Source organism: Ooceraea biroi, chromosome 11, assembly GCF_003672135.1.
Source record: "Ooceraea biroi isolate clonal line C1 chromosome 11, Obir_v5.4, whole genome shotgun sequence".
Lineage (NCBI taxonomy): Eukaryota > Metazoa > Arthropoda > Insecta > Hymenoptera > Formicidae > Ooceraea > Ooceraea biroi.
Window position 1 is genome coordinate 8,175,395 of NC_039516.1, and position 417,179 is coordinate 8,592,573.

The window sequence follows — 417,179 nt, forward strand, 5'->3', positions numbered from 1 at the left end:
TATATTATGTATCTGTAATATTTATTGCATGCGGAGGTTCTTTGTGTTAATATTTGGTAGTTCTGAAAAAAACCGATTGCTTTTTTGAATGTTTAATAGTAAACGTAGGGATAAAAGCTTTCTCACCACGATAGGGTAGATGCTGTGCGTTGCCTTTGTAATATGATATCTTTTTTTTCTTTATTTCAAGCAAGAACAAATGTTTAATTGTTTGCTGATGGAGGCAAATGCCCAGTCTTGCCCTCCATGACCTGCGGACACCCATGATCATCACCTATCAAGTGATTGTGCATAGGAGTGCATGATTGGGTTAAAATTAAAATTCGTCCCAGTGTCAAACAAACCATTCTTTTCAGAACCATCAAATATAAAGAGAAGAAATCTTTGCATCCTATAAATAATTCTGATTTTTTTTATATTTGTATTTTGTATATTGCGCATTATAATGTAATTTAATTAACAGAGAAAAACTTTTTGGGAATATTAATACGATAAATATGTTTAAAATAGGACAATCATGTTGAATCGTCTTGACTTAACATATGTTTCAAAGTCACTCTTCTGAGTAATCAAAAAAGTTAAACTGCTAATTATTTATTAAAAAGTTATTAACAAAAAACTAATACAAATAACTGAGACAATTATATATATTAATGTTACAATTTTTAAATTAACAATGTAACTGCAATATACATACACGCGTGTTATATCGCAATTACATTATAAAGTGGGACAATATAACATTGGTGTTATATATATAATTACAACTTTGTGTGTACTGAAATAATAATGATAGAAACACTGAGGTGCATAAATGAAGTCCCTTTTCGGTGTAGATAGGTGCAGATAAGCGCGCCATCTGCAGACTGCATGGCGCGCCTACTACCCAAAGACCGAACGCATGTCTGCATACTATTAATCATAGTCAATAAAATAAGTTAAAACGCGTAAAAATGGCTAATCCCGCAGCACATATATTGCCCGACCATGCATTTTATATGAAGAATCGATATTATGATTTGATTTTAAAGCAATTTGATACAATTACTATTATTACTTATGACATACAATATAATAATTATAAGTAATTATTTCGCAATTTTAAATTAAATATAAATTATTACAATCAATTATTTTAATATAATTACAATTATTATATAATTATATAACAATGATTTATTCTAATCTTCTATATATATATAAGCCAAATACCACTCACTGACTCATCAACGTGCAGCCCGAACCACTGCACCCATCGACTTGAAATTTTAAGGGTATATTCCTACTATTACGTAGGTGCTCACTAAGGGTGGATTTTCCGAAATTCCACCCCTAACGGGTGAGAAAGGGTAAAATGTGTTTTTATTTATTTCTACACATAATATCGTGGGCGAAGCCCGCGTGACGGGGGATGCTAGTAATTTATATTTAATTTAAAATTGCAAAATAATTACTTATAATTATTATATAACATGTCATAAATATTAATTGTATGAAAGTGTATTAAAATCAAATCATAATTATCGATTCTTCGTATCAAATAAATTGTTACGATAAAGTATTTTTATATAATTATAATTATGTAATAATTATAATTATATAAAAATAATTTATTGTAATAATTTATTTATATAATTATAATTATTATATTATATTTATTAGACGCGGTGGTTCCTTATCTTAATATTTTGTGGTTCTGAAAAGAACCGATTGCTTCTTATTGCAGGTAATATTTATTGCAAGTTCCTTGTCTTAATATTTGGTTCTGAAAAGAACCGATTGTTTTTTTGATAATATTTCTTGGACGTGGAGATTCCTTGTTTTAATATTTGGTGGTTCTGAAAAGAACCGATTGCTTTTTTTGGTATTGGATGAATTTTAATAATCCGTCCAGTACCCGTTTCTTTCGACAACTTGGTGCAGTCGTCGAGGGATGGATTGTCGCAGATTGGCAAAGAAGTCAGGTTCATCACGAAGTGCTTCCCATGCATTCCTCGCGTGATCAAACAGAGCTTGTTTGGTTCTCTCATGACCAGGATCCCACGAATTCACAATTTTAGCCCAAACATTTTCTATCAAATTGAGATCCGGAGATTTAGCTGGCCAATTAAGAACCACAATCTCTGGATGTTGTGCGAATCATTCTTGTACAATGCGGGAAGTGTGAACGGCAGAATTGTCCTGAACTAATCGAAACGTCGGCACATCTGCTGCTGTAAATATATTTCGGACGCGGGGAAACAAAACGTTTTCCAAAATATCAATGTACTCTACAGCATTCATGTGTGCCGACACTTCGATTAAATCGCCTGGACAATGTGAACTAATCCACCCCCACATTGCACAAGTGATGCGCCCACTTCGCTTGTGAGGAATAACATACCTCGCATCAAATCTGCGATTATCAGGTCTCCAAACATGAAGACGGCGATCAACTGCAGAACAAAATACTTTCTCATCAGTTCAAATAGTGATATCCCAATCTTCCTCGGATGTCATTAATTCTTGCAACGCAAAAGCAACGCGATCTTCGCGATGTCGTTGCGTAAGCGCGATTTTTCGTGTAGCACGATAACAATGAACATGAGCTTCATGTAAACGTCGTCGTGCTGTCCACCGAGAAATCGGCAACTGCAATTCATTAATGGCATTCGATACTGAAGCAAAAGGATTGACATCTACTTGTCTGACTAAAGCGTCATTGTCTTCTGCAGTTGTTTTCCGTGGTCGGCGATTATCCTTACGATGATCGCGCAAAACTTCTTCACCACCTTGTTGCCATGCACGTACCCACCTTGCCGTCTTTACGGAACATGGAATACGGTTACAAATCTCTTCGAGACTTGCACCGTGCTCCTATATACCGATTATACGGCCGCGATTAATCTCACTAAGCATTATCTCATTGCACCAAATGTCGCAAAAAAGAAAGCTATCTGAGGCAATTAGGCGCGATATCATTGTTTCATTTGACAAAAGACAATCATCATCAAGGGCGTTCGCAGGATTTTCTTCAGGGGGGGACAAGATTCAAAATGTTACTTCCACACTGAGAAAAATATCATGGCCTATCTAATCGGATAATCCAATTACATATTAACAAATGAATATATCCGATTGAATTGTATATTCAACAAAGAATATGATCGGACATATTTGATGAAGGTAATCGGACATAGCCATCATTTAATTAGAAAACAAAATTAACAATCGGACACACTGTTTAATCAGTTTATCCGATGGAAAATTTCTCAGTGTAGAATTAAAATATTTATAATTTAAAATTTATACATTTAAAATTTATAATTTTGGTAGTAAAAACTTTCTCATCACGATAAGGTAGATGATGTGAGTTGCGTTTGTAATATGGCATCTTCTTTCTTTATTTCAAGCAAGGACAAATGTTTAATTGTTTGTTGATAGGGGCAAATGGCCAGTCTTGCCTTCCACCTGCGAACACCCATGATCATCACCTATCAAGTGATTGTGCATACGAGTGATTGGGTCAAAATTAAAATTCATCCCATAGTGCCAAACAAAACAATCTTTTTAGAACCACAAATATAAAGAGAAGAAATCTTCGCATCCTATAAATAATTCTGATTTTTTTCATATTTGTATTTTGTATATTACGCATTATAATTTAATTTAATTAACAGAGAAAAACTTTTCGGAATATTAATACGATAAATATGTTTCGAATAGGACAATCATGCGGTGAATCGTCTTGACTTTAACATATGTTTCACAGTCCCTCTCCTGAGTAATCAAAACAGTTTAGCTGCTAATTATTTATTAAAAAGTTATTAATAAAAAACTACTACAAATAACTTATAGACAATTATATCTTAATGTTACAATTTTTAACTTAACAATGTAACTGCAATTATACATACACGCCTGTTATATCACAATTACATTATGAATTAAGTGGGAAAATATAACATTGATGTTATATATAATTACAACTTTGTGTGTATTGAAATAATAATTATAGATACATAATATATAATAATTATATTACAATACATAATATAATAATTATAATTATATCAATTATTACAATAAATTACTTTTATATAATTATAGACAGGGTGTCCGGTAAGTCATGACTCACCCTGTATAATAATTGTAATTATATAAAAATAATTTATTGTAATAATTTATATAATTATAATTATTATATTATGTATTGTAATATAATTATTATATATTATGTATCTATAATTAATTATTTCAGTACAGCACAAAGTTGTAATTATATGCATAACATCAATGTCATACATATTTTCCCACTTAATTCATAATGTAATTGCGATATAACAGGCGTATATGTATATTGCAGTTACATTATTAAGTTAAAAATTGTAACATTAATATACAGGGTGTCCCAGACTTACCGAATCACCGGTTCAGGGTAGATTCCTGAAGTCATTCTGAGGCGATAGTATAATTGTCTCAGTTATTTGTATTAGTTTTAATTTCTTTATTGGCTATGATTAATAGTATGCAGACATGCGTTCGGTCTTTGGGTAGTAGGCGCGCCATGCAGTCTGCAGATGGCGCGCTTATCTGTACCTATCTACACCGAAAAGGGACTTCATTTATGCACCTCAGTGTACATACTAACTTGTATGAAAGATGATAGTGACAGATTCAACATGGCAGCGAGAAATTCAACATGGCAGCGGCTACGTTTATACAATTTACTCTGACCAATTAGCAAAATATCGCAATCACGTGATCATTGGCGCATCTCTGTTATACTATAGGATCTCTAGGATATGCCCGTTGCGTGGTATGGGAGTGCTCTCTTTATCCAAGGTATCCTTAATTTCTAACATTGATTATAAATAAGTATTATTATAAAGACTAAATATTTGTGCATATATTTTTACTAGTATTCTTTAACTTATTGCAGTTAATCTATGCATATGTAAAATGGTGTAGTAGGTTATGTATGCAAAAGTCACATTGCAAGAATACAATACCGGGTCGTCTTCACTTCTACGGAACATTTAGAAATGCTTATCATTATCAAATGTACAAAACTCTAAAGATTGATAATGAAATTAAGTATTTCTAAATGCTCCGTAGAAGTGGAAATGACTCGGCGTTGCATTCTTGCAATGCGACTTTTGCATAGACATATATAATAGACCCAGCTTTTGTATACTATTGTATTTTGACGCGCTAATTACGAATATGATAATGAAAATTGGCGACAAGGTCATCTTCAGGGTCAAAATAAAGGAAAACTATTTTTGCGGTATCCAGAATGCTTTTTTATTTAAGGTCGTCCTTCGTCTTGCAAAGTACATGTGTGGATACCGTGTGTTCCGCCCCCCCCTACGGGGGGGCTCCACTACTGTTAAAAATAACCTAACCCAACCCAACCCCAAGTTTTTATTTAAGGTTGTCCTTCGTCTTGCAAAGTACATGCGTGGATACCGTGTGTTTCGGCCCCCTACGAGGGGGCTCCACTACTGTTAAAAATAACTTAACCCAACCCAACCCCGATTTTTTATTTAAGGTCGTCCTTCGTCTTGTTCATCTTTTATTGTAAATAATTACCCTCCTTTCATATAATCTAACTCAATTCATAACTTCGCAAAAATAGTCTGCAACTACCAAAGAAGCGTTTTTCTCGTGAAGGACTGCTTTTACAGTAATTGTGTATAGAACATAAAAGTTGCATTTTTAAGAGAAGAACAACTTTTATTTGAAACTTTTTCCACTAAAATGAATATTTACGAAGATAATAAAATAAATATACAAAAAAGTTTTCCTTCATTTTAACCCTGAAGATGACCTTGTCGCCAATTTTCATTGTCATATTCGTAATCAGCGCGACAAAATACAATAGTATACAAAATTTACAAAGTTTCAAGACAATTGGAGGTATGGGCTTTTCGGAAGTACAGCCGTTTATTGTATAATCACGAAAAACGCAACGTTTCGACCTTTACTCCGGTCCTCCTTAAGCAATTAACATCTTTTTCTAGAAACATATACATGCAATAAACCATTTCGAAAGAAAAAATTATAAAAATGTAACACTTACGGCCTAAAAAAATGTTAGGAAATTATTATAAGAATATCAAGAAAAACATCTAAGAAAGCGGGAGATTGCAAAGATGTTATATATCAAGCAGAGTAGTAGTTCGTTAAATTTGCAGAGGGATACCGAAAACCTACCCGGTATATATGATCTTGTTTTGGATGACATATTTTCTTCACCGTGATCACTTGCTTGTTGACTGCCACAGTTCAATGACGTGTTTCGCGCAAGTCTGATGCTGACTTATAACAATTTCCTAACATCTTTTTTAGGCCGTAAGTGTTACATTTTTATAATTTTTTCTTTCGAAATGGTTAATTGCATGTATATGTTTCTAAAAAAAGATGTTAATTGCTTGAAGAGGACCGGAGTAAAGGTCGAAACGTTGCGTTTTTCGTGATTATACAATAAACTGCCAGTTTTGGGTTGACAAATAATAATTTACTTCTCATAAATATTAATATACTTACCAGTACACATCTTGTTGCCCCTAGCTAACTACGCTTATGCATATTGCGTGCTGTCTGAGTCTGCGCCATTGGCTGTCAATAGATCATTGCGCATTCGATCTGCGCAGACAAGAAAAGACAACTTCCCCGATATTTTCCCTCTCTCACCGTTCTGCCAAGACTCACATGCTGGGTCTATTATATATGTCTATGGACTTTTGCATCTACTACCATTTTACATACCCAGTCAGCAAAACGGTAACATAATGAGCTCTTAAAGAGGTAATATTTGAGAGTATGTCTTACAATACCATCAAAAAGATATCATAATGATATCATAATGTTGTCCAATGCGTCGATTTTAGAGGAAATAAAGACATCATAGAAATGATGTCGCAAAGAGCTCTTCAAAGTGACATCTAATAGATGTCACAAAAGCCTTTATATTAGGAGGTGGACAGTGACCGAAATAATGTTATTAATAACAGGGCAGCGATCACTTAACTGTTCTCTTAGAAGGAAACGTGATAAGTTTCATTAATATACAGGGTGTCCCAGATCTACCGTATAAGCCGTGAATGGTAGATTCCTGAGTTCATTTGGAGACGAAAATTCTAATGCCAAAATGTCGAGGGTGCTATATAGTTTTTAAACGGGAAAGGTTTAAAGTTTACCAATAAGCTTGTCAAAATTTCGCGCGCTCAGGGACATCACACATCAAAAGGGCCCTTCCACATCACTTTATTCAACTCGATAGAAACATGTTAATGTGTTCGAGTGTTAACTCGAAATTGTTATTCACTTTATTTCTTTGTACACTGTTCACAAGACCGACGAATATCAGGATGATAATAGTTTCTAAATTGTACGGAAACGTGATGCGCGTCGAACTTTCAACGAAGACCTTAGTAACTCTCAACTCCTCACCAGTCTCCATGAAGAAGCTAGTGGTGCAGTGAAGATGACAAAGAAAAGGGCCGCGCAAGGGAATAAATCGTCGTATAATAAAGGCGACAAGCAGCTACCACCCAACAAACAACTTGATAGAAGTCGTTCACCAGTTAAGAACAAGGCTCAAGAGAAAACTACTAATGAGACTTCAAACAGCGATTCTAAAGACTCAGTCCGATACTTCAAGACTGATAGTGGCCCGTTTAAAGCCATTAGGGTGCCGTCACATGGAGCGTAACTTGCGTAAGCATAATATGCGTAATCTAGTAATTTTAAAGAAGTTACTATACAAGGTACGCTCTTCTAAAAGTCGCATTCACATGGAGCGTACTTTGCGGAATTGCGTATAATGCGTACGTTGGTACAACCAATCACAGTTAAGAGTTTCTGTTGTATTCTCTAACAGAAATACTAAACGAATTCGTGATTGGTTTTCATAATCTACGCGTTACGCAAAGTACGCCTCATGGGGAACCGGTACTCTGTGCATAAGTAGGGGGAGTTCCCCTAGCGCCGGACGGCACCTAGCATCGGACATACATTATATCTATGCGAAAACAAATGCGATCGAGCCATCATGTGATGATAGGGTGGGGAGGGGTATAGTGATCCACGCGCGGGTTGTGACACGATTCAGTCGCGTATATGTAGGTGAGAAAAATAGTTGATTGTTGCATTTGGCGAGAAAACGTTGTATTGCGTAATTTAAAGACGAACTATACCTATAAAGATTTACTGACTACAATAAGTGTTTTAGTGTTATGATACACTTTGGTAAGGTGTTTTCAAATTACCTATGTGGTTTTTATAAAAGGTAGACTGGCTTTTACGATTATGTTATTTTTATTATGCATTTGTTGTCCTCTGGTTTCGGACAGAACATTTTTCATTTTTTTTGGCGAGAAAGAAAATGAAAAGGAAATTGAAGAAAAAAAGAAAAGTTTAAGAAATAAATTAAAAAAGACGAATAGAGTAAAGAAGCTAAAGGAAACACCTACAAATACAAATGAAGGAACAACCTGCTTGGTGTGCCTAGACAGTAACGAAGAAGATTGGATTCAGTGCTGCAATTGCCAGGAATGGGCTCACGAGGCATGTGCTGATACCCCTGAGTGTTCTAATTATTATATTTGGGATCACTGCAAACTCTAAGCTTTAATTTTAAAGTAGTCCAGTATTAGGCCTATTTTAACCTTGTCCGGTACTAGGTGCCATTTTAATTTCTTATCAAATTATAAGTCAAAGGTTGATGTTAAGTTGAGCCTAATTTTTTAAGAAAATTGATTATTCTGTACCCTTACTTTCGTTCCTAATAATGTCAACTTGTAATAAATGCAAACTAAAAAATAAATAAAATATATTATTTTTTTTATCTACGAATAACCTTAAGTGTCCGCTGCTAGGGGAATTCCCCCTATGTGTGAGACAGAATGTATGTGGCTCGAACCGGTACCCACGACATTCGCACGTATATACATGCCATTCCAAACCTGATTCACATTAATGGCAAATGTAAAATTGTAAACAATTTGATTTGGATTAATGGAAATTTTAATATAGGACTACATGAAGAAAGCAAATAGACATAATCTTTACGTTGCAAACAAAATTAAAAAATCTCTTCCTAAATAGATTAATATTAAAATTTCAACAAGAAAAATATTATAATACGAGATTTATTATGGGAGATTTATTTAAACTTCATAAGCTATACAATGATACAGAAATAAAACGTACATTATGATACCTATACAACTTGCTCTTTTTACACTTGCTTTATTGTAGAACGAAATATATCGGCGAAAAGAAAAATGAAATACAAATCGCAATTCCGTGCTTCAGTTCATCGCTCTTACGCAATTTGCAGAGATTGATACTCAATCGTGATAAAAACATTATTAGCACACGTCGTACATTAAATTCTTCCTTAGTCTATTGAAGAGAGGATATTCGCGATACCATATGATGTCTCCCGACTGCTTTGCAACAATTCCCGTATAAGCACCATGCTCTCTCGGTTACCCTTGACGTCCAACTCGGTTCTCATATTGCGAATTCGCCATTCCTGAACGCGCGGTCTGTAAGCGCCGACCGTAACGTTGTTTGATCTCACGGTGTTATTCGCGGATGCGTTATCGACGAGCTGTTCGTCGGATCTGTAACTGTCGGAGGAATCGTACTCCAAGACGGGATCTGTCGACGGGACTTTCTTCTTCTTGTCATCAGTTTGCTTCTCCATTAGCTTGTAAATTAAAGCCATCGGAAAGGGTCTGGCGGGAACGTGAATCCTACGTGCCAAACCTACCAAAAGATGCTGCTTCGTGGGCGATATCAAGACAGACACTACCGTTTGATCGATCTTCGTTGAGTAAATTCTCTCTTCTAATGTTTCCCACTGTAAACTGTAAATACCTAAACCGAAACAATATTTCGCTTTGTAATGCATTTTAATTAATGCTTTGATAGCAGATATTTGAACAAATTATATCAGTTTTTAAAGTAAGTTTAAAAACATTATTAAAGCTTAAAATCGTAAGAAGGATCATTAGCTTTCTATATGGCATACCGGCAGTAAACGCACTTTTTTTGCAAGAAGCATTTGCGCGAACAATGCACGCATCAAGCAATAAATGTATTACTATACATCTATGACATAAAGTCAATGCCACGCGTGTGATACATGAAATGACGTTATGTGACTAACATTTTTCAAATCGGGAAAAGCGTTAATTTGTTATTTCGTAACATAGTAACAAATAACGTCTCATACCGACGTTTTACGTCATTCGACATCGCATTTGGCTTTATTTCTTATAATGCCAGCCAACGAATATGATTTTCGCATATGATTTTGTTGTACATGCCACCTCACGAATTTATTGCATTTGGCTTTCTTGTACTTTTATGTTGGGAAAAGCGTCAATTTCTTACTTTGTAAAATATAAAGAAAATGATGTCTCATGCGATTAACGTCAAAAATTATATCGCTAACGTTAATTTGTGGGAAACATATGCGAATATAATCTTTTTCCTTTTCTGCTAATTTGTAGTATGTACAACCGGGTATGCTCATACACGTGCAGTTTGAAACCGTCAAAGAAAATGCACCGCCAATGATCGGTACAATTCCCTCCAATTATTTGAATGCTCATGTTATCGCTATTAGTAGCGTCAATGAGCTTGGGAGATTCCAGGTACTGCACGCTTTGTGTCTCGAAAGGAGACGTCTCTCCAACGATGCGTAAAAATGCATCTAAAGAGGAATCGTTAATTTTGCTGTCCACAGGCAAAATATTCTGCTCCAGTAAAGAAAGAGGAACAACTGCCTCATCGAGAGTTTTTTTAATAATTCTTGCATCTTTTTCAGTCAATTCTTCTTTAGAATAACTGATGATGATACAATCATCATCTTGCTCCTCCAAAGGAGAAACAGCAGCAGATGATACTTGACTGACCTGTTCAGCAGATGCATTTTTTCACACGTGTTTCGTGAACTACTTCCTTTTACACATGCTTCTTTAGCTTGTAGAGCCTCGATTATGTAATCCGGATCTCGTATTGGCATGTGCCTATTATGGCGACTGTCCAATATTTCCGGAAGCAAGCAATTGTTATAAAACCGTGTTAGGTTAGGTAGCATTTGGTTTCTCCAGAAAACCTCGTCTCTGCTAACACGTACCATTTTGAAACTTTTAGGCGTCCACACAGTAAATATGCAATAATCCAGTTTTCAAATATCTTAAAGTTGGGCGTTGGCTTATTTTTCCTCCCCCCCCCCCCTAACTTGATAACCCTTGAGGTACAAACGATTTGAAGGGAGGTACAAACGGGTACAAACGAAGTACAAACCTATGATATAATCGATTTTTTTATTTGTTAAAGTTGGGCGCTAGGTTCACACGACTAGTATAGTCTTGGCGCATATAATAGTTGGACCCATTAATCCTAACGGATCATAAATTTGAGCCACAGTTGAAAGTATTGATCTTTTGATTACACGATTACTTCTTGCTACCGCTTGAGTTTTATATTGAAAACAATCGTCAATAGAGCTCCAATAAATTTCCAGTGTTTTAATGTCATCGCCTATTGGTATTGTAGTTGAATCGGAAACATGGCCTAAAAGCGAAGGTTCATTGGTGTGCCATTTATGGAGAACGAACCCTGCAAAAGACAAAATTTTCGTTATTTCTGTCTTGATTCTTTGTAACTTTTTTTATGTCATCATCACCAGTTAAAAGATCGTCAATATAAAAATCTCTGCGTATGATATCACTGGCTTCTGAGTATTTTTCTTGGTATTCAAGTGCGAGTTGAAGTACACAACGGGTGACTATAAAAGAAGCACTAGTTAACCCATTAGTCAGGGTATTGAGACGAAATTCTTGAAGTAACTCTTCTTTTCTTTTATCTATTCCGTTTTCTCCTCCTTCCGTTTTCTGCTCGTTGTTCTTTTACGATGCCTATGCGTCATTTATCTGAGACAGATTGTGCTCGTATTGTAACTCTCCTACAGGAGAATCATAGTCAACGGTACGTTGCCAACCAGTTTGGAGTAAGTCCGTCCGTCATTAATCGGATTTATTCCCGGTTTCGAGAGACTGGCTCATACCACAAACGGCCGGGTCAGGGCCGTTCTCGTGAAACAAGCGCTCGGGAAGATCGCTTTGTATGCGCACGTAGAATTGCCGGCGATATTAATTATGGTCGACAGCATTCGATCTCGGCTTCAACGATAAGAAATCGTTTGAGAGAAGCGGGATTGCACGCCCGTCGACCAGTGCAAGTTCCATACCTTGCCCATCGTCATCGTCGTCTACGATTACATTATGCTCATTCTTTAGTCAGTAGACGACCTAGGCAATGGAATTCTGTACTGTTTACGGATGAGTCTAGATTTTGCCTTTTTGGCAATGACAGACGAGCCCGAGTTTGGCGACGTCAAGGAGAACGCTATTCCGAAAACTGCAACAGACCGGTTCGAGTTTTTCATGGTGGTTCTGTAATGGTATGGGCAGGAATATCTCGATTTTCACGAACACCTCTTGTAATTATCTCTCCACCAGGATTAACTTCTAGACGATATGTTCATGAAATACTAGAGCCATATGTTCTACCAATTAGAAATCGGATTGGTCAACGGTTTCGCCTAGTGCATGACAATGCACGACCGCACACTGCTCGTTACACCCAATAGTTTCTGAGAAACCATCAAATCGATACATTATTGCATCCGCCAATGAGTCCCGATTTGAATCCAATCGAGCATGTTTGGGATATGTTAGAGCGCCAAGTACGCGAAAACTATCCCAACATCGTCGATTTGGCTTCGCTTGTCACAGTTCTTTGCCGAACTTGGCAGCGAATCCCTCAAAGAGCAATACGTCGTTGCATCAATATGCGAAATCGATTGCGAGCAGTTATTTTGAATAGAGGCGGAAATACACGTTATTAAATTCTTTTTAGCGTTAATCATTCCATCTTCCATTAATCACTAATACACTCCACATAATACATGTGCACACACACGCACGCACGCACACACACACACACACAAAACGAAGCGTAAATCCGACCGTGCGACCTCCGCGTGGTATGCTTTGGATAAAACTAACGCCGGCGGTTCACAAATTTTTTCAACTTTTGGTAGAAAAGTGTGTACTTTGGTATTGCTGACTTAATAAAGATTAATACAGTGCGCTAGAAATCAATTTTTTAACATTAATTAACATTATTTTCCATTTTATCTTACTGAAATTTAGCAATTTCTTAGTTTTGTCCCATAAAACCACAGTGGCCACCATGAAAAAAATCTTATACCTATTCGGCAAATTTTTGTCAAATTCATGGTATTGAAAAGTATAAAAAAATGTGAAGAACAAATTTTTTTTGTCATTCTGTACGATTGTTTTTAAGGTCAAAATGACAAAGTGAAAAATCATTCATTTTTACGTTATATTCATCCATTTTCAGCATGGTTACATGTTTTCGAAAAAATTTTGGCAAGTATACCGTTCAATAGAGCAAAGTTTCAGCTTTAAGAATCCGTTTTTTAAATCGCTGTGCGATGATTTTTACCGGAGTTATGAGCAATCAAAGTAAACAATGCCAATTTTTATTTAATCGGCGATAACTCAGTAACAAAAACTCGTAGAAAAATTTTTAAAAAGCGTTTTGTAGGGAAAACTTCAATCTTTGTCAATAAAAAGTCGAGAATTTTCGCAGATTGTTTTTTGATACGTGACAGACCTTCAAAATGAAAAGAAAATTTCTTAATTTGTCCAGTTCGCAGTTTTTTGTATGTAAAAATTGCCAAACGTCACAGAAATTTAAACTCATGGCAACCGTTCGAAAGTAGAAGTTTCAAGCTTTAAAACCCTTTTTTTACTTTAAATTTTGTTCATTTTTAACAAAGTTACAGCTGCTTGAAGTTTGCCTATTTTTTAAGAAAAGTTTGGTGTTCCTCTAATTTTTGTGAGTAGTGTATAAATATCTTTAGCACCTCTAGGCCATTGTCTTTTTTTAATTTGTGCATCATCAGCTTCAGTACAATTACTAGACATTCTTTCTCTACACATACTCGTGTAATGATTGACCATCCTTAATACATAAACCACTATGAAATATAGCATTCATAAGCTTATACGTTTGTCTAGCTATTAAAACTTTAGTTGTAGGAATAGTACATACATTAAATTTACGTATTGCTTTCACTATTTTATCATCTTGAGATGAAAATAATACTAAACGAATAATAACTATATCTTTCGTTACTGTTAATTCGTTCTTAAACAAAATATCATTTCCTGTACACTGTTCGCATGACCCATCAGATTCACACCAATGTAAAACTGTAACATTTAATAAATCATTAAGAGTATAGCTTTTTTTTCCCAAATTGTTAATAGGTATTGAAATAACTACATCGTTACAAGTAAATTCCTTTGTATAATCACAAAGATTTACATCGACTAGTAGAAGTTACTTGATGCTCTACCAGTTGTCTTATACAATCATATTTAGTGAACAGGATTGTAAGAAACTCAAACACATCACGTTTTACATTTATTGAAAACGGTTCTCCTAAATATTGCCGTACTGCATATGTATTTAAATTGCACATTCCTTTTTCATATCGATGCATCAACATTCTTAAAACATCTGATTTATTACACTTCACCAATTGTTTTCTAATAGGACTTAAATGCATTAGACATTGTAACGCTGCATTTGCATAACACGAAACATTGTCTATATTTTGTAAGGCATGTAAAACCCAAGCAACATTTTGTCCTAAGTTTTGATTTTGACAATTCTCTTCAATTGAAGCAATTACTTTTGACAATGCCCATTGAACATCTTTCACTTTGCGATAGCGTTCTTTTGCAACAGTAATTACTTCTGCTTCTGGTTTGTACTTATTTCTTAGTCGGTTATATTTCCTAATAGCTTTTTCATCAGCTGTTACTGAGGAAGGATCATAGTTAATTAAATGCAACCCTTTTAGAGAGGTTACTCGTGATAATGCAACATAAACTTGACCACAATTAAATATAGAGTTGCCTATGTCCATAATAGCACTTGTAAGCTCAATCCTTGACTTTTATGAATGGTGATTCCATAACTCAGACACAATGGAAATTGTTTTCTAGTAACAAACGCTCTATCCACCACTTGAAATTTAACGCTCACTCTTTTAATTAAATATTCTAATCCTGATGGTAAAAGAAGCTTTATTTTTTCTACATCATCGGTAGACGTATCTTGTACAACTGATATTACCTTAGCTATTGTACCATTCACAAGACCTAAAGTAGCATCAATATTACGCCTTATCTTAACTTTTGCTCCAATCTTAATTGCAATTTCTTTCGAAAGTGCAGCAGTTTTAGAATTATCATCATCATTATTCGATAATACTTTTGATACTTTCTTTCTCACATATGGTATACAGTCAATCGTGTCTTCGGCAATTAATAATATCTCTTTCGTAGCAATGCGGTTTAACATTGCAGCATTAAGAACATCACACATATGACGAGTAGGCAATAAACAAATCATGTCCAACGGAAAATCGTTAATAAAATTACATAATTCGTTTAATCTAGATTCAAAAGAATCACCTTTAAACGATATTTTTCTATTTTCAAGAATCTCGCAATCAGACTTTGTCAATAAACCAATACGAATTCTTGACAACAACTGTCGATAAGAGTCATCTCCTAACTGACGCATATTGATCGTCAACTCATCATAATCAAATAATGTAATCCACAAATTAACAGCAGTTAAAGAACCCACACATTTATTAATTTTGTCATTTGGTAATCGTACAAAAATAGGACCTTCATGTACAGGAGGTAATTGAAGCAGATCGCCAAATAAAAGAATGTGCTTTCGACCGAACCAACCGTCTTCACAATCATTGGTATTAAATATTTCAGACAATCGAAGATGTATATACATTAAAGTCAAATTAGATATCATTGACACTTCATCAATCACAAAAAGAACAACATCCTTGAGATCAGCTCGTAAAACTTTTAACACATGATCAGGCAATTGTTTATAGTTTGTAGTAAGACCACGTTCAACAGGTAATTGAAGCAATCTATGAATGGTCAAACCGTCTATATTAAACGCTGCTATACCAGTAGGTGCCGCTACAGCGGTATCTTTATTGAGATATTGTTTTATCCAACACTTAATTGTTTTAATTAAGAAACTCTTTCCAGTTTCACCTTCTCCGCTAACGTACAATCGTAATATCGCATTTTCGAGCCGCGTCGAATGCTGCCAGAAACAACCCTCTATCTCTCATAGTTTCCGAGATGTTCGCAATTGTCTTTGACAAACAGTTTTTTCCCGATATCTCGCGAACGGAGCGTCCTAGAGGGTTCGTTCAGGGCCCATTCGACGAGGATTTTCGAGCCGTGTCGAATGCTGCCAGAAACAACCCTCTATCTCTCATCGTTTCCGAGATATTCGCAATTATCTCTGACAAACAGTTTTTTCGCGATATCTCGCGAACGGAGCGTCTTAGAGGGATTCGTTCAGGGCCTTTTCGACGGGGTTTTCGAGCCGCAATGAGTACCCTATATATTAAAAGACCGACTGCTGCTGCTGCCATCTAGGAATATAAAAATGTACTGCACAAACGACGACGACGGTAATGATAACGACGTTTCTTAATCGAAAATTTTCCAATTTCAGACTTTGCATCGTAATATCTGCACTCGTAATGCATATAGAAAAAAAATAAAAACACTTTTATTATATAATTCGACCCCAAGTTATCCATTGAGTTACTCTGAAAATGATCTGTTCAGAGGTTATTAAGATCTGATAATCAGAGCGTGTCTGAAAACGTCGTTTCGCGTAAAGATACACGGGGCGGTCTCGCTTCGCGTATACTTGGCGCGAGACACTACCGTGTCTCTTGATAAGATAGAGTGAGATACCCTATATTTTAAAATGAGACCTATATATTATAATATAATTGAGTAATAAGAAAGTTAAAAAAGGAAAGCGAATTAATATAGCTCAACAGATGTTATTTTTACATTTTAATCATCGGAATAAATGAAGTTTAATTTATCGTGTCAAATGTTTCTCGAATCACAAATACAAGATTTTCGGGTTGGTCAATTAAAATCTGACACCCTATATATTATAATCAAAAGTATACACCCAGTAGATTATAAGTAATCATCGGAATAAATGAAGTTTAATTTTTCGCGTCAAATTTTTCTAGAATCACAAATACAAGTTTTTCGGGTTGATCAATAAAAATCGGACACTCTATATATTATAATCGAAAGTCGACACCCAGTATATTATAATTAATCATCGGAATAAATAAAGTTTAATTTATTGTGTCACATTTTTCTAGAATCACTAATACAAGTTTTTCGGATTGGATCACTTTTAATCGGACACCCTATATATTATAAGATAAGATAAAGTGAGATACCCTATATATTATAATTAAAATAAGACCTCTATAAAACCGGAAAGTACTAATTGTAAGATATCTAGATATACCGCTAGCGCCTCTCGCGGCAAAAGTATCAACTAGAGAGACACCATCGACGACGAAGTTTCTTAACGTAAAATTTCGAGATTTTCGACTCTGCGTCGCAATATCTCTGCTTGTAGGGCACGTAGGCCAAAACTAAAAACACTATTCTTATGTAAATCATACCCAAGCTATCGATTGAGCCTACTTAGAACTTGATTAATTCAGCCGTTGTTGAGATCTGATAATCTGAGTGTCTGAGAAAGCGTCGCTTCGCGTAAGTGTCACGGTGCGGTCCCGCGCTGCGCGTATACTTGGCGCGAGACACTACCGTGTCTCTTGATTCTCATAATTATTTCTACCTTAACCTCTTAGATCATCAACTTAGGATTATATAATTTCCAAAAGATATCATTAACATATTTTTCAATCATGTGATATTTTTATAACATTGCTTTTAGTTGAATCATTATCATTTATTAAAAAAAATAAGTTTTTATGACTTAGAAAAAGCTATAGTTAAGTACTAGGACATTTAAATTCGGCCACTAGGACAGTCATTTTTCATTAGCTATGTACTGAGACAAACATACCTTTTAGAATTTTTTTTCGCTCAATCCTACATAATCATTCATTTATACAGTTGCAATTAATTGAGAAAACTTCAATCTTCTCAAATTCACTGTAATTTCTCATAAAACAATAATATTTCGCATCATATTTGTCATATACGGTCCCATTGACCTCAGCTGGTTATTTATTGATACATTTACCTTATTTGTAGTTCTGAAAAGGACCGTTTTCTATAAAAAAAAAACTTCACAATAAAGTTTACAATAAATAAACTTGTCACAATAAATTTTCGAAATGACCTCCGCGAGCCTCAATGCATAATTCTGCACGAAGAACTAGGTTCTCACACATCCGTCAAAGCATTGCTCCATCAACAGACCTGATAGCCACTTCCATCCTTGCATTGACTTCTTCGGGTGAAGCAGGCTCCGTTGCATATACATTTTAACATAATATCAACTACGCACCTTGACCTAATGATGGTGTCATCGAATAACGAAGGATTCTTCAAATCTACTAGTCGAATGTTTGGACAAGATATCACGGCAGCGTTGAAGTTGTGAATCAAACTTAGCTTATTGTTATGTACGGCCAGCCAGCAATTGAAGTTTCTACTGAGGTGCAGAAGGCTTGACGTTTTATCACCACACATTGACAAAATGCGCATAAAACTGTATTTCCGAGGCGAGTTTGTCAGACGTAAATTTATGAGTCACAAGAATAAGTTCCTGCATAGAATTTTGAATTTGGAAATTAAAGATGTAAATTCTAATTTACAGTTTTTACGAAAGAGGCTTAGAGACACGGAGAGTAGATTGTTTTTATCTTTGCCTTCTGAGTTAGTTATACAATTTTTTGAATCAAATTATAATAGGATTAGGAAACATAATGGTAGAGTTAAAATTAGATTAATTAATAAATTTGGAAGACTGTTACATAAACGGGATGCAACTAACCCTCTATTAAATATTGACAAGAAGAAATGGATAATAAACATTAGTGACGGATTGATATCTGACAATATATTGAATGTTCTTAGCTTAGGAGATAAATTCGCTTTACCTTTTGACAAATATAATAAGAGTGACAAGGATAATTTAATTGTCAATGTTATCAAAAATTTTGAGGCTGGTTGTTTGAAAGTCTCTAATACGATTATTAATGATGCCCGTAATGTTCTGGTTAATTTACTGCAGAGGTTTTTAAAGCATACACAACACATTAGTAACTTGGAAAGATATATAATTAACGCCTTTCGTGCGTGTAAGAGATTTCTAAGGGATAACAGTGATATTATGGTTACTAAGGCGGATAAAGGTAAAGTTACCGTCATTATGAATAGGTCGAAATATATTAGTCAGATGAACGAACTATTGGAAGACCAGACGACTTATAGGAAACTTACAAAAGACCCTATTAAGAGATTAACGTCACAATTTAATGACCTTATTAAGACTTGGCGAAAAAATGATTGTATAGATAAACACACCTATAGACGACTATATAGCACTTCTTATGATTTGTCAAGATGCTACGGGTTGCCAAAAATACATAAGCTTGGTTACCCGTTAAGGATTATTGTGTCATCGATTGGTTGTCCAACATATAATGTAGCTTGTTTTTTATGTGATATTTTAAGTAAATCTATTTCAAAACCGAAGTCTTATGTAAAGGATAGTTAGACGTTTGTTAGTATGATTAACAATGCTAACATAACATCGGATGAACTTTTAGTCTCTCTTGACGTTGTTTCACTTTTTACTAATGTTCCTATTGAGTTAGTGATTAAAGGAATAGAAAAAAATGGCACATGTTTAGGGAGTTTACCAAATTCAGTTTAGAACACCTCAAATATGCCATACAATTGGTATTAAAGTCTACTAGTTTTAAATTTGACGGTCAATGTTTTGAACAAATGTTTGATTGCCCGATGGGTTCACCATTGTCTCCGATTTTGGCCGATTTAGTTATGGAAGACTTGGAGACTCATTGTTTGCAGTGTCTTGACTTTAATATCCCAGTATTTTTTAGATATGTAGATGACATTTTTACGATTCTACCGAAGGACAAAATACAGATTGTGCTCAACACGTTTAACAGTTATCATCCGAGGTTAAGATTTACACTAGAATTGGAAAAGGAAGGGTCAATTTGTTTTTTGGACACTGAGGTTAACAGAGTCAAGCGACGCGGTAGCGTCGCGACGCCAAGTACATAAAAAATAAATAGCCGCATGAGAAATAACCGCTTGATACAGCACTGGCGTGACATCGTCGAGGCGCTACCAAGTAGCTTATCCGGAATTTACATCATTTGACAGGTCACATAAACTTGTGATTAACATATCTCAGGAACTAAAGCCGTAATAAAAAAATCTAACGGCACTTTTATAATATAATATGGGTGCACGCTTTCGAACGCGATCAATTAGAATTAAATTGGTGCAGGCAATCCTGAGATATTGCAATCGTTATGTTAAAACTGTGACGTTTCGGTTTTCATAGAATTTAGACCACTCACGTACGTATGCTCGCACAAACACATGCAAAGCGATTTTGTCCCTCAAGCTTGCGTTCACACATGCGTTCATACATGCACGATTTAATTTATTCAACGACGACGACGACGACGACGTTGCACCACGTCGACGTGCTGCAACGTCATACGGCAACGTGGTGCAACTTCGTCGTCGTCGTCGTCGTCGATGTGGTGCAACGAAAAACAAAGTACCAAATCGTTTTGAATGTGTATGTGCGAACATATGTACGTGAGTCTGAACCTGATTTCGGAAAAGGAGAAGAACGAAACGTCACAATTCTAACATTCAATTACAATATTTCAGGATTGACTGAACCATTTTTATTTGGAGTGGTCGCAACCGAAAGCTTGCACCCATATTATTTTATAAAAGTGCCGTTAGATTTTTGATTATGGCTTTAGTTCCTGAAATAGTTTAATCATAAGTTTATGTGACATGTTAAATGATATGAATTCCAGATAAGCTATACGTTAGCGCTTGACGTCTATGCACTGAACTTGGTAACGCTCGATGTTTATGCAGTGACTCTCATTGTTCGGTACCTTATTGTTTATTTTTATGTACTTTTCTATAAAAACATTAAAAATTAATGAAATATAAAAAATGTTTACAAAAAGTAATAAGATCCCTCTAAAAAACCTTACAAAGGTAAAAGAATACGCCAAGTACATAAAAAAGCAAAACCAAATATGATGAAATCCATTGTTAACTAGCCAAGTACTTAGAAGCAATTCAGTTTGAGGATTTGTAATTTGAGATAATACTTGGCGTGCCCGGGTCGCATTAAAATGTATGTCCTACCTATACTTTGTGTAAACTGTATGTGTAAATTATTTGTATTGAGTGAGTAATGAAAAGGGATATTTATAATCACTCCGCTAATGTGCGAAACTGTAAACGTACTTGTTTTAATATTACCAAATACAAAGATTTACGAGTCATTAGTGAAAATACTCAAGGCAGTACAAATTTAGAAGAATGCATGTCCAATGCGATCCAGGCACGCCAAGTATTATTTCAAATTACAAATCCTCAAACTGAATTGCTTCTAGGTACTTGGCTAGTTAACAATGGATTTCATCATATTTGGTTTTGCTTTTTTATGTACTTGGCGTATTCTTTTACCTTTGTAAGGTTTTTTAGAGGTAAATGATGTATTGATAACTAATTGGTTCAGAAAACCAACATTTTCAGGGAGATATATAAACTTCTTCTCTAGTCACCCGGAAAAACATAAGATAGGTGTTATTACAAGCCTGGTTGATAGAGCTGTAGGTTTGTCGAATGTTCGGTTTCATGATCAGAACATTGACATTGTTCGTAAAATTTTGCGGAATAACTGTTATCCCTTGAAATTTATTAATTACCATATAAACAAAAGGCTGAAATATATAAAGTACAGCGATAAAAACCGGACTAATGTTAAACCGTTACAAAATGACAGCAAGAAATTTGTTAATATTCCGTTTGTAAAGAATTTCAGTGAGAACATTGCACAATTTTTTAAACGACTTGACCTCAGGATATTTTATACCATTCCGATGAAACTTGACTGCATTGTGAAGGGGGGTAAAGATAAGTTAATGAATGACGAACAGAGAGGAGTTGTATATAAGATGGATTGTTTTAATTGTGAATCGTGTTATATCGGACAAACGAAAAGACACCTTGCTTCGCGTATAAAAGAACATAAGAGTGATATCAGAAAGCATGAGAGCAACCTTTCGGTAGTTAGCAGGCATAGATTAGACAACGTTCATGATTTTGACTGGAATAATACAAAAATATTGCATCGTGAAAACCATACAAGGAAAAGAGAAATAGCAGAAATGTGGTTTATAAAGAAATTTTTCAATTCGATTACTCTTATGAGGGATACAAATAACTTACCAGGTATTTACGACTTGTTTGTGAATAACACATAGTTCCCTAGGTCTATCATTTGTTTTGTGATCTTGGAAGGTTGCGGACGTGCTCACTGATGCTCTTAATAGATGTTACATGAGGCATTTTCTGCTAGTAAGTGGCTTTTGATTGTTGGTGTTGTAATTTGCAATTGTAAAATAGGTTCGTTTTATACTTCTATTATTTGTATTATTATTATTTGTATTATTTTTATTCTTATTGGTTGTATTATTTGTATTTAGAAAATGACTCTGTGATATTCAATATTGTAACGACACCTGAAGAGGACCGAAAATAAAGGTCGAAACGTTGTGTCAGTACATTTATGGTTACATTGCCAGCCTGGGTCATAAGTAATAAAGGATTTTTGCATATACATTTTGTTTTAAGTGACCCCAAAGAAAAAAAATCTAAAGGTGTCAGATCCGCGAAACTAAAAATCAATATGAAAAATATTAAAGTATTTTTTTCTACATTTTTTTCTTCTATCTTTCTAAATTAAAAGTTCATACCGCGCGGGCCATATAATTGGTCCGTGTTGAGCTATCCAACGACCGGGAAAACGTTCATTTATAAAAGTTGTGACATCTCGGTATGCATGCGGTGGCGCTCCATCTTGCTGGAAAAACATATTTCTTCTCTGTAAGAGAGGAATTTCTTCCAAAAGTTCTGGGAGCCGTTGTCTTAAAAAATCGGTGTAATGTCTTCCCTATAAAAAATTGTATGTACATATGTATGTATTTATTATAAATACATATTGCAAATCGATCAGGAGATTTTTAATTTTCTTACTGTCAAAATATCTGGGAGAAGAGTAGGACCGATAATTCTATTGCTTGTACGAACTGTTTATTTTTTGTAATATTTTTATTTCTTGTCATATATTCATGTAATATTGTCATCATTTAATTTCAGTTCGTACAAGTTCTCGTTTATTATCGTAAAGCAACCTCGTTGATTTTGTGGCACAAAAAACATTTCAGCAGCCGAGACTCGATCCGGCGACCTCGCGCTTATGAAATAGCGTGCTTGCTCGCCGCGCCACGCGCTCCTTCGAATTGTGTAACGTACAAAGTATATGAAAATTTGAAAATCGGTTTTCTCGGAATTGGCTGCAAAGCGTGCCTTACTACTTGTACCTGTTGATGTTTTAGTCATGGCCTACACATATACTGAAAATGGATCAAATCGATTGGGGAACGTTGGTAGCCTCCCCTTGTAAGACGTGGCCACTAGAGTTCAATTTCTATATTCCGAATATGTTCTGCAGTACATTCAATCTTTGAAACTTGGTTTAAATATATATTCAATATATACTGAGCATATCCTGAGGATATACGATAAATAACGTATCACAAAGATGTTATACAAATATTCTCAGTATATTCCTTATATTCCGTATGATCACAGTACATATAGTATGAGTATAGAATATTCGTATGATATCATGTGCTGTTAGGGTATAGAATTGATAAGTATAGATAAGATAAGCAGTTACATAGTGCACAAACTTACTATGGAATTGATAAGTATAGATAAGATAAGTAATTAACAAATAACGATGCTTACCAATTCAAATTACATAAACTCAGCTTTTAACAAACTTGCTATAAGTCATAATCATGATAAAAAAAAGTAGTTCGCATCGGGAATTTGTTCAGAAAACGTTGGTAGTACAATCGTAAACATGTATTTTTTCCGACTTTGTTATAACTCGCAACCTGCAATGTGCACATTTATAACATTATTTCTAATACACATCAGCGTACAGTTCTGTGCAGGTAACTATTCTAATTTTAAATTAAGCTCTTCTTTAATATTATATATTTTGTTGAGATTTGAATTGCGCCGATCGTATAAGGAAGCGTGCCGGGTAAATGGCAGAGTATACCTTGCGCGAATAATTCATTCTTTGATTAAACGTTTGATAAATCTACCGATTAGCGTACCCACCTCCTATCACCTTGTCCTTGACATATATTATAGAGGTCACCCTCCTGAGTGACCTTCAAAAGGTTTTAGCCGTCGGTCGTTGTTTACTAAAAAGTTATTAACAAAAGAAGTTTAATGATTTTGCACGAATTTTCAGCCGTCCACGACAAGCACAAGGTTATATTTTCCGAAACTGGAGCCCCGGACACATACGCTCGTTTTCAGCCCACTTCGCGGGAGGGCGGGGGGCAGGGGCTTCGCCCCCCGCCAGAACCAGTGTAACAGATTTTACCGTACAGATTTTGATCACCTGGTACATGGCACGGATCCCGGCGGGGGGGGGGGCGAAGCCCCTGCCCCCCGCCCTCCCGCGAAGCGGTCTGAAAACGAGCGTATGTGTCCGAGGCTCCAGTTTCAGAAAATATAACCTAACCAGGTTAGGTTAGGTTAGGTTAGGTTAAAGCAGAGAATACTTTGTATTTAACTGTTTATGCTTTTGGTTAAAGTGAAGAATACTTTGCACTTATATTAAAAGAAACTATTCTATATATTAACGATTCACTGCTTTAAATGACTTTCCTTCCTTCGTTCATACACATATTCGTCGTTTATATCTTTCAATATTCAAAATAACTACAATATTTGCAAAATTTCTTTTGTTAATAACTTTTTCATAAACAACGATCGACGACTAAAACCTAGTGCGGGTTATTCGGGAAGGTGACCTTTGTAATATATGTCAATATTATGTTCTTGGTTCGCGTAGACAGCTGAAAATTCGTGCAAAATCATTATTAAACTTCTTTTGTTAATAACTTTTTATTAAACAACGATCGACGGTTATAACTTGCACAGTGTTACTCAGAGAGGTGACCTCTATAATATATGTCAAGGACAAGGTGATAGGAGGTGGGTACGCTAATCGGTAGATTTACCGCGCAATTTGTTGATATCATTAGTTTTGTAGAGTTCTTTTTTGAAAGAATTTCGGGTTTGAAAGATATTAGTTTTGTAGAGTTCTTTTTTTGAAAGAACGTCGGGTTTGAAAGAACTTCGGGCGCGTATACTTGGCGCTTTTTTTGTATCTTTTTTAAAAAAGGTAATTTTGTTGTGATTTCACACATTTTGTAGTGTAAAATATCTTATCCATCTCTCCCCACTCCCATTATCCTTCAATATCCTCAGTATCTCTTCCGTACCACCTCCCTTCCCCTTTCCCATACATATCCTAAAGAGTCTAGAATCAGAGTGACGACAATGGACATCCTCTTCTGATTCAGATCATCCGCATAGACATTAGCTATATGTATATATTTGATGTTACTTACACTTTTCACACCTCGAAGTGCGAACACTACAAAAGGTGGAAGAAAGAGTGATAATATACTAGGTGTCGACGTTTGATTAGAATCTATAGGATGTCCGATTTTAAGTGACCAAACCGAAAAACTTGTATTTGCGATTCTAGAAAAATTTGACACGATAAATTAAACTCCATGTATTCCGATGATTAAAATGTGAAAATACAATCTGCTCAGATATATTAATTCGCTTTCTTCTTTTAACTTCCTTATCACTCAATTCTATTATAATATACTGGGTGTCGACGTTTGATTAGAATATATAGGGTGTACGATGTTAAGTGACCAAACCGACTTTTACTTATCATCACATTTATTTTCATCGGACCATAGAATTTTCTTCCAAAAGTTGGCATTTCTGCAAACTTTGTCACGAACTCCAAGTGATTTATTTTATTTCGTTTGCTGATTAAGAGTCGTTCTCTTGCAAATCGGCTGTGCAAATCTGCTTCTCGAAGTCTTCGCCACCTTGTTTTATATAATACATCCAGCTGAAGGTTCTCTTTAATAGCTCATACCGTTAAATATGGATCCTTTTTACTTTCTCATAGAATACGAGAGTCATCTCGATCTATGGTTGCCCTATTTTTACCTCTTCCTACTCTGTTCGCAATTGAACCTGTCTTTTGAAATGTTTTCTATAGCTTTTGCACTTGAATCTTACTTACATTACACTTGCTGCTACTTTCCTCTGTGAAATACCTTTCTCGATGTCTTTCACAATTACTTTTCGGACTTGTGTAGAAGTCTGTTTTCTAGCCATCTTCACAAATGAATTGTCTTTTTGAAAAAGAACCTATGATTGAAATACATGCATGTTATAATATCAAGTAAAATAAACCACAGTATAATCTTGCTCCATTAAAGTAGTAAAGTAGTCCTATTATTAAATAACATTCTTAATTGTAATAGTGGTCCCGTGATTTTGACTGATAAGGAAGTTAAAAGAGAAAACATTAATATAGCTTAATAATGGGATTTCATTTTTACATTTTTTCATCGGACTGAATAACTTTTGTCATTTCAACCTTCTATAGAATCACAAATAAAGATTTTTGTTGGTAATCTATTAAAATAGGATACTCCGTATATTATAATTACAATAGGACACCCTGTATATTATTATTCAATGAAAGTGGAAAATAAAATGACACACACTGTATATTATACTACTTTATTTAAAGAAGAATATATTGACTGATAAGGAAGTTAAAAGAGGAAAGCGAATTAATATAGCTTAACAGATTGTATTTACACATTTTAATCATCGGAATAAATAAAGTTTAATTTACCATGTCAAATTTTTCTACAATCGCAAATACAAGTTTTTCGGATTGATCATTTAAAATGGGCCACCCTATATATTTTAATCAAAAGTCGACACTCACAAGCAACACTACCCAAGTGCCACACGCCGATTTTGATAAGCTTTGAATATGTTGTTGTCTAAGTCAAAATATGAGACACGTATTTTTTTATACGGGCCTGTATCGCTATTAAGGGGGTGAAACACCCTCTTGAAAAAAATCGGTTTTTATATTTCTTAGCGAATACCGTGGAAACAATAAAAAATAGAAAAAAGTTTGAAGTAAAAGTTTTATGGCTTCTAATGTACTTCATAACAGTGCAATTAGATTTTTCGAAAATGTCATATTTTTCGAAATCCCTCCTCCCCTCAATTTTTCAAAAATTTTTTAATTTATCTTTCAATAAAACTTAAAGCATATTTAATGTCAAATTCAACCATATATGATAAAGTCATATTCTGAAAACGCATTTTTAAAAAACAGCTAAAAGTACCTCTATATCGCTATATACGCGCCCCACCTGTATTTGCGTTTTTAATACGCTAGTTACTTTTGGCGACAGTTTTTTCGCAATCTCACAGAGATAACAATGAAGTCGGGAGATTACTTTTAATAAACAAAATAAGTTAGGTTCTCACTCTCTGCCGGACCCAGAAATGGTCAACGTGAAACTGGCAAGAAATTTTCACTTTTTTAAAAACTTTTTCAATATTTTAAAATTTGTTTAAAATATGGTTTTATCTGTAACTCCTGACTCCTGCAACGCCGCCAGCTGCTTTCTCACCTCCCGCATACGGGTCTTCTGCTGTACCTAAAAAATTTTAAAATATTAAAAAGGTTTTAAAAAAGTGAAAATTTCTTGCCAGTTTCACGTTGACCATTTCTGGGTCCGGCAGAGAGTGAGAACCTAACTTATTTTGTTTATTAAAAGTAATCTCCCGACTTCATTGTTATCTCTGTGAGATTGCGAAAAAACTGTCGCCAAAAGTAACTAGCGTATTAAAAACGCAAATACAGGTGGGGCGCGTATATAGCGATATAGAGGTACTTTTAGCTTTTTTTTTTAAAATGCGTTTTCAGAATATGACTTTATCATATATGGTTGAATTTGACATTAAATATGCTTTAAGTTTTATTGAAAGATAAATTAAAAAATTTTTGAAAAATTGAGGGGGGAGGGATTTCGAAAAATATGACATTTTCGAAAAATCTAATTGCACTGTTATGAAGTACATTAGAAGCCATTAAACTTTTACTTGAAACTTTTTTTATATTTTTATTGTTTCCACGGTATTCGCTAAGAAATATAAAAATCGATTTTTTTCAAGAGGGTGTTTCACCCCCTTAATAGCGATACGGGCCCGTATAAAAAAATACGTGTCTCATATTTTAACCTAGACAACAACATATTCAAAGCTTATCAAAATCGGCGTGTGGCACTTGGGTAGTGTTACTTGTCAGTATATTATAATAAGATACAGTGAGAGACTCTATATATTAAAATGAGACCTGTATATTAAATATAATTGAGTAGTAAGGAAGTTAAAGGAGGAAGATGAATTATAATAATATAGTTTAACAGATTTTATTTTCACATTTTAATCATCGGAATAAAGAAAGTTTAATTTATCGTGTCAAATTTTTCTAGAATCGCAAATAAAAGTTTTTGGGATTGGTCAATTAAAATCGGACACCCTATATATTATAATCAAAAATCGACACCCTGTATAATATAATAATAAGATAGAGTAAGACCCTATATATTAAAATAAGACCTGTATATCATAATATAATTTAGAGATACAGTAGTTAAAAGAGGAAAGCGAATTAATATAGCTTAACAGATGTTATTTTCACATTTTAATCATCGGAATAAATAAAGTTTAATGTATCGTGTCAAAGTTTTCTCGAATCACAAATACAAGTTTTTCGGGTTGATCAATTAAAATCGGACACCCTATATATTATAGTCAAAAAGTAGACACCCAGTATATTATAAGATAAGGTAAAGTGAGATACCCTATATGTTATAATTAAAATAAGACCTCTATAAAACCGGAAATTACTAAGGTATCTAGATATACCGCTAGCGCCTCTCACGGCAAAAGTATCAACTGGACACCATCGACGACGACGATGACGACGACGTTTCTTAATGTAAAATTTCGAGATTTCGACTTTGCGTCGCAATATCTCTGCTCGTAGGGCACGTAGGCAAAAACTAAAAACACTATTCTTATGTAAATCATACCCAAGCTATCGATTGAGCCTACTCAGAACTTGATCAATTCAGCCGTTATTGAGATCTAATAATCTCGGGTACTCGCAGCTCGCCGACTCGCATAATAATTCACGGTGCGGTCTCGCGCTGCGCATATACTTGGCGCAAGACACTACCGTGTTTCTTGATATTTGAAGGAAAGAGAGAGAAACATCAAAGCACGCAAAAACCATTACCTACTGTAACACTCCCGCTGTTTAAGTGCTTTGATGATTCTCACCTTTGACTCCTACGCTTTGTCGCAAAAATGAAAATCGCGTCTTTGGAAGACTGTTGGTGAGGATGTCTGCTATTTGCATATCACTTGGCAAATACTCAAAATCTTTCGATCCTGGACTTTTTCCCTAATGACGTGATATCGGACATCTATATGCGGTGTTCTTCACCAAGCGAATCGCACACTGATTACACAGGCCGACATGGTTTTTGCTGTTTAAATATAAAATATCATTTTCGATGTATTTTTTCACGCTGAACACGAATCCGGTCGAGAAATTGCTCTACGACGTCAGGTTTTTAAGAAAAATAAGGTTAAAAGTGTCAAAAGTGACGTTTTTTGCCATTTTTATAATTTTTTCGCTGGTAAAATAAATTTTATTTTTTACTTTCGTTTTTGCCATCTTAAAGTGCCAACTTTTATCTTTAAACTCGATTTTTCGAAACTCCAGGATTTTTTTCGCCTAGTTAACCACTCCGCTGTCAGACGAACATTTCGTGCCAAAAATTGTACTTGGAGAACAAAACTTCAGAACTGGATAATAATGATTGTAATATGAAGGTTTTTGAGGTCGCTGAATCCAAATCTGAAATAAGATTTTAAAAATTCAAAATGGCCGATCCAATATGGCGGGCCAAAATTTGTAAAACTATTAGAATTTCAATAAAATTTGGTATATACTGTTTTTTTACTTCTGGGTGGGTTACATTTCGCTTCCCCAAATGAGATTCTGGCATTTTAAATCTTCTGTGTATAATGTACTTTACACGAGCAAAAATTAACTGTACCTTACTGATGCAAACACAATATCTTGCACCATGTTCTTTGTTCGTAGACCGTTTAGCCGCAGTAGGAGTGATTTTACAAACCTTCTACGTTTACTAGAGTGCACCACGTGGAGGCAGCCTACATCACACTCTTTTGATCGTTTTTTTTATGTTTTTAGCTTTGTTGTTTTTAAATTGTTTTATCATTTTTTATCATTTTAATTTTCATTTTTTTATAATTTTTTATAATTTCATTTTTTTTATTTTAAAATCATTAAAAAGATATTATATAAGCACATATGCACATATAAACTTAATAACTTAATATCATAAATAGTTAAAATCTCACTAAAAAACCTCACAAAGGTAAAAATAGTACGCCAAGTATATAAAAAATCTCACCTTGTATGCAACAAGAAGTTTAGGAAGCCATTTATAAAAATCAAAACTAAATATGAAATCAATTGTTCAGCCAAGTATCTAGAAGCAATTTAGTTTGAGTATTTTATCTAAATATTTCCCATGCATACTCTCTTATCACATGACCACATTGAAGTACTTGGCGTGCCGCGGTCCTATTGGACATGTCTTCTTGTAAATATATTATAAAATTCTTATAAATTTGTACAGTATCTTGATTTACTTTGTACTATATCATGTATTTTAATTTTCAATAACAACTCACAAATCTTTTTAGTTGGAAATATTAAAATATTGAAATATTAAAATACTCACATTTATAGAGATTAGCAAAGCGATTATACACATCTCTTTTTATTACTTAGTCGATACAAATAAATTACATGTAAAGTACAGATTATAGGTAGGACAGTATGTTGTAATGCACGCCAAGTACTTCAATGTGGTCATGTGATAAGAGAGTATGCATGGGAAATATTTAGATAAAATACTCAAACTAAATTGCTTCTAGATACTTGTCTGTTAACAATTGATTTCATATTTAGTTTTGATTTTTATAAATGGTTTCCTAAACTTCTTGTTGCGTACAAGGTGAGATTTTTTATATACTTGGCGTACTATTTTTACCTTTGTGAGGTTTTTTTAGTAAGATCTCATTGCTTTTTGTACATTTTTTTTATACATTTTGAGATATCTTAAATCTTTTCTCCCTCTCGCTTTCTCGCTCTCTCGCTCTTGCCCTCTCGCTCGTCGTCGTCGATGTGGTGCAACGTCGTCGCCGTCGCCGTCCGGCGACGTGGTGCATCGTCGTCGTCGTTGTCGGGTCGACATGAACTTATCGTACGTATGTAAACGCGCCTTTAGGGACAAACTCGCTTTGCTTGTGTGCGTGCGAGCGTACGTACGTGAGTCTGAACAAGAATGTGGACTGGAGAAGAAAAATGAAACGTCACAATTGTTGCATACGATTACGATATCTGAGGATGGAGTGCACCAATTTTTTTCGAAGTGGTCGCAATCGAAAGCTTGCATCCACATTATGTTATAAAAGTATCGTTAGATTTTTCATTACGTCTTTAGTTCCTGAGATACTATAATTAAAAGTTTGTTTGACATGAATTTGACGTGAAATTCCGGATAAGCTACTTGGTAGCGCGCGACGTCTATGCAGTGACTCTCATTGCTCGGAACCTTGTTCTTTATGTACTTGGCGTCGCGACGCTACCGCGTCGCTTGATCGAGTGCTACGGAGGACGAAATATTCGTCTAACAGCGGAGTGGTTAACTCGGCAAAAAAAATCCTACGGAGTTTCGAAAAATCGAGTTTAAAGATAAAAGTTGGCACTTTAAGATGGCGTAAACGAAAGTAAAAAATAACATTTATTTTACCGGCGAAAAATTCATAAAAATGGCAAAAAACGTCACTTTTGACACATTTAACCTCATTTTTCACAAAAACCTGACATCATAGAGCAATTTCGCGGCCGGATTCATGTTCAGTGTGAAAAATACATCGAAAATGATATTTTATTGTTACGTCCGGGCGGCGAATTCCGCTCGACACGCACGCTCGCGAACCGCACTCGCTAACACACTCGCGGAGACACTCGCGCACCAGAAGAAACGACACTTTTACGAAGGAACGATAAAGCTTTATTAATTAGAGTAGCGGGATACAGCACACGTCCGTCGATGTCGAAGTCACTTCCGATTTTATCTCTTTCTTGTTTATTATTCCCCCTGGCGACCCGTCGCCAGGAGGCTCGCGTCTTCCTCGCTGACGGCCAATCCAACGACGTTCAGCTGATCGGCAGCTGACCGGCTCGCGTTATACCGGGTGGTCAACCCGGATATAACATTATATTCAAACAGCAGACAAAAAGTCTAAAAATGTCGGCCTGTGTTATCTGTATACAATGTAGTCGCTTCATTGAATTCGCAGTCTAAATCGTTTAATAGACGCTTCACCTACATAGCTTCCTTAGCTGCACTCGCCGCAGTAACATATTCCGACACTGTTGTGCTCAAGGTTACTAAACGTTGCCGCTGCGAGACTCGCAACGTTTAGTAACCGATTTCTGAGGCGACGCCTACTGTCCCCTCGCTGCTTCCCCGAGGCAGGAGCGTGACTACATACAAAATATGTCGGAATCGTATCTTCCTCCAAATTGTCATTAAAATATTCCTTGTTAATAATTTTTATTTTTATAAATAATTAAATGTTAAATTTGTTATAATTACTGTATTATTATAATAATATATTTGTGATAATAATGTATTAGGTGGCAAACTTAATTCCTGCCGTTTTTTCGTCTCCAAAATTGATTTGTTTCGAAGGGAAGATGAATGAATCTCAATCAAAGTAATTTCCTCCATTTTCTACTACTTTTTCCCACCTCTCCGGCAACAGGGCAATCCCACGACAGTAGAACGCGGTGTCTTTCGAGGCGATCCATTTATCCACCCATTTTTGGACTTCTTCGTAACTGGAGAAGTGTGTGTCCGTAAGTGCATGTTGCATCGATCGGAAGAGATGGTAATCCGACGGTGCCAAGTGTCTGGAGAGTGCGCTAGATGTGGGAGGACTTCCCATTCAAGCTCTAGAAGTGTCCGCTTCACGCTTTTCGCAACATGCGGTTATCATGCAAAAGAATGACTTTGTGTCGATTGTTGGCTATGGATGGTCTTTTTTGCATCAACTTGTCACTCAATCGGCATAATTACTGTTGGTAGCGATCAGCTGTAACGGTTTCATTTGGACGCAAGAGCTCGTAATACAGCCCAAACGCACCCTCCTGGTCTCACCAAATGCAGAGCAAGGTCTTATGCCCGTGAATATTCCTCTTCGGCGTTGAAGTAGATGGTTGGCCGGGATCCACCCATGATTTCCTCCGCTTGGGATTATCAACATAAATCCATTTTTCATCGCCAGTCACGATACGCCACAAAAAACTCTTTTTTCTTTGCCTGGCAAGCAAAGAAGTCGCGATAGACAAACGATTCAAAATAGCATTTTCTGACAACTCATGTGGTAGCCATATCTCTTTCTTATGAATTTTTCCCATGGCATGCAAGCGTTTTGAGACGGCCATTGGAGTAACATTTAATACTTTCGACAACTCTAAAAGCGTTTGTGCTGGATTCTCATCGAGCAATTCTTGCAGCTCAACATCTTCAAATTTTTTCGGCTGTCTGGGACGTTCTTTGTCTCTCACGTCAAAATTACAGTTTCGAAAGCGTTCAAACCAAACTCTACATGTTCTTTCCGATGGCGTTTCATCACTATACACTTCGGATAATAAGCGATGCGTTTCAGCTGCGGTTTTCTTGAGGTCGAAGTAGTGAAGAAGCACATGTCAGAAAAACAGCTTATCGCGGGTCATTTTCAATCGATTGGAAAATCTCTTTGGCGTCGAGAAATCTAACCTGTGAGGACTGAATCACTTTCAGTAATGTCTAAACTACAAAAGACATGCGACTTCCCCGTCGAAACTCGCCAGTGTTGGAGCCACCTCTAGTAGCGAGCGGCAGGAATTAAGTTTACCACCTAATATACAGGGTGTCCCATGGGAAGTTGCTGAAACTAATCAGCTGTCATTTTTAAACGTATGCAGTTATTGAAAAAACAAAAATTGCTTTGGAAAGAGGAAAGTCTGCAGTTTTTAATGGGTATAAATAAAATTTAGCAAAATGTTTGTATATCAGTTTATTTTATTAATGAAAAATATGCTAATAATCAAGTAAGCTAATGATAAATATTTCCAAAGTGTGCACCATCTGAATTTGTACAAAAAACAATTCTTTTACGATAACTTGTGAAAACTTTTTCTAACATATCGTCTTTAATGTTGCTGACGACCTTTTTAATAGCTACTACTAAATCTGACACTGTTTCTGGATTTCCGGCATAACAATGGTCCTTAATTTTCACCAGTGACTGTTGATTCGAAGAATTACAGATAAATTCCTTTTACCGAGATCGCAGCCCATGCTGTTATTTTTTGTGGATGTAAAGGTTTAGCCAGGGAAACGTTGGGATTTTCCGACCCCCAAAATTTATAATTTTGTTTATTAACATAACCATTTAGCCAGAAATGTGCTTCGTCCGTGTAAATTATCAATTTTGCATCAAGTTCTCCATCTTCAAACATTCCATTTATCGTCTTGCAGAATTCCACACGTTTCGTCATAGCGCGTTTGGTTAGCAATTGATGCGATGTTATTTTATAGGGATGCATTTTCAGGAAATGTTTTAAAATCCTGTGTAACGTTGTTTTGGATATTTCAAGAGCTTGGGCAGCTTTCCGAATGAAAGAATTTGGATTCTCTTCAAAATACTTCTTAATATCTTCAATGTTTTCTTCTGCAGCTACAGACACAGAAGGACCTGGCAGATCATGTCTACGGTCTTGGATAGTTCCATACTGCATAAAATTATCGATAATTCTGATAAAAATAACACAAAACATTATTTTAATGCAGATTTATTGCCAAAAAATGGAGTGACGTAACGCATACGTTTAAAGAAATAATAAATTCTAACCTTTTCAGCGTGTTTTCACTCTTAACTTTATGTGTTCCGTATTTAGTACGAAACCCCCTGTAAGCATTGCTATAAACTTTTCCTCTGGAAAAGAAGCACTCGACAAGATAAATCTTTTCTTCCGTCGTCAGATTACTCATTTTGACGCGCACGGACTTGCATCTACCACAATCAGAATAAAACTGCGGACACTCAGATGAACGATCGTTAACCGTAAGACCCTTTCTGAAGTCATGGAGGGGAGAACCAATCGTTTACTTTCAGCAACTTCCCATGGGACACCCTGTATTATACGATTCCGGCATATTTCTTATGTAGAGACGCTCCTGAGAAACAACGTCACACGCGCGATAGGCAGCCCAGCCGTCCGGCTTCGAGGGGGCAGCGGGGAGGCAGTAGGCGTCGCCTCAGAAATCGGGCCGAAATGTGCAACTAATTCCGAGCACTGCTCTATACCGTAGTCCATCGTTCCTATCAGATATTTAAATATTCGCTTTGTTGCTTGGCTCTTATTATAGTTATTCAGAAATTTACTTACATTAGAAATTGCGAAAGCAATATCTGGTCGCGATATCATCGCTAGAAACATAAGACTGCTGACTTCTTCTCTATATCTAACATTTGCGACACCCGTCGCTAACCTACGGTCCACCGTACGCGTAGACGCGGCGTCGCAAATCAGATTGCACGCGAAATCTACTGAAGACGATAATTACTCCCGAAAACGGGATCGTGACGACTCAGATTTGCTTCGGAAATTCCCCTCGGCACGTGGCTCTCGGCCCTCGGCACTCCACTCGAACTCTCCTCTCGGAACTCTCTTCTCCGCTCTCGATATTGCCCTCGGCACTCTCTCGCTCGGAACTCGGTCCCTCTCTCTCTCTCTCTCTCTCTCTCTCTCTCGATAACTTCTCTCTCTCAACCGCGGGTCTGAGTCTAGGTGTCACGATCCCCGATACGGTAAACTATAAAGGAATTGGGCGCCAGGCGCAATCACTTGCGCCGCTCACGAAATTAGCGCGTAAAATTTCTATGGCTCGACTAGTCAGCCGTCGTGGGTTTGGATATTAGAAGGCCACTGGAAGGGGGGACAGTAAGGCGCAACGCAATTAGATAAAATAATAATATATTTCACAGAACTTCCGTTGAGTCGGGGCTGGTACCCCGGCATACAGCGATTCGCCAGTAAGAATCACCCCGACGTCAACACGCAAATACACGCACGGAACGCCACGAAACACGAGACGCAATACGCGAGTCAGTCTTTCACGCGGTGACTTTCCCGCCCCCCGCTCTTGAGACTCTGATCAGTGATTTCCGCGAGGTGACGCAGTCCGGTTAGGAGACGTCCGTTACCGTCGGCTCGAAATCCTTTTCCCTCTCGCGATCTCGCCTCAATCCCGACTCTTTCTCTCACGGGCGTTACCGCACCCGGAAAGCCGCGATTCCACCACTCGGAAGTTAGGCTCCGCTACAAGACTACTCGGACTAAACTCGAGACGATACAAGTACCACTCCTCAAGACAGTACACGCGAAACGTATTACATACATGCGACGCTATACTCGGAACGAATACGCTACGATTCACGGCTCAGAAACGCGCAATACATACGAGCAAATAACGCGCAATATACGAGCAAATAATTCCGATTATCCTACAATTACGACAATACCACGCGACAATCGACTGGAGTTGGCTTTTGAGGTGGAAGTTCTACTCCCCGTATACGCGACACCGGGCGGACGGGCCTCGTCTCGTTTCTCTCTCCTCGGCACCACACGATAACCTGTCCCCCGTATTTCAGGGATGAAACAATGATTTAGTAGGCAGAGCTCGAGGTGCCGCCGCGACCGGTGCACTTACAAGATAATATCGCAGAGTGTAGCCTTACAAGTTGGACCTCGCTCTTCTCGTCGTCTCGTGCGGAACTCGTTCGCTTTCGGGGCCCTCGTTAGGATCGCTCCTCTGGCTTCGCTAAACTCCAAGTGCCGAGCCGCGGGGCGCGTCGCGAGGTCCTTCCCCGTTCGCGCATCGATCCGCGCATCAATCCACCACCGACTTATCGCCGAGCCGCTGCAGCCCCTTTCGCCGCTATCACTCGTATGACGGGTACCCGTTCTCCAGGCGCTTCTCTGGATCGTGTTGGGGTGCTGGCCGCGCCGACATTCCCCGGTCTCCACTTTTCCTCGCCGGGCTGGCCAGGCCCAAACAAGGGGACTCGAGGTGGTCGCCAAAGGGTTGCGCACCCCCTCCAAGACGATCGAACTAGCTGTCCTTCCTCTCTCTGGTCGGCACGGCATTTTCTGCTGACGATCCGCGCCTGCGGCTCCGTTCTTCGAGGCTCAGTACTTTCCTCCAATTCGGGCGGTCGGTGGCATCGTCTTCTCTTACGGCTCGGAACCTCCAACGCTCCCGCGACCCTTAAGGCTCTCCTGCTCCGTTCTTCTCTTCCGCCGGGTCCCTGCTCCGAGGTGCTGCTGTCCTGAGGGGTGAGATACAGTTCTTCCAGTGGATTGGTCTACACTCTGCGAAACTCTTAACACCATTAGTGCACGCGCTCACACTCCGCTCGGTAAAGTATCGCTCCCCTTCGCCCTGCGAGAGGAACGACCGCGATGGAATATTTGTGCTTCCCCCGTCTCGCTGCACCTTGTGACGGACGTCCCAAAACGACACGTCACACATTCAACGACTTGTCGTCATTTATATCCAAGCGATATAGTACTACGTGTGGATCCGACAGATTTCGCATTTTCTAAGTCGAACTTTTCGATAATCTTCCTCGTGTACGCCTTTTGATGTATAAATAATCTCTACAAAACTTACCTTTTCAAACCAAAGGTACAAAATTTTTTAATGCAGAAACCTTGGCGCTGCTAGATTAATTGTTATATAAATTCATACAAATCATAATTTATAAGTTGACATTGTTGTCTCATATTTTGAAATCCAGCAGCAGCACCAAGTTTTTTCATTAAAAAATTTTGTACTTGTTACATTTTTTAAAAATATATCTTTTATAAATATATTTTTATAATTATCTGTGATTCAAGATAACTGATTTCGTGTCAGATGTTTTGTATAAAAATTTGTATTCACAGTTGGCGGCATTTTGTGATATCATTATTTTTGTAGAAACTGTTTTTGATACGAACATTAATAAAATATAATTATGTTATACATTATCCATAATCAAAACAATATGTTGATATCACAACTTTTTGTGTTAAAACGATGGTATATTATACTTTTACTATAAAATCAATTAGCGCGTGCACTTGGCGTCTTTTTTTGTACCTTTGGTTCGAAAAGGTAAGTTTTGTAGAGATAACACAACTTTTTTTAGTATATACAGGGTGTTCGGAAATTCAACTGACAAATTTCCAAAGATTGTCAGGGACACCATAAGGATCATTTTTTGCAAATAAACCTGGGGTCGGAAACGTGCCATTACATCGTTACGGCATACGGAGTGTTCGAAAGAGTTAACACCTCGAAATATCACAAGAAATATAAGTTTTACAAAAAAATGTTTCAGACAAACGTTGTAGGGTGTAAAAAGATCTATTTACTGGTGCCATGAGTTTGACCTTGGGTGGCGTCGCCAAGATTAGAACAAGGCCACCTTGAATTTTTTAAATCGAACCCTCCATTTTTTATTGTCTATTCTTGTAGCCCTTCTCGAGACCTTTTCAAAGCACTATAATTTTACCAACTTTAAGTAAGCTGTTTCGAAGTTATTGAAGTTATAAAGGTTTTCCTGATAAGTCGACGATTGTAGCTATCGTATTATTATCCGCGAATGAAGGTAGAAGTGGTAAATGGTGGTGGATCTACTTTTATAACTGACCGATGCGTATGATATTTTGGGCCATTTTTTATTACAGAGATTCGAGTAAATAAAAACCTTCATTTTTTTGTAGATTTGAGCTTGACTTGACTCCGAACAGTACTGTTGTCAAAGCACGTATCCGATTGAAATCATTATCTAGGAAATAAAGTATTTTATTTCTGATTTCTGATGTTGTTTCTTTCTGACCAAATGGGACATGGAGCGATACTCTTCGAACGAGTATGCTGACATGATTGCTGTTTATGGAGAGGCTCATTATCACGGGCGTACAGCAGCAAGGATCTATCAAAAACGTTTCCCAGAACGGCGCATTCCTCATCACAATACTTTCGCCCAGGTGTTCTAGCGCCTCAAAGAAACTGGATCAGTAGATGTTCGTAGGCCTGATGCTGGACGTAAGCGATCTGCCTGCACACCGGAGATGGAAGAGGATATCCTGTCCTGTGTGGACAGAAATCCTTCGTCTAGCACCCTGCTGTGGCTGCGACTGTCGGTGCAGCACACAGCACAGTTTGAGAAGTCCTACATGAACAGTTGCTACATCCATACAAGCGGCAGAAGGTGCAGAGTTTGAATCCGGCTGATTATCCTGACCGTCAAGAATTTGTGCAGTAGTTTCTGCGGAAGATTCGCCGGGATCCAGATTTCCCAAAATTTATTTTGTTCGCCGATGAGGCTCTGTTCACCAGAGGAGTCTTCAACTGCCACAACAGCCACGTGTGGGCGGATGAAAATCCGCATGCTGTGAGAGTAGGGAACTATTAGAAGCGGTTCAACGTAAACGTTTGGGCTGGTATTGTCGGCGACTGTCTCCTCGGATCTTACATTCTGCCCAACTACCTGCGCGGGGACAACTATTTGACATTTCTGCAGGACACCCTCCCGGACTTCGTAGAGTACGTGCCTCTAGCCATTTGCTGAAAGATGTGGTTTCAGCATGACGGAGCCCCGGCCCACTATTTGCAGCAGGTGCGTAACTACTTGAACGCCATCTTTCCGGACAAATGGATTGGGCGAGGAGGACCTGTGACCTGGCCTGCGAGGTCTCCTACCCTATCTCCCCTGGACTTCTTCTTGTGTCCGAAGAGCATGGTCTACGAAACACTTATCGCAAGCGAAGAAGAGCTCGTTGCCAGGATCAGAAGAGCAGCTGTTCAAATTAAGAACGATCCTAGCGTGTCCGCCAGAGTCTGCCGGTCCTTGGTTCGGCGCTATCGTCTGTGCAAAGATCTTGAGGGACTACACTTCGAGCACCTGCTTTAAGACATCTTCCTACATGATATCGCTTATACAGAGCTTGCAAAAAATGAAAAACCTAAAAATGCAATAAGTGATACCAGGTGAGGTTAAGTGTACGCTTTTAACCTCACCTGTTACTACGAATTGTGTAATATTACTATCATTCAATTACTTACATACTTTACTTATTTCTCTCTCTCTCTCTCCCTCTCCCTCTCCTCTCCCTCTCTCTCATACACACACCACGCACGCACGTCACATACTCACTCACTCACTCACTCATTTACTCTCTTCTTCTTCTTCTTCTTCTTCTTCTGGGGATAAATGGCTCCCGATACCCAACACGAGTTCGATACGGCCAAAAACAAGCTAGGGGACACTCGTCTTCACGGTAAGCTGACAATACGGGTGTACAGCATACAATAAAATCCCCCCTACCCCAGACAACAGTACACGGCGGGAACTCAACCGAGTTCCGACTGTGCCCAACGTTGCTTAACTTCAGTGATCGAACAGGAACTGGTGCTTTCAACGTGGCGTGGCCGTTAACAGATTTACTCTCTCATTTGTTCACTCGATCTATAACCATAAATTACAAAGGTTTCATAAATTACAAAGGTAAATTAGAGACCCTAAAAGATACAGACTGGACAACTTGGGAGTTCACGTGATTGGTGCACATGACTTGTGCCCACAAAATGGCGCCACCAATAGGGAAGCTTATTGATACAGCTTGAACGAGTGAATAATTTGAATTGAAATTGATTTTTCCTGCCGAAAAGATAGATTAACCTTTTAGGATAATTTATCATTCTTGTCGACATATTAAAGTGCCTATTGCCTCTGAGTAGAAGTGCTACGGATCCTGATTTTCGAGAGATGAAATGTCGGCACAACGTCTCAGTTTCGCGATTCTCTCGATTTTGTGATATTCACAAAATTACGTTGCGTTTCATATGGAAAATCGATATCATTTGCTTCTTCATGTGCGAATTTACCTCTCATATATTACTTACCTCACATACAAATAAATCTGTTGTCGATTTCTAATCATTTTTGCCTATGTTAGCAATCCAAGCCATTTTTCTTTGAGGATTTCTTGGAAAACGAGCCATAAAAACTTTTATTCCTTTCTTTGTACGTTTTATAAAAATATTATGTTACGTACACCGCACATGTAACATAATATCGGCCATTTTGTGAACACTTCCGCTAGTTGTCCAGTCTCTATCTTCTAGGGTCTCTTTTTTTATTATTATACAGGGTGCTCCCGGGTTAAATCGCCAAACTTGAAATATGAAATGAGGACCTCAAAACAAACAAAATTGTCCTCTGGAACTATGCTCGCAAACGCTTCGTTTAAGAGATATTGACTTCTTAAGTAACATTCGAAATATCTCTTTATTTTGTTTTGAAGATCTAAGGTCATTGATTGACTTTTTTGTATGGGGTACTCTCAAGCAAAAAGTGTATGAAGCGCCTGTTAATGACCTTCAATCATTAAAACAGAGGATAGTGCAAGCGTGCGAAGAAATTACAGACGCACAATGTCAGTCAGCTACTCATTCTGTGATCGATAGGTGCCCCGCTTGTCTCCGAGCTGGAGGCCATCATTTTGAACAAAACATGTAATAGTTAAATTTTGATTACTATAAAGCAATAAACAGGATAAACATAGATTATTTCAACATTATTTATTTCTATACTTCTGTTACTTAAGAAGTCAATATCTTTTAAACGAAGCGTTTGTGAACATAGTTCCAGAAGAAAATTTTGTTTGCTTTGAGGTCCTCAATTCATATTTCAAGTTTGGCGATTTAACCCGGGAGCACCCTGTATAAAAGAGAAGGTCTTGGCAGCGCCATCCAGCCAGCAGGTACAAGCAGTGTTTACATTAACATTGGTCGGTAACAAATGTCTGCTGTTCTCTTTACAATATTGCTCCATAAAAAACACGCCGAAAAACTAAAACTTTAATTCACAATAGACTAAAAATGTAGGGCTAGTCCGCCATGCACATATGCAAGAGGCCAGCCATGCAAGGCCTATCTGAACACGTTGAATTATTTCACAATATAGCCAACCTAGGCGCCAAAGCTCATGACGCACGCACGCAAAATTCCCCCCATCGGAAGGAGGGCGGCGCCTCACACAGCACCTCCAAAAGCGTTCTTCGCCAGACGAATAAGCCGCTCCGTGATACGCCGCCCAGCCAGAGATGCCAATTTGCAGCCGCAGCTCACGGCTCAGCGTAGTGGAGGGGGCGACGCACACAAGCGAAAACCGTGTACGTGTGCGCTTGGCGCTTCGGCTATCTTCACTTGCGTGCGTCGCCCTCTCCACTACGGTGAGCCGTGAGCCGCGACTGCAAATTGGCATCTCTGCGCCCAGCCCTCCCTACATCTACTCTAAATACAATAGCAAAAAAGAACGCTATAACGCTAAATAATACTAACTATTTGGAAAACTTGGAAGATTAACAAAGGTCTGAGGACCATAACATAATACAACAAACGCAACAAACAGATTACAAAAAAGAACCCTTATATCTTAAATGAGATCTCGTTAATGAACTTCGATACCGCGGAAATAATGTTACATTCCGTATCGGCTAGAATCTGCTCCAACCATAGCAGGCCATTAAAGTAGTAACTATAAATCGCGTCAAGTAACAGTGCGCGTTCCCGGTCCAACATTGGACATTGCCAAAAAACGTTATTGGCCGACTGAAGAGCGGTCCCGCACTCGCAAAGCGGAGACTCAATAATGTTCGCGCGCCATAAGCTCTCGGCGAGAGAGGAATGATTCGCTCTAAGTCGATTAATAGAAACTATGCTCCTCCTGTTAAGTGATAATTTGTAGAACCAAGGCTTCGACCTTTCTTTAGAAAATGACGGAAAAAAACGCACCCTTATGGGTGCCATGATTTCGCGATCACGCGAACATCTTAGAGAGCATATCATTCCTCCTTACAGCGTTTAAATCGCCACAAGGTAAGTAATTGACAATCCCTCCCCGTTCTAATCGCTTCTTTTAGGCTTTTCGCCTCGCGATCTACTCTCTCGTTAGAAAGGATACTCACATGTGCCGGAATCCAGAATACCCGTATACAAACCCCGTCCCGAGACAGGCTGTAAAGTAATTCCAAAATCTCCCAGATAAGATAAGACTCTGATTTCTTACGCGATTTGACACAAAGAAGAGACTGCAGAACGCTCTTTGAATCAGAGAAAATAATGCATTCCCGCGCCTGTAAGTCCCTTAGTAGCTGTAAAGCTTTTAAAATGGCCATAGCCTCACAGGATAAATAGTCGCTTTACTCGAAATCCGAAAACTAACACATGAATTATCCGATTCATTAAAAACTGCGAACTCAGCAAAGGAAGAGCTGTCCATCCTACTACCGTCGGTAAATAAACGAACTTGCGATGAAGATCGAGGAAACAGTTTATCGAACATTCTCGATGGACAGCTATCCCGTTTAATGACATCACCCTCCTCAAAGGAGATGGATGGCGAATAGTACTCCAACTCACTGGGAAAATGGCAAAGGGCCTTCCGATTGGAATATCAGGTGAGCATGAGGCTCCCAATCCCCAAAGCATTCACTGAGTGCCGGAGGAGCAAATTTCCGAACATTAACAGGATTATTTAAAAAATCTCGTATCTTTTCTAAGATGGGCAGCAAAAGATGATTCGGGTTGCGCAGAACTCTGCCCATATAACACATCCCTAGAGAAGCAATTCTGTCTCTAACCAGAGGTTCACAAGACTCCGCAAAAATAACGTTAATCGGCGTACTCCGTCTGTAACCCATCACCGTGCGAAGAGCTTGGTTTTGAATAGTACCAATTCTAGACCAGAGGTATTGTGGGACATTACTCCAAAGTATGGAACCGTATTCCAATCTAGATCTAAATAAACTTTTGTAGACGCGAAGTAACAGAGAGGGACAGGAGCCCCACCAGGTAGATCTTAAAAACTTAATGAGCCGTAGAGATTTAGCGCATCTACAACATACTTTCTCGATTTGACTGTTCCACTTCAAATTACTCTGCAGGGTAATCCCCAGGAACTCCACTTCCGCCTTTGATCGTATCAAGGAGTCCTGGATCCATACGCTGTATCCCACATTCAGCCGGGTTCTGTCGAGTATACAAAGTTGCGATTTCTGCGGGGCTAAAACAAGACCGAGCGAGTCAAGCCATGTCGCTAATAAGTTCGTGGCACCCTCAATCTGCCTTAAAGAGGCAGCAATACCCTCGGCAGCGACGTAAAGACAGATATCATCTGCAAATTGAAGAGATTTAACCATAGGGAAAACTGCTAGTTGTGTTACTAGATCCATTACATAAATAGCATATAAAATACGGCTCAAGACGCATCCCTGCAGGAGACCCTTATGCATAAAACGGAAGCAATCGACATTATTAAACATAAAGTGTACCTCTCTACACGAGATTAAATTAAAAATTAATCTGACATATACTCGAGAAATGTTCAAACGAGTTAGTTTCTCTATAAGGATATCCCATAGCACATTATCATATGCACCTTTGATGTCTAAAAAAAAATCGTACAAGTTCTTTGATTCAAATACCAGTTAAGCATAATTTCTGACATCAAAATTGATACGTTATTCAGACAGGATCTATCGTTTCTAAATCCAAATTGATTGTTAGGAAGAATTCTTTCTGTCTCTACCCATCTATATAAACGATTGTGAATAAGCCTTTCCAGAATTTTCAATGAGCACTGAGCAAGCGATATAGGACGAAATTTCGTTGACTCCTTCTTGGGAATGAAGAACACACAGACTCTCTTCCATTCCTTCAGAAATTCTCCAGAGGACAAAATTTCGTTGTATAAATCAAGTAAACAAGCAATCAGCTGTAGCGGCAATAACTGAAACACGCGATAATCCATCCCGTCCGGACTCGGTGCCGACTCAGGCGAAAGATTTTGTATAACCAGTAAGAGCTCGTCCATCCCAAACAAAGAAGAGTCATCCTCAAAAGAGGCACTCCATTCCATATCCGAAGGACGCGGAACGCACCACGGTGGACACAATTCGTCAATCTGGCATCGAACCGCAAACTCTGACTCCGGAGAGTACGAGTTCGACGACTCCTTTCTGTGCAACGTTCCACTCATAGCCCGTACTTTTTGCTATACGTATTTCATATTCGTTGTTCTACTTAACTATTCACAAAAATTCGAAAAGGACTGTTTCTTTTTTTCTCGAAATATACGTTTCGCCTTCGCGTCAGCTCTTTTGTATGCAACAAAATTTTCGTAAGGAAGATGTTTAAGTTTTAAAAAAGCCGCTCTGCGCAACCTGGACATCCTATCGCACTCACCATTCCATCACGAATTACTCCTAGGCTCAGGAAGCGATCGCGATCCCCGATTGTTCGGAGGGGGAGTACCTCTCCGAACACAATCCTCGAAGACCACCATGAAGGTGGAATATCTAGTCCGAATGTCTATAGCGCGATCCGCGACAAGCTCCAGGTATTCCGCAGTGCTATCCTCAGTTCGATCTCACCGATTCCCAGTCCGTTTTGGCAGAGTGGACCCTGCGCGTGCCAGTAAACCGCAGACTATTCCGAATCGCCCCACTCATTACAATACGAATAGGAAGATGATCGCTACCCCATGATTCATCTACCACCTCCCAGTGAGCCGCACAAAACTCTCACAATTCGAAAAAGTGACGTCGACGGCAGACGCCTGGGAATGAGGTGTCGCAAACCTCGTTGATTCCCCCGAATTAAGGCAATGCAAACCCAAATCAGTCACGGCATCGTGTAACCTGTGACCCTTCACACACATGCCAGCATTACCCCATAATGGGTGATGAGCAGGGTAATGAGCGTTAAAGTCGCCTCCCACTACAAACTCGTTATTAAATTGAGAGAAAAACATATTCCATTCGTCGACCGAAACCGAAACATTAGGCGGTTTATAAATTGAAACTATAGTGAGAGGTTTCGATTTCCATGTTATTGTAATACTACACGCCTCAATCTTGTTATTAGCAGTGGACGGAACGTCGCAGATCTGGTAGAGAATTCCGTGTCGCACAAACACGGCCACTCCCCTCCCCCTCGTCTGTCCAACCGACTCTTCTTGATTGTATCAAAGTCTTTCATTACAAAACGATCATCCTCCCCCAACCATAGTTCCGATATTAATAGAATGTTAAAGTCTGTCGCTCTCTTTCCCAATTCCGATTGCTTGCGTCTAATCCCCTGGCAATTGATAAAACATAATGTTCTCACACATGTGAAAAACGAAATACATTTTTGGTTTAATCAGAAAGGTGAAAATTAATTTATTATTATTATTTTTTCTCTTGTGACAGATTCTGAGAGGAAAATAAGATTAAATTATCCCTTTTATCGAAATCTTATTTTTTATTAATATCACATACCTTTAATTTTTTTTGTAAACGTAAACATTATGTTTTATCAAATGTGATAATTAATTATTTAAATTTTTATTTAAACAATTAAATGTTTTCGCTATACATAATAAATGACAAAATCAGCTGTGCAGTAAAAATCCATATCACCTGACTTAAAACTCAATAACAGATGACAGATCGGTACGCGTGTAGTCACGGGCCTGAGCGCGCGAGTTTTACGCAATATTATTGGGAAACTTTGATCGCTTCTAATTCAAAAACTATTGTAGCCTCGAAATTTTCGTATTAGAATTTTTCACTCTGTTTTACCTCTATAATACGCTATTAAAATATTGGACGGAGGTTTTGAGACACCCTGTATATACCCTTATCCATTATTAATTACCACGGGGCCAGACACGGGCCTCTCGGTCGAGACCCGGGCCTTTTTCTCTCGCAGGACAGTCGTTCCGTCCACTAAGCTGATTTCAGTGAGACAAGACATAAAAATACCGACAAGTCTCTCACACAACGCCGCAAGATTCACATCTCCGCCCGAGGAAGCCGCAGGACGCGCCAAGCTGGACAACTCCTCAACTGCACCTGCAAAGTTCAGCCGACCTCCAATTCCCGGTGAAGCCGACAGAGAAGACCCGGCTCCTGCCGACTGTAACGGACCACCCTTGATGGGGCGGGCCATCGATCTAGAAGCTCGCAGCACCGGGAAGTCGGACCCATCACCTCGGAAAAACCCCCTCTACCAGCGTGACCCGAGTGAGATCCAGATGTCGGGCTCTGCATCACAATCTTCTGAGCAGCGTTGTAATCAATGTTTTGCGTAGCCATAATTTCCGTCGTCCTTCTCTTAATAATCACTGACGGGCAATCCTTGGCCAGAGATGGATGGCCACCCGAACAGTTAATGCAGCTGGGAACTTTGGAGCATACCGAGTTAACATGTTTGTCGTCTCCGCAGATTAAGCATTTGGTGTTGTTTCTACAAAATTTTGTCGAATGATTTAGTTGACCGCAATTAAAGCATTGTCTAATATTAGGAATATAAGATGAAACCGGCATCCTTGTCCTCCACAAAATCAAGTACGAGGGAATCGACGCAGATCTAATGTTTGCTCGCACGGATGTAGAGTCAATGTATTTGACTTCGTCGTTAACCATCCTTCTCATCCTCAGACGATAAGCACCATCCTTCATAAAGGTGGCATTGGAATGAACCAACGTTTGAGGCCTGTTTGTAGGTTGGGAAGGACTCAGAGAAGTGAACCAACATTTGTGAGGCCTGTTTGGTTGGGAGAAAACTCGTCGAGCGTGCCAACATTGGAGACATTCGGGGACGAATGCATTATCAGGCTGGCTGAGCTGTAAGATATCGAAGATAGTCGAGACCGTCAGGTCGCGTAGAGGATCAGATTGAAAACAAGTCAATAACAACAGTAGGAGTATTGGCCGTGCACGCTGAGACCTAGGCATGTGAACCAGGGATCCCGGAGAGTTCGAGTTCAAATCTAAGGCAGTCTTCTAGTTATTTTTCGGCCCTTACAATTCTATCTGTATGCCGTTGGCCACTATGTAGCTAGATAACTCTTGATTACGATATTCTTTGCTGTTGTCCGCTCTGAAACTTATCATTTTCCGACCAAATCTATTTTTCACTAACTTGCTAAACTCTTTAAATCTCTGGGGGACCTCTGACTTATGTATTAGAAAATAAACGTGACAATATCCTGATGTGTCATCAATGAATGAGAGAAAATACTTCGCGCCCCCTGCGGACTCTTCTAAGAACAGACCGCATACGTTCATATGAAAGTACTCGCCGACTTCTTTGTGCATCACCTTTTCTCGCTTCTTAAATGCTTATCGATGGAGTTTCCCGTTGTAGTTAGGTAGGCGTGATCAGTGTAAGGAAAGAATATAGTCGGCGTATTTCCTTCTGCGAATAATTTATTCGGTATCAAAAATCTTTTCTATACAGGGTGTCCCAGACCTACCGTATCACCGGTTCAGGGTAGATTCTTGAGGTAATTCTGAGGCGATAGTTCCTCTTGCAAAATGTCGAGGGTGGCGTAGTTTCGGCGCTACGAAGGGTTGTACCTATCCTATTCTTGTGTAGAATTTTCCCGCGTTCAGTGACGGTAGGTCGAAGGGGCCCCGCGCATCGCGCACACTTCAATTTGATGTTAATTTTTCGCGGCTGTTCACTGCGTGTTTCTATTCACTGTTCTATTCACTGCACAATGTCCTGCAAGCACTGTATCCTGTTCCTGTAAGCACTGTTCAGGGTCAAATCCGAAGACCTTGCTGGTCAAATCACTCGCTTCTCCGCGTTCGATCCATTTATCCGCGTATGTCTCGTTAAACGCACTTCCACATATGTATGTACACCGAGATTTTCACGCGTTACCGTTCGACTTTCTGCGACATCGGCAGTACGATCGACGAGAAAAGACGAACCGATCGCTTACCATATTGCACGAAATCGCGACACACGAGGAACTGTCGAAACATACGTGAAGTGCAGCGCGCCTCCGCGATGACAGAAAATCGATACGAGCAATGCGAAATGCGCTGCACTAATATCGATAAGAGGTGATTCATAAAGACGATACAATTTACAATTTTATTAAATAATTATGCTCGCCACAGATAAATCGGGATCTCGCGCAGCATCGTATGCTGCGTGGTGACAGATTCCAAGCGTATCAAAAAATAAAAATCATACTTATTTAATACAATTGTAAATTACACTGGTCAACAAAATTTTATCGTTTTTAGATTGTTTTTAAGGGAATGGGTATTCTTTACTAATTTGAGTGCGCTAAACATGAATCTGGCCTTTAAAATACTAAATTGGCTCTGGTTTTTTAAATAAACGGGATCAAAAGTGCAAAAAACCGTGTTTTTGGTCATTTTTGAACACCTGTAGAAAAACTACGGGAGCTCCTAGAACTTTGTAATTAGGATGAAATGAAAGCCTAAACCTTGCCCTTTTAGGCTATAGATTGAAAAATGAGGTGTCTTTAACTTGGAGTAACAATTGTTTTACGAACGCGCACCGATTCCGCCACATGCGATCCGTCACATGTATGAGCAGATGAATGAGCAGATGCATCTCGTGAGTTTGTTACGAGTCATAAAGTGTGTTTGCAAGTGCGAGGTACCATTCTTATTTATTTACATCGTATAAACATTGGAATTACGATTTAAGGTTTGTATAAATATGAGTTCATTACGAAAACTTTGTCTTAATCATCCAGATGTATTCTGCTACATTTGTGATGAATATACTGTAGAAAAACACAGACGAAGCCGAAGACAGGGGATGCTAGTGATAAAATAATTGGAGAGCGGAGAGAACAGTGCACGCGGCCAGAAAAGCATGTGGCGGAATCGGTGCGCGCTCGTAAAAAATAATTGTTACTCCAAGTTAAAGGCACCTCATTTTTCGATCTATAGCCTAAAAGGACAAAGTTTAGGCTTTCATTTAATCTCAATTAGAAAGTTCTAGGAGCTCCCGTTGTTTTCTACAGGTGTTCAAAAATAACCAAAAACCCACGGTTTTTGCACATTTGACCCTGTTTTGTTTAAACACTAGAGCCAATTCACTATTTTCATTTCTACATTTGGATTCTACGGGAAAAAACCTATCAGAATGAGTTGCCATTGGCCCGTCAAAAAATTCGTGTTCCCCAGTGTTATTAATAATTTATAAAATTTAATTTATTAAATAATTACATTTATTAACAATTAATGATTATTTACGGCGAGTGCGGCCAGAACACTCGCCGTGCCGCGCGAGAGTACAATGCTCGTTATCCGCAACGCAGATCGATCGTGTACAGTGTCTGCGATTGTTATATCGCGCGGGAGAAACAGGCCGTCTAGTGCCAGATAGACGGTTAAATGTCGGACGTCGCGTTCGTACAGTGAACAACGAAGAGGCGATCATACGTACAATGAATAACGCCCCGGAAATGAGTGTACGCGAAATAAATCGCGAAGTATTGTCCACCGTATGCTATGTGATAGCAGATTCCATGCGTATCATTTTACGCGAGTGCAACACCTACAACCGGGCGACTACGATGCAAGACTGCGCTTCTGTACGTGGTTGTTAAATGAAGAAAACGATGCTGCGCGAGATCCCGATTTATCTGTGGCGAGCATAATTATTTAATAAAATTGTAAATTGTATCGTCTTTATGAATCACCTCTTATCGATATTAGTGCAGCGCATTTCGCATTGCTCGTATCGATTTTCTGTCATCGCGGAGGCGCGCTGCACTTCACGTATGTTTCGACAGTTCCTCGTGTGTCGCGATTTCGTGCAATATGGTAAGCGATCGGTTCGTCTTTTCTCGTCGATCGTACTGCCGATGTCGCAGAAAGTCGAACGGTAACGCGTGAAAATCTCGGTGTACATACATATGTGGAAGTGCGTTTAACGAGACATACGCGGATAAATGGATCGAACGCGGAGAAGCGAGTGATTTGACCAGCAAGGTCTTCGGATTTGACCCTGAACAGTGCTTACAGGAACAGGATACAGTGCTTGCAGGACATTGTGCAGTGAATAGAACAGTGAATAGAAACACGCAGTGAACAGCCGCGAAAAATTAACATCAAATTGAAGTGTGCGCGATGCGCGGGGCCCCTTCGACCTATCGTCACTGAACGCGGGAAAATTCTACACAAGAATAGGATAGGTACAACCCTTCGTAGCGCCGAAACTACGCCACCCTCGACATTTTGCAAGAGGAACTATCGCCTCAGAATCACCTCAAGAATCTACCCTGAACCGGTGATACGGTAGGTCTGGGACACCCTGTATACAAGTTATGTACAATAGGTACGCTATGATATAACGTTCGCTTTTTGATTATGCTCTAGCGCCGATGAATGGTCGCACGCTGTGATTTGTTTTATGGGGTGCCTTGCGGCGCGGATCGCGGTTGTTCGCTAATTTCTTCGCTCACAATAGCTATGCAATAGATATGTGGCGTAGTCAGTGTTATAAGCTTTTTGTTTTCATTTTTCAATTGTATTTTTTAGTATTTTTCTTATCATTTTTATTTTGTTATTTTATATCTAAAAAATGACTTTGCAAAGCAATGACTCTTGAAAAGGACCGAAATAGAAGGTCGAAACGTGTCTACACCCATTTTGTATTGCCAGCCTTGGTCATTAATAAAGGATTGCTTTTATCAACTTAGCAAAGTTTGCTTTGATTAACTTTCTGGCGACTTAGAGGATTATTTGATTTACACAAATATAAAGTTTATTATATAAGATTAGACACGGTAACGAATGCGCGGTAACGGCGGACTAACGCGGATCGAACGATCTACTTTGAGCGGCAGTTCCAAGCAGAGTGATGAACAGAAAAATGATCTTCGAATACAATACGTAATATACACAGCATATACGGATTGCTTACGTGTTTGTGTTTCTATTTTCGGGTATAGGTGATCCAGCCGTTACTGCCACCTAGAGCGGTAAATAGTGCCAGCAAAGCACGAGTACTTTATCCAACATACCTAATCACGAGAAACAAACAGAAAGCAGAAAGGAAATAGTAGACAAACTTGTTACGTTCAGAGCTCTGTGAGCTCGAGGAAGAGCGCAACCAGACGCCTCTCGAGGTATGTAGGCACACAACCGCAGTACCTCGTGTGTTCGAGCCGACCGATTTTGTTTCGATTTTCGGGTCAACGACCAAAGTCGATTTTACCTTATTATTCGAAACGGTCCCTCGATTTTCGGGTCAACGACCAAAGTCGATTTTACCCTATTATTCGAAGCGGTCAACTCGATGGTCCTGTTTAGGTAAGGGAAATGAATCCCTATTACCAAGGATAGGACCTGTACGATCTGTCAAGGAAAGGGTGAAACGAGAGTAATTTAACTTGATAAGATTTTGGTTAACCTTCAACCATTAACAAATTTATTCTGTCAATTAACGATAAAATACATACATAAAACAAAAAACAAATAAGGCATTCTACAACTGATCATAATTTGGAAAAATGAATTTCGTAGTTGAACATTTCTACTCCTCCTACGATTATCAATAAAGAATTACAATTTTGATTGAATTGAGGAAAAGGAAACAAAATTACCAAACGCTATCATTTTTAGATTAATTTATAATTACAGATATTATTATAAATTAAACATAATCCGATATTAATAAAATTCATGCATAATAATTCTATATTACTAGGCAAAGAAACGGCTTAACTTGACTATCCATACGCATGATTGGACGCAAGTAATAATAATAATACTATTGTCTATGTGCTATACATTTCAAAATTGAACTCTGATAAAAATTCTTGAATATAAGATGCGGGGATCAGGACAGGGTGGACGCGGTTGTGTGTGATACGTTTATCATTATCCCCTTAGACAAAAGTATCGGGACCAGCGTAACTGAGCGCTTCCCTGAGAACCGATATATCTATCAATCCAGGGCCGCAAATAACGGTACAAGGAGGAAGGGGATGAGTGAAGGTGGGGAAAAGATCCAAGAAATAATCAAGAACCAGGTTAAAGGCTCTCTGGGAAAATTCCCTGAGTGCTGAAATTGAAGGGATTGAAACCCCTCTAAACTCAGGGTTTTCATGGACTGGGGGTGAAGGGGGAAAGAATGCTCCTTGGCTGACTTCAGGAGTGGGGGTAGGGAGGACCGATATCAGTAGCTGTCCCAACTGTTCAAAAGGGATGGGTGAGTACCACCGCGGAGATAACTCAGGTAGGGAAAAAGGAGAGACACTAGGGGAAGAGGGTGGATTAACAGTAATAGATGTAGGAGACGGTATGTCAATTGTAAGTGGTGATAAACGCTCGGTTCTATCGTTAGATGTTCCTGGTTGCTCAGTTCTTTCTGACGCGGGGAAGGGTGCAGCTTGGTCGCACGATACCAAATCTGCCGATGAGGAAATACTCGAATCTGCTGGGGAACCAGTTGGTGCGCGAATATTATCGGCCACTTAAAACGGGAAATAAAGCGGAATAGACCATTGCTCGAATGGAATCGCGAAACGATTAAAGGGCAGTTGAATTAAATTAATAAAAAGCTCACTTTTATTCCATTCCGATCTTCAGTTGGAGTGTTTCCTCAATAAGTAGGATGAGAGGGGTCAGTTGGACCAGAAAAGTCTTCAGGTGGAGTCTAACACTGACTCTAACTTAACTCGATGTCCCGATCACGGGAACAAAACGTTACGCTATGCAATCTGCAGGATGACCCAAGATAGAAGAGAGCTCTCTGCCCAAACTGTTCCCTTTATATAGGGCTAAAGAGTGTAGAGGGGGGGTCACTCTTTTCCCAGAAAAGAAGAACAACGGAAGAAGACAATAAAATTTGTTTCTAATGAACCGTCCATTGCCACTGTATTACTGTGATATCTGGTGGATTTACGTTATCGTTTCCAACGATTAGAGTCCGGCACTTGTGAAGACCCCTTGTCCGTATAATGCATATTGAAATCCATGATCAGTTTCCTTTAATCTATTTCACAGCTGCCCATGTATGACAGAGTTTCTTATCGGTGGATTACTTTTATTGCCGTTGCGGAGTGACAATTCCCAAATGCCGCTCCGCCTTTACGAATCTGAAGCGGTATTTGTTTAGTGATTAACTATTAACTCCTATTTTTTTTGTTACAGCCGAGCGCAGGGGGATAAATTTGTGAGTCTTATGGTTCGCGTATCGTTTCATGATATCTATTACAATCAGTCCACCTGGCCCCCCAACGCTCATCCGGTCGTTTTTCCCGCTGGTGGGGATTAGTTCTTATTTTTTTACTTTTCTTTATTTAATGATCTCCCTATGGAAGTGAGGAAACAGTGGAGTCTCCTGGACGTAACAAACTCATTACCCTTAAAATTTATGTCCTTAAGAACCGTCCTCAGTGAATAGTTATAATAAAGAAGACCATTAGATAACCATATTCGAGATTGTTCCTTAGGACTCGCTCCTTATAGAGGAGCATATTAAAGTGTCACATACCTAAAAGCAGATTGGCTAACGTCACAAAAATAAAAAATTATTATTTGAAGTAATTCACTATAATTGTTTAGCGCTATCCAAAGTTGGCGGCGGGAAAGTATTTGTACATCTAATAACTTTCCGCACATGATATTTCTTTTCTAAGAAAGCAATTTTATATATGTTCGTAAATTGTTTTCAAAGTTTTAATATGTTATATTCCTGTTTCCTAATTTTTTATTAAAATACACTACTCAACAAAAAATAGGGAACACTTTCTAAACCCTAAAAATTAAGCTATTTTCAAACCACTGAAACTCGGCGAAAAATTATCGTAGTAAAAAAATTAAAAAAGCGTTTTAAAGTTTGAAGTTTCAACTTTAACGCGCTTTCGGTAGATTTTCAAAATTTATTTATCTTTCTTAGTCTATGCTTTAAAAGGGAATACATTGCTTTGTTCCTTAAAATTACGTATTTTTGACAACTTAAAACTCAATAAAATAAATTTCTTTCGAAAAATTCAACTCACGTTCCATAAACTACAACATTTCGCCTACAAAACGCTTTTTTAAAAATGTTCCTACGATTTTTTTACCGATTTACACGATTTTAAAGTTAACCTTTTTTTCTTGGAAAGTGACGTTTACCGCCGACATTAGCGTTACTCAATGTGTATCACGTGGAGGTTGCCGATCGAATTTTGCACATTGTGTGTGTGTGTGTCACAGCAGAGATAAGGACCCCACAGTTCGTCACTCCTACAGTATTTAAAGACTCCAAACCCTCTCTGTTGTGTGTGTGTGTGTGTGTGTGTGTGCGTGCGCGCGCGCGCGTGCAGGCGTGACTTTAATATCGTGTATACCTCTTCTTTGATTAATTACCGCTTGTAAGCGCTCTCGAATGTTTATGAACCTTTCGATCGTGCTTTGTGGAATTTCATGCCAAATTTGTCTGAGCGCTTCTTCCAATTGATTTAAATTATGCGGCTGTTCCTCGCGACATCTTAATCGCCGTTCCATTTCGTCCCAAATGTGTTCAATGGGATTTAAATCTGGACTATTGGCGGGATGTGGTAGTAATGGAATATCGTGTCGTTCGAAAAAACGCCGAGTTACGTTGGCCGTGTGAAGACGAGCGTCCAGCTTTAAATCCTATTGAATACATTTGGGACGAAATGGAACGCCGATTAAGACGTCCCGAGGAACAGCCGCATAATTTAAATCAATTGGAAGAAGCGCTCAGACAAATTTGGCATGAAATTCCACAAAGCACGATCGAAAGGTGCATAAACATTCGAGAGCGCTTACAAGCGGTAATTAATCAAAGAAGAGGTACACACGATATTAAAGTCACGCCTGCACGCGCGCGCGCGCACGCACACACACACACACAACAGAGAGGGTTTGGAGCTTTAAATATTGTAGGAGTGACGAACTGTGGGGTCCTTATCTCTGCTGTGACACACACACACACACACACACACACAATGTGCAAAATCCGACCAGTAACCTCCACGTGGTGCACATTGGGTAACGCTAATGTCGGCGGTAAACGTCACTTTTCAAGAAAAAAAGGGTTAACTTTTCAAAATCGTGTAAATCGGTCAAAACAAATCGTAGGAAAATTTGTAAAAAAGCGTTTTGTAGGCAAAATGTTTTAGTTTATGGAATGTGAGTTGAATTTTTCGAAAGATATTTTTTTATCAAACTGCAGAGTGTCAAAAATATGTAATTTTAAGGAACAAATCAACATTTTTAGTTTTAGCACCAAACAAGGAAGATAGAAAATTTTTTATAATCACCAATAGCGCGTTAAAACTGACACTTCAAGCTTTAAAACGATTTTTTATTTTTTTTTCTACGATGATTTTTCACCGACTTACGACATTATTTCTAAAAATATAGGGTTAATTTCGAAATCGTGTAACTCGGTCAAAAAAAATCGTAGGAACATTTTTAAAAAAGCGTTTTGTAGGCGAAATGTTGTTTATGGAATGTGAGTTGAATTTTTCGAAAGAAATTTATTTTATTGAGTTTTAAGTTGTCAAAAATACGTACTTTTAAGGAACAAAGCAATGTGTTCCTTTTTAAAGCATAGACCAAGAAAGATAAATAAATTTTGAAAATCTACCGAAAGCGCGTTAAAGTTGAAACATCAAACTTTAAAACGCTTTTTTAATTTTTTTGCTACGATAATTTTTCGCCGAGTTTCAGTGGTTTGAAAATAGCTTAAATTTTAGGGTTTAGAAAGTATTCCCTATTTTTTTGTTGAGTAGTGTATATATACAGATATTACAAATATATGGTAAATATTTAGATGAGGTCGCCTATCGCGAATATCAATTATCTTGACATATGTTATAAAGGTCATTCCCCTGAGTAACTTTCTGCAAGTTTTAACCGTCGCTCGTTATTTATTAAAAAGTAATTAACAAAAGAAGTTTAATAATTTTCCATAAATTTCAACTATCCAAGTGAAGTGAGGAGTTAACCTTTAATTAATTAATGCATATTAGAAATCATCCTCTCGAACAATCTACAGAAAGTTTCTGTTGGTGTTTATTAAAAAGTTATTTACAAAAGAAATTTAATAGCTTTTTTATCATGGATTTAACGAAGTTCATGAATTAGACATTCCACACTAATCGAGGTTCACTGCGGGAGGGATAACTCCCCCTGGAGTTTGTATATATTGTTTTTCGGCGGAGATGCAAACGAGTCATCGGCATGATTCCGCATGAGTTCGACGAGGTTCGTGTCTTGAACATTCTGTATGCACGAGAAGGGAGGGGGAGTTGTAGACTTCGCTTCGCATGAAAGTCGATAACATAAACCTCGTTGAAGCCAGTGATGCCATGTGGAATCGCTGATGATCGTACTGATGACTCGACAGTCTTTGCATGGAACGGGTAATACAGTTGGAGGTACGTCGCCTTGGCGTGGAATGTCTAATTCATTAAACTTATACGGAATCGTACCGATAACTCGACAGTGCAAAATTATTAAACGTTTTTTTGTTAATATTTTAATTATCAACGAGTGAAGGCTAGAACCTTGTGCGGATTCCTCAGGAAAGTGATCTCTATAAAAATGATCTCTATATGTTAAAATCAAATTCTTGCTTCGTATGGACAGTCGAAAATGCATGTAAAATCATTTTTTTGTTACTAACTTTTTAACAACAAGCGAAGGCTAAAACTTTCTGCTTAGGGAGATGATCTTTATAAACTTTATATTATTTATATATATCAAGGTCATTGATATTCGCGAGGGGTGACCTGATCTAAATATTTACCAAATATATAAAATACAATACAATTATATTATCCTTAGTTTAAAAAATTTTTTGATGTCAATTTTTAATGAAACTTTTCTTATTAAAACGATGTGCGCACCTTACAAGGGAGGATAGGCAACCCGAAAATTCAAAAAATTCTGAAACAGTGTGCGCAAGTAGAGAAGTTCATCCGTAACACAAAACTATGTTTTGTTCGTGTCAAATTACAGTTCGAAGGGTTGAAATGATCTCTTGAAAAAATGTATATTTTTTTTGTTCTTGCGGAATAACTACCGAACGGTGAGAGATATTAAAAAACAGTTTAAACAAAAGTTGCATCGCTTTTTATGTCTACAAAGCTGCGTATAGATAAGTATCGAAAAATTCATGTTTTTCGAGTTACCCTCACCAATCCTTAAAATTGATTTTTTGTACTTTCTAAATTTATGCAAAAATACCTCTCCATGATTTCTTTTTACACTCAATTTATCATACTCAATTTATACGTTCTATTAAAAACAAAAAAAGACAACACTGATCGAATTTTTGAATTCCATTTTTGAATTCCATTTTTGAATTCCATTTTAGTTTCATTTATTTACATAGTTTCATATAGTGATGTTTAAATTATTATTACTATAAATTTCAGACAGCTTTCAGTTATTGAAGCAAGTATGTATTTACAACTATGATAGATAAAATTAATTTAAATTAATCAGTGATGTATATAACAACAGTATAATAACAGATGTATGTAACAGAATCATTAACATATATAATTTATATATAATAAATCTCAAGTAACATACTTGAGATGTTATTTTATTAGATAATTTTGGAAACTGCACAATAAATAAGATATTGAAAGTCTATTTTAACATTAAATAACGCAGAGTCTCACTGATGCGTCGATAATGCCTCTTGTCGAATTTTCTGATTTATATAATGGGGACGTGTTCGACTCCTAACCACATTAATATACATATATTGATAAGATAATCTGTAATGATGTAACAATAAATAAATTTAAATAATAATGTATATGAATTTCAATCATCTTTCACTTATTTAAGCAAGACAGTTTGTACCTTTTGAATAAATTTATAAATTAATTTATTTAATCCTGATACATAAAATCCTGATATACATATAAAACATTTGCATTTGCTTTTTGTATATGCTTTGTTGTTTAATTAAATATTGCAAGAATTATATTAGTACAAAGCGAAAGATATACAAAAATTATGGATTGTAATTGGCACAATGATATTCTTCATAAAAATGCTTAAAACAGAAATATTCGCCACACTATGCACAACGCATGAAAGTGGCCGTCCCACAAATACTATTTGGGTATATGCTTTTGAGTTTTGAAGTAACAAAAATCTACAGGATTTTGAAACTCGCCGGGATGCGTTTCTATATATCCACTTTTGAACCAAGCATATTGAAAAAGATTTCTGAATCTAGGCGAAGAAAACTGATTATGAGTTAGTTGATTGATTGCAATTTAATTATTTCATTGCAGGTGTGCAAATTGACATCTCTCTCTTGAAGAATAACATTCAAAAATGTTCGCACGAAATTTTTTCATATCCGGAATTCAAACACATCTAAAGACTGAATGATGCCTGTTGTCGTTTTTGGAATGGTTGAAAATTGTGCATCTTTATCTTGTAGAATCAACAGCTCTAGTTGGCTCGGGCAGAGACCCGTCCATGAGTCGAGTAGTAGCATGCTTTTACGGCCAGTATTTGGTAGATATACTAAGTTTTGAACTGTTCAGACGTAAGTTTCCCTGATTTTAAAGCTTGGATGTAAATGTTAACTGGATGAAAAAGTTTCTTGTACTCTCGGACCAAATGTTCCTGTAGACTCTTTCAAAACTATGTCCAGTGGTGAAAGAAGATGTCCGCTTGCTGAAATAATAGGCATTAATGTGTAACTATGTGTCGTAGAAGATACTGATTGAACCATTGCTTCAACTGTTTTCACTCCTGATTTTGCCATTGTTCACCCAGAATGTATTTCAAGGTTGAAGCCATTCTTGTCTGTATTATAAATTTCTTCAACTCTGATAGCTCGGATGTTTGACCTTACGTTTGAAACAAACAGTTTTGCGATATCTTAGGCTGTCAACATCTTCAAGAATAAATCGCGTCCTGAATGTTGTTATCTTGCGAGAAACAATTCTGTGCACATTTTTGAATTTCCATATCCACAATTTACTTGCCTTAAATTCGGGTAGGTCCACTTGCTCCTCTGCTTCCAAGACCCATAATCTTAAATTCATGTCATGAACAATTAATCTTCTATCAAAAGTTTCTTCAAACTTTTGCAGTACATAATAAATGCAAAGGACCCCGCACTATTTCCACGTAAAATAGGTCCCGACCGATTTTCTTCAAATTCCGTATACAGTTAGAGGTATCATTAGGTAGATTAACCATAATAAAAATTTTTCGAAAAAATAACTTTTCCAACCTATTGAAGCGATATATCTGATAATGATGCAGCAAATCCGTATTACACGACATTTTGAGATATGCATTGTTCCTGTGCGTGCGTGCGTGCGTGCGTGTATACATATATGTATGTATATATCCAGTAACAGAGAGCTTGACGGTGTAGCCTCCTATTGGCCGAGCGCCGAGCCGCCGAGCGGCAGACCGTGAGCCGCGTCTGCAATCCGGCAGCTCTGTGTACGCGTTATCTCCACTCACACGCTGACTCCGTGCGACGGACTGCAAAGTTCCCATCTCTGGCTTCGGCGCTCATTGTTGACATCGGCGTACGGCCTACCGATCCGAGTTAGCTGTGCGAGCAATATTTCTACTTTATTTAGTCTAATTGACATGAACAGGAAGATTTGAAAAGAGGAAAATAATATATTTACCTTTTCAAATATTTCCTTTTCTCAAAATGACTTGTTTTGTATGCAATTCTCGTTGTATGCTTCGTTACACTGTAAATGGTGAAGATCAAGACCCAGACATTGTCAATCGTAGACAAATAATCGCTCTTCAACATAGAGGATTTTATCATTTAGAAGAAGCAATAATAAATGATTAGTCCATGCTATGTTTAAATTGTGATCAACGAATTTCAAAGATTATACAAGATGAACATAACGATGATATTATTAAACTAAAAGTACTATTTTTAGGTCACAGAACTACGCAATGTTTTGTTTGCAACAGACCTTGCAGGCGCCATCTCTCACTGTACGCTCGAATTGACATCTACATCAAAACAGATATCTTCATACCGAAAGATGTATCTTGCTGCTTGCGACATTTGACATCTAAAGGAGGTGTACAAGTTGGTTTTGTGGAAAATAGAAACTTTATAGTTCATGGTGTGGATATGACCGCACATGAAGTTATATCGTGGTTCAAGGGCCTAAGAGAACAAGCATTGAGTAATGATAATTTTGAATCAGAAGATCACTTTGAAAATGAAGATTTTCAGCAGTTAACTTCTCTAGATAAAGATCAGTTTCTTATACTATTTAATTATTGTATTTCGATTAATGTATATGGCAATAGACGCCACATAGCAAAGAAAGAACTAATTGCATTCTTAATGAAACTCCGTCAGGGCTTGTCCGATGCCTTTATTAAATCATTTATGAATTTTCCTAGCAGACAGTCGGTTAGTCTTTCCATAACTAAAGTTAGAACAAGTCTGATGACAAGATTTGTACCTGAGAACCTTGGAATTACGTCACATGATGTTCGAGATAGGGAACGTTTTATTGAACGTCACGTTCCTGAATTCCACAATCGTCTTTATAATCCAAACCCCGATAGAGCACAAGCTATCTTATATCCAGACTGTATATATTTGAAAGTTCCCAAATCTTCTAATTTTAAAGTCGCTAGAATGAGTTATAGCTCTCATAAACATTATTTATTACTTAAGGTAGGGCTAGTTGTAACTGGTGATGGATATATAGTTGATGTGCATGGACCCTATTTCTCCGATTCGAAAAACAATGACGCAGCCATTCTTCGTCATGATATGAATCGAGATAGAGACAGTTTAAGACTTTGGGTTCAAAATGGAGACATTTTTATCGTAGACAGAGGCTACAGAGATGCAGTCGCCTTTTTAGAGGCTTTAAATCTCAATTGTGAAATGCCTGTCCTACTAGCTAGAAATCAGAAACAGCACCACTGAACAAGCCAATCAATCGAGGTTAATGACAAAAACTCGTTGGATCGTTGAATCAAGAAACGGACGTTTAAAAAGTGTTTTAAAGTTCTTCAGAGACTTAATTCCTACTATACATTTATCTAATCTAGGAGATTTTGTTCGAATCGCTTGTGCATTACTGAATAGATTTCATGATTCCATTAATATGAACGGAAACGAAGCTTTAGCAATAAAAATGCTTGAGCTGGCTCAAACTCCGAATAGACTTCAGGAGAGAGTAGAAAGGGAAGGATTGCATCGACGGCAAGGTAATGGCCGTTGGATTACAATGTCAGAGTATGATCTTCCTGGCTTCCCTCGTTTACCTTTAGAATATCTATTTGATATTACTTTTGGAACCTACCAGGTTTATTTAGCACCATCCTATATTCAGGATACTAATGCACGAAATAATGAAGATGAATTCGTTTCTGAAATACAGCAATTTGAAGCAGGCTTGATAAGAGCAAGAATTTGGTCGCGATTCCAAAATAACAGTAAGCACATGATGTATATATCATACGTTGATCAGTTGGAGATTCGTGATAGAGATAGGCCTGAGTCGGAGCCTATTTTAGGTACTTACTGTACATGCAAGGCTGGAGCTAGAACACTGGGAGTTTGTGCTCATGTAGCATGCGTATTATATCAATTAGGATATGCAAGATATGAAGAAAACTTAAGAATACCACCTACCTCACTACTAAGAACTATTTTAGATGCTGCAAACCGTAACAATGAACCTATTATAATAGATTAGCTTAATCCCTTGACTGCAGATAACACACATATGTATCATGAATTTTTTAAATAAATGCCTACATATGTCCGTAGATTTACTTATACTTATTCAATTCAAAAACTAATACGCTATTATATGTCATCAAAAATAATAAAAAAATAAGAACAAAAAAACTAAATAAAAACTATAAAAAACAATAAAAAATAAAAAAGCTATTTAAAAAACTAGAAAAATGGAGTGTAAAATCCTACCGCATCCTCCTCGTGGCGCACTCTGGGATCGTGAATTATTACTTTTGAGTAATCCTTTCACCAGCTGACTGCGGAGGTTTCATATAACGCGGACTCTACATCATTAGGCCGTACGCCGAAGCCTGCCAGCAATGATGGGAACACACACGCGCGCGCGCACACACACACACACACACACACACACACAGAGGAACAATGCACATCTCAAAATGTCGTGTAATACGGATGCTGCATCATTATCAGGTATATCGCTTCAATAGGTTGAAAAAGTGATTTTTTCGAAAAATTTTTATTATGGTTAATCTACCTAATGATACCTCTAACTGTATACGGCAGTGCTCGGAATTAGTTGCCCTTTTTGGGCCGATTTCAGAAGCGACGCCTATCATTCCCCCACTAACGCTCGACGCGTGACGGCCGAGCCGCGGAACGCTGTATCTCAGGGGCGCCACTATATGAGATATACGCTGAGAGCATTATCCCAGCGCCCTTTCGTCCAGTCATTAAAATTTGTCTAGCTAAATAGGTTTTACTTTCACAATGAAAAGTGAAGTACTAAATTTTCAATTATTAACTTATTATTAATGTGTAATGTAAAATTATTACTGTGTGTGTGTATAGAGGAGAATCCCCTATTATGAGATATGCTCCTAATATGAGATAATGGAGTTTCTGCTAAACTAGTGAGCACCATCTGTTAATTCCACCATAAACTTATTACTCTTGGTGTAAAATGTATTTAGTGAAAAATTCATTGTTCGTTATTGCGTTTAGCTTTTGCAAAAAAAGGTTTGTGAAATTGTGAACATGTCAAAGGAACTTAAGGTAAGTCTTTAAACCTTGTTTATTACATAATAAAGAAATGGTTGGCAATAAATTCAGTATGCAATGATAGAGTAGAATCGTAGTAACAGGAAAATACGCGATTTGTTGAATTGCTTAATTGTAGAGATTAGATTTCATGATCGCGGAACCGCTAGGCGTGTGGCTCATATAATGAGATATTCAGGGTACTCTTAATATGAGATAATTATTGCTCGAATATGAAGAGTATGTAGTGTAATGAAAAGAAAGAAAATACTACGTTAAGGTTAAAGAAAAGTTAATACGAATTTATATTACGAATTCTTGTGTATTTAAGTTTTATAGAATCTGACTATGGAGGTTAGAGAAACGAGGAAGCGTCGTTGACAGTGGAATAGTGAAGATTTGGCGAAGGCTGTGGCAGCAGTATTTTTATAAAAATATCTAATAAAGTTTTTTACTTGCAATACTGATGTATTTTGCACTTTTAACACCGATTTCTCAAAGTATCTTATATTAGGAGCACACTTTCGCGATCTTGCGTTAAGCTCTTTTTTCAAATTTTTTTTAATTTTCAGAAAAAATAATATTTAAATTAGATTTTTCATTTCACCAAACTGAAGCTTATTAAATTCTCTTCAAGAGAACGTATTACATTTTTAAATTTTGCCTATAGATTTCCTTACATTCGGCAAAATCGATATGGTATCTCATAATCGGGAACTTTCCTCTACTACATTAATAATTGAAAATTTAGTACTTCACTTTTCATTGTGAAAGTAAAACCTATTTAGCTAGAAAAATTTTAATGACTGGATGAAAGGGCACTGGGATAATGCTCTCAGCGTATATCTCATATAGTGGTGCCCCTGAGACATAGCGTTCGGCGGCTCGGCCGTCGCGCGTCGAGCGGTAGTGGGGGAATGATAGGCGTCGCTTCTGAAATCGGCCCGAAAAGGGCAACTAATTCCGAGCACTGGTATACGGAATTTGAAGAAAATCGGTCGGGACCTATTTTACGTGGAAATAATGCGGGTTCCAAATATCTGCATTTGTTCCAAATTATGTGCATTCTTTCTCTACTTGTTTCACACCTGCGTAGCTGGTGCAAGGATTTAAGGCACTTGCGAAAATTGCTTTGTACACTAGTTAAGCTTGTCGTGCTTTCTTTTTACCTTTCCAAAATAATCTTTCCACAGCTTTTCTTTTATAACTAAAGTCGACCTTTCTACTTTCATCAACAATGCATTCTTCAGCTTCAAAACTGTCTTTATCTTCTTCTTTTTCTGCATCCGTAACTGTGAGGATGGTAGTGGGTAATAACCAAAATACTCAGGATACGATATAATATATAGCTTTATTGCGACGTGTCTTGTCACAAGGCTGCGGAGAGACTGCCTGCTTTCCGTGCTGGCTCGGACGGGCCGCTGCGCCGCCGAAAACAAAAACATCTCGCGAAGCCGCTCCTTCGCGCTTCGCCGAAAACGAAAACTTGTCCGCACGTGTACAATCAAACGTTTCTTATAATTCTAACGAACTAACTGCTTACGTAACATACTCTAGAACTTGTGCTTCATGCGGTTCTGATGGATCGGCGAAATCAAGCGTAATCATGTTCAAATAATGATACCGAACGTAAGTCTTGAAAATTTTGTAGAATGAAATAGTTGAATTGTTGAATAGAAAATTACAAATTTCATTATGCACTTCAATTTCAAACGGTGTTATAGGTGTCTATGTTATGCTCGCATTTTAAAACGTAGTCTCTAACATGTTTATTACGTTTGCAACATTAATCGACGTCATTTTAAAGAAAATTCTATCAAGTAATGATCATAAACTTTTCAATAGAATAGGTTAATTGCTATCATAAATGAAACTGGGAATGATACTTCCTCGGGCATATTTATTATATATTAATCAAAAGACACGATACTTACAAACTTCCTTACCGAATAGAATAATAGATATTGCACAAAAAAATTATAAATTGTATCATTTTATTAATATTAATACTAATACTACTAATACTGAAATGGGGAGAAGCTGCACACACTAAGGATGTGCAGGGAAGAAAAAAAATGACATTTTGGTAAAAAATTATAAGTTTTTATTAAAATCACCAAATTTCTTCAGGAATTTCATCTGTCACATGGTTCCATTTCAAATATTTTCATAAATAAAAAATATCGTTATATAATGTATCATCTTCCAATTTCCTGTGCTCTTTCTTTGTATCTCACAGCAAATATTTTCCATACATTCCTTTCGGTCCAAGCGGATCTACACAGAATTTTTAATATTCATAAATCCTTCAATTTGAACATCCGATATAGAGTGCGCCTAAAATTGAAAATCATTAATTAATATAATAAGTATATGTTCGCTATAGGCCAGGAAAACTTTGTTTTTTATTATTTTTTCGGTTATTGTTGGAGTTATCAATTTTTTCTTTGCGGCACAAATTAGCACAAATGCAGCACATTACAGCACAGGTTGTAAAAACTGAAAATTTAAAAAGTGCGAGGCTAGCAAAAAGTTTTTTATTTTTTCCGACAAATGCTTCAAGTTATTGAATTCTAGCATAAATTGGCACAACCTAGCACAATTGAGAAAAAACTAAAATTTAAAAAGTGCGGGACTAACTTCACACACGGTGTATTTTTGTTAATTGGACCACCAATTGCAAAGGTTGAATACCTTTTGCGTAATGTTTCAAATGTTGTCCACATCGGAATGCATTTATTACATCTATTTTATTTAAAAAATCGATATCTTTTTGCGATAGTAGTCTAATCTATGCCCCACAAAACACTATTCGTATCTTATTTTTCGTGTGGTTTGCAAAATAGGTAAATACATTCGCATTACATAAATCGAAAAATTCGACAAGATTATCGGCGCATCAATGTGACTTTGCGTCAGTTAATGTTAAAATGGAGTAAATTTTCATGCAATATCTTATTTATGCAGTTTGCAAAATAGTTTAAAATATTTTGCAAATCGCGCGATAAATAACACATTACATGAAACTATTTTAACATTAACTGACGCATAGTCATATTGATGCCGACAACCTTGTCAAACGTTCCGATGCAGATATCAAGAGACACGGTAGTGTCTCGCGCCAAGTATATGCGAAGCGAGACCGACCGGGTATCTTTACGCGAAGCTACGTTTTCAGAGACGCTTAGATTATCAGATCTTAATAACCTCTGAAAAGATCATTTTCAGAGTAACCTCAATGGATAGCTTGGGGTCGAATTATATAATAAAAGTGTTTTTATTTTTTTCTATGTGCACTACGAGTGCAGATATTACTATGCAAAGTGCAAATCTCGAAAATTTTATTTAAGAAACGTCGTCGTCGATGGTGTTTCTCTAGTTAATACTTTTGCCGCGAGAGGCGCTAGCGGTAAATCTAAATATCTTATTGTTAGTAATTTCCGGTTTTATAGAGGTTTTATTTTAATTATACTATATAGGGTATCTCACTTTATCTTATCTTATAATATACTGGGTGTCGGCTTTTGATTATAATATATAGGGTATCCGATTTTAATTGATCAACTTGAAAAACTTGTATTTGTGATTCTAGAAAAATTTAACGCGATAAATTAAACTTTATTTATTCCAATGATTAATTATTAAGTATAATATACTGGGTGTCGGCTTTCGATTATAATATATAGGGTATCCGATTTTAATTGATCAACTTGAAAAATTTGTATTTGTGATTCTAGAAAAATTTAACGCGATAAATTGAACTTTATTTATTCCGACAATTAATTATAATATACTGGGTGTTTACCTTTGATTATAATATATAGGGTGTCCGATTTTAATTGACCAACCCGAAAATCTTGTATTTGTGATTCGAGGAAAATTTAACACAATCAATTAAACTTTATTTATTCCAATGATTAATTATTAAGTATAATATACTGGGTGTCGGCTTTCGATTATAATATATAGGGTATCCGATTTTAATTGATCAACCTGAAAAACTTGTATTTGTTATTCTAGAAAAATTTGACGCGATAAATTAAACTTTATTTATTCCGATAATTAATTATAAATACTGGGTGTCTACTTTTGATTATAATATATAGGGTGTCCAATTTTTATTGACCAACCAAAAAATTTGTATTTATGATTTTTAATATACTGGGTGTTGACTTTTTACAATATATAGGGTGTCCGATTTGTATTGACCAACCGAAAAACTTCTATTTGCGGTTTTATAATATACTGGGTGTCGACTTTGGATTATAATATATAGAGTGTCCAATTTTTATTGACCAACCAAAAAACTTGTATTTACGATTTTATAATATACTGGGTGTTGACTTTTGATTATGGTTTACACGCGATATCTCGCGAACAGAGAGTCCTAGAGGGTTCGTTCAGGGCCCATTCGACGGGGAGTTTCGAGCCGCGTCGAATGAGTCCTCGTACGAACCCGCTATCTCTTATAGTTTCCGAGATATTCGCAATTTTCTTTGAAAAATAGTTTTTTCGCGATATCTCGCGAACGGAGCGTCCTAGAGGGTTCCTTCAAGGCCCATTTGACAGGGATTTTCGAGCCGCGTCGAATGCTGCCAGAAACAACCCTCTATCTCTCATAGTTTCTGAGATATTCGCAATTTTTTTTATAAATGGTTTTTACGCGATATCTCGGAAACGGAGCGTCCTAGAGGGTTCGTTCAGGACCCATTCGACGGGGATTTTCGAGCCGCGTCTAATGCTGCCAGAAACAACCCTCTATCTCTTATAGACCGGTATTCATAGTCAGATCTTATATTTAAGACCGTCTTAAGTTTATCTGCAGATGTTGTATAGATCATTTCATTGGCTACAGAGTATTTGAAGATACACCCTAGACGGTCTTAAATATAAGATCCGACTATGAATACCAGCCATAGTTTCCGAGATATTCGCAATTTTCTGTATAAATGGTTTTTACGCGATATCTCGCGAACGGAGCGTTCTGGAGGGTTCGTTCAGGGCTCATTTGACGGGGATTTTCGAGCCACGTCGAAAGCTGCCAGAAACAACCCTCTATCTCTCATAGGGTCCGAGATATTGGCAATTTTCTTTAAAACTGTTTTTTCGTGATATCTCGCCAACGGAGCGTCTTATAGGGTTCGTTCAGAGCCTATTCGACGGGGAATTTCGAGCCGCGTTATAATATTACACAATTCGCAGTGAGGGTAAATTACAGGTAAGGGGAAGTGAAATTAAAATATACTAGTAAATTTAGTTTTAACCTAAGGATTTTTAAAAATTGATCTATGCTTGATTTTCCTATCTTTTGCTCTCCAGCATATATCACTTCATTATTATCAAGAGACACAGTAGTGTCATACACACTCACACTCACGCAGACTTTCACACACTCACACTCACAGACTCGCGCACACACTCACTCACACACACTCATAGTCATTAAACGGCGACAACGTGGATGTCTTATTAATCATTATAGACATAATGTTAATAATCGACCGGAAGAATATTTCTTCTCATTACTGCTTATGTTTAAACCCTGGCAGAAATTAGAGGATCTTAGAGATAGTTGTGATACTCATACGGAATCATTTCATAAAGTAAAACTGCATCTTACGGAGGCATTGCAATACCATGAAAAGCTAGAAGAATTAAAAAAAGCATTTGAAAGTGCGCAAGAGCTAGTTCGGCAATTAGATGAAGAATTACAAAAAAACGTGTCTCAGGATGACCATGACAATCCGATAGGCGTTCAAAATATAGAAGCTGGTGAAGCAATGCAAGATTTTAGAGATCTTGGTAATAAAATAGATGAGATAATTGATGTGTCTCAAATGATAGCAAAATTAAATACGGATCACAAAAGAACATTCGATAGAGTCATTGATACTGTAAGGTCAGATAATTCGATATTACGATTGTACGTTAACGGAGAAGGTGGAACTGGAAAGAGTTTCTTAATTAAAACAATTAAGTGTTGGATAAAACAATATCTCAATAAAGATACCGCTGTAGCGGCACCTACTGGCATAGCAGCGTTTAATATAGACGGTTTGACAGTTCATAGATTGCTTCAATTACCTGTTGAACGTGGTCTTACTGCAAACTATAAACAATTGCCTGATCATATGTTAAAAGTTTTACGAGCAGATCTCAAGGATGTTGTTCTTTTTGTGATTGATGAAGTGTCAATGATATCTAATTTGACTTTAATGTATATACATCTTCGATTGTCTGAAATATTTAATACCAATGATTGTGAAGACGGTTGGTTCGGTCGAAAGCACATTCTTTTATTTGGCGATCTGCTTCAATTACCTCCTGTACATGAAGGTCCAATTTTTGTACGATTACCAAATGACAAAATTAATAAACGTGTGGGTTCTTTAACTGCTGTTAATTTGTGGACTACATTATTTGATTATGATGAGGTGACGATCAATATGCGTCAGTTAGGAGATGACTCTTATCGACAGTTGTTGTCAAGAATTCGTATTGGTTTATTGACAAAGTCTGATTGCGAGATTCTTGAAAATAGAAAAATATCGTTTAAAGGTGATTCTTTTGAATCTAGATTAAACGAATTATGTAATTTTATTAACGATTTTCCGTTGGACATGATTTGTTTATTGCCTACTCGTCATATGTGTGATGTTCTTAATGCTGCAATGTTAAACCGCATTGCTTCGAAAGAGATATTATTAATTGCCGAAGACACGATTGACTGTATACCATATGTGAGAAAGAAAGTATCAAAAGTATTATCGAATAATGATGATGATAATTCTAAAACTGCTGCACTTTCGAAAGAAATTGCAATTAAGATTGGAGCAAAAGTTAAGATAAGGCGTAATATTGATGCTACTTTAGGTCTTGTGAATGGTACAATAGCTAAGGTAATATCAGTTGTACAAGATACGTCTACCGATGATGTAGAAAAAATAAAGCTTCTTTTACCATCAGGATTAGAATATTTAATTAAAAGAGTGAGCGTTAAATTTCAAGTGGTGGATAGAGCGTTTGTTACTAGAAAACAATTTCCATTGTGTCTGAGTTATGGAATCACCATTCATAAAAGTCAAGGATTGAGCTTACAAGTGCTATTATGGACATAGGCAACTCTATATTTAATTGTGGTCAAGTTTATGTTGCATTATCACGAGTAACCTCTCTAAAAGGGTTGCATTTAATTAACTATGATCCTTCGTCAGTAACAGCTGATGAAAAAGCTATTAGGAAATATAACCGACTAAGAAATAAGTACAAACCAGAAGCAGAAGTAATTACTGTTGCAAAAGAACGCTATCGCAAAGTGAAAGATGTTCAATGGGCATTGTCAAAAGTAATTGCTTCAATTGAAGAGAATTGTCAAAATCAAAACTTAGGACAAAATGTTGCTTGGGTTTTACATGCCTTACAAAATATAGACAATGTTTCGTGTTATGCAAATGCAGCGTTACAATGTCTAATGCATTTAAGTCCTATTAGAAAACAATTGGTGAAGTGTAATAAATCAGATGTTTTAAGAATGTTGATGCATCGATATGAAAATGGAATGTGCAATTTGAATACATATGCAGTATGGCAATATTTAGGAGAAACGTTTTCAATATATGTAAAACGTGATGTGTTTGAGTTTCTTACAATCCTGTTCACTAAATATGATTGTATAAAACAACTGGTAGAGCATCAAGTAACTTCTACTAGTCGATGTAAATCTTGTGATTATACAAAGGAATTTACTTGTAACGATGTAGTTATTTCAATACCTATTAACAATTTGGGAAAAAAAAGCTATACTCTTAATGATTTATTAAATATTACAGTTTCACATTGGTGTGAATCTGATGGGTCATGCGAACAGTATACAGGAAATGATATTTTGTTTAAGAACGAATTAACAGTAACGAAAGATATAGTTATTATTCGTTTAGTATTATTTTCATCTCAAAATGATAAAATGGTGAAAGCAATACGTAAATTTAATATATGTACTATTCCTACAACTAAAGTTTTAATAGCTAGACAAACGTATAAGCTTATGAATGCTATATTTCATAGTGGTTTATGTATTGAGGATTGTCAATCATTACACGAGTATATGTAGAGAAGGAATGTTTAGTAATTGGACTGAAGCTGATGATGCACAAATTTAAAAAAGACAATGGCCTAGAGGTGCTAAAGGTATATATATATATTATTCTTACAAAAACTTGTAACTAGTCCATAAAGTATATATCAGCCCCCGTATATATACAAGGATACAAGGTCGCTTTGCGCCCATACAGGGTTGGTGAGAGTAAAAGAAGTGTTGCATAGTTGCAAAATTTTACTGTAATAAAGTAAGTAATTAATAATTTAGTGCGAAGTATCATTTTGCTGATAATAAATGTTATTAATGCCGTTAATAAAACGAAGAAAAAAAAACTCTACAAAAGGAATGATATCACAATAAAATTACCTTTTAAAAAAAGGTACAAAAAGGCGCCAAGTATACGCGCGCAAAGAAAAAAAGAACTCTACAAAAGTAATGATGTCAAACCATTGCGCCAACTATAAAAATGGATATTTATGCAAATCAGAAAATCTATTATTTTATTATTATGTATACAAAATCCTATTCCAATCCAAGCGTTGTTTTAATTCTCTTTAAATATTATTATAGTATTTTTTCACAAAAATGTATAAAATCTTCAAAGTGTCTAGAATGTTATTATAAATTACCATATTCTGTCAGGTTACAAAGGTGAAGAAAACTGATTCTACGAGATATCTTTTGGATAAAGTTATCGAGAGGTGAAGAAATTGAGCCTTAAACGATGAAAGAGAGAAAAGCATTTCTCGTATTACTCGGTCTAGCAGCGCCAAGTTTTTTGCACTAACTAAATATTATTTTTTTTACATTTTGTACTGTAACCTCTTTTATTCTTTTCTATTACGTTTTCTATTCCTTCCATTAGAATTCAAACAAAGTAAAATCCAAGTGATAAATGAAAGCTACTACCACTTGGATTGGAAGAGGAAAAGTGACAATAAAAAGATATGTATCACTTTTTAGTTTTTAAAAGTAGTACAACAATAATTTTTCAAAACAATATATACATATATTCTCTTTCTAATTGATAAGAATACTACCATTTGAGTTTTTTAAATAGTACAATAATTAATTTTCGATACATTCACTCTGCACTTGGCGCAATTTGAAAATTTCATACATTTTTGTGAAAAAATACTATAATAATATTTAAAGAGAATTAAAACAACGCTTGGATTGGAATAGGATGTTGTATACATAATAATAAAATAATAGATTTTCTGATTTGCATAAATACCCATTTTTATAGTTGGCGCAATGGTTTGATATCATTACTTTTGTAGAGTTCTTTTTTTCTTCGCGCGCGTATACTTGGCGCCTTTTTTGTACCCTTTTTTAAAACGTTTTACTATCTTGCGAACTACACGAAAAATAAAATAATTTTATTAGTAAAATAACATCTCAAGTAATGTATATATGTTACTGTTGTTATGATTCATGTATGTCATCGATTGGTTTTAATTAGTTTTATCTTTCACGTAGTTGTAAGTACAAACTGACTTGCTTAAATAATTGAAAGCTGTCTGAAATTTATACTAATAATAATTTAAATATCGCATTTTAATGATTAAACTTAAAACGAAGTTCAAAAATTTGATAAATGTTCTTTCTTTTTACTAGAACACATAAATTAATTATGATGTATGAGAAGAAGCCATAGAGAGGTATTTTCCTATAAATTTACAAAGTACAAAAACTCAATTTTAAGGGTGGTGAGGGTAACTCGAAAAACATGAATTTTTTGATACTTATCTATACCCAGCTTTGTAGACATAAAAAAGCGATGCAATTTTTGTTTAAACTGTTTTTTAATATCTCTCACCGTTCGACAAAAACCATTATTTCGCAAAAACAAAAAATCTACATTTTTTCAAGGGATTTCACCCCTTTAAATCATAATTTGGCACGAACAAAAAATAGTTTTGTGTTACAGATGAACTACTCTATTTATACACAATGTTTCAGAATTTTCTGAATTTTTGGGTTACCTCCCTTGTTAGTATTGTTTTCCGTTTTTCTTTGAAAATATTTTCAATATTTAATATTCGATGATTCGTCTTGCACAATTGAAAGTTATATTAAAAAATGTTTTTAAAAAGTTAAAAAAGTTAAGTAAATATAATTCTATTATATAATGTTCATTAAAAAAGAGTATATTAAATAGCATCTTACCGGTTATCGGCATCTGGATCAGCTGCTTCAACAGGTCAGGGAGCTATTCAACTCTCATCGCCAGAAGATTGTGTACGAGAATGTAAAGACGGAGAGTCACCGAAGAATTGTTATTATCATTTTACTCTTGAATACTATACGACAAATAATATGTACGTATCTACATATAACTTAATTTTATATATTAAAACGATGTGAACTAAAAAGCATTTGAAACATTTTTGAATATGACAGACTTTTTAACCCTTTGCCTGTAAACGGGGGTCGTTTATGTCCAGACGCAATTCGAACTGCTTGCTGTACTGGCTGTATGTGGACTAAGCTTACTATACTTGGGGAGTGTGTACACTGTCTGGATACAATTTTACACGACATAGTCCAAGGCGGCTCCCTTCCCCCGTTTTTAACCGAAAATAGTCGCTTTCGGCCAGACACAAACGACCCCCGTTTACAGGCAAAGGGTTAAATATGAAGTTTCAACAAAAATTACCCAGTGAAAACGGGGCGGGAGGGAGGGAGGGGAGAGAGAGAGAGAGAGAGAGAGAACTGCAATTTTTACATTATATTAGTATTATTTTAACCTTTTTCACTAGGTGGACATATTACACAGTTCAACAAAAAATGACGTTTTTTCGTACACCAACTACGACGTAGTCGTAGTCGTAGACGAGCGTAGTCGTTTCTTATAGTTTGTTGGGCGCTGAACACGAATCCGGTTTCTAAATTATCTTATCACATCACAATTTTGAGATATTTGCAAAAAGGACTATTTTCAGCTATTATTTTACGTCTCTGAAGCAGGCAGGATCAAATGGGCAGAATCAAAAAACGTCTGTTTAATTGTTAAGTACCCATTTTGTACTAATTTATACCACTAATAAAAATTTTGTACCCCGTGCCATTTTGGAAAAAATCATGGCGCTGCTAACTTTTGAATGAAGCTAGCAGGACCACAACTGAAAAAAAGAAAAAATACAAAAAGGGTAGAAATAGAAAGGGGAGAATTTGTACTAATTTGTACCATCAATTAAAAATGAATATTTGCAATCAGTTCCACGGAAACAACTCCCATTTAAATTCAGCTGTAGGTGAGACCAGGGCTCGTTGGCACAGTTTTCATAATTTCGTCATTTGACTCTTTAAACAACTAATTATAATAATTAACCCATTAATGCCCAACAAGCTCGAATTCTTTGCTCATTTTCCAGTCTCATTCTCGGAAAGAATCACGAAGCATATTTTTACCAAAACAATGATTCTTACTATTTTTGGGTGTGCTCTTTCGAATTCCGAGGTCACAATTGAGCCTCCGTGCCTCAGAAAAATAATATGGCGTATTAAAAAAAAAAACACCAAACAATTGAAGACTTTTTTTCTAAATGTTTTTTCTTGTACAGAAAAAGAGTTGCAATCCACTTCTAAATTCAACTATCGGTGCATAAAATAGTTTAACTTTAACGGCGAATTTTTTTTGTTTTTCGAAAAATCGCGTGTTTGTCCTAAAATGACGTTTATATGAGGAAATTTTCGAAAAATACTGATTTCTTGTAATCTAATAAAGTTCGAAATATCGAGGTTTCTGACACTTAAAACGTTACCAATTGTTGAGCTCATTACCGTAGATCATGTTTCAACGTAATTTGTAACTTCAAAGATGGCAGATCCAAGATGGCCGCCAAAATATTTCAAATAATCAGTTTTTTTGTTATTACTCGCTTTTGGAACTTCAATCCGGTAGAATTCATACTATTGTAGGTGTTTTTGACATTGCTGATTACGAATATCAAGTTAGATTTGCAAAATCAGTTTGTTTAAACAAAATTGTTTAAACAATTACTGCAAATTGTATTTTTTCTAAACTTTTATGCCAAAATCTTATTCTACAGAGAAAATTACGTCGGAAATATGCTCTAGTTCTCCCAATATATTTTCGATGAAGCTGTAAATTGACGAGAAATAGCGGAGAAAAAAGTGTTCATACTTCCATGTGATACGCCAAGACATACGTAATGACAGAGCAGGTTTTACAAGTAATTTCAAAAATGTAACACGTTTCTTACGAAATGTTTTCCGTAGAATAAGATTTTGGCATAAAAGTTTAGAAAAAATACAATTTTGCAGTAAATTGTTTAAACAATTTTGTTTAAACAAACTGATTTTGCAAATCATAAGTTGGCGAGTGACGTTTCTCATATGGTAAGCATATTCAAATTATGCCAATCGATAAATTAGTTTTTATGATAAAATAGAAAGAAATAATGTTAATGTAGGGTTTTCCAATATTGCCAATTTTATAAAGTAGATTGAATAGAAAAAATAGTAAAAAAAGTTAAATTTATCCAATTTCAATGTGTTTATACATGATAAATTATCGATACATATCTGTTCAGTAATTGCGATAAAATATCAAAGGACAAGAGAAATAGAGTTATAAATTATGTCAAAAAGAATGCATGTTTTCAAAATTCATAGAATTATAGGCATATTATTCTTAGAAATAAAACTTTTTTTAGTTATTTGACTAATTTTATTTAGATATAAAGGTAGATAGTTCATTTTATAATTAACTGTTTACTAACATTTTATACAATATGTATTGTTGGCAGTAAATAAAGATCCATTTACACAGCATACGGGCATTAAACTGAAGATTTGAAGTATTCAAAAACTCGGTACAACGCATTTTCTATAAATAGGTATCATTTGAATAATAAATTATGACTTACTAATCATTTAACAATAATATGCTTAGTTATATAATAATATGCTTAGTAATAAAATGTATTGTTTTTTCTTAATCAAGCATATTATTTACAGGTGATGCATCATCAGATGCAACAGAATAAGATTGTTCGGATTTAATCTTTTCGTAATTTTGAGGTAACAAATTTTGGATGCTTGTAAAATGGTATGCATGGTATTTTGTTTTCCATTAAAATGCGTTGTACCGAGTTTTTGATTACTTCAAATCTTCAATTTAACTTCCGTATGCTGTGTAAATGGATCCTTACTATTAATGGATTATTTACTGCCAACAATACATATTGTATAAAATGTTAGTAAACAGTTAATTATAAAATGAACTATTTACCTTTATATCTAAATAAAATTAGTCAAATAACTGAAAAAAGTTCTATTTCTAAGAATAATATGCCTATAATTCTATGAATTTTGAAAACATGCATTCTTTTTGACATAATTTATAACTCTATTTCTCTTGTCCTTTGATATTTTATCGCAATTACTGAACAGATATGTATCGATAATTTATCATGTATAAACACATTGAAATTGGATAAATTTAACTTTTTTTACTATTTTTTCTATTCAATCTACTTTATAAAATTGGCAATATTGGAAAACCCTACATTAACATTATTTCTTTCTATTTTATCATAAAAACTAATTTATCGATTGGCATAATTTGAATATGCTTACCATATGAGAAACGTCACTCGCCAACTTATGACACACTTCATTTAACAAACTTGACAGTTCGACATACGTATTGAATGACATTTCGCAATTAATTATACTGGCATTAATCTTTATGTACTTTTATGTAAACAATCACAGAGGTAAATAAGAAAGACTTCAAAGTAATTTTCTCATCATTTTATGCAGAATTATCTCAATATCTAAAAGTGAATCAATAAAGAGCACCTTCGCTACTGTACCATACCTGAGCGCGCTAAATTTCCGTAAAGTAATTGGTCACATTTAAGTGCTTCCCATTTAAAAACTATTGTAGCCTCGACAGTTTCATATTAGAGTTTTCGTTTCAGAATGTTCCGCAGAACCTGTCAGTAAAAGGAAATGCGGTTATTTTGGGACACTCTGTATACAATGAAGAACAAATTACAACTTCTTATCAGCGGAATCGAATGGCGACAATTGCAATAGATATGTAATAATATGTACCATTAAAATTTATAATTACAGATTCTGTACCCGAGGCAATCCGTCGTAAACTACCCTCGAACCCTACCAGGCTCAAGAATAAAGTACCACTTTAACTCAGCAGAATCGAATGGCAATTCTTGCAATACATATGTCATAATTTGTACCATTAAAATCTATAATTACAGATTTTGTACCCGCGGCATTCCATCGGAAACCACTTCCGACCCCAATTAGGCTTAAGAGTAAAGTACTACTTTAAATCAGCAGAATCGAATGGCAATTCTTGCAATAGATATACAATGATTTGTACCATTAAAATTCGTACTTACAGATTTTGTACACAAAGCATTCGGTCAGAAACTATTCCCGACCTCGCTTCGGCTCAAAGACAAAATAATGGAATGTCACGGGTACAAAATCTGTAATTACAGATTTTAATAGTACAAATTATTACATATCTATTGCAAAAGCCAGTCGATTCTGCTGATAAAGTGATACTTTACTCTTGAGCCTAATAGGGGTCGAGGGTGGTTTCCGATGGAATGCCGCAGGTACAAAATCTATAATTACAGATTTTAATAGTACAAATTATTACAAATCTATTGCAAAAGTCGCCATTCGATTCTGCTGATTTAAAGTGGTACTTTACTGTTGAACTTAATATATTATATTATAAGCTTATAATCTGTTCAACTTAAGAGCAAAATATTACTTCTTATCTAACCGAATCGAATCGTAATTTTTGCAAGATATGAGATAATTACATCACTTACGGACATCATAACAGATTTTGTACTCATAATGTATTAAATATATGGGGTCGTGTACGTTCGAACAATACAAAAGAAGTTGTTGAATTGAAAATACTTGTAATATTTATTGTTGTTTTGCATACATTAACAGCGAGATTAGAACATAAGGCAATTCATATATATTGTGCTAAAAAGGCGCATGTTAATGTCGGAGGGAGATTCAGAGCCCCCTCATTTATACAATCCGACTGTTTTGCATACCGTTAAAAAAGAGACTATAAGAGCTAATTATGTGCATACGGATGCTCTTCAAGCATTAGTTATTTTAAAATCAGCGTCTATGAATAATATTATTCATAAATTATTTTCTGTCATTTTATTTTCTAATTCTCGTGCAATAACGCGCCAAATATTATGTATCTTCGAAACAACATTATTGTTGTTATTGATAACATCTTTATATTTTAATATTGCTTCTTTTATTTTCAACGGATTATCTTTTTCTGTTCTATCGCGTATAGGATTCATGTTGAAATTTATTTCCCTTTTCACTATTACGGAGTGTCTGTCTCCTCTGCGGAACTGCTCTAGAGTGAAGACCACGGCCAGTGCTAAGACAATCGCCACAGCGTTCAAAAATATGACATCTATTAAAGCTCTCCGATCCGTGTCAGTAGGTATACCAGGCCGGTTCTAATCCGGGAGCTCCTAGGGGGGGGGGGTATCTCCGAGGCGCGGGGGTATGACGTCACAGGGGGGTCCTCTCAAGTGTCCTCCGCGGTCGCGGGGTGGGGGCACGTGGGTGTTCGAGCGCCGGCTGCAGTCAGAGATGCTTATATAAACATATTTCTAGGAATAAACCATGGTATGCGATATGTGTAACAATATACAGGGTGTCCACAAAGTCAGTTACCACCCCTTATATCTCGGAAACAAAGCATTGTAGAGAAAAATGTTTCAGACAAAAGTTCTATGGCTTGAAGGGGGAAAGATGATGATATTATCAATTTATTTGTAGATGGCGCTACTTTAGAGATTTCATCATGGCAGCCATTTTTTTAAATGGAAGTTGATTTTTCTCTCTAAATAAAAATTGTAGCTGACAATAAGACGAATACAAGGATTTTTTGTTTTTTGCAATTGGACCATTTTTCAGTGAGTTACAGCGTTCCAAAGTATAATATTTTATAATTTAAGTTAAGATAAAATGGTTCACAATTACGAAAAATCGTGAAACACGTATTCGATCGTTTCGAGGGGCTACTCTTTTAATAATGGGACCCCCCATAAAGTATTACATCGTTTGAGAGGGCATAAACAAAGAAACTTTTTGCCGCAAAGCAGATGTTGATACGTTTATCCGTTTGGAAGTTATTTGAGGTCAAACTTCGGAAAAGAACAATTTACAAAAAATCATTACTCCTAGTTGGAAAATCCTAAAAGAACGTTCGAGATATGAAAATTTTCGTTTTTTTTAAGTCCTTTCCATAAAAAAATTCAGATATGATCTTGGGTTTTTTTCAAGGGAGATCCCATTTAAAAGTTTAAAGTTGGGGTCCTCCCGGGCCCCCCTTGAAGGCGGCAACCGCCCCAACATTCTTAAAAGAGTAGCCCCTCGAAACGATCGAATACGTGTTTCACGATTTTTCGTAATTGTGAACCGTTTTAGCTTAACTTAAATTATAAAATATTATACTTTGGAACGCTGTAACTCACTGAAAAATGATCCGATTGCAAAAAACAAAAAATCCTTGTATTCGTCTTATTGTCAGCTACAACTTTTATTTAAAGAGAAAAATCAACTTCCATTTAAAAAAATGGCCGCCATGATGAAATCTCTAAAGTAGCGCCATCTACAAATAAATTGATAATATCATCATCTTTCCCCCTTCAAGCCATAGAACTTTTGTCTGAAACATTTTTCTCTACAATGCTTTGTTTCCGAGATATAAGGGGTGGTAACTGACTTTGTGGACACCCTGTATTTTCTAGCGCCGGCTGCTATCAAAGAGCGATTAAGACGTGGGATTGTTTTACAGATCAAAACTCTAGTTATGCGATTCTTCGAGCGCCGGTACCCGGCTGCAGTCAAAGTGATATTTATTTAAACATATTTCTAGGAACCATGAGATTGGTTTATAGAAACGATACATTCATATCGCAAGAGTTGATACCGATATTTGGCTACAAGTTGGAAAGAGACGAAGATGTCATATAATCAGGCGGAAAACGTTTAGCCCCACAGTTGGTTGCGAGTGCTCCAGAAAAGTTTTCAGTGAGAAGTGTTACGGAGTGAAACATGGAGCAAAGTCAAAGTAATAATCATCGCGGACACTGGCAACGTCTGATCGACGGACAGATATTATTATTACAATAGCTGCAAGCCAACAAATTCGTTGGACATAACTCCAGTTACTTTACTCCCCTCCCCCTCTACCCTCCGACTACGTGCCAACATATCGTTAGATTTTTATAACGTAGTGATCTCTTACGGAACGAAATAATTAGATAAAAATACTCCATGGTTAATGAAGAATCAGTAATTAATAGTATTTCGTTGTGAAAAAATACCACCCCACGCCAGGATTCGAAACTGGGACCTCCCTCATTCCGTACGGGCGTCTTAACCAACTCGACCACTTGGGGCATGTGATGATATCTTCTCACAACGAACCATATAAACACCTTGTACGCACGGTGTGTGTCAATAACAAGTCTAGTTATTCGCCAGGTAATTCTAATTCAAAGTATCTATAATCTTCTATATATATATAAGCCAAATACCACTCACTCACTCACTCACTCACTCACTCACTCACTCACTCACTCACCACTCACTCACTCACTCACTCACTCACTCACTCACTCACTCACTCACTCACTCACTCACTCACTCACTCACTCACTCACTCACTCACTCACTCACTCCACTCACTCACTCACCACTCACTCACTCACTCACTCACTCACTCACTCACTCACTCACTCACTCACTCACTCACTCATCAACGTGCAGCCCGAACCACTGCATCTATCGACTTGAAATTTTAAGGGTATATTCCTACTATTACGTAGGTGCTCACTAAGGGTGGGTTTTCCGAAATTCTACCCCTAACGGGTGAGAATGGGTAAAATGTGTTTTTATTTAATTCTACACATAATATCGCGGGCTAAGCCCGCGTGACGGGGGATGCTAGTATAATATATAATATCTGTCCGTCCATCAGACGTTACCAGTGTCCGCGATGATTATTACTTTGACTTTGCTCCATGTTTCACTCCGTAACACTTCTCACTGAAAACTTTTTTGGAGCACTCGCAACCAACTGTGGGGCTAAACGTTTTCCGCCTGATTATATGACATCTTCGTCTCTTTCCAACTTGTAGCCGAATATCGATATCAACCCTTGCGATATGAATGTATCGCTTCTATAAACCAATCTCATGGTTCCTAGAAATATGTTTCTATGCACGTACACTGAGTGTTTATGGACACGTTACCCCCATTTGCACGCTGACTTCGTGCGACCGACTGCAAAAGTTCTCATCTCTGGCCGAAGCCTGCCAGCAATGATGGCGACACACACGCACGCACGCACAGGAACACTGCACATCTCAAAATGTCGTGTAATACGGATTTGCTGCATCATTATCAGATATATCGCTTCAATAGGTTGGAAAAGTTATTTTTTCGAAAAATTTTTATTATGGTTAATCTACCTAATGATACCTCTAACTGTATACGGAATTTGAAGAAAATCGGTCGGGACCTATTTTACGTGGAAATAGTGCGGGGTCCTTTGCATTTATTATGTACTGCAAAAGTTTGAAGAAACTTTTGATAGAAGATTAATTGTTCATGACATGAATTTAAGATTATGGGTCTTGGAAGCAGAGGAGCAAGTGGACCTACCCGAATTTAAGGCAAGTAAATTGTGGATATGGAAATTCAAAAATGTGCACAGAATTGTTTCTCGCAAGATAACAACATTCAGGACGCGATTTATTCTTGAAGATGTTGACAGCCTAAGATATCGCAAAACTGTTTGTTTCAAACGTAAGGTCAAACATCCGAGCTATCAGAGTTGAAGAAATTTATAATACAGACAAGAATGGCTTCAACCTTGAAATACATTCTGGGTGAACAATGGCAAAATCAGGAGTGAAAACAGTTGAAGCAATGGTTCAATCAGTATCTTCTACGACACATAGTTACACATTAATGCCTATTATTTCAGCAAGCGGACATCTTCTTTCACCACTGGACATAGTTTTGAAAGAGTCTACAGGAACATTTGGTCCGAGAGTACAAGAAACTTTTTCATCCAGTTAACATTTACATCCAAGCTTTAAAATCAGGGAAACTTACGTCTGAACAGTTCAAAACTTAGTATATCTACCAAATACTGGCCGTAAAAGCATGCTACTACTCGACTCATGGACGGGTCTCTGCCCGAGCCAACTAGAGCTGTTGATTCTACAAGATAAAGATGCACAATTTTCAACCATTCCAAAAACGACGACAGGCATCATTCAGTCTTTAGATGTGTTTGAATTCCGGATATGAAAAAATTTCGTGCGAACATAATAACGGTTTGTGCAGAGAACTTAAAAATACTTTTATATGCCCTTTCTAGCTTCAATTATCCATCTAGTTTTGGTAACTAAACGTGATTCGTTCGCTTGTTCAGTAAAAAATTGACGTTGTCCAGGCTCGAGAATAGATGGCATTTTTACGTGAATTCGTAAGGCTTCGAGTATAGGTTTAACGTCCCGGTATCCGCGATCAACTACTAAAATGTCTCCATCTTGAAACCATGCTCTCCTCGCATCACCATCTCTAGCATATTCATTTCGGAGCATCTGCGCATCATTATTCTTTGAATCTGAAAAATATGGACCTTGGATTGTCAGTATGTAGTCATCAGGAGCCACAATAAGAGCAGGTTTAACTAAATGGCGACCTTTATGACGACAGTAAGATTGCCTCAAGATACGGAAGTTACTGCTTTTGTGTATGTAAGCATAAGTGCCATCAATGTAAGCAATTACTCTGGGTTCATTGGGTTGTGGATACAGGCCATTAGCAAAATCATTAACGTGTCTTTCAATGAATTCATTTCTCGTTATTGCTTGAAAACCAATATTTTGTGGTACAAATCGTTGCATAAGAGATGTTCTTACTATTTGGATAGTTAAACTTACGATTTGTCTTCTAGGATAATGAAAAATGACTTTGAAAAATTCATTACTTAGGCCCTGACGTAGTTTACAGAGGAACAACAGAAGATCTCTTTTCGATACATGCCTATGACCTCCTCGCGGTACTGGATCGCAAAATGTATATAACTCGTGGAATTGATCCTTTGATATAGGGGCTATCGATTTAAACTCTTCGTCAGTAAAACTACTTTCATCATTATATAAGCAATTGTTACGTCCCGACAAGTCTCCTTTTTCTTCCGGATTCCTTTTTTACCATTTAACCGTCATATGCCAATGTCACTGCCTTCAGACAAACTTTCTCTTTTATGATCCATCCCAAAATTCCTTTCCTAACAACCTCTCAACGGACCAAGGTTGCACGCTTAGTCATCTTCCCCGACATAGTGCCTAACTTACACTTACTTAGACTTACACACGAGATATATTTTTATAGCATTTTAATTATAAGTAAATATTAAGCAGGTCGCGCGTCCTGGAGGCGTGACCATATCTCTTGAATTGTAACGATACCAATATTAAAAACAAGATAAAATCATATATAAAATACCATAAGTATATATATGTATAAGAATAGTTAGAACTTTCGCGAAGATTCTGTAGGCCAAGAGCGGGGATTTGCGCGGGATCCTCCCTCTCTGTCTATGCCTGTTGCAGCCGTTTTCGAGATCTCCCATTGGCTAAAGGAAAATTCTGTTGCTCACGATTTTTATATAAAAGGAACCAACCAAAGTTCCTGGCACTCTTTTCTTCTCTTCTCTTCCTGGTTCTCCACCGGCTCTCTTCACTCATATCGCGGTTAGAAAGAAGTACAGCAACGAGATCTCCAAAACGGCGTCAACGCGATCACAACTCAAGGTTCATATTTACTTCTCCCTCACTCTAAATTCATTCAACATTGTCGATTAATCAACTCAAATAAATCCAATATCTTAGTAATTAACTATCCAATTAATAATTGAATCTCCGAATCTCACATTCCTTTTCCGACCATTTAAATTACCCTTAAATCGCAAAACGCACACGACTTGAGTCCCTGGGGTAAATTGCTTAAATGCATTGACTCCAAAAACTAAAATATTAACGTTACATCCCGTAACACAATCGTTCTGACTAACTCTTCGAAGTTCTTGCAGAATAATGTGTAACTGATGTCCACGTATCACATACGGTCTGTTAACAAACCTCAATCCACCCAATAAGTATTGTAATAGCAAGCCATTATGATCTAGATGGATTCTGCAACATTTAGCTGTTTCAGGTATATATTCCTTGTGACGAAAACATTTACTCGGCACTCAACTGATAATCTCTGTATATTAGCATATTGATTACAGATCATACAGGTGTGACTAGAAGTTTGTGTTAATACGTTTAATCGCAAACAAGTTGGATCACGCTCAATAGCTTCCATTTCATTGAGAATAGAGAACGATTGCAATTAACGCAAAGTCTAGTAAGATCCGCTATATCAAGTGGTACTCGATTATTTGCATCGCGTCTCATAATGGCAATTTCACGTTTAATCAAGTTATCATCACCGTCAATTCGTGCCAATTGTCCTGGTCGTACTATAGCATCACATACATAACACTGCAGTCTATTACTATTTCTGAATGCCATGATTTTATTGAATGTAGAGTATTTAATTGATTCAGAAACTGAGAATTAATTTTTTTATTATGAGTGACGGGAAGTTGGAAAACGGAATCAAGAAGGATGGATTTTTTTATTCAACTCTTGACTGTGGATCATACGCGTAATCGATCCCGCGGAACGGAGATCTTGACGCGATTCTACGGGATTTAACACACGATCACGGACATCTTGGAACCGCGAGTACGGAGATCTTGAGTTTCGTGAGACGGAAATCTTCTCCGAGACTCAACGGTCATCCACGGACTCAATCGCGTCGCACTCGTATTTGCGGGTAAAGATTCAATCGCGAATGTAATAGAACACATAGCAACACGGGATCTTAGGCGAGAGGAGAAAATATTGCTACGGTTCGGACACGTCCTACTGCTCCGAGAGTCGGAACAGAAATCTCCCTGTCCGAACAAGCTAGACCGCAATTATTCTTTCTTTTATAAAACATTAGAAATGCGGAACAAAATCGCCTGTACACACATACACACACACACACACACACATGCACGCACACACACACACACGCGCACATTCGGCCAGAGTCACATATATCGAGTCGAAAAGCCTATGGTCCATTCTCAGCTCACTTTTATGATAAATGCGTGCATTTAGTGTATAGTTCACGTTACATATATTAGAGAATATCAGAAATAAATACGCGCATTTATTGATAAAAGTGAGCTGCGAATATAGTCCAATATCTTTACATGTTAAACCTGGACCTTCTAGGGCTTGTAGCGTGGAAACGGCTCATAGGATTAAGTTTTGCCCATTGAGACATTTGTTCAGAATGACGAGATCTACAACATATCCAAAAATTAGCCAAATCCACCGAAAGACATTTTCACATAAGAAATGGTGCGGGATCCTTTCAGCACTTTCTTGAGGAGCATAACGCAACTTACACAGATGTGCCTCTGTATTGTGAAGTTCGGTGACTTAGTGCAGGAAAATGTTTAGAAAAATTCTTTGCAATAAGAAAAGAAATCTTCCTTTTCTTGCAAGAAAACTATTCAGCAAAATGTGACGACTTCAAATTTTTCTTCGAAGATTTAGACTCGCTTTGCGAACTCGCTTTAATAACCGACATGACCAATCATTTGAATACTTTAAATTTAAAGCTGCAGCAGACCAATCAAATTATTTCGCAATTAGTCAGTCATGTTGATTCTTTTTGCAGAAAACTGCTATTATTTAAAAATCAAGTAGAAAATAATATTCTTCATTTCTTCCCTTCTTGTCAGATCCTCTTTGAAGAACATGGCACAAATTGTACTTTTAAAAACCAAATTACTATAATTTATTCGTTAATAAATCAATTTCATACGCGTTTCAGTGATTTCGAAGCGCTAAGAAAAGATTTAACACTTTTTGAGAATCCCCTGACTGTGCAAATCGAGAAACAAAGCCTAGACCTTCAGGCAGAACTTTGCGATTTGCAATGTGATCTTTCTTTGAAAGCGCAGCTAGAAAAAGGGGTTGAATTATTAAAAATTTTGGATATATCACTTTATCCAAATCTTAGAAACTTCGGTATTCGAATTTTCTCCATGTTTGGGTCCACATGTTTATGCGAATGCTCTTTCTCCAAAATTAAATTTATAAAAACAGAGAAACGTTTTTCTTTGAATGATGCATCATTGTCTTCGTTGATGCGAACAAGTACCTTTAAACTCTCTGTATACTGCGTCCAGCGAGAGAAGGTTATCAGAGCAGACGAAAACGCGTCTGTTCCGCGCAGATCTCCCTAGAGACTCCCCACTACGCCGCGATACAAGCGCGTTAATGCTATTATACATGCCACCACTACGCCACGCTATCCCCACTTCGCCCACCTATGTGCAAATGGATAACGTTCTCTCGCTGGACGCAGTATAGACATTTCATCCTTAGTAGAATCAGGTAAACGACCTAGAAAATCAATTTACAATTTTAATATATATTGATTGTTTTGACATTTATGGTTCTTTTTTGTCTTTCTATATCTTACGATATAAAATTTTCTTTCCTGCAAAGCCACTCATCAGTATCTCTTCATCTTCATTATAGTGAAATAGGCCTACTGGGGAAACCACTTAAAAAAACGCATCAACAATAGTATCTCATGGGTGATGTGGAAAGCTATTGTTAAAATTATAAATATTATATATTGTAATATTATAATTGTTATATATTATATATTTAATATATATATATTATATAGTATAATTATATATAATTCAATACATTTAATATATATAATATATAATATATGATTATTATACAGGGTGACCCAGGAAGTTCGAACCGAACTTGAGGAAATGAAAGTACTTTTGAAGGTGAAAAAAAAGTCATATAAACATAGGTCTGGAAACCCTCCGTTTCCGAGAAATTTTAATTTCAAATAATAGTCACCAAAATAAAGCTCAACAAGGTTGCTATGTTGGCGTATAACAAAAATAAACAACAAGACGAGCTGTTGAAATACGTAAACATTTATAATAAGCGCTCAGTAATAGAAGAGAGATCGTTGAAGGAAGTTATAGTTTCTCAAACTCTCCTCGATCTAAAAATACCACACCTTTTTACTCATGAAGAATATGCCGATATGCATTTTGTCTACGGCTACTATAATGGAAATGCTACAGCAGCTGTTAGAGAATACCGAAGACGTTTTCCAAACAGGCGACAACCAAGTAGAAATGCGTTTATTAGAGTGCATCTTTCTTTAAGAGAAAATGGAACGGTATATTCTAGGAATCTTCGATATTATCAAAAAAGCCAAGATCATAATAGGACTAATCAGATACTAACTTACTTCGATAGAAATGAAACCAGCAGCACACGTCGTGCTTCGCTTCTCCTAGAAATACCGAAAGAAACCATTCGAAGAACATTACGTCGGGCTCATCGGCACCCTTACCATTTCCAACCGGTCCAAAATTTGCTACCTCAGGATTTAAGAGCGCGTCGCAATTTTTGTGAATGGTTACTACATGCAGTCCATGATGATGCAAGAATTTTGACAAAAATATTATGGACTGATGAGGCAACGTTTACACGTACAGGTATCGCTAACTATCACAATTCACATACCTGGAGCGACAATAATCCACATGCAATACGGCCAGCTCATTTCCAGCACGAATTTAAAGTAAATGTATGGGCAGGAATATTGAATGGAATACTTGTGGGCCCGTTCTTGTTTCAAGAAACTGTTACTACTGCATCCTTTCTCGACTTTCTTGAAAATAATTTCTGATATGCTGGAAAACGTTCCATTAAATTTTCGAACTCGAGGATGGATACAATTAGACGGCTATCCGGTACACTATGGACGTCAGGTTCGAGAGTGGTTGGATCGTAGATACTTATTACGATGGATTGGTCGAGGTGGGCCGGTTTCGTAACCTCCTATATCTCCAGATCTGACTCCGTTGGATTTGTTTTGGTGGAGAACAATAAAAGATAAAGTTTATGCAACTGTAGTAGCAACGAGAGATCAATTAATAGCAAGAATATTTAAAGCTTTTGATGAGGTGCGGCAAAGTGGTTTCGGAGACGAAGTTACTGCCGCGATTATTCGACGTTATGAACGTTGCCTTGAAATGGATGGTGGTCATTTTGAACAGTTAATGTAATATTATTGTAAATGTTTATTTCAACAGCTTGTCTTGTTTATTGTCATACACCAACATAGTAATCTTGTTGAGCTTTATTTTGGTGACTATTATTTGAAATTAAAATTTCTCGAAAACGGAGAGTTTCTAGACTTATGTTTACATGACGTTTTTTTTCACCTTTAAGAGTACTTTCATTTCCTCAAGTTCGGTCCGAACTTCCTGGGTCACCCTGTATATTGTTACAAATATATATTGGGTGGATGGGTGTGTGTGGGGGGGGGGTAGGGGGGTATGTGTATGTATATGTATATATAATACATTAATAACACAAACCTGCGAGGATCAGTTACAAAAAGCAGAGTAGGAGAACCTGATAGATTTTTTGACGCTGAAAACGAATCTGGCCGCAGAATTTCCTCAGGTCACGTCAGGTTTTTGAGTAATTTGTGGTTAAATGATCCAAAAATGGCTACTTCGGCCAATTTCATGACTTTATTATGGGAGAACCAAATTTTTTGAAACATTTCTGCCAATGGCATTGTATAGTACTAGTCTTTACCTTTGAAATCCATTTTCGATTGCCATCGGACGATTTTTTTCGCTGAGATATATAAGTATGAAATTATAAAGTTGGTCATGTATAAGGGTCCAAGGAGCCATTCCAAGTCAATCGTGCCACTCCTCAGTCTCTGTCTCATCACGAATCCAAAGTTGGGTAAAAACATAAATTTTTGAACACCGCCTGTCATTTTTTGATATAAAAAATGGTGGATCCAATATGGCAAACAAAATCACAATAAAAAGGTATAAAATTTAAAAAATTGTTTTCAAAGCTATAAAAAAGCATCAAATGAAAAAATTTGAAAAATATATCCTTGGCTGCAAGCTTTATAGCCACTTATATTTGAGGATGCAGGCTCACAACTTCTCTCTTCAGAGCGGCATTTACCATGACTAGCCTTATAACTTTATACTTATATATCTCAGCGAAAAAAATCGTCCGACGGCAACCGAAAATGGATTTGAAAGGTAAAGACTAGTACTATACGATGCCATTGGCAAAAATGTTTCAAAAAATTTGGTTCTCCCATAATAAATTCATGAAATTGGTCGAAATAGCCATTTTTTGATCATTTAACCACAAATTACTCAAAAACCTGACGTGCTGGAGAAATTCTGCGGCCAGATTCGTTTTCAGCGACAAAAATTTATCAGATTCTCCTACTCTGCTTTTTGTAACTAACAAAACCTAAAATTTCGCAGGCCTGTGTAATTGAAAATTTAGTATTTAATTTCTCATTGTGAAAGTAAAAACTATTTAGTAAGAAAAATTTTAATGATTGAGCGAATGAGCGCTGGGATAATGCTCTCAGCGTATATCTCATATAGTGGCGTCCCTGAGACACAGCGTTCGGCGGCTCGGCTGTCGAGCGTCGAGCGGTAGTGGGGATAGAGTAGGCGTCGTCTCTGAAATCGGCTCGAAAAGGGCAACTAATTCCGAGCACTGTAAGAGGCGTTCAAGTTTTTATTTTTACTTTTACACTTTTCGTGAGAACTGCCAGATTGAAAAACAAATAGAAATGAGAACGAAACAACTATTATAAATGCAATAATATTCAAGAACACTACCGATTGACTCAGTCATTGCGTGATCTGTACGTATATACAATATATACTATATAATTGCATCCGTGTACTCTTTTGTTTTCAATCTGGCAGTTTTAGCGGGAACGTCAATTCGACGAATCAGGAATAAGGTCCACTTGGCAACACGCGCGACTAGTAACGATACGATAGCCAATCAATATGCTGCTTTTCTATAAGAGCTGATTGGCTACCGCGTTGTTTCTTACCACAGACATCTATATGCCTGTGTTTCTTTGATTCTCAGTCATTGCGTGATCTGTCTATAAAAGCTTTTAGCCTGGATCTACAATAATTGTCATAAGCTTTAAGCCGTAAGCAAGTGATGAATCTCAGTCGATTATTTAAAAAATTATCGATAGTGATTGGTTATTTGCTTACGGCTTAAAGCTATGACACCCATTGTAGATCCGGACTTAAGTCCAGGCCTTGTGTCCAGGATGTTAGAAATCGATCCGAGAAATGTGTGGCCAATCAACTTGCACTTTTACGGAAAAGCTGCAAGTTGATTGGCTACATATTTCTCGGACCGAGATCTCGAACAGATTTCTAGCATCGTGGACAAGGCTTTAAGATTCAGGGAGCGCGCTATCAGCGCTATTGTATTATTCTATTTTCATTGTTTATGATAAATAAAGAATAGAATGATATAATAACGCTGACAACGCATTCATCGAACACGCCATATAACGAACAGCTATATACCGAATTCGGTACAGACTTGTTCTGAATTTGCTATACGCAAGTGTAGTTATAACATCCGGCCTGTAGATATCATATGATCGAATACGTGGTACTTTTTGAAAAAAATTGTACTCGGTGCACACTGATTACATTATCTTAGATGTTTAAGATAAAATATACTACTTTTCTTATCTGAGATAAGATAAAGATACCATATATTTTAATTATATAGATAAAAGATAAGATAAACAATGATTGTATCTAGATGAAAATCTAGATGATTTTATCCAGATAACGTTTCCGTTAACACTGCATACATTCCGATAACACTGAAAACACTGCATGTATGTCACTTGTGAAGAAAATATGTACATTTATTACCACAATGTCCCATACCGTTTAAAGATGCTGAAGAGGGTTACGGTCAACTTTTTATATGTACAATGTGCAAAGTTAATGTAAAAACATTTTGGCAAGCCGCGAGATGGAGAATTGGCGTGGATTAGGAAAAACTAAATCTACTAAAAGTGATGCTTTGTATCGGCAAAAATCTACATAAAGTAATAGATGCTCTTATGTGCAAAAAAAGGTGCAAGAATATCTATATTAAAAAATGGTAGCGATCTTTCTTTAAAATCTTTAAAAATCAATAACGATTCTTATACTGTCGCTAACACTTGTGCCTTTGATAGTATTTCGCAAATATTACTTGTTGCAGGACACGATTCAAATTATATCCTGTTACATATGCAAAAAAATTGCCGAAACCAATTTGTTTTTAAATTAATTGTGCAAACATTAGAGATTTTATAGGAAATTTAATTCTGAACAAAAAGTTTCTTATTCCTTCCTTAAAAAATTAGCGCTCAAAAACCTCTGAAATCACGGTTATTTTATACATTTCTACAAATATCAAAGAAAGTATGCGTTTTTTTAACAAAAAGTACCGAAACAAAAGTTGTAGAGATTTAAATTATGTTTTAAATGAGATCAAAATGATTGTGAGTTCCATAGGTTTTGAGATAACCAGTTTCAAGTGTACAAAAGAGTGTTTTTGTCGGTTATCGACGGTAGAGCGGCGGCGGAGGCGGCGGCGGTGACGGTGGTGGTGGTGGTGTTGATGGCGACATGCCGCTCTTGTGTCTCCATTGCGTCTGTAAGCTACTTGTCTCGCCACGGGCGCACCTCGATCACCCACCGGAGCAACTACTAATGCGCCGAGTCCGCGCTAATTCGAAGTTCTGTATCGGATTTACTTGAGCCAGACCGAGATGGAGATACGAGCCGTCATCAACGTAACCCGTGGAAATTCTTAACGGCTTCTTAACTTCCCTTTTTCACTCCGGGTGCTATTACCACGCAGTCACACTCCTTTACTCTTCGGTCGCTAGCTCTAACTGACAATATCGGCGCGTTCCGTATCATAACGCTAACTTTTGGCAAAACTTTGTATTGGCCAACTTTGGCCAACTTTGTATTGGAATAGTTTCCTTATCAGTCGAAGACATTTTATAATGTGCTCAAAAATGTCAAGAATTTCTTCAAACGAAGAATACGCAGACATTCATTTCATTTACGGTTTTTGCAATGGGGATCGAGAGCGGCATGTCGCGAATATGCTGTCCGTTTTCCTGATCGCCGGCAACCACATCGCTCTGTTTTTACTGAACGCACAAGCGTTTACGGGATACAGATCATTTTCGAGCCTGTTTGTTGTGCGGGGCCCTGTTCGAAATGCTAGAATAACAGAAAGAGTTGCGAGACATTTTGAGATCAATCCAAATACTAGTACCCGTCATGCTTCTCTAACTGTGGGGATTGCTCGAACCACAATTCAAAGGTCACTTCATGAATTGAATATGTACCCATATCATTTTACACTAGTCCAAAATCTTCTCCCTGCCGATTATAAAAGAAGGGAAAGATTTTGTCTATGGTATTTGCATTTAGATGTAAATACTTCATCAAAAATCCTCTGGACAGACGAGAGTACCTTTACTAGGACGGGAGTATTCATTACCATAACTCACACTACTGGTGCGAAATGAATCCTCATCTTCCTCGGATATTGTCTTTTCAGCATGAATTCCAAGTCAATGTTTGGGCAGGTATGATTGATGAATATTTAATTGGATCTCACATTCTACCTCACCGCATCACTGCACACCACTTTTTACAGTTTTTGAATAACGATCTATTTGATTTATTGCAAAATGTGCCTTTAAATCTTCGCTATGACAGTTGGCTGCAGTTGATGGATGCCCAGCTCACAGTGCTCGTATTATTAGGCATTGGAACTCTCGCGCGATATCACAGATAGATAAGTAACTATTAATAAACAGTACATAAATATTAATAAATAGTAACATTTTTAATCATTTTTCATCTTTGATATTATGTATTTACAATATTATTTATACATTGAAATTTGAAGTATCTAATATGTGACATGACAATAAGTATAATTACGAGATCATACCGTAATATTCATTATATGTTTGTAAAAAGAATAAAATCAATTTATTAATAAGAAATATTAATATATACATTTATTTATTAAATATTAATATACCAAAATTAAAACCAAAACGATCGAATTATTCATAATAAGAGCAATGTTGCGAGTTTTATTGCAATTAGCCGTTCGCGAAAGTGTATTTGTTTATAACTTTATTATTAAAATATTATTAAGATAGCAATAAATTGTAAGTTGAAAAATAAGATGTGTATGTATGTGTGTAGGTGTGCGTGAGTGTGCGTGGGTGTGCGTGGGCGTATGAGGGTGCGTGCATGTACAAGCAACGGCAGATATGCCTTCCGTATATCCGTGTGACGCACACAATGACCGACTCCGCCTATCGGTAAGGTCGATAATGAGTAACGGCAGATAGCACAATCACGATAAAGAATATTTTTCAATATACAGAGTGAGTCATTTTAATGTACCACCCCTAAAAACTTATTTGTTTTTAATTTGAGAACAAAATGTTTCAAACAAAAGTTATTTGGCTTCGAGGGGACAAGATGACGATATTATCAATTTAATTGTAGATGGCGCCACTTTAGAGATTTCATCATGGCGGCCATTTTTTTAAATGGAAGGCGATTTTTCTCTCAAAGTGAAAGTTGTAGCTGACAATGAGACGAATACAACGGTTTTTTGTTTTTTGCAATTGAACCATTTTTCAGTGAGTTACAGCGTTTCAAAGTTTATAGCGTCTCTCCATGGTCCGTGCCTTGCGTACTTTAGTGGCCCGCATTCGGCTTCTCATCACTTCTTGGTGAGACAGGTTTTGAGATGGCTGATTACACTCCCAATGAAATTGTCGGTTATTCATTCTATTATTAATTATGGCGAATTATAGCCCAGCGGACATAGTCGATATGATAAAAATAGTCGGGTTGTGCAATGACAACTTGAAAGCAGCGCAAAGGGTGTATGCCGCTAGGTTTCCCGACGCGCAAGACTATGAAATTATTGCTTCGCCGTGCTCAACAGGGTCATTTAAAACATAACAGGAGAAAGACTGGCCCAAAAGCAAATAACATTCTGGTGACGCTGGCAGCAGGTGAACTAAACCCCAACATCTCGACAAGGAATATTGAAAACGAGCATGGTATCCCACAAAAGACAGTAAGTCGAGTATTGAGATTTGTAAAATTTCACCCCTACCACATTGTTTTGACACAGCAACTCCAAGCTGGAGACTATAACCGTAGGCTTCAATTTTGCAACTGGGCTAGAAATCAATATCGGAGACCCATAGTTCTTCATGCACGTCCTGTTTACAGATGAAGCAACATTTACCAACCGAGGAGGACTGAACCGACATAACTACCATTATTGGTCTAATAACAATTCACAATGGCAGCGGAGTGTGGAATACCAGCACCAATGGTCGATTAATGTTTGGGGTGGCATTATCGGGACTCATGTAATTGGATCTCACTTTTTCGAAGGCTATTTAAATAGGAAACTCTACTTGCGATTTATGCAAAATGAGTTGCCAAACTTCTCGAAGATGTAGATCTCTGCACTCGTCGTAGGATGTGGTGGCAGCAAGATGGTGCTCCTGCACATAGGAGTTGCTTGATCACCACATACCTCAACGAAAAATTCCATAAAAAGTGAATTGGAATGGGTAGTCGAACCCATGAGTGGCCAGCAAGATCTCCTGATCTCACGCCTATGGACTTTTTCCTGTGGGGAAAAGTTATGTCAAGGAAAAGGTGTTTGCGACACAACCAACAACTATGGCAGACATAAAACTGCGAATTAAACGCGCTTTCCAAGGTATCACTGACGGTACACTGCAAAGAGTCGAAAACAATTTTCGATTACGCGTGATACAATGTATCGATGAAAATGGAGGTGTTTTGAACACTTGCAATAAGACTTTGCGTGGGCGTGAGAGGCAAGGGGCTCACGTTAATCAAGCACCCCGAATCGCGAGAGGCTAGGGGACTCGCGTTAATCAAGCACCCCGAATCGCGAGAGGCTAGGGGACTCGCGTTAATCAAGCACCCCGAATCGCGAGAGGCTAGGGGACTCGCATTAATCAAGCACCCCGAATCGCGAGAGGCTAGGGGACTCGCGTTAATCAAGCACCCCGAAGGGAACAGAAACGTACTACGTCCACGCCGTTGTTCCTGGGTAACGCTAAAAGTAGGATAGTAGATAGAACGGGTGCACTTGTCAAGGTTATGTGAAGGTTAACTTTTCTTGTAAAATGGATCTCCCTATTTCTCATCATCACGGACCATGGAGAGACGCTATAAACTTTGAAACGCTGTAACTCACAGAAAAGTGGTCCAATTGCAAAAACAAAAAACCGTTGTATTCGTCTCATTGTCAGCTACAACTTTTACTTCGAGAGAAAAATCGCCTTCCATTTAAAAAACTGGCCGCCATGATGAAATCTCTAAAGTGGCACCATCTACAATTAAATTGATAATATCATCATCTTGCCCCCTCGAAGCCGTACAACTTTTGTCTGAAACATTTTGTTCTCAAATTAAAAATAAATAAGTTTTTAGGGGTGGTACATTAAAATGACTCACCCTGTATATATTGCGACGGCCGTCGCTGGCCTACGGCCTGCCGTGCGCGTAGGCGTGGCGTCGCAAATCAGATTGCACGCGAAATCTTCTGAAGACGATAATTACTCCCGAAAACGGGATCGTGACGACTCAGACTTGCTTCGGAAACCCTCCTCGGCACGTGGCTCTCGGCCCTCGGCCCTCCACTCGAGGTCTCCTCTCGGAACTCTCTTCTCCGCTCTCGATATTCTTTCTCTCTCTCTCTCTCTCTCTCAACCGCGGATCTGAGTCTCGGTGTCACGATCACCGATACGGCAAACTATAAAGGAATTGGGCGCCAGGCGCAATCACTTGCGCCGCTCACGAAATTATCACGTAAATCTATGGCTCGACTAGTCAGCCGTCGTGGGTTAGGGTATTATCAGGTCGCTGGAAGGAAGACAGTAAGACACACGCACTTATCTAAAATAATAATGTATTTCGACAACTTCCGGGGATACAGGGATTCGTCACTCCGAATCGCATGGACGTCAACAACGCAGATACACGAACGCAATGTCGAAGACCACAACGACAGATGAAAGACACGACGCAATACGCGATGCGGTCGTCACCGCACCCTTCCGAAACTACGAAAGCGGACGCGCGAGTCAGCTCTTTACTTCGCGGTGACCTTCTCGGCACCCGGTCTTGAGATCCTCCTCGGTGATTTCCGCGAGGTTCCGTGGTCCGGTTAGGAAACAGCCGTTACCGTCGGCTCGAAATCCTCTTTCCTCTCGCGATCTCGCCTCAATCCCGACTCTGTCTCTCACGGGCGTTACCCGGAAAGTCTCGACCGTCTACCACTCGGCAGTCGATACCCTGCTACTAGACTACTCGGCATCAACGCAGAAAACGTAATACGCTCGACGACATAATACTCAAACTCAACGTAAGACGCGCGACGAAATACCTAAACTCACAGATTTCCCGATTCCCCGCTCGGCAACGCACCATTTACGGCTCGGCAACGCAATTAAGACAATACAAATACGGCACTTTCACGCGACAAACGGATTCCCCGATTCAAAGCTCGACAACGCATATTAGAATACAAAGACGACAAGATCACGCGACAATAAACTGGAGTTGGCTTTTGAGGTGGAAGTTCTACCCCCCTTATGCGCGACACCGGGGCGGACGGGCCTCGTCTCTCTTCTCGCTCTCCTTGGCACTACATGATAACCTATCCCCCTTATTTACGGGGAGGAACAATTATTTAGGCGACTGAGCTCGAGGCGCTGTCGTAGTCGGTGTAATTTCAAAAGATATCGCAAAGTGCAACCTTACATATGACCTCGTCCTCTGCGCCGTAGCTCGCTGCTTCTCTCTCGTTTTCGGGCCCTCGCCAGGATCGATCCGCAAGCGTAGCCAAACTCCAAGTGACGAGTCGCGGGGCGCGTCGCGAGGTCCTTCCCCGTTCGCGCATCGATCTGCGCATCGATCCACCACCGACTTATCGCCGAGCCGCCGCAGCCCCTATCGCCGCTATCTTTCGCACGGCGGGTAGCCGCTCTTCAGGCGCTTCTTTGGATTGTGGTAGTTGCTGGCCGCGCCGACCTTCCCCGGTCTCCGCTTTTCCTCGCCGGGCTGGCCAGGCCCAAACGAGGGGACTCGAGGTTGTCGCCGAGGGGTTGCGCACCCCCTCCCAGGCAGTCGAGCTGGCTGTGCTCCTTTTCTCGGGTCGGCACGGGATTCCTCGCTGACGATCCGTGCTCGCAGCTCCGTTCCTTGCTGCTCGGCATCTTGATTCGGCGGTCGGCTGCATCGTTTCCTGGCACGGCTCGGAACCTCCAACGCTCCCGCGGCCCTTAGGCTTCCCTTCTTCGTTCTTCTCTCCCGCCGGGTCCCCGTTCCGACGTTTTGCTGTCCCGAGGTGTGAGATACAGTTCTTCCATGGATTGGTCTACACTCTGCGAAATTCTTAACATGATTAACACACGCGCTCACACTCCGCTCGGTAAAGTATCGCTCCCCCTCAAATGCGAGAGGAACGATCCCGATGGAATATTTGTACTTCCTCAGTCCGATTGCACCTTGTGACGGACGTCCCGAAACGTCACGTCACAATATACAGGGTGTCCCAGAACAAGTGCGACAGCCGTTAATAAGAGATTCTTGAGAGTATTTGGAGACGAATTTTCTAATACCAAAATGTTGAGACTACAATAGTTCTTAAATGAGAAGCGTTTAAAGTTGACTAATCGTATCATCTAAAATTCGCGCGCTCAGGCACGGTACATTGCACAGTAGTGATAGGCTCTACCCTGAGTTTGGATCATATGCGATATTACAATATCAATTTTTGATACTTTTTTTCATTCATTTATACGCCGATAATGAATGTATTGAACATTCTATTCATTCATTCCAACATTCAAACATTTTATAATAAGATCTTAAAAATTTAATCTGTCATTAAAAAGCAACGTGCATCGAACTGTCAAAGCTATCACATGAAGCTATCACGTGTCAGCCGAGTGACATTGCTTATAGATTACAGATTTCTGTTTTACGCACATCATAAGATATTATTTTTGTCTTTTCTAAAATAATAAGTTGATCTAATAATTGTACAAAATGTAGAAACAGAACTTTTTATTATAAATATACATTTTTAAGATTATTGTTAGCAGGTAATAAAGTACATCACATATAACTTGCTGAACGTGCAAAATCGTTTATTCAATTTAATATAACGACTATAACGATGAGCACATAATTACACGTGGCTATTCGCGCGACAACATATTGAGCGAGAGAGCGATCGATCTTGGAGTATCGAAATTATAGGCAAACGTATTACCGATAAAGTCGCGATTGACTATTCCCAGTGGAGTTACTTCGCATCTCTAACACCCCTCCCCCCTCTCGAAGTTGCAATCTTAAACTGTATCATTCGCGTAATTCAATCATTCCCAAACCATCCTGACAACGAGCATGTTTACGCCCCGTTAACCCCTTGGTTAGTATATCTGCCGGTATATCGTTAGAAGACATATATTGCAACTCGATTACGCCCGATGCACAACAGTCCCGAATAAAATGATGACGTAAATCAATATATTTGGTCCTTGAATGATGAACTCCTTCACTCTGCACCAAACGTTGAGCTCCCTGACTGTCATTGAATAACACCGTTCGGTCGCATGTTTTTGCCGTATCGCATAATATACTCTGGAGATAAATAGCTTCCTTGGCAGCCTCCGATATTGCCATATACTCGGCCTCCACACTTGACAGTGCTACAGTACGTTGCTTCCGAGCCTCCCAGCACACCGCCGCTCCTGCAAGAATAAACGCAAAACCGAAATATGACCGTCTATCGACCACATTGGCGCCCCAATCCGCATCGGCCATTCCATACAACGGCATGTCCGATTTTTGATACATCAGTCCATGATCCACGGTGCCCTTCAGATATCTTAGAATCCTCTTGGCCGCCAGCCAGTGCTCCGTTGAATAATTGGTATTGAATTGGCTCAGGGAATTCACCGCATACGCGATATCAGGTCTAGTAAATACCGCGAGATACATTAAGGCTCCAATGAGACGCTGATATGGATATTGTTTCATTGTTCTCTCGTTGGGTTGCGCCGGCCTTGTCAATCGTATGCCCGCATCGATTGGAGTCTTTACTGCTTTGCATTCCTGCATGCCGAAACTCTCCAAAAGAGCCTCGGTGTACCGACGTTGCGTCAGTACCACTCGATGATCACCTTCGTCCTGCTGAAACTCGATACCCAGGCAATGACTCACCGGTCCCAGATCCTTCATCTCGAACGATTCCGCTAATTGTTGCTTGATTTCCTTCAATCAGTTGAGATCATCAGTGGCAACCATAATGTCATCGACATAAATGGCAACTATCATTGTGTGTCCCTTCTTGCGAGATGTGAACATACACGGGTGCCCTTTTGTTAGCTGTAGACCTAACTGTTTCAATTTTGTCACTAGACGTCGGTACCATTGCAACCCTGACTGCCGCAATCTATAGAGTGCTTTCCTCAACAAGCACACACTGTTCCGATGTTTGTTCATCGCGTCTAGCCAGCGCGCCGAAGTTAGCTTAATCTTTTCTCTCTGAATCATTTCCGCATTTGAACCAATGTGTTCCCCAGCAACAACCTTCGTTAATACTTCGCATAATTGCTCAGGTATTTCCATGTATACGTCTTCCTCCAATTCACCATTAAGGTAGGCAGTTGTCATGTCCATCTGGTGAATTTGCAATCCCAATTCTGCCGCCAACGCCGCTAACAGTCGAATCGAAGTTGTACGCGCCACCGGATAATATGTCTCATGAAAATCCTCTCCTGGATGCTGTGAGCATCCTTTTGCCACGAGGCGAACCTTCTTCGTAATTAATCCATTGTCTTTGGAAGAAAAAACAAATCTGCTTCCAATCACTTTTCGCTTCTGTGGCCTCAGTACAATTTCCTAAGTGTTGTTACGTATCTGTGCCAGGTATTCGTCCTCCAACGCTGCTCTCCAGGCTCCGACATCATCACTCTGGTTCACTTCCTGCCACGTTACCGGATCGTATGTTACCGTTAAATTTGACTCCATGAATGCGTCATCGTCCATGTTTTCTCCGGACAAATCTTCACAGTCAGACCTCACTGTCCTCACGGTCGTTTTTTTCATCATTATTAATGCTTAGATGATACAATTTTCTCGGTCTTCCGATTTATCCGGAACGTAATATCCTTGGTCTGTCCCTTCCGCGTTTCGGCAGTTGAAGTCGAGTTGGTAACGAGATAGGCCCTTCCGTCGCTCTTCGTTTTGTAGCTCTCCTGATGGCAGCTTGAGGTATCTCCTGATGGTGCTCTTCTGACTCGCCATCACTCGACTCGTTTCTCGGTTCATATGTGTTACTTCCGGTCTGGTCAGGTTTTTCTTCCTCAAGAAATTCCTGGCATTCGCGATCAAAGGCTGACTGGTCAAAAAATTTAACGTCACGACTCACGACCACCTTGCGCAATTTTGGTAGCCATACGCGGTATGCCTTTGATTCGTTAGAATATCCGATGAAGATACCCTCCTCCGATCTTGAGTAAAGTTTTCCTTTTGACGAACTTTTGTCCAGCACGAACACTTTCGAGCCGAAAATTTGAAAATATAATACTGTAGGGATTTTTCCCTTCCATAATCTGTGCGGTGTTTGCCCATCCAATGATTTTGTTACACACCTATTCCTCACATAACTCGCAGTGTTTATCGCCTTTGCCCAAAACACTGGAGGAACGTTTGCTTGACGCATCATACATCTGGCCATCTCAACCAGCGTTCGGTTTTTCCTCTCCGCCACGCCGTTTTGTTGAGGGGTATGTGGTGTAGATAGTCTTCTTGCGATACCATTTTGCTCCAAAAATTGATCAAACTCCTTGTTGCAGTACTCCTTTCCGTTATCTGACTGCAATGCTTTTATTTTTCTTCCCGTTAGTGTTTCTGCCGCAGCCTTATATTTTTTAAACGCGTCGAAAACATCGTTTTTACTTTTCAAAAAAAATATCTCGCACCAACGTGATTTATCATCTATAAACGTAACAAAGTACCTTGCACCGGAATGTGATTCGGTTCTCATCGGTCCACACACGTCCGAATATACTATTTCTAATAAGTCTTTCGTACGACCGCCTTCACTTTTCGGAAACGGATTTCGAGTTTGCTTCTCGCGAATACACACCTCGCACTGAGTCATTATCTGATCGCTTTTAAACTTTAATCCATGTACAACACCGTTTTTTTCATGTCTTTCAGATCTCGCTCGTTTAAGTGTCCTAATTTATAGTGCCACTCGTCTATTTCATTTGACGCCTGGTTTACAGACATCGCTAAACAATTACCTTTTTTTAGCAAGTTATTCGCTCTACTTATTGGATCTGTACTCTTTCGCATGTAATATAGATCTCCGATCCTGTCCGCTCGAAATATTATTTTCCCGTTTTTATCTATCACAATCGCGTCCTTTTCACGAAAGTTTACTTCATATCCATGGTCCGTAATTCGCGACACTGACAATAAATTTGTACGTAAGTCCGACACGTAATACACCTTTTCGAAATTAATGTCTGTCCTTTTCCTACCATTATTTACAGTCATTCGTACATTTCCTGCACCGGTTATACTCGCTGATTCGTTATTTGCTAAGTTTCAAATCTTGTATACACTTTCGCTTTCTTCAAATTTTGTCTTTTCATGACACATGTGAGCAGTACACCCACTGTCCAAACACTATTCTCCACAATTTACGTTTTCACGATTGAACATCGCCGTTTCAACTGTATTCAGCATTACCGTATCTCCTTGTGTCTTTTCCGAACACACTGACTCGCTGTCATTGTTTTCCGCCCGTCGCGCACTCACTTGTAAATTCTCCGGATACTTCGATCGGCATCTTCTGGCACTGTGACCAACCTTGCCGCAGCGAAAACACTTTAGCTTTCCTCTCGCCTGGTTCTCGGTTCTATCACCCTTCGAGTCCTCGTGGTTGTCCTGGGGTACATTCTCTCCCTCGCCTACGTTCACGGAGCTACGTTATGTGTGGCACTGACAACCGCTGACAACCGAAAATAATTTCTTCTGTTATAAGATTGCAGAATTAAATGTACAATTAAATACTATAATTACAATTATACTATAAATATAATATAAATACAATTATATAACTGCAATGGTATAGTTACAAAAATAAATATAATTAAATAATATAAATGTATAGGAATAATGCTTTTTATAATTGTATGTACTATTATACATTCAAAATTTAAATTTAGACCATAATATTCCTAGAATATTTATTTTAATTTCCTTCAATACTTACTAATAATTTTTTATTGTTATTAAATATAATTCTGCAATCTTACAACACAAGAAATTATTTTTTATTTACGCGCAGTGCAAATTTACAAACGCATGGACAGTCTCAATTTACCCGCAATGATAGTTGTAGTTTTACACAAAATTATTTTACAGCATATAATAGAAGAATTATTACGCAATCATAAATAAATCAGTAATGAATAAGGATGCGCGTGCGTTCTGGCTGTGGATAGTATAATTCAGTATTTGAATAATTCAGTATTTTAATCAGAATTAAAAATTTAGAATTAAATATAATTACAACTTTTAATCATTTTCGGAGAGAGAGAGAGAGAGAGCGAGCGGATCTTATAGATGTTTTTTAGCATCAAACTATTAAATTGTTCGTAAATTTATAATTTGTGCTATTATGTATTCCGGCTTCCTTGTAAAGACTTTTTCGCTCGACGAAATTTGCGACGCCCAGTTCGCAAGAGATAGTAAAAATTCACCCCAAATTATTATTAAGCATGAAGGTCCGCTGCAGATCGATGTAGACGATCTTACATCTTTACGTTTTATATTTTAATAAGAATTTGTATTCTCTCTTCATCAAATTTCATCTCTTTAAATGATAAAAAAAATATTTATATGTAGTCGAGACAAAGTGTAACATGAAGTTTGCGACTACGTCAGTGGAAGCGTGGAGGAGATCGAGGAGTGAAGGGAAAGGATAGTAGGGGGCGCTCCGATGTTGCATCCTTTTCGCAAGACACACGAGCGAGAGAGAAAGCATGACAAGACATGCTGCCGGTTAGAGGTGTCCCATAGCTGTCACTCTTGTCACTTGAATGCAGCGAGTGTGAGTGACACGGCTATACATAGGAAAGGACACCGCGATATCTCTATATATTTTTATCATTTAAAGAGATGAAATTTGATGAAGAGAGAATACAAATTCTTATTAAAATATAAAGCGTTAAGATGTAAGATCGTCTACATCGATCTGCAGCGGACCTTCATGCTTAATAATAATTTGGGGTGAATTTTTACTATCTCTTGCGAACTGGGCGTCACAAATTTCGTCGAGCGAAAAAATCTTTACAAGGAAGCCGGAATACATAATATCACAAATTAAATGTACGAACAATTTAATAGTTTGATGCTAAAAAAACATCTATAAGATCCGCTCGCTCTCTCTCTCTCTCTCCGAAAATGATTAAAAGTTGTAATTATATTTAATTCTAAATTTTTAATTCTGATTAAAATACTGAATTATTCAAATACTGAATTATACTATCCACAGACAGAACGCACGCGCATCCTTATTCATTACTGATTTATTTATGATTGCGTAATAATTCTTCTATTATATGCTGCAAAATAATTTTGTGTAAAACTACAACTATCATTGCGGGTAAGTTGAGACTGTCCATGCGTTTGTAAATTTGCACTGCGCGTAAATAAAAAATAATTTCTTGTGTTGTAAGATTGCAGAATTATATTTAATAACAATAAAAAATTATTAGTAAGTATTGAAGGAAATTAAAATAAATATTCTAGGAATATTATGGTCTAAATTTAAATTTTGAATGTATAATAGTACATACAATTATAAAAAGCATTATTCCTATACATTTATATTATTTAATTATATTTATTTTTGTAACTATACCATTGCAGTTATATAATTGTATTTATATTATATTTATAGTATAATTGTAATTATAGTATTTAATTGTACATTTAATTCTGCAATCTTATAACAGAAGAAATTATTTTCGGTTGTCAGCGGTTGTCAGTGCCACACATAACTTAGCTCCGTGAACGTAGGCGAGGGACACCATTCCTGCCTATTAGTGTACACGCATTTATGGCGGTACTGCGTCTTCCTCGCGTACATTGCATTATGTTCATTATTGTTATCACTCGCTTTTCGTGATTCATATTCCTCGAGTATTTTCACTCGTAATATCTCGGGATCCGGCAGTTTATCTCGTGTCTCGATATCGCAGCGAAAATTTCCGAACGACTCCGGCAAACTATACAACAGTAAAATTGCTAACACTTCTTCATTGACTATTAAACCGATCTTCTTTAGCTTTAGCTACTGCCTCGAAAAACTCTGTTAAATGGGTTCGTACGTTATCCTCTTCCTTCAATCGTGACAAAATAATTTTTTTCAAAAGAATTGCTTTTCGCGCCTGTCCCTTCGATTAGAACGTTGATTCTATTTTTAACCAGACTTCTTTTGATGTTTCTAGTCCACGAATCACATTGAGCTCCGAGGTACTTATTGACAGTACAATGTCAGCTTTTGCTTTTGCATCTTTACTTTTCCATTTTGCAATTGCGTCTGAACCGGTTGTCGGTCTCTCTTTTGTACCGTTCAAGTAGGCCCATACGTCGTTTTTCACCAATATGGCCTCCATTTGCATCTTCCACGTGTCGTAATTTTCGGTGGTTAACGGTTCAATCTTCATAATCGTCGACATTCCTCTACGTTGTTGTTTCTTTTATCGTCTTGATCCTATCTCACGATTTCTCTGCTTTCGCCCAATGTCTTTCACATACAACGGTCTTCCCGTATACGCGCCACCGCAGTATCTCACGTCTTCGCGAAATTTTTCATCCGCGACTTCAGTTCGAATTTACGAGTTTTAATGCTCACATTAGCACGCCCTGGGCCCATAACCCGTTAGCAGGTAATAAAGTACATCACATATAACTTACTGAACGTGCAAAACTGTTTATTCAATTTAATATAACGACTATAACGATGAGCACATAATTACATCTGGTTATTCGCGCAACGACATATTGAGCGAGAGAGCGATCGATCTTGGAGTATCGAAATCATAGGCAAACGTATTACCGATAAAGTCGCGATTGACTATTCCCAGTGGAGTCACTTCGCATCTCTAACAATTATATATTTTTGTACAATTATTAAGATTATAATCTTAAAAATGTATATTTATAATAAAAAGTTTTGTTTCTACATTTTGTACAATTATTAGATCAACTTATTATTTTAGAAAAGACAAAAATAATATCTTATGATGTGCGTGAAACAGAAATCTGTAATCTACAAGCAATGTCACTCGGCTGACATGTGATAGCTTCAAGTATCTAGAAGCAGTCGATCTTGGAATCCCCACTGTACGCTCAATTTCACGTAATGATACATGAGGGTTCAAATGAACCATCGCCAGAGTTACGAGGAAACGAGCATTCAGCGCGTAATCATCTACGTTGTAACATCTTGTTCGTCGACAGAGATTCCCTCTCTGAATCCTTATTTCAATTTTACGTATTGCAGTATGACTCGGATGTTGTAGAGGAAATCTTCTTCGGTACAATGCTGCTGCTCTTTTGTAATTATGTCGACATTCTCCTAGGATGAGAAGAATATTCTCTCATTCGACGTGTAATCGGGCATTGTTTTTGCTTGGACAACGGAATTTTAGAAACAAAAAAATTTGAAAATCATTCACAAATGACGTGACGAGTTAAAGAGGAAGTGTCGAGAACAGAAAACTTTATGCTAATTGCTCAAGGACTCATACAAGTTGAGAAAGACACCAGCTGTCAATCGATAAGTCAACTTTCAATGAGATGTATCGAATCCTGCAGTAAATAAGAATAACCAATAGTGTTTAATATTGAGATGGGAAAGTAATAGTGCAATAATCCTCAAACTCTCGAGCCGATTAAAGCAAAGACCATTTATGAATGTTCCACTCTTGGCTTTGAAATAATAATTCGGAACTACCTACTGTTTGACCTTGAAAGTATGTAACCAACAACATGAAGTCTGAAAATTTGTCGATCTTTCCTATTCTACAGTCAAAGTTAATCTCGCCATTGAGAATATTCACATGACCTTAGAAATTGATCCCAAGGAAATTGATCGGCGTGGTACAACTTGAGTAATGGGTATTGTACCTTTCAAGCCTTATAACTCGAAATGTACTTAATGAAAAAATACTTCATTATAGTGTTTTGAAAAGCTCTTGAGGTAAGCTATGAGAATATGCAATGAAACATTGGGGGTTCCATTTAAAAAATTCGAAGTGATCTTGCCCTGACCTTGACAACACTACCCAAGGTCAAATAAATAGTACCGTCTTATGTCCTCCTCGATGTCACAAAACTTTTGTTTGAAACATTTTTCGATTTAACGCAGTGTTTCTGAAATATTTTAGGGGAAACTTTAAAATGGGACATCCTGTATATTAAATAAGAATATATATATTCTTACATATAATATAGTAAATATATCATATATATTGAAAAATATTCTTTATCGCGATCGTACTATCTGCCGTTACCGACCCGTTACTTATTATCGACCCTCTACTTTACCGATAGGCGAATTCGGTCATTGTGTGCGTCACACGGATATACGGAAGGCATATCTGCCGTTGCTTGTACGTGCAAGAGACCGGCCGCTGCTGCTGCCATCTAAGAATAAAAAAACCAACTGTCCCAGTGAGAAATCATTAGGTGAAAAGACGTCGAATCAACGACTTTTCAACCAAAGAGATCGGTTGATATAGACGTCTAAAATTTGGTCGATTAGACGTTTTTGTGTCATTCTAATTAGACCTCTATTAGACGTTTATTTAAACGTCTATTAGCCGTTTATAAGACGTTTAAAGTATGTTTAAAAGACGTTTATTAAAGGCTTATTAAACGTTTATTTCGACTGTCATATACAGGGTGTCCCAGGTTTTAACCGACAAACTGCGGGAGCATATTCTACTAGTGGAAATAAGAAAAAATTCTTATATCGAGTTTGCTTAGAAATGCTTTATTACAAAGTTATAAACCAATATTGAAAAGAAATATGAGATAAGTAACAACGGATTTTTTCACAAAAATAAAAATTATGTACGCAATGATTTAGTGACGCATTTCAAAATGTTGTCCTTGCACATCGATACAAGCTAGACATCGACGTAGTACAGAATTTGTTACAGTACGACATTCCTGAAAATTGTGTTGCATCTCAGTAACTGAATTAGTAATTCGTTGCTTTAAATCTTCAAGCGAGATTACTTCTGTACTGTAAACTTTATTTTTTAAAGTTCCCCATAAATAAAAATCAAAAGGCGTTAAATCGGGCGATCTTGGAGGCCAGAAACCCGGTCCTCCTCGACCAATCCACCTATGAGCATAATGTTCATCTAACCTACACTGTGTGTAGGAGTATTATCAAAACGATTTAAGATTCTTTCCGAGCGTCGTCGGTGTCTTAGAGCTGAACGAACATCATATTCATTCATAGGTCGAAATGAACCCAAATTACGTAATTGCAAATGGGTATTACTAAACACAGAACTATCTGGTACTCTCCTGTTAGGAAATCTACGTTGATACTCTCGTACGGCAGCTCGTGCATTTCCGTCACAGAATCCATACACGAAATGAATATCAGTGTATTCCTCATTTGAAAACACTTTTGGCATTCTGATAGTAATTGCTAGTTCACACGACGAGTGAAATCTAACAGCTACTGTTGTGAAAGTAACAATCATACTGAATCGTTTCAACATAGTGAACATGAATACATGTGAATACACATAACATAAACATCTTCGACCTTCCAAATTCTACACTATGTTCCGTTGTTACTTATCTCATATTTCTTTTCAATATTGGTTTATAACTTTGTAATAAAGCATTTCTAAGCAAACTCGATATAAGAATTTTTTCTTATTTCCACTAGTAGAATATGCTCCCGCAGTTTGTCGGTTAAAACCCGGGACACCCTGTATACACACACGCGCGCGCGCACACACACTGTGCAATAAAAATATCTTAACTCACTTTGTGCACATATTGGGATATATATCCATTTTTCATATGTACATCAATATGTGCATAAATTCATGTGTTAAGGCATCCCTTTGTTGCCGAGTGCAGTACTTTACAAGTTTACATTCTATTTTGTTATATAAGATTCAAGTAAAATAAATAAGGGTAAATATTGACAATAACGGAGACCGCCCCGATGACCTTGACCTTGACATATATTGTCAAGGTAACCCTCCTGATTGACCTTCAAAAGGTTTTAGCCGTCGCCCGTTGTTTATTAAAAAGTTATTAACAAAAGAAATTTAATAATTTTGCACGAATTTTCAGCTGTCCACGCGAAGCAAGGACTTGAGTTTGACATATATTACAAAGGTCACCTTCCCGAATAACCTGCATTAGGTTTCATCCTTCACTCGTTGTTTGTTAAAAAGTTATTAACAAATAAGTGTAATAAATAAAGCATAAGTTTACGATATCATATACGTTTACCAAAGAGTATATTTGATGGAATTTTAGCTTTAAATCAGAAATAAGTTTGGGTTAGGTTATATTTTCCGAAACTGGAGTCCCGGACACATACGTTCGTTTTCAGCCCGCTTCGCGGGATGGCGGGGTGGAGAGGCAAAGTCCCTCCCCCAGCCGGGGCTAGTGTAACAGATTTCACCGTACAGATTTTGATCACCTGGTACACGGCACGGATCCCGGCGGGGGGAGGGGCCCAGCCCCTCCCCCCGCCCTCCCGCGAAGCGGGCTGAAAACGAACGTATGTGTCCGGGGCTCCAATTTCGGAAAATATAACCTAACCAGGTTAGGTTAGGTTAGGTTAGGTTAAAGCAGAGAATACTTTGTATTTAACTGTTTGTGCTTTTGGTTAAAGTGAAGATTTGTACTTATATTAAAAGAAACTATTCTATACTATTCTATTTATGTTTTAATAAAAATCTATTTTTAAAATTAAATCAAATCGACTATTTAAATGAACTCTATCTCTGAAATGGTTCATTTGCGGACCTATTGATTAGAACTTTTTTCTTTGTCATGATTAGTACTATCAGTAGGTAAAATATCAGAACACATTTTTGAACACCCTGTATATTAACGATTCACTGCTTTAAATGACTTTCCTTCCTTTATTCATATACATATTCGTCGTTTATATCTTTCAATATTTAAAATAACTACTATATTTTCGAAATTTCTTTTATTAATAACTCTTTCATAAACAACGATCGACGACGAAAACCTAGGGCGGGTTATTCGAGAAGGTGACCTTTGTAATATATGTCAATATCATATTCTTGCTTCGCGTGGACAGCTAAAAATTCGTGCGAAAGCAATAAACTTTTTTTGTTAATAACTTTTTAATAAGCAACGAGCGACGGCTAAAATCTTTTGAAGGTTACTCAGGAGGGTAACTTCTATAATATATGTCACGGTCAAGATCATCGGGACGGTCTCCGTTATTGTCAATATTTACCATTAATGTAATATTATCTTTCGTTTTCTTTCTCTCTCACATACACATTGTATATGAATAGATAATTAAGTTTTCTTCTCTTTATCAACTGTAACAGAAGTGAAGTTAATTTCTTGTTTCCGATTTAGAGCTTGCTTAAGTCAATTTTGACAAGCTTTCTTAATTTTACTTATGTCACAGTTTTCTTTTTTGTTATACATCACAACGCCTGAAGAGAAAAACAGAGTTACATCAATATTAAGCTAATTTTCATTCAATTTATTACTTGACCATAAAACCATTAGACTCTTTTGTGAACACTAACCGGCGAAAATGGTTAATCAACATTAGTGATCAGACTATTCCTGATAAGGTTGTTGACATTTTGAGCCTGAGTGACAAATTTTCTTTACCGTTTGACGATCATGACAAGAATGACCGCTTGAATTTTACTTTGGACATAATTAAAAACTTTGAGTACAGTGTACGGAACATTTCACAAGACATAGCTAATGTGGCTCGTGACAAAATTTATAATTTTATAAAAAGGACTTTAAATTATAATTATCATATAAATTGCGTTGATAGATATATATTGAGTTCATTTAGGTTGTGTAAGAAGTTTTTAAAGGACAATTGTGACATTATGGTTACTAAAGCTGATAAGGGACAAGTGACGGTAATAATGAATAGATCTAATTATATCAGACAAATGACTGATCTGCTTAACGATACGACTACCTATAGAAAGCTTAAGAATGACCCCTTGAGTCGGCTGATTACACGATTTAATGATCTCTTAAAATCTTGGCGTGTGAATGACTTGGTTGATGAACATACGTATAAACAGTAACATAATACAGTTTTTAACTTGCCTCGTTGTTATGGTTTGCCGAAAGTGCATAAACCGGGTTATCCCTTAAGAGTTATTGTTTCTACTATTGGCACCCCGACTTACGATATTGCTTACTTCCTCCACAAAATTTTAAGCGTTTCAATCTCAAAACCTGCTTCTTACATCCGTGACAGCTGGACCTTCGTAGAGAAAATTAATGGCGTGAGGATTGAACAAAATGAAGTCTTAGTTTCTTTAGATGTGACTTCACTTTTTACTAACATTCCGATTGATCTTGTTATGTTGGCCATAGAAAAACGGTGGCATTTGATTTCGGGTTCGTGTAAATTTAGTTTGGCGCAATTTAAACACGCGGTTGATTTGGTGTTGGGATCCACCAGTTTCACGTTCGAGGGACAGTTTTTTGAACAGATTTTTGGCAGTCCGATAGGCTCTCCGCTATCGCCCATACTGGCGGACATGGTTGTGGAGGATTTAGAGCTTTGTAGTATTCGGGAATTAAAGTTTAATGTGCCTATTTTTTATCATTACGTTGACGATATGTTTACTATTTTACCGGTTGACAAAGTCCAGGATGTCCTCAAGGTATTTAACAATTACCATCCAAGATTGAAATTTACGTGTGAGGTGGAAACTAATTGTATGTTGAATTTTTTAGACACCACTGTTATTAGGGATAAGAATATTTTGAGAACAAACTGGTTTAGAAAACCAACATTTTCGGGACGTTATATCAACTTTCATTCCAGTCATTTTGACGCACATAAGATAGGTGTAGTGAACAGCTTAGTTGTCAGAGCGATACTATTGTCAAACTCACGTTTCCATGAGTCGAATATTAAAATCGTTAAAGACATTTTAGTAAATAATTGTTACCCTTCGTTTTTTGTGAACAAACATGTTAATAAACGAATGAATGATATAAAGTAAAAAAAAAGTATCGTTTAAGTAATGCTGTTGAGAGGGTTGATTACAAAAATTGTCTTAAAGTTCCTTTTGTTAAAAATATCAGTGATAATATGAAAACCTTTTTTGAGGGTTATGGGTTTAATGTTATATTCTCGATTTCAAAAAAGCTAGATTGCATAATTAAAAGGGGAAAAGATTTATTAAAGAATGGGAAAAAATCTGGGTTAGTTTACCGCATTGATTGATTAGACTGAGAGTATTGCTACATAGGACAAACCAAGCGACATTTGGAAAAGCGTGTTAAGGAGCATATTTCTGACATTAAGAAAGATAGTGATAATCAATCTGTTGTTAGCAAGCACAGACTTTGTAAAGGACATGATTTTGACTGGTCTAATGTTAAAATTATTCATCATGAAACACATACAAAGAAAAGGGAAATTGCTGAAATGGTTTACATTAAGAGAGAAGATAACACTATTAACGTACAGAGGGATACGGACAACTTGCCTTCTATATATTACAATATTTTGAAAAATACATAGAATGTACACAGGTGTTTGTGTTTCACTTAGACCAGCCAAATGTTCTGATAAACAGATTCGAAAGCAGAACGATGTGAACTCTTATTGCGTATGGAGGTCGTTCTCGGGGATCGTGCTATTGTGTGCCTCAATTTATTGTCTAATGTTCGATGTCGGTTACTTTCTGGAAGTAAGTTATTTATGTTTATTGCTTTTTTTGATTTGTTTTGGTTTTTTATCAATTTTTTGTATTTGAGTTTCAGAAAGTAGCTTTTATTATTGACAAGAATTATTGACGCACTTGAAAAGGACTGAAATCACAGTCGAAACGTAGTGCAACTTTGTAAATCTTTTTGCCAGTTATGGTCAAGTAATAAATTGAATGAAGATTAACTTACTGGCGTTTCTACTTTGTTTGCTGTATAAAGCTAATTATTATGTAAAACATGATAATCGAAATACATAAAAATAAAAGATATAATAATGTACCTTGTATCAGATTCCACATATGACATTGCTCTAGAGGAAATTTTGTAGAATTTGGGTCAATACCTTTGAAATTTATGTTCTTTGCTAAGCAATTGTACATTAATTTTTTCATTACATTCATTGTTGCCTTGAATTCGTCTCAATCATTGCCATAACAACTCATATATTTTATCTGTAAAGTGTAAAAGCAAAAATATAGAGATGCAAATAAAACAAGAATTTACAAAAAAACTGCAATGAATTGTCACTATAGAGATTAAGTAACTAACTATGGTATTCATAGTCAGGCCTTATATTTAAGACTTCCTTAAGTTTATCTTCAGATACTCTGTGGATCATTTTATTGGCTACAGAACATCTGAAGATGAATTTACGGAGGCCTTAAATATAAGGCCTGCCTATGAATACCATAGAAAGATTGCGTCTGCTGTGGACGCTCAGGCGCTGAAAGTGACATTCTATATTTCTTGCTCATTATACATCGCATATGAGTGTTCAAAGCGAACGAAGCCTAAATAATGCGGAAGAAATTACTGTAAAATAAATAAATATAAAATGCAGAATGAAAAACACAAAAAGCTAAGTGGCAATTGGATGTCTGTAATCAATAATCATTATATAGCAATATAATTTACCATAGTAGACATATTTCCTGGATCCTTCAAGTATTTTTCAAATGTCCAGAAATCATTAACAGACTTTAGAGGTAAAACAGGTAAATTATGTGGTCTGATCACTTCTCTCTCGCGAGGCAAAAGAAAAGCCATCAATTTCATTTGATTTGCTATTGATACGTCGACCTTGCTGCTGATCTCATCAATTCTAAGAGAAATATTGTCAAAATATATCTTGACATTTTGGATAGAACCTCAAAATGTAATAAATTTTGAAAAAAATGGCAGAATAATTAAATATACAGGGTTAAGAAATGTGTATAATAAACATAAATAAATATCATTTTCTTACCAATACTTGTGTTGACAGAAATCTGTTTTTCTGAAGATACAGTCTTTCTTTTTGCACTCTTTTTTACTTTTTATGAAATCAGATTCTGATGTAACAGTATCTGATAAATCAATATCTGAGTTTGATCCTGTAGGAGATAACTTCTCAAATAATGAACTTTTAGGAGAGTTAGAAATAGATAAAGAATATAAATCTTTTTCAGAATTCGCTTGAGGAAATGACTTTCTTTGATTATTTTTATAACTTTGTTTATATGTATTCTGTTTAGATCTCACTTTTTCAATTAATGTAAAATTTTTTTCTTTACATTTCTATATTGAAACTGGTTGTTTTATTATATTTTTAGAATTACAGTCTTTATAAGGCATCTTGACTGAATCAATCGAATTATTAGAATTCAGATTCTCTGAGTGGAACAAAGATTGCTGCTTAACAGAATTCTTGTGCACAGCATCAGGAATTGACTTGAGATTTGTATTTGTATTGGATAATTTTTGACATGTGAGATTCTTGCTTTACAGTATTAAGACCATGTTTTTCGTTTCCATCTGAAGTGGATGAATGAAAAGTATCATACAACTGTTTTCTTTAACTTTCAGAGGATGAAGCTGGTTGGAGATCGATATCTAAGCAATAGAAATTTTGAGTGGCATCCGTTTGGCCACCTTGATATTGACCACGGTCCCGATTGACCACGTTGATATTGACCACGGTCCCGATTGACCACGTTGAGATTGACCACGTTTCGATTGACCACGTTGCGATTGACCACAGTCCCGAATGACCACGGTCTCGATTGACCACAGTCCCGATTGACCACGGTCCCGATTGACCACGGTCCCCATTGACCACGGTCTCCATGCCCACAGTCCCGATTGACCACGTTGATAATGGCCACGGTCCCGATTGACCACACATTGGATATTAGAAACATGCATGTGTTTTATGGGGTGGCCTCTATTTGCACACCGCACGATTGCACACGTAATATTTCACACGTTGTATTGCACACTGTTCTATTGCACACAGCACGATTGTACACCGCACGATCAGACCACCGCACGATTGCACACGCACATTTCACGATTGGACACCGCACTATTAGACACTGCACGATTAGACACCAATTTACAATCGATGGTATTCAATAAGAGCCAGCGCACGTATGTTCAAATAGGTCTGTTTTTGACTTCATGACATTGAACCTATGTGGAATCGTACCGATGACTTGACAGTGTTTGCGCGGGGCGGGTAATGCAAGTGGAAGGGCTTCGCCTTCGACGAAGCACTTTCCACCTGCACCCCCGCCGAAAAAAAATATAAACAAACTTCAGGAGGCCTATCCCGCCCGCGGTGGACCTCGATTGGCGTGGAATGTTCAAGGCACGGACCTCGTTGAACCTATGCGGAATCATTTACTGATCATTAAAAATTTTTCGTTTATACAGTTTTATTAAACAATCGTGCAGTGTCTAATAGTGCGGTGTCCAATCGTACAATGTGCGTGTGCAATCGTGCGGTGTACTATCGTGCTGTGTGCAATAGAACAGTGTGCAATACAACGTGTGCAATATTACGTGTGCAATCGTGCGGTGTGCAATCGTTCCATGTGCAAACGGGATACGCCCGTTCTGATTTCTAATTTCCAATGTGTGGTCAATCGGGACCGTGGCTAATATCAACGTGGTCAATCGGGACCGTGGTCAATCGGGACTGTGGTCAATCGGAACGTGGTCAATCGGAACGTGGTCACTTTCAACGTGGTCAATCGGGACTGTGGTCAATATCAACGTGGCCAAACGGAACGCTCCCAAATTTCACCGTTTAAAAAAGTGAAGTTATGCACTCTTTACTTTAACTGAACCTTCAACTCTGAAAAGAGTACCATATTCCATTCTAGTCTACCCACGGAGAAATATCAAAACGGCCCAGTACTGAGACTGTACCGTTTGCCATCGTGGCAGTACTGATATTGGTTTCAAAAGAGAAGGAGAAGAAAAGAGTACTGGATCGGTTTTCCGGATGGTTATTTGTAAGGTGATAACGCAAATGTTTCTTGCGAGAACGTCACGCCTGGCCTGGCCATCTATCGGTCGCTTGGTGAATCAGAGGCAGGAATCACACACACACTTATGTTGATTTTTGTCTCTTGTTCCATAATCGAGTACATTGAAACGTATGATGTAAAAATAATTAATACTCGCAAATTAAGTAGAAATTACTATTTTTTTCTATATTAATTATATAATTTCGAATCAATTTAATAAAACACATTTTTCGTTTCTATGGAAACGTAAAAAATACGTTTTTAAAATTTAGGTCTAAAAACGGTTTCTATTTAAACCGTTTCTTAAATGGTACTTTATGTTTCTTAGACATTAAATACGTCTAAGGAACATATATTAGGCTAACATGTGCCTGGGATATGGTAAGGTCAAAGTTATTAAATGAGGTTTCTTCTATCGAAACTGTGACCGGAATATTGAGAAATTAATTATTAATTATTATATAGATATGTAATGTAATAAACGAACTCAAGAGCAATTTGTGATCAAGTTCGTGAGTTTTTAAAGAAATTGCTTGTAATGGTAATACATATAGTTGTTCTCTTTTTGTTTTATTTATTTTTATATGTTTTCTTTTTATGTATTTTTTATATGTGCTTTTCTTAGATATAAGTCTCAAAAAAACATTAAAAATTTTTCACAATTTTTATCTTTCATACTTATCCATTTTAGTGCATGCAACTACTGTAATACATCAAGAACTACTTCAGGAATTAATTCATCATGTGAATGCGTCATTGCTGATGGAATCGAAAAAACAATATTTACCATTAACCGTATGATTCCAGGTCCAAGTATCCAAGTATGTATTATAAACTTAAAGCAAAATTCTTTTCCTTAATAACATTTACTATCTATAAATGACGCATATTGTTATATCTTTTTTGATAATATTTAAATAGTTCTTATTATTGTTATTTAATATTATTCTGTTGAAATTATAAATAAATATATCAAATTATACAACAATACAACGCGTATGACATATACACAATTATAATTGCAAAGCAGCATAGCAAAAAATCTTGAATTTTATATAAGTTTCTTGAACGTTGCTATTGCTACGTCCAGAGCTCCGTGAGCTCGAAGGAAGGGCGCAACAGAGCGTCTCTCATACCTTGTTGCACTTAGGCCCCAAAGTACGAGTCGGACTGACCACTGTGTTCCGGTTTAAAGGTCAACGACCACGGGGGTCGATCTTACCCTAAACCCAAAACGGTCTGCCCGTAGGTCCCTTTTTAGGTCAAGGAACTGAATCCCTTTTACCTGGGATAGGACCGGTACGACCTGCTGAAAATGGAGATGAGAAGAGGGAACTCAAATAGTTTAGTACACCTTTATTTTTGTTAATTTATTTAAAAAAACATTATACAGTGCGTAGCAAAAGTTCTGGAACGGTTAATTATCTTAGAAAATATTGATGTATTGAAAAAAAAATATTTCAGACAAAAGTTGTTTGGTTTGACGGGGGGCATAAGGTGATGCCATTGGTTTGACCTTGAGTGAACGTGTCAAGGACATGTGAAGGTTAACTTTGTTTGTTTTTAATTGAAACCCCAACTTTTTATTGCAGATTCTGATTCTCCATCGAAAAGTAAGTAACTTTTGTTTGAAACATTTTTTTAAAACGCCCTTCTTATCCCGAAAACTCAGGTTCAACCTTTGGCGGACCAATGATAATGTTGCGTCCGAGCGGACTCCGGACGTCTCGCGCGCACACGCTCGCTGTCACTCGCGCACTCTCAAGAATATAACTCTCGCGTACATAAAAGAACAGAAACTTTATTACTAAGAGCTCGTACAATTCATTAGAGTCGAACGATTCAGATTGATTCGAAACACGTCTGGCTGTCACCAAAGCAGAGCTTCATCTCTTCACTTGTCTTGTTATTTCGTTACTCGGAGACCGAACCGTCTTCTATCATATCAATCTCTTGAAGCTGTTCTGTATACCGGATGCCACGCTCGACACGGACCGCACACCGGATGTCACGCTCGGCACAGGCGCAACACTACCCTCCCTCTCCAAGATTGTCGTCCTGACAATCCAGGAAGGATAGCTTCGAACGAAGAGCTTCCTGGGACGATTTCCTTGTCCTACCCCGAACTGCTGTCCGGGTTACCAGACACGTCCCACGCTATCGCTCCTCATGGCCTCTGGGACCTATCCGACGTCCTCTAGGAGGCAACCATCCTCCAAGACGCCAGTTCCGCCATGCCACCTTCTTGCCGCCCTCTCTTCCTGAGGCCTTGCGTGCTTCTCTCTTGCTTCTCTTCCCTTGAGGACTTGAGAGCTTGGTTTTTCGCTTTTCGGACAGGGAGGGGAATAACTCCGTGGCCCCTTTATCCTCTTAAGAGGACCCCTAAGTCCCCGCCTTGGCATTCGCCCTTCGGCCCGCGGGAAAACCACGGCCAAAAACCGCGAGCAAGACGGCCTAACAGACGGCTTTAATTCACCTTCGGGCTTCGCTGTTTCATTCACCCCGGTTCGGTCCCCACGACGTCAAACCTTCCTGCTCTGCTACCCACCGATTCCTCCTTCCGCACGAACATTCCTACAACGGAGAAGAAAAACCGCAGGAAATTTCCCTTATATTAAAATAAGTTCTAGTTCTCTCCCTCTTTCTTTCCTCCGGGCTCGGACCCACAACACTTAATTTCCTCGTCTCTCATGAAATGGAGCGATCCTATTGACATGGATGATTTTATTCCGATGCCTTGGCGATTTTCTAATACAATACACATCACTTAATTTCCTAAGCACCTCATAGGGCCCCTCCCAGAGACTCTGCAACTTAGGGGTCCTCCTCTTCATCCGTCGAGGATTAAAAAACCACACCTTCTGCCCTGGCTCGAAAAAGATCTGTCTCGATCGACGATCATACCAAGACTTGACATTCTTGGACCTAACTTCGAACCGACATCTAGCAACTTGATGAATCTGATCCAGCTTCTCCCTCAATTGCAATACGTAATTCCTCGTCTCGACAGCTTCTCCACATGGAGGACGACCACGAAGAAGATCTAAGGGCAATCGAAGATCCTGTCCCATGTACATTTTCGCGGGAGTAGTTCCAGTAGTTTCATGCTTCGAGGAACGGAACGCCAACAGAAACATTAGTACCCAACGATCCCAGTCTTTCTGATTTTTCTCGACAAATTTGGTTAGATAATTAAAAATTGCATGATGTTGTCGTTCGACTTGCCCATCAGACTGCGGATGAAGAGGCGTGGTACGAGTCTTCCTTATCTCTAACAGTGACGTCAATGCCTGAAACAACTGAGATTCAAAATTTTTGCCCTGATCAGTGTGTAATTCTAACGGGACACCATGCCTAGAAAAGACATAATTTACCAACGCCTCCGCGACCGTAGAAGCTCTCTTATTCCTCAACGGAATGGTTTCCGGCCACTTAGTGAAACAATCGACCACTACTAATAAATATCTGCTTCCTGCATAGGACATAGGAAGAGGACCCAAAATATCTACCTGTATCCTCTCAAAAGGAGCACCAACGTTATAAACTTGCAAGGGAGATTTCCCCTTTTCAGAAAGACCCTTCTTCGCTATGCAAATTGCGCACGTAGCACACCATTTCTCTACATCACCTTTACAGGTGGCCCAATAATAACATTTTCGAACCTTGGCTAATGTCTTGTTCACCCCGAAGTGATCACCGGATGACGAATCATGGGCCTCCTTCAAAATCTCCTCGATTTTCTTCGTAGGAACTATCATCTGAAGAACATTGGATTTCAAATTCGGAGACTCCCACTTCTTGTAAAGAACACCGTCCACAACGGTAAGGGCTTTCCACTGGGACCAGTAAATCTTAGCCGGGATTCCCTGAGGGGCAATAGCCTGCCATTCCGGGCGTACTCCACTCTCCTTCGATCGCAGAAACATCAAAATGATCGGATCCTGCAGTTGCGCCGACCGCCACTCTTCAAGCCTATCTTCACCTAGAACAATCCGTCCCACGCTTCCTTCTAGAGCAGCAACCTCCTTCAACTCTACTTTAGCACAGTAGCGACATGTTATCTCCGAGAACAGGCGCCTCGAAAGCCCGTCCGCATTGCCATGAGACTTCCCACTTCGATAACAGATCTCGAAGTCATATTGTTGAAGGCGCTCAAGCCATCTTGCCAGCTGCCTCTCCAAATTCTTAAAGGACATCAACCAGCGTAAAGAAACATGATCGGTCCTAACCATGAATCTTCGTCCCAATAGGTAGTGATGAAAAGATTTAATAGCTTCGACCACCGTCAAGAGTTCTCGTCGGGTCACAATAATTTCTTTCAGACTTGCTGTACAGGGTGGGAAAAAATTATTGGTCAAGCTTTAGCCAGTCGATTCTACTCGTCGAGATCGCCAACATTGCATCATAAACATGGTGCCGCAAAATTAACTTTCAAGGTTATTTTCAATGTCAAATTTTTTTATTGGCTTAGTCGATTCTACTCGTCGAGCTGAACAAAAGTCTCAAAGGGACTATATGCCGGAAATCAATATTTCATAGAGAAATCTTCGTTTGAAGTTTTTTTGCCTGAAATTTCAAAAAAATCGATTTTTATGAAGTCAGAAAATAAATCTGATGCTTATAAAGTTCATAAAATCATGTTCTGCATATTCTGATCATGATTAGCGAAAATCACCCCCCAAAAATGACCCTGAAAAATTCGTTTTCAAGGTCAAAAATCTGCTTAATCTACACTTAGCGCTACCCAGGAACAACGACGCGGACGTGGTAGATTTCTGTTCCTTTCGGGGTGACTTGATTACAGTGAGTTCCCCTCGCCTCTCACCTCGGGGTGACTTGATTACAGTGAGTTCCCCTTGCCTCTCACTTTATCGTCGTCGACGCTACATACGAACAAACAGAACTGACCCATCGGCCCCAATAGCTCTGAGCAGTTGTGCTTGTCTGCCAGCTTCAATGTGACCACCACCGTTATCAATGCAAGCTTGAAGTCTCTCCACTAAATTATCTCGCACTCTACGGAGCACAGCTCGATTTCGTGCTAAAGTAGCAACCGCCTCTTCAATGCGATCTCGTAAATCCTGAGCTGTCCTTAAAGCCCTGCTTGACCCATAAACAATGGCTTTCAGAGCTCCCCAGAAATAAAAGTCCAGAGGGTTCCGGTCAGGTGAACGGGCGGGCCATAAGTGTGGCGTAGGATTACGACCGATCCATCGAGTTCCAAAAACTCGTTGTAAAAAAGCGCGGACTTGTCTGTCGAAATGCGGTGGAGCACCGTCATGCATAAAACAAATTCGATTACTGGCATTCCTCGGAACCATACGTCGCAGTCGATTCAGGAGAGTATGACGTAGAAACCGCAAATACTCAACGCTTGACAATCGGTTTGAGAGAAACACAGGAGCAATATAATCATTCCCAAGTATCTCTGCCCAAACATTGACTGAAAAACGGCCCTGCTGAACTCTTTGGACCATTGCGTGTGGATTGCGTCTGCGCCAGATGCGAACATTTTGCCGGTTCAAAATGGAAGTGCTGGAAAAACTGGATTCATCAGTGAACACTATATTTTTCAGAAAGTGCCGATATCTTCGGATCTTGCGAAGCATCCACCGACAAAAACGAAGACTAGCTGTGCGATCACCAGATCGTAACTCATGCACTACCTGCACTTTGTAGGGTCGTAGGCCTTCCTCACGGAGAATGCGCAAGACTGTTTTATGATCAACCCCTACTCGCGCGCCTATGCGTCGTGATCCCATGACAGGATAAGTTCGAGCTAGAGCAATCACACGTTCCTCAATTCTCTAAGACACACGAGGACGACCTGCCCTACGGTGGCCAGCACCTGCAAAATTCATTTGCTCCTGATCATGTAATCGTTCATCGAGTCGTTGAAATTCTTGACGATCAGGCACGGACCCTGGACGTAATGGTCTGCCATTAGCTTGGCGTCGCAACCAACTAGCATAAAGAGCTCGTGCTCGTGTGTAATTACCATGAGCACGATCAATTGCTCGAAGCATTAGACGTTGGTCACGCCCATTCCGAAGCGCCCGATCACGACCACCACGGCCACCACGTCGAGGCATGCTACAGCAACGTTATTCTTAAAAAAAATTTGGTAAAAAATTTAAACAATTTTTTTTTAATTTTACACTGAAAATTGATTCAAAATCAGCGGCGGTCTTCTAATAATCACGAAAAAGGTCTTGGTATGGATGGAAAGCTTCTTAAGCACAAGTAACGAATGTCTTATGGAGCGATATATTATTCCTCTCCGAGGCAAATGACCGTTGCTTTAAGGAACCAACAGCCGTTGAAATGTTACTGGGTACCAAGATACCCCGAAGGGAACAAAAATCTACCACGCCCACTTCGTTGTTCCTGGGTAGCGTTAAGAGTAGATTAAGCAGATTTTACATTCATCACAATTAATTTTACGAAATTTTTTGGCTTCTAAAAACTTCAAACGAAGATTTCTCTATGAAATATTGATTTCCGGCATATGGTCCCTTTGAGACTTTTGTTCAGCTCGACGAGTAGAATCGACTAAGCCAATAAAAAATTTGACATTGAAAATAACCTTGAAAGTTAATTTTGCGGCACCATGTTTATGATGCAATGTTGGCGATCTCGACGAGTAGAATCGACTGGCTAAAGCTTGACCAATAATTTTTCCCCACCCTGTACTTAAGATGGTCTTAAATCAGAATCAACAATGAATATCGGCCAAAGAGTAATAAAGTAATAGATTTTCTGGTTTGCATAAATACCCATTGTAGTTGGCGCAATTTGTTCATATCATTAGTTTTGTAGTCTTTTTTTGAAATAACTTCAGGCGCGTATACTTAACGCTTTTTTTGTACCTTTTTAAAAAAGGTAATTTTGTTGTGATGTAAAATACAACATACAGTAATTATTTGAACTTAAATTGGAGATCTTGATATTCGTCAAAAAGTTTAAACGTCGAAAGCGTCTTTTCAATACACCAAAAGCCTTTTCTACTGCCATGCGCGTAGACGAATGTATAAAATTAAATTCAATTTATTGTGCTGTGAGTCGACCATTATTCTTAAGGCTGCTTTAGCCTCGTCGCGGCCATCTTTGTTGATGACGTCAGAGGCGAGAAAATCATGCACATTTACGTTGCGAGATTTATGGAAATAAAAACACATATGCACAAGGTGACACTCGTAATGAATTCAGCATACTTGTAAAAATATCCGGACGATAAGCCTGAAACTCAACAATCAATACGTAGCCTCAAAATCAGCCTGGAAATTGGGCTTATTTTGACAGAAAAGATGCAAACTGACAGCTGGTGCATGCAGTGAATATGAAGTCTTACATATGATGTCACACTCTAATCATATCGCCTGGATATTTTTGTGATATTGCTTCACACACTACATGTCACCGTAATGCACAACAATAAATATTAACAGAATAAAACGCAGCGTAAAATTGACGTGCTGCACTGACATTTTCTACGTCTATTAGTTCATCGCTTTCCCCCGTGAGGCGCTGCACGAGTTTGGGTTCTATTCTGTGCTAAGTAAGATTGAAAGATTGTTCGTCTTTGTCTAACCTACGGCTTCAGTATAGAACAGAATCGGTCGATCAAGCACGAAACAAAACCGCTAATCGCTTTTACCAACGAACTACCGCAGCAGCACTTTCAATTCGGAGTTCTCGGTTCCGGGTCTAGCAGCCTTAAATGGTGGTACTATCCAATATAAAGATGGATAAGCAGAATCACCCAATATAAATGTTCTATTTGGGAATATTCTATCCTTATTATTTTCTGATTCTCAATAAAGACTTGATCGCCGTAAAACTCTAGCATCATGGAGTGATCCAGGTTCCTCACAATAAATATTTGTGAATCGCATATCGGACGTAACAACTGCTTGTAATATTATTGAGTAATTTTTTTTCCTATTACAATAATCAGCGGCGTTTTCTTTTGGCTGTAGAATGATGATATAGGTGCTATCGATTGCTCCTATACAATTTGAAATTCCTCTCTTATTTTGAAAGCCTTGAGCAACTGCAATTATTGATTCTCCTTCTGGCCACTTGATTATATCATCTACTTTGGTTTGAATCCAAGTAATCTCTCGCCGGATCACTCGAAATATTGATGATAAGGATACGTTAAATCTGTCAGATAAAGTACGGTATGGTTCACTGTTACTCAGAAACCATAATGTAATAAGTAAACTCCATTCTGTGGTTATCTTTGGTCGTCCAAATGAATGTGCTGGCAGAATTCCACTTTCTGTAAGTTCATCTGTAAATTCAAATACAAAAAGGATAAAGAAAATTTATAAAATAAAAGAAATGAAAATAATAGTAGTGAAAATTAAATAATCAACTATTTCAGAATTATACAAAATTGCAAGCAAATTTCATAAATATCAAAGAGTAAGCCCTGTTCTATAAAGAGTAAGCCCTGTTCTATAAATTACATTTGTATATGAATTTTGACGAATGTGAAATAATTGTATAATTGAACGTAAAATGAAACTGTAGAGTATTAAGTTGGCAAGCGTGTGCATAGATGGCGTAGTGGCGTAACGCCGGAAGAACCTAACAAAAAGGCGCGCGAGTAGACATTCATTCCCGCCGCAACAGACTGACAATGTAAGGTCAGCAAGAGACCACGCGAGAATTGTAACGACCTATTGTATTAATATATTATTCAGTAAGTACAGTTATTTCTTAACCGAGTGAATATATTACAGAAACAATCATAGAATTTTATCTTTATCTTACGTAGGATAAAAGATATGTCATTCATTAATTTTTCATCAATTCGTATTCTACAACTAACTGTACAATTACTTTATCTATCATATCAGGAAAGATAGCTCAATAAAATATTATAAATGTTAATATCAGGAGATATGAGCAATGCCGGATGTAAGTGCAGTTGTATTTTTATTCTTCCAAATCCGTACAGACGTTTCGGTCAACACATTTGACCTTCTTCAGTGTATTCTTAAACAATATATAATAATATTATGACAGCAAACGAATATATATAAATCAAGATAAAGAACATCACATAACAAGATTAATCGTACATTCAGATGGTGGACTTCCCAGTGACAATAGACAAATCATCCGCGTCGAGATTACACTGTCGCACAAAAATTCAGTAAGTAGATAGAACAGATAGACAGTGCAACGCACATAGCGCAGATCGTCAAATACATACTAAAATGATACAGGAATAAACGTCTAGTCGCGTCGACTTTCAGATTACGAGTAAGAGAGGCGAGACAAACAACCGGCACAAACAGCTATCGCACGTAAAAACAAACTAAATTCAGAAAAGTCAGGTCAAAGTGAGCTTATTTAAAATAGGCAGATAATCTTCAGAGAGGAGTTCAGTATCATTTTGCAGATTCAGAGGATGTAGTTGTCTTTTTATGTTAATCATTTCAGAAACCAGTCTCCGTTTTAACGATCCCTCTTCGTCCAAAATCCTAAACATCGTTCCAATCGAAGTCGTGTCCGAGTTCTAACCGGTGTTTCGAAATAACCGATGGGGAACCGGATTTTTTATTTATGTCCTTCTGTGTTCGCTGATTCTGGTACGAAGTCGTCTCTTTGTCTGTCCTATATATGACGCCTCACAGTCACAACAAGAAATTTTGTAGACCACGTTACAATGTGTCATTCTGTCCATGGGATCCTTTTTCACTATTATAAACTTACTCAATGCATTCATACAGTTATAAGCTACATTGACTCCAAATTTATCTATCATATTAATTCATGAAATATGTAACAACGGATCATTAACATTTTGAAAATAACATTTTTGAAAACGAGAAAACATAATGTATTGTAATAAGTAATAATTATACCAATTAATGTTGTGGCAATATTACGATGTATTCTGATTGTAAGATGCTCTTCGAATTCTGCATCTGTCCAGCTATGTACAACTTCGACGTAATTTTCAACTCGATGTCTTTTATGACCAAATAGCAGTCTTTGTAGGATTGGAAACAGAATGTCATGATCATATTCATCATCATCTGTTAAAAATTCATCTTCTGTGCTGCTACTGCTGCTGTTACTATTATTTTCCACCAAAACCTTCAGTAGTGGATTCATCTGAGGAAATTAATAAAAATAAATTAAAATATTAATATAATAAAAAGAGGAATTAATAAAAATACATTAATAATGCATATAAAAATATATATAATACTGTCAATTTGTTTACTGTTTTTCTAATTATATTAAACATTTACTTGTTGTAAACTTCCTTTGGAATATCATATTATTATTTTTTATATTTGGACAAACAATAAAAATATAAAACTCTATTTTTATATTTTGACTGATAAAAATATTTATACATGTATTTATACAGGGTGTCCGGCATGAAGCGGACCAACGCTCGTGAGCTGGTAGAGCATAGTGAACTGAAAAGAAAAGTCCTATACTACTTTGCAATTTTCGTAATAATTATCGAGTAATTAATTATTAAAAATTATCATATTAAGCCCGCCTACCGCCAAATGTAAGCGCGCGGCGAGATGTGACCGCCTAGCGATCGTGGTTGCTAGGCGCGCGGGGCGGTAGTTTGTTACAAGCGGCAATGGCGCAAATGGCAAATGTCATATGGTAACGAAGTATGATCGCGAAGTATGTATAATCGACGAATATATCGACATGTATGTATATCGACGGATTGACGAATAGGTGATAATTAATATACATACAGTAACAAATAATGATAAACTTTATTTTTTGCAAACAATAACATAATAAATAACATTTGAGATATATTTAGAGATAATAATATTCGAGATATTATTGATGTTTGAAGTGTACTAATTTTGAATATTTCTGTCGAATAAAATATTTTCGGTTTATATCACTCGCACTTTTTCTTTCGTGGAATAAACGTAAATTTACATAAATTTTAATAATAGTCTGTATTAATTCAGTCTTATGTAATCATAATAAAATATTTTCGATTTATATCACTCGCACTTTTTCCTTCGTGGAATAAACGTAAATTTACATAAATTTTAATAATAGTCTGTATTAATTCAGTCTTATGTAATCATAGGCGGTCACATCTCGCCGCGCGCTTACATTTGGCGGTAGGCGGGCTTAATATGATAATTTTTAATAATTAATTACTCGATAATTATTACGAAAATTGCAAAGTAGTATAGGACTTTTCTTTTCAGTTCACTATGCTCTACCAGCTCACGAGCGTTGGTCCGCTTCATGCCGGACACCCTGTATAAATACATGTATAAATATTTTTATCAGTCAAAATATAAAAATAGAGTTTTATATTTTTATTGTTTGTCCAAATATAAAAAATAATAATATGATATTCCAAAGGAAGTTTACAACAAGTAAATGTTTAATATAATTAGAAAAACAGTAAACAAATTGACAGTATTATATATATTTTTATATGCATTATTAATGTATTTTTATTAATTCCTCTTTTTATTATATTAATATTTTAATTTATTTTTATTAATTTCCTCAGATGAATCCACTACTGAAGGTTTTGGTGGAAAATAATAGTAACAGCAGCAGTAGCAGCACAGAAGATGAATTTTTAACAGATGATGATGAATATGATCATGACATTCTGTTTCCAATCCTACAAAGACTGCTATTTGATTATTTAAAACATGTTGTTGCATGATATGTTCCGTCATTTTATTGTCATCAAAAACTGAATGGCAAACAATTCGAAAGGTTTTAATGATCAATATATTTCTAATATTTTTTGTTTTAAAAATAATGTGGCTATTTTCTCGAATAATAGTTTCACATACTTTGGCTATTTTGATCACATCTTCTGATGGAAAAATTAATTTTCCTCTATTTTTTAATGTTATTAATACTGAATCGGTAGATTTCGCAGTTAAAAAAGTAGAGCATACATCACAAATATTACTTCGTAAAAGTTTTTTGATTACGGATCCACTGATGTATTTGACCACATCTTCGATATAAGAACTCAATGACCATAAGGTAGACAAATAATCATGATCAAATACATCAGTACATATCGTATCATTAACTTCCGTGAACCATCGCTTATTATATTGGATTTGATTGTCAGTGACACATATAAAATTTGTACATCATCTATTAAACAGTTCCCTCTTTCAGAAGCTTGAATTTCATGCCTAACAAGTAGCCGTTTATAACTGCTTTCGAATTGTTTGGCATTAGGATTGTCGTTGAAACCTCCTCTGCTACGTAACAAAGAGGATCATAGAGAGTGGAAGCTGGCCGTGTCCCGCGATACGCGCCACCTTACAGTTCGGAGACGCACTACGTGCACAAACCTCTCCCACTCTCTCTCAATTTCTCTCACTCTGCAAGGAACCTCCATTGTAACTGTTGCGCTTTGTCGGTGCAGCAAGTTGGCAGACACTTATATTGTAATAAATGGTAATTATGTACTTTAACGGACCCAGTCCCGATGACCTTGACCTTGACATATGTTGTCAAGATCACCCTCCTGAGTGATCTTGAAGAGGTTTTAGCTGTCGCTCGTTGTTTGTTAAAAAGTTATTAACAAAAGTTTAATAATTTTGCACGAATTTTCAGCTGTCCACTCGAAGCAAGGACTTGAGTTTGACATATATTACAAAGGTCACCTTCCTGAATAACCCGCACTAGGTTTTAGTCGTCGATCGTTGTTTATGAAAAAGTTATTAACAAAAGAAATTTCGAAAATATAGTAGTTATTTTGAAAGAATATTGAATATTGAAAGATATAAACGACGAATATGTATATGAACGAAGAAAGCAAAGTCATTTAAAGCAGTGAATTGTTAATATATAGAATAGTTTCTTTTAATATAAGTACAAAGTATTCTTCACTTTAACCAAAAGCACAAACAGTTAAATACAAAGTATTCTCTGCTTTAACTTAACCTAACCTAACCTAACCCAAACCTATTTCTGATTTAAAGCTAAAATTCCATCAAATATACTCTTTCGTAAACGTATATGGTATCGTAAAATTATGCTTTATTCATTCAACATTTTTGTTAATAACTTTTTAACAAACAACGAGCGAAGGGTGAAACCTAGTGCGGGTTATTCAGGAAGGTGACCTTTGTAATATATGTCAAACTCAAGTCCTTGCTTCGCGTGGACAGCTGAAAATTCGTGCAAAATTATTAAACTTCTTTTGTTAATAACTTTTTAATAAACAACGAGCGATGGCTAAAACCTCTTCAAGGTCACTCAGGAGGGTGACCTTGACAACATATGTCAAGGTTAAGGTCATCGGGGCTGGGTCTGTTAAAGTACATAATTACCAAAGGTACTAAGAAGTAAAAACAAAAAGAAATGCAAATTCTAACTTTGGCTAAGAGATTGACATTCCGCGTTTCGAGAGCGTGACGTCGGACTTCTTCCCTTCCCAATTCACGTCCGCTGTCGCGCTCTCGAAATGCGGAATGTCAATCTCTTAGCCAAAGAATTTGCATTGTTTTTGGTTTTTACTTCTTAGTACGTTTTCTCTGTCCTGTGCCTTCGTTCCTTTCATGCCCTTCCTTTTCCCCTTTCTCGTCCCGTAACACGACATATATATATATATATATATATATATATATATATATATGACACATTATAAAGAGTGAGAGGATTTAGGATGGCCTCTGAAATTCAGCCACGCTATTTTACATTGTGCTCTTATGGCAGCTTATGGCAGCTCTCTATGATCCTCTTTGCTACGTAGGGCACTAAAAACTGTTTCCAAGTGATCGTGGTTAATTTTGTAAGTTAATAAATATTTCAGTCCTTTTTCTTTTAATATATCGAATAAATCAAACATATTTGTTAAGCAAATAATAAAGCCCAGAAAGCCAGTCTTTCGATTACTCTGAAAAATTGATTCGTTTGTAGAATACTGAAATTGTTTTATATATTCTATTATATTCCCTGCGTAAGTCTTCAGTTTATTATAATTTTCATTAGTAAGAGGCATATTGCACTTTTTCTTCTTACAGAATTTTGATCTTACATTTAATATGTCGAAGGCATCATTAAACATTGAGCAGAACAAGGCAGTTTCTTCTGGATATTTAAACCGTTCAGGAACGTATTGGCTACAAAATTGTAAAGCTGCACTAACACTTTCACTGAGTGTTTGGACAGCCAATTTTACATTCATTTTAGTATTCTTAAACAAGATGTGCCTTTTTGTTAGTTTTGTGCCAGCTTTTAAACCTTCAGTTTCCTGAAATTTTTTAAGGACAATATTTTGCCAATAAATACTTTTACCTTTATGGCGCAATTCTAATTTATCACCCAGAGTGTTTCGAACTAATTTAAGCATGTGGCATGGATCGAAGAAGCAGAAAATGTTTTCTTTTGTCATGTTGTTAATGATGTATGGCTTAAAGTTTTCCCCGACTACAAAATTTGCACCTAAAGCAGTGCACATGCTCAAATTAACAATTACACCATCAAATGTTACCGAATGCAATATTATTCCAGTTTCATAGATTAACTCGAAACATTTTTCTAATAAACTTGCTCTTTCGTTACCATTCAGACTATCGATCAAAAAATATCCAACGGGAACTTTCCAGTGGTCATTTAATGCCACCAACATAAAAACTAATGCATTTGTTACTTGTCGAGGATCATCTGTATCGCTACTCGTATGTATACCTAAATCTACAAGGCCGTAATACCGTTTGCCATCATACACTATCCTGTCACCTGTCGAATCGCAACTTCGTCTACTACTAAATTACAGAAAATCGGCGTTTTCGTCTTACTAACTTTACATTTCAATGCATCGAAAACTTCGCTAGTGAATCCTGGTCGACCATCTAGTACCGAATACCATTTACGGATCGTTAAAACGTCTGGAAGAAAATTTTTAAAGGTTGTACGTATATATTTGTACGCCTTGGACGAGTAGAAGTTCAGTGTAAGAGCAAAAGCCCTCAGTTCTGCAGAGTACTTCTTTCTTAAACCTTTTTTCTGTTTTAAAATCTCGTTTAATACTGTGGGAACTTCAGTCTACAAGTGTAAATAAAAAAGGAAAAAGATCATGATGTATAAAAATAAGAGGTTTTATTCACATTAATTAATCACCCTAAATATACAAATAAAATATAAAAAATACAAAGTATAATATAAAAGTATAAAAATATAAAATATAAAGTATGAAAAATATAAAATATAAAGTATGAAAAATATAAAATATAAATATCGTCATATATAAAAATCTGAGCACATTATTGTGCATTAATGTGCACTTTTATGCACATTAATTAATGAACCTAAATATACAATTAAAACATATTAATGTTTGTTACGATTTGTAATAATTATATTATATACAAATCGTCTTTAAGACAATCAATAGATCGATACTTTTTACAATTTCTTAATTTTACTACGAATTTAATTAATCGAAATAATTGATTATTATTATTATTATTAATTATTACTATTCCTTACCATTAAATTTTCATCAGTTGTTCAAAAAAGAAAAAGAAAAAAATCATAACGTATAAAAATAAGAGGTTTTATTCACATTAATTAATCTCCCTAAATATACAAATAAAATATAAAAACTACAAAGTATAATATAAAAGTATAAAAATATAAAATATAAATATCGTCATATATGTGGGATGTATTAGCGGAAGAATGAAAGAGAGAATGAGTGTCGGATGTAACGTTTGATGTGTTGAATGTCGGAACGATAGATCGCGCGTGTTATGAGAAGTGTGATTGATTTACGATCGCGGCGGCGTGCCGAAAAGGATGAGCGAAGCGATAGCGGCGTGTGTGATAAAAGAAGTAGCGGCGATCGTTCTCAGAACGCGAGTTCGGGAACGCGACAGGATGGCAGTCAGTCGAGTCCTGCGAGCTAGACGAGAAGGTTCGGCAGGAGCGATATAGAGTCAAGACGATATAGAGTCGAAGCGAGGCAGTCAAAGCCTATGAGTCGTAAGAGTCATTCCGAGTTGTTGTGAGTCGCGATAGATGTTTACATTCCTGTGTATTCTACACCTGGTCTAACAATAAAACCTATTCATATCCCTACAAACTTGGGGGTTCAGCCGGGATATAACTGGCCAGTGCGGTTAGAAGCCAGGCGTGTGAGAGACATTGTCGTGAACAAATACTGTCGTGAAAAAACACTGTTGTGAGAGACGCTGTCGTGAGAGACGCTGTTGTGAGAAACGCTGTTGTGAGAGACACTGTTGTGATGGACGCTGTTGTACGAGACAAAATGAGTGTGAGAAAAGCAAATGAGCTGACGGTGATAGAGCTAAAGGACGAGTTGCGGAAGCTGGGACTTTCTTGCATTGGAAACAAAAATGAGTTAATCATGCGATTGAATGAGACGGACCCTTCTGGCACGTGGAGCGGAAGACGGGTAGAAGCGGAAGATAGTGAAGGTGCAGCAGCAGGTAACCCAACGGACGAGAGAAATGTCCTCGAGTTTCAATCACGGTTGCAGGAGTCCTCTCGTACACGTATACTTGAGGAAGAGCTGTATAAATTGAGACAGGAAGCGGCATCCTTGAAAAAACACCAAGAGTACACCCTGATGAGTTTGGTCAGATAAGGATCAACATCAGTGACATAGCTGAATTACTCGCCACTTTTGATGGAACGAACGGTAATTTTGAATCATGGAGAAAGCAGCTAACACTACTGACGCGGACGTATCGGCTCGGTGACGATCATGCCAAAGTACTGCTGGGCATGCGGCTGAGAGGAAAGACGTTAGAGTGGCTTCATTCAAGACCAGAGTTCCTTGAAATTTCGACGAACGCGTTATTGTATGAAATGAAAACCATGTTCGACCACCGATCCAGCAAGGTGGTGTTACGCAAGCAGTTTGAGGAGCGTGAATGGAAGAAGGGAGAAACATTCAGTGCTTACGTGCATGACAAAGTGATACTCGCAAATCGCGTCCCAATTGACGAGGATGAAATTGTGAAATATATCATAGACGGCATACCCGATCGCATATTAAGAGATCAGGCCCGTGTGAGTGGTCTCGAGAGCAAGGCAGAATTGTTGCATGCTTTCGACCGGATCACCCTGTGGGACAGGAAGCACACGACCAGAAAAAACGAGGAAAAGCAGCATTCCAGAGGATCAAAGACGGACGAGAGCAACAGAAAGAACGAACAACGGAAGACGGAACAAGACGAGAAGAAGAGGAACTGCTTTAACTGCGGACTACCAGATCATCTAAGTAAGAATTGTCCGACGAAGGAAAGCGGCCCTAAATGTTATAAGTGCGGCGAGCGGGGGCACATAGCGGCGAAGTGCGTTAAAAAGGAAGCTGAGGTAAAGGCTATTCATGTTACAACCGTAAGTCCATCCAAGTGTAATAAAAAGGTTTGTGTTAATAATCATACAGTAGTTGCGTTGATTGACACCGGAAGCGACTTGTGACTTATGCACGCGGATCAACACGTTGAAATAGGATCGCCGCAATTAGAGAATAAAGATGTACGATTTCGTGGCGTAGGATTGTGTGAGAATGTAACGCTTGGTGAGTTTAGTGCACGATTAACAGTCGACGAGCATACTTATCCTATTTTGATTAGAGTTGTACCCAACCATATGATCACTCAAAGATTTTTGATTGGTAATGATTTTTTGAATACCATCAAATTGCGTATAAGAAATGGAAGCGTATCAATTAGCCCGATAGAAGGAATAGATAAGCAGTTACACGAGATATTCCAGATAAATGTAGATTGTGAGAAGAGTGAAGAGATAGATTTGACACACATTGCGAACGATCAGCACCGAGAAACAATCAGAGATATGATTAATAATTATCAGCCTTTAAAGATTAAAGAAACGAGTGTTAAAATGTCAATAGTTTTAAAAGATGAAGAACCGGTGTATCAAAGAGCACGGCGATTATCCGCAGTAGAGAAAGAAGAAGTGAATAATCATATTAGTGAGTGGCTTCGAGACGGTATTGTGAAACCATCACTCTCTGATTATGCTAGTCCCGTTGTTTTAGTTAGAAAAAAGGACGGAGGCACTCGATTGTGTATTGATTACCGGCAACTTAATAAAAAAATGTTACGCAACAGATATCCAATGCCACTTGTTGACGACGGATTAGATCGGTTACAAAATGCGAGATGTTTCAGCATTATAGATTTGAGGAATGAATTTTTTCATGTTTCTATAGATGAAAATAGTCAGAAGTATACGGCCTTTATCGTCCCCGACGGACACTATGAATTTACGAAAGTGCCGTTTGGTTTGTGTAATTCGCCAGCTACTTTTCAGCAATTTATCAATAAAACGTTTGAAAATGCGATACGTAATAAGATCGCTTTAATTTATGTAGATGATTTTATAATTCTTTCCGAAGACGAAAAAATCGGAATAAAGAATTTAGAGATAATTTTGAAAATTGCGAGTGAGGCGGGATTAACAATAAATTGGAAAAAATGTTTTTTACAGAGTAAGGTAGAATTCCTTGGACATGTGATTGAGAACGGTAAAATGTATCCATCTGTGTGTAAAATAGAGGCAGTGCGTAAATTTCTCGAGTTGAATAACGTTAAGCAAGTGCAAAGTTTTTTGGGATTGAGCGGTTATTTTAGAAAGTTTGTACCGCGATATTTAATTATAGCGAGACCATTGACCTACCTGTTAAAAGCAGGTGTTAAATTTCAATTTAGAGAAAAAGAAAAAGAGGCATTTATGTTGTTAAAAGAGATTTTGTTTGATAAGCCTGTGTTGTGTTTATATAAAGTAGGCGCTGAAACAGAATTGCATACAGATGCATCAATTGACGGATATGGTGCAATTCTTTTGCAAAAGAACGATGAAGATAATAAGTTTCACCCTGTATATTATTCAAACGGTAAAACTTCTCCCGCGGAAAGACGTTATACGAGTTACGAATTAGAAGTACTTTCATAATTAAAGCGTTAATAAAGTTTCGTGTTTATTTATTGGGAATACCATTTAAAATAATAACAGATTGTCGTGCGTTTACGTTAACGATGCATAAAAAAGATTTGTGCGTACGTGTAGCCCGGTGGGCATTGCTTTTGGAAGAATTTAATTATGTTATTGAGCATAGACCTAGAAAGAGTATCACACACGTGGATGCGTTAAATCGCAATCCACTTCTCGTTTGTATAGTGATAAATAAACCTGATAGGTTGATCGCAAAGTTTGAGCAAGTACAGCAAGACGATGATGATATTAAAAAAGTCTTTAATGCGGTAGTTAAAGGAGAATTAACCGGTTACGTGATAAGAAATAATTTGCTTTTTAAAGAGCATAACGGAGATATTTTATTGGTGGTACCGAAAGCAATGCGCACGCAAATTGTTAAGCAGGCACACGATAGAGGACATTTTTCGATTGCTAAAACGGAAGCGTTGTTATTAAAAGATTATTGGATACCTAATATGAAATCCAAAATCGAGAAGGTTATAAAGAATTGTGTAGCGTGTATTTTAGCAGAAAAGAAACGAGGTAAACAGGAAGGATATTTAAATGTTATTGAGAAAGGCGAACTACCATTAGACACGTATCATATCGACCATATGGGACCGTTACCGTCATCAAAAAAGAATTATAAGTATATTTTTGCGGTGATAAACGCATTTGCAAAGTTTGTATGATTGTATGCCACTAAAACCACCAACGCGACAGAAGTTGTAAGTAAGCTTAAGAAGCAATCCGTTGTTTTCGGAAACCCGCGACGAATCATTTCAGATCGCGGCGCAGCGTTTACTTCCAAAGAATTTGCGGAATATTGTATGGCGGAAAATATAAATCATGTATTAACCACAACCGGAGTTCCTCGTGCAAATGGTCAGATAGAGCGTGTGAATAGAGTCATAATTCCATTATTAACCAAACTTTCAAGCCTTAAACGTGAGGAATGGTACAAGTTTCTTGAGTTGACTCAGATGTATTTGAATTGTACATTGCACAGAAGTATTGGCACTACACCTTTCCATTTGTTATTCGGAATACATATGCGTACACGAGAAGATCCAGAAGTCCGAGAATTGTTAGAAACAGAATGGGCAAATGATTATCATGATCAACGGAATGAACTGCGTTCACGTGCAAAAGAATGTATAACGAAAATTTAACGCGAAAATCGGATAAATTTTGCGAAAAAGCGTAAAGCGGCTACGAAATACAAAGAGAATGATTTGGTAGCAATAAAGCGTACACAGCTAGGTCCGGATTTGAAATTAGCAGATAAGTATTTTGGTCCATACAGTGTAATAAAAGTATTACGTAATGATAGATATATTGTACAAAAAGTAGGTGATCATGAAGGACCATCTAAAACATCTACAGCAGTTGATTATATGAAACCGTGGATTAATAATGAGACTGATGATTGTGAATCAGAAAGCGAAGCGACCAAAACATTCGAGGGCGAATGTGGAATGTATTAGCGGAAGAATGAAAGAGAGAATGAGTCGGATGTAGCGTTTGATGTGTTGAATGTCGGAACAATAGATCGCGCGTGTTATGAGAAGTGTGATTGATTTACGATCGCGGCGGCGTGCCGAAAAGGATGAGCGAAGCGATAGCGACGTGTGTGATAAAAGAAGTAGCGGCGATCGTTCTCAGAACGCGAGTTCGAGAACGCGACAGGATGGCAGTCAGTCGAGTCTTGCGAGCCAAAGAAGAAGGTTCGGCAAGAGCAATCAGTCAGTCAAGTCCTGCGAGCTAGACGAGAAGGTTTGGAAGGAGCGATATAGAGTCAAGACGATATAGAGTCTAAGCGAAGCAGTCAAAGCCTATGAGTCGTAAGAGTCATTCCGAGTTGTTGTGAGTCGCGATAGATGTTTACATTCCTGTGTATTCTACACCTGGTCTAACAATAAAACCTATTTATATCCCTACATATATAAAAATCTGAGCACATTATTATTATTAATTATTACATTCCTTACCATTAAATTATCAGCAGTTGTTTCCGATAATAGATCTTTCTGCTTTAAATGTTTGATTAGTTCTTTCATCGTTGTTATGCGACCAGTTAATCTGGTATTGGCTTGCTGCAACGTTTTGATTTTCCTTCGCTGCTCTGCGATATTTCGTTTCGCTAAATTCAAAGATCTTCGAGCTTTCCTTGGCGTAGCAAGATGTGAGGTTCTAATGGCACCAACAAAGCGAGGGTCATGTGAATTTGTGACAGGTGTTTGGAAGCAATTACTTCCTTCAGAGTTTGGAGGTATGGATAGATGATCTACAGTTGGGCAAGTATCGGAACTTAGCGCCTTAGTTTCATCAGTGACGATTCCATCATTGGTGACAATTCCATCGTTGACAATCATATGTAGGCAGTTTCATCATTATGATGGATTTTATCATTGACAATTCCATTGTTGACTATTTCCTCACCGATGTTTTTTGATTTTTTTAGATTACAATCTAAACGTTGGTGTTTTTTTCTCTTCTTGTTCATAATAGTTGGCAGAGCATTGGATTTGAGAAATGTAATCTTAGATTTGTGGATTAATTCGTCTTCTTCACAATGATTTGAACATAGTTTAGTAGCCGTGCTTAAAACGACTTCATTAATGCCACAAAAAGCCAGCCACTTTTTACGAGATTCCTCGTTTCTCGGAAATCTATTGAGAAAGAATGGATTTAATATTCAATTTGCATTATCAACAAGTATCGTATAGAAAGTAATATTTAATCCTATAATTTACTGTGTACACAAAATTTAACATATATTACTTACCCATGATAAGATACCGATTTATCACGTTTACCGCACAAGATACAATATGGGCCTGGCATTTGTTTTTATGAAATAATACTTTTACATACATACCAATATCTTTTAACCTCCTAATAAACAATGACGTTATTCGCGCTTGCGCATTGTGCACAAAAGTTACAATCTACCTTTCTCTTTCTTTAAAACGTGGTTCTCTCTCGCACCCAACTTGGACACAAGCTCGATCCTCCATTCCCCTTCCTAGGTATATATGTTCTAAGTATTTAACTTATAAATCTTATGTCTATAAGGTTAGGTATTAACAGTTCGTGCACACACTGTGTATACCGCGTTCCATTTTATGTGGCAAACTGTGCTCGAGTGTGTAATCTGTGTCGATTTGTGTCTCCTAAAAGGAAAGCAGCCTACACATACATTGCAATGTTTTATAGTGGTGTGAGCTTCGAACTGTCAGCGCTATGTGCGGTCGCTGTGCGAAGCACTCTGCTAACATCACACGATTCTTACGCGAAAAGGTACTTCCTTACATCACCTTATCTTCTTAGGCTGCCTCTCTATGCGGCGTAAATTGCGTACACGTAACTTGCGCCAAACCTCGTCAGTCAATCAAATTATCTCAGCTACCATATGCAAATCCGTCTAGTTATTTTACGCAATTTACACTTTTACCAATACTCCAAATTCAATTTTTCGCGTAATTTTTCTATTATCTATCTCTATTAGTAAATACCAGCAATCTAATTCTATTCTCCTAATTCTAATCTAACAACAGGCTAGGTTGCTGTTATTTACTGCAATCCAACTCCATCGTGCATACAGCTACATTGCGCTTCCACACATGTAAAGTACCTGATTCCCATGACGCGTATTTAGCAATACACCAGATACGCCTAAATAATAACAACCAATTAAGAATCAATTTAGTATTTCTGCCTGATCTGTTATTGATTAAGCTTGTAACGCTTTACGTAAATTTACGCAAAATATTCACCATGTGAATATCAACTTTTAGAGTGGCGTAATTTCTAATAAGTTACTAGAATACGCAGATTACGCATACGCATCTTACGCCACATGGGAAGGCAGCCTTACACCGTGGCCATAAACAACAGGATCACGAGATAGATACTAGAGTCCTATACAGGGTGTCCGGAAAATCGTCCGCAATATTTCGGGAAGTGATTCGGGACCCAAAAAGAAGGAAAAAAAGCTATATAAACATAGGTCCGGAAATAAGTCGTTTCCGAGTTATAGCTACTTTTATGTTTAAAAAATCATAATTTATAGTCCGCTTGGCATCCCTCTTTTTTACATTTGTTTTAATTTTCAATTTTTATTTTTTTAATTTTTATTTTTTATTTTTTCGTAATTTTCAATTATCAATTTTTTTACTTATCAATATTTATTTTGTAATGTTTTTTCAATTTTTCGATATTTGTAAATACGATTACATTATTTTTAAAATTAAGGATAAACATAAACAGGTATTTAAATCAAATTAAATGAAATTTTCAAAATGACCACCTTCAGCACGAATGCAAGCCTTTATTCTTCTATCAAACGCGCGTCGCGTATGTGAGCGCTTCGAGCCACATCAAGTTCGGAACTCGGGCGTCGCGCGATGTGTGCGGCGAAGTCTACCCTACTACGCGCTATCGCATGCTACCAAGACGACCAAGTCTGGGATCGCTGAGTTAATCGAATGTCAATTGTAATGGCTCGGGAGAAGCAAGTAGCTGTTTATTCGGAATTCGGATTTGCTCGAAAAACAAGTTTATTTTCAGCTTTATTTTGAGTCTGTAGTCTGAATTCATTTTTTCCATTTCTCATTTTTCATTCACTCATTCAAGACAGTTTTCAATAAGTTTCAAATTATTCTTTAGTAACACCTTACTTACCCTAAGTACTTTGAGATTGTACCTAATCTTTCTGTAATCAGCAATGGAGTTGGAATTGAGTTTTAATGAATTAGCTGATATGCATCTTATGTATGGTCTTGCTCAAGGTAATGCTACCGAGGCAAGAAGATTATATACCCAATCTTTTCCAAATCGATATGTACCGGGAAGACAGTCTTTCGAAAATGTAGACAGAACCTTGAGAGAATTTGGTACATTAAAAAAGAGAACAAGTGAGGGCAGACCTAGAGTAGATGTTGTAACGGAAGAAGATGTACTTGAACAATTTGAGCGTAACCCTGCTACTAGTTTTAGAACAGTTTCGTATGAAATCGGAGTACCAAAATCAACGATATGGGATATTTTATCAAGAAACTCAATGTATCCATATCACGTGCAACGAGTTCAAAGCCTTTCTGTTGCAGATTATAGTCTCCGTTTGCAATTTTGCCAATGGGTTGTAAAGACAGAATAGATGAAAATCCGTATTTTTGTGAAAATATTCTATTTACTGATGAAGTAGGCTTTGTCAAAAATGGAATTTTCAACTATCATAACCTTCATGAATGGGCTTTAGAAAATCCTAAAGCAATTGATCAAAGGAGGCATCAACAACAGTTTAGTTGCACGGTATGGGTGGGTCTTATTGGTGACGCACTTATAGGGCCATATTTCTTTGAAGAGAGAGTAAATGGCCAGAATTATGTACGATTTCTTAGAGAAGGGTTAGGTACTTTCTTGAAAACGTCCCTTTAATGATACGACAAAACATGTGGTTCATGCATGACGGTGCACCTGCGCATTTTAGCCGCGTAGCCAGAGATCATTTGAATCGAAATTATGGCCAAAGATGGATAGGGCGTGGAGGTCCGGTTGCCTGGCCCTCAAGATCACCAGACATGAATCCACTTGATTTTTATCTATGGGGTCACGTAAAGTCAGTCTCACAAAAATTACTTTTTTTGAAAAAGGGAAAAAAGGCGCCAAGTACACGCACCAGTCGCAACCAACCAAATAAAAATTAATCTATTAAACAAATGTCGTATATACATAAAATTAACCAAGTAAAAATTAACTTATTAAAAAAATGTATATAAACCTATAAAAAATATGATATCGGAAAATGGTGCCAAGTAAAACTTTACCAGTCACAACTAACCAAATAAAAATTAATCTCTTAAAAAAATTTCATATATATATAAAAATAAAAAATAGTAATGCTAAAGAACTTGGCGCTACTACATCATCAAGTAATACGTTAACCGACAATGCTAACTAATGTTTAAATACGTTAATTGATAGTGTTCACTAATGTACTATTGTTATTTACTTAATGAATATTGTTTTGTGTAGCAGCTCTCTCTTTCTCTCTCTCTCCCCCTCTCTCCCTGTCTCTCCCCCTCTCTCTCTCTCTCTCTCGCTCTCGCTCGCTCTCTCTCTCTCTCTCTCTCTCTCTCTCTCTCTCTCTCTCTCTACCAAAAGAAAGAGTGGAAAGAAAAAGAAAGAGAAAGATACATGCCAGCTATATTACTTTCCGTCTCTTTCTACCTGATTTTCAGGTTTCACACCTCACCCTTATTATGGCTATGGTGCCAATTGATTGTCGGATCTCTAAAACTGTCTCTGCGCGGTCATCCAGGAAATTCTCTATTTAATAAACAATCAACACACCCGGCAAAGTTGTCGTATACAGCAAATGAAATATTAACTTAAAATTTCTATCAACCTATGTAATAAGAATCATTTTTTAACGATTCAACCAATTAGGAAAAGACAAAATATGAGTTTATTTCACTTTGTTCTAATTATAAACGAATCGTAATGTAATTTCACTCTCAGTGCAGTTTGATATAGGCAATATTAATACAAACGTCTATATAAAAGCAAATATTTCAATATCTTACACTACATTTGCAGAAATGTATAAGATCAGGAATTCTTTAAGGATGGTTTTACTGAGTGATCGAGGCAGGACTCTTCAGGGATAAGCCGGTGAAAAAGAGTACGGTTTGTGGGATGGATATTCCGGATTTACTTTAGGACCAGAAGACTCATTAACCAGGATATAACAATGTATTTGAACTGATTTACAGCAATTGAACAACGTAATTGAACTCTTATCACTTAACTGCTTAGTACTTGACAGATTCGAATTGATTGTTCGCTCAGCCCCACGTTCCAGAGTTATGTCGCTATTATTGTTTCGCGAGGGTGACACTAACCGGGATACCTGTTATTCGTATCGCTTTATCTAACGGATGATTCGCATTTTTATTACACTGTGAACGCTCAATGTCTCAGAAACGTGATATCGACGTAATTGATTATGTATATATGTATTAATTATCTACGTAAAAGATATATGGAAGTTACAATAAATATTGGTTACGATCGATCCGTCTTTCCCAAGAAACTATAACAACACGAAGTCATCGAATCTCTACAGGGTAAGTGAGTGAGAGAAATGTATTCCTGACTAAATTCTGAGACTTTTCCAAAATTGTCTCCGAAGCTTAGTTTTTCAATTATAAAAACAAATAATTAGTGAGTGAGTGAATGAGAAATAGAGAGAGGGAGAGAGAGAGGGGGGGAGAGAGGGAGAGAGAGAGAGGGGAGAGAGGAGAGAGAGGGAGAGAGAGAGGAGGAGAGAGAGAGAGGGGGAGAGAGAGCGAGAGAGAGAGAGAGAGAGAATGTATAATATCGCATGCATGTATCGTGGATGTAGTGGTCAGCTGAATGCCCCGCGGTGAGTCGCGCACCACCCCTGTCTGCCTCTCGTACTCGGCCCGTTATTCGTTAAATATCTTCTTCTTATAATTCAAAAACTAAGCTTCGGAGAAAATTTTGGTAAAAGAAAAATTGTCTCAGACTTTAATCAAGGATACGACATTGTAAGGAGATAAGATTGTTCTGTATAACAACGAGAGCAATGCAGTGATTTACTACAGAACTTTTCTGACACGAGAATCGCAGTGTCGCTAGAATTTTGAGAATTATTCGTCAGGGCAGGCGAACGCAATCGAGCGAAGCAATGAGCCTACGGGTAGGTTGAAATACCATTGCACACGTGGAAAGATTACATGACGTGACTTTCAACACGAACAATAACCTGTACTCCGAGCGAGGAGCGAGCAACAAGAATATCCAAACTGAGCGAGATCTAACTGGCTTCGGATGTCTTGAGAACGCGCAAAGAATCGGAATAAAAATTTATCGCGTCTTGAAATCGGACTAGCTGAACATGTGTGTCAAGACCAACTGACTGGGTTGAACTGAACTAACAAAGTGATCCTCGACGTGCTGATCGATAGCAGTTTGACTATTTTTCGACTGAAAACTAACTGTTTTTTAGCGTTATTTTGTAGAGAATACTCGCGTTTTTTATATCTCTGTCTTTCTCGATTGCATGTGAGAACCAGCTGTTGTTGAGCGCGAGGTGAATAACAACATAAGAATATAAGACGAAATAATCAAGAAAAATAAGAAATTTGGTAAATTTAAAATAATAGAGGAAAAATAGAGGAATAATTTTCGAATCGCGAACAACACATGACGACAGTTTTAACATTATTTTGACAAGGAGATGATGCGAATTGTAAAATCGATTTCCAAATGAGACGTAGCTCGTTTGATAGATTGTATGTAGACAATAAAAACCCTAAAGACGTTTGTGTAAATGGACTTCTGTTTATGAGAAATTGTAAAACAAAGTTAGGCACACGAAACTGTGGCGGACATAAGTAGAAGATTTATATTTTTTTTATCAATTTTTTTATATCAAATGAACCACGTTTCATTTGGAAATCGATTTTATAGATCGCGTCATCTCCTTGTGAGATGTTTTCACTGGGAATGTTGTTGATCTATTATTATAAATTGATGTAACAGGTAATTAGTCGCCAATGGTAATATCATGAATAATTCAATTTAGTCGACTGATTGGCAATTCTTTATTGTGTTATCACAACGTTTCGACCGTCATCCGGTCCTTCTCAAGTGAAATAATATTCTAAACTGTTGGCTAACAAAATCTGCAGTACAAAAATAAAAATTCAATAAAAATATCTACAAATATGCTGTCACAAAATATGTTGTCCAAACTTACAGAACGATCATGAAAATTAGCAAGAAAATCATAAGCACTTCACAATTTCATACTTTCCGATGAGGTAACAAAGAAGTCATAACAATTAATTTGTAGTCAGATTAAATTTCGGCATACAGTGAGATAATCGTGGTACATAAACTGAGAAAACATGTGAGTATGATGAGACATCGTCCCCAAATGTGAAACCAAAGTCTGTTATGTCAAGTCAATAATACCATTATATACGTCCGGGAGTCTTTCTGTGTCCTTTTGAAGGTTGATGTTGTTTTTGTACTTTTTGATGAAAAACATCTCACTAATATCTCTTTTCTTATAATATTTCTCATTATGTAATACCATTGGAGATGAAAAATCAAATTCATGATTGTTGTTCAACCTGTGTGTACTAACCACCGAATGCATACTCTCATGTTTCTTTACATCATTTTTATGTTCATTTACTCTAATCCGTAAGTGGCGTTTAGTCTGACCAATGTAACTCTTATCACAATCATTACAATTCAATCTGTAAATTACATTAGTCATTTGTAAATTGCTTAACCTATCTTTACCATTTTTTATTAAACAAGATAATTTTTTCGGAAATGTATATACTACTTTATAACCAATACTGTTCAAAGTGTTATAAATATTGTTACTGACATTCTTAATATAGGGGATACTAATAAACGTGCCATTGTATTGTGATTTTTCCTCTTTCATTGAATTATATTTGATGTCTCTACGTCTACGAGCAATATATTTATCAATGAAATCCATCGGATAACAATTATTACTCAAAATCTTTTGATGATATTAACATTATCTTCATGGAAACACTCATTGGACAGCCTCATAGCTCTATCCACTAAATTATATATAATATTAATTTTATGTTTTAACCCTTTGAGGCACGCATTTTTCAGAAAATCCGAATCACATGAAAATTTATATACGGAGGTTTCTGGGGTCGCTGATAACGAATCCGTTATCAGATTTTTTTAATTCAAGATGGCGGATCCAAGATGGCGGACGCAAAAATGAAAAATAATTCAATTTAGTCGACTGATTGGCAATTCTTTATTGTGTTATCACAACGTTTCGATCGTCATCCGGTCCGTCTCAAGTGAAATAATATTCTAAAATGTTGGCTAACAAAATCTGCAGTACAAAAATAAAAATTCAATAAAAATATCTACAAATATGCTGTCACAAAATATGTTGTCCAAACTTACAGAACTATCATGAAAATTATATTGATAAGTATATTGCTCGTAGACGTAGAGACATCAAATATAATTCAATGAAAGAGGAAAAATCACAATACAATGGCACGTTTATTAGTATCCCCTATATTAAGAATGTCAGTAACAATATTTATAACACTTTGAACAGTATTGGTTATAAAGTAGTATATACATTTCCGAAAAAATTATCTTGTTTAATAAAAAATGGTAAAGATAGGTTAAGCAATTTACAAATGACTAATGTAATTTACAGATTGAATTGTAATGATTGTGATAAGAGTTACATTGGTCAGACTAAACGCCACTTACGGATTAGAGTAAATGAACATAAAAATGATGTAAAGAAACATGAGAGTATGCATTCGGTGGTTAGTACACACAGGTTGAACAACAATCATGAATTTGATTTTTCATCTCCAATGGTATTACATAATGAGAAATATTATAAGAAAAGAGATATTAGTGAGATGTTTTTCATCAAAAAGTACAAAAACAACATCAACCTTCAAAAGGACACAGAAAGACTCCCGGACGTATATAATGGTATTATTGACTTGACATAACAGACTTTGGTTTCACATTTGGGGACGATGTCTCATCATACTCACATGTTTTCTCAGTTTATGTACCACGATTATCTCACTGTATGCCGAAATTTAATCTGACTACAAATTAATTGTTATGACTTCTTTGTTACCTCATCGGAAAGTATGAAATTGTGAAGTGCTTATGATTTTCTTGCTAATTTTCATGATCGTTCTGTAAGTTTGGACAACATATTTTGTGACAGCATATTTGTAGATATTTTTATTGAATTTTTATTTTTGTACTGCAGATTTTGTTAGCCAACAGTTTAGAATATTATTTCACTTGAGAAGGACCGGATGACGGTCGAAACGTTGTGATAACACAATAAAGAATTGCCAATCAGTCGACTAAATTGAATTATTTATTATTATAAACAATTAGTATTTTTCCAGGTCTGCAGAGGCGACTATCTTATAATAGATGTACAAAATGATGCTGAAGGTCTTGAGGCAAGTATACATTGGCATGGAGTTTTTCAAAATGGATATCAATATTATGATGGTGTACCTTATTTGACGCAGTGTCCTATTTTATCAGCTGACACTTTCAGGTAATAATCATATTATAATTTAATGTTAATTGATACAGTCGTAACGGATTTTTCTTAACTTTATGATGCCATTGTAAACACATTCTATGAATAAGTCTTTTAACATTATTACTCTAAAATATTTTTTTCTATCATATTTTTATTTGAAATATTTAAACAAATAGTTTACCAAATTTTATCATTGTCTTTTAAGAAATAGACAAATATTATAGAGTTTCATTAAAAAAATAGAAATGACCTTAAAAGGTTTAAAAAAAGCTTACAAAGAACCTTAAACATTTTGAAAGAAAAAATACAATATTACAATTAGAATAGAAGCTCCTTTAAACACCGAAGTATTAAAAAAATAATTTAAAGTGATCCAGAAAGGAGAAACGGAAATAATTAAAACGTTTAAGTTATGCTGTCCACCATGTATATATTAAATATATAAATTAATTTGGTACCTTTATATTTCAATCAATTATAACTTCGTTTTAAATTTAAATATTTTCCTGCTGTTTTTTCAACCTAACTTCGGGAAGTTCCAACTAAATATTAAAACACAAACACTACATATCTTGGCAAAGCCATCGACATATACAGAGTACGCCATTCGAATCCGGATATGAACACATTATATAGGAAAAGTCGTTTATTAGAACCAAATATTATAGATACTAAGAAATGCTTTAATATCCAACTCAAGGGATCCCCTCTGGGTCCTCTCACTCAGCTGCCATGGGCCTCGATCACCACTTCGATCTTAAGCCTAAAGCGCGAGCATGTCGTTAACTGAGCCCGATCCATGCCCGCAAACGCCGCCTTGAGTCTGGAGGGTGGCTACGTTGGGGTACTTGGGCTTGTTGATGATCTTTTTGATCACAGCAAGTCCAAGCTCTACATGTAGTCGAGGGGATTCAGGTCGGAATTATTGGGAAGCTAGAAGTTCTTGGAGCAGAACATGACGACGTTACTGGACAGCTAATTTTAGAGCAAATAACTTGTGTGAGCGAACACGCTGTCTTGCTGGAAGATGTACAGTGCCCGTCAATGAATCGAAGGATCGTGCAGTAACCCTACCTTATCGGCCTGATTTACTCGTAGAGTCGATAAGATCGATAATGATAAACGCGCACGCATTTTGGAAAGGCGAACATTTCGGAAGGAACACATTAGCGCAGTGATATAGAATAATAAGAAATATAATAAAATATAAATACAATATAACTTACATAAAAAGAAACATGTATAAGAGAACGGGAAAAGATTAATAAACAGGTCATTTATTAAAATTAAAAGCAAGTGGACTGACTGCTGAATTGGTCAGTAGTTCAGTAGAAACTTAACTAACTTAATAACATATTTCAAGGAGAATTATTTCGGACAGTTGTGACAGGTCCCTTGTTAGTTTTATTATCCGATGGATGATAATTACTGGACACCATAACGGACCGAGCTCGTGTACGGGAACGAATTTACAACATAGAGATATATGTTACTATGTAGGCCGGTCGCGTTACCGAACAATAAAACGAAACTCACTTGTCGAAGGATTCGTTATTACAATATCTTCGCGGGGGACCGTATGCAGTCTTGTCAAATGGGCCACTTTCTCGTGCATGCACAGTAAACGCGGCCATCAATGTAGTATCTACTAGGAGCATAAAAAGGATGTCATGTGCCTCTAATATAAATGTTTTAAAAATTTATCGAATTTATTAAAGAATATTATATATATTTATATAAAAATTATTTATATACAGGGTGTCTCATAACTCTGTTACCGCCGGTTAATGGCGTATAGTTTAGACTTAGCTGAGTCGAAAAGTCCTGTACCATTTTGCGATTTTCGCAATAATAACCGAATTAGTAAACGATTAAAGTAACCAAATGAGAGCACCACTCGTGCAGCGAGCCGTCGGTAGGAAGGCCGCGCGCTCGTGGTTGGTGACACGGAGAAGTGAGGCAGCGGTGCCAGAAAGCGTGCTGTGTAGCATGCGGTGGGGATGAAGTGGGAATGGTCTTGCGAATAGTCACACGCTTTCTGACATCACTGAATGGAGAGGGTGTAGCGCGCCTCAGTCATATCAATACGTTAATAACTCGATTATTATTGCGCAAATCGCAAAATGATATAGGACTTTTCTTCTCAGCTTCACGCAATCTATCTCCACCTTTCCGGTCGGTACTTCCCTACCAGACACCCTGTATATAAAAATATATATTTAAATTAGAAATATTATATATACAGGGTGTCCCAGACCTACCATACCACCGGTTAATGGTAGATTCCACAGGTGATTCTGAGACGAATGTTCCTCTTGCAAAATGTCGAGGGTGGCGTAGTTTCGGCGCTACGAAGGGTTGCAGTTATCCTATCCTTGTGTAGAATTTTCCCGCGTTCAGTGACGGTGGGTCGGAGGGGTCCCGCGCATCGCGCACACTTCAATTTGAACAGCCGCGAAAAATTAAGATCAAATTGAAGTGTGCGCGATGCGCGGGACCCCTCCGACCCACCGTCACTGAACGCGGGAAAATTCTACACAAGGATAGGATAACTGCAACCCTTCGTAGCGCCGAAACTACGCCACCCTCGACATTTTGCAAGAGGAACATTCGTCTCAGAATCACCTCAGAAATCTACCATTAACCGGTGGTACGATAGGTCTGGAACACCCTGTATATATATATATATATATAATAAACTCCTTTATTTCGATCAAACTAGCAATACAAACACAATACAGTCCACTACGTTTCGACCATAATCAGGTCCTTATCAAGTGGTAATAAGTAACAGTCATTTTCTTGAATTAGACAGTTAAATTAATAACATAGTATAAAATATATATATATATATATATATATATATATATATATAGAAGAATATAACAGAGACGCACTGGCAGAAAATATCTTAAATTCTAGATCACCATTTGAAAAATTACCAGCCTGCACGACATTCTCATACAGACTAAGACAAAGTCAAGACGTTTCAAAACAAGTAAAGAGATGTATCACAACACGCGCTCAAAAACAGAATCATATATACATGGCAAACTGTCTGTGTCTTTTTGCGAATTAACCCATTAACGCCCAACAACCTCGAATTCTTTGCTCATTTTCTAGCCTCCTTCTCGGAAAGAATCACGAAGCATAGTTTTACTAAAACAATAATTCTTACTATTTTAGAGTTTTTTATTTTTTTGTTTTTTTTATTTTTTATTTTTTTTATTTTTCTCAATTTTCTAATTCGAAGATTGAGAAAAATAAAAAAATTAAAAATAAAGAAACTCTAAAACGTCCACCTCCACGTGGTTAGAGTTGGGCAACGTTAAACATTAACAGCTAACGGACGAAACCTCTTGGCGTATCACATGGAAGTATGAACACTTTTTTCTCCGCTATTTCTCGTCAATTTACAGCTTCATCGAAAATATATTGGGAGAACTAGAGCATATTTCCGACGTAATTTTCTCCGTAGAATAAGATTTTGGCATAAAAGTTTATAAAAAGTACAATTTTGCAGTAAATTGTTTAAACAATTTTGTTTACACAAACTGATTTTGCAAATCTAACTTGATATTCGTAATTAGCAATGTCAAAAACACCTAAAATAGTATGAATTCTACCGGATTGAAGTTTCAGAAGCGAGTAATAACAGAAAAACTGATTATTTTTGAAATATTTTGCGGCCGTCTTGGATCTGCCATCTTTGAAGTTACAAATTACGTTAAACATAATCTACGGTAATGAGCTCAACAATTGGTAACTTTCAAGTGTCAGAAACCTCGATATTTCGAACTTTATTAGATTATTTACAATAAATTAGTATTTTTCGAAAATTTCTTCATATAAACATCATTTTAGGACAATCACGCGATTTTTCGAAAAACAAAAAAAATTCTTCGTTAAAGTTCAACTATTTTATGCACCGATAGTTGAATTTAGAAGTGGATTCCAATCCTTTTTCTGTACAAGAAAAAACATTTAGAAAAAAGTCTTCAATTTTTTGGTGTTTTTTTATTTTTAATACGCTAATTTTTTTTTCTGAGGCACGGAGGCTCAATTTTGACCTCGGAATTCGAAAGAGCACACTCAAAAATAAGAATCATTGTTTTGGTAAAAATATGCTTCGTGATTCTTTCCGAGAATGAGGCTAGAAAATGAGCAAAGCATTCGAGCTTGTTGGGCGTTAATGGATTAATAGCGTATTTAGAGCTTTTGATATAACACATCTCAGCTATTTCTCGCTTTCTGAGATGATTCTCCTGATGCAATATATTAACGCTACCCCAATCGAAATCATGATTGTTATCAATTCTATGTTTGCTAACTACAGAATGTGAAATAGCTTGCTTGTTAATATCTGAACAATGTTCTTTAAGGGGATCCTGGAGTCGTCTGTATTACCGGCGGAATTGGTCGATCTTACTGTACTAATTACTCTTTAATGATTGTATAGAATGAAAAATTCTTCTCCACGATTAAAGTATACAAAGAAATATACCGAGCGAAACTCGACTTTATGTTAAAAACGACAAAACAAATTTATAGTTTTATTATCGGCTTATTGTAACGTCACCTCGTACATTAATGTTCTTAATATAAATGTTTTGCAGTTTATGTGGCCAAAATTCGATAATCGCAAGGACGGAACAAAATGAAAGAATATGGGGAAGCTTTTAGAAATGAGTTTAGAAGCCTAGTGTAAAAGTAATTAGTGCAGAAAGATTCGTGATCATTTCGTGCCTACGTATGCCTGTGAAATCGTGGCTGAATAAAAAATTGTGATTTTTTTCCGTTTGGAAAGTTAAGTCCTGCTTTTCACATTACATTATTGTGTGTACTTTCATCGTGGAAAAGGATTTTTCATTCTGTGAATTCAATAAAAAGAAAATACAGGAAAATCATCGATTCCGCCGGTAATTCAGACGCCGCGACGGAGTTCACTGGCCACTCCAGGATCCCCTTAACCCTTTTATATAGTTGCCTTTTCGTTTGACCAACATAAAAACAATCACAATCTTTACAATTTTATTTATATACAACACAAGTCCTTAAAGTGTTCAACAAAGCATCTTTCCCTCTTTTTATCAAACAATTCAATTTCCTGTTAACATTGTAAAATACGTCAATCCTCAGACGGTTCAAATTGGACTTAATAATTTCGCCACAATGTCTAATGTATAGTAAAATGACTATGTTTCTATTCGTATCTTTGTCATGTTTCCTCTCTGTGTCGTCATCAAATTTTATCAATGTAATTCTTCTAGAAATATGCTTGTCAACTAAGATCAATGGGTAACAGTTACACAGGCCAACACGATTTTGGACCCAGAAATCAGACAAGGTTATTCCGAAGGTTTTTCGTGCATTGAATCCAATCCTGGTGGTTTTTTCGCCCTAGCACGTCAGGATTTTGAGATATCCTAACCTAAAAGTGCAAAAAATGCCTATTTTGGGCATATTTGAGGTTATGTAACGTGAATAGGTGGGATTTTTCTTTATTACCGTATTCGTCATCAGAAAGTATCATTCTTCCCCTCCAAATAGCGTTTTCGATTGCCCTGATACGATTCCTAGTTGCTGAGATATTGCACTTTGAAGTTGAAACGATATCATTGCTAACGATAGCAGTAGTGTACAGGATACCATTACAGGAACATAAAAAGTAAAGAACTCGCGATATCTCAATAACAAGAGCATCTGAAAGGACTTAATCGTGGACGTAGAACCTATGGAACTGTGACCCATGAGCTCTTGACTGAGACTCAAAGCCTTTAATCGCAAACCTTAAAGTCTCAAACCTTGCATCTTGTAAAGGTTCGGGGTTTGGTACTTTCATCTCGGCGGCTTGAGGTATAAGAATTAAGACTACAATTTATGAGGTATAAGGTTCAAGGAAGCGGGATTTGAATATACAAGATCGAGTGTTTGTGTCACAAATTGTCGAGTAACATTTCATTCGAAGCAGTTAATCAATCAGTCACAGCTTTTATTCACAGTAAATTGTTTCAAGTTTTCTCGAAGTTTTTTTATTATAGTAATACCTATTGAATAGAGATCTTTTCAAAACAGCCATACATCAGTCGTTATCACGACTGCTATTGAAAGTACATTGTTCCGGGTATTTTCAAATAGTGCTTCACCATCTTCTTCTCGTGGAGCAATGTTTACCGCGAGCATTTTCTATTAGTTGCATTCATGACCATTGCTGTCTTATAAACTGTATCCAAGTATTCCTAAAAACAGTTTCAGCGATTACGTCCACTGCAGCAACGTTGTAGTTTCCATCGTCTCAACATGTCATCAAGGCTTCCATGTCATGATAAAGCCAATACGTTTTGCTATATATGTGGCCAGTATGAAGTCGCTCATCTTCGTAAATCAATCAATGATGATATAAAAGGTAAATATCACGAGTGCTTTAAAATACCAATGAAAAACTTGGACAAGTCATGGGTTCCAAAATGTGTTTGTAATTCATGCAAAGTAATGTTAAATCGACGAAACGAGAGAAACCAATTTTCAGAAACCATCTTGGAACCAACGTTTTGGCGGAAGCCCTCAAATCACGCCAATGATTGCTTCTTCTGTTCCTGCAATACAATGGGATTCAATGCAAAGAATAAAAATAAAATTGTTTATCCGATTGTAAGCTCTGTCAAGCCAGCTAAGAAGGGTAAAATGGTATCCACTTCAGAGTTGCGAGATCCAGCAGAACAAAGCAGAAGCTCAATCACATTTGATGAAATAGAGACTGTTGAAATCGAATACGAAGAAGATAGTGACTTTGAAGATCCATCATCTTCCAACAATACCATTTTATTTGGTCAAGATGATCTCGATGATCTTGTGCGTGATTTGGGTCTTCCAAAAGATTCATCTGAAGTATTAGCCTCAAGACTCAAAGAAAGAAATATGTTATTACCCGGAACTAAAATTTCTGTATACCGTAATAGGGAAAATGCTTATTTGGAATATTTCACGCAGGACGAGAACCTTGTTTATTGTAAAGATGTTAGAGGACTCATCAATGAATTCAAACCTGGTTTATATGTTGCAGACAAGTGGCGGTTATTTATAGATTCCTCAAAAGCGAGTCTCAAAGCAGTCTTACTGCATAACGGTAATAAATATGCCGCGATTCCACTCGCTCACTCTACTACATTGAGCGAATCGTATAAAACTTTAATGTATCTTCTCGAGAAGATTGATTACAACGAACATAACTGGTTCCTTTGTGGTGACTTTAAAGTGATTAATATGATATTAGGTTTACAATCGGGTTTTATCAAGTATCCTTGCTTTCTTTGCGAGTGGGATAGTCGTGCTCGTGACAAACATTGGGTTCAAAAACTTTGGCCAGCAAGAGTCAATTTTGTTGAGGGATCAATGAATGTAACGAATAAACATCTCGTTGATCCAAAAAAAATATTGCTGCCCCCGCTTCATATTAAATTGGGTTTAATGAAGCAGTTTGTCAAGGCATTAAATAAACAGGGCAAGTGTTTTCAGTATTTACAATCCAAATTTCGACATCTGTCAGATGCTAAGATACATGAAGGGGTATTTGTCGGTCCAGACATTCGGTTGTTGATGAAAGATGACAGTTTTACTCCGACTATGACTGATACTGAGAAAAAAGCTTGGATAAGTTTCAAATGTGTGGTTGAGAACTTTTTGGGTAATAACAGGGACCACAATTATAAAGAAATTGTTTCATCTATGCTTAAGAACTTCGAGAACTTAGGTTGCTTGATGAACATGAAAACACATTTTCTATTCTCTCATTTAGATTTTTTTCCGGAAAATCTTGGTGCCTTTAGCGAGGAACATGGTGAACGCTTCCACCAAGATTTCAAAGTGAAAGAGAGGTACTATCAAGGTAGGTGGGATGTCCACATGATGGCGGATTACTGCTGGTCTCTTAAGAGAAACGAATCTACAATGAATGATCACAGTCGTAAGTCTCAAAGAAGATCTTTTGAGGAAATAAGAACTCGTTTCCATAAGAAAGCGAAGCAATCAATAAATTCTGGTTGAAGGTTCGGAGGTATGTTACTCAGAATTTAAGGTTCAAAAAATATACACAGTCTTGACTTAGCTGGCCGGACGCCACGCTGTCTTGCCTTAATCGGCTGAATGCTTGGCAGTGACGTTGTTCCCAGGTATCTCCTGAGTTCGGTGGTTCAGATTCAAAAGGTTCAGAGTTTAGGTATTGGAGAGTCTGACTCTAAGGATTGAGGGTTTTTACGATCAAAGATTACAGATTCCATTTTTCGGAGTTGCGTGTTCGAGAGTGGAGGGACAAAGAATTCAAAGTCGAGGGCTTAGAGTTCCAAAGCTCAAGTTTCAAAGTTTCAATGTTTAATGAATTGGAGGCTTAAGGCTTTAGGAAGTTACAAGGTTAAGGGTTCACGGCTGAAATATTCTGAGCTTATATTCTGAGATTATATATTTAATTTCACTGGATTTGAGATCATTGAATCTAAAACTTCGCATTCATGACATTTTGATTCATGGGATCTGGGTTTCAAGGGATCCGAATCCATAAGTTGTTGTTTATTTAGTTCGTAAGCTCTTCTTCAATAGACTTGGTTATCTCAAAGGCTGTCGTAAAACACTATCAAAATATCGCAAATTGTTTACATTTAACGTTCCTGTAATGGTATCCTGTACACTACTGCTATCGTTAGCAATGATATCGTTTCAACTTCAAAGTGCAATATCTCAGCAACTAGGAATCGTATCAGGGCAATCGAAAACGCTATTTGGAGGGGAAGAATGATACTTTCTGATGACGAATACGGTAATAAAGAAAAATCTCAACCTGTTGACGTTACATAACCTCAAATATGCCCAAAAGAGGCATTTTTTGCACTTTTAGATTAGGATATCTCAAAAACTTGACGTGCTAGGGCGAAAAAACCACCGGGATTGGATTCAGCGCACGAAAAACCTTCGGAATAACCTTGTCTGGTCTCTGAGTCTAAAAAGAATTTTTTTTGTAGACCTGTGTTATTAGCCAAAATATTCCTAACAATCTCGATGTTGGAAACATGAAAACGTGGGTCCGAAAGTAAAATGGCTCTGTCAACTAGATTAGTAATCACACCAATTTTGTGGTTGTCAGGATGATTAGAAAGATAATTAATATAACGCCCAAAAAAGGTCGCCTTTCTAAACCAATTGGTTATCAAAACATTGCCATCCCTAATAACAATCGTATCCAGAAAATTAATGTGATTGTCATTTTCAAATTCGCATGTAAATTTTAACCGCGGGTGATAATTGTTAAACACTCCAAGAACCTCATGGACCTTATTAACAGGTAAAATTGTGAACACATCATCAACATATCTCAAAAATATCCGCAAATTAAAATCAAGCAATCCAATACAGTGCGTTTCTAAATCCTCTAAACCAAATCAGCCAAGATCGGCGACAGAGAAAAACCCATAGGACTGCCAAACACTTGTTCGTAAAATTTATTATGAAATTTAAAGCAAGTAGAACTCACAACAGTGCCATCTCAATTGCAAATTTAAACTGGTTCAAATTGAATTTTGTGACCTTAGAAATTAGGTGCCACCTTTTCTCAATACTATTCAGTACTAACTCAATGAGTATATTCGTGAACAAAGATGTGACATCCAAAGACACCAACACCTCATCACTTTCAATCTGTAATTTGTTAACAATTTTCACAAAACTTCAGTTGTCACCAACATATGACTTAGGTTGAGGGATAGAATCTTTAAGTATCTTATGCAGAAAATGCGCCACATTGTAAGTCGGGCTACTGATTGCTGATACAATAATGCAAAGAAGGTATCCCGGCTTATGCATTTTCGGTAAACCGTAACATCGCGATGAGTTAAATGTCATACTATAGAGTTTCTTGTAAGTATACTCATCAATCAATCCATTTTGTTTCCACCCGATTACATCTATTAATGAATTTTTTTGAAAATAATGTTTTCAAACATTTTTGAAAAAAATTATTTTAAAAAATTTCATTACCGTCATTAAATACGGGCGTTTTTACCATGAAACTTTTGTATAAAACATTTTTGTATAAAACATTTTTCGATATTTCGAATACTTTCCGAGATATATCGAGAAAAGCAAAAAGCCGTCTTACGTTTGAAGGGTGGTTTTACCCCTTAAAACCGTTTTTGGGCCGCAACGGATAATTTCTAAATTCATCTATTAACCCGTCCTACATGTGTATAAAGTAAAACGACCTGCCGGTTTTATCGTGTCGTCTGTTGCGCGGATATGCTCGTCGGCTATGGGTTCGGTAACGTGAGGTCGCGGACAGTGAATAGACCAATGTATAAGATGAAAATGAGTGTTTATTTCAACGCCTGTTGCTTGTAGCAACCCGCACTAGACTGTTTGTGTGCTCGCGTGCGAGACTGTGTATTCGTAGATACACCGCTACACCTACAATTTCTTTTGATGCGCAGGGCGGCGCGGCCCAATGCGTATATTACGCGCTTTCGCGACGGACGTACCCCCGTGGGGCGTGCCGGATGTTGTCGGCGCGTGGAACACCTGTCCCCCTTCTTGTCCCGTCGCGTACGTGGCCCGGTTGGTTGGTGGTGGGCTGACGGGGGAACCACGACCCGTAGTGATGGTGGATCGTAGACCTCGTCGCTCGGCCGAATCGCGTGGTCGAGAATGCTCGACGGAGGCGAAGAACGCTTCACCCCGGGCACGGATCGGTTGCGAGACGGCGGTCAGGAGTCCTCCTCGTCCCTGTTGCCGAGAACGCTCGGCGGAGGCGAAGAACACTTCACTCCATTGACGGTTCGGCGGAGAACGGTCTTGACGGATGTTCGGTCGTTTGCTGAGAACGCTCAGCGGAGGCCAAGAACGCTTGACCCCGTTTCGGACCAGATAGGTATTCAGTGCGAGACGGGCTTAGCCAAGAACGCTTGGCGGAGGCAAAGAACACTTTACCCCGGTGTTCACCTGGTTCGCTTGATTCGGATTTGGAAAGCGGATTTCGGATTCGGAGTCGGATCGTAATGATCGGAGCGGATCGGAAAGAGTGATCTCGGTGCGCCGATCGCAGCCCTTTTATACCGGGCTGCTGTTTACCCGGTACGCGCAAGTGGGGGCTCGGAGGCGACGGCGTCGGGGCGACGGTCAGAAAACAAGTCGGAAAAATACCCCGACGCTACGCCACCTTCCGGGCCTTACCCCGGCGGTTAATTTTATATATAATTTATTGGGCGCACAGCGCCTTGTCGTCGTCCGCCGGATGTTCGGGCGGATGGCATCGGCGGATGGTCGGCTGGACTAGACGATGCAGAGGGGTACATCGTTACAAAAGTTTCATCAAAATAAGAATTTTCCACTTCGCGATGTCAGTTACTCACTAACTATTTGTTTTTATAATTGAAAAAGTAAGCGAAAAACTTTCCATTAATTACTCTGTTGTGGAATCCCAGTGTCTCAGAAACGTGATTTGATATCTACGTAATTGATTACCTACCTTGCCAGCACAATACGTGACAAGCATGTCACTACGATGTCACTACGTCTTGTGCACGTCTACGCGACGTACTTGCAACGCACTGTGCAGGCAGGGTACGTAAACTTTGTGTGGAAGTTAGAATAAGTATTGGTTACGATCAATCTGTCTTTCTCAAAAAACTACAATAACACGAAGTCATCGAATCTTTACAAGGTAAATGAGTGAGAGAAATGTCGTATTCCTGACTCAATTCTGAGACTTTTTTCTCTTTCCAAAATTGTCTCCGAAGCTTACTTTATCAATTATAAAAACAAATAGTTAGTAAGTGTCTGAGTGAGTGAAAAAGTGAGAGTGAGTGAGTGAGGAAGTGGATGAGAGAGAGATAGATAGATATGTATTTATCGCGTTCTGGGCAATTACCCCTCAAGCGTGAGCCGCAAATAAAAAAAAAGAAAAAGAAATTAAAAAAAGAAAAAAATAATCAAAAATTAATTATCCAACATAACGCATAAGCAAAGACCTATGAGAAATCTAACTTATATAGTTGTTTCTTTATAAATTCATATAATTCTATTTTAAAAATTCTTAGACTTGATGCGGACCGCAAAGTTGACGGTAAATCATTCCAAAAGTAAGCCGACACTACGCTAAATGATCTTTAACACATTTCCGTTCGGCACACAGGGACAGTGAACAAATCAAGTGACAATCTTGTGTCTCTAGATATGACCTCATTCCTAAAACTAAACGTGTCATACAAAAGTTTGGGATTCTTCTTTGTTAATAATTCATATGTAAGGTAACCTATGAAATAGAGTCTACGCTGTTGTATTTTGAGCCATCCTAACTGTTCAAAAAACGAAGTTACATGTTCACAGCTTTTAATGTCGAAAATAAACCTTATACAGATATTTAAGAAGCATTGCAGTCTGTTATTTTGCTCTCCCGTAATATTTGTGAAAGCTGCACAGCAATAATCGATCTGTGGCAAGGTAAGAGATACAATCAACCTTGTTCTTAAAGGTACAGGTAACAGATGCTTGCAAACTTTTAATTGATGTACCGTGTGAGTAATCTGCCTGACACCTCCATCCACATGTCTATTCCATCCTAGAGTGTTTGTGAGGGTTACGCCAAGGTATTGTACTTCATCCAGGTATTCTATCCTCCTGCGTCCAACACAAAACTGTTGAAGACAATCAAAATGGATTGCTCTAATATAACGTGTCCCAAAAATTATAGCGTGTGTTTTATCAGGATTTAATACTAGTCCATTGTTGTTTACCCATTCTGCAATTATACAGATTATCACGTTGCATCAACGCAATAATACCATCAACTCGTCCGGACTACAGTGCATATGGATAATCAAGTTGTCAGGATAAAATATATATTTCGAGATCAATGGCATCTGTTTGAAATCCGATAGGTATAGAATGAAGAGTAGCGGTCCTAAGACCGAACCCTGCGGTACTTCCATATTAGTATGCACAGCAGAAGAAACGTACCCCCCCCCCCCCACTATCACGTATTGCCTGACTTCTTCCCGTTAAATATGCGCATAACCATCTCAAGACAGAAAATGAGAAATTAAAAGATCTTAATTTTTGTATAAGCATATGGTGGTCAACCTTGTCAAAGGCTTTCGAGAAGTCGAACAGAATCGCAGCAGTGACTCTTTTGCTATTCGCAGCTCTCCTAATATCATCCACTAGAATGAGTACAGCAGTTTGAGTAGAATGGCCCCTTCTGTACGCAAATTGTCTATGATCGAAAAGACGTCGCTCTTCAGCAAAGTTTCTGATCTGATCCGCCGCGAGTCTCTCCAACACCTTGGATACCGCGCACAGCAGCGATACAGGTCTGTAATGTGAGAAGTCCATTGGAGTAGTAGTTTTGGATATAGGGCAAATATGTGCCACCTTCCACAATTCTGGAAAAACACTCTATTGGAGTGAGAAATCAAATATATGCAACAGAAAAGGCGCTATGCATGGTAAGGCCACCCTAATCATTTGTATGGACAGATTGTCACAACCAACCGCCTTCGTTTTTATTCTATTAATAGCTTTGAGTATATCCGAAATATCAATGTTGCTCCAATAAAACTTATCATCATGGTAGATCATATCACCAAGAAAAAAACAGAAGAAGTCATGCCTGTTCTGGTAGAGATTCCTGCAAAATACTTATTCAGTTCTTCCATATTAACATTTTCTCCAGTGGTTTTACTCTTCCTTGATTTTAGGAGTCCAAGCCGTCGTAATCCATTCCATACTTCTTTGGCATCTTTACAATCCCCAAAGAATGACAAATAGTACTCCGTTTTCGCCTTCCTAACCATTAATTGGACATGATTTCTTACTTCCTTAAACCTCGCGTTCATCTCATCCGTTCTTCTTCTGCGCCAAGCTCTTCTGGCATTGTTTCTCTCTCGCATTTTTGCCTTAATTTCATTCGTCAGCCAGGGAGCCGGAAGCCTCTTCAATTCAGTGCCGCCAATTCATGGCCGCGGGCCGCGACTCACCGAAGTGATGGGAATGACGCAGACAAGCACTGAGCACTTCGGCCGCCTTCGGTTAGTAGACGAAAGCAACATATAGTTTGCTGTCTCCGTCTGCCTAATGCGATAATCGGCTCTCTCTCTTTCTCTCTCTTGTTGCTTCTCGTCTACTAACCGAAGGCTGTCGAAGCGCTTAGCGCTTGTCTGCGTCATTCCCACCACTTCGGTGAGTCGCGACCCGCGGCCACGAATTGGTGGCACCGCTTCAATTTGAATTCTCTCATTGGAGCTTGTCTGTCCAAACAATCATGTAGAGCTCCATTCAGCAAAGCCACCTTGTCATCAATGGATTCTGACATCATTATTCCATTCCAGTCGTAGTTATTCAAGTGGAGATGAAAACTATCACAGTCAAAGCTTTTAATATTTCGCCGCTTAACAACGCCACGTCGCGTCGACGCCGCTCAATTTTAATATCGTAATCTATATATATTAATTCATGCGCAGAGAGATATGATACATCATACTGACTAGAACAGCAGAGCTTGTCTATATCATCAACAATACACAAGTCGATAAGAGTACTAGAATTCCCCACATGATGCGTTGCCCTTAGAGGAACCAAAAAAAGTCCTGACGAGTCAATAAAAGATTTTATGTGTTCACTATCATATGTAGTACTGTTTAGGTCACTATTAAAGTCTCCAAAACTTATAGAATTTGAATAAAGTACATGCCATTTTAAGAAACTTTCCTCAAATTCACTAAGATAGCCACAGTGAGGCGGTCTACCGCCTCCTACCGTAAACTACCGATAACAGCACCATAGATGCCTTAAAGCATTTTATCTCCACGATAATATTAGGTTGTCCCAAAAGTTTCTTTCGTTTTATTAGTAAGTAATACATGCACAATATTTTACGTTTAATGTTATACAGAGATGTTCAAAATCTGTATCGATCGTTACTTGTTACTAGTTATCAATGTATCGAGTACCTAAATTTTCATCGTTATTTCGTTACACATGTAGCAAGATGCTACTGTTACGCGTTACAAATCTACCGAATAACGAAATTTATTGCGTTAGTCGATACTTCTCTAACGAATAACAAAAACTATTTTGTTACTCGACACATTTGTAACGCGGAACGAAATTGATTTTGTTATCCGTTCCCATATGAAACAGTCGATATATTTACATTTCTGTTGCAATAACAGTGAGAAATCAGAAATGATAGAATTATAAGAAAAAAAAGACACATAAACATTAACACTTTTAGTCAAGAATAATGAATAAGTTGCGTATATTATCATAAAGCATTACCATTGTTTAGCTTGGCGTATTATAAATACAATTGTGGTATGGCTAGTAGCTATTAGCTACGGATTACATACATTATATACATTTTTTCGTCGAGAGTACTCGTCACGTGTGATCACTTTATCTCAAACATCGTATTGTAAGGGTCTAAGAAGCGATAGATCAAAATACCCCCCACCTATCGATATTCGGGCCCTATCGTCGATGGGACAAATAGGATAAATAGGCCAAGAACAGAAAACAGCCAGAGTATAACATTGTTATATTACTGAGTTATATGATCCATTCTGCTCTATATGGTATTATGCGGCTTCCTCCATCTCTCCGGAAGCCGCCTAATACCATCCTTCCAAAACTTTTGTGATTTACTAGCAAAATACTGTTCCAAGTGCATTTTTATGTCATTTATTGAACTAAAATTTTTACTGCGAAGAGAATTTTTTAAGGAAAGAAATAAATAATAATCACATGGAGCAATATCCGGAGAGTACGGAGGATAAGGTAGAACATCCCAGGCAAATGCTAGCAATTTGTTTCTAACGACTAAAGACACGTGGGGCCTGGCGTTATCATGCTGGAAAACGACACCTCGTCTGTTCGTTAATTCTGGTCGTTTTGTGCTGATTGCTTCTTTCAATTTGTCCAGTTGTGAACAGTATTTTGTTGAATTAATAGTTTCACCTTGTAGAAGCAGTTCATAATAAATGACACCCTTCCAATCCCACCAAATAGACATCAAAACTTTCTTCATACATGATGCAAACTCGTTGGCAGTATCGTTAGCACTATTGTCTTTTTTAAAACAATGAAACATTACATGTCGCAAATGCTTCCTTTGATTTTCCATACTTAAAGGCGTAAGAAAGGACGTGTACAACTCTCCAAGGTGAACGAAACGTATTCTACGATAGCTAGACGACGACTGAAAAGGATGACATCAATGTCTAAGCGATAAGATTGCCTGTTTATAAATACTGCTCGATGAAGAGACTGCGTGCAGGCCGCGAAAGAAACTTTTGGGACAACCTAATATATTCTAGCTTTCTATTATACTCGTTGCTCAAGGACTTTCACCTCAATGCCCTCGATCACATAGATAGCCACTCCTCTACAATTTTTGCTGATCCTATCACATCTATGAATATTATAGCCCTCTAAGACAACCAGTCCATCCGATATTGAAGGTTTCAGCCACGTCTCAGAAACACAGATGATGTGAAAATTTGCCCTTAAGAAATGTAGTCTAAACTCATCAATGTGTGGCAGCAACGATTGAGCGTTGACATGGCACATTCTCAAATCTTCTAACACAAGCTATTTACTGTCCATAGTTGATGTACGATAGTCTTTCAAAAATTCGCTTCTTCAAAATAGGACAACTCTTGGCATCCAACGCCACATGCCTTACATCTTCTTTAGCATCCATACGCATACAATTTCCACATTTCGGTTCCTCGCTCCTCCGCTTACATTCCCTCATCTCATGCTCCTCTCCACAGTGACCACAAAGAGATTTACCCTTACAGTCCCTAGCGAAATGGTCAAAATGCAAACACTTGTAGCACTGCAATACCCTGATGTGATCTGTCACCCTGCAAACTGCGTAAATACACTTTTTCCAGCGCAGTCAATCTATCTCTCAACTCTGGCTCAACCTCAATCACACAACTTGACATTCTTACTGTTTTTAGGTGAAAATATATGAATAACTTTCACTTTTTTTCCATCCTCACTCTTCATTCAGATTTAGAGCCATGAGATTCTCCCAGACTTCCTCCTTAGTCATATAACCAGGGACTCCGTGAATGATAAGTCTTGGATTTACCTTTAAACGCTCTACTACTTTTAATCCTGCCTTAGCACCAGGATGATATTTGATGCGTTCAATATCCGGTGAATTTGCCTCTATTTTTACAGCATTCCTCCTAAGCGATATTCGAGTCATGGTCTGGAGAGCCTTTTCGTATGATGGAGTGGGTCCGTTGGTAGAAATTGAAGGTGTGATGGATCGCTTCGTGTATAAGGACATACTAGACAAATAAATTCTTCCTTACGCTAAAGACAATATGCCTCATGGATGGATTTTTCAACATGATAGAGATCCAAAACACGCTTCAAAGATCGTATCACAGTATTTGTCTGCCAAAAAAGTGCGAGTTTTAGAATGGCCTGCTCAATCCCCAGATTTAAATCCTATTGAACACCTTTGGGATGAACTTGGTCGCCAAGTAGCCAATAAGAGACATTCGAATAAACGGGATTTATTCAAAACTTTAAATGAAGAATGGAATAAAATCCCTCGAGACACAATCATTCGCTTAATCGAGTCAATGCCACGTCGTTGCGTAGCAGTCATTATTTCTAAGGGTATGGCTACCAAATATTAAATATTACTAATATTTTTTAAATATTTTCTTTGATTCAATTGATTTCTGTGATTTGAACAGACTTGAAGTTCCTGGCCCGATATTTATGATCATGCGTCTTTTGTTCTTTGTTAAATAAAAAATTAATTATATATTATTTGTTATCATTAGCATCGATTATTTACAGTAAAATATGTTACTTTATTTAGAGTTAAATGAATTGTTTTGTTCATTTCTCCTAAACCCAAAATATGGAAAAAATCTGCCTGACCCAAAACTTTTGATCGCCACTGTATATACATATAAAGAAATATAAATATAGAATTAAAAACAAAAGGCTAATATCTAATCTAACTGCAGCATTTTAATTGCGTTTACGATTAAATTTTTAAGATATTGACTAGATATTATGAGTATATTATGACTCTATTGAAATAAATATTGACTAGTAAAATATGATTCTAGTAAAATAATTAAAGACCATTAGATTTATATTTTTATACTTGCTCTCCGTATAAATTTTGCATTATATAATTTTAAATGTTCAAAGTCAATCTCAAAATTGGTACAATTTATATTTTCAGTTTGAAAACTAGACTGAACTATACAAACAGCGGAAACAGTATCATTAGATAATCAATTCCTTTTTTTATTTTTCACATCTGTTACTATAGAAACAATTCGTTCAGCCTCAGCATTTGAATGAGGAAAGGAAAGAACTATTTGAACCAATATTTTTAAATGTGGAAACAACTTTTCTTCATCAACATCATCTTCAAATTCTACTATTTTCTTCCATATTTCATCTAATTCTAAAGAAGCTAACTCTTTTTTTCCGTCATTATTAAAAACTATTGGTAGAATTCTCCATTTATAAGCTAATTTATTTATATTAAATTGCACGTGTGTAGCTATATAATTTAAATATTTAATTTTTATTCTATCTTCATCATAAAGAGCAATGAGGATCTAAAAAATTTAATTGTTCAAAAAGCATATCTTTATACAACATCTTATTATTTCATTAACTGCTGTTGTATAAAACTCTAAACATTTAATTTTAATTTCTCTCACATCGTCAGGTGAATAATGTTTCTAAAAACTCTTCACATTCTGGTCCACACAGATAGCATCTATATGTCGTATATGTTGTATATTATTTTCATTATGTACATCTATTAAGAAATATCTTTTATTGCATTTAAATTCATAAAGTTTTGGGCTAATTGATGAATCAATTGTTGGCTCTTTTCAAATAATTTATGTATCAAAATCTTTCGCGATTGAAAGACATTAAATTAATAAGACGTTAAATTTATCAAAAAAATTTAATACGTATTTTAAAAATAAGAAATATGCTTTAATTAAGTTATCACTTAATTGTTGTAAAATATCTTCCGCAGATATTTCAATTTATCTTCTAAAACTGCTACAAGAAAATAATTGTTTAAAATGTTCCAATTCTCAACAAGTCTGTTAATGCATTTTCCTAAAACAATCTAGTATTTGATAATTTAATTTATTGCTTTCCACATTGAAAAATTCTTGAAATTCCCATAAAATTGCACATCTTTTTGCACTGCTCGAAATATAAGTACTAATTCCTCTATCAAATTCTCGCATGTTGAAGGCAACTTTTCGCAAGCTTTACGAGCTATAAGCGCGGAGGAATGGCAAATGCAATTTAATGCTATTAATTTTCGAACTTCTAATTTTAAATAATACGCAAAAGAATTATTACATCTAAACGTAACTGATGCATTATCACATGCCATTCCGACAATATTCTTTAAAAAAATTCTTTTTTTTTCTAAACTCTTTAAATATATTAAAAATTTTAATCGCGGAACAGTCTTTAGCATCTAAATTTAATAATTCTAATAATTGTGTTTTAACTTTTTGATCTATGGGAGATACATAACGTACAAGAACGCACAAAATTTTTAAATCTGAAATATCTGTACTTTCATCAATTAAAATCGAGAATTTATTAATTTCGCAAATTTTCTATAAGTTTTTCTGTTTCGCGTTTTGCAATATTTTTAATAATATAAGCGCACTTTGTTCGACCTAATATAAAATTTTGTACAACTTTGGGATCTACACAAATATCTTTCAATAGTGGAATTAAGTGATCTGCGATATGAAATGCGACATTATGTTCTGCAAAGAATGCAGATAATTTAATTTCTGTACGTTTAACCTTTTCTTTATGTGATAATGCGTTTGTTACAGAATCTATCGTATTATTATTTTCTAAAGTTAATATTTCTTCATCTATTATATTATTATTATTAGAATCGTGTTTATTATCAACCAAACTGGCCATACACAAAAATCACATCACAATGTTTCGACCAACAATTTCGGTCCTTATCAAGTGACAATTAGTGCGCGAAAATCGCTTTTGCCTGAAAACGATTACTTCGACATATAAATTAACAGATTTGCTGTATTTTAAACATAAAATACAGCAAGTACCCAAACATAGTATTCATTATACAAAATCAAAACGAAAAAGAATAAAAGTTGTAACGTAATTTTTACGTATGGCCAGTTTGGTTGATAATAAACACGATTCTATTGCTACTCACTGGTGACTCAAAGGATTTATTTGTAATTATTATTATTATTATTTTTCAAAGTTAATGCCTCTGTGTGACCGTTTGCGCATGTCTAACTAAATCCGATTTGCAACATCTAATGGTCTTTTCACATACAATGCAAAATGCTTTATTTTTTGTAGAATGAGGAGTCAATCATCCTTTAAAAATTTCTTCCTCTACCCATGAAAAGTTAAAGTCTTTAACCCTAGTTTTCTTATTTGTTTTAATTGTTCCTTTATTTATGGAGTTATCCATTTTAATACGTAACAATATACTTATCTTATTCTTACCTCGAACCTGCTAGCCAATCTTGTCACACCGACTCACACATGTATCATAATCATTCCGACACGATACAGCACTGCATCAGGTGCGCGCGTAGACTGCGCATGCGCGAGAAAGCGACCCATTTGGCAAGACTGGCCGTGTGCACACGAACGAGCGGGAACTATAGAGATATATGAATAGAGTGCGTGAGCGAGCTGAAAAAGCGATATAGCAATAGAAAGAGAAAGCTGCAAAAAGGCCTATTCTGTCTTTGTCTTTGCGCATGTGCGGATATGGGAAGACTATGAGTAGCGCAAAGACACATGCGCGACCGAAAAGGACAGAGGGGCCTATATGCAACGTTCCTTTCATATTGCTATATCGCAACCGCTTACGCGTTAGCATAGGACTCGCGCACTCTATTCTTATATCTCTATGGCGGGAACACCCGACGGATACCGAAGCTGACCGAACGGAGTCGAAGATCGGCCAGGGCCGCAATATGCAACACAAGAATGCAAGCAAAACTTACGACTAAATCTTTACCATATGCTGAATTACCTTTCAGGGGGTGTTTTACCCTTTAAAAGTGAGATTGAGCACGTATAAAAAAATATGTATTTCTTAGATTTTCATACTTAATAACATTTCATATTTCAAGAAAAATAAAATCGGCTTCAGACGGTTATGAACAGTTGCTATGTTAGTGCAGTATCTTCTATATAAAATAAAGGGATTAGAAATAAATGTGCTATATTTATTAATTTTGTAACGTTAATTTTATGAAATTAAGGTGCTTTATCTTTTTCTTTTTCTTAATTTTTCAATGATAACTTTTTGAGTTAACTTTTTCTACAGGTATCAATATAGGATTAAAAATTCAGGCACGCATTTTTATCATGCTCACATATCAGTACATATGATTGATGGACAGTATGGATCTCTCATTGTACGCGATCCACCAAGTGCAAATCCTCATTACAATTTATACGATGAAGATCTTCCAGAACACGTAATTGTTATCAGTGATTGGATGCATGAGTTATCATTGGAACGTTATCCTGGTCGATATAGGAATAATCGTGGGCAAGATCCAGATAACTATTTAATAAACGGTAGAGGTAATTGGACGGTAAGTAAAAACTTAGCTTATTGAAAATAAAGTGATAAATAACTTAACCCTTTGCGTCACGGTGTTGTACCGATACAACACCTATCGTTCAAATTTATTATTTCAATAAATCTAATCTATATATACAGGGTGTCCCATTTTAAACAGTCCAGCTGATTCTCTCGAGAACTGAGCTCAAAATCAACTTCCATTTAAAAACATGGCCTCCATGATGAAATCTCTAAAGTGGCGCCATCTACAATTAAATTGATAATATCATCATTTTGCCCCCTCGAAGCCATAAAACTTTTGTCTGAAACATTTTTGTCTATCGAGCTCAGTTCTCGAGATAATCAGCTGGACTGTTTAAAATGGGACACCCTGTATACATATAAGCCAAATACCACTCACTGACTCATCAACGTGCAGCCCGAACCACTGCATCCATCGACTTGAAATTTTAAGGGTATATTCCTACTATCACGTAGGTGCTCACTAAGGGTGGGTTTTCCGAAATTCCACCCCTAACGGGTGAGAAGGGGTAAAATGTGTTTTTATTTAATTCTACACATAATATCGCGGGCAAAGCCCGCGTGACGGGGGATGCTAGTATTTTATATATTCTTATAGCATATTTGGTATCGTTGAACTGATAAGATGTTTCTCTAACTAATACATTTACATTTACTGTCATATGTTAAATAAACAATTTATTATTAATGACCATATATCGACAAACTGATATTTTTAGTGAATTAATTCGTTTGTGAAAAATTTTGAGCATAAACCTGTACTCTAAAATCACTGTCTGAGTATTCTTGAGGTCGCTAATCACGAATTCGAAGTCAAAAATACAAAATTCAAAATCAATATGGAATCAAAATGGCGGACGTAATTTTAAAACTCAATCGGATTGGCTTGCAACTTGTTACTCGGGAGATTTTGGGATCGTTGATTACGAATCCAAAAATACAAGATTCAAAATGGCAAATCCAATATGGCGGATATAATTTTAAAAATTCATCGGATTCGCTTGAAATTTGTTACTTGAAAGCTTTTGGGGTCCTGATTACGAATCCGAAGTCAAAAGTACAAAATTTAAAATAATGGATCGAATATGGCAGACGTAATTTTAAAAATTAACCAGATGTGCGCTTGAAACGTGTTACTTGGGGATTTTTGGAATCACTAATTGCGATTCCAGTGTAAAAATATAAAAGTCGTGTAATAGTAAGTGCATACCTCGCTCTGTGCGTTACTCAAAACTGACGACGAGGATGTGACAAGCTTCTAAGTCTATTTTGTTTTTTTTGGACTTTTTTATTGGTTTTAAAAATTTTTTATTTTTCTATTTCCATTTTTCAATTTTTAATTTTTATATTTTGAGTGTGGTAAATATTATAAAATAATAATTATAATGGAAGAAAGTGATAAGATAAAAATAAACTATGGTAAAAAGCAATTAACTGTTGAACTCAAAGAAAGAGGCAGAATTAGCAAATCCAATATATGGACTTTGGTTTAGCTTTTGTACTACAGTGAGCACAACGTCTGCTACTTTTAATTCATACAGGTAAGTGTTCAACATTTTGAAGTTGTTTTACTAGAATTTGAGGCTTTGCTGGAGAAAGGAGGGAGTAAAGAGTCGCCATTTTCTGCCTAAAAGGGGAACCTGTAAAACATGATTTGTTGTCTTATTTGTGGTTAAAAGAAGAAGAAAACAATAAGTCCTTTAACCAGGAAACTCCGGGAAATATTTTAAAAGTGATAATGAGTGTTTTTAAACATCTATTAAAATAATTGCATTTAAGTGGTTTAATGAAAGATAAAAGTCTTAAAACAAACTATATTTCTATTTAATGAAGTCTATACCATGAAATTATATAGAACTACTGTATAATATAACACGAGTGCATGCACCATGCTTAGCCTAATCAAGAGACAACGAACGAGCGGCGTTCATTCGTTAAACGCGAAGGACGTGGACCGCCATTCGGTCATTGCCTCCATTTTTTTCTTTTTATCGTTTTTCATTTTTATTTTTTTGTTAAATAGTTTTATTTATATATTTTAAAAATATATTTTTTGATATATTTTTTAATATACTTTGTACCTGCAGAATATTTAAATGATTATTTTGAAGATAATTATGAATCAGAAACCGAAAACTAAATATATTTTTAAAATATATAAATTAAAATATTTAACAAAAAAGTGGTAAGTATGAAAAAAAGAAATTTGCTAGAATAAACGTGACACAAAGGGTTAACAATTCATTTATTTTTAAATTTTATATCTTTAAGTCATTCTTATTAAATGTGAAAATAATAGTACAAAGCAAATAAAAATTCTATACAATTAATATACAAGGTGTCCCATTTTAAAGTTCCACTAGAATATCTCTTTAGGAAAACATTTAAGAAAAAAATGTTTTGGACAAAAGGTGGTGGGTTCAGAGGAACACACTCGATGACGACCTTAACCTTGACCTTGGGATCAAATTAAGTCAGTTCAAAGTCAAATTAAATTTTTTAAATGGGAACCCCTATTTTTGACCCCAGAAATGAAAAGAACGGAACATTTTACGTTCAAATATGTGGTCATGTGGGTCAAATTGATCCCTATGGTTTATTCCAAGGTCGAATCAACTTTTCACCCAAATCTCTGTAGCTATGCATGTTTTAGAAAATTGTAAGTATATACGACAGTTACCACTTTCAAATAGGAGCATTCAATGGTGTCCTTGACCTTGGAATCAAATTTCAAGGTCATTTCAACATCAAATTTCAAGGTCAAAAGCAAGATCGAAAATTGACCCATTAAGGCAAGATCAAGAGACAACGTAGCCAGCTAAGGCAAGATCGAGAGGTAACCATGCCAGCTAAGGCAAGATCGAGACGTGACCGAGCAGCTGAGGCAAAATCGAGAAGTGACCCAGCCAGCTAGGGCAAGATCGAGAGGTTACCCAGAGAAGGTACTCAGCCAGCTAAGACAAGATCACGTAACCCTAAAAATGGCTATTGTTATTTTATACGCTATTACTTGTTTACTTTATAAGGTGTTCGAAGGTAGCACCATTGACTTGTAGATAATACTGGATCCATCTTTCAAAATTCCTAACAGTACGTAACAGTACGTAATATGGCATTGAATATTGTTGCACGTCGTTTGGATTCTCTCAATCATGTCTTCTCTTGTTGTTGGTCTTTCCCGATAGATTACATCTTTCAGATAGTCCTATAAATAAAAATCGAGAGAGATTAGATCTGGTGATCTTGCTGGTCAACTGGATTCTCTCTGTCAATCCATTTATTAGGAAAGTTCTAGTTAAGGAAAGAATGATGGGTAAAATAGGTTGATTTTTGCCCCCGAAGTGTAAGGAAAGTTATACATGTAGCCTTATATTTTGAAGGTCGCTGAACACAATAGTAGCATTTGTATCCGTCTCAACCCATGGAAAAGTTGTAAAATTTAAGCGAGGTATTCCTCTATTATTTAAACTTTTATTTAATATTTTATTTAATGTTTTAAACTTATTTTGCAAGCAACAAATTCTAAACTTGGATATTTCGAGAGCAACAAATGCAGACAATGTGCCGGTACCAAATTTAAGCGAGCAACAAATTTATTTCTTATAGTTTACTCTTGTAACGCGGCACGCTGAGAAATATTTCCCTATTGTTTAAACTTATTTTACAAGCAACAAATTCGGATATTTTGAAAGCAACAAATTAGCAACTAATTCTTATGTTATTGTTATTATAGTTTTGTTTATATATAAATGTATTGTTCCGCTAACTTATCTTCCTTTAGCGGAACATTAGTTTTTAAAGAAACTTTTACAGAGCAACAAATGTTTTTTCTTTAGCAACTTTTTAGCAACAATTGAGCAACAAATAAAAATGTGAATTAGAATTGATTCTGCTCATTTTGTTCCGCTAATTTATAAGGAATGAATCTATTATGTCTAAACCCGAACTGGCTATCAGGAAAGATTTTGTTCTTTTCCAACCACACAATCGATTATTTAATATTCTTTCCATGGTTTTTAACAGACACTGCGTCATTGAAATAGATCTAACTTTATTACTATCACTTTTAGGAATAAAAAAAACCTTATAATACTTCTATTTAGCAGGAAACACACCTAACGAAAAAATTTCATTAAAAATAACCAACAAACAATGTTTAATATCCACAGGAAGGTTCTTAAGAATAAAATAATCGATTTAATTGGTGCCTGAAGTGGATTTGATTTTTACTCCTGCTCAAGCTTGATCTAACTCCAATAAAGAAATGGGTCTCTCCAAACACTCATCTGAAGCTGCAAAATCAAAAGAACGCGGAAATGTTTTAACCCAAGGGGGACAGAGCTCCTCTATCGCCCCCCTGACCGCCGCAACCTTGTCTTCACTGTAATTATTAAAATACTCAGCTCTACTATAACTCTTGGACATCGCTCTGACCTTCTGCCAAACATATTTCATGTTCGAATATTTATTAAGCGACGAACAAAATCCCCAAAAATATTCCCTTTTAATCTTCCTAAAAGAAAATTTAACTTGATCTGCTCTCTTGTATTTCAAACAATTAACTCTTGTCGGTACAAACTTATACGAATAAAAAGCTGCCTTTCGTAGCCTTACTAACTTATCACATGTCTCGTTCCATCAAGAAGTAGGCTTAACATCCTGCGCCCGAAAAACCTGCCTGTTCCTTGTCTGGCAGTTATACAAAGATGATCTCTTTTTACGAGGGGGTTTTCCGTTCTTTACGCATTCCGAAATAATTGTAGTAACCGTAGTATACTTAGTCTGTGTATCAATATCGGGACAAAATGCCACCTCCCTACATTCCTCGGACCTCTTCTCGAAATTAGACCTAATCCGATTCTGACTTAACATTATACAATCTAAAATACTTGCAATCTTTGCCAACAACCTTAGCTCTGCCAAACAACTCAATAGATATGAGGAAATGATCACTACCCCATGGTTCATTTATTCTATTCCATACTATAAAAGGAATCAACCCAACACTAGAAAATGACAAATCTATAGCAGATCCTTGAGAAATTCACATTGGAAAAAAAGTATAAGAACCATCATTCAAAATATTAAAAGATGACAAAGAGACAGCATCAAAAATCTTTTTCTCTTCTGGACAAGAAATAAGATTACCCCACTCCGGATGGTGTGCATTGAAATCTCCGCCAATTACAACATTATCTTCAAACAATCCTGACAGCAGGGTGATATGCACAGTGAATAAGCGTAATATACCAGGATACTTTTAATAATGTGAAATAATACAAGAGAGTATACACGACGTCAGTCGAACAAAGAAGGTAACGAAAGATTAACGCGCGAATCGCGATCGAAGCGGGAAGTAACGATATAGCAATCTAGCCAACATAAAACGTAACCAACTAAAAATGTTACTATGATTAGAAATCACATAACTATCTCTAACAAATCCAAACAATATTTAACACCAGCAATTTTCAATACAATCCTTATTTATTTGCGACCAGGCTGGCAACGTAATTGTACAGCTACACAACGACCACAAAGATTTCGGGTCCTTATCAAGTGTGAAGAGAGTCACTTCCTGAAAGTAATTTAATAACAATGGAAAAACAAAACATTAATTATAGAACAAAAGGCACAACTTACTGTCAAAAAGTGACCCTCAAAGATACATCAAATTATAATAAAAAGTGAACACTATCCAGTAGCCCATTCGTCCAACCTCGAAGGCTCGTGCGATTCAAATGCTATTGACAGGTCTAATCGTTCGGGAGTCATGAGTTTTCATCAAAATATTATTGTATATGTTGGGTAGACTATCCGTATCCTTCTGCGAGTTTATAGTATTACTATTTTGTTTTATAAATATCATCTCAGCTATTTCCCTCTTCTTGATGTGCTCCTCCTTATGCAAAATTTTAACATTATGCCAGTCAAACTCATGATTGTTAATGACTCTATGTCTACTGACTATGACTACCAAAAGATTATCTGAATGTCTATTGATGTCAGAAATATGTTCTTTTATCCGGGTTTCCAAATGTCTCTTCGTTTGGTCAATGTAACACGCACGCATTCTATGCAATTAATTTTATATACCACACCAGTTGTTTTTTCCTTTTTGCCTTACCTTCAAACTGATCAAAAAAGGATGACCATTCCCCTTCAGAAATCGAGATAAGCGGTGGACGGTAAACTGACACTATTACTACTTCCTTACTATTACCCACTATAGCAATCGCACACACTTCCAACTTACCATTATAATTACCAATGTCCGATCGTATTTTATAACTAAAACTACTCCTGACTAATATAGCCACACCTCTTCCTCTTCTACTAAGCCTACTCCACCTAACCGTATAGAAACCTTTAACTTTAAACGTATCATTACGATCAACCCAAGTCTCGGATAACAAAATTAAATCATAATCTAATATCTTCGATTCTAAAAATGAAATCTTGCTCTTAATACTCTGACAATTCCATTGAATTAGCTGAACCATAATAAATTAATAAATTAATAAGACCGTAGATATACTCTTATAAATCGGATAAGTTCTCTACGTGCAGCGAGCAAGCCTTCAAAATTTTATTAAGTAGCAAACTAACATTCGGATTAGTTTCTATAATATTCTCGATTTGACTCCAGATGACCTTATCCTCTTGACTGAATCTAGGAATCCCTGAATGTGATGCTACCCGTGCGTAACTTTTCTTGGTTTGCCTTTCACCAGGTCCTTGGTCATGCTGACTTCTTCTCAGTGACGGGTGCACAGCTCCCTTACGCTCCGTAAAGCTGGAAACTCTTGTGATCCTCCTCCTCTGGAACCGGAAGTAAATTGTGGTGTCTTCCTTTCACCAACATCTTTCTTGCGTTATTATAATCTACGTTTTCCCTGGCCATCACCTCGGTGATTTGTCTCTTCAAGATAACTTCTGAGCAGTTCGCTGCGAGAGTTTTATGATTTCCTTGGCAATTAATGCACGTTATTTTCATGGAGCATTCCACTCCTTCCTCATGCTTATTCTGACCACACCTAAGGCATTTTGTAGTATTTTGGCAAAACCGGGAACTGTGCGACAGCTGTCCATAATTAAAGCAGCAACGAATTCTCGGTATAAATAATGCAGATGCTTCGGGCTCTCGCCCGAAACATGTAAATCCATCCAGGAATAGTTTGCAGCCTCAAAACTATTTTAACTGACTTACTTTCCACATTCGATACTGATCCATCCTTGAACACTCTTCTGTTAAGCCTCTGTACTCTCCTCCTCTCGTCCTCCAGTACTAAATTCGGATTGTTTTAATTTCTTCATTTATTTCCTTAATAGATAGATGCAGTGGAATATCCCTGATTACCACCTTTCTATAAACCATAAACCATAGAATATATAACACAAACTGAGACTGGTTAAGGTACTTATTTCGGATAGCCTCGTTAGCTGTTGATCTGGTTGCAAAAATTTACCACTTATATCTACTAAACTTCTCAACATTCGTAAGGAATGCTCAACTTGAACAAGTGGCGTCCGACTTCGAAAACTGACAGCGGCTTCGGTGGATTTTTCTTGTCAATCTTCTTAAAAGTCAAGATCGCTCGAAAAGGACCGATGTCCGTCTTAATATATTTCATCAACTTTCTGTGATGATACTCGAACTAATTTTGACGCATTTGTTACTGGAACGTTGGATTCGTTACCCTTCTTCTTATTTGGCATTAACTTCCTATCATGATCTCCTGCTGACCTTTTTACCGCCTTAACACTTTGCTTGTCTGTCGTCACCTCTCCCGTTAAAACTCTCTTCCGATTTGGACTATCTACTTCCATCTTCTCTGACTAATCATCTACTGTCGTAAAATTGATACCGGTATCTTCTACTAGCTATGAACCGGCATCTTCTTGGTCAATATTCTCGACTACTTGGTCATCAACTCGGTTTAACGAACAGCGTAATATAACTGGTGCGGCTGTAATTCACTCGCCATTTGGCGAGTGAGGTTACGGCTTACGTTATCCGACCTTATGTCTGATATTACGCTGTTAAAAGTCGAAAGATTCACCTCTCCTCTTATAAAACTACTCGGCGTAAATAATACTCTCAAATAATAACCGAAAAGCTAGTAAAACTTAGTTAATCTTTACTAATAGCCTAATCTCAATCTTCTTCAACAAAGAATCCCTTCTTCCAACATTGATGTACATTTCATCGAAACAGTCCAACTTGCCTGTACATCACGGTCGATCCAAGTAACTGCCATCGATGTTCCGTTAAATTAACCAGAGTTGCAGTCGGTAATCCATCTGCGGTAAAAGGTTGGGACAGCCATTAATATTCACCCTGTATAGATTATTACTTTCCTTTCGATATAGTTATAATTAGTTTAAGTTAGTCTTTAGGTTCCTAGTCTATAAGTTTCCAAATATAATTCAACTCCAGTGTGTTCAACTCTTATAACTCTAGGCTGCAGCGCAGTTGGTTATATACCTGCGTACTTTCATTGTATACTAATATATTTTCGTTTTGTTTTGCTTTGATAATTAATTAATTATGTTTAAGGTTGGCTGCGTTTCCGTTTTGTATAGTCTAGCTATAACTTTTAGTTTATCGGCGAATTCTTTGCCGGTGCAATCTTTCATAAAGAGCTCACTGGATAAGTGTTACCAACTAGTGGTAATGTAAATACCGTTTGTACCTGCTGGCCGGATGACGCTGCCAAGGTCTTCTCTTTTATATAATAATAAAAAAAAATACGACATGAAAGTATCATTCTTCCAACTACGTCATACCAAGTTTCAGTCAACATCGACGCATAGTTTACGTTTGGTAAGCGTTTGAAGTGAGCGTGTCAATGGTTGTTGCAACAATGGAAAAAGCTCACACATCGACTGTCGCAATAACCAAACTGCGAATTACAATACGAATTGCTGCCTCATCCACCCTATTCTCCAGATTTGACCCCGTGCGACATTTTTTTGTTTCCTAATCTCAAGTCGTGGCTTGGGGGACAGAAATTCTCATCGAATGAGGAAGTCATTGCTGTGAATGAGTATTTTGACGGCTTCGACACCGCCTACTTTTCCGAAGGGATCAAACAGCTGGAACACCGCTGGACCAAGTGTGTAGAGCTCGAAGGAGACTACATTGAAAAATAAAAATAAAAATAAAAATAAAAAGGAACATTTTTTCGAAAAAGGTTGATTTCTTACTTTTTTACCATACTTATCGAACAACCCTCGTATTACTAAAAGAAGATTAGCGAATCATTACACGCGGTAGCGCAGCTCCTGCAGCGAGGCCGTCGGTAGGAGAGCCACGCGCTTGTTATTGGTTACGCCGCAGTGAGGTAGCGATACTAGAAAGCGTGCTTTGTAGAATGTGGTGAGGATGGAGTGGGAATGGTCTCGTGAATCGTCGCACGCTTGAAGCCCTCACTCTCTCCACTCACATCAGTGATACCAGAAAGCGTGCGCTGATTCACGAGACTATTCTTACTCCATGCCCACCGCATGCTGCAAAGCATGCTTTCTGGAGTCACTGTCTCTATTGCGCCATAGAGGACTTTTTAATTCATTTTGACGAGATTTACTTGTGGGCGAAAGGTTTTTCGCCTTATGTCAGACATCCTGTATATAATGTAATATAATATAATATATGTAATCTAATTATATATATAATTACCGTGAAAAAAAGAATATGCAGGGTGTCCCATTTTATATTTGTCAGTCAAATATTTCGATATGACATCGTTTCAGAGAAAAATATTTTAAAAGTTGTATGGTTTCAAGGAGGCAAGATGATGATATTATCACTTTAATTGTAGATGACGCCACTTTAGAGATTTTATCATGGCGGCAATTTTTGTAAATGGAAGTCGATTTTTTTCTCAAAATGAAAGTTGTAGCTGACAATGAGATGAATACAATGGTTTTTGTTTTTTGCAATTGGATCATTTTTCAGTGAGTTACAGCGTTCCAAAGTATAATATTTTATAATTTAAGTAAAAACCTTCCATCTCATACAGTGTGTATATTTCGTGACTCCAAACCATGGTATAAGTACAAGGGTATGCTCATTCCGGTGTCATTCACTGCACAGTCAAAGTGTGACGTCACACTCTGATAAACTCTGATTGGACAGGACATTAAAACATGGCGGTCCCCTGTTTGTTTTTATGAAGAATCGTGATCCATGGATATTACAATGTCCTGTTCTGGGAAAGGATGTAATAACTATTTTCAGAAAACAAAATTACTTACTGGAAGCATCAAATATTTTTCATTTCCAAAAGATCTTATAATCGCATCTAACAAGGGAACATCGCGAAGTGGAAAATTCTGATTTTGATGAAACTTTATACACATGTAGGGCGGGTTAATAGATGAATTTAGAAAGTATTCGTTGCGGCCCAAAACCGGTTTTAAGGGGTGAAACCACCCTTCAAACGTAAGACGGCTTTTTGCTTTTCTCGATATATCTCGGACATGATTCGAAATATCGAAAAATGTTTTATGCAAAAGTTTCATGGTAAAAACGCCCCTCTTTAATGACATTAATGAATTTTTTTGAAAATAAATTTTTCAAAACTTTTTGAAAAAATTGTTGAAAAAAATTATTTTAAAAACTTGTTGAAAGGATGGTTTCACCCCTTAAAACCGTTTTTGGGCTGCAACGGATAATTTCTAAATTCATCTATTAACCCGCCCTACATGTGTATAAAGTTTCATCAAAATCAGAATTTTCCACCTTGCGATGTTCCCTTGTAAGTGGCTTGCAGCATGCGGAAAACAAAATGTTAACAGTAAAAAAGGTAAAATTTTATATTGTAAATGTACAAATGTAACTGAACTTACAAATGAATGTACAAATGAAGTGAAGTGCGTATAATTTTATTTGTGTTTAGCTATGATATGTTTCTAACACTTCGATGCATCATGTTTCGTACAGTCGCCGAAAGAAAAGTCCCTTTTTTAGTCTCAGAAAAGATTGTTAAAATTGAAAGCAGATGCAATTCCCACGTTATGTATAATGTTTGACGCACCACAAGTGAAAACCGTTCATTGTGTCAAAAGATCATTACCATTAATTGATACATCGAATATGTTAGAATCAACATGCAACGACACATCAACTTCGGAATCAAAATGCAACAGTGCTGTCTGCTACATTTCGCGATGATATACCTGTGTCACAAAGAATCCAGTCAATCGCCAATACTACAGCGTTACCCTCAACATCAAAGGATGTATCTGCTCTTTTGAAGAAACTGAAAGTTACAAACTAATGTTTAGGAACTTTTCAGTTTATTATACGATAGAATAATGTTGGTTCTTATTGTATGCTTTCAGTAATAGTGTTGAAGAGCAATTAGTGGCGGAACAAGAGAAGTTGCTCATGTACAAAGAGAAAGAGAGGAAAAGTAACGAAGATGTGGAAACAAAAATGTACAAGATGCTCGAAAAAATATTGTAACGACCTGTCCTTCGGGTTAGCCACGTTGCGCGGAGTAGCTCGTCGGATATGGATTCGTGATGGACAGGTCAGGTGAAGTGATCAAGCCGGGCCGAGTAAATAATAATAACAATGGTTTATTTAAACGTCACGATGCTCTATGTACAATGGGTTTACCCCGCTGTCTGCGGGCGCGGGCGTTTCGGCCGAGAGGCCTGCGGTCGCGGCAAATTGCCGCCTGGTTATCGGTTCACAGAGTCGCAGAGGTACGCCGCGGGTACGGATTGCCGGGGACGGTGCGTACAGGTACCGGTGCCGAAGCGTAGGGGTGCCCCGTTTACTCGGTCGGATTGAGTAGCCAAGAACGCTTGGCGGAGGCAAAGAACGCTTTACCCCGTGGTACGTATCCGGCGCGAGATGACGGCGACCCGTGCTCGTCGGTGGTGGTTCTGCGGTGCACGGATTAGACGGATGTTCGGTCGGTCCGGCTGAGAACGCTCAGCGGAGGCCAAGAACGCTTGAGCCCGGTCGGTGATGACCTCAGGTTCTCGGAACGAGTTTAGCGGAGGTTTAGCCAAGAACTCTTGGCGGAGACAGAGAACGCTCTACCCCGGTTGTCGCCTTACTATCTTGGTGATGCGGAAGATTCGGATCGATATCGGATTAGGATTCGGAAAGCTCGAGAGCAGTCGGAAAAGTGATCTCGGTTCCTGGATCGCAGCCCTTATATACCGAAGCAAGTGGGAATCCGGGGGTAGCGGCGTCGGGGCGGCGGTCGGAAAAATATCGGAGAAAAATACCCCCGACGCTACGCCACTTTCCGAGTCTTACCACGGCGGTTAAGCTTATCTGGCTGTTTGTGTATGTATGTTTATATGGCGCGCAGCCTGGTCTTCGCCCGCCTGATGTTCGGGCGGGCGGCATCGGCGGGTGTTCGGCCGGACTAGACGATGCAGGGGGGTGCATCGTTACAATATTTACTCCGGGGCAAATACGGATGTTACTAAATCCGTCTCAGACTCGTATAACATGGTCTTCAGAAGATATAGCAAGTGCTATATCGTTACGATCTGTCAGTCCGAAAGCATATTGATATTTGAGGAATGTTTTGAAGATACCGCTGCCTGGTTTATCAACACTCAGAAGGTGGGCAAGATCTGTCACAGCAGAAACAGGTGTTATATCGTGTGTGCTTGAATGCATGAAATACAAAGGAAGAAGCTTGAAAGATTATGAAAAACTAATAATATTAGCATTTGACGAGGTATATTTGTCAAATAAAATTGCTATAGATCGCAAATATGAGCAAGTCGTTAGACCTCACAAAACGTGTCAATGTGTCATGATACGAAGCTTGTTTTCCAATTGGAAACAGCCAGTGTATTATAACTTTGATGAACCTATGACTAAAAGCACGCTTCTGCACGTTATTTCGGAAATGTATAATACAGGCTATACGGTTGATGCTGTGACGTGTGAGTGATATGGATTCAGGTAATATGGGATTGTGGTCAAAAATGGGCATAGGAATTGCACCTAAGAAATGTTACTTTCAGCATCCTGTTTGTATTTAACTTAAAGTTTTTGTTTTTGCAGATATGCCTCATCTCATTAAGCTGGCGCGTAATCATTTTCTCGATAAGGAGTTTAACGTGAATGGAATAATTATAAATAAAAAAAGTTTAGAACGAATGTTAACTATTAATGGTAAGGATTTGAAAGTGACGTACAAAATATCTCAGTACTATTTAGACGTGCAACGTGCTGAGCGATAAAAAGTACTCCCAGCTGTGCAGTTATTCTTTGCTAATACCGCTGCTGCATTACGATGGTGTGGGCAAAAAGGATTTCTTGAAAATGTAGAATGGGTGGAAACAGTACGTATGATCAAGTTGTTTAATGACTGGATTGATATTTTTAATTCAAAATCGATGTACGGCAATCATTCAGGAAAAAATGCATACGACAAGAACTTAGAAGAACAAAATGTGATACTTCACGAAATGACGTCTTTTATGTACAAACTAAAAGTAGGAAGTAAGAAAAGTTTAATATTATTTCAGAAAGGGTTCATCGTGAGCAATAATTCTTTGGAACAATTATTACCGTATGTAATCGAGAAGTATTCCACGACTAATATTGAATATGTAATAACAAATCGACTAAATCAAGATCTATTGGAAAATTTCTTTTCTTTTATAAGATTGAATAGTAGTGGTGCGAACGATCAACCATCAGCCTTAAATTTTAAGTATAGAATGAAACGCTATATATTAGGAAAATTTTCAACGACTATTTTCTGCAAAAGTACAAATGTCACAGAAAGCGAACGAAATGTTTCTTGTTTAAAATCTCTGCTTACTGATAATAATTGTAAAGAGTATATTTTAAGTGATATGTTAGCGCCGACACAAACGAAGACGAAACAACTGATCTTCATGTCGAAGAAGAATTGTTCACAGAAAATGAAACTAATAATAAAGAAAATCACGTTCCATGTTTGAATTCAGCAACATATATTCCTACTTTAGAAAAAGAACAGATGTTAAAATCATTAGATGCAATGGAAATTGTCGATAATATTGAGGATCAAGGTTTACTATATATAGCTGGTTATGTAGCATACAGGTTTAGAAGTAAACATGCTACATTAAGTATTCAAACATGCGAATTACCAATTGTCAACGACCAAGATTGGTTACAATTTATTTCCCGAGGAAAATGTATGTACCCATCGTCTGACAATTGTGAGCTTTTAAAAGCTGCACATGTAATGAATATAGAATTCTCCAAGTATTATGATTCAAAATTTAGGAAAGACAAATTTATCTTCACAAAACTTGCGGATAAAATAGAAATTGCGTTAAAACCTATTGAACTGCCAAGAGAAGTCTTGTTATGTCTTGTCAGGACATGAACCTATATTAGGGTACGAGAAATTAATAGAACCATTGCTCTAGAAAATAGATTTAAGAATAACAAGAAAAAGTTAATAAAATTCACAAATAATACATCTTTTTTGTAGCATCTTTATATATGTTATTATTCTTATTTAATTCAATCCCTATCCCCAAAGCAAATTGTAAGTATTTGTTACTTCATTTATTTATTCAATTTGCAACATTCTCTGCTCGTGCACGCAGGAAATGCAGCTTTCGTGACACAGCCTTTTGATATATTAATTTCATCTCCACCACGATTGTTAACACGACTTGTTAGAATTTCCACTTCATAAGTTATCCGGCTTTCGAAATGTCAGACGAAAAAATATTAACATTTTTTTATGTTTGTTTTGTAAACTTTTCTATATTTATTGCGTTTTTAATGTTTATTTATATTATATTTCGTTATGGAATATGTATTAATTCATAAACTATTATTTTACAACAGATTTTTTCCTGCAAACTTGAAATTAAAATAATATTTCTGACAAGAATGCTGTTAACATAGGCTGCGTTTCGTTATTCACTGCCAGTACTGAAAATCTATAGTATACGCGACGTAAACTATAGATTTTTAGTACTGGCAATGAATAACGAAACGCAGCCATAAGCTGTTTGGAAACAGCAGTTTAAAATGTACCGCTTATCTGTGACGTCACACTTTGACAATTCTGATTGGTCACGTGCGCAAGAGCATACCCTTGTATTTATACCATGCTCCAAACTACCCTCCACAGTAGGTATAGAAGGCGGGTTCTAATCCATGGAGCTCCGAGGGGGGAGCGGGGCGCGGGGGTCTCCGCGGGTGAGGGGCATGACGTCACGCGGGCGGGAGGATTGGCGCGAGCGAGGAGCCTGTCGCCACAGGGGGTGGGGGTACATCCGCACATGTTGAAATGCGTCATTGCCCGTCATAAATCATTGGTAAAGTGTCAACCTTTGGAGGGTGAGAAAGATTTTGAATCTTCGGAATTTTATCGGGAGGGTTTGATAGATGGACACCTGCACATCGCGCGGATCTCACGGTTCGGCGGCGGCAGGTCGCGGCGTCAAACAATGGGTACAAGTGTCTCTATGATCTATGCGGTGGCAGTGTACTTCTTAAGGTGCTATTCCTTGAAAGACGTCATACCGCGTGCTGGGTGGTCCAGCTCGGTGGATCTATCCCGACATATCGGCGAATCTCAATCACAATAGTGGTATTTAGCGACTAGCGGTCTAGCACAAGTGTCGTCTTATAGTTTATGGCCCACAGTTTGTGCAGCTGCTAAGTTTTCCCATCCCGGCAACATGTTAAGACATGTTAAATTCCGAGAAGTGGTCAACCGTTTGTTGGTTAAATGTTATACAATATAAATGTTATAAAATATAAATGTTTAAGCCGTCAAGCGTTCATAGGCTGCTACTTTGAGCGCCTCATAGGGTGGGGGAAAGACCGGTATGCATGTTCGTGCAAGTTCGTACACGTTTCATACAGGTTTCACAACATTATTCACGAGTGGGGGTCACGATGAAATTTGGTTGGTCACTTGAAAAAAGGGAAGGGATATCAATCAAAGGTATTTATGTAAACGCGGAATTGCCATCGGGCATAGTGTCACGTGAAAAAAAAGAGAAGAGCTCACATCTTACCTACAAGCTACCGTAAAGTGCCACGTCAAGGAAATACGTTCAAAACGACGAATACTAGCATGGTGAATACCAACACGAAGAATAACGGTATGAAACCGGGAGGCGGCAAAGGTACCTCGAAGAAGCAGAAACAATGCGAGTAAGTGTATAAACTCTTGTACATTCTATCGATTGAAATTGTATACATTTCTTATGCATGGTATGTTCTACATATAGGGATAACTCAGGCGCGGAGAGTGTGAAGCAACGACCAGTACGAATCCTAGCAAGAAGATATGCAATAACACGCAGCGGGTCTAAGTACCTGGAAATCGGCATCAACGCCGGAGTAGTGAGCTATGTGAAGATTGCCATAGGAAATCAGTACGGCCACGAAGTGATTCTGTCTCTCGTAACATGAAAGGAATTGCTCGAGGTACAGCAGAAGATTCAACGACGTCTTCGAAAGTTTGACGGAGATGCTCCACATGCTATATCTGTTGGGCCGCTAACAGTACAGTTCGAAAAAATGGGTGACATCAAACTCATAAAGCTTGTGTCCGCCGACGCATGTTTGGCAATGACGGAATCAACACTATATAACATGTATAGTCTGGATAATTGTGTAGATATAATGTATAATAAGCTAAATACTCATGCGGATAAGGTCAGCTCACAATTCATACAATATTCGAATATTGTGGCCAAAGAGTACGATTCGAGCGAAGTAGCGAATACTATCCGCAATAGCTATTACTTCAGCGAATGTGATATAATCGACTGCGAGCTGCTAGCTTTAGCCTTTACATCGTAAGGATATTTTGTATGAAAAGAATACTGCATAGAATAAAGAGAATTGTATTTTGTATTAAAATATATTCTGTATTAAAAGAAAAATAGCATTATATGTTTGTCTCTACCTCAAACGTTAAAAGTAGATGAAATGTAGTTAAAAGTGGATCGATAGACGTTAAAAGTAGATAAAATGTTGTTAAAAGTGGATCGATAGACGTTAAAAGTAGATGAAATGTTGTTAAAAGTGGATCGATAGACGTTAAAAGTAGATAAAATGTTGTTAAAAGTGGATCGATAGACGTTAAAAGTAGATGAAATGTTGTTAAAAGTGGATCGATAGACGTTAAAAGTAGATGAAATATTTTAATCCTAAATATAATAGGGTGGGGAAAATAAATAAACAAATTTTTGTTAAAAAAATATAATTTATTATAATTTGTTATGGCGCTTAGACCACCACTTATACATTTTAAATACATTTTGCATCGCGCAATGTTTTTAATGTTTATCGCATCGTAGTGTATCGACCATATCGACCATATTGAACAATGTGGGTATATCCTCGTAATCGTTTTCCATGTTTTCAATTGGTGCTGCTGTATCTTCGTCGAGCAGATCTCATAGCCATTGACATTTTTGAAGTCCCTTAACGTAGATGAGTGAAGGTGAGTCATCGGTATTATCCGTCATGACAGCGGTGGTAATCAGACGTCTCGCCATGCTGTATGGAATGCAGCCATCCTGCCATCGTAATCCATGATGCTTCGCTGTTAGCCACGAAGCATGAGATAGCTCGCTCTTCGTGAGGAAATGCCACGGACTCGCAAATATGTAGTGCGATAGAACGTGTCCCTCTCTCAGCACCGCTACTTCTTTCACGATGAATCGGTTGTGGTCGACGATAAAACCTTGCAGGTCCACAAATGTCGGTACACCGGTCATTATGTCATATGTGATGTTACACTGCGATCGGTTACAAAGCATCTCTTACACTAGTCTCTTCTCACACATATATACGTGTTTTATATTATTATCGTCGTCTTCCCCTAAATGGTTTTGCGCACAACGTTGGTCAAGGGGCTATATTCGACTACGCGATCGTGCAAGATTAGACAGTAGGCTGTAGTATTCGCCGGTATGTCTTCCATGCAGTCGAACTCTAATCGCACGTCGACAGTGGCAGTCTTCACAGATTCGCTCTGTCGCGAACAATCGATGACGACGAAGGGGCCGCAAGATCCAAATTTGTCGATGGGAAGAAGCACCTCATCATGATTGCCTCCATAATACGATTTGTAAAACCGCGAGTACATATCATACAGGATGGCGTATCTCTTCTTGCCAAAATCGAGGTTCATATCGTCGTATGGATAAAATTCCGAGTTTAGGTAAAGTTTCACATTAGTTAATTTGCAATCGTCGAATCGAGTTATCGATCTCGTTAAGTTAATCTTTCGACCAGTCTGCAACGCAAAGATGACGTATCGCGGCTTCTCGAGTTGCGTTGTTGCCTTGACGGTCCACGAATGCTTAGTCGTGCTCTACAGCAGAGGAAATTCTTGCAGATCCCACGAGCGGAAACTTATGTTTAGAAATCTTCCACTCTCCAGAGTTCGTAGCATAGCCAGCTTGTTGATCTCGTTCAATGCGACGTGGGGCATATGCCACTGTACTTTGAGTAATTCAATCTCAGGCTGGATCTCGGCATCTCCTTTTAGACAATTGTTGTCGTTGCGCGAGCGTATGAGAATCAATTCATGACGTGCATTAATCACTACACGTCTGTAGTCTTCACAAAATCCCAGCAGCATGCTAAGCGGTATGCAAAAATTGAAGTGGCCCTCTTCGCCGTTTGAAAAATGCACGATATCCCATCCAGCATTCTTTAACATCCTATTCCTTGATGTCGTCAGAGATACATAGTTTTTCAGAGTGGAGGTTATTCCGACGTTTCTGCTGCGATCAATGTCCACACCGTTGAGTTCGTAGCGAATCTTATCGAACATGAACGCTACGCAATTGTTCTCCAATACCACATGCTTATTCGCTGCGAGTTCCTTTATCGTTAATTTACCCTCGACGTAGAGAAAACTCTCGCATGGTAACGTATACAAATGTTGATGTTGTATAGGTATTCATATCTCATCGCTGTATCCAAACGTTGTGTTGGCATACGGATTGTACGTGTGAGTCTCGATTTTGACGATGCGATCGTCGAAGACGGGCTCACCACCAATATTTAGTATATCAGTTATGTTATATGTCGTACGATGAATCCCAAGGATCGTAAGAATGCAACTTTCGATGCGGTGAGCTTCCTTCTTTTATCAGGTTGTTGAGTTGTATTATCACTCGATACCGTAACAGTAGTTGACTTCCTCGGAAAAATATTACCTCTCGCAAAATTGTCGTTTAACACGAACATCACCAACGCTCCCACGTTCTGTTACTCTTGCCGCCACCGCACGTGTAATCTAATGGTAATCTCCTCGCCGCGAAAATCGAGTAGTCGTCCCTCTTGATCTACAACGCGTATTATTAGCTCCGTAACATTCCTGACGACGATCGGAAGGTAAATGATCTGCGCAGGCGTTTCTGATATTTTATATCCCGGTGCCACCCTCGGCGAGAATTCATGTATCGTGTACACGCGTCTGCCATTGCTGTATGCACCGGCAGTCACGCTGCATTCCACACGAATAATGTTTACATTCATTATTTTTATTGGCACATCCGATTCGTGCCATTTTCCCGGTTGTAAGATACGATTCGCAGAGAATCCTAGCAGCGATCCTATGTTGTTAGGTTTGCTGAAATTCACTCTGTATGTGCACTTGATTTCACTCTTCATCGTGCTGTGATTAGCGTGCAGTACTATCGAATAATCCTCATCGTTGTCGTCCTCTCGTTTCGTCAGATGCGTGATGCTGTGCCGTGCACCGTCGACGGGACGTTTCACACGTTGCGAGTGTATGAGCGTATTAGATATTGGTTTATGATGTTCAATTCATATGATTCATCGGGAATCGTAATCTCCGTATCATCATACCATAGTAGAATTTATTATTCGATAAATTCACATTCGGTATCGTGTGATACGTTTCGAAGACAACCAGACCGAATTCGTAATCACCATTACTCAAATCTACGGCTGGAAAGTAATTTGCCGCGAGGATGCTACTCTTGCCTGTCAATGTAAACGTTAACGATATGTTTCACAAAATGTAGAGAGAATACTGAGCCATTGCACTGGATCGTCAAGCCTTAAATTCATCGACTGTCTGGAGAAACTGCAGACTCAATTGCCCGCAAATTCTCTGATTATACTTCTGATAGGATGTGCGGTTGTACTCGATCTTCACTGCATTGCCGCCAAGATATTGGACTTGGGCGGTTGAAGATTACCGAAACTGTCGAAATATAGGACGCGATCGCCTCTTTTTGCATACGCTACCCAATGAGTACCGGGGCCATCCGCATCATTCAAATTCACGATACCGCTCTCGTTTCGACGTACTCTTTGCATCGGTAAAGAATTGCGCATGAAAACACCGCGAAAGAAAGGCACACGCATATGCCTCGCCAGTTGCTCTAACTGTACATTAGTAGTCGCACCCGATGGTAATTCTGGCGTCTCTTTAACGTTTTTTTTTCTTCGTCGAGATCCCCTGTCTATGCTTGTACGGACCGAGATAAAGTCCACGTCCTTCCATAGCCGTATTATGACGCTTGATCTCTTCCATGGCCCTATTATGACGCTTCATCTCTTCTAGCTGACGTTGGATGGCCCTGCTATCGTTCACCGTCTTGGCGATTCCCGCCGCTCCGCCGGCCAACGATCCGATTGCTCCCAACAACGGCAACAGCGGTAGCATGCCACCGCGTTTAGCCGCCGGAAGTACGCGTCTCTTCTTCGTCTTCGTTTTCGTCTTCATCTTCGCTTTCATTTTCGTACTCATACCGAGTTTCGTCTTTGCCTTCATTGCAGCCCACACCGCTGTAGCAGCCGCTCTTTCACCCAGAGTCGAATCTCTCGCGGTGATGCGTTTGCGAGCCTTCGCGATGAGTATACGATCCGTCTCGTGTCTCTTCTCGAGGTCGTCTCTGTATTTCCCATACGCTATATCGTGTTCGCGGCACGCCGCGTCTAGTGGATTAATGCCTCGATCGCCTCTGGCCAATCGTTTCGCGAGTCGAGTTCCCGGACCGCAAAACTGGTAACCGGGTATATGCAATTCAACGGGAAGCACGTTTATCGCGCGGTTCAACAATGCGCCACCGCGGCGAGTGCAGCCTTTTATCGCACTTTTCAACAAGGCGCTTCCTCCACAGCAGCCTTCTACGCTGTTTTCGTCGTCTTGCATACGGTGCAGTTTCGGATCAACGGCGCGGGACCGTCAATGTGCGTTTCCTGAGACGGCAGATTATAATGTTGCAGATAGTGGCGATAACTCTGAACTTCCGAATCAGTTTTTATATGCTCTGGAAGCTTCTCCCACATGTGATTCAGATGATTGTCACACACTTGCAACAGATCTGCCTTTTGACACTAGTTGTAGCTGTTCTGCGGATAACCGATAGATATCGCGAACGTCCAACAGTATGAGATACATAGTTGTAACTGAAAGATTTCAGGGATCCGCTCGCCTATATATACGTGTTGAGGATTGCGTTGTTGTCACAGTGCGTGGACGAAATGCGGTTCGTAAGACAACCGTGTACGATTCGCATAACGAATCTCGACGATAGAGTAAGCGCCGATGCGATGGAAGCGCGCAAGTAGTATGGAAAATTGTTACCACACTCTATACGCAGCATCATTTGCGGACCGTCGAATTGTGGTAAAACCAACGTTCTGATAAGTTTACTGGAAAGTCCGCACGGTGCACGTTTCGAGAACGTGTATGTGTATTCGAAATCGTTGCAACAGCCAAAATATCAATATTTGGAGAATCTGCTGGCGCCGTTAGAGGAAATTGGTTATTTCGCATTTTCCAACAACAGCGATGTCGTTCCACCGAACGAGGCGTTGCCGAACTCGATTTTTGTCTTCGATGATGTGGCGTGCGACAAGCAAGATACGATTAGAGAATATTTCTCGATGGGTCGGCACTCGCGCGTCGACTGTTTCTATCTCTGTCAGACGTATGTGAGAATACCGAAGCATCTTATACGCGACAACGCCAACTTGCTCATCCTCTTTAAACAGGACGACATGAACTTAAAACATGTGTACAACGATCATGTAAATACGGACATGACGTATGACGATTTCTGCGCGCTGTGCCGTGCTTGTTGGCAACGCAAGTATGGATTCGTGGTTATCGACAAGGATAGTCCGCTTGAAAACGGACGTTATCGAAAGGGATTTAACGAATACGCTGTACCGTAAAGTGGTTAATCGTTGATGAAACGTGGCCGGTGACAGTGATCCACAACCATGGAGATCGAAGAGAGCGAGGAGGAGATTCACGACCGTGAGAAAATAGCGAAGCAGATTGCGAAAACGAGCGAGGCGATCCGCAGAAAGTATCGTGTCCTAAAGACCAGTAGAATGGAGGAGGATGTAGCACTGGAGAAGTACTTCAGGCCCGTCGTTGAGCCTCTGAAGAAGCTGGTTGAAAACACTGCTGACTCGTTTGTGAGAGTGAAAGATGAGCCGACGAATTTCACGAGAGCCGAAAGCTACACGCATCCAACGAGGCGAGATGGCAACGATGACGACAGTGAGATACCCCGGAAGAGAAAACACTCCTCGTTGGATAAAAAGCATCCAACGAGGCGAGATGGCGACGATGACGACAGTGAGATACTCTGGAAGAGAAAATGCTCATCGTTGGATAAAAAGCATCTCTCACCGCTTCAAGCATACCGCAAACAATCGAATAATGTAATGCGGGACAATGCGGGGGAGCAGAGGGAGAATGTTGCGATATAAGCCGCGGCACCTGCTCAACGCAAAGAGATCGCGCGCGGACCGTTGGGTCAACAGTATATCGACGAATTCAGGACTGATTATGATCGCGTAATGGATAAAGCGTGTGGTGTGTATCTTGGCAATGAGGGAATGATGCTCGGTTGCAAACGGATCGAAACGACAATATACTCATCGATGGTATACAGTATACCGGCATACCAGGTTTATACGAGTTGATATTCATGAAGGAGCCCGATAAGACTACGTACACCGAGACGACATGCAAACGTACAAGGAAATACTGTTGGCTACGAACGCGTACAAAGTCAATTACAAAGCGGAAAATCGCGTAAGAGGTAGCAAGGGGCGCAAGTATAAAGACATAATAGCGCCCCTGATATATGATGGAAAAAAGAAAACTGGAGAGGTCTCCCGCGCGCGATGGCGTTGATTGGTGATGTGATCGAGTATGTGCACTGGAACGATCCGAACGAGTTGGTGGACCATCTACGTCTGCTCGAGAGTTCGCGCTTCGCAGGTAACAACTCTCACGACAATGAAATTCTATCCATCATCGAAGAACTTCGCGAGGTTGGACATATTATAAATTAAACGTATCATCGGGCACGTGAGTCAATCGAGCGGTGTTACTTGTAACGCGAAGATGACGATTAACGAATCTGAAACGTTATTGCAGACGAGTGATAACATTGCTATGAAATCTAATATGAAGAAGAACATCGATACTTTAAGAGTTAAACATGAAGAACTCGAGAAGAAAATCATCGATATGCAAAAAAAATCGTCATTTTAAATTTGTATCATGACAATCTTGACGGGAAAATAGACAGAAGAGTCGCTGAATTTAATGAAAAAATAGATAAGTTGGGTAAAAGATTCCCCAATGTTTACAGTGCGACTAAAAACTATGTGGGAAACGTCATCCACGATACACGGTAAGACTGCAATGCGGATTTGCGAAACGTTATCGCCCGTTTGGATGCATATCAAAAAGAATCTGACGATAGAACACGTGAGCAGGAAAAGATTAATGCAGCTCAAAAAGAATTTAACGATACAACGCATGAGCAGAGAAAGGACACTACAGGAAATATAATTACGTTGGAGAAGAGCGTTAACTCGACATGGGATGCTATAATGGAGCTCCGATCGAAGCATCCGAAAAATTAAATATAAACGCAACAGTGCATTGGAAAACAGCGTCATTACGAGTTGATTGGTCGATAGCTCTTCACGCCCTACGATATGGCATCGGTGAAATCTGCTGTCAAAAGTTTCGAAAAGCGTCGACTCGTCGAAGAACTGCATGTACCAGCGAGAAGAAATTTCCCACAAAGACGTGTCATTGTGCGTGGATTTGACGATCTGTGGCAGACTTCGTTGAGATGCGTCCGTATTCTCATGTCAACAGAGGGTACTATTACATACTTACTGTAATCGACGTGCTGAGCAAGTACGCCTGGGCTGTGCCACTCAAGAGCAAAGGTAGTGTCGAGGTAGCTGCTACGATCGCCGGGATAATTAAGCAGGACGGAAGATGCCCGCGGAATTTGCAAACCGACCAGGGAAAGGAATTTTACAATGAAAATGTACAAAGACTCATGCGGAAGCACAACATTAACCATTATTCCACGTATTCGGCCTTGAAAGCTTCGGTCGTGGAGCGATTCAACCGCACACTGATAAACGATATGTGGAAGATGTTCACGCTCAATGGAAATTATCGATGGACCGATGCATTACCGGAGCTTGTCTCGGATTACAACGCGCGCAAACATCGAACGATCGGCAAGCGGCCCGTCGACGTGACACCCGCTATCTCCAAGAGACTGCCTATACAGCACAGAAGCTTGCAACAACATTGCAGTAATATTGGAAACATTGCAACAACGTTTGCAATATTACTGCAATGTTGTTGGAAGCTTCTGTGTTGTATGGGTGGTTAGCATGGTGTACAGCAACATAAAGATCGTAGCTCCTGGGAAATTCAAAGTAGGCGATCCGGTGCGCGTAAATTCAAAACGCTCTTCGAGAAGGGCTACACACCCAACTGGACCACCGAAGTATTCCGGATCGTCGAAGTGCAGCAGACTAATCCAGTGACCTACCTGCTCAAAGACTATCGCGGAAAACCTGTCGCCGGAGGATTCTACGAACATGAACTGCATCACGTTGCTGATCCCGACGTCTACCTCGTGGAGAAGGTGTTACGCAAGAGAGGTGACGAGGTCTACGTGAAATAGCTGGGATTCGATGGATCGCACAATTCATGGATACACAGAGACAATGTCATTTAATACATTTATTTCTTTCATCACACAAACACACACGCACACACACACACACACACACACACGTGAGGATATAAAATACATAGAAGATACAAAATATGTAATAATATAATATAACAATATATGAAATATATGAAAATACAATATATGATACAAGTCTTTATTGATATCCTACATAGTTTATAAAGGTACGCGGTAATGTCCCCACGGTAGCGTGTTCGTAGAATCGGGTACGACGTAGCGCTTATCGTCGTACGGACTCAGAGCGATTTTCGTCTCGCGAACGGTGTACACTTTATGCAGCTTTGACTGTATGCGGGATTGATCTCGAGTCATTTCTATGTGGTCTTCCAAACACTGTATGTAATCGTCGAACGTTATCGTTCGCGCGATTACATTGGTCTTGACTCCTTTCGCTTTCTTCATAACTTTTTTCCCGTCTACTTTCAAAGCGTACATCTTCGCTTTGAGCCCCACGAATTCGGTCATTATCATGCCGTTGTTCTCATCTTTCATTAAACCTGGTACCTTTTTGTTCGCGAGCGGAATGCTGTATACGTTATTAGACGCGTAATCACTCGTATCGAATCGCGCAATATTATGTTTCAAGGTCTCGTACACGTCCTCGCACTCGATATGGTAAATCAAACTATCGGTATTCGTGTACAAGACCTTGCATTTGTCACGGTATGACGGTAACATGTACTCGTGGTGAAACTCGTACAAACAGACCTTGGATATGTCGAGGATGCACATACCCACGTAGATTGGTTTGTTGAACTTCACCTCGAGCTTACGCATTTCGATCGCGATCAGGTTTTCCGAAAAGATGCTGCGACTATGAAAATTCGGTTTCGCGATCATTGCCTCCGCGCCGTATTTTCCATTCCATTTCGTTAACAGTTTTACATCCACGTGATTGCGCACATTCTTCATGGTTTTACCGAATACCGCGTTGTTCATCAATTTGTATAAATTTTTCTCGAAATCGTTTTTAGCGGCCGCCCTGAATCTCGTATTCAACTCAATGTAATCGCGGAGCCATGGAGATTGCACGAATTCTAATACACGGTGAACTTTTATTATCCTCAGACCATGACGCGTACACTGTTGTAGATTGCGGTAGTGGATGACGTACCGCTTCTTATCGTATAAAGTTGCAAGCAACTTATCCTGCCGTTTGCCCGGCAGCTTATCGCGCGCCGGACAGAACGGTAGGTCAGCGTGCGCGTCATGGAGATGTTGCGGATACTCGAGATCGACTTCGAGTACGTACTCTTTTGATGAATCCGGAGCGATCGCGTTCACGTCGAAATTGGATATATCGTTGACCCATCGAAACTCGGCATAGGGCAGTGGGTGACACATTGCCCAACCGTACAAGTTATTAACATCGTAATACATTAGGTATGACGAAAGTTTCGATGGGTCGTACGACTCCATGTATTTGTTGTTGGCTTGCGCGTGCCTGTGCGAACATTGGCTCAGGCCGCCGCGTATACCGCGCACTAATGTTCGAACTGGGATATTGTCACAGGAGTAGAGGGGATGGCTGGTCACGTAACAGACAACGTCCATCCGTCCGTGAGCGTCGGGCAGTGCCGCTCAATTCTGAATACGGCGTAATCAGCTGATTCACCTTTATTTCTATTTATTTTGATATGTATATATATATATATATAATTTTATTCTTAATAAAATTATATTATGTAGAGGAAAGTCCCCGATTATGAGACACCATATCGATTTTGCTGAATGTAAGGAAATCTATAGACAGAATTTAAAAATTTAATACGTTATCTTAAAGAGAATTTAATAAGCTTTAGGTTGGTGAAATGAAAAATTTAATTTTAATATTATTTTTTCTGAAAATTAAAAAAATTTGAAAAAGAGCTTTACGCAGGATCGAGAAAGTGTGCTCCTAATATAAGATACCTCGAGAAATCGGTGTTAAAAGTGCAAAATACATTAGCATTGCAATTAAAAAACTTTATTAGATAGTTTTATAAAAATATTGCTGCCACAGCCTTCGCCAAATCTTCACGATTCCACTGTCGACGCATCCTCGTTTCTCTAACCTCCATAGTCAGATTCTATAAAAATTAAATACACAAAAATTCGTAATATAAATTCGTATTAACTTTTCTTTAACCTTAAGTAGTATTTTCTTTCTTTTTATTACATTACATAATCTTCATATTCGAGTAATAATTATCTCATATTAAGAGTACACTGAATATCTCATTATACGAGCCACATGCCTGGCGGTTCTGCGATCATGAAATCTAACCTCTACAATTAAGCAATTCAACAAATTGCGTATTTTCCTGTTACTACGATTCTACTCTATCGTTGCATACTGAATATATTGCCAACCATTTCTTTATTATATAATAAACAAGGTTTAAAGACTAACCTCAAGTTACTTTGACATGTTCACAATTTCACAAACCTTTTCTTGCAAAGGCTAAACGCAATAACGAACAATGAATTTTTCACTAAATACATTTTACACCAAGAGTAATAAGTTCATGGTGGAACTAACAGATAGTGCTCACTAGTTTAGCAGAAACCCCAGTATCTCATATTAGGAGCATATCTCATAATAGGGGATTCTCCTCTATAATAAGAATAAAATGATATATATAATAATATTGCAATATACATATAATAAAAATATATGTTATATATAATAAAATAATTAATTTCATTTCAATTAATTTATTGAAATTTTATTTAAATTACTACAGTTAATTTAAATGTGTGTGTGCGTGCGTGTGTGTGCCCGCACACATACATACATTTAATTTTTAACTGTATTAATTTAAATGAAAGTTAAGTTACCTAAGTTTTATATATAAATATGCCCGGATTGCAGTGGTCATGTCTTCTTCTAAATAGCTTATAAAATTCTTATAAATTTGTACAGCATCTTGATTTTTACTGTATTTTGTATCGTGATTTTCAATAATGACTCATAAATCTTGTTAGTTTAAAATATTGAAATAAACACATTTACAGTTTTGCAGACTAAGAAAGTGATTATAAATATCTCTTTTCATTACTTAAGTACAGATTATAGGTAGGACAACATGTTTTAATGTGACCCGGGCACGCCAAATACTTCAATATCGTCATGTGATAAGAGAGTATGCATGGAAAACATTTGGATAAAATAATCAAACTGAATTGCTTCGAGGGACTTGGCTAGTTAACTATTGATTTCATATTTAGTTTTGTTTTTTATAAATAGCATTTTAAACTTTTTGTTGCATACAATACAAGGTGAGATTTGTTATGTACTTGGCGTACTTTTTTCACCTTTATAAGGTTTTTTTAATGGGATCTCATTGCTTTTTGCAAAAATTTTTTTTTATATTTTTTCTGCAAAAAATATATATATGCATTATTAGCATTTCGAGGCCAACTGCACTTTTGTACTTTCGAATCATTTATTAATTGCCATTCGGTACCTTTAGCACGTACTATGTTTGTATAATGTCCATCAATTGTACGTTCACCTTGATGAAAAATTCCACTAATAATTGTATATATATTTGCACCAATACAGATCTTTTCTGTAGGTACACCTTTAATTTTTAAATCTGTTATTTTTATAATTTTTGTATCACTAATTTTAAATAACATTAACTGTAAGATGATAATATTTCCTGTCATTATTATGTATAAATACCCATTGGAGTTGGCGCAATTTGTTCATATCATTAGTTTTGTAGAGTCCTTTTTTGAAAGAACTTCAGGCGCATATACTTGGCGCTTTTTTTGTACCTTTTTTTAAAAAGGTAATTTTGTTATGATTTCACACATTTTGTAGTGTGAAGTATGTTATTCTTTTTTATAATATATGAGGAGATGAAAGCCATAGTCCTGTCAGTCAAGGTTTTTAAAAGTATTAATTTATATGTTTATAAAATATAAAATTATATTAAGTATATTTATGCACAGAAGTCAATATATGCAAGAACAAAGAGTTTACCCCGTCGTTTTTTATTTCGTTTAGTAAATAAATATAAATATACATTCTGTAAAAAAAGTATCCGGAATTAGTTAATAAAACACAAATTACTTGTTTATTCATCAATATTGATTTTGTCACCTTCAAAATAGGCCCTATCGGATGCAATACATATGTGCCAACGCGTAAGTCCTCAAAACATTTTTCAAACGCTGAAGCTGGTATTGCTTCGAGCTCCTCGTCGTCATCATCGTCGACGTGGCCCTCTCACTCACGCCCTCTCGGTCTCTCATTCACTAGCTCTCTCGCTCTCATTCACTCGCTCTCTTGCCCTCCCGCTCTCTCGCTCTCTCACTCTGTATCGTTATCGACGTGGTGCAACGCCGTCGTCGTCGTCGTCGTCGTCGACGACGTGGTCCTCTCTCTCTCTCTCTCTCTCTCGCCCTCTCGCTCTCTCTCGCCCTCTCGTTCTCTCTCTCTCCCTCTCGTTCTCTCTCTCTCCCTCTCTCTCTCTCCCTCTCACTCATTCGCCCTCTCGCTCTCTCTCGCCCTCTCACTCACTCGCCCTCTCGCTCTCTCACTCACTCACTCACTCGTTCTCTCACAAATATATCTTTTCTCACTCCAACTTCTTGCACTACATCGCGTCGTACACTTGTGGTACACCGACCGGCGGAGATGCTGTCCGTATATCCGTGTGACTTACACATGACGGTCGGGTTAAGTTAGAGTTATCGGGGATAAGTTAGAGTTTTCTAATAAATTCGCGTAAAAGAGTCACGGTGCGGCCTCGCTGCGCGTATACTTGGCGCGAGACACTACCGTGTCTCTTGATAAGATAGTGTGAGATACCCTATATTTTAAAATGAGACCTGTAAGTTATAATATAATTGAGTGATATAGAAGTTAAAAGAGGAAAGCGAAGTAATATAGCTTAGCAAATTTCATTTTCACATTTTAATCATTGGAATAAATAACGTTTAATTTATCGTGTCAAATTTTTCTCGAAACAGAGATACAAGTTTCTCGGGTTGGTCACTTAAAATTGGACACCCTATATATTATAGTCAAAAGTCGACATCCTGTATAATATAATAAGATAGTGTGACATACCCTATATTTTAAAATGAGATCTGTATGTTATAATATAATCGAGTGATAAGAAGGTAAAAGAAGAAAGTGAATTAATATAGCTTAGCAGATTTTATTTTCACATTTTAATCATTGGAATAAATAACGTTTACTTTATCGTGTCAAATTTTTCTCGAAACAGAGATACAAGTTTTTCGGTTTGGTCAATTATAATCGGACACCCTATATAGTATATCAAAAGTCGACCCCCTGTATAATATAATAAGAGAGTGTGAGATACCCTATATTTTAAAATTGAGACCTGTATGTTATAATACACCCTCTGTCCAAAAAGAAACCGAACTTGTGATAAAAAATAAAGTGCAGGCCAATTATAATTGTGCAAATCATTTATTTCAATCAATATACTCTCCCTCAGCTTCGATACAGTGTTTGGCACGGTCAATTAGCTCGTTAAATGAGTTTTTTATATCGGTTTTTGGAATACTGTTGAGGGTCTTGGTTATTGCCGCTTAAACGTTTTCAATGGTATCGTATCGCTTTCCTTTCATCGGCAAATGAAGTCGAGGGAAGAGAAAAAAGTCACAGGATGCTAAATCAGGTGAATATGGCGAGTGATCCAACACATAAACTTGAGATTTGCTCAAAAACTGTCTCACAATGGCCGAACGGTGAGATGGTGCATTATCGTGCAAAAGTGACCAGCTGCCTGCATCACGATATTCATGCCGTACGCGACGAATTCTCGCTATCAGTCGCTTCAAAACTTCGAGATAAAACTCTCCATTGACTGGCCGGACGGAATGAATTCCTTGTGGATAATGCTCTTGGAATCGTAGAAACAAATCAGCATTGTCTTCACTTTTGACTTCTCTAAGCGATTTTTTTCGGATGCCCCTCTTCTGGTGGTCTCCACTCAGCACTCTGGCGCTTTGTTTCAGACTCATACTCAAAACACTACGTTTCTTCACCAGTAACGATCGTTTCAAGAAAGTTTGAGTCCTTAAGAGCGGTTTTAATGAGGTCCTTGCAGTGCTCAATTCGATACATTTTTTGGTTGTCGGTCAACTTGTGGGGAACAAATCGCGAATTCAATTTACGAAGGCCTAAACTCTCGGTCAAAATATTGTGCACAGTTGATTTTGGAATCTCCAATTCATCTTCAATCAATCTCACGGAAGATTTCGAGTTTTCTTTGATGAAATCACGCACTTTTTGGATGTTAACTTCGCTCAGTCCAGTTTTTGGACGGCCTGACTTTTCGTCATCCTCAAGCATCTCCCGGCCACTTTGAAATCGCTTGAATCATTCGTAAACTTGAGTACGGGATAAGCATTCATCACCGTATGCTTTTTGAAGCATTTGATGCGTTTCGGTAAAACTTTTACCAAGTTTAACACAAAAGTCAATTGCAGCTCTTTGTTTGAAACTCATTTTCCGACCGCTCGTCAAAACACACTGTCACTTTTGGCACTATAACTCGGCTTCGAATGACATAAATAATATAAACAATTGACACAACACTAATGAAGGTTACCACTTGCGACAACAAAAAAGGTACAACAGATGGCGCCACTAGTTTCTTCTACTTTCGAAAAGTTTGGTTTCTTTTTGGACAGAGGGTGTATAATTGTTGAGTGATAAGGAAGGTAAAAGAGGAAAGCGAAGTAATATAGCTTAACATATTTTATTTTCACATTTTAATTATCGGAATAAATAACGTTTACTTTATCGTGTCAAATTTTTCTCGAAACAGAGATACAAGTTTTTCGGGTTGATCAATTAATATCGAACACCTTATATATTATAATCAAAAGTCGACACCCTGTATAATAAAAATACGATAGAGTGAGATACCCTTATAGTAAAAATATTAAAATAAGACCTGTATTGTATAAGGATATACCAACAGCATCTCCGCCGGTCGGTATAAACGGAGCTGCTGTCATCTCGACGAAAAAGAACGAACTGTACAAACGACGACGACGACGACGTTTCTTAAATGAAATTTTCCAATTTCAGACTTTGCATCGCCATATCTCCGCTCGTAGGGCACGTACAAGAAAAATAAAAACACTTTTATTATATAATTCGACCCCAAGCTGTCCATTGAGCCTACTTAGAAGTTGATCCGTTCAGCGGTTATTGAGATCTAATAATCTGAGTGTCTGCGAAAGCGTCGCTTCGCGTAAAAGAGTCACGGTGCGATCTCGCTGCGCGTATACTTGGCGCGAGATACTACCGTGTCTCTTGATAACTGTTACGTCCCGACAAGTCTCCTTTTTCTTCCGGATTCCTTTTTTTTATTTAACCGTCATATGCCGATGCCACTGCCTTCAGACAAACTTTCTCTTTTATGATCCATCCCAAAATTCCTTTCCTAACAACCTCCCAAAGGACCAAGGTTGCACGCTTAGTCATCTTCCCCGACATAGCGCCTAACTTACACTTACTTAGACTTACACACGAGATATATTTTTATAGCATTTTAATTATAAGTAAATATTAAGCAGGTCGCGCGTCCTGGAGGCGAAGCGTGACCATATCTCTTGAATTGTTTTCTCATATATCGATATAGTCACTCTCCAAGGCTCGGTTTAAAACGATATGTCTATTGCATAATGTTAACGCACAGATTAACGATACCAATATTTGTATTCCCGTTGTTTAAAAACAAGATAAAACCATATATAAAATACCATAAGTATATATACGTATAAGAATCGTTAGAACTTTCGCGAAGATTCTGTAGGCCAAAAGCGGGGATTTGAGCGGGATCCTCCCTCTCTGTCTATGCCTGTTGCAGCCGTTTTCGAGATCTCCCATTGGCTAAAGGAAAATTCTGTTGCTCACGATTTTGGTATAAAAGGAACCAGCCAAGGTTCCTGGCTCTCTTCTCTTCCTGGTTTTCGACCGGCTCTCTTCACTCATATCGCGGTTAGAAAGAAGTACAGCAACAAGATCTCCAAAACGGCGTCAACGCGATCACAACTCAAGGTTCATATTTACTTCTCCCTCACTCTAAATTCATTCAACATTGTCGATTAATCAACTCGAATAAATCCAATATCTTAGTAATTAACTATCCAATTAGTAATTGAATCTCCGACTCTCACATTCCTTTTCCGACCATTTAAATTATCCTTAAATCGCAAAACGCACACGACTTGAGTTCCTGGGGTAAATTGCTTAAATGCATTGACTCCAAAAACTAAAATATTACCGTTACATCCTATAACAATAACCAACAGTGTTTAATATTGAGGTGGGAAAGTAATAGTGTAATAATCCTCAAACTGTCGAGCCGATTAAAGCAAAGACCTTTTCTGAATCTTCCACTCTTGGCTTTGAAATAATAATTCGGAACTACCTACTGTTTGACCTTGAAATTATGTAACCAACAACATGGAGTCTGAAAATTTGTCGATCTTTCCTATTCTACAGTTAAAGTTAATTTCACCATTGAGAATATTCACATGACCTTAGAAATTGATCCCAAGGAAATTGATCCGCGTGGTACAACTTGAGTAATGGGTATTGTAACTTTCAAGCCTTATAACTCGAAAAGTACTTAATGAAAAAATACTTCATTATAGTGTTTTGAAAAGCTCTCGAGGTAAGCTATAAGAAATGCAATGAAAAATTGGAGTTTCCACTAAAAAAATTCGAAGTGACCTTGCCCTGACCTTGACAACGCCACCCAAAGTCAAACCAATAGTACCGTCTTATGTCCCCTTCGAAGTCACAAAACTTTTGTTTGAAACATTTTTCGATTTAACGCAGTGTTTCTAAAATATTTTAGGGGAAACTTTAAAATGGGACACCTTGTATATGTGATCAGAAATTATACAAGAGAAAGAAAACATATATGGACATGTTTAATACATAATTTTATATGTTTCTTTATAATTTTGTACAGTTTTATTATATATAAAAACTGTTTTACCGGGAACTATTTACATAATTGTAGCAAGGTGAATAAAACTGTTTTGCCCACTTTTATGTAAGATAATTTAAAGATATAAGAAAATTTAAAGTATTTTCTTTAAATTATACATTTTTTATGTTTAAGTATAGTTACATATATTTAACTTACCGTTAAAAAACATTTACCTTTTCGAACAATGATGCGAAAATGATGCGAAGCAAACACTTGTTGGTTTTATAGATAAAGTGTTCCTATAGAATTCCTATAAATTCCTATAGAAAATGTGACATGTAAAAGTTACGTCAACTACGAAAAAAGTGTAGTAATGAATATTTTATTATTTTTAAGTATTATTAAGTATAGGAATAAATACTTCAAATTTCATTACAGTATTTACGTATATGTCTTACAATACAAAATTGAAAACAACAGTTTTCTTTATAAATCACAAATTTACTTTATTCAACCGATCTTTATTCACAAATACATAATAGGAGATTATTATTAAAAAGACATATGTAAAAAAGGAAATAATTATAAGTTTCTTATGAAGATAAATCTGGTGCTGCGGTAAACTATCTAATGTCAACTTAGAAAATAATTTGAGGCACGCGCACATAGAGTAACACATCTATAGTAAAACTAGATTATATGTTTCCTATTTTATTCTTCTTTATTATAATAATAATTATTATTATAATTACACATAATTACACAGGTTTAGATTATATACAGGGTGTCCAATTTTAATCTATCACCCCTCGTAACTTTTCAGAGAGCGGTCGTAGAGAAAAATGAATCATACAAAAGTTTCTTGACCTCGAGGGGAACATAAGATGGTGTCATTGGTTTGATCTTGAGTGAACGTGTCAAAGACATGTGAAGGTTAACTTTGTTTTTTTTAATTGAAACCCCAACTTTTTATTGCAGATTCTGATTCTCCATCGAAAAGTAAGTAACTTTTGTTTGAAACATTGTTTTTAAAAACGCCCTTCTTATCCCGAAAAGTCAGGTTCAACCTTTGACGGACCAATGATAATAACTCGCTTTTTATCAGACACTGAAGTTTTCTCTTTAGTATTTTACTGTTTACCGTCAGCATTAGCGTTGCCCATACAAACGTTGTAGGACTTAAAAAGATCTATTCATTACTCTTATCAGTTTAATCATAGGTGGCGTTGCCAAGGTTACGTAAAGGTCGCCTTGAATTTTTTAAATGGAACGCTCCCTTTTTTATTGCATAATTTTGTAGCTTATCTGGAGAGCTTTCCAAAACACTACAATAAAATATTTTCCATTAAATACTTTTGTAATTATGAGGGTTGAAAGTAACAGTACCGCCGGCATTAGCACTACCCGAGGTGTACCGCATGGAGGTTGCACGGTCGGATTTACACCTCTTGGGGGTGTGTGTGTGTGTGTGTGTGTGTGTGTGTGTGTGTGTGTGTGTGTGTGTGTGTGTGTCACAGAGGAGATGAGGACCCCGTGATTCGTCACTCCCGCAGTATTTACCGACTCCAAACCCTCTCCTTCTCTGTGTGTGTGTGTGTGTGTGTGTGTGTGTGTATTTGGGTGGGCGAGTGTGAATGTGTGCGCGTGTGGGTACCTAAAATTGATCAAATATTTTATTGAAGGTGTTCGAAAACACGTCCACCTTCTTGAAGACATAAATGCAATCTTTTATAAAAATTATTACGAACTTTTTCAAGCATAGCTGGTGTTATGCTCCTGAATACATTACGAATACGTTTTTTCATATTTTCAATAGTCGTTGGCTCAGTCTCATACACTTTTTCTTTAATATATCCCCAGAGAAAAAAATCCAATGGCGTCATTCAGGGGATCTTGGCGGCCACTCATGAGCTTGACTACCTAAGCCAATCCATTGGTTTCTGAATACATTATTTAGATAGTTTCTGACATCGCGTGTTCTGTGAGCTGGTGCCCCATCTTGCATAAACCACATGTGGATACGTATCTCAAGAGCAACATCTTCTAAAAGAATTGGCAATTGATTTTGCAAAAAATTCAAATAATTTTGCCCATTAACATTTTCTTGAAAAAAATATGGACCAATAACGTGGTCTCCTATTATACCTGCCCACACATTAATAGACCACTGTCATTGTAATTCTTCACTCCGTTGCCAATATGGATTTCTTTCAGAATAATAGTGGCAGTTATGTCTATTGACGCCTTCATTGTTACTGAATTTAGCTTCATCAGAAAAAAGCATATGACGAAAGAATAATGGATTTCGCCTTATTTGGTTTTCAGCCCAATTACAAAATCTTACGCGACGAATACAATCTTCGGTTTTCACTGCTTGAGTCAAATGAATATGATACGGATGAAATTTAAAAGTTCGCAAAATTAGATTCGCAGTTGACTTTGGTACACCATGCTGATGTTGAATTTTTCTCGTTGAAGTATGCGGATCCATCACAGTAGCAGCAATAGTGACCAGCGTTTTTACTTCGTCTAAACCAGTCTTTTGACGTTTTCTTTTTAAATGACCTCTTTCCACTCTGTCAACTAATTGTTTTATTGTCACTCGCGTTGGATGTCGTCTATCAGGAAATCTTTCAGCATATAATCTTTCCGTAGCCTTTTAATTGTTCCTCGTCTCACTTACGACACGAATCATATCAACGATTTCCTGTGGCGGATAGTCTGCCATATTTCAGAATTGCTAAAAAGAACTCCCTAAGCACTGAGAAAAATGCTATGGCATCAAAATGAATCAATGTGATCTGTTTTGTACAGTCAGTTCCACAAGAACGTATAAGACAGAACTTTGTAAAAACTAAGCGCAGCGTCTGTTTCTCTAATGATCTCCAAAAGCTTAAAGCATGCTCTTTGGCGCAGTATGCATTTTATCGGTATGCTGAGTATTAATTTTGTTTAAACAGACCTTTTTCGAGATGAGTGCGAAATATCTTAAACGATATGAAGCAGGTAGTCAAGCTCATGAGTGGCCGCCAAGATCCCCTGAATGACGCCATTGGATTTTTTTCTCTGGGGATATATTAAAGAAAAAGTGTATGAGACTGAGCCAACGACTATTGAAAATATGAAAAAACGTATTCGTAATGTATTCAGGAGCATAACACCAGCTATGCTTGAAAAAGTTCGTAATAATTTTTATAAAAGATTGCATTTATGTCTTCAAGAAGGTGGACGTGTTTTCGAACACCTTCAATAAAATATTTGATCAATTTTAGGTACCCACACGCGCACACATTCACACTCGCCCACCCAAATACACACACACACACACACACACACACACACACACAGAGAAGGAGAGGGTTTGGAGTCGGTAAATACTGCGGGAGTGACGAATCACGGGGTCCTCATCTCCTCTGTGACACACACACACACACACACACACACACACACACACACACACACACACACACACCCCCCAAGAGGTGTAAATCCGACCGTGCAACCTCCATGCGGTACACCTCGGGTAGTGCTAATGCCGGCGGTACTGTTACTTTCAACCCTCATAATTACAAAAGTATTTAATGGAAAATATTTTATTGTAGTGTTTTGGAAAGCTCTCCAGATAAGCTACAAAATTATGCAATAAAAAAGGGAGCGTTCCATTTAAAAAATTCAAGGCGACCTTTACGTAACCTTGGCAACGCCACCTATGATTAAACTGATAAGAGTAATGAATAGATCTTTTTAAGTCCTACAACGTTTGTATGGGCAACGCTAATGCTGACGGTAAACAGTAAAATACTAAAGAGAAAACTTCAGTGTCTGATAAAAAGCGAGTTATTATCATTGGTCCGTCAAAGGTTGAACCTGACTTTTCGGGATAAGAAGGGCGTTTTTAAAAACAATGTTTCAAACAAAAGTTACTTACTTTTCGATGGAGAATCAGAATCTGCAATAAAAAGTTGGGGTTTCAATTAAAAAAAACAAAGTTAACCTTCACATGTCTTTGACACGTTCACTCAAGATCAAACCAATGACACCATCTTATGTTCCCCTCGAGGTCAAGAAACTTTTGTATGATTCATTTTTCTCTACGACCGCTCTCTGAAAAGTTACGAGAGGTGATAGATTAAAATTGGACACCCTGTATATATATAGATATATATATATACAGGGTGGCCCATTTTAATTTATACAGTCGATTTTTTAAAAAACTAAAAGAGATACGAAAAAATGTTTCAGACAGACATGTCACGATTTCGAGGGGGACATAAGATGATACCATTGGTTTGACCTTGAATAGTCGTTTGAAAGTCACGCGAAGATCACCTTCAATTTCTTAAATTGAAACCCCAACTTTTTATTGCAGATTCTTATTCTCCATCGAAAAGTAAGTAACTTTTGTCTGAAACATTTTTCCGAAAAATGTCATCTTATGTCCTTAAAATGTCCTCAAAACTCATCTTGAAGATCATTATAAGGACATAAGATGACATTTTTCGGAAAAATGTTTCAGACAAAAGTTACTTACTTTTCGATGGAGAATAAGAATCTGCAATAAAAAGTTGGGGTTTCAATTTAAGAAATTGAAGGTGATTTTCGCGTGACCTTCAAACGACTATTCAAGGTCAAACCAATGGTATCATCTTATGTCCCCCTTGAAATCGTGACATGTCTGTCTGAAACATTTTTTCGTATCTCTTTTAGTTTTTTAAAAAATCGACTGTATAAATTAAAATGGGCCACCCTGTATATATAATTGCGATTATATATATATATGCCAATTTTTATACATATTATTTGTGATTTTTGTTCACTGCATACAATGATGATGCTATGTACAAAGCGTATATAGTTTTACTTTTTATCTTGTGTCTTGCTCGGGGCGACGCAAAGAGTATATAACCGCAGAAAAACATTTGAACTTCATGTGTAAATTACATGTTTTATATTGATACGGAAGAATACGGATAACCTGTCCTGCGATGTCACGTAAGTATTATTAACATATTAAATATCAATAATATATATTATTATATGACATAATATTATACATTGAATATTATGGTATTATTATTATTATTAGTAGTAATAATATTGTTACGCTTATTCTCATTTTCAGACGAAGTAGAGTTAGCAAGGTTAACGGAAAATCTGTCAATCGAAATTCCGCAAGGGTGGCCCCAAACTCTGCTGCGGGTGCTGCAGCAGTAGCAACAGCAGCAGTAGAGCATAATGGCAATGCTGCAGCTACAACTACAGCCGCTGCTGCAACAACAGCCGCAACTGCAACAACAGCCGCAGCTGCAACCACAGCAGCAAGAAGGAGAGCAGCAACCGCAGTCGCGACGTATATATAATTATCTTCTGGCTTCCTATTTGTTTCTATTATATGTATAATATAAATATAATATATAATTATAATAATAAATATAATATAAAGATAATATAAATATAAATAATATAATATAATACATTAATATAATAATTACATTAATATAATATAATAAATATATTAATATAATAAATAATATAAATAAATAAATGTAATATAAATAAAATATTTGTAATATAAATATAATAATTTTCTATTATCTTTCTAATTGTATTTTATTCAATTATTTTACAGAACATAGAAGAGTATGTATGTGTTTATTCCTTGCTTTCCTATCGAGATTGCACCGACTTCTATTTCACAGGGTACATCGCGGACCCTGCTCCGCTCATAATTTTCTTCCTACTTACTATCCGCACCGAGAGAGAGAGAGAAAAACATAACCTCTCACACACGCACTCACACCTATTTCACCCACTCATACCATCTCTGCATTCCTTCTGGACCTCCGTTTCCGCTGCACTTCCCTCATTCATCCCTCTGTCTCCATTCATCCTCTTTCCCCCTCCTTCCCTCCCTCATCCATATTCTTTATCCTCCCATTTCCCTTCTTCTATTCTCATCCAAGTCGTTCATCCATCCCTCCCCCCTCCCATCCTCCGCCAATATTCTTCCTACTTTCTCCTGTATCCCTTCATCTCTCTCTGGCTCCTCTCTACCTCTCTCCAGGATATGCTCCCACGTCTCTATTTCTCCCCCACAACTTCTACATTTTCTATCCTCCTCCCTTTCCCAATACCTTCCTCTCCTCATCTCATTTCCCAGTCTGTACCTTGCTACCCTATTCCTTTTTTCCTCCTTCCATCTCCTTTTCAGATATTTAGGTACTCCCTCCACCCTCACCATCTTATACCACTCATTATACTTCGCCTTCCTTATCTTTTCTCCATTCTCCCTTTCCTGCTTCTCCTTCTCTCTTTCCTCTATCCTTTCCCATTCCTCCTCTCTCCTCTCCTTACTACGTCCCTCCCAACCCCCCCTCCTTCCCCCACCCTCTATAAAACTTTTCCTTTCCTTCTCCCAACTCGATATATCTTTGACCTCTCTTCCCCTTGCTTCTATCTCTTTTAAACATTCCCTTGCCCACTCACTTCCCCTCCCTTCCCTCAATCTCTCTTCAAATTTCCACGCTCTTCTTGCACACCTCATCCTCAATTTCTCCCTTTTCACTTCCTCCCTTACCATATATCCCGGCGTAATCCAATCCACCCCCAATATCCATTTTATATATCTCTCCTGCATTGCCTCTACTTTTCTTCTCTCCCCCCATCCCCACACCTCTACTCCGTATCCTATCACCGTCCACACTAGTGTATCAAATTACCATTCCTTTCTCTTATAGTCATTTCCGAAATACCTCTTTCCTATTCCCTATACATTTCTCATAACTCCTCTTGCCTTCCTTATTCTATCCTCTATCTGCCTTTCCTGCCTTCCATTTCTTCTAAACACATAACCTAGGTATTTTATTTCCTCTACCTCTTCCACTTCTCCCTCCCCCCATTTCCATGTTCTCCTTTTCGCTCTTCTTTTCCCAAATCTCACTATTTTCGTTTTTTCCCTATTCATCTCCAACCTTTTCTCCCTTATATACTCCCTAAATTCCTTAATTATCAAACTCATTCCCCCTTCCTCCTTCGCCATCAACACTAAGTCATCTGTATATTGCAGCGAATATAGTTTCTTTCCTCTTATCTCTATTCCACCCTTCCCCCTCTTCCTCAATCTCTCTTCCAGATCCGCCAAATACAATATAAAAAGCTTCGTACTCAACGGACATTCCTGCCTCGCCCCCTATCCACCCAGAATCTTTCTCCCATCGCCCCTCCCACCTTTACCCTTACCATCGTTTCTCTGTACATTTTCTTTATCCTCTCCCTCAATCCCTCACTTACCCCTCTTCTATTTAACGTCTCCCATAAAACCTCCCTATTCACACTATCGAATGCCGCCTTTATGTCCACAAAACATCCTATCATTTTCCCACCTTTTTTCCCTAATTTCCTATTTATCACATAATTCAATACATATATATTATCCATCGTCCCTTTCCCTTTTCTAACACCTGTCTGCCCTTCCGGAATCATCCTTTTCTCGTCCATCTCCTTCTCTAATCTCCTTTCTATTATCATTGCATATATTTTGTATGCCGTATTCAATAATGTCACTCCCCTATAACACTCTACCGTTTTTCCATCTCCCTTTTTTTAATTGGAACCACCACCCCCATCTTCCATTCTTCCGGCCATTCTTCTCCCTTCCACACTCTATTACATATCTCCCAAATCTCCCTCCTCAGCGCCCTCCCCCCAAATTTCCACACCTCGCCTTCAATCCCATCCTCCCCTGCCGCCTTTCCTAGTTTTAGCCTTTTTATTGCCTCCTCTACCTCCCCTTCCCTTATATCTTCTTCCTCTTCTCCTCTCCCCCTTCTTCTACCCTCTCCCCCTACTATTCTGCTCTCTACTCCCTCCAACAATCCCATAAAATACTCCTTCCATTCCTCCTTCCCTATCCCTTTATCTATTCTACCCCCTTTCTTCCTCACCTTTCTCAAAAATTCCCATACCTCCCCTTCCGTCCTCGCTTCTCCCGCCTCCCTTATGATCCTATCCCTCTCCCCCTGCTTTTTTTCCTCACACTTTCTCTTATATCTTCCTCTTCTCTTCCTATATTCCTCTACTCCCTCTAAACCCTTCTTCCATCTTCTTAGCATTTTCCTCAATTCTTTCTTTTCCGCCTTGCATTCCTCATCCCACCATTCCTTTTTTCTTTTCTTCTTTCCCTTTTCTCCATCTCTAACTTCTTCTTTAATCTCCTTTATCCTCCCTTCTATCTCTCTCACTCTCTGCTCTAATTTATCCCCTTTCCACTTCATCTCTTCTGTTCTCTCTCTAAATTTCCTTCTACTTTCCTCGCTCCATTCCATTCTTCCCACCATCTTTCCTCCTCTTTCCTCCCTCTCATCCCCCCTCTTCCAACTCTCTCTTTTACCGTAACCACTATCGGCATGTGATCCGATTCCACCCTCTCTCCCACCTCCATTCTCTCTATTTTATCCCTCATCCCTCCATCCACTATTACATAATCTATTACTGTTTGCCCTCTTTATCCAATATATGTATACTCCCCCTCCTCGTCTCCCTTTATTCCTCCATTCAATATTTCTAAACCCATTTCTCTTAATTCTTCCAACAACCTCTTCCCATCTCCATTTACTGTCTTATCCTTCGATCTCCTTTCCTCCCTCTCCTCCTCCATTTCTATTTTCCCTCCCCCCTCCCCGGACCTTGCATTAAAATCCCCTCCAATCAACACCACTTCTTCCATCCCCTTATCCCACCATTCCTTCAATATTCTCATCTTCCTCCTGAAATCTTTATTTATATATACTCCTATTATTCTCCACTCCTCCCTCCCTATTCTTACTTTACCCGTTATTATTCCCTCTACCTCTCTTTCTTCTCTCTCTATTCCTAAACCTTTTCCCCTCCATTCTTTTACCCCCATTATCATTCCCTCTTTTGCCCTTCCTCTTTTATTCTCCCTCACAGCCCATTGTTTCTTCCATATATACCCTCCCGGTAACTTCCTCTTCACTCCATCCCATCCCTTCTCTTCTACCCATGTCTCTATCAATATTATTACCTCCCATTTCCCTATTTCTCTCCAAAAATCTTCATCCTTTCCCGCCAATCCTGCTACATTCCAAAAACCAATCTTTCCCCCTCCCCACCTCTCTCCATTCTTCTTTTTTCTATCTTCCCGTGCTATTCTCCTTCCTTCCCCGTGCTCCTGCGAAACCCTCTCTCCTCCCTCTTTTCCCCTTATTCTTCCTCTCCCTCTCTATTCGTCCTTCTTCCTTCTTCCTTCTTCATTCTTAAAAACTTCCCATTCATTCCATTTCCATATCTTTCCTTCCACCCACATCTTCATATATCCTTCCCTTACTCTTCTCCCTTTAGCTCTCTCCTTCTCCGCTTCCTCTCTCACCATCCACGCTATTCTTCTCTCCCTCCACGTCAGGTCATCTCCTATCCTCTCCTTCCTTCCCCTCAATTTCTTTCTCTCTTCCATCACTCTCTTTTTTCCCTCCTTACTCCCTAGTCTCACCCATATCATTTCCCTTCCTTCTCTATCCTTTCCTCCTATTCTTCTAACCTTCCTAAGTTCCACCTCTACTCCAATCTCTCCTAGCAAATTTGCTACACTCTCCCTTATTTCTTCCTCCCCCTCCTTTTCTATCTTCATCCCTCTTATTACTATATTCTTCCTTTTCTCTTCCCTCTTCTTCCCTTCTATCTCCATCTCCATTCTTTTCATCCTATCTCTCAACTCCTCATTATTTCCCTTCTTATCCTCTCTACTTTCTCTTTCTAACTTTCCCAATCTCTCCTCCATGTCCTCCTCTCTTACTTCCATTTTACTCATCTCCTTTCTTATATCCTCCACCTTCCTCTTTATCTCCTCCATCCCCCTCCCCCATTTCCCATCAATTTCCTCTAACATTCTTCTCATTTCCTTTCTTTCCTCCCTCGCCTCCCTCATTTCCTCTCTTATCTGCCCCAATATCTCTCTTAACCCTTCTCCCTTTTCTTCCTCCTTACCCGGCGATCTTGTCTTCTCACTTTTTTCGAATATCTCTCCCTCCTCCCTCCTATCTCCCCCTTCCTCTCCCCTCTTCCTCTTCTTCAACAACAGCTCCTCTATACATCCCGAAAAACTTCCCGTCCTCTCCCTTCCAACATTCTTACTACCCGGCGGCCTCCCTTTCCCCCTTCCCTCCATCACCATCCCTTCTCCCCCTTTCTCCCCCTTTCTCCTTTTCCCTTTTCTATTCCTTTTCTCTCTTTCTCCATTCTACCTACTCTCTTTTTTAACTTCTACTCTTATCCTCCCTCTTACAAAATTCCCGCTCTTCCTACTCTACTCTACTCTACTTCTTTTCCTCTCTGCCGGATGTCACCTCTTGTTCTATTCCCTCTATGACTCTCTCTTCTATACTCTTACTATCCTATGATCCTTCTCCCGCCTTTCTCCTAACCTCACTATTTCTCGCCCCTTTTCTTTTACCTCCACTCTCCTCTATTTTGCCTTCTCCTCCTTTCTCTCTCACCTCCGCGCTTCCACTTCCTCCCTCTGGCTCTGAGCCGCTTCTCCACCTTTCCACTCCTCACTATCTCTCTATATCTTCCTCAATTGCTCTCACACACATACACGCGTCTATCGCTTCTGTCACCGGAAATGGAAGTCCCAGAACATAGAAGAGGTGCTGGCCGGTCGCGTGCGGCCTGGTACGCGAGGGAAGGAAGAGATAAGGGGAGGAAGAGGAACTATAAAATGTTTCAAAACAATTATTACCAAATATGTGTAAAATTAATAATAAATACTTCTTATAACGACCCTTCACTGGCACATTTATTCCATTAAAAAATATACATAATGTTTCAATCAATCTTTTGGTCCTTATCAAATGTCAAATACAACCAAATCTTTCTCTAAAACGAAAATGTGAATTAAAGTGAAAAAGCTGGTCAAACGCTAATGAACGTTTACAATACACGTATTGTCTTTCTTTATTTTATTAGTCTTTCTTTGGTAGTAAGTAGGCATTTTAACCGTTATTGTATTGTAAATGTTCATTAGCGTTTGACCAGCTTTTTCACTTTAATTCACATTTTCGTTTTATTGTTAGAGAAAGATTTGGTTGTATTTGACATTTGATAAGGACCAAAAGATTGGTTGAAACTAGGGCTCGCTATTATACGTTTAAACGGAAACACGTTTACACGTATAATTAGCATATCCGGTCATTAGACATGTTTTCCCGAATATACGTGTTTTAAGGTATTATACGTATAAACGGAAAACGTTTACACGTATAAAACTTGAAAAATATATATGATTAAAACAAATATGAATACCATCTAATAATGTCACCTGACACCCTTATCTCCGACCAAAAGTATATCACTTTTTGAAAGAAACAGGTATATCACTTTTTTATTTTGAATAAAATTGATTTACACAAGTTGTGGTTTTCATGATTTGAAATGTCATATGTAAAGTGAATAGGATAATTATTATGAACACATATTTCGATTTGATAGCGAGCCATGCCCTTTGAACCAAGTTATGCTTAAAAAACCAAAAGGTGATATATTTTTGGCCGGTACTGTATATTGCAGACATTGCTCTATTACAAACATGTCTGTTGCATATATTATGCTTCTCTTTTATAGATATACCCATACAGCACAAAATATTGGGAGCATATTCTAACAACATGATTTCCATATATTCTGAGAATATTCGAAAAGGATATACAAATTTTATATATAAAGGATATTCGCATAATATTTACGAAATATTATTTACATTTTATGTGAAATGATTAAAATGTTCATAGAATATGCTACAGAATATTTATAGAACATTCAAAGAATGTGACTTTTTGTCTTCAACTTCAAATGTTCCATTGAAGGTTCACAGACACTCTGAAGCATTATATGAGAATATTCTACGAATATTTAAACATTCTCTGATATTATTCTATGAATATTCATAGAACGTTCTTGTGCTATATGGGTATTGTCTTTTACAGACAAGGTATGGAATGAGCCCCTCCCCGCCCATTCCCGTGAGAACGCATCCAATATATTTTTTATTCGTCTCTCCGATAATTTTCTTAATATATGTTTTCAATTCTGTTAACTTTCAATTATTTGTAGGAGCAACCAGGAATTTCATCTGCAGCATATAAGGTTAAACTACTTTTTTCTTTTGTAGGAAAAGGTGCATATAACTTATCAGATGACATACGAGGTAAATGCTTTTGAGTTATTGTCATGCTCGCAGCTGTTTCACCCCTGGTTTTCAACGCGGATTTTATTACACATGTTGCATTAACACATGTTGGAGAAAGCTTGTTGCGCTTTTTGGTTTTTAAATCTGTTAAAATTGAAAATGTTCTCTCTGGATCTGCATTTGAATTTGGAAGTGAACGAACAGCACTTAGAACATTTCTCAAGATGGGATATTTAGAAGTATTATTGGGCAATTGGCGCTGCAAGATTTCTTTCCACATGTCGTCAAAATTTAATTTCGATATACTCTCTTTCTCTTCTGCAGTCAAATCTGCTGGCAATATAAGCCATTCTTTTTTTAAGGAGTCTTCATCGAAGTCACCAAGGTTTCTCGCAACAAAAACAACATCGTGATACGACGTTTCTCTATTATCATCGAATAAAGATATTGATGGATCAAAAATTTGTAATTTTATCAAAAACTCATTTGCAATGAGCAATCTTTTATATATTTCCTGTGCAGCAGTAACGTAAAATTGTAAACAGTTTTTCCGAACTGTTGTAACTGTATTTACGTGACCTTCTATTATTAAATTATTAAGATATTCCTCACATTCGGTTCCAACAAAAATTTAATTAGCATTTTTCTGAATTTCTTGTTGTTCGAAATCAATATTTGTGGCTATGTCTTTGAGGTAATCTGTTTTAATAAAATTTCTGCAGATTTGAAAGAGAAAGTTAGTTGATTTTCTTTGCAAGATATGAATTCTCGTTTCTGAAGATTGGAAAAATTCATTAAATGCATTAAAGAAATATAAGATATATTTAAGGAAAAGAAAATAAGCCTTTAATTCTACATTTTCCATTAGAGATAACAGATTTTCTGCAGACTTTCTACTTTTTGTTTTGTCGCTCACAACCATTTCTTGCAAAAAATGTTCAATTGCATTCCACGACTCGAGAAGTCTCTCAACACATGTGTAGTGAGACAGCCAGCGTGTATCACATAGTTTTAAAATTTTGCGATATTTATCTTGAAAGCAATCGCAAAACTCATGAAAAATTGCTAAACGTTTCGGACTACTATTTATATAAGAAGCTATTTTTTTAAAAAACTTGTCACAAAATGACGGTATCTTTGCACATGCAGCGTGCGCTGCTAATGCAGAGCAATGGCATGGGCATGGGAATGTTATTAAGTGTTTACACATCTCTTTCAATTTTGTTTTAAAAGATGAATATTTCCCTGTCATCACAGACGCATTGTCACATGACAGGGCAATAATATTTGTAAAGGGAATCTGCAATTTCCATATTTCACATTTAAATGCATGGAATAATTTTTCAGCACTAGAATCTGTGGCATCAATATTTATTAATTTCACTAATTGTGAGCGAATATGTAGCGTCTCAGAATCTACATATCTCACGAAAATTGTCATCCATTTATCATTGCAGATATCTGATATTTCATCAATGAAGACAGAGAAACTTGTTGTCTGCAGTTTCTTAACGACATGTTCAGTCTCAACCGGACATAAAATGTTAGAAATTATACTGCTACATTTCCTTCGACCCATGCTCATGTTTTGTAATACATTAGCATCTTGTCCTATCTGTTGAAACATGCTCAGCATGTCTTCTGCAGTTTGATAAGGTATGTTTCTTTCTGCAATAAAAGCAGCAAATCGTATTTCTGCCGTTTTTTTACGCTCATTAAACGACCAAAGAGATTCATTGTCTTGCATATTGATATCATTATTGAAGTCGCTTGATCAATTCCTTTTCTTTTACACATATTTAAATGTATTTGAGATTCTGCATGCAGACGAAATAACGATAAATGGGCAGTTAAAGATTTATCGCAAATTGCACAAAAACATTTACTTTTATTATCCGGAACTTCACGTAACTACAATTAAAAATTATCAATGTCTAACCATTCGTTTCTAAATGCTTGTTTATTATAATTTGGTTGTTTCTTTCGTACATTAATATCATTATCATTACATGACGATATATTTTCTTTTACATTTTTTTGATGACATGCAGAATCTGCATGTTTGGAAATATGTGCTGCATTGCACGAAAAATTTTTTTACATATCTTGCAATGATATTGAGTTTCATTATCCAATACTTTACTTAGCCAAGGTTTGAAACGATCATCGCTAAGCCAAGATTCCACGAAACGTCGCTTAGATTTTTTGCACAATTGCTCACATGATTCCATATTGAAGGAAACGTCGGAAACGAACGAAACGGAAACAAAGACGAAAAAATTGAAGCAGAAATAAAGAAATAAATGAATGAATGAATGAAAAGCGGTAAAAACCGAATGAAAATTGCCTCGTTGATAATCCAGCGAATATCAAGCTAGTTGCTCAGTAATATAATAACTATTACTAAGGACACAAGGTAAATAACCTGTGAAAGCGTCACGATACATTCCGAACAACAAATGCAAATCGTATTATCGATAAATTTATTGTAATGTATTGCAAAGTCGATACATTACAATGATCTCCAATTTTTTATTCTAAATTGACATTATTAGATAGTTTACCGCAGCACCAGATTTATCTTCATAAGAAACTTATAATTATTTCCTTTTTTACATATGTCTTTTTAATAATAATCTCCCATTATGTATTTGTGAATAAAGATCGGTTGAATAAAGTAAATTTGTGATTTATAAAGAAAACTGTTGTTTTCAATTTTGTATTGTAAGACATATACGTAAATACTGTAATGAAATTTGAAGTATTTATTCCTATACTTAATAATACTTAAAAATAATAAAATATTCATTACTACACTTTTTTCGTAGTTGACGTAACTTTTACATGTCACATTTTCTATAGGAATTTATAGGAATTCTATAGGAACACTTTATCTATAAAACCAACAAGTGTTTGCTTCGCATCATTTTCGCATCATTGTTCGAAAAGGTAAATGTTTTTTAACGGTAAGTTAAATATATGTAACTATACTTAAACATAAAAAATGTATAATTTAAAGAAAATACTTTAAATTTTCTTATATCTTCAAATTATCTTACATAAAAGTGGGCAAAACAGTTTTATTCACCTTGCTACAATTATGTAAATAGTTCCCGGTAAAACATTTTTTATATATAATAAAACTGTACAAAATTATAAAGAAACATATAAAATTATGTATTAAACATGTCCATATATGTTTTCTTTCTCTTGTATAATTTCTGATCACATATATGTAGAATAAATAATAAGAGAAATAATTACAAAAATAATTTGTGCATTGTCTTTTTGTAAAATTGTGGGATAATATGTTATACATAATCATATATAATGTAGTGCAGTATATGAAATGTTTATATATATGATTATATATAAAATATTATCCCACAATTTTACAAAAAGACAATGCATAAATTATTTTTCTAATTATTTTTTAATTATTTCTTTTATTATTTGTTCTACATGTATGTGATCAGAAATTATACAAGAGAAAGAAAACATATATGGATATATTTAATACATCTATGTAATTTCGTACGGTTTTATGTGATTATATATAAACAATTATTTCCCGGCTCAATGGAAGGTGGCACAAATAATATTAATCCCTAAACCAGGGAAAGAACCTGAGGTGATAACATCTTATAGGCAAATAAGTTTACTACCTTTCTTGTCAAAGGTCTTTGAAAAGCTTATACTGAAACGAATCAAACCAGTAATGGAGAGTAAAGAAATTATCCCAAAGCGCCAATTTGGTTTTCGAGAACAACATGCAACAACTGAACAGGTACACAGAATTGTAAGGAAAATCAACAAAGCCCTAGAAGAAAAAATGTACTGTTCGGCAGTGTTCCTAGACATTTCACAAGCATATGACAAGGTTTGGCATACAGGACTACTCTACAAAATCAAAAAACAGCTCCCACAGTTCTATCATATACTAAAGTCATATCTAACAAACAGACATTTTACAATAAAATACCAGGAAGAATCTTCGAACTTGGAACCCATCAAATCCGGTGTGCCATAGGGAAGCGTACTCGGACCATTGTTGTACCTTCTGTTTACGGCTGATTTACCAACAACACAACAAGCAACAACGGGAACATTTGCGGACGACACAACTGTATAACCTCACATGAAAATCCAAAAGTAGCGTCAAGAAATCTCCAAAAAAATATTGACAAAATCAAGAATGGCTTAAAACTTGGCGTATTAAAGCAAACGAGTAAAAATCAGTACACGTTACATTCACATTAAATAAAGAAACATGCCCTCCAGTGAAATTAAACAACAAAGAAATACCACAAGCAGAAACAGCAAAATATTTAGGCATACACCTAGATCGCAGACTGACGTGGAAAACGCATATATGGAACAAGAGAAAGCAACTAGGATACAAACTTAGAAAACTGTATTGGTTATTTGCCCGTAGATCTAAACTGTCACTCTACAACAAATTACTGCTTTATAAATCCATCATTATGCAAATATGGACGTACGGAATCCAGCTGTGGGGATCAGCTTCTACCTCTAACATCGAAATCCTAGAAAGATTTCAGTCCAAAATCTTAAGAACAATCGTGGACGCGCCTTGGTTTGTAACCAATGAAATTATACGACGGGATCTTAGTGTCGAAACTGTAAAAGAAGTTATAACAAAACATGTCAAGAAGTATGTTAGAAGACTTGATACCCATCCCAATCAATTAGCGCACAAACTTCTCTTAAAACAATAGGATAAACGAAGATTAAAGCGATTTAAACTATTAGATTCTACAAGCAGATTTTCTTAGAAACATTTCACTTCTTAATTAGTAAACATCTCAAGTAAGATTGTATTCACATAGGGTAAACTCCACAGGGAATTTATTTACATGCTACTTGATCATTTGATTTACTTAATGTCGTCAGACAGATTGTAAATATTCTGGGAGTTAATAAAAAAAATATATATAAACAAGTTTTTATCGGGTTATATATATTGAATTGTAACATGCATGCAATATTAACAACACTAAAAAACGAATAGGTGTTACAATCCAATGTATAAATAGAGATATCTGAATAGAGATTTTATATATATATAAAACTTAGGTAACTTAACTTTCATTTAAATTAATACAGTTAACAATTAAATGTATGTATGTGTGCGCGCACACACACGCACGCACACACACATTTAAGTTAACTGTAGTAATTTAAATAAAATTTCAATAAATTAATTGAAATGAAATTAATTATTTTATTATATATAATATATATTTTTATTATATGTATATTGCAATATTATTATATATATCATTTTATTCTTATTATACATAGTATACTTTTATTATATAAAATTAATTCTATTTATATAAAAGTAAATAGAATTAATTGTATATATAATACAACTATATTATATATAATAATAATATAATTTTATTAAGAATAAAATTATATATATATATATACATATCAAAATAAATAGAAATAAAGGTGAATCAGCTGATTACGCCGTATTCAGAATTGAGCGGCACTGCCCGAAGCCCGAAGTTGCCCGACGCTCACGGACGGACGGACGTTGTCTGGTACGTAACCAGCCATCCCCTCTACTCCTGTGACAATATCCCATTTCGAACATCACTGATACCGTGTTCAATAAACATGACCATATCGATATTGGGGAGAACTTCGAAATTTATACGCATATGCTTGAGCATCGTGTCCCACGTAAAACCGGACAAAGTATAGTAGTATGCAGGATCAAAACCGTAACTATTGATGCAACTATCGCGGAAATTCTCGAATACGTCGTCAGTCAACAACAAGACATCCGTTTTCAAGTACAGGTCGCTGTACTCGCTTAAGGTTTTATTATCAAATCGCTGCCACACGTTGACAGCGTGCGCGTAATCGCTCTCGGATACCGTCTCACCGGTCAGGGAACTATAGAACGATTCGCGCGGTGGTAGGCGAGTATCCTCTAATTTTTCGGCGCGATCCACGTACTCGTAAGGAAACACGCCCTTTCGCGTTAGTAAAGCAAAGTCGTCGGTAGAGAGGTGCGCAAATTCGGATCGTAACGTTTTAAGTTTATCCTTATTGAGAAATGAGGCCAATTTATCCAGGCTACTGCTTAAAAATTTAAAGGAATCGATGAACCGCAATTGCACGTGGTTTTGCCATTTTTTTGCCATCTGCATCGTTAACATGTTTCGTGAACGAAATGTATTTTTCTTTAGTTATGGGCAGTACATCGACATTGCCCTTGAAATTATTAGCCAGTTCTTTGACAATAAAATGCGCGTCGTAGCCGGATAAATTATGAAAAACTATCGGAATGGTATAGGAATCTTTATAATTTAGATTACAATTCGCGTGCGCGGGACCTCTGTACCGACCGGTCAGGTGGCAATGATCTCGAACCCGCGTGTCGTCCGGCGCGAACGGTTTCTCGTAGATATAGCAGTGTATTGCACTGTTAAAGTTTTCGCGCTCGTCTTGAGTTAATTCTACCATGGGGACAGTTTTAAACAAAATCGCTTTCACGCGAGGCGCCATATCTTTTAGTTGTTCCGCGAACCACGCTATACAATTAGTATCGCGACAGGATCGGTACCCGGATAGCGACGCATCGTAGGAGCACCGCACGTAATACCCGATGCTGTATACCTGATGACGTTGGTACAGCTTCGGGTCGTCCTCCTCCGTCTTCTGTAATACACATTCCAGATCAGCGTAGACGATGAACGGCATTCGCTCCTTCCTGTTGTGGTTGACAAAATTCAGCCACTTGTCGTCTTAATTGGGTAGAACGATGGCGCAGTCATTCATTTGTTGGCAATCCATGGTATGGACCTCCAATTTCTTCTTTGAGTAAAAGTAGTGTAGACAGCTGTAAAACGAATAATTTTTATTTTAATTTTTGTTTTAATTATTAAAATGTGACAGCTTTTATTCATCGTATACTTACCGATCGCAGATATACTTATGCATCTTCTTGCTAAGTTGATTGCTCACCAGCCTGGATAAATTCTTGATCCACGCGAAATGACCCGCGTTGTCGTCTTGTGGATTCTGTATGTATAATAGGTTGACTTGTTTATCCCTCTTTTCGCTGGTGAGTCGTATCGGTACGACTGTGAGCCCTTCTTCTTCCTTCTTCCTCTCTTGGATGGCGTATACGTTGATAGATATATCAACGTTAAGACGCTCGAATTTTGCAATGTTATTTAGAGTTATGGGAAACTCTATACCCTGCACATTCAGTATCGTGGTATAATGAGGGTACGATGAACACCGTTCCGTATGACTCTCAGCTGGATGTAGAGCGGCCACCACCGACCACGCGAAGCATGCATTATTCGTCGATAGCACATTGATCACAGCCCTCTTCAACATAATCTCTTGAGGTACTTTTACGTGACATCCCGCGTGCAATGGATTGTACCTGTTGACGTTTACCGTCAAGTTCAGTATTCGCGACAACGCCCACCCGCTGTCGCGCTTCTGGAACTCTTCGAGGGATACCAGCATGGGTTCGATCACGTGCCGCTCGTACCACTCTTTTAAATCGGATGTCGAAAAAAGTTTAAAGTTCTTTGTGTTGATACTCTTGTTCGCGGTCTTATCACCCGCCACGAACTCACCATTCAACACAGTGTTCACTTTTACGCTATTGTACCTTTCAATAGCGTTTTGCACTTGCTCCAGCACTACACTACCAGCGTCCTCCAAGAAACGTCGCGGTTCGATGTAGTCTGTGTTGATTATCGCACCAGTCACAATACGGCTCTCGAACGCTGTGTCGATCTTCCGCCAAGAGAGCTCCGTGCTTGAAGAATGTCCGGCACTCGCGTAATCACCACCGAAATGTACGAAACGTCTTTCTAACTGCTTCCTCTCTCCCTCAAGTCACGCGATTTGAGCTACCATGGATTGTCTATTTCCAATGGATAGTCGCGGTCGCTTGGCACCACAGCGTTCTTCTAATTGTCCTATACACTCATAACATCGTTGCACCCACTCGAAATACTCCACAAGGGTAGCGATCCTGTTGGCTTGCTCCAACAGATCGCGTTCGGTTTGCACCGATTGTTCCATGTCTTTTTTTTATTGTGTGCACATTGGACACATATTGCATGGGAATATTACATATAATGGTGTTCTGCAATTGCTACAACATTTGCTTCGTATCGCATCATATGAATCAATCACATGTTTTCGAACTATGGTTATAATGTCTGGTGCCACACCTGACATACCAGTCATGCATGGCGTACATACGGTATAATCACCACCCATGTAATAATAAAAATATATCGCACAATGCTTTTGTCTGTTTAATGCCTGGAGTTCCGAACTAAGCACTATTTTGTTCGTTCTGTCCTCGCGATTCTCTTCACAATCACTGTCATAGTCACTGTCATCAGACACTGCACGATCTTCGTCACTCTCTTCATCTAATATATCAGCGAAATCAATGTCCATTTCCATATTTTCGGCAATTTTTTTCACGTGATACTATGCCCGATGGCAATTCCGCGCTTACATAAATACCTCTGATCGATATCCCTTCTCTTTTTTCAAGTGACCAACCAAATTTCATCGTGATCTCCACTCGTGAAGCTGTCAGGTAGAATATTATTTTGGAAAATTGGTTTCTTTTCTTAATGGAAGTGTTACGTCCAGTGGACTCTACGGTTCCTTCCTTTAGCGGATAGCGAAACTCCAGAGGGGCACCCTATATCTTTCATCATTAGGTTTTACTGTAGCAGCTGCACAAACTGCGAGCCATAAACTATAAGACGACACTTGTGCTAGACCGCTAGTCGCTAAATACCACTATTGTGAATGAGATTCGCCGATATGTCGGGATAGATCCACCGAGCTGGACCACCCAGCACGCGATGTGACGTCTTTCGGTATTCACGGTATTGACGAAGGAATAGAACCTTAAGAAGTACACTGCCACCGCATAGATCATAGAGACACTTGTACCCATTGTTTGATGCCGCGACCTGCCGCCGCCGAACCGTGAGATCCGCGCGATGTGCAGGTGTCCATCGATCAAACCCTCCCGATAAAATTCCGAAGATTCAAAATCTTTCTCACCCTCCGTGTCACCATCGAGGAATTTCCACTTGTGGATTGACTGGTCAACAAGAACATCGTCTCCATCGCTATTATCCTTTTCTTACAATATGTTCTATGACGCCTTATACCTAATTTCCAGTATTTTTTACCAACCCCCTCCACTATTAATAATCTTTATTTACTCTTAAGATAGAAGGTTTTCCGATGCGGTGGTGGTGTCAGATAACAAAGGTTGACACTTTACTAATGATTTTATGACGGGACGGACAATGACGCATTTCAACATGTGCGATGTGCCCCCACCCCCTGTGGCGTTAGGCCCCTTGCTCGCGCCAACCCATCCACCCCCTGTGGCGTCAGGCCCCTCGCTCGCGCCAACCCTCCCGCCCGCGTGACGTCATGCCCCTCGCCCGCGGAGACCCCGCGCCCCGCTCCCCCCTCGGAGCCCCATGGATTAGAACCGGCCTTCTATACCTACTCTCCACCTCTGTGTGTGTGTGTGTACGCGCGCGCGTGTATGCTGCGTGTATGATGTTCCTATCCGTTATTCTGGACTGATTCTCATTGATAGTCAACCAACTCCAGACTGATTGACACGCATTTTGCCGTGCTTATCATTACCCAGGATGAACGGCATGCACGTGACGAGGCTTTCATCAAGCTTTAGGGTGCTTGATTAGCGTGAGTCCCTTTGCCTCTCACGATTTTTTATGACCATATTACAAAAGATGTTCAAAGACGTTTCCATTTTCTTGAACACATAAATGCGATTCTTTGTTCATGTTACGTCCAGAGCTCCGTGAGCTCGAGGAAGGGCGCAACCAGACGCCTCTCGAGGTTCGTTGGCACTCAGCCGTAGAAGCTCGAATTGAGCTGACCGATACGCTCCGATGTTTTAGGGTCAACGACTAAGGTCGATTCTGCCCGAACGGTCGAAACGGTCAGCTCGTCGGTCCCTTTTAGGTAAGGGAATTGAATCCCTTTTACCAGGGATAGGACCCGTACAATTCGTTGCGAAAGGGAGAGATGGATAGAGGTCAATTTGAATGAATGAGAATTACTCGTTTTTTTTCTTTTACAAATTTAACACATTATATTTACGAATGAAATTTATAATTACAATGTTCCTTTATAAATATAATGATAAAGTATAGAAAAGGTTCAACAAAGAGTCAATGAACGAAAGAAGTAGTTGTGAGCAATGCTGGATGATGGCGCAAATAGTAGTTTATTCTTCAGAAAGTACAGGTAAACAGGTTTCGGTCTACTCGTTAGACCATCCTCAGTACAGCTTTAACAATTGAAAATCGTGGAGACATATAATTAAAAACCAAGCATAAATCAATATAATATCAGATATATACCAAGATTAATTCAAATGAGCATATAAATTATGAAGTTGACCCATGACGGACGCAAAGAAATATAAGAAAACATTCACATCGCTGAATACATCTGTCACAATATAAATAATAATATAACAAACTGTATTAATTAACAATAAGTCGAAAATGTAAATAATAAATAAATTGTCAATACACACTATTTCAAATAATTTATAAAACGTCGAACAAATTACAGGAACATAGTCTGAGACAGTCCTAAGACTTTCGCTTTCACGGTAAGAATAACAAGAACAGACAAACAAGATGAGACTCAAACCTACCCGACAGTATACACAAACAAAAATATAAAGGTACAAAGTCAAAGATGGGAAACCATATTTAAAATAGCAAGATAGTCATTCGATAAAAATTCTGTGTCATTTTGTAAATTTAGTGGCTTTAATTGTCTTTTGATGTTCACCATTTCAGAAACTAATCTTCTTTTATACGATCCTTCTTTATCTAGAATTTGAACATCGTTCCAATCGAAATCATGCCCAGAACTCAGTCGATGAGTCGAAATAACCGACGGAGAACCAGACTTTTTATTAATGTCTCTTTCCTATGTTCGTTTATTCTGGTCCGTAGCTGTTTTTTTGTTTGACCGACATAGGAGGCTTCACGGTCACAGCAAGAAATTTTATAAACAACGTCACAGTGTGACATTTTATCCAACGAATCCTTTTTAACTTTGATAAACTTATTCAAGGAATTGGTGCATTTGAACGCCATCTTAAACCCAAATTTCTTAATTATATTAGAAAGAGATTCACTACAGGATCTAATATAGGGTAGTGTAAAGAATTCCCTGTTCATTTCCTTGTTAGAATCGTTGGCATCAGTTTCAAAACAATATTTTCTAATTCTTTCATTAATAGTATAAAAAATAAACTGTAGCGGGTACCCAATGTCCAATAAAATCTCAATCACCGATTGTAAGTTTTCATTATGAAAACACGGGTTCGCTAGCCGCAACACTCTATTAACCAAAGGTCTACAAAGTTGGCCCCCCTCCTACAACATTATATAAAACTATTAGTATATTCGGTTTGCACATCGTTTGTACATGAATGTACCACAATTTTTATTATTTGTACATTCCTGGTTAATTGAAAAAAAAAAGAACAAAGTTTTACTAACTAGACGAATGATAGTGAGCCCCCCCCCCTATGCTATAATTATTGCATATTTACGTGTTTATCGTGCTTAATCGTTTGTACATCGTACATCAACCAAACCGAAAACAACACCACGTTTGTGAGAGATCGAATGATGCGAATAAAAGTTTAAATATCTCTCCGAAAACGTAGATTTGTGGAACCAATCCCTTATAAAATTCCATTCCTTTATAAAATTACTCGTTTTTTTTCTTCTAATTAAACACATACAAATGAAATTCGGATTATGCGAATATAATTACATTGTTTCTTTATAGTGGTTGGTGTCGCAAACATTACGGGTAGTTCTAAATTAGATTTACATTCCTACCCGGTGACGAGAATATCAAGCGACGCGGCAGCGTTGCGACGCCAAGTACATAAAAAAAATAAATAGCCGCATAAGAAATTGCCGCTTAACACGGCACTGGCACGGCATCGTCGAGGCGCTACCAAGTAGCCTTATCTCGAGTTTTGCCTTGTCAGATTTTCCGATGAAATATTCTCGAAAACAAAGATCGTAATAGAAAATCTAATAATACTTTTATTATATAATGTTGATACGATCTTTCGATTGCGAGTAGCCCGAATAAAATTGGTGCAGTCACTCTTGAGATCTCGAGTCAAGTCCATGTAAAAATGCCACTTATAACTTTGAGTATTCAGTTTTCAGTCTCACATACACACGACACATTCAAAGCGAGTTTGTCCGCCAAGGCGCGTTTTCATGTAACTAAGGTGCAGTGACTCGCTTGGTAATAGGCGTATCGCCCTAATTTATTCGTTGGTAAAGATTAACGCGCGCGGTTATTGTTGTTAATAACAACAATTTAATTAAGTAATTAGTTTTCTTTTAAATTAATATAACCTAATTAAGATATCGCGAATCCGCTTGCGCTGTCTTTTTCAGAATTTCTAATTGTTTCGTTTGTAGTTGCACTTTCAAAAATTAACATTTGTTTAAATAAACCATAGCTAACTTTGCAATTTGTTAAGATATCGCGAATCCGCTTGCGCTATCATTTTCAGAATCGTTTCTAGTTGTTTCATTTGTTAGTTGAACTTTCAAAAGTTATTAACATTTGTTTAAATAAAAAATAGCTAACTTTGCCATTTGTTAAGATATCGCGAATCCGTTTGCACTGTCTTTTTCAGAATCGTTTCTAGTTGTTTCGTTTGTAGTTGAACTTTCAAAAGTTATTAACATTTGTTTAAATAAAAAATAGGTAACTTTGCCATTTGTTGAGATATCTCGGTTCAACTACAAACGAAACGAAACAACTGCAAACGATTCCAAAGAAGACTGCGCAAACGGATTCGAGATATCTCAAAATTTAAAAAATTTACAAAAAGCAATGAGATCCTACTAAAAGAACCTCCCAAAGGTAAAAATGTACGCCAAGTACATAAAAAAATCCCACCTTGTACGCAACAAAAAGTTTAAAAAACTATTTAGAAAAATCAAAGCTAAATATGAAATAAATAGTTAACTAGCCAAGTACCTAGAAGTACCTAGATGTACCTAGAAGTACTTATTTTATCTAAATATTTTAAAGTTAACAGTGCTATTTTTCATCATGGTGAAAATGTTAACAAGGGACATTACACGAACATGTTGCGAGCTAAGGGTACAAAATGGATTTCCGTAAATGATTTAAAAGTTGAGACATGTCATTGACCTTGAAATGCTAAAGGTGCATACATATTTTTGGTAATTATGCATTATAGGGGTGTCAGCTCCAATGACCTTGACCTTGACATGTTGTCAAGAGTACTCTCCTGAGTGACCTTCAAAAGGTTTTAGCCGTCGCTCGTTGTTTATTAAACAGTTGTAAACAAAAGAAGTTTAATGATTGTGCACAAATTGTCAGCTGTCCACGCGAAGTAAGACCATGATATTGACATGTATTACAAAGGTCACCTCCCCGAAAAACCCACACTAGGTTTTAACCGTCGCTCGTTGTTTGTTAAAAAGTTCTTAACAAAACAGTTTAATGAATAAAACCCCGGACACATACGCTCGTTAATATTATTAGGCGACAGTTGAGTGCTCGTTTTCAGCCCGTTTCGCGGGAGAGTGGGGAGGAGGGGCTGTGTCTCTCCCCCCCGCCGGGATCCGTCCCGTGTACCAGGTGATCAAAATCTGTACGGTGAAATCTGTTTTGCAAAACTTTTCAGCTGTCCGAAAACGCAAAGTAAGAACTTCACGTTGAAATATATAGAGATCATTCCATCCCAGTAATTTGCAGATAGTTCTACATTGTAACTTCCACGCAGTACTTTTGGTCACCCCAAAGTTTTGTTATTTTTTTTATGTGAAAGAGTATTAGGTGACGGGCGAAGCCCGTCTCCTCGTGCTCTTCCACCCAAGCATATACTTTCTCAGTATAAATTTTCTTACTTTAATATTATTAATTTTTTATACTGGGAAAGTATATGCTTGGGTGGAAGAGCACGAGGAGACGGGCTTCGACCGTCACCTAGTACTCTTCCACATAAAATAAATAACAAAACTTTGGGGTGACCAAAAGTACTGCGTGGAAGTTACAATATAGAATCTTGCTTTGCGTGGAACCTCGCTTGCTGAAAACACATGCAAACCTATTAAACTTCTTTTGTTAATAACTTTTTAATAAACAACGAGCGACGGCTAAAACCTTTTTCAGGTCACTCAGGAGGGTCACCTCTATAATATATGTCAAGGTCAAGGTCATCGGAGCTGACATCCCTATAATGCATAATTACCATATTTTTTTAGAAAAATAATAATTTATTAATAACTGTCAATCTGTTAATAATTAATAATAAAAATAATAATTTATTTTTTGAATATTGAAATTCTATGCTATCGAAATTTAAAAAATGTACAAAAAGGAATGAGATCCCTACAAAAACCTTTTTAAAAAAAGAAAAAATATTTACGCCAAGTACATAAAACGTATCGAACTTTCTAAAAACAGTGTAATTATAAAAAACAACTTTTCTAAAAAAGTGTGTTATGAAAATTTATTTCGTCAAAAATATACATGAAATCAATGCAATTAGCAATGGATGTTGTCAGTGCAATATCCAAAAATTGTATACAAGATGCATTCACAATTAATCAAAAAATTATATGAAACAAGTTGTATACATTCAAAAGTATATGCAACACAAGCTTAAAGCATCCATTGTCTCTTCACGCAAATTCTAAGTCACATAAAACGGGCTTAAACTGACTCAAATGATCAACGGAATCATAGTGAAGCAAAAAAACTTGGCGCGCTCGGGTTGTATTACGATGCAATAGCTCACCATACAAAATACAGTACAAATCAAGATACTATTACTCAAGTTTATAAGAATTTTGTAAGACATGTCCAATGCAATTCATTGTGATTGACATTTAAAAAATGTCGTGTACGAGCGCGAACCCACAACTCGAGAAGATATGATTCAGAGAAGTGAAACTGCTTGTACAAACATACCACGAGCTGTATTATTAGAAACTGTTAGCCGTTGTGAGCAAAGAATCGCATTTATGTGTTCAAGAAAATGGAAACGTCTTTGAACATCTTTTGTAATATGTTCAAAGACGTTTTCATTTTCTTGAACACATAAAGGGGACTCACGCTAATCAAGCACCCCGAATAGTGAGAAGTAAGGGGATTCACGTAAATCAAGCATCCCGAAGCTTGATGAAAGCCTCGTCACGTGCACGTCGTTTATCCTGCGTAATGATAAGCACGGCAAAATGCGTATCAATCAGTCTGGAGCTAGTTGACTATCAAACAGAATCAGTCCAGGACAGGATAACGTATAGGAACAACATACACGCAGCACACACGCGCGCGCGCGCGCGCGAGCACACACACACACACACACAGACAGAGGTGGAGAGTGGTTGGGTCACAAAATACGCACACCGTATGGGGATGGAAGCTTTTTATTTAAATTATAAAATATTATACTTTGGAACGCTGTAACGTCCACTCACTGAAAAATGATCCAATTGCAAAAAATAAACAACCATTGTATTCATCTCATTATCAGCTACAACTTCCAGTTTGAGAAAAAAATCGACTTCCGTTTAAAAAAATTGCCGCCATGGTAAAATCTCTAAAGTGGCGCCATCTACAATTAAAGTGATAATATCATCATCTTACCGCCTCGAAGCCATTCAACTTTCGTTTGAAACATTTTTCTCTGAAACGACATCATATCGAAATATTTGACTGACAAATATAAAATGGGACACCCTGTATATGTAAAAAAAAGAAAACATTGAGTCATTGATTACACAGAAGCACTGTCGAAATAATAAAACGAAATAAAAATCTTATTACTATTTTAACACATTAAAACATATTTTCTATTATTTAATATGTAGACATAAATATGTAGATACAAACATACAAATATGTATTCACATTAGATATATTACATTAGATCTTCTTCATTAATATCGTTACCGATTTTACATTCGTACACATTTTTGTGGGTGATAGTCATCGTAAAAACATTTAAAGCAAAGGCATATCGCACATCAGGCACATTTTATAAAAGAAATCTCTTTACAGGCGCACTTTTGCTTTGCTTTTGTTACTGGAAAGCAGATGTCGTTGACGTTTGAAAAAAATGTTAGCTCTTCTAAAAATTTAGCAGCATACCAGGCATTAACCCATTAACGCCCAACAAGCTCGAATTCTTTGCTCATTTTCCAGCTTCATTCTCGGAAAGAATCACGAAGCATATTTTTACCAAAACAATGATTCTTACTATTTTTGGGTGTGCTGTTTCGAATTCCGAGGTCAAAATTGAGCCTCCGTGCCTCAGAAAAAAAATATGGCGTATTAAAACTAAAAAAACACCAAAAAATTGAACTTTTTTTCCAAATGTTTTTTCTTGTACAGAAAAAGGGTTGCAATCCACTTCTAAATTCAACTATCGGTGCATACAATAGTTGAACTTTAACGACGAATTTTTTTTGTTTTTCGAAAAATCACGTGATTGTCCTAAAATGACGTTTATATGAGGAAATTTTCGAAAAATACTGATTTATTGTAATCTAATAAAGTTCGAAATATCGAGGTTTCTGACACTTAAAACGTTACCAATTGGTGAGCTCATTACCGTAGATCATGTTTCCACGTAATTTGTAACTTCAAAGATGGCAGATCCAAGATGGCCGCCAAAAATTTCAAACAATTAGTTTTTTTGTTATTACTCGCTTCTGGAACTTCAATCCGGTAGAATTCATACTATTTTGTGTTTTTGACATTGCTGATTACGAATATGGAGTTAGATTTGCAAAATCAGTTTGTTTAAACAAAATTGTTTAAACAATTCACTGCAAAATTGTATTTTTTCTAAACTTTTATCATCGTCATTTTAGGACAATCACGCGATTTTTCGAAAAACAAAAAAAATTCGCCGTTAAAGTTCAACTATTTTATGCACCGATAGTTGAATTTAGAAGTGGATTGCAACCCTTTTTCTGTACAAGAAAAAACATTTGGAAAAAAGTTCAATTTTTTGGTGTTTTTTTTTTAGTTTTAATACGCCATATTTTTTTTCTGAGGCACGGAGGCTCAATTTTGACCTCGGAATTCGAAACAGCACACCCAAAAATAGTAAGAATCATTGTTTTGGTAAAAATATGCTTCGTGATTCTTTCCGAGAATGAAGCTGGAAAATGAGCAAAGAATTCGAGCTTGTTGGGCGTTAATGGGTTAAGGGAATCCTGAAGTGGCTAATGAACTCCGTGTCGTCTGTATTACCGAAGGAATCGAGTTTTTTTAATAAATCTTTTCATTGATTGCGCAGAATGAAAAATCCTTTTGCACAACATTAAAGACTTTAATCTTGTGCTCTGTTGGCACGCTTGGCTATGATTGATGATTGCAAACGCGTAATTTTCAAAGAAATGAATCTTTTTTATTACACTTCTAAATTCACTTCTAAAAGCATCCTCGTTTATTGTGTTTAGTTTAGTATTGTATTCGTTTATTGTGTTTAGTGTGGATGATAGTCAATTCGTATGTACACACCCATACAGCACGGCAAGATTGCCACAATATTGCAGCAACATTTTTCGGCAAGATTGCAACATTGCAGAACCATTGCGAAATGTTGTTGCAAGAGTACTGCAAGATTGCAGCAACGGTAAAATGTCCGCTTTCAGAAATAATGCTACAAAACGTTGTAGCAATATTGCAGTAAAATATACATGCAAACTACTGTGGAAATGTGCCAATATATGGTTGAGCTGGATCTTTTGTGCCTAATAATATATTTCGCGTTAATGTATGTATATTTTTCGCTTAACAAACTATGCAATCACGTAATTAAATTTAATTATGTGATTTCTTCTAGCTTCAACTTGAGACTGCGTTTCAAGACCGATAGTAAACGGTCTTAAAACGCAGTCTCAAGTTAAATCGTAGTTTAAGCAAAGTCTAAGTAAGCGAAGACTGTACATAAATTCATGTAAAAAATATTATTAGGCACAAAAGATCCAGTCCAACGATATATTGGCACATTTACTTGATTGTTATAATAATCATGACTAACATTAATATAAATACACACATTATTTTACGTTATTTTAGATTATACACAAGTTGGCATAATAGCTTTAACACGAAGTAAAACCATTCTAGAACACATGGATCTTTTATGAAAATTTTAAAAACCACTTAATGTATTAAGATTAACATGCTAACTTGTATGTATAATAACGCATAAGTTTATTTTATTTTAATCTTAGGGTTTGGAGGTAATAGACAAACTTATATACATATATAATTAATATAAAAATGCTTTCAATCCTATGTGTATTAAAATTATTATAATATTAACCCTCGTATTAACCATTTATGAATACTTACTCTAATTGTAAGTGACACACAAACACACAATAAAAGTACATGTTATTTTCACAATATTATACAATGTTGCTGTAACGTTGTTTAAACTATATTGCAAATTCATGACTATACAATATTTCTGCAACATTGCACTGCAATGTGCAATATTGTAATATTGCAGCAATGTTGCTGCAAACTTTTGTGCTGTATGGGCAGTGCCAAATTTTTATTATTGTACGACATTCGCCAACAAGCTCATATGATATGTAATTTTCGATTCTTTTTCTTTTGGAAAGTAAAGTCTTGTTTTCCACACTACATTATTGTGTGTACTTTCATCGTGCAAAAGGATTTTTCATTCTGTGAATTCAATAAAAAGATCTATTTCTTGAAAAATCACTAATTTCGCTGGTAATACAGACGACTCCAGGATCCTCTTAATCATATTTTGGAAAAAGGAGCGCACAATTGGTTGTGTATTAGAGAATGGATTTTTATAACATCTTCATAAGATATTATTTTCCTGCTCTCTTAATAATGCTGGAAAATACATAAAATTATTTATGGTGATTGTGATGTTTTTATTAGAGATTAAGGGGATGCTGGAGCTGCTAGTGAACTTCTTCGCGATGGTGCTGCCATTTGCACAATAAAATGCTTTTTACAAAAATTTGGCAATTTATACGCACAAAATTGCACTCATGCTCTCTCGGAATAAAATAAAGGAATATAATGAAGCTTTTCGAAGTGACTTTAGAAGCGTAATAAAAAAGAAAGTTTTAATTTTCTTGATTCTGTAAGGAAGATTAAAACGTTCTCTTTTATTACGCTTCTAAAGCCACTTCGAAAAGCTTCATTATATTCCTTTATTTTATTCCGAGAGGGCATGGGTGCAATTTTGTGCGTACAAATTGCCAAATTTTTGTAAAAAGCATTTTATTGTGCAAATGGCAGTACCATCGCGAAGAAGTTCACTAGCAGCTCCAGCATCCCCTTAATGGTTGGGATCAATAAATAGTGAACAAGCGAGAAAAGGTTATATGTTATTTATATTGAATTTGTATGTAATCAAGTGACGTGGTAGCGTCGCGACGCCAAGTACATAAAAAACAAGGTTCCGAGCGATGAGAATCACTGCATAGACATTGAGCGCTACCGTATAGCTTATTCGGAATTTCATGTCAAATTCATGTCAAACAAACTTTTGATTAAAATATCTTAGGAACTAAAGCCGTAATCAAAAATCTCACGGCACTTTTATAATATAATATGGATGTAAGCTTTCGATTGCGATCAATTCGAATAAGATTGGTGCTGTCAAACCTGAGATGTTGTAATCTTATGTTAGAATTGTTACGTTTCGTTCTTCTCCTTTTCCATAATCAGGTTCAGACTGACATACGTATTCTCGCACATGCACATTCAAAGCGGGTTTGTCCCTCACAGTGCGTTCATACATGCATGATTTAATTTATTAGCGAGCGAACGAGAGACAGAGAAAGCAAGCGAGAGAGAGAGAGAGAGAGAGATTGTAAGTATTAAAACAATGTGAGCAAAATTCTGAGAGAAGGAAGGATACACATTTATCACTTCTCGCTCTTTCTCGCTCTCTCCCTCTCTCTTTCTTCTCTGTCTCGCTCTCTCCCTCTCCCTCTCCTTCTCCCTCTCTCCCTCTCCCTCTCCTTCTCCCTCTCTCCCTCTCCCTCTCCTTCTCCCTCTCTCCCTCTCCCCCTCCCCCTCTCCCCCTCTCCCCTCCCTCTCCCCCTCCCTCTCTCATGTGACATAGTAACACTTTAAAAAATGGGTCTTTTTTCTCTTCTCTTTTTCTCTTATTTTACTCTAGATTGCAATATAATTAATCCAAATCCAAAGCTAATTAAAATCAAAGACAAATATTATAGTCTGCTTGTTAATGTGAGTAATAAGACAGCACTTAACGCGCTGCATTTGCCAAATAATAAAATGATAGATAACATGACGGAACATAAAACGATAGTTTCAAAACCTAATCCATACAATGACATTAAACAAGTTATACATCCAAATTTGTATTAATTTCAACAAGAAAAGAATGCTATAAACAAATGTATTTGACTTTATTTGTGTCTTTTTTGACGAAAATATTTTATCGAAAACATTTAAAAAGAATGACTTTGATTTTAGTGTGATTAATAATCTAAACGTTTTAAAAAATATGAAAATCATAATTTGCAGAATTATTAATTAATTAAATTATTTATTAAAAACTCATTATAAATACAAAAAATTTTCAAAACAGAATTACAAAAGAATTACGAAAATTGGCCAAAAAATGCAAATATAATAATTTTGAACATTATTGTAAAGTTTATAATTATGACAGTATAATTCCTTATTTTCACCAGTATTTATTCAAATTGACTTTCATTTTTTTAAAAAAAGACTAGAAAATTTATGGTGAAATGTTGTATCTGTAATCAACTATTATATTACCAGGTCAATCAATTAAATAAAAGTCGATTTTTATAATTATGGTCAATTTATTTGTATCTAACTAGTTTTCCTAAATTCAAACCGTTGTGTTCTTTTTAAAATTTTTATATTTTATTCTGTTATTATTCATACCAAATAATTTGAAATATGAAATGTAAATTAGTTACAATTTACTTTTAATTGAGTTCTTTAAAACGTTTACAACGCTATATATAAATATATCTCATATTTCAACAAAGTTGAACTTTGAAATTTTTAAACACAGTAACTTTACGAAACTTTATGTTAGAATTTTAATTTATTTCTTGTCTTTCTTATGTTCAAAATTGACATCTAGGATCCTGCAACTGGAGTAAGTACAAACGTCCCACTTTCAATGTTTATAGTTAAAAGTGGGAAAAGATATAGATTTCGTATGATTGACGCATCTAGTACAGTTTGCTTAATTGAGGTAACAATCGAGAAGCATTCCATGCAAATAATTGCCACGGATGGTGAAAACGTGGAACCAGTTGTGGTAGATGCAATTACTATGGCTTCAGGTAACACTCAACGTATAATACATTCAGCAATAATTTTTAATGTTTGGTTTGGACATTTTTAAATGTTTAAATATTTAAATATTGTAGTACGTCCATATTGTACGTGCTTGCGTGCGTTTTATAATTACTAAAAGAAATTCAAAACTATGACATATATACATGGTTTTTTTCAAGTTTTGATTGACGCGACTGATTTAAAAAAAAAGGTTTTTCTATAGCGCCAACTTTTAATAAGCGATTGCGTTACAAAAAGTGACATTTTAGCTACGACAATCAAACATTTCAAGGCACCATTAATACATCCACGCTCTTAATTTTAACGTTAAATGTGACAGCACTTCATTGACATTCGTCAAACAAATGTTATGGAATAAAGAGCCAATAATAAATTTTGTTAGTCAATATTGACAATAACGGAGACTGCCCCGATGACCTTGACCGTGACATATATTATAGAAGTCACCCTTCTGAGTGACCTTTAAAAAGTTTTAGCCGTCGCTCGTTGTTTATTAAAAAGTTATTCACAAAAAATTTTAATGATTTCGCACGAATTTTTAGCTGTTCACGCGAAGCAAGAACATGAAATATCATGTTCTTGCTTCAATAGACATATATTATAAAGGTCACCTTCCCGAATAACCCGCACTAGGTTTTAGTCGTCGATCGTTGTTTATGAAAAGTTATTAACAAAAGAAGTTTCGAAAATATAGTAGTTATTTTGCATATTGAAAGATATAAATCCGAATATGTACAGGGGGTGGACAAAATAATGTGAACACCATGCTAAATATTACACATTTGTTTATGTTGACAACCCTGCTAAGGTATGAACAGTGCAACGCGTATATATTGAGCAGTTTACGTTCTAACCTTTCTAGGTTATATTTCAATGTACTACCCGCTTTGTTCTGCGACGGCGTCAACAATCGGACGGTGAAACGGGCGATCTGTCAGATTTCGAAAGAGGGCAAATTGTGGGTGCTCGGTTAGCAGGAGCGTTTGTGACGAAAACGGCTGAACTGTTTAACGTTTCACGAACGACAGTATCCGTGGTGATGACAGCCTACACAAAACATGGGAAAACGATATCTGCGAAGAGAAAGAGTGGGCGCAAACCAACATTAACAGACAGGGACCGCCGAACATTAAAACGGATTGTGGCCAAACAGCATAAAACTACTGCAGCAAAGGTGACAGCAGAACTCAACAGTCACCTGAACAATCCTGTTTCGACAAGAACAGTACGGCGGGAGCTCCACAACAGTAACATTTATGGCAGGGCTGCAATTTCGAAACCCCTTATAACGGAAGCCAACGCGAAGCTGCGAAAGAAGTGGTGCCACGATCATAAAAGTTGGACGATTGATGATTGGAAGAATGTAGTATGGTCCGATGAATCATCGTTTACTTTGTTCCCTACAAACGGCCGGGTTTATACATGGAGAACCCCCAAAGAAGCCTATGATCCGGACTGCCTGTTACCCACAGTCAAACACGGGGGCGGCTCCGTGATGATTTGGGCGGCTATATCGTGGTATTCCGCTGGCTCGATTATTACCCTCAATGGCCGTATTACTGCGAATGAATATCTCGACATTCTCAACGATGAAGTTTTTACTATGACCAGCATATTGCTGCCAAACACTGCAATATTCCAAGATGATAATGCGCCCATACACACAGCTAAAAAGGTTCAGTCTTGGTTCAAAGAGCATCGGAATATCAACAAACATCTTCCCTGGCCAGCACAATTGCCAGACCTCAACATCATTGAACCGTTATGGGAAGTTTTGGAGCAGAGAGTGAGGAGCAGATTTCCACTTCTATCATCGTTGAAGCAATTGGCGGAGATGTTGGTGCAAGAATGGGACAAAATTCCGTTGGAAACTATTCATACACTCTACGAATCTATTCCGCGACGAATTGTAGCCGTCCTAAAGGCAAATGGTGGCCCTACACCTTATTAATAAATAAATAGTGTGTATTTGTCAGGTGTTCACATTATTTTGTCCACCCCCTGTATATGAACGCAGGAAGGAAAGTCATTTAAAGCAGTGAATCGTTAATATATAGAATAGTTTCATTTAATATAAGTACAAAGTATTCTTCACTTTAACCAAAAGCACAAACAGTTAAATACAAAGTATTCTCTGCTTTAACCTAACCTAATCTAACCTAACCTGATATTTCCGAAACTAGAGCCCCGGACACATACGCTCGTTTTCAGCCTGTTTCGCGGGAGGGCGGGGGGGAGGGGCGTAGCCCCTCCCCCCGCCGGGATCCGTGCCGTGTACCAGGTGATCAAAATCTGTACGGTGAAATCTCTTACACTGGCTCCGGCGAGGGAGAGGGGCAAAGCCCCTCCCTCCCTGCCCTCCCGCGAAGCGGGCTGAAAACGAGCGTATGTGTCCGGGGCTCCACTTTCGGAAAATGTAACCTAAGCCAATCCTATTTCTGATTTAAAGGTAAAATTCCATCAAATATACTCTTTCGTAAACGTATATGGTAACGTAAAATTATGCTGTATTCATTACACTTTTTTGTTAATAACTTTTTAACAAACAACGAGCGACGGGTGAAACCTAATGCGGGTTATTCGGGAAAGTGACCTTTGTAATATATGTCAAACTCAAGTCCTTGCCTCGCATGGACAGTTGAAAATTCATGCAAAATTATTAAACTTCTTTTGTTAATAACTTTTTAATAAACAACGGGTGACGGCTAAAACCTTTTGAAGGTCACTCAGGAGGGTAACCTTGACAATATATGTAAAGGTCAAAGTCATCAGGGCAGTCTCCGTTATTGTCAATATTTACCATTTTGTTTTAAGTTGGGTAAAACAACTGGCAAAACATGTGAAATGATGAAAAGTATATATAATAATTCTTTTTGGTAATGATTCTTTTTGGATCGTTCCAATGTTTCTAGATGGTATGTCCGATTTCATGACAGGGAGGATATCGCAGACACTCCATCACTGCATAATATAAATCGTAAATTCCGAAAATGTATCAAAAATGCTTAAAATCCTTTTATCAGACTATTGTGTATTTGCAAGACTTATCCAGGAACTTACTGGCATATCTAAAAGTACTGTACATCAAATTCTGACCAAGGATTTGGACAAACGGACAATTTGTACACGTTTTGTACGCACACGCTGATCAAAAAGATACTAGAGTAGGGTACTGAAAAGACATGTTAAGAGCGACTGAACCAGATTTCATAAAAAAATTTTAAATAGTGTATAAAAATGACGATGATGTCTTTAATATGACCTAGTTTCAAAGCAATAGGGTGCGGAATGGCGAGCCCAAAAGAGTCAAAAGAGAGAAAAAGTACAGAAGAATCACAAGATATTTGTGACTGTTGAATTGAGGCTGTCTTGTGAGGATAGTACGCGGGAACCCAAGATCCGGACGGCCGGCTCTGGCAAATGAAGCAGGCGGTATTTTCGTGATAACTGCACGATTTATTGATGACATTTAAACAAATACAGTGATTTCCTACGTTAATATTTACAATTCCCTACGCTATTATGTACAAAAGTAGTATGGCGGATCCAGATCTTATTGGTGGCTTGGCTGCCTCAGAGACAGCGTTGCTACGCTCTTGTGCCTATCGACGCGTAAGTCGATCAGTGATCTTAATCGGCGCAATTAGCGGCCTTTATTCATAGGCTCTTTCCTTCGCGATTGAGCGTTCGCGCGAAAAAGAGTGTAAAGGCGGCGCGGAAAAAGGAAAACGTTGACAATCGCTAATCATATCTAATCCTGTATGAGCATGTCCACAGTACGAGCGGTGAACGAGATTTTAATACTGCACGCTCTACGACGCGCTGGTTTCCTGCCGGTCTCTACACATAATTACATTGCGATGGATATCCGACTATAGTCAAAAGAACTAATTACTGATTTCATTTATACAACAAAAGTCATGCTTGCTTATGGAAAGTAAAAAGTGACCACTACAAAAATAGAAATTTACGTGACGAAGCTTATAAAAAATTAATCGAGTTTTACAAATTGCGAGGATTCTCCGATGCGAATAGAGACTTTGTAGTAAAAAAATCAGAGCTTCAGGGGATACTTTAGAACGGAAGTGAAGAAAATTCAAGAAACCTAGTCGACATTTCTTCTTTTAAAATCCAATTTGTGTATATTTTACTTCTGAACGATCACAGAAAATTTCAGAGCCTAACAATCGCACGGTTCAGATAAAACTGCTCGACTTGTACGCGCTCCACGCATTTTGATTTCATGCGGTAGTGCAGGCGTGATTCGGTTTTACACGTTCCTTCTTTCGCGCGCGCTCACGAAAGAATGTGTATACATTTTAGTGACAAATTTTAATCGCGCGCACGGTTTTTATCTCGCGAGAAACTATATGCTCCTAGGCGTGTAGAAAAGATTTTGCGTGTAAAGGCCGCTCTGGTGCGGTTCGGATACATTCGGACGGCTAGTACGGCACGGCGCGTCTTGTGATTCGCGTATGCGCGGCAAAGGGATGAGGCAGGAAGATCTACCTGCTCTGGCCAGCGGGTCCGCCTCGGTATCCGGTAGATGTCAGCTCCATAATCAAGAGACACGGTAGTGTCTCGCGCCAAGTGTACGCGAAGCGAGACCGACTGTGTATCTTTACGCGAAGCGGCGATTTCAGAGACCCTTAAATTATTAGATCTTAACAACCGCTGATCCGATCGGGAGCGCCGCACTTGGGCACAGTACAATTGGACACGTTGCAAATGAACACGTTGCAAATGGACACGACAATTTGCATACGGTTCAATTGGACACCGTTCAGTTGCGCACAGTTTCATTAGGACACAGAAAGCTTCGCACCGTTCACTTGGACACTGTTCACTTGCGCACCGTTCAGATGGACACCGTTCATTTAGACACGGATAGATATATACCATTTATTAGGATGCTTAGAATATATGTACCGCGTATGTTTAAATATGGTACAAATGGAAAGGAATAAAAATAATTTAGAAAAATATAATCAATGTACTTATTGCATTTTAGGTAATTATTTAGAATATAATACGGGCCTCACTTCAAAAATTAATGAATGTATGCTTATTGGACGTGTTTTTGCACAAAACGAAAGAATCTGGCAGAAAAAATTGGCGGTCTGCCCCGTGAAGCGAGATATTAATTGTTAAAGTTGGTGACTCTTCAGGTTAGGATATCTGTCATACCGACGAAATGTAGCGACACGAGCATCTTCTGTGGTCACCTGCGCATGCTCCGTGGCTACATGCTCGTGACAAAAGTGCGCGAATTTGAACGCGTGTGTACTTGCAATGAAAATTAGTGCGATTCCAAATAGGTTTTCAATTCATGTGAAGCGAGGTTCCACGCAAAGCAAGGTTCTATATTGTAACTTCCACGCAGTACTTTTGGTCACCCCAAAGTTTTGTTAGTTATTTTATGTGGAAGAGTACTAGGTGACGGGCGAAGCCCGTCTCCTCGTGCTCTTCCACCCAAGCATATACTTTCCCAGTGTAAACTTTCTTACTTTAATATTATTAATTTTTTATATATGTACCATATTTAAACATACGCGGTACATATATTCTAAGCATCCTAATAAATAGTATATATCTATTCGTGTCTAAATGAACGGTGTCCAACTGAACAGTGTCCAACTGAACGGTGCGCAATTGAACGGTGTCCAAGTGAACGGTGTCCAACTGAACGGTGCGCAAGTGAACGGTGTCCAAGTGAACGGTACGCATCTTTCTGTGTCCAAACGAACGGTGCACAATTGAACGGTGTCCAAGTAAACGGTGTCCAAGTGAACAGTGTCCAAGTGAACGGTGTCCAACTGACCGATACGAATTTTCTTACGTGTTCAAAAGCCACTGTGTCCTAATGAAACTGTGCGCAACTGAACGGTGTCCAATTGAACCGTGTGCAAATTGTCGTGTCCATTTTCAACGTGTCCAATTGTACTGTGTTCAAGTGATATATACCCGATCCGATCAACTTCTAAATAGGCTCAATAGATAGTTTGGGTTTGCATTATATAATAAAAGTGTTTTTAGTTTTCGTGTAGGTGGCGTAGGAGTAGAGATATTGCAATGTAAAGTCTGATTTGGCAAATTTACATTTAAGGTAACACCTATGTAACCGGCTGAAAAAGAGGTCTATTTTTAGGAATTGTTTTGATTTACTGAATCGTGCTGTTAAAAAATGAGTTTGATAACTTTATGAGGCATGTCAAAAAGTACAAAAAATAATTTTTTCATAATTAAATTTTACAAAATGGTGGATCTGCAGCAGTATGAAGGAGACAGTCGATTTGGCAAGGTGGTCCGCGGCTAGCAGCATAAATGCCGTAATTTTTGGTTTAGAACAAAAAACAATTTTTTTCATTTTCTTTACTCCAATACTTAGAGAAATACGTAGCCGTTTTTGAAAATATTGATTTTTGATAAAATGGCGGAGTTTTAAAAAAAATCAATTTTTTCACAAAAAAAGTCGAGTAAAATCAGCTGTAACTAAAAAAATTTTTAACTTATCAAAAACATCCTACGTATTTCTGTAGAAAATTGTATTTATTAGATACTGTTAAAATTTGAAGTAAATTGGTTAAAACTTGTTTGAGTTCTACTGCTAGCCAACTTTAAAAATGCTGTTTTGAGAAAAACGCGTTTAAAGTTTCGAATGTTGATATTTTTAGATTAACTATTGAAAGTTTTTACTTGTAGTGAATTTATCTTTAGTCTGCGATCCCAGAACCATAAAGTTGCCCTTCAACAGCAAGATTTTCATCCTCTTCGTCTTTTCTCGCAGATTGTAAGCTCGAGCGAGCCTCTTTCGCTGCATCGCTGAGTGAGCGATCGGAGAGCTTGATGCTTTTTGAAGTATATACTTTCTTTCCTTTGTCACTCATTGTCACTTTTACACAAAACTTTACAAAATAATTATTAAACAACGGTATTTAAATTATACAATAAGAATCAAGGAGATGCTCAATGCGCGTCCGACTAGCGTCTTGTCAACAGCTGTAGTGCGAGTTATACTAATACATCTGAAAGAAATAGAGTACTCACAACATCAATACGCTTATTCGACAGCTTAGAATCGTCACAGATACCTGCAGGTAAAATTATTTGTACCCTACGAACCCAAATGTTTCGAAGTACCGCGCGCTCTAGCAGCACTGTGGTGAGGCGCTTGGCGCGAGAGCCTATAACTTTGGGAAAAAAAGTTTTATTGCCATAAAACCACTTGCACTTCATTTTTAAGACCTTAAAGTGTGTTTAAAAAAAACGATTTTTTGAAAATTTTACATAGGTGCTACCCCTTAAGAAACGTCGTTATCATTATCGTCGTTTGTACAGTTCGTTTTTTCAATCTTAGATGGCAGCAGCAGCCGGTCTCTTGCACGTACATGCACGCACCCACATACACCTACGCACACCCACGCACACTCACCCACCCACACACACACATCTTTTTTTCAACTTACAATTTATTGCTTTTTTTAATAATATTTTAATAATAAAGTTATAAACAAATGAAGTTTCGCGAACGGCTAATCGCAGTAAAACTCGTGACATTGCTCTGATCATGAATAATTCGATCGTTTTGGGTTTTATTTAAAATATTTCTAGATAGCATTGCGCATACGAACAGATGCATACCTATCTCGATCGCGTTATGTTAATCAAGTTTTGGTAAATATGCATAAAAGGTTTGACCTCACCGATGACCTTGACCTTGACATATGTTGTCAAGGTCATCACTCTGAGTGACCTTCAAAAGGTTTTAGCCGGCGGTCATTGTTTATTAAAAAGTTATTAACAAAAACAGGTTTACTTATTTTACATGAATTTTGAGCTTTGTATGCGAAGTGAGGACTTCACTGTGACATATATTATAAAGTAAAGTACATGGGTGAACACAGTGTGTTCCGCCCCCCCCCTGCGGGGGGGCTACACTTCCGAAAATATAACCTAACCTAACCCAAACCTATCTCTGCTTTAAAACGAAAATTTGAGCGACAGCTAAAACATTTAAAAGCAGAAATCCGTGCCGTGTACCAGGTAATCAAAATCTGTACGGTGAAATCTGTAACAGCGGATCCGGTGGGGGAGGGGCAAAGCTCCTCCTCCCCGCCCTCCCGCGAAGCGGGCTGAAAATGAGCGTGTGTGTCCGGGACTCCAGTTTCGGAAAATATAACCTAACCCAAAACCTATTTCTGATTTAAAGGTAAACTTCCATCAAATATACTCTTTCGTAAACGTATATGGTATCGTAAAATTATGCTCTATTCATTAACCTTTTTTTAATAACTTTTTAACAAACAACGAGCGATAGGTGAAACCTAGTGCGGGTTATTCGGGAAGGTGACTTTTGTAATATATGTCAAACTCAAGTCCTTGCTTTGCGTAGACAGCTGAAAGTTCGTGCAAAATGCATTAAACTTCTTTTGTTAATAACTTTTTAATAAACAATGACCGCCACCTATAACCTTATGAAGGTCATTCAGGAGAATGACCTCTATAACATATGTCAAGGTCAAGGTCATCGGTGAGGTCGGACCTTTTATGCATATTTACCCAAGTTTTTTACGAGAAGATTTTTGGCATCCCTATGGGTTTTCTATTATCGTCAATATTAGCAGATATAGTGATGGAAGATCTGGAAGTTTTTTGTATTGACTTTCTTAGTTTTACATTATTGACTTATTATAGATATGTTGACGATATATTCACAATTTTACCGGTTGCCAAAGTTGACGAAGTAGTTCACGTTTTTAATAGCTATCATCACAGATTGCAGTTTACTATTGAAACTGAACATAACAATTCACTGAACTTTTTAGACACTACAATCATCAGAGTGAATAATGAGTTAATAACCAACTGGTATTAGAAACCGACGTTCTCTGGGAGGTATATCAATTTTTTCTCGAATCATTCTAACTAACGTAAAATTAGTGTAGTCAAAGGTTAGGTTGATAGAGCTTTTGCAGTTGTCTGACCCACGCTTTCATTCTTCTAACATTGATTTGGTTCGCAAAATTTTGTTAGACAATTGCTATCCGATTGATTTCATCAACAAACAAGTTAACAAAAGAATAAAGGAGATCAAATACAGAGGCCAGTTGGTTGACAACGCTAACATCGACGGCGGCGACATTTTAAATAACTTTGTTAAACTTCCCTACATTGGAAATATCAGTGAAGTTCTGAGAAAAAATCTTAAGAAATACGGCTTTAACACTGTGTTTTCTGTCACGACCAAATAAAATCATATTATAAGGCTAGGTAAAACAAAATCACGAAAAAACAAAAGATGGGAGTTATTTATCAGTTAGATTGTAAAAGCTGCGATTCTTGTTACATAGGCCAAACGAAGCGAAATTTAGAAACACATATTAGGGAACATATGACGAACATCAATAAACATGTAGATTATCATTCTGTGGTGAGCAAACATCGTCTCAATTATAATCATGATTTTGACTCAAATGTCAGAATCGTATACCAGGAAAATCATGTTAAAGAGAGAGAGATAGCCGATATGTTTTTTATTAAACGTAATGATAAAACCATTAATTCGCAGAATGCCATTGAAAATTTACCGCCTGTAAGAAGTTAGCCCCCACTTTTAGAATTAATATATTTTGAGAGTTGTGCTGAATTGTGCTAGGTTTGTGCTACATTGTGCTAGAATATTACATTCGTAATATGCAAACTAAGTTCAAAAGTGGAAAACAACCATTGTTTAGGCCAGCCCCCCACTTTGGATTTTTTCAATTTTTCACTTCTGCTAGGTTGTGCTAGGTTATGCTAACAGTGTGCTAAAGTATTACTCCTAAATAATGGTAACAAAAGAAGTTATGACAAAAAAGAATTTTCGACAATTTTAAATACGGTGTATCTTCACAGTAGGTACTTAAATACTACAAAATTACATATCTGAGTTGTACTAGCTTAGCACAAGTCAGCACAACATTCGAATTGTCCGGCACAACGATGTTAAGGGCACTTTACTCTTGTGCGTGGCCCTTAGCGCGCAGCTTCTATGTCCGTAATTCGGGTTTCTAGTTCTTCCACGTAGACGATACTGCATATCTGAGTTGTGCTAGCTTAGCACAAGTCAGCACAACATTCGAATTGTCCGGCACAATTGTCTTCAATTCGACATTCGAATTGTCTTCTGTACCTTTAGCTCGAGAGTTTAAAGAGAATGTAAATAAGATAAAGAGAAGAAAATAATATTAATGTTTCAACACAAGCAAAAAAACATATTTAATATGGAAAACTTCGCACTGCTATTATACTTGAGACAAAGTGTTATTACCACTTTGATAGAAATAAAATTAAAAGTAAAAATATTTTGTATCTTTTTTTAATATAATAAGTTTTTGTCTATTATGTAATTATACCTCTCTTTGTCGTGTGCTTATATGCACATAAGCTGTTCCACCGCAGCAAGGTAGAGGTTATTGAAACAGATCTTGTTTTTTTGTATTTTTTAACTTTTTTGTTTTTTTATTTTATTTTTTATTTGAGAAATTTTTAACTTTTTCGCTTTATTATTTTGCTTTAACGTATATTTTAAGAAAAGTTAACTTTAAGAAAACTTAAGATCTAAGCGCAAATTCGAATTTAATGAAACATTCACATGCAATACAATAAACATTATACAATAAAACATAGACGAAACATTAAATAAAAAATAAAAGAGAACATCAAATTTAAGTTCATTATAATTGTAATTATAATACTAATTTTAAAAGATTCAATCTTTGCTTTTCAATTAATGTTTGCGTATAAACATATTACTGGATTTACAGTAGTGTCTTCAGTAACAGACGGACATTTGGTTAACAAATCGTCGAAAAGAATCCATTTATTTGCATGCAAAGTGTAAGCTGTATAATGTCCGGCTGAGTTTACATTGGGTCCGCCGCTGTAATGTATAACACCAACCAAAGAAAATGATGATTCATTAAGTTCAATTGTCTTTGGAAAAGTTTTTAATGCTATTTTTACGTTGGTATCTCCAATACATTCCATTAATAGGTGTGAGTGATAGTTTGCTCTTAATGCTATATGTTTTTCACATTTTGTACAAATTTTATAATTATTGGTTATATAATTCTGTATAGCCTGAGTTATATAATTGTATCCGTGTAATTGGATTGTTTCAAAATCAAGATTAAAAAGAGCTAGATTTTGTAATGTTATTTTTTTGCAATTATCGCATTCCTTTATTAATGTACAAGTTGGCTGTTCCTTAAACAAAAATTCACATAAATTAGATACGTTTGAAACTGCATTTATTGTTATTACATTAGACGCGTTTGTGGTAACAAAATATTCTATTTTACGTAATAATGTTGCCCGTTGTCTATAAATTGATTTGCATGGACCTTTTTCTACGAAATTGTTAATAAATTCAAATACAGGGTGTTCCAGACCTACCGTATCACCGGTTAATGGTAGATTCCTGAGGTGATTCTGAGACGAATATTCCTCTTGCAAAATGTCGAAGGTGGCGTAGTTTCAGCGCCACGAAGGGTTTTAGTTATCCTATTCTTGTGTAGAATTTTCCCGCGTTCAGTGACGGTGGGTCGAAGAGGTCCCGCGCATCGCGCACACTTCAATTTAAACAGCCGCGAAAAATTAAGATCAAATTGAAGTGTGGTCGGGTGTCCGCGATTCGACACCCCGCGACACGCAACTCGCGGGTGTCCGCGATTCGTCCGCGGGGTCGCGGAGGGGGTACCGACCCCCCGAGAAGATCGCATAAATAGGATGAAGCGATCGATATTGCAATCAATAATCCCTCGAGTATTAAAGCGAAGAAACAGAGCGAAATGGCAGCGTACACAAATGAAGAATATTACGATATGCTGATGGCACTCCGTGAGTGTCAGGGACAATATCACGTTGCTGCGAGAAGATACGCGGAATTATATCCGAACAGAGCAAGACATCCTAGGCCTAACGTTATACTTGCAGCAGCTCAAAGATTATACGAAACCGGAAGCGTTTTACCGAAGAAAAAAGACACTGGTAGACATCGTGATGCGAGCACCTTACGAAACGTGGAAACAGTCGTTCGTGCTATTGAGCAAGAACCTGAAACTAGCATTCGGGACATTGCTCGAGAGCACGAATTGTCTTATTCCACAGTCCAAAGGATATTGAAAGAAGAAAAATTACACACCTATCATTACACTCGCGTGCAACACTTACGACAAGAAGACTATCCTCGGAGAAAGAGATTTTGCGAGGATTTCCTCAGAAGAGTGAACGAAGATCCAGAACTTCCGTCTTGCGTAATATTCAGCGATGAATCGCTGTTTACGCGAGAAGGAATATTGAACTCACACAATATGCATGTGTGGGACGCCGAGAATCCTCGACCGACACGACTCAGAAATTTCCAAGTTCGTTGGAAACTGAACGTCTGGGCTGGAATTATGGGTACAAAAATATTGGGCCCAGTTATTCTTCCAGAAACATTAAATGGCGCATCGTACATGGAATTTCTGATGAAAAATCTGCCGGACTTTCTGGAAGAAGTACCATTAATAAATAGAAATAAAATTGTATTTCAACAGGACGGTGCTGGTCCACATAACGCCAGAATCGTCACAAATTTTTTAAATCAGCAATTTCCCGGACGTTGGATGGGCCGGTATGGCCCGATACGGTGGCCTGCAAGATCTCCAGATCTCAATCCATTAGACTTTTTCTTGTGGGGCTACTACAAGGAAGTCATTTACAGGCAGCTTCCTGAGACCATCGAAGAATTAAATGACAAACTTCACCATGCCATTTTCTCAATCGAGGACGCAGTCCTGGAGAAAACGCAAGAAAATTTATTGAGACGCATGAGAGCGTGCATCACAATGGACGGCGGACATTTCGAACACTTGCTGTAAAAAGAAGTGTTCTAAAATAATTAATCTGCCCTTCTCAGGGCAACCAAATATTATAGTAATCTGCCCTTTTCAGGGCAACTAAATATTTTATTTTCGAGGAACATTCTCTTCGAGTTCGCAAATTATTTTTAAAAAATCGACACGTTACAGGCAGACATTATCTACTATTCACTTGGCAGTACGAATGTTTCGAAGCATTCCCCTGCCGGTTATCATAGTATCTAATTTATCGATCGGATTTACAGTATCGATAAGTCAGCCTTGACGAATTCATGCAGTTTACTATAAAAACATAACCTGATTGTTGTTATCGAGTTATCTCCGCGTTGGGTTACGTGCGTTGTGTACGCGTTTTTCTTCGAATAATTTTCAATCGCCGAATAATTAACCGGTAGTGATTAACAGTGATGAACCGATAGAGGCATTCGTAAATGCCTCATTCCATCGATCAGGTGTGTGAATAAATCCGTGAAAGTGTTGATACGCGATACAATTTATAAAAGACGTGTCCAGAAAATTTCTGATCGATTACTGTGATTGTGCGTAATGTGTATTTCTTTCTTTGAATAATTTTCAGTCGCCGAATGATTTATCGGTAGCGACTAGCAATAATAAATCGATAGATTCGTTTATCACTCAAGTGCGTCAGTAAATCCGAGTGCGTATCGATACGTGATGACAATTTATGACAGGAAAAACTTCTGGCTTATTACTCGGTGTGGATTTGTGGATGGAAACGTGAGGTGCGATCTGAGCCACGGTGAAATTATTCATCCGTCAAGCTACAATTCGTCAAGTATGAGAACATCGAATCTGTACAGGTGAGTGAGTGAATGAGAAGAGAGAGAGAGAGAGAGAGTGTGTGTGTGTAATGTATCACATGCATGTATTTAGTAGGTATCGTGTGTGCAGCGATCAGCTGAGCGCCCCGCGTAAGCGTCGCGGTAAGTCGCGTCGCGCGCCGCCCCTGTCTGCCTCTTATACTCGGCCCGTTACTCGTTAATTATTTCCTTTAATAATTCAAAAAGTAAATTTTGGACAAAATTTTCGTAGAGGAAAATTCGTCTCAGAATTACTTCCAGAATACGTCTTTGCAAGGACGCGTGGTTGTTCTGAATCACCCTGTATAATAAATGTATTTTTATTTTTCTTGTACGTGCCCTACGAGCAGAGATATGACGATGCAAAGTCTGAAATTGGAAAATTTCATTTAAGAAACGTCGTCATCGTCATTTGTACAGTCCGTTCTTTTTCGTCGAGTGGGAGCAGCTCCGTTTATACCGACCGTCGGAGATGCTGTTGGTATATCCGTGTGACTCACACATAACGATCATATGTAGAGGCTTTACATTAGAAAACTCTAACTTATCGACCCGACCGTCATGTGTAAGTCATACGGATATACGGACAGCTTCTCCGCCGGTTGGTGTACGACAAGTGTACGACGCGATGTAGTGCAAGAAGTTGGAGTGAGAAAAGATATATTTGTGAGAGGACAAGAGAGAGGGAGAGGGGGGAGAGGGGGAGAGGGGGAGAGGGGGTGAGAGGGAGAGAAAGGGGGAGAGAGGGAGAGAGGGGGAGAGAGAGAGAAAGCGTTGTTTATTGGCGCTCTGGGACACGTCCCCTAAAGCGCAACCAAAATGCATGTACAAGTTTGACTATTACATCATAAGTTACATAAATCAATTAAAACATAATATATAAGTTACATAAATCATAAATCATGAAATTATAATATATAAGTTACATAAATCATTTAAAACATAATATAATAGTATACCTGCATTATTTAAAAATATAATATAATAATATACCTGCAGTATTAGAATTACAGAAAAAGAATAAAACGCAGACACAGCATATACCTAGCATACTTAGAGAGCCGCCACAGAAACATTCTCCCCACTAAGAATTTCATACATACACCGTTTAAAATTTGTGCCTTTATCGATTTTACGCATTGCGAGGGGCAATTTGTTCCAAATACTGGATGCAACACAAATAAATGACCGCCTGAAAATCTCAGTTCTACACTGTGGAACCTGCAAGAGGTCCACCGAAGCTCTAGTATCCCTAAGGACGATATCTGCTCTGAAGACAAGTCTATCGTATAGAGAGAGAGGTCGCTTGGTTTTAATAATCCTAAATAGCTGACAAATTACAAAGTACTTCCTTCTTTGGTTAATATCAAGCCAGCCTAGCCTAGCATAAAACGGTGTAATATGTTGACCTATCCTGATGTCAAACAAATCTTATACAAGAGTTTAACGCCCTTTGTAGCCTATAGCTATTTTCACTTGTAATATCCGTTAATGTAGCACAGCAATAGTCAACATATGGGAATATAAGAGTAGTAATAAGACTCCTTCTCAAATCCGTTGGTAAAAGATCTCTACATAATTTCAATCGATACAGCATGGAATGAATTTTACTCTATGTGTTGATGGTGTGTAAATTCCATGATAGATTACTTGAGATCGTGACACCAAGGTATTTGATCTGAGTTGAGTATTCAATCCCAGTGCCGTCCGCAATTATTTTTTGTAGACTGTTTAAATTGATCGTATTAATGTATCTAGCACTTCCTATTATAATTGCTTGAGTTTTCCTGGAATTTATAATAATCTTATTACGTGTAGCCCAATCATATATTCTTTCAATATCAGTGTTAACTCTGGCTATATCCTGTACTAGATTGTCGGGTCGACTATGATAATATATCTTGAGGTCGTCTGCGTAAAAACCATATTTGCAATATCTAAGAGTATTCCTAAAATCCGAAATATATGCAATAAACAATAGAGGGCCGAGTACCGATCTTTGCGGAACCCTCATATTCACGATGCTAGTCGATGAAAGTTCACCAGTACTAGTGTCACGTACAATTTGATCCCGGTAAGAAAGATATGAGCATATCCAGTGAAGAGCAGAACAGGAAAAATTTAACGACCTTAACTTATCTATTAAAATGTCCAGTCACACCCTGTCGAATGCTTTAGAAAGGTCTAAAAATACTGAAATAGTCACTTATCTCTTATCAATAGCTTGCCTTACATCATCGATGAAACGGATGATACACGTTTGTGTTGAGTGTCCTCTCCTGTATGCGAACTGTATCAGATCATGCAGATTATCTCGCTCTATGTAGTCCTGTATTTGCTCGCTTACTATTTTCTCCAGAATCTTAGACATGGCCGAAAGAATGGAGATCGGTCTATAATCTTGTACACTAGCCGGACACTTTATTTTAGGTATAGGAGTGATTAGAGCCGTTTTCTACAATTGTGGAAAAACTCCATGATTTAGCGAAAAGTTCATTATGTGCTCTATAATGTTTATTGTTGATGGAAGCATTATTTTAATAATTTTTAAAGAGATACCGTCAACTCCAGTGGCATTCAATTTGCTCATAGCACAAGCTCGATGTATCATCTCAGGTGTAATATATAGCCAGTAAAATTTACTCTCATCATAACTTACTTCGTTTAAATATAATTGATCCTCATGATGACCATTAGGATTGTTTCCGACAAAGAGTGATCCAGTAATACTTGAAAAGTAATCATTCAATTCGCTGACCGAGAACATAAGTTTACTGTTTGTATTTTTTGATTTAATGAGTCCAAGCTTACGTAAATTATTCCAAGTAGTGCCAGTGTCGTTCGATGATTTAAAGATATCTGAATAAAATTTTTGCTTCGTAGATCTAATTAAATTTTGTGTTGAATTCCTTAGTTGTCTAAAGTGCATGTGACTATCTTCATCTCTTCTCCTACGCCATACTCTTCTCGCCTTATTTCTCTTCTTAATTGCCTCTTTGATGTCCGACGTGATCCAGGGGGCTGGAAGACGTTTAAAATGTCTCCAACATAGTGGTGTATATTTATCAAGGCAGCCCAGAACCACCCGATTGAAGATTTCAACCTTTTCGTCTATTGATGGGGCAGCGAATAAGGAACTCCAATCTGTGCCATTCAAGTCCTCCTGAATCCTTCCTGGATCGAGATTCCTGAGATCCCTACAGAGACGTGTTCTTGAGTTACAATGTTCCACCTTAAGTTTATACGTCACACTAATGAGGTCATGAGCAGATAAAAAATTAACATCTTGTTGCTCGAAGCCAATCAATTTGTCAGGGTCATCCACGATGCAAAAATCGATTCAAGTGGTGGAGTTCTTAAGTTGGTGTGTCGGATCATGAGGAATCAAGTAAAGACTAGAGGAGCGTAAAAAAGTGTTGATTAGCCTCGAGTCGTAAGAGTCTAATAACATGTTGGTGTTGAAGTCGCCAAAGATTACTGCGTGTCTATAATTAATCTGCAGGTCTTGAAATACTTCAAAAAATTCTGTGAGAAAATCAAAATTAGGTGGTCTATACACAACAGCGAGAAACAATTTTGACAAATTAGGAAAACTTAACTCTCCTATTATATACTCAGGTTTCCGATGCTGTGCATGATTAGAGCACGTTAATACATTGGATTTTAGGGAATTATGTAAGTAATAAGCTACCTCTCCTCCATTTTTACCACACCTATCATTCCTGAAGAGAGAATAACCATCCATCTGCACCATTGAATCAAGGATTGCTGGCCGGAGCCATGTTTCTGACAAGCAAATAACGTGATAATCCCTATCCAGAAAGAACATTGAGAATTCATCCCAATGAGCGAGAAGAGACTGGCAGTTAACATGGCAAATACGCAAGTTTTCTAATGTAACACCGGCGTTATCCATAGTTTATATTAGCGATTTGACCTTGTATTTTACGACGCAGAATGAGGCATGCCGATGTGTCAGTTGCCCTGTGTCCATTATCCGTATCTCTATTTCCTCCATACCTCGAACAATTTGCGCATTTTGGAGAACCGTTCCTCTTCTGACAGTCTTTTGTTGCATGTGACTCTGAACAAGTACCGCATCTAGACTCACTTTTGCAGTTCCTGACGTAATGACCAAAGGCAAGGCAATTGTAACACTGCACAATTCTGATGTGATCAGCAAACTTATGGGCCGAGTATCCATGATAAATTCTACCCTGCTTATAAAACAGGTCACGTACTTCCGAGGAGACTTCGATCACGCAGCTCGTCTCAGTTTTACCAGATCTAGGCGAGTACACATAGATGACTTTTAGGTCCTTATTCTTAATTCCATTTAAGTTCTGTTCAATGATTTCTTTTTGAATCTCTTCACGTTTCGCTGAAACATTGATACCATAAACGATGAGCCGCGGGTCCATTTTAGTGCTCTCAACAACTCTCAGCCCCGCCTTTACAAGGCCAGGATGAGACCTAACTCGCTCAAGATCTGGGGAGTCAGCCTCAATTCTAACCGCTTTGTCCCTGGATAGAGACACCTTCTTAATTTTTAGCGCACATTCCGCTGGATTAAAGACCTTGGATATTATGTCCCTGGTAGCCTGCGATGAAGGAATCTCTCCCGCAACAGTATCCTCTGGGATGATAAGAAAACTAGTAGAAATTGGCGCCTCAACCACCTGTCCACGTGAAATATGTACCCCAGGTCTACTGAGAGCCGACGCATAGGACTGACCGCCGCTCGAGAGACCACTCCGCATCCTGCCATCCTCATGGATCTTCGCGTCTTTGATTGCCTCAGTAACCGACTTCTTTATTTCGACCACTAGATTTTTATCCAGATTCTCCCTACTCTCAAGGACGCTAATCAGAACTGAAGAAACTTCAACGAACGCGTCCCTACAGAATCTGAACGCAGTCTCTAGTTGTGATCGCTTATTCGACGATTCCTTGCTCGTCAGTAAAATATCAGAGATTACATTACTATTTCTATTCACCGAAGCTTTTAATTCATTAACTCTCGAAATAGATAACATTGAGGAACGCTCCCACGCTCACACGCGCTCCCACCAGATGAAGCATGCTCCGCTATATATCGATCATCAGCATCATCCCGATCATCTCTCAAAGGCATCACCGATCCAGTCGCCATACTCCTCTTCTACGACGATCCGATCTCAACATCCAGACACGTCTACTCCACGCAGTCGGCAAGTAAGAAAACTGCTACACCGCTGTCCTTAGTCCGCGTCAACAGCATTCGAAAACATGTTTGTCTACCAAGTCAGCCAGGAGCCCGCTCTAGAAAGTTCTGCCTAACCGGCAATCGAATAAAACCACGAATCCGCCAACCGCAGCCTCTCCAGACTGACCACCGTGTTATAAAAGTGTCAATGTAAAAAGCCTTGACCGAAGGTAGCTAGAACAGAGAGCCCCGGAGGGCAGCAAAGGGCAGAAAATCGCCTTACAACTCGGAGCTGGCAGATACACGGCCACACTCACTTACCGGTAGAGAGAGAGAGAGAGAACTGTCAAGAGAGACATTTCTTGCAAGAGTTCTATGCAATAGAATTATTTTCAAGAAGAGTTAACTATCATTAGAACTGCTGAAAATCATCAGCACGACGCATTTTCACTAAGTGTCGTGCTGAACGCAGATATAACAAATTATTCAAAAATTGTTAATTGGTGGAATATCGATCTGAAATTGTATATATGTGTGAATCTCGGTTAGAACTATCGGGAACTATAGTCAAAAATAATTTTCCACACGTTTTAGTACTTTAGAGGGGAGAGTGTCGTGCTAGATTCACGAAGTTAGCACGACATTTTTTCAATTTTGATTTTTCAATAGAAGGAATGCGGAACTCTTTTTAATTTTTATCAAGAACTGTAGAACTATGAAAAGTGCTATTAGAACTTTTAATATTTTTTCGATATTGGTAGAACGTCGTGTCAGCTTCACAGATGACATTTTTATTGTGTCATTGTATTATATATAACTGCAAAAATGCATATCTCGATAAAATTACCTTTTTCAAAAAAAAGTAAAAAAAGGCGCCAAGTATGCGCGTGGTATGTGCTCGAAAAAACCAATGTGGTAGTTTCTTTAACTTTCAAAAAAGAACTCTACAAAACTAATGATATCTTTCAAACCCGAAGTTCTTTAAAAAAAGAACTCTACAAAACTAATGATATTAACAAATTGCGCCAACTACAATGGGTATTTATGCAAACCAGAAAATCTATTACTTTTTATTATTACTCTTTGACCGATATTAATTGTTGATTCTTATTTAAAACCATGTTAACTGCAAAAAATTCTTTCAAAAAAGAACTCTACAAAACTAATGCTAATGCGGCTCTGTGATTGGTTTTAACATCTTATGATTGTTTTTAAGACGGTCTTAAAGATTTTATTTGAAAAAAATAAACGATATAATAATATTAAGCAGATATTTTTATACGAATAAATCTTTTAATACATATAAATATGTCAATACAAAGAAGTGTTTTTTGAAAATACTTGGCGCTGCTAAACCGCATAAAAAATTCTCTTAGTATTTAAATGTACAAATGTAGTTAATTAAACTTATTCTATACTTAATTCTAATGTTACACACATACACACAATACACACACGTGTGCAGAACACACACACACACACATTCACAAGAGAGAAAGAAAGAGAATAAGATAATTAACATATTGATTCGGTCTAAAACAATTTTTTATTCGGTTTAGCAGCGCCAAGTATTTACAAAAAACACTTATTTGTATTTGTTCGCAAACCAGCGTGCGCGATTATATATTGAGAATATCGAAAGTTCTAGATTTACGACGCCGATAGCTCCGCGTTTCTTTCTTCATTGTTCATTGTTGTGATACTATTAGCTGATACATCGCGCTCCGAAATTTAGTGACTCTAACGACTCGTCGTGTTTATGTCGATTGCCTCGCTTCAAACGCGTGATCGGTGATCAGCCAATGATACGCAACCACACGTTTTGGCAAAAACCAAATTTCTGGCTAACCGTCGCCGATCGCTCGTCGTATCGAGTCAGTCGGGTGCCTGCTCTATGCCCGCTTCGTGCTCAAATCATCACGGAGTTACAAGCACCGTACTCCGTATCAACACTCGGCGTCGCGAAACTGCATACTGTGCTGTAATCGCGACGATTTAGCAGTTCGCGGTCTGATTTGGATTCGTCGATCCAATTCCGCTAATCAGTGTGCGATTTGTCGGTGCATATTTGGCAGCAATCGCGCATAAAACTATATAAACTATAACTGTGTTGTGCTTGTGTATCGTCCCGTCGGGCGTGCGGCGAAATCGAGCGAAGCGTGTCGGAAAGAACTGTGGCGGACCGAACAATCACCAGCAATCCGTCAATCGTCACTAAACCAAGGAAGGACGATCGGTCGGCACCAGCCAAACCAACCCCGAGATCGCGGAGGAATCACTCGATCCAGACGGCCCGCGCGCATCGCTCGTTTCCGACGGCCAACCTCAACCCGCGTCCCGACGGTCATCAACTGTTATATCGAATAAACGTAAAGCAAATTTGCAACTGGTTAATTTACTTGGTTCAAACCCGCCACAATCACTCTAGCGAGTCTTCGGATTCGCGCGACGCACGCTTCTGAGCTCAGCGCTGGGCTGTACCGGTTTATCATCTCTGCAACTCCGCGCGTGTGATCGTGTTCGCGATCGCGACGCGCACAGTATTGACATATTTATATGTATTAAAAGATTTATTCGTATAAAAATATCTGCTTAATATTATTATATCGTTTATTTTTTTCAAATAAAATCTTTAAGACCGTCTTAAAAACAATCATAAGATGTTAAAACCAATCACAGAGCCGCATTAGCATTAGTTTTGTAGAGTTCTTTTTTGAAAGAATTTTTTGCAGTTAACATGGTTTTAAATAAGAATCAACAATTAATATCGGCCAAAGAGTAATAATAAAAAGTAATAGATTTTCTGGTTTGCATAAATACCCATTGTAGTTGGCGCAATTTGTTAATATCATTAGTTTTGTAGAGTTCTTTTTTGAAAGAACTTCGGGTTTGAAAGATATCATTAGTTTTGTAGAGTTCTTTTTTGAAAGTTAAAGAAACTACCACATTGGTTTTTTCGAGCATATACCACGCGCATACTTGGCGCCTTTTTTACTTTTTTTTTAATCTCACACTACCTTATTATATTATACAGGGTGTCGACTTTTGACTATAATATATAGGGTGTCCGATTTTAATTGACTAACCCGAAAAACTTGTATCTCTTTCGAGAAAAATTTGACACGATAAATTAAACGTTATTTATTCCGATGATAAAAATGTGAAAATAACATCTGCTAAGTTATATTAATTCACTTTCCTCTTTTATCCTCCTTATCACTCAAGTATAGTATAACATACAGGTCTCATTTTAAAATATAGGGTATCTCACAGTATCTTATTATATGATTTTTATCTCCTCATATATTATAAAAAAGAATAACATACTTTACACTACAAAATGTGTGAAATCACAACAAAATTACCTTTTTAAAAAAAGGTACAAAAAAGCGCCAAGTATACGCGCCTGAAGTTCTTTCAAAAAAGGACTCTACAAAACTAATGATATGAACAAATTGCGCCAACTACAATGGATATTTATGCAAACCAGAAAATCTATTACTTTATTATTACTCTTTGGCCGATATTCATTGTTGATTCTGATTTAAGACCATCTTAAGTACAATTATAAGATATTTGAAACCAATCACACAGTCATATTAGCATCTTAAGACATTACTTCAGATCGCCTGGAAATAAGAATGGACTATGAATACTAGCCTTTGATATTAAAAAATAAAGGACATAATAATATTAAGCAGATATTTTTATACGAATAAATATTTTAATACATAGAAATATATTTATTAATACAAATAAGTGTTTTTGCAAAATACTTGGCGCTGCTAAACCGAATCAAAAATTGTCTTAGTATTTAAATAATCTAAATATTACAATAATTTCCTTAAACTCTAAATTACATAACAACTCGCTGAAATACATATATGTACAAATGTAGTTAATTGTTATTACATTAGACGCGTTTGTGCTAACACAATATTCTATTTTACGTAATAATGTTGCCCGTTGTCTATAAATTGATTTGCATGGACCTTTTTCTACGAAATTTTTAATAAATTCAAATATTTCCGATGTAGCATTTGTAACAGTGTTATAGAATTTTAAGTGGATGCATGCAGTGGCAAATAACTGAACAATGCTGTCAAATCCGCATGTGTTTATAACGACTACTCTATTTTTTCCCTCTTTTAAGGATTCGCAAAGATTTCCATTTTGCAAAATAGCGATATCAATTTTTTTCCTTTTGCAAACTCCTGTGAAATCAGATCGTGGTTGGAAATACGTTCTTTTCATACTTGCTCCTCTGTCATTCTTGTTTCGCCAATTATGTTCATGATTTAATTCGTTCATGGAGTACTCATTTTCGGATTCGTCAGTTGATACGGCATCATGTTCATAATTTTCTTTTTCAATAACGCAAATAAATAGCTGTGAGCAGTGCTGGATGTAGGTGCAGTAAAGTTTATTCCTCAAGTCCTTAGTTTGTACAAACGTTTCGGTCTACTCATTAGACAGACCATCTTCAGTGTAACTCAAAACACTGGATAAAATAAACAAATATAAAAAAATATAAAAATATAAAAAATATAAAAAAAGAAAATCTAATAAAGTTAAAAAACCGCATAATCATGCTATCGTATAAATATATTGAATTTACAAGCTCAACGAAACCGTTTGTACAAACTACGGACTTGAGGAATAAACTTTACTGCACCTACATCCAGCACTACTCACAGCTATTTATTTACGTTATTGAAAAAGAAAATCCCTCTAAAAAACCTTACAAAGGTAAAAGAATACGCCAAGTACATAAAAAAGCAAAACCAAATATGATGAAATCCATTGTTAACTAGCCAAGTACCTAGAAGCAATTCAGTTTGAGGATTTGTAATTTGAAATAATACTTGGCGTGCCCGGGTCGCATTGAACATGCATTCTTCTAAATTTGTACTGCCTTGAGTATTTTCACTAATGACTCGTAAATCTTTGTATTTGGTAATATTAAAACAAGTACGTTTACAGTTTCGCACATTAGCGGAGTGATTATAAATATCCCTTTTCATTACTCACTCAATACAAATAATTTACACATACAGTTTACACAAAGTATAGGTAGGACGTACGTTTTAATGCGACCTAGGCACGCCAAGTATTATTTCAAATTACAAATCCTCAAACTGAATTGCTTCTAGGCACTTGGCTAGTTAACTATGGATTTCATCATATTTGGTTTTGCTTTTTTATGTACTTGGCGTATTCTTTTACCTTTGTAAGGGTTTTTAGAGGGATCTCATTACTTTTTGTAAAAATTTTTTATATTTCATTAATTTTTAATGTTTTTATAGAAAAGTACATAAAAATAAACAATAAGGTACCGAACAATGAGAGTCACTGCATAAACATCGAGCGTTATCAAGTTTAGTGCATAGACGTCAAGCGCTAACGTATAGCTTATCTGGAATTCATATCATTTGACATGTCACATAAACTTATGATTAAACTATTTCAGGAACTAAAGCCGTAATCAAAAATCTAACGGCACTTTTATAAGATAATATGGGTGCAAGCTTTCGGTTGCGACCACTTCAAATAAAAATGGTTCAGTCAATCCTGAAATATTGTAATTGAATGTTAGAATTATGACGTTTCGTTCTTCTCCTTTTCCGAAATCAGGTTCAGACTCACGTACATATGTTCGCACATACACATTCAAAGCGATTTGGTACTTTTTTTTCGTTGCACCACATCGACGACGACGACGACGACGAAGTTGCACCACGTTGCCGTATGACGTTGCAGCACGTCGATAAGGTGCAACGTCGTCGTCGTCGTCGTGCAACGTCGTCGTCGTCGTCGTGCAACGTCGTCGTCGTCGTACAACGTCGTCGTCGTCGTCGTCGTCGTGCAACGGCGTCGTCGTCGTCGTTGTGCAACGTCGTCGTCGAATAAAGTAAATCGTGCATGTATGAACGCATGTGTGAACGCAAGCTTGAGGGACAAAATCGCTTTGCATGTGTTTGTGCGAGCATACGTACGTGAGTGGTCTGAAGTCTATGGAAACCGAAACGTCACAGTTTTAACATGACGATTGTAATATCTCAGGATTACCTGCACCAATTTAATTCTAATTGATCGCGTTCGAAAGCGTGCACCCATATTATATTACAAAAGTGCCGTTAGATTTTGTATTACGGCTTTAGTTCCTGAGATATTTTAATCACAAGTTTATGTGACCTGTCAAATGATGTAAATTCCGGATAAGCTACTTGGTAGCGCCTCGACGATGTCACGCCAGTGCTGTATCAAGCGGCTATTTCTCATGCGGCTATTTATTTTTTTATGTACTTGGCGTCGCGACACTACCGCGTCGCTTGATTATGAACACGATGCCGTATCAACTGACGAATCTGAAAATGAGTACTCCATGAACGAATTAAACCATGAACATAATTGGCGAAACAAGAATGACAGAGGAGCAAGTATGAAAAGAACGTATCTCCAACCACGATCTGATTTCACAGGAGTTTGCAAAAGAAAAAAAATTTATATCGCTATTTTACAAAATGGAAATCTTTGCGAATCCTTAGAAGAAGGAAAAAATAGAGTAGTCGTTATAAACACATGCGGATTTGACAGCATTGTTCAGTTATTTGCCACTGCATGCATCCACTTAAAATTCTATAACACTGTTACAAATGCTACATCGTAAATACAGGGTGTCCCAGACCTACCGTATCACCGGTTAATGGTAGATTCCTGAGGTGATTCTGAGACGAATGTTCCTCTTGCCAAATGTCGAAGGTGGCGTAGTTTTGGCGCTATGAAGGGTTGTAGTTATCCTATCCTTGTGTAGAATTTTCCCGCGTTCAGTGACGGTGGGTCGAAGAGGTCCCGCGCATCGCGCACACTTCAATTTGATCTTAATTTTTCGCGGCTGTTTAAATTGAAGTGTGCGCGATGCGCGGGACCTCTTCGACCCACCGTCACTGAACGCGGGAAAATTCTACACAAGAATAGGATAACTAAAACCCTTCGTGGCGCTGAAACTACGCCACCTTCGACATTTTGCAAGAGGAATATTCGTCTCAGAATCACCTCAGGAATCTACCATTAACCGGTGATACGGTAGGTCTGGAACACCCTGTATTTGAATTTATTAACAATTTCGTAGAAAAAGGTCCATGCAAATCAATTTATAGACAACGGGCAACATTATTACGTAAAATAGAATATTTTGTTACCACAAACGCGTCTAATGTAATAACAATAAATGCAGTTTCAAACGTATCTAATTTATGTGAATTTTTGTTTAAGGAACAGCCAACTTGTACATTAATAAAGGAATGCGATAATTGCAAAAAAATAACATTACAAAATCTAGCTCTTTTTAATCTTGATTTTGAAACAATCCAATTACACGGATACAATTATATAACTCAGGCTATACAGAATTATATAACCAATAATTATAAAATTTGTACAAAATGTGAAAAACATATAGCATTAAGAGCAAACTATCACTCACACCTATTAATGGAATGTATTGGAGATACCAACGTAAAAATAGCATTAAAAACTTTTCCAAAGACAATTGAACTTAATGACTCATCATTTTCTTTGGTTGGTGTTATACATTACAGCGGCGGACCCAATGTAAACTCAGCCGGACATTATACAGCTTACACTTTGCATGCAAATAAATGGATTCTTTTCGACGATTTGTTAACCAAATGTCCGTCTGTTACTGAAGACACTACTGTAAATCCAGTAATATGTTTATACGCAAACATTAATTGAAAAGCAAAGATTGAATCTTTTAAAATTAGTATTATAATTACAATTATAATGAACTTAAATTTGATGTTCTCTTTTATTTTTTATTTAATGTTTCGTCTATGTTTTATTGTATAATGTTTATTGTATTGCATGTGAATGTTTCATTAAATTCGAATTTGCGCTTAGATCTTAAGTTTTCTTAAAGTTAACTTTTCTTAAAATATACGTTAAAGCAAAATAATAAAGCGAAAAAGTTAAAAATTTCTCAAATAAAAAATAAAATAAAAAAACAAAAAAGTTAAAAAATACAAAAAAACAAGATCTGTTTCAATAACCTCTACCTTGCTGCGGTGGAACAGCTTATGTGCATATAAGCACACGACAAAGAGAGGTATAATTACATAATAGACAAAAACTTATTATATTAAAAAAAGATACAAAATATTTTTACTTTTAATTTTATTTCTATCAAAGTGGTAATAACACTTTGTCTCAAGTATAATAGCAGTGCGAAGTTTTCCATATTAAATATGTTTTTTTGCTTGTGTTGAAACATTAATATTATTTTCTTCTCTTTATCTTATTTACATTCTCTTTAAACTCTCGAGCTAAAGGTACAGAAGACAATTCGAATATCGAATTGAAGACAATTGTGCCGGACAATTCGAATGTTGTGCTGACTTGTGCTAAGCTAGCACAACTCAGATATGCAGTATCGTCTACGTGGAAGAACTAGAAACCCGAATTACGGACATAGAAGCTGCGCGCTAAGGGCCACGCACAAGAGTAAAGTGCCCTTAACATCGTTGTGCCGGACAATTCGAACGTTGTGCTGACTTGTGCTAAGCTAGCACAACTCAGATATGCAGTATCGTCTACGTGGAAGAACTAGAAACCCGAAGTAAAGACATAGAAGCTGCGCGCTAAGGGCCACGCACAAGAGTAAAGTGCCCTTAATATCGTTGTGCCGGACAATTCGAATGTTGTGCTGACTTGTGCTAAGCTAGTACAACTCAGATATGTAATTTTGTAGTATTTAAGTAACTACTGTGAAGATAAACCGTATTTAAAATTGTCGAAAATTCTTTTTTGTCATAACTTCTTTTGTTACCATTATTTAGGAGTAATACTTTAGCACACTGTTAGCACAACCTAGCACAACCTAGCAGAAGTGAAAAATTGAAAAAATCCAAAGTGGGGGGCTGGCCTAAACAATGGTTGTTTTCCACTTTTGAACTTAGTTTGCACATTACGAATGTAATATTCTAGCACAATGTAGCACAAACCTAGCACAATTCAGCACAACTCTCAAAATATATTAATTCTAAAAGTGGGGGCTAACTTCTTACAGGCGAATTTACCTCTCGTATGTGACAATATTTTGAAGGTTGTTTGAATTTTTCGGCTATCTGAGACCTGACTCATAACAAGTTTCTTCTCAGATGAAGATGTATGTTTGTCTGACAAGGAAGGTATCCCAGGTGTCCCTCTCCGATTTTAATGAAACTTGGTGGGTTTGTAGAGAGGGTCAAAATATTCGATCCGTGTTTTTTGTATTGGCAACGAAACATGTTTAAGAGGTGAAATCAACCCTCGAAAATCGATGAAATTTTCGTTTTTCGGCTATAACTTCTGAACGAATCATGATAGCGCAATTTTGTAAATATACAAAATGTACAGAATTTCGAAAGCTATCTATCGACATAAAACTTAATTTTTTTGTATTAAAAAATACGAGTTCTGGAACTCAACTTTTTTATTTTTCCACTAATAAACATGAAATTTTTCTAATGGAGAGGTTTTATTTATAAGAAAAAGTGTAATAATGCATTTTTGTTCCTACATGTTAGACAAAATCGAAAATATATTTTAACTATGCAGGAGTAGCGAACTTGCAAGCTGTAGTGGTGCCGCACGTTGACCATGTTGCGCGTATTATCATTAGCGAATACGAATTCGCTGTGCAGTAGTTGCATAATGTCAAGTTATTAAACGGTGGAATATTCGAAAAGGCGAAAAAAATTAAACCAAGATATAGAGTAATTGAAAGTCAATACGCAATAACGTATTAGAAAAAAGAATTTGTCTACGGAGTTTTAAGTTTTTACGGACTAAACGAAAAAATATTAACAAGAAATCTTTTCTTCGCCAGGGAGTTCTAAATTTCAGATGCATATTTTAATCGCGACACTGGCAATATCTGATGGTCGGATATAAAAAAAAATATATTCTTGCTTGCGTGGTCTTTTCTCCTCTTTGTCTTATTTAATTTTGTCGGTTACATTCTACAAGTTAGTTTCGAAAATTGTCTAATTTATAAGGTATTTTATTGCATTGTACATTTCGTTATATGTATTTTTTACTTTTAGAATGTGACTTATTTATTTTGTAATTATTGAACTGTGCACTTGAAAAGGACCGGAATCGACGGTCGAAACGTTGTGCTAAATTGAAATCATTCCATCGCCAACTTGGTCATTAATATAGGATTTTTACTTGATTGGTACTGGCGAATTATTGAACTTGTTTTGGATTAATCAAGTATTGTAGAGACTTGAGTTCATCAATTCGCGATATAGCTCAGATCACGAATAACTCGATCGTTTTGGTTTTTAATCATCATTCGGCGTAATAATTGTTCCAAATAAAATCCTAATTTAATAAAATAGCTGGTTAATTGGAATACTATCGTATGGTTCTCTGGTTGGCATTGTCTCACAAGTGACATTTCACTCATTTCAATATCGACAAGTGACTTTTTCGAGAACTTATCGAGCGGTTGTATGGCAATTTCTCATCAGTTTTCGACGCGGCAACATCAACGCATAATATTTCCGAACTTTAGGTAATATAGCGCATCATCACTCAAATATTATAAGAAAGTCTTTATTAGAGTATTTCTAGGTAGCATCGCGCATACGAGCAGATGCATACCTATCTCGATCGCGTTATTGTAAAAACTTGTATTTGTGATTCTAGAAAAATTTGACATGATATTATTTTATTAAAATTTATTTATTCCGATGAATAAAATGGGAAAATAAAATCATCCATCTGTTAGGTTATATTAATTCGCTTTCTTCTTTTAACTTCCTTATCAGTCAATATCTTTTTCTTTCATAAATTATAATACACAGGATGTCCCATTTTATCTTATTTTTATTATACAGGGTATTTCCTAAGTAAGTAGACAAACTTAAAGAGGATATTCCTTGGCTTATTTTAAGAAGAAAAGGTCATATAAACATATGTCCTAAACTGCTTTGTTTTCCAAAAAACAGTACATCACTGTTCTCGTTCACTTTTCGTTTATTATAGAACAGTTTGTGTTATTGCAAATGAAACAAATGAAAAACAATAGTAACCAAAAAGAAAAATTATAACGAAAAAGAAAATAGTAACTAAAAAGAAAAATAATAACATCACAGTAACTGCTGAAAATGTCCACCTGCAGCCATGATACACGCCTCAACTCTCCTTTCCATTGATTGACGTACACGCTCAAAAATATCTGGAGTGTCTGAAACGAGTGTTCACTTGCGGCGCCGCGAGACCATCCCTACTCCATCCCCACCGCTGTTGACTCGTACTGAAAAAGCACGCTATCCGAAAAGTGAACGAAAACAGTGATGTACTTTTTTTGGAAAACAAAGCAGTTTAGGACATATGTTTATATGACCTTTTCTTCTTAAAATAAGCCAAGGAATATGCTCCTTAAGTTTGTCTACTTACTTAGGAAACATCCTGTATATAATATTTATATATCATAATATACTGGGTGAGTCATTTAAAATGTTACAGACTTATATCTCGGTAATGAAGCAGTTTAGACAAAACTGTTTCAGACAAAAGTTGCAGGGTTGAAAGGGGGCCATTCAGTGGCAGTAACAGATTGGTCATTCGAAGTCATTTTCAAGGTCATTTGAAGGTCAAGTCCAATTTTTTAAACAGAAATCTATACTTTTTATTGCAGACTCTGCTTCTCCGTCGAAAAGTAAATAACTTTTGTTCGAAACATTTTTTTAAAAACGCCCTCTTTATCCCGAAAACTCAGGTTCAAACTTTGGCGGACCAATGATAATAACTCGCTTTATAAAAGACACTGAAGTTTTTTTTAGTATTTTACTGTTTACTGTCAGCATTAGCGTTATCCAGTGTGCACCACGTGGAGGTTGCTGATCGGATTTGCACACCTTGTGGCCCTGAAAAGGGCCGGTTGCTCCGCTTTACACTAATCCATGCGATGTTCAAAATGTCCTCCAGCATTTTCTAAATATAATATAATTCTTGTTCTGAAATTACGTACTGCTTTTCGTAACGTATCTCGAGTGATCTCCAAACATGCTCTTCTTATTCTTTGCATCATGTTTTCCTATTTTCTGGCCACCAAGATCACCAGACTTGAATCTTCTTGACTTTTTTTCTGGGGTTATGTGATAAATGTGGCTTACGAAGACGCGTCAACTACAATAGAAGACATGTCATGCGCAGTCATTCCGCATGACCAAGTTTCATATCACAGTCATTTTACGGCTATTGATTGACTGTTAGCAGAAAGGTTAGTTTCCGGACTATTTTAGAAGTATGCTAAAGCGATCTAAAGTGTTGTTTTATGCGAATATCTTTTTATTTGGAAATAGCACGCAGGAATTCTCAGCGTGTCATTTCTCTCCTCTGACGTCATAATTCAACATGGCCGCGGTGACTATCCAGGAGCCTTAAAAGAGTAGTACTTAACTCTTAAAGCAATATTAAAGTGACAACACTAGCGTTATATTATATTGATTCAGAAGAAACATATTTTGTATTTTGAATAAAAATGTAGATGTATGGATGTATTTTAAATAAAAAAAATGAATATATTAGATAAATTTTTCTTTCGATCATACTGGCTAACATATGCTAGATGGTCAGCAATGGATAAACTAAAATCTCTGTTTTTTCAAACGCGATATACTGCACGCCGACGGGATTTGTCAGTCTAATGATGCAGCAACCGTTTTTTCCCTTTACCACGAGAGAAAATCGTCGATGAAGTTAGAGAAGAGCGTTTCGTCTTAAGATCATCTGCAGACTCATCAGTAGGGCTGTGCAGACGATCCCTTGCCCTAGACGCTGGGATACACGAAGATGTTAAAAACTCGTATATATATATCAAATTGTGCCGTACAGAGTACTCGCGAGAAAATCCACAAGCCCCCCCCCCCCCCCACGCGGCTCTCTAACTTCATCGACGATTTTCTCTCGTGGTAAAGGGAAAAAACGGTTGCTGCATTATTAGACTGACAAATCCCGTCGGCGTGCAGTATATCGCGTTTGAAAAAACGGAGATTTTAGTTTATCCATTGCTGACCATCTAGCATATGTTAGCCAGTATGATCGAAAGAAAAATTTATCTAATATATGAAATTGTCTGGCGATTAATAATATTTCAATTAAAAAAAATTAAAACAAAAAATAATTGATCTCTTGTATCTTTTCTAGTACCAGTCGCACCAGAACTTGACTAGACCATGTATATAGTTTATTTTTCAGTTAAGAACAAATCACTAAAGATATAGTTTATGTACGTAGGTGAACGTGTTGATTTCGTTTTACACGCAAACCAAACTCCTGGTTATTATTGGCTACATGTACGTGGGCTTGGCGAATGTGAGGAAAGTAGTATATATCAATTAGCAATCCTTGCCTATCAGAACAGTTCCGAATTATCAATGTCACCTAATCCGGGATATTCTGGTTTCTCTGGAAGAGTTGTAAGTATTATATTATTGGCCTATTATCGAACCGAATCATGAACATATTACCGAATTGATCATACAATGTTGAAAGAGATAAATCTGTAAAATAGTGGGATAAAAAAGTAAAAAATGTAGAAAAATATTGTTTTTTTGTGAAGCTTTATGTGTGTGTATTCTTGAAGAATAATTATTCTCTATCCATTAAGTATACGCACGCACGTACGCACGAATGCACATTTATATCAGCCAATTATTGAAATAAAAAGACAATCTTGAGATTCAACTTATTGGTTTACATTTAATAGAATATTGTTAATAGTACTACATATTATTTACCTGTCATTAATATTATAAATACAGCAATTTAATATTTTTATCGTATTTTAAACAACGTGCAAGCATCAAAAGTACTACGTCCAGAAAGAGCCTAAATCTAATGAACTTATCCAATGAAAACATCTCAGTTAAAATGATATCAAAATATCGTAAATTGATAAGGCGTATGACTCCAACAAGACTGTAAAACATCCCATATATATGTTGATGGTGATCCTAACTGTCACTTAACCTAGACTCCTACATAGATCACTAGATAAGTTTTGCAATTTAGTTCTCTTTTATTTTCGTTCATTTAGTTTTGTTCAAAATAATTTCCGTTAAAATCCTTATATTTCTTCATACGAATAAACCAATCGGTAAAAATTTGCTGCCACTTTTCTTCTGGTAGATCTGCACATGTCTGGTCCATGTTCCTAAAAGCTCTTCATCGCTACTTTCGTCCTTTTAATTTTTGCTTCGCTAATAGATACAAACCGAAGTCACAGAGCGCTAGATTGGAACCGTAGGACGAGTGCTTAAGCACTTTCAAGCCAGAGTTTGCCAAAAACTCTTGCGTTAATTGCGCTGAATGTAGTCTAGTATTATCATGATAAAAATTCCAAGTATATATTCGCGAACACGAACGGAGTTCTTTCAACTTCTGAACCACTTAAGTTAGACGTTCTTCCATATACCAAGAAGTTATATCAAGGACAATTCGCGTAATTAAAATACTTCTAATTGTAAGAAATATCATGATCTTCTTCCTAATCGATCGCGATTTTCGCATTTTTGTTGATGTTTCTTCATTTTCGAATAACAATACTTGATTATTATGTTTTGATTTGATGTCATAATACAGCCAGGTTTCGTCACCCATAACAAAGTTGTTTAGATATCGCTGAGTTCAGTTTTCGTAGTCTTTTAGCATTTTTTTGCAAGTCACTCTACATGCCATTTGCTCCTCTATGAGAGAATGAGGAACCTAAAATATATAAATCATCCGTACTTGTAAATGCTCATGTAAACTTTTATGAATACTTGGTGCCATTTATGAATACTAATCGCCAATGCTTCTCAATCTGTCGATCTGTCTGTTAATCGCCTATTTTTGGCAATTAGATTTTTTACCTTTTCGATAATATCTGAAGTCACCACATCAGATGGACGGCCTCAATGCAGCATGTCAGTGGAAAAATTTCCATATTGAAACTCTCGATACCAAGGAAACAGTTCTTTGATGATTCATGAAAATCATCAGAACATTTTTCAGTTCATCCATGCACTCTTCGGTTGTTATCCCCTCACAAAATTTTACTTTAAAATCGTTTAAAATCGAATTTCGTCTCAAGACCAAGGTTTTGGATCAAATCACCATGCAATATTCAAACGTGCACAACAGAGATGGAATGTTCAACTAATCAAAATTAACATGGTAGTTCTTCTATTGACGCATACTATTCAGTGATGCCAACTTTAAGGAACTGTGCTGAAAATAACTATAAATAGCGTATAGCAAAACTTGTCTAGTGACCTATGTAAACTACAGAGAGAGGCAAACTTGTTCGTTCTTCCTAATTGGTCAGTCATCATGTTAAATCTGCAACATCCTGCGTTCAAATGTAGTTGTCAAATATACACTACTCAACAAAAAATAGGGAACACTTTCGAAACCCTAAAAATTAAGCTATTTTCAAACCACTGCAACTCGGCGAAAAATTATCGTAGGGAAAAAATTAAAAAAGCGTTTTAAAGTTCGAAGTTTCAACTTTAACGCGCTTTCGGTAGATTTTCAAAATTTATTTATCTTTCTTGGTCTATACTTTAAAAAGGAACACATTGCTTTGTTCCTTAAAATTACGTATTTTTAACAACTTAAAACTCAATAAAATAAATTTCTTTCGAAAAATTCAACTCGCGTTCCATAAACTACAAAATTTCGCCTACAAAACGCTTTTTTTTAAATTTTCCTACGATTTTTTTGACCGATTTACACGATTTTGAAGTTAACCCTTTTTTTCTTGAAAAGTGACGTTTACCGCGACATTAGCTTACCCAATGTGCACCACGTGGAGGTTGCCGGTCGGATTTTGCACATTGTGTTTGTGTGTGTGTGTGTGCGTGCGTGCGTGCGTGCGTGCGTGAAAGGATGAAGTGGTGAGTGGGTGAATTATGTGCATTGTATGCATTTACTAGTAGCGTGTATTGCCTCCTCTCTGATAAATTACCATTTGTAGACGTTCTTGCATATTTATACATCTCTGCATAAAAGCTATCGGAATTTCATGCCAAATCTGCCTAAGCGCTTCTTCCAATTCATTTAAATTTCGTGGTTGTTCTTGGCGAGATCTTAATCGTCGTTTCATCTCGTCCCAAATGTGCTCGATCGGATTTAAATCTGGGCTGTTCGAGGGATGGTTCAGCAATGCGATATCATGTCGCTCAAAAAATTGCTGCGTTACGTTTGCCGTATGGGGACGCGCGTTGTCCTGCATGAACACAAAATTCTGCTGCAATCGACGCTTCAGCGGCAAAACGTGAGGCCGGAGAATGTCATTTATGTACCGAATGCTTGTCATTGCTGGAGGTGGCAGAAGTACCAAGTCAGTCCGTTCTGTCATCGAAATGCATCACCATACCATAACGGAACCGCCATTATGAGCTCGTATTGACATGACACAAAGTTGATCATAACGCTCTCCTTGTCGACGCCAAGTGCGTATGCGAGCATCATTGCCGTAAAGGCAGAAACGCGATTCATCCGAAAAGTAAACATTTTTCCATTGCCTTGCAGTCCAATTTATGTGATTATGCGCAAACTGAAGACGAGCTTGACGATGTGCGAGTGTAAGTCTTGGCACTCGTGCACGAGAACGTGAACGAAGACCAGCTTCTCTTAAACGACGACGAATCGTTTGTTCACTTACGTGATGCAAAGCCGGAATTTCACTTCGAACACGTCTTGCAGTAATCGTTCCTCTTTCAAAAACGTGGCGAACAATTTGTCGATCTTGTTGGAACTGTAGTCACACGATGACGGCCACTGCCCTGACGTCTCGTGTATTGTCCTGTTTCTTCGTACCGTGAATAAGCTCTACTCACAACAGAAACAGATACGCCAACACGTTGCGCCACATAACGCATACTGTACCCTTCTTCCAGAAGTGCAATTATACGAGCAACTTCTGTTATCGGCAAGTATCTATGCGGCATTTTAACAATTTTGTAAGCAGTCCAGAAGAGCTGGATAATCGGACAGAAATATTCTTACTGCTCGTATCTACGACGCTCGTATGCAACTGTCTTTATTATAAACACGAGCGCGCGCGCCTGCGTGGGCCTGTGTGTGCGATTCACATTTGTTTTAACAATATATTGGGAAGCTCGTGTTCATAAGGACAGTTAATAAAGACAGTTGCATAATGGCGGTTCCGTTATGGTATGGGGATGCATTTCGATGACAGAACGGACTGACTTGGTACTTCTGCCACCTCCAGCAATGACAAGCATTCGGTACATAAATGACATTCTCCGGCCTCACGTTTTGCCGCTGAAGCGTCGATTGCAGCAGAATTTTGTGTTCATGCAGGACAACGCGCGTCCCCATACGGCAAACGTAACGCAGCAATTTTTTGAGCGACATGATATCGCATTGCTGAACCATCCCTCGAACAGCCCAGATTTAAATCCGATCGAGCACATTTGGGACGAGATGAAACGACGATTAAGATCTCGCCAAGAACAACCACGAAATTTAAATGAATTGGAAGAAGCGCTTAGGCAGATTTGGCATGAAATTCCGATAGCTTTTATGCAGAGATGTATAAATATGCAAGAACGTCTACAAATGGTAATTTATCAGAGAGGAGGCAATACACGCTACTAGTAAATGCATACAATGCACATAATTCACCCACTCACCACTTCATCCTTTCACGCACGCACGCACGCACGCACGCACACACACACACACAAACACAATGTGCAAAATCCGACCGGCAACCTCCACGTGGTGCACATTGGGTAATGCTAATGTCGGCGGTAAACGTCACTTTTCAAGAAAAAAAGGGTTAACTTCAAAATCGTGTAAATCGGTCAAAAAAATCGTAGGAAAATTTAAAAAAAAGCGTTTTGTAGGCGAAATTTTGTAGTTTATGGAACGCGAGTTGAATTTTTCGAAAGAAATTTATTTTATTGAGTTTTAAGTTGTTAAAAATACGTAATTTTAAGGAACAAAGCAATGTGTTCCTTTTTAAAGTATAGACCAAGAAAGATAAATAAATTTTGAAAATCTACCGAAAGCGCGTTAAAGTTGAAACTTCGAACTTTAAAACGCTTTTTTAATTTTTTCCCTACGATAATTTTTCGCCGAGTTGCAGTGGTTTGAAAATAGCTTAATTTTTAGGGTTTCGAAAGTGTTCCCTATTTTTTGTTGAGTAGTGTAGTATTGATGTGAAATTTAAATGGATATATTACGAGGGTGAGTCAAAAATTGTCCATCTATCAACAAGCTTTCGTATTTCCTCATTAAAAAATGTTTTAGGCTAAGCTGCGAGCCACGAATGCACCACTGTGTTCACTGTCGACAATCTGCAAACTTCGTTTTGAGGTGTTAAAGCATCCTTCCTATTGTCCTGATCTTGCCCCATTTTCTTGACTTTCACCTGTTGGTCCCCTAAAAGAAACCCTACGAGGACGAAGATTCACCTCTGAAGAAGAAGTGAAGACAGCGGTGCATTCGTGGCTCGCAGCTCAGCCTAAAACAGTTTTTAATGAGGGAATACGAAAGCTTGTTGATAGATGGACAAAGTGTATTGAAAAGCAAGGAGAGTATGTCGAAAAATGATGTATTTGTCTTTTTTAAAAGTTGATTAAAATAAATTCTACAGCCAGAGTGCGGATAATTTTTGACTCACCCTTGTATTATTTCTTGTAGCCACGGTAAGTAGAAATGTTTTCTCTATGTTGTTGAAAAAGTACAGAGAACGTTTCTGATATTGTGGGCTCTTTATTTGTGCCTAGCAGCACATATACAGGGTGTTCCGTGAGTCGAGGTAAATCGTTCGGGAGATGAATGGGGAACCAAAAACAAGAAAGAAAGTTGATATGAACATAGGTTTGGCAATGCATTGTTTTCGAGTTATCGCCATTCGTATATTGAAATTTGAAATTGCTTTACTTTCGAATTTTGTGTCAAATTTGAAACAAGAGATGGTTTTTATGAGTTTCAAAACATAACTGAAGTCAAATAAAAGTTGCGGGCTGCTTTAGCACTACCCAGGATGCACCACGTGGAGGTACAGCCCGCTTAGCATCCCTTGGCAGAGATCACGACCCCACAGTCCGTCACTCCTGTGGTATTTAGTGACTCCAAACCCTCTCTGCCGCGTGTGTGTGTGCGTGCGCGCGCGCGCGCGTGCGTGTGTGAGCGAGTAAGAGAATGTAAAAATTATATCAGGTGTTCGAAATGACCTCCTTCTGCATGAATGCAAGCTCTAAGCCTTCTTTCTAAGGAGTCCCAAACTCTTTGTAGCACTTCCGGATTTTCCCTAATGTTTTCAAATCCATTAGTTATTCTTTGCCTCAGTTCATGGACGTTATTCACTGGCCGTTTATAAACAAAGAACTTTAAATGACCCCAAAGATAAAAATCGCACGGATTGAGGTCGGGTGACCTAGGAGGTCAGCGTACAGGTCCTCCACGCCCTATCCATTGTCGCCCGAATTTGCGTTCCAATTCTTGTCTAGCAATTAAACTAAAATGTACAGGTGCACCATCATGCATAAACCACATATTAAGTCGGATGTTGAGAGGGACATCTTCAAGTAGTACATCTAATCTATTTCTAAGAAATTCAACGTACATTTCGCCATTTAATCTATTTTCAAAGAAGCTTCTTCAAGTTCGCGACGCGAACGGACGGACCACGCACGGACACGATGTGTAGCGGGAGCGTACGAGGAAACTCATCCCCACTTCACGGCGATTAGCCGGGAGCCGCGGCTGCAATCTGGCATCTCTGACGCGAACTTGAAGAAGCGCTAGGTATTGATTGTTCGACTAGCAACGTGAGCACATCGAAATTAGAGAGCATTTGTTAATGCATTTCTCAGTCACATCAAAGCAGATTTCAATAAAGTTCAATCGCTTCACAATCTGAATTCGTTCACAAAGAAAGGCAATTCGTTAAAATTGCAATTTATTTATCAATAATGAATCGTTTAACCGTTAACGAATTAGTCGACATGCATTTAATGCATGGTCTCGCTCAAGGTAACGCTACAGAAGCAAAAAGATTGTATTTCGAACAATTTCCTGGGCGATACGCACCGAACCAATGATCTTTTCAAAATGTTAATAGAATACTGCGAGAAACTGGGCAGATAACAGCGTCGAAGAGAGGGTAGGCCTCGAATTAACGCTAACACGGAAGAAAGAATTTTGAACGCATTCCGGGTTGACTCTTCTACTAGTATCAAAAACGTCTCAGGAGTATTAGGCCTGCTAACAACTACAGTATGGAGATCTCTTAACAGAAATTCCATTTATCTTTATCATGTACAACGTGTTCAAGGACTGACTGAAAACGATTATGGTCCTCGTCTCAATTTCTGCCAATGGTTCATGAACGAATTAGAACGCATGCCTACTTTCAGTGAAATAATTCTGTTTACAGATGAAGCAGCATTCGATAGAGACGGTGTTACGAATTTTCATAATACACATGAATGGATGGAAACAAACCCCCACGCAATTGTTCAACAAAAACACCAACAACAGTTCAGTTGTTCGGTTTGGGGAGGAATCATTAACAATTCACTTGTTGGACCACATTTCTTTGAAAATAGGTTAAATGGCGAAATGTACGTTGAATTTCTTAGAAATAGATTAGATGTACTACTTGAAGATGTCCCTCTCAACATCCGACTTAATATGTGGTTTATGCATGATGGTGCACCTGTACATTTTAGTTTAATTGCTAGACAAGAATTGGAACGCAAATTCGGGCGACAATGGATAGGGCGTGGAGGACCTGTACGCTGACCTCCTAGGTCACCCGACCTCAATCCGTGCGATTTTTATCTTTGGGGTCATTTAAAGTTCTTTGTTTATAAACGGCCAGTGAATAACGTCCATGAACTGAGGCAAAGAATAACTAATGGATTTGAAAACATTAGGGAAAATCCGGAAGTGCTACAAAGAGTTTGGGACTCCTTAGAAAGAAGGCTTAGAGCTTGCATTCATGCAGAAGGAGGTCATTTCGAACACCTGATATAATTTTTACATTCTCTTACTCGCTCACACACGCACGCGCGCCAGCGCGCACGCACACACACACGCGGCAGAGAGGGTTTGGAGTCACTAAATACCACAGGAGTGACGGACTGTGGGGTCGTGATCTCTGCCAAGGGATGCTAAGCGGGCTGTACCTCCACGTGGTGCATCCTGGGTAGTGCTAAAGCAGCCCGCAACTTTTATTTGACTTCAGTTATGTTTTGAAACTCATAAAAACCATCTCTTGTTTCAAATTTGACACAAAATTCGAAAGTAAAGCAATTTCAAATTTCAATATACGAATGGCGATAACTCGAAAACAATGCATTGCCGAACCTATGTTCATATCAACTTTCTTTCTTGTTTTTGGTTCCCCATTCATCTCCCGAACGATTTACCTCGACTTACGGAACACCCTGTGTAAGGATAGCCGTAGATACAATAGGTAAAAACTCTCTTTATTTTGTACGTCTTATACACACAGCGTATAAAGTCCGACTAGTTCCTTCACCCGCGATAACCATATATCCCTCCGCGGCCGGGCCAATCCGCGCGGCTCGAAGTCGCGGCACGCTTATCCTACGCGTCGCCAGTAGCGATACACGCAGTCTTATATCCTGCGCCTCTTTTACACCTGTATATGCAGTCTAATCTTTTCATTCATGTATCGGATTCTCATTATAATTCGTTTTTTGATTGAAACATTACTGTATTGGCTTAAGATAGCAGCGACTTCAAGTGTTTGAAACACATAACATCACCTTTTCATATAACATTTCATCGTGCATAACGTCTAATGTCAATTTTGTGTTATATTTTATTAGGTCCTTGACGTTGTGATGACAAACGATAGTTTTGATGTTACATTACTGTGACTGAGACGTTTTCAATAGCTTGCAATTCTTAGGTGGTAACCTTAATTCCTGCCGTTTTTTCGTCTCCAAAATTGATTTGTTTCGAAGGGATGATGAATGAACCTCAATCAAAGTAATTTCCTCTATTTTCTACTACTTCTTCCCATCTCTCCGGCAATAGGGCAATCCCACGCGGTAGAACGCGGTGTCGTTCGAGGCGATCCATTCATCCACCCATTTTTGGACTTCTTCGTAACTGGAGAAGTGTGTTCGTAAGTGCGTGTTGCATCGACCGGAAGAGATGGTAATCCGACGGTGCCAAGTCTGGAGAGTACGCTGGATGCGGGAGAACTACCCATTCAAGCTCTACAAGTGTCTATTTCACGCAACATGCGATCAAGCGTTATCATGCAAAAGAATGACTTTCCGTCGATTGTTGGCTATGGATGGTCTTTTTTGCATCAACTCGTCACTCAATCGGCATAATTGCTGTTGGTAGCGATCAGCTGTAACGGTTTCATTTGAACGCAAGAGCTCGTAATACAGCACACCCTCCTGGTCCCACCAAATGCAGAGCAAGGTCTTATGCCCGTGAATATTCCTCTTCGGCGTTGAAGTGGATGGTTGGCCGGGATCCACCCATGATTTCCTCCGCTTGGGATTATCAAAATAAATCCATTTTTCATCGCCAGTTACGATACGCCACAAAAAACTCTTTTTTCTTTGCCTGGCAAGCTAAGAAGTCGCGATATACAAACGATTTAAAATGGCATTTTTTGACAACTCATGTAGTAGCCATATCCCTTCCTTATGAATTTTTTTTATGGCACGCGAGCGTTTTGAGACAGCCATTGGAGCAACATTTAACGCTTTCGACAATTCAAAAAGCGTTTGAGCTGGATTCTCATCGAGCAATTCTTACAGCTCAATATCTTCCAATTTTTTCGGCTGTCCGGGACGTTCTTTGTCTCTCACGTCAAAATCACCGTTTCGAAAGCGTTCAAACCAAACTCTACATGTTCTTTCCGATGGAGTGTCATCACCATACACTTCGGATAATAAGCGATGCGTTTCAGCTGAGGTTTTCTTGAGATCGAAGTAGTGAAGAAGCACATGTCAGAAAAACAGCTTATCGCGGTTCATTTTCAATCGATTGGAAAATCTCTTTGGCGTCGAGAAATCTAACCTGTGAGGACTGAATCACTTTCAGCAAGTCTAAACTACAAAAGATATGCGACTTCACCGTCGAAACTCGCAAGCGTTGGAGCTCCCTTCTAGTAGCGAGCGGCAGGAATTAAGTTTACCATCTAATACTTAAATATTTAAAATTCTAATATTCTTGAGTTAAAAAGATATTAAATCTACTTAATATTATGAACTGTATAAGTGTCTTTATAATGTGTACTGTTAATTTACATGACTTGTGTCAACTTTCATGTTGACTTTAGTTGATTGAAGTCGATAGTCCTAGTGTAATAAATGAAAAACGTATTATGCACAAATTATTGGATATAAATGTATAGGATATAAAAATGTCCAGTGTCACAAGTTACAGGAAAAAAGTTTTTACAAGAATAGAATTTATTAATATAAACATAAAGATGTAAGATATACTTTACTTATATTTTAACATATTTGCTATCACGAGCTACATTTATATGACACATAGATTTATCGTGATATATCAATATCACGTATTTGTGACAGAAATTTTGTTTCATTTTATTTTTGTGATGATACAGATAGTTCATGGTATTAGAAATAAGATAATAAAAGGTGTTTTATAATGGACATTTTGTTAAACGCAAAACAGTAGTAAACGCACACGCGTGCATGCGCGCATATATACAGTCAGTGGCACAAGAGCGTGTAGGTTGTTTTTCCTAGAATAGTGTCTTTTTCAAAATTATGAAGGGTAATTATGCATTTTAGGGGAGTCAGCTCCGATAACCTTGACCTTGACATATGTTGTCAACAGTACCCTCCTGAGTGACCTTCAAAAGGTTTTAGCCGTCGCTCGTTGTTCATTAAAAAGTTATTAACAAAAATTAAACTTAACATTAACTCGATTAAAGCAGAAAATAATTTGTATACACCTGTTTTGTGTTTTGGTTAAAATAAAGAATACTTTGTATTTATAAATAAACTATTCTATATAGTAATAATTCACTGCTTTAAAGAAATTTTGTTCGTTCATATTCAAAATAACTACTATATTTTCGAAACTTATGTCCCCTTATGTGTATAATTACCGGTTATATTTTCTGAAATTGGAGCCCCGGACATATACGCTCGGTTTTCAGCCCGCTTCGCGGGAGGGCGGGGAGGGAGGGGCTTAGCCCCTCCCCCCGCCGGGATCCGTGCCGTGTACCAAGTGATCAAAATCTGTGTGAAATTTGTTACACTTTCTCCGGCCTTGGGGGGGGGGGAGCGAAGCCCCTGCCCCCCGCCCTCCCGCGAAGCGGGCTGAAAACGATGCCGATACCATCCCACACCGCCCCCTATGTCATTCGTTCCTAGTCTCCCTGCAGTTCGTTTCTATTTTTTTCGGCGGGAGTGTAGATGGACGGGCTTTGCCCTGCATACACATTATGTTGTATAAAACAGCTTTGTTCGCTGTTTAATAAATTATATGTTTGTATAAATTAAATCATTTGTTTAATGAATAAAGCCTCGGACACATACGCTCGTTAATGTTAGGCGACAGTTGAGTGTTCGTTTTCATCCCGCTTCGCGGGAGCGATATCCACATAAAATAAATAACAAAACTGTGGAGTGAAAACTATTAAACTTCTTTTGTTAATAACTTTTTAATGAACAACGAGCGACGGCTAAAGCCTTTTGAAGGTCACTCAGGAGAGTCACCTGTATAATATATGTCAAGGTCAAGGTCATCGGAGCTGACTCCCCTAAAATGCATAATTACCGTTTCAAAGTGAAAATCCGTTTTTCCCAAAGCTTTATCTTCATCATCGCTCATATATTTTCAATAGCATTAGCGTCGAGAGACTGTGAAGGCTAATTCATTGTAATAATGCCATTTCTATTCCGTACATGTTCGACTTCTGTGTTTCGGATCGTTCTTTTCTTAGATATCATCTGGTGTTATCAAGGCCATTTACGAGAAGACGGTAGTAATGGCTTTTCATATTCTGTTCTTGTCTGCATTCAAGTTACCTGTAAATAATGTAAAACTCCAAAACCTTGTTTATAAAAGCATCTCTATACATGCACTTTAATTGAATGTTTAACTGTGCTGGACAAACGGATTTTCACGCACAATCCATACACGTGTTCCTAGAATCCATGCCTAAAAAGAAGCCTTATCAGTAAAGACATTTGAAAAATCTCGGTTGATATTATCCTTTACTCACTGCAGTCGTTTTTCCACATGCATTGTTTCAGAAAGATTTAAGTTTCGTGCTTTACCACCCGAGATCATAGACATTTAAACAATGTTTAATTGTTCTCGGGCTGATGTAAATACCTTTTTTGATTAATAATTTCTAAGCCTGTTGTACATATAGGATTTTTCTTGAAAATCGCGACAATCGTCTTATCTTCTCATTCCAACGTATCCGTTTTCTCTCAGGCAAGTTATCATAATTTTTTATCTCTTTATATCGTTACACCCACTTACTTATGAACTGCTGTAACTTTTCCATGTAACCATGGGCACCGGCTGCAAGCGATAATTTGAGACCTTTCGGATACGAACCATTGCCTCGAATCGACTAGCATATATAGCATTCATCTTGTTTTCGTAACTTTGTTTAGGTTATGTAGGCACTAACGAAACTGAGACTTAGCTTGCAAAGCTAAGTTCTAACTTAATGTATTATCAAACTTGCCACATGAAAATGTTGCATGTTAGATACCAACTGTTGAAATTATTGTCCGCATGCTTTTATGCCACTGACTATAAATATGTATGTACGAATTAATAATAATATGTGTTAATTAATTCCATAAATTCATGTTTCAGTTTAATCCATCAAATTCAACGGATTGTGGATATGACGTTTGTGTGACTCAGTTACAGAAAATCTACCTTCCAGGCGAAAATGAAGTACCGTTGCGTCGAAAAGCAAATACCTTTCTTCTAATGTCTTTTGATTTTTTTGACTATAATGCACAATTGAGTTTATTATTTAATACACAAAATCAGGATTATAAAAGATTTTATGGTAATTATTGCTATTTAATATGTAAATAATATATAAGTATAAACTTCATATTTAACATTCTTATGATCATGTTACAAACCCTTTTATGTTGTAGCAATTATTTATTAGATTGTAACATAAGTTCCCCGTCATATAGGCCCTGTAATATAAGTTTTATGATTTTCTAAAAAAGTGTTCTTTATTTAAATCAAATGGATGATACAATATATCAAAGATATTATTTGGAAACAACCGCGTAAACGACAGGATATATAAGCTGATTCTAATTCAAAAACCAAAATGCTAAAAAAAGATTTCGGGCCGCATATTTTTGTGCAGTAGAATAGAAGGAACATCTTGAGACAATCTTGGATAATATTTATCTTGAATAATATTTAATTATTTGTTTATTAAAAAATGTTCAAATCTGTTTGATACTGACAAGGGCAGGGCGCGAAACACGGAAAACGGATTTGAACGAAACTTATATGTATCAATAGTACTTGATTACTAATAAAACACGTTAAAAGAATAGAGGCCAATGCGTCCTCGAGAAAAGATGCGTTATATATATATATATATATATATATATAACGCATCTTTTATATATATATAATATACAGGATGAGGCCCTAAAACAGCCCACCTGAATATCTCGGCTCTTATTGGTGATAGAAACAAATGTGTCAGATCAAACTTGCATGGTTTTGAGGGACACATAATTTGTTCTAAATAGTTTTTTACTAGATGGACGCGTAGAGGTCATATGAAGGTCAACTTCGTTTTTTTAAATGGTATATGTTTTTTTACATACCATCTAGTAGAGCGTTTGAAGATGCGCACAATAATCTACGGGTCAAAATCATTCAAGGTCACTGAAGGCCAACTGCAAGGGAAAATAATTTACTTTATGTGAGCGATCGAATACTTTATTCGAATACTTGATTGGCCACCACGATCGCCAGATTTAACGTCTCCTGATTTTGTTTATGGTGCTTCATTAAAAATTGTCTTGTCACTAAATAAAACAAAATTTAAAAAATTCATCATACCTGAATAACTACTAAACTGTTAGACATAGCTCACACAAGTCATAAATATTTCTTATGTAAAATTCGATAATCTTTTCAAATATGCAATATAAAATACTAGTTTCCATTTAAAAAACCAAAGGTGACCTTCATATGTCCTCGAAAAATGACCTTGGTAAAATCACAAGGTCACCACCTTTTGACCCCCTCGGAATCCTACAAATTTCATCTAAAACATTTTGTTCTATCGGACTCGGTTTTCGACATATTCAACTGGACTGTTTAAAATGACTGTATATATACAGGGCATTTTTAAGTTTCTCCTAAAATATTTCAGAAACACTGCGTTAAATCGAAAAATGTTTCAAACAAAAGTTTTGTGACTTCGAGGGGGACATAAGACAGTACTATTGGTTTGACCTTGGGTGGCGTTATCAAGGTCATATGGAGTTCAACTTTGTTTTTTTAAACGGAACCCCATACTTTTTATTGCAGATTCTGATTCTTCGTCGAAAAGTAAGTAACTTTTGTCCGAAACATTGTTTTTAAAAACACCCTCCTTATCCCGAAAACTCAGGTTCAACCTTTAGCGGACCAATGATAATGCTCGCTTTATAACAGACACTGAAGGTTTTTTTAGTATTTTACTGTTTACCATCAGCATGTGCGTGCGTGCGTATGCGTGTGTTCTACATCCAGCCAACTAAGGTAAGATCGATCACAGATCCGGCCAGTTAAGGCAAGATCGATTACAGATCCGGCCAGTTAAGGCAAGATCGATCACTGATCCAACCAGTTAAGGCAAGATCGTGCTCTGATCCAGCCAGTTAAAGTAAGATCGTGCTATGATCCAGCCAGTTAAGACGGTACTATTGATTTGACCTTGGGTGGCGTTGTCAAGGTCAGGGCAAGGTCACTTCGAATTTTTTTAATGGAACCCCCAATTTTTCATTGCATATTCTCATAGCTTACCTCGAGAGCTTTTCAAAACACTATAATGAAGTATTTTTTCATTAAGTACTTTTCAAGTTATAAGGGTTGAAAGTTACAATACCCATTACTCAAGTTGTACCACGCAAATCAATTTCCTTGGGATCAATTTCTAAGGTCATGTGAATATTCTCAATGGTGAAATTAACTGTGACTGTAGAATAGGAAAAATCGACAAATTTTCAGACTCCATGTTGTTGGTTACATAATTTCAAGGTCAAACAGTAGGTAGTTCCGTATTATTATTTCAAAGCCAAGAGTGGAAGATTCAGAAAAGGTCTTTGCTTTAATCGGCTCGAGAGTTTGAGGATTATTGCACTATTACTTTCCCATCTCAATATTAAACGCTATTGGTTATTCTTATTTACTGCAAGATTCGATACATCTCATTGAAAGTTGACTTATCGATTGACAGCTGGTGTCTTTCTCAACTTGTATGAGTCCTTGAGCAATTAGCATAAAGTTTTTTGTTCTCGACACTTCCTCTTTAACTCGTCACGTCATTCGTGAATGATTTTCAAATTTTTTTTGTTTCTAAAATTCCATTGTTGTCCAAGCAAAAACAATGCCCGATTACACGTCGAACGAGTTGACCAACATTCTTCACATCCTAGGAGAATGTCGACGTAATTACAAAAAAGCAGCAGCATTATACCGAAGAAAATTTCCTCTACGACAACATCCGAGTCATACTGCAATACGTAAAATTGCAATAAGGATTCGAAGAGGGAATCTCTGTCGACGAAGAAGATGTTACAACGTAGATGATTACGTGCTGAATGCTCGTTTCCTCGTAACTCTGGTGATGGTTCATTTGAACCTTCATGTATCATTACGTGAAATTGAGCGTACAATGGGGATTCCAAGATCGACTGCTTCTAGATACTTGAAGGCTGCAAAGTACCACCCTTATCATATTACATTAAATCAAGCCTTGACTGAGAATGATCATCGAGAACGGCTATTATTTTATCACTGGGCAACACAGCAACTTCTGCACGATGGCGAGTTTTTTAAGTACGTTTTGTTCAGCAGCTACTTTTCATAGTCATGGAACGTTGAATCGTCATAATTGTCACTATTGGGCTCCAGTTAATCCTCGTTGGATGCAACAAATAGACAATCAGCATCGATGGAGTCTCACTGTCTGGTGCGGAATCGTCAATGGCTCTGTAATTGGCCCCTACTTTTTTGATGGTATGGTTAATGCGCAGAACTATTTACAATTTCTAAGAGATATTCTTCCAATACTTCTTGAAGATATTGACCTTAATACACGGAGAAGAAGTGGTTCCAACATGATGGTGCAGGTCCTCACTATGCCAATATCGTCAGAGATTATCTGAACGAGACCTTCCGTAATGTATGGATTGGAAGGGGTAGTCGAGTAAGGTGGCCAGCAAGATCACCAGATTTAACTTCTCCAGATTTTTATTTATGGGGTTACCTGAAAGATGTAGTCTATCTATGTAGTATGGGAGAGACCAACGACAAGAGAAAACATGATAGAGAGGATCCAAGCAGCGTGTAACATTATTCCACGTGATGTTCTCTTACGTACTGTTACAAACTTCGAGAGACGGATTCAATATTGTCAACAAGTCAACGGAGCTACGTTTGAACATCTCATCAGATGAGCAGAGAGACGACCTACAAAACTAATTTACGACTACCTTACTTGGCCTTAAGGGGGTATTCTAGTGTAGCATGTCAGAAAAATCGAATTTTTTGGCATATTTTGCAAGTATATGGTATGGAAAATATGTCTGCGAGAAGATTTAGCCCGATTCGCAAAATTAACAAAGTAATAGCACCTAATAGAAAATAACCTCTGGCGCGCGCTCGGCGGTTGGACCGCGCGGCATACAACAGAGCATTGTGTTAGTATTTTAGGTAGGGTCGGAAGATCGTTATTCTTTGAAAGTCGTACATTTGAATTGGAGCCTTTGTATAGTACAGGTTATATAGTACAATGAATCTCTAAATTCATTGATTTGGACTTTTGCTCCAAACATCTCCATGCTGGCGTGAAAGTTGTTGAAATAGCAACATTCTTGGCAGTTATAATTTTCAATAAAGGATTTATGCCAATTTTAAAACTTATGAACGTGATGGGAGTTAGTATTCGTCAGCAAGCGGTGATGTACGCAAACTCCCGGAACGAAGCTCGTATCACCCGCTCGGAGCGGCGCTCCACTAACTTCTCTCGAGATCAGAGAATGAATCGCAGGGAAGAGAGATCAGCTCTGCAGGACTTCTACAAACAAGAGGAATGTCCCCTGTATGGCCCTGGACTAGCCGATTGATCGTAAGTAACATTATCTCTATGTAATCAGTATGAAAAGCTTTAAACGTGTTTTTCTCGAAACCATGTTTTTCAAATTGGTTCCTATGATATCTCAAAAACCAGTTAATCAATTGACTCAGGCTTTTGCACACATCTTCAGTATATGTGTGGCTATAGCCTCTACCACAATCAAGTCGAAATATTGTTTTTTGGAATTTCTACAGCCTACAGTGGTCCAGAAACCTCGAAAAAGTGACCAAAATTCAAGATTTTGTCGGACTTTTCTGAAACTTGGTATTTATGAGTTTTCGGGGTCACTTATAACAAATCTGACGTTAAAAATTCAAAATTCAAAATGGCGGATCCAATATGGCTGTCAATATCTATTAATTTTAATCGGATTGATATAAAATTTGGTATTTGAGGGTTTTCAAGGTCGCTGATAACAAATTTGACACTATAAATTTAAAATTAAAAATAGCAGATCTAGTATAGTGACTATAAGATTTGAAAAATAAGGTTCACGATATATAGGATGTCCCGTAATAATCGCCTAACCTCTCGTATGCCAATAGAGCAGATCGAGATGAACAGAAAAGTCCCATACCATTTTGCGATATTCGCAATAATAATCGAAATATTGAATATTACAGTTAAGCGAATCCAGAGCGCGCGGAAGAGAGTGCCGAGCCGCTCGAGGTATAGGATTATTATTGCGAATATCGCAAAATGGTATGGGACTTTTCTGTTCATCTCGATCTGCTCTATTGGCATACGAGAGGTTAGGCGAATATTACGGGACACATACCGGATGATTGCGGAACGAGTCGCGCAAACACGTTTAAAATTTTAATTAGTCTATATCGTTCCTTGAAATAAAAAAGAGCAGCTGGTAGCAGCAAATATACAAGTTTACTAATATATGATTAAGATGGTATCCAGAAAATTTAATTCCGAAGTGGAGCTTAGGGGAGTTTTAAATTGAAACATTGTCAGATTTGACAAAATCAAAAAATGTCCATCAAAACCTTGTATTTAAAGCCATGTACATTCTCTAAGTTAATTATAACTTATTGATCTAGATTCTAAACACTTTTCTCATAAAGAATAAACACTCTGAATATCGGAGTATGGACATATACATACGGAGTATATACATACAGGAAAAGCAATTTGACTCAAGTGACTGATCGTAATTTTTACTCAATTTTTTGAATTCAAAGACCCATAAACTCAATAATAATAATCGAATCACTTTAAAAATTTACACAGATCTACATTCACTTATCCTGATAATAAAAACATAGTGTTATGAACTAAATATGGTAGGTGACTTTTGGCCAGTTTTTAGGGGTCTCTGGACCACTGTGCAGCCCTTCAATGGTGAAAAAAAATGGCACAAATCGAAACTTAATTTTCTCAATGAAGTCATGTTTTAAATTTTCAACATTTTTTTTCATTCTGGTACCTGCTATAGCCACACTCATACTAATTAAGAATCTCTTTGGTTTTTTGTTTCAGATGAGCAGAACAGCTGAAATCATGGGAACCATGGACCAACTTGTTTTTTCATGTTCTTATTTAATATCATGTGCAGCGCTTATTTATAGTTATTGTCTAATACAAAAATTTGGAAACATACACCAAATATGTATGAATAAGTAGGGAAAACCCTGCCTCAAAAAACCTTATATTTTTTTCAAAAACAATTCACCAAAATAGCATACAAATTCCGCTTTTACACTAGAATACCCCCTTAATTGATTACATAACGGCATGATCTTGCCTTAACTGGCTGGATCAGAGCACGATCTTGCCTTAACTGGCTGGATCAGTGATCGATCTTGCCTTAACTGGCCGGATCTGTGATCGATCTTACCTTAGTTGGCTGGATGTAGAACACACGCATACGCACGCACGCACATGCTGATGGTAAACAGTAAAATACTAAAAACAACTTCAGTGTCTGTTATAAAGCGAGTATTATCATTGGTCCGCTAAAGGTTGAACCTGAGTTTTCGGGATAAGGAGGGCGTTTTTAAAAACAATGTTTCGGACAAAAGTTACTTACTTTCCGACGAAGAATCAGAATCTGCAATAAAAAGTATGGGGTTCCGTTTAAAAAAAACAAAGTTGAACTCCATATGACCTTGACCAACGCCACCCAAGGTCAAATCAATAGTACCGTCTTATGTCCCCCTCGAAGTCACAAAACTTTTGTTTGGAACATTTTTCGATTTAACGCAGTGTTTCTGAAATATTTTAGGGGAAACTTTAAAATGGGACACCCTGTATATATACAGGGTAGACCATTTATTCAATACACGAGAATATCTCGACAAGGAGAAGTTTTTCAAAAAACTGTTTCAGACAAAAGTTGTATGGCTTCAAGGGGAAAAGATAATGATATTATCAATTTAATTGTAGATGGCGTCACTTTAGAGATTTCATCATGGCGGCCATTTTTTAAAATGGAAGTTGATTTTTCTCTCTAAGTAAAAGTTGTAGCTGACAATGAGACGAATACAACAGTTTTTTGCAATTGGACCATTTTTCAGTGAGTTACAGCATTCCAAAGTTTATAATTTAAGTAAAAAGCTCTTACCCCCATAAAGTATGCGTATTTTGTAACTCCAAACCGTTCTTCACCTCTGCGTGGAGGTGTATGTGTTAGTGCGCGCGCGTGCGTGCATGCATGCGTGCATGTGCGTGTGTATATGTTGTTTCTATTCGTTATCTGGACTAACTCTGTTTGATAGTCAACCAGTTCCAGACTGATTGACACGCATTTTCCCGTGCTTAGCGTCACGTAGGATGAACGACGTGGATGTGACGGAGCTTTCATCCCTTTGGGGTGCTTTATTAACGTGAGTTTCCCTTGCCTCTCACGATTTTGTATAAACATATTATAAAAGATGTTCAAAGACGTTTCCATTTTCTTGAATGCATAACGCGATTCTTCGTTCAAAATGGTTAGCAGTTTCAAGTAATACGGCTCATGGTATGTTTGTACAAGCAGTTTTGATTCTCTGAATCATGTCTTCTCGAGTTGTAGGTTCATGCTCGTACACGACATTTCTTACATAACCCCATAAATAAAAAGTCGGGTGATGTCAAGTCGGGAGATCGCGCTGGCCATGCTACTGGTCCACCTCGTCCGATCCACATGCCATTGTAGCGTCTATTTAGATAATTTCTTACAATTCTCGCGTAATGTGGTGGAGCCCCATCTAATTGAATCCACATTCTGAGTCTTGTATACAAATCAACATCTTCAAGCAATCCTGGTAGTTCATTCCTTAGAAAGGCTAAATAGTTCTGACCCGTTACATTACCATCAAAGATGTATGGACCAATCAGATAGCCGTTAATCATGCCGCACCAAACGTTAATACTCCAGCGATGTTGATTGTCTATTTGTCTATACCATCGAGGGTTAACATTTGCCCAATAATGACAGTTGTGTCTGTTTAGTTGTCCACTATTATTAAATGTTGCTTCATCACTAAACATTACATAATAAAAAAAAGCTGGATTATTTCTAATCATTTATTGGGCCCATCGGCAAAATTGTAAACGCATCCTCATATCATTTGGTATAATAGCTTGCATTAACGTTATGTGATACGGATAATATCCGTGGCTTCCTAAAATTCTTAAAATGGTAGTTCTACTTATACCTACTTGTCTCACTATTTGGTAGCTACTAATATGAGGATTGAGGTAAATTGACGCTAAAATGATCAATACACGTACATCGTTCTCATACCCATGACTTTGTCTACTACGTATCAAATTACCCTCTTGAGCTCTTAAATAAATGTTTCGAATAACAGCAGCATTCGGATGACGTCGGTTTGGATACCGAACTTGATAAAGAGCAGCAGCTTGACGCTAATTAATACGACATTCACCAAGAATAAGCAACATGTCAAGTATTTCTTGTGGAGGATAATCACCCATAATTTTAATATCAATGTAGATTTTAGCGAGTATCAAGTGTTAACCGCAGTAAGATAACCCACTAGAGTACTAAACTTGACTTAATCTCTTTGATTACTACTTGAGTACTACCATTAAGAATGTATGGACCAATACGGTATGGGGAAATACGACCCGAGGTATGTCTATACAAGCAGTTTCGATCCTCTGAATCATGCTGTGATGCCGGCTTGCGTGCTTTGGTCGCACGCGGGCACATGTGTGCGGCTGGAGTGGGGCTTTGAGCGCGTCGCGAAACATTCCCCATAAACTTTGGAACGCTATAACTCACTGAAAAATGGTCCAATTGCAAAAAACAAAAAACCGTTGTATTCGTCTCATTGTCAGCTACAACTTTTACTTAGAGAGAAAAATCAACTTCCATTTAAAAAAATGGCTGCCATGATGAAATCTCTAAAGTGGTGCCATCTATAATTAAATTAATAATATCATCATCTTTCCCCCTTGAAGCCATACAACTTTTGTCTGAAACAGTTTTTTGAAAAACTTCTCCTTGTCGAGATATTCGCGTGTATTGAATAAAATGGTCTACCCTGTATACATATAAAATGCAGCAAAATCGGTGATTATGCTGCCTGGTGTTCTCCTTGTTAGGGACATGACAACATAGGTCAAAGTGATTTGAGCTGCATCCCCTAAACTACATAATTACTAGAGGAAAGATACCTAACAAGGGGAAGGCGCGGTTTTTGAGTCACAGATTTAAAAATGGTTTTTACGGTGTATGGTACTCTAGCAAAAGGGTTCTTGAACAAAGTGATAGGACGCTATATTAAGTTGTTTTCAAGAAAAAATGATGTAAAAAATACCGCGTTCTTTATATACCGGGATCATAAGACTAGATCAGCGAGAAGTCGGTGTAGCTAGGATGTCTAAGCTTCTAACTGCCACACTGCTGACCCGAGTTCGATCCCCCTCACTCGCATAGTTTTTTCATTTTTTTATGCAACCTGGCTAAAAATGTTTATTTGTGTAAAATAAAGGATAATACTTTAATATACTATCCCCCTTCGATTCTGATGAAATTTTACAGGTATGTTTTACTAACTAAATATTGTCAAAAACCAGAGTGCGGAGTTGCGGAAATGTTTAGTTTCCGAGAAATTTAACACGGCCAAATACGTCAGCATATTGATTAGTTCTCGGAATGGTAGGTCATTATTTTGAGTGACAGGGCAGCTCTCGCCTTTTTGCAATTTAATGCTACAATCTAATGGAGTAGCAACAGGCTTTGATTTATTCATTCTAAATCGATTAAGGATATCAGTTATATATCCCTTTTGACTCATCGTCACGCCATCCTTGCTTTGGGAAAATTCAATCCCCAAGCAATATTTCACTTCACCTAGATCCTTGATCTGAAACTTTCCAGCGAGATGTTTAGTCAGTTCGGTAATTTTGGATTGATAGCGACCAACTACCAACATATCATCGACGTACACTGCGACGAGGATTATGTCCCTACCTTCTCCCATGAAGAATATAAACGGATCGGCTGAAGATCGCTTTAGTCCGAAATTCTTGAGTTCTTGGCTTAATTTCGCATGCCAGCGACGGCCAGCTTGATGAAGTGCATAAAGGGCTTTCTTCAATAAACAAACCTTGTCTCCGCCTCTCAGTTCTCGAAGTATACTTCTTGCTTTATCGATCTTCCCTTTCTTCTCAAGCGCGACAATTTCCTCTAAAATTAGCTCTGTATATCATGGAACCTCCATATAAATGGTTTCTTCAAGTTCACTGTGCAAATACGCGGTCGCTACGTCTAGTTGATGAATCTTCATGTCATGTGCCGCTATGGCAGACATAATGCAAATAGAACTGAGTCGGGCCACTGGTGCGAAAGTTTCATTAAAATCAACGCCGAGACGTTGGGAAAAACCGTGTGCAACTATGCGTGCTTTTCGTCGTTCTAACGTTCCATCTTGATTTAGTTTGTTCCTCAATACGATACGACTACCAATAACTTCGCGACCTTCAGGACGATTCACTAATGTCCACGTGTCGTTCTTAATAATCGTCTTCATCTCTGCTGTCATCGCTCGAAGCCATTCTTCCGCATCAGATCCTCTTAAAGATTTGTTAATTGGGATCTCGGCAAGATATGTGAACTCGGCCTCTTCTATTGTGTCATTCACAACTTGATACATTTTTTCGGTCTTCCCCTGAGTTCAGTTATTATTTTACGGGGTCTTTCTGGTCCTCTCTTTGTAGCAGTTGGTAGATCATGAGCTCGATCTTCGTCTCCATCTTCGGATAACTGATCGTCTTGTACATCATCTTGGTCTCCATTGTCTTCGTCAATGACTGGAAATTCAACTTCTCTTCATCTCTCAGTGATCTCTTCTCTTTCTGAAGCAGAATCGTTGCATTCCTGGCTTGATGTTTCCGGCAAGGCGATGAACTTCACGTCTTGAAATATCGATTTTTCTTTCATCTGGGATCTATATCGTGTATGTCTTGGAATTTTCAGCGTATCCGACAAAGATTCCCTTCTTAGATCACGACTACAACTTCCCCTTGTTTGGCTCTCTATCCAGAGATGATACTTGACAACCGAACTCTTAAAAGTTCAACAATCGGGACTTGTCCCGTCGATTTTTGGTATGGAATTTTGCTGTTGAGACTATTAGTCGGACATCTGTTACGTATGTAATTTGTTGCGTTGATAGCTTCTCCCCAGAAAGATGCAGGTAACTTCGATTGGATCAGGAGATTTAGCCATTTCCACGAGGGTCCGGTTCTTTCTTTTCGCGATGCCGTTCTGCTCCGGAGTGTGTATGACGGTCAGTCTACGCTCCTGTCAATCCTGTTTTCCTTTAAAAAGTCGTCGAATTCCTTATTAATGTACTCCTTGCCATTATCCGACTGTAAATATTTGATTTTGCGTCCGGTATGGTTTTCGACGAGTGCTTTGAAATATTTGAACGCACTAAATACCTCATTTTTGCTTTTGAGCATCTTGACTGTGCACCACCGCGAATAATCGTCGATAAAAGTCACGAAGTACCTCGACTTTCCAATCGATTCAATTCTCCTTGGTCCACAAACATCAGAGTGGATTAATTCTAAAAGTTCGGTCTGTCTCTCAGATTTCTTAGTGTAAGTGGATTTCGTCATTTCCCCGTGAATGCAAACATCACATTTGAAATTACGCTTGAATCCCGCGATGATCATTCCACGAACGTTTCCATTTCGTTCTATTGCAGAGATATCTTTTACGTTGAGGTGACCCATTTTGCGATGCCAAATCTCCATTGATGTATCACATGATCCTCGATCAGTCTTACTTACTGCAGCAGCTTGCATTCGTGTTTAGTCTCTTCTAAATAATACAACCCATTGGTGCGAATCGCTTCTAGCTTCGTATTTCCGTCTCGGTCAATAACTCTTACTGATCTATCATCGAAAATGACTTTAAATTCTCTATCGGTAATTTTGTCTACCGACAATAAATTTGTGCGCAAGTCAGAAACATGTAAAACGTTTTCCAGATTTAAATTTTTAGATTCTCTTTCAAGCGCTGTATTAAAACTTACGATTCCTTTTCCTGCTATCGCCGTCGACGTATTATTAGCGAGGTTCAATTTCAACTGTGACCTTTGTGATGTGCTCAAATTTGTTCCAATCATTACATAGATGTGAAGTACATCCGCTATCTAAACACCATACCCTCAATCGTGTGGTTTCATTTACCTGGAACGTTTTCTGTTCGTCTGAATCCTCCATCGGTGTGCATCGGCGTGAAAACTGTTACGTCGTCGACGTCGGCTAACTTCTCCTTTTCGAAATTCTTTGAAGATGCTCGTGTTACGTCCAGCGCTCTACCGAGAGGACGTACGGAGCCTTTACTCACGCGTTAATGTGAGTCGAGCCAACCAAGTTATCTGAAAGAAGGTCAACGGCCGAAGGCCGCTCTTACACTTCTTAAAGATAAAAGTCCGCTCGTCGGTCCTTTTTTCGTAAGGAAAATTAATCCCTATTACAAAGGACAGGACCTCGTGCGATCAAATGAGAAAGAAAAGAGGTAAAATAAATTAATAAAAATTAATATTTAAATAAGAATCTGATTTATTATTAAAACAACAGGATCTGTATAATTCGGATTAGCAAGAATTACAATTTGATAAAAATAATACAATTTAAAAACTTTATTTTATTGATGATAGTACTCGAAGTATTGAGTGATTACTGCTAATTTTTCGGCTGGGTCTTTTCCTGCTCCACCGTTTGGGTGGAAGTCGAAGGATTCGGTGAGGGACTCGGAGTAGACGGTAGAAGGGAAAAAAGAGGCCGAAAGTATGAAGGTTTGATATCCAGTCGCAAAAAGAAAGAGAAAGAAAAAAAGAAACAGAAAATTAAAAAAACTCCTTACTTGTGTTGGCTGGTGAGATGATTTAGCCAAATGTAGTACTGATTTTGCCTCTTTGGTTGGCAGGCGGAGTGAAAATAGTCGAGCGGGACGCCGTAGGTGATTCTTCTAATATTTCACTGATTGTGAGTTCACTGAACTTTATGCTTTAATGAGAAACGGCACACTCGAAGGTAAACTGAATACTATTGTGAATTGCACTGCACACGACTGAAGTCGGTACTATATTGAATACTATGCCGAATCACACTGTACGGACTGGAGTAGATATAATAATGGTGTTCTGGGCGATTCCGCTGGCCTTTTTATAATATATAGAAAATCGTGCTAGGAGGGGATTGTTAGGAGCAGTTAGGAAATGGGAAACATCTCTAGTCTTGTAACGGGAAGACACCTCTTGAGTTGATTGACAGGCAAGAGCAGGAGATGAGTCGTGAGAACTTAATCGTAATTTATGATCAGTGACCGTTGTTCGCTCATTGATAGTCATGCATTAGTCAGTCTCGAAACTTTATAGACAGACCGTTTCGTCCTGATAATACAGTAACTGTAGATCGCTATGATCAATGATTACTTTGTTTGAAGGAATTGGAAAGAAAACAATTTTTTACAGGAAAAAATCGTTATCTATTAAAATTAGTGCATGACAATATTTAGCCTCACATAACAAAATTATATATGAGTATATTGTTGGAACATAGCGAAATGTTCTATTTGATATACTCATTGGACATAATGCTTATAGATTTCAATTTCACATGTATGTTTGGTAGAAAATTTAGTAATGTTATGAAATAAAAAAATAATTTGATAAATTTATTGCAAGTAAAATCATTTTTTATTGTGTCTATAATTTGTCTGAGAGTTGAAGAAGATTTAAGTAGCCAATTAAATGTTTCTTATCAAGTCTCTCTCTCCCTCTCCCTCCCCACCCTCCCCTCCCCTCCCCTCCCCTCCCCTCCCCCCCTCCCCTCCCCCCCCTCCCCGCCCTCCCCCCCTCCCCTCCCCCCCCTCCCCCTCCCCTCCCCTCCCCTCTCCCTCTCCCCTCCCCTCCCTCTCTCCCTTCCTCCCTCCCTTTCTCTCTCTCTCTCTCTCTCTCTCTCTCTCTCTCTCTCTCTCCTTCCTCACTTTTTAGTCAACTTTCAACCATATAGGGTTTCCGGTACTGAACGCTCCAACGCTCACGAGAAATAAAGGTATGGCTGTTGTTTATTAAAAAATATTAGAAAAGGATGCCAATGGCGTATTGTCTTTTGTTGTGTGATTACTCTGAGTATGATTGCTGTGGTGTTTAAAACACTATCTACCGCCTCGACGTGAGGCGCACTCATTTGCCAATTTTGTAAAGTAATATCTCAATAATTATTACGAAGAACACAAACCAATATAGGATTTTTCTATTTATTTTAAGCCGCTCTACCTTTTCACAAATGTTGTCTGTTCATTACCATTCTACTAATAAGGACATTCTATTAATAAAGAAATTTACCAACAAACAATTCATTATTAGATGGCTTTTTTTCTTAATAAAGTAAATTAAGATAGTCATAAAGAAAATGATGCATTTGCACATAGTACAACTGGACACGTTGCAAATAACGAAGTTAACAAAATTAATTTTTTACTTATCCAAAAGCTACTGTGTCTAAAATTACTGTGTCAAATTGAACCGTATGCAAAGTATTGTGTTCATTTGCAACATGTTAAATTGTACGTATCCCAGTGAAGGCCACTTATTCATGAAACGTTGAAATCAAAGTGACGAAAAGCATCGCATCAACTCTGAAGCCAAATTAGCTATATCGTTTATATTAGCTATAGTAGCTATATTCATGTGTTATAAATAAATATAAGAACATTTACTTTAATTTACTTCAATTGTGCTAATGTATCCATAACCAAATTTGCTTTTCTTTAAAAACTGTAACAAAGCTTTATGTAACATTGAGCGTCAATTATGGTTAAAATATGAACCTTTACCAATCAAACATTAGTAATGAATTTGAGCAATATCTTTACATTTATTTCTATCTTGTATAATATACTGTAGATTAAAAAATTGTTTCTTTTTAGTTTCTCCAACCGGAAGTTATCTAGATAGCTTAATGAGCAATATTTCATATCAAGATCCACCAGGACCTCTTATCTCACAGAATGATGGATACGAATTTATGTGTGGAGATCGTTATACACCATCTACGTGTACGGAACCTTGCAGTTGTGCTCACGTTTATAATCTGCGAAAGAACGCAATTGTGGATATAATGGTATATGATAAAGGTATGTATGGTTTTTTAAAAAATGGTAAATATTTATAAATATTTGTTACTTTGTTCGCTATTAATACTCTTCTATTAATATACTTTTTTAAATAAACGTAAGTAAGTTGTCTTTTTAATATATAATAATATTCTTTGCATTAAATTATTTTATTGACTACAAGGTTTTGTTTTTCGCTATAGATTTATATTTTTTCTCTCTTCCATTCTTTTATCTTGATTTTAACATATACAGGGCTTTCGAAAAGTAACGGACCCACCCCCTATCTCAGAATCTATGCATCATAGGGAAAAATGACCCGAACAAAAGTTTTATGGTTCATAAAGTTCTGTTCTTTTGTGACCTCAAATTTGACATTGATCTCGACCTTGAAGGTTATTTGAAGGTCAATTTGCGTTTTTTAAATGGGAATTGCTACTTTGACCCCGGATTTGGAAAGAGCGGGAAATTTTACGTTCAGATATGTAATCTTGTGATGGTCAAAATGCCATCCAAGGCTTATCTTCAAGCCTTTTGACCTTTATCAAATCACAGTTGTTGGTTTCTCTCACTCTTAGTCTTATCCAGGGACAACGAACGTGAACGTGGTGAGAATCTGCTCTCTTGGGGTGCTTGATTATCGTGAGACCCCTTGCCTCTCACGATTTGGGGTGCTTGATTATCGTGAGTCCCCTTGCCTCTCACGATTTGGGGTGCTACTCGCGACTCATTATTTAGATTGATTGAAACATCTTACAACAAATGTTCGAATTGTTGCCCTTGAATTGCTTGGCAATGTGCCAATCTATGATAAAAACTTGAAACCGAATTCCTGTAAGTTTCCTCTGGTATGGCGTCTATTTCACGGGTTATCCTATTTCGCAAATCATCTAAATCTTGAGGCTTCGTAGTGTAGACCTTCCCTTTTAAGTACCCCCAAAAGAAATAATCTAGAGGATTCAGGTCTGGAGATCTAGCTGGCCATTCAATGGCACCCCTACGCCCGATCCATCTGTCAGGAAATGTTTCGTCCAAATATCGACGAACGTTAACTCCATAATGTGGAGGAGCCCCATCCTGTTGAAAGTAAATGTCATCAAAATTACCATCTGCTAAATTCCGTATGGCTGGTATAATTTGTTCTCGAAGCATGTTTTCATACATCTGAGCTGTTAAATTGCCCTCGATGAAAAATGACCCAACTGGTCTACCGTTGAAAATACCAGCCCACACATTAACTTTTTGGGGATGTTGGGTGTGAGTATCTCTCATCCAATGAGGATTATCATCACTCCAATATCTGCTATTTTGTCTATTTACTTGTCCATTTAACTCAAATGTGGCCTCATCGGAGAAGATAATGTTGTTGAGGAGTAAAGGATCATCGTTAATTATCTGCATCATAATTTCACAAAACTCCACTCGTCTGTCAAAGTCATCTTCAGATAGTTCCTGAACCAAACGGATTTTATATGGATGCCATTTGTTGAGCTTTAGAATTTTATGTACAGATCCAACCCCAATTTCATGCTCTTGTGAAACGCGAGGTATGCAATAATGAGGATCTTCGACGAATGACTGTAAGACACTTAACGTTTTTTCATCATTCGTTGCTGACTTAGGTCTACCAGGTTTTTCACGATCTTTAACACTACCAGTTTCCTCAAAACGTTGAATTGTACGTACAACAGTACTTTTGGAGATGGGATTTTCCTCTACTCTGAAAGTTTCATTAAATAGTTGCAATACCTGCCTATAACCTCTTTGTAGATCACCCCACCCTCGCATTATTAACAGAGATATTCGTTCTCGTTCAGTGAGGTGTGCCATGTTTGAGTTAACTACCTATTTGAACTCAGAAAATGAACTAAATTATGAGTGAACAGGGAGTAATGCTCAGTTTCAATAGTTAACTAATAATTGCGACAATTCAATCATCATTAGAACTCTCTAGTATCATATAAAACATGGTAAATAGTACATTACGATACAAGTGAGGAGGAATTAGAATCGCCAAATCTCGAAGTTGACGCACGAGTCAAAGACGAGCCATTTGCATTGTTCACTCATAATTTAGTTCATTTTCTGAGTTCAAATAGGTAGTTAACTCAAACATGGCACACCTCACTGAACGAGAACGAATATCTCTGTTAATAATGCGAGGGTGGGGTGATCTACAAAGAGGTTATAGGCAGGTATTGCAACTATTTAATGAAACTTTCAGAGTAGAGGAAAATCCCATCTCCAAAAGTACTGTTGTACGTACAATTCAACGTTTTGAGGAAACTGGTAGTGTTAAAGATCGTGAAAAACCTGGTAGACCTAAGTCAGCAACGAATGATGAAAAAACGTTAAGTGTCTTACAGTCATTCGTCGAAGATCCTCATTATTGCATACCTCGCGTTTCACAAGAGCATGAAATTGGGGTTGGATCTGTACATAAAATTCTAAAGCTCAACAAATGGCATCCATATAAAATCCGTTTGGTTCAGGAACTATCTGAAGATGACTTTGACAGACGAGTGGAGTTTTGTGAAATTATGATGCAGATAATTAACGATGATCCTTTACTCCTCAACAACATTATCTTCTCCGATGAGGCCACATTTGAGTTAAATGGACAAGTAAATAGACAAAATAGCAGATATTGGAGTGATGATAATCCTCATTGGATGAGAGATACTCACACCCAACATCCCCAAAAAGTTAATGTGTGGGCTGGTATTTTCAACGGTAGACCAGTTGGGTCATTTTTCATCGAGGGCAATTTAACAGCTCAGATGTATGAAAACATGCTTCGAGAACAAATTATACCAGCCATACGGAATTTAGCAGATGGTAATTTTGATGACATTTACTTTCAACAGGATGGGGCTCCTCCACATTATGGAGTTAACGTTCGTCGATATTTGGACGAAACATTTCCTGACAGATGGATCGGGCGTAGGGGTGCCATTGAATGGCCAGCTAGATCTCCAGACCTGAATCCTCTAGATTATTTCTTTTGGGGGTACTTAAAAGGGAAGGTCTACACTACGAAGCCTCAAGATTTAGATGATTTGCGAAATAGGATAACCCGTGAAATAGACGCCATACCAGAGGAAACTTACAGGAATTCGGTTTCAAGTTTTTATCATAGATTGGCACATTGCCAAGCAATTCAAGGGCAACAATTCGAACATTTGTTGTAAGATGTTTCAATCAATCTAAATAATGAGTCGCGAGTAGCACCCCAAATCGTGAGAGGCAAGGGGACTCACGATAATCAAGCACCCCAAATCGTGAGAGGCAAGGGGACTCACGTTAATCAAGCACCCAAAATCGTGAGAGGCAAGGGGACTCACGATAATCAAGCACCCCAAATCGTGAGAGGCAAGGGGTCTCACGATAATCAAGCACCCCAAGAGAGCAGATTCTCACCACGTTCACGTTCGTTGTCCCTGGATAAGACTAAGAGTGAGAGAAACCAACAACTGTGATTTGATAAAGGTCAAAAGGCTTGAAGATAAGCCTTGGATGGCATTTTGACCATCACAAGATTACATATCTGAACGTAAAATTTCCCGCTCTTTCCAAATCCGGGGTCAAAGTAGCAATTCCCATTTAAAAAACGCAAATTGACCTTCAAATAACCTTCAAGGTCGAGATCAATGTCAAATTTGAGGTCACAAAAGAACAGAACTTTATGAACCATAAAACTTTTGTTCGGGTCATTTTTCTCTATGATGCATAGATTCTGAGATAGGGGGTGGGTCCGTTACTTTTCGAAAGCCCTGTATATATATGTTACGGGCAAAGTCCGCAAGGTGGGCAGAGTTGGCATTGCCCGGGCAATGTCAACATTGCCCAACGCTGCTGGGCAAACTCCGCAGAAATGGTTGATTAGCTGACATTGCCCGGTTTTATGTGGGCAAAGTTGACACTGCCCATCCAGTGATGGGCAATGTCGGCAACTATTATTTCTTTGCGAACTTTGCCCGGTTTTAAGTTGGCATAGTTGACATTACTAAAGTACTGCAAAAGTAAGTAATCTGCAAAAGATGTTGGCCGGCAGTCATTGCTTATTACAGAATTGTTTAAAAAAATGTTTAATGTTTCCGTATGCGTTCGACGAGGTCCGTGGACATTCTCTGCCAATCGAGGTAATGGTAAATATTCACTTATGGTCAGTATCCGCAAATGTCAATGACCTTGACATATGTTTGTTATAGAGGTCATCATTTTAAGTAACCTTCTGCAAGTTTTAGCCGTCGCTCACTAGTCATTAAAAAGTTATTAACAAAATAAGTTTAATAATTGGTAAATGTGAAGGAGAGCTCTTTCCTCTCCGATTTTGATAAAAGTTTGCATACTTATGTATTTTCATGCGTAAAACACGAATCTGAAAGTTAAAATTGTCGCTCTCAACTACAAATAAAGTTACGTGTTAAAAAGTGACAGTTTCGGAGTTAGGAAATCTGTCATACTGACAGTCTACAGGCGTAGCACACACTGTCCGAGCATGCGCAAGCAAGGTTCTATATTGTAACTTCCACGCAGTACTTTTGGTCACCCCAAAGTTTTCTTATTTATTTTATGTGGAAGAGTACTAGGTGACGGACGAAGCCCGTCTCCTCGTGCTCTTCCACCCAAGCATATACTTTCCCAGTATAAAAAATTAATAATATTAAAGTAAGAAAGTTTATACAGGGAAAGTATATGCTTGGGTGGAAGAACACGAGGAGACGGGCTTCGCCCGTCATCTAGTACTCTTCCACATAAAAATAATAACAAAACTTTGGGGTGACCAAAAGTACCGCGTGAAAGTTACAATGTAGAACTTTGCTTTGCGTGGAACCTCGCTTCATATACTCTCAGCATATGCTTTCTAAATTTATTAAATAATATATGGTATGGTACATCAGAAAAGCATTACACATTCTATTTAGCTGAATTTTTATTTAAACGTTGTTTTCACCATCATGAACGTATAGATCAATTTTTCAATATTATGTCACAAATGTATCCTCTTAATGATATTGTTACGTCCAGAGCTCCGTGAGCTCGAGGAAGGCGCAACCAGACGCCTCTTGAGGTACGTAGGCACACAACCGCAGTACCTCGTGTGTTCGAGCCGACCGATTTTGTTTCAATTTTCGGGTCAACGACCAAAGTCGATTTTACCCTATTATTCGAAACGGACACTCGATTTTTGGGTCAACGACCTAAGTCGATCTACCCTAATAGTTCGAAACGGTCAACTCGATGGTCCTTTTTTGGTAAGGGAAATGAATCCCTATTACACAAGGATAGGACCCGTACGATCTGTCAAGGACGAGGGTGAAACGAGGGTAATTAACTAAAATGAAATTAATTGGTAAATTAACAATAATTTATTCTGTCAGTGGTCATCAGAAAATACGAGTACAAATGGTAAGAATTTTGAATCTGGATTGCGGATTTGAACATAATTATAAAAACTAAAATTCGATTGAAACGCCGCTACGGGAAACGCAATACAATATCAATACGCATTTTACTAAAATATTGGCACAAGTTGAAAATTAATCCGATTCATTCAGAAAAACATCGGTACATATTTTATAATTCTAAATTAATTCTAACTTAAACCGTATAATAATTAATCCAAAAAACGTTGACACAAATTACTAACATTACAGTATTTACGCCTACATTTCAAAATTAAAATTATTTAAAAGTTCACTTATGTAAGACGCGGGGATCAGGACAGGGTGGACGCGGTTTGGTCGCACGATAGCAAATCTGCCGATGAGGAATAATCCGAATCTGCTGAGGAATCGGTTGGTCCGCGAATATTATCGGCCATTTAAATGGAAATAAATCGGAATAGACAATTGCTCTACTGGAATCGCGAAACGATTAGAGGCTAATAAAATGAAATAATTAAAAAGGCTTACTTTTCTTGTATCGTTTCTCGGATGGGTTGATCGTCAATGAGTCAGGCGATGGAGCCAACCAGACCAGAATCGCTCGGGTGGAGTCCAACACTGACTCTAATATTTAAGCCCGATGTCCCGATCACGGGAACGTAACAGTAACGATGTGAATTGCAGGCTGGCCAAGATAGAAGAGGCTCTCTGGCCAAATTTTTCCCTTTATATAGAGCTAAAGAGTGTAGGCAGGGGTCACTCTTTTCCCAGAAAAGAAGAACAGAAAAAGGCAATAAAATTGTTTCTAATGAAGCGTCCATTGCTTCTGTATTAATATGATATCTGATGGATTTACGTTATCGTTTCCAAGGATTAGAGTCCGGCGCTTGACTTGTGAAGACCCTTCACTTGACCATCCATATTACAATCCATGTTTACATTTCCTTAATCTATTTTACAGCTGCCCCTGTATGACAGGGTTCCTTATCGGTGGATTACTTTTATTGCCGTCACCGAGTGACAATTCCCAAGTCCCGCTCCGCCTTTCCGAATCAGAAGCGGTCTTTGTTTAGTGATTAACTATTGATTCCGGGTGATTTTTCCCTCTTTTTCTCTTATCGAACGTTTCAGCCGAGCGCAGGTGGGGGTGTGTGAAATATTTTTGTGAATCTTATGGTTTACGTATCGTTTCATGATATCTATTACAATAAGACCACCTGTTCCCCCCTACGCTCGTCCGGTCGTTTTCCCGCTACTGGGGATTAATTCTTATCTGTTTCTTCCCTTTATTTTATGTTTTCCCTATGGAAGCGAGGAACCGTGGAGTCTCCTGGACGTAACAATATAATTTCATAAATAAATCAATAATTGTTGTTAAAGGATATGTCCTTGACAATATAGATTTAATGAAAATCCTTACCCACGTACATGGTGTCCAATAATTACCTGTAATTTATAAAACTTATTTTGTTAATAACTTTTTAATGAACAGTGAGCGGCGGCTAAAACTTGCAGAAGGTTACTTAGAATGATGACTTCTATAACATATCTCAAGGTCATTGACATTTGCGGATGCTGACCATAAGTGAATATTTACCGAAATAATATTTGCCGACATTGCCCATCACTGGATGTGTCAACTTTGCCCACATAAAACCGGGCAATGTCAGCTAATCAACCATTTCTGCGGAGTTTGCCCAGCAGCGTTGGGCAATGTTGACATTGCCCGGGCAATGCCGACTCTGCCCACTTTGCGGACTTTGCCCGTAACATATATATATATATATATATATATATATATATATATTGTTGCGTTCCGGTGACAATCACACACTCATAACACTCACCACACTCGTGGGACGCGTTTGCGCAAAAGGAAAGACTCGAGACTTTCGAAATATTAAGCTTTATTCCAAAAACCGATACAGCTCAGAATATACGTCTTTATGGGTCGACACCTTGTCTCCACCTTTCTGTTTACTAGCTGTTTATCTGTCTCTTGGCAGCCACGATCCTCAGCTGGACAACGACGATCAGAGTCCGGCACACCGGGTGACTCATCTCTGAGCCACCCCCGGACGCAACAATATACAGGGTGCTCCCGGGTTAAATCGCCAAACTTGAAATATGAATTGAGGACCTCAAAACAAACAAAATTGTCCTCTGGAACTATACTCGCAAACGCTTCGTTTAAGAGATATTGACTTCTTAAGTAATATTCGAAATATCTCTTTATTTTGTTTTGAAGATCGAAGGTCATTGATCGACGGCTAGTGTTTTCACTGTAAATAAAGCAAAAAGTGTATGAAGTGCCAGTTAATGACCTTCAATCATTAAAACAGAGGATAGTGCAAGAAGCGAAGAAATTACAGACGCACAATGTCAGTCAGCTACTCATTCTGTGATCGATAGGTGCACCGCTTGTCTCCGGGCTGGAGGCCATCATTTTGAACAAAACATGTAATAGTTAAATTTTGATTACTATAAAGCAATAAACAGGATAAACATAGATTATTTCAACATTATTTATTCCTATACTTCTGTTACTTAAGAAGTCAATATCTTTTAAACGAAGCGTTTGCGAGCATAGTTCCAGAGGAAAATTTTGTTTGCTTTGAGGTCCTCAATTCATATTTCAAGTTTGGCGATTTAACCCGGGAGCACCCTGTATACAGGGTGTCAAAAAAACATTTTGACAAACTTTGAGAAGTTGTAGGGGGTAACAAGAGAAGCACTTTGTGCAATGCAACTCATATCCGGAATTGGTTAGTTTCCGAGATAGCAAACGATGTACATTAGACACATATATAACAACGACATTCGTCTAGTAAGCATGGTATGTAAGCAGACATAGAACACATACATGATAAACATACATTTCAACAGATTTCCGAAGGTCAATATTTACCTTCTTACGTAAACAAAACAAGCAATGTACTGTGTTAGTACACTGAGGTGCATAAATGAAGTCCCTTTTCGGTGTAGATAGGTGCAGGTAAGCGCGCCATCTGCAGACTGCATGGCGCGCCTACTATCCAAAGACCGAACGCATATCTGTATACTATTAATCATAGCCAATAAAGAAATTAAAACTAATACAAATAACTGAGACAATTATATATTAATGTTACAATTTTTAACTTAACAATGTAACTGCAATATACATATACGCCTGTTATATCGCAATTACATTATGAATTAAGTGGGAAAATATAACATTGATGTTATATATAATTACAACTTTGTGTGTATTAAAATAATAATTATAGATACATAATATATAATAATTATATTACAATACATAATATAATAATTATAATTATATAAATTATTACAATAAATTATTTTTATATAATTACAATTATTATACAGGGTGAGTCATGACTTACCGGACACCCTGTCTAATTATATAAAAGTAATTTATTGTAATAATTTATATAATTATAATTATTATATTATGTATTGTAATATAATTATTATATATTATGTATCTATAATTATTATTTCAATACACACAAAGTTGTAATTATATATAACATCAATGTTATATTTTCCCACTTAATTCATAATGTAATTGCGATATAACAGGCTTGTATGTATATTGCAGTTACATTGTTAAGTTAAAAATTGTAATATTAAGATATAATTGTCTATGAGTTATTTGTATTAGTTTTTTATTAATAACTTTTTAATAAATAATTAGCAGCTAAACTTTTTTGATTACTCGAGGAGAGGGTCCAGACAACACAAGGATGTCCTAAGGACATCCGAAGAACATCCAGGACGTACATGTGTGATATCCTGAGGATATCCCATTTTAATCCTCTGATCTCCTCTGGATGTCCCGAGGAAGAGGAAATGATAGCCGTATATGATCCTCTGGAATATCGAGGGAAATCCTATGAAATATCCTAAGGATTTCTATAGGATATGTTTGGGATATTATTCGTACGTTTCAAGGACGAAACCCATACAGCACAGAAGCTCCAGTGGACGTCGCAGGGACGTCCACAGGATATATGTCCTAATTGATTTCTGTGCTGTATGGGTATTTATCAATTCTATATATCAGTGCCTCAAAGATAGACAGAGTTAAGTCACATTTTTTGTAAAAAAATAGATTTTTATATTTTATGAATTACTCTCTAAATTTCGTGTAATGGAATCTCACTCTTTTGGAATGAGATATCACTTCAAGCAATAATGATTTCAAAAGAAAAGAAGAAGAAAAGAGTACTGGATCGGTTTTCCGGATGGTTATTTATAAGGTGATAACGCAAATGTTTCTTGCGAGAACGTCACGCCTGGCCTGGCCATCTATCGGTCGCTTGGTGAATTAGAGGCGGGAATCTCAGGATATCCTGGATGTGTTTAGGATAATTTTAGGACGTTATAAGTTATCTGACATAATATAGACAGGCCATATATTTTACAAACATCCTGTGGTTATCCAGTGGATATTTATGGGATATTTATATTTTACTACAATATTCAAAATTTCTAATTATGTTAAATATTCTACATAATTGAAAATAATTATAAATGCATACTAAATTTTCATAAAAACAAATTTAGAATCATATCTTAAAACATCCTCGAAATATCCTGAATCGTCCTGGATATATTCAAGATGATCCTGAGGACATTTTGTGCTGTCTGGGGGACTGTGAAACATATGTTAAAGTCAAGACGATTCACCGCATGATTGTCCTATTCGAAACATATTTATCGTATTATAATATTACAAAAAGTTTTTCTCTGTTAATTAAATTAAATTATAATACGCAATATACAAAATACAAATATGAAATAAATCAGAATTATTTATAGGATGCGAAGATTTCTTCTCTTTATATTTGTGGTTCTAAAAAGATTGTTTTGTTTGGCACTATGGAATGAATTTTAATTTTGACCCAATCACTCGTATGCACAATCACTTGATAGGTGATGATCATGGGTGTCCGCAGGTGGAAGGCAAGACTGGCCATTTGCCCCTATCAGCAAACAATTAAACATTTGTCCTTGCTTGAAATAAAGAAAGAAGATGCCATATTACAAACGCAACGCACAACATCTACCTTATCGTGATGAGAAAGTTTTTACTACCAAAATTATAAATTTTAAATGTATAAATTTTAAATTATAAATATTTTAATTCTACACTGAGAAATTTTCCATCGTACCATATATTACATAATTATAATTATATAAAAATACTTTATCCTAATAATTTATTTGATACGAAGAATCGATAATTATGATTTGATTTTAATACACTTTCATACAATTAATATTTATGACATGTTATATAATAATTATAAGTAATTATTTTGCAATTTTAAATTAAATATAAATTATTAGAATAAATCATTGTTATATAATTATATAATAATTGTAATTATATTAAAATAATTGATTGTAATAATTTATATTTAATTTAAAATTGCGAAATAATTACTTATAATTATTATATATTGTATGTCATAAGTAATAATAGTAATTGTATCAAATTGTTTTAAAATCAAATCATAATATCGATTCTTCATATAAAATGCATGGTCGGGCAATATATGTGCTGCGGGATTAGCCATTTTTACGCGTTTTAACTTATTTTATTGGCTATGATTAATAGTATGCAGACATGCGTTCGGTCTTTGGGTAGTAGGCGCGCCATGCAGTCTGCAGATGGCGCGCTTACCTGCACCTATCTACACCGAAAAGGAACTTCATTTATGCACCTCAGTGTACAAATACCTTAGGTAGAACGTTACGTGTTTACTGTTGTTACACGAGGATATCAAGGCGAAAAAGGGGAGCGGTAAGTGTTGACTCTAATGCTGTACGTATTCCAGCCGATGTGCATATTACAGTGCATGGTGTAGAGTGTTATTTAAAATAGCAAAATGGATGGCGCAGCTTTCTTTTCGAGAACTTGCGGACATGCATCTTATTTACGGCGAAGCTAGATGCAACGCACGGGAGGCGGCACGCCTGTATGCAGAACGTTTTCCGCATCGTCGACATCCTTCGCATCCTAGCTTTACAGCAGTACATCAGAGACTATCTGAAACTGGATGCAGCCGAAGACAAAGTGGTCCTGGTCGTACTCTTACCGTGCGATCTGTACATGTAGAAGAACAGATATTAGACTGTGTTGCACAGAATCCTTCTACAAGCACCCGTGCAATTGCGCATCAGGTTGGCATTTCACATCAACTTATGTGGGGTGTTCTACATGAACATCATCAGCATCCCTACCACCGTCAAGCAGTGCAGGCATTGGAAGCAAGAGATTTTAGACAGTGCATCGACTTCTGTCGTTGGTTTTGGCAGCGTTACACGGATGACAACCATTTTCCTTCAATGGTATTGTACTCCAATGAAGCTATGTTTTCCCGGGATGGTTATTTTAATGCTCATAATAGCCATTATTGGGCCGTGGATAACCCTCATATTACCCGCATCGCACATCATCAGCGGAAATGGTCTATCAACACATGGGCAGGAATTGTGGACAACAACCTTATTGGTCCATATCTGTTACCAGACTATTTAGATGGTTACAGTTATCGCCAGTTTCTATAAGATACGCTACCGCCATTTCTCGAGGATGTTCCATTAGCTGTGCGACAACGTATGCGGTTTCAGCACGATGGATGTCCAGTGCATTATTCGGCACAAGTGCGGGATTATCTCAATGAATATCTCAATCAATATCCTGGTCGGTGGATTGGGAGAGGAGGACCACAATCGTGGCTACCACGGTCTCCCGATTTATCTCCCCTAGACTTTTTCCTCTGGGGCCACATAAAGAGCCTTGTGTATGAGACCCCCGTGGACAACGCGGAAGAACTGCTTGCAAGGATCCTAGTAGCCGCGGACGTTATTCAGTCAACTCCACGTGTGTTCGAGAGGGTACGACAGTCCATGCTACGTCGGATTGATCTGTGCATGGAAGTTGGTGGTCGCCAATTTGAACAATTGCTGTAAAATGTTAGCTAAAAAAAGTATGACATTGTTCACAAAGTGTACACAGTATGTACTTAATAAAACATCTGTCTTCTATAATGTTACAGATATTTTTAGCGTCACATTTCATCTGTGGCGCACGTCACGCCCATCTATAGTACCTATGTGTGTCTACGTACATCGTTTGCTAACTCGGAAACTAGCCATTTCCGGATATGAGTTACATTACAAAAAGTGCTTCTCTTGTTACCTCCTACAACTTCTCAAAGTTTGTCAAAATGGTTTTTTGACACCCTGTATACAGGGTGGAACATTTTAATCAATCCACGTGAATATCTCAAAAAGGAAAAGTTTTTCAAAAAAATATTTCAGACAAAAGTTTTATGGCTTCGAGGGGGAAAGATGAAGATATTATCAATTTAATTTTAGATAGCGCCACTTTAGAGATTTCATCATGGCGGCCATTTTTTAAATGGAAGTCGATTTTTTCACTAAATAAAAATTGTAGCTGACAACGAGATGAATACAATGGTTTTTTGTTTTTTGAAATTGGAGGTAAATATATACAATAACGGACCCAGCCTCAATGACTTTGACCTTGACATATATTGTAGAGGTCATCTTCCTGAGTGACCTTCAAGAGGTTTTAGCCGTCGCTCGTTGTTTATTAAAAAGTTATTAACAAAAGAAGTTTAATAATTTTGCACGAATTTTCAGCTGTCCACGCGAAGCAAGAATATGATATTGACATATATTACAAAGGTCACCTTCCCGAATAACCCGCATTAGGTTTTCGTCGTCGATCGTTGTTTATGAAAAAGTTATTAACAAAAGAAATTTAAAAAATATAGTAGTTATTTTGAATATTGAAAGATATAAACAACGAATATGTATATGAACGAAGGAAGGAAAGTCATTTAAAGCAGTGAATTGTTAATATATAGAATAGTTTCTTTTAATATAAGTACAAAGTATTCTTCACTTTAACCAAAAGCACAAACAGTTAAATACAAAGTATTCTCTGCTTTAACTTAATCTAACCAAACCTAACCTGGGTAGGTTTTTTCCGAAACTGGAGCCCCGGACACATACGTTCGTTTTCAGCCTGCTTCGCGGGAGGGCAGGGGGAGGGGCCCAGCCCCTCCCCCCGCCGGGATCCGTGCCATGTATCAGGTGATCAAAATCTGTATGGTAAAATCTGTTACACTGGCCCCGGCGGGGGGAGGGGCAAAGCCCATCCCCCCGCCCTCCCATCGAAGCGGGCTGAAAACGAACGTATGTGCCCGGGCTCCAGTTTCGGAAAATATAACTTAACCTAAACCTACTTCTGATTTAAAGCTAAATTTCCATCAAATATACTCTCGTAAACGTATATGATATCGTAAAATTATGCTTTATTTATTACACTTTTTTGTTAATAAGTTTTTAACAAACAACGAGTGAAGGGTGAAACCTAGTGCGGGTTAATCGGGAAGGTGACCTTTGTAATATATGTCAAACTCAAGTCCTTGCTTCGCGTGGACAGAAAATTCGTGCAAAACTATTAAACTTCTTTTGTTAATAACTTTTTAATGAACAACGAGCGACGACTAAAACTTTTTGAAGGTCAATCAGGAGGGTTACCTTGACAATATATGTCAAGGTCAAGGTCATCGGAGCGGTCTCCGTTATTGTCAATATTTACAATTAGTAATTAAATCCTTATAATTTAAAGATTATAATACTTTCCGTATAATCTAACTTACATAACAAAGTTCGATGAAGCATATAAACTATATGTTATAAATTTAGTTAAAGTTATTCTATACTTAATTCTAATTCTTAATTCTGTGACAGCATACACACACACGCACGAGAAAGAAAGACACACGCATATGCGTGCACGCATCCACAAGAGAGAAAGAAATGAGGCAATTAACATATTGATTCTAGAGACTCTCTAATTGATTCGATTTAGCAGCGCCAAGCATTTTGAAAAAATACTTATTTGTATTGCAATAATTCTTCCGCATTCGTAGTCGATCATGTACATATGTATGCATGTGTCGGTATGTAGTATAAATAATAATAAAATAATAGATTTTCTGATTTGCCTAAATACCTACCCATTTTCATAATTGGCGCAAGTTTTTGATATCATTAATTTGGTAGAGTTCTTTTTTGAACGAAACGTAGAGTTCTTTTTTTTCTTCACTCGCTTATACTTGGTGCTTTTTTGTACCTTTTTTAAAAAGGTAAATTTTGTACTGATATCACAACTTTTTTAGTATACATACAAAAATACATATCACTTGGTTTACTTTTTTTTAATTAAAGATACTACTACTTTAACTTATTCGAGACACAAATACATTTTAAAATAGACTATCACTTTTTTTGTCGGGTATACCACTACTTGGATTTTTTTATATACTACACATATACCCGGCATTTTTTTACCTTTTGTAAAAAAGTAATTTTGAACTGGCATCACGCATATTGTAGTGTTAACAGTTTCAAAAACAGAATATTTATTTTGCGACATTAAACATAATCGCACCTAGCATGATTATATATTATGTTGGGGAAACAGGCGACTTTACCGACGCCGAGAGCGCAAAGGGGGAATCGATAAAGAATCGATAGAGTGGAGCGAGAGCGCGGCGACGTGGGTGGCACGTGGCGACGCGCGTGTTTTTTATAATTCGTTGTTGTTCGGGTGGCTTCTTTTTCTTCTTTCGTTTTTTCTCTCGGAACGATTGGGTTCGAGCGATCTTTTCCTGGCAAATATTTGGAGCTCTTAAAGAGTTAAATTGGAAATTGCAACTGCGAAAGGCTATTTTGTGACGAGGAGACGGCTAGTATCAGTTATCTGGAAGGTCCTAGAAAAAACTTCCTTTCTGTGAGACAAAGGGCCGATGCAAGCCAGAGCGCAATTTCCACCGTTGTTGCATCGTTCTGTCCGCCATCTGATTCGTCTTCACTCACGAAGGTTTAAGTAAGTGGGTGAAAAAACTTCTCTGATTCGGCTCTGATCAAGCGACTGCCTCTACGAGGTGACTGAGTCTTTATCAGACTTTTATTCTAACATTGTGACTGCCTCTACGAGGTGACTGAGTCTTTAACCGACTCTTTGTCTTACATTGCGACTGCCTCTACGAGGTGACTGAGTCATTATCCGACTCTTACTTCTAATCTGTGACTGCCGAAAGGTGACTGAGTTTTGCCCGACTCTTACTCTCTAATCTTAAATTTAGTGAACTTATATTTATACGAGACTGCCTATATGATATTGTATACGATCAATTGCTCCTATTCAATCCTAAAATATTTTACCTATAAATAATTTCTGTTTATTCTGATTGAATTACAATTTGTTATATCATTCCGTTTGTTCGCCATTTGTGGATTAAAATATTGTTTATGTGTCTTACTGGTTGCATTGTTCTTTACTACTCTTTTATTTTCAGGTATCTTTAATCAGTTCTTTCAGATAGAGCTCGAAATGAAACCAGGTCTTTTAGATTACAATTACGATACATATTAAGTAAGAAAAATCCCACTCTCTCTATTATCTGCCATAATTAGAATATAAATTATGAAAAGAACAAAGTTAATAAATTCTGAATTATCTAAAATCGGCGTTTATGTTTGATGATATTATTTATCGGACACCCTATACATTATAATCCAAAGTCGACACCCAGTATATTATAATATGATAAAGTGAGATACTCTACCCAGATAGCACAAAATGTCCTCAGGATCATCCTGAATATGTCCAGGACGATTCAGGATATTTCGAGGATGTTTTAAGATATGATTCTAAATTTGTTTTATGAAAATTTAATATGCATTTATAATTATTTTCAATTATTAGAATATTTAGCATAATTTAGAAATTTTGAGTATTGTAATAAAATATAAATATCCCATAAATATCCATTGGATAACCACAGGATTTGTAAAATATCTGGCCTGTCTATATTATGTCAGATAGCTTACAACGTCTTAAAATTATCCTAAACACATCCAGGATATCCTGAGATATTCCCCAGGATTTCCTTCCAATGTGGAGAAAAAAGATAAATTCTGAATTAGTGCAGCCATTTCAACTGAAAAAAGCATATCTATTTCAGAATTTCCTCCTTGAAATGTACGAAAAATATCCCAAATATATCCTATGAATGTCCTTAGGATGTTTCACAGGATCCTTAACATCCCAGGCAGCACATGTTAGTCTAATATATGTTTCTTAGACGTATCTAAAATGTCTAAGAAACATAAAGTACCATTTAAGAAACGGTTTAAATAGAAACCGTTTTTAGACCTAAATTTTAAAAACATATTTTTTACGTTTTCACAGAAACGAAAAATGTGTTTTATTAAATTGATTCGAAATTATATAATTAATATAGAAAAAAATAGTAATTTCTACTTAATTTGCAAGTATTAATTATTTTTACATCATACGTTTCAATGTACTCGATTATGGAACAAGAGACAAAAATCAACATAAGTGTGTGTGTGAGATTCCCGCCTCTGATTCATCAAGCGACCGATAGATGGCCAGGCTAGGCGTGACGTTCTCGCAAGAAACATTTGCGTTATCACCTTATAAATAACCATCCGGAAAACCGATCCAGTACTCTTTTCTTCTTCTTTTCTTTTGAAATCATTATTGCTTGAAGTGATATCTCATTCCAAAAGAGTGAGATTCCATTACACGAAATTTAGAGAGTAATTCATAAAATATAAAAATCTATTTTTTTACAAAAATGTGATTTAACTCTGTCTTTCTTTGAGGCACTGATATATAGAATTGATAAATACCCATGCAGCACAGAAATCAATTAGGACATATATCCTGTGAACGTCCCTGCGACGTCCCCTGGAGCTTCTGTGCTGTATGGGTTTCGTCCTTGAAACGTACGAATAATATCCCAAACATATCCTATAGAAATCCTTAGGATATTTCATAGGATTTCCCTCGATATTCCAGAGGATCATATACGGCTATCATTTCCTCTTCCTCGGGACATCCAGAGGAGATCAAAGGATTAAAATGGGATATCCTCAGGATATCACAAATGTACGTCCTGGATTTTCTTCGGATGTCCTTAGGACATCTTTGTGCTGTCTGGGTATATACTATAATTAAAATGAGACAACCTATATATTAAAATTGAAGGAAAGAAAAGGGTTTTGACTGATAAGGAAAGTAAAAGAGGAAAGTGAATAAATGGTAAAACTCCTGTTTAGGGGATCCACCTCCGATGACCTTGACCTTGACATATGTTGTCAAGGTCAGTGTCCTGAGTGACCTTCAGAAGGTTTCAGCCGTCGCTCGTTGTTTACTAAAAAGTTATTAACAAAAGAAGTTTAATGATTTTGTACGAATTTTCAGCCGTCCACGACAAGGAAAAGGTTATATTTTCCGAAACTGGAGCCCCGGACACATACGCTCGGTTTCAGTATACGGGAGATCCAGGTTCGAATCCTCATGGGGATATATTTTTCACAGCAAAAGATTTATATTCCTATATGTTGTAGTAAAATCTCATTCTCTATAGGAAATACTGCAGTTTTCAAGTCTAGCGTTAGTTAGCACGCAGTACATTGAAAATTTATCTTAACATCAGGATATGCCGAAGAAGTCGATTAAAATTTATTGAAGTATATTACTTGCTCGGCGATTAGAATATTATTTCAGTTAGCTTAACAGATTTTATTTTCACATTTTAATCATCGGAATAAATAAAGTTTAATGTATCGTGTCAACTTTTTTTCGAATCACAAATACAAGTTTTTCGGGTTGGTAAATTAAAATCGGACACCCTATCTATTATAATCAAAAGTGGACATCCAGTATATTATAATTAATCATCGGAATAAATAAAGTTTAATTGATCGCGTCAAATTTTTCTAGAATCATAACTACAAGTTTTTCGGGTTGATCAATTAAAATCGGACACCCTATATATTATAATCAAAAGTCGACACCCTGTATAATAAAAAAAATAAGATAGAGCGAGATACCCTATATATTAAAAATATTAAAATGAGACCTCTATATTATAATAAACTACAAAGTATCTAGATATATCGTTAGCGCTCTCTCGCGGCAGAAGTATCAACTGTACAAGATTTTCGTGGTCGACTATGACGACGACCATGACATTTCTTACATGTAAATTTCGGAATTTGAACTTTGGGTCGTAATATCTCCGCTCTTAGGGCACGTAGAAAAAAATAAAAGCACTTTTATTATACAAATCGCACCCAAGCTATCGAATGAGCCTACTCAGAACTTAATCAATTCGGCCCTTATTGAGATCTGATAATCTCGGATACTCGCAGCTCGCTGACTGGCGTAAAGGCCCGTCTACATAGCTCGTAGAACGCAAGACGCAGGCCGCAAACGCAAAACGTACTCGCAGTTCGCAAATCACGTCACGACGCGAGTATCTATATTGAACGCAAAAACTTATACGTAGCCTAAAAGTAATGACGGATCAACACACTCCATCTCTCGTATATTTGTTTTTTATATTAAGTACAGCAGCATTGAATTTATATCAACTTACGTTAAAAAAGAAACGTAGATGGTGGGTTAGACCAATTAATCGAACTCGCAATAAAGAAGGATATTTCAATACTATATTTGCTTATATGAAAGCTTATGATCATGAGGAGTTTTACGAATTTACTCGTATGTGACCGCAAAAATTTTACCAGTTGCTTGAATTAGTATCACCATTCCTACCAAATCCAAGAAATTGCATACGGAAATGTCTACCTGCCGATTTACGTCTTGCTGTAACTTTGTCGTAAGCATGGCATATTATTGCATTATATAAAATATTTATCTGCAGAATTATTTTCCTATGTCGTATGTGTCTTGAAGATAACATTTTTCAACTAAAGTATTATTATTACTATTGCAGTTATCTTGCTCATGGAAATTCTATAAGATCTGAATCATGGAATTATCGATTAGGGCGATCTACAACATATAAAATCATTCCTCAAGTTTGTCAAGCTATTTGGAGTGCGCTTCATCCGACATATTTGCCAGAGATGAACAGAGAAAAATGGGCTACAGTGGCTAAGCAATTTTACTCTGACTGGCAGTTTCCTAATTGTGTCGGAGCAATTGATGGGAAACATAAAAATACGTTGCCCACCAAAGTCAGGATCATATTTCTTTAATTATAAACAATATTTTAGTATTGTTCTCTTAGCAAGCTGTGATGCTCAATACAAATTTACCTGGGTGGATATTGGTCAATACGGTAAATAGATTTTACCGTTTGTTCTCTTTTTACTTTTGTGTTTCATTTAAAAATACCTACTGTTTGGTATGTGTTAGAAATAGGATAGTTTATGATTTACCGATGATATATTACCAACGTTCGTATCGGGTTGATAGGGTCGCTGTACGCGTATTAAGAGCGAGCGTGGCGCGTCGCAACATTCGATCGAGTAGCTAGATCACTGTTCACTTAGCACCCATTAACACGGTGCTAAGAGCGTGCTTAGAAGGTTAAAGCGAATAAAGGTGTTCCTTATCAAGAAGCGTTGTCATTCAACCACATCACAAACGAAAAGAGAAAGTATTGATCTCGGGCATATCCAGATCGAAATCGTACACCTACTTAATGCAATTATAATGTACTAATTTTTAGGATCTATAAGCGATGGTGGTGTGTGGAGAAGATCATCTTTGGCAATTGATCTTGAAAATGGACGTATTGATCTTTCTCCCCCTAAGAATTTGCGAGGAACAGATACTCCTATGCACTACGTTTTTATTGGAGACGAAGCCTTTCCATTAAAAACATATTTACTTCGCCCATACAATAGGAAAGATCTACAAGATACAGAACGTGTTTTTAATTATCGACTATCTAGAGCCAGAAGAGTAATAGAAAATGCATTTGGAATATTAGTCTCTCGCTGGCAGATATTATCAAAAACAATATGTTGTAATGCAGATAATGCAACTCATATTGTAAAAGCAATAGTTCGTCTGCATAATTTCATTATGACCGCAGAAAATCATGCAACTTTACGTCCACTCTTATATTGTCCACATGATTTAGTCAATCATGAGACTCTTGATCATGAAGAAATTCCTGGTACTTGGCGAGAACAAGAAGGATTAGATAGATTGAGAAATTTGACCCGATTAGGTACTAATAATGCTCGTAGAGATGCTACCGACCAAAGAGATATGTAGAGATTATTTCGTGTCACCATTAGGAGAAGAGGAAGCTCCTTGGCAATACAGATGCGCATTTAGAGGATTGATTATAAACGAATAAGAATGATAAATACGCAAAGATAAAATTTTTTTCATAAAAATTCTAATAGTTTGTAATAGTATAGTGCAATGTAAGTACACTATAATTTGAGTATGAAGCACTTACTATTAAGTAGTTAATATTAAGATACATATTAAGTTACATAACGTTTATTCTCTATAAGTTAAAATCTTATAATAATAGTTTCGTAATTTACAGGAAACAACTTATTAAAAATGTATTATTTTTAGTTATATATTAGGGGTGTGATTTAGTTTTGAGGGTTTTTTTGCTCAAAAACGCATGTATTTAAATATGATAATGAATGAATACCTTAATCAAAATATTTTCCTTCGTTTTCTATAACTTTTTTCCATCTTTCTGGCAAGAGATGGATTCCACGACGATAAAATGACTCTTCCTTTGAGTTGATCCATTCGTCAACGAATTTTCGCACTTCTTCGAAATTATGAAAGTGTGTATCCTCTAAAGCGTGTTGCATCGACCGGAACAAATAATAATCGCATGGAGCAATGTCCGGAGAATACGCGGGGTGCGGTAAGACTTCCCATTCAAGCTCTAATAGTGTTTGTTTCACTGATAACGCAACGTGAGGTCGAGCATTGTCACGAAGAAGAATCACTTTCCGTCGTTTACTCGCAATTGGTGGTCGTTTCTGGTCCAATGCTTGCTTCAACTTGTACAATTGGTGTCGATAACGATCAGCCGTGACAGTCTCATGCGGATTTAACAGCTCATAGTACACTATCCCACCAAATACAGAGCGTTACTTTTGAACCGTGAATATTGCGTCTCGGAGTGGATGTTGATGGTTCGCCTGGATCCACCCATGATTTTCTGCGTTTCGGATTATCAAAATAGATCCACTTTTCATCCCCAGTAACAATCCAAGACAAAAGACTTTTTTTTTGCCTGGCGATCAACGAAATGCAAATGTTCAACCGGTTCGCAATGGCACTTTCCGATAATTGATGTCGAACCCATTTCCCTTCTTTCTGAATTTTTCCCATTTCATGTAAATGTTTGGTAACTGTTGTACGATCAACATTTAATGCTCTGGCAAGTTCTGAAGTGGATTGTGTTGGAATTTCGTCCAATAATGCTTGCAAATCTGCATTTTCAAGCTTTCTTGGTTGTTCCGAGCGTTCTTTGTTCTTCACATCAGTATCACCACTTTTAAAGCGTCTAAAGCAGTATTCACACGTCTTAATTGATGGGGCAGAATCACCATAAGTTTCCACAAGAATTCTATAACCCTCAGCCGCAGTTTTCTTTTGATTAAAAAACAAAGGCAATGCATGTCGAAAACGCTCTTTCGGAAGTTCCATTTTTACGATGATATAAACACGACTGTTATTGCATCTATTGCTATAATGCTACTAAATGTCATGGATAATGTCAACACTGTAAGAAACAACAGTTATCGGAAACAGCTATTGGAACAAACTGACACTACAACCATCTGTTGCAACACCCTCAAAACTAAATCACACTCCTAATATTTTTATTTTAATGAATATAAAATATCTATCTATTATCTAACTTAACAACATACTACAACGTATTATATATTAAATACCAATAAAATTATTCTTGATTACATTTTGAACTTCAATACGTTGGCTTTAGTCGTTAATAGAACCTATATTCTTTAATGGAATATTGCTTTGAAAAATATTATTATTATTGCAAAATTAAACAAATCAATTTGATGTCTGCTCAGTTATAAGCGGACATCCACCTTTTTTACAAATCTCCGCAATACGAAAAAAATCTGAAATGCACAATAATTTTTTTCCTCTGGCACATGTGTAATTATATATCGCAAGACCTTCCACTCTTGTTCATGAGGAGCAGTCGCAGTTGGGCAAGATATCTTTGCTGCAACTTCTACCGCACTTTTCGAAAGTTGCTCCATGCACTGTTTAATTGTATCCTGACTTTTCGATTGTTTCGAATCTGATTTAGGTACCTTGAGTACTTTGGGTTCCAGCTTCGAATTTATCGCTTTGCCACGAATAGTCATTAATGGTGCTTCATACGGAAGTTCCGATACTTCTGTCGATATGTCGCTTTGAGGTGTTGATATTAATGGTGATGATAAACTATAATTTATATTGGAGTCATCGAATTCATAAATTACTGAAATATAAAAATAATGAAAATTAATTTCTTTCAATTAGTTTTTAAGAATAAAGTAATTTTTTTGTAGCAAAACGTGGTTCCCAAGAAAGCACTTATACTAATGTTTCAGGAACGAAGAATTATTACTTGAGTTAATTAATACTTTTTAATGAATTCAACGTACAACACGTAAGGAAAGACAAAAAGAAGCGAGTATCAAAACGCGAACCATAAAACATAAAATATAAGAACGCAAACTCATAATAATATAATAGCCGCTAATGGCGCTGACATCACGCTAAATAAAGTTGTTGAGTTATTCAGATTCCAACACACTCCCTTAACACAACTACTTTTACATAAAATAACTTAATAACTAACAAAGTTCTAATTCCTTAACACAAAACTTATGTTTCACTACAGGAAGACCCTTAGTACAAATATCAGCCACCATAATAGAAGACGGCATATACAAAAGATTTATTTTTCCTTCCGAAACCTTTTCACGCACAAAATGATAACGTGTATCTATATGTTTCGTACGCCTATGGTAAACTGGGTTACTGGCTATTTTCTGAGCAGACTGATTGTCATTATACAAATCAATACTCTTGTCATTATTATATAACGAAACCTTTTCCTTTTCATTTAAAATTTCGCTAAAAAAGCCGCTAAATGAACCGATTCCTTAGCTGCATCACTCAGAGCCATACACTCTGCCTCTGTAGATGAGAGAGCAACGCTAGTTTGTTTGTGACATTCCCAAGAAATCGCACCTTGAGCATAAGTAAAAACATAACCAGTAAATGATTTCCTATCCACTTCGTCATTAGCCCAATCGGCGTCTACATATCCTGTTAATTTACAGTTATCACTCTTCGAATGCAATAAACTTAAATCTACAGTACCTTTAAGGTATCGAAGTATTCTTTTGGCCGCTTGCCAATGTTCATTGGAATGTTTCAAATTAAATTGACTCAAATATGAAACAGCATGTGCAATATCAGGTCTACTAATAACACTGAGATACATCAATGATCCAATTAACTGCTGATAAGGCACATTAATTTCTTCACCATCACTAACATATAATAACTTAACTTTAGAATCTAAGGGAGTTTTTACAGGCTTGCAATCGACATGCCAAATTTCGCCAACACAGACAGTAAATACTGCTTTTGACTAATCTTAATTTGCCCTAATTCGTGGTTTCTTTCAATTTCCATTCCAAGAGCACAAGTTAACTTCCCTAAATCTTTTATTTTTAAATTATTATGTAAAACCCTTTTAAGTTTAATAACCGCCGATGAATCATTATAAAAAACAAAAAAATCATCAACATACAAAGCAACAATAACTAAAGATTTACCTCTAATCTTAGTAAATACACAAGGTTCGTGTTCACATTGCTTGTAACCTAATTTAAATAAAACTTCCTTCACTTTCTTATTCCAAGCATATGATGATTGCTTTAATCCATATATAGCCTTTTTTTAATAAATAAACTTTGTTTTCATTATCTTGAACAAAGCCTTCTGGCTGAGACATATATATGCGTTCTTGAAAGTCACCATGTAAAAATGCGGTTTGTACATCTAAATGATCTATTTCAAGATTCAATTGAACAGCTAACACAATCAATAATCTGATAGAACTATGTCTAACAACCGGTGCAAAAGTCTCAAGGTAATCTGTACCGTATTTTTGGGTGAAGCCCTTAGCTACCAATCTAGCTCTAAATCTCGTTACCTTACCATCAACGTTGCGTTTCGTTTTAAATACCCATTTGTTTTTGACAACGTTGACTCCTTTGGGTTTATCGACTAGGGTCCACACATCATTGTCTCGAAAAGAGTCCAGTTCTTTTTTCATAGCCTCTCTCCATTCCGCACTATCATCACTAATTAATGCCACTTGTACAATAATGGGTTCTTGCGGCTCGCTGGTGGTATGGTACATCACGTAGTCAGGATATTCCTTGGTTCTGCGACTCCTGCGAGGGTATCTTGGCTCGTCCTCTTCATCTGCAATGTGTTCATTTAAACCCTCCATGTCTTCTACAGCATCAATATATTCTGGAGTATCATCGTCTTCAGTTGTGATGTTATCTTGATCATCTTCCTGATCAACCGCTGCTTCATTTGATTCATCATCACTCCCTTGATCCAAGTATAATAATGTTCCAGATTCAAACTGTTCGTTATTCTTCTGAGTTTGGAATTGGTCTTCGAAGAAAACAACATCCCTCGACTCCTCATGAACAAGAGTGGAAGGTCTTGCGATATATAATTACACATGTGCCAGAGGAAAAAAATTATTGTGCATTTCAGATTTTTTTCGTATTGCGGAGATTTGTAAAAAAGGTGGATGTCCGCTTATAACTGAGCAGACATCAAATTGATTTGTTTAATTTTGCAATAATAATAATATTTTTCAAAGCAATATTCCATTAAAGAATATAGGTTCTATTAACGACTAAAGCCAACGTATTGAAGTTCAAAATGTAATCAAGAATAATTTTATTGGTATTTAATATATAATACGTTGTAGTATGTTGTTAAGTTAGATAATAGATAGATATTTTATATTCATTAAAATAAAAATATATAACTAAAAATAATACATTTTTAATAAGTTGTTTCCTTTAAATTACGAAACTATTATTATAAGATTTTAACTTATAGAGAATAAACGTTATGTAACTTAATATGTATCTTAATATTAACTACTTAATAGTAAGTGCTTCATACTCAAATTATAGTGTACTTACATTGCACTATACTATTACAAACTATTAGAATTTTTATGAAAAAAATTTTATCTTTGCGTATTTATCATTCTTATTCGTTTATAATCAATCCTCTAAATGCGCATCTGTATTGCCAAGGAGCTTCCTCTTCTTCTAATGGTATAAGCTTTTGCGTTCAATATAGATCTTCGCGTCGTGACGTGATTTGCGAACTGCGAGTGCGTTTTGCGTTTGCGGCCTGCGTCTTGCGTTCTGCGAGCTATGTAGACGGGGCTTAAAAGATTCACGATGCGGTCTCGCGCTGCGCGTATACTTGGCGCGAGACACTACTGTGTCTCTTGATAGGGTGAATCTTAATGGCTGTCCCAATCTTTTACATCATAGATGGATTATCGACTGCAACTCTGGTAAATTAAACGGCTATTATAGATAACAGTTGCTTACAATTAGATCGACCGTGATATACAGACAAGTTAAAGATATATGTATTGTTATTAAAGACATTGTACGGAGAAAAATAATTTCCTGACCACAATATTTTATGCTACCTTATCATAATTGACAAAATTTACTTCAAACAGCATAAAATATATTTTTTCAGCAAATGTTTCTCTGTGCAATGTCTGTAATTTGAATACATTTTTAACTTGACTATACATCATGGTCGATCCAAGTAACTGTCATTTATGCGTCGTTTAATTAACTAATGTTGCAATTAATAATCCATCTATTATGGTTAATAAATGATTGGGATAGCCTTTAAAATTTACCCTGTATATGTAGTTATATATAAAAGGTAATTTCTTAATAAAAGACAAAAGTATTTCAAAAACTATTTTAATAAAAAATGTCTTATATCTAAAACTTTTTGACATAAAGATAAAATAATGTTTTTTAATTATTATAAATACAACATAAAAAATTTATGTAATCAGCTTAATTACATATAATACTATACCCTTTCCTAACATCTAATCATATATAAAAACAGAATAATATTTTTATGCTGCGTTCCGATGTTCACTGCCAGTACTGAATCTATAGTGTACACGAGAACTACAGATTTTCATTACTGGCAGTGAATATCGGAAAGCAACCTGAATCATACATAAACTTGCATCACAAAAATATCACGTAAAACAATAGTATTACATTTAAAAATATTTGCAAAATTTTTAAAACAAAATTATCTTTTCTTAATTTTTTTGTAAGATTAAATTTATTATTGTAAGACTTTTAATACTAATATTGTAAGTAAAGCTTAATTTCGAGTATAATAAGTCAGATTATAGTACTTAAAGCACATACAATCTTCCTTTCACAAGAAAAAGTTGTATCACAAAAATATCACATTAAAAAAAGTATTACATTTTAAAGTACTTGCAAAATTTTTAAAACTAAATTATTACTTCTTTTAGTTTTTGCAAGACTAGATGTAGTATTGCAAGACTTTAATACTAATGATAATAATAATAATGTAATTATAAAGCTTAAATTAGGGTATAATAATGCAAATAAGTACATATATCATCTTTTTGATATGAATATCTTTTTTATAATCTATAATCCTATTCTATATTTAGTGTACTTATCGTTAATGTTTCCTTTTTTGCATTTTTTGTGATTGTCGTATAGAGCTTTTGACTCTCTGTTATGTCGCTGTTTAGAGAAGCGGAACCATTCGGCAGCTATGTCATCTAATCCTCTTTCAGTTAAAGTTGAATGTGATTCCAAAATAATATCTGAACAATAGATTTGTAAATATTTCTTTTATTGTAAATAAGTAAAATATACGTTACACACTCACCTACACCCACACAAACACACACGCGCGCGCGTGAATATACATACCTTTCATAATAGTAATTAAGTAGTGAAGAAGGGGGAGTTCTGGACTACTTTGTGGCGCGGGGTATGACGTCACGCGGGGAGGGGGGAAGAGTCTCTGGACCAGGAGCTCCGAGGGGGGTGCGGGGAGGGGGAGAGTGTTTCTCTGGACCAGGAGCCCCGAGGGGGAGGGGGAGGGGGGTTTATCTGGACGCGTGGGGTATGACGTCACGCGGGGGTCTTCGAACGCCGGTACCAGTCGACAAAGACGTTACCGCGCGTGAGAATGCGTAACAGATAAAAAATCTAGTTACGCGATTCTTCGAGCGCCGGCTGTGGTCAAAGAGATGTTTAGGTAAACAGATTTCCCAGGAACGAACCATGAGATGGTATTATTATCGAAGCGATAAGGGGTAATACCAATATGCGACCGCAGGGTGGAAAGAGACGGAGATGTCATATAGGGTGTCCCATGGGAAGTTGCTGAAATTAAACGATTGGTTCTCCCCTCCATGACTTCAGAAAGGATCTTACGGTTAACGGTCGTTCATCTGAGTGTCCGCAGTTTTATTCTGGTTGTGGTAGATGCAAGTCCGTGCGCGTCAAAATGAGTAATCTGACGACGGAAGAAAAGATTTATCTTGTCGAGTGCTTCTTTTCCAGAGGAAAAGTTTATAGCAATGCTTACAGGGGGTTTCGTACTAAATACGGAACACATAAAGTTAAGAGCGAAAACACGCTAAAAGGTTAGAATTTATTATTTCTTTAAACGTATGCCTTACGTCACTCCATTTTTTGGCAATAAATCTGCATTAAAATAATGTTTTGTGTTATTTTTATCAGAATTATCGATAATTTTATGCAGTATGGAACTATCCAAGACCGTAGACATGATCTGCCAGGTCCTTCTGTGTCTGTAGCTGCAGAAGAAAACATCGAAGATATTAAGAAGTATTTTGAAGAGAATCCAAATTCTTCCATTCGGAAAGCTGCCCAAGCTCTTGAAATATCCAAAACAACGTTACACAGGATTTTAAAACATTTCCTGAAAATGCATCCCTATAAAATAACATCGCATCAATTGCTAACCAAACGCGCTATGACGAAACGTGTGGAATTCTGCAAGACGATAAATGGAATGTTTGAAGATGGAGAACTTGATGCAAAATTGATAATTTACACGGACGAAGCACATTTCTGGCTAAATGGTTATGTTAATAAACAAAATTATAGATTTTGGGGGTCGGAAAATCCCAACGTTTCCCTGGCTAAACCTTTACATCGACAAAAAATAACAGCATGGGCTGCGATCTCGGTAAAAGGAATTTATCTGCAATTCTTCGAATCAATAGTCACTGGTGAAAGTTACAAGCAGCTTCTCGAAACACAATTCTTCCCTCATGCAAAAAAAAGAGACCTGGTCAGAGGATTTCATTTCATGCAGGATGGAGCGACACCACATCGAACCCAGGAGGTCTTCGAAACAATCCATAAAGTTTATGGTAATCGAGTCATCGGTCTGGAATACCCCAAATTGGCCCAGGGGGGGCTAGAATGGCCACCGTACTCGCCGGATTTAAATCCATGTGACTTCTTTCTTTGGGGATACATTAAGGACCATTGTTATGCCGGAAATCCAGAAACAGTGTCAGATTTAGTAGTAGCTATTAAAAAGGTCGTCAGCAACATTAAAGACGACATGTTAGAAAAAGTTTTCACAAGTTTTCATAAAAGAATTGATTTTTGTACAAATTCAGATGGTGCACACTTTGAAAATATTTATCATTAGCTTACTTGATTATTAGCATATTTTTCAATAATAAAAAAAACTGATATACAAACATTTTGCTAAATTTTATTTATACCCATTAAAAACTGCAGACTTTCCTCTTTCCGATGCAATTTTTGTTTTTTCAATAACTGCATACGTTTAAAAATGACAGCTGATTAGTTTCAGCAACTTCCCATGGGACACCCGTATGACATCTCCGTCTCTTTCCACCCTGCGGTCGCATATTGGTATTACCCCTTATCGCTTCGATAATAATACCATCTCATGGTTCGTTCCTGGGGAATCTGTTTACCTAAACATCTCTTTGACCGCAGCCGGCGCTCGAAGAATCGCGTAACTAGATTTTTTATCTGTTACGCATTCTCACGCGCGGTAACGTCTTTGTTGACTGGTACCGGCGCTCGAAGACCCCCGCGTGACGTCATACCCTACGCGTCCAGAGAAACTCCCCCCTCCCCCCCTCTCGGGGCTCCTGGTCCAGAGAAACACCCTCCCCCTCCCCGCATCCCCCTTGGAGCTCCTGGTCCGGAGAAACACCCTCCCCCTCCCCGCATCCCCCTCGTAGCCCCTGGTCCAGAGACCCTCCCCCTCTCCCCGCGAATTTTAATGGATTTTTTTATCTATCAACTATCTCACGCGCGGTAACGTCTTTGTCGTAATTGATAGCAGCCAGGTACCGGTGCTTGCATTTTTTTCTTATCGCTTCTGTATAACAATACCATGGTTCCTAGTAGTCTGTTTACATAAACATCCCTTTGACCGGTACCGGCGCTCGAAGACCCCCGCGTGACGTCATACCCCACGCGTCCAGATAAACCCCCCTCCCCCTCCCCCTCGGGGCTCCTGGTCCAGAGAAATACTCTCCCCTTCCCCGCACCCCCCTCGGAGCTCCTGGTCCAGAGACCCTTTCTCCCTCCCCGCGTGACGTCATACCCCGCGCCACGAAGTGGTCCAGAACTCCTTCTTCACTACTTAATTAGACGCAATTTACATATCGCAAAATTTTGACGTCGTCCTTTCCATGAGCATTTGATGCCACAATCGTTGGAAAATATTCGTGTCAAAGCATTACGAATATTTTCTGTAGGTGTATGACCACCTACCTTTTGCATAAAAGATTTCTGAGGTATATAAAACATGAAACAAATATAGTAGTGAAAAAATATAATATACAAAGATAATAATATACATTTCATTGATGTTTGAAACTTTCGTGGTGTACATCAGTATTAGAATTGTCTTCCGAATTTAAGCTTAAATTCTTTATCTGATTTCGACGTTTCCTAAACACTTCAATTTTCATTAGGGAGAAAGAATTTGGATTCTGTTTTCTTCTTGGCAGGTATTTCTTTTTTCCATCCTTCTTCCTCCTTGGTCAAGTTATATATATAGGCTCAAACCCGGAAGCAAATTCTAATAACAATTTCTTTATTTAAATCTTATACTTACATATTCGTTAACGAAATCTTCTTCTTGTAAAAGAGTTTCTATGTTTTGGATATCTTCGATCGATTTCAACGGTAAATAACTTTTTATTCGTTCTATCGAAGAAATTATTTTCACTGTAGGTGTAATCCTGTCGATCCGTTGCATTACACTTTTCATCTGTAATTGTAGCGCAGCAACCATTTTCACCAAAATTCTTGTATTTCCTGAAATAAATGATATCTACTATTGTCTTACAATTTAATTTACATTTAATGCAAAATATGTGTAAATAATTAATGTACCTGCAGTTAGAATTATAAGTCTTTCTTGATATGGTTTTAGAATTTCTTCATTTCTTTTTACATTCTCTATCTCTTGTTGCGTTTCTAAAACTGGCGACTGTACTAAATTTTCTGAAATGTTAATGATAAAAGAAAAATATATCATAAAATATTTATCCAGTTTTTAAAAATAAATTATTAATTAAGTTTGTCAATTATTAAGTTTTTATTTTTATATTTCTCTTTTATTCTAATATTTTAAAGTTTATACCTTCTTCTTTATTACGTACACTAGTCGAAGATGTTGGTGAAGATGTTGAGAAGTCATTATGAGTATCTTCATTCACAGATTTTGGCCATTGTGGCATCTTTTGACTTTTAGAAGTCACTATGTGCGAGATCCAACTTTCGTGTTCGGATTCCGTCACTGACTGCTGATTCCGTTCGGAAGAGAACGTGCGACGTGAAAAGTGACCACTCGGTGATCACGGCAAGGACTGGGGCGTGTGACAGGAGTTCACTAATTCCGCGGAATGTTTGTTTAACAAGTTTATTGTAACACAGTCAAATAAAATGAACAAAAATTCAGTCACAGATTATCTCGAGAGAACACGAATCTGCGTGAATGTATCGTCCGTCGAAGATATCGAGCGTAGATCGTGAACGCGCGTATCTGCTAATGTAGAATAACGCGACGTTGTTCCACGGATGCACTCCGAACTCGACCTCGAGAAATTCGAACGATTTAAAGTGCGGCCGAACTTGGGCGAAATAGATGATTACTGTCTGCGAAAACGATTCGTTAGCGAACGAGGCTGAATCTTATCTGGCTTTGTTCTCGATGAGCGATCGACAGCGACGTCTCTTGTTTGTCGCCTTCGGTGGAGAAAAATAGGCATACGCGACCAAACAAGCGATCTCTTTCGTCTCTGTCCATCGCACGTGATGATTTAAGCCGTGCGAGCGAGATCGTCGGGGTTCGCGCCCGTACGAGGTCAATTTTCGATCGCGAACGACGCAAATATTGTGAGATCCGGATAGCGCGCGACAAACATCTGGTGCTCGATTTGCCACGCAAGACTCGACGAAATTTTAATCGAAGTCTAATTACAAAAATGGTTTGACCGTGGTCTGAATCCCGAACACACTACATTATTCAATTTATCGCGGTTGCTTGTATTGTTAACGTTATCGCGATTACATGTATTATTTGCGTCATCATTTTCCGATTCACTATCTGAATATATATATATATATATATATATATATATATATATATATATATAAGATATTTTCTTTCTATATCCTCTACCTAATTGCATTTCGTCTGTCGATGTATAATTATCTTTTTCTGCAGCTTTTCGTGCTTTTTCTAATGTCCCTGAAATATTAAATAACGTTAAAGTTAAGAAGATACTTATTAAAATAAGATACAAAAAAGATATAAAAATTGACTAATATATTCTTACTACAATATCTTTTAACTATTACTGGAAGCAGTGACCATGTTTGAATATCTGGTTCGGTACGTTTCGCAATTAAAGATGTTAAATTTTTAATTAGATCAATGTTTATTTTCGACCAAACTGGCTAACAAAGTTGTAAGTTAGCACAACGTTTCGACCTCCGTTTGAGGTCCTCCTCAGGTGCAAAAAAATTAAAAAACTTGCATAGTCACTTCCTGAAAGCAATTTCCATGACTAACGTTGGAGTTGAAGTTCAAACAAACTCTGTTAAAGTTGAACAAAACAAAAAACCATTTACTTCCAAAAAGTGACCATCAAAATTCCAAATTACATAAAACAGGAACAATAACGGCACTACCAGCACGCAACAGGCCTCTTATACGGATCAATACATAATGACGATTCCAAGGGCTTGGAAGTGTTTTCACATGTGTTTCAAAATATTATTGTAGATACTCGGTAGGTTGTCTGTATCTTTCTGAGAATTAATAGCATCTCTATTCTGTTTAATGAAGATCATCTCAGCAATTTCTCTTTTTTTAACATTATCTTCTTTATGCAAGATTTTAACATTTGGCCTACTATGGGACCACTGTGCATTGTAGCCATATTTTTTCAAATTTCTACTCATACCGGCACTTAAATTATTGATATATGGAATCCTAATGAACTTCTTATTCATATAATTGTCTGTCTCATTTAAACACATGTCTCGGTACTCTATCTCACGCATTCTCCTCTTAATATGCTTGTCGATAAATTCTATCGGATAACAATTATTTTGCAAAATTGCTTTGACAATTGCAATATTAGACATATGTTAATGAGAGTCAGACAGCAACAAAGCTCTGTCAACTAACCCTTTAATCACACCTATTTTTTAATTTTCAAGATGATTCGAAAAATAGTTAATGTACCTACCTGAAAAACTTGTAGGCTGATGGATTGGTTATAGGTCGTCAGGAAATCCAGGAAGTTGTAGGAACTTAGAGTTTATTAAGAGACAGGTAATACAGGCGTTAGCAATAACGGAGAAAACGGGAGTGAGTCGAACCTCGGAATCGGCCTCCTTTATATATTGCCCCAAAGATTCTCTTTTGTTGAAAACCGTTGCCCAGACAATCAATAAATAGGTTGCTTGGGAAGTTGGCAAATGAACGCATATTATACAAGTAAATGTCGAAAAAATAAATAAGTATCCAAGACGACGAACAGACGCAACGTCACGTAACATTATCGTCATCGGTTCTCAACCCAATACATTTAACACAAATAATAATTTTCCTCTTTCCCTTTCTTTTTGTTTACAAAATTTTTAATATTTATTGGCGGCCACCAACATAACAAATCATTGTCCTCTTTCTGCAGCCAATTTGTAGGAATTTCGGATACCATCATCAAGAAACGATATAACAGTATAAGCCATATTTCTGAACATAAACATAAATTATACAAAATATTTCATAATCTACCCTGATTTTATAAATTTATGGAAGAATTTTGCAATATATTATAATCTATTTTACACATGTACACGCACGCACACAAAGAACAAACCCGAAGAAATAAACAAGAGCAAATATTATTATAAAACTTTTTAAGTATGCACAAAAATTGCAATATAAATTCTAAGGAATACATATAACTCACTTATTGCATGAAGAACTGCCACATAAAAAATTGTACAAAAACAAAGCAAACGTGCCAAAGTATGAAAACAAATGTCTGTAAAAATGAATATACAGGGTGTCTCACAACCTCCGTCCAATATTTTAATAGCGTATTCTAGAGGTAAAATAGAGTGAAAAATTTTAATACGAAAATTTCGAGGTTACAATAGTTTTTGAGTTAGAAGCGATCAAAGTTTCCCAATAATATTGCGTAAAACTCGCGCGCTCAGGCTCGTGACTACACGCGTACCGATCTGTCATCTGTTATTGATTTTCAAGTCAGGTGATATGGATTTTTACTGCACAGCTGATTTTGTCATTTATTATGTATAGCAAAAAACATTTAATTTTTTAAATAAAAATTTAAATAATTAATTATCACATTTGATAAAACATAATGTTTACGTTTACAAAAAATTAAAGGTATGTGATATTAATAAAAAACAAGATTTCAATAAAATGGATAACTTAATCTTATTTTCCTCTCAGAACCTGTCACAAGAGAAAAAATAATAATAATAAATTAATTTTCACCTTTCTGATTAAACCGAAAATGTATTTCGTTTTTTACATGTGTGAGAACATTATGTTTTATCCAATACCAGCAATACCAGCTTCAGCGTTTGAAAAGTGTTTTGAGGACTTAAGCGTTGGCACATGTGTATTGCATCCGATGGGGCCTATTTTGAAGGTGACAAAATCAATATTGATGAATAAACAAGTAATTTGTGTTTTATTAACTAATTCCGGATACTTTTTTTGCAGAATGTATATTTATATTTATTTATTAAACGAAATAAAAAACGACGGGGGTAAACTCTTTTTTCCTGCATATTATTGACTTCTGTGCATAAATATACTTAATATAATTTTATATTTTATAAACATGTAAGTTAATACTTTTAAAAACCTTGACTGACAGGACTATGGCTTTCATCTCCTCATATATTATAAAAAAGAATAACATACTTCACACTACAAAATATGTGAAATCACAACAAAATTACCTTTTTAAAAAAAGGTACAAAAAAGCGCCAAGTATACGCGCCTGAAGTTCTTTCAAAAAAGGACTCTACAAAACTAATGATATGAACAAATTGCGCCAACTACAATGGGTATTTATGCAAACCAGAAAATCTATTACTTTATTATTACTCTTTGGCCGATATTCATTGTTGATTCTGATTTAAGACCATCTTAAGTACAATCATAAGATATTTGAAACCAATCACACAGTCGTATTAGCATCTTAAGATATTACCTCAGATCGTCTGGAAATAAGAACGGACTATGAATACTAGTCTTTGATATTAAAAAATAAAAGACATTATAATATTAAGCAGATATTTTTATACGAATAAATATTTTAATACATAGAAATATATTTATTAATACAAATAAGTGTTTTTTTCAAAATACTTGGCGCTGCTAAACCGAATCAAAAATTGTCTTAGTATTTAAATAATCTAAATATTACAATAATTTCCTTAAACTCTAAATTACATAACAACTCGCTGAAATACATATATGTACAAATGTAGTTAAACTTATTCTATGCTTAATTCTAATGTCACACACATACATACACATGCACGCATTCACAAGAGAGAGAGAAAGAGAATGAGGCAATTAACATAATGATTCACGGAATTGTTACAAGAGGGTAAGGAAATAAATACTAGGGAAGATGCGTTAAAAATTCACTCGTTGATACATCATCAGCTTAGCGCTCCTGCTTTTCAAAATATGATTTCCTATGCATGATTTGCATCGCGTTTAATTGATGAAAGAAACATATTTACCAACATTAATGAAACTTGCTTTCCTGCACATTTGCGTAAAACAAGATGTCAATGCCAAAATATTTCTTTTATTTCGTGCGCGCAATGTTCACAAGTATTATGCTTCACATGCTTTTACGACAAGTATCATCCCAAAAATTGTCAGTATAATATTTAATTTTTTATATTTCTTAAAAGGTTCTATTCTTTTGTTCCTTTCATATATATATCTCTCTCTCTTTCTATACTCATATATTACTATATCAATATAAAAAAATTTGAAAAAATTGCAACAACCAGGCTTGAATCGACGATCTACAGATTTATAGCGAAGCGCCTTGCTTGCTGCGCTCACTCTTGTAGAGGCTTCTGAGATAATGTTATATATGGCCACGTACAACGGCCACTCACCTATAATTAATTATAACTCGGCTCCTAAGGCCCATTCAGAAAAAGTACTTTACAGGTATTTTTTACATAATATCTCCTACAACTTCTACAAATTTCATTAAAATCGGTAGAGAGCAAAGAGTGGCCTCCTCTTATTAGATCTGGTGACCGAGGTGGCCAATCTTCTCCTCCTTCATTTTGGTTCCTTCTTCTTCCTATCCACCTTCGTGGGAAAACCTCATTTAAAATTCGACATGGTCCTGCAAAATGAGGCGGAACTCGATCATGTTGAAACCATATCTGCTCGAAGTTATTCGGAAAAATATTTTGTATGCCTGGAATTATTTGATCTACAAGTAATCCCTCGTACATTTGAGCATTATGATTTCCCTCCAAAAAAACGGCCTTATCAAATAAGTATCTATCATGCCACACCATACATTTACTTTTTGTGGGTATTGCGTGTGAGTTTCCCGCACCCAATTTAGATTTTCATCTGACCAGAAGCGAACATTTTGATTATTAACCTCACCTGTCAACGTAAAGGTTGCCTCGTCTGTGAAAACAAGTTGATAAAGAAAGTTGGGCGAGGCACCTATTAGCTCCATCATTCTTGCACAGAAGCGCAAACAAAGCTCATTATCTCCATCTTGCACCTCTTGAACATACTGCAGTTTGTATGGATGTACTTTACTTTTTCTTATAATTCTGTGGATCGACCTGGAAGCAATGTCGTGAACTTGAGCTGCTCTACTAAGAGACATATGGGGATTTTCATTAAAACTCTGCAGAACATCAAGTTGTTTATTCTCATTACTTACAGATAATTACCTGCCTGATCTAGAGCAATTATTTACACTACGTAAAGTTTCTTGAAAACGCTGTATTGTTTTCGAAACAGTGGATTTATTAATTTGACGATTCGGAAAAGTCTCATTAAATAATCGAACTACTTCAGTTAACGATTGTTCGTTATCACCCCATCCGCGCATCATGAGGATAGTGATTCTTTCACGCTCCGACAATTCGTTAGCCATTTTTTTAGTCAAACGATTAATATTTAATTTAGTAATTTTCGAGCTAAGAAGACAAAAGTTCTCAGCAGAAGTGGAGAGTGCTCTGCTCTGAACGCTATCACCCTATCTGAATGATTATGCGCGAGAAAATAACATACTACACCATGGCGTTTACAGTTTATACCACGTGAGAGTATCAATAAGGTAGTCAGGAGAAGGGGGAGGGAATGGGTAGGGAATGGGGAGGAGAAGAGAGGGCAATTGGATCGTTGGAAGCTTCTATTGGACCCTCAGAAAGGAATTCAATTCCTCCTGATTATTACTTTTAAATAATGCTGATGCCGGCGATACCGTAACTTTCAAGCTCCATAACTCAAAAGTACTTCATGAAATAAGGCTATATTATAGTGTATTGGAAAGCTCTCGAAATAAGCTACAAGAATATGCAATAAAAAATGGGGATCTCCATTTAAGAAATTGAAGATGATCTTCATGTGACCTTGACAACACTCTTCAAGGTCATACTGATATTGTGTAATGCGCTATTTGAAACCATACAACTTTTGTCTGAAGCAATTTTCTCTAAAATGCATAGTCTTCGTAAAATTTAGGGGTTTCCATAATTTTGCCGGACCCTGTATAATTGTTGGATGATCAATTCCGAGTTGTAGTTGCAAGCTCACGAGTCGAGTCGATTAGGTAGAGTCTTCATTGAGCAATGCCTGCAAGTCATCCTTTTCTATGACTGTAAACCATCAGAGCGTTCTTTGTCATTTATGTAGAAATCACTGCTCTTAAATTGTTTAAACCAATTCGCATACATTCGAACAGCTACAATATTTTCACTATAAGTCTCACAAATGATTCTGTGTGAATCAGCAGCACTTTTCTTTTGATTAAAACAGAATACACACGCACACAATTTTCAATTTTACGATTTTCAACTAGTACTAGATAAGTACTAGATAAGAAGTTATATTGACATCTATAGCTTGTCATGCATAAATATCAATATAGAAAAGCCAACATACAAAAACTAAAAATACTTCTGCTCATAAAATTATTAACGCATGCAATTCACATCGACTTCATAAAATGCAAAAAGTAATTTATTCTAAATATTCTAATCTGCCGGAATGATAACAAAAGGTAAAAGAATCAATTATAATATATTACAGGACCTCGGCCAAATTTGAACCATCCATTTCACTTACATGGTTATAGTTTTTGTGTATTGGAAGCTGGTCAATTTGTTAACGCAAGTAATAAGGATGATATATCGAGTAATGATGTACTCCAAGTGATACAAGTTTACGAACAACACTTGCAAAATGGCGATTATAAAGCTTGTGCTCCAAAAGATACAATGATTGTACCAAATACTGGCTTTATCATCATTCGCTTCATAGCAGATAATCCAGGTTACTAAATTTATCATAATTCTGTAATAATAAAATAAATTAGATCCAATTTTTTATTTAATTCTTATGTACCTATATAAAAAGATACATTATACGTAAAAGAAGGTAGAAAAATATGAATATCTTTTCAAAATAGGTTTAAATTAAATTGACTTTTTATAAATTTAATATATACACATACGCGCATGTCTGCATGTAAGCACGTACACATGCACACAAACTCTATTCGCCCCTGCACGCTCACACTTACGGATAGACACGTGTACATTATATACATCATTAAATTGTAAAGTAATAACAAATAATAGAAACATTTATTTTTCAGGATGGTGGTTTTTTCATTGCCATTTTTTGTGGCATACTGCAACGGGAATGAATGTCGTTTTGCATGTTGGTAAACCAATTGATCTTCCATCGATACCACCAGATTTTCCTGAATGCTACAATTGGACTCCACCTAATTAAATAATTTTCATTAATAACATAAATTGTTATTTTCTTAAATAAAAGGTTGATTCTAAATTTTTATATGTGGAATGCATAAAATAATGTCCACAATATTATGATATATAAATTGATGAATTAATAAACATATTATTGTTACATCTAGACTCCATAGTTTTCCTTACTTTCGTAAGAGATAGATATTATAGATATGCATATCTCAATGAAGTAATATTTTTCCATCTGTTATTTACTTATCTTATGTCACACATTATTACTCAGCGGTAGTCTTCACGGTTGCTGCAAAAAGATATCAATCACCGACAAGGAACTACTTGCGCCCACCGCATAATCTTTAGGCAAACACATCTCTTGCAGCAACCCTGAACTCTAGTGCAGCATCTGACTTATCGTAAATGCCGTTGCCCTAGATTACCCAAAAATGCTTGTTTCATCATCATCACTGATCATCTATTACGATTAATTTTTCATGACTCATCTTCTGCTCCCGCCTGTCAATCATCTCAAGAGGTGTTTTTTCCATTTCCTAATTGTTTTTAATAATCCCCTCCTTGTATGACCTCGATTTTCCATATAAAAAGGGCAGCAAAACCTTCCAAAGACAGTACAGTACAGTACATTACGACGTTCAAACAGTACAACTCACGATCAGTACAAACTGCACAGTGCAGTACCATACAGTTCAATCACCTCGAGTCGAAAAAGTCTCAACTCAGCCGCTATAATTGAATTAGTGCACAGAACCAATTCGCACTGTGTCAGTCTCTGCGAACTCTGCGAACCAAAAAGTAAGCATTTGTTTTTTTTTTCTTTTCTTTTCTATCACTTGTTCTTCTCTTGGAGGTTAACTCTATCTTTTCTTTCTTCAGCCTCTCTTGTCTTTCTTTTTTTCCTTTTTTTCGCTACTTTTCTCACTTTATTTCTCTTCCTCCTTTACTCTTACTCTTTTCTCTCTTTCCTATTTACTTCCGAAAACATAAAACTTATTATTTCCTTCGAAGTGCGACCCTGTGGGGACGACATAGGTTCGACGGAGCATCAGTCTCGAGTTGTGGGCCCCAGCTGGCCCGCCGTGGAAATTACCGCAGAATTTGAAGACCTCTCCTCCCCTCTATCCTCCTCGTCTTATTTCCCAGTTCCCTTCGAGGAACGGGATCGCTACTGTTGACGCAATCCGAATAGTCAAAGGTAGGCGTGAAGGAAATTGGCTAGTTGATTTGATTGCACATTTTACTAAAATTAAGAAAAGAAACAAGTAATTCCGTAGTAAATTAATCGAGGCAGCAGACTTGACAAATGTCATGTGATGTGTCGTGTACGGCCGAGATTTTCGTGCTCCGGCCCCTTGAATGACGCTGAAGGAGGTCGCTCTTCGAAGATCTTGTTCGTTCAACGCCTGTAAAGAAACTGTTGGGATAATTCCTGAAAGAAGTGGTTAAGAGAACGCTCGAAGAACGTTACCACCTCAGTTATTAGAGGCACCGTAAAGCGGCTGACTAAGAAATCAGCGAGTGAGCTGCTCCAGAGAGCACATGTACATGTAATGGATGAAGCTGTAAGAGTCCACAAGAACTCTGTCACCCGAAGGCAACCTCTGTTAGTAACGAGTCGGCTTTGATTCTTTCACCTAAAATAGTGAGGTTAAAATAGTCGGCAAGGACTACAACACCCGAGATAAATCAGGCTAGATACAGAGACGTAACGACTCTCTCACCCGAAGGCTAGTGACTAGAAAACTCGACAAGCGCTTGTCCACCCGAAGGCCGTGAACTATAGTAAAGTCGTCGAAGACTTACACACCCGAAGGCTGTCTAGGTTATTCGAGTGTCCGCTCATTGGCAGAAGCCCTTATCTCTCTTTCGTCACCGCTGGGCGTTTCAGATGAACCCGTCTCTCGTTGGTCGTCTACTCGAACTCGCCTTGTCTCACAAAGAACCACACAAAGTTTTCGCAAGCGATTTGCTACGCAGAGATCGCAGAGATTGCGAGGTAAGAAGAAGACTGCCGCGCCACCACCGCTCTCCACTCGCTCTTGTATTACTCCGCCGACGGTCGCGCAGTACCGCTGCGGCCGGTCATTTCGAAAAGACCGCTAATCCGCAACAGCTACTCTCCCGCTCTCTGTTTATGATCGCCTTCCTCAATTCCTTTGGAGGAGACTTTTTGAGCGTCCCTCAACCGGGTCTTCATAAACCCGCTCCTTACTCACCTCCGCCTCTGGTTTATCTTCCCGAATCACCTGTATTAAACCTTAATTCCTCACCCCTCACCCCTATCTCACCCTTACCTCCAGTTCTTCCCAACACTCTGCTTCCCCTCATTGACTTGGCTTCGTCTCGTTCCTTCTCGATCGTACAAGGACCGTGTACTAGGGAGTACATTCTCTTACACAAAAAAAGGACCAACGAGAAAGGATCTACCCTTCGGAAGGTTAATGACCTTCCTGGTCATTAACCTTCCGAAAGATAAACACTGGTCAGCCCGACTCACGCGATAACGTGTGACAACGTTCTGTGCGTCCCTTCTTTCTCGAGCTCTATCTCCGGAGCTCCGGACGTAACATTATACATGTATTAATATATACATGTATATATACGGGGTGCTCCCGGATTAAATGGCCAAACTGAAAATATAGATTCAGAATATCAAAACAAAACAAAATTTTCCTCTGGAAGTATGCTCACAAATGCTTTGTTCATGAGATATTAACTTCTGAAGTTCAGATACTTGTTGATGGGTTTTGATCGAAATGCTGCAATATGACGGCGTATTCACGGCGAGCAGCGTTAGCATTTGTTTATGGTGCGAACAAAAACCTGTAAATGATCTTTCATCTTCGAAACAAAAAAAGGAGACAACAAAGCTCCGTCCATTTGTATCAAATAATCGTTAGCAGTGATGCCAGAAATGAGATGCATGCGGTAGCATTGGGTGGGGAATGGAGTGAGGACGGTTTCGCGCTGCACACTATCTATGTGTAATCGATAACTTCAGTCTCCTTCAGATACTCGTGAGGTGTTGATCGCTTGGTGATGCTCCTTGACATGTCTCTAGTTATTTTCTGCTAGTGAGTCATTATTGATTTGGATTTGATTTGTGGTTTTAATTAGTTAATATAGTTATAGATATTATTTGTAATTTTAGAAAGTAACTGTACACTTTGCATCTGAAGAGGACCTGAATACAGGTCGAAACGTCGTGCATTTTTAATAAATTGCCAGTGTAGTCAACATATAAGATTGAAACAGGACATGATTTTAAGTGGGGGGAAGTTGAGGTGTTGGACAGAGAAGGTTCATATAAAAAAAAATTGACTTCGAAAATGATTAACATAAAACGACAAATTAATCCACTCAATTTACAAAATGACACAGAGTCGCTACCAGATGAATATCTTCCTATTTTGAGTTCTGTTTTCCATAATAAGCTTGGTGTACCTTGAATCTGTTTGTTCATTTGTTTTTGTCTCTCTGGGATGTCAGACGCTCGTGATATCAGTCTTACGATAGATAGAAGAAGAATATGTTCAAGATATGATGATGGAATCAAAATCTTGTAGTTTGTCAGAGATGATGTTTGACATTGACTAGAATCACGTTAAAGGAATTGTAAGTTTCAAATCATTCAAGGTTATTTTATAATCAGGTTATTTTATAATATTGACATAATTATGATCTGAAGATGTTGTTATAATTTGTGATGGGTGCGTCTAGAAAAAGTATGTGTTTATATGACTAGTGTGAGGTTGCAAAACTGATGAATTAGGTAGGATATTTATGTTTCATTTTTTTATATTGGTTTCTATATTTTTCAAGACGAAATTGATTACGATATATTATGTATTTGACAGGTTTTTATATATGTAAAGCACTGAAGAGGGCCCAACGTGGATCGAAACGTCTGTTGTATTTTACTTTGGATGAATAAATGATTGGCACCAATACCCAGCTGCGCTTGGAACCGTTGTATTGCATATTATTGAATTACCGAGCATTTTAATTGTAACGATTAATTTTAAAGTCTAGCAAATTCATGCAGTCAGTTTCTAGGTCATCTAAGATAATGTCGGCCAGAACTGGAGACAAAGGCGAACCCATAGGATATATATTTGTGGTTTTAATTATTTAATACATGGACGACAATGAGCTGTAGGACTTCTAATATACAGGGTGTCTCAGTGACTCCGTACAATCCGTTAATGGCATATAGCCCAAGTTGAGCTGAACCAAAAAGTCCTGTATAATAAACAAGTTGGTCTAACATCGATAACTTATGAGACCGATTTTGGGCCCTTCATGTGCGGTATGCGAATATGTTTGCGATTTTGTCTACAATGATAATTTGTTAATGTACAATTGAGTCTGATGTTGTTTATAGTTGTTAAATGAGATAAATCACCTTATGCTTGAGACGATAACCTCATACAAGATAACGAGATGCTGACTATTAACTACGAATGAAAATTTATACACTGAAGATGGTCTAACGTTTAGACCGAAACGTCTGTAATTACAATTTCAATGTGAATTCTATGTTGTTCGGGTAAATTCTACGTGAATATAGATTAATAAGCACTTACACCTTGCGTCGCTTTTGTTTTCTTACAACTATTTGATTACTTATTTAATATAGTTATGGATATTATTTGTAATTTTAGAAAGTAACTGTACACTTTGCACCTGAAGAGGTCCTGAATATAGGTCGAAACGTCATGCATTTTTAATAAATTGCCAGTGTAATCAACATATACAGTTTTATTGATTATCTGTCCTGGCGAACTAAGGATTTTTGGAAATTATTACACTGTTAACTTAAACATGGTATCGAACACCTTTGAAGCATTTTTTAAGACGACTAGCAGAAGGTTTGGATATCGAGCGACTTAGCTATTAAAGTCTTGGATCGAGCTTAATGCTGTGTACGGTTTCCCAACAATTGAAATTCCTTTTCATAATCAACCGATCATCGGTCGGTAAGGTAGATTTCCGATGTCGCTATTTTCGTGTGTTGTAATGTATCATCGGTCGGTAAGGTAGATTTCTGATGTCGGTATTTCTGTGTCGGTAAGGTGTTCGTCAGTCGGTAATATAATTATTGATCAATAATTAAAATCAATGATTAAAAAATATACAATTAAAACATACAATTATCTTCTCGCGAATGCACAAGGCATTTACAATTAACGGATACCATCTATAAACTTAATAACTGCAAAATCGGTAATTACCATTGGTTGGTTGGTACTATTACCATCTAACATTTTACCTCTTTGCTTGAGGTCTACAAAATTGGCCCCCCTCCTACAACAATATATAAAACTATTAGTATATTCGGTTTGTACATCGTTTGTACATGAATGTACCTCAATTTTTATTATTTGTACATTCCTGGTTAATTGAAAAACAAAAAACACTTTTAGTAACTAGACGAATGATAGTTAGCCCCCCCCCCTATGCTATAATTATTGCATATTTATGTGTTTATTGTGCTTAATCGTTTGTACATCGTTTGTACATTATTTATAATTCATTAACTTTTCATTTAAACATTTACTTTTTTAAATATAAATAAATAATTTTCATTCGAATATGGACCTCCGTATAGTTAGCAGACAAATATGATAAATCTTATTTTTTTATTGCACTCGTTTGGGAATCGTATGGCAAAGTTTAAGAAACCACTTTTAGATTTTGGGAAATAATAGGTTTTTAATAATTAATGAAAATTAGTTGAGCGTATAGTTAGCAGACATCATTCCAAATATCTTTTCATTTCTTTCAATGCTAAATCATTTGGGAAATACGCTTATAATGTTTTCAGAGTTTGGGAAATGATGATTTCCCCTCAAAATCAAGTTTAAGGGGATGCTGGAGCTGCTAGTGAACTTTTTCGTGAAAGTGCTGCCACTTCGATGGAACTAAAATATCAGTGGCTGACAGAATTGACATTACCGACGTGTCGGGAAGACGTGAATGCTTCAAAACTCTGAAGCATTTGGAACGTCAACTGGACTGTAAGAAGTCTTTCAACATTTAGGGTGCGTTCCGAGTCGCGCATATGCGCGCATTTATCTATAATGATGTATTATACAGGGTGTTTCCTAAGTAAGTAGACAAACTTAAGGAAGATATTCCTTGGCTTATTTTAAGAAGAAAAGGACATATAAACATATGTCCTAAACTGCTTTGTTTTCCAAAAAAAAGTATCTGTCATTGTAAATACGTCTTGCTTGACGAGCGTTTCCATTAGCAAGACCGTATACGAAATACATATCTGCCATTTCGGCGTTTGTGTAATTTACCATAATTAATAAAATTACTAAACTTAATAGGAACTAATAAAGTTTGCGTCAAAGATAACGTGATAGCAGTGATGCCGGATAGCGTGCTTTTGCAGTACGAGTCAACAGCGGTGGGAATGGAGTGGGGATGGTCTCGCGGCGGCCGCGCGGCGCAGTCTGAAACGAGTGTTCGCTTGCGGCGCCGCGAGACCATCCCCACTCCATCCCCATCGCTGTTGACTCGTACTGCAAAAGCACGCTATCCAAAAAGTGAACGAAAACAGTGATGTACTTTTTTTGGAAAACAAAGCAGTTTAGGACATATATTTATATGACCTTTTCTTCTTAAAATAAGCCAAGGAATATCTTCCTTAAGTTTGTCTACTTACTTAGGAAACACCCTGTATATCACAACAAACTTACTTTTTTACAATATATATCAAATGTGCATATGAACATTCCAATAAAATTTTTTTCATACAATCATTATATTTTGTAGCTTCTCGTATATGAAACTTTTATAGGATATCTTTATAAAACAAAAAACCAAATTCACCGAAACATCGCTACTATTTGTATCAAAATCTAGAGCCAGATTACTTATAAGTTAATAAAATGATGTGAAATGATTGTGAATAATAAGTTAATAAAATGATGTGAAATGATTGTGAATGTGTCAGAATATTTTGAATTATTTTTAATAACACAGAATCTCCGTCAATTTTGAATAAATGTGATGGGAGTATATAAAAATATAAACTAAATAAATCTGAAAATGACACTAGTATTTATTAAAATTAAATATAGTCTGGAAAATAATACATGTTGCAATAAAGCTTGCTACATAACATTCAACAAGCATAATGATGTATTTTTAAATAATTATGTATTATTTAATCAACACTGATGCAACTGGTCTTGTAACTGAGCATACCGCATTTGTAACGAGCGTTCTCCTTCTGTTTGTCTGTCACGTCTTCCATGAGTACATTTATTCGTCTTGGAATCGCCACCTCTTCCTGTATTTGCAACAATTTAAATGTTGACAAATCCAAATACTTGCTCTATGTGTTCTCTAAGTTCATGCAACTGTTTTGTGAGAACTTGTGTTATGTATAATATATAAAATATCTAAAATATTTTTAAATAAGAGTAAGAAAGAAGGCAATGTTTTTATTACATATTAGAAGAAAAAAGAAACATTCTGAACTAGTACAGCAATGGAACACCTTCCTCTTGAGTCGGTTTAGCAGCGCCAAGTATTTCGAATAAGTTACTTACTAATAACATCCTTCAGTGACATTAAATATTTAGAAAATTTAAAATATTTATAAAAGTTTAGAAATAGAATGGGCCCCTCCAACGCCCATTCCCGTGAGAACGCAACCAATTTATTTTTTCGTCTCTCCGATTGATCATAGGAGGCATGTGAGCAATAACGCATTTGTTGCAAGAAGCGTTCGCGCGAATAACGCACGCATCGAACAACAATGTTTTACCAACATTTATGACATCATTGATTATGAGGTCATTGCCACGTACGTGATGCCTTTGAAAATGTGATGTGTAAACATTTTTAGGTCGGGAAAAGCGTCAGTTCCTTACTTTGTAAAATAGTAAGAAAATGACGTCTCATGCGTTTCACGTCATTGCAATATTTTTCCTCGCATGGATCTTTTCCCAACACTATAGCAGTAGCAAAGGCGGCAGCATAAATACCACAACTCGTATAATCCGGTTGTGTTTGCACCTTTTCAAAAATTATATCGCTCACGTTTATTTGTGGGAAACGTTTGCGAATATAATCTTTTTCCTTTGCTGCTAATTTGTGGTATGTACAGCCGGGTATGCTGTCATACACATGCAGTTTGGAACTGTCAAAGAAAATGCACCGCCAATGATCGGTACAATTCCCTCCAATTATTTGAATGCTCATGACGCTAGTACTAGCGTCAATGAGCTGAGGACATTCCAGGTACTGCACGCTTTGTGTCTCGAAAGGAGACGTCTCTCTGACGATGCGTAAAAATGCATCTAAAGATTCATCGTTCACTTTGCCGTGCAGAGGTAAAATATTCTGCTCCAGCAAAGAGAAAGGAACAATCGTATCGTCGAGAGTGTTTTTCATTCTTTTTGCATCTTCTTTAGTTATTTCTCTTTTTTCATTACAATAACTGATGATGATGCAATCATCATCTTGTTTCTCAGAATGAGAAACAGCAGATGGTTCTGTTAGTGGACTGATCTGTTCAGCAGTTTCATCCTTCAGGAAAATTTTCCGCTGACCTACTGAACTATTGGTCCTTTTACATGCATCTTTACTTTCTTTAGCTTCACGTATGTACTGCGGATCTCTTATTGGCAAGTGCCTATTGAAGCGACTGTCCAATATCTCAGGCAGCATGCATTCATAATAGAAACGTGTTAGGAAAGGTAGCATTTGGTTTTTCCAAAAAACTTCATCTCTGCTAACACGCACTATTTTGAAGCTTTAAGGCGTCCACACAACAAAGATGCAATAATCTCGCCGTGTGATATTTAATTGACCTTGAACCTGATAAAAGTATCGGTGTTTCGGATTCATTTTATCAGGATTCTTTCGGTCAAACACAGTTTTGAATTGAGGCAATTTCTGTGAAGCCTCATCAGCTGTCAAATTCTCAGCTGACAAAGGACATTTAATCTCTAGGAGACCGTATTCATCAATAAGACCGTCAGGAGAAGCGCCCAAGCATGGATTTTCTTCATCAATAAACAATCCACATGCTGTAATGTCCTTTTTTAATTTTACAGCAATCTCTTTTCTTGCGACTTCCTCCATGTCGCGTCCATATTTCATGGCAGCGGTCTCGATGGAAGGAGGAAACAAAATGCTTTTTACTGTCGCTGCGCAAGACGTTGTTGGTCTCATGCGACATACGATTCCAAAATTGGATGCCGTTAACATTTCGCGTCTCAATGAGTGCCACAATTCGCAATCACTTTGACCTCTTGTCTGACATTCAATTTGGTTACGATTAGCTGCGTTTTCGAGCAACCTTTCAACATGATTTTGCTTTAATTGCTCGAAAACATGAGGTGCAAGATCTGGTTTTTGCGATTGTGGGCCGTAATAAGAATCTGACCCTGCATCTCGCTTAAACCTTTTCTGCCTCCCTTCCACCTCTCTGTATTGTTTGCTTTGCGCAACTTTGATTTGGCGTCGTCTTTCTAAATTACTGGCAACAAGAGCCACATTCTTACACATGTTTTCATGCACTTGTGTAAGAACTTGTTGCGTGTTGTACTGCACAACACTTCCTGCAATTCTGGCATTATATGAACCTCGTTGGCCAAAATGTATGCGTTTTCCACCAATTAGTTTGCAGATGATGGAATTGAACGCTTCTGCAGGATTGTTTGTTAAATTTAATAACAAACTGTCAGAATGAGCGCTCAGCCACTTTACAGCACTGTCAACTTTTTGGTACAGACCATACAACTGCAGAAGTGGGACATAATTCTTACTGTTATCGCAGTTGCTTTTGTCTATACCATGTTCTTTGCATCGCTTATGTTCACCAAATATATGGCTAGGGATGTTTAATATGGCTTTTTGTAAATCCATAGCCTTCACATGGTCAGATTGCGACCGTTTTCTTTGTACAGCGGCTAATCGCAACACTTCTTTGCGTATTTTTAAAATGTTGATTTTCACAACATTTCGCAGCTGTACAAACTCACGCTTCCTATGCATGCTTGGCTGAGTCGTTTCTGCTACAGCTTTCAGCTTTTTGCATAAGTTGCGAAGCAAATGATTGGTGCATTCAATCTTTCGCACCATCACATGCATTTCGCGGTACGGTGCATTATTAATGATGGATTGATATACGCTGCTATCGCCATCGGCAATAACTGTTTTGTAAATCAGTCCATGCATTTCAAGGCTACTGTTGAAGCCTTCCGCAATAGCGTCGCTCTCCATGCTTGTCGAGCTAGCGTTGCGGTCGAAATTTTTGTAGCATTTATGCTTCCGTACCTGGAGACCTCGTCGCTCCGCCATGTCGCATGGCGCGCAATATTTGTTACGGATACCGATGAAGAGAACTTTTCTCGTGCGGTAACCGATTATAGCACCGACGCCGGAAAGTGAATCGTACGCAGAGCCGTACGACCTCTTCCTCCAACTACCATCTGCAACGACGGTTATATATGGAATGCCATTTATAGTTTCATTCCTTTCAATTGCGAGTTGTTTTTCCTCCTCGCCTGCCATTTTCATGCTTTGCATGGCAGTATTCAAGAAATCGTCGACTAAAGTATCTCGACGATTTATGTATGTCTTTTCAGACATACAAGGAATGTTTACAGCTGCACACAACTGTTCCAGTTGGGCGTAACCAATTCCCGTTGTAATACTGCCTGCTGCAAGCAGCTGTATCAATGTCTAAAACATGCGGTTCCGTGGGCTCTGATCAGATGTCGTCTTCGTAATGGCACATTTGGCATTTGAAGAACAACTGCGTCTTTAACCCATGCCGAAGAAAATGTATGAGTTTCCAATCTTTAAATTGGCACTCGATTCCTCGCGCGTGATTATCAAACGTTCTGTGGATTTCATTCCACATATAAGAAATGTCGACAATGCGACGGCCTTCAGGCATGCTTTCCTGGATACAATTTGTATCCAGAGAGCCACTTTCAATACTTAAATTATCGTCGACAATGCGACGACCTGCGGGCTCGTGTTCTTGGATTCGATATACATCCAAGCCTTTTTCGATGACAATACTATTGTCATCTTCGCATTGAAAATTTTTGCACGTACCTTCGTACTTTGTTATTTTATCCTGGCACGTTTCTTGGATACGGAATTCTGATTCCATCATATTGGAAGCAATCAACGATTTTATTGATTGTCCGACATTGATGGATTCGTCCGTACTTTCATTGTTCTTGCAACTCGTTTCTTTGCTCATCCTTTTTAACTTCCGCCTACAAAAAATAGTAAATATATTTATATATTAATATACACAACGATAAAGGAAAAAGCATCTTATAAAATATTAATAATCAATAATAATTAATCAAAGATATAATGTTTTGTTTTGTTGTATAAGGTGTCCCGGGTTTTAACCGACAAACTGCGGGAGCATATTCTACTAGTGGAAATAAGAAAAAATTCTTATATCGAGTTTGCTTAGAAATGCTTTATTACAAAGTTATAAACCAATATTGAAAAGAAATATGAGATAAGTAACAACGGATTTTTTCACAAAAATAAAAATTATCTACGCAATGATTTAGTGACGCATTTCAAAATGTTGTCCTTGCACATCGATACAAGCTAGACATCGACGTAGTACAGAATTTGTTACAGTACGACATTCCTGAAAATTTTGTTGCATCTTAGTAACTGAATTAGTAATTCGTTGCTTTAAATCTTCAAGCGAGATTACTTCTGTACTGTAAACTTTATTTTTTAAAGTTCCCCATAAATAAAAATCAAGAGGCGTTAAATCGGGCGATCTTGGAGGCCAGAAAACCGGTCCTCCTCGACCAATCCACCTATGAGCATAATGTTCATCTAACCAGTTTCTAACTTGTCTAGCATAGTGCGATGGACAACCGTCTAACTGTATCCAGCTGTTTTGGCAAAACTGCAGTGGCACATTTTCCATCAAAATTGGTAAATCGTTTGATAGGAATCTTCGAAAAGATTCTTCGTTCAATCGGTCAGGTAAAAAGAACGGACCAATAAGCCGGTCATGAAGCATAACCATCCAAACATTTCATCGAAATTCGTGTTGAAAGTTTCTTTGTCTGGTAGTATGTGGATTATTATGAGCCCATACATGGCTATTATGAGAATTGAATATGCCTCGTCTTGTAAAGGTCGCTTCATCTGTCCATAATATTATTGATGAGAAAAGATTGTTCCTTTCTACTGCATTCACATACCAGTTACAAAATTCGACTCGTTTCTGATAATCGATTGGAAGTAATTCTTGTACAGGTGTGTAATGATATGCGAATCTGTCATCAGCACGCAATGTTCTCCAAATAGTGTTTCGTGATATCTGCAGTTGAGCTGAAGCACGTCGAACACTTTGTGTAGGAGTATTATCAAAAAGATTTAAGATTCTTTCCGAGCGTCGTCGGTGTCTTAGAGCTGAACGAACATCATCATATTCATTCATAGGTCGCAATGAACCCAAATTACGTAATTGCAAATGGGTATTACTAAACCCAGAACTATCTGGTACTCTCCTGTTAGGAAATCTACGTTGATACTCTCGTACGGCAGCTCGTGCATTTCCCTCACAGAATCCGTACACGAAATGAATATCAGTGTATTCCTCATTTGAAAACACTTTTGGCATTCTGATAGTAATTGTTAGTTCACACGACAATTGAAATCTAACAGCTACTGTTGTGAAAGTAACAATCATACTGAATCGTTTCAACATAGTGAACATGAATACATGTAAATACACATAACATAAACATCTTCGACCTTCCAAATTCTACACTATGTTCCGTTGTTACTTATCTCATATTTCTTTTCAATATTGGTTTATAACTTTGTAATAAAGCATTTCTAAACAAACTCGATATAAGAATTTTTTCTTATTTCCACTAGTAGAATATGCTCCCGCAGTTTGTCGGTTAAAACCCGGGACACCCTGTATACAGGGTGGGGCAATAACTATTACCACCTTAAATATCTTCTAATTTATAAGGTCTAGAGGAAAATTTATGTAATCAAAATTATACGGTACGAAGGGGGCTAACATATGGCGATAATAATTTTTGTCTTGGTGGAGGCGCTTCGAAGATATCAAGGTCACCTTCATTTTTTTTAATAGGTTCGGTATGTTTTTTTCCATAATTTTATAGAGGAGCTTAAAACAAGTACGGAACTCATGACACAAAATTATTGAACAAGATTAAATGTAAATGAAAACGATAAAAAATACATTTTTATATTAAATGAAATTTACGTTTAAAAGATGTACGAAATGACGCTTTATTAGTATGTTTTGTCGGAATGTTTTAATTTTGACATTCCTCATAAATGAGGATCAACTTGTTCTTCAAACGGATACATCGATGAAAATAAATAGGATTTTAAATGTTCGACGCGAAGGCTGAGTGCGATTAGGATATCGTTCAGCGTATAAATTTTGCGCTCTCACTGAATTTTTTTGACATTCTCCATAAATGAGATCATTCTCCATCATGTCGACTTGTTCTTCAAATGAATACATCTTGCACGAATGACTTATCTATCGATACTACTTTTTATGTTTATCTTATCCTGTGAACTTATTAAGATGGCCTTCAAAGGGTCTTTGTTTTCATTGAAATAAGTTTACGTCACTATTTATTTTCATCGATGTATCCGTTTGAAGAACAAGTTGATCCTCATTTATGAGGAATATCAAAATCAAAACATTCCGACAAAACATATTACTGATAAAGCGTCATTTCGTACATCTTTTAAACGTAAATTTCATTTAATATAAAAATGTATTTTTTATCGTTTTCATTTACATTTAGTCTTGTTCAATAATTTTGTGTCATGAGTTCCGTACTTGTTTTAAGCTCCTCTATAAAATTATGGAAAAAAACATACCGAACCTATTAAAAAAAAATGAAGTTGACCTTGATATCTTCGAAGCGCCTTCACCAGGACAAAAATTATTATCGCCATATGTTAGCCCCCTTCGTACCGTATAATGTTGATTACATAAATTTTCCTCTGGACTTTATAAGTTAGAAGATATTTAAGGTGGTAATAGTTATTGCCCTACCCTGTATATATATATATATATATATATATATATATATATATATAACACTTATTTTATGGACTTCACCTTGAATTAAAAATTAACTGTATGCTGTTATTCTATTTGTAATAAGTAGTACTGTCAGACCAGATGTCTCTGATTTTTATTGTAATCAGTACCGTCGGGATAGACGCTCCTGATATTTATTGCAATTAGTACCGTCGGGATAGACGCTTCTGATTTTTATTTGAATTAGTACCGCCGGAATAGACGCTTCCGATATTTATTTTAATCTATATCGTCGAGTAGACGCTTCTAGCATAACATTACAATTGTTACTATAAATTATAAACAGAATAACTGCATACAGTTTATTTTTAATTCAAGATAAAGATGAACAAACAAACAACATTTTTATTTTTCAACGGTTGCATTTTTCTGCATTACGAAAAACAATATTTAGAACTTTATTACTTTAATAACCTACAATATTTAACAAAATAATAAATGTTTATTAAATCTGTAAAAATAATTTTTTCGTTATACACAGAGAATGATAAAGTGATGAAGTCTCTGTCTGTCTGTCTGTCTCATTGTTATGAAAATCTCATATACAAGACGCTAACCTTTGTACGTATGGTTTTCTCCTGAAGAACCTGGTCAAAGACGGACGCAACTTCTTTCCACAATGTACACCCATCACAACAGTAATAATTTATTAATTATTATACTGTGTGTTATATCATAGATAGTGAAAATAATATTTTCACACACAATTTCGCGTTAGCTGCAACGGATACTATCCGATCTGCTTCAACAGTTGAAGTTCAACTATTTCTGCTGTGCAACACTATCCTTCTCACATCGCACGTATGCGATGCTACTATGCTTATTTTGCGCATACGTGCGATATTTAATACATTTAGAAAGCATATGCTGATAGTATATGAAGCGAGGTTCCACGCAAAGCAAAGTTCTACATTGTAACTTCCACGCAGTACTTTTGGTCACCCCAAAGTTTTGTTATTTTTTTATGTGGAAGAGTACTAGGTGACGGGCGAAGCCCATCTCCTCGTGCTCTTCCACCCAAGCATATACTTTCCCAGTATAAAAAATTAATAATATTAAAGTAAGAAAGTTTATATGTATTCTGTATTCTGTAAAGGAGAATACATCTTTCTTTTTTATTACGCTTCTAAAGTCACTTCGAAAAGCTTCATTATATTCCTTTATTTTATTCCGAGTGTAGATTGCCTCAATTTTGTGCGTACAAATTGCCAAATTTTTGTAAAAAGCATTTTAACTGTAAATTTTGTGCAAATGGCAACACTGTTTCACTAGTCACTCCAGGATCACCTTAATTATAAAAATTATTGCTTCCCAAACTGTGAAAGTGCCTTCCTAAACTTGTCCAAACGATTCCTAAATGATTGCAATAGAAAACAATGAGATATATCGAAGATTATAAACATTTTCCATTATATAGGTTATGGTAAAAAAATCCCTACAGTTTTGGCTTCACATCTGGTTGATGACATGAAACTTTATTTTGAGATGCAATTATTATTTCCCAAACTCTAAAAACATTACAGGCGTATTTCCCAAATGATTTGGCGTTGAAAGAAACGAAAAAGAACGAAAAGATATTTGGAATGATGTCTGCTAATTATACGCTCAACTAATTTTCATTAATTATTAAAAAACTATTATTTCCCAAACTCTAAAAGTGGTTTCTTAAACTTTCCCATACGATTCCCAAACGATTGCAATAAAAAAAATAAGATTTATCATATTTTTCTGCTAACTATACGGAGGTCCATATTCGAATGAAAATTATTTATTTATATTTAAAAAAGTAAATGTTTAAATGAAAAGTTAATGAATTATAAATAATGTACAAACGATGTACAAACGATTAAGCACGATAAACACATAAATATGCAATAATTATAGCATAGGGGGGGGGGCTAATTATCATTCGTCTAGTTACTAAAAGTGTTTTTTGTCTTTCAATTAACCAGGAATGTACAAATAATAAAAATTGAGGTACATTCATGTACAAACGATGTACAAACCGAATATACTAATAGTTTTATATATTGTTGTAGGAGGGGGGCCAACTTTATAGACCTCTTTGCTTGTCATGTTTTCCTGCTCCTGATACTTTATATTTTCTCAAATTTTCACTGTTAATCGTACGATATTCGCTCTTAAAATGGATATATAACTTTCATTATTTTTTAAGAGCATACGCAGACGAAAAACAGTAATGTGTGGCCGTGCGCAATATGACTTCAATATATCTGTTTGAGCTGTACTGGAAAATAGGTCTTAAAACAGTGTGGTATAATATGGCTCCAGGCGAAGGTCCACATTAAAAAAACCGAACGCGCCATTGGTGGTACTTCAAGAGTGGTGCGGAAATCCACCGTTATTTTTTACTCTTAAAAATTATTATATTTTTATATCTTGTATGCAACACAATTATTAAACAAAATAAATCGTTATTTATAAACAAATCGTATAAAAAGATAAAAAAGATTCATGTGATGAATGATGTTGGATATATTTGAAAAGTATGCATGCATAGCACATACATCATTTGACCCCTAATCTTTTACATACCTGTACATTACCACACACGGTCGGCTGACATCTATGGATCGATCGATTCATCAATGTTGTGGTCGGTAACCCATCTTTCATGGTAAAACGGTGTCGCAGGAATTAAGATTCGCCCTGTATATATACAGGGTGTTAAAAAAGTGTCGGATTTGCTCAGCATTATTCGATAGAGAATGAAACTATAAGAACAAATGTGTAATACTATTTTTCGATGCGATGAATAGTTTCGTCGCAATTAGTTATTGTAATCAGTCAATCAGTGCGAAGCTACAAGAGTAAGCCAGGGACGGAGCGCGCGAAGTAAAACGGGCTGCAAGAGCATGAGCATGACGATAGCCGCCGCAGCTTGTTTCACTTCGCGCGCCGTCCCTGGCTTACTCTTGTAGCTCTGCGCTGATTGACTAATTACAATAATTAATTGCGACAAAACTATTCATCGCATCGAAAAGTAGTATTACCCATTTTTCTTATATTTTCATTCTCTATCGTAGGCCTGGGCACCCCACCATACTCACCTAATTCGGCGTAGGACAAGCACTCCCCTACCGACACACGCACTCTTGAGAATTACATATGTGTGTAATTATTTATTATTTTTATCAATCATTAGCTAAATTTTCGTCCACAACGTGGACGTGTCCCCATTCCTCGCGCCTTCAAGACTGCTCGCGAGCAGGCGTTTGTCCAGGCCTGCTCTATCGAATAGTGCTGAGCAAATCACTTTTTTAACACCCTGTATACATACAGGGTAATTCAAAACAACTTCATGTCCTTGAAATGTCGTATTCCTGGTTGAATTCTGAGACGATATTTCCTTTACCAAAATTTTCTCCGAAGCTTAGTTTTTGAATTATAAAAAGAAATAGTTATCGAATAACAGGCCGCGCGTGAGAGGCAGACAGGGGCGACGCGCGGCGCGACTCACCGCAGCGCTCAGCTGATCGCTACATACGATCTCTCTCTCTCTCTCTCTCTCTCTCTCTCTCTCTCTCTCTCTCTCTCTCTCACTCACTCACTCACTTATTCTTTGTTTTTATAATTGAAAAACTAAGCGTCAGGGACAATTTGGAAAAGAGAAAGTCTCAAAATTGAGTCAGGAATACGACATTTCTCTCACTCACTTACCTTGTAGAGAATGACTTCGTGTTATTGTAGTTCCTTGGAAAAGACGAATCGATCATAATCAATATTTTATTCTTCCACACACAAATTTTACGCAGATATTCAATCATATTTTCGAGACACTGAGAGTTTACAGCAGAGTAATTAATCGAAAGTTTTTTTTATAAACTATTACGTTTCACACATCTTACGTTTCACTCACTCGATCAATGAAACGAGAAATGTACTAATGACTCTCAATCACTCGCCGACTAAAAATCACTTACAAAGAAAGAAACACGCAACACAACACAACGCACGATACACAACATGTTTCTAACCTCAACACATGTTTACGCGGTGACAGGAAGTAGTCGACTGATTTTTTATTATGATTGTACTAGCGTTGTCGAACGTGTGATCGGTTGAGGCCTTAGTATTCAGATCGTGGTAATTCGAAAAGTATAAAACGTATAATGCCGTATGATATTCGTTTTGAGTTTAATTAAAATAAAGTGTTTTTAAAATATTTAATATTTTATTACACTTTATTATTTAAAAGCAATCATAATATGAAAAAATTTTAATTAAAATTTTAATTCTTCTTGTAACTTTTTCTTTTGATAAACGTAAGATATTCGACGTTAAAAAATATTGGTCGCCCTGAAAAGGCGAATTACTTTTGATCGTCCTAAAAAGGACGGATTGTTTTTGGTCACCCTGAAAAGAGCGGATTGTGATTCTCTTTTACAAAAGATGTTCAAAGTGGCCCCCGTCCATTCTAATGCAGGCTCTCATTCGTCTTACCAAATTTCTTTGGACGTTTTCCATTACGTCTTCTTCAATGGTCCATATGGCCTCCCGCAATCTTCCTTCCAAATCTTCTAGGCTTTCGGGATGCGTTTTATAAATCTTCTCTTTGCAATGATCCCAAAGAAAGAAGTGCAGTGGATTGAGGTTTGGGGATCTCGCAGGCCAACGTATCGGACCATATCGATCCATCCAGTGTCCAGGGAACTGCCGATTTAAAAAATTGGTCACAATTCTTCCGTTGTATGGTCCAGCACCATCTTGCTGGAATATAATTTTGCTTCTTTCGTACAACGGCACTTCTTCTAAAAATTCTGGTAAATTGTCGCTTAATAATTCCACGTATGTTGCGGCAGTTAAAATATCTGGAAGAATAATTGGACCTAGGATTTCAGTTCTAAAGATTCCACTCCAGACATTAATTTTTCAACGAGTCTGGAAGTTTCTGACTCGTGTACCGCCGGGATTTTCGTCACTCCATACATGCATGTTATGCGAATTAAATACCCCTTCTCGTGTAAACAGCGATTCATCGCTAAATATCACACGAGAAGGGAATGTCGGATCTTGTTCTGCTCTTCTTAAAAAATCTTCGCAAAACTTCTTCTCAGAGGATAATCCTCAGGTTGTAAATGTTGCACGCGGATGTAATGAAACGCATGCAACTTTTCTTCTTTTAAGATCCTCTGTACGGTTGAATATAATAAATTATGTTCTCGAGCAATGATCCGAATACTTGTTTCGGGATTTTGCTCGACAGCGCGAATAACTGTTTGCGTATTTCGCAAATTTCTTGCGTGACGATCTCTCCCTGTGTCCTGTTTGTTCGGGAGGACATTCCCAGTTTCGTACAGTCTTTGCGCTGCACCAAGTATGACACGGGCCGACGGATGTCTTGCTCTATTTGGGTATAATTCATCGTATCTTTTTGCAGCAACGTTATGCTGTCCGTTGCATTCGCCGAGTGCCATCAGCATATCGTAGTATTCTTCGTATGTGTATGCTGCCATGTCGTTCTCCTAATGCTCCTAATAATCGAGGGATTATTGATTGCAGTACAGATCGCTTCATCCTATTTATACGATCTTCGCGAGGGGTCGATGCCCTCCCCCCGCGACTCCCCGGACGAATTGCGGACCCCGCGAGTCGCGTATCGCGAAATCCGCGATTCGTCCGCGGCGTCGCGGAGGGGGCATCGACCGCATCGCAAATGTGCTATAATGATGTTGACGACGATTTGGATTTCTCTCTTTCAAAGAAAGATATGAAATTGTTTATCAATGATAGTAAACGCAACTATTCCCGAAATTGCTCGGTCGAACGATTTTTGTTAGTAAACACGGTGAGTATCTACTTACGAGGTACGCTTACAAGACATTAACAACAATCACCCATTTGATTGACTACCTCAGTAACGTTAGTGTCTGTTATGATAATACGAAATTCATCTTCAAAATCTCAAAATGAATAATTTTTCTTTACACCATTTGTGCGTTCAGAGGAAGTTTGGAAACTGTTCCAGCTAATGAAGGCAAGACTCGAGTGTGATGTGGCCAATGAAGGCAAGACCCGAGTGTAATCCGGCCAATGAAGGCACACACACACACACACACACACACACAAGAGGTGTAAATCCGACCGTGCAACCTCCACGCGGTACACCTTGAGTAATGTTAATGCCGAAGGTACTGTAACTTTCAAGCTTCATAACTCGAAAAATACTTAAGGAAGAAATACTTTATTATAGTGGTTTGAAAAGCTCTCGAGGTAAGCTACAAGAATGTGCGATGAAAAATAGGAAGTGCCGTTTTAAAAAACACAGTTGATCTTCACATGTCCTTGACACGTTCACTCAAGGTCAAAAAAATGACCCCGTCTTATGTCCCCCTTCGAACCAAACAACTTTTATATGAAACATTTTTCGATTTAACGCAGTATTTCTAAGAAATTTGAGTGAAACTTTAAAATGGGACACCTTGTATACAGGGTGGGCCATTTTAATCCGTCCACGGAAATATCTCCTCAGGTAGGGGCGATAGCGGAAAGTGCCTCAGACAAAAGTTGTATGGCTTCGAGGGGGCGAGATGATAATATTATCAATTTAATTGTCGATGGCGCCACTTTAAAGATTTCATCATGGCGGCCATTTTTTTAAATGGAAGTTGATTTTTCGCTCTAAGTAAAAGTTGTAGCTGATAATGAGACGAATACAACGGTTTTTTGTTTTTTGCAATTGGACCATTTTTCAGTGAGTTACAGCGTTCCAAAATACATTTTAATCCGTCCACGGGGATATCTCCTCAGGTAGGTGCGATAGCGGAAAATGCCTCAGACAAAAGTTGTACGATATGTAAGGGGACACCTAGCGGTGACCTTGACTTGGACCTTGAAGTGAAGGGTCAAGGTCATTTTGAGGCCAAACTGCTTTTTCAAATGGGAATCCCTATTTCTGACTACGGAAATGGAAAGTACGGAAAATTTCACGTCTGCATAGGTAACTCATGTCTGTGATCAAAATGAATTTTAGGTGTCATTTCAAGGATAAACGCATAATATTAATTCGTTCAAGTAACTCGTAAGCTAAGCGAGATAATGAAAACTGTTTCAGACAAATGTTGTAGTATTTGGAGGTGGACGTCAGGTCATGACCTTGAACTTGACTTTGAGGTGATTTCAAGGTCAAGCAAAAGTTTTAATTGAAATTAGTTAACAAGATTATCAATGACTTGACTCCTCCGTGAGAGGCAAGGGGAGTCACGTGAATCAAGCACCCTAAAAGGAACATACCCCCTACTACGTCCACGTCATTGTTCCTGGGTAACGCTAAAAGTAGGAATCAAGTCATTGATAATCTTGTTAACTAATTTCAATTAAAACTTTTGTTTGACCTTGAAATCACCTCAAAGTCAAGTTCAAGGTCATGACCTGACGTCCACCTCCAAATACTACAACATTTGTCTGAAACAGTTTTCATTATCTCGCTTAGCTTACGAGTTACTTGAACGAATTAATATTATGCGTTTATCCTTGAAATGACACCTAAAATTCATTTTGATCACAGTCATGAGTTACCTATGCGGACGTGAAATTTTCCGTACTTTCCATTTCCGTAGTCAGAAATAGGGATTCCCATTGAAAAAGCAGTTTGGCCTCAAAATGACCTTGACCCTTCACTTCAAGGTCCAAGTCAAGGTCACCGCTAGGTGTCCCCTTACATATCGTACAACTTTTGTCTGAGGCATTTTTCGCTATCGCACCTACCTGAGGAGATATCCCCGTGGACGGATTAAAATGTATTTTGGAACGCTGTAACTCACTGAAAAATGGTCCAATTGCAAAAAACAAAAAACCGTTGTATTCGTCTCATTGTCAGCTACAACTTTTCCTTAGAGCGAAAAATCAACTTCCATTTAAAAAAATGGCCGCCATGATGAAATCTTTAAAGTGGCGCCATCGACAATTAAATTGATAATATTATCATCTCGCCCCCTCGAAGCCATACAACTTTTGTCTGAGGCACTTTCCGCTATCGCCCCTACCTGAGGAGATATTTCCGTGGACGGATTAAAATGGCCCACCCTGTATACAGGGTCCGGCAAAAGTATGGAAACCCCTAAATGTTACGAAGACTATGCATTTTAGAGAAAATTGCTTCAGACAAAAGTTGTATGGTTTCAAATAGCGCATTACACAATATCAGTATGACCTTGAAGAGTGTTGTCAAGGTCACATGAAGGTCATCTTCAATTTCTTAAATGGAAATCCCATTTTTTTATTGCATATTCTTGTAGCTTATCTCGAGAGCTTTCCAATACACTATAATATAGCCTTTTTTCATGAAGTACTTTTTGAGTTATGGAGCTTGAAAGTTACGGTATCGCCGGCATCAGCATTATCTAAACGTAATAATCAGGAGGAATTGAATTCCTTCCTGAGGATCCAATAGAAGCTTCCTACGATCCAATTTCCTTCTCTTCCCCTCCCCTTTCCTTACCTTTTCCTTCCCCCTTCTCCTGACTACCTTATTGATACTCTCACGGGGTATAGAATGCAAACGCCATGGTGTAGTATGTTATTTTCTCGCGCATAATCATTCAGATAGGGTGATAGCGTTTAGAGCAGAGCACTTTCCGCTTCTGCTGAGAACTTTTGTGTTCTTACACTTCTGTGGTCGGAAATTAATAAATTATACAGGGTGCTCTCGGGTTAAATCGCCAAACTTGAAATATGAATTGAGGACCTCAAAACAAACAAAATTGTCCTCTAGAACTATGCTCGCAAACGCTTCGTTTAAGGCGGTATTGTCGTCTAGAAATCTGAAAAAATCGATTTTGAGTTTTTTGGATTTTGTTATACTACAGACCTTCAGAAATACGCCTGTTAAAACCGTATAGTGAAATTCGTAAAATTGGCTAAATTATAGCAATTCTAAGAAGTACGGTTGCGCGCGCGGGAAGCGTAACCGAGACGCAGCTGCGCCGTTCTACTGTTCCCTTTGTTGTTTGGTTTAACCTGCTCGGGATACCTTAGAGGAAGGAGCCATTTATGGACCCGGATTGGCTGATTAACCAGTAAGTATCAATAACTTGATTTAAACCTCATCAAACGGTACGAAAACTTTAAACGCGTTTTTCTCAAAACTATGTTTTTCAAATCGGTAACCATGATATCTCGATAACCAATTGGCCGATTGAGCTCTAATTTAATATTTACCTTCAGTAGACTGTTTTTGAACGTTGGTAGCAGAATTGAGCCGAAATAATTTTTTCTTTTTTTTTATAACTCGCTGAGGGGAAAAAACGTTGGAAAATGGATAATCAACGTTTAGCATGCCGCCATTTTGTCAAACAATTTTTTTTCTGATCAAATCTGCTACCAACCGTAACAACACTCATATAGATTAAGAATATGTTTGGTTTTTTTTCAGATACATACAACGTCCGTGTTAAAACTATAACGGATTTCTAATGAACTGTTCGCATTCATTGATTCTCAGTCGCTTCACTTTTTTCTAAGTTGTGCTACGGTGGATCGAGTAGCTGGAGCTCGATGCGGAGGAAGGGTTGAGGCCTGGGATCAACGCATATCACTTCTCCGTTCTAGATTTATCATTAAATTCGGTTATTTCAAATCATACTCATCGAATCCACTGTTGTTCGATTTCTCGGAAAGGTCGATGTTTTTCAGTATAAGTAAGCGACAACCGAATCGTCGGAAAACACGGCTTCACCGCCCTGCGCGCGTCCCGCGTCGCCAAACTCGAGCTATTGTCAGCGGATCGGCACCATAGCGAAGGCAGTCAGCTGTTAGCTCTCGATTCCGATACCTTGCAAATCAGTCGCCGCTTTGTTCATCGAACGGTCTTTCCTTTGTTCTACGCATTTTCTATTCTTCATTATATTAAACTATCAACGTTACATTACAGTAAGACTTCGTTTCATTCCGACGGTCACATCAGTGACATTCTATCTTTCCTACGCTTTATTCGCAAAATACAGTCCGCAACACTGGTTGCCAATCAGAGCTTTTTTCCGCGCACCATTGTGTCCGAGCGTACAAAACTACATGTAAAAATTTTTTTTTCTACATAATTTCTACATATTTTTAAAAGAACAATAAATACGTGTACAACATTTGAAAAAGAAAACGCCAACAGTTTTAAATTTATTCTATCCTGAAAATCACCTCCAAAACAGCACTCTAGACAACAATACCGCCTTAAGAGATATTGACGTTTTAAGTAACATTCGAAATATCTCTTTATTTTGTTTTGAAGATCGAAGGTCATTGATTGGCCTCCGCTTCACCGGATTTAACACCATTAGACTTTTTTGTATAGGGTACTCTCAAGCAAAAAGTGTATGAAGTGCCTGTTAATGACCTTCAATTATTAAAACAGAGGATAGTGCAAGCGTGCGAAGAAATTACTGACGCACAATGTCAGTCAGCTACTCATTCTGTGATCGATAGGTGCACCGTTTGTCTCCGGGCTGGAGGCCATCATTTTGAACAAAACATGTAATAGTTAAATTTTGATTATTATAAAGCGATAAACAGGATAAACATAGATTATTTCAACATTATTTATTCCTATACTTCTGTTACTTAAGAAGTCAACATCTTTTAAACGAAGCGTTTGCGAGCATAGTTCCAGAGGAAAATTTTGTTTGCTTTGAGGTCCTCAATTCATATCTTAAGTTTGGCGATTTAACCCGGGAGCATCCTGTATATTAACCGTTTGACTAAAAACAATAGCTAACGAATTGTCGGAGCGTGAAAGAATCACTATCCTCATGATGCGCGGATGGGGTGATAACGAACAATCGTTAACTGAAGTAGTTCGATTATTTAATGAGACTTTTCCGAATCGTCAAATTAATAAATCCACTGTTTCGAAAACAATACAGCGTTTTCAAGAAACTTTACGTAGTGTAAATAATTGCTCTAGATCAGGCAGGTAATTATCTGTAAGTAATGAGAATAAACAACTTGATGTTCTGCAGAGTTTTAATGAAAATCCCCATATGTCTCTTAGTAGAGCAGCTCAAGTTCACGACATTGCTTCCAGGTCGATCCACAGAATTATAAGAAAAAGTAAAGTACATCCATACAAACTGCAGTATGTTCAAGAGGTGCAAGATGGAGATAATGAGCTTTGTTTGCGCTTCTGTGCAAGAATGATGGAGCTAATAGGTGCCTCGCCCAACTTTCTTTATCAACTTGTTTTCACAGACGAGGCAACCTTTACGTTGACAGGTGAGGTTAATAATCAAAATGTTCGCTTCTGGTTAGATGAATTCCAAATTAGGTGCGGGAAACTCACATGCAATACCTACACAAAGTAAATGTATAGTGTGGCATGATAGATACTTATTTAATAGGGTCGTTTTTTTGGAAGGAAATCTTAATGCTTAAATGTATGAGAGATTACTTGTAGATCAAATAATTCCAGCCATACAAAATATTTTCCGAATAACTTCGAGCAAATATGGTTTCAACATGATGGAGCTCCGCCTCATTTTGGTGCAGGACCACGTCGAATTTTAAATGAGGTTTTCCCACGAAGGTGGATAGAAAGAAGAAGGAACCAAAATGAGGGAGGAGAAGATTGGCCACCTCGATCACCAGAGCTAAGTCCTCTTGATTATTACTTTTGGGGTTATCTGAAGAGTAAAGTTTACGAAACAAAACCTCGAAGCATCCAAGAATTGAGGCAGCGGATAAGGGATGAAGCAGTTTTAATACCTGCTGAATATAATCGTAGAGCTATTTCTGCGTTCTATCAAAGATTGGCATACTGTCAGTAAGTCAATGGAAGCCACTTTCAGAATGTACTCTAATAGCGCGTATACACGATGACACCTAGAGCGGACACTTATGTCTAGATCAGTGTCATTACCGTCCATACGTATTGCAATATTTGAGGATAGAGTAGTGTCATACACTTCTGTCGGGTCTAGATATCGGCAAAAAGTATCGCGTCTGTCTACACTTCTCTACATTTCGGCTAGATTGGGAGTCGATTTAAATCAATCAATATGGAAGAACGTATGCTCGCTGCTGTGGTAATCGCATGTATTGTGATAAAAAGAAAACATAGAAGACGAAAAAGAAAATTATGGATGAACGAGTGGGTGAAAAAAGAGAGATAATTTCTCCAGAATCAGTATTAAATTGCTGCGCGAGTTGTTCCATTGAAGCTGTATGATTTGAACGATTTTTATAATCAGCCTGCGAGACGTCCCACAGATGCGGGAGCCCTTCCAAAAGGGAAATTAAAAGTTTTGTTTTTACTTTCGTCCAGTCAAACTTCGACATTATCGCGACATTCGCTAAAAATTTCCGTCTGATTGGAAATACACTAGAGCGCTATGCAATACTCGTTTGGACGTGTCCATACGTGAATTGCAGAAACAATTGAGACACTGCAATTTTCTTTAGCAACCGGTCTCAAGCGCTGTACACCAGTGCTGAGAAATGGAGCCCCAACATGCTCGCACGCACACAGCACTCCCGAGCTCACGGACAAGCGAAGCGTCTGTGTGCGTGCGAGAGAGATAGAGTGTGTTTCCGTCCTTCTCGCTCCTCGCTAAAACGAGACACGCGTACGAATGTATCTCGGCCGTCCCGGCGTGGATTTTCTAAGTCGCGGGCACGCGGGCAATAGAGATACTGTCAATATTGTAATTATTGTTATAAGACTGATGTCTATAATATTAAAAATATTGCAAATATGAGAAATAAATGCAATAAAATTAACTGTTAAAACAAACTGTTTGTACGCGTGCACGGCGGCGACGGTGAGACGTCCGTGGCTTATTATGACGAACATTGTGTAGTAACTAAAAATGAACTGAAGTAGATACAAAAATGAATATACAGGGTGTCCGGCATAAAGCGGACCAACGCTCGTGAGCTGGTAGAGCACAGTGAACTGAAAAGAAAAGTCCTGTAGCACTTTGCAATTTTCGCAATATTAACGGAGTTATTAATTAATGAATATAAGCGAATGAGGGCGGTGCGTGCAGCGAGATAGGTCGGTAGGCGGGCTGCGCGCTCTTCAATACACCGCGAGCTGGGTGGGCGGCGGGGGTGAGGGAAAATAGGTATCTTAGAAACTAACAATAACAAGGGCGCGCAGTCCTCCTACTGACGGCTATCTTGGAGACTGATAGAAACAGCGTGTGACGCTGGGGTATATATATATATATATACACTGTGTGTGTGTGGGTCATTCCACGTCAAATCGGCCACCCCCCTGCCCAAAATTGTATTGAAACAAATCGAACTTTTGAGGTATCAAAATTAGACTAAAGCTTCTAGTTTTCAATGCCGTCTGGCGATTTTGAAAAATTTCATGTATTGACCTTGATTTTGTTGGTCAAATAAAAAATGGTAAGTATTTTCTTATTCAAATCTCTACTATTTCTTGTAGATACAAATACAAAAGTCATTTTCAATGTAATTTTACTGATTTTGACTTATTCGCTGAATCCGAATTTTAAATAAAGGAAAAATTATATATTTTTGCAAATAACCATTTAGTTGTTATTGGTATCCACTTTTGAAAGATAAAAATAATGTTATTATTTTTAAGAATGTTTTTTTCTCTTCTTAATACGACATTTCTGTGCTATAACATTAACCAGTTATAAATTCTGCACTTACACTATTTGTCAATATCAGTTTTAATGATTTGTTATGAGTTTCCTGCGTTTATACAGGATGAAGACAACCTATGGATTATTTTCCAAAACCTGCATTATTTTTTTCGTACTTTTGTATTTTTAATATAATAAGTTATTATATAATAATTTTTAACATACTAATTATTAATTTTTAATGTAATATAATAATTTTGTTGTATTTTTTATTATTTGTAACTTTTTTATTTTGTATTTTTTAAAATGTAAAATTAAGGACTTTTATTTACCTTTAATGTTCCATCATCGGAATCATAAAATGAACATCAAACAAAATTGATTTTTTATTCATAACGCGAGAGCTAATATTTAATTAATTTTCAATGAAAAACTTGTACCTTCAGGACTTGAAGAAAATCTCTTAATAAGTAAGTTTTTATCTCCTACTGATATAAATGCACGTTGTTTTTGTATGTTAGGAACAACTTGTGTATTTTTAAAACGACTTCGAAGAGATTCTGTTATTTTTTTATGTTCTTTGTTACTAAAATATAGAATCTTCATATTTGAAAATTTCTTCTCTGCCCAAGCAAACAAAGTTTCAGGAGTTAAAATAGGACATGTTACTGGAGCTTGAAGACTAGCTCGTACTGCTTCCCGTTTAAAACATGCACCTACTCCATCACAACCTCCTTTTCCATGTGCAGTAGCATGGAAATGCCACTCCACTGGCACTCCAAAATCCTTGTTGTGGTACAATAAATTACAAATTTGAAATCGCTTTTTAAAATGCTGTTTAGCACCGTCAGTAAAGTAGATAATTTTTTTAATTGCACATTTATTTCTTAATTCATTTATGATCAGTTTTTGGGAGATATGTACAGCAACTGTATCATGTGACAAACGATTAGATAATATTACCATGCTACCATGCAGCAGTTTCTCATTACAGTTATAATAATATACAACTGTAATGACAGTGCGCTGATTAGTATTAAAATGAAACGCTTGAGCTGCATCTTGCACAACAAATGCGTAATTTTCTGCGAAATCGAGTTGTACAAGCACTTCGCCTTCACAGAGTTTATTTTTTTTATCCATAAGGTATTCTAACTGCTGTTTGCATATAAAATTATGTGGCTTTAATTGTTGTAATTTACAACAAAGCTGTTTTAAAAATTCCTGCTTTGGGAGTTTGTCTGTAATTAAAGTAGCTCTGTCAGTAGTTTGCCAAGTACTAAAGACAATTTCAGAAACGTTTATTTTTTCAAGAGCGCATGTAATGATCTCTATAAGTTTGTCATCATCTGGAAAATTAGAACATTCGTTTAAATGACATAAAACAGTAGAGTTATCACACATCAAAGCTTTCAAACAATCCTTATAATCATTCAATGGATCATCCATTTCTTTAGATGTTGAAGAAATATTGATAGCATCAAGCATTAGCTTGCAATTTGGATGAATGGTACAAACACAAGTACAATGTGTACCACTTGTACCTGCGAGTACACAGTAGTGCGGCCGTAATTCGCAAAATTTAGAAAAACTAACCGGATAGTTAGGATAATTTTTCTTAAAGTGTTGATGTAATTGTTTCAGATAAAAAAGGAGTAATCTTTTCTGCATTTTAATTTTATCGTTATCAGTCCAAATAGTAACAGTATCCTTTATTCCAGCCATTATGCGACTATTTTCATCTGATTCGTAAAAGTTTTGGACTTCTTATACAGTTTTTAAGGGTAACTTTTTTCCAGTTCTTGCTGGAGATGACCAAATACCTTCATTTATACGCAGATTCTTAGCAACTTGTGCAGTATGTCTAGAACAACCAAACTCCTTAACTATTTTCCGTACACTCCATGACAAGGGAGTCAACGTTAGTAATTTTATACGCTCAGGATCATTTTTAGACAAAGAATTAAATACTTGTTTCATTCCATTCAATATTTCCTCTAGTTCTGATTCTCTAGGACTGATATCATTACCCATAGCGATCGACGATTCATCATTAGAATCGCTAGAACCACTTTCATGATCGCAAGAATTTGTTTCACTGTTTCTAGTTGTATATAACTTCTTGCGACATTCAGTGCATATTTTTGCGTTTTCAGAACATATTTTTCGTAGTTTTAGAGGTACATTTCGCAAATCTTTACCAACGTGGCCCTTTTCACCAGGACAACGAAAAGGATTGCAGCATCTATCTTTTCGAGAGGACATTTGGAAGATATAACTTATTAAACGTAAAATAAATACTACGGCATAAAAGAATTTTTCGCACAACTACGTGCAAAGTATGTAAAACTTAAAGTTCTAGAATTAATTATAAACAATACAGTACAATTTATCTTCCAAATTGAAAAATGCAATGAAATAAGGACCGAGCACTTTGGTACGTCGCGACGTATGACGCGTCGGCAGAAACGTCTGCGAGTGTCGAGAGAGGTGAGCGCATAGACATGTAAGAATATTCGAATATTCGACCAACGTTAATGCTTGGTGAGATCTGCCGAAACGCAAGTCGCATACAAGTCAGAGATGCCAATTTGCAGCCGCGGCCTCACGGCTTGTGACCGTCACTATGGTGATCGTGGTGGAGGGGATGACGGGTGATTCTCGCTTGTACAAGCCGTGAGGCCGCGGCTGCAAATTGGCATCTCGGACTTGTATGCGACTTGGATGGAGTAGGTGCATGTTTTAAACGGGAAGCAGTACGAGCTAGTCTTCAAGCTCCAGTAACATGTCCTATTTTAACTCCTGAAACTTTGTTTGCTTGGGCAGAGAAGAAATTTTCAAATATGAAGATTCTATATTTTAGTAACAAAGAACATAAAAAAATAACAGAATCTCTTCGAAGTCGTTTTAAAAATGCACAAGTTGTTCCTAACATACAAAAACAACGTGCATTTATATCAGTAGGAGATAAAAACTTACTTATTAAGAGATTTTCTTCAAGTCCTGAAGGTACAAGTTTTTCATTGAAAATTAATTAAATATTAGCTCTCGCGTTATGAATAAAAAATCAATTTTGTTTGATGTTCATTTTATGATTCCGATGATGGAACATTAAAGGTAAATAAAAGTCCTTAATTTTACATTTTAAAAAATACAAAATAAAAAAGTTACAAATAATAAAAAATACAACAAAATTATTATATTACATTAAAAATTAATAATTAGTATGTTAAAAATTATTATATAATAACTTATTATATTAAAAATACAAAAGTACGAAAAAAATAATGCAGGTTTTGGAAAATAATCCATAGGTTGTCTTCATCCTGTATAAACGCAGGAAACTCATAACAAATCATTAAAACTGATATTGACAAATAGTGTAAGTGCAGAATTTATAACTGGTTAATGTTATAGCACAGAAATGTCGTATTAAGAAGAGAAAAAAACATTCTTAAAAATAATAACATTATTTTTATCTTTCAAAAGTGGATACCAATAACAACTAAATGGTTATTTGCAAAAATATATAATTTTTCCTTTATTTAAAATTCGGATTCAGCGAATAAGTCAAAATCAGTAAAATTACATTGAAAATGACTTTTGTATTTGTATCTACAAGAAATAGTAGAGATTTGAATAAGAAAATACTTACCATTTTTTATTTGACCAACAAAATCAAGGTCAATACATGAAATTTTTCAAAATCGCCAGACGGCATTGAAAACTAGAAGCTTTAGTCTAATTTTGATACCTCAAAAGTTCGATTTGTTTCAATACAATTTTGGGCAGGGGGGTGGCCGATTTGACGTGGAATGACCCATATACAGGGTGTCCCATAACTCTTCATTAATATTTCAGAGGGTGAATGAGGGTTGAATATTGAACAAAAAGTTCCTTTTCCGATTTTGGCTCAGACCATTATTTACCGAGTTATTAACAGTTAAAGTTGCCTAATCAGACGGCGCGCGGTCGGAGTACGCAGAGGCGTAGCGTGCTGTGGGACCCCTCGCGCTTATCGTATCTTTCCTCGGTTAAAATTCTCTTTTAATTTTTCTTATCTTTTTATGACAAATAAATCAATAAATCGATAGACAAATAAATAAATGAATGAATAAAAAATAAACAAAAATAAATACAGAAATGTATCCAATTTTTAATATTAGTTTAATTATGTTATAATTATTTAATTATGTATTAATTTTTTTCTGAATTATGTGTCATACATGATATGATATGATATGATATGCAATGTTTTATGTTTTGTGGCTTTAAAAAGGACCAATTATTATTATAGTGGCCTTGAAAAAGATTTGTTTAATCGATTTGTTCGAAGTGTCCCCCGTTGGCTGCGAAGCATGCATGTGCTCTTCGGACAGTCTTATTTCTTACGCGTAGAAGGATCTCCGCATCCACCATTGCCACAGACCATTGCTTCTACGCGTAAGAAATTATATTGATTTATTTGTCATAAAATTATATTGATTTATTTGTCATAAAAAGATAAGAAAAATTAAAAGAGAATTTTAACCGAGGAAAGATACGATAAGCGCGAGGGGTCCCACAGCACGCTACGCCTCTGCGTACTCCGACCGCGCGCCGTCTGATTAGGCAACTTTAACTGTTAATAACTCGGTAAATAATGGTCTGAGCCAAAATCGGAAAAGGAACTTTTTGTTCAATATTCAACCCTCATTCACCCTCTGAAATATTAATGAAGAGTTATGGGACACCCTGTGTGTGTGTGCGTGCGTGCGTGTGTGCGTGTGTGTGCGTGTGTGTGCGTGTGTGTGCGTGTGTGTGCGCGCGCGCGCGTGTGTGTGTGTGTGTGTGTGTGTGTGTGTGTGTGTCTGAGGTAGTTATCGGAACATTTAGTACGACGCAAAGGCAGTTTCCAGAACTTTTGTTGGTTTTCAGGACTGTCCCGAAAAAAAGTATTTATCTAATGATAGTTTTCAGGACGTCCTGAAAACTGCCTTTGGACATAAAACAGAATTGTCCCGAAATGTACCTTGTGATATATATTGTTTATATATATCTATTATTTTTTATTATTACTCTTTGGCTGATATTCATTGTTGATTTTTATTTAAAACCATATTAAATACAATTATAAGATATTTGAAACCAATCACACAGCCGTATTAGCATCTTAAGACATTACTTCAGATCGCGTCTGGAAATAAGAACGGACTATGAATACTGGCCTTTGATATTAAAGTGCTATATCCAGTTAATAATATATGATTCTGTAATGACAGTTTTGAGCACATATTGTTTTACATTACATTCAACATACAAATAAATATTGTAATATTATTATCTCCTAGTCCGCATTTATCTCCTAGTCCGTTCTTATTTCCAAATGATCTGAAGTAATAATGTCTTAAGATGCTAATGCGGCTCTGTGATTGGTTTCAAACATCTTATGATTGTACTTAACACGGCCTTAAAGATTTTATTGGAACAATAAAGGGTATAATAATAATAAGCAGATATTTTTATACGATAAATATTTTAATACATATACATATACAAATATGTCAATACAAATGTATTTTTTGAAAATACTTGGCGCTGCTAAACCGAATAAAAAATTCTCTTAGTATTTAAATAATCTAAACATTACAATAATTTGCTTAGACTCTAATTTACACAACAACTTGCCGAAATACATAAAATATATGTACAAATGTAGTTAATTACACTTATTCTATACTTAACTCTAATGTCTCACACACACGCGCGCGCGCGCACGAGAGAGGGGCACACACACACCTAACTTACATAACACAATCGCCGAAATACACACACACACATATTCACAAGAGAGGAAGAAAGAGAATAAGGCAATTAACATATTGGTTCGATTTGTTGAGAATTTTTTATTTGGTTTAGCAGCGCCAAGTATTTTCAAAAAATACATTTGTATTGACATATTTGTATATGTATATGTATTAAAATATTTATCGTATAAAAATATCTGCTTATTATTATTATACCCTTTATTTTTCCAATAAAATCTTTAAGGCCGTGTTAAGTACAATCATAAGATGTTTGAAACCAATCACAGAGCCGCATTAGCATCTTAAGACACTATTACTTTGAATATTGGCCAAAGAGTAATAATAAAAAGTAATAGATTTTCTGGTTTGCATAAATACCCAACTAAAGTAATAGATTTTCTGGTTTGCATAAATACCTATTGTAGTTGGCGCAATTTGTTAATATCATTAGTTTTGTAGAGTTCTTTTTTGAAAGAACTTCGGGTTTGAAAGATATCATTAGTTTAGTAGAGTTCTTTTTTGAAAGAATTTCGGGTTTGAAAGAATTGCGGGCGCTTATACTTGGCGCTTTTTTTATACCTTGTTTTAAAAAGATAATTTTGTTGTGATTTCACACATTTTGTAGTGTGAAGTATGTTATTCTTTTCTTTTTATTAACGGCATTAATAACATTTATTATCAGCAAAATGATTTGTTAATATCATTAGTTTTGTAGAGTTCTTTTTTGAAAGAACTTCGGGCGCGTATACTTGGCGCTTTTTTGTACCTTTTTTTAAAAAGGTAATTTTGTTGTGATTTCACACATTTTGTAGTGTAAAGTATTCTTTTTTATACTATATGAGGATTTGCATAACACGAAACATTATCTGTATTTTGTAAACCATGTAAACCCCAAGCAATATTATGCCGTGATATTTGATTTTAACAATTCTCTTGAAGCAATTACAAACGAAACAAATAGAAACGATTTTGAAAATGATAGCGCAAGCGGATTCGCGATATCTTAACAAATGGCAGTTAGCTATTTTCTATTTAAACAAATGTTAATAACTTTTGACAGTTCAACTACAAACGAAACAACTAGAAACGATTCTGAAAAAGACAATGCAAGCGGATTCGCGATATCTTAACAAATGGCAAAGTTAGCTATTTTTTATTTAACCAAATGTTAATAACTTTTAAAAGTTCAACTACAAACGATTCTGAAAAAGATAGCGCAAGCGGATTCGCAATATCTTAACTAATGGCAAAGTTAGCTATTTTTTATTTAAACAAATGGTAATAACTGTTAAAAGTTCAACTACAAACGAAACAACTAGAAACGATTCTGAAAAAGACAGCGCAAGCGGATTCGCGATATCTTAACAAATGGCAAAGGTAGCTATTTTTCATTTAAATAAATGTTAATTAATACCTTTTGAACAGTTCAACTACAAACAAAACGAAACTACAAATGATTGTCAAAAAGTCAGCTCAATCAGATTCGCGATATCTCAATTCTAATGTAGAGCCTCTACATATGATTGTTATGTGTGAGTCACACGGATATACCAACAGCATCTCCGCCGGTCGGTATAAACGGAGCTGCTGCCATCTCAACGAAAAAGAACGAACTGTACAAACGACGACGACGACGACGATGACGTTTCCTAAGTGAAATTTTCCAATTTCAGACTTTGCATCGCCATATCTCCGCTCGTAGGGCACATACAAAAAAAATAAAAACACTTTTATTATGTAATTCGACCTCAAGCTATCCATTGAGCCTATTTAGAAGTTCATCCGTTCAGAGGTTATTGAGATCTAATAATCTGAGTGTCTGCGAAAGCGTCGCTTCGCGTAAAAGAGTCACGGTGCGGTCTCGCTGCGCGTATACTTGGCGCGAGACACTACCGTGTCTCTTGATAAACTCATTTGTATAATGGCTCTTTCCAGGACATGTTAACAAAATTAAGAAATATTTATGTATCAATGTATATATATTATGAGTCACAGTATATATTTCTCAACAAGGAGTTTTACTAACGGTTCTGATTAATATAAGGTTTATATACAGGGTGTCCCATGGGAAGTCGCTGAAACTAATCAGCTGTCATTTTTAAACGTATGCAGTTATTGAAAAAACAAAAATTGCGTTGGAAAGAGGAAAGTCTGCAGTTTTTAATGGGTATAAATAAAATTTAGCAAAATGTTTGTATATCAGTTTATTTTATTAATAAAAAATATGCTAATAATCAAGTAAGCTAATAATAAATATTTTCAAAGTGTGCACCATCTGAATTTGTACAAAAAGCAATTCTTTTACGAAAACTTGTGAAAACTTTTTCTAACATGTCGTCTTTAATGTTGCTGACGACCTTTTTAATAGCTACTACTAAATCTGACACTGTTCTGGATTTCCGGCATAACAATGGTCCTTAATGTATCCCCAAAGAAAGAAGTCACATGGATTTAAATCCGGCGAGTACGGTGGCCATTCTAGCCCCCCCTGGGCAAATTTGGGGTATCCCAGACCGATGACTCGATTGCCATAAACTTTATGGATTGTTTCGAAGACTTCCTGGGTTCGATGTGGTATCGCTCCATCCTTCATGAAATGAAATCCTCTGACCAGGCCTTTTTTTTGCATGAGGGAAGAATTGTGTTTCGAGAAGCTGCTTGTAACTTTCACCAGTGACTGTTGATTCGAAGAATTGCAGATAAATTCCTTTTACCGAGATCGCAGCCCATGCTGTTATTTTTTGTCGATGTAAAGGTTTAGTCAGGGAAACGTTGGGATTTTCCGACCCCCAAAATCTATAATTTTGTTTATTAACATAACCATTTAGCCAGAAATGTGCTTCGTCCGTGTAAATTATCAATTTTGCATCAAGTTCTCCATCTTCAAACATTCCATTTATCGTCTTGCAGAATTCCACACGTTTCGTCATAGCGCGTTTGGTTAGCAATTGATGCGATGTTATTTTATAGGGATGCATTTTCAGGAAATGTTTTAAAATCCTGTGTAACGTTGTTTTGGATATTTCAAGAGCTTGGGCAGCTTTCCGAATGGAAGAATTTGGATTCTCTTCAAAATACTTCTTAATATCTTCGATGTTTTCTTCTGCAGCTACAGACACAGAAGGACCTGGCAGATCATGTCTACGGTCTTGGATAGTTCCATACTGCATAAAATTATCGATAATTCTGATAAAAATAACACAAAACATTATTTTAATGCAGATTTATTGCCAAAAAATGGAGTGACGTAAGGCATACGTTTAAAGAAATAATAAATTCTAACCTTTTCAGCGTGTTTTCGCTCTTAACTTTATGTGTTCCGTATTTAGTACGAAACCCCCTGTAAGCATTGCTATAAACTTTTCCTCTGGAAAAGAAGCACTCGACAAGATAAATCTTTTCTTCCGTCGTCAGATTACTCATTTTGACGCGCACGGACTTGCATTTATCACAACCAGAATAAAACTGCGGACACTCAGATGAACGACCGTTAACCGTAAGACCCTTTCTGAAGTCATGGAGGGGAGAACCAATCGTTTACTTTCAGCAACTTCCCATGGAAATATTTCTTATTTAATATATTCAAAGTTAAATATTTAAGTCCTGGAAAGTGCCTTTATATTGTTATATATAAACTCATTTGTATAATCCTTTTCAGGACATGTTAACAAAATTAAGAAATTAATATGTATCAATGTATATATTTTATGAGTCACAGTATATACTTTCCAACAAGGATCTTTAGTAACGGTTCTGATAAATATAAGGTTTATATATATATATTTCTTATTTAATATATTCAAAGTTAAATATTTAAGTCCTGGAAAGTGCCTTTATATTGTTACATATAAACTCATTTGTATAATCCTTTCCAGCACATGTTAACAAAATTAAGAAATTAATATGTATCCATGTATATATATTATGAGTCACAGTATATACTTTCCAACAAGGATTTTTAGTAACGGTTCTGATAAATAAAAGTATTATATGTATATTTCTTATTTAATATATTCAAAGTAAAATATTTAAGTCCTGAAAAGTGTCTTTATATTGTTATATATAAACTCATTTGTATAATCCTTTCCAGCACATGTTAACAAAATTAAGAAATTAATATAAATGTATCAATGTATATACAGGGTGTCCCAGACCCCCCCGTACCAGCCAAATATCTCGAAAACTGAGAACGGTAGACAAAAATGTTTCAGACAAAAGTTGTATGGTTCTGAGGGGAGCATTTATAACAATACGTTAAATTAATATGTTAAATTATAAATACGTTAAATTAATCTTACAAGAGAAAATCTCGACAGTCTTTAATCACTGATTTCAATAAAGTTTTGTGAGTGCGTCGTATTCACTCATACTTATATTTTGCCAGAACAGTAGGACCAAAGCTGTAAACCACTATGTTCGATAGGCACTGGAGAGCAAAATCACGTATACGTGACAGCGGCCAGCAAAGTGTTAACTTCATGACTACTACGTACTAGTACTCATATGTTAATTATTATTTGGGATTGTATAAAAGAAGATAATGTATTATATGTAGGAGGTAGGAATCTCAATGATGATATTTTCATTACAAGAAGTAGTCTATTGAACTAATTTCGAACTGTTCATAATAGACTGAGTTCTTTAGTATTAAATATACAAATCATATGAATGTCCTGGAAGATGCCATTGTATATTATATGGTAGTTGTGAGGACTTAATGAAAATCATACACAATACCTACGTTCTAACCGCTCATCATGATATGAAGTCAATTAATTATATAAATAATGTCAAAATTGATGTTCGATAATCTATATAACAACGCTTATTTCACCTATTTATTATATTTATCTATAACGGCTAATTGTGGTGGTCTGACTATCAGGTATCATGAACATTTCAAGCAATTTGATCACTAAACTGTTTCTTGTACTGAAAATATCATTATTGAGATTCCTACATACAATACAATACATATACAATAGATTATTTTCTTTTATATTATCCCAAATAATAATTAACATATGATAACTATTACATACTATAGCTGGAGAGCAAAAACACGTATACGTGATTTTGCTCTCCAGCGGTAATCGACCGTATTGTTTTAAGGCTTTGGTCCTACGACTCTAGCACTATATAAGTATGAGTAATTATACATCGCCACCAACAAAACCTCATTGAAATCGGTGATTAGAGACTGCCGAGACTTCCTCTTGTAAGTTTAATTTAACATATTTATTGTTATAGATGAATTAGCTGCAATATTCGTTGAAACGTGTTAATAGCCATTATTCAGTCCCGAATATTACATTGCAACAGACTCAGTTATTTAGTATTAAATATTGGGTCATTAAGTATGAAACTTTACAAATGTAAAAGCGCCATCTTTAACATTTGTTATCTCAAATTTGGCGCCAGACGTCAGTATCAGGTTAGGTTAGTGTGATAGATGTATGTTCGCTCTTCAAATGTCATATTTGTTTGTTCAAATATCTTCATTAGTTTTATTGGTGGATTCTTTTTTATAGAACTATGGAAAAGTCCAAAATTCGTGTGATTTATGAATATGAGTTCCGCCGTGGAACCACAGTGTCGGAGACAGCTCGTAATATCAACGCTGTATTTGGTGAAGGTTCAACTACTAAAGCAACGGTGGGCAATTGGTTTAAAAACTTCAGAGATGGAGATTTCAGCCTCGCTAATGAGCCACGTGGAAGACCAAAGACGAAGGTGGATAATGATCACTTGAGAGCCGTAGTAGAGTCCGATCCATCTCAAAGTACACGTGAATTGGCATCGATATTCAATGTTTCCATACCCACCATATTGGTTCATTTAGCTGCAATTGGTAAGATAAAGAAGTTGGACAAATGGGTCCCGCACGAATTGACCGATGCGCAGCAGGCGCAACGTCTAGAGGCTTCCCTTTCTTTGCTTTCCCGTCAAAAAAATGAATCTTTTTGAATCGAATTGTGACCTGCGATGAAAAGTGGACAATCGTAAACGCTCACATCAGTGGTTGAACGCTGATGAACCACCGAGACATCACGCGAAACCCAACATTACACAGAAGAAGCTTATGGTGACTGTTTGGTGGTCCAGGTCAGGTGTTATCTACTACAACTTTATGAAACCTGGTACATCGATAACGGCTGAAGTATATTGCAAGCAACTGGACGAAATGATGCAACAACTTGCTATTAAACAACCGAAATTGGTCAATCGGTCAATGCCAATCCTGTTGCATGATAATGCTCGACCGCACACTGTACGACTGACCGTGGCAAAGCTACAGGAGTTGGAATTGGAAACTCTCCATCATCCACCATATTCACCAGATCTATCACCTACCGACTATCACTTCTTCCGAAATTTGGACAACTTCTTGGTGGGAAAATTCTTCAATTCTCAATAGGCAGTCGAAACAGCCTTCCGCGACTTCATCGATTCCCGTACTACTGGCTTCTATAGTAGAGGCATAGACCAACTACCACTAAAATGGCAGAAGTGCGTAGATAACATGGGCGCATACTTCGATTGAAAATAAATCATGTCCATGTGCCAAAAACTGCAAAAATTTATGTTCTATTTGTAAAGTTTCATACTTAATGACCCAATAGTAAAAAGTATTACTGTCCCGAAAGCTGCCATTATGTAACATATGGTAGGTTTGAGGACTTAATGAAAATCATATACAATGTCTGCGTTGTGAAAGTTAACAACATTCATTTCATCAGTTTATGATATGTATCTGTAATGGCTAATTGTTATATGAAGCCTAAATACGAGGGAACGAACATTTATCAAGTAATTCCTTGAATTATACCTTGCAATGATAATATCATTCTAAGTTCTACATATATAGGTTACAAGACGTATTAAGTCCTATTAGCAGTAAGAGAATACTCAGGTAGAACATAAAACTCATAATGACATCATGATGACATCATAATGACATCACTTAAAAGTCATTTCAGAAAAATCATAATGATCTCATTCGATACATTTTTGGCAATGTTTCAGTGACTTATGTTTGATCTCATATTGACTTTAATATGACTTCCAAAGAGAAGAATATTACACAAAATTGAACGGTAGTAGCTTTTATTTGCATAAACAATTATATAACTGTAAAAAAAACATAAACAGTTATAAAATCTAACCGCCTATTTAAATCTAATACGTAAAAAAACTTAGTCTTATAAATATTAAAGAAATGATAGTTAACTGTTCTGAGGAATGTGCACGATTAAAATAATTATAAAATTATTGTTATAAGAGAAAATAAAGGTCATTGCACTAAATATGACAGCCGATTTAAGTCCTATACTACTACATAACAAACTTAAAACATTAAAATAAACGATAGTTAATTGTTCTGAGGAATTTGCGCGCCGCGATTAAAATAATTATAAAATTATTATAATAAGACAAAATAAACTTCATTGCACAAAACATTAATAGCCTATTTAAGCCCTATACTACTACACTATGGTGTCTCTATCCCTCTACTAAAGTTAATAGTTCTACATAAAAAAATTGGTCTCATAAACATTACAACAAACGATAAATGAAACGAATGAGCTGAGGAGTTTGCGCGACTAGATTTTCCGCTGATTACTTGTGTAGAACCAACGTGACATCTTCTCCGCTTGTACCAAATTGCTATCAGGGAATGCTTTTAAAACAGCACCTATGTATAAAAAGAGATTAATGATGTTGCTCACTTAAAAATAAGAAATATCGTTTATGTACTAAATTTGAACTTACAAATAATTGCTTCATGAAGCTTCGTATTTTCGAATTTCAACTTTACTGAACCTGATCCTGCATAATTTATCATACGAGCCAAAGAATTTGTAATTACTTTTGGTAGAATACGGCCGACAGTTGTATATTCGTCAGTGTGTTCATCAACTTTCATTAGTTTAGCAAAATAATCTACCTGAAAAAGAAAAGAAATTTAATTATATATAATACAAACTGTACACATATTTAATTATGAATTAACTGATTACTATTATTTCTCTTTATATCGACAAATTGAACTTTTCGTCATTGAAGTCAAAAAGAAATGTAAAGAACTTTATAATATTTTCACGTTTCGCAACTTTATTATAGACTATTATTAGAGCCAAAGATTTCATTGAGATACAGGCAAATTTTTATAAAACTTATTTGTAAACATGTAAAATGCAATAAAATAATGTTAATAGAAATCAAATATATAAAATATAGTGCTAATGTAAAAATAACCTACAAAAATGAAATAAAATATAGCTATCAAGTACAACTTGCAAATTTCGTCACTATTATAACATTAATTACTAACTTACAGGATAAAAGTTAGTATCATGTATAAGAAACTTTTGAAAATCTGAGAAGGAATCTTCATCAGTTAAGGGGAGTGTAGGGAGTTCTTTCGGTTTAATAATTGTTTCTTCTTCTGGAGCCAACTTGCGATGAATCTTATGAAGGATCAGAATAACATGCTCTACTTTCCCATTCAATTCCTCTTGCCTATCTACCAAAATCTGAAGAATAGCAGCAACACGAGAATCTGAAATGAAGTAACAATATGATGATGTTAAAGTCGAATAAAAATCAGTAAAGAAAGAGAGAGGTTGGAGATTGAATAATGTTTTTATGAATGAATGCGTAAAATTATTTGTCAATGACCAGTAAAAAAATAGAATTTAATAAAAAAAGAATTAACAATTTACCTAATTGCATATGCACATTTTTCATCAACGATGGCAAAGAAGCTGAAACATACATACAGTTAAATCATATATCAGAACAATTAATCAAGGACTTAATACACAGTAAGCAGAAAATTTGTTATAGCCCAAAAATAACATATAATCTTACACTTCTGATTTGACTGGAGAGTCACAAGAGATTTACAAGATGTTGAAGTATCTCTTTTTGTAGAGGTTTCATTAAGAGGTATAGTTTTTCCGAAAGATAAGGGAGACGTTCCACTTATTAGTAATTTATTTTCTAGAGGTGGAGTATTAAAACATGATGGATTGTTGTACGCTACAACAAATATTCAATTGAGAGCCAATATTTCATTGTAAGAAGAATAGTAAATACATGACTACGCTATTTAAATATTAATTGATATATCATGCATGTAAGCTGAAAAATCAACCAAACAATAAAACATAGATACATACAGTTTGAACGGGATTGGGAAGTTGCAGCTTTTGTGGATTTAACTACAGGAGAAGTCTTGTCCAAAACTTCAGATAAAGTACCTTGAATTTCAGAAAGAAAACTTTATTTCTTTATAAAACAGTGCTAATAAATAATCATAGAAGTTATTTTCATTCTTACCTTTCACGACAGATGAATTACTTCAACAGCAAATTTTTCCAGATAAATATTAACATTACTACGTCTTCCAGAGCCCAGATAAACAGCAATCAAAAAGGGATGTTTGCAATCCCAAAATTTGCCAAGAATGGGCCAGAAATGCATCTCGGAACTTTTGCTTAAAGGAATGCTATCTATATTGACATCTATCAGTATTTCACCATGTTGACGAATATATTCATCAGAAAGTAGTTGTCTAATATTCAGGTTTATTCCTTTGTACCAAAACAGCCCATTATCTATATCAGAGACAATAACTTTTCTCGAAGTATACAACAGTCTTGTGACTCTTAGGCAGAGAAGGAAAAATTAGCTGTAACAGAGTCAACAATTCATCAACTTTTTTCTTTGATATTCCACGCAAAGCCCATTCCCTTAACCGCTGTTTAATAAATAATTGTTCTGGTCCTCTTTATCATTACAGTTCAATGTTATATTCACATCATTCTGTTTATCTTGCTCATCTCTATTGTCATGCATATAATCACTAATAATACTTTTGTTTTCACTGCTACTGATGTAATTATCAAAAGAATCAAAATTAGGATCTAAATTAGGGGTACTATTCTCCTGCAAATCTATGTTCCTTTCAAAAGAATCTTCACTCTCAAGATCATAATCAGTAATATTCTCCAAATTAGGAATCCTATTATCATCACTGTCATTGTCAGAATCGAATAAAATAGATCTTGTAGCTCTTGCTTGAAGCTTGGCTAATTTGATACGTTTCATAGCACTAATTCTATATTTCACTGCTATCTTTCGTTTAATTGGTGGAATCTATGAATATAAAATAGGGAATAAATTAATTATATAGCACGGCACGATTAGAGTAGAATAAAACAGAAATTGAAAGAACAAGTAAAAATTGAAAAAGCTAAATGAGGCTGGAAGATTTCAATCGTAGCTTTCAAATGAGTCATGCGGTGCAGAAATAGGTTAAGAAATAGGTTAAAAAATTAAAGAAAGGATTTTGTGATGAAATAAGTTTTAAAGTTTACCTTATTCTTATTTCCAGACATGATGAACTTTATTTTTTCAGCAATCTGTCTAAGAAAAGCTTTATGTACTGTTACTCGTGACAGTACCCGAATATCTACCATTCAACGATTTCCCAGATCGCAAAAATGATGAACAAACAAAACAATCGCATATTGGCTGTGGCGGAAAACGATCCTAGCGAACTCTATTGATTAAAATAACATACTCTAACAATAATATATTCAAGTGGCATAAATCGTAAAAGTATACAATTATCTTAGAGGACTTGAGATTAATGATTCTTTTTGTCATCTCGAAGTCACTTTTGTGTCATTTTTGTCCAGATAACTTTTAAGTGATGAATAAAGTCATAATGATGTCATCATGATGTCATTATGAGTTTTCTGTTCTACCTGGGTAATACAATTTGAGATTACATATGGAAAATGATAATGGATTTTCTAAATATACATGAATGTGATGTTGCAACGATGATATTGTTATGAGGAGTAATTTAATGCATTAAAGATTTTATTATATATAATTTAATGTTACATGTCCTAACAGATTGATCTGCTTAGTAATTAAATGAGAGATGTTAAATATTAACATTAAATTTTAATAAAATATTTAACGCATTACATTATTCCTGGTAACAATATCGTCGTTGCAACTTCACATTCATACATATTTATAAAATCCATTATCATTTTCCGTATGTAATCTCAAATTGTATTATTCTCTTACTGCTAATAGGACTTAATACGTCTTGTAACCTATATATGTAGAACTTAGAATGATGATATTATGCAAGGTATAATGTAAGGAATTACTTGATAAATGTTCGTTCCCTCGTATTTAGGCTTCATATAACAATTAGCCATTACAGATACATATCATAAACTGATGAAATGAATGTTGTTAACTTTCATAACGCAGACATTGTATATGATTTTCATTAAGTCCTCAAACCTACCATATGTTACATAATGGCAGCTTTCGGGACAGTAATACTTTTTACTATTTAATACTAAATAACTGAGTCTGTTACAATGTAATATTCGGGACTGAATAATGGTTATTAACACGTTTCAACGAATATTGCAGCTAATTCATCTATAACAATAAATATGTTAAATTAATCTTACAAGAGGAAGTCTCGGCTGTCTCTAATCAGCGATTTCAATGAGGTTTTGTTGGTGGCGTTGTATTCACTCATACTTATACAGGGTGTCTCAGAAAGAATGGGACAATGCTCGTGTGCAGATAGAGCAGACTGAACTGAGTCGAAAAGTCCTGTACCATTTTGCAATTTTCGCAATAGTTAACGAGTTATTAATTATTAAAAATCGCTGTATTAGTCCGGCCTACCGCCGAATGCAAGCGCGCGGCGAGATGCGACCGCTTAGCGATCGCAGTGGCAATGGCTAGGCAGGCCACTTGTAATAAACAACACCCCGCGTGCCTAGCAACCTCGATCGCTAGGCGGTCGCATCTCGCCGCGCACTTGCATTCGGCGGTAGGCCGGACTAATACAGCGATTTTTAATAATTAATAACTCGTTAACTATTGCGAAAATTGCAAAATGGTACAGGACTTTTCGACTCAGTTCAGTCCGCTCTATCTGCATACGAGCATTGTCCCATTCTTTCTGAGACACCCTGTATAGTGCCAGAGTCGTAGGACCAAAGCCGTCAAACAATACGGTCGATTACCGTTGGAGAGCAAAATCACGTATACGTGACAGCGGCCGTCAAAGCTGCCGTTAAACTTGATGACTATTACATACTAATTCTCATATGTTAATTATGATTTGGAATAATATGAAAGAAGATAATCTATTGTATTGTATATAGGAATCTCACTGATGATACTTTCAGTATAAGAAACAGTTTAGTGATCAAATTGCTTGAAATGTTCATGATACCTGATAGTCAGACACCACAATTAGCCGTTACAGATAAATATAATGAATAGGTGAAATAAACGTTGTTATATAGATTAGCGAACATCAATTTCGACATTATTTATATAATTAATTGACTTCATATCATGATGAGTGGTTAGAACGTAGGTATTGTGTATGATTTTCATTAAGTCCTCACAACTACCATATAATATACAATGGCATCTTCCAGGACATTCATATGATTTGTATATTTAATACTAAAGAACTCAGTCTATTATGAACAGTTCGAAATTAGTTCAATAGACTACTTCTTGTAATGAAAATATCATCATTGAGATTCCTACCTCCTACATAAAATACTGTTGGATATTTAAACGGATTAGGAAGCGCGGCCCGGTAACTGAGAAGGACACACACTGACACGAGAGTACTGTATTTAGTTAATATAATGTTTATTAATATACAACGAAGATATATATATTGTATAGCGTATAATGACTATCAGTGCGGATTGACGACCGACCGGCCCGACTGACTGGCACGACTACTCGCAAGGGAATAAACTCTGTGAACGAATTCGAACAGACATACCCGTCAATCGACCGCTTCCCTATCGATCAACCTATCGATAAATCGATATGAGCCTCGAGATCATAGTAGATATAATCTACAATTCCCCACTTGAGCTCGAAGCTAAAACAACCAAATTTTCCAAAAAAATTCTTTTACTTGCTCCCTCATTACAATATCGTTTTCACAAGTCACGGCTTTAGTGAGCGCGTCAGCTAATATCTCTTTTGTACTAATATAATTTAATGTAACTATACCGCGCGCGACGTTTTCTTTAATGAATTTAAACTTAGTGTCTATATGTTTCGTCCTCGCGTGATAATTATTCGAATACGCTAGCTTTATCGCGCTTTTACTATCTGAGTACAATTTTATTGGTTCACGAATATAACAATCTTCTATATCTCGTACAAGTCCTTTTAGCCACAGCAGCTCCTGGTTTGCCAATGCCATGGCAACGTACTCTGATTCCGTCGTGGAGAGCGAGACAGTCGCTTGCCTCTTGCTGCACCACGACACGGCACTCTTTCCTAGGAGGAACAGGTATCCGCTGGTTGAGCGACGCGTGTCAACGTCTCCGGCCCAGTTTGCGTCGCAATATCCTCTCAGCTGGCCGACCTTCGACCCCTCGAACTTCAGGCACATCTCCTTGGTTCCTTTCAGGTATCGGAGCACACGTTTCAGTGCGTTCCAATGCGCCTTCCCTGGATTCTTAGCAAAGGAGCCCAATATGATTACTCCACAGCCTAAGTCAGGGCGCGTACCTTGATACGCGTACATGAGACATCCTAGCGCCTCGCGGTATGGAACACTTTCCATTCTCTTTCTTTGCTCCTCTTCACTTGGCATCATATCCGCTGTCAGGACTTGGTTGGCGTCTAACGAAGTCCCCACTGGATTGCAATCCTCCATTTTGAACCTCCGCAGCACATCCTCTATGTAATCCTTTTGATCAAGGAATATCTCCTTGGCTTTCCGATCTCGTCTCACGTTTATACCCAGGATTTTTGAGACAGGTCCCAGGTTTCTCATTTTGAATTTTTGCTCCAGTCTCCTAATAATCAAATTTTTCAACTCTTTATTATTCGTGAACAAGAGTAAATCGTCTACGTACGTGGCTAGATACACAACGCTTCCGTCGTCCTCTTTTCGGTAATACAGGCTTTGGTCCACCTCTGAGCGTTTGAATTTGAGATCCGACAGAGCCTGATCCAGCTTCTTGTTCCAGGCGTATGCACCCTGCTTCAACCTGTACATGGCCTTCTTGAGTTTACAGACTTTTCCTTTTTATTTAGGTTCTACGAATTCTCCTGGATGCTCCAAGTAGACTTCCTCCTCTAGATCTCCGTTCAAGAACGCTATCACGACATCTAAATGCTCAATATCGTAATCGTGCTTAGCAGCTACCGCAAATAGACATCTCAACGTACTGAATCTTACGACTGGACAAAACGTTTCATGATAGTCAAGACCCGGTACTTGTTCGTAGCCTTTAACCACTAACCTTGCTTTATATTTTGGTGAATCATCTTCCAGATTTCTTTTTATTTTGAAGACCCATCGAGATTTTAATATCTTCTTACCTTTGGGTCGGTTGCACCACTCCCAGGTCTTGTTCGCCTTGAGCGCGGCGAGCTCTTCCTTCATCGCTCGTTCCCACTCCTTGCGACAGGGACCATTCAAGGCCTCTTGAATTTTCACCGGCTCTACTTCCGTTAACTCCGTGGATACGTTGTACGATATGTAATCCGGAAAGGTTCTTGGCTTTGGTGCTCGGCTGCTCCGACGAACCTGTCGTACTTCCTCTTCTTCTGACGGTTCTTCCTGGCGGTGCGCGGTTTCGTTGTCGTCACTCGGCTCGTTGACTGCTTCATCTTCGGTGGAGGAATTCACCGATTCATAGTCACTCTGAACTGAATCTCTCTCATTTCGCTCGTTCTGAGAGTCTTCATCGTTGAGAGTCTCGTCGTCCGAATCCTCATCTGCCTCAGGTTCCTCACTGCTTACGCGAGTTGGTATCAGGCCAATTCCTTTTGACTCGTCCTTCACTGCGCTTTCGCAGAATATCACGTCTCGGCTTTTGAACACCTTGTCGCTATCCTTATCGTACAGGCGGTAACCTTTTGAGTGCTCTAGGTAGCCTATAAACAAACAACTTTTTGATTTTTCGTCCCACTTACGGCGGAGTTCCTTGGATACATGTACTAGCGCTTTGCAACCGAAGACCCTCAAGTGACCCAAATTCGGCTTCTTTCCACTCCACATCTCGTAGGGCGTCCTGTACTGCAGACTCTTCGCCGGGGATCAGTTTATCAGGTAGACTGCCGTTGAACACGCTTCCGCCCAGAACTTCTTCGGTAGTCCGGCATTGAACAGCAGGCACCGCGCCTTTTCAACCACTGTGCGGTTACTTCTCTCGGCTAAGCCGTTTTGCTGCGGCGTGTACGGCACTGTCGTCTGGTGACGTATCCCTTCTTGTCGGAGATAGTGGCTAAACTGTTCGTTTACATACTCTCGACCATTATCAGACCGTAAAGTAAGAATTTTGTAACTAGTCTGTTTTTCTACATACGCTTTGTATCTTTTAAACATATCGAGAGCCTCGCTCTTGTTTTTCAAAAAATAGATACTGAGCTTTCTCGAGTAATCATCAATAAAAAGTATAAAATATTTCGAACCTCCTATGGATGTGTTCTCCATTGGTCCGCAAATGTCGGTGTGGATCAGCTGCAACGGTTTCGACGCTCTCTTCCTTCCGTCTCCTTTCGTCGGAAAGGGCTGCCTCGCTTGCTTGCCCTTGGCGCACACTTCGCAGGGTTGGTCATCAGGATCATCAAACTTGAGGCCATCCGCATGATTGTCCCGTAGGAGTTTCATATTCGACCTCCTCAGGTGGCCGAGCCGCCGATACCACATTTCAGGATCCACAGTACTTTCACTGCTGTACGCTACATCCGTCGGCTGCAGCAGTTTGTAAATATTGTTCGCTGGCTTTGCCACTGCAATTAAACCTGCACGCTCATGCGATATTTCATTTGGAACGTCAACTTCAATCCTTTTTCAGTCATTTTCTTCACGAACAGCAAGTTCACAGATAACTTCGGGGCGTAGAGCACTTCTTCGGCTTGTATTAGGAGTGTGATTTAGTTTTGAGGGTTTTGCAACAGATGGTTGTAGTGTCAGTTTGTTCCAATAGCTGTTTCCGATAACTGTTCTTTCTTACAGTGTTGACATTATCCATGACATTTAGTAGCATTATAGCAATAGATGCAATAACAGTCGTGTTTATATCATCGTAAAAATGGAACTTCCGAAAGAGCGTTTTCGACATGCATTGCTTTTGTTTTTTAATCAAAAGAAAACTGCGGCTGAGGGTTATAGAATTCTTGTGGAAACTTATGGTGATTCTGCCCCATCAATTAAGACGTGTGAATACTGCTTTAGACGCTTTAAAAGTGGTGATACTGATGTGAAGGACAAAGAACGCTCGGGACAACCAAGAAAGCTTGAAAATGTAGATTTGCAAGCATTATTGGACGAAAATCCAACACAATCCACTTCAGAACTTGCCAGAGCATTAAATGTTGATCGTACAACAGTTACCAAACATTTACATGAAATGGGAAAAATTCAGAAAGAAGGGAAATGGGTTCGACATTAATTATCGGAAAGTGCCATTGCGAACCGGTTGAACATTTGCATTTCGTTGATCGCCAGGCAAAAAAAAGAAGAGTCTTTTGTCTCGGATTGTTACTGGGGATGAAAAGTGGATCTATTTTGATAATCCGAAACGCAGAAAATCATGGGTGGATCCAGGCGAACCAATCAACATCCACTCCGAGACGCAATATTCACGGTTGAAAAGTAATGCTCTGTATTTGGTGGGATAGTGTACTATGAGCTGTTAAATCCGCATGAGACTGTCACGGCTGATCGTTATCGACACCAATTGTACAAGTTGAAGCAAGCATTGGACCAAAAACGACCACCAATTGCGAGTAAACGACGGAAAGTGATTCTTCTTCATGACAACGCTCGACCTCACGTTGCGTTATCAGTGAAACAAACACTATTAGAGCTTAAATGGGAAGTCTTACCGCACCCCGCGTATTCTCCGGACATTGCTCCATACGATTATTATTTGTTCCGGTCGATGCAACACACTTTAGAGGATACGCACTTTCATAATTTCGAAGAAGTGCGAAAATTCGTCGACGAATGGATCAACTCAAAAGAAGAGTCATTTTATCGTCGTGGAATCCATCTCTTGCCAGAAAAATGGGAAAAAGTTATAGAAAACGAAGGAAAATATTTTGATTAAGGTATTCATTCATTATCATATTTAAATACATGCGTTTTTGAGCAAAAAAAACCCTCAAAACTAAATCACACCCCTAATACAACGCCAGCTTTCTTGCCCGTAAACACCGATATGTTCACTGTGCCTCTTCCTTCAACTCGTAGCTTCACGTTGTCGGCAACGATCACTTTCGATTCGCTTAGCTTGACAAAGGATTTGAAAATGTCTTTGTGCGGTGACATATGTGCTGACGCTGCCGAATCTATAATCCAGTCCTCACTACTGGTAGCAGCTGATCCGCCGGTGAAAAACGCTACTTTCAAGTTGTCTTCTCCTTTCTTCTTCTCACGACGTTGTGGTTTCCTTGTTTTCTCACTTTTTCTGTTCTCGTCGCAGTCGCTCACATAGTGACCGATCTTCCCGCAGGAATAACACTTCGTACCTTTATGTCTTGTTTTTGTTTTCGTTCCTTTCGACGACCTTCCAACATGGTACGCCGAGCTATCATCATTTGATTTCGACCTTTCTGGAAAATTCGATTCCTGTAACAGCTTTGTTCTGATCGAATCGCCCGTGATCTCCTTTCCAGAATTTTCTAAGGCCATCATAGTAGGTTAGGGGGGCTGATTCTAACCCAGGGGTCTGAGGGGGGCTGAGTCAGCGGGGGGAGGGGGGGTACGACGTTACACGGCGAGGGGGTCGCGGGGAGGGGGGAGGACTGCTGACCTAACCCACACGTAACAGTATTTGCTGGCCCAACCAGCGGGAGGGGGTTTTCGTGGACCTAACCCACGGGAGGGGGGAGGGAGGACCGTGACCACCTAACCTAACCAAGGGGGTTTTCGCGGACCCAACCCGCAGGGATCATGACAGTTTTTTGCTGACCCAACCCGCGGGGTGGGGCGAGGGGGAGGATGCACGGCACGTGCGCGATGTAAGAGAAACCCCCATTGTGCGCAACGTGCTATGTAACAGTTAGCATTTTGTCAACGAACCGATGTCGCGGTTCGCACGTGCGCGACGTAACCGATACCCTCTTCGCTGTACACGTGTTTCGCGGTGATAAGACGCGAGCGCCGACGTCCGGCTGCTATGAAATCGGATGAGTGGATGTTAAAGTATGATTAAAGATGACACGTTCGCGGCGAAAAAAATGCATGCGGAGAATATTCCACAACGCGAGCGCCGACGTCTGGCTGCTATGTGTGGGTTTAGTTTATTCTCTCTACTCTTTAGACGTAAGCAACAATAAGAGGAGTAAGTATGCACGTGCATAATGTACGTGTACCATGGTAATCTCCTCATCGCGCGGTCCGCGAAGATATCACGTACCTCTTCCGAAAGTGGCACGTGTACCATGATCATCACCTCATCGCGTGGTCCGCGAAGATGTCGCGTACCCTTTCCCGAAAGGTAGTTTTACTTCGATCTCTCCATTGTTCAGACCTTCGTTAATTGTTAATCGTTGCCGCAGTGACATGGTGCTTCGCGAAACGTTGCGAAAATTTTTTATCGTTGGTGGCAACTTGAATGGTCGAATAGAGGCATCCGAGTATTTGTGTAAATTATCGGACAATGATGAGGATAATTATTATGTATTTCGATGTTTCGCGGGACTGTGCACGAACACAATGTTGAGTGTAATGGTGCTGCTCGGACATTGTACCGATGATAGACGATTGATTGCAATCATCAATGACATTATGGAAACGCGAGTATGCTTCGACCATAAAGAGGAAGACGCGGGGGATCACATCGGCGAGTTTCTGCGACGAAACGAAAATGTGCGAGAAAGAGGTAATAGTAAATAACAATTATTACAAGAGGAAGCCGCTCTTGTTCTTCACCTTAATAACTATTTATTTCGTAGGATGCTCCGAGGAATAATCCAATCAGAACGCGCACAACATGCCACTCATCGCCATCTCATCAGGTGAGAAAACACTTAAAGAGTGTTATGTGTAAAATATGTACGTGCCTAACTAACGAACATATTGTATTTGTAGATGAGGAACAATGAAATAATACTACTTAGTGAGAGAGAGACAAAGTTGTGTGTGTAAAAAACATGGAAATGGAAGGGGACAATAATTTCGAACGTTTATTGAATGAAGACAGCGAAGAAGAAGCGGTATCGGACGAAAGCGCTTACCACAGTGATCATGAGTATCGTGAGGATAATACTGAGAAGACAGTGCCTAACGTTCAACTCCTCGCTCTCGGACGTACGAAAGTGTGCGCCATATATTTCTATTACACTACCGGTGGTAGTGTACTCCTGTGTACCCCGTGCATGATCACGCTGGTGGACGGACAACCCGGAGCAATGTACGCCGTGCGAGAGCACGTAATCGCCATGCATAACGACGTGGAATGGCACTACTGTTTGAACTGCCATGATCCGCTGCTAATGATACTGCCGTGCAACATGTGTCCGATATGCATGTAATACAAAAACATTGAACAATACCAGTGTTAATACGCGAGCGGAACACGAGTGCGACAGTTGAATTCATTGTTATTAACAAACAGTATATTTAAAGAGAACATATTTTTATATTTTATGATATGAAATAATATAAGTATGTATAATTAGTATGTATATATAAGGAAGAGGAAGAGGAGAATGCATAAAAAGCAAATTGTAATAAAATAATAAAAATATATAATTAATGAAATAAAACAATAGAATGCATAAAAAGTAAATTATAATACAATAATAAAGATATATATAATAAAAACTGTATATATAATAATGTACATGTATATACTAGTATGAAAAATAAAAAAGAAAAAAATATATAAACGGATCATTCCCAAATTTCGGCCGTGTAGGGAGGATCTACCCCAAATAAAATTCTTAAGCTACAAATATCGTCCTCCCACGAGTTTGTCCATCGGTCTTCCCAGGATTGTTGGACATCCCTGTGTTTTTTACGCTCATGGCGCACCCATTTCATGTGTTCCACATTAATAAACTTCGATATGCGGATCATCCACCGAGGCACCCGCTGAAAAAAAAATATCTATCAGAAGAATGTTGTTAATAATACATGACAATGAATAGATATGCCTACCGTAGGTGGTGGGAACGCAAGGTGCACTGATCGATGTAGCGGAACCTCTACAACGGGGGTGGCATCCACTAGGAGAAACTAAAACAAAGTTATTATCGACTTTATTAGCAGTGTAAGTGACACTCGCAACGACTGTCACCCTCATCCAATGTAGTTGATAAGGTACTTACCGCTGTTTGCGGAAATGTCACGTGTAACTCATCCGCGTTAAACTGCTCCTCCTCCTCCCCATGCATCTTGGCGTTAAACTGCTTTCACATGATTTTTAAATGACTGCAATAACTGTACTGAATGAGACTCGCAATAAGCGGACGCGTGACAATGGAAGCCCATGCTCATAGGGTAGGGTGATCAGATGAAAACAACAGTCAACAAAGATAAAGCACGTTCCCCGCGATTACTCGATAGCCGCATATACCTGTGTCCGCATATTGGTACAATAAGAAAACCGCGACGTGTGTGTGATGTCATGGAGAGTCCGCCGTAATAGGGGACGGGGGAGGACAAAATAGAATAAAAAACGCAGACGCAAGTTGTAATAAGGAATGCAGTTTATTTCAGGCGGTTCGACCACCAATTGTAGAGTTTGAATACATTTTGTAAGGCGCAATGTTTCACATGGTATCCACATCGAAATGTATTTACTATATCTAATTTATATAAAGGAACGATATCTTCGTAGTCCACGTCCAAAGTCTCGACGAATACATCATCTCGCGCATCGTCTTGAAGCAAATCGTGCAGCCATTCGTGCTTCTCGTGTCCCTTGACGTACACGAGGGGTACTGTTTCATTATCATCCTCTTTGTTCGTCGTGCCCACCACCGCCTTCGTGATCAGGCGCCTAGCCCATCGATACGGAACCGTTCCAACGTCCCATGATAGTCCGTGATGATTCGCCGTTAACCAGGACGCTTGCGATCTCTCAGATTTTAAGAGATCGTACCACGATCCGTAGGGTTCAAAGATGTAGTGCGAGAGAACACATCCCTCGCTGAGAGCGGCAAATTCCTTCACGACGAAGTTTCTGCCGACGATGAAGTCTTACAGGTCCACAAACGTCGGTACGGACATGACGAGTTTCCCTGGATAATGACCACACTCGCAACGGTCCGTAGTTATAAAGAGATATCTGCTGACGATGCAATTTTACACAATTCTGTGCACAACGTTGGTCAATGGACTGTATTCGACCACGCGATCGTGCATTATGAGGCAGTAGGCGGTAGTATTCGCAGGTATGTTCTCTTTGCAGTCAAACTCTAATCGTACATCTACGGTAGCACTCTTGATCGACTCGTTCTGTCGCGAACAATCGATAACCACGAAAGAACCGCGAAGAAGAAAGTTGGTAGTGGTCAAATATGCCTCGGCGCAGTCGCATCCATAATACGCCCTACGAAAACGTGAATACATGTCGTAAAGGATGGCGTATTTGTTCCTCTCAAAATCCAAATTCAGGTCGTCGTATGGATAGCATTTCGAGTTTAGATACAATTTCACGTTGGTTAACTTGCAGTCGTCGAATATAGTAACGTCCTGGGACATTACATTTTTACGCCCAGTCTGCAATGCAAAGATCACGTATCGCGGTTTCTCCAGCTGAGTCGCGGCCTTGACAGTCCACGAGTGCTTGGTGGTGCTCTGTAGTAGAGGAAACTCGTACAAATCCCACGATCGGAATGTCATGCTCAGATATCGTCCGCTCTTCAAGGCTCGTAGCATCGATAGCTTATTGACTGCATTCAGTAACACATGCGGCATTCGCCACTGTATCTTGAACAGCTCAATCTTTGGTTCCAGCGCGGGATCTCCCAGTAGACTATTGTTGTCGTTGCGCGATCGTATTAGAATCAGCTCATGACGAGCGTTGATCACCACGCGTTTGTAATCCTCGCAAAATCCCAGTAACATAGAGAGCGGTACACAAAAATTAAAGTTTCCATCCACATTATCAATATATGTATCCCAACTGGCATTACCCAGGGTCACGCCTTTGTCGAGTGTTAACAATGTATAGTTTTTGAGTGTCGAGGTCATTCCAACATTTTTGTTGCGATCAATTTCCACTCCGTCAAGTTCGTAGCGTATCTCATCGAACATGAACGCCACGCAATTATTCCCCAATACCACATTAGAGCCCTCAATGGCTCTGTTTGTTGTTAGTTTGCCCTCGACGTACAGAAAGCTCTGACACGGTAAGGTATACAAATCTTGCTGCTGTATGGGTATTCGTATCCCACCGCTGTGTCCCAATAGCGTGTTGGCGTACGGATTATACGTATGAGTCTCAATCTTGACGATGCGATCGTCGAAGACTGGTTCACTTCCGATATTCAAAATGTCAATCATTTTTTCCCCGCGATTAGGTATTTCGTACTCTGAAGCCCAAAGATTTCAAAAATTCAACGTTTGATGCACTGAGTTTCTTCGTATTCGATTTTACAAAGTCAATGTTCGGCAGCTTTAGTTTATCGAATGTCACAGCAGTTCTTACAACAGTATCACGCATGTGCTCCGTTTCGTTCAGAACGAGCATCTCATCTTACACTACACACACTATCGTTGTCGCCGTCGTACGTGTAATCTGACGGTAATCTCCTCACCGCGAAAATCAAGTAATCGCCCGTCTTGATCCACAACACGTAACGTCAGATCCGTAATGCACCGTGCGATAATCGGCAGGTAAATGATCTGCGCAGGTGTTTCCGATAACTTATATCCTGGTGGCACGCGCGGCGAAAATTCGTGTATCGTGTGCACACGCGTACCGTTGCTGTACGCACCGGCGGTCACGTTACACTCTATGCGAATAATGTTCACGTTCATGATATTAACCGATACGTCCGATTCGTGCCATTTTCGCGGTTGCAATATCCGATTCGACGAGAATCCCAGTAGCGATCCAATGTTGTTCGGTTTCTTAAAGTTTATTCGATAGGCACACTTGATTTCGCTCCGTATCGTATTGTGATTAGCACGAAGCACTATCGGATACTCCTCATCATCGATGTTTTTGGCATTATCGCTGGAACCAGCTACGTGTCGTTCAATCGCACGCTTCAGATACTCATCTATGGCGTGTAGTTCGTACGATCCTTCGGGTATAGTAATTTCCTTGTCGTCTTTACCAAAGTAAAATTTATTATTCGAGGAATTCACGTTCGGTATCGTGTAATACGTTTCAAAATCCATAAGTCCGAGCTCGTACCCATCATCGCTCAAATCAATCGCGGGAAAGTAGTTTACCGCGAAGGTGCTACTCTTCCCGGTTAGCGTAAGTGTCAGCGACATGTTCGAGCGAATACTGAGCGCCGATCGCGGAATGTTATGGTTTAAATGTTTTGCCAACCGTCTGGAGAAACTTCAGGCACAATTGTCCGCAAATGCTCTGATCGTACGTTTGATACGCGGTACGATTGTACTCAATTTTCACCGCGTTATGTCAGAGATAGCGCACCAAGTCCCTCGGTGGTCGAAGATTCCCAAAACTGTCAAAATATATAACGCGATCTCCTCGCTTCGCATACGCTACCCAATGCGTGTCCGGGCCTTCCGCGTCATCCAAATTCACAATACCGCTCTCGTTTCGACCAACTCCGTCCATCGGTAGGGCATTACGCATAAATACACCTCTAAAAAACGGTATGCGCATACGATTAGCCAAGTTTTCCAATTGTATATTGGTGGTTATACCCGTAGGCATTCTTATCGTCTTTTTGACGTTTTTTTTTCCCACCATTCTTCTTCTTCGAGATACCCTTTCCACGCTTGTACGGAACGAGATAAAGTCCCTGACCTTCCATAGCGCGATTGTGACGGTGCATTTCGTCCAGCTGACGCCGCGCGGCCTTGTTGTCATTCACCGCTTTCGCGACTCCCGCTGCCCCCGCAGCCAACGATCCGATTACTCCCAGCAACGGCAGCAGTGGCAGGACACCGCCGCGTCTCGCTATCGGAAGCATTCGTTTCTTCGGTACTCTTCTGATAGTCATCTTTTTCTTCGTCTTCATACCCATGCCCAATTTGGTCTTGGTTTTCATAGCTATCCAAACTGTTGTAGCGGCAGCTCTCTCTCTCAGAGTCGAATCCCTCGCGAAAATGCGTTCTCGCGCCCTTTCGGCGAGTATCTTATCCGCCGCGTGTCTGTTGTCAAGATCGTTGCTACGTAGGTACGCTATATTGTGCTCGCGACACACCGCGTCCAAGGAATTGATACCTCGATCGCCTCTAGCTAGACGTTCTTCCACACGAGTTCCAGGACCGCAAAACTGATAGCCCGGAATGTGCAGTTCGAAGGGAAGCGCGTTTATCGCACGATTCAGCAAACCTCCACCTCTCACTACCGTTTTTGGCATGCGTAACAATCTCTGATCAACGGTGCCAGACCGTCGATGTGCGTTTGCTGCCACGGTTGATTGTAATGTTCGCAACAGCGGCGATAAGTCTGCACCTCCGAATCCGCCTTTATATGGTCCGGAAGCTTGTTTCACACGCAGTCGATATAGTTCCAACACGCTCTCAACAGAACGATCTTCGGCACAAATTGTAACTGTTCAGCGGTTAAGTCGCGAATATCGGAAGGACATGACAGTGTGAAAAACATTGTGGTACTGATGGCTTTCGCGATTCCGCCAACCTATAAATAGTCGTTCGACTCCCCTCCTCCTAGCAAGTGTAAATATGAGATTCGTGCGACAACCGTTGACGATACGCGTCACAAATTTGGACGATAGAACGCGGGTACTATCGGAGAATGAGGTACGCAGACATGGAAAACTGTTGCCACACACGATACGTGCGATTGTTTGTGGGCCCTCGAATTGTGGCAAGACCAACGTGCTGATAAGTCTGTTGGAAAGTCCGCACGGTGTACGTTTCGAGAACGTGTACGTGTACTCGAAATCGTTGCAACAGCCCAAATATCGGTACTTGGAAAATGTATTGTCACCGATTGAAGAAATTGGCTACTTCACGTTCTCTAATAACAGTGACGTCATTCCACCAAGCGAGGCGCGTCCAAACTCGATCTTCGTCTTTGATGATGTGGCGTGCGATAAGCAGGATACTGTGAGAGAATACTTTGCGATGGGGCGACACTCGAACGTCGACTGTTTCTATCTCTGTCAGACGTATGCAAAGATATCCAAGCATCTTATACGCGACAACGCGAACCTGCTGATCTTGTTTAAACAGGATGGTACCAACTTGAAACACGTGTACAACGATCACGTGAATACCGACATGCCGTACGATGATTTTTGCGCATTGTGTCGCAGTTGTTGGCAACGCAAATACGGTTTTGTAGTGATAGACAAGGACAGCGCGATCACTAATGGGCGGTATAGAAGTGGATTTAATGAGTTTGCGATACCACAAAGTGGTTAGTCACCGTTAATACGTGTTCAGTGAGCCATCCGTACCCCGGTACGACATGGCGACGTTCACTGGCGAAACAGATATTCAAGCGCGCGAGAGGATGGTGAAGGCAATTGCGAAAACCAGTGATTCAATCCGCAAGAAACATCGCGCTCTAAAGACTGGCACGATGGTGGAAGATGCAGCGTTGGAGAGACACTTTAGACCGAACAAATTTTTTTGTCATTCTGTACGATTGTTTTTAAGGTCAAAATGACAAAGTGAAAAATCATTCATTTTTACGTTATATTCATCCATTTTCAGCATGGTTACATGTTTTCGAAAAAATTTGGGCAAGTATACCGTTCAATAGAGCAAAGTTTCAGCTTTAAGAATCCGTTTTTTAAATTGCTGTGCGATGATTTTTACCGGAGTTATGAGCAATCAAAGTAAACAATGCCAATTTTTATTTAATCGGCGATAACTCAGTAACAAAAACTCGTAGAAAAATTAAAAAACAGCGTTTTGTAGGGAATACTTCAATCTTTTACAATAAAAAGTCGAGAATTTTCGCAGAATTGTTTTTGATACGTGACAGACCTTCAAAGTGAAAAGAAATTTCTTATTTTGTCCAGTTCGCAGTTTTTTGTATGTAAAAATTACCAAACGTCACAGAAATTTAAACTCATGGCAACCGTTCGAAAGTAGAAGTTTCAAGCTTTAAAATCCTTTTTTTAAATTTAAATTTCGTTCATTTTTACCAAAGTTACAGCTGCTTGAAGTTTGCCTATTTTTTAAGAAAAGTTTGGTGTTCCTCTAATTTTTGTGAGTAGTGTATTAACAAAGGAATAAAAAAATAAAATAGTCCACCTATTTCTTCGTCCTCATCCTCGTCCTCGTCGTCCTCATCCCCCTCATCATCCTCCTCATCTTCCTCCTCATCTTCCTCGTCCTCATCCTCGTCGTCCGTATCTTCGTCTTCCTCCTCGTCCGTATCTTCGTCTTCCTCATCCTCCTCCTCTATCCTCGACCGTTTGTTCGGGCATATTTCTGAATCCTCTATCCATGTCCTCTTTCGCGCATATACTGGTTCTGAAAAGGCGCCACAGATTACATACTACCATGAAAAAAAGGAAAAAATACTCACCTATTTCCTCGTCCACAATTCGCAATCTTTTGCGAAACTCCTCTACCAACACGTCCTCCTCCTCCTCCTCCTCGATCCTCGCTCTCTTCCTATCATATATTATTTCTGAAACAAAGTCGTGTATTAGTAACAGAACGCAGTTGTATAAGAACTGTAAAAATTACATACAATATTCACCTACGTCATCATCGCCCCACTGTTTTTCCATTATTTCAAATAAGCGCCTCAGTTGGAAAATATCCGCGCCTTGGAAGATATGCAACATGTTGTCAAAATAGTTAGCGTAGTACTCCCTCTCCCTTCGCTCCCACCTCGTCCACTTCATGTGTTCGATGTTGATGAACCCTTTTATCGTCCGGAAATCCATGTTTTCGTCCACTTATAATTACTTGCACTCTTCACTTCTTGTGTACTTGCACACTCAAGACTCTTCGCTCGACTGCAGATTGACCGACTGAAAGCACGCTGCAAGCACCGGAGAGATGCTGCACAGTCAGCACTTAGACCCGCTAAGACAAAAGTGAGTTAGCGGTGTCCAAAGAGATTGTCGTGTCACTTCGAAGAACTTCGCGAGGCAGGTCTTATTATTATAAATTAAACTGTACATCAACGAAACGAATCAGTCGTTCGTGTGCATCAACATGCCAATCAACAAGTTCGGTGTATTACTAGAAAGAAGGGAGACACCGATGAACAATCCGTATTATCAGTTCAGTGGAGTAGTGAGAAACTACGTACGTGAAAACGCATTGTGTCGCCATGCTGCTGATTTTGACGCACAGTCGCGCAAAATTCGTCGTGTAGCGTAGCCTGAGGCTGATACCGACGCTGTCAACAAACTATACGTGGAACAGTATGGTAAAGTGTTGCGGAATCAACATGCAGAATTTGAAAGAAAGCTGAGTATTGCGTTCGAGAAGGATACGCAAGCGTTATGGGCTGCGATAAAGGAACTTCGCCTCCTGCTGGCGACTACTGCATCAGAAACGACTAATAGAACGGCAACGAACGGATAATGAACAGTGCCGAACGGCTCACGAACGACACGGGTCTGGAACGGCGACGAACAGGACTGGAACAGCGACGAACGTGGCAAGAACGGCTCAAGAAAGGGTCTGGAACAGCGACGAACAGGGCAAGAACGGCTCTGGAAAGGCGTCGAACGTTTACAAACAGTTTGAGACATATAACTACACGCCTAACAGTCGTTGATTGTATCGCCAAAAACATGCGATCGCGAAAATCCGATGGATGTAAAAAGATTGTCAGTTCCGAGAAACGGCGACTCGTCGAGGAACTGCATGCTCCGGCGAGAAGAACTTTTCCACGAAGACGCGTCATTGTCTGCGGATACGATGACCTATGGCAAGCTGACATAGTGGAGATGCGCCCGTACTCACGTTTCAACAAAGGCTACAATTATATACTCACAATTATAGACGTGTTGAGTAAGTATGTATGGGCCGTACCGCTCAAGAGTAAATGCGGGAGCGAGACAGCCGATGCGTTTGCAAAGCTATTTCGAAAGGATGGAAGATGTCCAAACAATTTGCATACTGACAGAGGAAAGGAATTCTACAATGCTGACGTGCAGCGGCTTCTGATGAAACATGATATCAATCACTATTCTACGTATTCACCCATGAAAGCCTCGGTCGTGGAATGGTTCACTCGTACGCTAAAGAACGACATGTGGAAAATGTTTACGCTCAATGGAAACTATAGATGGATCGACGAACTACAGCAGCTCGTTGCAAAGTACAACGCGCGAAAACATCGGACAATCGGTATGCGACCCATCGATGTAACGCCCAAGATCGCGGATAAACTCTTGGCTACGGTGTACAGCAACGTAAAGATTGCAGCCCCGGCGCGATTCACAGTAGGTGACTCGGTACGCGTCAGCAAGTACAAGACGGTCTTCGACAAGGGCTACACGCCAAACTGGACGACCGAGGTATTCAGAATCATCAAAGTGCAGACGACTAATCTCGCGATCTATCTCATCGAGGATTCGCGCGGCGTGCCAATCGCCGGAGGATTCTACGAACACGAATTGCATCGTGTTGCTAATCCGGACATATATCTCGTGGAAAAGGTTTTACGCAGGAAAGGTGCCGAGGTTTACGTGAAATGGTTGGGATTCGATGATTCGCACAATTCATGGATACACAAGGATAATGTAGTTTAGAAATATATTTCGTATTGTAGTGGAATATCTACGACAAAAACTATATACAATATCATATGAACATTACAAAACCTGTATTTCCTATCTACGCTAAGTACACACACTATTTACAATGGTATCCGATAATGTCCCCATGGTAACGTGTCGTTAGAACCGGCTATACCATAACGCTTATCGTCGTACGGACTTAGAGCGATTTTCGGCTCTGACATAGTGTACACTTCATGCAATTTTGATCTTATGCATGATTGGCGTCGCGTCACTTCCGTATGATCTTTCAGACACCGCGTGTAGTCTTCAAATGTTATCGCTTTCGATACGATATTACTCTTGACACCTTTCGCTTTTTTGGTGTCTTTCCTACCGGCCACTCTCACAGCGTACATCTTCGCTCTAAGCCCGACGAACTCTGTCATTATCGCGCCGTTGTTTTCGTCCTTCATCAAACCGGGTACCTTTTTATTTGCGAGTGGCATTCCATATGCATTATCGACCTCGTAATCGCTCGTATCGAATCTCGCAACATCATGTTTCATTTGCTCGTACACGTCGTCGCACTCAATATGGTAAATTAAACTATCCGTATCCGTGTACATGATCTTGCATTTTTCGCGATAAAGAGGTACCATATACTCGTGATGAAATTCGTACAAACACGTCTTGGATATGTCGAGTATGTACATACCCACGTAGATTGGTTTGTTGAATTTCACCTGGAGTTTGCGTAGTTCAATCGCGACCAGGTTTTCCGAAAAGACGCTCCGGCTATGGAAATTTGGTTTAGCGATCAGTGCCTCCGCACCGTACCTTCCGTTCCATTTCGTTACAAGCTTTACATCCATATGATTGCGTACATTTTCCATAGTTTTTCCAAATACCGCGTTGTTCATCAATTTGTACAAATTTTTTTCGAAATCATTAGTCGCGCGCATTCGAAATTGTGTATTGAGTTCAATGTACCTACGAAACCATGCGGATTGCGCAAATTGTAATACGCGATGAATTTTTATTATCCGCAGACCGTGACGCGTACACTGCTGCAGGTTGCGATAGTGTATCACGTAACGTTCCTTATCATATAACGTTGCGAGCAACTTGTCCTGGCGCTTGCCCGGCAGCTTATCGCGCGTCGGACAGAATGGTAGGTCAGTGTGAGCATCGTGCAGATGCTGTGGATATTCGAGATCGACCTTGAGAATGTAACCGGTGGACAAATCAGGAGCGATAGAGTTCACGTCGAAGTCCGAGACGTCGTCGACCCATTGAAAATCTGCATAGGGCAGAGGTTGAGACATTGCCCAACCGTATAAATTATTAACGTCAAAGTACGTCAAGTACGACGATGGTTTCGATGGATCGTACGACTCCATGTATTTATTGTTGGCACGGGCGTACCTGTTTGAACACTGACTTAGGCTGCCGCGTATGCCGCGTTTTATGAACATAACCATATCGATATCGGTGAGCAGTTCAAAATTTATACGCGTATGCTTGAGCATCGCGTCCCACGTGAAGCCCGGTAGCGTATAGTAATATGCCGCATCGAGACCATAACTCGTGATACAACTGTCGCGAAAATTTTCAAAAATGTCGGCCAATAATAACACGTCGGTTTTCAAATACAAGTCGCTGTATTCGCCTAACGTTTGAATGGCGAACAGCTGCCAGATGTTCTCGGCGTGCGCGTAATCGCTCTCGAATATCGTGTCACCCGTTAAGGAACTGTAGAATGATTCTCGCGGTGGTAAGCGGGTATCTTGCAACTTTTCGGCGCAATCCACGTACTCGTACGGGAAGACACCTTTTCGTGTCAATAGGTCGAAATCCTCGATTGATAAATTAGAGAATTCTGATCGTAAAATTTTGAGTTTGTCTTTGCTGAGAAGCGATGCCAATTTATCCAGACTACTACTCAGAAATCGTAACGAATCAATAAAGCGCAATTTTACGTGGTTCCGAAATACTGCATCTGCCTCGTTAACATTTTTGGTAAACGAAATGTACTTTTCTTTTGTAATCGGTAGTAGCTCAATTGTGCCCTTGAAATTACTAGCCAATTCTTTGATTATAAAATGTGAATCGTAGCCGGATAAATTGTGAAATACTATCGGAATAGTATAGGACTCTTTATAATTTAGATTACAATTTGAATGCGCAGGACCTCTGTACCGACCGGTCAGATGGCAATGATCGCGTACTCGCGTCTCGTCTTGCGCGAATGGCTCTTCGCAGATATGACAGTGCGTCGCGCTATGGTATGCTACTTCCTGTTCTCTCGTTAGATTTTCCATGGGCACATTAGCGGTTAGAATTGCTTTTACGTGAAATGCTAGAGCTTTCAGTTCTTCGACAAATCACGAAATGCAGTCGGTGCCGCGACGATATCGATATGCGGATAATGAGTTGTACGAACACCGCACGTAGTACGCAGCACTATATGCCTTGTGATGGTGATATGGGTATGTGCCGGATTTTTCCGCTCCTCTCTTCTCCAATGCACACTCCAAGTCGGCGTATACGACGAACGGCATCCGCTCCTTCCTGCTGTGGTTGCCGAAACGCAGCCACTTGTCGTCCTCGTTCGGTAAAACGATGGCACAATCGTTTAGTTTTGTGCAATCTACGGAGTGGGCCTTCAATCTCCCGTTGGAGGAGAAGTAGTGCAGACATCTGCATGAATGAAGAGATCTATTACTTTTGGTCAAAGACAGCGTATTTTATTATAATACAACGTACTTACCGATCGCAAATATATTTTTTTCGTTTATTGCTGCTAAGTTGGATGCCAACTAGCCGATACAGGTTCTTGATCCACGTGAAGTGGCCCAAGCCATTATCTTGTGGCACGTACAGTAGATTGATGTGCCGGGCCTTCTTATCATCGGTGAGACGCAGTGGAACGATACTTAATGATTCTTCTTTTTCATTTTTTTGTTTCCGGCATTCATTCATATAGCATGTGTTGATTGAGACATTGTTGAGCTCTTCAAACTTGTTGACTTGCTTCAATGTCATGGGAAATTCTATGCCTTGGAAATTGAGTACTGTAGTATAATGGGGGTACGATGATTGCCGCTCTACGTGTCTTTTTGCCGGGTACAGAGCGGCAACCACTGACCATGCAAAACATGTGACATCGTTACTTTGCACGTTTACCACTGCTTTCTTCGCCATAATTTCCTCCGGCAATTTGACGTGACATCCCACGTGCATAGGGTTATATTTGTTAACGTTAACCGTCAAGTCCAGTATACGCGACAACGCCCATCCACTGTCGCGTTCCTGGAATTCTTCAAGAGACGTCAAGGTGGGCTCGATAACGTATTGTGCAAACCACTCTTTCAGATTGTACGTACGAAAGAGTGCTCGGTTTCGCGTATTGATACTTTTATTGGCGGTCTTCTCACCCGCCACAAACTCGCCATTGAACACGGTATTCAATTTCAAAATTGTCATGTTCATTTATTACCTTTTGCACATGATCGAGCACTATGATGCTAGCGTCTTCCAGAAATCGTCGTGGTTCGATATAGCCGGAATTTATCACAGCACCGGTTAAAATGCGGCTCTCGAACGCGGTCTCTATCTCTCGCCAAGAGAGTTCTTCGACACCGTTATTCCACCCTGCATACTCGGCACCAATATAGATAAAGCGTCTTTCTAATCGCTTCTTCAGTCCCTCGAGCCGCGCGATTCGAGCTACTACGGACTGTTTGTTTCCGATAGAGAGTCGCGGCTGCTTGGCGTCGCGACTGCGTTCTTCCAATTGCTCGATAAGGTCATCACACTGTTGTGTCCATGCGAAATATTCACCCAAGTTTGATACACGCGATGATTGTGCCACAATGTTCTGTTCTAGTTGAGTGAGGTTCTCTATTTTTTTCGCCTTTCCATTCCTTCAACGTGATCGATGTAACATGCGGCACTTCTGACACGTATACTGATATGCTATTGCATATCGTTCCCTATTATATGATTTACCACCCTATATCTTTTATCTCACTCTAATGCACACGTGTTGAAAAATTTGCCTTACCGCATCTAAACTATCTTACGAGGCTATATCGAATATGCTCGCATATTTTGCAGCTTAAGTTGCGCGTGTCTCAATGTGATGATATACCTACTATTTCGTGAGGCTACACAAAAATGTGATCGCGTCATTTGATACCTTCTATGATACTTGTCTAACCTATGCGAATAACTGAGGACTGTAGAAAAGTGCACTACAACGTTTAGGAGTAAATGTTTTTTTATTGCATATATTTGTTACATATTAACAACGTATTTCAAAAGGCTAATGCCAATAACTCACAATCGATAAGTTCCTTGTCATCGAAATATTCGCTGTTTTGTATGGCAACGGTTATGTCATTAGGATTATCTACGCAACGTGCGATCTTACAGAACTGTTCGTACTTGTCATCTACATGGTCGGTGCAGCTCATTAACCAATTGTACATGTAATCGATACATTTATTGAGATTAAATAGAGTTGTTAGTGTCGATGCCATCATTATTGATCGCACGTTTGTTGCTTCGAACCGAACACACTTCGTATCGTTAAACGTAATAAATTCTACAGTTAGCGGCCCGATATATATGAGATCTACGGGTCGTTTATCAGTTTTGGAAAAATACTCCTGGATTAAATGCTGATGTTTCACGAGGCCTTTCCAGGTTTCCATTCTGAGGATCAATTCATTCCCACGTTTGTCTCCCACAGCAATCTCCATGTGACTCGGACCATATCCCACGTTTATGCCAACTTCCAAATACTTGTGTTCCGTCGTTGTCAGCGCGTACCTTCTTTCCTAGGATACGAACGTATCGTCGTCGGCGTTGTGATTGCGATGCTGCAGTATCACGCACTTCGGAAGTGACGGCCGGTGTGGAATTAGCACTGCGGAGAAATATTATAGGTATATTAGACATCACACCGTTGCTTATTATATCAATTGCTAAATATACTTACTAGCTTCGCTTCCTCCCTGCTGTATTGCAATTCTGCTCCATGTGTCTCTTGCTCCACATTGTTCCTTCTAGCTTCTTCTCTTCAGATCTAATCGTGCTCGTTCCACTGAACAACTAATGTTTGTAACATTCGCTCTTCTCTTTAAATATACGTTTAACCCCCACCCCTCCCCCCCTCCTCTTCGCGCACACTTACAAGCCTAACCCATAACAGTCCACATGGACCTGAGACGTCGAATTGCGCAATTAGCGCATTTTTCGTAGCAGCTGGACGTCGGCGCTCGCGTTGTGGAATATTCTCCGCATGCATTTTTTTCGCCGCGAACGTGTCATCTTTAATCATACTTTAACATCCACTCATCCGATTTCATAGCAGCCGGACGTCGGCGCTCGCGTCTTATCACCGCGAAACACGTGTACAGCGAAGAGGGTATCGGTTACGTCGCGCACGTGCGAACCGCGACATCGGTTCGTTGACAAAATGCTAACTGTTACATCGCACGTTGCGCACAATGGGGGTTTCTCTTACATCACGCACGTGCCGTACATCCTCCCCCTCGCCCCACCCCGCGGGTTGGGTCAGCAAAAAACTGTTACAATCCCTGCAGGTTGGGTCCGCGAAAACCCCCTTGGTTAGGTTAGGTGGTCACGGTCCTCCCTCCCCCCTCCCGTGGGTTAGGTCCACGAAAACCCCCTCCCGCTGGTTGGGCCAGCAAATACTGTTGCGTGTGGGTTAGGTCAGCAGTCCTCCCCCCTCCCCGCGACCCCCTCGCCGTGTAACGTCGTACCCCCCCTCCCCCCGCTGACTCAGCCCCCCTCAGATCCCTGGGTTCGAATCAGCCCCCCTAACCTACTCATCACCATCGGATGATAGGTATCTGGAAGTTCGGCTAGTAGCACCGTTCCCAGCCATTCCTGGTTTACTTCAAAACCTATTCCCGTGAGCTGGTGGGTGGTAGACATGATTTCATTCACGTACTGCGCCATGGAATCGCAGTTCTGCAGCCTCGTGGTCGTCATCTTTCGCAGGAGGCCCACTTTCCTTGTGAGTCCCTTGTCTTCGAAAGCCGCTTGCAGAGTCGCCCATGCGTCTTGCGCCGTTTGTGCCTTCGCCACGTGTACATAATTTTTCTCGTCCACGCTCAGAACGATCTTAGCTTTGGCTTTGATCTTCTTGTCCTCGTTGATCTCTGTTCCTAGGACAGCTTTCCATAAGCCATCCAGTTGCAACGAATTCTCCATCGCTATCTTCCACGTTGTATAATTTTCCCTGCCTTTCAGCTTGGCAATAGGGAGTAAAGCACTCACGTTCGCGTCCGTCATCTTCTTTCACACGTGCCTTTTCACGGTAGAATGTCAATGGACAACGCGCGGTCTTCTACAGCGATTTCAACTACGAAAAACGAACCGACTCGAGCTTTCCTAGGCAATCTGGGCCCATAACCATCTGTTGGATATTTAAACGGATTAGGAAGCGCGGCCCGGTAACTGAGAAGGACACACACTGATACGAGAGTACTGTATTTAGTTAATATAATGTTTATTAATATACAACGAAGATATATATACTGTATAGCGTATAATGACTATCAGTGCGGGTTGACGACCGACCGGCCCGATTGACTGGCATGACTACTCGCAAGGGAATAAACTCTGTGAACGAATCCGAACAGACATACCCGTCAATCGACCGCTTCCCTATCGATCAACCTATCGATAAATCGATATGAGCCTCGAGATCATAGTAGATATAGTCTACAAATACATTATCTTCTTTTTATAATCCCAAATAATAATTAACATATGAGTACTAGTACGTAGTAGTCATGAAGTTTAACACTTTGCTGGCCGCTGTCACGTATACGAAATTTCGCTCTCCAGTGCTTATCGGACATATTGTTTTACAGCTTTGGTCCTACCGCTCTGGCACAATATAAGTATGAATGAATACGACGCACTCACAAAAATTGAAATCGGTGATTAGAGACTGTCGAGACTTCCTCGTGTAAGATAAAATGAACATAGTTATTATTATAAATGAATTATGTGCAATATTCGCTTAAACTTGTTAATAGCCATTATTCAGTCCCGAATAATACATTACAACAGACTCAGTTATTTAGTATTAAATATTTAAAAAATATTATTGTGCCGAAAGCTGTCAGAATATAACATATGGTAGGTTTGAGGACTTACTGAAAAAGCGACCCAGTGTGCCAGATAAGGGTTAATATTGTTAATTGCCATTATCCAGATAATAAAATTGCAACAGACTCAATTATTTAGTATTAAATATACAAAACCTATGAATGTCCCGGAAGCTGCTATTTTATATTATATAGGAGTTTTGAGGACATAATGAAAATCATACACATGAGGACTCCAAAAAAAATCATAGAAAATGAGTGTGTTTTGAAAACTAATTGTTAGTTTTCAAAACACACTGATTGTCTATGATTTGTTTGGAGTCCTCAAAACTCCCGTTTAATTATATAATAGTAGTTTTCGGAACATTATTATTTTCAATAAATGAATATTAAATAACGAAGTCTGTTGCAATGTAATTTCCGAATAATAAACTTCAATAGTGACTACTACCAATAGTAAAAAAATATTACAAAGAATTTAGCTATAATAATAAATATCAAAACTATTATTATGTCCTGGAAACCATAGATTTACATAAAATTATATAACAATAAACTGCGCTTTTCAGGACACCATTTTATATTTACTTTTAATAAATGTTAAACGCGATTCCTTACGATTAGAAGTATTAGCTTGTATGTATGTATGTATGTATGCTTTATTGATCCCCTCAGGGTTACAATCTTTACATTGACACTTAACCTAATCTTATCCTACTTAACACCATCTTATCTAACTTAACCTATTTATACTACTTGTGCGAGTAGAGACGAAGGAAGCCAACCTTCCCTCCTCTCCCTCTACACACACACACACACACATCTCCTCCCGCGGACTTCCATTTCCTCTTGCTCTTCTATCCACAATTTCCTTCTTTCACTTCTACTCCATCTTACGACCTTTCTTCCATTTCCTTTTCCTTCCCTATCTCCTCCACACCTTTCATACCTCCTCTCACTCATTCTCCCCCCACATTCTCTCTCCTCCAACTCCTTAACCTTACTCTCACTCTCTCTCGTACCACTCCTCTTTCTCACCTTCCTTTTCATTCTCTTCCTCACTTTTCCCCCCTTCCCACCCTTTTCTTTTTTCCTCTAACTCTCTCATCCACCACTCACCCTCCCCTTCCTCCCCTAAGACCCACCCTACCGCATCCTGCCAACTTCCTCCTCCATTCTTCCATTCTCTGCATTCCTCCCTTACATGTTCCCACGTCTCCCTTTCCTTTATACATAACCTACATATTCGAATTATTAACTTCTATTTCTTAAATGTATTTCTATTAATGAGAAGCGATTTTGTACAATTGTAATATGATTTATACCAATTAAAGGAAACGTCTTTGAAACTGCCTATTTATATAAAGTCAATAACTATAAAAAGGCATATTGTAGGACACCATGATATTTTTGCCTTTAATAAATATTAAACATAAGTTTTTAGACCTAGAATTATTAGTTTCTGTTGAGAATCAATGACAAATTTAAGTTGGTTATAAAGCGCGCTACTAGGAAAGTGAAAATTAGTGATTTATGTTTTGTTAAGTTGGTAGCATGTATGTTTCCGGTTGTTGGCAAGAAACCGAATTTTTTGAACTTGTAACGGACACATAGAGAAGTCGAAAGCTACTACATTGTACCGATTAAAATATATCTGTTTTATACGATTGAATACGCCTGTATTATATTGTGTTGTGTTGAATCCAAATCACCAACCTGTCTGCGCTAAATTGGTACAGTTTCTTTTTCTTAAACATATTTTTATTAATAGTAAGCGAATTTATACAATTGTGACGTAATTTATACAAACTAAATGAAAGGTCCTGGAAACTGCCCACCCATACATAATTAAATTGGCCAAAAAAAATAGGGCGTTAAAAAAGAAAAAACAGATACCACAGAGTTTATATTAATGCTCTGCATAAAGTAATAAAATCAGGTTATATAAAAATGTCCCGAAAACTACCCCAGGACATACATATATATTATTATTATTAAATATATGAATGAACTATATATATATATAGTCAAATCGTATATATTATTATTAAATATATGGGTATATATTTACCTTTACACAGCCCGCACCAAATGACCTCCGATTGACCTTGACATTGAGCTTGACATTGACCTTGACCCCTAACAAGGTCAAGGTCATTGACCTTTTCTAATGCTCATTGTTCATTAAAAAGTTATTAACAATATAAATTTAATACTGATTCTATTACTTCTTGGACACATAATACTTCCATATTACACAAATAATCAATAAGATTATTATAATTGTAGGTAAGATGAAGAAAATCGTTTTTAAAGCAGTGAATCGTTGTTTAAATTAATTTAATAGATTCTATTACTTCTTGGACACGGATTAGACCAAGGTTCGTAGATGAGCAGACGATGCACGTTAGGGAAGGTCCTCGCACGGCCGCCATTTTGGGTTAACGGAGTGAGACAGATATATTTTGTTTCTCACTTTAATTGACTGTAATGTAGTGTGCACTACAGTTAGTGCAAACAGATATTAAATATGCCAAGCTGTTGTGCAAAGAAGTGTAAAAATCGTTCAGAACAGGGATTCCGCCTTTTTGGATTTCCGAAAGATATACAACGTAAGAAGATTTGGACTAAACAATGTGGTGTACAGCCAAAAGAGAATTCAAAGTTATGTGAGGTATTTATAATCTGATATAAATTATAATTAAATTAAGATATCATAACGTTTCGACCATAAATTTGATCCTTCTCAAGTGTAAGAATAGAAAGAATATCACATGGTTCTTACAAAATATTCGGAGGTTATGCCAACAAAAGTGTCATCACCTTTGAATATTTTGTAAGATCTATATAATATTCTTTCTATTCACTTCAGGAGGACCATAATCTATAGTCGAAACGATTGATACCTTAATTTCAATAAAACTGGCCAGGTGTGTCGACGAATTATCCCTGTAGCTGAACTAATTAAGATATAATAAGTATCGAGGCTTAGTATGTTGGTGTACTAGGTTTTAAAATTGTAGTTAAACATTTGCAGTGGCAAATAGAATAAGTAGGCAAAAATATATTTGTGTAGTATCATTATTATATAACTTAATAATATGTATTGTATGTTTGAAAACATAATTTTAGTTAATACTTACTTATATTTTATGTTTTGTTTATTTTTATAATACATAATATAATATAATATGATACATCCCATACAGCACTGATTAATACAGAAAGCTTTCAGGAAGGTTTTAAAATTATTTCAAGATTTCATATTTCATATGCAACATTTCTGAAAGGATTCCGCAATATGTCATATGAAATGTTGCAACAGAAATGTTTCTAAAACCTACCACATGCAATAAATTTGAAAAAATGTGAATATTGTAAAAAGTAAAATTATATATATGTATATATACCTAGACCAAGTATTCGATCTTTAGTGAAGCTAACCAGTTGACAAAAAAATGCATTATCTTCACGTATCCTTTTTTTCTTTCAAATATAAGTGTTGGTTGAACAGAGAATTATATATCTATATAATTCTTTCCTTTTAATCGACTATTTGGAGGAAGGAAAAGGAAAATATATAATATAAGAATGGCTCTTTGTCAATGTGCCAACAATTCACGCTTTTTAAAGGGACACTTGGTGAATACTTGGTTTAGCTATGTATGTGTATATCTATATACATCTTATATATATTATGTATTTTTTTCATTAAGCATATTTCAGAAATCATATTTATTATATTAATTAGATTGCAAATATTAAATAAAAACGTACAATAAAAATAATAAATACATTTTATATATAATTTTTATTATAACTTTTTAGTATTTGCAATCTTCTGAATACTCGTATAATAAATTTAAATATAATTTCTGAAGTATTTTCAATTTATTTTAATAAGAGCTTTGTAATTTGTGTGCAACATCATAGGAAAGTTTCAAAATTATTTCAATTAACCTTTAGTGATATATCAAAAAGATTTCAGCTATTTTAATAATCTTTCGGCAATATTTCAGAAAGATTGCAGATTGATCTATACCTTTCAGCAACCTTTCTATAAGGTTTTGAATGTAAGTGTCGCGGACATTTTGCTATTCCGGAGTTGTCTCATAACTGTTGCAGAAACATTTTGCAATGTTTATGAGATGCTTTCATCTGTCAGATGAAATACTTCTGAAATATTTCTGGAATGTTTTCGTGCTGTATGGGTAGTACGTATATCGAATGTTCTGAGAATGTACACAATATACTTTTGCGATATTCTCCGAACATTCTCAGAATCTACATGTGCTGTTAGGGTTATAAATAAATATTCATGATAAAAGATGATAAAAGACGGACACACAATATTGGTTGTTAATACACTCAGTTTATTATAAAACAAAAAAGGTTATATTCATCTTTTACCCACAATCTTATCGTGCTCATATTATTACAAATATATTGCATCATAATGTTACTATAATGTTACATTGCAATATTTCTTAGGGCGGACATTTTACTATTGCTGCAAGCTTGCAACAACGTTGCCGAAACATTTAGCAACTTCCATGCAATATTACAATGTTTTAATCCCATACAGCACAAAAGTTTGCAGCAACATTGCTGCAATATTGCAATATTGCACATTGCAGTGCAATGTTGCAGAAATATTGTATAGTCATGAATTTGCAATATAGTTTAAACACGTTACAGCAACATTGTAAAATATTGTGAAAATAACATGTACTTTTATTGTGTGTTTGTGTGTCACTTACAATTAGAGTAAGTATTCAAAAATGTTTATTATTATAATAATTTTAATACACATAAGATTGAAATCATTTTATATTAATTATATATGTATATAAATTTGTCTATTACCTCCAAACCCTAAGATTAAAATAAAATAAACTTATGCATTATTATACATACAAGTTGGTATGTTAATCTTAATACATTAAGTGGTTTTTAAACTTTTCATAAAAGATCCATGTGTTCTAGAATGGTTTTACTTCGTGTTAAAGATATTATGCCAACTTGTGTATAATCTAAAATAACGTAAAATAATGTGTGTATTTATATTAATGTTAGTCATGATTATTATAACAATCAAGTAAATGTGCCAATATATCGTTGGACTGGATCTTTTGTGCCTAATAATATTTTTTACATGAATTTATGTACAGTCTTCGTTTAGACTTCGCTTAAACTACGATTCAACTTGAGACTGCGTTTTAAGACCGTTTACTATCGGTCTTGAAACGCAGTCTCAAGTTGAAGCTAGAAGAAATCACATAATTAAATTTAATTACGTGATTGCATAGTTTGTTAAGCGAAAAATATACATACATTAACGCGAAATATATTATTAGGCACAAAAGATCCAGCTCAACCATATATTGGCACATTTCCACAGCAGTTTGCATGTATATTTTACTGCAATATTGCTACAACGTTTTGTAGCAATATTTCTGAAAGCGGACATTTTACCGTTGCTGCAATCTTGCAGTACTCTTGCAACAATATTTCGCAATGGTTCTGCAATGTTGCAATCTTGCCGAAAAATGTTGCTGCAATATTGCGGCAATCTTGCCGTGCTGTATGGGATGTAAGGTGTATGCGATGTTTCTGGAATCTTTCAGTGCTGTATGGGAGGCGTGTTGACAATATCGCTTATGAATATACATCTACGTATCAGAAAACTGTATGATTTATATGCATGATGCATAATGTACGTATTGCTGCATCTGTTTATTTTCGCACTATTCATATCGCGCTGTCATCCCATACAGCTATGAAAGATTGCAAAAAGATTGCAAAAATGTCTCACGGAAATATTGTAATATTGCAGGTTAATTGCGCAATATATTTGCAACATTGATGCAATGTTATAGTAACGTAAAAATGTCCGCCTTTAGCAAGATTGCGCTATCATATTGTAGCCATATTGCAGCGCAATGCATGTGCAATAATGTGCAAAAAATTTTCCAGTATTATTATAGATAATTTAAAATACACTTTATGAAATAAATACAGAAGTTGCGATAGAAAGTTGTGATTAATATACATTTTATTGCCAAAATTACATTTTTTTTATATATATAAACACAAAATATATCTAAAAATATCAAACAAAATTACAATAAAAGACTTAAATCAAATATATAAATATCTGAATAATTGTAAGTGAAATACTTGATAAAAATTAAAAAATGTATAATAAATTGAATTTCGATAATTTCAAAAAAAGTACGCATTAAGGATACTTAACGTCCCATACAGCACGCAAAGATTGCATATATATTGCAGGAATCTTCCACCGCAACGTAGCAACATTGCAAATTCACTGCGAAATGTTTCTGCAGCATTGCTATGGGATTTCAGGAATGTGAAAATGTCTGCTTTTCGGAACATTGCAACGAAACGTCATAATAATATTGCAATGTAATGAATTTGCAATAATTATAATTATTCATTATTATATATTTTAAATATTTTTATTTATATAACTTCAATATTTTTATTTATTAATAAATAGACAATTATATGTAATATAACAATAGTAATAAAAAATTAAATAAACATTTTCTCTATTTTATTATAAAAAAAGTAACTGTTCTTTATAAAAAAAACTTAAAAATTCTCTTCTTGAGATATTATTTTTCTTTTAATTAAATAATTGAATCTTCTTCGTTTTTGTTTGTATGTTGCCTGTAAAAATAAAATAGGAATTAAAATTCATATATTAGCATAAAATTACATAAAAATATACATACTGCAAGTATGTATAGAATTATATGTAAAATGACATACTTTAATCTCTCAATCCTAACCGGAGCTTGAGCAAGCCACTTGGAAATGCATTTAGTAATTTCTGCATTAGTGGCATGATTGTGTATTTCACGAACAGCTTCTATAACAGAAAAAGTTATTAAAAATATTACAACTATTAATAGGTAGTTTTCTAATGAATTTCCATAATTTTGAAGTTATAGTGATATAAACCGTGAGATAGGCAAATAGAGATTCTCTATTATAATTAATAGATACAAGATTTTAACAGCACACAAGTGCTATAATGAGACATAATATTATAAAAAAGTACTTACCTTTTTCTTTTACGTAACTACTTTCTTTTAGAATGATGCTCGCGTCGTACAACCACCATGTTCTTTAGCTAGTCGAAAGTGACAAACACCGCATGCGCATATTACCGAGCTCAGATTCTGGTCATCACACACATCATTGGTCGAATAGATTTGGACGAATCTCGTTAGGATAGGAAGACTCCAATGTTTTAATAAAATGAATTATTAATATTAATTAATTAGAAATTTTGATTGTGCAATGTTTCCGAAATATTAATGTCATGTTGCTACAAGTGTGCTGAAATTTTGCGGATATATATCGCTGCAATGTCTTTGTACTGTTGCATTGCAATTTGCAACGTTGCAACGTTGCTGCAATGTTGGTGCAAGCTTCTGTGCTGTATGGGTCAACACACTTAATTATTACGTGTTCATCTTTACAAGTTGGCTTCACCACTATGAATTCAAGATAGCCCACAGAACACTTAAGGGGAAGCTCGAGTTGCTAGTGAACTATTTTTTCACTATAGCGATGGTAATTGCAGTTTCGAAATTTCTCTTTATTGCTTGTGCAGAATAAAAACTCCTTTTCCACAAATGAAGTATAGATAGAAAGAAAGTCCGCTCTACAGGACTTTATATTCAAAATGGAAAAAAGTTAAAAACTTGCATTTGTCTTTTCTAACTTTTTTCCATTTTGAATATAAAGTCCTGTAGAGCGGACTTTCTTTCTATCTATACTTCATTTGTGGAAAAGGATTTTTTATTCTGCACAAGCAATAAAGAAAATTTTCGAAACTGCAATTATCATCGCTATAGTGAAAAAATAGTTCACTAGCAACTCCAGCTTTCCCTTAATATCGCCCATGAGCAGCTGGGGAACGACGGAGAATGCAGAATGCATTCAGCGAACCCTACAGCTTCGAATAAAAATGAGTAACAATCATGTGATTAAAGTTCATTTCCATATTTGACAAATCGATTTATTTCTGTGTTCGCTAAACACTACTATAATTGTTACGAGCAGTATCTTTAAATGTTTCTGCAATAATACTGCAATATTTCTACAATTTTGCACCGTAATATATTTGTATGATATATTTTAATGCCTACTGTCTATAATGTTGCAGTTAGAGACACTAGAAGTAAGAGTCTGAACAATCTTTGGTTTTGAAGCAAAATGGCGTCGACAGTTACCGACTGTGGAGAGTAGGATGCGTTCAATTATTCACTGGCAGTCACAGAGATTGGTGAAATTGGTATTATACCACGTGTAAGGCCGGTATTCATAGTCGGATCTTATATTTAAGACCGTCTTAAGTGTATCTTCAGATACTCCGTAGCCAATGAAATGATCTATACAACATCTGCAGATAAACTTAAGACGGTCTTAAATATAAGATCCGACTATGAATACCGGCCTAAGTGACTATTATACCATGAATTAAATGTAATGGTAATGTTAAATGAACTCGTTATATAATGTCAGCGGTTATATTTTGTCTAGAATTTGTAAGACAAATGTTATTTGCATTAATTGTTTAGAATCTGCAGGCTCAAAAACATATGATCCTACTATAAAATTTTCCAAATTAGTACAGCTTAATTGTTATAGGACAAATACATTATTTTTTGTCAACAATGCAACATTTAATTACTTTTACCAGATGAAAGTCATCTTTCGACGATATATTCCGTATTTAAAAAATGTTAACTATGATTTGATTACATTTTTCATTGATAAAATGGCACATCCGCACTGTAATGTACTTAAAACCTGTCATAATATTTCAGATGTAATAATGAAACGCTTTATTAGATTTAGGATTAAAATAGAATGCGCAAAAGGGCGTTTAAAAACACCTGTATTTAATAGCTTGACAATGGCAAGGCATTTTATTGTTAAATAAACATATTATTTTATGTTGTTAGTAGTATATTATTTATTTCTCAAATCCAAACCTTGCCACGCGCTCATGGTGTTTGAAGTGATGTGATAGCATTGATTGGTTCCGCCATTTTGCTTCAAAGCAATCTACGGCCAATGAAAACTTTGACAAGATTGTCCAGACCCTTACTTTTAGTGTCTCTAGTTGCAGTAATATTGCAGCGCAATCTGCAATATTGCAACGTTCCTGCAAGTTTCTGCACTGTATGGGATTCTATTATTGCAGATGATAATTTATTTTTTGCCTATTTGTGTTTTTGCTATGTATGTACATTAACTATTATTATGTATAAAATGAATGAAACAATATGAAACAATTCTTTAGTTATTTAAGTAGATTATTATTACGAATACTCGTTTTTTCGTTATCTCCTACTGTGGAAAATCATAATGAAAAAAAGAGACTGTTGTCAAGTAACCAAGTAGCCAAGTAACGAGCCGATAAAGGCTGCGTTTCGATATTCACTGCCAGTACTGAAAATCTATAGTGTATGTCACGTGAACTATAGATTTTCAGTACTGGCAGTGAATATCGAAACGCAGCCAAGATTGGTGCGGACAGCATACGTATATAAGGGTGTTTCCAATTATTTCTCAAAAATATATTTTCGGAAGTTTATAAATGTTATATATGGTTGAATTTGGCGTAAAATAAGTTTTATTTTAGTTGCAAAAAGATTGTAAAATTTCCAAAAAAAAGGTGAGTAGTAGGGGTATTTTGAAAAATTTAAAATTTTTGGAAAATCTATATACACAAATATAAAGCGCTTTTGAAGCCATACAACTTTTATTCGAAACATTTTTTTGTATCTCTCATCCTTTCGACGATATTCACTTAGAAAGAAAAAAACCGCAATTTTTCGAGGGGGTGTTTCCATCCCTAAAAGTGAATATTAGCCCCAACAGAAAGTTGTTTCCATACTGATATTTTGACACCTCCAGTTATTTCTTCATAAGTTTTTAGGTTAAGTAAAAACTTTTGAACTTGACTGTATGACAATGACAGGCTGACCCCAAATCTCCTCTCTCTGTCGGCTCGCTTTAGGCAGTCCAGTTCTCATTCCAGTATTATTACATTTCAGTGAGGATAGATCCTTAAAGGATCTCTAACCTGAAAATCTTCTGTCTCTCTGCCATTTTCCACTTACGGCCGTAGCATGGCAGTGCCTCCTCCAGTATTATTATATCTCACAAGGGAACTAACACAACTGTCCCTCACCGATTTTGATGGGCTTTGGATATGTTGTAGAGCATCGAAAAATATTGGACCCCTATTTTTTTTTAGCTGCGTATCTCAACGTTTAGGGGTTGAAACAGCCTCTCGAAGATAATGAATTTTTTCATTTTTAGCGAATATCTTTGAAAATATAAGATATATGAAAAAATGTTTTATACAAAAGTTTTATAGTATTTTATACTCTTTACAACGGTGTATTCACATTTTTCGAAATGTCAAATTTTTTAATTTACCTCCACCCCTTATTTTTGCAAAATTTAAGTACTTGGTTAGAACAAAAATTGAAGAGCATCGAATGCCAAATCCAACCATATATAATACTATTATGTTTCCACGATTCACTTTTTGGGAAAACGAGATGAAAACATGGTGCTATAGGCGCCGCACTGTAAGTAGGTGTTGCGTTATTTCTCTGCAGTTGCGCTGTACTCAATAACTACATATTGTGCATATTGTCTGATACTATAATATGAAAGCGAATTAATCCTCATCTGTCGATAGGCTGCCCCATCGACATAATCGGCACTGTCGGTAAATATTGACAATAACGGAGCCGCCCCGATGACATTGACCTTGACATATATTATAGAAGTTACCCTCCTGAGTGACCTTCAAAAGGTTTTATCCGTCGCTCGTTGTTTATTAAAAAGTTATTAACAAAAGAAGTTTAATAATTTTGCACGAATTTTCAGCTGTCCACGCGAAGCAAGGACTTGAGTTTGACATATATTACAAAGGTCACCTTCCCGAATAACTCGCACTAGGTTTTCACCCTTCACTCGTTGTTTGTTAAAAAGTTATTAACAAAAAAGTGTAATAAATAAAGCATAATTTTACGATATCATATACATTTACGAAAGAGTATATTTGATGGAATATATAAGATATATGAAAGCCCCGCCGGGGCCAGTGTAACAGATTTTACCGTACAGATTTTGATCACCTGGTACACGGGCCGGATCCCGGCGGGGGGAGGGGCCCAGTCCCTCCTTCGTCCTCCCGCGAATCGGGCTGAAAACGAACGTGTGTCCGAGGCTCCAGTTGCGGAAAATATAACCTAACCCAAACCTACTTCTGATTTAAAGCTAAAATTCCATCAAATATACTCTTTCGTAAACGTATATGATATCGTAAAATTATGCTTTATTTATTACACTTTTTTGTTAATAACTTTTTAACAAACAACGAGTGAAGGGTGAAAACCTAGTGCGAGTTATTCGGGAAGGTGACCTTTGTAATATATGTCAAACTCAAGTCCTTGCTTCGCGTGGACAGCTGAAAATTCGTGCAAAATTATTAAACTTCTTTTGTTAATAACTTTTTAATAAACAACGAGCGACGGATAAAACCTTTTGAAGGTCACTCAGGAGGGTAACTTCTATAATATATGTCAAGGTCAATGTCATCGGGGCGGCTCCGTTATTGTCAATATTTACCGACAGTGCCGATTATGTCGATGGGGCAGCCTATCGACAGATGAGGATTAATTCGCTTTCATATTATAGTATCAGACAATATGCACAATATGTAGTTATTGAGTACAGCGCAACTGCAGAGAAATAACGCAACACCTACTTACAGTGCGGCGCCTATAGCACCATGTTTTCATCTCGTTTTCCCAAAAAGTGAATCGTGGAAACATAATAGTATTATATATGGTTGGATTTGGCATTCGATGCTCTTCAATTTTTGTTCTAACCAAGTACTTAAATTTTGCAAAAATAAGGGGTGGAGGTAAATTAAAAAATTTGACATTTCGAAAAATGTGAATACACCGTTGTAAAGAGTATAAAATACTATAAAACTTTTGTATAAAACATTTTTTCATATATCTTATATTTTCAAAGATATTCGCTAAAAATGAAAAAATTCATTATCTTCGAGAGGCTGTTTCAACCCCTAAACGTTGAGATACGCAGCTAAAAAAAAATAGGGGTCCAATATTTTTCGATGCTCTACAACATATCCAAAGCCCATCAAAATCGGTGAGGGACAGTTGTGTTAGTTTCCTTGTCAGTGGCACAGGAGTACGCAAGCAATCCAGCAGGAAATAACCATAGACATAATAAAAATAGACCGAGCGTGAAGCGCAA

The 417,179-nt window shown here is 37.4% G+C and overlaps 6 protein-coding genes, 1 long non-coding RNA gene and 1 pseudogene across 7 annotated transcripts; 4 read left to right on the forward strand and 4 right to left on the reverse strand.

Moving 5' to 3' along the window:
* Nucleotides 1–14,100: 14,100 nt before the first annotated feature.
* LOC113562965 lies at nucleotides 14,101–18,495 on the reverse strand (annotated as a pseudogene).
* Nucleotides 18,496–23,244: 4,749 nt separating this feature from the next.
* Nucleotides 23,245–335,380, forward strand: LOC105285968 (laccase-3). Its single transcript, XM_026973661.1, has 11 exons — nucleotides 23,245–24,277; nucleotides 74,377–74,536; nucleotides 117,487–117,616; nucleotides 146,777–146,934; nucleotides 168,332–168,605; nucleotides 236,076–236,280; nucleotides 268,519–268,700; nucleotides 281,119–281,320; nucleotides 296,052–296,258; nucleotides 334,605–334,847; nucleotides 335,173–335,380. The coding sequence occupies exons 1-11, from the start codon at nucleotides 24,184–24,186 to the stop codon at nucleotides 335,310–335,312; spliced, it is 1,995 nt and encodes a 664-aa protein (XP_026829462.1). The 5' UTR covers nucleotides 23,245–24,183; the 3' UTR covers nucleotides 335,313–335,380.
* LOC113562911 lies at nucleotides 152,177–156,947 on the forward strand. Its single transcript, XM_026973662.1, has one exon. The coding sequence runs from the start codon at nucleotides 153,223–153,225 to the stop codon at nucleotides 154,963–154,965; it is 1,743 nt and encodes a 580-aa protein (XP_026829463.1). The 5' UTR covers nucleotides 152,177–153,222; the 3' UTR covers nucleotides 154,966–156,947.
* Nucleotides 199,648–200,006, reverse strand: LOC113562912 (protein GVQW3-like). The gene has a single exon (XM_026973663.1). It carries the CDS (start codon nucleotides 199,989–199,991, stop codon nucleotides 199,671–199,673), a length of 321 nt encoding a protein of 106 aa, XP_026829464.1. The 5' UTR covers nucleotides 199,992–200,006; the 3' UTR covers nucleotides 199,648–199,670.
* On the reverse strand, nucleotides 326,768–328,066 carry LOC105285969. The gene is made up of 3 exons (XM_020033831.2): nucleotides 327,375–328,066; nucleotides 327,125–327,235; nucleotides 326,768–327,046 (listed from the first exon to the last, which is right to left on the reverse strand). The coding sequence occupies exons 1-3, from the start codon at nucleotides 327,469–327,471 to the stop codon at nucleotides 326,823–326,825; spliced, it is 432 nt and encodes a 143-aa protein (XP_019889390.1). The 5' UTR covers nucleotides 327,472–328,066; the 3' UTR covers nucleotides 326,768–326,822.
* A 1,826-nt stretch (nucleotides 335,381–337,206) lies between the features above and the next one.
* On the forward strand, nucleotides 337,207–340,055 carry LOC109611404. Its single transcript, XR_002193780.2, has 2 exons — nucleotides 337,207–339,614; nucleotides 339,690–340,055. It is a non-coding gene; the product is annotated as an uncharacterized LOC109611404 (long non-coding RNA).
* A 36,163-nt stretch (nucleotides 340,056–376,218) lies between these two features.
* LOC113562935 lies at nucleotides 376,219–378,071 on the reverse strand. The gene is made up of 6 exons (XM_026973741.1): nucleotides 377,976–378,071; nucleotides 377,665–377,835; nucleotides 377,517–377,558; nucleotides 377,130–377,353; nucleotides 376,564–376,738; nucleotides 376,219–376,471 (listed from the first exon to the last, which is right to left on the reverse strand). The coding sequence occupies exons 3-6, from the start codon at nucleotides 377,539–377,541 to the stop codon at nucleotides 376,395–376,397; spliced, it is 501 nt and encodes a 166-aa protein (XP_026829542.1). The 5' UTR covers nucleotides 377,542–377,558; nucleotides 377,665–377,835; nucleotides 377,976–378,071; the 3' UTR covers nucleotides 376,219–376,394.
* Nucleotides 378,072–396,531: 18,460 nt separating this feature from the next.
* LOC113562966 lies at nucleotides 396,532–397,707 on the forward strand. Its single transcript, XM_026973837.1, has one exon. The coding sequence runs from the start codon at nucleotides 396,532–396,534 to the stop codon at nucleotides 397,705–397,707; it is 1,176 nt and encodes a 391-aa protein (XP_026829638.1).
* Nucleotides 397,708–417,179: the final 19,472 nt, after the last annotated feature.

What these genes read in the sequence shown, in the direction of transcription:
- LOC105285968 (XM_026973661.1), top strand. Translation starts at nt 24,184, where the DNA reads ATGTATTTTTTCCGACTTTGTTATAACTCGCAACCTGCAATGTGCACA. An exon ending in TGCAATTACTATGGCTTCAG is followed by an intron (nt 236,281 to 268,518) that starts GTAACACTCAAC and finishes TTATGTACGTAG; the next exon opens with GTGAACGTGTTGATTTCGTT. An exon ending in GGATTATAAAAGATTTTATG is followed by an intron (nt 281,321 to 296,051) that starts GTAATTATTGCT and finishes GTTTCTTTTTAG; the next exon opens with TTTCTCCAACCGGAAGTTAT.
- LOC113562911 (XM_026973662.1), top strand. Translation starts at nt 153,223, where the DNA reads ATGTCATCAAGGCTTCCATGTCATGATAAAGCCAATACGTTTTGCTAT.
- LOC113562912 (XM_026973663.1), bottom strand. Translation starts at nt 199,991, where the DNA reads ATGCTTGAGGATGACGAAAAGTCAGGCCGTCCAAAAACTGGACTGAGC.
- LOC105285969 (XM_020033831.2), bottom strand. Translation starts at nt 327,471, where the DNA reads ATGCCACAATGGCCAAAATCTGTGAATGAAGATACTCATAATGACTTC. An exon ending in TGTACGTAATAAAGAAGAAG is followed by an intron (nt 327,236 to 327,374) that starts GTATAAACTTTA and finishes TTAACATTTCAG; the next exon opens with AAAATTTAGTACAGTCGCCA. An exon ending in ACTTATAATTCTAACTGCAG is followed by an intron (nt 327,047 to 327,124) that starts GTACATTAATTA and finishes CATTTATTTCAG; the next exon opens with GAAATACAAGAATTTTGGTG.
- LOC113562935 (XM_026973741.1), bottom strand. Translation starts at nt 377,541, where the DNA reads ATGAAAAATGTGCATATGCAATTAG. An exon ending in ATGATACTAACTTTTATCCT is followed by an intron (nt 376,739 to 377,129) that starts GTAAGTTAGTAA and finishes TTTCTTTTTCAG; the next exon opens with GTAGATTATTTTGCTAAACT. An exon ending in GCTTCATGAAGCAATTATTT is followed by an intron (nt 376,472 to 376,563) that starts GTAAGTTCAAAT and finishes CTGTTTTAAAAG; the next exon opens with CATTCCCTGATAGCAATTTG.
- LOC113562966 (XM_026973837.1), top strand. Translation starts at nt 396,532, where the DNA reads ATGAACAGTGCCGAACGGCTCACGAACGACACGGGTCTGGAACGGCGA.